A 576,716-nucleotide genomic window follows, 5' to 3' on the forward strand; every position below is an offset into this window, starting at 1 on the left:
CTGAAGGAACCCACGCACTGCTTCGTCTACCCTTCGGATTTATTTTTCTGAGATCTCTTATTCCAAATGAGGGGGAATGTAGGGGTATAAGTACCCGTAGTCTTCTGCCACTCTCTTGATTATTATTCTCTGTTTCTTGAACAGCCAAGGCAGGGTCTTAGGACCCCCATGTCTGGGTAGAACTCGTGTGTCTGGAGCATGCTGAACCGAGCACCCAGCGACCACATCAGGCTTATGATCTGGTTTAAGGTTAGGCATGGGCATGCTAGGGCAAACTTTAGAAACCCATTGAGCCTCATGGTCCTCCTCAACGGACCTGGCAATGCTGATCAGCAGAGCTGCACTGGCTGACAGCGTAATGTGCACACTAGCGGTAGTAGGAGCAGGGGTTTCATCCTCCTGCACATTGCTTATTAGCTCTTCATCACTCTCACCCCACTTTCCAGTATAAGACAAAGTGTCCAAAAAGAGTTCAGAGAGACCGTCAGACGGGATGTCTGAATCTGAAATAGTGGAACACACTTTGATGGCCTTTGGCATCACCTCCCCCACAGGTACACCACTCTCACTTCCCACTGGCTTACCCGGCTCCAGTACTTTCTTCCTGGGTGGCTCGGACATCAGGGCGAGCAGCCAGAACCGACCGCGGCCTCGAAGAGCGATCGGTGTGCTGACTCCTGGGGTAGTCACTGAGGCAGGGGCAGCAGCCTCCTGCATGACTCTGGTGATAACCGGCAGGCTCTGGACATCACTCCCAGCCGGCATAGCAACATTCTTATCCCAATCAACCCATAGGATCCGCGGAGGTAGAGTTGGAGGGACAACTTCAAACAGATGCTCTCCACAGCGACCACAGGTGATCCAAGGCCTCAACTGCGTGGTCAGGCCAGAACACTTTTCACAAATCAGTCCCAGAGACTCATAGCCTATACAAGGCAAGCTTGCCCTTCGGTGTATACCACACTCCGGTGTTAGTCAGGATAGGTTTCACGTCGCTCAGACCAAAACAAACATCTGGAGCATACTTTCTCCAATCCGCCATCTCACTCATGAACTACACCATCTTTCTCTTCAACCCACAATCAGACACACGTGGCAGCACTTCCTTATCCTCCTCTGCAGAGAGGGAACTCCTCCCCCTGCCAACGGATGGGTGCAAATGTTCTCTGAGAACTGTGGTGCCCACCTTCTTCATGCTGTGGCACACCAAAACTGTACTGGAGTCCATTTTGGAGTCTGTATTAACCCTCACAACGCTGGCAGGATGTGTCAAAAGACCAGGCTGATCCTCACTGCTCAGGGGCAGTGAGACTTGATGGTTCTTCCCCACATTGGTAGTACACATGACAACACAGTCCATTAGAAGTATAAAGGTTACTTGCCACCTTCCCACAGAGCCAGTCAAAATCCAGATGGAGCTGAGGCTGGTTGCTAAGGGCAACGGCTGCAGAGATAACGCCTTAGCCCCACGTTTGGGAGCCAAATGTAGCAAGGTCCCAGGCCTCCTTTGGTCTAATGAGAACCTCCTGGGCCAGGGACAGCTGACATCCTTCTGTATGTTGTGGGATGTGAGGCATGGTGGGTGTATAGTTGTTAAAGTTATTGGGCGCCAGACACTTCTTGGATGCAAAAGAAAGTTTGTTTCTCTTAACAAACCTTTTTTGGGGGGAAAGAGGGTTAGGGCCAGGACACCCTTAGGTAGTTGCAAGATTAATTGGCAGACACTGAGACTTCAATAGGAGGACAACCATGTAGGGAAAGGCATCCAGCAAGACGCCACATGTGCATGTGTAGGAATGCTGTCTCCTATGACAACAGTCTTTAACAGTTCCAAACACAAGGCTTAACAGTTCCTTCACTTTCACTACAATCACTCCTTGTAGTTCTTCAATACACTGAGCTTCTGGTCTCTCACTAGACCCGCTGATTCACTGCCACTGAATCCCTTGAACTCTTCACGGTGGTATCTTCAGGAGCAACCCTGCCTAAACTCCAAGGTGCTACATAAATATATGAAAAGTGTGGAGTGCATTTGTATTCAGCCCCCTTTCCTCTAAAAATCCTAACTAAAATCTGGTGGAACCAATTGCCTTCAGAAGTCACCTAACTAGTAAATAGAGTCCACCTGTGTGTAATTTAATCTCACTATAAATACAGCTGTTCTGTGAAGCCCTCAGAGGTTTGTTAGAGAACCTTAGTGAACAAACAACATCACGAAGGCCAAGGAACACACCAAACAGGTCAGGGATACAGTTGTGGAGAAGCTTAAAGCAGGGTTAGGTTTCGAGAAAAAATATCCCAAGCTTTGAACATCTCACGGAGCGCTGTTCAATCCATCATTCAAAAATGTAAAGAGTATGGCACAACTGCAAACCTACTAAGACATGGCCTTTTCACCTAAACTGACAGGCCGGGCATTAATCAGAGAAGCAGCAAAGAGGACCATGGTAACTCTGGAGGAGCTGCAGAGATCCACAGCTCAGGTGGGAGAATCTGTCCACAGGACAACTATTAGTTGTGCACTCCACAAATCTAGCCTTTATTGAAGAGTGGCAAGGAATAAGCCATTGTTCAAAGAAAGCCATAAGAAGTCCCATTTGCAGTTTGCAAGAAGCCATGTGTGGAACACAGCAAACATGTGGAAGATGGTGCTCTGGTCAGATGAGACCAAAATTGAACTTTCTAGCCTAAAAGCAAAACGTGTAGTGGAAAACTAACACTGCACATCACCCTGAACACACCATCCCCACTGTGAAACATGGTGGTGGCAGTATCATGTTGTGGGGATGCTTTTCTTCAGCAGGGACAGAGAAGCTGGTCAAAGTTGATTGGAAGATGGATGGAGCCAAATACAGGGCAATCTTAGAAGAAAACCCATTAGAGTTTGCAAAAGACTTGAGACTGAGGCGGAAGTTCACCTTCCAGCAGGATAATGACCCTAAACTTACAGCCAGAGTTACAATGGAATGGTTTAGATCAAATGATATCCATGTGTTAGAATGGCCCAGTCAAAGTCCAGACCTAATCCAATTGAGAATCTGTGGCAAGACTTGAAAATTACTGTTCACAGACGCTCTCCATCCAATTTGACAGAGCTTGAGCTATTTTGCACAGAAGAATGGGAAAAAATGTCATTCTCTAGATGTCCAAAGCTGGTAGAGACATACTCAAAAAGACTTGCAGCTGTAATTGCAGTGAAAGATGGTTCTGCAAAGTATTGACTCAGAGGGGCTAAATATAAATGCATGCCACACTTTTCACATATTTATTTGTAAAAAAATGTGAAAACCATTTATCATTTTTATTCCTCTTCACAATTATGTGCCACTTTGTGCTGGTCTATCACATTAAATCCCAATAAAATACATTTATGTTTTTGGTTGTAACATGACAAAATGTGGAAAATTTCAAGATGTGTGAATACTTTTTCAAGGCACTGTATAATGCAGCCTTTCTTATTCATTAGTCATTAACCAAAAGTTACATTTTTATTACTGATAATGTCTGACTGGCTTAATTAGTCCCTGGCTACCTATTTATCTTGGTTACTCCAACATCTTTTTGTCTCTCCATAGTTTCTGATTCTGTTTCTGTACACCTTGACATTTTAGGTGTTCTGGTAAATAAGTAACATATCTATAAGGGTAAAAGTAAATATCAAAAAGAGTAAAAAATATCTAACAACACAAAGTGGTACCCGAACATTATGGCCACAAAAGGTGTGCAGACCCAGGAATTCATGCACACTGATCTCACCAATAGAGCCCCTGACAAATTTACAAAACAGTCAAGTTATTTAACTCTCTGAATTATACTAAAAATTGAAATATCACAAATATCAATATTTGTGTGGCCTGACCCTTTAAAAACAGCAGCACTCAAACATGTTAGGACATTCTTTAAGTCACTTATATCCAGGGCTTTTTTTCTCAGAGAATAGGTGCAGGAACTCCCCCTTCTGAGTTACCCCTTGTTTCCGCCCTTCCCAACATCTGAGCATAGTCCCTTGGTTCCACCCCCTACCCACCTCCCAGTGCCGCCCCTTTTAGAGAATACAGAACCAAGTATCATTTTGTGGTGCTGAATAATTTGTATGGAATTTGTTAATGATAACAAGAAAAGCAGTAAAATAGATCCCCTACAGTCAGCAACAATAGACCTCCGAGCAACAATATATCACCCACACTGCAATAGACTCCCCCAGAAACAATGGATGCCATCCCAACAACAATAGATCCCCTGTGGCAACAATAGATCCCACCTCAGCAACAATAGACCCCACACAACAATAGACCCCACCCCAGCAACAATACATCCCCCACACTACAACAATGGACCACCCACAACAAAATACCACACCCAGCAACAAAAGATCCACCCCAGCAGCAAAAACAGATCTCCCAGCAGCCAGCTTCTAAAGTCCCTCCAGCAACCAGCAACAATAGACCTCTACCTAGATTCTTAGTAGATTCCCAGTAGATTCCTACCAGCAACATAAGATCCCCCAGCAACAACAGATCCCCCACCAGCAACAATAGACCCTCACACAAAAACAGATCCCCGCCATTAATAATCAATCCACCAGCAGCCAGCATAAATAGACCCTCCAGCACACCCCACATCCCCCTCTATTACATGCATTCAATGCTAGAGGTGCCAGAACTGTGTTCCCCCGTGTTCCCGCTGAAAAAGGCACTGCTTATGTCCAACAAGCTAATCTCCAGGCTCCACTTCCCCTTCCCTACACCACTCATCCACCCCCTCTAACTAAACACTGGTATAAAAAATGCCACCTTTGTTCACATGAATCTCTATGCAAAGTTCAATCTCCAGGCTCTACCTCCCCTTCCCTACACCACTCATCCATCCACTCTAACTAATCACTGGCATAAAAAATGCCACCTTTGTTCACATAAATCTCTATGCAAAGTTCAATTTTCAAGTATTCCTTCTTTTTCAGTGCACAGAGTGAAATTCAGTCCAAACCTGTTATGATGTTATTCTAAAAGAAATATCTAATACCGGCCATATCCAGCTAAAGCATGAGGGGAGACCAGACTGTCTCAAGTTTCGGACAGTGCACAAGGTCAATTTGAGCCCTAGGAAGGGGAACCTTGACAAAAAGTTATTGAAGACTGAAGCAAGGTGGGTTCTCAGTTTGGGTTCACTCACCCTATGGTTTAAATGAGGGATTTACATATTTGCCTTTTATACAGGATTGAACTTCTATATAGGCTGACTTACAGTGGGGACAGAAAGTATTCAGACCCCCTTAAATTTTTCATTCTTTGTTATATTGCAGCCATTTGCTAAAATCCTTTAAGTTCATTTTTTTCCTCATTAATGTACAGCACCCCATATTGACAGAAAAACACAGAATTGTTGACATTTTTGCAGATTTATTAAAAACGAAAAACTGAAATATCACATGGTCCTAAGTATTCAGACCCTTTGCTGTGACACATATATTTAACTCAGGTGCTGTCCATTTCTTCTGATCATCCTTGAGATGGTTCTACACCTTCATTTGAGTCCAGCTGTGTTTGATTATACTGATTGGACTTGATTAGGAAAGCCACACACCTGTGTATATAAGACCTTACAGCTCACAGTGCATGTCAGAGCAAATGAGAATCATGAGGTCAAAGGAACTGCCTGTAGAGCTCAGACACAAAATCGTGGCAAGGCACAGATCTGGCCAAAGTTACAAGAAAATTTCTGCTGCACTTAAGGTTCCTAAGAGCACAGTGGCCTCAATAATCCTTAAATGGAAGATGTTTGGGATGACCAGAACCCTTCCTAGAGCTGGCCGTCCAGCCAAACTGAACTATCGGGGGAGAAGAGCCTTGGTGAGAGAGGTAAAGGAGAACCCAAAATCACTGTGGCTGAGCTTCAGAGATGCAGTCGGGAGATGGGAGAAAGTTGTAGAAAGTCAACCATCACTGCAGCCCTCCACCAGTCGGGGCTGTATGACAGAGTGGACCGACGGAAGCCTCTCCTCAGTGCAAGACACATAAAAGCCCGCATGGAGTTTATTGTTTTTACTAGTAATGGTGGTGATCAGCAATTTGTAGCGGGACTGTGACATTGCGGTGGACAAATCTCACACTAAGTGACACTTTTTGGGGACCAGTGACACCAATACAGTGATCAGTGCTAAAAACAATGCACTGTCACTGTATAAATGACACTGGCAGGGAAGGTGTTAACATCAGGGGGGATCAAAGGGTTAAGTGTGCTCCTAGGGAGTGCTTTCTTACTGTGGGGGGAACGCTGTGACTGGAGTAAAACAGAGATCCACATTTCTGATTAGCAGAAACACACGATCTCCATTTTCCTCCCTTACAGAATGGCTGTCTGCCTTGTTTACATAGGCAGATCGCCGTTCTGCCTTTCCTCTGAATGATCGTGGGTGGCCGGCAGCCATCGCGGCTGCCAGACATGCTGATTGGCTCCCATTGTGTCCAATGCGCACGCCCCAGACCTTGTGCACAAAATCACATACAGGAAATCACAGAGAAGGGCAACCAAACTGAAAAGAGGCATGGAAGAGATCAGCTATGAGGACAGATTAGAGGAACTGAATTTATTCTCTCTTGTGAAGAGGAGATTCAGGGGGATATGATCAACATGTATAAATACATAAGTGTTCCATATAATGAACTTGGTGATGAGTAGGGATGGGCCGAACACCCCGGTGCGGTTCGCACCAGAACATACCAAACAGGCGAAAAATTTGGCAGAACACATAAACACCATTAAAGTTTATGGGACACAAATATGAATAATCAAAAGTGCTCATTTTAAAGGCTTATATGCAAGTTATTGCAAGTTATTGTCATAAAAAGTGTTTTGGGACCTGGATCCTGCCCCAGGGGACATGTATCAATGTGAAAAAAGTTTTAAAAACGGCCGTTTTTTCGGGAGCAGTGATTTTAATAATGCTTAAAGTGAAACAATAAAAGTGAAATATTCCTTTAAATTTCATACCTGGGGGGTGTCTATAGTATGCCTGTACAGTGGCACATTTTTCCCGTGTTTAGAACAGTCCCTGCACAAAATGATATTTCTAAAGGAAAAAAGTAATTTAAAAGTACTCGCGGCTATAATGAATTGTCGGTCCTGGCAATACAGATAAAAGAAGTTATTGAAAAAAACGTCATGGGATCCCCCCAGTCCATTACCAGGCCCTTTAGGTCTGGTATAAATATTAAGGGGAACCTCGAACCAAAATTAAAAAAAAAAATTGAGCGGGGGTCCCCCCAAATTCCATACCAGGCCCTTCAGGTCTGGTATGGATTTTAAGGGGAACCCCGTGCCAAAATAAAAAAAAATGGTGTGGGGTTCCCCCAAAAATCCATACCAGACCCTTATCTGAGCACGCAACCTGGCAGGCTGCAGGAAAAGAGGGGGGGGCGAGAGAATGCCCCCCGAAGCACATGTTGTGCCCCCCAAGCCTATGTTGATGGGGACAAGGACCTCATCCCCACAACCCTTGCACGGTGGTTGTGGGGGTCTGCGGACAGGGGGCTTATCAGAATCTGGAAGCCCCCTTTAACAAGGGGACCCCCAGATCCCAGCCTCCCCCCCTGTGTGAAATGGTAATGGGGTACAAATGTACCTCTACCATTTCACAAAAAATGTGTCAAAATGGTACAAAAGACAAGTCACAGCTTGAGACAAGTCCTTTATTAAAAAATAAAAATGTCCCACGAAGTCCATTCATCTTCTCTCGCTCCGCCGACGGACCGAAAAAACAAAAAAAAACAAAGCCACGAATGACCCGCCTCCATGGGAGACATCCGCCGTATGATGCGTATGACAGTTTTTATATAACTGAGGGCGGGGCTACACAGTGACATTCCTGGGTGACCCCGCCCCCTCTGATGCCGGGGACTTTCCCATGGCTGTCCCGGGGTATCAGAGTGGGGCGGGCCACCCGAAGAGTTGAAGTTGTTATAGCTGCAAAGGGTGGGCTAACTCAATATTGAACCATACGGACTAAGACTGGGATGCCATTAAAGTTCATGTGCGTGTAAAGGCAGGCATCCAAATACTTTTGGAAATATAGTGTATCTGCAGCATATGCAATTTCTATGTTATGGCATATGTTGATGATATGTTGCTGACCACAATATAAGAGACTTTTTGAATGTATGGTGCTTTCCTTGTGAGCACGTACACATGTTTAGGTGATACATGTGCAATGCTGTTGGGGTTTATTGAAAGTTTTGTTTTAGCCCCAAGTGGCATTGATAAGTGGGTTGCCTGCTTCCCCATTTTTACCTCTAATGTTTGCCAAAATTAGTAAGCCATAAGCGTTTGCAGCATGAGGGCTAATGTACAATCCCTTAGATCTTTATACAGTTAACTTATCTTAACAATGTTCTTTGACAGAAAGTTGTCACTTTTGGTTTAAGCAACCGTACATCACTAGCTTTGTAAAAGGTTGCCTTGTTCTGAGTTGTTTCTAAAGCCTATTAGCTTTTAATATTTCATATATATTATATCTGTTTATGTCCAAACAGTTTATTTTCTCTTCATTTACTGAAGAAATCCTGAAGTGACCTATGCCTAACATGAACCACTGTTAACATGACACAGCAGGCACCCCCACACACCTACACATCAAGTCTTTTTGTGCCAGCTGTGTAGTACCATCAACAGTTTAGGTTTAGATTAAGTATACATGTCTTGAGGTTTGCCTAATGTCTTCAATGAAAAAGTTACCTCATACAACAACTCCAGTGTCTTATGCCCTCACTAAACAAAATGCACATGTCCAACCAAGGGTGTAGGTATGAATCACAGGACCCCATACCAAAATCTTGTTGTAGTCCCAAACACAGTCACAGCTTCTCTCTGTGGCACCGAAGACTTTGCATTGATGGTCAACCCTTATAGCAGCCACTTTAGGTTTAGTAGCTCCACCTAATATATTAGTGGTAAGTGAATAAATGTCCCATTAGCACACTGGTGGTCAGTGGTGATACCTTTATCTATTTGTGGCAAATCCAAAAATGCTCCTTTCTATGTTACTGGTCAGTGCAAAAATACCGCAATACTGCACTGGTCATCAGTAGAAAAGTCCACTTTTCGCATCGAGGATCTTTTGAAAATGCCCTTATTTTTCAGTGGTTATTAGTGTAAAATGTGCAATGTACTGTTTGTGACTCACATATTTGATGTCTCCTGGGCTGGTTGTAACACATTCTAGTGGCTGGTAATTTATCAATTTCTTGTGCTGGGGCCTACAGTAATTGATTACAGACAGAAAGGTTGGGCACCTATTTACTTTGCTCAGGCTCACACTCTATGGCCAAAAAAAAAAACTTGTCAGGGAATTCACATTTAATAATACAATAGATTTGTGTCACAAAATTGGTAGGTCAGGTCCTCCATGGACAGCGCCACACAGTTGGCCCAAATATATCTTAGTCATGGATTACAGAGCATGTGATCCACACATGAGACCTGTTAATGCCTCCTGGCTTGCCAACCTTGCCAACCTTCCTTCTTCCTACCACATCCATTGCCATGACTGAGCCAGTTACTTAATTCACAGGTATTGGCTGGGGAAGTTCATTTTAATCTAGGTTAAGGGTCTGGTATGGCTGAATAGAATATTCCACCACAGGGAAATGTTATTTAATGTAATTAATCTGTAATTTTAATTTTAATTTTAAACTTCCTAAATGTCACTTTTGCTTGTGTGCAACTTATAGTTTTGCCACTTCAAAGGCAGGTTTAGGGCATCCCCAAAGCATGGGATTTAAAAGAAATTGTGCATTTGTTTAGTTCTAAGCCTTCTTAAAAGAGCTTCTCCCCACCAAACAGTATTTTTTTGCATTGGTACAGTGACAGCGCCCAGCTCCCCATGCCCTTTGTTTGATAATGCCTTGCCTATTAACCTTGAAAATGGAGAACAGTGATTATCAAGATTCTGTTCCCATTGACCAACAAAGCTTTTAATTCATGTTATTGTCTTGCAAAAAAAAAAAATTTCATGCAATTGCTCAAAAAAATTGTCAAAAAATTCAAAACCTAAAAAAGACAATTTTTTCTATTTTGACCAGGGCTGGTTTAAGAATAGTGTTACTGTAGTTTAAAATTATACATTTTATTCTGTAATTTTTATTGTTTATGACACTAAAGTTATAATTATGGTACAAAGCATTGCATACAAATGAAATAAAGGGTTTCTTCATTTTGTACTTTTTTTAATGACACAAAAAATCAAAACAATTAAAAAAATAATAATAATGGTTAATAAAATAGAAATTAAAAAAAAAATCAGCAGGAAGATAATAGTTGAAGGGAGAAGGGGACAAAGGAATACATTTGTACTGATTAGGGTAAACAAAGGATTAATAAATAGTTAAACATAGAAAAATCTTATTTAAAATATCAAAATAAAAAATAACTTTTTTTTCTCGTTCTTTTGTTTTTTACTGACAACATTTTTGATTGAAGCTCATCCCTTTGATCTACAGAGGAATGAAACAAAGTAAATACAAAAGGAAAATGTGTTTGTATGTATCCTTCTATTTTGTGTCTGAACACTATTAATAAACACAGCCTTTACAGCAGCTGCTAGAGCTCCTGTATTTACACAGCAACTCCTGGCTTTTATTTTAAGAGCTGTGCATTGTCAGCAAATGGGACGGGATGCAGCAGCAAGGCAAAAGAGCTGGGTGTGCTGCATCCATATTCTGTACTTTTTTTGGGGGGGATTGTGTGGTACAGCCAGCAACCAAAGTAATACCAAAGTAATACATATATTGATTTTTTAAGACAAACCAGACTTAAAGGAGTTGTAAAGTCAGAAGGTTTTTTATCTTAATGCATTCTATGCATTATGATAAAAAGCCTTCTGTGTGCAGCAGCCCCCCTCATCCCCCCTAATACTTACCTGAGTTGCCATCTCTATCCAGCGATGTAAATGAGTGCCTCAGCCATCCAAGACTCTCCCTTTGGATTGGCTGAGACACATCAGTGGCGCCATTGGTTCCCGCTGCTGTCAATCAAAGTCAGTCAGCCAATCAGGAGAGAGGGGGCGGGGTCAGAACACATCTCCATGTCTGAATGGACACAGGGAGCTGTGACTCGGCTCGGGTGCCCCCATAGAAGACTGTTTTCTATGGGGGCACTTTACAGGAAGGAGGGGCCAGGAGCACAGAAGAGGGACCCAAGGAGAGGAGGATCTGGGTTGCTCTGTGCAAATCCTCTGCAACAGAGCATGTTTGTTATTTTTATTGAAAAAAAAAAGGAGACTTTACAATCACTTTAATTTCACTTGAAAACTGGACTGTTTCACCCCGTTCCTTACCCTACTTTTCAGCTTTCAGCTGTCACTGCCAGGACAGGACAACTGTCCTGTCATGCACCACTGTACCCACATGGAATTTTATATAATTTTTTTAGAAAAATAAAGCTTTCTTTTGACTATATGTAATCACCACTTTTGGTAAATTTTTGCTATATAAAGGAAAAAAGACCAAAAAGTTGGGGAAAAAAGTTTTTTGGGTTTCTGTTATAAAACTTTGCAAATAAATACTCTTTATTTATACATTTAGGCCAAAATGTATTCTGCTACATTTCTTTGCTGAACAAAAACCAAATTGGTGTATATAATTTAAGCCTCGTACACATGGTACGAAAATCAGAAGGGGATTGTCATTTGACAGGCTGTTGTCCTTAATTCTTACGGTTTTCCAATTTTCAGACAACAAATGTTGAATGACAGGCTAGTAAATTTTTGGTGGACAACAGCTCCACGTCTGATTTTCGGATGGTCAGTACACAAATCCGTCACACAAAAGTCGAAAGTACAAACACGCATGATTGGAACCAAGGAACGAGCCGGAAGTGGTCGGTCTTTTAAACTAGCGTTCGTGACGCGCCAAATTATGAAATGTTGAAATGCAGAGCACATTCTCTTCTTCTTTAATCGGATAATAATGAAGCTGCTTTGCTGGTGATACTGATGGAGTTATGCCAAACGTATTTTAAAAAGCATTTGTTTTCTAGTGATATCAAGAATATTATTATTATGCTTGTTTGATTTTTGGGGCAAGTTACCACAACACCATTATCTCTGAGTTTTTTTTTGTTTAAACACGTTTTTATTGCAGAAATGTATTACATCTGGGTGTACAAGCATAGTGGGGACAAGAAGTACAGTGGCCAAGTAACCAATGACAGCTTAATAATATATCTCACACGATGCAATTAACATTTCTCATTATATTACATAATGAACCCATTAAACTGAAAAAAAGAGAATAAAGAAAGTAAAAAGAAACCAACAAAAAAAGGAAAAGAAACTCAGAATTTTGACATATGTGCAACCCGAGCATATTGAAAATGCCATCATTCAACAAGGATGCTATATTCAACAATACATGGAACATAGAGGCTATGGAGCATTTGAGGCACTCATCAGACAGATTCTATTAAGTAGGACTACAATCAGACCTATTGTGCTTCATCAGCTGGGACCGAGGGATCCTCTAGTCTGTTACTAAGCAGGTGGGCCGTCCAAATATTCCACTTACGGTCGAAAATGTGCATGGAGTCCAGGAGAGTATGGTGTATTCTTTCCATAATCCTAATGGACTCCATACATGAAATCACCTGCGACCAAGATACATGGGAACGTTTCCAATTCATTGCTATTGCCCAATGTATCGCACTAAAAAGAGTGTGAAATAGTTTCTGTAGGGGGAGGGGAACAGCTGGGAGCTCTGAAAACAGCAGACGCATTTGACTGGCCAGGGTAATCGATATACCAGAGAGAAGTGTTATAAGAGAAGTGGTTTTATGCCAAATGGTGTCTAAGGCCTTACAGCTCAAGAACGTGTGCAACAGTGTACCCCTGTCCTGGCATCCTCTAAAGCATGTGCCAGGAACCAGAGGATATATTCCGTGGAGACGGTCCGGAGTGTAGTGCCAGGGGAGTTGAAGTCGTTAAGGTATCTATAAAGTATGGAGATAGTCCCCCTGTCCCTCGAAGCCTCTCCGCATAGGAGTTCAAATGAAGTCTTCGACAGTTCAACTCTGCCCTCAATAAGTGCCGAGTAGAAGTGTCGTATTTGCAAATATTGGGGAAACTCGGATCGACCCATAGCGTGGGCTTGTTGCAAGTGAGCGTACGAACAGATGAGGCATCCTGCAACAAAGATTCAAGGTTCACCAAACCCTTCGCGGTCCAGCTAAGGAATGACGTTGTAGAGGAGAAGGCCGGAGGGAATGAAGGTTCTCCTAAAAAGGAAGATAGAAGGGGCGTACCCGATTGTAGCTTAAACTTCTTAGAGTAGAGGGACCATAGATAAAGTGATTGGCCTACTATATTATTAAGCGGGGTGATGTCTTTTGGAGATATGGAGCGGGACCAGAGAAGAGCCGGGAGGTAGTAAGGAGCCACCGAGATCCACTCAAATTGTAGCCATGGTATAGAGGCGGGGGAGGTATGCCACTGCGCCAATTGGATAAGGTGGGATGCCAGGAAGTACTTCCATAGATCCAGGCATCCCAAGCCCCCCCTCATCGGAGTTCTATACAACAATATTCGTCCTATTCGGGGTTTTTTGTTTTGCCATATAAATTTGAGCAGATCCGTCTGGATCATCTGCAGAGCTGAGCGAGAGACATACAGAGGTAAGGACCTAAAGAGGAATAAAAGTTTAGGGAGGATGTTCATTTTAACCGCTTGAATTCTTCCTAAAAATGATATTTGGTATGAGGACCATTGATTTAAAAGGTGTTTGACATTAGAGAAAGCTGGAGGGTAATTTAAGGAATATATCTGTTTGAGAGAAGGGGCTAGTTTAATACCTAAATATTGCAAGGAGACATGATTCCATGAGAATTTAAATTTTTCTTTAAGAGTAGTCAATAAAAGTTGTGGAAGGTGAATGGGTAGAGCTGAACACTTGGAGGGGTTGACCTCCTTATGAAAGGAGTCCAGGCAGGACATGAGGTTGGGCAGGGAGATTAGAGGGTCAGAAATAAATAAAAGTACATAGTACGCATAAAGGCTAATTTTAAATTCCCGACCGCCTTTTATGTAACCCTTAATGTTCGGGTCATTAGAGATGGACCTAGACAGGGGCTCCATGGCAAGTGCAAACAAAAGAGGGGAGAGGGGACCCCCCTGTCTAGTTCCACACTTCAGAGAGAAATAATCCGAGTTACACCCTGGAAACTTTATACGGGTACGGGGGTGATGGTAGAGGGCTTTAAAGCCATGTATAAATGCCCCACTAAATCCAAATTTTGATAATACTGTGTCCAGGTACGTCCAGAGGACACTGTCAAATGCTTTGTTTATATCCAAACTCAAAAGTAATACATGGTTCGAGTGCATATGAGAGTCCTGGAGAATATTGGTAGCTAAACGGATGTTATCCGTGATCTGCCTAGATGGGACAAAGCACGTTTGGTCGGGGGATATCAAGGTCCTTATAACTTTAGCAAGTCTGTCTGCCAAAATCCATCCAAATATCTTTAAGTCATTATTTATAACAGAAATGGGGCGAAAATTTTGGGGGAGGGTATGGTCTTTGCCTGGTTTGGGTATAAGGGACATGTTTGCTAGCAGCATTTCCTCCAAGAATTGTTCCCCTTTGAGGATATGGTTATACATGTTGGTTAGTGTGGGAAGTAAGGATTCAGCAAATTTTTTATAGTAGACGGCAGAGGATCCATCGGGGCCTGGGGCTTTGGAGGGTTTAAGGGAGGAGATGATAGAGGCAAATTCCTCTGATGAACAGGGGGCATTGAGGATTCCTAAATGTTCCTCTGATAGCTGAGGAAGCGAGAGGGTATCTAACCAAGTCTGTGTGGGAGGGGGAAGAGAAGGATCTGGGCCTGAAAATAGTTTCTGGTAGAAGGAGGAAAAGATATTTAGAACGTGTTTGGGGTGGGTGGTGAGGTTGCCGTTATGATCTTTCAATTTATAAAGGTGGGTCGGTTGGGTGGACTGTTTGAGCTTACGTGCAAACATCGTGGAAGCAGAGTTACTATGAGGGAGGAAACGGGCCTTGGACCATCTGAGAGATTTTTCTATGTGTCCTGAAAATATGTCGTCTAGGATCCTTCTCTTTTCGGTGATCTTGAGGAGCAACTCCTGTGAAGGTGTCTGAGTGTGTCTATGATACAGTTGTTCTAGTTCTAAGGTAAGTTTATGGGTCTCATGTTGTTTTTGGCCTTTCTGAGTTGTGGAGATTTCTATTAAGTGGCCCCTCATCACAGCTTTATGGGCTGCCCAAAGGGAGATGGGAGAAATATCCTCCACATTGTTGAGCCTAAAATATTCTTTGAGGTGCTCCGACAGCTGGGTCAGGATCACAGGGTCAGTGAGTAGTGCGTCATTAAGGCGCCAGGACCTAGTTGTATGTGGGAGGCCTAGACAAGAAATATGGGTGGAAACTATGTGGTGGTCCGACCAGGGGCAAATATGTATATTAGCTGAGGTAGAGTTCACTGTCAGAGAAGGAGTGCAGAAAATATAATCCAGGCAGGAATAACTATCGTGGGGGTGAGAATAAAAAGTGTATTCTTTAGAGCCTATGTTGTGAGCCCTCCAGACATCTGTCAATTAAGAGGATTTCAAGGAATGTTGAAGGGATTTGGGAAAGGCCTTAGAGGTTGGGCATGTTCGGCTTCTATCCAGTCCCGAGTGGGCTACTAAGTTAAAATCACCTCCAATTAACAGATGAGGGGAGTGGAACCTATCCAGGGTCTGGAAAAATTCTTTAAAAAATGTAGCCTGTGAGGCATTAGGCGCATAAACTGAGGCCAAAGTTAGTTGTTTATTCTGAATGGAGCCCTGAACTATCACAAATCTACTATCTGGATCTTTATCTATCTGTTGAGCCTGAAACAACACAGAGTTCTTAATGAGGATAGCAGCCCCCCTAGACCTGGACCCATATGTGGAGAAGTAACATTGTTTAAAAGTTTTATCTAAATATGATGGGTGGTTATCTCTGGAGAAATGTGTCTCCTGAAGTAGAAGAATATCAGCTCCAAGAGATTTGTAAGCTTTGAATGCTTTTCTCCTTTTTTGAGGGGAATTAAACCCTTTTACATTGTGGGAGATTACTTTAATACCCATTGTGTGTCAATGGTGAAACATTCAGGATCAAAAAGGGGTCCAGGTCAAGAGGCAGCATCCAAACAACAGTATAGTCTATCCCCAGGTGAGACACAACCATTGTATATAACCTTACAAGGATACGTGCAAACTCAATCTGATCTATTTGGGGAAATAGCCACACATGCATCACTATGACGGAACCTTCTGATATGAGTAGCACAAAAAAAAGCAAAAAAATAAAACCTGGAACAAAAAGGCACAAAAAAAACAGGAACCTTAGAACAAGGCCAAAAAATGGCCAGACAAAGTCTAGGGGGGTCATGGGAAAAGACGTCCCATAGACCCAAAAAGGAGTGTCCATTTGGACCAAGGGGTCCTACACTCTAAATGTTTGTGTCCGTGTAATCTGCATGAATGCAGATGTGTCTGGAGAGTTAACCTGTGAGGGGTCCACCCACTCAGACATCACTAAACAGATGAAGAGCCAGCAGGCCCCCAATAGTGAAGAGTGTAGGGTCAATCAAGCGGACACAACCGGGAAGCCGCAATGAGCCGGGAGAGTCCAGGTACATCAAAGCATGGTGGGAGAGGATTGTAGTTCTCAACCGTGAGAGAGAAAAAACAAGGAGACAAAAAAGTAGAGAAGAAACATAAAGATAAAAATGAGAGTTACTGTTAGTCCCGGCGTTGATCCGATTGATCTCTCCTGGGAGGTGGGGTAGCCCAAATAGCTGAGTGACGTGGAGTAGACGGTAGCCTGGGCAGGGAAGCCACGTCTAGGAGGCCCAGCTTCACCAGCAATTCTTTGCCTTCTGCTATCGTAGTCACGGTGTAGGTCGTGCCATTGTGAGGCACCTGAAGCTTGAAGGGAAACCCCAGCGGTAACGAATACTTGCAGACTGAAGGACTGATGTAACCTCTTTCATCTTCCTGTGCTTGTCAAGGGTAGTGGGGGAGATATCTGGGTAAATTTGAATAGGAGTACCTTCTAGGCGAATGTTGGGGGTGTTTCTGGAGGCCCTGAGGATGTCCTCTTTAATCAAGAAGTCCTTGAGGCAAAGCACTATGTATCTTGGAGGCTTCTCCGGGGGGGAGGGCGCAGGGCCCTATGAATCCTATCACAGGAAAAGGCCGTCAAGGGAGAGTCAGGCAGGAGAGATTGAAATAGCTTCTGGATAGCGGGTAATAAATCGGTAACGGATTAAGGTACTCCACGCACCCTAAGATTATTGCATCGGTTCCTGTTGTCTAGGTCCTCAATGTGAGCTTGGAGTTGCAGGACCGTCTCGGACAGGGATTCATGCTCCTTTCGGAGATCTGAGTACACTAGGGACAGCTCATCATGTTTAGTCTCTAGTAAGTCAGTTCTGCTCCCCAGAGCTGTGAACTCAAGAGATAACCTGTTGGTAGATTTATGCAGCTCTGATTGAAATTTCTGGGCAATCTTGTCATACATCAGAGTAAGACTCTCATCCAGATAACCTCTTTCATCTTCCTGCGCTTGTCAAGGGTAGTGGGGGAGATATCCGGGTAAATTTGAATAGGAGTACCTTCTAGGCAAATATTGGGGGTGTTTCTGGAGGCCCTGAGGATGTCCTCTTTAATCAAGAAGTCCTTGAGGCAAAGCACTATGTATCTTGGAGGCTTCTCCGGGGGGGGAGGGTGCAGGGCCCTATGAATCCTATCACAGGAAAAGGCCGTCAAGGGAGAGTCAGGCAGGAGAGATTGAAATAGCTTCTGGATAGCGGGTAATAAATCAGTAACCGATTATGGTACTCCACGCACCCTAAGATTATTGCGTCGGTTCCTGTTGTCTAGGTCCTCAATGTGAGCTTGGAGTTGCAGGACCATCTCGGACAGGGATTCATGCTCCTTTCGGAGATCTGAGTACACTAGGGACAGCTCATCATGTTTAGTCTCTAGTAAGTCAGTTCTGCTCCCCAGAGCTGTGATCTCAAGAGATAACGTGTTGGTAGATTTATGCAGCTCTGATTGAAATTTCTGGGCAATCTTGTCATACATCAGAGTAAGACTCTCATCCAGATCCACCTTAGTGAGTTGTAAAGAATACTCACAGTCTCCTAGGGAGTGTGACGGTGAGGAAGCTGCAGCAGGAGGATGTGCCTGTGACTGTGTCCTCCGGGTGCCATCTTGGGCCTGCATGTTCTTCTCTCTCACTCTCAACAAGTAGGTAGTAAGTGATCTTTGAGCCGGTTTACTGCGGCGATTTTTGGGTCCCTGCATGCGCTAGATGTTTCGCCAGGGGTGCTGGGAAGAATCAGATAGAAAATCTGCGTGGATGGCCCCAGGGAAGTGCCGTTCGTCTCCGCGGCTCACGGAGCTCTCAGCCCTTGCTTCCTCCTCGGTTCGCGCCACGCATGCGCCCCCCTATCCCTGAGTTTTTAAGATCAAAAAAAAAAAAAATAACACAAATTAAATTAGAGATGCTATCTGCCATCCAAATACAAAGAACTTAACAAAACAGTGCATTTCATGCATACAAAAATATAGAAAATATAACAAAAAAAAACATTATTTACAAAATAATAGAAATTAGTAAGTGGGGAAGGGGTGAAAACCCCCAGACCAGCGGGGTTGTTGGGGTTTTTCTGGCTGGAATTGCCACTGACCGCCATGCTGCTGTGGTGGGTGGGGTGGCTGTAGTGGGTTGGCTGTGGAGGTGGTGTATGTGGGCCCACAAAATCACACAGATGGGTGGTGGCATAGATCTCGCCCGTCGCCCCCCTGTTGAAGAGCTGCAGGATGAGATCCTTGCACCCTCTCCTCTGGTCACCGGCCAACCCCCTTAACCTATTGGCCATCACCACATCAAATCCCTCGCACTCATCTGGGTCTGTGTCCGGAGGGCAGTAGTGGCCTGGCTGAGGAAGGCAGCTGTGGCCTCCTCCAGATTTCAGCTCTTCCTGGCCCTTTTAGCAGGAGGGCATAGGGGAGAGATCTGGGACTCTGTCTGGCTGCTGGTCACTGGCTCCTCCAGACTGACACTTTCCTGTGTATGAAAATGGGACACAATTAGAATCTTTTTATTGGTTTGGTCATCAATCACACACAATTTTGATCTCCTCACTGTTGCAATTTGAATGTGAAGAAATCGAAAAGACTATCTTTCTGACCGCAGCATTTTTCATTCTTGTTCAAATCATTTTTGGTCCCTACTGTCTATTGATATGGAAACCACTTTGTTAAGGCATAAATATTTTGCCAATAACATCTAGTTATCATCATTGTATTTTTGGATACAAATATGTTCAACAATGTAGCTGGGTCAAGCTGGGCTCCTCCACATCTTCATCCTGTGCATCAGGACCTGTGCGGACCTCAGGAGTTGTGGCCTCAGCAGACGTTGAAGGGAGATTAGACGGCGATGGCCTGGGTTCTGTATTGCCTGTCAAAAAACGCAGGCTGTGGTAATACCACAGCCTGGGGACATACTGTATAGATCATCCGCTGCTGCTCCAGATCTCTCAGAGTCCACGACCCTGTTCAGCTCCCTTTTAAATGTACTCCAAAGGTTGGCTATCTTTTGCTTGACGTAGTTGGTGTCTGCCCTGGGGTACACAGGCTTGCACAACTCTATTAGTTTCTTCAAAGCTGCCTTCCTCAGTATTTTATTTGAGTAGTCTCTACTCTTCACCCTCCAGAGACAGGGCAGCTCCTGGTACATGTCAATGAAATGGGGAGAAATTCTGGCAAAGTGAATATATCAGTCATGATTATATGATGTCTGCAAGACAGAACACCAAAGACAAACCATAATGACTGGCTTAACCCATAAGTTGGTCCCAATATACGCCTCAATCTAAGCAGTATAGGCCACTAACCACCTATGCCCCAATTTCCAATTGTTCCTTCATTTTCTGCTCCTTTCGTGCGTTGGCAATCGTTCCTCCTCCACTCCAAGATCGTTCCTATGGCCATTCCATCGACTGTGCGTTCTGGCTTTATACGCACAAACTTCGCTCTCAGTGCGTCATGATGCTGGGGCGTGACCAACTCTCTTTTGCATGCGACACACATGGCGGAACATTCGGGAGGGACAACATGGTGGATTCAGCAGATTGCAGCCAGCCCCATGGTGGTGGAGCTCATAGGAGGCACAAAGTAACCACCATGAGCAAGGGTGAGATGGTGGAGATGGTGCACATCCTAGAGAAGCATGATTACAGCTGCAAGCTGCGCAATTACGAAAGGCTCAACAGCTGAAAGGACAGCATTTTGGAGTAGGTCATCGCCATTTTGCAGAGAGAATTTTCGGTGGACCAATCAAAGGACCAAATCTGAAAAAGATGGTCTGATCTAAAACACCGGTAACAAGACCAGATGGAGTACGTACATCAGATCATAAACAAAGTAAGCAATATTTTGATCTAAACAATATGTATATGTGTAAATTAGCTGTCTGTATATGTCCTTTCTCCAAGTAGCTCTAGAGAATTCTATATAAGCTTTTGTAAAATCTTTGTATGACTTGGGATTCCAAAGATGAAGGCAAATATAAAGCATATATGAACATTCTTATTTGGTCATGTTTTTGGACATTGATTTTTTTGTACTTATTTTTTTTTTTCTTTCAACAGGAAGGGACAAAAAAGGATGCTCCAGCCAAGCCATCGCAAGGGATGAAGGGAGGCTACCTTCGCTCGGGCCCCAATAGGGGAGGCAACAAAGGCATCTTCCCCTCAAAAATGTAAGTGTCAACTTCAAACAAACTCATTTAGCCACTGACAGGTGTGTTTCTAGGTGGGCCAAAGGCCATGGGCTTAGGGCAGAACTTAAGGGGTAACGAACACTTTCTGGTTGCTGCCTGGCTCATCAGTGCCCATTAATGCAGCCTTGCCAGTGTAGACATGGGTAGAGGAGAGGCCGCGGGGCTCCCAGTCACACAGCATCATGCCTGCTAGGACGGTCATCATATATTCCATAGCCCATAGGAGACAAGGGGGTGGGGGGCAAGGACTTTTTCAATGTTGGCACTTGTCAAGTGTTTACCCTCTGGAAATTGCCATCACCTACCCTTTTTCATGCATTTTTCACAGAAAAACATCCAGAGTGCAGAATAGTGGAGTCCACTAGTCAGGAGCAAGCATTGACATCAGATCAAGTGCAAGGTTAGTCAACTAATGTAGCAAAATGGATGCTTGAAACAGCTGGGACTTGGGGTGGCTTAATGAATGGTCTACTGTTTCTTTTTAGAGGAAAGTGAGTGTGGTAAGCTCACCCAGGATGTTTCATGGGATCTATCTCCTGGACCCAACACAGACATTGCCATTGTGGACGTCAAATCCCCTGACGAGAGTCACAGTAAGGGCCAAAGCAAACCAGAAGTGGAAGAAAGTATTCGGGCACCTCTTGTTTGCGCAAGTAAGTCTTCTTGGAATCTTGCTTCAAATGTGTATACATGTCGAGTGTTTAGATGTCCATCACCAAACACCCACTCCACACATTAGCAAAGTATGTAGTGCCTTAACATTAGCAAGGAAAGGAAGAGGTGGAAGGAGCTGGCGGTGTTGCTAGGTACCCTAGTTTGGGAGATCCAGGCACCAGGGCCAAGATTACAGAGTAGTTGCAGTGTGTACATTCCTAGTTGTGTAGGCATCTGAAGGGCAAGCAGGTTGCAAGCAACAATAGCCTGGGTAGGTAAGTACAGTATTTCGTTAATTTGACTAGTAACTTGCCCATAACTCACTATGTAGGGCCTAAGCCACTTGACCATCGTTCCCTTAATACTTTTTACTCTTCTTACTAGGTCATGATCTTCCATGATGTACTATTGGCAGAATGAGTGCAGATATGTTGCATTGTATGAAGGAACTGGAGCAAATCAAGGAGGCTACCACTGCTTTACAGCAAAGAATCAGCAATTTTGTGGACATGCTTGCCAAATTCTAATTTCCTCTTGCCTGGTCTGAAGTTTATTGTTCCACTTGTTGGCTCCTGTTTGCCCTTACTAATTACCATGCTTTTATGACTTTAAAATGTTAAAGTTTAGGGACAGAACTCAGTGTTTCTCTAATCCACTCCTCTAGGTGCGCCACCAGGTCCTTGTCATGGTTATGCAGTAATCTTTCTCTGTCAGCTTACCTTCTCCTCATGTGTTCAGACTAAGAGGCCAGCCACTCACACCTGGCTGGTTTTATAACCTGTCCTCTAAGCATGGCCCCACCCCAGGCCCTATCAGAGAATCCTATATTAACCTGTGCACTGCAAGCCAGCAGTGCTGATCAACCATTGTGTGTTAGCTTTCGTGTGTACTTGCTGTGTTTCCTACATCTGATTCCAGTTACCGACTTTGGCCTGTTCTCGACTATTCCTGTCTGCTGGTGACCCTGAACCTTGGCATGTCCCTGACTATCCTTGTTTGCCTGTGACCCTGAACCTTGGTGTGAACTCTGTTGTCCTTGTCTGCTTATGGCTCCTACCTTGGCTTATTCCCTTACCATCCCTATCCTCCTGTTGCCTACTGTGGGTGTGAGCTGGGGGACCCTGGGGGTCGTGACCTGGAGCCAGTTGCAGCCCAGTCCATCCTCACCACTAGAGGCTCTGGTGAACACCTACTGGCTCTTAGACTCCGCGCCCCAGGGAATCTTATGCTCTAACCCCGGTGGGATCCGTGCTGGTGTTCCAGCGGCCCTGCCTTCCTTTCCACCCTGACTCCCATCCGCAGCAGTCAGCCATAGGGTCCACTACCTTGCGGTGCACTCCTGATCCCAACGGTGTGCATCTGTCACCTAGCCTCAAGGTGACCTGACAGTTTGATCAGCCATGTGCTGATGTGCCGCTATCCGCAGATGATCCGTTGCAGGGCTTAGTTTGCAGACTTGAGACCCAGAAATCGCATCAGACCCAAGTGATGCGATTCCTTCAGGATTTGGCATCCCGTTTTGAACAGGTTCAGGCCTCATTAGGACCCCCGGTTCAACAACCTCAACCGCTATCTGCTGCTGCATCTATCGCACCAGTCGCAGCCACACATTCAACATTCACATTACAACTGCCAGCTCCGGCCCATTTCTCTGGGGACTTCAAGGCTTGCAGGGGGTTCCTTAGCCAGTGCACAATTCATTTTGAACTTCAGCCCCAAAACTTCCTGTCCGATCGGGCGAAAGTAGCTTATATTATATCCCTCCTGTCCGGCAAGGCGCTAGCTTGGGCTGCCCCTCTGTGGGAACTGAATGATCCAGTGGTTTCTAGCCTGTCTGATTTCTTGAAACTTTTTTGAAATATCTTCAAGGAACCGGGTCGTGTCTCCTCAGCGGCTAGCGCTCTTTTACGTCTACGCCAAGAGTCCGCTTCTGTGGGACAGTATGCTCTTCAGTTCCGTATCCTCACAGCTGAATTGAGCTGGAATAATGAGGCCCTAGTTGCAACCTTTTACATGGCCTCTCTGATAGAGTGAAGGATGAATTAGCAGGAAGATCCCTTCCTGCTGATCTGAACGGTGTCATCACCTTGTGTAACCAGATCGATATCCGCTTTCAGGAGAGGGCCCTGGAAAAAAACGCCAGTACTCCCCGTTCCTTACGCAACCTGAACTTCCAGTCCCTTCTCTTTGATCTGAGGAGCACCCCCTGCCTGCGGAGGAACCTATGCAGCTGGGCTGGACCAAGTTGTAGCCTAAAGAATGCGCTAGGTGTAGAACTCTGGGCCTGTGCCTCTATTGTGGGGCCAAAGGTTATTTTCGTGACACTTGTTTTCTTTGTCCAGAAAAACGATCGGGGCTAATACATCTGGAAGGTGGAGTATTAGACCCTGAAATATCACCTTCACCTTCTCGTCTTCTTCTTTCTATGTTCCTTCATGTTGGCGCTTCCTCTCGTTTGGTCTCGGCACATCTGGATTCCGGAGCCGCTGGCAATTTCATGGATTGGGAAACTGCATCTTCCATGAGACTTACCCTTTTGCCCCTTTCAACGCCATTGGTGGTCTTGGTGATTGGCGGCGCTGTTCTCCCAGGGGGTCCTATCCACTTCCAGACCCTCCCTGTTAAGATGTCAGTAGGGACACTCCACCAGGAGTGGATATCCTTCCTTGTCTTACCTAAGGCTTCATCTCCTATCATATTAGGTCTTCCTTGGTTATGGTTCCATTCTCCACACATTGACTGGACTGCTGGATGGATCCTGGCTTGGGGGTTCCTCCTGTTCCTTTTACTGCCTACTCAAGGTTACACCCAAAAGAGAAACTTCCTGTTGCCACCATCCCAGTATCTTCTGCTCTTCCCGCTACATATAGCGATTTCTGGAATGTCTCCTGCAATAGTCAGTCTGAGGCATTCTCTGGGTCATGTGGCACTCTGGATGAGGAGCCCACCTGTGAACTTGAGTCGATAATTCACTCCAGTTTGCATGGTCATTTACCTTTGCCTGTTCCTGGACCCCCTTGGACGCACACCCAGGCTGACTCGTCTACCAGTTCCACAGTCGCTATGCCCTGTGATGAGATTCTGATGGTCGCTGCACCTGGCAGTACTTTTCAGTAGGCCTCTGCACCAATTCAGCCTATGCCCAGTGAAGCTATCCAGCTTAACTTCTGTGACACATCACTTTCTAACCAACCTGGTCTCAGGGATCCACTGACTTCCTCCCAGTCTGATGATCCTGTGCTGGATGTCCAGCTCATCTTTAAGGGTCTAGGGGACCCTACTCAGACTCCTGATGGTCTTCTTATGTCTTTACCCATTCCTAAGAAGCCTTTAGCCCTCAATAAGTCCTCTCATCCTCTCCCTACATCGGTTTTGGTCCCTGAGGATAATCTTAAGTATGAGGTTAGTCAAGTTCTGGATTGCCGGCACCGTAGAGGCATTCTTCAGTACCTCGTACATTAGGAAGGGTTTGGTCCTGAGGAGAGATCTTGGATCACTGCATCTGAGATCTTTGCACCTCGTCTGTTGAGGAGGTTTCATCTGAAGTTTCCCTTTAAGCCAGGGACCAGGCGGGGGAGGGGGAGGCCTCATAAGAGGTACTGTCATGGTTATGCCGTAATCTTTCTCTGTCAGCTTACCTTCTCCTCATGTAAATTATATGAGCATGAGCCCAGGTTTCATTTCTAGCACCACAACCCGAAAAAGAATATTTAGGACCAAGGAGAGTGGGGATTTTTAGGGTGCACATCAAATGAATAGATATCAAATATGTTTGTATAAAAAGATTTTTACTTTATTGAAAAAATATAAAAATATATTTTTTTCACACATAAAAATATAAAAAGGAGATTTATATATAGAAGTGCCACATGTATTTAGTTGCAGATGCAGTAACACAGCAAAGATGATGTACTTCCCAACATGTTTCGCCCACCTATCGGGCTTCCTCAGGGGATGCTGGTCACATGCAGAATACACTGCCTTCTAGCGAAAAACATATAACAATAGTTGTATATTAGATCAGAGCATAAGTACAAAAAAAAATATGGATTCATCTATTGAAATTAAATGCATGTGCATCTTGGCTATCACAGTGCGATTGCCTACCTGTAACTCCTAGAGGATGGGGGGGAGAAAAGGGGAGAACGGGGTAGGTCTGCCAGGATAAATGCTGCCACCGTACCGAGGGAGCCCCACGCTGAAGGTGAGCGTAGATGGTACAAAAAGGCCAGCTAAAGTATAGAAAAAAAAGATAGTGTCTTATAATGTGTGAGGGTAAGCTGGAAATAGCCTTCACATCATCATGGCACACAATAAATAGTAGGGGTTAATACTCACAGAGGCAGATACGGCAGCTGGCTTAATGCCAGGGACCACACACCTCCCAGGATACAAATCACTTTAAAGGAATAGCTAATGAAACACAAAATATACTATGTAGTACCTGCTGCTGAAAGTCAACAGTAAAGAGGACCAAGTCCTTCAGTATAGGCATCAGAGCAGCGCAGAGCAGTCACAAGCATGATATATTTAATACAAATAAGCTAATTAGGTGAGTACCTGAGTGGAGAGTTTGATGTGCATGGGCCCCTTGGTTTCTGCAGCATAAACTGACTGCTAAAAGCGGCTTTAAATACCATCCATCCGGTACTAATACCGGAAGCGTACCATGGACTGGGCTGCACAGGTGTAAGCATCGTCATGGCTGCTTACTCCCCTGTCTGCCGCCGGGTCCTAAGGCCCGGGAAGCAGGACAAGACGGAGAGTTCCCTCTGGTGGTGAGCGGGAGAAATCTCAGGTCTTAAAGGACACAGTGAGATAAAGAAGCCAGGATAGCAGACACATGTCAGCACAGTGAGACGGGTGCCCTGCTGAGGGAACAGAGACACCCTGGGTGTCCATACGGTCACCCAATGATGCGCAGGAGAGCCCCGATGGGCGAAAACATCCCCCCATGAAAAAGGATGACATGGCGAACAGATGATAGGATGTAACTGGGCCCCGGAAGGCAACGCATAAGACAGGAGGATGCACATGCATTTACATAGAGAAAAAGAAGTTTAATATATATTACCATAAAGCAAGAATACAATAGCTCAGAAAATGAATAGAATAAAACAGACAAAGTCACAAAATATTAGATATAGCAGCAAATGTAAAAACTAAAACTGCATGTATTTCAACTTAGCTATATTCATCGTTCAACGTGATGGCTTTACCAAAACAATTGCTCTCAAGGATATTTTTAACACAATTGAAAATGACCAATTTGTTTATTTTAAGCCAAAAAATGACAAGAGAGGATGGATGGTAGGGGGAGGATTAATGATGACCATAGGAATGACGAAGACTGGGAGATGGGAGGAGGGGGAAGGGGAAGAAAGAGGAAAGAAGGGAGCGAGAAGCAAAAGGCAGATACTAAGAATACTACAAAAAGGGTTTGTAGCTGAGCATTTCATTCAACCCTGGATAGGTTGTAGCTTTCAACAAATATATCCAGCGTGACTCTAGTTGTAAGAGTTTTTGATCATTGCTCCCCCCTCTACCATTGGGGGGGATATGTTCAAGGGCCACAAACTTAATTGTGTCTAGACTAAATCCATGAAATAGTCCAACATGGCGGCTTATTGGCGTTTCCATCCTACGTTTTTTAATAAGAGAGATGTGGTCATTAATTCTCTTATGGAATGGGCGTTTTGTTTTCCCAATGTAAAAACAGTTGCATGTACACTGCATGAGATAGGTAACACCTACAGTCTGGCATTTTACTCTATATTTGATTGAATGAACTCGTCCATCAGGCAGTTTTACAGTGTTGTTGTTGGGAAGAAACCAACATTTATCGCATTTGCCGCAGGAAAACATGCCTGGGGAACGGTTCAATGGCAAAGAGTGACGATAGTGACTATGAGTGAGATGGTCCTTGAGGGATTTGGCACGTCTATATGTTATTTGGGGTTATTTATCAATATACTTATTGGCAATCGGATCTGGCAGTAAGAGTGGCCAATATTTGTCAAAGATCCGTCTCACTTGTTCGTGTTGCTTAGTGTATGAAGTGATAATTCTAACAGTTTGAGAATTATCCACAATCTTTTTCTTATGAATCAAGGAGTTCCTATCTTGGATTTTCGTCCTGTTGAACGCTTTCTTGAGAGTGCTATGGGTATAACCTCTCTCCCGCAAGTGGTCATATAGGAGATTGGCTTCATGCAGAAAATCACTATCCCTGCTGCAATTACGTCGCAGTCTCAGGTATTGGCTATATGGAATGCTTTTAATCAAAGACTGAGGATGGGAGCTGGATGCATGCAGAATTGCATTACTTGCTGATGGCTTTCTGAATAGAGTAGTACCCAGAGAGCCATCAGATTCTACAAAAATCTTGATGTCCAGAAAGTTGACAGATTTTTTTATCACACATCATTGTAAATTTAAGATTATGGGTGTTACCAATAATGGTCATAAATTCCATCAACTCATGGTGAGGGCCTGTCCATATTAGCAAAATATCGTCTATGTAACGATGGAAAATCATAGTGCAGTCCAAGTATTGTTTTATATCCTCTATAGCAAATAGATCCCTCTCCCACCCCCCCAGGTACAGGTTGGCATACGATAGGGCACAATGAGTCCCCATCACAACCCCCTGCACCTGGAGGTAGTGGGAGGAGCCAAAGACAAACACATTTCTAGTGAGAATGAATTTTAGGAGATCAAGTATGAAAGCACTGTATTTATCAGCAGTGTGGCCGCGTTCCCGCAGGTGTTCAACCACAGCCCTGAGTCCACGTTCGTGTGGAATTGCATTATATAGACTCTCCATATCTATGGTTACAAACCAAGCATCTTGAGGGACCACAATGCCTTCAATCAATTTGATAAGGTTGATTGTGTCCTGAACAAATGAAAATAGAGACCTAACATGAGGGTTCGGATAAGGCATAAAAAGTTGGGACTATTGGTTCCTGGATGTTCAAATATGACCAAGTCTGTTTGTCAATTAAACCATTAGACAACGCACAAGTAATAATGTTCCTGAACTCTCTATAGTAAGATTCTATAACTGTTTGAGAGATGGGTCTGTACCATTCCCGATTTTTAAGGATACGCAAGCACATTAACTCGTATTTGGTACGATCCATTACCACAAGGTTGCCTCCCTTGTCGGCAGGCCTAATTATCAGTTCACTATTTTTTTGCAATGATGTCAACGCTTGTCTGAGTTGTGGAGATAAATTGTCAGTAAAAAAATGATGACACTTCATCTCCTCCACTTCCTGAGTTACCTGCTGTACGAAGGCCCAAATGTTTGGATTGCTCCCCAAAGAGGAGGAATTCCTAGATTTGGGTCTAAATAGCTGTGGGGGAGAAGTCCAGTCTCTGAAGTTTTATGGGTCAATACTGGGGGGCCAATTGGCGAGTCAACCGAGTCGCCATTTTCCTCCCAGAGGTCCATAAGATCTTGTATAGCTTGGACTTCTCTAATAGTGAGATTTTTTCCCCTGTAGAGGAGGTAAGATGTGCAATCTCTGCAGGTTTGTGGTAAATAGTTTTGAATAATAGGCGTCGGGCCAAAAGGTGTATGTCCTTAATTAGTTCAAAACGGTCAAGGTTGGCATTAGGGCAGAAAGTGAGGCCCAATTGCAGGGTCTCAACTTCATCTGCCGTGAGGCAATAAGATGAGAAGTTCAGAATGGTAAATTGATTACCTTGTTTTGGGACCTTGCCACCAAGATCTACAAGCTTACCGGATTTGGATGTTCCGGTGTGCTTAGGGGTAAAAAAATAGAAGCTACTTTAAGATCACTTTTCGCATTTGGGGTAGCGGTAGGGTCACTTACCTTTGATGTAGTAATAATAGGTGCTATGACCGAAGAAGAAGAAATAGGGATAGACAAAGAGCCCGTTGTACCATTGGTTTTACAACCCTTGGTGCCACGTAAATTTTTTAGAGTAGGGTGAGTGGTGTTTAGACATTGTTGTGAATTTTTAGGACGAACCACGGGTGATATGTGATCGGGCGCAGGTGCAGCTGTAGATTTTGGGTTGTCTGAAAATGAGATATTGAAATCTCCCTTTCGTTTTTTTGATAATCTCTCGTTCGCAATGTCTTGATAGATCGTAGACTGACTAGAAGAGGAGGGAGAAACAGTACAGGCATTAGATACAAGATTAGAGTGATTGGATTGTGCTTGATTATTAGATTTTGTTTGGCGTCTTTGTTGACCATGCAATGTCTGATTCCACTTATAGGCAAAGCCCATATCGTGAGCCGATTAGTCACTTAGGAATTCTGCTTCTTTATTATTTATTATTTCAATGGTGTACTGCTCAATATGCGTTCTCAGTTCGCGTTCCTTCTCACAAAAGGAAGGCAAACTTTCCAAAATTACATGTTCAGTATACCATTTGTTGATTAATTCATCCAGTTCATTGAGTTCCAAACCTTTATCATTAAAGAACTTATACCACTCATTGATCCCATCCTCATCTGTGAGTCCATCATTGATGGGAATATCCCACCTAAGTCTTCTTGGTACAATGTTGTCCTCTATGTATTATTCATGCGTTTTAATGTCCCACCACAGGCTTACTTTTTTTTCCATTAAGTGTCCAAACTTTCTGAAATTGGTGTCTAAATCTCCTGTGTCATTAGTAGGGTTAGTGGTAAACACATCCTCCAAAGTTATTGTGCGATTTTCCATATAATTAAAAATCTCCATGTCTGCTGCTCAATTTAAATTGTTTTATATCCGATTTTTAAATATATGCGATTTTTTAATTTATGCGACTGTGTGGGCTGCATTGTGGGGTTATTTGTTTATGTTTATGTCTATTTTTATGTCTATTTTTATCATTTTATATTTTAGTTTAACAGATTCTAATCATTTGGGTTTTAAAATAATAATAATACTATTACCATCACATAATAAAATGTTTGTTTAGGTAGAATTATTTGGATAAAATAGGTCACTATATTTATATTATTCTAATTGTATTATTTGATTGAGGTATATATCCACTAGGGGCATGATTTCCCATTTTAGTATAATTAATTAGAGTAGTATTCATTGTTTTTAAATGATTGATTGTTTTTAAATGATTTTTGTAATTTATTTTATCATATATGTCTGAATTAAATGTTTTGTTATGGAATAGATCAGTTAAACATACTGTATTAGCAAGGCTGTTATATGTGCTTTAATACCTGAGAGACAGCGCTAATGAAATGATGATGCATTGAAAGCTTGGGTAACCATGGCCACGGTAAACACAGACTATAAAGGCAGATCGGGCTTGTGACAGAGGCACCCTTGATAAAGTCACGTGTCGGTGACGCAACGCGTTGGGAGGCGGAGCCTGTGACACTGCTAGGAAGGCTGTGTGCGAGCACTGACGGCGCACGCCAAGCCCGTGCAGTTTGCAGCTGATCATTATTGTCCATATGCGATCGCTCAAAGCAGGGGATATGTGAGTACGGATTAACATCTTTTACATTCACATGTCTTGCTGAGATTTCTGCGCAATGGACCTGTCTCTCTTCTCATTTTATATGGCTTATGAATGAGCGGTGATTAAGTAAAATCTCACTGGAAACAGCGTGGAAGATTAGCAGCAGTGATCTTACTGATACTGATACCATTGAAGGCATAGTTTTGGCATTTTTTACTCATTAAGCACTATTGTCCCATCTTCATTCTTTAAGGCACGGAGTTGCATGCGATGAGCACGCCATGTAATAGAACATTTTTCTTATATACTTTTATAAACGTTTTTCACGGATAATTTTTTCCTTGGTTATTGTTATACATCTGAATGTTTTAGGTTGAATTAAGCAATATTGATGGCTTTATTACTCGTCACATGAACGTAATTATCTGATATTATAGGTTTTTTATTTGGTCATTAATTTAACACATCACAGATATATTAGGTTTGTGGGTTTTAAGGTTTTTTTGTGTGAACATCATGCACTAGTTTGATTTGTATCTATACTTAGTGTGTACACTTATGTATCTAAATATTTATTTTTATGTGTGAGATACCATTGTTACACATTGTATTAAGTGACATTTAAGGAGACACAGGAGAGGTTAATATCAGCGCAATTATTCACTCATTTTATTGCAGCACTTATTATACTATATCAATTGCAGCTATATTATTCGGTTATCTCTCAGTAATCTCTGAATTATTTTTCACTCCATATTTTTGCCGGCTTTTGTTATATGCTCACGTCAGCGCTTGAGCACTCCCCTGTTTTTCTATTTCCAATGTGTATTCATTTCAACACTCATGTATCACTCCAAAGTTCTTGTGGGCCACAAAATTACCACATTTTGGAGAGTAAACACCCTAAGGTATTTTTTATGAGACATGTTGAGTCTTTTGAAGACTTCGCATTCTGCTAATCCTCCTGAATATGAGGATCCCACAATGTTTGGACTGATTATATACTGGACAATGTATCTTGTGTGTCACAAAAATCAACCAATTGTATCAAAACCAATGTACTGTAATGGTCGGCTCTGTACATATGCTCAGGGAATACAGCTTAGTGTAGTATCACCTACAGCAGTCCTTGTACTTATAAGCCAAGCAAGCCTAGCCTACTGGTACATGGCTGCCCACAGGAATGTTCACTGGCCAGGAAGTACAGAAGGTAGAAGAATGGAAGAACAAGAGTTCCTGTAGTTCCAGAAGTGCAGTTGTCCACAGGAGATGGCTGGACAGTGGCAGCTGGTGAAGTTTTAGGATGGGGGGCGCCAGACCCACCCTTCCTTTTTAAACCTTCCCACTTGGTGAAAATGGGCCGGTTTCAGTGGGCGTGGCTCTAAGTTGGTGTGGTTAGCATCTGAGATGAACGAGGGATGGAGGGAGAGGGAGGGACAGCAGGCCCAGATCCTACACAACAATAGAAATATGTGTATTCTAGAAAGTTTAACAACAAGCAGATAAAGATACTCCAAACACCTGTGGTTACCACTTCAATCATCCCGGCACCATGGTTGTTATGGTGTCAGGATGATTGAAGCGCATTATTTCTATTATTACATTGTAATATAAAATGAAATCATTCAACTCACCATAATGCATGATCAGTGGGAGCCCTGAGCGTGTCACCTTCCACATGAAGCACTGCATCTGCAATCTCGTGATTGCATTGACGTGGCACTTCCCATAGTGCACTGTGTTTGGCGCCCAAACACAGTGCACTTAAGGACTTTTTTTTCTTTTTCTTTATAAAGGGCAATGTTTAAAAATTTTTAGTTTTTGTTTTTTTTGGGGTTTTTTTGTGACTGCCTGGGGGGGCGGCACACGGGCGCCCCTATGGATGGGCCGCCACTGCGTCTGGAACTGATGTCTCACAGGAACGTACTGTAGTCCGTCAGATGTGCAGATGGGTCAGTTGAAGTGTCAGGCAGAGAGATGGTCAGCAAACAGGCCAGGCAGCAGGCAGAATTGTGGTCAATTAATAGGCCAGAGTCAATACTGGTGGTAGGCAGAGGCAACACTGTGATGGTGTGGAGGTGACAAGGAACACTGTTACCAGGTGCAGTGGCCATGGTGAGACTGTACTAATGTGGTGATGATCAGGGACACTGTTGAGGGCTACACTGGCTTTGGTGACAATGGCACTGGTTTAGCTAGCAATCAGGTACATTTTTGCTGGCTGCACTGGTCTGGTAACATTGCCAGATGATGCTGGAGCAATTGGGAACACTGATGGTTTATGCTGGTCTTGTGAAACTGAGACTGGTGTGGCAGTAATTAGGAACACTGTTGATGGCTGCACTGGTCTACCTACACTGGCATTGGTATGACAGCAATTAGAAACTCTGTTGCTGGGTGACACTGGTCTGGTGACACTGGAACTGGTGTGGCTAGCAATCAAGAACACTGTTACTGACTTAGACTGGTAGTAACACTGGGACTTGTGATGAGTAGGGATGAGCCGAACACCACCCGGTTCGGTTCGTGTTAGAACATGCGAACGGACCGAAAGTTTGCGCAAACATTTGAACACCGTTAAAGTCTATGGGACCCGAACGTGAAAAATCAAAAGTGTGAATTTTAAAGGCTAATATGCAAGTTATTGCCCTAAAAAGTGTTTGGGGACCCGGGTCTTGCCCCAGGGGTTATGTATCAATGCAAAAAAAGTTTTAAAAACGTTAGTTTTTTCGGGAGCAGTGATTTTAATAATGCTTAAAGTGAAAAAATAAAAGTGAAATATTCCTTTAAGTATCATACCCGGGGGGTGACTATATTATGCCTGTAAAGTGGCGCCTGTTTCCCGTGTTTAGAACAGTCCCTGCACAAAATGACATTTCTAAAGGAATAAAACTCATTTAAAACTGCTTGCAGCTGTAATGTAATGTCGAGTCCGGCAATATGGATGAAAATAACTGAGAAAAACGGCATGTGTCCCCCCCCAGCCCATTACCAGGCCCTTTTGGTCTTGTATGGATATTAAGGGGAACCCAGCACCCAAATTTAAAAAAGAAAAGGTGTGGGGCCCCTAGGCACTATATACTTTGAACAGCAGTAAACGGGCAGTCCAAACAAGACAACGACTGTAGGTTTGTTCTTAGGTTGAATCCGTTTGTAATTTGGAACAGGTACATTTTGTAAGTGTAGCTCCAGCCAAAAAAAATCGATTTTTAAGCTTTTTGGATAACATAGGGAAGGGTTATCACCCCTGTAACATTTGTTTTGCTGTCTGTGCCCCTGTTCAGAAGATTTCACCTCACTTTTTGTCCCAATGACAATTGGATTTTGAAAATTTGGGGTTATTAGGGAAACAAGGATTGGTGATAAAGCATCAGTGGAGACACCTTTTTCCCATATTAACTCTTACAGGAGAGAATTTCCCTTCCTAGGGGTAGATTTCCTCTCACTTCCTGTTGTCTCCCTCCGTTTGTAAGTAGGAGTCATTTGTAAGTCAGATGTTTGAAACGGGCCCTGCTGTGAAATATTATATCAAGAATTGTAATTACATGCCCCTGTTAAACAGGGGCAGAAAAATTGGGACTTTGGTGGTGGTGGTGGTGCCACAACACTATAAGCCTTCACAGTTACTCTTGGTGGGCACAGGAACGGCCCTGCTGTGAAATATTGGATCAAAAATTGTAATCACACGCCCCTGTTAAACAGGGGCAGAAAAATTGGGTCTTAGGCAGTGGTGGTGGTGCCACAATACTGTAACCCCTCACAGATTCTGTTGTTGGGCGCAGGAATGAGCCCTGCTGTGAAATATTAATGCAAATATTGTAATGGGCAAAAAAATTGGGTCTTAGGCGGTGGTGGTGGCACAACACTGTAAAGCCTCACAGATACTCTTGTTGAGCACAGGAACGGGCCCTGCTGTGAAATATTAGAGCAAATAATGTAATTACATGCCCCTGTCAAACAGGGGCAGAAAAATTGGGCCTTAGGCACTGGTGGTGGTGCCACAACACTGCAACCCCTGGCAGATACTCTAGTTGAGCGCATGAACGAGCCCTGCTGCAAAATATTACAGCAAAAATTATAATTATATGCCTCTGTTAAACAGGGGCAGAAAAATTGGGCCTTAGGCACTGGTGGTGGTGCCCTGAAACAAAAACGTTCTTAGAAGTTATCAACATGAACATTGAGGAGGAATAGGATAGTCACTCAGCATAACAGGATAGTCACTCAGCATAGGCAGTCTTCAAGGGATCTCACATTCATAGAAAAATTAATCAGTTACATCAGCATCAGGTGCTTGGTAGCTGCTGATCCAAGACTGATTCATTTTTATGAAGGTGAACCGATCAACTGAGTCTGTCGACAGGCGCACTCTGTGATCGGTTACAAAGCCTCCAGCAGCACTGAATGTGCATTCAGAAAGAACGCTGGAGGCAGGACAGGCCAGTAGCTCAATTGGATATTGTGCAACTTCTGTCCAGTGATCCATCCTCAAGACCCAGTAATCCAATGGATTTTCGGTTGGAAAGGTCTCCAAGTCTGATCTTGCCCCCAGGTATTCCTGCACCATGTAAATCAGATGCTGGCAATGGTTGCTGGAACTTGGGGCTGCAGACTAAAGAATTGTCTGAACGCATTGGTAAGACGGTCACTTTCTCCACCGCTCCTTCTGTGACTGACCTAAGCCTCAGCAACACGTTGTCCAGGAGGACCAGGAAATTGTAACCTTCAGGCTCTGGAAACGCATTGCACAAACCTTTCTGCAAGGCCTCCCGAAGATGTTACATCCTCTGCTCCCTCTGCGAAGGCTGGATAAGTTCCGCAACCTTACCCTTGTAACGTGGATCAAGAAGGGTTTCCAGCCAGTAATGATCCCTCTCCTTGATACCAAGAATCTGAGGGTCCTTTCGCAGGCTTTGCAGGATCAGGGAGGCCATGCAGCGAAGGTTTGCTGAGGCATTTGATCCAGAGTCCTCTGGGTCACTAAAGATGACATGATCCACAGCCACCTCCTCCCACCCACGTACAAGTCCATGGGTTTCTGGGGACTGAGAACGATCCCTTGAAGACTGCTGCTGATGCTGAGTGCTAGGCTCCACCTCCATGCCGACACCCTTGAGAGGTAAGGAAGTTCTCCTCTTCCTCCCTCTGTTCTGCCTCAATTGCCCTGTCCATTATTCCACAAAGCATGTGCTCTAACAGGAAGGCAAGAGGGACAATATCACTGATGCATGCACTTTCACAGCTCACCATCCTCGTGGACTCCTCAAATGGTGACAGGACAGTGCATGCATACTTGATCAGTAGCCACTGGCATGGCAAAAAAAAGCCAAGCTCTCCTGACCTTGTCCTGGTGCCATACTCACACAGGTACTCATTGATGGCCCTCTGCTGCGTGTGCAGCAGCTGCAGCATTGCCAACGTTGAGTTCCACCTGGTGGCCATGTCACAAATGAGGCGGTTCTTGGGCAGGTTGCATTCCTTTTGAAGGTCAGCCAGCCGAGCACTGGCATTATATGACTGGCGGAAATGCCCACAGACTTTCCTGGTCTGCCTCAGGAGATCCTGTAAGCCCGGGTACTTGCACAAGAATCGCTGCACCACCAAATTAAGGATGTGAGCCAAACAGGGAACATGGGTCAAGTGTCCCTGTCGGAGGGCGGAGAGGATGTTGGTGCCAACCACCATTCCTGGCTGAAGCTGGCGTGGCATCAATCACCTCTGAATCTGCCCCTGCAGAGCTGACAGAACCTTGGCCCCAGTGTGGCTCCTGTCACCTAAGCAGACCAAATCAAGCAACGCATAGCATCTTTTTGCCTGAGTGCTTGCATAGCCCCTTGAATGCCTATTGAGCACAGCTGATTCAGAGGAGAAATCTGCAGAGGAAGAGACCATAGAGGAAGAAGAAGAGGAGGGGGTGGAGGAGAGAGGTGTGGCAGAATCACCACTACTAGCATTTTGGAGGCGTGGTGGCAGAACAAGCTCCAACAACACTGCACCCTGTCCTGCATCTTTCCCAGCTGCCAGCAGAGTTACCCAGTGCACCGTGAAAGAAAGGTAACATCCCAGTCCATGCCTGCTGGACCATGAGTCAGCAGTAATATGCACCTTACCACTGACCATCCTGTCCAACGAGGCCAAGACATTGCCTTCCACATGCCGGTAGAGAGCCGGAATGGCCTTCCATGAAAATAAATGGCATTTGGGAACCTGCCACTGAGGTACCACACATTCCACAAATTCACAAAAAGGGGCAGAGTCTACTAGCTGAAAAGGCAGCAGTTGGAGTGCTGGCAATTTTGCCAAGCTAGCATTCAGCCACTGAGCATGGGGATGGCTGGGACCGAATTTCTTTCTATGGTTTAGCAACTGGGGTAGGGAAATTTGCCTGCTACAATCAGATCTTGGTGTAGTGATAGCAGATTGCCCGCAGGTACTTGGCACACCTAATTCTACACCTTCACTCCTCTCAGTGCAGGTTTCTGAGAGGACTGAAAGTATAGTGGGGTTGGAGATCCCAGATGATGAGGAGCAAGGAGAGGTCTGCCTTGTTTTTTGGTGTGGGTCTTTTAAGTACCGTTGCTAACAGACTGCATGGGAGGTCAACATATGTCTGGTCAAGCATGTGGTGCCCAAGCGGCTGCTGTTTTGGCCATGCTTGATACCCTTCAGACATATGATGCAAACAGCAACGGTGCAATCTGCTGCACACGTATCAAAAAAGCACACGACAAAGAACTTTTCAAAATATGCGGCGAGACAGCAGCGCCCTGCACATGCAGAGCTCTGTGGCGTGATGCAGTCGGGTGGCTGCCCTTAAGCTGGCCCCTGGAGGGTATCCTGCCTCATTGGAGATGAAGGAAGGAGTGACTGATGAAATTGAGCCAATGGAATAGGCCGCTTTAGCAGCTGCATTGGCAGGCAAAGTACTCTGAGCCTGGGTGACAGAGGATGAAGAGGATGAGGACGGCTTAGTTATCCACTCTACCAACTCTTCTGCATGTTGTGGATCAACACGGCCAGCTGCCAAAAAAAAGGACAAGCGTGCCCCACGGCCACATGCTGAGGATGCACCATGTCCACGACCAGCACTGTTGGCTGTAGACACAGAGCATGCTTGCCCTCTTTTAGTGGCCTGTGAGCATCTGCCTCTCCTTGGTGGCCTTTCAGACATGCTGTAAAATTTTATTAGCAAAACACTGCCTGAGGTTTACTAAAAAAAAGTACACCAGGAACGGCCTGCAGTCAGATATAGGCTTGCTAGACTAGAATGCAGTGGATATATATATATATATATATATATATATATATATATATATATATATATATATATATATATGTGTGTGTAGGAGACTGCATATATATATTTTATGCACTGCAGATCACTGAATCACCTGTCTGCCTGAAAGTGTATTTGAAAACGTACACCAGGAATGGCTTGCAGTCAGATATAGGCTTGGCTAGACTAGAATGCAGAGGATATATATGTAGGAGACTGTATATATATTTAATGCACTGCAGATCACTGAATCACCTGCCTGCCTGTCTGAAAGTGTATTTGAAAACGTACACCAGGAATGGCCTGCAGTCAGATATAGGCTTGGCTAGACTAGAATGCAGTGGATATATATGTAGGAGACTATATATATATTAAATGCACTGCAGATAACCGAATCACCTGCCTGCATGCTTGAAAGTGTATTTGAAAACGTACACCAGGAATGGCCTGCAGTCAGATATAGGTTTGGCTAGACTGGAATGCAGTGGATATATATTTGTAGGAGACTGTATATATATTTTATGCACTGCAGATCACTGAATCACCTGCCTGCCTGCCTGAAAGTGTATTTGAAAACGTACACCAGGAATAGCCTGCAGACAGATATAGGCTTGGCTAGACTAGAATGCAGTGGATATATATGTAGTAGACTATATATATATATATATATATATATATATATATATATATATATATAATGCACTGCGGATCACTGAATTACCTGCCTGCCTGCCTAAAAGTATATTTGAAAACGTACACCAGGAATGGCCTGCAGTCAGATATAGGCTTGGCTAGACTGGAATGCAGTGGATATATATATGTAGGAGACTGTATATATATTTTATGCACTGCAGCTCACTGAATCACCTGCCTGCCTGCTTGAAAGTGTGTTTGAAAATGAACGCCAGAAATGGCCTGCAGTCAGATATAGGCTTGGCTAGACTAGAATGCAGTGGATATATATATGTAGGAGACTGTATATATATATTTAATGACTGCAGATCACTGAACCACCTGCCTGCCTGAAAGTATATTTGAAAATGTACACCAGCAATGGCCTGTAGTCAGATATAGGCTTGACTAGACTAGAATGCAGTGGATATATATATGTAGGAGACTGTATATATATATTTGCACTGCAGATCACTGAATCACCTGCCTGCCTGCCTGAAAGTGTATTTGAAAATGTACACCAGCAGTGGCCTGCAGTCAGATATAGGCTTGGCTAGACTAGAATGCAGTGGCTATATATGTAGGAGACTGTATATATATTTTATGCACCGCAGCTCACTGAATCACCTGACTGACTGAAAGTATATTAGTAATAGTACGTCAGGACTGCAGTCAGATCTAGCTAAACTGGATACAGTATATATATATATATATATATGTATATATGTATATATGTATATATATATATATGAGACTGACTGTATATATATTAAATACACTGCAGATAACTGAACATATATACATATATATATATATATATATATATATATATATATATTAAATACACTGCAGCTAACTGAATCGCTTGCCTGCCTGAAGTATATTAGAAAGAGTACACCATGAACGGACTGCAGTCAGATCTACAATGGGGACGGAAAGTATTCAGACCCCCTTACATTTTCCACTCTTTGTTATATTGCAGCCATTTGCTAAAATCATTTAAGTTAATTTTTTCCTCATTAATGTACACACAGCACCCCATATTGACAGAAAAACACAGAATTGTTGACATTTTTGCAGATTTATTAAAAAAGAAAAACTGAAATATCAGATGGTCCTAAATATTCAGACCCTTTGCTCAGTATTTAGTAGAAGCACCCTTTTGATCTAATACAGCCACGAGTCTTTTTGGGAAAGATGCAACAAGTTTTTCACACCTGGATTTGGGGATCCTCTGCCATTCCTCCTTGCAGATCCTCTCCAGTTCTATCATGTTGGATGGTACACGTTGGTGGACAGCCATTTTTAGGTCTCTCCAGAGATGCTTGATTGGGTTTAAGTCAGGGCTCTGGCTGGGCCATTCAAGAACAGTCATGGCGTTGTTGTGAAGCCACTCCTTCATTATTTTAGCTGTGTGCTTAGGGTCATTGTCTTGTGTGGGGGTGATCAGAAACACTGTTGCTGGCATACACTGTTCTGGAAAAACTGGTGTGGCAGCAATCAAAAACACTGTTGCTGGCTTACACTGGTTTGGTAACACTGGGATTGGTGTAGCAGTGATCAAAAACACTGTTGCTGGCATACACTGGTCTGGCAGTGTCTGGTCTGACACTAACACTGGTGTTGTAGCACTCAAAAACACTGTTGTTGGCATACACTGGTCTGATGACACTATGACAGGTGTGGTAATCAGGAAACCTGTTGCAGGCTGCACTGGTCTGGTGTGGCAGCAATCAGAAACACTGTTTTTAACTGCATTGGTCTGGCAACAGTATGACTGGTGTGATGGTGACCGGAGACGCTATAGCTGGCTGCACTATTAGGGCTCATTCACTTGTCAGGTTGGGGGGGGGTCAAAAAACCTCACAGTTGAGTTTCAGTTTTACCACCACCAACTGTTAGCCCTTCAGCGGCCAGGGGTGTAAACATGGCACACCTGCAATGTCTTGTTTCCCAGCCGTGGCAGGAATTATACCCCCTGTTGTTTCTGTGGACGTAGTGCCCCCGAATCTTGACACATGTAAATTAATGTGAATCATAGTGTGGGGTCCAAGGGTTTGGTAAATGCTCACTGAAGAGCGATCTGAACACAGATGTACATATGTACATGATCACCGCCACAACAGTACAATGTCACCATAGTGATAATGCAATTCTCCCATCACATCACCGGCCACTGCTAGCAAAAGAGCGGCAAAAGAGCAGAAGATAGCGGAGGAGCCTGGCAGAAGAACCAGACACTGGGAGAAGAGGCCGGAGAAGAACCGGACACCAGGAGAAGAACCGGACACCGGGAGAAGAGGCCGGAGAGAGCAAAGAAGTCGGAAGAAGACCCCCAAAGTCAGAAGAAGACCCCCAGAGCTGCCTAATAAATTACTTTTAAAACCTGTGTAGTGTGTTTTTTTTATTGACACTTTTTCCCTATGTGAATGGGTAGGGGTACCATGTACCCCATACTCATTCTCATAGAGTGGGGGGCCGGGATCTGGGAACCCCCTTATTAAAGGGGGGCTCCCGGATTCCGATAAGCCCTCCACCCGCAGACCCCAACAACCAATGGCCAGGGTTGTCGGGAAGAGACCCTTGTCCTCATCAACATGGGGACAAGGTGCTTTGGGGTGGGGGTGCCCCGCAGGGTGCCCCCCTTCCCCAAAGCGCCCACTCCCCCATGTTGAGGGCATGCGGCCTGGTACGGTTCTGGAGGGGGGGACGCTCGCTCGTCCCCACCCCCTTTCCTGACCGACCGGGCTGCGTGCTCGGATAAGGGTCTGGTATGGATTTGGGGGGGACCCCCACGCCGATCTTTCAGCGTAGGGGGTTCCCCTTAAAATCCATACCAGATCTAAGGGCCTGGTATACCCCTGGGGGGAACCCACGCCGTTTTTTCATTTAAAATTTGGCGCGCCATTCCCCCTCATGATTCATACCAGACAGCTGTCAGCACTGCCTGTCGCTCATCGCGAAAGGAAAAAAAATTTTCCTTTCCCGATGAGCGAGCCAGCGTGAGATGCACAGTACCTTGTCGCCGAGAACCAGCGCGATCGCGCTGGAAACACAATCTCGTGGTCAGGTACTGTATGTACACTAAAACAGCTTACTACAGTCCCAATGACTATATTAAGCATTTTTTTTCCTCTTGCCCCCAAATGCTGTCAGAGGAAATGGCTCAAATGCTGCAATAATGTAGCTTTAGTTTAAAAGTGTTGTTAGGCCTTTCCTAAAATCCATACTTATCTTAAGAAGATTTATTATTTTCATTCATTTTATTTTTATTATTTCGTGGGGTTTAATATATCATTTTCTTATAAAAGCCATGACATTAATGTGGCGCTACCCCTGAAGGATGCTGTGATTGGTCAATTTACGGGTACGGGTAATTTCATTGGCCCTGTATCTCAATCTGTGATCTGCTGTGTTCAAAGGACACAGCAATTGCAGAGCGCACACCTGCCTGCCCTAGAGGGATCTCAGAAGCTCTCACCAAGCCAGTTCTATGCAGTGGCTGGGTGGGAGTTAGTTAATACAATGTATAGACAAAAAGAAGAAAGAACATAAAAATGTTTCTTTTTTTAAATGAATTACTAGGGCTACTGTAGATAAAAAGTAGATGTGTTCTCCCTTTATTGTGGATTTTAAACAACAATAAAGTTTAACACATCTTATCTTTAACCACTTCAGCCCTGGAAGGATTTGCCCCCTTCCTGACCAGGCCATTTTTTGCGATACGGCACTCCATAGCTTTAACTGACAATTGCGCAGTCGTGCGGCATTTTACCCAAACAAAATTTATATCCCTTTTTACCCAAATAGAGCTTTCTTTTGGTGGTATTTGATCACCTCTGCGGTTTTTATTTTTTGTTCTATAAACAAAAAAAAGTGACGATTTTGCAAAAAACAAAATATTTTGTAGTTTTTGCTATAATTAATATCCCAAATTAAAAAAAACACATTTTTCCCTCAGTTTAGGCCAATATGTATTCTTTTACATATTTTTGGTAAAAAAATTTCAATAAGTGTATATTGATTGGTTTGTGCAAAAGTTATAGCGTCTACAAAATAGGGGATAGATTTATGTCATTTTTATTATTACTTTTTTTTTACTACTAATGGCGGCGATCTGCGATTTTTATCAGGACTGCAGATTGGACACTTTTGACACTATTTTGGGACCATTGACATTAAAACAGTGATCAATGCTAAAAATAGCCATTGATTACTGTATAAATGACACTGGCAGGGAAGGGGTTAACACTAGGGGGTGATCAAGGGGTTAACTGTATTCCCTAGATGTGTTCTAACTGTAGGGGGGGTGGGACTGACTACGGGAGGAGAGTGATTGGTGTTCATACTTAGTATGAACACACGATCTGTCTCCTCTTCCCTGAGAGAAACGGCATTTGTGTTTACACATACAGATCCCGGTTCTTGCCCAGTGGCCATCGTGCTTGCCAGGCACGCACATCGGCAGCGGGGACAGGTGGGCACGCACCTGCTGTGACGTCTTAAAGGAGCGATATACAGCCATGGAGATTTGCTCAGCAAAGCCAACCTGCCGCAGTATAACTGTGGTGACTGGTCGGCTAGTGGTTAATGAAACAAAGTAACCCTTACTCTGATAGGAACAGACATGCATAGAGGTAATGCATGCAGTTCTGGCTCGCTGTGTTCAGTGGAGTTGTATTTTTGTTATGTAATTTTAGCTTGTCTCACTGTAATTAGTGTGGCTGCAATTTCTGAATTTGGCAAATTTAGTTCTAGCTTACTGTAATCAGTGCAGCTGCATGTGATTAGTTAGGTCTGTTCAGTGTTTCAACTGCTGCAGGTTTGATTGTTTCCTCTCTTTTCTGGAGAATTGTGGATATCTCTCGAACATGTGGTATGGAGCAATGCAAAAAGCATATTTATATAGCCCTAGCCAATCCCAGGGAGGGTGGCCCTGAAGGCTGCTGTGAGTCTGTATATATACTCTGAGACACAGAGCAGTCTTGTCTAATCCTGCATCCTGAGATGTCAGCCAGGAGGGCTTGCTGCTCTCTGGGCAGCCCTGCCAGGTGGCCTCAGCTGGGCTAGCTACATGAGGTCTCAGCTGGGCTAGCTGAAGGGTCTGGATGCTGAAGCTACAGAGAGCTGACTGAGGGGCTGTTCTCTGAAGATCTGGAATCACAGGAGAAAGGTGTTGCATGAATGTTGAAAGGAGAGACCAACTTTCCTAGGAAATTTGTGAGTACAGTCTGCAGTGAGAGATCTTAGAGACTTTTGATCTTAGAGGCTTTGGGGCTGATGCCACCCCTCTGGTGCTAGGCATTCAGCTGTGTGTTTGTGTAAAGGGGACATCGGCTGGCGTGCTGAAAAGCAAAGTCTATCTAGTTCTATGTGAAGCGACTCTGCTCTGACTGTAAAAAGAAAGAGTTTTTTTTGCTTTTAACTGCTTTTACTAGAAAGCCATGTCCACAGTTTGCTTTTGCCAGGACTTTTGGAAGGACTTTTGGTTCAGTTCAAAAGAAAGAAGTTTACTGTTCTCATCTTGTACATAGTTCTTATTGGACTATGCCACTCAATTGCCCCAACCCTATCCCAATTACCCCAAAAATAAAAACACCAAAGAGAACACCCCTGGACTTATTGAGCCAAAGAGTAACTGGGATTGTGTGCCTGGCCGTGGGGCAACTACTGAAAAGAACCTGGGCAATTTCCAGTGGCTCTTTCAGGGCTAGCACCACATTAATGTCATGTCTTTTATACGAAAATTATATATTAAACCCAGGGAAATAAGAAAAATAAAATTAATGAAAACAATAAATCTCCTTAGGATAAGTATAGATTTTAGGAGAGCCCCAACAAGCAGGGATTGGACTCATTCAGGAGTTGACATTGGGATCTCTCATCACAAAACAAAATTTGGCCTAAAATATACTAATTGACTAAGTATTGGCTGATTTATGGCTGTTAACCAGATGAGCACTAGGAATAGTTGGCCTAGAGGCAAAAACAACCAAATGGCCTAGTTTAGTCTACATTACCTGTGTGTAAATGTACCAAAGAAATTTTAAAGCAACCAATGCCTGCTTTGACTCTTTGACCCCATACACACTATTAGATTTTCTGCAGATTTTTATCTTTAGATTTACCAAAACCATATAATATGAGGTCAAACTTTAATGCCGCGTACACACGATCGGACATTCCGACAAACAAACCGTGGATTTTTTTCTGACGGATGTTGGCTCAAACTCCACTTACACACACACGGTTGCACAAATGTTGTTGGAAATTCCAATCGCCAAGAACGCGCTGACGTACAACACCTACGATGGCACTAGAAAAGGGAAGTTTATTAGCCAGTGCGCCACCCTATGGGCTCCTTCTGCTAATCTCGTGTTAGAAGAAGTTTGGTGAGAGACAATTCGCACTTTTCAGTCTTGTGCTTTTCAGATCGTTACTGCTCTTCAGTTTGTGCTTGTGGGTTTGTATCTGTTCTTCAGTGTGTGTAGTCAGTTCGTATCTATTTTTCAGTGCGTTCTTGTCCGCTAGTTTCTGATTTTCAGCTCGCTCTTCTCAGGCCTTTCTGTTTTTCAGTGCTTTCTTTTAGTTCGTTCTGACCAACCGACCGTTTTGAAGCCATGTTGCAGTTATATACTCCTCATAGAGTTTGCGCTATGCAGGGGCTTGGTGTTGGGGTTCTTACTTTGACCCATGCCCAGTCCATGAACAGGGGGGGGAGTTCATGGACGAAGAATTGGTTGCTCCAGCATGACCAATTCTCTCACATGCCTTTGTTGCGGGAGATCCAAGAGAATAATCCTGATGATTTGAGGAATTATCTCCGGATAACAGACCCCGTTTTTCACCGTCTGTTGGCTTTGTTTACCCCTTTTATTAAGAAGCAGGACACCTGCATGCGGCAAGCCATCACTCCTGAGCAAAACCTCGTCGCCACCTTGCGGTACTTGGTGAAGGGGAGAAGTCTGCAGGATATTAAGTTATTATTATTATACAGGATTTATATAGCGCCAACAGTTTACTTAGCGCTTTACAACTTGAGGGTAGACAGTACAAATACATTACGCTTTAATACAGTAGGAATCAGAGGGCCCTGCTCCTTAGAGCTTACAATCTAAGAGGGAAGGTCAAGAGATACAAGAGGTAATAACTGTGGGTGATGTGCTGATTGAGAAGATAAATGTACAATTGTTAGGTGGGGGCCAGATAGGCTTCTCTGAAGAGATGAGTTTTCAGGGATCGTCTGAAAGTGGATAAAGTAGGAGAAAATCGGACGGATTGGGGTAGAGCATTCCAGAGGATGGGAGAGGCTCTGGAGAAGTCCTGAAGGCGAGCATGGGATAAGATGACAAGGGAGTTTGAGAGCAGGAGGTCTTGGAAGGAGCGAAGAGAACGATTAGGTTGGTATTTTGTGACTAGGTTAGAGATGTAGCTGGGGGCCAGGTTGTGGATGGCTTTGTAAGTTATAGTTAGTATCTTGAATTTAATTTGGTGACTGAGTGGCAGCCAATGGAGGGATTGGCAGACGGGTGTAGCAGACGCTGAGAGGTTTGTGAGGTGGATGAGCCTGGCAGCAGCGTTCATGATGGACTGAAGTGGGGATAGCCTATTTAGAGGTAAACCAATGAGGAGGGAGTTGCAGTAATTGAGGCGGGAGATGACCAGGGAGTGGATTAGAAGCTTTGTGGTGACATTGGTTAGGAAGGGGCGTATCTTAGATATGTTGTGGAGATTGAGGCGGCAAGTTTTGGATAGTGATAGAATGTGGGGTCGAAAGGTTAGTTCAGAGTCCAGGATTACACTTAGGACCTTGGCGTGGGGAGATGGGTTGATAGTTGAGTCAATGATATTGACAGAGAAATCAGGGGAAGTGGCACCTGAGGGAGGAAATATCATGAGCTCGGTTTTGGATAGGTTGAGTTTGAGGAAGTTATGTGACATCCAGGCTGATATGTCTGCTAGTAAGTTGGTAATGCGTGAGGAGACAGATGGAGAGAGCTGGGGGGTAGAGAGATAGATTTGGGTGTCATCAGCGTAGAGATGATATTTAAAGCCGTGGGAGGCAATCAACTGACCCAAGGAGGTGGTGTAGATTGAGAAAAGGAGAGGTCCAAGAACAGAACCTTGGGGGACCCCAACGGAGAAAGGAAGAGGAGAGGAGGAAGTAGAGTTGTAAGTGACACTGAAGGATCGGTGGGATAGGTAGGATGAGAACCAGCGAAGAGTACAGTCACGGAGACCAAAGGAGTGGAGTTTTTTGAGGAGGAGGGGGTGGTCCACTGTGTCAAAGGCAGCAGAGAGATCCAGGAGAGGTAGTACAGAATAGTGTCCAATGGTTTTAGCCATTAGTAGGTCATTTGAGAGTTTAAGGAGAGCAGTTTCCGTGGAGTGTTGAGGGCGAAAACCGGACTGAAGGGGATCAAGAAGTTTATTCATGGTCAGATGGTCACTTAGTCGGTTGTAGACCAGTCTTTCAAGAAGTTTGGAGGAGAAGCAGAGTAAGGAGATGGGACATAAGTTGCTGAGATTGGTGGGGTCCAGTGAGGGCTTTTTAAGTATGGGGGTGACTAGCGCATGTTTTAGAGAGTTTGGGAAGATGCCACAAGAGAGGGAGAGGTTGAAAATGTGAGTTAGAGAGTGTAGAATCGAGTCAGAGGGTGAGCGTAGCATTTGCGAGAGAGCAGGATCCAGGGGGCAGGTGGTTAGGTGAGTGTTAGATAAAAGTTTAGCAACCTCAGTAATAGTAGCAGGGTTGAATGAGGGAAGTAATGATTCTATCTGTGGACATGGGGTGTTGCATGGGGGAGGTTTTTGCGCACTGGCAATCTCCTCATGAATTGTATCAATCTTAGTTTTGAAGTGATTGGCAACCTCCTGGGCAGTGAGTGAGTTGGTGGGTGGAGGCAGTGGAGGACAGAGTAGAGTGTTGAAGGTAGAGAAGAGTTGACGTGGACTGGATGAGAAGGTGTTAATGAGTGTGATAAAGTAGGTCTGTTTGGCAGTGTGAAGGCAGGAATAGTATTTTAGGAGGGCAGATTTATATTGTGTGAAGTCTTCCTGGATCTTACAACTGACAAATGGGGATGGTGCTGTGCTAATCCTACAATAAATTATAATATCTAGGTGTACTGGGTATCAACTCTTGTCTTTACTGAGGTATAGGATGGTGATCTAAACCACCATGGGGAATATAGCACTATGTGGACGTGCAGGCAGTATGTGCATAGTAGAAAAAAATAATAATAAATAAAGGGTGGAGCCCACCAAAAAAACTATACATATGTATCTCTCAGCTTAAATAAAAATAAAACCATGGTGAAATCTACAATAAAATTAAAAAAAAAATAATAAAATATTTTTTTCAATAAGATAGTGATTGCCTCTGAGACAATAAATGCCAGTACAAAGTGCTGTGAATTAATATCCGGAAATTATTATAGCTCAATGAACCATGATTCATATAAATAAATAGATGGCTAAAAACTCAATAACATAAAAGCAAAAATTGCCAAATTATACAATGTTACATTGAATGTCCAAAGTGATCTTCATAGTTGTGCATCATGCAATATAGTGTCCAGCGCCAACAGGGGGTGCTCAAACTTAAAATAATACAATCCAATAAAGGTGACTTAGTGCAACAAAAAACAGCTTCAATGCTTCCTTAGTGATAACAGACAATTAAGTCGTGTAGATAGCAGCTGAGTTTAAAAATCATTTGTTCAGAAGAGTGGTGAATGTGAAGTGTGCAGCAGGATCTCCTCCATGCAACAATCCTCTAGTGGTAGATAATGGCCCCTTACCTCACTATACTGAGGTTACAGCATAGAGCAGACAGCGCTTGTGGTGTCTCCTGTGCAGGGGGGTCCTAGGTAATGGACTGTCATTTATCAGACCTCAGATCCATGGGGAGCATCATAGTAAGCCACGTGACCCGTGACGCCACGCGTAGGGACAGGCATCGCCCACTGTCAACAGTGTATGAGCTCGCCGCTCGTCTGGATACACTGTACCTTTCGTTTTTTACTGTGTGAGTACCCTGTATGCTGCTAATGCTGAATAAAGTCTGATACATGCTTGAAATACTACACTATATGGTATCTTCATCTCTCCATTTACTATGATGCTCCCCATGGATCTGAGGTCTGATAAATGACAGTCCATTACCTAGGACCCCCCTGCACAGGAGACATCACAAGCGCTGTCTGCTCTATGCTGTAACCGCAGTATAGTGAGGTAAGGGGCCATTATCTACCACTAGAGGATTGTTGCATGGAGGAGATCCTGCTGCACACTTCACATTCACCACTCTTCTGAACAAATGATTTTTAAACTAAGCTGCTATCTACACGACTTAATTGTCTGTTATCACTAAGGAAGCATTGAAGCTGTTTTTTGTTGCACTAAGTCACCTTTATTGGATTGTATTATTTTAAGTTTGAGCACCCCCTGTTGGCACTGGGACACTATATTGCATGATGCACAACTATGAAGATCACTTTGGACATTCAATGTAACATTGTATCATTTGGCAATTTTTGCTTTTATGTTATTGAGTTTTTAGTCATCTATTTATTTATATGAATCATCTTTCATTGAACTATAATAATTTCTGGGCCATTATCTACCACTAGAGGATTGTTGTATGGAGGAGATCCTGCTGCACACTTCACATTCACCACTCTTCTGAACAAATGATTTTTAAACTCAGCTGCTATCCACATGACTTAATTGTCTGTTATCACTAAGGAAGCATTGAAGCTGTTTTTTGTTGCACTAAGTCACCTTTATTGGATTGTATTATTTTAAGTTTGAGCACCCCCTGTTGGCGCTGGACACTGTATTGCATGATGCACAACTATGAAGATCACTTTGGACATTCAATGTAACATTGTATCATTTGGCAATTTTTGCTTTTATGTTATTGAGTTTTTAGCCATCTATTTATTTATATGAATCATGGTTCATTGAGCTATAATAATTTCCGGATATTAATTCACAGCACTTTGTACTGGCATTTATTGTCTCAGAGGCAATCACTATCTTATTGAAAAAAATATTTTATTATTTTTTTTAATTTTATTGTAGATTTCACCATGGTTTTATTTTTATTTAAGCTGAGAGATACATATGTATAGTTTTTTTGGTGGGCTCCACCCTTTATTTATTATTATTTTTTTCTATTATGCACATACTGCCTGCACGTCCACATAGTGCTATATTCCCCATGGTGGTTTAGATCACCATCCTATACCTCAGTAAAGACAAGAGTTGATACCCAGTACACCTAGATATTATAATTTATTGTAGGATTAGCGCAGCACCATCCCCATTTGTCAGTTGTTAGTCACACCAGGGTTTAAGGCTGGACCCCATTTGGTGCATGCTGCTTTTCCCTATCTAAAATCACCTATAACACCACTGCTTGGTAGCGCAGGAATAATACTCCCTATATTGATCTTCCTGGATCTTAGTCTTATGCCACAGGCGCTCAAGAGCTCAGCTACATTTTCTGAGACTTCTGCTGTCATCGGTTTGCCAGGGTTGTAGCAGTCGGGGCCTAATTCTGTGTGTAGTGAGGGGGGCAAGCTTGTCTAGGGAGGAAGACAGTGAGCTATTGTAGATGAAAGTGGCTAGGTTGGGGCAGGACAGAGGTGAGATTTTGTCATAGAGGTGATCAGTAGCAGAGTAGAGAGAAGGGTTGAGGTGGCGAAGGTTTCTACGTGTAACTGTTAAGCGGTTGGAGGGAGAAGAGGTGGAAGACAGAGAGAGAGAGCAAAACTAATAAGGTGGTGATCAGAGAGTGGGAGTGGATTGTTGGAAAGGTTGCAAGGAGTGCACAGATAGTAGAAGACAAGGTCAAGGGTGTTGCCGTTGGAGTGGGTAGGAGCCTGTATCCATTGCTTCAGGTCAATCGATGAGGTTAGACTGAGAAGTTTAGAAGTAATAGCAGTGTTAGTGTTAACTAGGGATGAGCCGAACACCCCCCTGTTCGGTTCGCACCAGAACATGCGAACAGGCAAAAAATTTGTTCGAACACGCGAACACCGTTAAAGTCTATGGGACACGAACATGAATAATCAAAAGTGCTAATTTTAAAGGCTTATATGCAAGTTATTGTCATAAAAAGTGTTTGAGGACCTGGGTCCTGCCCCAGGGGACATGGATCAATGCAAAAAAAAGTTTTAAAAAAACGGCCGTTTTTTCAGGAGCAGTGATTTTAATAACGTTTAAAGTGAAACAATGAAAGTGTAATATCCCTTTAAATTTCATACCTGGGGGGTGTCTATAGTATGCCTGTAAAGGGGCGCATGTTTCCCGTGTTTAGAACAGTCTGACAGCAAAATGACATTTCAAAGGAAAAAAGTCATCTAAAACTACTCGCAGCTATTAATGCATTGCCGGTCTGACAATACACATAGAAGTTCATTGATAAAAATGGCATGGGAATTCCCCACAGGGAAACCCCAAACCAAAATTAAAAAAAAAAAAAATGACGTGGGGGGTCCCCCTAAATTCCGTACCAGGCCCTTCAGGTCTGGTATGGATATTAAGGGGAACCTCAGCCCAAATTTTTAAAAAAATGACGTGGGGGGTCCCCCTAAATTCCATACCAGGCCCTTCAGGTCTGGTATGGATATTAAGGGGAACCCCATGCCAAAATAAAAAAAAAAAAACAGCGTGGGGTCCCCCCAAAAATCCATACCAGACCCTTATCCGAGCATGCAACCTGGCAGGCCACAGGAAAAGAGGGGGGAACGAGAGAGCGCCCCCCCTCCTCCTGAACTGTACCAGGCCACATGCCCTCAACATTGGGAGGGAGCTTTGGGTTAGCCCCCCAAAACACCTTGTCCCCATGTTGATGAGGATAAGGGCCTCATCCCCACAACCCTGGCAGGTGGTTGTGGGGGTCTGCGGGCGGGGGGCTTATTGGAATCTGGAAGCCCCCTTTAACAAGGGGACCCCCAGATCCCAGCCCTTCTACCTGTGTGAAATGGTAAGGGAGTACAAAAGTACCCCTACTATTTCACTAAAAAACTGTCAAAAATGTTGGCGTCTTCTTCCCTTCTTCTCCTTAGGCCGCTCCGCATCCATGATGGCATGGAGAGAGGCTCCCGCTCCTCTCTTCATCTTCTTCTCTTCATCTTCTTTTCGGGCCGCTCCACATCCATGATGGCGTGGAGGGAGGCTTCTGCTGTGTTACGCTTCTCCTCTTCTGACGGTTCTTAAATAACGGGGGGCGGGGCCACCCAGTGACCCCGCCCCCCTCTGACGCACGGTGACTTGACAAGACTTCCCTGTGGCATTCCCTGTGACGCCACAGGGAAGTCCCGTCAAGTCACTGTGCGTCAGAGGAGGCGGGGTCACGGTGACTTGACAGGACTTCCCTGTGGCATTCCCCGTGACGCCACAGGGAAGTCCCGTCAAGTCACTGTGCGTCAGAGGGGGCGGGGTCACTGGGTGGCCCCGCCCCCATTATTTAAGAACCGTCAGAAGAGGAGAAGCGTCACACAGCGGGAGCCTCCCTCCATGCCATCATGGATGCGGAGTGGCCTGAAAAGAAGATGAAGAGAAGAAGATGAAGAGAAGAAGATGAAGAGAAGAGTGGGAGCCTCCCTCCATGCCATCATGGATGCAGAGCGGCCCGAGGAGAAAAAGGGAAGAAGACGCCGACGCCACGGAGGAGATGCCGGACGAGAACACCGGAGGAAAAACCAGAAGAACCAGCAGAACCAGAAGAAGAAGAAGATGGAGGAAGAAACCGAAGGAAGATAGAAGATAGAAGAAAGAAGAAAGAAGACGCATTTAAATAAAGGAATTGTCAAAAATTGTCTCTTGTCATTTTTAACATTTTTGACAGTTTTTTAGTGAAATGGTAGAGGTACTTTTGTACCCCCTTACCATTTCACACAGGGGGGAAGGCCGGGATCTGGGGGTCCCCTTGTTAAAGGGGGCTTCCAGATTCCAATAAGCCCCCCGCCCGCAGACCCCCACAACCACCGGCCAGGGTTGTGGGGATGAGGCCTGGTACGGTTCAGGAGGGGGGCTGCTCTCTCGTCCTCCCCTCTTTTCCTGCGGCCTGCTAGGTTGCGTGCTCAGATAAGGGCCTGGTATTGATTCTTGGGGGGACCCCATGCCGTTTTTCTTTTTTATTTGGCACGGGGTTCCCCTTATAATCCATACCAGACCTGAAGGGCCTGGTATGGAATTTAGGGGGACCCCCACGTCATTTTTTTTTTAAATTTTGGCCGGGGTTCCCCTTAATATCCATACCAGACCAGAAGGGCCTGGTATGGAATTTAGGGGAACCCCCCACGTCATTTTTCTTTTAAAATTTTGGTTCGGGGGTTCCCCTGTGCTATTTTTATCAATTAACTTTTATGTGTATTGTCAGACCGGCAATGCATTAATAGCCGCGAGTAGTTTTAAATGACTTTTTTTCCTTTGAAATGTCATTTTGCTGTCAGACTGTTCTAAACACAGGAAACATGTGCCCCTTTACAGGCATACTATAGACACCCCCCAGGTACGAAATTTAAAGGGATATTACACTTTTATTGTTTCACTTTAAGCATTATTAAAATCACTGCTCCCGAAAAAACGGCCGTTTTTAAAACTTTTTTTTGCATTGGGGCAGGACCCAGGTCCCCAAACACTTTTTATGACAATACCATGAATATAAGCCTTTAAAATTAGCACTTTTGATTTCTCCCATAGACTTTTAAAGGGTGTTCCGCGGCATTCGAATTTGCCGCGAACACCCCAAATTGTTCGCTGTTCGGCGAACTTGCGAACAGCCGATGTTCGAGTCGAACATGAGTTTGACTCGAACTCGAAGCTCATCCCTAGTGTTAACAGAGATGTTGAAGTCCCCGAGAATAATTGTGGGGATTTCAGAAGAGAGAAAGTAGGGTAGCCAGGCAGAGAAGTCATCAAGGAAGGCTGATACTGGTCCAGGGGGCCGGTAGATGACAGCAATTCTTAGAGAAATGGGAGAGAATAGACAAATGCAATGTGTCTCAAAAGAAGAGAGTGTCAGAGAGGGAGGTGGGTGAAGTACCTGATAGGTGCTGCATGGGGCTTGAAGGATTCCCACTCCACCTCCCTTCCGTCCACTTGGTCTGGGGGAGTGAGTCCAGACAAGGCCCCCATGGGAGAGGGAAGCAGGAGAAGTAGTATCTGATTCATGAAGCCAGGTTTCAGTAATGTTGAGTATATTAAAGGAATTTGTGATAAAGAGGTCGTGAAGGGCTGTGAGTTTGTTGCAGACAGAACGTGCATTCCAAAGGGCACAGGAAAAGGAGGGTCTGGTTTTGGAAAGAGGAATAGAGACCAAGTTCTGTGGATTGCGGCTCCTGCTAGAGGGTGTAGGGGGATGGGAGAGTTGGGCAAAGACAGATGATGGTGGCCCAGGGTTTGGGGATATGTCACCAGAGATTAGGAGAAGCAGGAGGGTGAGGGAGGTAATGTGGGAATGTGATTTATGTGAAGGGGCATGTCTCAGAGTACTGGAGGTTTTATCAGTATATGGATGTAGAATGAGCAAGAGTTGGTAGGAGCAGTAGTAGGGAGAGGACAGAAGGCAGGGTGATATGTATAAGCAGGCAGGTGGAGAAGGGGGGGTGAAGGTAAGAGAGTTTGAGGAGAGAGGACACGAGTGTCAGAAGCAGTGGTAGAGAGTACATGTTACAGAGTGAAAGGAGAGCTTAATAGAGAGACAGGGTCATCTGCAGTCTGTTAGGTGCTTTCCAGTGCAGATTGCTATATTTGTTTTCTTCGTGCAATCGCTGAAGTGCAGAGATTGAAGTGCATATCACTTGTAGAAATAATTCCCTATGAGATAGAATCCTTAAGGATAGAAGCCACCGCAATCTGCTCCCCCAGCAATGTGCTGACCCCTTAAGGATGCTCAAATTTATACTGTTATAAGGGTGGGGTTGAAGTTCGTTAATTAATCATGAGTGAGTATAAGAATGCCTAACAATCAAAGTGGACTTTTTGCTTCTAAAGTCAGACTAGCAAGAGGCCAGAGGTCAAGATAAGATCAACACATAAAACTTAGGTAAGATAGTCCAGAGCAACAAAAAACAACGACATGGTTATGCACACAGGGCAACAAATAGAGAAGGCCACATACCAAAGACACACACACAGAGACAGCAAGCAGATCCCAATTTAATTTAACGGTGGAAGATGTGGTTGAGCTGACACATACCAAACACACACACACAAAGACAGCAAGCAGATCCCAATTTCGTTTAACGGTGGAAGATGTGGTTGAGCTGACACATACCAAAGACACACACACACAGAGACAGCAAGCAGATCCCAATCCCAGATCAAGTTCTCAACAGGCATCTCCCCCCAGACTCTGGGGATCATTATTCCAGAGACCTGTTCTGCCATCTTTCAGGTCCTGCAGAAGGACTATATTAAGGTAAGTTTTATCCTTTAACATCACATTCTATGTATTTAATGTTTGCTAATGTATTGGATTTATTTCATCATTCCCTAATTACCATAATTTTAATATGTTGTGAATGTCCTCTTTGTCCTCATGCATGCTGGAAGCTTTTAATGCACCTTTTTTTCCTTCATGCATATTTGCCTTCACTAACCTCCCCATCATGCTATCCTGGGCCGATACACACCTAGCCTAGTCACTTAACAATGTATTTTGTCAGCTTCATAGTAGTGTTTTACCCTAAACACCCCCTAAAATATGTACAAATGTTATGGTTGTCCTTAAATTCAGGCAGAGTGCAAGAGGCGCTTTTTTTGGGGCCCAAACTCATTTGGAACCCTCCCCCCCAACCACTAAGTCAACCGATACCAATCCTCTATCAGCTGACTTAGCCAAACTCATACATACTATAACCACCTCTTTTGTGGTCATATTTATGGATGAATTCACCAAAGCATGTAATGCAAGGGCCTGCCTGAATACTTTCAAATGCTACTGTTTAAAGTTTTGTTCTCCTATTATCTTGATAGGTAATTGCAGAATGTAAAAATGTGCTTCAATTTGTACAGTGTGTATTCATATTTTTGTATTATGACACTTCTTACCTGTCCAGTGGGCTGCCAATAGTGTAAGTAAGGAGGGGCTGGCCAAAGTAAAACACATTATTTATGCATTCAGCTCTCAATGAAGTGGAGAGGGTTACCTGTCCGAAACATCCCCCCCACCTAAAATTTTTACAATGGGCCATCAGAGGGAGTGAGGAATCTAATAAGTGGACCTTTTACTTTTGTCTTTTAATACTCACTTCAATAAATGTTATAATTATGTTGGCCAAGAATGTTTGTGTCTAATCTGCTTGCAATGTTATGTGCAAAAGTAATAATTTTTTTTTTCTTGTTTGACTCCACAGTTCCCTTCAAACCCACAGGAATGGCAGACTGTGGCCTCCCAGTTTGCCCAGTAGTGGGACTTTCCTAACTGCGGAGGGGCAATTGATGGGAAGCACATATTCCCACCCCCCTACTCGGGGTCATAGTATTATAATTACAAGGGGTTTAATAGCATTGTGATGTTGGCGGCGGTTTCGGCATCATATGAGTTTTTGTATGTGGATGTGGGGAAGAATGGCCAAATTTCGGATGATGGAGTCATCTCCCAGAAGGAGTTCTACAGACAGCTCCAAAATGGCAGCTTGGGCTTGCCACCTGCGGAAGACAATGTGGCTGGTCTTCCATTTGTTTTCATCACTGATGAAGCATTTGGGCTAGGAGAACATCTGATGAGGCCATTTGCCATGAGGACCCTCACCCCAGGCCAAAGGGTTTTTAACTACCGGCTGGCCAGAGCCAAAAGAGTGGTGGAGAATGCTTTTGGCATAATGGCCACCCGGTTCCGCCTATTTCTAACACCAATCCACATGGCGGAATATAAACTCAACCATATTGTGCTTGCCTGCTGCATTCTGCACAATTTTCTACGTAAAAAAGTGCTACAAACTATGTGGCCTCAGTTGGGCCTGAGGCCGGATTTCCTGATCAATCAACCCTGATGGCACTTGAAGCTGGGCATCCTGGCTTGCCCCCCCAAAGTGCCCATGAAGTCAGACAAAAATATCTGGAATACTTTGCAGGTGGGGGGCCATTGATATGTCAGCAAATGTGTGAAACATTTTTAAAATACATTTTTATTAGGGATGAGCCGAACACCCCCCAGTTCGGTTCGCATCCAGAACATGTGAACAGGCAAAAAATTTGTTTGAACATGCAAACACCGTTAAAGTCTATGGGACACGAACATGAATAACCAAAAGTGCTCATATTAAAGGCTTATATGCACGTTATTGTCATAAAAAGTGTTTGGGGACCTGGGTCCTGCTCCAGGGGACATGTATCAATGCAAAAAGAAGTTTTAAAAACGGACATTTTTTCGGGAGCAGTGATTTTAATAATGCTTAAAGTGAAACAATAAAAGTGTAATATTCCTTTAAATTTCCTACCTGGGGGGTGTCTATAGTATGCCTGTAAAGGGGTGCATTTTTCCTGTGTTTAGAACAGTCTGACAGCAAAATTACATTTCTAAAGGAAAAAAGTAATGTAAAACTACTATCGCTAGTGCCAGCTATAATGAATTGTCGGTCCGGCAATACACATAAAAGTTCATTGATACAAACAGCATGGAATTTCCCCACAGGGGAACCCCAAACCAAAATTAAAAAAAAAAAATGCTTGGGGGTCCCCCTAAATTCCATACCAGGCCCTTCAGGTCTGGTATGGATATTAAGGGGAACCCCGTGCCAAAATCTTTTTAAAAATGGCGTGGGGGTCCCCCTCAAAATCCATACCAGACCCTTCAGGTAAATAACCCCCATTGTCACTGTAAACTACAAAAACTTACTCCAAAAACCGGTATTGAGCACTGAAATAAGAAGCCACACATTGTTGAGTATAAAACATTTTACACACCATGTATTAGAAATATGCAGGCATACATCTATTACCTGAAGCTGTGGTCTCAGACACTCACCTGTTGTTGTCATCATTTCACCCAATTCATGTACCTCGGTGTCAGGAAAGGGTCCGTCCAATGGTAAGATCTATCATTTGGCGTGCAGTACTGAGGTCCACCAGCAGGTGTCTCCTGGCAGTTTGGAACTGTCAGGGGAGCCTTTCCCTGCTGGTGTTATGTCATTGTTGGGCCGCAGTACTGGCGTCCACCAGCAGATGGATCCTGGCTGTGTGGAGCAGACAACACTTCCTGCGCTCAGGTGTTACGTGAGGACAATTACTGGCAGTCTCATAAATACCCGACTGATGAGTACTCTCATCACCTTGGTAAATCTCTCCTTGTGCCCTGACCTTGCTTGCCTGTTACCCGATCCTGAGCCTGCATTCGACCCTGTTCCCGAGCTTATCCTGATCCAGTTTCACCTGCGTTCCTGTTACCTTTACCTTACCCTACAGCCCAATCCATCCCCTCCCTGTCCTGTTGGTTCCCTGTACCTCATCTACTGATCTCCCTGTGTATGACCTTGGCTTGGCTAACGTTTATGTTTCCGGAATATCCCTTGTTCACCTGCTTATCTGCTGTGTATGACCCTGGCCTGGCTTACGTCTAAGATTCTGGTATTGCCCCTTATTATATAGCTGTATATACTATTTGTTGTCTGTGGGGTTTTGTTTGGTTGGTTGTGAACTGTTTGTATTTACCTTAATGAACATCATTAATCATCTTACATGCATTTCTGGTTCTCTCTGTGCAGTCAACACAGTCTGGTCTACTAATTCATTGACAGTATACCAAGGCCATCCCTGACCAGACGTGGCTGCACTGAGGAATCATCCTGGTTGCTGGGCTCGCTAAAGATGGATTTTAATGAAATTGTCTATTATTCTATGCTGGCAGCAGAGGATGGTGAATATTGTCGCCAGACTTTAAAAAATTGTACCAGTGACCAGCTGCTGAAAAGGATCAGATCAGCTCATTTCCTAATGGATCAGGGTCATATGTTATTTTAAGATGTTCTACCTTTGATCCAGTTATGTGCAAAGCCAGCCCTGTCATGTATTCCCAAAGGAAGTGATGGCTTCTCTCCTCCCTTCAATGGTGGCCAAGTTGAATCCCTGGTATGGTTGTTAGAGGATGATCCAGCTTTTTTCGATGAACATTATTCCTCTTGTTCCCAGCAGGTGTTATCTGATTGCATTTGTTCAGTACAATCTCTGATTAAACAGGCTGTATGTGAACCAACTTTTGTTCAACCTGTGCTACAGGCATGGTCAGATCTCCTGTATTTAGCCAAGCCCCAACAATCCAGCCCTGCCATTAGTTACCTGCCTTCCCAAGAATCTATTTCCTCATCGCCCATGGCAACCTCAGCTACAGCCCAGTATACACAGCTTCCCACCAAGTACTATTACCCAGTCCCTACTCACTGCACCTATCCTGCTTTCAATCCACCTGCCTCTTCTCTTCCACCTGTAACAATCCAACAAAACCCTCCTCTAGCCACTGTTTCCTGGTCTTCCTTTTGCCTAGTTACATCCTTTTCTTACAGCCCTGCAGTTACCTACAAAGCTGCAGTGGCTAAACCAAAAAAAAAGAAAGTTCTTTCCTACCCACACAATCCTGCCAGTAACCCAGTCTGCCTCCACACTGACCAACCTGCCCCAGTCTGCCTTCAAGCCAGCTGAACCTGATGACCCACCTAGTTCTGCCAACCCAGTGCCTGCTACCCAGCCTGACGTTCCAGTGCCTGCTATCGAGCCTGACGTCCCATTGCTTACTACCCAGTCTGATGTCCCAGTGCTTGCTACCCAGTCTGACATCCCAGTGCCTGCTGACTGGTCTGATGACCCTGTGCCCATGTCCCAGCCTGAAGTTCTGCTGCCAGTGTTCCAGTCTGATGTCTCAGTGCTTGCCTTTCAGTCTGATGTCTCAGTGTCTGCCTTCCAGTCTGATGTCTCGTGCCTGCCTTCCAGTCTGATGTCTCGGTGCCTGCCTTCCAGTCTGATGTCTCGGTGCCTGCCTTCCAGTCTGATGTCTCGGGGCCTGCCTTCCAGTCTGATGTCTCGGTGCCTGCCTTCCAGTCTGATGTCTCAGTGCCTGCCTTCCAGTCTGATGTCTTGGTGCCTGCCTTCCAGTCTGATGTCTCAGCGACTGCCTTCCAGTCTGATGTCTTGGCGCCTGCCTTCCAGTGTGATGTCTCGGCGCCTGCTTCCAGTCTGATGTCCCGGCGCCTGCCTTCCAGTCTGATGTCTCGGCACCTGCCTTCCAGTTTGATGTCTGCTAAACCAGTGCCCGTTACCCAGTCTGCTAAACCGGTGCCCGTTACCCAGTATGCTAAACTGGTGCCTGTTACCCTGTCTGCTAAACCGGAGCCCGTCGCCCGGCCTGTTATTTCACCCAATTCATGTACCTCAGTGTCAGGAAAGGGTCCGTCCGATGGTAAGATCTATCATTTGGCGTGCAGTACTGAGGTCCACCAGCAGGTGTCTCCTGGCAGTTTAGAACTGTCAGGGGAGCCTTTCCCTGCTGGTGTTATGTCATTGTTGGGCCGCAGTACTGGCGTCCACCAGCAGATGGATCCTGGCTGTGTGGAGCAGACAACACTTCCTGCGCTCAGGTGTTACGTGAGGACAATTACTGGCAGTCTCATAAATACCCGACTGATGAGTACTCTCATCACCTTGGTAAATCTCTCCTTGTGCCCTGACCTTGCTTGCCTGTTACCCGATCCTGAGCCTGCATTCGACCCTGTTCCCAGCAGGTGTTATCTGATTGCATTTGTTCAGTACAATCTCTGATTAAACAGGCTGTATGTGAACCAACTTTTGTTCAACCTGTGCTACAGGCATGGTCAGATCTCCTGTATTTAGCCAAGCCCCAACAATCCAGCCCTGCCATTAGGTACCTGCCTTCCCAAGAATCTATTTCCCCATCGCCCATGGCAACCTCAGCTACAGCCCAGTATACACAGCTTCCCACCAAGTACTATTACCCAGTCCCTACTCACTGCACCTATCCTGCTTTCAATCCACCTGCCTCTTCTCTTCCACCTGTAACAATCCCACAAAACCCTTCTCTAGCCACTGTTTCCTGGTCTTCCTTTTGCCTAGTTACATCCTTTTTTTACAGCCCTGCAGTTACCTACAAAGCTGCAGTGGCTAAACCAAAAAAAAAGAAAGTTCTTTCCTACCCACACAATCCTGCCAGTAACCCAGTCTGCCTCCACACTGACCAACCTGCCCCAGTCTGCCTTCAAGCCAGCTGAACCTGATGACCCACCTAGTTCTGCCAACCCAGTGCCTGCTACCCAGCCTGACGTTCCAGTGCCTGCTACCGAGCCTGACGTCCCATTGCTTACTACCCAGTCTGATGTCCCAGTGCTTGCTACCCAGTCTGACATCCCAGTGCCTGCTGACTGGTCTGATGACCCTGTGCCCATGTCCCAGCCTGAAGTTCTGCTGCCAGTGTTCCAGTCTGATGTCTCGGTGCTTGCCTTTCAGTCTGATGTCTCAGTGTCTGCCTTCCAGTCTGATGTCTCGTGCCTGCCTTCCAGTCTGATGTCTCGGTGCCTGCCTTCCAGTCTGATGTCTCGGTGCCTGCCTTCCAGTCTGATGTCTCGGTGCCTGCCTTCCAGTCTGATGTCTCGGTGTCTGCCTTCCAGTCTGATGTCTCAGTGCCTGCCTTCCAGTCTGATGTCTTGGTGCCTGCCTTCCAGTCTGATGTCTCAGCGACTGCCTTCCAGTGTGATGTCTTGGCGCCTGCCTTCCAGTGTGATGTCTCGGCGCCTGCTTCCAGTCTGATGTCCCGGCGCCTGCCTTCCAGTCTGATGTCTCGGCACCTGCCTTCCAGTTTGATGTCTGCTAAACCAGTGCCCGTTACCCAGTCTGCTAAACCGGTGCCCGTTACCCAGTATGCTAAACTGGTGCCTGTTACCCTGTCTGCTAAACCGGAGCCCGTCGCCCGGCCTGTTATTTCACCCAATTCATGTACCTCGGTGTCAGGAAAGGGTCCGTCCAATGGTAAGATCTATCATTTGGCGTGCAGTACTGAGGTCCACCAGCAGGTGTCTCCTGGCAGTTTGGAACTGTCAGGGGAGCCTTTCCCTGCTGGTGTTATGTCATTGTTGGGCCGCAGTACTGGCGTCCACCAGCAGATGGATCCTGGCTGTGTGGAGCAGACAACACTTCCTGCGCTCAGGTGTTACGTGAGGACAATTACTGGCAGTCTCATAAATACCCGGCTGATGAGTACTCTCATCACCTTGGTAAATCTCTCCTTATGCCCTGACCTTGCTTGCCTGTTACCCGATCCTGAGCCTGCATTCAACCCTGTTCCCAGCAGGTGTTATCTGATTGCATTTGTTCAGTACAATCTCTGATTAAACAGGCTGTATGTGAACCAACTTTTGTTCAACCTGTGCTACAGGCATGGTCAGATCTCCTGTATTTAGCCAAGCCCCAACAATCCAGCCCTGCCATTAGGTACCTGCCTTCCCAAGAATCTATTTCCCCATCGCCCATGGCAACCTCATCTACAGCCCAGTATACACAGCTTCCCACCAAGTACTATTACCCAGTCCCTACTCACTGCACCTATCCTGCTTTCAATCCACCTGCCTCTTCTCTTCCACCTGTAACAATCCCACAAAACCCTCCTCTAGCCACTGTTTCCTGGTCTTCCTTTTGCCTAGTTACATCCTTTTCTTACAGCCCTGCAGTTACCTACAAAGCTGCAGTGGCTAAACCAAAAAAAAAGAAAGTTCTTTCCTACCCACACAATCCTGCCAGTAACCCAGTCTGCCTCCACACTGACCAACCTGCCCCAGTCTGCCTTCAAGCCAGCTGAACCCGATGACCCACCTAGTTCTGCCAACCCAGTGCCTGCTACCCAGCCTGACGTTCCAGTGCCTGCTACCGAGCCTGACGTCCCATTGCTTACTACCCAGTCTGATGTCCCAGTGCTTGCTACCCAGTCTGACATCCCAGTGCCTGCTGACTGGTCTGATGACCCTGTGCCCATGTCCCAGCCTGAAGTTCTGCTGCCAGTGTTCCAGTCTGATGTCTCGGTGCTTGCCTTTCAGTCTGATGTCTCAGTGTCTGCCTTCCAGTCTGATGTCTCGTGCCTGCCTTCCAGTCTGATGTCTCGGTGCCTGCCTTCCAGTCTGATGTCTCGGTGCCTGCCTTCCAGTCTGATGTCTCGGTGCCTGCCTTCCAGTCTGATGTCTCGGTGCCTGCCTTCCAGTCTGATGTCTTGGTGTCTGCCTTCCAGTCTGATGTCTCAGTGCCTGCCTTCCAGTCTGATGTCTTGGTGCCTGCCTTCCAGTCTGATGTCTCAGCGACTGCCTTCCAGTCTGATGTCTCGGCGCCTGCCTTCCAGTGTGATGTCTCGGCGCCTGCCTTCCAGTCTGATGTCCCGGCGCCTGCCTTCCAGTCTGATGTCTCGGCACCTGCCTTCCAGTTTGATGTCTGCTAAACCAGTGCCCGTTACCCAGTCTGCTAAACCGGTGCCCGTTACCCAGTATGCTAAACTGGTGCCTGTTACCCTGTCTGCTAAACCGGAGCCCGTCGCCTGGCCTGTTAAGCCAGTGCCCGTTATTCGGCTTGCTGGACAAGTGCCCGGTGTCCAGCTCGCTGAACCAGGGCCCGTTACCCAGCTTGTTGAGCCAAGGCCTGTGATCCAGCCGGCCCTTATGGTGCTCACTGTTTGGCCTAATGTCCCAGTGCCTGCTGCCCAGCCCAATGACCCGGAGCCTACCGCCCAGTCCGATGACCCGGGGCCTGCTGCCCAGCTCGATGACACAGAGCCTGCTGCCCAGCTCGACGACCCGGAGCCTGCTGCCCAGCTCGACGACCCGGAGCCTGCTGCCCAGCCTGATGTGCCACTGTCTGCTGCTCAGCCTGATGTGTCTACTGCCCAACTTGAAGTACCCATGCCTGCTGCCCAGCTCAACGACCTGGAGCCTGCTGCCCAGCTTGATGTCCCGGAGCCTGCTGCCCAGCTCGATGACCTGAAGCCTGCTGCCCAGCTCGTCGACCCGGAGCCTCCGTCCGGAGACCGCCCCTTTGAGAGGGGGTACTGTCAGGAAAGGATCCGTCCGCTGGTAAGATCTATCATTTGGCAGTACTGAGGTCCACCAGCAGGTGTCTCCTGGCAGTTTGGAACCGTCAGGGGAGCCTTTCCCTGCTGGTGTTATGACTAATACACACTATTAGATTTTCTGCAGATTTTTGTCTTCATATTTAACAAAACCATATAATATGAGGTCAAATCTCAAGAGTTTCAATTAGTATGCAATCAGGTAAGCCCTTGCACTACATGGTCTTGGTAAATCTGAAGACAAAAATCTGCAGAAAATCTAATAGCGTGTATGGGGCTTTAAGCCTCATACACATGGTACGATTGTTGGCCAACCGAGCTTCTGATTTTTGTCATAAGGGAGTGTGCCAGAATCTTGTCTTGCATTCTAACGGTACGCAAATTGACGTTTGACAAACATGAACGTAGTGACGTACTATGAGACTATAAAGAGGAAGTTAATTTCTCAAGTACCACCCTTTGGGCTCCTTCTGCTAACTTTGTGTTAGTAGAAGTTTGGTGAGTGTTGATTCGTGCTTTTCAGTTTGTGCTTTTCAGTTAGTTTCTGAGTGGCCATTCGTCAACCAGCCATGTTGTGTAATCGGAGGAGAGAATGTGTGATTATTGGGCTAGGAGTTATTGCTTTGACCCAAGTCCAGTCCAGGAACAGGAGGAGGAGGAGTTCTTGGACCAACAATTGGTTGCTTAATCGTGACCGATTATGTCATATGCCATTGCTACAGGAGCTCCAGGAGAATAATCTGTGTGATTTTCGGAATTATCTCCGGATGATGGATCCCTGATTTCACCACCTCTTGGCATTGGTGACCCCCTATATTAAGAAGCAGGACACATGTATGAGGCTTTCCATCACTCTAGAGCAAAGGCTCATAGCCACCTTGCAGTACTTGGTGATAGGGAGAAGTCTCCAGGACCTCAAGTTTACTACTGGGATCTCCCCCCAAGCTCTGGGAGTAATTATTCCAGAGACCTGCTCAGCCATCGTTCAAGTCCTGCAGAAGGACTATATTAATGTAAGTTTTTACCTTTAAGATGACATTCTATGTATTTATGTTTGCTAATAATTACATAATTATCAATATTGTAATATGCTGTGAATGTCCTCTTTGTCCTCATGCATGCTGTAAGCTTTTCCTGCTCCTTTTTTGGCCTACATGCATATTTTCCTTCAATAACCCCCCAGCATGCTATCCTGGGCCCATACACACCTAGCCTGGTAACTTAATGTTTTTTGTCAGCTACATTTTGGGGCTTACCCTAAACAACCCCTAAAATAGGTACAAATGTTATTGGTGTCCTCAAATTCAGGAGGAGGGCAATAGGACGTTTTTTGGCCCAAACTCATTTGGAACCCTCCCTCCCTCTAAAAAAAAAATGCTCAACAAGTCAACAGATCCAAATACTCTGTCTGCTGACTTGGAAAAACCCATACATACTATCCCTCTTTTGTGTTCAAATTTCTGTATAAATTCCCAAACCATGTAGTGCAAGGGCCTGCCTGATTACCTACAAATTGAAACTTCTTTTAAGTTTTTGTGTCCTATTATATTGATTGATTAAATCATAATGTCAAAATGTGCTGCAATTTGGACAGTGTGTATCCAGCTTTTTAGATTATGACACTTCTTACCTGTCCACTGGGCTGCCAATAGTGTAAGTAAGGAGGGGCTGGCCAAAGTATTACTGATTATTTATGCACACAGCTCTCATGGAAGTGGAGAGAGTTACCTGTCCAAAATATCTACCCATTAGCCCCCTAAAATTTGTCTAATAGGCCACCAGAGGGGAGAGGAATCAGATAAGTTGACTTTCCACTTTTGTCTTTAAATACTCATTTAAGTGTATCCTTATGTTGGCTAAGCACGTTTGTGTCAAATCTGATTGCAATGTTATGTGCAGAAGTAGTAATTTGTTTTTCTCTTTTTTTAATCCACTGTTTCCTTCCAACCCAGTGCAATGGCAGGATGTTGCAGCCCAGTTCCATCAGCTGTGGGATTTTCCCAACTGTGGTGGTGCTATTGATGGCAAGCATGTCCAGATTGTACCATCAGCCAACTCTGGTTCCTATTATTTTAACTATAAGCGCTTTTGCAGAATAGTCATTCTATTCAATCATGCCAAATACGAGTTCTTGTATTTGGATGTTGGGAATAACGGCCGCAACTCTGACGGAGGAGTGATTATGCAGACAGAGTTGAGGGCCTCAATTTCGTTTTCATGGCAGATGAGGCCTTTGCTCTGGGGGAACATCTGATGAAGCTCTTTCCTATGAGGAACCTCACGCCAGAGCAGAGAATCTTCAATTACAGGCTCTCTCGTGCCAGAAGGGTGGTCGAAAACGCCTTTGGCATCCTATCGAGTCGTTTCAGGCTGTTTTTGACTCCAATCAACCTGGCACTCAACAAGATAAATCATATGGTACTGTGCTGCTGTATTCTTCTAATTTTTTTAAAGAGGAATGCTACCAGCTACCTAGCCTTACTGCCAAGTGACGTGGACCCTGCAGTGGCAGGCCCAGCTGAAGAGGCTGCAGCTCGTCCGTCTTTTGGAGTGCTGACAGTTATTGAAAATGCCTATGCTGGATTGTCCTCACAAATTGCCAGAGATTTATGGCAGAAATACCTTAAATATTTTGTCTGTAGAGGAGCAGTGGCTTGGCAGCAAATTGTAGCTGATTTTAATTTAATTTCATTTCTATTTTTTTTAGATTATAAACTCATATTTCATTTGAACTACTGTTGTCTGTGTTTCTTATATGTCCCCAAATGGGCTTTATTTTGGACACTTGCTCCAATAGTGCAAATGTACCTTAATTGCTTCATGAGGTGACAATATCTTCTTCAGCTAACTATTATGGTGTACTGTGGGTCTGCCACACACACACACACACACACACACACACACACAATGTAAGTGTTCTTAATGGATCTAATGCATGAAGTTCAAAAACATTATGCCTTTACAATGCCTTTAATTTTTTTAAGCCTAAAAATTGCAGGAGTTGTCCACATTTAATAGCACATTGTCCCTGTAACTACAACAATTTACAAAATACACTGGTATTGAGCAATGAAATAATAAGCCACACATTGTTTAGTAAAAAACATTTTACTCAAAGCACATTCACATGTGAGTTTTAAGGTTTTAAAACAAACCAACATCTTAGTGTATAACATGTATGTTTTGCATTATTTCTCCTTTTTTGTGGCTAAACAGGCATGTTCTAAACCATTAGATACACATCCAAAACTCAATAACTTACAAAATTGGAGTTTGGTAAAGTGAAGGGCAACCGAGACATTAGTATTCCAAGACTGTGTGGATGTTTCCTTCCTCAGATGGGGTGAGATCACCCCTCTAAAAGCCAAAATTTGAAGCCACGTACACGTAGAGGGCTAACAATTAAGTGTCCCCTATGATCCCATGCCTAAAATGTGTGTAGTTACAAAAAAAAATTTTTCTAAACCCCCAAAACACACATGGTGTCAACATGTGCTATTTCCCGTCACGGGTTATCAATGGACGAGTTTTGGGGGTGCAACCCCTTCCTCAGAGCTACTTTAGTTATGAGGAAGGGGTTTCACCCCAAAACGTGTCCATTGATACCTTGTGATGGGAGATAGCACATGTTGACACACTGTGTGTTTTGTGGCTTTGGAAAAATAGATGTATGGAACTACACACATTTTAGGCATGGGATCATGGGGGAAATAAAAATGTTAAGGCCCAATTTGTGGGCACCTTCAAATTTTGGGTTTTAGATTATAAAAAACACATAAACATTATGATCACGTCAGTTAGGGCAGTGTTTCCCAACTCTCCTCGTCACGATGCAAAGCCAGGTCATGTTTTCTTGATTTCTTGAATTTGGCACAGGTGTTGTTGTCATTTTCACTGTTAGTAATTCGCACAGTCATTTATAGACTGAGCAAAATCTAGAAAACAGGACCAGGTGGTGCACCTAGAGGAGTGGAGCGGAGAAACACTGAGTTCTGTCACTAAACTTTCACATTTTATAAGAGTCATAGAACATAAAAACATGGTAATTAGTAAGGGCAAACAGGAGCCAACAAGTGGAACAGTAAACTTCAGACCAGGCAAAAGGAAATTAGAATTTTAGCAAGCATGTCCACAAAATTGCTGATTCTTTGCTGTAAAGCAGTGGTAGCCTCCTTGATTTGCTCCAGTTCCTTCAAACAATGCAACATATCTGCACTCATTCTGCCAATAGTACATCATGGAAGATCATGACCTAGTAAGAAGAGTAAAAAAGTATTAAGGGAATGATGGTCAAGTGGCTGAGGCCCTACATAGTGAGTTATGGGTGAGTTACTGGTCAAACTAAGGAAATACCTACCCAGGCTATTGTTGCTTGCAACCTGCTTGCCCTTCAGACACTAACATTTCTAGGAATGTACACACTGCAACTACTTTATAATCTTGGCCCTGGTGCCTGGGTCTCCCAAACTAAGGGTACCTAGCAATACTTCCAGCTCTTCCTTCTCCATGCTAATGTTAAGGCACTACATACTTTGCTAATGTGTGGAGTGGGTGTTTGATTTAGACATCTAAACACTCGACATGTATACAAATTTGAAGCAAGATTCCAAGAAGACTTACTTGCGCAAACAAGAGGCTCCCGAATACTTGCTTTGGCCCTCACTGTGCGTCAGGGGATTTGATGTCCACAATGGAATGTCTGTGCTGGGTCCAGGAGATAGATCCCATGAAACATCCAGGGTGAGCTGACCACACTCACTTTCCTTTAAAAAGGAACAATACACCATTCATGGTGCATTTCTGAAAACACCCACATTCCAGATTTTTTTGGCCGCACCGCCACCACCTCCACAGCAACCGCACCCACCACAGCCATCCCACCCACCACAGCAGCATGCCAGTCAGTGGCAATAATAGCCACAAGAACTTCAATAACTCCGCTGGTCTGGAGATCTTCACCCCTTCCCCACTTACTAATTTCTATTATTTTGTGTTTTTTTGGAATAATGTTTTTATTTGTTATATTTCCTATTTTTTTTTTGCATGTAATGCACTTTTTTGTTAAGTTCTTTGTATTTGGATGCCAGATAGCATCTCTAATTTAATTTGTGTTATTTTTTTGCTGCACAATAAAAAAATTATATAGAATAATACTTGGCTATTAGGGATGAGCTTCGAGTTTGAGTCGAACTCATGTTCGGCTCGAACATCGGCTGTTCGCTGAACAGCGAACAATTTGGGGTGTTCGCGGCAAATTCAAAAGCCGCAGAACACCCTTTAAAAATCTATGGGAGAAATCAAAAGTGCTAATTTTAAAGGCTTATATGCAAGTTATTGTCATAAAAAGTGTTTGGGGACCTGGGTCCTGCCCCAGGGGACATGGATCAATGCAAAAAATAGTTTTAAAAACGGCCGTTTTTTCAGGAGCAGTGATTTTAATAATGCTTAAAGTGAAACAATAAAAGTGAAATATCTCTTTAAATTTCCTACCTGGGGGTGTCTATAGTATGCCTGTAAAGGGGCGCATGTTTCCTGTGTTTAGAACAGTCTGACAGCAAAATGACATTTCAAAGGAAAAAAGGTAATTTAAAACTACTCGAATTGCCAGTCCGACAATACACATAAAAGTTCATTGATAAAAATGGCATGGGAATTCCCCACAGGGGAACCCCGAACCAAAATTAGAAAAAATGACGTGGGGGTCCCCCTAAATTCCATACCAGACCCCAGACCCTTATCCGAGCACGCAACCTGGCAGGCCGCAGGAAAAGAGTGGGGGACGAGAGAGCGCCCCCCCCTGAACCGTACCAGGCCACATGCCCTCAACATTGGGAGGGTGCTTTGGGGTAGCCCCCAAAACACCTTGTCCCCATGTTGATGGGGACAAGGGCCTCATCCCCACAACCCTTGCCTGGTGGTTGTGGGGGTCTGCGGGCGGGGGGCTTATCAAAATCAGAGGGGGGTGGGGTCACCGGGTGGCCCCGCCCTCCATTATTTAAGAACCATCAGAAGAGGAGAAGCGTCACACAGCGGAAGCCTCCCATCCCATCATGCTGGATGTGGAGCAGCCCAGAAGACGAAGGGAAGAAGACGCCGGCGCCGCGGAGGAAGATGCCGGACGAGAACACCGGAGGAAGAACCAGAAGAACCAGAAGAAGAAGAAGATGGAGGAAGAAACTGAAGGAAGATAGAAGAAAGAAGATAGAAGAAAGAAGAAGCATTTAAATAAAGGAATTGTCAAAAACTGTCTCTTGTCATTTTTAACATTTTTGACACATTTTTTGTGAAATGTTAGGGGTACTTTTGTACCCCCTTACCATTTCACACAGGGGGGAGGGCCGGGATCTGGGGGTCCCCTTGTTAAAGGGGGCTTCCAGATTCCTAAACCCCCCCCCCCACAGACCCCCACAACCACCGGGCAAGGGTTGTGGGGATGAGGCCCTTGACCCCATCAACATGGGGACAATGTGTTTTGGGGGCTACCCCAAAGCATCCTCCCAATGTTGAGGGCATGTGGCCTGGTACGGTTCAGGAGGGGGGGCGCTCTCACCTCCCCCCCCTTTTTTCCTGTGGCCTGCCAGGTTGTGTGCTCGGATAAGGGTCTGGTATGGATTTTTGAGGAGACCCCATGCCATTTTTTAAAAAAATTTTGGCAGGGGGTTCCCCTTAAAATCCATACCAGACCTGAAGGGTCTGGTATAGATTTTGAGGGGGACCCCACGCCATTTTTATTTTTTTTTATTTTGGCCGGGGTTCCCCTTAATATCCATACAAGACCTGAAGGGCCTGGTATGGAATTTAGGGGGACCCCCACGTCATTTTTTTTTTAATTTTGGTTTGGGGTTCCCCTGTGGGGAATTCCCATGCCATTTTTATCAATGAACTTTTATGCGTATTGTCGGACTGGCAATTCATTAATAGTCGCGAGTACTTTTAAATTACTTTTTTTCCTTTGAAATGTCATTTTGCTGTCAGACTATTCTAAACACAGGAAACATGCGCCCCTTTACAGGCATACTATAGACACCCCCCAGGTACGAAATTTAAAGGAATATTACACTTTTATTGTTTCACTTTAAGCATTATTAAAATCACTGCTCCTGAAAAAACGGCCATTTTTAAAACTTTCTTTTGCATTGATCCATGTCCCCTGGGGCAGGACCCAGGTCCCCAAACACTTTTTATGACAATAACTTGCATATAAGCCTTTAAAATTAGCACTTTTGATTATTCATGTTTGTGTCCCATAGACTTTAACGGTGTTCGAGTGTTCAAATGATTTTTTTGCCTGTTCGCATGTTCTGGTGCGAACCGAACAGGGGGGTGTTCGACTCATCCCTATTGGCTATGTGTTTTACTTCAAATGACAGCTTGGGAGTAGGCAGTTACATTATAATATACAAAATACAATGTAAAATTAACAAGGGACACCAACATAGTTGCATCTTTGATCTTAAAAACTCAGGGATAATGGTGTTGTGGTAACTTACCCAAAAAAATCAAACAAGCATAACAATGATATTCTTGATATCACTAGAAAACAAATGCTTTTTAAAATATGTTTGGCATAACTCCATCAGTGTAAACAGCATAAGCAGCTTCATTATTATCCCATTAAAGAAGAGAATGTGCACTGCATTTTGACATTTCATAATTTGCCGCATCACGAATGTTAATTCTCCATTCTGAATGCTAGTTTACAAGACCGACTGCTTCAGCTTGTTCCTTGGTTCCGATCATGCGTGTTTGTAATTTCGACTTTTGTGTGACAGATTTGTGTACTGACCATCAGAAAATCAGATGTGGAACCATTCTTTGCCAAAAATTTACTAGCATGTCATCCAACATTTGTTGGCCAAAAATTGGAAAACAATTGTTGAAAGGAGAGTGCTAACAGTAAGAACTTCGGACAACAGCCTGTCAAGCGGCAATCCCTTTCTGATTTTTGTATTGTGTGTATGAGGTTCTGGGCGGCTGCGGAGCGCACTGCACAGAAACGCTGTGCATCTTTGGCTCTATTTCAGGGCCAAATTCAGGCAAAGATTCATCCCTGATTCATCCCTGAACTGAAGAATGGGGACGCACGGTGTTCCCGTGCGTTCCGAAGCCAGTTCCAGTGTGAACCGAGTGAATGCATTCTCTTCATTAAGGTTAAAAAAAAAACTTTTAACAACTTGCCGACCAGCTGCAGCAGTTGTACTGTGGCAGGTTGGCACGGCTGTGTGAACCGCCGTCATTGTATGTCGGCCACTTTGAGAGCTATTGGAGGCGCGCGCGAGGCTAGAGCCAATGCATGTGGCCGGCGACCGTGATGTCCGCCGGCCACCTGCGATCGCTCCACAGAGAGCCAGAATGGGGATCTGTCAATGTAAACAGACAGATCCCCGTTCTGACAGGGAAGGAGAGACAGATCTGCTGTTCCTAGTGATTAGGAACAGCAACCTCTCTCCTCCTCCAGTCAGTGTCATCCCCCCCACAGTTAGAAACACTTCCCAGGGAACACATTTAACCCCTTGATCGTCCCCAAGTGTTAACCCCTTCCCTGCCAGTGACATTTATACAGTATTTTTATAGCACTGATCTCTGTATAAATGTCATTGGTCCCAAAAAAGTGTCAAAAGTAGTGAGTGTACAGCTTGTATAACAGTGTAAATTTGCTGTCCCCTCAAAATAACTCAACACACAGCCATTAATGTCTAAACCGCTGGCAACAAAAGTGAGTACACCCCTAAGTGAAAATGTCCAAATGGCTGTGTGTTGAGTTATTTTGAGGGGACAGAACATTTACACTGTTATACAAGCTGTACACTCACTACTTTACATTGTAGTAAAGTGTAATTTCTTCAGTGTTGCCACATGAAAAGATATAATACAATATTTACAAACATGTGAGGTGTGTACTTACTTTTGGGAGATACTGTAAAAGCTTTTAAATTATAAACAAATTAAAGCACAAAAAAAGAGTAGGTGAAGAAAAATCCTAAACAGTAACCAACCACCTATAGAATGTACAGTACATTTTCAGAACAAAATGTGTAGCAAAGGGAAGGATATTAGAAATAAATGTAATGGCTTCTGACCAGAAAGGGCAAACCAGACATTTCCAGATGAAATGAAAAAAAAAATGTGCTGCTAAATATCTAACTGTCTGACATTTAAAGCAGGCACCTGTAGATATCCTTTCATACTGTAGAGCTTCTTTGAATTCTGATTGGTTACTATTGTTACCTGAAACTGCATTTTTAGCTACCCTTAGACATAATATTTTTGCTATAATGTCAAAGTCAAGTGATGATCCCAGATGTTCATGCAAACCATTATAGTCACAAACTTTTGGCCTGGTTGTATTATTCTCAGTTAATAGCCTTTTGTCTTCCCTACAAGATATTAGTTTGTTTGTTTTGTATACAGATATATACAGTATAGACTGCTTTGTATAGATCTGTATAGATTAAGGGCTTGTTCACCATTGTGTTGCTGTAATGCACAGTAAAATATGTATGTCACTGTAACACATGGTAGGGCACCCAGCAGGATGCAGTTTGTTAAATGAAACCCCAGTGCATCTCTGGATTACAGCTGTGTTACAAAACACTGAAGCCTACCACAATGCTTAAGTGCATTGCTGTGCAGAAAAATGGAGCATGAGAATTTTCCATGTAACGAGGGCCAGTTAACCACTTACGGACCGGGCCTCTTTTTTAGATGTGTTGTTTACAAGTTAAAAACAGTTTTTATTTTCTAGAAAATTACTTAGAACCCCCAAACATTATACATTTTTTTCTAACACCCTAGAGAATAAAATGGCGGTCGTTGCAATACTTTCTGTCAGACCGTATTTGAGCAGCGGTCTTACAAGTGACTTTTTTAAAAAAAAATACACTTTTATGAATTAAAAAATAAGACAACAGTAAAGTTAGCCCAATTTTTTTTGAAATTGTGAAAGATAATGTTGCAGTGAGTAAATTGATGCGCAACATGACACTCTTCAAAATTGGAATTGTGGAATGGCAACAAACTTTTACCCTTAAAAATCTCCATAGGTGACATTTAAATAATTCTACAGGTTGTATGTTTTGCGTTACAGAGGAGGTCTAGGGCTAGAATTATTGCTCTCGCTCTACCGATCGCGGTGATACCTCATATGTGTGGTTTGAACACCGTTTTCATATGCGGGCGCTACTCACGTATGCGTTCGCTTCTGCACGCGAGCTCGGCGGGACGGGGCGCGTTTAAAAAACATTTTTTTCTTATTTATTTTGCCCTTTATTTTATATTTTATTTTTACATTGTTTTAAAAAAAATTGTGTCACTTTTATTTCTATTACAAGAAATGCAAACATGCCTTGTAATAGAAAAAAACCACGACAGGACATCTTAAATATGAGATCTGGGGTCAAAAAGACCTCAGATCTCATATTTACACTAAAATGCAATAAAAAATAAAATAAAAAAATTGTCATTTAAAAAAATGAAAAAGAAAATGGCCCTTTAAGAGCTATGGGCGGAAGTGATGTTTTGACGTCGCTTTCGCCCTGCAGTGTCATGGAGATGGGTGGGGGCACTCTTCCCCTCACTCGTCTCCATGCACAGCCCTGAGAAGGACCGGATCACCTCCGCTGCTGCTGATGGCTCCGGTAAGCGTCGGAGGGCACCTGATCGCGGCGGGAGGGGGGAGGCCCTCTCCCGCTGCAATAAAAGTGATCTCGCAGAAAATCCGCTGCAGAGACCACTTTTATATTGTACCAGACTGCCGGCCGAACTCGGGAATACCGGGTTTATGGCAGCTAGCTGCTGCCATAACAACGATATCCGTCCTCAAATTGAGGACGTACATCGGCGTGCGGCGATCAGGAAGTGGTTAAAAATGAATGGGCTGAGGTAAAACAGTGTGTTACAATTTCAAATATGTAAGACAATCAGCGCCACCCTAATTATTAACCACTTCCCACCCGCCGTACGTCATATGACGTTCTTGACTTTGTGCGGTTATATCTGAATGATGCCTGCAGCTACAGGCATCATTCAGATATCGACTTTTTCAGCCAGCGATTCCCTACACCATAAGAATGATCATGGTGGCTGTTCCACTGCTTGATCATTCCTATGGGCGGCGAGAAGAGATGCCCCCTCCCTCCCGCCACCGCCATCGGTGAGTCGGAGACAGGATGCGCTGTTCCCGGATGTTTACCATAGAGATTTCTGGCAGACCAGATGGTAGCCGGAGTCTCCTCCTTTGGAGGCCAGGCGCGATGTTATGACGTCACGCCCAACCTCTGCATTCAAACAAATGGCGCAGCCTCGGCGAGATTGTTTTTTTTTTTATTTATTTCAGGCTTCCCAGCCTAGAGGTGAGATGTGGGGTCTTATTTACCCCATATCTCACTGTAAAGAGGACCGATCATGCCATATTCCTATTACAAGGGATAATTACATTCCTTGCAAAAGGAATAAAAGTGATCAAACATTTTTCATTTTTTTTAAAGTGTCAAACTAAAAAAGAAAAGTAAAATTAACATGGTGTCGCCTATGGGGATTTTTAAGTACCAAAGTTTGGTGCCATTCCACGAGTGTGTGCAATTTTGAAGCATGACAGGTATGTATTTCGGTGTAACCTCATCTTTCACATTATGCAAAAAATTGGGCTAACTTTACTGTTTTTTTTTAAAGCATAAAACTGTTTTTTTTCATAAAAAGCATTCAAAAAATTGCTGTGCAAATACCATGCGAGATAAAAAGTTGCAACGACCGCCATTGTATTCTCTAAGGTCTCTGCAAAAAGAAAATATTTAATGTTTGGGGTTGGGGTTTCTATGTACATTTCTAGCTAAAAAATTATGATTTTTACATGTAGGAGAGGAATGTCAGAATTGGCCTGGGTGGCAAGTGGTTAATCTAGTGCTAAAATATTTCTTGTGTATATATATATATATATATATATATATATATATATATATATATATATATATATATATATATATATATATATATATATACACACATACATACACACACACACACACACACACACACACACACACACAGGCAGCTGCTGTACACCCTAAAGTGAATTCACCACACTTTAAAAATCAATAATATTATATATATATATATATATATATATATATATATATATATATATATATATATATATATATATATATATATATATATATATATATATATATATATATATATATATATATATATTTTATACTCAAGATCACACACATACATACAGTTCAGCGCTACTACAGTGGTAACTCAATACTATATTTTGTAAAAATTATATATGAACGTTCAATATAAAAAACCCATGAAAATGTCCAATAAATCAACATAAATCTTGATAGTTGTACTTCAGTGTTAATATACTATCACCGTGCTTGAAAAAAGCTTTAATTGCTTGTGCACACCACGACAAGCTACTTTATCTGCTCACCTCAAGGATGAGTCAGGTAGACTCAAATGAACTCTTTATTTCTCACTCCCAGGGCATCTTTTCCTTTCTATCAAGAATAGAGGATGGAGGAACCGAGCCTGTGATGTCACGCAGCCACGTTGGTGAGCCAGTAGAACCTCTCATTACATACAATAAGCGATTGTTTGTTTTTTATCTAGTAAGTGTCCTCTTTTAGCGAGGTTTTAAATAACTTTTATGAAACAGAGAGCACTATGTCGGCTGTGTTTTTGATTACATGATAATACGAATCCCCTGAAGTGGAAGAATATTTAAGGAGCAAGAGTGTGTAGCCCTGGACATCAACTCCCTATTAAGGATGAGCTCCGGCGTGTTCGCACACTCCACGTGCAGAGCCTGCCAGGAAGTCGGCACGGTGCTGCCCTAATCACAGGCAGTGAGACATTTCCCGATCTCTGCAGCCGCACATCCTGGCGGGCTCTGCACGCTGGAGCTCATCCTTACTCCCTATCTATAAGATATACATTGGGTGGAGTGGCTATCACAAAAGGGTAAAAGGGAACAGCTGATTCCTGATAGAAAGGAAAAGACGCTTGGGGAGTGAGAAATAAAGAGTTCATTTGAGTCTACCCAACTCATCCTTGAGGTGAGCAGATAAAGTAGCTGATGGTGGTATGCACAAGCAATAAGAGTTTTTGTCAAGCATATATACATGCATTTGTTTTCTTTTTTTAGGCTTTATTTCTTCTCTTTTCATCTAGTAATCTGGCCAGTAAGTCTGTTGTTTTTCAAAAGAACAAGCTCTCTTACAGACGTATCAGTTACAGGGAAAAGACAAACCATTCAACACTGACAGGGGTGCTTACAATAATCAGTTTTATTTATATAAAACCTTTGTGACAGACTCACCCGGGTCAGAGGCTTTTGGAGGGGACTGAATGCTAGCCTCTTGCCTACCGACTATGGGCCCTGGCATTTGAGGGAGCTACAAGCATTTAGGAAGATATTCTGTTATGTAATGCAAAAGGACATTATTAACCACTTCAGCCCCGGAAGATTTTACCCCCTTCCTGACCAGAGCACTTTTTGCGATTCAGCACTGCGTCGCTTTAACTGACAATTGCACGGTCGTGTGACATTGTACCCAAACAAAAAACTTTTTTTCCCACAAATAGCGCTTTCTTTTGGTGGTATTTGATCACCTCTGCGGTTTTTATCTCTTGCACTAAAAACAAAAAAAAAAAAGAGAGCCAATTTTCAAAAAAATGCATTATTTGTTACTTTTTGCTATAATAAATATCCCCCAAAAATATATAAAACACAGTGATCTCTGTCCTGTCACTAGGCAGAATGGGGAAATGCTTTGTTTCCAAAAGCATCTCCCTGTTCTACCTCTCTGTGACACGATCACGGGCACCCGGCAGACATCAAGTCAACACCACTTCTTAAAGGGGACATACCTGTACGCACTTTTGCCCACCAGTGCCATTCTGCCAACATAAATCGGCGTGCGCTGGTTGGCAAGAGGTTAAGGAGGGCATGATGGTCTCTGCCAGCTTGGGAATCAGTGAACAGATGTATGTGAAAGGAATGCTGATTAATGAGATCTAGAAAGCCCGGGTCTTTCACCCAATAGTTTTATGCTCATTAACACACCTTTGTCTCCTAGCAAACTATTGGGAGATGTGTATTGTAAGTTGTGAGTTAGGAGATAGCAAGGCTGCCCTGAAAGGTCATACTGTATCTCTGAGTCACCAAGTCTGGGTAAATGATTAGTAAAATAGCTCATGTTAATTAAGTTTCTGATTACAGTTTGTATTGTCATTCTGCTGTATATATTTGTGTGCCACCTCAAATAAATCAGTTCTTGTTCAGCAACTAAACGAGTATTGCCTTGTTTGTTGTTGTCAGTGGTTCGAATATGTGATATCTATATTCAGACTGGGAGGAAGCGGTATATGATGAAAGCACTCCAGTGGAGTGCGGGACGTTTCGTTACCTTTATCCCAAAAGAAGAAAAAAACACTGCTGAAACTGCTTATAAAGTGTTAGCTGGAGTTTGGTTTAAAGAGTGGTTTAAATGTTGAGAAAAAAACATTCCCCTCTGGGTCAATTATGTACATTACAAGGATTTTAACAAACTTTGTTGCAGATTCCTACCTTTTGTTATTCTGAAGAAATCACTGTCTGTTTGTCAGTGCTCATGGAGAAAGTGAATTTAATGGGAGTAGATTCATAATTATCAACCAGCTGCTGTACCTGCAGGGCTCTAATGAAGAAAATTGGAGGGTCTGATTTCCTATTGGGAGTATCTCACCAAAATGAAGCTTTTGTTGCAGGGGGTGCCTGAAAACCGACTTGTATCTTAGTGCAGACTTCTGGCAAAATCAATAAGCCAATCACACAAACAGGAAATTATGTTTCTGGGGGTGGGGGTGTTCTGTACACATTCTGTTTACAGAACACCTCCAGGTAGCCATACTGCATTGCATTTAGGCTCCATTCACACCTGATCATGGGTGGCTTCCTATGGGATCACTCATGCATGCTCAATCTTGAACTGCACTGCCTGCATTCATAGACACAGACAGGGCAGCTCTGCCCCATCCCCTGCTACATCATCACAGGATTTGACTGACAGCAGCGGGAGCCAATGGCTCGTTTTGCTCCCAGTCTGTCCTGTGAGAGTGAGAGTTGGGAGAGAAGACAGAGCCGCAGCAGATAGGCACAGCGCATTTTTATTGTTTCACTTTAAGCATTATTAAAATGTGTATTGTCTTGAGTCTTAGTGTCAGGAAGTTAGTTGTTAGGTAATTTGGACAGGGTATAATCCCCAATCCTCATTAAATTTAATAGGTACCATGCCCAGCGGGTGTGGAGAGGCGACTCTTTGTACATCTTGCGGCATGTATGCGTTCCTTGATCATCCGATCGAGGATGAATACTGCTGTGCAAAATATAAGCGCATTGTTTCCCTGGAAGCCCAGGTTCTGAATCTGGGGAAGCAACTGTCAGCACTGAGAAGTCCCTCCATACTAAAGGAGAGCCAGGAACGTACACGGCAGGTGCCGGCAAGGGCCAGCACAGAGGTGGGTGGAGACAAAGAGGTGCAGGCACTAGCAAAGGCACTAGCAAAGAGTAGATGGGTGACAGTCAGGAAGGGTAGAGGGGGAAGTGCCAGGGAGGCTGATCCAGGGCTGGAGCATCCCAATAAGTACACTCCATTGAGTGACATTGGTGAAAACAGTCAGTGACCAGCACTGCTGAGGGACTCTCCTAGCTGCCAGGGGAAGAACTCCTCCAGTGAGAGTGGGGGGAAGTGAAAGGAAACACAGATTCTGGTGGTAGAGGACTCAATTCTTAGAAGGACAGAGAGGGCAATCTGTAACAAAGACCTGAAGCGCAGAACAGTATGTTGTCTACTGGGCGCTAGTGTTCGGCACATCACGGATCTGGTGGACAGATTACTGGGAGGGGCTGGGGAAGACCCAGCTGTCATGGTGCACGTTGGCACCAATGACAAAGTCAGAGGCAGATGGAGTGTCCTAGAGAACGATTTTAGGGACTTAGGCGCTAAATTGAGGAAAAGGACCTCCAAGGTAGTATTCTCTGGAATACTACCAGTACATCGAGCCACACCAGAAAGGCAGAGGGAGATTAGGGAAATAAACAAGTGGCTGAAGAGCTGATGTAGTAAGGAGGAGTTTGGGTTCCAGGAGGACTGGGCCAACTTCTCAGTCGATAACCGGTACTATAGAAGGGACGGACTGCACCTAAATGAGGAGGGTGCAGATCAGCTGGGAATGAAGATGGCCAAAAAGTTAGAGGGGTTTTTAAACTAGGTGATGGGGGGAGAGTCCAGAGATAGAGATAGTCAGCGCAGAACATATTCCAGAGGGCAGTATTGGGGGCATTAGTGGTAGGTTGACCAAAGCGCAAAAACCCAAGGTAGGTATAGTAGCAAGCCCTAGTTGCAATCTCAGAACACCCGATACAAGGATAATATGGGACCGGTCTAAACTACGTGGCATGTTCACCAATGCCAGGAGCCTGGCAGACAACCTGGGTGAACTAGAGATACTGTTGTACGAGGAGGATTTGGATTTTGTGGGAATTTCAGAGACCTGGTTCAACAGCTCTCATGATTGGCTGGCAAACATTCAGGGGTATACCCTTTATCACAAGGATAGAGAGGGTAAAAAAGGGGGAGGGGTATGCCTATATATCAAGATTAATGTACAAGTGAATGTGAGAGATGACATCACTAGGGAGGAGGTGAAATCCTTATGGGTAGAGCTCCAAAGGGATGAAGCTAAGGGGAAAATAATACTGGGAGTATGCTATAGGCCCCCTAACCTGAGGGAGGAAGTGGAGACAGATATCCTATCACAATTTGGATTAGCAGCAAGGATGGGAAGTGTTATCATAGTGGGGGATTTTAATTATCCAGACATAGACTGGGCGGAGGGAACCGCGCATTCATCTAAGGCTCGCCAGTTCCTTAATGTCTTGCAGGACAATTTTATGGGTCAGATGGTAGACACACCAACTATAAATAAAGCATTACTGGATCTACTGATTACCAACAATACAGACCTGATCACGGATGTGGAAATACGGGGCAATTTAGGTAACAGCGATCACAGGTCAATTAGTTTCAGTATAAATCACACAAATAGGAAACAAAGGCAATACAAAGACACTGAATTTCAAAAGAGCCAACTTCCCTAAACTATAAACCTTGCTAGAAGGCATAAATTGGGATAAAATCTTATGAACAAAGAACACGGAGGAGAGATGAGTTTGCTTTAAGAGCATATTAAATAAGGGCATTAGCCAATGCATCCCATTGGGTAATCAATTTAAAAGAGCGAACAAAAGTCCTGGATGGCTTAACTCCAATGTAAAAATGAATATAAAAGCAAAGGAGAAGGCCTTAAAAAGTACAAGGTTGAGGGATCATCATCAGCATTCAGACTATATAAAGAATGTAACAAGAAATGTAAGGGTGCAATAAGGACGGCTAAGATAGAACATGAAAGACACATAACGGAGGAGAGCAAAAAAAATCCCAAAAAATTCTTTTAGTATGTAAACAGTAAAAAAGGGAGGACAGACCATACTGGCCCCTATAAAGAATGAGGAAGGACATCTGGTTACAAAGGATGGGGACATGGCGAAGGTATTGAATTTATTCTTCTCCTCAGTCTTCACGAGGGAATCAGGGGGCTTCAGTAACCAAAACTGCAGTGCTTATCCTCAGGACACATCACAGGAAGCACCTCCATGGTTAACACAGGACAGAATTAAAATTAGACTTGATAAACTTAACATTAATAAATTACCGGGACCAGATGACTTGCACTCGAGGGTACTTAGGGAACTCAGTCAAGGGATTGCCAGAACGTTGTTCCTAATTTTTACAGACAGTCTACTGACTGGAATGGTACCAGCTGATTGGAGAAAAGCCAATGTAGCACCGATATTTAAAAAGGGCCCAAAATACATCCCTGGGAATTACAGACCAGTTAGCCTAACATCAATAGTATGTAAAATCTTGGAGGGGATGATAAGAGACTATATACAAGATTTTAGTAATGAGAACGGTATCATTAGCAGTAATCAGCATGGATTTATGAACAATCATTCTTGCCAAACCAATCTACTAACCTTCTATGAGGAGGTGAGTTGCCAGCTAGATAAAGGAGGGCCTGTAGATGTGGTGTATCTGGATTTTGCAAAAGCATTCGACACAGTTCCCCATAAACGTTTATTGTACAAAATAAGGTCTGTTGGCATGGACCATAGGGTGAGTACATGGATTGAAAACTGGCTACAAGGGCGAGTTCAGAGGGTGGTGATAAATGGGGAGTACTCAGAATGGTCAGGGGTGGGTAGTGGGGTCCCCCAGGGTTCTGTGCTGGGTCCAATCCTATTTATTTTGTTCATAAATGACCTGGAGGATGGGGTAAACAGTTCAATCTCTGTATTTGCAGATGATACTAAGCTAAGCAGGGCAATAACTTCTCCGCAGGATGTGGAAAACTTGCAAAAAGATCTGAACAAATTAATGGGGTGGGCAACTACATGGCAAATGAGGTTCAATGTAGAAAAATTTAAAATTATGCATTTGGGTGGCAAAATATGAATGCAATCTATACACTAGGGGGAGAACCTCTGGGGGAATCTAGGATGGAAAAGGACCTGGGGGTCCTAGTAGATGAGGCTCAGCAATGGCATGCAATGCCAAGCTGCTGCTAACAAAGCAAACAGAATATTGGCATGCATTAAAAAGGGGATCAACTCCAGAGATAAAATTCTCCCGCTCTACAAGACTCTGGTCCGGCCGCACCTAGAGTATGCTGTCCAGTTCTGGGCACCAGTCCTCAGGAAAGATGTACTGGAAATGGAGCGAGTACAAAGAAGGGCAACAAAGCTAATAAAGGGACAGGAGGATATTAATTATGAGGAAAGGTTGCGAGCACTGAACTTATTCTCCCTGGAGAAGAGACGCTTGAGAGGGGATATGATTTCAATATACAAATACCATACTGGTGACCCCACAACAGGATACAGGAATAAAACTTTTTCGCAGCAGAAAGTTTAACAAGACTCGTGGCCACTCATTAAAATTAGAAGAAAAGAGGTTTAACCTTAAACTACATAGAGGGTTCTTTACTGTAAGAGTGGCCAGAATGTGTAATTCCCTTCCACAGGGTGTAGTCTCAGCTGGGGGCATCGATAGTTTCAAGAAACTATCAGATAAGCACCTGAATGACCGCAAAATACAGGGATATACAATGTAATACTGACATATAATCACACACGTAGCTTGGACTTGATGGACTTTTGTCTTTTTTCAACCTCACCTACTATGTAACTATGTAACATTGATACATGTCCCCTGGGGCAGGATCCAGGTCCCCAAACACTTCTTATGACAATACCATGCATATAAGCCTTTAACCGCTTCCCAACCGCCTCACGCAGATATACTGCGGCAGAAGGGCACAGGCAGATTAACATAACTGTATGTTGCCCTTTAACCGCTTCAGCCTCGGAAGGTTTTACCCCCTTCCTGACCAGAGCACTTTTTACAATTTGGCACTGCGTCATTTTAACTGCTAATTGCGCAGTCATGCAAAGTTGTACCCAAACGAAATTTGCGTCCTTTTTTTCCCACAAATAGAGCTTTCTTTTGATGGTATTTGATCACCTCTGCGTTTTTTTTTTTTCGCTACAAACAGAATTTTAGTCATACATTGAGGCCAAATTTTTTCAGCCACATGTCTTTGGTAAAAAAAAAGTCAATAAGCGTATATTTATTGGTTTGTGCAAAAGCTATAGCGTCTACAAACTAGGGTACATTTTCTGGAATTTACACAGCTTTTAGTTTATGACTGCCTATTTCATTTCCTGAAGTGTTAAAATGGCAGGGCAATACAACTCCCCCCATGCCCCATAAACCCTATTTTGGAAAGTAGACACCCCAAGGAAATTGCTGAGAGGCATGTTGAGCCCATTGAATATTTAATTTTTTTGTCCCGACTCCCAAGTAAGTGAATAATGACAAAAGAATATATATTTTACAAAAAGTTGTCACTAAATGATATATTGCTAACACATGCCATGGTTATATGGGGATTTGCTCCCCAAAATACATTTTGTTGCTTCTCCTGAGTATGGGGATACCACATGTGTGGGACTTTTTGGGAGCCTAGCTGCGTACGGGGCCCCCGAAAACCAATCACCGCCTTCAGGATTTCTAAGGGCGTAAATTTTTGATTTCATGCCTCACTACCTATCACAGTTTTGAAGGCCATAAAATGCCAAGATGGCACAACCCCCGCCCCAAATGACCCCATTTTGGAAAGTAGACACCCCAAGCTATTTGCTGAGAGTCATGTTGAGTCCATGGAATATTTTATATTTTGCCACAAGTTGCGGGAAAATGCCAAACTTTTTTTTTTTTTTGCACAAAGTTGTTACTAAATGATATATTGCTCAAACATGCCATGGGCATATGTGGAATTGCACCCCAAAATACATTCTGCTGCTTCTCTTGAGTACGGGGATACCACATGTGTGGGACTTCTTGGGAGCCTAGCCACGTACGGGACCCTGAAAACCAAGCACCGCCTTCAGGATTTCTAAGGGCGTAAATTTTTGATTTCACTCCTCACTACCTATCACAGTTTTGAAGGCCATAAAATGCTAAGATGGAACAACCCCCACAAAATGATCCCATTTTGGAAAGTAGACACCCCAAGCTATTTGCTGAGAGACATGTTGAGTGCATGGAATATTTTATATTTTGCCACAAGTTGCGGGAAAATTACAAACTTTTTTTGCACAAAGTTGCCAATAAATGATATATTGCTCACACAGGCCATGGGCATATGTGGAATTGCACCACAAAATACATTCTGCTGCTTCTCCTGAGTACGGGGATACCACATGTGTGGGACTTTTTGGGAGCCTAGCCGCGTACGGGGCTCCGAAAACCAAGCATCGTCTTCAGGATTTCTAATGTCGTAAATTTTTGATTTCACTCCTCACTACCTATCACAGTTTCGAAGGCCATAAAATGCCCAGATGGCACAACCCCCCCCCCCCCAAATGACCCCATTTTGGAAAGTAGACACCCCAAGCTATTTGCTGAGAGGCATGGTGAGAATTTTGCAGTGCTCATTTGTTTTTGAAAATGAAGAAAGAAAAGAAAAATGATTTCTTTTTTCAATTTCCAAACTTTGTGACAAAAAGCGAGGTCTGCAAAATACTCACCATACATCTCAGCAAATAGCTTGGGGTGTCTACTTTCCAAAATGGGGTCATTGGGGGGGGGGGGTGCCATCTGGGCATTCCATGGCCTCTGAAACTGTGATAGGCAGTGAGGAGTGAAATCAAAAATTTACACCCTTAGAAAGCCTAAAGGGGGTGCTTGGTGTTTGGGGTCCTGTACACGGCTAGGCTCCCAAAAAGTCTCACACATGTGGTATCCCTGTACTCAGGAGAAGCAACAGAATGTATTTTGGGGTGTAATTTCACATATGCCCATGGCATGTTTGAGCAATATATCATTTAGTGACAACTTTGTGCAAAAAAAAAAAAAAAAAACTTGTCTTTTTCCCGCAACTTGTGGACTCGACATGCCTCTCAGCAAATAGCTTGGGGTGTCTACTTTCCAAAATGGGGTAATTTGGGGGGGTTTGAACTGTCCTGGCATTTTATGCACAACGTTTAGAAGCTTATATCACACATCATCCACTCTTCTAACCAAGACAAAGCCCTTTCTGACACTTTTTTTTTTTTTGCAAGAAAATTACTTTGAACCCCCAAACATATTTTTTTAAAAGCAAAGGCCTTACAGATTAAAATGGTGGGTGTTTCATTTTTTTTTTTTACACAGTATTTGCGCAACGATTTTTCAAACGCATTTTTTTGGAAGTACATGGATACCAAACACGACATGCTTTAAAATTGCGCACAAACGTGCAGTGGCGACAAACTACATACATTTTTTAAAGCTTTTAAAAGCCTTTACAGGTTACCACTTTAGGTTTACAGAGGAGGTCTACTGCTAAAATTACTTCCCTCGATCTGACCTTTACGGTGATACCTCACATGCATGGTGCAATTGCTGTTTACATTTGACGCCAGACCAACGCTTGTTGCGAGAGCAGGGGGGGACAGGGTGCTTTTTTTTTTTTTAATATTTTTTTTGCTTTTTTATCTTATTGTTAAACTGTTGCTTTCATTTTTTTTTTAATCATTTTTATTATCTCAGAGAATGTAAATATCCCCTATGATAGCAATAGGTAGTGACAGGTACTCTTTTTTGAAAAAAATGGGGTCTATTAGACCCTAGATCTCTCCTCTGCCCTCAAAGCATCTGACCACACCAAGATCGGTGTGATAAAATACTTTCCTAATTTTCCAATGGCGCTGTTTACATCCGGCAAAATCTAAGTCATGAAATGCTCGTAGCTTCCGGTTTCTTAGGCCATAGAGATGATTGGAGCCATTCTGGTCTCTGATCAGCTCTATGGTCAGCTGGACGAATCACCGGCTACATTCTCGGGTTCCCTGTTGGGACAGGAGAGCCAGAGAAAACCATGGACGGTGGGGGGGGGGCATTCCATCCCACTGCTTGTAAAAGCAGTCTAGAGGCTAATTAGCTGCTAGGATTGCTTTTACATGAAAGCCAACCGCTGGCTGAAAATAATGATACCAAGATGATACCTAAACCTGCAGGCATCATTCTGGTATAACCTTTTAAATTCCAGCAACATACCAGTATGTTGCTGGTCCTTGTTGGGCATATATTGTAATCTTTTTTTTCCTGCAGCCCGTGTGCTGAAGGAAAAAAAGAGATTGATCGGTGGCTATGCCCACCATTAGAATACCTTCCTTCATCCACCCACTTCTATTGATGGGCATACATGCACCATTTATATATGCCGAAGCATGGGGGCATCCGCCCCAAAAGTTAGGAGCAAACCCCTACTGCCCCCATGCTTCGGCTCTTTTTTTTAACTGTGGTGGTGAAATCACCTCCGACAGCACTGGAGTCATGGCTTTATGTATTGTGGGAGCAAACGTTGTTGCTGTTAAGAGAAATAAATCCTCGCTGCAAATAAATGTCGTACCTGCTAAGCAAATGATGGTTAACAATAAAACAAAGTAACATTACAGTATAACAGTAATGTCCTGTACACACGATCGGACATTCCAACAACAAAATCCATCAGATTTTTTCCGATGGATGTTGGCTCAAACTTGTCTTGCATACACACGGTCGCACAAAGTTGTCAGAAAATCTGATCGTTCTGAACGCGGTGACGTAAAACACGTACGTCGGGACTATAAATGGGGCAGTAGCCAATAGCTTTCGTCTCTTAATTTATTCTGAGCACGCGTGGCACTTTGTGCGTCGGATTTGTGTACACCAAATCGGAATTTAAACGATTGGATTTTGTTGTCGGAAAATTTTATATCCTGCTCTCAAACTTTGTGTGTCGGAAATTCCAACGGACAAAGTCCGATGGTGCCCACACACAAGCGGAATTTCCGACAACATAATCCGATCACACTTTTTCCGTCGGAAAATCCGACCGTGTGTACAGGGCATAAGACTTACCATACCTGCAAAGCAAATACAAAAAAAACTTAGTAAAAAATAAAACATTTTTTAACGCAACCTGTGCCTAAAATATATATATGCCGAAGCATGGGGGCATCCACCCGCAAAAGGTAGGAGCAAATCGTTCCTCTGCCCCTGCTGCCCCCATGCTTCAGCATATATGCTCTTTTTTTTAACTGTGCTGGTGAAATCACCTCCTACAGTGCTGGAGTCACGGCTTTATGTATCGTGGGAGCAAACGATGTTGCTGTCAAGATAAATAAATCCGCGCTGCAGCTGAATGGCGTACCTGAAAACAAAAAAATGGTTAACAATAAAACACAGTAAACAGTAAAGTATAAAAAAATTACATACCTGAAAAGCAAACATGATAAAACATAACAATAAAACATTGCAGAATAGAATACAGTAAAAAAAGAAGAGCAGAATAATAGAGAGATAGAGAGAGAGAGAGAGAGAGAGAAAACAATAAAACAACAACTATTTTTGTTTTTTTATTTTATTTTGTGTATTTTTTTTTTTTTTTTTTTTTTACATTTTTTTTTACAACTGTAACTTTTGTAACTGTAACCGGTTCCAGGTTCGGGTCTCTCAAAATGCTATGGCATCTTGGGAGACCCTGTGAAAGTGTCCCCGTATCTGGCATGCTTGCTGGGAAGGTACTGTTTGAATGACAAGCGGCCAGAAAACTTAATCAGGGACTCATCAACACAGACAACTTGATGGGGAATAAACAAGTCTGCAAAACATTGGTTGAAGTGGTTTACGAGGGGCTGAATTTTGTGGAGCCGATCGTATCCAGGGTCTCCACGAGGACTACAGAGTTCATTGTTGTTGAAGTGCATGAACCGCAAAATCTGCTCGTATCGTGCCCTGGCCATGGAAGCAGAGAACAAGGCATATGGTGAATTGGGTCAGTGGACCAATATGACCGCAACTCACTCTTTTTGGCTATGCCCATGAGGAGGGATAAGCCCAGAAAGATCTTAAATTCGGAAACCGTAATTGGTTTCCAATCTCTGGCAAGGGAGGACTGGGGAATAGTGGCGATGTGTTGACCAGCATACAAATTGCTTTGGTCCACAATAGATATATAGAGATCTTCGGTGAAAAACAGCAACTAAAAATCAAGTAATGTAAAATCAACTGTTTCCACCTGAATGCCGGGTTGGCCAGTGAATGGGGGAAGTAAGGGTGCTGCAGAAGTGGTGGGTTCCCAATTAGGATTGGCGAATGCAGCAGGAAGGACACTATGGGCACGACGGGCCTGTGTTCATCTTCTTGGTGGCAGCGGGACACTACTTGTGCTTGCCACCTCGCCAGCTTGAACTGCACTTATGGGACCCATCACGTCACCAAGTGTTACTGCAGTGCTGGATGTATGACCAGGGTGTACTAGGCCACTGGTGCTTGCCAGTTCACTAGAAGGAATAGTGGCGCTAGTACTCCTCTGCTCCATATGATAGCCCTGCGGTTCTTGCACCTCAACAGCAGAAGAAGAAGATTGGGGTCTGGTATGCCTGACCTTGGCAGGGACCACAACTCCGTTGTCAGAGCTATCTGTCATGGAGCCGCTGCTGTCTACAGGTTCATATTCTGAGCCTGAATCTGACAGATGAGTGACTTCTTCTTCACTATCTGTCATGCTCAGAAACATGTAGGCCTATTCACTAGTGTACCTTCGATTTGCCATTTTGGGCTCTAAATTTAGTGGTACACTAGTGAGACTCACAGGTAAAAAAGCTCCTGACTGTTAGCAACTGTATCAAAACGCGACCAAAAAACTGTTAGCGATCGCAGGGATCAGGCCTGACTCTGTGAACACTGCAGTTATGTGTTTAATGTTTTGTAAGTGACAGTGATCAATCGATACTGCACTTGGGTGGTCTGGGCTGGGCTGAGCAGAGGGGCAAAATGCAGGTGCTAGCAGGTATCTGGGCTGATCTAACTAACACTGTGTTTTTGGGAACCCTAAACTGCTGGGGATGTTAGTATAGATCTGATCGGCTCAGATATCGATCCGTTCAGATACTATACCACTAAGGGAGGTGTATGCTGCATGCATGGGTGTTAGCGGTACTGGCACTAACCTGATGCTGCCTGGGGCAACGCAGACCCTATCTGACACTAAAACCTTATACTTAAACTTATATCACCCGCCGGGCGATTAGGGGGTTAAACCTTTTTTAGGTAATAAATGGTGGGTGCCCTGACACTATAAAAAACTAACTAACCAGCCTCACCCGTAACAGTTATACGGTGATCACTGATGAAAGGGTTAACTAGGGGGCAATAAGGGGGTTAAAACCTTTACTAGATAGTTTATGGGGGTACCTGACGCTATAAACACCTGACGGCGAACCTAAATACTTACCTGCCTAACTAGCATCACCTGTGACACTTAGTGACACTGGCGACAGGGGGTGATCAAGGGGTTAAAACTTTATTGGGGGGGGTTAGGGGGGCACCCTAGACCTAAAGGGGTCTACCACTAACTGCCCTACCACTTATAACTGTCGCAAAATGACACCAATGCAATAATCTGAAAAAAAAACTGCTATTGGTGTCACTGTGACAGGGGGTACAGGGGGGTGATCGGGGGGTGAAAAGTGTGCCTAGAGTATTCTGTACGTGTAGTGTTTGGTGCAAACTTACTTGTTGTCTTCTCTCCTCGGAAGCCGATATGAAAAGGCTTCACGATGAGCGATGACATCACTTCCTCTGCCGCTGTTTACATTACAGCAGCAGAGGAAGATTCTCATTCACCAGGCGTGATCGTGAGGGGGTGGCCATGAATCAGTGGCCTCCCCCTCACCTCGGATCGATCCTGACAGTAATCCAACCACCGCAGGCACTGGGGGGGCGATCGGACCCCCCGCCCGCGGGCAGGCAGGGACGTACAGGTAAGCCCTTATGCCTGCCCATGCCATTGTGCCGACTTACATCAGTGTGCGGTGGTCGGCAACTGGTTAAGAGGCGGCTTACGGGCGCACACACATGCCTGCCGGGAGCTCTGTGAGCATGACCGCGGGTCCTGCGGACTCGATTTCCGTGGGGATACCCGCGATCATCTCGCTATGAAGAAGAACTGGGAAATGCTAATGTAAACAAGCATTTCCCTGTTCTGCCTAGTGACACTGACACTGATTACAGCCCCCTGTAATTGGGAGCGGTGATCAGTGTCGTGTCACACATAGCCCATCCCCCCCACAGTTAGAATAACTCCCTAGGACACACTTAACCCCTACAGCGCCACCTAGTGGTTAACCCCTTCACTGCCAATCCTATTTACACAGTAATCAATGCATTTTTAATCACACTGATCGCTGTATAAATGTGAATGGTCCCAAAATAGCGCCAAAAGTGTTCGATCTGTCCGCCATAATGTTGCAGTCATGATAAAAATCTGATCGCCAGCATTACTAGTAAAAAAATTATTAATAAAAATGCCATAAAACTATCCCCTATTTTGTAGACGCTATAACTTTTGCGCAAACCAATCAATAAATGCTTATTGCGATTTTTTTTTACCAAAAATATGTAGAAGAATATGTATCAGCCTAAACTGAGGAAAAAAATGTTTTTTTATATATTTTTTGGGATATTTATTATATCAAAAAGTAAAAAACATAGCTTTTTTTTCAAAATTTTTGCTATTTTTTTGTTTATAGCGCAAAAGATAAAAACCGCAGAGGTGATCATATACCACCAAAAGAAAGCTCTATTTGTGGGAAAAAAAGGACGTCAATTTGATTGGGAGCCACGTCGCACGGCCGTGCAATTGTCAGTTAAAGCAACGCAGTGCCGAATAGCAAAAAGTGCTCTGGTCTTTGGCCAGCCAAATGGTCCAGGGCTTAAGTAGTTAAAATTAGCACTTTTGATTTCTCCCATAGACAATTCATTATAGCCGCTAGTAGTTTTAAATGACATTTTTCCTTTAGAAATGTCATTTTGTGCAGGGACTGTTCTAAACACGGGAAAAATGCGCCACTTTACAGGCATACTATAGACACCCCCAGGTACGAAATTTAAAGGAATATTTCACTTTTATTGTTTCACTTTAAGCATTAATAAAATCACTGCTCCTTAATAAAATGGACGTTTTTAAAACTTTTTTTTGCATTGATACATTTCCCCTGGGGCAGGACCTGGGTCCACAAACACTTTTTATGACAATAACTTGCAAATAAGCCTTTAAAATGAACACTTTTGATTTTTCATGGTAATGTCCCATAGACTTTAACGGTGTTCCGGCGGCTTTCGAATTTGCCCTGAACACAGCATATTGTTCAGTATTTGCAGAACAACCGAACAACCAAAATTCGGCCCGAACTTATGCTCGGGCCGAACCGTTCGCCCATCCCTACTTAGAAGCGGGTAGAATCAGGGCTTGCATAAATGAGCAAATAAAGCATGATATTAGGTGCATTGATCTTGCCTTTGAGATCAGTTTGAGATTCTTTAGAGCAGCAGTCTCCAGAATTTTGAAACCAGTGATCGTTTTCATGGCAGGCAATTTTACCAAGGAAAAAAGGAAAGGGGGGGTCGGGGGATAGGCTATTCACAAAGTCTATCCTCAGCCCCCCTTCACATCATAACCCCTCTTTACATACAGACCCTTTATATCAGTGTCCTCGCTTCCCCTTTACATCCTAGTGCCCCTTTATATATTAATGTAACGGGGACTGCTCTGTAATATAAAGAGGGGCTGTAATGTGAAGGGGACTTCACTATAAAGGGGGCACTGTGATATAAAGGGGACTGCACTGTAAAGGAGCACTGTAATGATTACTGTGACTGTGCTGGTGAGCACTCTCCTAGCTCATTGATCTTCCTGGACTTCAGTAACTGTCTGGGAGGTATGGGAAGACAGTTAAAGTATACTGAGTGTCTGCAGAAACCTTACATTGTAACCGTGATCTGCTGATTGCGGATGTAATTCTCTGAAGGCTCCTACCATGTTTCCCTGAAAAAAAAGGCCCAGGTCTTAGATACATTTTGGCAAAAAAGACAAAGTAGGGGGACGTGGCTACCGCGTTGCTGCATGGATGTCTGAATCCTCTGCTCCGCTCCAGCGATGGGAATCCACATGAATTGGGATAACACTGACTGCCTAAACACCCACCACCACCCGCCTAAGTGATCTGCCTGCCTCTCGGGATGACCCGCAAGTAGAAAGAAATGGCCCAGCTGAAGAAACTACATGATTTCTTCCTGCTGACAGCTTGCAATACTAACCAAAATGGCGCTGGCACCGGAGACAAATCTTCTTCTAGGAATTGATTCCAGTGCAGCGGAGTGGGCTAGTACATTTATGTGAATGTTCCACAAGAATGTAGGATTGACTAACAAAAAAATAAAAACGAGAAACAGAAAAAAGGAATACAAAACATTAAACTTCAATTGGATGGATTCGGGAATATCCCAAAAACAATAGTGGGGTAAAATCATGAAAATAATTTCCAGTGCAGCCGAACATCAGGCGACTTGTATGGTAGGATATATATGCGTGTTTTCATTTGGTGAACCATGGGGAGATTCTTTCGAAACTTTTCCAGGTAGTTGGCCTCATATGTTGAGCACGGTGGTGGTCAGCCGTCACGGTACCCTTTAGTGTTGCGGTATGAGTTAGAGCCTGATCTGGAAGTCGCAGGATCCGAGGATTCTGGGTAGGCTTCACGGGGAAGGAGTCCCCAATTGCGCATCAGTTCCAAGCCCTTTTCCAGGGACGAAATGGTATACCATTCGTTATCTTTTTCCAGCATGAGCTTAGTGGGGAAGCCCCATCTGTAAAGTATTTTATGATTCCTCAGCAGTTTTGTGATAGGAATCAGGTTGTTCCTGGCCTTCATGGTGGCTTGGGAGAGGTCTGCATATATTGTGATCCCTGCATAAGGGTCTGGAAGTGTATTATTTTGTCTGGAGAATCTCATGAGTTGGTCTTTGATGTGGAAGAAATGTATTCTGGCAATGACGTCTCTAGGGACCTTCTCAGGGAGATGAGGTGGTTTATGCAGTCTGTGGGCTCTGTCAATAATGACATCTGCATGTGTAAGGGACGGCGTAGCTGTTATCATTAATTGTTTTAGAAAAGTGCGCAATTCAGATGGTTTTACCGATTCGGGGATCCCCCTAAATTTCACGTTATTTCTGCGTGAGCGGTCCTCGAGGTCTGTGACTTTTAGGTGGAGAGCTGTGAACTTGTCTGCTATTTCCATGTGAGCATCCACAAGTTCATTGTGAGCTTCATAGAAATCACTCGTTTTATTCTCTACATAATTAACCCTGTCCCCCAGAGCTGTCAGATCTCTATTTGTGGAGCGTGTAAGCTTAGTAATATCCTGCTGGATTGCTCCTCTCAGGGTAAGGATCATCTCCTTCATCATTGTATCAGTCAGAGGCAGACCAGAGGCAGGCAGGGCGTCCAGCTTTTGTGAATACATGTCAGTTTGCTCCATGTCCTGTACCTCTGTGTCTAATTGATTTGTGTCATCAGCGGGAGAGCTGAGTCTCCTTTTTTGTTTAAGGGGACTGTTTGAGGCAGATGGGGGTGATAGAGGAGTAGTGCCTGACACAGGCAACCCACCAGTGTCAGTACAGGCTGTGTCATTATGAGGACGGCTGTGCTGAGGAGAGACGTCTCCCGCGCCGGCGACATTTTGAGAGACTCTGCCCGGGACTGTGGTGTAGAAGTCTGTCAGTTTCCTGGGTCCCTCTCTCTCCTTGCATTTGGCCATCTTTAGGATTGGTATCCCCTTGTGTTCCGCTGCCTGAGGGGCCGGTTTTCGGGTGTCACACGCCGCTATTAGTTGCTGAAAGTCTCCTGATGTGACGGAGCTCTCCTCACACTACACCATCAGCTCCGGCCGCTGGCTCCGCCCCCCCGATATGAGACAAATCTTCTTCATCATGCGACGGCTCTCTCAGCTACACCAAGCCCAGGTTTACAAGGTGGATCCACCCGACATTCTCCTGGTGCCTCCACTCCACTTTCCCGTAGCCCAGCGAAGTCTAAACCATGCATGGCTGAAGACACCCAGCAGGTGAGCACGTCAGGACTCAATGGAGGACATGAGGGAGCTTGTAGATCTCATTAATGAGTTCCCTACTACCAATAAGCCTATATAGGACACAACTTTGAAAGACATGACTGCTGAGGTGCAATGAGCCCAGGTCCCATACCATACCATTTTATAGCCGACTTTTAACCTTACCCCTTCGTCCCATCCAATAAAACCGCTCACAATATGAGCCGAGGGGGGGGCCGACGAGCGCGAGCTGACACCTGCTGATGGAGGGAGAGCGGAGGGGGAAGAAGGAGGGGGAGCACTGTACGTGGCCCTGGAGGGACTAGGGCTCAGGCGGGAAGGCGGGCAAGCCCATCTTCTGGCCCTAAGCCGTGGGGTATCCTGAGGGGGATCAGAAGGAGGGACAGGAGAAGGCGCCTCAGGGGACAGGAGGGCAAAGAGCCATTCAGCCTGACCCTGGAGAGCCAGCTCACAAACCCTGGCCAGGTGGAACTCGGTATCCATGGTTGGAGGGACAGGGTCAGGTTTAGCTCTTACCAATCTTCCTCTAAAAAGACCCAGAATCCCCTGGGGCACCACACTAGTGAGCTCAGGCCCAACCCCATCCCGTCCCACCACCAATCCGCAGTGACCCCATGGTCACCTTACTCCGCCCTGGCCATGCCCCCATCAGTCAGGGCTCTCTTTCCCAAGGGGTTCAAGAGGCCTACATGCTTGTCTCCCTCTGGAGCTCCCTGAATGCGGACATGATGCGATGTATGAGCAATTTTAAAGCTGAAGTGGGAGAGCTGGGAGGGCGGATAGATCATATCCTTACCACTGGGGATACCCGATAAAACTAACAATCACCCATGATGGAAGCACCACAGTGATTACATGTTTGGAAGAAGGTCTAGCATTACTCCGTTCTTTAGACATTATACCTGAACAACCCGACAAAAGCTCTTCTCCCTCTGCAAGGCTGAACACCCAGAGTGATTGGCAAATGGTGTAACATAAGAAGAAAAACAAAAAGCTTAACACTTAAATACCCCACTTACAAAATAAACAACATCCTACCAGATTCCTGAAGCACTCTGGAGCCCATAGTGTGCAAACTTTCCCCTCCTGAGTAATGGGCAGCTGTTCTGCCTCCAGATTCCTGTTCGAATCCACCTTTTTACTGAACTGTTTACTTTCATGATGCTTGACTTTATTTTCCTTTTTTACCCTATTTTGTCTCCTCATTCACCGGTCTGACCTACATGAGATGAACTTCACCACCGTCAGAATCCGCCTGTAAAATCTTCCCTCCGCTATCCAAGACTGGAGTTTACTACAAAAAGACCTATTGAAGCCTTCACAAGGTACTACCATCATATTTACCTACCCTATACCTATGGTTCTTAAAACAGTACCCGTTAACGTGCATGGCCTAAACCACCCAGCTAAGAGGGCCTCAGTTTGGAGAGAAGCACTCACACTCCAGGCTGATGTTCTCTGTATACAGGAGATCCATTTTTCAGCCAGTAATACTCCCTACTTTCACTACAGTTTCTTCACATCTCTTTGGCCTTAGCACCTACGAAACAGAAAGGCGTTTTCATTGCCATTAAGGAATCCGTGGCCTTTACCGTACAAGGAACCCAGGTCGATCCGGAAGGACAATATATAATCCTAATAGGAGAACTTAATAACAAACCCTACACCATTGTGAATCTTTATGCACCTAACTCCCATCAAATCTGGCTTTCTGAAGAAAATGTTTTGTAGAATTGTTACAATCCAAAAAGGCTCCCTGGTAATGTGTGGAGACTACAATTTAATGAAAGATTACACAATAGGCACTTCCTCTAAATCCAAACTGCCCCTGCTACAACCTCTGATACATACGGAGGATGTTTACGATGTCTGGAGATGCCAACATTCAAATGAACAAATGACTACACCTTCCACTCGTCCAGACATAACTCATACTCAAGAATAGGGATAAGCCAAATGGTTCGGTTCGCAGCAGAACATGCAAACAGGCAAAGAATTTGTTAGAACACGTGAACACTGTTAAAGTCTATGAGACACGAACATGAATAATCAAAAGTGCAAATTTTAAAGGCTTATATGCAAGTTATTGTCATAAAAAGTGTTACAAAATTTAAAGGAATATCTCACTTTTATTGTTTCACTTTTTCACTTTAAGCATTATTAAAATCATTGCTCCCGAAAAAACGTCAATTTTTAAAACTTTTTTTGGTATTGATACATGTCCCTTGGGACAGGACCCAGGTTCCCAAACACTTTTTATGACAATAACTTGCATATAAGCCTTTAAAATTTGCACTTTTGATTTCTCCCATAGACTTTTAAAGGGTGTTCCGCGACTTTCGAATATGCCGCGAACACCCCAAATTGTTTGCTATTCGGCAAACAGGCGAACACCCTTACGTTCGACTCGAACATCAGGCTCATCCCTACTCAAGAATCGATTTAATTTTAGTTGATAAAATGTTGTTGCAGGCAGTGTTCTCCTCCACCATACATGGTATTTCTTGGTCCAACACTGCACCTGTCTCTATAACAGTGGTGGAGGGGCACACTCCAAGTCCTGCATATGTACAGTCAGGTCCATAAATATTGGGGCATCGACACAATTCTAATCTTTTTGACTCTATACACCACCACAATGGATTTGAAATGAAACGAACAAGATGTGCTTTAACTGCAGGCTTTCAGCTTTAATTTGAGGGTATTTACATCCAAATCAGGTGAACGGTGTAGGAATTACAACAGTTTGTATATGTTCCTCCCACTTTTTAGGAGACTAAAAGTAATGGGACAATTGGCTGCTCAGCTGTTCCATGGCCAGGTATGTGTTATTCCCTCATTATCCCATTTACAAAGAGCAGATGAAAGGTCCAGAGTTCATTTCCAGAGTTCATTTCAAGTGTGCTATTTGCATTTCGAATCTGTTGCTGTCAACTCTCGATATGAGAACAAAAGAGCTGTCACTATCAGTGAAGCAAGCCATCAGTAGGCTGAAAAAACAAAACAAACCCATCAGAGAGATAGCAAAAACATTAGGTGTGGCCAAATCAACTGTTTGGAACATCCTTAAAAAGAAAGAACGCACCGGTGAGCTCAGCAAACACCAAAAGACCCGGAAGACCATGGAAAACAACTGTGGTGGATGACCGAAGAATTCTTTCCCTGGTGAAGAAAACACCCTTCACAACAGTTGGCCACATCAAGAACACTCTCCAGGAGGTAGGTGTACTGTATGTGTGTCAAAGTCAACAACCAAGAGAAGACTTCACCAGAGTGAACACAGAGGGTTCATCACAAGATGTAAACCATTGGTGAGCCTCAAAAACAGGAAGGCCAGATTAGAGTTTGCCAAACAACATCTAAAAAAGCCTTCACAGTTCTGGAACAACATCCTATGGACAGATGAGACTAAGATCAACTTGTACCAGAGTGATGGGAAAAGAAGAGTATGGAGAAGAAAAGGAACTGCTCATGATCCAAAGCATACCACCTCATCAGTAAAGCATGGTGGTGGTAGTGTCATGGCATGGGCATGTATGGCTGCCAATGGAACTGGTTCTCTTGTATTTATTGATGATGTGACTGCTGACAAAAGCAGCAGGATGAATTCTGAAGTGTTTTCGGCAATATTATCTGCTCATATTCGGCAAAATGCTTCAGAATTCATTGGACGGCGCTTCACAGTGCAGATGGACAATGACCTGAAGCATACTGCGAAAGCAACCAAAGAGCTTTTTAAGGGAAAGAAGTGAAATGTTATGCAATGGCCAAGTCAATCACCTGACCTGAATCCGATTGAGCATGCATTTCACTTGCTGAAGACAAAACTGAAGGGAAAATGCCCCAAGAACAAGCAGGAACTGAAGACTGTTGCAGTAAAGGCCTGGCAGAGCATTACCAGGGATGAAACTCAGCATCTGGTGATGTCTATGCGTTCCAGACTTCAGGCTGTAATTGACTGCAAAGGATTTGCAACCAAGTATTAAAAAGTGAAAGTTTGATGGATGATTGTTAATCTGTCCCATTACTTTTGGTCCCTTAAAAAGTGGGAGGCACATATACGAACTGTTGTAATTCCTACACGTTCACCTGATTTGGATGTAAATACCCTCAAATTAAAGCTGAAAGTCTGCAGTTAAAGGACATCTTGTTTGTTTCATTTCAAATCCATTCTGGTGGTGTATAGAGCCAAAAAGATTACAAATGTATCGATGTCCCAATATTTATGGACCTGACTGTATGGCGTGCTAACTCCCGTATACTTCAAATGTCTTCTCATGCTACCACCATTACCAATAATCTAACTGAATTTTTTTCATTGAACACCCACTCTCTATCTGACTCTGCCATGTTGTGGTGTGTGCATAAAGCTTTTACTAGAGGGATTATTTTACAACTCTGTTCACGGGAAAAGCGGCAGAGGATGCAGAAATTAGACTGGCTCCTTGGTGAAATTAAGACTCTAGAGTCCCTGAACAAAAACACTGCTGACACACACATAGCAAATAAACTCTCCCAGCATCGCTCTGATCTCAGTCTCCTGCACATTGAGCAGTATGACAAACACAATAACTCACTCAAACTATCCCATTACTCATCTGGCAACCGAACAGGCAAATTTCCTGCTCAAAGACTCAAAGTATGTACAACCAAAACAAAAATCCCATACTTTATCCATCCATTAGATAATAAAAAAATATTCAACCCAAAAGACATAGCAAACTCATTTGCTGAATACTACTCTTCATTGTACAATCTTGAAAAAGACCCCAATACCCCACAACCTACAGACGAAAATACACAAGCTTTCTTGACAAGTATCAACCTCCCCTCTCTCTCACAGACACAACCAGCTTCTCTCAATATCCCCATTACGGAGCCTGTGATCATAAAAGCGATAAAATCTCTACCATCTGGCAAATCACCAGGACCTGATCGATGAACAAATAACTATTATAAAATCTTCCAAAACATTCTATCTCCAACACTACAGTCGGTCTATGCTGATGTAATGTCCTCTGCTTCATTTCCCCTGAGATGCTCAAAGCCTATGTTGTCACCATTCCTAAACCAGGAAAGAACCCACCACCCCTTTGAACTTCAGACCCATCTCATTACTTAATACGGATGTCAAACTATATACCAAAATCTTGGCCCACAGACTTCTTCCTATCTTACCCACTCTCATCAAACCTGACCAAACAGGTTTCACCTCAGGTAGACAAGCATCCGATGCTACGAGGAGAGTCATCAACATTATACAATATGCTAAGACCTGTCGGATGCCTTCTCTGCTCCTCCCTTTGGACACAGAGAAGGCATTCAACAGGATATATTGGGGTTATATGACACACTACAAAAATTTGGCTTCATGGGACCCATCCTCTCTGCCATCCTGGCGCTTTACTCATCCCTCTGTGCACAAGTCTACACATCAAATATGCTCTCAACCCCCTTTACCATATCCAATGTTACAAGACAGGGATGCCCCTTATCCTCCTCAATTTTTAATCTTCTTATAGAGCCAAAATTCAAAATTCATCTGGTGCTCAAAACGACCACAATGCTCTAAAGCTCTCCTGGTCAAACACAGACTTGCAGGGGGCATGGTATTGATAGATATTCGGGATTACTTTCGAGCCTCCATTCTCACCCAACTTAAACATTGTTCAATCCCTCCCCTGATATTCTTTGGAGAAGCATTGAACAGGCTCTAAGCCCAACTAAAAACTTACACTCTCTCTTGCTCCTGGATGCATGGCAACCATTCCCCATACAACACCTCCCACTCACTATACAAGCCTCCCTACTGGCTTGGAAGGACCTTCGCAAACCACCACCCCCAACCTCTAGCAAGGTAGACATCCCCATACCCTTCAATATCCTTGCACATGTGATTCTGAACTTCACAACCACTGATTGGTACAATAAAGGCATACAGTGGATTGCAAATCCATACCACAACAACACCCTTAAACCATTCACCACACTCAATTCAAAAATTCAATTCAATACCAGCAGATTGCTATAAATACAACTAAGTTTCCAATTTCCTGAGATCCATCAAGACACACCACATATATCTCACAGAAGGGATATGGCGATTCTACACTACAGCCTCCACACCTCTCAAGGGTATATCATTCTTTTACAATCTCTTCCAACAAATTTTAAATCCCACCCTTACCGAAAATGGGAATCCGACCTTGGCATACCCATCACAGACTCACAGTGGCAATATGCACTTAACTACACACATATAGCTGAATGTACATCTTTATACTTTGTATTATTAAAACGTTTCAATAAAAAACAATAAACGACACAGTAGGGCTTATTTTCGAGGTAGGTCTTATCATGCCATGTGCTGTCTTCTCCCCCCCCCCCCCGCCTTTCAGGAATCCCCTGTGGAACCGTGTAAAAGTGCTGGTAAAATACTAGAATTCACTCTATTACAGTATATTGTAAACTGTGCATGTTTCTGTAATCTAATTGTGCCATATACCTTCTTATAGCGCAGCTAGGTGCAACTTTAACCCGCCAGAGCTTTGCAGAGGGATTGGGGCCTGAGATCCCCCGCTGACAGCTTGGAAAAGAGGAGAGCAGCGTGAGATCAGCTGAGCAATCCTCGGCGCTTCCATGGCCCGCCAGAGCTCTCTTCCCTGCTCCGAGAACTGCAGAGAGGGGGCCAAAATCCCCCACTGACAGCTGAGAGGACAGGAGGAGAGCAGCGGGAGATCAGCTGAGCACCGACCAGCACCATAAGAAAGTCTGCAGCATAATTAGATTACATAAACACACACAGTTTACATTATATATTACTGTAATAGAGTGGATTCCAGTATTTTACCAGCCCTTTAAACTAGGGCTTATTTTCAGTGTAGGGCTTATATTTCTTTTTTAATTTTTAATAGGGCTTATATTGCAGCCCTTCCGAAAAAAGCACAGCAGGTCTTATTTTCGGGGAAATACGGTAGGAAAAAAATACATGCACATTCTATTACCTGCAAATTTTGTGAACTTATCCTAGTTCAGTTCTGTTACATAAACATTGGTTATATCAGAGGGGCCCCATCTATGTTAGGGCATGATTTGCATGTTCCATCCAACCTTTATTTACTTTTTATGCACTGTCCACTCAGGGGATGTTATTACAAGCTGTTTTTTGATTGCTCTAAAGAATGTACAAATTTGAAGTGACTGTGGGTGAGTGTTTGCATTAACCGATAGGTGTAGCTTCTGAAGACGGCCAGTGGGAGGGGCAAAACACATCAAGCGGTGACGAGTGAGTGTTGTCATATCCGGTATTTGGAACGCATGCCACATCCTAGAGCACACACATGCTTGAATTTTTTACTTCCTTGTAAGTGCAATTGCTTTTAAACCTTCAATAAACCTAACAGTATTACGCTATGGAATTCTTTCTCTTTATTGGATGATATACGACAACTATGCTGAGAGCCCTATAATCGAAGGAGAAGGAAGGGGTCACAGTCATCCATTCTGCCAGAGGACACATACCATGCTGTTTTAAACTATACCTTTGGTGAGTGGGGATTGCAGGAGGGGAGCACGGAATGGCACCCTGATTTTTCACAAGAAAAGATCATCAACACTGGCACTTTGTTTGCACTGATGGACTATTTATGCATTTAATGCACTGGCACTTTATATTTAGATGTTTATAATTTAGCAAGATTATATAAAAGCAACGCTAAGTTTATAATTTTGTTTACAGTTCATGAGGTCAGCTGACCGTTTACTATAGCAGCAGCTTTGGGAATATTGAAATATTCATATATACTTCTTTACTGGTGTTTCATTTTTTTTTTAGTATTATACATTTTTTATTTTCTCATCATTTATCATCACAGGTTCACATACTGACACGTATAGCAAGTGCACATATCATATAACCATAGAGTAGGTATACCCATAATTTAATTTTGATAGGCGTTATTGCCTGGTTTAGTTGACCTGTACCATTTTCTTCATCCATGATTTCTCACCTGCAGACCATGCTCTATTAGCCTCTTCCCCAGCTGCCAATGACTATTGAACCTGGAAGTGATGAAATGCATGCTACATAATTACATAGTTAATCTGTCTCAAAAAGTCAAGTCCATCAGTTCAACCCCCCCCCCCCCCCCCCCCCCAAAAAAAGTCACAAGTTCCTACTAAGCTGTGGAGATCAGCAAACAGGTGTTAGCTAGTTTCCCTCCCCCTCTACCCATGGCGCAGATGGAAGCGAGCAGTACAGGGAAACCAAAATATAAATGAAATTATGAATTTATAGCAACTTCTATTCCTATAAACACATTATTATGTATATACAACAACTACAATGTGTCAGTTTTAAAACAAATCAATAACTATGTGCAACAATGTAATCATATAATAATCAAAATAAAGTATCTCAAATAAGTGTCCTTACTTTCCTTTTTCTTTTTCTACACAAATAAACACCACATTAAAGACGCCACATTCCACTCCGTGAACCCAACAGTGGTGTCTCTCTAGAATCACTCAGCGGATGTATTTGACCTTTACCTCAACAAGGTCTAAATGCTTGATGTTATTAGTGTCAATTCCTTCTGTATACATCTTCCTTAATTTCCACATGCCATTCCATAATTCTCTTCAATGTGCAAGTATTCTCCATTTAGGATATTGGAAATGAGGAAGAAAGCACCAGGACCATAGAGGGAGATGACAAAGTTTAGGGAACAGCAAGAGGGAGTGATGTTTCAGCAGCTGGAACTTACTGTCACATGGCCTTATGCAATGAGGAGTGGATGATGTGGTGGCACTGATTTAAGAGGAGGGAAGTTCTAAGGGACGGGCAGGACAGCAGCAAGAGATCATTTTGTCCAGGGAAAGCTTGCAGAGGACCGTGGGGCGCAGTGTTCCTAATCCATTCGGTGGCACAGGTACAGCTCACCCCTATCCCCGGGGCTCAATTACAAATCTCTGCTTGCTCGCTTTTATTAAAATGAACCAGTATTGGTTTACTGAAACTCTTGATGCTGATGCTACAAACTAAACTCGGAGGTGTTATCTGCCCTCTTCCCCCGGAATAGGATTGATACCTGCCACAATTACCGGCTTCTGCCTCTTCTCCTTGTTGAAAAAAGGAGGGGTGTGGAGGCGCCAACTGTGGTAGCTTGTTTATGCAAAAATAAAAGTTAGTGTAACAATTACACTTACTGGTTCGCAGGGTGGAGGTGTTTCTTTGAGATTTAAAAGTGTCCTGGGATGTGCTGTGATGTTGTTTCCGACTCGGATGTGGAGTCTGTACACAGGCTGAACCACTGCATCCAGTGCATGGAAAGCTCCATGCTGACCACTCTGTAGTGCAGAAGAGGAAATGACGTCACTGATGCACGGCAAACGTTCAGGCTGGTGTTGGGGATAATGCAGGGATAGTACAGGCTATGCGCTCAGGGCTCACAGCTCCTTCTACTGGCCTTTTTGCTCCCTGGAGGAGAGCAGCTTGAATATATAGTGGAGGCAATTAGGTTAATTGGGTTAAGGTGTATGGGCTGGAGGTCTGTGGCTGTGGAACCACAACAGCCAGCAGACCCACAATCTTCCAAAAAGCACAAAAAAGTTGAAAGTAAAGTATGAAGAATTAAAAATATGATGAATTGGGGGTAAGTTTAATAAATATAAGGATAATAACAGTAAGTGGAATTAGAGTTAAAACATTTATTTAGAAGATGAAAAAATGTGGAAAAAAAAAAATGAAATAAAAATAAATATAAACTAAAAAATAAAATGAAAAATAAAAATAAAAATGGGAAAAAAACAATGAAAAATAGAAATAAAATAAATAAATAAAAAAATAAAATAAAAAAATAAATGTTTTAACTCTAATTCCACTTACTGTTATTATCCTTATATTTATTAAACTTACCCCCAATTCATCATATTTTTAATTCTTCATACTTTACTTTCAACTTTTTTGTGCTTTTTGGAAGATTGTGGGTCTGCTGGCTGTTGTGGTTCCACAGCCACAGACCTCCAGCCCATACACCTTAACCCAATTAACCCAATTAACCTAATTGCCTCCACTATATATTCAAGCTGCTCTCCTCCAGGGAGCAAAAAGGCCAGTAGAAGGAGCTGTGAGCCCCGAGCGCGTAGCCTGTACTATCCCTGCATTATCCCCAACACCAGCCTGAACGTTTGCCGTGCATCAGTGACGTCATTTCCTCTTCTGCACTCCAGAGAGGTCAGTGTGGAGCTTTCCATGCACTGGATGCAGTGGTTCAGCCTGTGTACAGACTCCACACCCAGACGCCTGAAGGAATGAAATCCGAGCTGGAAACAAGATCACAGCACATCCCAGGACACTTTTAAATCTCAAAGAAACACCTCCACCCTGCGAACCAGTAAGTGTAATTGTTACACTAACTTTTATTTTTGCATAAACAAGCTACCACAGTTGGCGCCTCCACACCCCTCCTTTTTTCAACATTGATTATCAACAGAGGTAATGGACACCCTCTGAGGATGGCTGCCTCCTCATTCTAGAATTTACCTGCCTTATTTTAATATGCTATTATAGCTACCATTGTACTATTTACCTTAGACATCACATGTTGCGGAGCGCCGGAAAACCCCCCCTTTTGTTTCTCTGCCTCTTCTCCTTGCCTATTCTGGTGCTCCAACACTGTAATGTTGCCACTAGAGATGAGCTGAACACCCCCCAGTTCGGTTCTCACCAGAACCCGTGAACGGACCGGAAGTTGGCGTGAACTTTAGAACCCCATTAAAGTCTATAGGACTCGAACATTCGAAATCAAAAGTGCTAATTTTAAAGGCTAATATGCAATTATTGTCCTAAAAAGGGTTTGGGGACCCGGGTCCCTGCCCAAGGGACATGTATCAATGCAAAAAAAAGTTTTAAAAACAGCCGTTTTTTCGGGAGCAGTGATTTTAATGATGCTTAAAGTGAAAAAAAAGTTAAATATTCCTTTAAATATTGTACCTGGGGGGTGTCTATAGTATGCCTGTAAAGTGGCGCATGTTTCCCGTGCTTAGAATAGTCCCTGCACAAAATGACATTTTTGAAGGAATAAAAGTCATTTATAACTGCTTGCGGCTTTAATGTAATGTCGGGTCCCGGCAAAATGTAAGAAAATCAGTGAGACAAATGGCATGGGTTCCCCCCACCCCCAGAACATTACCAAGCCCTTTGGGTCTTGTATGGCTATTAAAGGGAACCGGGCACCCAAATTAAAAAAAGGAAAGGCGTGGGGCCCCCAGGCCCTATATACTCTGAATAGCAGTATACAGGCGGTGCAAACAAGACAGAGACTGTAGGTTTGTTGTTAAGTAGAATCTGTTTATAGTTTTGAACTGGTACATTTTTAACTGGTTCCCGACCGGCACACGCCGATGTACGTCGGCAGAATGGCACGGCTGGGCAAATGGGCGTACCTTTACGTCCATTTGAATTCCCCGCCATGCCATTGCGTGCGCGCCGCCGGCCAGGAGCTCCGTGAGTCGGGTCGCGGGTCCTGCGGACTCGATCACTGCGGGAATACCCGCGATCGCCTCATGGAGAGGACGAATGGGGAGATGCTGAGGTAAACAGCATCTCCCCGTTCTGCCTAGTGACAAGTGTCACTGATCAGAGCTCCCTGTCATCGGGAGCTGTGATCAGAGTAATGACACTGCTAGCCCATCCCCCTACAGTTAGTAATCACTCCCCTAGGACACACTTAACCCCTCCCTGCCCCCTAGTGGTTAACTTCTTCACTGTTAGTGTCATTTACACAGTAATCAGTGCATTTTTAATCGCACTGATCGCTGTATGAATGACAATGGTCCCAAAAATGTGTCAAAAATGTCCCACATGTCTGCCATAACGTCGCAATCACAATAAAAATCGCTGATCGCCGCCATTAATAGTAAAAAAAAAATTATTAATACATATGCCATAAAACTATCCCCTATTTAGTAAATGCTATAACTTTTGCGCAAACCAATCAATAAATGCTTATTGCAATTTTTTTTTACCAAAAATATGTAGAAGAATACGATTGGCCTAAGCTGAGGAAAAAAATGCTTTTTTATATATTTTTGGGGGATATTTATTATTATTGCAAAATGTAAAAAATAATGAGTTTTTTTCAAAATTGTCACTCTTATTTTGTTTATAGTGCAAAAAATTAAAATTGCAGAGGTGATCAAATACCACCAAAAGAAAGCTTTATTTGTGGGAAAAAAAGGACGTTAATTTCGTTTGAGAGCCACGTCGCACAACCGCGCAATTGTCAGTTAAAGCGACGCAGTGCCGAATCGCAAAAAATGCTCTGGTCAGGAAGGGGGTAAAATCTTCCGGGGCTGAAGCTGTTAAAGTGTAGCTCCAGCCAAAAAATCTATTTTTAAGCTTTTTGGAAAACATAGGGAAGGGTTATCACCCTTGTAACATTTGTTTTGCTGTCTGTGCACCTCTTCAGAAGATTTCACCTCACTTTCTGTCCCAATGACAAATGTTTTTTGAAAATTTGGGGTTTTTAGTGAAACAAGGATTGGTGATAAAGCATCAGTGAAGAAGAGACACGTTTTTCCCATATTAACTCTTACAGGAGAGAATTTCCCTTCCTATGGATAGATTTCATCTCACTTCCCGTTGTCTCCTTCTGTTTGCAAGTAGGAGTCATTTGTAAGTTGGATGTTTGAAAGTAGGGGCCTGTCCTGTATACTCTGCAGAAATTGGGGCCTTAGGTGTTGCCACAACACTGTAAGCCCTCACAGTTACTCTTGGTGGGCGCAGGAACGGGCCCTGCTGTGAAATATTAGATCAAGAATTGTAATTACATGCCATTGTTGAACAGGGGAAGAAAAATTGGGCCTTTGGTGGTGGAGGTGGTGGTGCTGGTGCCACAACACTGTAAGTCCTCACAGTTACTCTTGGTGTGCGCTGGAACGGGCCCTGCTGTGAAATATTATATCAAGAATTGTAATTTACATGCACCTGTTGAACAGGGGCAGAAAAATTGGGCCTTTGGTGGTGTTGGTGGTGGTGTTGCCACAACACTGTAAGCCCTCACAGTTACTCTTGGAGGGCGCAGGAATGGGCCCTGCTATGAAATATTAGATCAAGAATTGTAATTACATGTCCCTGTATAACAGGGGCAGAAAAATTAAACCTTAGGCACTGGTGCCACAACACTTCAACCCCTCACAGATGCTATAGTTGAAGCGCAGGAATGAGCCCTGCTGCAAAGTATTGCATCAAAAATTGTAATTATATGCCCCTGTTGAACAGGGGCTGAAAATTTTTGCCTTGGGCACTGGTGCTGGTACCACAACACTGCAACCCCTCACAGATACTCTAGTTGGAGTGCAGGAATGAGCACTGCTGCAAAGTATTGCATCAAAAATTGTAATTACATGCCCCTGTTAAACAGGGGCTGAAAAATTAATATTATAGTTGGAGCGCAGGAATGAGCCCTGCTGCAAAGTATTGCATCAAAAATTTTAATTATATGCCCCTGTTGAACAGGGCCTTGGGCACTGGTGGCTGTGCCCAGAACCAAAAATGTGCTTACAAGCTATCAGCATGAAAATTGAGGAGGAAGAGGATTGTGACTCAGCATAACAGGATAGTCACTCAGCAACAGCATAGGCAGTCTTGATGGGATCTCACATTTTAAAAAAAATCAATCAGTTACATCAGCATCAGGTGCTTGGTAGCGGGTGATTCAAGACTGATTCATTTTTATGAAGGTCAGCCGATCGACGGATTTAGTGGACACCCTGTGATCGGTAACAAAGCCTCCAGCAGCACTGAATGTGCGTTCCGAAAGAACGCTGGATGCAGGACAGGCCAGTAGCTCAATTGTATACTGTGCAAGCTCTGGCCAGTGATCCATCCTCAAGACCCAGTAACCCGTAGGATTTTCGGTGGGAATGGTGTCCAAGTCTGATCTTGCCTTTAGGTAATCCTGCACCATGTGAATCAGACACTGGCAATAGTTGCTGGAACTGATTAGACCTTGGGGCTGCGGACTAAAAAATTGTCTGAATGCATCAGTCAGACAGCCACCTTCTCCACCGCTCCTTCTGTGACTGACCAAAGTCTCAGCAACACGTTGTCCAGGAGGACCAGGAAATTGTAACCTGCCAGGCTCTGGAAATGCATTGCACAAACCTTTCTGCAGGTCCTCCCGAAGATGTTTCATCCTCTGCTCCCTCTGCGACGGCAAGATAAGGTCTGCAACCTTACCCTTGTAACGTGGATCAAGGAGGGTTGCCAGCCAGTAATCATCCCTCCCCTTGATACCACAAATAAGAGGATCCTTCCGCAGGCTTTGCAGGATCAAGGAGGCCATGCAGCAGAGGTTTGCTGAGGCATTTGGTCCAGAGTCCTCTGGGTCCCCAACGATGACCTGATCCGCAGCCACCTCCTCCCAGCCACGTACAAGTCCATGGCTTTCTTTGGACTGTAAATGATCCCTTGAAGACTGCTGCTGATGCTGAGTGCCAGGCTCCACCTCCATGCAGACACAATCCTCCTCCTCCTCCTCCTCCTCCTCTTCCTGTGTGATTGGCGGGCATGCAGGAACACTGTCTGGATAAAGGGGGCCTTGAGAGGAAAGGAAGTCCTCCTCTTTCTCCGTCTGTCCTGCCTCAATGCCTTGTCCATTATTCCATGCAGCGTGTGCTCCAACAGGTGGACAAGAGGGACAGTGTCACTGATGCATGCACTGTCACTGCTCACCATCCTCGTGGCCTCCTCAAATAGTGACAGGACAGTGCATGCATCCCTGATCATAGCCCACTGGCATGGGGAAAAAAACAAGCTCCCCTGACCCTGTCCTGGTGCTATAATCGCATAGGTACTCATTGATGGCCCTCTTCTGCATGTGCAGCCACTGCAGCATGGCCAAAGTTGAGTTCCACCTGGTGGGCATGTCACAGATTAGGTGGTTCTTGGGCAGGTTAAATTCCTTTTGGAGGTCAGCCAGCCGAGCACTGGCATTATATCACTTGCGGAAATGCACGCAGACGTTTCTGGTCTGCCTCAGGACATCCTGTAAGCCCGGGTACCTGCCCAAGAACCACTGCACCACCAAGTTAAGGACGTGAGCCAAACAGGGCACATGGGTCAGTTGTCCCTGTCGGAGGGCAGAGAGGAGGTTGGTGCCATTGTCACAAACCACCATACCTGTCTTAAGCTGACATGGCGTCAACCACCTCTGAACCTGCCCATGCAGAGCTTACAGAATCTCTGCCCCAGTGTGGCTTCTGTCCCCCAAGCACATCAGGTCTAGCACTGCATGGCATATTTTTGCCTGCATGCTTGCGTAGCCCCTTGAATGCTTACAGAGCACCACTGGTTCCGAGAACAAATCAGCACAGGAAGAGGCCATGGAGGAAGAAGAGGAGGCAGTAGAGGAGAGAGGTGTGGCGGAATCACCACTAGTAGAATTTTGGAGTCATGGTTGTGGAACAACCTCCAACACTACCGCACCCTGTCCTGCATCCTTCCCAGCTGCCAGAAGAGTCACCCAGTGCGTGGTGAAAGATAGGTAACGTCCCTGTCCATGCCTGCTGGACCATGAGTCAGCGTTAATATGCCCCTTACCGCTGACTGCCCTGTCCAGCGAGGCCAAGACATTGCCTTCCACATGCCGGTAGAGAGCCGGAATCGCCTTCCGTGAGAAAAAGTGGCGTTTAGGAACCTGCCAATGAGGAACCGCACATTCCACAAACTCATGCAAGGGGGCAGAGTCTACCAACTGAAAAGGCAGCAGTTGAAGTGCTAGCAATTTAGCCAAGCTAGCATTCAACCGCTGGGCATGTGGATGGCTGGGAGCAAACTTCTTTCGGCGGTGCAGCAGCTGGGGCAGGGAAATTTGCCTGGTACAATCTGACGTCGGTGTGCAGATTGCCCGCAAGTACTTGGCTGTGGCACACCTAATTCTACACCTTCATTCCTCTCAATGCAGGTTTCAGAGAGGACTGAAGGTATAGTGGGGTTGGAGATCCCAGCTGATGAGGAGCAAGGAGAGGTCCGCTTTGTTCTTTGGTGTGGGTCTTTTAGGTATGCTTGCCAACGAACTTCATGACAGGTCGACATATGTCTGGTCAATGTCTGGTCAAGCATGTGGTGCCCAAGCGGGTGATGTATGTCTGGTCAAGCATGTGGTGCCCAAGCGGGTGATGTTTTGGCCACTCGAGATATACTTTAGACATATGTTGCAAATAGCAGTGGGATCTGATGCACTCATCTCAAAAAAGGCCCACACCAAAGAACTTTTGGAAAAACGCGCAGAGACAGCAGCACCCTGCACATGCAGAGCTCTGCGGTGTGATGCAGTCAGTGTGCTGCCCTTAAGCTGGCCCCTGGAGGGCATCCTGCCTCATTGGAGATGTGCCTCCTCTTTCTCCTCCTCTCTCTTATCAGGCACACACGTGAAGTCAGTAACCTCATCATCCATTCCCTCCTCATCACTGGAGCAAAGCTGGCAGTATGCTGCAGCTGGGGGAACATGACTGCCAGATTTCTGTCCTTCTTGGGCACCCCTCTCTCTGGGCTCACGTTACTGCCTTCCTCTAGCTGGGTACCATCATCCGAGCCTTCAAAACGCTGGGCATCCTCCTGGAGCATGGAGCCAACACTGTGGTCAAACAGTTTGGGGGACTCCTCAGGAGGACATGGTGAGGCTAGGGAAGGTGTGACTGATGCCATTGAGCTGAGGGAAAAGGCCGTGTTGGCAGGTGCTTTGTCAGACAAAGTACCCTGAGCCTGGGTGAGAGAGGATAAGGAGGATGAGGCTTGGTCATCCACTCTTGGTCTTTGGCATGTTGCAGCTCAACACAGCCAGCTGCCGAAAAAAAGGACAAGTGTGTCCCACGGCCACGTGCACCGTCTCCACAACCAGCACTGTTGCCTCTAGACACAGAGCCTGCTTGCCCTCTTTTATTAGCTTGTGACTGTCTGCCTCTCCGTGTTGGCCTTCCAGACATACTAATGGGCTGCAGTGAGATGTAGCTGCAGAAACCTGAGATGTTTATATATATATATATATATATATATATATATATATATATATATATATATATATATATATATATATATATATATATATATATATATATATATATATACTGCAGATAGCAGAATCAACTGCCTGCCTGTAGTATTATCAGTATGGAAAAACACCAGCAATTGTCTTCAGGTAGCATTAGGTGCACACTGTGCAGAGGACACAGTACATTAACTGTAAATACTGCAGCTGCCTGCCTGTGGTATTAATAGGATCAGAACAACAGCAATTGTCTTTGGGTAGCTTTAGGTGCACACTGTGCAGAGGATGCAGTAAACTAACTGTAAATACTGCAGCTGCCTGCGGTACTAATAGGATCAGAAGAACACCACCAATTTTCTTCAGGTAGCTTTAGGTGCACACTGTGCAGAGGATGAACTACATTAACTGTAAATTCTGTAGCTAATAGGACTAATAGGATCAGAAGAACACCTGTGATTTTCTTCAGGTAGCTGTAAATACTATAAAAACGCCTGCCTGTCAGTAAGAAGAGAATAACAGGAACGGATCTAGCTAAACCGAATACAGTGTATGTAGATAGATAGATACAACACCTAGGATGCATATATATACACAATACACTAAGTGCAGCTAACTGACTCGTCTCTCTCTCTCTCTCTCTCTCTCTCTCTCTCTCTCTCTCTCTCTCTCTCTCTCTCTCTCTCTCTCTCTCTCTCTCTCTCTCTCTCTCTCTCTCTCTCGGCCAAAGCTACCCTGGCTTTAGCCAATTACGGCTCTCTGTACAGACGGCGCTGTGATTGGCTAAGCATGCGGGTCATAGTGCATGCTTGGCCAATCATCAGCCAGCAATGCCGCAGTGAATTATGGGCCGTGATGTGCCACTCAAATTTTACGCAAACGGCCCATATCTTTCACAATTCGACGAATGGTCGAACATGCGATGCTCGAGTCGAACATGAGTTCGACTCGAACAAGAAGCTCATCCCTAGTTGCCACACAATATTTCCCCAGCTGAAGCTCAGCTGCCAGATTTTTCATGTTTCTTGCAGGGTAAATCTTACTTTTTAAAGTTTGTGGCTTAGTTCAGTGTTCTGTCATTGTAGAAGTGCAACACAATGTTTCTGCACCTAGAGCAAAGCTGTCAAATTTCTAATATTTTCTGCAGAGTAAATCCTGCTCTGTCTTTTAAAGTGTACAGCCTATTCAATTGCTAAGGCATTGTAAATATGCCACACAATGTCTCTGCAGCTGCTGCCTATTATTCTCTGAAGGTAGCCAATTTCTACCAAACACCTAAAGTCTATGTTTTGGGAATAAATGGGAATACAGGGATGGGAGGGGGTACATGGAATGTGATGTTTTCATTTTACCCCTCGATCACCACTGGGTTTTTATTTTTTATTATATGAACTAAAAGGCTAAAAATGTAAAAAATAAACAGTATTTTTTACTTTGTGCTATAAAACATATCCAATAAAAAAAATATTTCTTCATAATTTTTGGCCAAAATGTATTCTGCTACATGTCTTTGGTAAAACAAAATCCCAAATAAGTGTATATTAATTGGTTCGCATAAAAAGTCTGCAAATAATGGTATATATATTTTGGAATTTTTATTTTTCAATGCGCACCCTAAATCCAGAATTGGACAGCAACGTAACAGCACAAGCCCCAGAACATTGCAGGCAGGTGGTCCAGAAGTAGTTAAGGGAAACCCAACATACAAAAAAACATCAAAACACGGGGGGGTTATTTACGAAAGGCAAATCCACTTTGCACTGCAAGTGCACTTGAAAGTGCACTGACAGTGCACTTGGAAGTAAAGGCGCTGTAGATCTGAGGGGGACATACAAGAAAAAATAAACAGCATTTTAGCTTGCACATGATTGGATGATAAAATCAGCAGAGCTTCCACAAATGTCAGATCTTCCCCTCAGATTTAGAGTGACTGCACTTCCAAGTGAACTTTCTGTGCACTTTCAAGTGCACTTGCAGTGCAAAGTGGATTTGCCTTTCGTAAATAACCGACATGGTCACTACAAAATCCATACTTAAGTCCGATTCAAGTATGCAGCCTGCCTGGCCATGAAAGGAGGGGGAGTAGTGAGTGTGTGCCCCCTTAACCAGGCCACATGCCTTAAATTTTGGGAGGATATATTTTCAGCCCCCACCCCATCAAAGCACCTTCCCATACCATGAACAATGTTCAGATGATGTAAACATGATTAATTTATTACTGCCACAACGGTACCCTCCCACTGACATTCCATCAGCCAACAGCTGAATGTTAACAAAACAAACCAGCCAGGGATCCCTGGTGACATTATTGACCAAAAATGTTCATGGCCAAATCTGGTTAATAAAGTCAGCAAGCAGCATTTTGTTAACATTCGACAGCTCACTGGTAAGATATCATTTGTTGCAGGAGGAAATTGTAATGGGACTTTTATTTTCTAAAACTTAAAAAAAATTTTTGGACATCATGGGATGTTATTTTTTGAACATTGTAGGACAATATTTATTTATTTATTTATTTGTTTATTTTTTTATTTTTTTTACATTACATTACTCCTGATCCTCCTGGGAGCCCAGGATCACAACAAACAACATCAGGGTGGTGAGAAGGAGGACATAAAGGAACATCTGTTGTGACCCCTGAAGTGCTCAACTCTGAGCATTCCTTAGTTTAAAGATTTCAAACTCCTGTCTGAAAAGACCAGTATGTGCTTGTCCAGCTTGAGCAGATCTCAGAGGATACATTAGGAGTCTAGCAGAACACTGGTATCTGTATAAAGACGGCCTGACGAAGCTGGGGACTCCCAGCGAAATGCATTGATGTCATGCTCTTGTGCGTCTGACGCCGTCCGTTGCATCCCTCTGCTTCCATTGCAGCATGGCCGATATGGTGTGGATCTGACTGCAGTACTGGGAACTTGAAGCAGCACTCAGCTACAGACTTACCTGAGCCGCCTACAGATACACCAGGTGCGGTGCTCCCTTATGAAGATTGGCGGGTTTGCCACTAGGAGAGCTGATGGGAGTCTGGATTCACTTTACTGGCAGTAGGGTTTCATCGGATTCACGGAGCCTTCAAGCTGACACTCGGATACGTAAATATGCCATATACCACTGCTGTGCATTATGTTCCCCCCTCTGCAGTAAAGACATTGTTTGTCAACTTGACTTATGCATAGCTGCCCATTTACTGTGTCCATTGGTCTTCTTCTAATTGCTGTTATTTGCCATAGGCAACCTGCTATATCCTTCCATTGCTCAACTCACACAGTCATCGGCACCAGAATATATCCATTGCGGCAGTACTTATGAGACTGTTTTGCAATCATGATGTCCATTTGATCCAGCCTTGGCCTTTAGCCCTCCAGACACTATTGCATTTATTGACTGGCAAATAGAAAAGTAAGGACAGATCCAGGCAACATTCAGCACCACATCCCATATATACTAAAGAAAAGAAAAAAGGGGGGGGGGGGAGAAGGGTTAAAAAACCCCCGGGACTTTTAAGGTGCTTGCACATTAAGGTAAGTATAGTAGAAAAACATGTATAACTTTATCCATAAAAACAATTTTTATTTGTTACATTTAAAACATTTATATGACAAAACAGTTTTCACTTAAAAACAGTATTTAGATATCAAAGACGCCACATCAGTTAGTGGGCAAATAATCAAGAGTACCACTTGATTAACCTCCTGACATCCGGCCGTAACCGAATGACGGCTACAGCGCGGATGTCAATTCCCGGGAGGCCGTCATATGACGGCCTCCCCTTTCCTCGCTCCTCGTGCGCTCTCACGAGCGCGCAACGGGGAAATTCTGTGTTGGCCGTGTCCCTTGGACACAGCCATTCACTGATCGCTGTAAATGGCCAATCACAGCGGCAATTTACAGCGCGATCGCCATGGCTCATTGCCGGCTCTCTCTCCTCACACAGAGACAGCGTGTGAGGAGAGAGAGCTTCTGTCAGCGATCTGTGAGTTACAAAAACACTTATACAGTGCTCACAGTGCCCCATCCATACAGTGCCCCATCCATACAGTGCCCCATCAGTACAGTGCCAATCGGTGCCCACCTGTCTGCCCAGCGGTGATCAGTGTCCAGCTGCACATCTGCACAATCAGTGCCCACCTGTGCCACCTCATCTGTGCCCACCTGTGCCAATCAGTGCACATCTATGCAATCAGTGCCCATCTGTGCTGCCTCATCAGTGCCCATCTGTGCCACCTCATCAGTGCCCATCTGTGCCGCCCCATCTGTGCCGTCCCATCTGTGCCGCTCCAGCTGTGCCGCCTCATCAGTGCCCAGCTGTGCCGCCTCATCAGTGCCCAGCTGTGCCGCCTCATCAGTGCCCACCTGTGCCGCCTCATCAGTGCCCACCTGTGCCGCCTCATCAGTGCCCACCTGTGCTGCCTCATCAGTGTCCACCAGTGCCACCTCATTAGTGCACATCTGCACATCTGTTCTACCTCATCAGTGCACATCTGTTCTACCTCATCAGTGCACATCTGTTCTACCTCATCAGTGCACATCTGTTCTACCTCATCAGTGCACATCTGTTCCACCTCATCAGTGCCCCTCTGTGCCCATCAGTGCCACCTCATCAGTGCCCATAAGTGCAGGCTTAGCAACCATGTCCAAAAGAAGATTTTCCGCCAAGGAGGCGTACCAAATACTGTCCCAGGCCGACAAGAGCAATGGGGAGCTCTCTTTTTCGGATTCCCTTTCCGACTCCGATTCTGAGTCGGACATAAATTATGAGCCAGTCCTCAGTAGTGGAACACTGAGTGACTGCAGTGCCATCCACCAGCACGGCAGTGCCATCCACCAGCACGGCAGTGCCATCCACCAACACTGCAGTGCCATCCACCAGCACCGCAGTGCCTCCGCAAGAAAGGCCAAGGACCCATGCCAGCCTTCCCTATGCCCTGCAGAACCCCTTGTGGCTTCCTCCTAATTCAGGAGAAGCCAACATTCCCCCTTTCACTGCCCAGCCAGGAGTCCAGGTGAACACGGATAATTTTTCCCCAATAGATTTTTTTAATTTAATTTTTACCGAGGACATGCTGTCAAATATTGTGGCCCAGTGCAACCTTTATGCACAGCAATTCATTTTGAATAATCCAATGTCCTATTATGCCCGTCCCTATGAGTGGAGAGACCTAACGGTGGAGGAGTTGAAGGTTTTTTTAGGGCTCACATTTAATATGGGACTCACAAAAAAAAAAAAAACACTTTGCCGTCCTATTGGTCAACCCACCCCCTCCACCAAATGCCAGTATTCTCCAAGGTAATGCCCAGAAACAGATACCTCATGATACTGAGGTTTCTTCATTTCAATGGCAATACCCAGTGCCCACCCCGAAATGACCCAAACTATGACAGACTTTTCAAAATTCGGCCACTTTTAAATTATTTTTCTGCACTATTCCCCTGCTGTTTACCCCGGACCAAAACATATGTGTGGATGAGTCCCTTGGTAAGTTTAGTGGCAGGCTTAAAATAAAACAATATATTCCCAGTAAAAGGGCTTGCTATGGGGTGAAGGTATACAAATTATGTGACCGAGTCACAGGTTACTTGTATGCCTTCAAGGTGTACGAAGGGAAGGACACCCAGCTGCAACCCCCTAATTGCCCAGACTACTTGGGATCAAGCGGGAAAATTGTTTGGGACCTCACATACCCCCTACTGGAGAAAGGCTACCACCTGTATGTAGACAACTTCTACACATCTCTGCCCCTGTTCCACAACCTTCATAAAAAGAAGATGCCTGCATGTGGTACCGTAAAAAAGAACCGGAAGGGCTTTCCTCAAAGTCTGGTCAATAAGAAATTGAGAAAAGGAGAAACGGCAAGTCTACGAAACAACGAGATTTTGGCAGTGAAGTGGAAAGACAAAAGAGATGTGTACATGTTGTCTTCAATCCACAATGATACCTTCATGGAAATCCCCAGAAGAAATGGCCCCATACAGAAACCTAAATGCATCTATGATTATAATTTGTTTATGGGGGGAGTCGACTTGAATGACCAGATGCTGGAACCGTACCTTGCTACAAGAAGGACATACCATTGGTATAAGAAAGTCGCAATTTATTTTTTTCATTTGGCCATCTACAATTCATATGTCATTTATCGTAACTCCACCCAAAACCCCAAACGCTTCCTTGGCTACCAGGAGGAAGTTTTCACTGCCCTTACATTCCCGAACGGCCCACCAGAAAATATCCGATCAGATGTTCTAAGTCGACTCTCCGAACGCCGCTTTCCCAATAAAATCCCTCCCAAACCAACAGGCCAACGACGGCAAAAAAAATGTAAGGTGTGTACCAGAGCAGGATTCAGAAGAGACACATCTTTTTATTGTGCACAATGTCCTTCTGAACCAGGCCTCTGCATAGGTGAATGTTTTTGTCATTACCATACTTCACTAAATTATTAGTGAAGTATGGTAAACGTAAGCCTCCATTCCTGCAATTTACCCTCACACCCCTTATGCCACTGCCTCCTCTGTAACTGACCCTGCCTTGTTATTTGACCAGGCTTCTGCCTCACGATTCTGTACATACCTCTGCCTGATCTGGAACTGACCCTGGACTGTTATTCGACCATGCTTCTGCTGAACGATTCTGTACATACATCTGCCTGATCTGGAACTGACCGTGGACTGTTTGACCATGATATTTGCCTGCCTCTTGGACTAATCTTGTACCCTGATACTGGACTAGTGGGATTCAACACAGGGGTCTCACATATGTGAGGGGCTCCAGAATTGTTTTTCTGGATGAAGAAAACAATTTTTTTTGTTTTCTCAATCCTAGATTAGGGTCTGGAGACTCTGAGGCTTCAAAGAGATTTGGGTGGGAGAAGCCTCTACCCCTGTCCCCATTCTGTCCTGAACGAGGCCCTACTTCTGCCTGTAGGACTTACTGCCGTCATGCCTCTGCCTGTCGCACTGACCACACCACATGGACCTGCCTACTACCAAGACCAATATTTTTGGGACAGTATCTCTGCCTGCACTGACCCTGGACTTTATATGGACAGTAACCCTGCCTGCTGCCTGGACAATTGTGTTCGCCGCTGCTGACCAAGTCCCTGCCTGCTGCCTGGACCAGTGCTATCCTCCTGTGTACAACTGCGCTACTACAACCACAGGTAATCTTTTGTTTACGCTTTGCTCAGCATAATGTATTTTGGGGTGTAATTCTTGGTATGTGCATGCTATGTGTCCCTGGAACACCTGACAGTGTTCCTTGCCTGTTGGATCTCGGTATGTGGCCAGGCTGTGTAGAAGTCTCACACATGTGGTATCACCATACTCAGGAGCAGAATGTATTCTGGGGTGTCATTTTTGCTATCCAAATGCTATGTGTTGGAAATATCTTATAAATGGACAACTTTGTGTAAAAAAAAAAAAAAAAAAAAAAAATGCGTTTTCATTTTTTACACATTTTCCAAAAACTTCTGGAAAAAAATAAACCATTCAAAAGACTCATTATGCCTCATAGATTATACGTTGGGGTGTTAGCTTTCCAAAATGGGGTAATTTTGTGGGTGTTTCCATTGTCCTGGTGATCCAGGGCCTTCAAAAGTGTAATAGGTGGTTGAGAAATGTGATGTGTAATTTATGCTCCTAGAACATGGTGCTCCATGCATGTTGGGCCTCTGTATGTGGCCAGGCAGTGAAAAAGTCACACACATGTGCTATCATAATACTCAGGAGGAGGAGTAGAATGTATTTTGGGGTGTCATTTGTGGTATACACATGCCATGTGAGAGAAATAAGCTGTTACAATGACAATTTTGTGGGGAAAAAAAATCTCAATTTTGCAAAGAATTGTGGGAAAAAATACAACTTCAAATAACTCACCATGCCTCTAACTAAATACATTGAAATGTCTACTTTCCAAAAAGGGGTTATTTTATTTAAATATCATGCCTGGGGGGTGTCCTTAGTATGCCTGTAAAGTAGCGCATTTTTCCCGTGTTTAGAACAATACCACAGCAAAATGACATTTCTAAAGGAAAAAAGTAATTTAAAACTGCTCACGGCTGTAATGAATTGTCGGATCCTGCCCAATATAGATAAAAATCATTGGAAAAAATGGCATGGGTCCCCCCCAGTCCATTACCAGGTGCTTTGGGACTGGTATGAATATTAAGGGGAACCCCGCACCACAATTTAAAAAAAAATTGTGTGGGGGTCCCCCCCAGAATCCATGCCAAGCCGTTCAGGTCTGGTATGGATATTAATATGGATATTAAGGGGAACCCTGCGCCAATTTTTTTTTTTTTTTTTTTTTTTTTTTTTTTTTTATGGTGTAGGGGCCCCCCAAAATTCATACCAGGCCCTTCAGGTCTGGTATTGATTTTAAGGTGAACCCTGCACCAAAATTAAAAAAAGATGTCGTAGGGGTCAAAAAATCCCAAAATCCATACCAGACCCTTATCCGAGCACACGACATGGCAGGCCACAGGAAAAGGGGGGGGATGATAGAACGCCCCCCTCCTGAACCGTACCAGGCCAAATGCTCTCAATAACCTCAATCCCCCTCAAAGCACCTTATCACCATGTTGATGGGGACAAGTGCCTCATCCTCACAACCCTTGCCTGGGGGAGCCACCCAGTAACGTAAACAGATGATCCCACCTTCCTCTGACATCATGTGGTGTCATGGGGGGTGGGGTCACCTGTTTATGTCACCGGGTGGCCCCACCCTCAGCTATATAACAGCTGTCATTGCGAAGAGGCTTCAGTCAGAGGGTTCCCCTTAATATTCATACCAGACCCAAAGGGCCTAGTAATAAACTGGGGGGAACCCATGCCATTTTTTTCAATGATTTTTATCTATATTGGCTGGGATCCGACAATTCATTACAGCTGCGAGCAGTTTTAAATGACTTTTTTTTCCTTTAGAAATGTCATTTTGCTGTGGTATTGTTCTAAACACAGGAAAAATGCGCTACTTTACAGGCATACTATGGACACCCCCCAAGCACGATATTTAAAGGAATATTTTATTTTTATTGTTTCACTTTAAGCATTATTAAAATCATTACTCCTGAAAAAGAGTCAGTTTTTAAAACTTTTTTCTGCATTGATACATGTCCCCTGGGGCAGGACCCAGGTCTCCATGTTGCTTTTTTCAATGATTTTTATCTATATTGCCGGGATCCAACAATTCATTACAGCCTCGAGCAATTTTAAGTTCGATTTTTTTTTTTTTTTTTTCCTTTAGAAATGTCATTTTGATGCTGGTCTAAACATGGGAAAGAAGCGCTACTTTACTGGCATACTACACCCCCTAGGCACGATAGTTGAAGGAATATTTCATTTTTATTGTTTCACTTTAAGCATTATTAAAATCACTGCTTCTGAAAAAACTGCCCTTTTAGAAACGTTTTTTTACGTTGATACATGTCCCCTGGAGCAGGACCCAGGTCCCCATACACTTTTTATGGCAATAACTTGCATATAAGTCTTTAAAATGAGCACTTGTGATTTTTTCATGTTAATGTCCCATAGACTTTAACGGTGTTCCATGGCTTTCAAATTTGCTGCGAACACTGCATAATGTTTCACTGTTCGTCTTCGCCTGTTCGTCGAACAGTGAAACATTACGCACTGTTCGAACATCGGGCTCATCCCTAATAAGGAGTACATGTCATCTGCTATCACCTAGGGAGCTTGTTGATCCTTTAACATTGCAATAAATTTAAAGAGTATGTAAACCCAACATTTCATATTCCTGATATGTGCCTGCTGTACCATGTACTTGTATGAAAAAGTATCCTGTTCTCTTTCTATTGCTTCCTTTGTGTGAAAATCCTGCCAGTCCCTTTGCTTTACTATAAAAAAAAACTGACCACACTAGGAAGGAGAACCCACCATGGTCAGTTCTCTAGCTATACTGGGAATTCAGCCTGCTCTCCTCCAATGATCAGATTTATCCTGACACACCCCCTCTGCACAGCCTGGGAAGTTCAGTGTGCTGTTGCTTCTCCTCCACCCAGCTCACATGCAGCTGAGAACAGAGGAAACAGAGCAAATGTGATCACTTATAAAGAAAGGGGGAACATTTTTTAAAAGGTAAATTTAAATAAATAAAATTGCCAAACAAATTTAAAAGCACCCCCATTGCCTTGTGCACACATACAAATACATATGTGTGCATAGGGCATGTGAAGCATTGCCACATACACCCTGAAATAAATAAATGTAGGTCCCTCATTTACAGTTAACCTAAATTGATGATAAGCTCATTCAAGACATTGCCTAATGATAATTCTGATTACTGTAATTGTTCACCGTTTTAATAAAAAAAAACTAAAAAAAGTCCCACAATGTACACCCTTCATCCATCTCATTAATTCAATGATCCACTTCAATCATAATGCCTGTTGCCTGCCAAAAGAGCAAAACACCTTGCGCTAATGCACATGTGCTCCAGTTGCTTCACTCCTAATGTTCAGTCTGGAGAATTACAGCTCAAAAATACAAAGGGGTGGGTTCTCCTGGGTGACACCATTGACCAAATATGGACATGACCATGTTTGGTCAATGACGTCTCGTGCATTCCAGGGCATCTGTGGGTGTCTTTTTTTTTTTTTTTTTTTTTTTTTTTTTTCCTTTTGGCAGGTCGGTGGGCATTGGTCATTAGGGATGAGCTTAGAGTTCGAGTCGAACTCATGTTCGACTCGAACATTGGCTGTTCGCAAGTTCGCCGAACAGCGAACAATTAGGGGTGTTCGCGGCAAATTCGAATGCCGCGGAACTCCCTTTAAAAGTCTATGGGAGAAATCAAAAGTGCTAATTTTAAAGGCTAATATGCAAGTTATTGTCATAAAAAGTGTTTGGGGACCTGGGTCCTGCCCCAGGGGACATGGATCAATGCAAAAAAAAGTTTTAAAAACGGCCGTTTTTTCAGGAGCAGTGATTTTAATAATGCTTAAAGTCAAACAATAAAAGTGTAATATCCCTTTAAATTTCGTACCTGGGGGTGTCTATAGTATGCCTGTAAAGGGGCGCATGTTTCCCGTGTTTAGAACAGTCTGACAGCAAAATGACATTTTGAAGGAAAAAGCTCATTTAAAACTACCCGCGGCTATTGCATTGCCGACAATACACATAGAAGTTCATTGATAAAAACGGCATGGGTATTCCCCAAAGGGGAACCCCGAACCAAAATTAAAAAAAAAAATGACGTAGGAGTCCCCCTAAATTCCATACCAGGCCCTTCAGGTCTGATATGGATATTAAGGGGAACCCCGGCCAAAATTTAAAAAAAAATGACGTGGGGTTCCCCCTAAATTCCATACCAGACCCTTCAGGTCTGGTATGGATTTTAAGGGGAACCCCGCGCCAAAAAAAAAAAAAAAAAACGGCGTGGGGTCCCCCCAAAAATCCATACCAGACCCTTATCCGAGCACGCAACCTGGCAGGCCGCAGGAAAAGAGGGGGGACGAGAGTGCGCACCCCCCTCCTGAACCGTACCAGGCCACATGCCCTCAACATTGGGAGGGTGCTTTGGGGTAGCCCCCCAAAACACCTTGTCCCCATGTTGATGAGGACAAGGGCCTCATCCCCACAACCCTGGCCAGTGGTTGTGGGGGTCTGCGGACGGGGGGCTTATCAGAATCTGGAAGCCCCCTTTAACAAGGGGACCCCCAGATCCCGGCCCCCCCTGTGTGAAATGGTAAGGGGGTACTTACCCCTACCATTTCACTAAAAAACTGTCAAATGTTAAAAATGACAAGAGACAGTTTTTGACAATTCCTTTATTTAAATGCTTCTTCTTTCTTCTATCTTCCTTCATCTTTTGGTTCTTCTGGCTCTTCTGGTTCTTCCTCCGGCGTTCTCGTCCAGCATCTCCTCCGCGGCATCTTCTATCTTCTTCTCCTCAGGCCGCTCCGCACCCATGGCACGGGGGGGAGGCTCCCGCTCTTCTCTTCTTCATTTTCTTCTCCGGGCCGCTCCGCATCCATGCTGGCATGGAGGGAGGCTCCCACTGTGTGACGGCGCTCCTCGTCTGACAGTTCTTAAATAACGGGGGGCGGGGCCACCCGGTGACCCCGCCCCCCTCTGACGCACTGTGACTTGACGGGACTTCCCTGTGACGTCACAGGGAATACCACAGGGAAGTCCCGTCATGTCCCGTGCGTCAGAGGGGGGCGGGGTCACCGGGTGGCCCCGCCCCCGTTATTTAAGAACTGTCAGACGAGGAGCGCCGTCACACAGCGGGAGCCTCCCTCCATGCCAGCATGGATGCGGAGCGGCCCGCAGAAGAAAATGAAGAAGAGAAGAGCGGGAGCCTCCCCCCATGCCATGGGTGCGGAGCGGCCCGAGGAGAAGAAGATAGAAGACGCCGTAGGAGATGCTGGACGAGAACGCCGGAGGAAGAACCAGAAGAGCCAGAAGAACCAGAAGATGAAGGAAGATAGCAGAAAGAAGAAGCATTTAAATAAAGGAATTGTCAAAAACTGTCTTGTCATTTTTAACATTTTTGACAGTTTTTTAGTGAAATGGTAGGGGTAAGTACCCCCTTACCATTTCACACAGGGGGGGGCCGGGATCTGGGGGTCCCCTTGTTAAAGGGGGCTTCCAGATTCCGATAAGCCCCCCGCCCGCAGACCCCCACAACCACCGGCCAGGGTTGTGGGGATGAGGCCCTTGTCCTCATCAACATGGGGACAAGGTGTTTTGGGGGGCTACCCCAAAGCACCCTCCCAATGTTGAGGGCATGTGGCCTGGTACGGTTCAGGAGGGGGGGGCCGCACTCTCGTCCCCCCCTCTTTTCCTGCGGCCTGCCAGGTTGCGTGTTCGGATAAGGGTCTGGTATGGAATTTAGGGGGAACCGCACGTCTTTTTTTTTTTTTTAATTTTGGTTTGGGGTCCCCCTTTGGGGAATTCCCATGCCGTTTTTATCAATGAACTTCTATGTGTATTGTCGGCAATGCAATAGCCGCGGGTAGTTTTAAATGAGTTTTTTCCTTCAAAATGTCATTTTGCTGTCAGACTGTTCTAAACACGGGAAACATGCGCCCCTTTACAGGCATACTATAGACACCCCCCCAGGTACGAAATTTAAAGGGATATTACACTTTTATTGTTTGACTTTAAGCATTATTAAAATCACTGCTCCTGAAAAAATGGCCGTTTTTAAAACTTTTTTTTGCATTGATCCATGTCCCCTGGGGCAGGACCCGGGTCCCCAAACACTTTTTATGACAATAACTTGCATATTAGCCTTTAAAATTAGCACTTTTGATTATTCATGTTCGTGTCCCATAGACTTTAACGGTGTTCGCGTGTTCGAACGAACTTTTTTCCTGTTCGCATGTTCTGGTGCGAACCGAACAGGGGGGTGTTCGGCTCATCCCTATTGGTCATTATGAATGATGTGCATCTACATCATTCATAGTTTTTTTTTTTTTTTTTTTTAACTATGTACCCCTTACTCATTTACATGAGGGGAAGTATCTGGGAGTCCCTTTTTATTTTTAATAGGGTCTTCCAGATTCCACCCCCATCCTTAGACCCTCACAACCAATGGGACAGGGTTGTAGGGAAGTGACCCTTGTCCTTTTTGAACTTTGCCTGGGGCAACTAAGCAGCTGTCATAGAGGATCATCAAGAGAGCTCAACTATACCTGCCCTTTCTACCCAGCTGCTCCATTCATAGAAGCTATACTACTGTTTCTGTGAATGAAACAAACTCTTCAAACGGAGGGGGAAAACCTTTCAATCACCTGTCCATCCTCCATTCATAGTTTGCGTTCCAATCATAGAGGCTGTAGTATGGATTCTATGAATTGAGCAGCTGGGTGGAAAGGTCAGGCATAGTCAGGTGTAAAATTTCCAGAAATTTTGAAGCTTGGAAAAACAGTTTTTTTTCCGTTTTGGGGGGAAAAAACAGAAATTTTCGGAAAAATTGAAAAAAATGCTACATTACCACTTTTTTGTCTTTTTAAGATTGAAAGTCATTCTGTTACTTTAAGAACATAAAATATGACTATGGACAATTTGACTTGGCATAAAATTATCACAACTAGCATATTAAAAATATAGTGTAGCCAAACAATTATCACAAACAAAATTTACTTTTTTTAAAAAATTTATTTGTAACAAAGGGAGCAACAATCTCCTGAACTGCTTACTAGTTTATGTGGAACAGCCAAAAACATTTTTTTTTCCGAATTTTTCAGTTTTTTTTTTCCAGGCCTTCACATCTCTAGTCAGGTTCTCTTGATGAGAGCCTGTAACAGCCCCTTAGTTGTATTAACCCCCGTCACACCGAAAGGTTTACAGTAGAGGGGCATGAACAGAGGAAGATTTCTAATAACTGAAGAGGATTCAGCACAAGGGACATGTCCTACTGAGTTTAAGTTACTGTATGTACCTTGTGTTGATTTTTCAGTAGTTTTTTTTAGCTAAACTTAGCTTACCCATGGCAGTGCCCAGCCTCCAATGTCATTTGTTTGACAATCCCTTGTCAAGTAGCCTAGAAAATGGCCAGAATTTGAGTTTCATTGACATCAATGGGGTTCAGATATGGGGCCCAAAGTTTAGTCATGTTCTCCGAACCCTGCTCAAACCAAACCCAGGCGTGTTCAGCTCATCACTAATCTTCATCCACACAGGTAGATTTACAGCACCTCTTAAAAATGCTTTAGCAACTGAACTTAATAGGGCAAAGGTAGAAAATCATATCTCTTCTGACAAATACCTAATTTACCAATCTGCTAGCAAATCTTTGCTTTGTGGTTACTACCTGCAGAGCATGTGTAACCTGCCTTAATATGTCTGTCATATTATTCTGTGCATATTATGGCAAATGCTCCAGGAATCTGCTTTAATTGTTGGGTCACAAGTCATGTTGTGCTTTTACGTATATCCTATAATATGTGTAAACGGGAGCTCCACAACTGTTCTTTATTAACAATAAATAACAAATACAGGCTACAAGACTAAGCAATCAGGGAACTGATAACAATATTTAGAAAGTACCGTATCCCCAGGCAACAAAATAAAGGAATCGGGGGATTGCTAATGCAATCCAAAAGAAACTGTAACCCGATAACAAGATAAAGCAATCAAGAGACCATTGCCAATTGCATCTCTCCTGGATAGAAGTGTTTTCGTGAAAACAAGTGTATCACACACAAATGTAACGCTTATAGCATCTATTTAATCCTTTATAATCCTTTAAAATTATGGACAGCAAAAAGGGAGGTAAAGAATCAGTTAAAGCAGCAGTAAGCTGGGGAAAAAAAATCTTCCTGCAAGGTGATGGTACAATGTGCTTGTATGAATCACATATTAGCACATTATGTGAAACTTACCTTAAAACAAAGCCCTCCAGCAGCTCGCTATCACTGCTGACAGGGTTTCCATCTTCACACGGTCTTCCTTCCTGGTTTCGCGGGTTCCAGTTTTTTAAATGGACGAGCCCTGATGACATCACTCCTGCTGAAGTGCACAGGAGTCACTGCTTATAGCACAGAGCTCTGAAGACGGGGAACAGGTATGCTGTTCCATTAGAGCGCATGCGCCAGTGACATCACCTGTGGATTCACAAGGAAATATCTCCTAAATGGTGCATGTTTAGGAGATATTTACAAGACCTACGGGTAAACCTTAATATAGGCTTACCTATAGGCAAAAGATAAACAAATGTATTTACTTCCACTTTAAAGCAGAGCTCTGGAACTTGTCAAAGTGTGGTGTCATTATTTCCTGTTTATAATTTGTTTGTGAATGATTAGGGGTACATAGTACCCTTTACTCATTCTCATAGGAGAGGAACAGTATCTGAGGCACACTCATGTTAACCACTTGTCTACCAGGCTTTTTTTTATTTATTTTTTTCCCACACGTTTAAGTCTGCATTTTTTTTTTTTTTGTGGCAGTTGCAATTTTTCATGTAGCTCCACTATTTAATTATTTATTTTCAGGAAAGACTATAATAAAATTTATTTTAGTGCCAAGAAACACAATTTTATATCCATTGAGTAAACAGATACCAACCTGTCATGCTTTATTATTGCGTGCCTCCATGAAATCACAAAAGAAACTATGGTACCCAAAATACTTTATATGCGGTGCTTTCAAAGTTTTTACAGGTTATCAGTTTAAAGTTAAACATTATTTATGGCCCTATAATTATTGTTCTCACTCTGACAATTGTGGTGGCACAAGTTATGTTCACATACTAGGGCGGCACAGTGGTGTAGTGGTAGCGCTCTCGCCTAGCATTAAGAAGGGTCACTGGTTCGAATCCCAACCACGATACTACCTGCTTGGAGTTTGCATGTTCTCCCTGTGCCTGCGTGGGTTTCCTCCGGATACTCCGGTTTCCTCCCACACTCCAAAGACATGCTGGTAGGTTAATTAGATCCTGTCTAAATTGTCCCTAGTATGTATGAATGTGAGTTAGGGACCTTAGATTGTAAGATCCTTGAGGGTAGGGACTGATGTGAATGTACAATGTATATGTAAAGCGCTGCGTAAATTGACGGCGCTATATAAGTACCTGAAATAAATAATAAATAAAAAAATACTCCTGTACACTCTACACTGCTCTTTACATTTGGGTGAGTATGTGAATGATGGGGTGCTTTTAATTTTTATTTTATTATACATTTTTTTACACTTTTTTACTTTTTATTCCTCTATTTAACTTTATTGATATTACAAGGGGGCTAATAAACCCCTATGTAATAGGATTGTACAGATGACAGGTTCTCTTTACAAAGTCATCAGGGGTCTATTAGACCCCCAATGTCTCCCCTGACCTCCACTGCAGATAACCAAGCCCAAATCTGGAAGTGACGTAATATACAAAGCTTCCAGGTTTATTAGTTGCATGGGGTATCTGGATTAGTTTTACCTTAATCACCACCTGCTCTCATTATTACAGCTCTTTACTGCTGTCCCGGGCTTCTTGAAGAAATGGTACAGCCTGGGTACGACCACAGGCACCAACAATAGGGAGGGAGGGCACCTTCAGAGCCCTGCAAAAATGAGTTGGTGGCTGTAGAGCCACCTGGATTCTTTTTAGCTGAAACACCTTTGCCAACTGTATAAAGCAATAACAAACTTGGTGGCACAGTGGTGTAGTGGGTAGCACTCTCACCTAGCAGTAAGAAGGGTCACTGGTTCAAATCCCAACCATGACACTACCTGCCTGGAGTTTGCATGTTCTCCCTGTGCCTGCGTGGGTTTCCTCCGGGTACTCCGGTTTCCTCCCACACTCCAAAGACATGCTGGTAGGTTAATTGGATCCTCTCTACATTGTCCCTAGTATGTGTATGTATGAATGTGAGTTAGGAACCTTAGATTGTAAGCTCCTTGAGGGTAGGGACTGATGTGAATGTACAATGTATATGTATGTATATGTAAAGCGCTGCGTAAATTGACAGTGCTATATAAGTACCTAAAATAAATAAATAAACTTACAGCTGCAGCAGGCAAGAGATGGCTTTAACCTTATTAATTCCAGGACCTTTATATACAGTGCCTTTAAAAAGTATTCATACCCCTTGAAATTTTCCACATTTTTTTCAGAATGTTTACTCTGATACCCATAACTAAAATCTAGTGGAACCAACTGCCTTCAGAAGCCACCTAATTTGTAAATAGAGTCCAACTGTGTGTCATTTAATCTCAGTATAAATACAGCTGTTCTGTTAAGCCCTCAGAGGTTTGTTAGATAACCTCAGGGAACAAACAACATCAGGATGGCCAAGGAACACACCAGACAGGTCAGGGATAAAATTGTGGATAAGTTTAAAGCAGGCCTTGATTATAAAAAAATATCCCAAGCTTTGAACATGTCACAGAGCACTGTACAATCCATCATCCGAAAATGGAAAGAGTATGGCACAACTGCAAACCTACCAGGACATGGCTGTCCACCTAAACTGACAGGCCGGGCAAGGAGAGCATAAATCAGAGAAGCAGCCAAGAGGCCCATGGTAACTCTGGAGGAGCTCCAGAGATCCATAGCTCAGGTGGGAGAATCTGTCCACGGGACAGCTATTAGCCTTGCCCTCCACAAATCAGGCCTTTATGGAAGAGTGGCAAGAAGAAAGCCTTTGTTCAAAGAAAGCAACAAGAAGTCCCATTTGCAGTTTGCAGGAAACCATGTGGGGGACACACCAAACATGTGGAAGAAGGTGCTCTGGTCAGACGAGAGCAAAATTGAACTTTTTGGCCTAAAAGCAAAACCCTATGTGTGGTGGTAAACTAACACCGCACATCAACCTGAACTGACCATGCCCACCGTTTAACACGGTGGTGATAGCATCATGTTGTGGGGATGCTTTTCTTCAGCAGATACAGGGAAGCTGGTCAGAGTTGATGGGAAGATGGATGGAGCCAAATATAGGGCAATCTTAGAAGAAAACCTGTTAGAGTCTGCAAAAGACTTGAGACTGGGGCGGAGGTTCACCTTTCAGCAGGACAGCGACCCTAAACATACAGCCAGAGCTACAATAGAATGTTTTTTTTTTTTTGTTTAATATGTTTTTATTGAAAAAAGGAATGCAGATACAGAAAATAACTCACTTAGAGAATGAGTCATTGTTTTAACAGTCAGAGAAGACAAACGCAAGGACTTTCCAAGTACATTAGGTATAATCATCACATGAAATAATGGTTAGGGCCAGCGACAGTTGAAAAAAAAAGAACAAAAAACAACCCAACCAAAAGGTAAGTGACATCGGGCCCTGAGATATGTATGATTCTAGGTAAGTCCTTCAGTCAGAAGGTTTCATATTAACAATTGACTGAATAATCAAAACATTATAAAATTGACAACAGTTTAAAAGTAAAAGAGAGGGGGAGAGATGAGAAGAGAGGGAGAAGTGGGAAGGGAGAGAGAGGGGTACGGGGAGAGGGAAAGAGGATCAGGTAGGTAGACTGGCAGACATGGCAACACAATTAAGTTTAGAGCAATCACAATTAGTTTTATGAAATCTCAGAGGGGTATGAACCCTCCACTGTCAGTAAAAATGAAATAGATGGTTAGGTGGGAGGACAATTTAGGAAGCCTGAGTATCCTGGGGGCTTGAAGAGATTATATCCTTGTAACATGGGGTGTTGAGGAACGAAGACCAGGGAGCCCAAGTTAAAGTATATTGTTTAGTAATATGGGTAAGTACTTCCATGAGGCTTACTTCGGATACTTTTTGTAGCCAGGATTTCAGGGATGGAATTGTAGGTTGACCCCAAAGGGTGGGAATGAGAGCCTTGGTTGTATTTAGGAGATGTGGAATGAGGGAACGTTTATATCTTCCTATGGGCATTGAGGTAGCGTGGAATAGAACTGTCCATGGATCAGGAGAAATATTGACTTTGGTAATCTGGTGGATAAAATCAATCACCTTGTACCAGAAAGGACGAATGAGAGGGCAGGACCACCAGAGTTGGGCATGAGTAACATAATTTCCACAGTTCCTCCAACATAGTGGTGAGTTGGTAGAGAACATACAATGAAGTTTAACAGTTGTGTAGTGCCATCTGGTGAGAAGTTTGAAATTAGCTTCTGCCATAGAGGAAGCAAGTAAAGATAAATTTGTAAGTTGGAGGACTTTTTCCTTTTTCTTGTCGGTGATATTGGCGCCCAGGTCAAACTCCCTTAAAGGAATCATTTGTAGAATAAAGAGGATGCGGGGAAGTATGTTTACCTTATATTTACCTTGCCCAGCCATGAGTGAGACTGGGATGACCATTTCCTGAGGTCAGCTTGAATGTTATTGAGGAGAGGAATATAATTATGTCTAAAAAGAAAATGGAGGTGGGGGGTAAGGTATATGCCAAGGTATTTCATATGTGTGGTTTCCCAGCGAAAGGGAAAAAGGGGTTTTAATTGATCAGCTACTGATTGAGGAACCGTAATGTTTAAAATTTCGGATTTTGATAGATTAATTTTGAAATTAGATAATGTTTGGAAGGTAGAGAATGCAGACATTAAGTTTGGTAATGAGATGCGTGGTTGTTGAATAAAAAACAAAATTTCATCAGCGTAAGCTGCATATTTATGAAGTCTATGTCCGATTCGGATGCCATAGATATTCCTATTGTGTCTAATTGTGGCCAAAAAAGGTTCAAGAGATATAGCAAAAAGAAGGGGGGATAAGGGGCAGCCCTGTCTGGTTCTGTTATGTAGTGTAAAGGGGTCGCTTAGAGAGCCATTTATATGAATTTGTGCAGTGGGATTTGAATAAAGAGAGGAAATGCAGTGAAACATCTTGGGGCCAAGGCCAAAATAGCAGAGGGTTGTCTCGAGATAGTCCCAGTCCACCCTATCGAATGCTTTCTCAGCATCTGTGAAGAGAAGGAAGGTGGACTGGGACCATCTGCGAACACAATGAATCAAGGACAAGGTGCGGAGAGAATTGTCTCTGGCCTCCCTATTAGGTATAAATCCGGTTTACAAAACATATAAAATAATAATTGAAGCGCTTCACTCAATGATCAGTAAAAATGATATGTATAAAGTGCACTACTGTGCATCCCGCACATAAATCCAAACCAGTGTGATATTCCACTAATATTCCAAGCGTTTCAAAAAACTCCAAAATGTCTAAATATCTATATCAAAATTAGAGTGATATTGCACATATACATCTATGAATAAATAAGATTGAAATTCTAAAAAGTGTACACACAGGAACAATCGTCCATCATTCTAAGTGTTAAAATATAAATAGTGAATAAAAGTAAAAATAAATAAACAAGTGTTGGTAATTAAATAGTATTGTGGTTAAACAAGGAGAGAGACATTAAAAAAAAAAAAAAACTATTGTAGTAGAGATATAAAAGTAGTCCCAGTGGTTGTGGTTCTTTAATTGCTTAATTGGGGTGTCTGCTTGTCATTTTTAAGCAATACTGCCATCGACCTCCGTTTTCATCAGGTAAAGCTTTCAACACCGTTGGTTATATGTAAAGCAAAAATGAACAAGGAAAAATTTCATTGCGCAGTGAACTCCATTTAGTACACCAGCAAACACACTAAGAGATTCACTCACGTGCGCCCCGTATCAGAAAAGCATATGAATCTGCAAATAGCAGTCAGCCACCGTGGACGAGAGAAAAGGATCGCTGCAGTACACCGCTCGGTGATAGACTGCAGAGTGCGTCCTAGGCTCCTCCCACGCGTTGCGTCACCGTCACATGACTTTCTCAAGGAGATGCCACAGTCTCAGTTTATAAGCACAATGGCTTTACAGTAACCATGGCTACAGCGTTGTTTGCTCAAGTCATCATCCTGCTTACTGCATGTGTTCATATGTTTCTTTCTGAGTACATTTTATTATACATACAACAAGGGTAATTTAATGGTAACACAATACACTTATTTATAAAAAACCGCTACATAAAAATAACATTTAAAAACAAACCATTTAAAAAACTACATACTAGGAATACCAAGCATTATTCTACACCCTCCCGTGGTGAAAAATTATTATTGCACATTAAAGGCTGATAAATCCTTCCCCAGCAGCCGCATAAGATGCTACAAAAATATCAAGGGGCATTCGGTTAACTCAACATACTGTGTAGAATAATGTTTGGTATTCCTAGTATGTAGTTTTTTAAATGGTTTGTTTTTAAATGTTATTTTTATGTAGCGGTTTTTTATAAATAAGTGTATTGTGTTACCATTAAATTACCCTTGTATGTATAATAAAATGTACTCAGAAAGAAACATATGAACACATGCAGTAAGCAGGATGATGACTTGAGCAAACAACGCTGTAGCCATGGTTACTGTGAAGCCATTGTGCTTATAAACTGAGACCGTGGCACCTCGAGTGTATCCTTGAGAAAGTCACGTGACGGTGACGCAACGCGTGGGAGGAGCCTAGGACGCACTCTGCAGTCTATCACCGAGCGGTGTACTGCAGTGATCCTTTTCTCTCGTCCACAGTGGCTGACTGCTATTTGCAGATTCATATGCTTTTCTGATACGGGGCACACGTGAGTGAATCTCTTAGTGTGTTTGCTGGTGTACTAAATGGAGTTCACTGCGCAATGAAATTTTTCCTTGTTCATTTTTGTATTACATATAACCAACAGTGTTGAAAGCTTTACCTGATGAAAACGGAGGTGGATGGCAGTATTGCTTAAAAATGACAAGCAGACACCCCAATTAAGCAATTAAAGAACCACAACCACTGGGACTACTTTTATATCTCTACTACAATAGTTTCTCTCCTTGTTTAATCACAATACTATTTAATTACCAACACTTGTTTATTTATTTTTACTTTTATTCACTATTTATATTTTAACACTTAGAATGACGGACGATTGTTCCTGTGTGTACACTTTTTAGAATTTCAATCTTATTTATTCATAGATGTATATGTGCAATATCATTCTAATTTTGATATAGATATTTAGAAATTTTGGAGTTTTTTGAAACGCTTGGAATATTAGTGGAATATCACACTGGTTTGGATTTATGTGCGGGATGCACAGTAGTGCACTTTATACATATAATTTTTACTGATCATTGAGTGAAGCGCTTCAATTATTATTTTATATGTTTTGTATGAAGGGATATTGAGCACCTTATATTGATAGCAGCCTTACTCATATATGTGATTCGTTTCACTTTGGTTTTTTGTTTTTTCATTTAATAACCATCACAGCGCTTTGTTTTTTCTCACATTCATTATAAATCCGGTTTGGTCAGCTGTAATCCAATGGGGCAGAAGGGGGAGCAATCTATTTGCCATAACTTTGGCGTAGAGCTTGGTGTTAACATTTAGGAGGGAGATGGGCCTATAGCTACCACATAGGGTAGGGTCCTTGTCAGGTTTAGGGATGACGGTGATGTAGGCGGAAAGTGATTCCAGGCGAAGACCAGATTTGTGGGAAATGGAATTTGCATATGCTGTGAGATGGGGGAATAAAATGTCGCAAAAGGTTTTATAATATAAAATGGTGAAACCATCTGGGCCAGGGGCTTTACCCGAGGGAGAGGATTTTAGTGCACATTGAAATTCCTCTATGGAGAAGTCAGCTTCCAGATCATTAAGGGCAGTCTGTGCCAATTTTGGTAGGTTAGCCTCTTTCAAATAAGTGAATATACGTTTACGTTTTTCTGCCAATGGCAAATTTGCCAGGCCGCCCTCCACATTGTACAAGTCAGCATAAAACTCCTTGAAGGCATTGGAAATTTGAGGGGGTGGCGTGTACCAATTCCCCAGAAGGCAATTTTTTGGGGGTATAAAAGATAGAGTTTTTTTGGCCGCAAGGGATCTAGCTAATTGTTTACCTGGTTTGTTGCCCCATTTGTATACTTTCTGGGATATGTAGTGGAATTTCCGTTTAGTGTCAAGATCGAGGAGGGTTTTAAGTTCCTCTCTCTTAAGGGTGAGAGTTTCGAGGTGTGAAACATGAAACATTTATGTCGTTTATCTAGTTCAGCAATTTGAGTCTGTTTAAGCTGCTGACCATGCTCCCTCTTTCTCCTCGCACCCAATTCAATGAGACTGCCCCTTATTGAAGCTTTATGCGCTTCCCATAGAACGGAGGGGGAAGTATTTGAGGATGCGTTTTCTTTGAAGCATTGAGAGTAGTAGATAACATTGAAACCTCTGTTGAATTGGAGATAAGAGAATCATTAAGCTTCCAGTTATTGGGACGGTGAGGCAGAGTGGGCACAGTCAAGCATATAGAAACGGGTGCATGATCAGAGAGAGTGGCAGTACCTATGCAGGCTGAACGTAGGAGAGGGAGGTGGAAGTGATCTAGGAAAATGTTATCTATTCTGGAGTATGAGTTGTGTGTTTTAGAGAAGTGAGAGTAGTCCCTTTCCTTGGGGTGGAGAAGACGCCAAGCATACATAAGTTGAAGATCGAGGAGTCTTTTTTTGACCTGTGCTAATCTTTTGAATGGTATATTAGAGAGGCCTTGGGATGTATCAACAGTTGGTTCTAGAGGCATATTTATATCTCCTGCCAAAACTATCAGGCCCACAGCAAATTGTGGAAGTTTTGTAAGAGTTTGGGTAAAAAAATGGGTTGATTGTGATTAGGGCAATAAACATTTGCTAGAGTACATCTGGTATTGCCTATGTACCCTTTGATAAAAAGAAAACGACCATGATCGTCCTAACATATCAGTAAAATGAAATGATACACTCTTACTGAACCCAATGGCTACTCCTTTGGCATTGTTGGTATCATATAGACTGTAGCACCATTGTGGGAAATGCTGTGAGTATAATTTAACAGACGTAGAATGAGTCAGATAAGTTTCCTGGAGAAAGGCAATAGAGCAAGAGGAACTCTTCAGTTCTCGCAGAACTTGATGTCTCTTCATGGCCACGCTAAGGCCCCTTACATTATATAAGAGGATCTTTATAGTAGCCATTGCAACAGTGGTGAGTGTGCCAATAATTTATATAACCATGTGTGCCAGTAGAAAAGAAAAAGAGGAAGGGGAGATAAGGTGAGAAGGGGGGAATAGGAAAAAGCCAGAAAAGAAGAGAAAAAGGAGAAAAAACACATACAGAAAACTATGTAACAGTCTGTAAAACAGTTGGGAATAGGAGGAAAATCATGCAGAAATCTGCAGTGGTCCCAGTGGGGACGGGGGGAGCAAGCAGTCAAAGCGGATTCCAGGAAGAAACCAATCAGCATAGTATGAAGGCTGCCAACTCCCACCAACCCCAGGAGGAGAGGGGCAGGGGACATACGCCATTGTAAGAGCATGAACAAGGAGCAGTGGACTCCGTCAGCAAATGGCCTGTATAAAAAAGCAATAATAGCTGCAAACATTAGCAATGTTCTAAATATGAGTACAACACTCCTTATACATCAGGTCAGTTAACAGCAAACAAAAATGATCATATAAAGTAAGGGTATACCAACAAACTAACCCAGTATGATCATAAGTGCAGTTTTAGAAAATAGGCACTGAGGTGTTCAATATATTGAATCAGACCCGTAACATGGAAGAATGAGGAGTTAAGATGTGCACTACAGTCGATGCAAAGAAACATGGTAGCAAGGGAGATGAGTGTATAGAAGGAGACATCTCACCCATTTTTCTGAGATGAGCCTGAGGTGGAGACAAGCTTTTGGGAGGTCCGGGGAGCCGAGAAGGTGGTTATGGGGTTCTGTCAACCCGGGAGTTCCATATGCGGCAAATTTATATCCTGGAGAAAGGCAGGGAGATCCTCAGGGAACCGCAGCGTGGTGGAGCGACCATTTTTAGTAGCTATTAAACATGCAGGGAAGCCCCATCTGTAAGTAGCTCCATCTCCTTTCAGTTGATCTAAGAGTGGCTTTAGGGCCCTGCAGCGATCAAGGGTCTCCTTAGAGATGTCAGGAAAGATATTGAGAGCAGCCCCATCAAAGTCAATGTTAGGAGTATTCCGCAGTTTGGACATGACAGCATTTTTATCTTCAAAGTAATAGAGAGGACAAATCACATCTCTGGGTTGATCAGAGGCAATGTTGCATGGCCTCAGGGCTCGGTGAACCTAATCAAATCGCAGAGCATCAGTGACTGGATTGCCTAGGATGGTATTAAGAATACCTCGAATCGAGGGTTCTAGGTCATTGTCCCTGGTTGCTTCTGGCAAACCCTCAGATACGCAGGTTGTTTCTGAGAATACGATTCTCGAGATGCTCGAGTTTGTATAATGAGGCCCTATGTGCATAAGCCAATTGAGTGACAGTCTCCTGTAGTTCTTTAATGGCTATCTCATGTGAATCTTGGTGCTGTTCTGTCTCCTCTACCCTGACGAGCAGGTGCGCCATATCCCCCCTCACCTCGGAGATCTCCTTTTTAATAGCTTTCTCCATACTGTGAAACATGCCCACCATCTCCCTTTTAAGTTCACTCACCAAGGAGGATATATCTGAGCCTGTAGGGGAGCCGGGATCATCCATCAGCTCCGAGCCGCAAGATGAGGCTGGAGAGCTTTCGCGAGCATAGGCGGCGTGAAAGGATGGGGAGATAATCGACCTCGAGGCTCTGGCCTTACGGCTCCATGTGCTGGGACTGTCTCTTTCCGCGGCCAGGAATCATTTTATAGACCCCACGGCAGCTTGATGTGAAGCTGAGGACTTCCCGGATCATTTACCAAGTGTTGTGTGTGATTTCGAGGCATTGGGTGGCATTGCTAATAGCTTTTAGGCGGGAGGCTAGACGGAGCTCTTCTCAAGCACATCCTCCCAGCGCCATGTGTAGGCCACGCCCCACAATGGAATGGTTTAGATCAAAGCATATTCATGTGTTAGAATGGCCCAGTCAAAGAACCAGACCTAAATCAATTTAAGAATGTGTGGCAAGACTTGAAAATTGTTGTTTTACAGATGATCTCCATCCAATCTGACAGAGCTTGAGATATTTTGCAAAGAATGGGCAAAAATGTCACTCTCTAGATGTGCAAAGCTGGTAGAGACATACCCAAAAAATACTTGCAGCTGTAATTGTAGTGAAAGGTGGTTCTACAAAGTATTGACTCGGGGGGCTGAATACAAATGCATGCAACACTTTTCAGATATGTAAAAAATGTTGAAAACCATTTATCATTTTCCTTCTTCTTCACAATTATGTGCCACTTTGTGTTGGTCTATCACATAAAATCCAAATACAATACATTTACGGTGTTGGTTGTAACATGACAAAATGTGGAAAATTTCAAGGGGTATGAATACTTTTTTAAGGCACTGTACCTTAGTACCAGGGGGGTCCCCTCTTAAAACAAAAGTTCAGCCAGGATACATGCAAAGCATCAGATGTGGATTTGGGGGGGAACTTCACTTTTTTTTTTTTTTTTTCTCATCAAAGGTAAGGGTCTGGTATGAATTTGAAAGGGGAATCGTTTGCATTTTTTTGTGTAGAGTCCCCCATTAACATTCATACCAGACCCTTATCTAGGATACAAATTTGATATAGATGGATCGTATTGGAATCCTGGGCAACTTTGTTAACAAACAGAAGCAGCCAATGCTGTCATTTACTCCAAAATTTGTATATGACAGTTTTGATAATAGGCAGGTTAAGTGCATCCCTCAGGCATGTTATTTAAAGGAATTTTCAATTTTTAACTCTTCATTCAAGGCATTATTAGGAATTTAAAACTTTTTTTTTGCTTTGGTCCATGTTCCCTTGGGAAGTTACCCCCCCCAACACCATTTGTATGACAATCCCTTGCCTTTTATTCAACAGAAGATGACATTGTTAATGGCTGTTTACTGGGATAATAGGCAAGGTATTGTTAAACAAAGGGTATACAAAGGTGGGCAGTGGCCTTGGGAACATGTGCCAATGAACTTTTTTTTTTTTTTTTTTTTTCAATTTGTTGCCTAGCAGGGAGAAGGTCTTTCCATGTGGTTTAAAAAGCAACAACATTGATAATACAAAAATCTTTTAAATTACATGCCTATGAAAGGCCTTAATGATGTACATTTTAATAGAAAATTACAATTCTCAGGGACAGCATCAGCAACACTGTGTTTTGGCATTTCGTAGATTGCATGTGTAACAATTTCATTTTACTTTTACATTAGGTTGGATACATGTAGCACAAGGTTTGTTGTGTCCTGTACCACCGTGCATCTTGAAGCCAGATCCTTGATGGTTCATACATACTGATGATGTTGGTTTCTAGTACTTATTGATTGATTTCATTTCCAAGGAGGCTCACTGGGAAATGGTAAATGGATTCTTAAATGCTTTGTAAACTCCCCAAAAAATGATATACATCCTGCTCCTTTAACCACTTAAGGACCGAGCCTCTTTTTGACACTTGTTTACAAGTTAAAATATTTTTTTTTTTTTAGCTAGAAAATTACTTAGAACCCCAAAATATTGTATATATTTTTTCTAACACCCGAGTTTATAAAATGGCGGTCATTGCTATACTTTCTGTCATACCGTATTTGCGCAGCAGTCTTACAAGCGCACTTTTTCTGGAAAAAATAAACTTTTTATATTAAAATATAAGACAGCAGTAAAGTTAGCCCAATTTTTTTAATATTGTGAAAGATAATGTTAGGCCAGTAAATTGATACCAAACATGTCATGCTCCAAAATTGCGCCCGCTAGTGGAATGGCGACAAACTTTTACCCTTTAAAATCTCTATAGGCAATGTTTAAAAATGTCTACAGGTTACAAGTTTTGAGTTAGAGGAGGTCTAGGGATAGAATTATTGATCTCGCTCTAATGATCGCAGTGATACCTCACATTTGTGGTTTAAACACCGTTTTCATGTGCAGGCACTACTCACGTATGCGTTCGCTTCTGCACGCAAACTCATTGGGACGGGGCTCTTTAAAAAAATTTATTTTTTTTCTCTTATTTATTTTACTTCTAATTTTTTATTTCGTAAGTGTCTTTAAAAAAAAAAAAATTGGGTCACTTTTATTCCTATTACAAGGAATGTAAACAATAAACATCCCTTGTAATAAAAAAAAGCATGGTAGGACCTCTTAAATATGAGATCTGGGGTCAAAAAGAGCTATGGGCAGAAGTGACCTTTGATGTCGCTTCCACCCTCCCATGTTATGGAGCCACGCGGGGGGGCATCTTCTCCTCAGTCGGCAGCCTGGCATCCACGGGAAACGAGGCGATCATCTCCGCTGCTACCGGCGGGTCCGGTAAGCGGCGGAGACAACTGGAGCGTGGCAGGAGTGGGGTTGGCACCTCTCGGGATGAGCTTCGAGTTGAACTTGTTCATGCTTTTCGCCACTTCGCTGAACAGCGAACAATTTGGGGTGTTCACGGCAAATTCGAAAGCCACGGAACACCCTTTAAAAGTCTATGGGAGAAATCAAAAGTGCTAATTTTAAAGGCTTATATGCAAGTTATTGTCATAAAAAGTGTTTGGGGACCTGGGTCCTGCCCCAGGGGACATGGATCAATGCAAAAAAAGTTTTAAAAACGTCAGTTTTTTCAGGAGCAGTGATTTTAATAATGGTTAAAGTGAAACAAAAAAAGTGTAATATCCCTTTAAATTTCCTACCTGGGGGGTGTCTATAGTATGCCTGTAAAGGGGCGCATGTTTCCCGTGTTTAGAACAATCTGACAGCAAAATGACATTTCAAAGGAAAAAAAGTAATTTAAAACTACTCGTGGCTATTAATGAATTGCCGGTCCGACAATACACATAAAAGTTCATTGATAAAAACGGCATGGGAATTCCCCACAGGGGAACCCCGAACCAAAATTTAAAAAAAAATTACGTGGGGGTCCCCCTCAAAATCTATACCAGACCCTTCAGGTCTGGTATGGATTTTAAGGGGAACCCCATGCCAAAATAAAAAAAAATGGTGTGTGGTCTCCCCAAAAATCCATACCAGACCCTTATCCGAGCACGCAACCTGGCAGGCCGCAGGAAAAGAGGGGGGATGAGAGAGCGCCCCCCCTCCTGAACCATACCAGGCCACATGCCCTCAACATTGGGAGGGTGCTTTGGGCTAGCCCCCCAAAACACCTTGTCCTCATGTTGATGGGGACAAGGGCCTCATCCCCACAATGCTTGGCCGGTGGTTGTGGGGGTCTGCGGGCGGGGGGCTTATCGGAATCTGGAAGCCCCCTTTAACAAGGGGACTCCCAGATCCCGGCCCTCCCCCCTGTGGGAAATGGTAAGGGGGTACAAAAGTACCCCTACCATTTCACAAAAGTGTCAAATGTTAAAAGAGACAGTTTTTGACAATTCCTTTATTTAAATGCTTCTTCTTTCTTCTATCTTCTTTTTTCTATCTTCCTTCAGTTTCTTCCTCCATATTCTTCTTCTTCTGGTTCTTCCTCCGGTGTTCTCGCCCAGCATCTTCCTCTGCGGTGCCGGCGTCTTCTTCCCTTCGTCTTCTGGGACGCTCCGCGTCCAGCAGGATGGGATGGGAGGCTCCCGCTGTGTGACGCTTCTCCTCTTCTGACGGTTCTTAAATAACGGAGGGCGGGGCCACCCGGTGACCCCGCCCCCCTCTGACGCATGGGAGGAAGATGCCGGACGAGAACCAGAAGAAGAAGAAGATGGAGGAAGAAACCGAAGGAAGATAAAAGAAAGAAGAAGCATTTACATAAAGGAATTGTCAAAAACTGTCTCTTGTCATTTTTAACATTTTTGACACTTCTTTGTGAAATGGTAGGCCCTTACCATTTCACACAGGGGGGAGGGCAGGGATCTGGGGTCCCCTTGTTAAAGGGGGCTTCCAGATTCTGATAAGCCCCCGCCCGCAGACCCCCACAACCACCAGCAAGGGTTGTGGGGATGAGGCCCTTGTCCCCATCAACATGGGGACAAGGTGTTTTGGGGGGCTACCCCAAAGCACCCTCCCAATGTTGAGGGCATGTGGCCTGGTACGGTTCAGGAGGGGGGGCGCTCTCTCGTCCCTCCCTCTTTTCCTGTGGCCTGCCAGGTTGCGTGTTCGGATAAGGGTCTGGTATGGATTTTTGGGGAGACCCCACGCCATTTTTAAAAAAAATTTTGACGTGGGGTTCCCCTTAAAATCCATACCAGACCTGAAGGGCCTGGTATGGAATTTAGGGGTCCCCCACGTAATTTTTTTTTTAAATTTTGGTTCAGGGTTCCCATGTGCAGAATTCCCATGCCGTTTTTATCAATGAACTTTTATGTGTATTGTCGGACCGGCAATTCATTAACCACTAAGCTACCGCCCACCGTCATATGACGGCGGGACGAGGCAGCTCTTGTTCTGGGTGGACGTCATATGACGTGATCGCCCTCCCAAGCCACTAGGGGGCTCAGGACCTGGTGCGCGTGCCCGGCGGCCACGATGTCCGCTGGGCACCCGCGATTGCCGGGTAACAGAGCAGGACCGTGGATCTGTGTATGTAAACACAGATCCACGTCCTGTCAGAGAGGAGAGGAGACTGATGGTGTGTCCCTTGTACATAGGGACACCGATCGGTCACCTCCCACAGTTAGAATCACGTCCCTAGGACACACATTAACCCCTAGATTGCCCCCTAGTGTTAACCCCTTCCCTACCAGTCACATTTACACAGTAATCAATGCATTTTTATAGCACAGATCGCTGTATAAATGTGAATGGTCCCAAAAATGTGTCAAAAGTGTCCAATATGTCTGCCTCAATATCGCAGTCACAATAAAAATCGCAGATCGCCGTCATTACTAGTAAAAAATAGATAAAAATGCTATAAATATATCCCCTATTTTGTAGACGCTATAACTTTTGCGCAAACCAATCAATATATGCTTATTGTGATTTTTTTTTTTTACCAAAAATATGTAGAAGAATACATATCGGCCTAAACTGAGAAAAAAATTTGTTTAAAAAAAAAAATTTGGATATTTATTATAGCAAAAAGTAAAAAAAATTGTGTTTTTTAAAAATTGTCCCTCTTCTTTTGTTTATAGCACAATAAATAAAAACCTCAGAGGTGATAAAATACCACCAAAAGAAAGCTCTATTTGTGGGGAAAAAATGATAAAAATTTAATTAGGGTGCAGTGTAACATGACCGCGCAATTGTCATTCAGAGTGTGACAGTGCTGAAAACTGAAAAATGGCTTGGGCAGGAAGGGAGTGAAAGTGCCCTGTATTGAGGTGGTTAATAGCCGCAAGTTTTAAATGACTTTTTTTCCTTTGAATTGTCATTTTGCTGTCAGACTGTTCTAAACATGGCAAACATGCGCCCCTTTACAGTCATACTATAGACACCCCCCAGGTACGAAATTTAAAGGAATATTACACTCTCTTATTGTTTCATTTTAACCATTATTAAAATCACTGCTCCTGAAAAAACGGACGTTTTTAAAACTTTTTTTGCATTGATCCATGTCCCCTGGGGCAGGACCCAGGTCCCCAAACAGTTTTTTATGACAATAACTTGCATATAAGTCTTTAAAATTAGCACTTTTGATTTCTCCCATAGACTTTTAAAGGGTGTTCCGTGGCTTTCGAATTTAAGCCTTTAAAATTAGCACTTTTGATTATTCATGTTCGTGTCCCATAGACTGGTGTTCGCGTGTTCGAACAAATTTTTTGCCTGTTTTTTGCCTGTTCGCAAGTTCTGGTGCGAACCTAACAGGGGGGTGTTCGGCTCATCCCTACCCGCCACTGATAAAAGTGATCTCGTGGTGAATCTGCTGCGAAGACCACTTTTATTTTAAAAAGAAACGCATGGCATTCCTGAAAATGCTGGGGTTATGGCAGCTAGCTGCTGCCATAACCCCGGTATTTAGTGTCAAAGTACCAACGAACGGGTACGTTGATTTGCGCGAAGTGGTTAAAGCATGTTAAATAGCACAGTGCTTGTGTCATGCCATTTGTCCCTTTGTATGATGTGAAATACCTGGCTGTTCCTGCCTGTTCCTGCCTGTTCCTGTGTCCTCCTGTCTCTGCTGACTACGATAATCATGGCTCCTGATTCATGATACCGTGGTCAGATTACGTGCCTCTGTCATCATGCTGTCTGCTCTCTAGTCTCTGCTCTGTCTCTCCCCCTCCCTCCTAGCCTGTTATTTCCGATGTCTGTGTGTGTGAGAAGGATCTCCTCAAGCCCCTCCCCCCTACTGCTCTTCCCTGTCACTTGAAATACCTTTTGAAAAATAACTTGCATCCCCTCTGTTTTATCAGGATCCTAACTACTAAGTGTCTGTTCTTTTAAAACTCTAATTGTAAACTCCTTATCTCCCATCGGTCACATGATATTCCTCTGCTGGCCGGCTGATGTCAGAGGGTTATCTCGGCCCCTCCCTTTGCATTTTTCTTTCGAGCAAAGGAAAGACACTGACAACAAGTTATTGCTGTGAGATAAGATACTCACAGAGTAAAAAAAAAGGGACACATAGAGCAATAGCTCCTGATAAAGCAGAGCTCGTCAGGATGGGGCAGTGTTTTATCATCCTGACTTTACAACCACTTTAAGGTTGTACAGGATAGAATAATCTTCCTTGAAAGGATCAGCTATGTCCAAGGATTTGAAATCCTTGCTATCATTATTTTGGGTCCTGAGGGATCAGTTAAGAAGTTTTCTACATTTATCTTCATATTTGTAGTAAGTACGTTCACATTTCATACTCATGGCTTTAGCCTTATATAGACAATTCAGGTGCTCCCTTATGCCGCGTACACACGATCAGAATTTCTGACAACAAATGTTCGATGGGAGCTTTTTGTCAGAAATTCCGACCATGTGTATGCTCCATTAGACATTTTTTGTCGAATTTCCGACAACAAAAATTTGAGAGCTGGTTCTCAAATTTTCCGACAACAAAATCTGTTGTCGGAAATTCCAATCGTGTGTACACAATACTGACGCACAAAATTCCACGCATGCTCGGAATCAAACAGAAGAGCTGTACTGGCTATTGAACTTCATTTTTCTCAGCTCTTTGTACTTGTTGTACGTCACCGCATTCTTGAAGTTCGGAATTTCCGACAACATTTGTGTGACTGTGTGCATGCAAGACAAGTTTGAGCCAACATCCATCGGAAATAAATCCAGGATTTTGTTGTTGGAATGTTCAATCATGTGTATGCGGCATTAGATTGGTGAGTTTGATTAATGTGGAGAGTGCTAAGTTCTCCTTGTGGATTGCTTCCAGCCAATGAACATGTTGTAGAAGAGATTCCATCTTGCTCAGTTTTATTTTTCCTCAGTCTGTAACTATGTATAACTAGAGATGGGCCGAACGACCCCCTGTTCAGTTCCAGCAAGAACTTTCGAACATCGCAAACATTCGGAACAGAATAACGAACCCTGTTAAAGTCTATCGAACCCAAACTGGAAAAATCAAAATTGCCCATTTTTAAGACTTTTATGCAAGTAATTGGGCAAACAATGGTTATGGGGATCCAGGTATTGCCCTGGGGGACATGTATCAATGAAAAAAAAAGTTTGTAAAAAACATAATTCTTAAATGAGCAGTGAATACCGATGCTTAACGTGAAACCATCAAAATGAGAAATAAAAATGAAACATTTCTTGAACCGCTTATGGACCGCCCGCCATTGTTATACATCAGCTGTTGGAAGAGGGATATCGTTGTTATGGCAGCAGCTAGCTACCATAACCACAGTATCCCCTTCTTCAGCGGACAGTCCGCTTTCAGATAAAAGTGGTCTCTGTGGCGGATTCGCTTATCGGAGCAGCCGTCAGCGGTGGAGGCGATTGCATCTGTTCCCATCTGTGGTATGGAGATGAGTGAGGGGAAGATGGCCCCCACCCATCTCCATACCATTGCAGGGCGGAAGCAACATCAAAACATCACTTCCGCCCATAACTCTTAAAGCAACAATTTTTTTTATTACATTTAATTTTTTTTTATTGCATTTTAGTGTAAATATGAGATCTGAGTTCTTTTTGACCCCAGATCTCATATTTAAGAGGTCCTGTCATGCTTTTTTACTATTACAAGGGATGTTTAAAAAACAGTGTCAAATTTAAAAATAAAAGGTAAAATAAATAAGAAAAAAAAATTAATTGCGCCCTGTCCCACTGAGCTCGAGTGCAGAAGTGAACGTATACGTCTGTAGCGCCCACATATGAAAACAGTGTTCAAACCACACATGTGAGGTATCGCCGCGATCATTAGAGCGAGAGCAATAATTCTAGCCCAAGACCTCCTCTGTAACTCAAAACATGGAACCTGTATAATTTTTTAAACATTGCATATGGAGATTTTTAAGGGTAAAATTTGTCACCATTCCACAAGCGGGCGCAACTTAGAAGCATGACATGTTGGGTATCAATTTACTCGGCATAATATCATATTTCACAATTTAAGAAAATTAGGCTAACTTTACTGCTCCAAGTGCTGGTGTCTCGTGCTGTGATTGTGCAGAGACTCACCAGCTTTTTATCCCCTTCAGGGGTAGCGTGCAGTCACAGTATATGCCACTGTGCGGCAGTACTTGGCAGGACCAGGATCAGGATGATATCATTAGAACATGAAGGAGAAAAAAGAGTTCCATAGTGTAAAACCGTTTAACACTTTTATTAGGTCAGATACAGGTGGTACTTACATTGTGGTAGATCAAAATAAGCGATAAGCAGTAAGCAATAGGTTGTTCCAAAGCATCAGATACGAGGATATGTCTGCAAGGCGTCAAGTTTAGGCCACGCCCTACGCACGTTTCGTCACAGGGACGTCTACGAGAGCGTGGCCCTTGCGTCATCTCCCCTCCCTTATATACTGTGTGGTCTGTAATGTGCTTGCGTTCTAGCAGCCATGTTTTTTATGCTTGTGTTCCAGCGGCCATGTTTTTTATGTTTGTGTTCCAGCGGCCACGTTTTTTTATGCTTGTGTTCCAGCGGCCATGTTTTTTATATGTATTTGCGTCCAACTAATTCTGGCAGCCATGTTTTCTAAGATAGTGCGGACCGGAGACCGCGGCCAATTACCTTATAGTTGTGGCACCATGAAACGGCCAGATAATAAAAAACCGAAGTCCGCATCAGTCTATCTAAGCCAGAGCTTCCTATTACGGGCCTAATGGTGACACCACACGGGTATATAAGCCCTTTATATGCTTGTGTCACTGTTACATGGATCAGATTCCATATATGTTCTTATATTTTTGCCTATTTATACCGCACAATATATCTGGTTACAATTAATAGCCTGACCTTACACTAAAAATACAATAAAATACACAAACAATATTGCACTCCTATATATAGTATATTTGTGTAAAATCATTTATATTAAAAATATATATTTATTAGAAAGTGTGTTTAAATAAACCTATTGGTATAGACAACAAAATTAGTAAAAAATGTATAAATTATAATTAAATAAATAACAATAAAGGAAAAAATAAAAAATAAAATAAAATAAAATAAAAATAAAAAATAAAAAAATGTTTTTATTTATAAAAGAAATGAATAGATAGAGGGTGGGATACTGGCTGCTAATATAGGGGTGAGTATTGTCTGTATTTAGGGCCAGGGGGTTGGGCGAGGGGAAATCTTGTATGAAAAAATCTGTATTAAACAGATAGTATTTGAGTATTAGTATTCCAATAATTATAGGAGAGCTAAAAGGGAGATCTAGAATTGTTTTTAGAATTGACTGCACGCTACCCCTGAAGGGGATAAAAAGCTGGTGAGTCTCTGCACAATCACAGCACGAGACACCAGCACTTGGAACAAACCTGTTTTGCTTAAAGAGATACACCAGGAAATGTCATAGCGATCGTTGTATTTCACTTTATGGTGCACTGGGCACGTATCACGGCTAGTTTAAACAGCAAATTTACCACGAAGTAACACCACCCATATGGACTGTTCAATTATAATATCCTAGTAATCGCATTTATGGTTTATGATAATTTCATAAGTTGCATGTCCCGTGTGATATATTTTATCTTGTTTATTTATTATAATAATTTTTTCAATGAATTATAGCACAAGTCACTTTGATTTTAATATACACTTTTTGTATTTATAATCTATTGGAGTAGTTGGTTTACTTGTTTACTTATTATAATATTTTTTCAATGAATTATAGCACAAGTCACTTTGATTTTAATATATATTTTTTCTGCATTTATAATTTATTGGAGAAGTTGGTCTTAAAAATAGGATTTAGGACGGCGCCACACTCACATCCCCCCTCCTTTCATAAATGTTTTCGCTTATTCCACTTTGGTGGAGTTAGCGTGCTTGAGGGCTTCAGTCCATCATTTAGTTTCCCACTCAATTCCGTTGCGCGGATTCCCTATTCCTTTTGTCATTAACTTTACTGCTGTCTTATTTTTTAATTCAAAAAATTTTATTTTTTCCCCCAAAAAATGCACTTGTAAGACCGCTGCGCAAATACGGTGTGACAGAAAGTATTGACACGACCGCCATTTTATTCTCTAGGGTATTAGATTTTTTTTAATGTTTGGGGGTTCTAAGTAATTTTGTAGCAAAAAAAAAAAAGATTTTAACTTGTAAACAATAAGTTTGAAAAATAGGCCCGGTCTTAACCACTTCAGCCGCGGAAGATTTTAGCCCCTTCCTGACCAGAGCACTTTTTACAATTTGGCAATGCGTCACTTTGACTGATAATTGCCCGGTTGTTCGATGCTGAACCAAAACTAAATTTGTGTCCTTTTTCCCCACAAATAGAGCTTTCTTTTGGTGGTATTTTATCACCTTTTTGGTTTTTATTTTTTGCACTATAAACAAAAAAAGAGCAACAATGGCGGTGATCTGAGATTTTTTAGCGGTACTGCGACATTGCGACAGACAGATCGGAGACTTTTGACACTTTTTTGGGACCTTTGGCATTTATACATTGATCAGTGCTATAAAAATGCACTGATTACTGTGTAAATGTCACTGGCAGGGAAGGGGTTAACACTAGGGGGCGATCAAGGGATTAATTGTGTTCCCTCAGTGTCTTCTAACTGTGGGGGGATAGGATTGACTAGGAGAGGAGACATATCATTTTTCATAATTAGTAGGAACAAACAATATGGCTCCTCTTCCCTGACAGCACAGGGATTTGTGTGTTTACACACACAAATCCTCGTGCTGGAGCTCGTGCACGTGATTGAGCATGGCCCACTGCGATCGCGCCCACTGGCCACGCTCATTAGGTCCCTTCGCCATGCAGCGGGCGCGCACCCTCTGGTGGCCACTAAAGGAATGGACTATGGGACCTGGAATTTTGCCCAGGGGAGCCATTCTTCCGCAGTATATCTGCGTGAGCCAATCAGGAATCGGGTAAAGTGGTTAAATATAGTGCCTGGGGGTCCCCTTAGTCTGCCTGTAAAGTGGCACATCTGTACTGTGTATAGAACATGCTACAGCATTAATGACATTTATAAAGCCAAAAAAATAACATTTTCCATTCAAGCTTTCCTTATTTTATAAATAACGGCTTGAAGAGCAGTCTGTATGATGAGGCCACGATTTAGAGTACTCAGAACAAGATTATGGATTTTTTGGATAAATTCTGGTGTCTTTCGCAGACTTTGGATAGAAGTAACAGATGTGGAAAAATTGGGCTTTGGGTGTTGGTGATGCCTTCACACCGTAACCCTATAGAGGTACTGTATCGATGTGGGAACAACAAAATTTATAATGAAGGTATACTGGAAAGCCACACAAATATCTAGTGAATATTTAATATGAACAGACACACCAAGAGCAGTTTTGACAAAAAAGCATAAAACAAAACTTTACTGGACATCAAAATACCTGGAAACAGGACAATTGAGGAGTTTCTGCTGCATGCTTCTTTCCAGAGCTCCAAAACGAATCTCTCAAACAGACTTCTCTTTTCCCCTCACAGGGACTCTGTTTATAGTCCTGTATACCAGAGTCCACCCACACAATCTAGTCACCCCTCTTAACCAATCACAAGCCGTTTTGTGAGTGATGCCAGCAATACATGTTTGCACTTCCCCTCAGTCACCTGTGGGTGAAAGATATTATTACACATGTATGGGGACATTTGTCATGAATCAGTTAAAAATATCCACAACTGATACAGGTACTCTTGATGAAAGCTGGAATTGGCCTTGCTGTCAAAAATTTAAATTTGATGCCCCGTTCAATAGGTTGGGGAAAAATTGGTCTTTGGTTGTCAGTGGTGCCTTCACACTGTAACCCTATAGAGCAGGGGTAGGCAACCTGGGGCCCTCCAGCTGTTGCAGAACTACAAGTACCATCATGCCTCTGGGAGTAGCAGAAAAATTGGTCTTTGGGTGTTAATTGTGCCCATGAAACCTACACAAAAAAATCTTGCAGATGAAATCAGTACCCACAAAGCTAGGCAGCCTAGACAGTCTTTCAGAGATTTGGGATTCAGAAAGCACTTAATCAGCAACATCGGCATCAGGGGCTTGATACCTGCTGCTAATCCAGGACTGATTCATTTTAATAAATGTCAGCCTGTCCACAGAGTCTGTGGACAGGTAAGCTCTCTTATCTGTCACAAAACCTCCGGCAGCACTGGATTCCCATTCGGAAAGCACTCTGGATGCAGTGTAGCCCAGAAGTTCTATTGCATAATATGCAAGTTCTGGCCGGTTGTCTAATCACATACCCCAGTAACCCAGTGGTTCGTCAATTGAAAAGCTCTCCATATCTGTTTTTACCCCTAGATAATCTATCACCATATGATGAAGACACTGCCAATGGATTGTGGGAGCTGACAGCCCTGAGTGCTGAGAACTAAACATTTTTTGAAATGCGTCACTGAGGTGGCCCCCTTCTCTACAGCTTCTCTCTTGACCAACAGAAGCCACAAAACTACATTTTCCACCAGAGTGTAACCTACCAGAGTTGGGAAAGGCTTTACATAAACTCCTCTTTAAGGTGTCCTCAAGAGATTTCATCTTCTGCTCCCTCTGTGGGGACGGGATGAGTTCCAAGACTTTCCTCTTGTAACGGTGTTCAAGGAGGGTTGCCAACCAATAGTGATCATTCTCCTTGATGCCACAAGGGAGCCCATGCACCGCAAATTTGCAGAGGCATGAGAAGGAGACTCCTTGGGGTCACTGAGGATTACAGTATCTGGAACTGCCAGCCATGTACTACTTTCAAGGGTTCTGGGGATGGAAAACCATCTGTTGAAGGTTGTCATAAGTCTTGCTCTGCTTTAATGCCTCCAAAGCTGCCAGAATCCTCCTCCTCCTGCTCCCTCTACTCTTGTGTGTTCTGTGGCGTAGGAAGAATGGTGTCTGCATAAAGTGGGCCTTGAGAGGAAAGGAAGTCCTCCTCTTCCTCCCACTGCTCTGCCTCGAGTGCCCTGTCCATATTGCCATGCAGAGTCTGCTCCAGCAGAAACACAACAGGGATTGTGTCATTGATGCATGCATTGTCACAGCTCACCATCCTTGTAGCCTCCTCAAATGGTGACAGTACAGTGCATGCATCCTTTATCAGCAGCCATTGGCGTAGGGAAAACAAGCTGAGCCGGCCTGAGCCTGTCATTGTGCAATACTCACACAGGTACTTATTGACGTCCCTCTGCTGCATGTGCAGCTGCTGCAACATTGCCAAAGTTGAATTCCACCGGGTGGTAACGTCACAAATCAGGCAATTTATGGGCAGGTGGAATTCACACTGAATTTCAGCTAATTACTGGCTGTGTATGACCACCTGAAATGACTACAAACTCCTCTGGCCTGCTTTAGCAGATCTTCCAGGTCTTCTGCACCACCAAATTGGGGACATGTGCCAGCCATGGCACATGTGTCAACTTTTCCTGTCTAAGGGCGGACAGAAGGTTTGTGCCATTGGGGGTTATTTACGAAAGGCAAATCCACTTTGCACTGCAAGTGCACTTGAAAGTGCACTGAAAGTGCACTTGGAAGTGCAGTCACTCTAGATCTAAGGAATAGATCTGAAATGAGTGCAAGCTCTGCTAATTTTATCATCCAATCATGTGCAAGCTAAAATGCTGTTTTTTTATTTTCCTTGCATGTCCCCCTCTGATCTACAGTGACTTTACTTACAAGTGCACTTTCAGTGCACTTTTAAGTGCACTTGCAGTGCAAAGTTGATTTTCCTTTAATAAATAACCCCCGTTGTCACACACCACAATTCCTGGCTCCAGCTGGCATGGCGTAAACCACCTCTGAGCCTGCTCCTGCAGAGCTGCAAGAATCTCTGCTCCAGTGTGGCTCCTGTCCCCTAGAGAGAACAGCTGAAGCACTGCATGGAACCTTTTAGCCTGACTCATTGAATAGCCCCTTGAACACTTAGGGGGTACTTGTGGTTTATGGGACAATTCAGCAGAGGAGGGCATAGAGGAAAAGGAAGAGAAGGAGGAGGGGGTGGAGCTGGCAAATCTCGCCTCATCACTGCTAGCTGTATGGAGATGTGACGGCACAACAAGCTGCAGCACTGAGCCCTGTTTTGCATACTTTCCAGTTGCAAGCACTGGATAACTACCCAGTGTGCTGTGAACAAAATATATCGTTCCTGACCATGCTTTCTGGACCACATGTCAGCAGTAACGTGGACCTTACAGCTGACTGCCTTGCCCAACGATGCCACAACATTGCCTTCCATGTAATGGTAGAGAGCTGAAATAGCCTTACGTGAAAAGAAATAGCAACTGGGAACCTGCCATTGTGGTACAGCACATTCTGCAAATTCATGGAAGGTGGCAGAATCCACCAGATGGAAAGGCAGGAGTTGTAAAGCCAACAGCTTTGACAAGCTTGAATTTAAATGCTGGGTATGTAGGTGGCAGTGACTATTTTTTTTCGCTGCAGCAGATTGGGCAGAGGAATTTGCCAGCTATAGTCTACAGCTGGTGGTGTGCTACTGGCAGATGTGCTGCAAGGACCTGGGACACCTTGTGCTATACAATTATCCCTGTCAGTGGAGGCTGCTGAGAGGTCATGAGTAGGGATGAGCCGAACACCCCCCTGTTCGGTTCGCACCAGAACATGCGAACAGGAAAAAAATTCGTTCGAACACGCGAACACCGTTAAAGTCTATGGGACACGAACATGAATAATCAAAAGTGCTAATTTTAAAGGCTAATATGCAAGTTATTGTCAATAAAAGTGTTTGGGGACCTGGGTCCTGCCCCAGGGGACATGAATCAATGCAAAAAAAGTTTTAAAAACGGCCGTTTTTTCAGGAGCAGTGATTTTAATAATGCTTAAAGTCAAACAATAAAAGTGTAATATCCCTTTAAATTTCATACCTGGGGGGTGTCTATAGTATGCCTGTAAAGGGGCGCATGTTTCCCGTGTTTAGAACAGTCTGACAGCAAAATGACATTTTGAAGGAAAAAACACATTTAAAACTACCGCGGCTATTGCATTGCCGACAATACACATAGAAGTTCATTGATAAAAACGGCATGGGAATTCCCCACAGGGCAACCCCGAACCAAAATTAAAAAAAAAAAATGATGTGGGAGTCCCCCTAAATTCCATACAAGGCCCTTCAGGTCTGGTATGGATATTAAGGGGAACCCCAGCCAAAATTAAAAAAAAAAATTGACGTGGGGTTCCCCCTAAATTCCATACCAGACCCTTCAGGTCTGGTATGGATTTTAAGGGGAACCCCGCGCCAAAAAAAAAAAAAAAAAACGGCATGGGGTCCCCCTAAAAATCCATACCAGACCCTTATCCGAGCACGCAACCTGGCAGGCCGCAGGAAAAGAGGGGGGGACGAGAGTGCGGCCCCCCCCCCTCCTGAACCGTACCAGGCCACATGCCCTCAACATTGGGAGGGTGCTTTGGGGTAGCCCCCCAAAACACCTTGTCCCCATGTTGATGAGGACAAGGGCCTCATCCTCACAACCGTGGCCGGTGGTTGTGGGGGTCTGCGGGCGGGGGGCTTATCGGAATCTGGAAGCCCCCTTTAACAAGGGGACCCCCAGATCCCGCCCCCCCCCCCTGTGTGAAATGGTAAGGGGGTATGATGAAGAAGAAGATGAAGAAGAAGATGAAGAAGAAGATGAAGAAGAAGATGAAGAGAAGAGCGGGAGCCTCCCCTCATGCCATGGGTGCGGAGCGGCCCGAGGAGAAGAAGATAGAAGACGCCGCGGAGAAGATGCTGGACGAGAACGCCGGAGGAAGAACCAGAAGAGCCAGAAGAACCAGAAGAAGAAGAAGATGAAGGAAGAAAGAAGAAGCATTTAAATAAAGGAATTGTCAAAAACTGTCTCTTGTCATTTTTAACATTTTTGACAGTTTTTTAGTGAAATGGTAGGGGTAAGTACCCCCTTACCATTTCACACAGGGGGGGGCCGGGATCTGGGGGTCCCCTTGTTAAAGGGGGCTTCCAGATTCCGATAAGCCCCCCGCCCGCAGACCCCCACAACCACCGGCCACGGTTGTGAGGATGAGGCCCTTGTCCTCATCAACATGGGGACAAGGTGTTTTGGGGGGCTACCCCAAAGCACCCTCCCAATGTTGAGGGCATGTGGCCTGGTACGGTTCAGGAGGGGGGGGGCCGCACTCTCGTCCCCCCCTCTTTTCCTGCGGCCTGCCAGGTTGCGTGCTCGGATAAGGGTCTGGTATGGATTTTTAGGGGGACCCCACGCCGTTTTTTTTTTTTTTTTTTTTGGCGCGGGGTTCCCCTTAAAATCCATACCAGACCTGAAGGGCCTTGTATGGAATTTAGGGGGACCCCCACATCATTTTTTTTTTTTTTTTATTTTGGTTCGGGGTTCCCCTGTGGGGAATTCCCATGCCGTTTTTATCAATGAACTTCTATGTGTATTGTCGGCAATGCAATAGCCGCGGGTAGTTTTAAATGAGTTTTTTCCTTCCAAATGTCATTTTGCTGTCAGACTGTTCTAAACACAGGAAACATGCGCCCCTTTACAGGCATACTATAGACACCCCCCAGGTACGAAATTTAAAGGGATATTACACTTTTATTGTTTGACTTTAAGCATTAATAAAATCACTGCTCCTGAAAAAACGTCCGTTTTTAAAACTTTTTTTTGCATTGATCCATGTCCCCTGGGGCAGGACCCGGGTCCCCAAACACTTTTTATGACAATAACTTGCATATAAGCCTTTAAAATTAGCACTTTTGATTTCTCCCATAGACTTTTAAAGGGTGTTCCGCGGCATTCGAATTTGCCGCGAACACCCCAAATTGTTCGCTGTTCGGTGAACTTGCGAACAGCCAATGTTCGAGTAGAACATGAGTTCGACTCGAACTCGAAGCTCATCCCTAGTCATGAGGTATAGCAGGGGTAGACTGGTAAAGTGAGGAGTGAGGAGGAGCAGAATTGCTTCCCATTTGTGGGGCTTTCAGGTGCTCTTGCCAATGGGCTGAGTGGTGGGTGGTTAAATGCCTTGTCAAGCATGTGGTGCCCAAATGGCTGGGGTTTTTGCCATGCTTGATGTGCCTGAGGCAAAGTTTGCAAATTGCAGCAGTACGAACAGCTCCACAATCTGGTGGAATAGGGTGGCTGCTCCCTACTCTTCCATGATTTCTGCCTCTTTGGGGTTGTGCCTCACCCTCACTTTCCTCCTCTGCTCTATTTAGCACCTGCGTGACGCCAGTGACCTCATATTCTTTATCATCCTCATTATCACTGGAGACAGCTTGGCAATACACTGTGGCTGGGGGAACATGACTGACAATTTGTTGTTTACCGGTGTTCTCCCCTCTCTGTAGGCTCATGTTCCCACCTTCCTCAACCTCAGCATTAAGTAATGACTGTACATTATTAAGGAGCAAGTGGCTGATGCTGTGTTCAAATAACTCAGCTGACTCCTCCATGCCTGATGCTGGGGCTATGGCAGGAGTAACTGTGGACATGGAGGCAGAATAAGCCACTCTGGCAGCTGCAGTGGACTGCACACTAATCTCTGCTTAGGTGACAGAGGATGAGGAGGGTGATGATGGTTTAGTAGTCCAGCACACCACCTCCACTGCATGCTGTAGCTGGGTGGCATGGTTAACATCACAACAGAGGAAATGATGCCCTGCCTGAGGACGGACCATGTCCACATTTGCCTGTGGACACATACACTGCTGGCCCCCTCACAGTGCCATGAGAACATTTGCCTCTCCTTGTTGGCCTCCCAGACATGATGGGGGCGTGCTTAATTACAAAATGTAATAAAGATGTGGAAATGCACTTTAATCAATGTAAAGGGGTGTTTGGTGCACTTTAACTTGAGTACTCACTACACAGACACACTCCACTGACACACTGCAATATACTGTGGTAAACATGCAGTAACGCACTGCTATATACTGCTTTAAACGTGTAGTAACACACTCAAATATAATCTGTTAAATGCACAGTAACACACTGCTATATACTGCGTTAAACGTGCAGTAACGCACTTAATTACACTGCGTTAAACATGCAGTAATGCACTGAAAAATAGCTGATCATGGAAGAAGTACCCACACATAGAGCCATCCATGACAGAGAACCATGGGTCTTGGAGAAACATGGGAACTGTCTCATGTCTGGATTACGGAGATGACATATATCAGTCCAGCCCACCTCTGCCATCAGGCAACTAAGGGCAGTGCCTCTGCCTCTTGCTGGAGGAGATATAGGAGGATGCCTATCCAATTGGGGATCTAAATAACATTTGAAGTCACCCATAATTAGGACAGGTATATCACATTTGTTAGCCAGGTACAACAACAACAGCTGCAGCACATCCCGTGAAAAAGGAGATAAATATAAACATATGCTAATATCAGGGTTAGAGTAAACAATTTACAATAGAGGAAGACACACCGTCCAGATGAATCCACAAGGAAGTCCAGTTCCTGATGTAATGGATGTGAATAAGAAATGTGATTATGGTGAACTGTCTATTCCAATACAGCTTTATATACCTAACATATATAACTCTGCTTCTACGCTTTATAAGCCTTAAGACATTTTCAGATATTCTGCAAAGCTCAAAGCTTGTTTAGGAACTGGACTGACTGCAACAGTTAACAGAAGTTTGCGCCTGCTTCCCAGAATACATTCAGAATATAACAACATAACACAAACATTGAATTAAAAGCAAGAAAGTGCTGCAAGGTGCTGCAAGAATAAAAGCAACTTCCGCAAACGAGCACCCAACTAAAAACCAAAGTTTTATCACTATATGTATTCTTATTTGTCTGGTTGACGTATCTCAATCTTTAATGGAATGTATAAAAGTCTTGAGAAGTGGAAATATTAAACAGAAAGTAATTTGACTCTGGACTAAGTCTCAGTGTGAGCTTACTTGAAGCATGCATGTTTTATAATCAATCTGACCAGGGGTGTTCAAATTACATATAATATATAAATAAAATATAAATAACAATATCGGACTTTTGTCCTGATCCAAATCATTTTGGCGCCCAACATGGGGCTCGAGGCTAGGATCCCAAGGGATAGCCGATCTAGGAGGACCGGGCCAAGCCAACACGGAGAGACAGGATGGAGATTGATCACCTCTAAAAACAGTAAGACACTTTTGATATCTCGTATGTCTAGTCCTACTTTATCCTGTACCCATGGCTGGTCAACCTCTGTGCCCATATCGGCTTCCTGTGGCCCTCAAAGACAGGTATATATCTTGCCTCAAGTCTGTTGATATAATAAGGAACCTGCAATTATATCTAACGCCTGTTTTCTTCTGTTCTGTTTTGTTGATCAATCTTGTGTTTTGTGGTGGCTGTTGGGAGTGAGGGATTGATTATATAGTCACGGATGAAATTAGTTGACATGGTTTAAACTTCTCCTGGGAAATATATTGTGCAGGAAAACCCAGGAGGAGGCGTCAGGACGTGGTTACACTCCTCCTGGGGAATAAATAATTGTGCGGCAAAGCACGGGTGCAAGGAAGTGCACGGGAAAACCAGGAGGGGCCATCAGGAATATGCCCAGCGGTGGCGTGGGGATCCCGTGAGATCTGAACAATCCTGTATTTCTCCACGGTTGTCACACATCTTGTTGCTTGTTGGTTGTTGGTCACATCTTGTTGTTGTTGGTAATGTCATGTCCTAAGTGTGTGAGGGTTGGGGGTTGATTGAGGTGGTAGAGCCAGGGTATAGGAGGGAAATCCTTGGTTACAAACCCCTACTGCCACATGCTGCGCATTTATTGGTATTCAAATTGAATGTGCATTACCCAGTTAAACTTGAGGTTGGCTAGTCAGCACAGGCTATAGAAAGTGAAGTTAGAAGGAGGGGACTAGGGATGAGCCGAACACCCTCTGATTCGGTTCGCATCCAGAACATGCGAACAGGCAAAAAATTTGTTTGGACACGTGAACACTGTTAAAGTCTATGGGACACGAACATGAATAATCAAAAGTGCTCATTTTAAAGGCTTATATGCAAGTTATTGTCATAAAAAGTGTTTAGGGATAGGTCTTGCCCCAGGGGACATGTATCACAGCAACAAAAAGTTGTAAAAACATCCCTTTTTCGGGAGCAGTGATTTTAATTAGGGCTGTTACTGATTAAAATTTTTGTGTTCGATTAATCGTTTTTTTTAAACGATTAATCGACTAATTTCGATTAATTATAACGCACATACAGATCCAACTACTTTTAGCTGATCTTGCAATGCAACTCTGCATTAGTCAGTGGTAAATGTGGTATATGCTATATACAATCACCCGACACTAGTTAGTTTCCACAATCCATAACTTAACTTCACAGTTCACACAAATACGTTTTAAATTCAAACTGTAGCAAGTGCAACATGGCAACAGCAGAAGCCGATCCACAAAAATCTGCAAAAATATCACAGCTTATCAGCCTCTAAGGACAACAATGCTAAAAACGGATATCAAGGGGGCGCATGCGCAGTCCTGAGCGTGATGGACGTCTGATGGTGTAGCTCCGTCCAGTTCGGGACAATAACGGCTTCCACAGGGCTATTATCAGCGATCTTTTCAGCGATTTTATCACCCCTCGAGCCCCTCAGACGTGGTACATGCCTGAGAGAAGGAAGAAACCCACAGGATCGTCTCAGCACACCCTGACTCACTATCTCCTCCGCACACGTGAGCTCAGAAGCATGTCTCAAAATGGCGCTGCAGGGAGAAACAAACCTCCGTCTCCTACCTCATGGCCAGGATATCTCCCCGACCAAGTGCTCGCACTGGACACTAGCCGTGAGTACACAGCTTCCCTTACTAAGACAGACCTGGAGAATAGCTTGGAGGCCATGTACGCTAGGCTGGCTACCAAGTTCCAGACTGAGCTGCACAAAACCTCCAATACTCTCTCTCAGGAGATTGCGGCCTTAGGCTCCAGGACTGAAAGACTGGAAACTAAGCATGACGAGCTGGCGCTTGCCTACAGTGACCTCTCCAGAGAACATGAATCCCTAGCTTCTGCCTTCTCATTGATGCAGTCACAAATAGAAGACCTCGATAACCGTAATCGACGCAACAATTTGCGCATAGGAGGTATCCCGGAATCAGTGACAGACCTCATTCCCACAATGATCCGCCTGTTCAAATCTCTGCTCCCAGATACTGATGCTGGATCTTTCACCTGTGACCGCATACATAGAGCCCTCAGACCTAAACCTCTTGATGATAAACCCCCCAGGGACGTGGTTCTATGCATGAAGGACTTTTTAATCAAGGAGGAAATCCTCAGAGCTGCTCGCAATCAGCAATGCATCACTCTGGACGACCGCACCATCCAAATATACCCGGATATTTCCCCTGCCACCCTGGATAGGAGACATGGCATGAAAGAGGTCACTACTGCCCTTCAAGCCACTCACATTCACTATAGATGGGGCTTCCCCTTCAAGCTTGTAATTCCCCACAATGTCACCACATATTCAGCCACATCACTCCTGGAAGGTCAAGAGGTTTTGGTGAAATTGGGCCTTCTTGATCCTGATATCATTCACCGGCCCCCTTCTACTCCCAGACCTTCACCTATCTGGCAAACACCTCCAACCAGGGGAGACAGGCGAAGGATTCGATATGACGTCGGAGATAGACTTGAGGATCCCTTTCGATGATCTTCCCAGCACAGATGATACTGACAAGATGCTGCAGCAACATGCACCCCGTTCCAGTTTGCAATAACCTGGATGTCTGTCCCTTGGAGCCGCGACATGTTTACCCCACCCAGCCGTAGCCTCGCAGATTCTGACTTCTTTTTTATTTTTGGTTGTGTCATTACTGCAGGCACGTTCTTTTTGTTTTTTTTTTTCTTTTTCTTTGATCAGCATAGATCAGAACTCCTTACCGGCTGGGTTCGAGACCTAGTTGTCTCGTGAGTTTTGTTTCCTTTTGTCAGGTCTACTATTTTTACCTGATCCAGTTGCTTGTTATGATGACATCTACATTGTTATCGGACTTGTTTTTTTTTCTTTCTTTTTCTCCATCTTTTTTTTTTTCTTTTTTTTTTTTAGGTTTCGGTCAGCTGCCATACCATTTTTGCATCCAGACTTTGACAAAGCTGTATTTTCCGGTTTACATGCCTAAGTTAGCTATTATAGCCTACATGGTGATATGTTTATCTTTTCTGCCCTCCAGTGCTTGAGTATGTCGGCCCCCTTTTTGGGCCTGGAAATGCAAAATGCTAGTTACAGGCATCTTCTAGATACTAAATCTTCCCAGTGCTATAGATTATTACAACCACCACTATGGTAATTAAGTGTATTTCACATAATGTTAAGGGATTTAACTCCCCAATTAAAAGGAGGAAAGCTTTTGCCTTTTATAAACAGCTTGGAGCTCAAATTCTCCTCCTACAGGAGACACATTTTGCGCACTCCTCACATCCCAAATTTTTCCACAGAAACTTTCCTCAAGCCTTTTATTCTTTGCACCAGACAAAAAGCAGGGGTGCCGCCATACTCTTGCACTCTTCCTTCCCCATGGAAGTAAAACAGGTTTATAAAGACAAAGATAGTAGGTTTGTGATAATCAAGGGTCTTATTCATAATAGAGAATTAACTATTGCTAGTATCTATGCTCCCAGTGATTCCCCAGCTTCTTTCTTTAAATCCTTCTTTGACCGCCTTTCTCTATTTCAGTCACCACACATGATAATAGGAGGGGACTTCAATATGGTGGCCAACCCTAACCTAGATAGATCCACTTTGACTCCCTCCTCTAAATCTTTTCCTCGTTCCCTCTCCAGTGGCCTGCTGGACCATCAACTAGTAGACTCCTGGAGAGCACATAACATTGGTGCTAGGGAGTATACCTTTTACTCCCACCCCCACAATAGTTACGCAAGATTAGATTATATCTATACAACTCCCATTATTCTTGCTAACACCACAGATGCTAGCATTCACCCCTGTACCTGGTCAGATCATCATGCTACTGCCTTCACCGCTACATGCATTAGGCTAGCCCCCACTACTTACTCATGGCGATTTAAATGAGGCTCTCCTTTCGGATGCGGTTGTGGAGGCAGAGGTAGCACAAGCCATTGAAGAGTACTTTAATATCAACGCCATACCAGAGACCCCTCCTTCCACAATTTGGTCTGCACATAAGGCAGTCTTGAGAGGTAAACTAATTAGTATAGCTTCTGCTAAGAGCAAAACTGACAGACAAAACATTTTAACCCTCACTAAAGACCTAGATAGTCTTTATAAGAATACCAACTACCTACATCTAGAATCCACCAGACAGTTGATTGACCAAAAGAGATTAGAGTTAGATTCCATCTTGTCGAAAAGGGTGGAAAAGGCTCTTCGTTGGTCTAAAGCCAAATTTCTTCTTCATGAGAGTTCCGCTTCTACCCTTTTTGCTAGAAAACTGAATCGCTCTTCCCATCCGCCCCACGTCTATAGATTAATGACCCCCTCTGGACACACCACTTCCCATACCCAGAAGGTCCTCCACATTTTTGAACAATTTTACTCTACCCTGCTAGCCCCTTCCCAACTAAAGCCCTCTCCATCTGACGAAGCCTGGTTCCAGAATATTCCTATTCCAAGCCCCACCCCCACACAACTAGATACACTGAACGCCCCTATCACACCTACAGAGGTTTTGAACATAATAAAATCTTTAAAATCAGGTTCGGCCCCTGGTCCAGACGGATTTTCCTGTCTATACTATAAGACATTTTCCACCCTCCTTAATACTAGATTAGTTCATTTATTTAACTGGGTACTGCAAGGTGGTAGTTTCCCTGAAGAGATGTTATTAGCCAATATGTCCTTGATACCGAAACCGAATAAAAACCATACCCTTCCCCAAAATTATAGACCTATCTCGGTCATTAATAATGATTTGAAAATTTTTAGTAGGATCATGGCTGATAGACTAGCAACTGTTATTCCCTCACTTATTTCCCCTTACCAGTTTGGTTTCATACCCCATAGACTTATTACTGATAACATTCACCTTGCGACAAATATAATGCAAGATGCCAACCTGTTTTCGCGGAAACTCCTTATGCTTAGCCTAGACATACAGAAGGCATTTGATAGTGTCTCATGGCCTTATATCACCACACTCCTACAACACATGGGCTTCCAGGGGACATTCCTACAAGCATTTATAGCTCTTTATCGTAACCCTAAGACGAGGATTAGACTTCCTGGCTGTAGCTCTACGTTTTTTAGCCTGGGCAAGGGCACAAGACAAGGATGCCCGCTGTCACCTTTAATCTTCGCCTTAGCGCTCGAACCCCTTGCTATAGCTATACTCCAAAACCCAAATATCTCAGGTTATTCAAAAGGCCACTCGGTGTACAAATTTGGGATGTATGCAGACGATGTTTTGATGTTTCTCACCACTTCCCCTAATCTCTTTACCGAACTTATTTCAGATCTTGTCAAAGTTTGCAGAGATATCAGGCCTATCCATAAACATGGCAAAATCGAGTGCCCTCCCGGTAGGTTTCACACCTAGGGAATTACATCATCTCAAATCAGTCTATTCTTTTATTTGGGCCGAATCACACTTCTCCTACCTAGGAATTAACCTTACCAAAGATTTCTGCAGACTCTTTGAGGCTAATTTCCCACCGATGGTTTCTAAACTGAAAGGTATCCTTAAACAATGGTCACACCTACACATTTCATTTCTTGGTAGAATCACTGCACTTAAGATGACAATTCTCCCTAAACTTCTCTACCTTTTTAGATTCTTGCCTCTTAAATTATCTAAAACCTACTTACATACTATACAGACACTATTTAATAGATTTATTTGGCGTGACAAACCCCCACGTTTTGCCAAGGAAGTCCTATACCGCTCCTCTAAAAGGGGTGGCTTGGGGGTCCCTCCGATATTGTTTTACTACCTTCCCAGTAGATACACTCAACAAGCTCAATGGAACATTCACAACTCCAGAGTCCCCTGGGTGCAATTTGAATGTGAATCCATCGCTCCTCAATCCCAGGCCTTATGTGGTCTAACAATCCGGCTGGAACTGAATTGGGATCTAAAAATTTGATTACGCAGGCAGGCCTTCAACTCTGGGACCTATACAAAAAAACATATAATCTCATTTCTTCTACACCTCTAGGGGCCTCATTTTTAGGAGATTCTAGATTCCCCTTGGCCTACGATAGACCTTCTTCCTTGCAACTCTGGATTGACTTAAAACTAACTACGTTAGATAAATTTCTCTTAAACTCAAAATTCATTTCGTTTTCTCATTTACAAACAAATTACCATATTCCAACCAGTGAATTTTATCACTTTTTACAAATACGACACTTCTTCCAACAGCACTATCCTGGCCCTATATTGAGCTCCACGAATCTGTTTGAGGAACTCTGCCACACTTCACCTCGCCAAAAGGGCCTTATTTCATTAGTCTACAACTACTTAGAGGCTAATACAGAAAATCCAACCCTAAAGTATAGATCTCAGTGGGAACTAGAACTAGGTTTAGAGGACAATGACATAGACTGGGTGAACGGCTGGCAGAATTTGCGCAAGTGTATCAAATCCATTATGGTTCGTGAAACTGCTATCAAACTGATGACTCGCTGGTACTACACCCCAATGCATTCAAAAGATCTACCCACAATCTTCCCATCTATGCTTTAGGGGTTGCCTACAACAAGGTTCATTTCTCCATACCTTTTGGGAATGTGAGAAGTTACAACCCACATGGAAGGAGATTTTGAAGGTGATAGATAAATTGGCTGGTAAACCTCTTAGTATTTCCTACCAACACTGTCTGTTTCAGTCTCCTCCAGACTCCCCTAAATCGTTGGTTAAATTAATTCACTCTATCTGTGTAGCTATGCAGTGGGTGATTGCTCTACATTGGAAGTCACCCTCAGTTCCATATTCGCAAGTAGTTGCAAGAATTGATCACATGATTTTGGCTGACAAGATTTATCACACCCTACATGACACTATGCCTCATTATGATGCCAAATGGAATCCTTGGTTTTTATTTAGACTCCAAACCTGACCGTTTTATAATTTCTTTTTCCTTTTTTTGAATATTGTATGTATTATGACTTTATTTAGTTTCTTTTTTCTTCTTTTTGTTTCTTGCCGTGTTTTATTCACTCGGCAAAGTTTAGACTTTCAGATTCTGTCAACTGTTTTATTAGGTGTACTCAACTTGGCAGTATATTTCTGTACCTTACTATTGTAAACAATCTTTGATGCCTGAACCTTTCATGCTTATTGTTCTGACTGTCTTGTTTTATATTTGTTTTCCTCCTGTTATAAAATAAAAACCTTTTGAAAACCAAAAAAAAAAACGGATATCAAATTTGCCTACACTTAGCTCACTGAATGATCCCAGTTAACCACATCCATATTTACCATCACTGTCCAGGCTGTCCGGTGACGTCACGGACATCAACGTAACCGGACTCCACCCCCTTCCCTTCGTTAGCAGACGGAGGCACTTGGGGAAGGGGGGAAGAGTCCGGTGATGTTGATGTCCGTGACGTCACCGCATCTCCGACGGAACTCCCTAAAGAACCGGAAGCCAGCGGAGAGGTGAGTACCAATCAAAAGAATTTTGATTGATCAAAAAAATTTTGATTGATCAAAAAAATTAATGATTAATTGAGGAAATAATCTTTAATTTCCCCAGACCTAATTTTAATAAAGCTTAAAGTGAAACAATAAAAGTGAAATATTCCTTTAAATTTCGTACCTGGGGGGTGTTTATAGTATGCCTGTAAAGTGGCACTTTTTTCCCGTGTTTAGAACAGTCGGAGAGCAAAATGACATTTCTAAAGGGAAAAAAAAAGTCATGAAGTAATAGCGGTGTCGGCTATACTGAATAGCCTATGGCAGAAATCAAAAGTGCTAATTTTAAGGGTTAATGTGCAAGTTATTGTCATAAAAAGTTGGGGACCCGGGTCCTGCCCCAGGGGACATGTATCAATGCAAAAAAAAGTTTTAAAAACTGATGTTTTTTAGGGAGCAAAATGACATTTCTAAAGGGGAAAAAAAAAGTCATGAAGTAATAGCGGTGTTGACACACAAATAGAGCTTTCTTTTGGTGGTATTTAATCACCGCTGGGTTTTTTTTTTGCGCTATAAATCAAAAAAGACTAAAAATTTGATTAAAAAAAAAAAAAATTCTTTGTTTCTGTTAAAATTTATTGCAGAGTATTGGCAGAGTATTGGCAGAAGTAACAGCGGTGTCGACTATAGTGAATTGTCTATGGGAGAAATCAAAAATGCTAATTTTAAGGGTTAATATGCAAGTTATTGTCATAAAAAGTGTTTGTGGACTTGGGTCCTGTGCCAGGGGACATGTATCAGTGCAAAAAAAAGTTTTAAAAATATCTGTTTTTTCGGGACCAGTGAGTTTAATAATGCTTAAAGTGAAACAATACAAGTGTAATATTCCTTTAAATTTCGTACCTGGAGGGTGTCTATAATATGCCTGTAAAGGGGCGCATGTTTCCAGTATTTAGAACAGTCTGACAGCAAAATGTCATTTCTAAAGGAAAAAAGTAATTTAACCACTTGACAACTGGGCACTTATTTTCAGCTTTCGGTGCTCTCACACTTTGAATGACAATTACTCAGTCATGCAACACTGTACCTATATGAAATTTATGTCCTTTTTTTCACACAAATAGAGCTTTCTTTTGGTGGTATTTAATCACCGCTGTTTTTTTTTTGGTTTTTTTTTTGCGCTATAAATCAAAAGACTGAAAATTCAATAAAAAAAAAAGAAATTCTTTGTTTCTGTTAAAATGTATTGGCAGAGTATTGGCAGAGTATAGCGCAGTGTTGCAGAGTATAGCGCAGTGTTGCAGAGTATAGCGCAGTGTTGCAGAGTATAGCGCAGTGTTGCAGAGTATAGCGCAGTGTTGCAGAGTATAGCGCAGTGTTGCAGAGTATAGCGCAGTGTTGCAGGGTATTGCAGTATTGCAGAGTATTGCCATTATTTATATTGAGCAGCGCTGTGAGCACTAAACATCCAGCCCACAGCGCTGCCATCTCTCCCCCTCTCCCCCCGTACTGTACCGATCGGTACAGAGAGGGAAGGGAGGAACCGGCGTCATGACATGATGCCGGTTTGTTTCATGTGATCGCTCCGTCATTTGACGGAACGATCACGTGGTAAATGGCCGTGATCAGCAGCTATTTACCGTGATCCGTGATGCGCCGGGTCCGGAGGATGTTCCTGAGTGCGTGCCCCAGGGGGCGCACGGGAGCAACATTCTGGAATGATGTCCATGGACGTCCACCCAGAACTAGCCCACCACGCTGTTGCCGTCTTTCTATAATGAATTGTCGGTCCGACAATACACATAAAAGTTCATTGATAAAAATGGCATGTAATTTCTCCACAGGGGAACCCTGAACCAAAATTTTAAAAAAAATATGCGTGGGGGTCCCCCTAAATTCCATACCAGGCCCTTCAGGTCTGGTATGGATATTAAGGGGAACCCCGTGCCAAATTTTTTTTTTAAATGGCATAGGGATCCCCCTAAATTCCATACCAGACCTCCGGTCTGTTATGGATATTAAGAGGAAACCCACGCCAAAATAAAAAAAAATGGCGTGGGGTTCCCCCAAAAATCCATACCAGATGCTTTTCTGAGCATGCAACCTGGCAGGCCGCAGGAAAAGAGGGGGGCGAGAGCGTGCCCCCCCTCCTGAACCATACCAGGCCACATGCCCTCAACATTGGGAGGGTGCTTTGGGGTAGCCCCCCAAACCACCTTGTCCCCATGTTGATGGGGAGAAGGGCCTCATCCCCACAACCCTTGTGGAATCTTGAAGCCCCCTTTAACAAGGGGACCCCCAGATCCCGCCCCCCCCCAAGTGAATTGGTAATGGGGGAATAATGTACCCTTACCATTTCACAAAAAAAGTGTCAAAAAGGTTAAAAAACACAAGAGACGGTTTTTGACAAGTCCTTTATTAATTCCTTCTTATTTCATCTTCTTTCTTCTGATCTTCCTTCGGTGTTCTTCTTCTTCCTCCATCTTCTTCTCCATCTTCTTCTTCTCCATCTTCTTCTTCCTCTTCTCTTCTCATCCTGCATCTTCCTCCTGCTTCTTCTCTGCTCCGTCCGCACGATCCACCTAAGTGGGAGTCTTCCGCTTCGGTTCTTCTGACACTGCGTATATAACAGAGGGCGGGGCCACGCAGTGACCCCGCCCTCCTCTGATGCACAGGGACTTTATGGGGAATTCCCTGTGGCTTTCCCTGTGTGTCAGAGGAGGGCGGGGTCACCGGGTAGCCCCGCCTTCCATTATATAAGAAGTGTCAGAAGAACCGAAGCGTCACATGGTGGGAGACTCCCACTGAAGATGATCATGCGGACGGAGCGGAGAAGAAGCAGGAGGAAGATATGAGGTGAGAAGAGCAGAGGAAGAAGAAGAAGATGGAGAAGAAGAAGAAGAACACCGAAGGAAGATCAAAAGAAAAAAGATGCAAGAAGAAGGAATTAATAAAGGACTTGTCAAAAACTGTCTCTTGTGTTTTTTAACCATTTTGACAATTTTTTTGTGAAATGGTAGGGGTACATCTGTACCCCATTACCAATTCACACAGGAGGGGCGGGATCTGGGGGTCCCCTTGTTAAAGGGGGCTTCCAGATTCCGGTAAGCCCCCCACCTGCAGACCCCCACAACCCCTGGACAAGGGTTGTGGGGATGTTTGAGGGGAACCACTACGCAATTTTTTTTATTTTGGAACGGTCTTCCCCTTAATATCCATACCAGACCTGAAAGGCCTGGTATGGAATTTAGGGGGACCCCCACACATTTTTTTTTTTAAATTTTGGTTCGGTGTTCCCCTGTGTGGAAATCCCATGCCGTTTTTATCAATGAACTTGTGTATTGTCAGACCGACAATTCATTATAGCTGCGAGTAGTTTTAAATTACTTTTTTTCCTTTACAAATGTCATTTTGCTGTCAGACCATTCTAAACACGGGAAAAAAGTGCCACTTTACAGGCATACTCTAGACACCCCCCAGGTACGAAATATAAAGGAATATTTCACTTTTATTGTTTCACTTTAAGCTTTATTAAAATTACTGCTGACTACTTCAGGTTCCGGCGTTGCATGGAGTAGTTGTTTCTCTCCGCAGCTCCCGCACTACGGACACAAAACCTGCTTATAAAACCAGCCTAGAAGCCCACATCCACCCTCGGCTACCCCGGGTGTCATCCGTCAGCCTATGGACTATTTGTGGAAGTAATCGGCTCCCGCACACACACGGCCCAGACGGTGCCACCGGCCAGCCGCAAATCGAGGCCCCCGGCTTCGGCCTACACGGAGCTTCACACAGGCGCTCAGATGGCGCAGATGGAGGTAAGCGGCAGTACAGCCACACATACCTCCCTACAAGCCTCTTCTGCTCAGCCACTACCTCAGGCTTTCTCTCCTCAAGCCTCCCCTTCTCAGGCCTTCTCCTTACAAGCCTCCACTCCTCAACATGCCGGGGACCACAAAACAGAGCGCATAGCTCAGGCTGTAGCAGCCCTCCTGCCCCTATGATTTCTGCATCAGTGGAAAAGGCAATCAATGCGGAGATGAAACAAATAAAGGCCCAATTAGGAGAACATACCACCAGGCTGAACGAGCTAGAACATCGCCTATCCAGCATGGAAGTGGAGATGTACCAAGCACAGGCCACAGAACAAGCACAGGACAAGACAAACCAATATATTATCCAAAAACTCGATGATTTGGAAAACAGATCCAGGAGGAGCAACCTGCGATTCGTGGGGATACCCGAATCCCTACAAGCACCTGCTCTATCTGATTTCTGCTCACAATGCATCCCGGAGGCGCTAGGCCTTACAGACTCTTGCACAGTGGAACATGCCCACCGGATGGGGTCTTACAGCGCGGAATGCAAGAACCCTCGGCCCATCATCGCTAAATACCTGAATTACTCTGACAAGGCTCTTATCCTCCAAAAGTTCAGACAAACCCGCTCACTCCAAATTGATGGCGTGAGGGTTCTGATTTTTGCCGATTACTCCATCGAGGTTTCTAAGAAGCACAAAGCCTTCCAGCAGGTTTGCTCAGAACTCTTTAAACAACAAATTAAATTCACACTGGCCTTCCCGGCCACCCTCCGCCTCAAGACACCAAGCGGCGACCAGCTATCATTCCAAAACCCTTCTGAAGCAGGTCTATGTTTCCAAACTCTCACCAGCACACCCCTTCAAAAGCTGCTCTGATTAACCGCTCCCTGGACCAAAGGAGCCCACGCTAAGATTCTCCCAAACGCTTCAGATCACCGTTCCTGGACCAGCATCGTTTCACCCCTCGCTGACCAAGGACTCGCAGTTTACATTTCTGGATAACCAGTATAGGAGGGTAGTCCTTACTACACCTCTTCAGGTTTTCAGAGGGCACTCCGTAAAGTATGATGCTACTATGATTCAATGTTCAGTTATCGAATATTTTTCTTTGCAACTGTTCTTCTATTATATTTATTATTCCTTACTGGCCTCACTGTGTATGGCTCAACCCACCTTCCCCCTAACGCTTGGCCCGCAGGAGCCTACACAAACACCCGCTACCCTGCCATGGGCTCTCTAGGGACGTATCATTAGTGTCTTATTCTGGAAGTTGACCTACACAGTGATTCCATGCGGAAAAAAGTGAAGTTCACATGTTTGATTGTTTTGTTCTTTTCTCTGATTTTCCCCCCCTGACATACCCCCCCTCCCCTCTCCTGTTCTTACAGGGCTCATAGCAACCTTCATGCACCTCTATTTCACATTACCATCAGGATAACAACACCTTAATCCCTGACATAGCTACAACTTTATCTCACCACCTACACAGTGGCAAATCTAATTCATCGGCTCATACCCTTCCCAAGACCCCCCCAATATGAAAATAGTTTCCTGGAATGTAAAAAGTCTCAGATCCCCCCCAAAAGAGAATGAAAATTCTCCGACATCTCAAACGAATCAAAACTGACATAGCTTTACTTCAGGAATCACACTTACTAACCCCAGACTTTCATCGCATGAAGAAGCTTTGGGTAGGCACTGTCTTAGGCTCTGATGCGGTAGGATGCAAAGCAGGTGTTCTCCTGCTAACAAACAAAAACCTCCCCTGCACAGTTTTGTCGGTGAAAAATGACAATCAGGGACGTTTAATCACGGCACATGTCCAAATAGGCTCCAAGGAGCTAGTGATAACAAATGTTTACGCTCCCAATAGCCCAGGTAGACAATTCTACACTGAACTATCCACTTGGCTACTAAGCAACACCCATCTCCCCCATTTGGTTGGAGGGGATTTCAACGATATCCTCCATCAGACAAACGATAGATCATCCCCCAAGTGCCCTAAACCAGGCTCCGCCCCCTCTGCCCCCTCTTTCTTTGCAACCACTATAGATGCCATCCACCTCCAGGATCTATGGCGCCTCTGTCACCCGGCTGACAGAGAATTTACATTTTACTCCAACCCACATAATGTTTTCACAAGGATAGACTATTTTTTTGGCTCAGACAACCTCCTCCCCTTCTTCCACAGTGCTGACATCCACGACATAACCATCTCCGATCATGCCCCCATAGAGGTGACCTCGATAATCTGGACCTACCCCCACACCCCAATATTTGGGGGTTTCCCTCTTACCTACATAACAACACTGACTTCCAAAGTACATGTCCAATGCATGGACTGAATACTCTTCAACCAACGCCCCCCACATAAATGATCTGAACCTCTTCTGGGACGCCGGCAAAGCATACCTAGGGGGCCGAATCATTTCATATGCCACTTCCTTTAAACGTAACACTTTTTAACTAAATACAGAGCTGCCAGCTCATGCCTACACCAGGCACAATGCTCCTTATACACTAAAGACTCCCCAGATGCCAGAAATGAATGGCAGGCAGCAAAAAGAGACTTCAATATTTGGGTAAACACCCTCGAACTCACCAAAAAGGCCCACTTAGATGCCACCTTCCATAAGTTTGGGAATATAGCAGGCAAACTTCTAGCCAGGCTATGCAAAGGTTCATTCCGCCCGACACATATCACATCTCTCCGAGACAACAAAGGTACCCTCCACTCCACGCCACAGCAGATCAATAAGGTCATGCTTAAATTTTACTCAACACTGTACACCTCAGACCCCATAGATAAACAAACAGCACACTCCTTCCTTGAGAAAATAACATGCCCAAAATGTCTCCATCACAACTAGAGGCCCTTAAAGCTCCTATTTCCCTTCCCGAAATTTCGACAACCATCCGCAACCTAACCCTCTCCAAGGCCTCGGGTCCGGACGGATTCACTAGTGAATTTTACAAGACCCTATAAACCCTCTTAGAACCCACTCTCCTTCAAGTATACAAGGGTATATGGTCAGGCGGTGCCTACCTACAGTTGGGGAATCAGGCCATTATAAAATTACTATCCAAGAAGGGCAAAGACGCCCAGGACCCAGGCTCATACAGGCCCAACTCCCTCCTTAATCTAGATGTAAAAATTCTATCCAAGATCATAGCTACAAGGTTAGCTGACATCATCCCCTCAAAAACCGCCACCCTCAACATCCACAAAGTTATGCTGGCCCTAGAACATGCCATCCAACACCCAGACACGGATCATGCCATTATCACAGTAGACACGGAGAAAGCCTTCGATAATTTTAGTTAGCCATGACCATGTCAGCTATGGGATTCAATGGCCCTTTCCATCATCTTATTAACGCCATGTATACTGCTCCGGCAGCAAGATTAGTGGTAGCAGGTCTTCTCTTGAATGAATTCCGCCTCCATAAGGGTACACGCCAAGGGTGCCCCCTATCCCCGCTTCTCTTCAACATCGCCCTAGAACCCCTCTCCAGGTACCTAACATTAACAGCTCCCTTACATGGCATAAAAGTTGGTACACTCGACCTGCGCACTTCCCTATTTGCGGATGACGTTCTTATATTTTCAACCAACCCCCCATCAGATATGCTCACCATAAAAAAGTATTCAACGAATTTTGTTTATGCTCCGGCCTCCGCATTAACTACAGCAAAAGCGAAATTCTCCCCATAGGCACTCACTCTAAACCATCTTGGCCCAACACTCCATCTTTCCTGTCGCAAACTCACATATTACCTATCTGGGAATTAAAATAGGGAAACTCCCCTCTTTACTATACCACCTCAATTACCCTCCTCTGTTTTCAAAAATAACTCAGGAATGCCTGGATGGATCTGCCCCCTCGCTCTTGGGAAGATGCCACCTGATAAAAATGGTCAGTTTTGCAAGATTATTATACCCATTACAAACTATTCCGTTACTTCTCCATCACAAGGATGTGAGTTTGCTCAATTCCGCCATATCTAAATTTCTATGGCAAAACAAAAGACCACGTATAGCTTTCAAAAAACTATATCTTCCCAGGAGCGAAGGGGGCATCAGTCTCCCCATATTAGCATTTATAATTTTGCATGTTTGCTCAGAACTAGCCTAGACTGGATAATGCAGTCCTCTCGCTACTCCAACTTCTCTTTGGAATCTGGCATAGCTCATCCGTACTCATTAGTGGCCCTACTCCACTGCAAATGGAAGTCAGTCCCCCCTCTCTATCAACATAACCTCCTACTAAGAGATACAGCAGTAGCATGGAGAGAAGTTAGGAAACTGCTTAAGGTATCACCCTTCGTGTCGACACACCTTCCGATTCAGGGGAACCCGGTCTTCCCACCAGGCATGGAACACAAACCTATCACAGTCTGGGAACGGAAAGGCCTCACAAAATTCTCCACCCTCTGCAACACAGCGACGGGGCGGCCATTACCTTTTGCCAACATAGCGGAAACCTTTTCTCTACCCATAACACATGCCTTCTACTATGGTCAATGCATCAGCTTTCTAAAAGACGCATGTAAACAAGATAGCAAAAGGTTTCAGCCTAACATCACAGACCAAATGATCCTGGATTGCTCCTACAAAATCTCGGACATATACAAACCTCTTCTACAAAAGACCTCTCTACCTCTCTCATCATCATCTGTCGAAAACTGGCATAAAGACTTCCCTGACCCGAACCTAGTGGAAAAAATTCTACAAGGCCTTAACACCGTACAAAAACTAACACCCAACGAAATCTGGAGAGAAACGCAACTGAAAATAGTCCACAGAGAATACATGCCTTTCCTATCGTCAAAATCAGATCAGAGCAAAGCCTTTTGCCCCCTCTGCAACCTACCGAAGCCATCCCTGATCCACCGCTTCTGGAACTGCTCCTATATCTCTACCTTCTGGGATCAGGTACTTTCCTATGTATTTGAAGTAACCCTATTAAGACTACCAAAGGATCCGCTACTCCTCATCTTTGGTCACTGGGACCCAAAACTGTTGCCTTGGTCCCAAACCACCACTACAAATACAAGACTTGCGGGAATCTCAAAGGATACCCCTTCCCACAAAGAGTGGTCTCTGATTTGCCTTCTAATTGGGAGAAGAACCATCTTGAAATATTGGATCTCCTCTCTCAGCCCTAACATCACCCACATCAAGCAAAAGCTTCTACATCTCCTTATCAAGGACCGCCTAAACACGGATTTCAAACAGGAAAAATCCAAAGCCCGCTTCTACTCCAAATGGCATTCCTTCATGCTCTCATCTCTCTCCCAGGAGGAAATAGTAAATTTTAGCCAATTCTCTTTCTCATACTACGACTCCTATTCTCCAATACCAAAAGAGGCCACCTCTTCACACAAAGGACTTCTCTCGCCAAAACGACCCTAACTCAGACCGTTATCCTTGCTTTCTTCAGAGTATTAATAGATTATCATTAGACTTTTATCATCAGATATCCAATATGGTAAAATGAATCTCGACAATCGTATATGATTCAACCATGCAGCCCCCCCCCACCCCACCCCCTTTATTCCCTACCTTTATACCCCCCCTTTTTTGTTTTGCTTTCTCCTTTGCCTTTGATGTTATCTAACAATCTAGTAATCACTAGGGATTTCCTATAAACAGATCCATCCAGGTATCTACTATTATTAGTCAACTATTAGTTTGTTAAGATCTGTTGTTCCTCATTTATCCAGCCTTCCCATCCAGGTATACATATATGTGAATATCCCTTAGATAGACATAAGTATGTACCAAAGTTCTTTTATCTCTGTAAAATGTTTTACAAAACGGCTTTGTACTATACTATATTGTACGTTTTGTAAATCTAAATAAAATCTTTTTGAAAAAAAAAAATCACTGCTCCTGAAAAAACGTCCGTTTTTAAAACTTTTTTTTGCATTGATACATGTCCCCTGGGGCAGGACCCAGGTCCCCAAACACTTTTTTATGACAATACCATGCATATAAGCCTTTAAAATTAGCACTTTTGATTTCTCCCATAGACTTGTAAAGGGTGTTCTGCGGCTTTCAAATTTGCCACGAACACCCCAAATTGTTCGCTGTTCAGTGAACTGGCGAACAGCCAATGTTCGAGTCGAACATAAAGCCCATCCCTAGAGGAGACACGCAGCCGAAAGGTGCCCCTTACAGCCTCAACAACCAGAAGGGCTTGAAGGTGTAGAGGGGGACAGAATGAGAAGTTTGGGCTTTGAGTTGGAACATGTAAATAACATTTAAAGTGGTCCATTGAATATTAACTGCTAACAAACATCTGTTTGTTAAGTGTCTTGCTGAGAGGCTTCTCTCTCTCTCACTCACTCTTACTCTTACTCTTACTCTTACTCTTACTCTTACTCTTACTCTTACTCTTACTCTTACTCTTACTCTCTCACTCTCACTCTCACTCTCACTCTCACTCTGAAACAATGGGGCAAAAGTTAGTGAGGCCCAAAGAGGGCAGTTTGGCCTGTGACTTGGTATTAGAGTGGAAGGGAGAGGGTGCTGTCAAAAAAGAGAAAGAAATTGGCAAAAGTGTGTGGTTGATATGCATTTGGGTGGAAGGCTACAAGTAGATGAATGGCGTATTGTTTTGAAACGTAAAAAACGTAAAAAAGGTCTGTTGTCAGATCATGGGTTGCTACGAGTAGCAGATGCTTGGTTTAAAATTGCAAAGGCTATTCATGAAAACGGGTGGACAGAACATGAAATTAATCAAAATAATCAAAATGGTCGTATTGTGTATGTGTAATAAAAAAAAACAGAAAAGAGGAGGCTAAGTAGTCAGCCACCGCCCTATAATGGCGTCTGGTCCCCAGGAAGTAGACACTGCCCTTCGTCTACCGCCCCTCTTTTCCAAATGAAACCTCCCACTCTGACACCTCTCCCTGTGGCAACAGGCCCTATGCCACTTCCCCCTGAACTGCCTACACCAAAACCCACCCACATGTTTCCAGTGATGGAACATAGTAGCAATCAATGTAGCATTTTAATTAAATAAATAATTTATGTATAGGGTGTCTTGATTATTTCAGAGTCTAACTTTAAGGAGTTTCTCTAATAGCAGCAAATGTAGCAAATGTGCTACATTTATGCAAATAGTTTTAATTGTGTTTAAGCTGTATTAGCAATAATTGGGGATTTTAAAATGTTTTAAAATGTTTAATTTCAATCAAAAACATATTTAGGAGTATTATAAAAAAAAAAGAGGAAGTTATGTATTCTGGGCGTTATGCCAGATGAATTGTGGTTAGTAATGAAAGAGGAAGTGCTTTTCTTGTGTAATTCTATGTACTAGAATCACACAAGTGTTTGGTGATTTAGGCCCCATTCACATCTGAGCATTTTGTAGTTTTGTAAAAAAAAAAAAAAAAAAAAACAATTATTCTCTATGGAGATGGTTCACATCTCCACTCTAAAACGCCTGAAGCCAATATGTGTACAAAAGGTCACACAAGAAAAAGGCAAATCTGTTGAGAAATATCACAATAGAATAGCACAAATATTTACTGATTTAGGTTTCAGCCTGCGGACCAAAGCACCGCAAAGAACCAATCTTAAAGAACTTAAAGAAACTATCCGAAAGGGTCTACTCCTATCACGCCCAGAGTATAGAGCAATGGAGCTTGAGATGTTGTTTATTAGTGGTTATTAGGCCCAGAATCCTTGCAGAGTAGAGAGTAGCTCCTCCCATGATGGCCTCTGACACACCCTATCTGCGCCCACCAGTACCAACTCCACATGTCTGCTACAACTGCGGAAGACCCGGCCACTCCAGAAGGGAATACAGAAGCTCTCGGAAATTCACCCACAGTCAACCAAGCCTCAACCGTGGTCCACATGAAAGCGCCCAGTACCAGGGACATGACACCCCACCTTGCTCACCACCCCACCCCTCTCCGGATCACCTGGACCTTCTCCGCTAGGAATCAGGCAAGCCTGTGTCACCTGCCCGCTACACCTGAACTGTTATGCCACAAGGTGCCCAGAACTCCCCCTCCCAATACGCCAAGGCAATGGCCCTCATTCTGGATGAAGTTACACCCAGACATTGTACTCCTCCAGTATGTAGATGACCTCCTGCTTTGTGTAGATACCTTTGGTGATACTTGATCTTCTCTGAAAGCCTCCTCCACTACCCGGTTGAGCAAGGATGCAAGGCCTTAAAGCAAAAAGTCCAAAGAGAAGGTGATTTTCCTAGGCCACTGCATCTCCCAAGGCACCCGACATCTCACTGAAGAAAGAGTTGCTGCAATCAAGGCCATCCCTTTGAAACTCTGAAGGAGATCCTCTCAACAGCCCCTGTTTTGGGACTCCCAGACTATGAAAAGACTTTCAAACTGTTTGTCTCAGAGAGACAAGGACATACCACAGGAGTTTTGGCTCAGGCCCATGGTAACAGATTCAGACCCATTGGGTATTACTCCTGTCAACTGGACTCAGTGGCCAGAGGGGGACCCTCCTGCCTCAGAGCCATCTTTGCAGTCCAATGCCCCTCATTAGGGATGAGCCTAACACCCCCCTGTTCGGTTCGCACCAGAACATGCAAACAGGCAAAAAATTTGTTCGAACACGCAAACACCATTAAAGTCTATGGGACACGAACATGAATAATCAAAAGTGCTAATTTTAAAGGCTTATAAGCAAGTAATTGTCATAAAAAGTGTTTGGGGACCTGAGTCCTGCCACAGGGGACATGGATCAATGCAAAAAAAGTTTTAAAAATGGCAGTTTTTTCGGGAGCAGTGATTTTAATAATGCTTAAAGTGAAACAATAAAAGTGTAATATCCCTTTAAATTTCGTACCTGGGGGGGTGTCTGTAGTATGCCTGTAAAGGGGCGCATGTGTCCCGTGTTCAGACAGCAAAATGACATTTGAAAGGAAAAAAAGTCATTTAAAACTACTCGCGGCTATTAATGCATTGCCGGTCCGACAATACACATAGAAGTTCATTGATAAAAACGGCATGGGAATTCCCCATAGGGGAAGCCCGAACCAAAATTAAAAAAAAAAAATGACGTGGGGGGTCCCCTTAAATTCCATACCAGGCCCTTCAGGTCTGGTATGGATATTAAGGGGAACCCCGGACAAAATTAAAAATAAAAAATTGCGTGGGGTCGCAAACCTGAAGGGCCTGGAATTTAGGGGAACCCCCACATCATTTTTTTTTTTTTATTTTGGTTCGGGGTTCCCCTTAATATCCATACCAGACCTGAAGGGCCTGGTATGGAATTTAGGGGGACCCCCACGTCTTTTTTTTTTTTTATTTTGGTTCGGGGTTCCCCTGTGGGGAATTCCCATGCCGTTTTTATCAATGAACTTCTATGTGTATTGTCGGACCGGCAATGCATTAATAGCCATGAGTATTTTTAAATGACTTTTTTTCCTTTGAAATGTCATTTTGCTGTCAGGCTGTTCTAAACATGGGAAACATGCGCCCCTTTACAGGCATACTATAGACACCCCCCAGGTACGAAATTTAAAGGGATATTACACTTTTATTGTTTCACTTTAAGCACTTCCAATCACTGCTCCCGAAAAAACGGCCGTTTTTAAAACTTTTTTTGCATTGATCCATGTCCCCTGGGGCAGGACCCAGGTCCCCAAACACTTTTTATGACAATACCATGAATATAAGCCTTTAAAATTAGCACTTTTGATTTCTCCCATAGACTTTTAAAGGGTGTTCCGCGGCATTCGAATTAGCCGCGAACACCCCAAATTGTTCGCTGTTCGGCGAACTTGTGAACAGCCGATGTTCGACTTGAACACGGAGCTCATCCCTACCCCCCATTACAACTGCCATACTGAACCAAGGACAGCCCAAACACCTGTCCTCAGCAAGACACCTAGACTTCAGTGTGCCTTGCTTCTCCCCGATAACATCACCGTTCTCCGATGTGATACCCTTAACCCATCCACTCTGCTTCCTCTTCTTGAGGGGGGAACCTCTTTGGATAATGATCCTCATCTCACTGCTCATGACTGCTTCGAAGTGATGAAGATGGAAACAACACACTTACCGACAGTCAGTGAAACAGCCCTCGTGAATCCTGACTTTACAATTTTTGTGCACGGTTCCAGGTATGCAAACAGCACTGGACGGTACCACACAGGATACGCAGTCACCACTGAAGATACAGTTCTTCAAGCTTCAGCATTACCTTCCTCCATGTCTGCCAAGAAAGCAGAACTCCAGGCCTTAACTATGGCATGCAAATTGGCAGAAAGAAAAAGAGCCAACATCTATACAGACTCAAGATATGCCCTTGGTGTGGCATGCGATTTTGGGATAATCTGGAACACCAGAGGGTTCCTGATAGCAGCAGGAACGCCTGTAAAACACAGTGTCGCTATCAAGTACTTAATGGATGCCCTACTCCTCCCAGCACAAGTGGCTATACTTAAGGTAAAGGTGCATGGCAAGCTGGTTTCCCAAGAAGCACGAAGCAATCACCCGGCAAATACCGCTGTGAAACAAGCTGCAGATGGGACGTGAGAAGTGGTCAGCAGAGTGAATGCACCTATCCTGGATGACCCAATAGATACCCCTGAAGAGACTGTACAAACCACCATGATTCTACAAAACCCTCCTGTAAACAGGACTCATCTCAAGGAGCAACAGGAGGCAGCTGATAAAAAAGAAGAAAAAGAAGTATGGATCAAAAAAGGAGCCACAGAAGTTGAAGGAATCATGGAATTAAACAAGAGACCGTGTCTGCCACGATCAATGTTTCCTGCAGTGGTACAGTGGGCCCATGGTGCCTCTCATCTGTCAAAAACCTTGATGAACGCCCTGATCGGAAATAGTGTGCAGAAATGGTGTCCCAGAGGTCATAGAGAGCGACCAGGGGCCGGCTTTCACGTCCTCAGTGACCAAGGAAATATGGGCAGCTGTAGGGGTCACACTAGCTTTCCACACCCCATACCATCCTCAAAGCAGTGGGAAGGTGGAGAGATTGAATGGCACAATAAAATCTAGAATGCTAAAAGTGTCTCAGGAAATGGGAATGAGTTGGCCAGACAGCCTACCCATTGCCTTATTCAGTGTAAGGAACACTCCAAGGGGAAACCATGGTCTGTCACCCTATAAGATATTGTTTGGTTCAGCCTCCAGACTGGGTTGTTATTTCCCACAGCAATTGCAGCTCCAATCTGATGTATTGACTGATTATGTGACTGCTTTATCTCGAGAATTAACCCGTATCCATTCGGAAGTGTTTTCTTCCATTCCAGATCCTGAGCTAGATACAGGAACACACAAGCTGGCTCCCATTGATTGGGTCCTGATAAAGAAGTTTGTGAGAAAACATACTCTTGAACCCAGATATGATGGTCCTTTCCAGGTTCTCCTAACAACTGCCACATCAGTCAAAGTGGCCGGAAAGAACACATGGACACACGCCTCCCACTGCAAGAAAGTCTCTGTACCTGAGGAAGAGGCAGAGGGGACCAAATGATTCTGTATATCATTTTCATTGTAATCATATAACCCAATTCTGGTATAACTCATCCAATACACATATTGCCACTTTTATATCCTCTTATGAACAGATAATTCCAGGTACTATGTACAAGATCCGGTCCTGGGATGAAGCAGTAAGACCCATGACTGTGTATGTATGTGTCACTGACACCTATTGGGGTAACAACTATGCCCCCCAGTGTTTGAACACTGGGGGGTACAAACTGGGGGTACAAACCTGAAAATGCCCAAAATAGAAAAGACAAAAATGGGAAGTCACTCTTAGATAGAATGACAATCAACAAACACACAGTTCAGCCTTACACCAAAGAGTTCAGGTTGACCATTGAGAATCCTAGCCCAGGAGACAGTGGGACCTATGTTCTGGGCCTATGGTGGGGAAGTGGATATCCCGGTTTTAGAAAGCCTTTCCAACTGAAAGATATGTTCAATAACCCAGAGTTAAACCCCCTGAGGCCTCATATATAGACATTAAAGGACATGGTGGCCATAGCAGACCCTACCTTTGAGGATACTATGGCTGCAGAAACCGGGTTCTCATATGTCAACTTGTGGCTCGAGTGGATGAGGTACAGTACAGGGAAACACAATAAGACCAATTGCTATGTGTGTGGGGGCGCTAGACCACACTTGGGAACGGTACCCTGAACATATCCCCCAAACATGAGACATGTTTCCTCAGCCTGTTTACCAACACAACCACTGACCACTCCCTGTGTGAACATTGGAAGAAGGAATATCCCATAGTTACCAAGACCCCCAAGCCAGGAGAAGGTATCACTATATATCCTGACAATTACACATGCTATGGACAGTATCAGGGGGTGGGGACATTTCTTGGGAATTTCACTAAGGGTTACTGTGGATCTTATAGTGAGGTGTCTGCAGATCTGGTGCAAAATCAAGTCCAGTCTTTGGGAGACGTGTACTGGATCTGCAGACAGCTGAAAATTAGAAGCAGATTGACAGGATACTAGACAGGAGAATGTGCGCTGGCCAAGGCCATAATGCCTCTACATATTCTCTCGGAAAACTCAAAGCCAAATACAAACAACACAGCCAGGCCTAACAGGAAGCGTAGGAGTGCCCCAGCAGGAAGCTTCGACCCTCATGAATACATAGATGCCATAGGGGTCCCTAGAAGGGTCACAGATGAGTTCAAAGCAAGAGTGTAGCAGGGTTTGAATCTCTGATCCACATCATCACTGTAAACAAGAATGCAGACTGGATAAAAATACATCTACTACAACCAACAAAGGTTTGTTAATTACACCAGAGGTGCACTCCGAGGTTTAGCTGAACAACTAGAAGCCGCTTCACACATGACCTTCCAAAACCGTATGGCCTTAGATATGGTCCTAGCTGAAAAGGGGTGTGTGTGTAAGATGTTACCTGAAACGAGTACATGCTGTACTTATATTCCAGATAACACAGGCCCAAATGGTAAAGTGACTTTAGCCATCCAGAAACTTGAGGATTTGTCCAAAGAATTAAAGAAGAATTCAGGGCTCTCCAACCCCTGGGACCAGTACTTCACCTGGATCAAGGAGGGATGGCAGGGAATTTTAACACAGATCGGAATAGCCGTTCTGATAATTCTAGTGACCCTAGCTGTTATGGTATGCTGTGTTCTTACCTGCTATAAGAAGTGTGTAGAAAAAGCTGTTGACCAATCTACTCCCGTGTTTGTGAACCAGGAAATACCAGATGAAGATGAAGATTATGTAAGACTTGATGATGATTATGTGTTACGCTCTGTTACAGTCACTTTCCCCTGAGATGCAACGCCATAGGATTACAGGGACAGACAGCACCTGACTGCCCCTCTCCAAGCTGTATTGAGGGGGGTAGTGAATTAGTCACTGCTCTTCTCTATATACATCTGAAAAGAGTTGCAGAGGAGAATGGGCCAGGGGAGTGAGTAGGACTTTTAGTATGAGGGACAGTTTGAAATAGATAGCTTCAATGGGGGACTGTAATGGATGTGAATAAGAAATGTGATCATGGTGAACTGTCTATTCCAATACAGCTTTATATACCTAACATATATAACTCAGTTTCTACACTTTATAAGCCTTAAGGCATTTTCAGATATTCTGCAAAGCTCAAAGCTTGCTTAGGAACTGAACTGACTGCAACAGTTAACAGAAGTTTGCGCCTGCTTCCCAGAATACATTCAGAATATAACAACATAACACGAACATAACATGAATGAATTTAAAGGAGCAAGAAGTGCTGCAAAGTGCTGCAAGAAAAAAAGCAACTTCCGCAAATGAGCACCCAGTTAAAAACCAAAGTTTTATCGTATGTATTTTTATTTGTGGTTTGTATGCGCCAGTCTTGTTGACGTATCTCATTCTTTTATGGAATGTATAAAAGTCTTGAGAAGTGGAAATATTAAACAGAAGGTAATTTGACTCTGGACTAAGTCTCAATGTGAGCTTACTTGAAGCATGCATGTTTTATAATCAATCTGATCAGGGGTAGATATAATAATTTCGGCCTTTTGTCCCGATCCAAATCATTGATATGCTAAGGCTTTATCTATCCCAGTGAGAATAGACAGAGTGAGTGGAATGATATGCCCTGCCAACCCAAGAATATTGTAGACAAGTCACTGTGGCCTTTATAAGGTGAGTCTCCTGAAGGCCCACAATAGCTGGGTGAAACTTCCGCAAACAAGAAGATATCATAGTTCGCTTCAATAGATCATTAACTCCTCGAACATTCCAGGAGACTAAAGGTGTGGATGACATGGCAAACAGTATGATGTAAAGTGACAGGAGATTCCATGGTACCATTCCATGGTACAGGAGCAGGTCCCCAGAAGGCTCAGTACAGAGGGCATGATAGCCACCATAAATGCTTAAAAGGAACTGTAGCAAACAGTTCTTGCCATGCGGTATATCAGCACACTGGAAAAGTATACATATTAGGAGGTAAACAGTCTTGCGGAACCATGCATCAAACAAAGCTAAGGGTAACAGTTTCATGGAGAGAAATTCTATGCATCTGACCTCCATCACTTCATCAGGGACGAAACCTCTCCATGATCTAAGTACATATTTTCCAAAAGGATACCAAGTGCCATCAGGGCAAGTAAACATTAGCCAGTTAGGCCCTGGCAAAAGGCAGCAGAAAAGCAACAAACATGTTGGCATCTCAATTGCTAGCTTGTACCAATATAATATTCAAGGTATACCTGTGTATATATACTCAGTGAAAGTGTATAACAGGAACTGTCCCTCATAGGAGGTAAAACAAAGCAGTGGTGTGACGGGAGGGCCCGTGGAACTCAGAATACATCTTATGTCTAAGTCACCCTGTGCCATCCTGGCACAGGGTGAGTGAGAAAATATATCTTGGACTACTTAAAATGGGACAGTAATATTTGTCCACAATATCTCCCAGGATGTATGTAGAGACTATTATTGGTTTGGTTGATTCTGAACGCAACCTGTTAATTGAATGAGCTGATCACATTGTCCTCTATACAATGTAGGAGACGGGACGACTCCTATTGGAGCTCATGTTAATTAGGTTAATTAGGTTTTGTTTGTATTGTTAATTGTAATTAGCTCCAGCTATTGTGTTTATACTACTGTGTGAAGCTCGGTGCCCACAAGTCTGGGCGAAAGGTCATGTCTCAGTCACCTAGGCTGTATAAAGGATTAGATAATTAGCTCATGTTAATTAGGTTACAGTTGTATTGTTAGAGGAGGTTCCAACGGCATATAAAGTCTTGTAATTTTGATTCTAAATAAAGTTAGTCCTGATGTACTCCAAGACTGGTGTTGTCTAGTTCTTGGGGGTTCCTATAGCCAGATCCATTGGACTCGTGTCCCAGAACTTAGGAAGCGGTATACTGACGGAAGCACTCAAGCAGAGTGTGGGACGTTCCGTGACATTGGTGGCAAGCAGCGGGAAAGCTTCCTGCAGTCTGGGACATCCAAACCTCCAACTGGATCCAAGATCAGCATAGCAGACTTCAGTCACCCCAGCGGAGATATGGACCTGGCATCAGAATTCCCGGGGCTGCTGCGGATCATCCTTTCAACATACACCAGGACTGTGTCTAAGGATGAATACCTGGAGCTCAGGCAGCAGATTCGGGTGGGGCTCTGGATCGGAGCCCTCCAGCTCGCTGGTATAAAACAGGGCAAGTGCTTTCCAACCCAAGAGCAACGGGCCAGTGACCAACGGGCATTGCGGGTGGCATTCCTGGGAGAGCGGCCCCAGGAGCAATGGGTGACGGAGTTGGACAGGCTGGTCCAGCAGGAGATAGAGCTGGACAATCGTTATCGGGCTCTGCAATGGCACGCAGAGGAGGGATATTTAGGGGAGACAACAGAATGCTCTCCGGAGGGATATGACTTTGGCGGCCCTGGATTGCTTTGGGAGAGCCTTACAGATCTTTTTATGTTTGGCGATGAAGGGGAACCTGACCTTGAGGACCTGAGAGAATATAGAGAGTCTATGCTCGGTCTTGCAGGGGTCTCAGAGCTCAAACCTGATCTGGACCATTTGCTAAGGAAGGAACAGCATCTGGAAAGGGCATACAGGAAACTGCTAGAACAAGTTCAGCAGCATGCCAGAGAATCGGCAGTGGAAAATCTGAAGATTGCCGTCCCCAAACCTGAAGTGCTGACAACAGGGCAGAGCTCTGCTAACCTCTGTCCAGCACTGATAACATCTTCTGGGTTCCATGGACAGGAGATGGTGAACCTATATTCCCAGACACCAGTTATAGAGATAGGGGATTTAATAGACTTTTCTGCTGAGGAAGAACAACCTGATGAGCCTCCAGCAGAAGAGCTGGTATCAGGGCCAAACTTCACTGTGCTCTGCCCAGCACCAACAGCAGTATCTGTGGAGTTACAACAAACTTCTCCAGCTGAAAATCTGGCAACCGGACAGAGGGTCCAAGACCTCTGCCCCACACCTGTGGCAGTTTCGGAGGTCCAGGGTGAGAAGGTGGCAATCACTTCCCAGCAGCAGATACAGGGGGAGAAGGGAGAGGAGGTGTGTGTTGTCCCTCCCCAACAGTTGGCCAGGGTGGAGGAAGCGGCCTTCCCTCCCCAGCAAAGATCAGTGCACCTGGGAGACAGTACCATAGACATGTCGTCCAAGCAACCAGATGAGGGAATGGAAAAGGAAGCAGCTGGCTCACCTCCCCAATGGCAGCTACACAGTTTGGGAGTGGAGGAAGCCAGCCTCCTGCCCCAACGGTTAGCCGGAGCGGAGGATGCGGAGTCCCCAGCAGAAGTGCTGGCAACAGGGCAGAGTGTTACCAACCTCTGCCCAGCACCGGCAACAACTACAGAGTTCCAGGGAGGCGGGGCAGTCGGCCTCCCTCCCCAACAGTTAGCTGGAACAGATGGTGTGGGGTTTCCAGCAGAAGGGCTGGCAACAGGGCCGAGGACTGCTGGACTCTGCCCTCAACTAACAGAGGATGGATTTCCTGTGAAGGTGGATGGGACTTCAGTCTCCACCTGTATACCCCAGGGATGCTGGGCAGTCAGACCAGATCCCCAACAGCATGACAGAGTGAGCCCAGTCACCCTGTCTTCTCTCCAGCGGCAGAAAGGACTCTGGGGAGAAGGGCCAGTCCAGGCCTCTCCCCAGCGGCAGATATGTTCTCTGAGAGAGGCAGAGGTTGGCTGGGTGAGTAATGCTTTGTTTGGAACAATTTATTTGGGGTACTGTGTGGGTACAAGCAATAGAGGACTGGAACTACTTACTAACTTTGGAGTCAACCCGTCTGGGGTCTCCTCCTGTGTTAGTCTTCTGCCGAAAGGGGAGAGATGTGACGGGAGGGCCCGTGGAACTCAGAATACATCTTATGTCTAAGTCACCCTGTGCCATCCTGGCACAGGGTGAGTGAGAAAATATATCTTGGACTACTTAAAATGGGACAGTAATATTTGTCCACAATATCTCCCAGGATGTATGTAGAGACTATTATTGGTTTGGTTGATTCTGAACTCAACCTGTTAATTGAATGAGCTGATCACATTGTCCTCTATACAATGTAGGAGACGGGACGACTCCTATTGGAGCTCATGTTAATTAGGTTAATTAGGTTTTGTTTGTATTGTTAATTGTAATTAGCTCCAGCTATTGTGTTTATACTACTGTGTGAAGCTCGGTGCCCACAAGTCTGGGCGAAAGGTCATATCTTAGTCACCTAGGCTGTATAAAGGATTAGATAATTAGCTCATGTTAATTAGGTTACAGTTGTATTGTTAGAGGAGGTTCCAACGGCATATAAAGTCTTGTAATTTTGATTCTAAATAAAGTTAGTCCTGATGTACTCCAAGACTGGTGTTGTCTAGTTCTTGGGGGTTCCTATAGTCAGATCCATTGGACTCGTGTCCCAGAACTTAGGAAGCGGTATACTGACGGAAGCACTCAAGCGGAGTGTGGGACGTTCCGTGACAAGTGGTATTCAGGAACTCATCGTTCATTAAGTGGAAGAACCATATTTGTATATCAACCTTCACCATTCTCAGGCCTGCAGCGGTGCAGATCTTGTTCATTTTGGTCCAGCAGCATGTCTGCGTCAGGATATTGCAAGATGTTGGATAGGGTGATGAAATGATAAAATTCAAATGTACACAATTGGTATTTACATAGGTACATTACCTACAAGATATCAAATGGTGATGTTAGGTACTTAAAATAAAGGTCCAGAATCGTATAGGGACACATTTTGTTTAAAGTGATACTAAAGGTTTGTTTTTTATTTTCTAAATATGTTCCTTTAAGGTCGTGTACTGTTGGTTCACTTACCTTTTCCTTTGTTTTCTTTTGTAAATGCTTTTTTTTGTGTGTGAATTTTCAACTTCCTGTTCCTCCTCTAGCTTGCCTCCATCATCTGAGCCATTCTGGCTGAGGGTTAGTCAGCGTGCTCGCCCCCTCCCTTGGGACTGCATCCCTGCGGGGAGACGCTGTGTGTGTTCACAGGCACGGGAGGCAGGGGAGCAGTGGACGTGTCTAAGACGCTGTAGCTCCGCCTCCCATGCCTTGCTTTGTAATCTGAATGACCATCTCAGCACAGCCCCGCCTTTACTCCGCCCTACTCCGTCCCCTTTTTTGCTGAAGTGGAAGTGTGGCTCAGGTTTGTCGTCACACAGCGAAAAAGCAGCACTGCGCATGTGCGATGCCGCTAAGCATCAAGGGAATTGTAGTTCCTTTGAAGCCGTGATGTTGCTGCAGGGAGCACACTCGAAAACCGGGAAGTTAAGGAGCTATTTATCTAACAGGTAAAAAAAATTAGTCAGAAATAACAGCTAGATTCATAATCTATATAGCACATAGATCAGATATTGTCAAAAAAAAATTTAGCTTTACAACCCCTTTAAGAGGGGCTAGATGGGTAAAAGACTTCTCTTGTGCAAATATATATATAAATATATATTTATGTGTGAGAAACAAATACGCTGAGGCAACAGTAAACATATGTGTGAGACACACAAGGGTGACCCCAAATACTCTGTGTCCAGCAATAGTGCTCAATTGGCTGAAGCAAACCCAAACTTTAGTCAGAAAAGTGCAACAAAAGTCCCAACAAATTGGTGCAGCACTATGAGTAATTCAAAAAAGATATATAATGTTTTAATAGCTTTACATAAATGAATTATTCCCAACTAACAAAAATGTATATTTAGATTCAGAGGCATAGATTGAAGCTTGTGGACCCCAATGCTAACCCAAGTGGCTAAAGATTAATTTTAGCTCTTTATTTATACAATGAGAGGGTAATTCAAAAGATTCAAAAGATTTTGGAGAGCTGGTCATATTTTGAATACCTTGGATTAAAAGTAGGCAACCTTTGAGAGGTGGAGACTTATCTGAACAACATGAAAGAGATCAAAGATCACCGTTGTTTGGCAAACTTTTTTTTTTTTTCAGAAATGAACTAATGGCCTAACTAAATAGTAAGGCAAACCTAAAAATATAATAAAACAAATGTCACTGTAAAAATACAGTATATACTTAGCCCACCCTAAAAGTGGACAGTGTCAGTCATTAGAGCAGTGGACAGTGTCAGTAGAGCAGTGAATAGTATCAGTAGAGAAGTGAATGGTATTAGTAGGGCAGTGGTTGGTGCCAGTAGGCACTGGATATTGTCAATAGGGTAGTGGATGGTGCCAGTAAAGCAGTGGATTGGTTCTTGTATATGCTGCCCCTCCCATCCTGGTTTAAAAATTCAATGTGACAGGGAGACCACATGGGACAGCTAAAGCATGGGGCAGGGTCACCATTGTGGCCCCTGTGAGCCCTGATGCTATGCCCGTGGCTATCTCCCAAAGTTGTAGGTGGTTGAGAGAAAGCAATCTACAAGTCTATGAATACTGAAGAAGATTGCAACCAGAGAGCACGAAACAAAGCAGAACAAGTAAAGCACCCTCCCTTTACACAGTGCCCCCTCCTGCCCACTCCTGCCCACATTACCTCCAATGCACACACATTGCCCCCTATATGTACACACTGGTCCCCATCCCCCTTTCCCTACACATTGTCTTCTTTCTCTTGCACACTGTCCTCAGAAATATGAGACATCAATTGCTCAGACATTGCACTAATTAGAGCTCAGCCTGGCAAGGGTGGAAGCTGATGCTGTCTCAGCTGGAGACTGTTCCTTTAAGGTTAGCTGCACACTGGAGCTCTCTGCATTCTTAAGGAAGCTTTGAGTCAGGCTCTCTCTGCTCACATTCCTGGAATCGTGGACTAACCTGCCGACCTGTCCAGCTCCGCGGAGTACACAAGGATGGCAGAGCAGTTGCAATGCTACCTAGACCCATAAGTTCTGACTGTCTACAACACGCTAGTAGAAAGTGCTGATTGAAAGCTTCCTGGAAAGAAGTGTTTTGCTTACCTGGGGCAGTCACAGCAGGAGGAATCCGACTTATGTTACACAGAGCAGCTGCAGGTCCAGTGCAAAATCACTGTACTGGACCTGTAGTAGCATGCACCAAAGAGTCCGGGCAGGGTCGCAATTGTGACTGCTGCGACCATTGATGCTACGCCAATTCTTGGGTCAATGCCTATTGCTTGGAGCTTTCATTCTTTCACTCCATACAACTTTTTCTGCTCCAACAGCATGTTGCTTGGGTTTTTAGATCTGCTAGTTTTGTTGGCAAATGTGCATTTCATTCTTTAGCGAGCTAGTCACACTTGTTTTTTTCTATTGTGTTCAGGTAAAATGCAGATCCAAGCATGTTTAAGCTGTGGCATATCATCCATGGGTGATAGAAGCGTTGCAGCCGGGCTTGTCACTTCCCTCTCTCTTGCTCCTGCCTCGGAGGATCCTTTGTGAATTTGATTCTCACTCACACACAGATCTTCTTGCTGGAGCTGTGAATGGCTATCTGGGGGTGGGTACTGCTTTTATGAGGAAGGTGGGGGGGGGGGGGGCAGGGTGTTGGTGTCATCCAGTGGAGCCCAGGATAAAGAAATGTGCAGACTGAGGATGGTGGGGGAGTGTGAAGATTGGTGGGGGGGTTGTGAAGACTGAGGTTGGAGAGGGCTCTGTGAAGCCTAAGAATGGGTGGGGCTGTGAAGACTGAGGGTGGGGGGACTGCAAAGCCAGAGGATGGGGGCTATGAAGCCTGAGGATTGGAGGAACTGTGAAGCCTGAGGATTTGGGGGACTGTGCAGACTGAGAAGGGGGGTGCTGTGAAGCCTGATTGGGGAGACTGTGAGGCCTGCGGATGGGAGACTGTAAAGACTGAGGATAGGAGGGCTGTAAAGCCCGAGGATGAGAAAGAACTATGAAGACTGAGAATGGAGGGGACTGTGAAGACTGAGGATGAGGGGGGCAGTGAAGATATTCTCACTCCTGCACTGTATACACTCTAGTATACATTACAGACTTCTCACCAAAGTATTAATTGTGTGAAAAGTTGCTGGTTTCTAAGAAGCCCCTCGTTATTTAATAGGGGTCTTCTTTAAGGTAGATAAAATGTTAGCTCTCTGACTATTTTTATTGTACAAGAAATCATGTGGAAGAGTTTTATTTTTTAAAAACGATTGTGCTGAGGTTTATACATGTCTGTGAGACTCTTGTTTGTGGCACAGCAATGTAAGCATATTTTATAAAGACAAGAAAGGTTTTTCTTTAGTTAACCATGCCCCTTTAAGCCCAAGCCTCCTGTCAACACAATTTGGCCACACTTATTATTCGCAGCTGCACACTATGCATGTGGCATTACTACTCAACATGAGGTTCCCAAACACACCCTAGGTCTTTTACAATCCTAGTAACACCCCAGCCACAATGAAAACCATGCTGCATTTTTTAATCAAAGCAATGGGGCCAAGCCTATGATCTTGCACATAGGCCCCTGCGTTTAAATGTGCATTATCAGAATACAAGGCACAAAAGAAGCATGCACAAGCACCCCATTAATGAAATATTAACAAAACCACCTGAAATAGAAAAGTTTATTAAAAAAACATAACATCCTGCTAAATAATAACAAAACCACCTGAAATAGAAAAGTTTATCAAAAAGACATAACATGCTGCTTAACAAAAATGGGGTGTAAACTGCACTTATTGTACATATACGCTAATAAAAGGACAGAGCCGCAAACGTACTATGTTATAAAAACATAGTCACTAGATTGGAAAGAAAAATGCTGCGCTAATGTCCAAATAAAAGTATCAAAATATAAGTGTAACAATCAGTAGACTCAAAATCACAAAACAAATCCAAGTGAAGAAATAAAAAAGTGCAGTCCAAACGTGAGCAATAGAAAAGTAGATGTGGGGCTCCAATCACTGATATAACGGACGATTTTCAGTGTGCAGTGAGTAAAATTCTCCACCAGGTGACACCATATCAGGCTTACCGGATTGAGATCACATGTAATTAAAAATAGCATGGGTCATATAGCATCACACAGGTCTTCACAGATATTATCATCAATGATAGTCATATCATGTATAAAGGAAAGGCACCTCATTCAAAGATCCATTTAGATATGGTACATTAAATATAAAAGTGAAAACTCCTCATAGTGTAACCCATAAAAGCTTGTATTTCATAATAAAATGTAGAACACTCACATAATAAAAGAACAGGCAATGCTTGTCTGTATAAAAGTTCCAGCCGGTAACAACAAAAATGGCTTCCCGCAACTTCTGGTAGTGTGCAACTAGGTATTTGATCTCCACTAGTTTTTTTATTCTTTGGGGTATAAACAAAAACAATAAAAAAACATTATTTTCATTTTTTCTGCTCTAAAACATAACCAATAAAAAATGAAAAAACAAAACAAAACAATTTCTTCATAAATTTTGTCAAAAATGTGTTCTGCTACATGTCTTTGGTAAAAAAGATCCTATAAGTGTATATTGATTGGTTTGCATGAAAGTTATAACCTCTACAAGCTGGGAAAGTGGTGGGAAATTTGACACTAACTGACGCTGGGAGAGAACTGATTAACTGCCACAGACATCTCCAGTGGCACTTAAACAGTGATCAGTGCTAAAAATATACAATGTCACTGTACTAATGACAGGGAAGGGGTTAACATCTAGGACGATCAAGAGGTTAAATGTGTGCCCAACTTTGTTTAGTGCCCAACTTTGTTTACTGTGTTTACTGTGTGTTTTTTTACTAAGCAATGTGGCAAATTTTACTCCTGTGTGCAAGGGGAAAAAAACGGCACATTGATGCTGTATGAAGAGAGCTCTGTGTTCTTTACTAACACAGGGCTCTCTTTTTTCATTTGCTGAGCAGATCAGTGGGACCTGGCCATAAATCATGTGCAAGCAGACCCTGAAGAAAGCTAAGAACAGGTACATGATTTCGCATGTACGAGCTGATCTTCCACAGTAAATGTATTGTGGTGGGTCAGCAAGCAGTTAAACTATATAACCAAACATATAAACAAACTAATAATTATTTTGGAATGAACATCAAATACCAAAGCTAGGTCACAATGACTAAAGCTGAATGTGACCATCCATTAAAGTATTTAACCACACTGTCCACCCACAGTAGAGGGCCACAATACCACCAAAAAATGATAGTCGTGACAAAGGGTAGGGAGGGCTGGGCAGCTTGTCTTGATTGAAGGTCTAACTGCTGACAAACAACCCTGGGAGAAAATATTTAAGCGTAAGTGTGAATCCCGGTTGGATGACAGGTTTTCCTTTAGAAAGTCCATAGCCAATCAAGTGTGAAAAATAAATAGCTAATCTGCCTAGCAACTGTTGTTGCTGAAATCCTGACTGAATACAGCAAAGGGGTACCTGAAACAGACATAAGGAGAGCCAAGAAACTGGCAGTACAAAGATCCTATTAACTATTAAAACAGGTCTTAATTAATTTTAACAAGGGGTGCTAGTGGTTTGTAGTCCCATAGGGCCGCTGCATATTACTTGTGGCCTCAACATTATTAGGATGTTTAATGCACAGAGCAAACTAGGACCATGTGGTGCACATTGAATATCAGTGTACAATTTGCATGATAGGTTCAATGGTCAAATTTGCTATGCAGACATATATTTGCTATACACACACACTTACAATACATTCGCTGTGTACACATACTTTTGCACGCTCATGTGATCCTGCAATGCTAGCGTTCCATACATATTTATCTCTCCTTTTGTTTTGTTTTTTTTAGTACATCAAACCCATCAAATTGTATTAATACAACGAACAATGGCTCGATGAAGAAACTGTCATCCAATGTTTATAAACACCTTTCGTTATCTCAATATTGGCAAAATCAAGGTTCACAAATACATAGGACTGGATCATTTAATGCATAAGTAAACCCAGTCAATAAAATCTCATATAAGGTCTAAAATATCTATGTAATTGCAAAAGTCATTTTTAACATTTTAAAATCTTTAACCATCTGAAGTCAGGACAATTTCACCCCTTTCTGTCCAGGCTTACCTACCTTCCCTTTCATTTCTTTCCAAAATGAATTTTTATCATTTTCTGAGACAGATTTTTTTTTTTTGGTCAGTGGCGGGCGCTCCATTAGAGACGCAGGGGCGTTGTCCCCCTAATCCATGCGCCTAACCCCTAATCTACATGCAGGGCACCAGACGCATGGATTTCAATGTTTTTTTTTCTGAAGCATGTGATTAGAGCCTTATGCACGTACACACGAGCGGACTTTCCGGCATACTTGGTCAATCCCTGTGTGTAGGCTTCGGCGGACTTTTTTTCTCCAAAAGTCCGCCGGACCTAGATTTAAAACATGTTTTAAATCTTTCCGTTGGACTCAGTTCCTGACGGAAAGTCCATTCGTCTGTATGCTGGTCCGACGGAAAGCCCGCTCGTCTGTATGCTGGTCCGATGGACCAGATGCGACACAAGGGCAAGGTATTGCATCTCGCGCTCGCTGCAATAGGAAAAACACATTTTCCTATTGTGGCGAGCGTGGGGCATACCAGGCCCTTAGGTCTGGTATGGATTATAAAGGGAACCCCCTACACCGAAAAAAAGGCGTGGGGTCCCCCCTAAAATCCATACCAGACCCCGATCCGAGCACGCAGCCCGGCCGGTCTGGAAAGGGGGTGGGGACGAGCGAGCTCCCCCCCCTAACCGTACCAGGCTGCATGCCCTCAACATGGGGGGTGGGTGCTTTGGGGGAGGGGGCACCCTGTGGGGCCCCCCACCCCAAAGCACCTTGTCCTTATGTTGATGAGGACAAGGGCCTCTTCCCGACAACCCTGGCCGTTGGTTGTCGGGGTCTGCGGGCGGGGGGCTTATCGGAATCCGGGAGCCCCCTATAATAAGAGGGCCCCCAGATCTCGGCCCCCCACACTATGTGAATGAGTATGGGGTACATGGTACCCTTACCCATTTACCTAGGGAAAAAGTGTCAATAATAAAACACACTACACAGGTTTTTAATATAATTTATTAGACAGCTCTGGTGGGGGCTTCCTCCGGCTTCGGGGGTCTTCTTCCGGCTTCGGGGGTCCCTCCGGTTCCTCTTCTCCCGGCGTCCGGTTGGTTCTTCTCCGCTCTCTCTGGCCTCTTCTCCCAGTGTTCCAGTTCTTCTGCCGGCTCCTCCACTGTCTTCATGCCGCTCTTTTGCCAGCGGAGGCCCGGACTTCTGGCTTCTTGTCTTCTTGGCTTCTTCCCTCTTCTCTTCTCCAGATGTTGACACGACGGTCTCTCCGGCTTGACTGCTCTCTGAGCGCTCCGCTGTGACTTATATAGGCTGAGACCCCGCCGCCTTATGCCGTCACAGTCCCTGGGCATGCTGGGACTGTGACGTTTTAGGGGGCGGGGACAAAATCACCCGGTGACCACGCCCCCTAAAACGTCACAGTCCCAGCATGCCCAGGGAGGGGGAGCCCTCTTATTATAGGGGGCTCCCAAATTCCGATAAGCCCCACGCCCGAAGACCCCGACAACCAACGGCCAGGGTTGTTGGGAAGAGGCCCTTGTCCTCATCAAAATGGGCTCGTCCCCACCCTCTTTCCCGACCGGTTGGGCTGCGTGCTCGGATCGGGGTCTGGTATGGATTTTAGGGGGGACCCCACGCCTTTTTTTGGAGTAGGGGGTTCCCTTTATAATCCATACCAGACTTAAGGGCCTGGTATGCCCCGTGATGGGGCTCGCAAGATGTCAATCTCGCTGATAAAAGTGGCGAGATTCACTTCCTTTTCTAGTCCCGTCGTACCCGAGTCATGTTCAAAATGAACGGACTTGTCCGTGTGTGGGCAAGTCCGTTCATTCTGAGAGTCCGCCGTAACTCCGGCGAAAGTCCGTCGGAAAGACGGGTGGACTTAGCCTGCCGGAAAGTCCGGTCGTGTGTAGGCAAGTCCGTCCGTTCAGGTAGTCCGCCGGAAAGTCCGGCGGAAAGACCGTCGGACCAAGTCTGCTGGAAAGTCCGCTCATGTGTACGAGGCATTAGGCTCTAATTAGCTTAAAATAATGGTGGGCGCAGAGCATTGCGCCCTGGGCCCACCCAGTTGTGGGACAATGGCAATGTCTTCCTGCTTCTCTTTCCGGCAAATTAGGAAGCTGTTGTTAAGACCAGATTGGTCAAGAGGAGAAGTGACCGTATTGGCCTGGAGCAGGGGGGGAGATGCAGGGGAAGCCGCCGAAGCTGCCCACGACCTGGATGGGGTAAGTGTGGGGCTTATGGGCAGATGAGCGAGCGACGGGGGGGGTGTGGCAGGTTTGAGCGACCAAACTAACGAGGGAGGAGTCGGGTTGTTTGTTTGCCAGCCCCCCCAAAAAATAGAGCACACGCTGCCACTGCTTTTTGTGGTAATTAATATTTGCTGAATTTTTTATTTTTTGGTATATAAATGAAAAAAAAAATTAAAATAATTCTTAGTTTCTGTTATAACTTTTCAAATAAATAATTTTTCTTCATAAATTTAGGCCAGGTTGTATTCTGCTTTATTTCTTTGGTAAGAATAATCCAAATTAGTGTACATTATTTAGTCTGTGTGAAAGTTACAGATTCTAGAAGCCATGGTATATACAGTATACAGTATGTATATGAAAAATGATCATTCCTGATGTTCTCACTGCGTGTCTATCGCATTTCTTGAGGGTCTAAAATGCCCGGACAGTACAAATATCCCCAAAGGGCCCCTTCCCTTTTTGAAAAGTATACAGTCCAAGTAATTTTGGAAGAGGAATGATGATTTTTGTTTAAGTTGTAATTTTTTGATACAAGTTTTTGAAAAAATTAAGAAATACTTTTTTTTCAGTTGTAATTTAAAGTTATTTCTCAAACACAACATAGGTATACTTACAACGTCCCCACCCACTGCCCTCCGGTGCTTCTACGGGCTCACTCATGTGATTTAAAGTGCCGCCTATGGAGATTTTTAAGTACCGAAGTTTGGCGCCGAAGTTTGGCGCCATTCCACCAGTGTGCGCAATTTTAAAGCGTGACAAGTTAGGTATCTATTTACTCGGCATAAAAAGACCAGGCACAAACATTATGTACATTATTTGCCCCTACATTACCTTCCTTCACTTAGGGCATTGTGATTTGACCTAGCCATGCCAGGTTGCAGCTTGGCAGACATAGGTTGAGATACTCATACAGAAGACTCCTGTCTCCTCTCTTCACCTCTCTCCATGTAAACTCAGAAATGACTGTGTTTCTGCTTTGATATTTCTTGCATGAGATTGGTCAATAAGCACTGTGCTGGTTGAGGAAAAGGAAATGTACAGACTTATGGGGACATGACAAGGAGCTGGAATTGTCTGAGGCTACATTGTTTTTTTTTTATGTCAGATAAAACGGTAGTACAGACAAGGACGTAATACACAGCAGACCCCACCAGAAGGAGAACAGGAGGACTAGCTTATTATTGATAAACTGCATTACGCACTCTCTTCCTCAACCATGTCAGTCTTTCTAAGCAAGCATTAGTCGCTTTTTGCAACCCTTAATTTGACTAACTGATCTGGCTTAATTATGTTTAAAGGACTGTAAAATTACTTCTTATATAATCAAGAAACATTGCCCATACGCTGTTAATGTACATAATTTCAAGTATTAACAAAATGCATAAGCAAACCTGGTAGCGGTTGTTCATTTAATTTTAATTAATATTGGATCCTTTTTTTTAAATTCCTTTATTGTTATTATAGCAAAGTTTCTCAAATACAACAAGTCACGTCATTTTCGTAGACAAGGATACATTTAGTCGGCATACACCAAGAAACCGAAAACAAGCAAGACTTAAGAGAACATTTGTTGACAATTTAAAAATTACTTTGCCTATACGGTAGCATATATAAACATAGAAACCAAGAGGCCTAAAGGGTCCTTAGGAACATATACCATGTTAACCAAAATCATCATTTGAGGGAGTGAATCTAATAATATCACATAACATAAATAATCTGAAAGTCCACAGATTTCTATGATCACTGCGGTTTTATGACGGCTGAGGTGTAGAAACGTAGCAAAGACACAAGAGATAAAAGAACAAGGAGGGGGGGGATTAAAAAAAAAAGGGCGTCATACTCCCGCAAAGTTAACAGCCGCCCCGGTACATTGCTCTGTGCTGCTGGCAAATTAATTCAATTGGGCTTTGGAGCGGGCCACCTCCTGCAGGTCTCCAGAGCCTCCACTTGTCTCTGAATTGTTCTTCTGCATTATGTCAGTTCCTCCATTCAGAGAATATAATTGACTTTGGAGTACCACAGGACCCTGGTTGGTGGTTGAGGCTGCCTTTACAACACAAGGACACACCCTTGCTGCATTGAGGAGCTGCACTGTGAGTAGGGATGAGCTTCAAGTTCGAGTCAAACCCATGTTCAACTCGAACATCGCATGTTCGACCATTCGTCGAATTGCGAATGTTATGGGCCGTTCGCACCAAATTCGACTGGCGCGTCATGGCCCATATTCAATAATTAGTGATCAATAATAACATCTAGTAAACACCATTTATGTATTGCCAAGAAATCTGTAGAACAATGCTATACCTGGCTCAAGCTTGGCTCCTCCACTTCTTCCTGGCTGGAAGTCCCAGGTTGGACATCGGAAGCCTCAGCTGGGGTGGAAGATATGGTGGAAGGAAGAGTGGAAGGAAGGGTTGAGAGGGATTCCCTGACTTTAGTCTGGTCTGACAGAAAATGAAGTCTCTCATAGTACCACAGCCTGGGGACATAAACGTTATCTGCTGCAGCTCCTGATGTCTGGGAATCCTGGAACTTCTTGCGCTCACTAAGATAAGTGCTCCTCAGGCCACCAATTTTGGCTTTTAAATAGGGCATGGTTGCCGTGGGGACCACCGGCTTCACCAACTCCAGCAGTTTCTCCAGCGCTGCCTGCCTCTTTTGTTTATGATTATAATGCGGGTGTTTGACCTGCCACAGACAGGGCAGCTCCCTGTACTTGTCTATGAACAGGGGGAGGAAGTTGTGATCATTGAAGCCATCCATTTTCTCTGCAAGACACAACACAAGACAAACCCAAATGTCAGGCTAAACTCTCCTAATCTTGTCCCAACATAGGCCTCAATCTATAAGCAGTATAGGCCCAAGTTAAACTCGTACCTTCGTTATCACGATCGGCGCTTCCGATACTCCTTCCTCCACTCACAGATCGTACATACGATGCACTCGTGTTACGCTTTATATACACTGCGCATGCATGAAACTCCGCCCGCCCCTGACGTTCTTTCTAGTCTATTCCCTGCCCCTTCTTTTTCGGTACAGTGGGGGAGAGCACATGGCGGAGAGACAACAGGTGCGTGATAATAGCAGCAACGAGGAGGAGGAGGAAAGGCCGGAGCCAGAAATGTCACGAATACGGAGGAGATTTAAGGTCTCAAATATGGCCTTTGTAGAGATGCTGGAGTTGGTGGACATATTGAAGAGGGCCGACTGTGATGGCAAGTATGGACTTTACCCCAACCCAAATGTGAGAAAGGCCAAGATCATGGCTAAAGTTGTGAAGAATCTGCAGAAGAATTTTGGGGTACGGCGATCCAAGGATCAACTCAGGAACCTCAAATTAAGGGAGCACGATCATTATAGAAGGATCAGGAGAGTGCTGCAAAAAAATAAGTAGTTGTGCTGTGTTCCTATTCTTTCTTTTATGACGTTTGTGCTGCTCCATGTGCTTTTCTTTACTGTTGTACATTTTAAAATGGCAACTTTCATGTTCATGGGCACATTAATCGTTCGTAGGAAACATCGTTCGTTCGGCCACTAAAATACGATGTTTTGGCCAGATGCAGTTCAATACAGTTTTTCGGGCCTACTTCTATTAATAAAAGTTTGTTGTCTAGATGGGTTTGTAACTAGAATGAAATGCTAACTAGATAATGTGTAAGGAGAGAACACTCAGCAGCTGTTTACACATCTGGACTCTGGAGCACTAGTGTGGGACAAAAGAACACCCTTTTTATTAGGGGGCCCACACAGGTGCTCCATTGTATACTATAGGGGTGTCTCCATCTGTGAAGCTTGCACAAAACAGGTAAGTATTCAAGCTTTACAAAGGACAAAAAATTTCTTCAGCTTGGAACTTTGACAAAACAGACAATTGTACCCCACTTCCAAGCAATGTTTCATATTCCTATTTCTGCCATCAAATATCTGTGTGCTAAGTGTACCTATTTTTGTTCACTTAGGGGAGAAAAGACTCGGAGGACATCACTCATCAGAGGAGACCACGGACCCCCCCCACCTCAGGAAGAAGGGGAAATCCCCCAAACCCAACCAGAGGAAGAGGAGGCAGACATTGTAGAAATTGTCACCACAACAGGTGAGTGTCTGCGACAACAGCTTCAGGTAAGAGATGGATGCCTGCATATTTAAAATAGATGGTGTGTTTTTTTGTTTTTTTTGTAGGTGATCAGGATGTTGTTGAAGAGGAATGTCATTTCACCAGTGAAAGTGCCCAGATCCTCATCAGGGAGATAATGGGGTGTAATAGAGATTTAGAAAACCTAAAGCAAAACATCAATGATGTTCAAAACAAAATGAAGTACATCACTGATGTTTTAGGAGAATCTAAAACACCCAGAAATCCCTAAATTTCTTCTCTTTTTTGTGACCAAAATTTTTTACATATGTTAAAAGCCAAATTTAGAAGATGCACACAGTGTGTCAACATGTGCTATCTGCCATCACGGGAGATCAATGTATGCGTTTTGTGGGTGCACCCCTTCCTCAATAATAAAGTAGTGGAGAGGAAGGGGTTGCACCCACAAAACACGTCCATTGATCCCCCATGATGGCAGCTAGCACATGTTGACATTAGGCAATTTGTGTGCATCTTCTAAATTTGGTTTTTACAGGGGTGATATCACCCCATCTGCTGAACGCAATATCAAACACAGTTTGTACATACTCATGTCTGATATTGCCTTCACTTTATAAAAGTTGAACTTTTTAAAGTTCCAGAGTTGTGTATTGTTTTATGGGTTTAAACAAGCCTGTTTTACCTTAAAAGGCTATTTCTACTTAATGTGACCTAAAAAAAGTTATACAACAAACATGTTAGTTTGTTCAAAAACCCTTTTAGAAACACACATGTGATTGTGCTTTGATTAAAAAGATTGATAATCAACAATTTCTGGCTTCTTCTTTCAATGCTTAAAACCATTTTTTGTAGTAAAGTTGTTGTTTTCGGTGACAATGTGGGTTATTTACTAAAGGAAAATCCACTTTGCACTACAAGTGCAGTTTCAGTGCAGTCTCAAGTGCACTTGTAGTGCAAAGTGTATTTTCCTTTAGTAAATAAAACCCAACAGTGCTTTCTAATTTTACACAATCACGCCATTTTCATGACTCCTCAAATTTCGGTCATGGTGTTGAAAATTATTAACATTTTTGTCAGTAATGCATTACATACATTAACAAAAAAAAACAAGGTGTGTGTGTAGCAGACCCACAGCATAATAATAATAGTTAGCCGAAGAAGAGATTGTCACCTCATGTGTCAAAGAAATTTTGTTTGCACTGTTGAAGAAAAAGGCCAAAAAATTAGAACATTAATAAAAGATAACTGAGGAGACAGCTAAAAGAAAGCCAAGCAGGAAATCAAAGAAAATATTTGTTCAGTTTCAAATATGTTTTTATTTTAAAAATGTCTCAGACATTGTCTGGCATATCAATGGCCCTCCTACCCGCAAAGTATTCCATGTATCTTATACGGACCTCGCGGCCACTCTGGGGGGGCAAACCAGGATGGCCAGTTTCAAGAGCCGTCAGGTTTGGTTCATTAATATAAATTCCAGCCTCAGGCCCAACTGAGGCAGCATAGTTCAAAGAATTTATCCTTAAAAAAGTTGTGGAGAACACGGCAACACAGGATAATGTGATTGAGTTTATATTTCGCCATGTGTATAGGCGGAACCGGCTGGCCATTATTCCAAACGTATTCTCCACCACTCTTCTTGCTCTGGCCAGCCGGTAATTAAAAACCCTCTGGTCCGGGGTGAGGGTCCTCATAGGGAATGGTCGCATAAGATGATCCCTCAGTGCAAACGCTTTATCCACAACAAAGACGAATAGGAGTCCTTCTGCATTGTCTTCTGGAGGTAGCAAGCCCAAGCTGCCATTCTGGAGATGCCTGTAGAACTCGGTTTGGGCGATGACTCCACCATCCGACATCCAGCCATTCTTCCCCACGTCCACATACAAGAACTTGTAAGTAACCGAAACCACCGCCAACATCACAATACTATTGAACCCCTTGTAATTATAATAGTAGAAGCCCGAGTTGGGGGGTGGGACTATGTGGACGTGTTTCCCATCAATTGCCCCTACGCAGTTAGGAAAGTCCCACTGCTGGGCAAAGTGGGAGGCCAAAGTCTGCCATTCCTGTGGGTTGGAAGGAAACTGTGGAGTCAAACCAGAAAATAAAAATTAGTCATTTTGCACATAAACATTGAAAGCAGATTAGACACAAACATTCTTGGCCAACATCAGTATAACATTTATTTTAGGGAGTACTTAAAAACAAAAGTATAAGGTCCACCTATCAGATTCCTCACCCCCTCTGATGGCCCATTGTTAAAATTTTAGGGGGGTGTTTTGGACAGGTAACCCTCTGCACTTCATTGAGAGATGAATGCATACATGATGTGTGTTACTTTGGCCAGCCCCTCCTTACTTACACTATTGGCAGCCCACTGGACAGGTAAGAAGTGTCATAATACAAATATATAAATACACACTGTCCAAATTGGAGCACAATTTTAACATTCTGCAATTGTCTATCAAGATAATAATAGGATACACAAACTTTAAACAGTACCATACGAAAGTATTCAGACAGGCCCTTGCACTACATGCTTTGGGGAATTCATACAGAAATCTGACCACAAAAGAGGTAGGTATAGTGTGTATGGGTTTGGCAAAGTCAGCAGATAGAGGATTGTTATGGGTTGACTTAGCGGTTGGGGGGAGGGAGGGTTCCAAATGAGTTTGGGACCCAAAAAAAAGCCTCTGGCCAGAATTTAAGGACACAAATAACATTTGTACACATTATAGGGGGTGTTTAGGGTAAAGTACTACTATGGCGCTGACAAAATACATTGTTAAGTGACTAGGCGAGGTGGATATAGGCCCAGGAGAGCATGCTGGGGAGGTAAGTGAAGGCAAATATGTATGAAGGACAAAAAAAAAAACGTTAAAAAAATTCCAGCATGCATGAGGACAAAGGGGACATTCACAGCATATTATAATCATGGTAATTAGGGAATGATGAAAGAAATACAATATATTAGCAATCATTAAATACATATAATGTATTGCTAAAGGATAGAAATCTTACCTTAATATAGTCCTTCTGCAGGACCTGGATGATGGCAGAACAGGTCTCTGGGATAATGATCCCCAGAGCCTGGGGGGAGATGCCTGTCGAGAACTTGAGGTCCTGCAGGCTTCTCCCCGTCGCCAAGTACCGCAACATGGTGACTAGCCTCTGCCCTGGAGTGATGGCTTGCCGCAAGCAGGTATCCTGCCTGCTGATATAAGGGGTCAGCAAAGCCAACAAATGGTGAAAACGGGGTCCGTCATCCTGAGAAAGTTCCTGAAATCATCAGGATTATTCTCACGGATTTTACGGAGCAAAGGCATGTGGCAGAATTTGCCACGCTGGAGCAACCAATTCTTGGTCCATGAACTCCTCCCCACCCTGTTCATGGACTGGGCTTGTGTCAAAGTAAGAACCCCACCACCAAGCCCCGCACAGCACAAACTCTACGATTAGTACGTACACACAACATGGCTAGAAAACGGTCGGCTGGTCAGAACGTAGTAACAGAACGCACTGAAGAACAGCAAGGCCTGTGAAGAGTGACCTGAAAATCAGCAACGAGCAGACAAGAACACAATGCTAAATCAATGCAAACTCACTACACGCACTGAAGACCAGATACAAACCCACAAGCACAAACTGAACAGCAGAAAAACGCTCTGAAAACCACAAGTCTGAAAAGCGTGAATCGTCTCTCACCAAACTTTTACTAACACGAGATTAGCAAAAGGAGCCCAAAGGTTGGCGCACTTGGTACTGAACTGCCCTTTTATAGTCCTGTTGTACGTGTTGTACGTCACCGCGTTCTTGACATTCGAAAATTCCGACAACTTTGTGCGACTGTGTGTATGCAAAACAAGTTTGAGCCAACATCCGTCGGAAAAATCTGATGGATTTTGTTGTTGGAATGTTCGATCAATGTCTGATCGTGTTTACAGGGCATTAGTGTACTTTGTCCTCTGCACAGTGTGCACCTAAAGCTACCTGAAGACAATTGCTGTTGTTCTGATCCTATAAATACCACAGGCAGGCAGCTGCAGTATTTACAGTTAGTGTACTGTGTCCTCTGCACAGTGTGCACCTAACGCTAACGGAAGACAATTGCTGTTGTTCTGATCCTATTAATACCACAGGCAGGCAGCTGCAGTATTTACAGTTAGTGTACTGTGTCCTCTGCACAGTGTGCACCTAAAGCTACCTGAAGACAATTGCTGGTGTTCTCATACTAATAATACTACAGGCAGGCAGTTGATTCTGCTAGCTGCAGTATCAGTATATATATTCATCCTAGCTTTGTGCAGCTACATCTCACTGCAGGCCATTAGTATGTCTGGAAGGCGAACAAGGAGAGGAAGACAGTCACAAGCCAATAAAAGAGGGCAAGCAGGCTCTGTGTCTAGAGGCAACAGTGCTGGTCGTGGAGATGGTGCATCCTCATCAGCATGTGGCCGTGGGACACGGTTGTCCTTTTTTTCGGCAGCTGGCAGTGTTGAGCCGCAACATGCGAAAGACTTGGTAGAGTGGATGACAAAGCCATTCTCATCCTCCTCATCCTCTCTCACCCAGGCTCAGGGTACTTTGTCTGGCAAAGCAGCTGCCAAGCAGCCTCTTCCCATGGCTCAATGGCATCAGTCACTCCTTCCCTAGCCCCACCATGTCCTCCTGAGGAGTTCCCCGAACTGTTTGACCACAGTGTTGGGTACATGCTCCAGGAGGATGCCCAGCATTTAGAAGGCTCTGATGATGGTACCCAGCTAGAGGAAGGCAGTAACGTGAGCCCAGAGAGAGGGGGTGCCCAAGAAGGACAGCAATCTGGCAGTCATATTCCCCCAGCTGCAGCATACTGCCAGGTTTGCTCCAGGGATGAGGAGGGAGGGGATGATGAGGTCACTGACTCCACGTGGGTGCCTGATAGGAGAGAGGAGGAGGAGGAGGCACATCACCAACGAGGCAGGATGCCCTCCAGGGGCCAGCTTAAGGGCAGCACACCGACTGCATCTCACTGCAGAGCTTTGCATGTGCAGGGCGCTGCTGTCTCTGCGTGTTATTAGAAAAGTTCTTTGGTGTGGACCTTTTTTGAGACGAGTGCATTAGATCGTACTGCTGCTATTTGCAACATATGTCTCAAGCGTATCTTGCGTGGCCAAAACATCACCCGCTTGGGCACCACATGCTTGACCAGACATATGTTGACCTGCCATGCAGTTCATTGGCAAGCGTACCTAAAAGACCCACACCAAAGAACAAAGCGGACCTCTCCTTGTTCCTCATCATCTGGGATCTCCAACCCCACTATACCTTCAGTCCTCTCTGAGACCTGCACTGAGAGGAATGAAGGTGTAGAATTAGGTGTGTCACAGCCAAGTACCTGTGGGCAATCTGCTATCGATACACCGACATCAGATTGTACCAGGCAAATTTCCCTGCCCCAGTTGCTGCACCCCCGAAAGAAGTTCGCTCCCAGCCATTCACATGCCCAGTGGTTGAATGCTAGTTTGGCTAAATTGCTAGGACTTCATCTGCTGCCTTTTCAGTTGGTAGACTCTGCCCCCTTCCGTGAGTTTGTGGAATGTGCGGTTCCTCAGTGGCAGGTTCCCAAACACCACTTTTTCTCATGGAAGGCGATTCTGGCTCTCTACGAGCATGTGAAAGGCAATGTCTTGGCCTCGCTGGACAGGGCGGTCAGTGGTAAGGTGCATATTACTGCTGACTCATGGTCCAGCAGGCATGGACAGGGACGTTACCTATCTTTCACGGCGCATTGGGTGACTCTGCTGGCAGCTGGGAAGGATGCAGGACAAGGTGCATATAGTGTTGGGGGTTGTTCCACCACCACGCCACCAAAATGCTACTACTGGTGATTCTGATACACCTCTCTCTCCTCCACCCTCTCCTCTTCTTCTTCCTGCATGGCCTATTCCTGTGCTTTGTCCTCAGAACCAGAGGTGCTCCGTAGGCGTTCAAGGGGCTACGCAAGTACGCAGGCCAAAAGATGCCATGCGGTGCTTGAGCTGGTGTGCTTGGGGGACAGGAGCCACACTGGGGCAGAGATTCTGTCAGCTCTGCAGGGGCAGGTTCAGAGGTGGTTGATGCCACGCCAGCTTAAGGCAGGAATGGTGGTTTGCGACAATGGCACCAACCTCCTCTCTGCCCTCAGACAGGGACAACTGACCCATGTGCCCTGTTTGGCTCATGTCCTTAACTTGGTGGTGCAGCAGTTCTTGGGCAGGTACCTGGGCTTACAGAATGTCCTGAAGCAGGCCAGGAAAGTCTGTGTGCATTTCCGCCGGTCATATAATGCCAGTGCTCGGCTGGCTGACCTCCAAAAGGAATTTAACCTGCCCAAGAACCGCCTAATATGTGACATGCCCACCAGGTGGAACTCAACCTTGGCCATGCTGCAATGGCTGCACATGCAGCTGAGGGCCATTAGTGAGTACCTGTGTGACTATGGCACCAGGACAAGGTCAGGGGAGCTTGTTTTTTTTCCCCACCCCAGTGGGCCATGATCAGGGATGCATGCACTGTCTTGTCACCATTTGAGGAGGCCACGAGGATGGTGAGCAGTGGCAGGGCATGCATCAGTGACACTGTCCCTCTTGTCCACCTGTTGAAGCACACGCTGCGTGGAATAATGGACAGGGTACTTGAGGCAGAACAAAGGCAGGAAGAGGTGGTCTTCCTTAGCTCTCAAGGCCCCCATAATCCAGACAGTGTTCCTGCGTGCCCGCCGTTCACACAGGAAGAGGACAAGGAGGAGGATTGTGTCAGCATGGACGTGGAGCCTGGCACTCAGCATCAGCAGCAGTCTTCAAGGGATCATTTACAGTCCCAAGAAACCCATGGACTTGTACGTGGCTGGGAGGAGGTGGCTGCGGATCATGTCATCCTTAGTGACCCAGAGGACTCTGGACCGAATGCCTCTGCAAACCTACGCTGCATGGCCTCCCTGATCCTGCAAAGCCTGCGGAAGGATCCTCGTATTCGTGGTATCAAGGATAGGGATCAATACTGGCTGGCAACCCTCCTTGATCCACATTACAAGGGTAAGGTTGCGGACCTTATATTGCCATCGCAGAGGGAGCAGAGGATGAAACATCTTCGGGAGGCCTTGCAGAAAGGTCTGTGCAATGTGTTCCCAGAGACTGGGAGGTTGCAAACTCCTGTTCCTGGACAACGAGTTGCTGAGGCTTTGATCAGTCAAAGAAGGAGTGGTGGAGAAGGTGGCCGTCTGACCGATGCATTCAGACAATTTTTTAGTCCTCAGCCCCAACGTATGATCAGTTCCAGCAACCATCGCCAGCAGCTGTTTTACATGGTGCAGGAATACCTAGGGGCAAGATCTGGCTTGGACACCTTTCCCACCGAAAATCCTCTGGGTTACTGGGTCTTGAGGATGGATCACTGGCCAGAGCTTGCACAGTATGCAATTGAGCTACTGACCTGTCCTGCATCCAGCGTTCTTTCGGAACGCACATTCAGTGCTGCTGGAGGCTTTGTAACCGATCACAGGGTGCGCCTGTCCACTGACTCGGTCGATCGACTGACCTTCATAAAAATGAATCAGTCTTGGATCACCACCAGCTACCAAGCACCTGATGCTGATGGAACCGAATAATTTTTTTGAAGTGTCAGATCCCTTCAAGACTGCCTATGCTGATGCTGAATGACTATCCTGTTATGCTGAGTGATTATCCTTTTCCTCCTCAATGATCATGCTGATAGCTTGTAAGAACATTTTTGGTTTTGGGCGCCACCACCAGTGGCTAAGGCCCAATTTTTCAGCCCCTGCTTAACAGGGGCGTGGAATTACAATTTTTGATGCAATATTTTGCAGGAGGGTTTGTTGCTGCACTCAACTAGAGTATCTGTGAGGGGTTGCAGTGTTGTGGCACCAGCACCAGTGCCTAAGGCCCAATTTTTAAGCCCCTGTTTAACAGGGGCGTGTAATTACAATTTTTGATGCAATACTTTGCAGCAGGGCTCGTTCCTGCACTCCAGCTAGAGTATCTGTGAGGAGTTGCAGTGTTGTGACACCAGCACCAGTGCCTAAGGCCCAATTTTTCAGTACCTGTTTAACAGGGGCATGTAATTACAACTTTTGATGCAATACTTTGCAGCAAGGCTTCTTCCTGCGCTGCAACTAGAGTATCTGTGAGGGGTTGCAGTGTTGTGACACCAGCACCAGTGCCTAAGGCCCAATTTTTCAGGCCCTGTTTAACAGGGGCGTGTAATTACAATTTTTAATGCAATACTTTGCAGCAGGGCTCATTCCTGCGCTCCAACTATAGCATCTGTGAAGGGTTGCAGTGCTGTGGCAATTTTTCTCCCCTGTTTAACAGGGGCATGTAATTACAATTTTTGATTCAATACTTTGCAGCAGGGCTCATTCCTGCGCCCACCAAGAGTAACTGTGAAGGCTTATAGCATCTGTGAAGGTTTGCAGTGTTGTGGTACCAGTGCCTAAGGCCCAATTTTTCTGTCCCTCTTCAACAGGGACATGTAATTACAATTCTTGATCTAATATTTCACAGCAGGGCCCATTCCTGCGCCCACCAAGAGTAACTGTGAGGGCTTACAGTGTTGTGGCAACACCACCACCAAAGGCCCAATTTTTCTGCCCCTGTTCAACAGGTGCATGTAATTACAATTCTTGATATAATATTTCACAGCAGGGCCGTTCCAGTGCCCACCAAGAGTAACTGTGAGGACTTACAGTGTTGTGGCACCAGCACCACCACCATCACCAAAGGCCCAATTTTTCTGCCCCTGTTCAGCAATGTCATGTAATTACAATTCTTGATCTAATATTTCACAGCAGGGCCCGTTCCTGCGCCCACCAAGAGTAACTATGAGGGCTTACAGTGTTGTGGCAACACCAACACCTAAGGCCCCAATTTCTGCAGAGTATATAGGGCAGGCCCCTACTTTCAAACATCCAACTTACAAACGACTCCTACTTGCAAACAGAAGGAGACAACAGGAAGTGAGATCAAATTCTCTCCTGTAAGAGTTAATATATGAAAAACGTGTCTCCTCTCCACTGATGCTTTATCACCAATCCTTGTTTCACTAAAAACCTCAAATTTTCAAAAAACATTAGTCATTGGAACAGAAAATGAGGTGAAATCTTCTTTAGAGGTGCACAGACAGCAAAACAAATGTTACAGGGGTGATAACCCTTCCCTATGTTTTCCAAAAAGCTTAAAAATAGATTTTTTGTCTGGAGCTACACTTTAAAAATGTACCAGTTCAAAATTACAAACGGATTCTACCTAACAACAAACCTACAGTCCCTGTCTTATTTGCACCTCCTGTATACTGCTGTTCAGAGTATATAGGGCCTGGGGGCCCCACGCCTTTCCTTTTTTTGATTTGGGTGAGGGGTTCCCCTTAATATCCATACAAGACCCAAAGGGCCTGTAATGGATTGGGGGGGTACCCATGCCGTTTGTCTTACTGATTTTCATCCATATTACTGGGGTCCCGACATTCCATTAAAGCCGCAAGCAGTTTTAAATGACTTTTATTCCTTTAAAAATGTCATTTTGTGCAGGGACTGTTCTAAGCACGGGAAACGCGCCACTTTACAGGCATACTATAGGCACCCCCCAGGTACGATATTTAGACGAATATTTCACTTTTTTTTCCACTTTAAGCAACATTAAAATCACTGCTCCCGAAAAAATTTGCACTTTTGATTTCGAACGTTCGAGTCCCATAGACTTTAATGGGGTTCTAAAGTTCACGCGAACTTTCGGTCCGTTCGCAGGTTCTGGTGCGAACTGAAACGGGGGTGTTCGGCTCATCTCTAATCGTGAGTGTCTTCTTATATTTCCGAATAGCTCTCTCTGTCAGGTGTAGGAGACATGCGGTTACCTTTCAACTCTACCGAGGTCAAGTTTTTAATAGTTGTTGTTACCTCCTCCCAAAAAGGTCCCAGGATGGGGCAGGACCAAAAGATGTGGAAAATCGTATCACCTTCCATGTTACACTGCCAGAACTTATAAGGAAAAGCCCTATCCCTTTTGTGAAGTATATAGGGAACTCTATACCATCCGGATAAAATTTTGTACCCGACTTCCTGGTATTGGTTCGCCATAAAGGACTTATGTGCCAAAATTAGGATTTTTTTCCACCTGCCATGGTGTAAACTGAATCCCTAAAGTCCCAATGGCAAACAAATGTCAGGGCCGGTTCATCAGTCTGGGTTGTCAAGTAACTTTATAGCAGAGACAGCATGTGTCGAGAAGGTTCCCCCACACAGCATAATGATTCAAAGGTGGTGAGATCACATGGGGTATATGGTGCTTTCTGCAGAGACTGCAAAAAATGTCTGAGTTGGTTTGTGCTTAGACTATCCAGTGGTGGGTCTGAGAGCCTAGAAATGGCTGTCAGCAAAGGGAGCCCCCCCGTGGCCATACATCAACTAAGTGATATTTCCCTGATAGAGTCAGCCGTCTCATCCTTCTGCTAGTGAGTCCGGGTATGAAGTCAGGATTTACTATAACAGGGGTCATAGGGGAAGGTAACAGTGAAAGATCCGAATTGCGGTAGGTTGACCTAACTACTGCAAGAGTAGCGCCGATCAAGGAATGGCTTCTCATATCTTCTGGAGGTGACGTCAATAGAGGAATGGAGGCATCCTCAATCTTCATCCCCACCCACTGTTTGGAGTCCTCATTGCAATGCCAATCCACGACCCTCAAGAGGTGCACCGCCCTGTAGTACTTGGAGAAATCGGGAAGATCAATGCCACCTTTCTCCTTCAGCATAGATAATATTTGCATTTTAATCCTTGGTGACTTATGGGCCCAAATAAAGTCCCTAATTATCATTTGAAGCTGTTTGAAAAATACCAAAGGGACACGGATTGGCATAGCTTGGAGTATATGCAAAATCCTCTGGAGGACTGTCATCTTCAAGGCGTTAGACCGCCTGAACCACGTCAAGGTCAGGTTATGCCAGTTGAGGAGGTCCATGGCAGTTTTCAGTCCATGCAGCAGGGGCAGGAAATTGGAAGGATACAGGTGTGCCAAGACCGGGGTGATGTTGATGCCCAAGTACCGTATTGATTTGTCTGCCCAGTGAAATGCAAAAGACGCGCGCATGCTGTGGACTTCAGAATCAGGGACCGTTATATTCAGCACCGTGGACTTGGCACAATTGACTTTAAAATTTGACAATTCTCCATACACCCGTAGAGCTGCTAGAATACTGGAAAGCGAAACACATGGATTGGAGACAAAAAAGATCAAGTCGTCTGTGAAGGCCAGAATTTTATGGTGCCCTGAGGGTTTCTGCATGCCCGTGATATTAGGGTAATCTCTTATGGAACACAGGAAGGGCTCTAGGGTCAGAATAAAAATGAGGGGAGACAGGGGGCAGCCCTGTCTCATCCCGTTCGCTATTGTGAAAAAGTCTAAGCACCATTTATTTACCCGTAGCACCGCCGAAGGGGAGGAATAGAGAGACAGGATCCATCTAAGCATATTGGGACCTAATCCAATGTGATCCAGGGTGGCCCGCATAAAATGCCAGGCCACCCTGTCGAAGGATTTCTCTGCGTCTGTTGAAAGCAAGAGAAAGGGCCTTCTGGTAGAAGGAGCTTTATGGATAAGGTTAAAAACCCTGGCAGTGCTGTCCCTTGCTTCTCTCATTGTCACGAAACCCGCCTGATCGAAATGTGTCAATTTCGGGATGTGCAGTAAAAGTCTATTTGACAAAATTTTTGAGAAGAGCTTTAAATCTACATTGAAGAACGCAATTGGATGGTAATTTCCATACTGGTACAGGTCCTTCCCTTTGGGTATAAGAGATATATATGTCCTCAGTGAGTCCGCTGGCATGGAACTATCCTCCTTCAGGGTGTTGTAAGCTGTCAAGAAATGTGATGTCAAAGAGGTTGAGAAGGTGTGGTAATAAGTCAGAGTGAAACCATCAGGCCGTGGTTTTGTTTGAGCTAAGGCTACATGGAATTCCTCGGCTGTAATCTCAGACTCTAAGGAGTCCCGTATTCCATCTGGTAATGTGGGCATGCCAGAGGCTCTGTTGTATTTACTAGCTGACTCTGTCCTGGCAGCTGCAGTCTCAGCAGACTCAGCGGGGTGTAAGTTATACAATTTCTGGTAAAAGTCACAAAATTCCCCTGCCATATCCTTAGATGTATTTATCTTGGTCCCCTGCCTGGTTGTAATACATGGAATGAAGGTGCGCTTCCTCGGGCCACGAGGCAAGCTTTAACCCCGGTTTGTTCGAGAATTCAAATTCTGGTTTTAACTTTTTGAACTAGAGGTAGGAAAGGTGTGAGACGCCCCTCTCAAGACGTCAAGTAACAGCTCCTGGGAGAAATTAAAATCCACACCCAACAGAAAGGTGCCCTCACGGAATTCCAATAAAATTGGGATTAGGGACCGCAAGAAAGTAAAGTGGTCCATGTTTGGAAAATAAACATTTACCAGGGTCACTGTGGTAGTTCTGATTTTCCCTTTTAGGAGCAAGTATCTGCCCTGGTGATCTGCACATTCCTCCAGGAGGGTCCATGGGACTTACTTTGCAATCAAAATACTGACACCCTTGGACTTAGACAAAGGGGAGGGTGCATGATATGCACTGGGAAAGTCCCGATTATAAAGCCTAGGAAAAAGGTGAAAAGATCTGGTCAGGCCAGCGCAGAATGAAGGAGTCATTTCCCTTAAGGACTGCGAGATGGAATGGGTGCCCCCATCTGTACGTGGCCCCTGCATTCCTAATGACTTCCAGCAATGGACGTAGCACACCTCTCATCCTGAGGGTAAGTCGCGTGAGATCCAGAAAAAGATGCACAGATACGCCATCAAAGTCCATCGGCCCTTTGCCCATGCTTGCTGCATTATTTCCTCTTTGACTGTATAAAAATGGACTCTGGCAAGAACATCTCTAGGAGAATGGGCATCCCCCCCATGGGTCCTTGCACTCTGTGTACCTGATCTAACTTCAGCTCTGCCGTGGGCAGCTTGTCCAGAAGGCGATTAAAAATGGCTGTGACTGTGGCTCTAAGGTCACCCCCCCCAGGTGGCCTCTGGTAGACCCCGCAGCCTGATATTATTTCTGCGGTTTTGGTTCTCTCCATCGTCAATAGAGAGCTTTAGCATGATTAAGCGACATTGGTAGTTGGTCTGCAACTCCTCCAATGCCGCCATTCTAGATTCCAAGGCATTTGAGGAAGTCTCGACCGCGGACGAGGTCTGCACGCTGGGAAAGGCTCACCACCCAAACACTGCACGGAGCTCAAACAACCTCACAGCGCCATCACCAAACCACACCCCCAATATTGGATCCTTGAGAGAAATATTGATGTGCAAAATTCAGTAGATCAATTCTGATTGTTTTCTTTGGGTTACTGTATTTTTGTATTTTATTTTGCCCTTCTAGTAAGCCTGCTATTTTGCACTGCTCTATATGTCGGGCTCATTATTTTTATTTTATTTTAAAGCGGGTTTGATTGCAGAAAAACGTGAAGTTGGATTTGGTATCTGGTATTTGCTATTGTCTTCCTGCTTCTCCTCCCGGTTAATCAGGAAGCTGGTGTTAAGACCCGATTGGCCAAGAGGAGAAGTGACCATATTGTCCGCTAGCAAGGGGGGGGGGACGCCGAGGAGGAGCTGCGGGGGGAAGCTGCCGAAGCTGCCCACAACCTGGATGGGCTAAGTGTGGGGCTTATATGCAGACACTCGAGCGACGGGGGGGTTGGTGGGTTTGACCAACCGAACTAACGGGGGAAGGTCGGGTGGATTGTTTGCGTCCCCCCCCCCAAAAAAAATAGAGCACCCGCTGCCACTGCTTTTGGTGGTAATTAATATTTGATGGATTTTTTTTTGCTATATAAATGAAAAAAAATTTAATAATTATTAGTTTCTGTTATAACTTTTCAAACTAATTAATCTTTGCTCATAAATTTAGGCCAGGATGTATTCTGCTTTATTTCTTTGGTAAGAATAACCCAAATTAGTGTATATTATTTAGTCTGTGTGAAAGTTGCAGAGTCTACAAGCTATGGTATATACAGTATACAGTATGCATATGAAAAATGATCAGTCCTGATGTTCTCACTGCGTTCCTATCGCATTTCTTGAAGGTCTAAAATGCCAGAACAGTACAAACATCCCCAAAGGGCCCCTTCCCTTTTTGAAAAGTAGACAGTCCAAGTAATTTAGGAAGAGGCATGATGATTTTTTTTTTAAGTTGTACATTTTTGATACAAGTTTTTGAAAAATTAAGAAATGTTTTTTTTTCCACAAAGTTGTAATTTAAAGTTTTTTTTCAAACACAACATAGGCATACTTACAACGTCCCCACCCGTCGCCCTCCCGTGCTTCTACCAGCTCGCTCATGTGATTTAAAGCGTCGCCTATAGAGATTTTTAAGTACCGAAGTTTGGTGCCATTCCACCAGTGTGCGCAATTTTAAAGCGTGACAAGTTAGGTATCTATTTACTCAGCATAAAAAGACCAGGCACAATCATTATGTACAATATTTGCCCTACATTACCTTCCTTCACTTAGGGCATTGTGATTTGACCTAGCCATGCCAGGTTGCAGCTTGGCAGACATAGGTTGAGATACTCATACAGAAGACTCCTGTCTCCTCTCCTCACCTCTCTCCATGTAAACTCAGAAATGACTGTGTTTCTGCTTTGATATTGCTTGTGTGAGATTGGTCAATAAGCACTGTGCTGGTTGAGGAAAAGGAAATGTACAGAGAGACTAAATTAACCTCCTGCTGATCACATAACCAACACAAGACAGTGACTTATGGGGACATGACAAGGAGCCTGGAATTGTCTGAGGCTACATTGTTTTTTTGTTTGTTTTGTTTTTATGTCAGATATAACGGTAGTAAAGACAAGGCTGTAATACACAGCAGACCCCACCAGAAGGAGAACAGGAGGACTAGCTTATGATTGATAACCTGCATTACACACTCTCTTCCTCAACCATGTCAGTCTTTCTAAGCAAGCATTAGTCGCTTTTTGCAACCCTTAATTTGACTAACTTGTCTGGCGTAATTATGTTTAAAGGGCTGCAAAATCACTTCTTATCTAATCAAGAAACATTGCCCATACACTGTTAATGTATATAATTTCAAGTATTAACAAAATTAAATGCATATGCAAACCTGGTAGCGGTTATTCATTTAATTTTAATTAATATTGAATCCTTGAGAGAAATATTGATGTGCAAAATGCAGTAGATCAATTCTGATTGTTTTCTTTGGGTTACTGTATTTTTGTTTTTTATATTTTGCCCTTCTAGTAAGCCTGCTATTTTACACTGCTCTATATGTCGGGGTCATTATCTTTATTTTATTTTAAAGCGAGGTTGATTGCAGAAAAACGTGAAGTTGGGTTTGGTATCTGGTATTTGCTATTGTTTTCCTTCTTCTCCTCCTAGCCAATCAGGAAGCTGGTGTTAAGACCCGATTGTCGCTTCAAGAAAAGTCAATCCTTATATGAACCAAGCAAATTTCAATTCATCTATGGCCAGCTTAAAGAGTAACTCCACTTTTGTTGAGGAAAAAAAACACAATCCCCTCTGGGTGATCTACGTACATTGCAGGGATTTTAACAAACTTTTCCACAGATTCCTACCTTTTGTTATCCTGAAGAAATAGCTGTTTGTTTCTCTGTGTCAATGTACAAATTGAATGTAAATGGGAGTTATTTCATAATTATCACCCAGCTCCTGTACTTGCAGGGTTCTAATGAGAGACAGGGTCTGCATCAATTTAGAAGTGAATAACCCTTTGGAAGTATCTCACCAAAAATGACATTTTTGTTTTAGGGGATGCCCAAAATCTTATCTTAGCAGACTTCTGAGCAGGGGTGGCCCATCCATCAAGGGCGCACGGGCGCCTCCCCTCCCCCCCATCCATGCGTCCGGCCCCTTTCAGGACACCGGATACATGGATTCCAATGTGGGGTGAGTGTTTTTTTGAAGCACCAGATTAGAGCCGGAGGCTCTAATAGGCTTCAAAATAGGGTGGGCTCAGGGTGCAGAGAATGTGAACTGAGCCCACCCAGGTTTGTAACAATAGCGAATGAATATTTGCTATTGAAACACTGATCCAACTCCCGGCCAATCAGGAAGCGGGTTGTGAGACCCGTCACCCGATTGGCTGAAAGGACAGGCAATCCTATTGGATGCCTAGGAGGAGGGAAGGAGACACATGGCCGCCAAGATGGAGGAATGGAGGAGATCCCCACTGCCACTGCCCAATGCTCGATCCCGCTGCTGATGCCTGATCCCGCTGCCGATGCCTGCCACCTAGATGGGGTAAGACAGCGCGCGTGTTGGAGGGGGGCTGGGGGGGTTTGAGGTGCCGCTGGCTGCTGGGGGGGTGTTGCTTGTCACCCCCCCCCCAAAAAAAGCACCAGCCGCCACTGCTTCTGAGAAAATCAGTAAGCCAATCACACAAGCAGGACGTGACATTTCACGAGACAACTGTGTACAGAACGCCTCCATGTTGCCATATTGTATTTTACAGAAAATTATAGAGCTGCAGATTGAAAAGGAAAGATTATTTTTAATAACATTCAATTGCTATATGACTTGTGTTGCAATTGTATATGCTATAATATTTTTTTCACGTAAAAGTGGAGTTAAACTTTAAGTATGCAACTAAGGACATCTGAATTGACTCCAGATATGCATACTTGTCCTCAGTCAGTAACTCAAACATTAGTGAATCCAGGGATCCAGTGCAATAGTGCAATAGTAAGTGGGTTTGCAATGGCTGCTCAGTGCTCCTATGTATTTCTCTGGAAATATTTATTTTAAAATAGTTTATTCAATGGACACGTGTAAGTATTTAATATTTCAGAATTTTTTTTATGTAATCCTTTTATAACTAAATGCTGGTAATGAAAAAAAACAAGTTTAACTTGTACATTTACAAACCTAAAGTAGCTAGTAGTGTTCTACTTCTTTCAGTTTTGAGAAATGTGGCGCTGTGAGGAAGTAACGGTGCGGAAAAGCTACGCTTTCCATTTGATGCCTATAATGTGTGCAGTGGGAATGAACGCTTGTTTCCATGAGTCCCCTTCAGCTCTCTACTTCAGTCATGATAGCCAAGGTAAATGAAACACTGTGTATGCAGGGAGAGCTGACAACCTTATCTCTGCATTACATGGGCTTCCACAAGGTTTATTGATTGGAAGCTTACTGCCACCCTGGCAGCTGTTACACTAACATGACTAGAGGATTGAGGTATTTCATATCTGTTGCTCAGATGATCAGAGTCAGGAGATTGTGCACATCTCTCAGGGTCATTGGAAACACTGATACTGTATGATATTAGGTGAAGTGCATTAGTCCAAGGTTATCATTCATTTTTTATTTGTCACTGAGCTTAATAAAAGTGCCAACAAGCATTACTAACACGATCCTTTATATACAGGATGGCAAAGCATGTGAGAGATGCTCAGGAAGATTTGTGATGATGAGTTCAAAGAGGATGCAATGTGGATGCAGCAAGTAGCAGCTAGTGCACAAGTCAACCCTTGGACACTGAACGCAGCTATAGAGAGCACACTATTCAGCTTTAAAGCTGCAGCCAGAGCATAGGCTTGTTTCCTCTTCTCTGTCATTGCCTAGTTACTTGCAGGCTGAAAGGTTTCTCTCTGTGACTGTAAAGAGGAGGGGGAGAGGAGAAGGGGGAAGTAGCAAAAGAGGAGGAGGAAGATGTGAGAGAGACTGAAGGGATTGTGGATACATACAGCAGTCACATCCTAGCCTGTCTTACCTCTGAAGTATCGCTTGCTACTGTCAAAATGGACATTACCTTGAACAGCTCCTTGCCACCTGCTGACAGTCATCTCAACACTACCACAGGCGCTCTAGATGTTAATGCCACCCTGTCTGCCATGCGATGTCCATTTGGTGTCCTGGGGAACATGACCAGACTGGATGGGAACCAGTCCTTTCTATGTAATGGAAGAGAAATCCCCCCTGAGGACACCAACTCCATCATCATAGCAATCATCATCACTGCTCTCTACTCCATGATTTGTGTGGTTGGGCTCTTTGGAAACGTTCTGGTCATGTATGTCATTGTCAGGTAAGCAGATTGATGCCCCCCTCCCTTGGCCATCAGCATGCCTGCCCTCCTTTATCCCCTCAAAACATTTCAGCTGGTATCTTGCACTCTGGGGAACTTTAGACCTCAGACTTATCTGTTTCCTTCCCATACTCCAAGTAATTAGCAGTTGTTAGTAATATTTGGCATGTGGAGAGTTGAAGAATGAGAAGCCAGAAGTCAATAAAGTAGATAATAACACCATGTGGGCAAGAACCCAATGTGGGCATAGTGGGGTTGTGTGATCTAAAGAAGAGTTGATAGAGCTGGTAAGCTAGGGGGATGGCGGTGAAAGAGTTAAGTGATAGGAGGATAATTATTATGAGGCAGCGAGGTGTAGAGGAGTGATATTTGGAAGGAGAAATGAAGCATTCCATAGAAAGAAGTGTTAGTGAAGGGTTCACTGAAAGAAATGATAGAAGTGAGAAATTCAGGTTAAGTGACTTATAATCAGGAATAGGTAAAGCTAGAGAAGGAATTGGTTCCGTCAGCTTGATCTAATTATCTATTGCCATAGAGTATAAGCTTATTAACTTGTGTAAAAGGAAGGGAATACATTAGCTTTTATTGATTATGTGAAAAAAAATAAAAACAGGCGCAATCATTATGTGCATTATTTGCCTCATACATTTTCTTCATTCACTTAGGGCATTGTGATTTGACCTAGCCATGCCAGGTTTCAGCTTGGCAGACATGGGTAGAGATACTCATACAGAAGACTCCTGTCTCCTCTCTTCACCTCTCTCCATGTAAACTCAGAAATTACTATGTGTTTCTTCTTTGATATTGCTTGCGTGAGATTGGTCAATAAGCACTGTGCTGGTTGAGGAAAAGGAAATGTACAGAGAGACTAAATCAACCTCCTGCTGATCACATAACCAACACAAGACAGTGACTTATGAGGACATGACAAGGAGCCTGGAATTGTCTGAGGCTACGTTGTTTTTTTTTTTTTTTCATGTCATATAATGGTAGTAAAGACAAGGACGTAATACACAGCAGACCCCCCCAGAAGGAAAACAGGAGGACTAGCTTATGTTTGATAACCTGCATTACACACTCTCTTCCTCAACCATGTCAGTCTTTCTAAGCAAGCATTAGTCGCTTTTTGCAACCCTTAATTTGACTAACTGGTCTGGCGTAATTATGTTTAGAGGGCTGGAAAATGACTTCTTATCTAATCAAGAAACATTGCCCATACGCTGTTAATGTATATAATTTCAAGTATTAACAAAATGAAATGCATTCGCAAACCTGGTAGAAGTTATTTGTTTACCGGTAATTTTAATTAATATTGAATCCTTAAGAGAAATATTGATGTGCAAAATGCAGTAGATCAATTCTGATTGTTTTCTTTGGGTTACTGTATTTTTGTATTTCATTTTGCCCTTCTAGTAAGCCTGTTTTTTTTTTTTTTTTTTCACTGCTCTATATGTCAGGCTCATTATTTTTATTTTATTTTAAGTGGATTTGATTGCAGAAAAACACGAAGTTGGGTTTGGTATCCCAAAACTGTGTAAGGGGGCAACTCCACCCAAGATTAATATTTCAGTTTTGCATAGATGCCGAAAAACTGAATAACCCTTCTGCATCTTATATCTCTTGGGAACTCCAGTGGCATGACATCCCAACCAACTGCTATGGTCCAGCCAGAGGATGGTTCCTTCTCTGAAGGATTCTACTTACTATTGAATACAGAGATGTTCTAGGAGTCCAGCTATAAGAGAGTGATATCTTTGCTATGGTAAGGGATGTATACAAATTACTATGGGTGAACCTCCAAGAGATGTAAGAATCTGGTTATTTAACACACAGGTACCCACCAAAAACTAAAATAACACTTTTGAGTGGGCCTCTAGAATCTTGAGTGTAGGTGGAGCTACCATTAATGAACCCAGTTTTCTTAATAAAAAAAGGTGGTACAAAAAGTATAATAATAGCAACAGCAATCCACCAAACATTAGTATTTTTGTCTAACCACTCTACTCTAATACTAGAAGTTATTACGTTAGATGCTCATGTTATGAGTAATAGAACAGCTTCACTAGTAATTTATACATATTAGTAAATTACTTGATACTAATAAACTGATCTCCAAAGCCTGAAATGCATGCATAGGTCTGTCCATATTTAAAGAAGAAAACCGAAAACCAAAAATGTAATATATTGCAGCTTACCAATCATTAGAGGTGGTGGCTGCATTAGTTTTCTTTTTGGGCTTTGTTTCCCTCTGTTTTCACCTGGTGATCGGGCCAGTAATACATCTCCTATATTAGAGTACCGCCCCGCTCTGGAGGAAGGAGCACAGGGGGAACCTTTGGACAGCAGCATTGTCAGTCTGGGAGGAGGAGAGTGTTAGATGGACTAGTGAATTTAAATATACTAACAAATCTAAGCCAAACTCCAGCTCACACTTCGGTAAGCTACAATATAATAAATGTTTGCTTTTGGGTTTAATAAGCCCTTACTCTATTATTAATAGATACATAACAGTAATGAATGCTTCTATTCACATGTGGAAACTCACTAATACATTATTTATGCATAGAGACCTATTTGTAGAAAGGCTGCAATAAATATTGGAGGTTATTTACTAAAAATAGAGAGTGCAAAATTTGGTGCAGTTCTGTATAGAAACCAATTAGCTTCCAGGTTTTTTTAGCCAAAGCTTAACTGAACAAGTTGAAAAAGCTGATTTACTACAATGCACAGCTGTGCCAAATTCTGAGTGCTCCAGTTTTAGTAAATTCCCCCAATTGTGTAATATAGCGCATGGAAAATCTTACATCTGACAATTTTGCTCAATTAAAATGGTGCGGTTGTTAGGGTGGAAGCTCAATTGTTTGCACACCCCCCCCCCCCATTGCCACATTTGGCACTTTTTGGGAATGGGTACCTGGTTTTGACAGGCAGTCTAAGAAGGAAGTTCTGCCCCCTCCTGCCCCCGCAGTCTTCTGGGACCATTTACAAGCGCCTTACTTCCTGTTTCCTTTACTTGCTATGCTGGCACCTGCACCCAAAGCTGACTGAAGAATTGGCTCGGGTGAGGACATCGCTGTATCCCTAGACGGGAAAGTATTATTATATTAAAAGTCAGCAACTACAGTATTTGTAGCTGCTGACTGTTCTTTTTTTTTGAGGGGGGGGGGGCTGGAGTTTCTCTTTAACCACTTACCCACTGGGCACTTAAAACCCTTCTTAACCAGACCAATTTTCAGCTTTCGGTGCTCTCACATTTTGAATGACAATTACTCAGTCATGCAACACTGTACCTATATGAAATTTTTGTCCTTTTTTTCACACAAATAGAGCTTTCTTTTGGTGGTATTTAATCACAGCTGGGTTTTTTATTTTTTGCGCTATAAAAAATAAAAAATTGCATTTTTCTTTGTTTCTGTTATAAAATTTTGCAAATTAGTACATTTTCTTCATATATTTTGGCCAAAATTTATATCGCTACATATCTTCGGTAAAAATAACCCAAATCGGTGTATATTATTTGGTCTTTGTGAAAGTTATAGAGTCCACAAGCTATGGTGCCAATCTCTGAAAATTGATCACACCTGAAGTATTGACGGCCTCTCATTTCTTGAGACCCTAACAAGCCAGGAAAGTACAAATACCCACCAAATGACCCCTTTTTGGAAAGTAGACATTCAAAGGTATTTAGTAAGAGGCATGGTGAGTTTTTTGAAGTTGTAATTTTTTCCCACAATTCTTTGCAAAATCAAGATTTTTTTTCCCCACAAAATTGTTATATTAGCAGGTTATTTCTCACACACAGCATATGCATAGCACAAATTACACCCCAAAACAAATTCTGCTATTCCTCCTGAGTATGGCGATACCACATGTGTGAGACTTTTACACAGCGTGCCACATACAGAGGCCCAATACGCAGGAAGTGCCATCAGGCGTTCTTAGAGCATAAATTACACATATAATTTCTTGACTACCTCTTACACTTTTGAAGGCCCTGGAGAACCAGGACAATGAAAACGCCCCAAAAATGACTCAATTTTGGAAAGAAAACAACCAAATGTATAATCTATGTGGCATATCGAGTCTTTTGAATTTTGTCATTTTTTTGTACAAGTTTTTGGAAAATGTATAAAAAAAATTAAAACGCATTTTTTTTTTACACAACGTTGTCCATTTACACAATGTTTCTAACACATAGCATGTACATACCAAAAATTACACCCCAATAATAGATTCTCCTACTCCTCCTGAGCACGGCAATACCACATGTGTGAGACTTTTCCACAGCGTGGCCACATACAGAGGCTCAACATGCAGGGAGCACCATCAGGTGTTCTAGGGACATAAGTTTCAAATCTAATTTGACTACCTATTACACTTTTGTGAGGCACTGTAGTGGCATGGATGTGGCATGGATGATAACTGATGTGGCATGGATGAGCATGAATGGGGATGGATGAGCCGTGGATGGGGATAGCTGAGCATGAATGAGTATGGCTGAGTATGGTCGGGTATGGCTGAGTACGGCTGAGTATGGCTGGGTATAGATTGGATGGCTGGGTATGGCTGAGTACAGCTGGGATGGCTGGGTATGTCTGAGTATGGCTGGGTATGGCTGAGTATGGCTAGGTATGGCTGGGTACGGCTGAGTATTGCTGGATATTGCTGGGTATGGCTGAGTATGGATGGGTATGGCTAATTATGGATGGGGGTGGATGGGATGGCTGAGCATGGATGGATGGATGAGTATTGCTGAGGATGGATGGATGGCTGAGCATGAATGGATGGATGAGTATGCTGAGTATGGATGGCTGAGTATGGATGGATGGATGAGTACGCTGAGTATGGATGGCTGAGCATGGATGGATGAGTATGCTGAGTATGGATGGCTGAGCATGGATGGATGGATGAGTATGCTGAGTATGGATGAGTATGCTCAGTATGGATGGCTGAGCATGGATGAATGAGTATGCTGAGTATGGATGAGTATGGATGGGTGAGCATGGATGGATGGATGAGTATGGATGGGTTAGCATGGATGGATGAAAGAGGATGGATGGATGAGTATGCTGAGCATGGATGGCTGAGTATGCTGAGTATGGATAGGTGAGCATGGATGGATGAGTATACTGAGTATGGATGGCTGAGCATGGACGGATGGATGAGTATGCTGAGTATGGATGGGTGAGCATGGATGGATGAATGAGTATGCTGAGTATGGATGGGTGAGCATGGATGGATGGATGAGTATGCTGAGTATGGATGGGTATGCTGAGCATGGATGGGTGAGCATGGATGAATGGATAAGTATGCTGAGTATGGATGGATGGGTGAGTATGCTGAGTATGGATGGGTATGCTGAGCATGGATGGCTATGGATGGCTGGGTATGGATGGCTGGAATGGGCACATATCAGCGCTGTGGGCACTACACATCCAGCCCACATTGCTGCTGCCACCGATCTATCCCCTCTCCACTTGCACTGTACCAATAGGTAGAGTGAGGGGAGAGAGGAACCAGACATGACGCCGGTTTGCTACTTCCAGGTGTGTTGATTCTCTCGCTGCACGCTGTTCCTCCCACCAGTTTGTGCATACTGAAGTGGTGTAGGAGATGGCAGTCAGAATTCCAGTGTAGGCTGTCAGTCAGTAGCGGTAGGTTCTCCATTTTTTGGGGGGCTGGGGCAGCAAAAAAAAAAAAAGCCACCCCCCTGTTCGGTCAGTCGGTCAATCAAACATTCAAACCTCCTCCTCGCTCATTCGTCTGCCCACCATCCTCGCACTTACCCCGTCTAGGTCGCGGGCAGTGTAAGCTCCTTCCTGCATCTCTGCGGCTTCAATCTGCATCTCCTCCTCCTGGGCAGCTTCATGGCGGCTTCACCCTGAGTCGCTTCCTCCTCGGTGACCAATACAATCGCTTCTCCTCTCAGTCAATCGGGTGTTAAGACCTGCTTCCTGATTGGCCAGGGGAAGAATCAGGAAGAAAATATTGGATATTAATTCGCTATTGTCATACAACTGGGTGGGCTCAGGGCGCAGTGATCTGAGCCCCGAGCCCCCCCTTTTTTGAAGCCAGTTAGAGCCTCAGGCTCTAATCATGTGCATAAAAAAAAAAAAAAAAATAAACCCCATTGAAATCCATGCGTCTGGCTCCCTGCATGTAGATTAGGGGCCGGGTGCATGGATTGGGGGGGGCGGCGCCCCTGCACCCCTTATGGACAGGCCGCCACTGGTGTCGGAAGCAATTATTTTAACCCCTGAGTGTGCAGGATGTTTGCAGCAGCTGGGGATCAGCTTTACGGCAGAGTTAACACACACTTTCCAATAATTTCATTTCATGCTTTACCCCTGGAAGGGTAAGTATACAACATGTACTTTTACTGACTTTAGATAAAGTTGGTTGTTCTAATGACATTGTCACTTTAAAAACCTCTTTCAGGCAATCCATCTGCTTGTCTTCCTATATTTTGTCAAACAATTTAAATAATCCAGCAAAAACTATTTTGTTCATGTTGCCAGTGTATACATATCTTCCTGGTTACTTGTCTGAAATTTTAACAGATAACGTACATCACCTGGTGGAGGGTAGCTAAATCAGGAACTGACTACATAATTTTTCCTTTTTGTTGTTGTGTAATTGTTTCATTTTTGTTGGTTATTTTTTCTTCCATCAACTTTTTAGCATGTTTTTATACTTTGCTTTCACATTTTATAAAATAGATTTTTTTTAAATTGGACAACTTGAGCAAAATAAAAATCGGTTATTTCACTTCAGTAGACCCCATTATATGATTAGAATAAAACCAAATAACAAAAAAAAAAGAAAAAAAAGAAAACATATGTTTTGACTACAACAGAACAGGAAAGCAAATTTCTAGAATTCCATTTAGCACAGTTGATGTGTAAAGGCTGCCATCTAAAGGACATTGGATTTCCAAATGTAATTGGCAGCAGAACAGAAAACAACAGAAGCAACAAATAACACACATTTGTGGTATGAGAAATGAGCAAACAACATACAGTTGCTGATTTCTGTACTTGGAACATTATTCTTCAAAACAGAACGCCTCAAGCGAAACAGAGGATTTTTTATACCAAAATAACATCCAGATCAGGAGGAAGTATTCCCACATGGTTCTTCTCCTTATGATTCAATTTTGTGGAACATTCTATTATAAAATAGCAACACTGGCATTGTTAGATTACATAGGACACTCTGCGGACGTGTAATGCGTGCATTAAACAGCTTTTAACCTGTCCATTGAACCTTTGTTATAGAATGATTTCAAGATCGCTGCTAAATGATGAACTATACACATGAATGAAACTGAATTTTTTTTTCTACCTATTTATCAAGCTGATTCCTGGTTTTCTACAAACTTTACTGTCTGTCGGTAGCCCAACATTGCTAGCTGCTCTGTTGCTGTCTGTATGGATTAGCATTCAACCTAGATCAGTATGCATGGTGACCAACACACTATCACTGCCGTACCTTTGAAGGGATTGTCTCTCCTCAGAACCTAATCCATTCTGTTTTCAATTTTCCCCCTTTTGTCTGATATAAAGACCTCTATAATGTGCACAATTTATCTACCCAAAGTGTTATATTACAAACCTTTGATCAAACCTGTACAATGTGTACATTATTGCCTTTGTTACTTTGAAAAAATAGTATAAATCAAATATAATGATAAAAAATCACTTTGTGGATTTAACCAATCCTATTTTGTAGTAAAGTGTTACTAAACCCACAACAGTACAATCGGTCTGTATATTATTATTATTATTATTATAATACAGGATTTATATAGCACCAACATATGCATGTATATGCAGTAAAGCATGCTTGTTATACTCACTGTGGAACCTAAGGGGTTAATCCTGCACATTGTGTAAAAAGGCTGTTTGATCCTGTCTTCTCTGATCCTCCCCTTCTTTTACAGTCCCCAATCCATCTGCTGATAGTACGGAGACTTCAAGGCATTCTGCACATGCTCAGTTTAGTCTGTATTGCTAAAGAGTTTTTTTTTTTGGGGGGGGAGGGTGCATGTGATCAGCACAGGGACAATCAGTGCTGTCCAGACAGAGGGTCAGAGGTCATGCAGCCTCATAAGATAGTCAGAGGAAAATGAAAACAGGACACTGATAGAAGTTACAAGACTGCTAAATACTGCTGATTAGGGATGAGCCAAACACCCCCCTGTTCGGTTCGCACCAGAACATGCGAACAGGAAAAAAGTTTGTTCGAACACGCGAACACCGTTAAAGTCTATGGGACACAAACATGAATAATCAAAAGTGCTAATTTTAAAGGCTTATATGCAAGTTATTGTCATAAAAAGTGTTTGGGGACCTGGGTCCTGCCCCAGGGGACATGGATCAATGCAAAAAAAAGTTTTAAAAATGGCCGTTTTTTCAGGAGCAGTGATTTTAATAATGCTTAAAGTCAAACAATAAAAGTGTAATATCCCTTTAAATTTCGTAGCTGGGGGGTGTCTATAGTATGCCTGTAAAGGGGCGCATGTTTCCTGTGTTTAGAACAGTCTGACAGTAAAATGACATTTCGAAGGAAAAAACCCATTTAAAACTACTCGCGGCTATTGCATTGCCGGTCCGACAATACACATAGAAGTTCATTGATAAAAACGGCATGGGAATTCCCCACAGGGGAACCCCGAACCAAAATTAAAAAAAAAAAATGACGTGGGGGTCCCCCTAAATTCCATACCAGACCCTTCAGGTCTGGTACGGATTTTAAGGGGAACCCCGCGTCAAAAAAAAAAAACAAAAACAGCGTGGGCCCCCCCCAAGAATCCATACCAGACCCTTATCCGAGCACGCAACCTGGCAGGCCGCAGGAAAAGAGGGGGGGACGAGAGAGCGCCCCCCCCTCCTGAACCGTACCAGGCCACATGCCCTCAACATTGGGAGGGTGCTTTGGGGTAGCCCCCCAAAACACCTTGTCCCCATGTTGATGAGGACAAGGGCCTCATCCCCACAACCCTGGCCGGTGGTTGTGGGGGTCTGCGGGCGGGGGGCTTATCGGAATCTGGAAGCCCCCTTTAACAAGGGGACCCCCAGATCCCGGCCCTCCCCCCTGTGTGAAATGGTAAGGGGGTACTTACCACTACCATTTCACTAAAAAACTGTCAAAAATGTTAAAAATTACAAGAGACAGTTTTTGACAATTCCTTTATTTAAATGCTTCTTCTTTCTTCTTTCTTCTATCTTCCTTCATCTTCTTCTTCTTCTGGTTCTTCTGGTTCTTCCTCCGGCGTTCTCGTCCAGCATCTCCTCCGCGACATCTTCTATCTTCTTCTCCTCGGGCCGCTCCGCACCCATGGCATGGGGGGAGGCTCCCGCTCTTCTCTTCATCATCATCATCTTCTTCTCTTCTTCTTTTCTTCTCTTCTTCTCTTCTTCATTTTCTTCTCCGGCCCGCTCCGCATCCATGCTGGCATGGAGGGAGGCTCCCGCTGTGTGACGGCGTCTCCTCGTCTGACGGTTCTTAAATAACGGGGGGGGGGGCGGGGCCACCCGGTGACCCCGCCCCCTCTGACACACGGGACATGACGGGACTTCCCTGTGGCATTCCCCGTGACATCACAGGGAAGTTCCGTCAAGTCACCGTGCATCAGAGGGGGGCGGGGTCACCAGGTGGTTCTTTCTTCTATCTTCCTTCATCTTCTTCTTCTGGTTCTTCTGGCTCTTCTGGTTCTTCCTCCGGCGTTCTCGTCCAGCATCTCCTCCGCGGCCTCTTCTATCTTCTTCTCCTCGGGCCGCTCCGCACCCATGGCATGGGGGGAGGCTCCCGCTCTTCTCTTCATCTTCTTCATCTTCTTCTCTTCTTCTTTTCTTCTCTTCTTCTCTTCTTCATTTTCTTCTCCGGGCCGCTCCGCATCCATGCTGGCATGGAGGGAGGCTCCCGCTGTGTGACGGGTCTCCTCGTCTGACGGTTCTTAAATAACGGGGGGCGGGGCCACCTCGTGACCCCGCCCCCCTCTGATGCACGGTGACTTGACGGGACTTCCCTGTGATGTCACGGGGAATGCCACAGGGAAGTCCCGTCATGTCCCGTGCGTCAGAGGGGGGCGGGGTCACCGGGTGGCCCCGCCCCCCGTTATTTAAGAACCGTCACACGAGGAGACGCCATCACACAGCGGGAGCCTCCCTCCATGCCAACATGGATGCGGAGCGGCCCGGAGAAGAAAATGAAGAAGAGAAGAAGAGAAGAAAAGAAGAAGAGAAGAAGATGAAGAAGAAGATGAAGAAGATGAAGAGAAGAGCAGGAGCCTCCCCCCATGCCATGGGTGCGGAGCGGCCCGAGGAGAAGAAGATAGAAGACGCAGTGGAGGAGATGCTGGACGAGAATGCCGGAGGAAGAACCAGAAGAACCAGAAGAAGAAGAAGATGAAGAAAGATAGAAGAAAGAAGAAGCATTTAAATAAAGGAATTGTCAAAAACTGTCTCTTGTCATTTTTAACATTTTTGACAGTTTTTTAGTGAAATGGTAGGGGTAAGTACCCCCTTACCATTTCACACGGGGGGGGCCTGGATCTGGGGGTCCCCTTGTTAAAGGGGGCTTCCAGATTCCGAAAAGCCCCCCGCCCGCAGACCCCCACAACCACCGGCCAGGGTTGTGGAGATGAGGCCCTTGTCCTCATCAACATGGGGACAAGGTGTTTTGGGGGGCTACCCCAAAGCACCCTCCCAATGTTGAGGGCATGTGGCCTGGTACGGTTCAGGAGGGGGGGGCCGCACTCTCGCCCCCCCTCTTTTCCTGCGGCCTGCCAGGTTGAGTGCTCGGATAAGGGTCTGGTATGGATTCTTGGGGGGACCCACGCCGTTTTTTTGTTTTTTTTGGAGCGGGGTTCCCCTTAAAATCCATACCAGACCCTTCAGGTCTGGTATGGAATTTGGGGGAACCCCACGTCATTTTTTTTTTAAATTTTGGCCGGGGTTCCCCTTAATATCCATACCAGACCTGAAGGGCCTGGTATGGAATTTAGGGGGACCCCCACGTCATTTTTTTTTTAATTTTGGTTCGGGGTTCCCCTGTGGGGAATTCCCATGCCGTTTTTATCAATGAACTTCTATGAGTATTGTCGGACCGGCAATGCAATAGCCGCGAGTAGTTTTAAATGGGTTTTTTCCTTCCTTCATTTTGCTGTCAGACTGTTCTAAACACAGGAAACATGCGCCCCTTTACAGGCATACTATAGACACCCCCCAGCTACAAAATTTAAAGGGATATTACACTTTTATTGTTTGACTTTAAGCATTATTAAAATCACTGCTCCTGAAAAAACTGCCATTTTTAAAACTTTTTTTTGCATTGATCCATGTCCCCTGGGGCAGGACCCAGGTCCCCAAACACTTTTTATGACAATAACTTGCATATAAGCCTTTAAAATTTGCACTTTTGATTTCTCCCATAGACGTTTAAAGGGTGTTCCGCGGCATTCTAATTTGCCGCAAACACCCCAAATTGTTTGCCTTTCTGCGAACTTGCGAACAGCCAATGTTCGAGTCGAACATGAGTTCGACCCGAACTCGAAGCTCATCCCTACTGCTGATAAGTTCGGGACAAACTGGGCTCAGAAGGTTGAATGATGCTGGCCATCTGGTGATGGAAAAAAGTACTGCAGGGGAGAGCTCCGGATTGAAAGTGAATATTGCAACACAAGAAGTTTTTTTTTTTATCTTTTAATGGGCTATTATTTTTTATCTTGTAATTTTTGGCTGGAGTTCTGTTTGATTCCCTCATGGTTTGGATAGCTAGGGGAAGCCAGGACTGTGTCCTTTGTCTACATACTTGGTGAAAATGGTGTCCCTCTTTCTCATCTCAGCATAGTGAATGTGTACATTATATGGATTCCCTGCGTTGCTGGGTTCCTCATGTTACTTATGCTTGCTGTGATTGCAGTTAAGCATTTTGACTTATATAAGAAACAGTACTGTATTTATGTATCTATTTCAACAAAGTGAAATAGGATTTTCTGTTTTTAACACACAGTAGAATTGATTTGTGTAAATATCAGAGAATGCACATATTTAGTAGTGAAGATGTGTTCATTTTGAACACTCAGTCACATACATGGCAAAGAAAATAGCAAACAGATATTTGCCTTGTCCATGAATGGATTACTGGAGTAAAGCCGGCCATACATGGTTTGAAATTTGGGATGATAGGGTAAGGTAACTATGTTTTTTTTTTTTTTTTACAGCTGCAATTTTTAGCTATTAGTATGCTGTGATCAAATCATTTTACTGCAAGGTTTGCTTTAATGAACCTCATTATATAGAAGAAGGAAATGTAAATGAGCAGGTAGAAATCTCTATGAATATGATTGCCATGCTTCTCGTGTAGGTTCACATGAGAATATTGAACGTCGTGCACCCAACAAAATGATCACTCTATTAACTTATGCCAAACTTTTCTATCATACTCAGTGCATATGTTACAGTCCCCATCATGTAAGAAATACTGTCCATGTTAAAGTGGCTGCCCATATTAATGACCATGTCATTTTCAAGTGAATTATAAAGTTATCTGCAGACTAATAAAAAAAAATGGATGGAAAATATTGTTTACCATCATGATAGATAGGTTGCTATTGTGGCCAGGATAATTGTTTTGCCATTTTGCCATAATTTCCAGTATAGAAGCATGAATCTCCAGACATATGCACCATACAATGAGCAGCTCATATCTGTGCTCTGAAAGCAAATAAGAAAGCCTATGGGGTTGATTTACTAAATCTTGAGAGTGCAAAATCTGATGCAGCTGAACAAGGTAGCCAATCAGCTTCTAACTTCAGCTTGTTCAATTAAGCTTTGACAAAAAACCTGGAAGCTGGTTCTGCACCAGATTTTGCACTCTTAAGTTTTAGTAAAACAACCCTTAGACGGGGGAAGGCCATGATGTTTTTACTTTCGCCCCCTAAGGAAGAATTGCCTAGAAATGCACGAGGCTGCATTAAGGCAGCACTCTCCATTATTCTCTCTCAATTTCTCTCTTTGTGACTCTCTGGCCAAGAACCTTCACTTCAGCCCATTAATAAACTGTGTAGCATTTCTGACTCGGCAACATAAGGCATATATTGGACTTCACCAGCCTAAATTCCATCACTCTCTTCAGTGACCCAGTTAACATTCACGTTCTGCATACTCCATGACATTTTGTCCTCGGACTCATGGGAATCTTACACTGTGCAGCTTCCTCTTAAGGTCTCACTCCCATTACATTCAGGCCAGATACCTAGGATGCCCCATACCACAGCCGGACCCAACCTGGGGCACCAACCACTAGGTAAGGAATTTAGGCAATTCCCAAATAAATATGTACCTAAAACAGGGTGACACTGTAGGTACATAAATAGCACTGTGCCAGCATCCCGATATTAAACATATGAGACCTAAACAACTAAGAAATGGACTTTATGGGCACACAGATATATTGTCTATAAAAGGTAAAATTGTTTTATTTGGGTATAACTTTTTTAAAAAGAAAGGAAAACAATTAATGCAAATCACAGCGTAACACAAACAAAATTACCATACAATTGGTATTATATACCCCACACATGACCAGAACACCGCTAAATACATTATATATATATATATATATATATATATAGAACAATATATCCAAAAACAGGTAGAGAACGAATTCCCATAAGGATGCTCCGATTAAGGATGTATATAAGCAAATTGAGGGTCAGCTTGTGAGTCCAGGTATGTTTTTTTCTTAAAAGCTTGACATGTTGCACGTATGAAGAACGCTTCTTCAGGAGCCTAGAAAATTCTGATGGTATACATAAGAAAAATACACCAATAAGTATATGGTATAGCAACATATAAACACAAATATAACAAAGAAAAACACATAAATCATTTTAATAGAAAATGAAAAATTTGCTCCAATCGAGCTCAGCATGTGCACACTATCCCCATAAAGAAAAACGATCACCCGGGGGCAGACGGCAAAGCCAAGTAGCTGGGAGACCTAGTGTGGTATAGTAGAGGAGTTAAGGTATATTTTTATAAAAATAAATAGTCTGGTAAAGAAAGAGACATTAGTTCCCCAAGATATTACACAGAAGGGACCAAGCTGTCCCCAAAAAAATTCAAAAAATTAATTATAAAAAGAAGAAAAACCAGAAGGAATTAAACAGTAGCAATTAAATTAAGAAAATAGTATAAGAAACAAGAAACAGGGAGCCTCTTATTGTTAATAATTGCGAGAGGTGGTAATGTATAAGTAAAAATACAAAAAACGCAGCTTTCCAGATGGTAGTAGGATATATTGAACAAAACGTATATGTATGGTGTCTTTGCTGGTAAGCAGTAATATCTGGTAGTTTATGTTAAAGACCAGCAAAATAGGTATAGCACTGTGGAGGCATTATGCAAAACCCATACCCCAAAATAAATTTAAGAGTGGGTAAAATACAAAAAAAAAAAAAATATATAGAAGGAGTTTTTAGAAAAATTGTTGTGAGGCAATACATAAAGCCCCACTATGGGGGTCATTGGAATAGGAGTAAGGGTGGTAGCTTTCCTTAAACATAATATAAACAAGCCATCTGGGTAAAAGAAAAAACACCTCACACAAGCTGGTCAGCGTCTGCTGACACCGCAGACCCAGCTGTGTGTGTAATGCCCCGTACACACGGTCGGATTTTCAGATGGAAAATGTGTGATAGGACCTTGTTGTCGGAAATTCCGACCGTGTGTAGGCTCCATCACACATTTTCCATCGGATTTTCTGACCCACAAAGTTTGAGAGCAGGATATAACATTTTCCGACAACAAAATCCATTGTCGGAAATTCCGATCGTGTGTACACAAATCCGACGGACAAAGTGCCACGCATGCTCAGAATAAATAAAGGGATGAAAGCTATTGGCCACTGCCCCGTTTATAGTCCCGACATACGTGTTTTACGTCACCGCGTTTAGAATGATCGGATTTTCCGACAACTTTGTGTGACCATGTGTATGCAAGACAAGTTTGAGCCAACATCTGTCGGAAAAAATCCTAGGATTTTGTTGTCGGAATGTCCGAACAAAGTCCGACCGTGTGTACGGGGCAATATAGGTCCCCCACCAGAAATACGTCAAGTCCGGGCAGAAGTGATGCATACCGGTCCAGCCGCTGGCTACCACGCATGCACCGAGCATCCTTATGGGAATTGACGCCGCTGGTGTTGCGGCATTCGGCCAATGCGGTGGTAGCAGAGGCAGGGACTAGAGAGAACCGAAGGCACCCCATGTTCCCGTCAATCGCCTCACATCCGGTCCGGAGGAGGAGACAGGATGTGTGGCGCTGGGCGGTCGAACTGCTCGGGCCAAGAGCCATGATGCCAGCTAGGTGATCAAGGCCAGGGGAAGATGGAATGCAACCGAGAGTGGGGGCGGAGTCAGGGACATATCACAAGGTATGCACTATAGCTTTTTTTACTGTCAGTGATTTTACATGGTTATCATAGTGTTTTTAGTGTGTACTTCATGCTGTATCATTCCCATATGAAACCCAAATCCAAAATAGCTAAGAGATATAAGAAGCTCTAAAATAGTTGAGAAAATCCTGCTCGTAATATAGGTACACCATACCTCTCAACTTTCTGAAATAGGAATGAAGGATAATGTATGTAGGTAAAGAACACATTTCTGGCAAGCTGCCAGTTAGACAGAGCAAGAAGAAATGAAGTGGGACTCCAGACCTTTAAATGGGGGTACTGAGGAGGAAAGAGGGCAGCTGGATTTGGTTCCAAGAGGGAGAGTCCAAATGAGGATAAGTGGGAAGCTATGTACTTAGCTGAAGTATGCTTGATCAGTGGAGTGTGCATAACATAGCAAATCATTTGTTAATAAATTAGCTGCATGTTATGCTACCACTATTGTGCTCATCACCACAAGCATGGTGTGTGCATAATAAATTCTATGAAAAAATTGAGTTTCTTTAAAAAAATCAGACTCCATATATGAGCTCGCAGTTTCATTTCTCTCAGATTTGGTGAAGGTCATATTGAATTCTTTCTATGTTACATTTTAACCACTTCAGCCCCAGAACGATTTACCCCCTTCCTGACCAGAGCATTTTCTGCGATTCGGCACTGCGTTGCTTTAGCTGACAATTGCGTGGTCGTGCGACATTGTACCCAAACAAAATTGACGTCTTTTTTTTTCCACAAATAGAGCTTTCTTTGTTGGAATTTGATCACCTCTGCGGTTTTTATTTTTTGTCCTATAAACAAAAAAAGACCGAAAGTTTTGAAAAAAAAGCAATATTTTTTACTTTTTGCTATAATAAATATCCCCAAAAAATATATATATATAAAAAAAAAAATTTCTTCCACAGTTTAGGCCGATATGTATTCTTATACATATTTTTGGTAAAAGAAATCGCAATAAGTGTATATTGGTTGGTTTGCGCAAAAGTTATAACATTTACAAAATAGGGGATAGATTTATGCATTTTTATTATTATGTTTTTTTTTTACTAATGGCGGCGATCTGCAATTTTTATCAGGACTGCAACATTATGGCTGACAGATCGGACACTTTTGACACTATTTTGGGACTATTGACATTTATACAGCGATCAGAGCTACAAATAGTCACTAATAACTGTATAAATGACACTGGCAGGGAAGGGGTTAAACACTAGGGGGCCATCAAGGGGTTAAGTGTGTTCCCTGGATGTGTTCTAACTGTAGGGGGATGGGCTCACTACAACATGACAGAGATCACTGCTCCCGATGACAGTGAGCAGTAGATCCCTGTTATGTTGCTAGGCAGAACAGGGAAATGCCTTGTTGACACCTCCCAGTTCTGCCTCTCCTTGCCGCAATCGCGGGCCGCCGGCTAACACATTCAAAGGGACATACGGGTAAGCCCTTTTGCCTGCCCATGTCATTCCGCCGATGTAAATCGGAGTGCGGCGGTCGGCAAGTGGTTAAAGATGCAAACACTACTATTTGCTTTTAGAGGGGTTTTTTTTCAAAAAGTTGCATCTCTGCATATTAGGGTTGAATTGCAAAAATAGGAGTACATTTTTACTTAAGCCGGCCATACATGGATCAAAATTTGGCTGGTTCAGCAGGGACTGGTTAAATTTCAATCCATATATGGACACTCTGGTTGTACACAAGTCGATCAATGAATTGACTTGTGTATAACCAGCCCATCAGGTTTTTCCTGAATGATCAGTGGTGTTGGCTATAGCCAGCAACACTACTCATTGGGGAATCAAGCAATTTTCTTTCCTTCCGCTCATGATGGAAGGAAAGAAAATGTTATACTTTAACTATATTATTGTGTGCAAAGAAAATATGTAAATTATGTTCAATACCAGGGGTCTTCAAAATTTCTAAACAAAGGGACAGTTTACTGCCCTTAAGACTTTAGGGGGCCGGACTAGGACCAATAGGAGCATAAAATGTCCTGGCATCCAGTGGGAGTAACCAACTCTGTATGTCAGTGGAGGAATAGTGCCCCATCGTTGGTGTCAGTGGAAGGAATAGTGTCCGATTATTGGTGTCAGTGGGAGGAATTGTGCCTTTTGTTGGTGTCAGGGGAAGAAAAAGGGGATTTATTCCAGAGATAAAACAATAATTCTCCAGCTCTACAAGACTCTGGTCCGGCCACACCTAGAGTATGCTGTCCAGTTCTGGGCTCCAGTCCACCAGACCAGACCAGGTCACCAGACCAGACCCAGGAAGGATGTACTGAAAATGGAGCAAGTAAAAAGAAGGGCAACAAAGCTAATAAAGGATCTGGAGGATATCAGTTATGAGGAAAGGTTGCGAGCACTGAATTTATTCTCTCTGGAGAAAAGACACTTGAGAGGGGATATGATTTCACTATATAAATACCGTACTGGTGACCCCACAGTAGGGATAAAACTTTTGTGCGGAAGGGAATTTAATAAGACTTGTGACCACTCATTAAAATTAGAAGAAAAGAGGTTTAACCTTAAACTACGTAGAGGGTTCTTTACTGTAAGAGCGGCAAGGATGTGGAATTCCCTTCCACAGGTGGTGGTCTCAACGGGGGGCATCGATAGTTTCAAGAAACTATTAGATAAGCACCTGAACGACGCAACATACAGGGATATACAATGTAATACTGGCATATAATCACACACATAGGTTGGACTTGATGGACTTGTGTCTTTTTTCGACCTCACCTACTATGAGTATAAAACTGACAATTTTTTTCTCTAGACATACATACAATTATTTTCCATGATCCTAACACAGATATGTAATCAAGCTGCTCCAGTGCCAATACCCACCTATACAGTAGCCCTCTTCACCTCATACATCATATACATAATCTTGTTACAAAATTGTTACAAAATTATATGTAGTCCTGTTTGGATGACAAAAAATCTGCCATGTGTGAGAGACTGCTAGGTTAGGAGCACTGCTGTTTAGGTAGTAGTGCTCTTCAGAGACACTGCTAAACAAGAGATTTCTATGTTAGAAATACTGTCCATGTTAAAGTGACTGCCCAAATTAACGACCACGATGCTTTCAAGTAAATTATAAAGCTTTCTGTAGACTAATGACATTTGACAGAAAGTGTTCTTTACTATCATGATAGATCGGTTGGCATTATGGCCAGGTTAATTAATTTGCCATTTATTTTTATGGGTTACCATAACTTCCAGCATAGAAGCATGAATCTCCAGCTGTCATTTGCTTCTCTTACTTTTTCTAATCACTGATTAACCATTTGTTGTTAACAAATGATGGATGTTAATAAATGGATGACATAATGAAAAACATAGAACCAAGGGTTTTGCATTATAAAATATCTTTAATGTATCTTTACATATTAAAGAACAACTACAAGCATGTTAAGGGCTTGTGAACATCGGAATGCATACATTGATACTTAAAGGTAAATTGATGTGCATCCCAGGTGTGTGGTATTGTGTTTTAATGGAAACGTGAATGCTAGTTGCCTGGCTATTATGCCAATACGAAGTCTTTAGTCACTAGCTGTGAACAAGTATGCAGATCAGGAGTTCTTTCATTTAGTTTTACTAGCTTCATACTTGGTCTAAATCAATGACTGAGGCCAAAAAACAACCAGACGGATTTTACTTTTACATGTTTACTTTAAGGACCTCATTTCAATTGACATTAATTTCAGAATGTAAGTCAGCATGCAGAAACTGTTTGCAACATACTTTAATGCACTGCTGGAAAAGGGCCACACTGAAAAACAGGGATTTCCTCACTTTTACGCATCTTACCTCCACTAAAAATGCTTGAAAGTGTATAAAAATCTCTTGGGCTCAGGCGCATGCGTGGCAGCGGCTAAGATGGCCACTGGCTGCTAGAGCTCCGCTCCACCGCTACCCTACGATCGTCACCACAGCAGCCAGAGCGATCCCCCAGGCTCATCAAAGGGATAATCAGGTGGGGGAAAACCCCAGGAACGTAGACATCATAACGGCGCAAGTCCGGAGGAGCCTCACAGACCAGACGACTGCGGCGGCAGCTCCGGTCAGCTATGCCAAGATGGCGGCGGTCCCAAGAGGCTCCCTCATCAGTACAGGAGGAGCGAAGGATTCCATAGCGGATCAGGACAATCAGACCCCCTCCTCGCCAGGTATGGACTTTCCACCACTACCTCAGATCACTTCACCCACATCTACAGATTCTTTGCTGGGAAGGATGGGTGCTGACTATCCCTCTACCCCTATGATGGACCCGCATACAGGAATGCTATTAGCAGTGACAGAATCATCTGCAAACACCCCTGCACCCACGGACTTTCCCTCCATGATGGAGGCTTTTACCCATTTACTATCTAAAAGCCTGGCCCAGAACGCAGTACAAATAACTTCCTCTATACATTCTGATTTGCAGCAGCTGGGGCATAGGATTGACACCATTGAACAGAAAGCTGAACAGGCAGCATCTTGCATCAACCAAAATTCAGCCAGAATACAGGATTTGCAGGACCAACTTGAAACCGTCTTCTCTAAAATTGACGATCTTGAAAATAGATTGAGACTGTACAATTTCCGTATTAGAGGTCTCCCAGACACCGAAAAGGACACTCATGCTGCAGTCAAAAGCCTGCTACGAGGCCTTATCGCTGACATTTCAGATCATCGTCTGGAGATTGACAGAGCACACAGAGCCCTGCAGTCCCCACGTTCAGATGGACTCCCTCGCGATATAATCGTGAAACCTCATTTTTACTCAGTCAAAGAGGAAGTGATGAGGAAATCCAGGGGCTCTGCTGATCTCAAGTTGCTAGGCCACAGGATTCAAATTTTCGCTGACTTATCTCCATATACGGTTCAGAAAAGGCGCTCTCTCAAACCGTTGATACAGTGCTTAATTGAGAAAGAAATATCCTACCGTTGGTCTTTTCCCCTGCGCCTCAACTTTGCATATAAACATAAAAGCTATGGCTTATCCACCCTTATTGAAGGAGAACGCCTGTTACTAGGGATGAGCTAGGGAATGGCTGTTTGCAAGTTCGCCGAACAGCGAACAATTTGGGGTGTTCGCGGCAAATTCGAATGCCGCGGAACACCCTTTAAAAGTCTATGGGAGAAATCAAAAGTGCTAATTTTAAAGGCTTATAGGCTCCCGCTCTTCTCTTCATCTTCTTCTCTTCTTCATCTTCTTCTTCATCTTCTTCTTTTCTTCTCTTCTTCTCTTCTTCATTTTCTTCTCCGGGCCACTCCACATCCATGCTGGCATGGAGGGAGGCTCCTGCTGTGTGACGGCGTCTCCTCGTCTGACGGTTCTTAAATAATGGGGGGCGGGGCCACCCGGTGACCCCGCCCCCTCTGACGCACGGTGACTTGACGGGACTTCCCTGTGATGTCACGGAGAATGCCACAGGGAAGTCCCGTCATGTCCCGTGCATCAGAGGGGGGCGGGGTCACTGGGTGGCCCCGCCCCCGTTATTTAAGAACCGTCAGACGAGGAGACGCCGTCACACAGCGGGAGCCTCCCTCCATGCCAGCATGGATGCGGAGCGGCCCAGAGAAGAAGATGAAGAAGAGAAGAAAAGAAGAAGATGAAGAAGAAGATGAAGAAGAAAAGAAGATGAAGAGAAGAGCAGGAGCCTCCCCCCATGCCATGGGTGCGGACGGCCGTTTTTAAAACTTTTTTTGCATTGATTCATGTCCCCTGGGGCAGGACCCAGGTCCCCAAACACTTTTTATGACAATAACTTGCATATAAGCCTTTAAAATTAGCACTTTTGATTATTCATGTTCGTGTCCCATAGACTTTAACGGTGTTCGCATGTTCGAACAAACTTTTTTCCTGTTCGCATGTTCTGGTGCGAACCGAACAGGGGGGTGTTCGGCTCATCCCTACCTGTTACTACACTTGAGCCTGATATCTCAAGATCCGTCATCTCCAATGCAGAGCAGAAGCACACCCGCTTCCACGAAACATCCACCACCAGTGAGCCCACTACAACCTTCCTGGCTGAAGCAAGGTTCCAAACGCACCAAAGAAAACTTCCCTACTTGATGTCCCAACAGTCACAGGCTCAGGGAACTGATCCGGTTATTCTCTTTTGGCTACCTCGGCCCGGTACTATCTCAAAGACTCTACGTATTTCTTTTCCCCTAGCGGGCCCTGGGTCTTGGGGCCCTTACCGAAACAGGACCACTGATGTTTTTCCCTCACGTTGAGGTTACTCCTCCCGAAAATGGCCCTTCGGACCTGCGGAAGACTACAGGATCTCCGTACCCTAACAGAACTCTGGTCCTCAGGAACAGTTTAGGAAAGCTCGGGGGAACTGGGGGCATTTTCCTTTATTCTCGTTTATATAGTTTTTACTCCCTTATGTCTGCAAGATGGGGGGATATGTGGCGGGGAGGGTGGGAGGAAAATGTACTATTCTGGTTTGCGTTGTGGGATGTTTTGCTCCTTCAGCCTTTGGCTCAAAGTGGAGAGGCATTTGCCCCGGGTCACAGGGTGTGAGGGGTTTAATCCTCTGGCGCACTGGGACTCGGGGCTCCCGCCTACTTGAGTTGTTGCCCCTCTCTGGGGTTATAGGGGAGGGGCAAGGTTCAAAGAATGGAGGGCCAGCGGGCTTGAGATTCTTTTTGAAAGGGGGCCTTCTCATATCTCCCCCGCTGTTAGGATACTAAGTATATTTGCTTTTTCCCTTTTTCTAATTTTTTATCTTGGTTCACTCTAACAGTTCTATCAAGGAGGGTTCCCATTTAATATCCTCCATTATTACAGTTTGATAATTAAGGTGGCAGGGTAGAGGTGGCATCATTGCACCTCCACTAGGTACCAAGGGCGAAGTTTTAGCCTTTGGTCCTTTTACTGGCTGACCCAGGAATGGATCACCGGTCCTCTCAGGTTTTAGGGGTAGGGGGAGCCCCCCGTCCTACCCTGGGATAAGGGGGAGCCCAGGTGCCTCCCAAGTTGTATACAATGGTTTTTGAGTTCACAAATACTTGTCAATTTGAAGGTTAAGCTAACGCTTGTGTTTTCTCTCCTACTCTCACTCATCTGTTTTTTCCTCCGTTCCCCCTTCCTGTTCTCCCACATTCACAGATGCAGAGTCCGGCCTCAGTTACTCCTCCCAGGACCTGACAAGAATATCGTATTCTCGCTTGCTTGCATGGACGCTCCTTTCACTCGCCAGGCCGGTAAGACCTATCTCTGTAGCATACACCAAACATCCCCATCGAATGGCTAGCTCTACCATAGGGACGAATATTCTTAAGATCATTTCCCACAACACGCAGGGACTCAACTCCCCCATAAAACGTAGAAAACGTTTTCAGTTATACAAGTCCATGCACACAGATGTCCTCTCGCATCAGCCAAAAACAAAACAAAGGGAGTTGCGATCTGCTTCACTAAACACATTAACATAGCCGACTCAGAAGTTGTGTTGGACCCCCTGGGCCGTTACATATCAGTCTCAGGGACCATCGATGGGGTGTTATACACCTTTGTCTCGTATTATGCCCCTAACAAGGGCCAGAAAGCCTTTTTTGAAACCCTGCTGCATAGGCTACAACCACATTTGAAGGGCACAGTTTTTATTGGCGGGGACTCCAACACAGCTTTTGATTTTGCTTTAGACAAGTCAAGCACCAGTATGCCTAGGCCCAAACGCCCGTCCAAGCAAAGTTCTAAAATCGTGAAACTCCTTCATGACAAGGGCTTCATAGATATCTGGAGGGAAACTAATCCACATTCTAAAGACTACACTCATTATTCAGCCCCCATTGCTCCTATGCCAGGATAGACCACATTTTTACCAACCCACACACGATCCCGCTGGTATTGAAATCCAAGATTGTGGAAACTCCCCTATCGGACCACTCGATGGTCACACTAATCACTCAAAGAGCCTCGGAACGTTCTAACACTCCGAGATGGAGATTACAGGAATCCATCTTAAGTGACCCCATACAATGTACCATCACAGAAGGAGCTATTAAGGAATACTTTGACATAAATGCTACGAACGAGGTCTCCCCCGAGACTGTTTGGGCTGTGCACAAAACAGTGATAAGGGGAAAAATAATCCAAACGACTGCCCAGCTACGGTTAGAACATAAAGCGGACATGCTGAATCTCACAGCAGAATTTCAGGCCCTCTCAAGAGCCCATAAGCTAAACCCATCTCCTGAATTGTTAAACAAACTAGATAAGGCTCATGCTCAGCTGAACATGAATCTTACTACATCTGCAGAGAAACAGCTTAGATGGTCGGGGGCCAAACTATACTCTTAAAAAGACAAAATAGGCTCCAAACTTGCACTTAAGCTTAGCCCTAAACCCAGATCTCTAGCCTTCCCAAAAGTAAAGATACAATCCGGGGATCTCAGAACCCTGTTAAAATAATGGAGGCCTTCCTCCAATACTATGAGGACCTATATAAACCACACCCTCCACAGATAACTAAAACACAACAGGAATTCTATTACCCTCCATCTCTAAGGAGCATAGCGATCTGATGGAGAGCTCCTTCTCCCAGACAGAAGTCTTAGATACAATCAAATCTTTAAAATTAGGCTCCACCCCAGGCCCGGATGGATTCTCCACGGGATACTATAAAAAATTTGCCCCAACTCTAGCCCCACACCTTTCAAAATTTTTTAATGCCCCTAAAGATGGTACTCAATTGGGTTCAGACCTGAATACAGCATATATCTCCATGATACCTAAACCAGAGAAAGACCCCAGTGAGGTGGGTAATTATGGCCCAATATCGTCAATAAATAATGATATTAAGATTTTAACAAAAATTCTGGCAAATAGAGTTTCAAGCTTTATCTCCTCTTACATTCATAGAGATCAGGTGGGGTTTATACCTGGCCGGCAGGGAACGGATCAGATCAGACGGAACATTATTTCACTGTTAAAGTCACACTGGGATGGAGGCCCCCCCAATCCGAATTTCTGTTATCAATTGACCTGCATAAGGCTTTTGATTCCATAGACTGGAAATACTTATTTGATATTCTACAAAAATGGGGCTTTGGGCCAAATTGCCTGAATCTGATTTGCTCTCTGTATTCAAACCCGATGGCGCAGGTACGCTTGATGGGTAGATACTCCACCTCGTTCCCTATAGGCAGGGGCACAGACAAGTATGTCCCTTATCCCCTCTACTATTTGCGATAGCTATTGAAACCTTAGCCATAGCTTTTAGATCAAACCCAGACATTAAGGGGGTACAGTGAGGAGACCAGGAACACAAATGTGCCCTTTATGCGGATGACCTCATGTTATACGTTACTTCCCCACTCATTTCCGTTCCAGGAATATACAAAGCCCTCAATGCATTTAGTGCGGTCTCAGGCTTAAAGGTCAATATGGGCAAATCCACTGCGCTGAATATTTCAGTACCGGCCAGGGCTTCTCTCCCAACTAGCGAGCAATTTTGACTTCCCTTGTGCCCAGAAGTCAGTTCGATATCTGGGAGTCAACCTCACAGCAGACATCGATAATCTGTTCAAAGCGAATTATATACCCATGTTAGGCAAATGCAGGGGTGAAATAAATAAATGGTTGAAGTGTGGTCTATCCTGGCTGGGAAGGGTCCATGCGGTTAAAATGACACTTCTCCCACGTCTCCTGTACCTGTTCCGCTCACTTCCCGATCAAGAAAAGTTTCCTACGTAAACTGCAGTCTGACATTATAAGATTTGTCTGGGGTAAGAGGGGTTATAGATGCCCGTCCAACATCCTATTGCATCTAAAATCACAGGGTGGAATGGGTTTACCTGACCTTTGGGCTTATTATCAAGCAGCGCAACTATCTATGATATTCTCTCAGGGCTCAAAACCGTATTGGCTCGCTATTGAAAGGAGAGCTACGCCTCATCACACCTTAGACTACCTCTCGTTGTGCGACCCCAAAATCAGACCAGCAATCATGTCCCCAACTCTCTTGCATTCCATTTCGCTCAGCACTAAATTGTTCAGGCAAAATTCCCTGACCTCCTGTATGAAACCCCTAGCCCATATTTTCCATAATTCTGAATTTCCTCTGGGAATAAATATAAAAGCATTTTAATGGTGGACTGATAAAGGCCTTTATCGCATAGGACACTTTTTCACTCCAACAGGTCCAATAACCATATCATACTGCCGGAGGGCTCTCGACACTCCGAAAAATTCAGATTTACACAAATCTCACATTTTCTCCACACAATCTGGCGCAACAACTCAAATTCTTTGTCCATTACACCTTACTAACACTGGTGCGCGAATATCCAGGACCAAAAAGGGGGCATATCCCTGATCTATTCGGCACTTATGACAAAATCGGACAAACCAGTTTACACTAAGTCCTGGGAGGAGGATACAGGCCGGACGTGGACATCGACAGAATGGTATAAATATTGGTTTTGCTCCTTTAAAGGTATCTGCAATATATCTCTTATAGAAGCCAGCATAAAGGTTATTTCAAGGTGGTATTACGTTCCTGCCAGATTGGCAGTGATGTTCCCAGGAGCCTCCCCCCATGCTTCAGGGACTGTTAGCTTGAGGGTTCAATGTTACATATCTGGTGGACCTTTTGGCGAAAAGTTTTCCGCATTATCAGTACCTTATCTAAAATAACGGTGCACCCCAACTTATATATTGCTCTCCTCAATCAGAATATATCGGGGATATCTAAACAAGCTCAAGATCTCTCATTTTTTATATTACTAGGTGCTAAGATCACCATTGCTAAATGTTGGATGGTACCTTTCAAGAGCTGTATTAGGAAAATATCGTGGATTATGGCTCAAGAACATCTAGTGTCTAAACTAAATGACAAAGTGGGGAGGTTTATGTCCACCTGGGAACCATGGGCTGAGTTTCAGAATATTAACCTCTTACCAGGTATGACAGGAGGAGGAACTAATTACACCCTCAACACTGGTCCCAACTCACTTTAATCCCTCTCCCTCCTTCCCCTCTCCCTCTCTCCTTTTACTACATTTTCTTTCCTCCCTTTGGGTGGGACTCTCTTGTCCCTAAATCTCTGTTAACTTACAGGACCTTGAATTCCTCGACTAAGGGAATTCTCCGGTGGACCTTCCATGTCCACCGGACGGTCAATAGTCATTGTGCAGATATTGTTTATATGAAATACATGGGTAAGTTTCTGACTATAAAAGGACTTCCCCTGTATTGCCTCCCGCAAGAGTTTAATCATCAGGTACTGGGGCCCGGGGGTCGGACACGGGGGGGGGTCCCCCGCACACGCCTACAGAAAGTTCCCATTGGGGTGGAGTGTGCCACATTGGGTGTTAAGGAAGCGGGATGGTTCTATCGGGGTGACCCAAGATATTGCACAAGTGCTCTGTATGCAGTTGTACCCTCTGGTCCTTATGTATGCTCTTAGTAAGTAGCGAAAGGGTATTACGTTAGTTTGAGCTTATAATGAGAAAAATCAATAAGTGGTACCCTACATTCTCGTCCTTACATTGTATATGATTGTATATGGTTTTGTAATATTCTGAAGACTTGTATGTCTGCTTTGTATAATTACAATTTTACAATTTTACATGTTTATATAATGATATTGATACAAAATATTAATCAAAATATTTTAAATAAAATCTCTTGGGCTTTTCTACAGCCTTTTTTCACTTGGTTGTGTGCTATGTTACTTATCCATGAGGCAATCTGTGTAGTTATAGCTGCAGTAGGGTTAGACAAAAAACGGTTATGAACCCAACGCATACACTGACATGCAGCTTTACATTTACAGTCAATCAGAAGATAAGGATACTGAGTACAGACTAGAATGATTAAGTTAATCAGAAACGTAGGTTCTAAACTAAATGTTTCCTGTTGTTGCACTTGCATTATATCGCTTTTTTAAAGTCCAACTCTGGGAAACTTAAGAAGGATCCCTTGCAGTGAGATTGCAGTAACCCTGCACTGCAAGGGTTAATTGCTTGTTTAGGTTTAGGTGATATCAGAGGCATAACTAAAACCTTCAGGGCCCCAGTGCAGAAAACCATGAAGGGTCCCACGACTCACTGGTCTCAGGGCTTTTTCCATCAGTCCTGGGGCCCTGTTCTTTGGTCACGGGCATGCTGAGGGTTATTAAGTAATTCTGCCACTGGGTGACATAGAACAGAAGATATAACTACTCGATTCACTGCCCTTCCACACTGCTAGACCAGTTCCCAAAGTGTTTTCTCCCCGAGGCTCAACAGTCTATGCACCTGACTTTATCAAGGGCTGAGGAAGAGGAAGATTTCTCGAAACGAGTCCTGAGACCCAGTACGCTCGAGGGGAAAATCAACCATTCGTAACTGTCATCAGGAGTGAGGAAGCCGAGCGGGACATAGGAAACCTGTGCAATCTCCATCTACAGGTTGGCCACACAGAGGTCCGGACTCTGTGAGCCACAGCCCATCCATCTATCTATCCTGACCATGGGACTTGGCTTGATGTAGCAGGGGTGTACTCTCTCTCTCCCCCCTTTGACTACATGTGATCTCTGTGTTCACCCTTGTGAGTATATTACTATTGTTTTAAATAAAGTGAGTGAAGTATTACTACACTATTGAGTTTGTGCCGTCTCTCCCCTTTTGCCCTGACACAAGCAAGACCATTGGAACATCCATGGCCCTTATTTGGAGGAGATGATGCAGAAGGGCAATGCACCTTGGGGCATGGGTGTGTGCCACCCCCCCCCCCCCCATTTTTCTTAGAATGCAAGATATTCTGTGAATGGACAAAGGAATAGGAGGGGCTGGTAAATAACAGGATCTCCTTTTATGCATTCACAAAACAGATCTGTCAGTCACAGAGCTGGAAGACGAGCACTGACACTAGTATCCACCATCGTGAAACAATTTTTTTTAAACTTTACAGCATCAAGTAGGACCTAGGTTTTTCATCTTAAGGGGTAACTTGTTTGTACAGAGCAGAATGAAAAAAATTAATTTTGGAGTAACCTTTAACTGCTTCCTGCCCATCGTATAGTGAAATGATGGACATCCTCCCATTCTTGCCATGTATGCGCACCCGTGGGCGCACACGTGTAGTGATATAATCATATTACAACAACACGGTGTGGCGATTGATGTTGCGTTGTGTCGCTCAGACACAGCACATCACTGATCATGGTAAAGAGCCTATGACTTGGCTTTTTACCATGTGATCAGCTGTGATCAATCACGGCTGATCACAGAGTAAACAGGTAATGCTGGTTATTGCATTCCTCTCCTCACGCTGAGAACACATGAGGAGAGGAGAGCCAGTAAGCAGCATTCTTCAGTGGGGACATCTGCACTGACAATCAGGGCACTGATCACAGTGCCCTGATAATCAGTGCTGCCAATCAGTGCCCATCAGTGCTGCCTTTCAGTGCCCATCAGTGATGACTGTCAGTGCCTCTCCATCAGTGCCACCTATCAGTGCCATCTATCAGTGCCACCCATTAGTGCCACCTATTAGTGCCCATCAGTGCCATCTATCCATGCTTCCTATCAGTGCCCATCAGTGTTGCCTATCGGTGCCAATCAGTGCCACCTATCAGTGCCCATCAGTGCTGAATAATACTTAAAGAGGAAGTAAACCCTAATGGGTTTACTTCCTCTTTGTTTCCCTGCAAAGGTAAAGCATAATGGGCTACTATGCATCGCATAGTAGCCCATTATGTGTCACTTACCTGAAACCCAGATTTCCTCGCCGGCTGTAAACGTCCATCTTCCTCCTGGGGTCGCGGACTCCGGCTCTGTGACCGGCCGGAGTTGCATGATGTCACTCCCGCACGTGCGCCCGGGAGCCACCAGTCTCGGCACGACCCTTACTTGGAACGGCACAGCGTGAGATTTCTGAACTGCGCATGCGCCGAATAGGTCGGCGCATGCACAGAAGAAATCCTTGTACGGGGAATTGTAAATATTTCCTAAATCGTGTAGGTTTAGGAGATATTTACAGCACCTACAGGTAAACCTTAATATAGGCTTACCTGTAGGTAAAAGTGTGTTGTAAGGGTTTACAACCACTTTAACAAAACAGTGTTGCGCTTCCTAAATAACTACCAATAAATCCTTAAAGAGAATAGATGGTTAACTTGCAATAAAGCAAGATACTGAGTGTACAATCAAATATTCATGTTCCCTGACTGGGAGTAGTGAACAATAGACAATAATGAAATATACGTGTTCCCTATATGGGAATTATGAGCAATAGACAATAAAGATAAAGTCCACACACTCAAAAAAAAAAAAAAATTGAATAAAAATAAAAGTCCAAATGCACAAAAATAATCCTCAGAGTCTTCTGCACAAAAACGCACAACACACCACCAGTGCATTAACGATGAAAATGCAAGTGCTCTCCTCCACCTCAATATCCTAGCTGCTCACTTCACATTCTGACCTCTGTTTCACCAGAAGGTCAGAAAAAGCAGATTCCCTCTCAGGGATATAAACGAATCAGCTGGTCGTGGAGCTCCTATTCTGTCCGTGCTGCCTCCGGTTTATTAGAAGGATACCAGCCAGTACAGATTCCCTCAATGGGGTCCGGTGCACATAGGAACAGAAAAGGCAAAATCTAGTGCTCTCTGTATATCAAAACAGTTTATTTCCTCATAAAAACATTAAAACATTATTCACAAATGCATAACTTGAGCAGTGTGGGCTCAGGATGCATAGAAACAAGAAGATGCTTGCGGGATTACGTTTCCACTGCGACTTCTTCCCCCTATGCGCGTTACTGAAGAAGTCACGGTGGCGTAGTAACTCATTTGACGTAACGTTTTCTCTGAGAGAGAACCTGCTTTTTCTGACCTTCTGGTGAAACAGGGGTCAGAACGTGAGGTGAGCGGCTAGGATATTGAGGTGGAGGAGAGCACTTGCATTTTCTACTTTTATACACTGGTGGTGTGTTGTGCGTTTTTGTGCAGAAGACTCTGAGGATTATTTTTGTGCATTTGCACTTTTATTTTTATTCAATTATTTTTTATGAGTGTGTGGACTTTATCTTTATTGTCTATGGTTCATCATTCCCATATAGGGAACACGTATATTTCATTATTGTGTATTGTTCACTATTCCCAGTCAGGGAACACGAATATTTGATTTGCACTCAGTATCTTGCTTTATTGCAAGTTAATCATCTATTCTCTTTAAGGATTTATTGGTAGTTATTTAGGAAGTGCAACACTGTTTTGTTATGTATATTCTATATGTGAAGTGAACGCATTTTCTGTGTGTGCACCAGCCAGGTGGGAGGGTATTTTTAAATTTTTGGTTTGTGGTGGGATTTCGTCACATCACTTACTACACATATCACTACATAGTGATCAAGGTTATTATCCTTTGCGCATTTTCTGTGTGTGCAGCAACCAGTTGGGGGGGTATTTTTCTTTTTTTTTTTGGGGGGGGGGGGGTTGTGGGATTTTGTTATATCTACATAGTGATTAAGGTTATTAATATTTGCGCTGATAGAAATTTGTTTTATAGTGCTGAATATTAGTGCCTCCTCATCAGTGCCACCTCATCAGCGCCCATCAGTGCCGCCTCATCCGTCCCCATCAGTGCAGTCTATCAGTGCCTGTAAGTGCAGCCTCATCAGCGCACATCAGTGAAGGAGAAAAATTACTTATTTACAAACTTTTATAACAGACACTAAGAAAAAAGTTTTTTTGTTTTTTTTTTGGTCTTTTTTAGTTTGTTTAGCAAAAAATAAAAAATAAAAAATAATAAAAAATAAATAAAAAACCCTGTGTCGATTAAATATCACCAAAAGAAAGCTCTAGTTGTCTCAAAAAAAAAGAGAAATATTTTGTTTGGGTACAGCATTGCATGACTGCACAATTGTCATTTAAAGTGTGAGAGCACTAAAAGCTGAAAATTGGCCTGGGCAGGAAGAGGGTGAAAGTGCCCTGTAGGCAAGTGATTAATAATGTTGCAGGTTGTAGGTGAAGGTAGCCATGAATCTCATGCCCCTATGTGTACAAGGAAGAAGTGATACCTCTCTTGTAACAGATGCATGCAAGTGAATTGTCAGTTATTTAGCCCTTTAATAAAATTCACAGTTTTGATATGTGTATAATGGAGTATAAATCCATCTATGAAATAAAAGACAAACTTTTCTCCACTTTCTGGTTTTTATTGTACAAGATGAAAATCAAATTTCCCATGTATGCATTAGATAGACATAACATTCTATCCTTCAATTCTTTTTCATAACCAAAGCAATTTTCTGTCAGTTTATTGTTTAAACATAAAATACATCTGCACAGATGATATTTAATTAGGATAGCAATCATTTTACTTCTTTAACAAATAATAGAAATTACAATGCGTTTTTATAACAACGGTTTGTCTTAACATAATTGTGTGTGTCACACCTTTATTATAGAAGACCCTCAAAGTCATGATTCTGTTCTGGAAAAAAAGTGCAGAATTACAATGGAATAATCTGCACTTGTAGGTTACTGGTTGTAGTAAAGCAAAAAAATACTTTGAAATAAACCTTTCTTCTAAAAACATAACACATATTCTAATTCTAATGACAAAAAAATCCTAATTTTGCATTTAACTATTACATCCTAATCAAGAGAAGTATGATGAAAGCCAAATCTCCTTTTGTGTAAATATTTTGAAGTGAGAATGAATGATCATGATGATATTGCAAATTTATCAGTAAAATATTAAGATGGGCACCCTTGATTTTAAAGTGGTTCTAAAGTCAGAAGGTATTACACCTGAATGCATTCTATGCATTAAGGTAAAAAACCTTCTGGATGCAGCTCCCCCCAAGCCCCATCTCGATCCAGTGATGTTCATGAGAGCAGCAGCTCTGGGTCTCGCTCTCCTCTTTGGCTCACACAGCAGTAGGAGCCATTGGCTCCTTCTGCTGTCAATCACAGCCAGTGAGCCAATGAGACACTCTCTCTGTGTATGAATGGACAATGTCCAGAAGCAAGCCTGCTTGAATGCCCCCATAGCAAGAGGCTTGCTATGGGGGAAATTGGCAGGGGGAGGAGCTAGGACCACCTGGGAGGACCCAGAAAGAAGAGGATCAGAGCTGCTCTGTACAAAACCATTGCACACTTCCAGTTCCGGCGCCGTATGTGAGGGACAGGGAGATCGGTGGCTCCGCTCAGCCCACAAACTAATCGACTTATAAAACCCCGGTGCTGCTCCCAAATGACCGGAAAACCACTTATCTTCCTTCCCCACGCTGCCGCGGATGGAGCAGTACCTTACCCAGCCGCGATCGCGCTCAGGCTCTAGATCGAGGGACACTTCTCCCTCTCCCTCAGGAGCTCCTGTGTTATCTAAGATGGCCGCCGCAGCACGAGCCTCTTCCCCCACACAGAGCACCCAGCAGCCACACATCCACAGCTGCCTCAGTGAGAGGAAGACTCCACACGAGGCTATGGAAACCAGTCTGTCGAGGAGCCAGGAGTCACACAGCTCCCATGACAAAATAGCTCAGGCAGTGGCTGCTCTGCTTTCACCCACCATCACAGCTGCAGTAGACAGAACGGTGTCTGAGGGCATATTGCAGCTGCGGAAAGAGCTGGGAGAACACTCACAGAGACTGACTAAAGCTGAACAGTGCATATCATCAGTGGAGGATGATCAATATAACATGAGCGCTGCAATGAATAAATTCATACAAGATCAGCAACATCTGCACGATCGAATGGAAGATCTCGAGAATCATTCCAGGAGGAACAATCTGAGGATAATTGGCCTCCCTGAATCTCACAAACAGGGTTCCCTGCTAGACCATTGTACCTCCACCCTTCCAAAGGCCCTCAGCATAAACCGCCGTTGCACAGTGGGAAGGGCTCACTGGATCGAAGCCCGGGCAAAAAAATCATAAGCACCCGAGACCTGTCATAGCGAAGTATCTCATCTACGCTGACCGCATGGACATTTTGCAGAGCTTCAGAAAAGCATGGTCCATGGTGATAGAGAGTCACAAGTTTCTAATTTTCGCAGATTACTCGGCGGAGGGATCCCGTAAACGCAAAGAATTCCAACTGATTTGCGCAGAGCTTTACAAAAGGAGCATCCGCTTCACGTTGGCATACCCCGCAATTCTTCGCTTACAAGCCCCGGATGGGGAACAACTCACCTTCCAGTCTCTGGAAAAGGCAAACACATTTCTACGAGCACTCCCGCCCAGACAAGTCACACCCAACACTTACGCGGATAAAGTGAAACATGGGTCAAGAGACCAAAGGAGCCCGAGGAAAGACCCCCCTAAACTTCTAAAGCCCACTTCCCTACTTGACCAACCTGAGTATCGCTGAACACAATCAATAGCACCCCTCCCAAGCTCAGTGGGGTGTGGGTAAATATCTTTTAGGAGCTACCACCTCCCAGGAGCCTATAGCCTCTAAGACTGGCCACCTGGCAGTAGGTTCTCTCAGGTGGACATATGGATACATATGCTACTTTCTTCTAAGTTTGATCCGTTATCAGTTACGGTTTTTAGTTTTTTTAGCAGTCTCTACCATGTTCTTTTCTCCAACTGGAGAAGTTATATGCAATTTCATCGCAGGATACTCCCATTAAGGCACTACACTGGCATAGGAATGGTGGAGTTCCACCCCTTGCACACCCTCTCCATCTGAGGAGCAGCGCTTGACCTTATGCATACATCTTTTTGCCCTGCAGGCTAACGGTTCATCTGGTGGTGAAATTGCATACGGAAAAAAGTGAAGTCGCCAAAAAGTTTTATTTCTTAATGTTAACCCTTCCTTTCTCTGTTCTCCCTTTTCCCTAACACGCCCTCCTCTCTTGAGAAGGGAAGGTTCCTCCAACCACACAGATGGAAACCCAAATCGGTTCACCCTAATTCGACCCTGGACTACTCTACGCAGGTAAAATCCACATACAACCTCATACACTTTGTCCCTCATACCTGACCAATGCAATCTATTCAAATAACATCTTGGAATGTTAAGGGGTTATGCTCCCCAACAAAACGAATGAAGATCCTCAGGCACCTAAAAAGACTGAAATCGAACATCGATTTACACGAGGAGTCGCACCTGTAGGAAAGCGATTTCTTCCGCATGCGTAAGCTATGGGTAGGGAAGGTGATAGGCTCAGCTTCCAAAGGCCGTAAGGCAGGTACAGTTATACTTCTGCACAAAAACTTAACATATTATTTCATTTCCATTGACAAAGGCGAGGACGGCAGGTTAGTGTCAATTCACCTCAAATTTCCGACAAGCGAAGTAAGGATAACCAACGTCTATGCCCCAAACTCTCAAGACAAGTCCTACTTCACTGACCTATCAAATGTAAACTAGCGAACGAGTGCAGTATCCTTCACCTCATGGGGGGCGACTTTAATTCGACCATTAGCAACAATGAAGACAGATCCAGTCCACACCATCGTCCAAGACCAACCACACTTGACCAATACACCCACCTTCATGCCCTCTGTTTAATAGATACATGAAGGTTCCACCACCCCCTGGATAGAGAATTTAGCTTTTTCTCCCCGATTCATAACTCTTTGGCCAGACTTGACTACTTCCTCTGCATCCACTCCATGCTGCACAATGTCAGAGAATCATATATACATGACATGGTCATCTCAGACCATTCGCCTATTTTGGTCACCCTAGACAATCTAAGGAACCGCCCAGATTATAGACAATGGAGATTCCCGACGTATTTGAACCAAAATGATAGCTTCAAACAAATGCTAACTGAGGCATGGTTGGACTATGCCCACAACAATAGACATCATGAAAATAACCCTAATTTGTTCTGGGAGGCAGGCAAATCTTTCTTGCGAGGAAAGATTATTTCTTTTACATCAGCCTATAGAAAAACCACCCAAAAACAATATTTAGAAGCCAGCAACAGAATTTGGACTGCCCAAGCATGTCTTAATGAACGGAATAACGCAGAAAAACGTAAATCCTAGCTGGAAGCCAAGGATCGCTTCGATACCTGGGCGAAAAATTTAGAACATATGAAAATGTCTTATGTTCAATTACAATACCACAATTATGGGAATAAGGCAGGGAAACTACTGGCCAGACTCACCAAGGGTAAATACCGTCCCACACATATCACTGCCCTACACAATCCTGATGGCACTCTCTCCACATCTCCCAAGGACATTAATAAAACACTAGAAAAATTCTACACCAACCTATATGCCCAAGAATCGATAGACCCAACTGTAGCGACCAACTGGCTAGACTCTACTCCCCTTTCACAGATCAATTGAAAATGTTAAACACCTCAATCACCGAAGAGGAAATTATGGTTGCCATTAGCGGCCTAACTAATGGCAAGGCCCCAGGCCCTGATGGGTATACAGCTGAATTTTATAAAATGTTAAGAGCGAAAATTACCCCTTCTTTACTAGCGGTCTAGAACTCAATATGGGACGGAGGGCCCTAGCTCCAGACCAGACATCAAGCTAACATTAAAGAGGAAGTAAACCCTGGTGGGTTTTACTTCCTTTTTGTTTCCCTGCAAAGGTAGAGCATAATGAGCTACTATGCATCGCATAGTAGCCCATTATGTGTCACTTACCTGACACAGGAGCCTGCGATGTCCCCGATTTCCTCACTGGCAGCGAGCATCCATTCTTCACCCCTCTTCCTTCTGGGGCTGCGAACTCCGGCTCCATGACTGGCCAGAGTCGCGTGACGTCGCGCGCGGGAGCTGCCAGTCATGGCATGACCCCAGCATGACCCCAGCTTGAAACGGCACAGCGACAGCATCGTACGTGGAAACAGTAAATATCTCCTAAACCGTGTAGGTTTAGGAGATATTTCAAGCACCTACAGGTAAGCCTTAATCTAGGCTTACCTGTAGGTGAAAGTGGTCTGTAAGGGTTTACAACCACTTTAAACTCATTGCCTAAAAAGGAGAGGACCCAAAGGATCCAGGATCCTACCACCCCATTTCTTAACTAAACGTAGACTCCAAAATCCTTTCCAAGATAGTGGCCTCCCGACTAGCAAATATCATGCCGTCTCTTATCCACCATGCACAATCAGGGTTTACCAAAGGCAGGTCAGCCTCCTCCAATCTGAGAAAAGTTCTAGCCGCCCTAGAATATGCAAAACAGCATCCATTGGAAGATGTAGTAATAATCACCTTAGATCCTGAAAAGGCTTTTGATAACATAAGCTTTCAACGGATATCCTTAGTGATGCAAAAATTAGGAGTTTCAGGTCCCTTCTACCACTTTATCCATAGCCTCTATTCTGCCCCTTCAGCCACGGTAATAGCTGCAGGCATACAATCCAACCCCATACGGCTACACAAGGGCATGAGACAGGGATGCCCCCTCTCCCCCTTGCTCTTTAATTTGGCCATCGAACCTCTGTCACGATATCTCAGCACCACATCCTCCATTCAAGGAATCCCATTTGGGCAAGGCGACATGCGGGCCTCTCTTTTTGCGGATGATATATTGATTTTTACTACCTCCCCAAACTGATATTCCCACCATCCAAACAGTATTTGACTCCTTTCGCAAATGCTCTGGCCTGAAAATAAACTTCGCCAAGAGCGAAATTCTCCCTCTCACTACAAGGCCATCACGATCTTGGTTGCCCTCTTCACCCTTCCACATAAATGAGAAACACATTACCTATTTGGGCATAAAAATTGGCAAGGAACCTTCCTCTCTATACTATCTCAACTATCCTCTCCTGATCTCAAAAATTGTGGGTGAATTGGAGGCTTGGTCTGATCTGCCGCTATCACTATTTGGGAGATGTGCGCTTTTCAAAATGGTCAGCTTTGCCCGCCTCTTATACCCCTACAAACTTTACTTTTGCTATTAAAACATAAGGATATACAGATTCTAAACAAGGCAAATACAAACTTTTAATGGAAAAAGGGTAAACCGAGAATAGCTTTGACCAAACCTTTTCTCCCGAAGAGTGAGGGCGAAGCCAATCTCCCAAACATTAGAGTGTATAATCTAGCATGTTTACTGAGAATAGGAATGGACTGGATCTTACAGTTGTCTAAATACTCCAACTATGGTCTAGAATCAGACATAGGGCATCCATTAAACTTAGCCACTCTCTTGCATAGTTTGCTACAGAAAACTCCAAGGCATATCAAACAAAATTTGCTTTTCAGGGACACAATAATTGCCTGGAGGGATGTGAGGAAAAAATTGGGTTTGTCACCCTATGTATCCAAGTTTCTTCCAATCCAAGGCAAACCAATGTTCCCACTTGGACTCCAAAATTAAACGTTCTCCAAATGGAGAGATAAAGGACTAAGCAATGCATATTGTTTCTACCATGGTGCGAATAATACCCTCAAACCATTCCAACTCATTGCAGAAGAATTCAGTCTACCTTCTCACCACTTTCTACATATTATGCAATACGTGGATTTCATCAGCAAAACTTGCCCAAAGAAAATCATAAGATTCCAACCCTCATTCATGGATAAGCTACTTGCAGAAAATCGTCACTGTATATCAGACATATATCGCCCTCTAAACGAGAAATTCACAAAATCCTTACACAGCACCTCTATGACATCCTAGTTAACAGATCTTCCGGGTCAAGCAGACATAGACAACATCCTAATGGGCTACAAGATAACCAGAAACATTACCCCATGTGAATCCTGGAGGGAAACTCAGTTCAAACTGATGCATAGGGCCTACTACCCATTTTCAAGGAATCATCCTTCCACCATGGGAACTACCTGCCCATGGTGTTCACTTCACAAAGCCTCTGGCTTTGTCCACAGATAGACACTTACTGGTCCACAATCCTCCAGTTCATACAAAGAGTGACTAAGTTTCTACCTGAAAAGAACCCTATGCTTTTATTGTTCGGTTTCCCACAACAAAGAAAGGATTCCCCAGTGACCTCTAACGTAATACCACAAGCAAATCTTCAGTGGATACTTCTCACGCTGCTTATAGCTTGCAGAAACATCTTCAACCACTGGATATCTACTGCACATCTGACCTTATCCGAAATGGTAAGAAATCTCAAAGCCTTGCTATGCCAAGAAAAATTGAATACTGTGAACCATCATACACGGTCCACTAAAATATGATGGTCATCCTTCAGTGACCACTGCCTGACATCTTCAGAAAAAAAAACTACTTGAAATCATCCCCCTTCTCTTTCACCGAAAAGGGTCAAATACCTAGCAAAATCACTTCCATGCTTAACCATATTAATACATCTCTATAAGCTTCACATCAGAGGAGATTCTTTACCCTATGGTTACTGTTCAGATGCTTTCATTACATTCCAGGATGTAACTTGCATACTTTCCTTACTGTTGAGAGATTGTATTCCTGAGTTGCTGTTATCATTACCACTTTGTTGGGGGTTGCCGAGGGGGGACAAGTACCAAACTTCCCCTATCGGTTTCCCCTTTCACTTCCCTCTTTTACCTCTAGTTTCAACTATCCTTCTCTCTCCTCCCCTCTCTTCCTCACTTTTAACCTCTTTCCTCTCTGACCTTTAATACCAATCCCCCCTTCTTCTCTCTCCCTTTCAAAAAAAAAAAAAAATAAGTGTCTTTTATTACAGTACATTAGATGAGTTTGTAATTCCTACAAGATGACAATGTATGTAATTTTTATTCTCGAATGGCACCAATAAAATATATTAAAAAAAAAAAAAAAAAAACATTGCACAGAGAAGGAAAGTATAACATGTTTGTTATTTAACAAAAAAATACAACCTTTAGAATCAATTTTAGCCATTGCCATAAGGTGCCTAACACCAGCATATCAACTTAGCATTATTGTGGTTGTACCAATACATGTAGAAACCCTTTAGAATTTCATCATGATCAGCACCAAAATTATTGGTGCTTGTGGCTGATTCATATACTGTACCTGTCACGGACAGATACATAAATCTGTCAGTGTCTGGTCCTGAGGTCAGAGCCTTCATACTGGACACTCCTTCCTGAATGCACTCCATTTCTTCAGAGCAAATGCACTCGTCACACTACATTTTCAAGAAATTTTGTAACAAGGGTAGGGAGAGTCTGATGGGGAACTAAAACACTAAGTCCCCATAAGCTCAGCCTTTCTGTTGATTGAGAGCAAAAGTCAGTAGAATGGATCCATAGCTTATATTCAATCCAATAAAGGCTTTCCAATTGGTCCACTGTAGTGTGCTGTCAATCAAAAGTAAGGTGGACATGATAGGAAATCAGTCTCTCAGCTTCCCAGCAGGCTCTGCCTACCCAGTGACTCAAGTAATTTCCCAAATATGGGCATTTTCCATATTTGTCCATGACCTTGTCATGTTTTTGGTATTTGGACATAAAATGGGCCTTGCATTAAAAGGTCCCCATCTTAAATTTCTTCTTTGGAAAAAAAAAAAAAAACCTGTGGAAAAAAAATAAAATATACTTATTTTACCCCCGGTTTCTGCACTGGACACGGTAATGTGACAATTTTTCTGGTGAGATACAGGTGAATACTGAATGTCCTAATATACACTTTTTCGGAGCATCTTTTTACAAATTTTAAGACCCATATTATTACCAGGATTTCGCTGTAAGAATTGTAATTTTACCCTCACTTAGTCCAAAAGCTGAGAATAGTATAGTAAAGGTAATCATATTTCCTAACTTTCTTTCTACATGTGCTTTTATTTTCCTCTTAAATGAGATTGGGTGAGGCCTGATTTAATAAGAAAACCTTGGCATTTTAGTGATCTATGTGGTATACTTTAACTACTACACGCTAAATGACTGCTACAGTGTGGGCTGTCAGTTCTGGGAGGGCGTCCATAGACAGAGCTGATCACAGATTGTGGTAAAGGGACAATCACAGTGGCCCTTTACCATGTGATCCGCTGTGTCCAATCACAGCTGGTCACATATAAACAGATTTGCCAGTTAATGACAGTCCTTTCCTCACATCCTGTGTCTGTGTGAGGAAAGGAGAGCCGATAACGAAGAACGGCTGTTAATACATTCTTTACACTGATAATCAGGGCACTGATCATCAGTGTCCTGATGATCAGTGCAGCTCCACCATTGCCCATCAGTGCTGCCTATCAGTGCCCATCAGTGCTGCCTCATCAGTGCCTCCTCTTCAGTGTCCATTAGTGCCCATCAGTGCAGCTTATCAGTGCAGCCTCATAAGTGTCATCTCATTAGTGCTCATCAGTGTAGATTATCAGTGCAGCCTCATCAGTGCCCATCAGCGCACATCAGTGAAGAAGAAAAATTATTTATTTGCCAAATTTTCTAACAGAAATGAAGAAAAACGTTTTTCGTTTTAAAAAAGTTTTGTTCATTTTTTGTTTGTTTAGCAAAAAATAAAAAATAAAAATAGTGGTGATTAAATACCACCAAAAGCTGTCTAAAAAAAATTCATTTGGGTACAGTGTTGCATGAGCGCGCAATTGTCATTCAAAGTGCGACAGCACTAAAAGCTGAAAATTGGCATGTCCAGTATTGAAGTGGTTAAAACTGCTTAATTAAAAAAATGTTGCCATTACTTTTGTTTTAAAGGCAAATGTTTCTAACTTGAAAGAGAGAGTTCTGAAATTGTTTTAATGAAGCACACTCCAGTTCATTCCTTTTCAAATGCCTTATGCACAAGAAGGACAGTCTAATGGCAGAAATTAAGCCAATCCAGCAGTGGTGGCTGGTGCTCAACATTTTTGGGGGGGCGCAAACAAACTGAAAAATTCTGAAAAAAAAAAAAAAATATCAATTGCAGCCTTACTGTGCCCATCAAACACAGTCACTGTGCCATCAAACGCAGCCACTGTGCCATCAAACGCTGCCACTGTTCTCATCAAACACTGCCACTGTGCCCATAAAATGCTCCCACTGTGCCTTCAAATGGTGCCATTGTGCCCATCAAATGCTGCCACTGTGCCATCAAATGCTCCCACTGTGCCATCAAATGCTGCCACTGTGCCATCAAATGCTCCCACTGTGCCCATCCAATGCTGCCACTTGGCCCTCCCCCCAGGCTGCTGTCTGCCCAGCACTTACCCTGTCTCAGTGGGGCAGCGGGTGACCACGGCTCCTCCATGTCCTCAATGTCTTCTCCTGTCCTCTCCTCCCGTCCTCTCCTATGATTGGACGTCTGATAGGTGTCAAATCACAGCTCCTGTTGTTTCAGCCATTCAGGTGACAGGTAACAGACTCAATCACCTGATTGGTGGAAAGGCAGTTCATTTGCTTTTCTAACACAGCTGGGTGAACTGCGAGTGCCAAGCATGGTGCTTGCTGTTTACCTTTTTTGATGCCTATTAGAGCCTATGGCTCTAATCAGGTGCTTCAAAAACACCCCCCACCGCTGTAATTCAGGTGCCAGCGCCTGAAAAGGGGCCGGGTGCCTCAATAGGGGGTGAAAGCTGCGTGAATCTATCTATTGGGGATAGAGAGGGTGGCTGGAGAGAGCCCTTATGGACCCTTATGGATGCACTGTCACTGCAATCCAGTCTCAAATATCTCAAAAGCAGTCTACACAAAGAACTTTCATAATACATCATTCAGTCCACTTAGATCTTTATTGAAGCATAAAATCGGCAGCAATGAATATAAATGCAAAGACCTCCCTTTAAAAATGCAACATTTTAAGCCCCCAACAGGTTTTTATACTCCAAGCTTGAAAAAAAGAGCCTGTTGGTGGGCTCAAACATTGCATTCCTAAATGGAAGTTTTAACTAATTTCTGCTTTTCAAAGAAGAGCTAAATGAACTGAATGATGTGATATAAATGTCATTTGAGCGGATGGTTTTTAAGATATTTAAAAGAGAATTCTGCATATTCACTATAAAACTGGTAAAGTTAGGTTCATAGATTCTCCTAATGTCAAATGGGATTTTTGCTTTAAGATACCTCATATAATCCCTTGCCAATGTAATACATACCTATGTCCCATCACCCTTCCATTTTTTTTTAGGTTAATGGGCATAATTACGGAAATGTTTATGTTAACCGGTTCAATACAGGGCATTTTCACCCCCTTCCTTCCCTGGCCAATTTTTAGTTTTCAGCGCTGTCCCAGTTTAAACGACAATTGCGAAGTCGTGCAACGTTGTACCCAAACAAAAATTGACGTCCTTTTTTCCCCACAAATCGAGCTTTCTTTTGGTGGTATTTGATCGCCTCTGCGGTTTTTATTTTTTGCGCTATAAAGAAAAGAAGAGCGACAATTTTGAAAATAACACAATATTTTTTACTTTTTGCTATAATAAATATCCCTTTTTTTTTTTTTTTTTTTTTTTTCTTCCATATATTTATTGAAAGATTTTCATACAGATTATACATTATACCATTGGACATAGTATGTCGTGTAATGACATTCCAATTAGACAGTATAAGGAATACAGTTCAATTTGTGAGTTCAATAATTATAACATTTTACCAGCCTTGGTTGGTTATAACTTTTATTTAACATATATCCATTGTGGATTCTAGACTATCAATGTTATTAACCGTAGTTTCGTAGTTTTTTAGTTGTAGACCTCTTCACTAGAGTCGCACCCCAAATGGGACCTTTAGTGCCACAGGAGTGAAGAGGCCCCTTCTATCATATGTTAATATTGATAAATATGTGCTAGTTAGAACTAGCTGTTGCATAGAACTTGTTTCTCTTGTCTATAGAAAGGTATTGCTCGGTCAAGAAGAGGAGGTGGGTATCAGTGTTTAGGTTAGTGGTTTGCGCAGTGTGCAGTCCAGTCAGTCCATGGTTGCCAGTTCTTGTGTGCTTTCGTCGCCTGGCCAGTGTGCATAGCTGTTATGATCTCGTAGCTGTAATGAAGGGCTACTAAGTCAATGACTTGGGTTATTGTCAGGGGATTGTCAGACTTCCATTGTCTGGTTATGTTTAGTCTTGCCGCCAGGAGGATGTGAGTGACCACTGGTCTGAATGAATGTGGGATTGATTCTATAGTTAGGTTAAGTATCGCTAATGCAGGGGAGGGGTGGATTTTAATTTGGGTTATGTGAGAGATTAAACTAAAAATTCTTTCCCAGTAGTTGTGGAGTTTAGTGCATGTCCAGAGTATATGCAGTATGTCGCTAGGAGAAGAATGACATCTCCAGCATATATTAGGGATTTTTGGGTTAAAGGTCGTAATTCTGGCTGGAGTGATGTACCAACGTAGTGTGATTTTCTGTGTGAGTTCCCACAGGGCCGCGCATTTAGTGGCTTTGTATATAGTTTTGAGGGCAAGTTGCCATTGGTCTTCCGTATAGGGCTGATCTAAATCTTTTTCCCAATTTTGGTGGGGTTTTAGTTTAAGGAAGGTACTTTTGTTGTGGAGAATGTTGTAGAAGTAGGATATACCTCTGGTTTTAGTGGCTGTGTTGGTAAGGTATTCCCAGGTTTTAGGGTGGATATTGTAGAGGGGGAGGGGTAGGGTTTTTAGATAGTGGTGTAGGCGCATGTAAGTGAATTTGTCTGATGCTGTTAGATTGAATTCGGATTGGAGTTGTGTGTATGATTTAATGTGGTTGTCATGTATTAGGTCTTGTATGAGAAGTATGCCTTTGGTGGTCCAAGTTGATAGAGAGATTTCTGGTAGCGTGTGATGTAGGGATTCCAAGGGGATGTGCCCTGGAGATGTGACGGGAATAGGGGTCAGTAAGGATACTGATTTCTTCCATGCGAGTGCCGAAGCTCTCATGGTCGGGGGAAACGCCTTTGGTATTATGGTTCCCAGTGGAATACTAAGTAACCAAGTTTTCAAGTTTGGTTGAGATAATGCGGAGCTTTCAATTTGTCCCCAAAGTGTAGTGGATTGTGATTGGAACCAGGAAGGTAATTGAGCTAGGATTGTCGCTAGGTAATAGTCCTCGAAGTCTATAGATCCTGTTCCACCGACTAGTTTATGTTTTACTAAGTTGTGTTGGGCACTCCTCGGTTTTTTCCCGTTCCATAAGTATTTGTTGAAAGTAGTTTTGAGAGATTTGAAGAAGGTGGTTGGCAGTGGTATAGGTAGGGTTCTAAAATGATAAAGTATTTGGGGGAGGCATATCATCTTAAATGCTGCAAGTCTGCCCGACCATGAGAGCTCGTGCTTTGCTATTTGTTGGGAAGTTGATTTAATTTGTTGTAAGAGTGGTATGTAGTTGCTCGAGTAAATTTTCTTAGTTTCTCTCGGGAGTTGAATGCCCAAGTATGATATGTCGGTTTCTGTCCATTTAAATGGGTATTGTAGTTGTAGGAGGTGTTTCATGGTGGTGTTTATGTCTAATATGAATGATTTGGTCACATTAACCTTGTAATACGAAATCGAGCTAAACCAATTGAGGAGTTTTTGTACTTCTACCAGGGAGACAGTCGGATCTGTAAGGATTAATATTACATCGTCCGCGAATAAGCTTATTTTGTGGTGTGAGAGGCCTATACGCATGCCTGAGATGTTAGGGTGGGAGCGAACGTGTTCAGCCAGGGGTTCCATAAGCATGTTAAATATTAGAGGGGAGAGGGGACAGCCCTGGCGTGTGCCATTTGTGATGGGGAATGGGCGTGAGAGCATGCCTTCTGTGAACACTTGGGCTTCAGGGTTAGAGTACAATGCTAGGATGGCTGTTAGGATTCGTCCCTGGAATCCGAATTTGTGTAGGACTGCTTCTAGATAGGTCCAGTGAACTCTATCGAACGCCTTCTCTGCATCTAGGGAAAGAAGCAGAGAAGGCGTTCCAGTGGATCCAGCATGGTGGATAAGGTCTAGCATTCTCCTGGTGGCATCTGAAGATTGTCTGCCTTTGGTAAAGCCAGTCTGATCTTGATGTATGATAGTTGGCATAATTTCGTTTAGTCTGTTGGCAATGGTTTTGGAGTAAATTTTTAGGTCTAAGTTGAGTAAGGAGATCGGGCGAAAGTTTTGGGGGGCATCCGACTGTTTCCCTGGTTTTGGTATGGTTATTACAAGCACTTTTAAGTATTCTTTCGAGAAGCTAGCAGAGGAGGCAGCGTGGTTAAAGAGATCTGTAAGGTATGGGATTAGTTGTTTGGAGAACACTTTGTAGTATTCCCCTGTTATCCCGTCTGGACCTGGTGCTTTGCCACTAGGCAATGAGTCAATAGTAGTCTTGATTTCCAGGTCGGTGAATGGTGCGTTCAGGGCGGTCAGTTGGTCGGTAGATAGTTTGGGCAGTTTGATTTTAGTGAGGAAGTTGTTAATGTCGTCTTGTGTGGGTTGGGGGGTATGGTGGTCATGTTTTAAGTTGTATAGGTCTTCATAGTAGGTGCTGAAAGCATCGGCAATGTCCTGGGGATTAGTCAATGGGGTGTTGGTGTGGGGGTGTTTAAGTAGTGTTATTCTAGCTTTATTTTGTCTTCCTTTGAGTCTTTGGGCTAAAGTCTTCCCTGCCTTGTTGGAAGTAGAGTATGAAGATGCTTTAAATTTCCTTTGAAGGAATTCGTATGAGTGAAGGAGAAGGGTTTTCAGTTCCTGTCTTAGGGATAGTAGTTGGTTTGTAAGTGGGTTTTGAGGGTCACATTTGTGTTTCTTTTCTAGGTCCGCTATTTGGGCTGTTATTTTATCTATGCGCTGCGTCCTCTGTCGCTTATGATGAGAGCTTAATTTAATGAGCATTCCCCTCATGTACGCTTTATGAGCGCTCCACACCACGGCAGGGTCGGGTACCGATCCCTTATTCAACGAGAAAAATTCTGAAATGTGTTCTGAAATTTCTGGTGTGTATTTATTATTTTGAATTATGGAGTTGTTTAGCCTCCATAGGAATGTATTATGTTGAAGATTGTGATCTTGGATGGTAATTGAGGTGGGTGCGTGGTCCGACCATGCCATGGTGTGGATTACAGACTGAGATATTTTTTGTAAGATACGTTTATCAGCCAGGAACAAATCAATTCTGGAGTAAGAACCATGTCTGGGGGAAAAAAAGGTGAAGTCACGTTCGGCGCCATGGTGGCAGCGCCAGACATCATACAGGTCATGGGTTTGTATGAACGCTTTTAGAGGCGATTCACGTCTCTTCGCTGAAGCGGTGGAGTCCAGGGACACATCTGGGACCAGGTTGAAGTCCCCACACACAATTGTGTGGCCTTTTTGGATGGGTTTTAATGTACGGATAATCTTGCGTAGGAGTCTCAATTGGTGAGTATTCGGAGCGTATAGGTTGATGATGGTGTAGGTTGCTCTATTAATGGTACAGATAAGGATGATGAAGCGTCCTTCGGGGTCTGGGACTATTTCTAAGAGTTGGAAGTCTATGGTATCTTTGACGGCTATCATGACCCCTCTGGTCTTGGTAGAATGAGTTGCGTGGAATATGTTTGGAAAGTGACGATTTTTACACAGGGGAGTGTTGGGAGCTAGTAGGTGGGTTTCTTGGACGCAAATGATGTCACTCTGGAGATCTTTGACGGTTTTCCATAGTGAGTGGCGTTTGGCTGGATGATTCAGCCCGTTGACGTTGAGTGAAAGGATGTTAAACGGCATCTTGTGGGTGTGGGTGTGGTGTAAGCTTCTAGTAACACTTACAGTTAGGCGATCTCGTGATGAGCTGGTTTTTTGTTTTCCCGGTCGATGTGATGGGTAGGGTGCGGTATGGAAGTCCGAGAGTCAGTTCAGCTGGGTCCCGTATACAAGAGCGGTGAGCGTTGTATCTGGCTGGCCAGGGGGCCAAGGTGAGGATGGACTAGTAGACTGCAAATAGAGCAATACGTTAGGTAGCAAGGCAGTTATAAACAAATAGAGATCATGTGTACTTTGGGTAACAATGAAAATTTTGAGAGAGCTCTGTGTTGTGAGCTGGTGAGTTAGCTTGCTAGCAGAGAGGTGGCGGATATAGCGTTGCAAGAGAGAAAAAAAAAAAAACTTTGTAAGAAAAAAGAACAAAAAATAGAAAAACAAACAGAGGGGGTGCTGAGCACCTGTGGACCTCTGTATTGGGGTACAAAGAGTCACTACCACGGGTAGCAGAAGACTGTAGTGGAGGATAGCCATAGCACAGGGGAACTGTTGTTGCTATTATTGGCTTTGTTGTATTTGTAAGTTTTCACTTGGTGTTTTGATCTAGTTGTCTGCGGGGAGAGGATGAAATTCTGTTATGCTGAGCAGGATTAGGTGGTTCTGGGTTTATGCCCCAGGTATGGAGTAGCTTCAGGCCCTTTTCTAGTTCCACAATTGCGTGGGTTTGACCGTTGCGGACAATGAGAATGGTGGCTGGGTATCGCCATTTGTATTGCAGCTTGTGATTTTGTAGGCCTTTGGTGATTGGGTTCAAATGGCGCCTCATTTGGAGGGTGTATTTTGAGAGATCAGGGAATAGCTGAATTCCCGTGTAAGGTGCTGGTAATGGCGATTTAGCCCTGAGTCCCATGAGCAGTTTTTCTTTGATGTGGTAAAAGTGAACCCTCATCAGGACATCTCTGGGGACTGAGGCAGCTAGATGGGATGGTTTAGCAATTCTATGAATTCTGTCTACGATGACGTCTCTCGGGGAGGCCTCAGGGAGAACTAAGTGTATCAGTTCTTTTGCGTAGCGTGGCAGATCTGCGGGTAGTATGGACTCGGGGACCCCCCTCAGTTTAACATTGTTCCTGCGAGATCTGTCTTCTAAGTCGGCCAGCTTGGCACGCATCCATGTCTGTTCCTCTCTAACAGCTTCAAAGGCTTCAATGGTGTCATTCACTGTGGAGGTGCAGGCATGTATTCCTCTCTCAGCGTTTGTCACTCTATCATCCAGAAAGTGGATGTCAGTGGTGATCTTGTGGAAGAGGGATGATAGATCTGTCATGAGGGAGGTCTGCAGGGATATGAGCATATCCTTGAGCGTTGTGTCCATGACCGGCTGCCCTGAGGTGGGGAAGGAGGCCATAGAGGATTGTAAGGCCTGGTCTAGTGAGTACTGGATGGGAGCCTGGGCCTCAATTTGCGAGTACCGCGACCGTTGCGGCATCGCATCTATCCTCATTTTTGCCTTTGCTGGGCTGCCTAGGTTGGGATCCCCTTCTGGGGTATGGGGGAGATTATCCACGGTACCTGTATCCTGAGGATCATCTGTCTCATCATCCGGCAGGTCCGTGTAAGCTGTGGACGGCGCGGCCTGGCCGGCGCCATCTTGGATTTTCCATCCCGCCGGCTTGTAAGCAAATTCGGTGAGTTTTTGTGGTATGTGGTCTGTAAATCTCTTCCTGGAAGACATCCTTGTTGTCCCCTGACTGTGAGGAGTGTGGATGGGTAGGTTTGATTCGTTTTTTGCAGCCGATGTCGTTGGATTCTGTCCCCTGGCTCAGAGCTGTGGAATTAAGCGTCCATCTGCTATCCCGGCTGGCCACGCCCCCCCCCATTTTTTTTTTTAAAAACAAATTTTTTCCGCAGTTTCGGCTGATACGTATTCTTCTACATATTTTTGGTAAAAAAAAATCGCAATAAGCGTATATTGATTGGTTTGCGCAAAAGTTATAGCGTCTACAAAATACAGGATAGATTTATGGCATTTTTAAAAAAAATATATTTATTTATTTTTTTAGCAGCGATCGCGATTTTTTTTCGTGACTGCGACATTATGGCGGACACATCAGACACTTTTGACACATTTTTGGGACCATTCACATTTATACAGCAATCAATGCTATAAAATTGCATTGATTACTGTGTAAATGTGACAGGCAGTGAAGGGGTTAACCACTGGGGGGCGGGGAGGGGTTAATATGTTTCCTAGGGAATACTTCTAACTGTAGGGGGAGGGGACGTACAAGGGGAGGAGACCGATCAGTGTTCCTCCGTTCTGGGAACACAGATCGGTCTCCTCTCACCTGACAGGCTGTGGATCTGTGTGTTTACACACACAGATCCACGGTCCGGCCCAGTTAACGGGCAATCGCGTGTGCCCGGCGGACATCGCGGCCGCCGGGCACACGCACCGGGCCCCGAGCAACGTGGCGGGCGTGCACGCGCGCCCCCTAGACGGCCGGGAATCCCAGGACGTCATATGACGTCCACCCAGGATGGGAGATCCCATCCCAGGACGTCATATGACTATATGTGGGTAGGGAAGTAGTTAAAGTGGATGTAAACCTGATTCATGAAATGAAATGACCTAAGCACATACATAATATCTGTAGTGTTTTCTTATCTCTCTCCAAAGTCCTGTGTCTTTCTACTGTTTCATTGCTCTGTTATCAGCATAACTTCTGAGAAGTTCTCCATCAACCAAGATAAAACCAGCCTGAAATTTGTGTTATGGGAGGTTGCTATAAATAGAATAGATTATTCACAGCACATCTCTGCACATTCCATCCTTTGTGGATTGGGGGTGTGTGCCTTTCCTCCAATCAGCTGTCTTGGCTGTATGCTAAGAATCCACTCCCAGTGCTGAACAGGAAGAAAAAATCTCTAACACGGTGTGCACTTTCTAAAGAATATACAGTGTATAAAGCTGAAGACAGCAGATATGCATGTAAAACTTATGTAGGGAGATTTGTTTTATCCCTGTGCATCATCTGAGGCTGTTCACTTTACTGGGTATATGTGAGGGTTTACATCCACTTTAAGGTAAAAATAGGAACACTTTCCAAACTTCTTGAATAACAATTGCGTTTGTGAGTGATCGGGGATGGGACAGCCTTACTTCGTACTATTTTTGACTTGTCTCTGATCTAAGCCTATTTACTTTTAACTACTTGCCGACCGGGCCATAGCCAAAAGACGGCTACAGCGCAGTCGGCTTATTCTGGGAGGGCGTCCATGGACGTCCTCCCAGAATGTTGCTCTCGCACGCCCCCCCTGGTGTGCGTTCCCACAAACATCCTTGACCGCCGGGTCCGGAAGACCCGGCGCATCACGGATCGCGGTAAGTGGCTGCATGTAGCGGCCGTTTACCACGTGATCGCTCCATCAAATGACGGAGCGATCACTTGTAAACAAACCGGTGTCATGTCATGATGCTGGTTCCTCCCTCCCCTCTCTGTACCGATCTGTACAGTGTGAGGGGAGAGAGGGTGAGATAATTTTTAGCAGCCTTGTGGGCTGGATCAGTAGTGCCCACGGTGCTGCTCTGTGCCCATACTGTGCAATACTCTGCAATAATGTTCAATACTCTGCAATGATATGCAATACTCTGCCAATACTCTACAATAATGTGCAATACTCTGCCAATACTCTGCAATACTGTGCAATACTCTGCAATACCCTGCAATACTCTGCAATACTCTGCAATACCCTGCAATACTCTGCCAATACTCGCCAATACTCTGCCAATACTCTGCAATAAATTTTAACAGAAACAAATATTTTTTTTTAAACGAATTTTCAGTCTTTATTGATTTATAGCGCAAAAAATAAAGAACCCAGTGGTGATTAAAAAGAAAGAAAAAGAAAGTTCTATTAGTATGAAAAAATGGACAAAAATTTCATATGGGTACAGTGTTGCATGACTGAGTAATTTTCATTCAAAATGTGAGAGCACCGAAAGCTGAAAATTGGTCTGGTTAGGAAGGGGGTTTAAGTGCCCAGTTGTCAAGTGGTTAAACTTGTTGAAGTAGTCTTATATAGGGTCATAATCTTTACTAATATTAATATTCTGCAAGATTTATATAGTGCCAACAGTTTGCACAACACTTTACAAAATGGAGGGAGACAGTACATTTACAAAATTTTCAATGCAAGAGGGGTCAGAGGGCCTGCTTTTTAGAACTTACAATCTAAGGGAGGGTCAAATGATACAAAAGATAATAACTACAGAAAGTAAATAACTTTTCGAGAAAGAAAAAGTTCAGTCTATAAGTTAGAAAGGATCGCCTCCCTGAAGAGATGTCATTTTAGGGATTGCCTAAAGTGGACAGAGTTGGAGATAGTTGGGCAGATTGAGGTAAGGGGGGGCTCTGGAGAAGTCCTTGATATGCGCATAGTAGGAGGTAACAAGAAATCTGGGGCAGGAAGTATTGAAGAAGAAAGAGAACAGTTTGGTTGGTGTTTTGAGATGAGATTATTGATGTAATCTGGGGCAGTTGTGTATGGTTTTATAGGTTGTTGTTAGTATTCTGAATTTTATTTGTCAGGTGACTGAAAGTTGAGGGGAGGATTTGCAGAGAGGGATAGCCAGCACTGAACAGCTAGAAAGGTGGATGAGTCTGCCCAACAAGGATAGAGTTGCAATGGTCAGGGTGAGGGATAACCAAGGAGGGAATTACTAGGTTTGTGGTGTCATTGTTTTAAAAAGGGGCATATTTTGGAGATGTTACTGAGGATAAGAATATAAACAAAAAAGTCAGTGCTACTACCCATACATCACATAGAAAGCAGAGATCCCAAGTGCTCAATCCACAGTCGCTGGCTGAGTAGGTAAATGAGGAAAAGATGATCCGCACTCCGGTGATTGCTCTTACGAAGTATAATACTTATTGACAAGCCACAGTGACCAAACGCAAATAAGAACAGTTGACGCGTTTCAGCCTATAATGTCTTAGTCATAACCACATTACAGACATGAAACTTTGAAAATAAATAGTAGCTCCAAGGATCACTGGCTCCACCCATCAATTGTCTTAATTGACTACAGGAAATTATCCAAAAAAGGGGAATCAGCTATACTGCATATTGAGTGATCCATATGTATGCCACTATTTGTCACACACCTTAGAGTGATAATAAGTACATGTGTGCACACACTCATGCACATATACATGATTAAAACACACCATGAAATACAAAAAACATTAGATACAAAAAGTAAAAAATAAAATAAAAATAATAATTCAGGTATGTGAAAAAGACACCAGAGGAGGAAAAGAGAGAAAGAGAGAGCATGCTCTGGGGAGAGGCATGCTTAATATAAGTGCAAATCCAGATCCCACCTCAGGTTTAACCCCTGAGGCGATCTAGTTTTTAATCTAAAAATCCACCATGCTTCTCTCCCCAGTAGCATTCTCTCCCTGTCACCTCCTCTGGGCGAGTGAGACAACCATTCTATTCCTCTAAAGCGGAAAGAGGAGAGATCGCCCTGGTGACATTCCCTAAAGTAACATGTTGCATTCAAAATATTTCTAGCATTTTGGTTAATTGTGTCACAGTAATGTTCTCCTATACGGGCTCTCAAAGGACGTGTGGTACAGCCTACATATTGGAGGCTGCATGAAATACAGGTGATCAGGTAAATTACATAGTTTGTGCCACAGTTGATGTATTGCTGTATAGTAAACTCTTCACCTGTAGCTGCGGCAACAAATGTTTTACCCAGATCACACAAGTTACAGTACCTACAGGTTTTTATATTACAAGGGTAACTGCCAGGATAGGAGAGCCAAGTGGGTTGGCATTGTTTGGCTGAAAATAGACTAGGTGATAGTGCAGTCCCCAGTGTGGGCGCACGTAGGCTAGAAAAAAGGCAACCTGCTTGCAGAATTTCATTTAAATCTTTATCTGTATGTAATATAGGCAGATTCTTTTTTATTATTCTGACTATTTGATTATATTCTTGGGAAAATGTGGTTACAAATATGATAGGTTTACCCGTTTTTCTATTCCTAGAGTTGTAAGATTGATGAGGTTTGTTATTATTTTTATTTTTATTTTTATGCTCTCTCGCAGTTTTAGGCTTATCTGACAGTAATTCCTCTCTGTCCATCATCAAGACCCTTTCTAGTCCTTGGTGTATAACAGATTTGTTATAACCTTGGTCCAATAAGCGCTGATGGATGACCTTACATCCTAGTTCAAAGGTTGAGTTTGTTGAACAGTTATGTTTAGCTCGAATAAACTCCCCATAAGGGATGGCATTGATGGTGTGGGATGGATGACAACTGGTTGCAAAAAGTGTAGTGTTACCAGAGCAAGGTTTCCTATAGGTGCATGTTGAAACATCACCTGTGGTTGGATCACCCTTTAGGGTGATGTCTAAAAGGTTGATACTGGAAACATCATGCTCAATTGAAAAATTTAGATTTAACTGATTATCATTCAGAAATTTCAAAAATTCATGCAATCTGAGGATAAGGCAGCAAGATTTGGACAGTGATTGGGGATGAAAGGAGAGGCCAGAGTACAGGATTGCACCTTGCACCCTGGCATAAGGAGAGGCACTTATTGTACCATTGATCCTGAAGGAGAAGTCGTGGAGGTGGGGGAGATTATGTGCAGATGAATTGGAAAAATAGATTTGGTTGTTGTCAGCATAGAAATGGTAATTGAAAATGTGGGAGGTCATCAGCTGCCCCAATAAGGAGGTGTAGTTTAGGGATGAGGTAACTTTTCTAAGTTTGGACAACTTTTGGCCGAAATCCTGAACTTTTTGCCTCCCTTTTTGGTGAGAGCTGAGCATTATATATAGAAAAGAGTAGCTTCCCAGTGTAATTATTTCCTAAGGAAGCAGTGGGTGCTGGCATCTGCTGCCTCCCTAGAAACTGCCACTGTCACTGTTACATTGTTTACATAGCCGGGAATTCATGGCCAGTTAAGAAAAGGAGCAATGACATTTAGTTTGTGTGTCTTTATTCCTTTTGTTTTGTTTTTTGTGTTAGGTACCCCCTTAAAATCTATACCAGGCAGAAAGGGTCTATTTGCATTTTGGAGAGACGCTACACAATTTTTTTTCAGTCTTGTTGTAGGATGTGCTACAGCAAAAGTGACATTTACAGAATAAAAAGATTGAAATTGCAGGCAAATTACATTTCATTGCTGACTTCTTAGATATTAAAAAAAAAAAAAAACCTGGACACAGACTCTCACTCACACTCCAAAGGTCTCCTATTTTTTTTTTTGGGGGGGGGGGGGGGGCTCTTTAGAGGGGTCTGAGCACCATTATTTAAAAAAAATAGAAGCCATAGCAGAAATGTAGTGGTAGTTTCAAACCAATTTTCCTTTGTAATTGTCCTTGCTTAAAAAAAATCACTGCTCATGGCCAATGGATTATTTATTTTATTTTTTTATTTTTTTTAAAAGCTAGCAATTCACTAACTAATTTACACCATGCTGAGTGTAAGACTTTCAGTAATCAGTACATGTTGCATAAATTGTAAAATTATGTAATTGCCATATAACCTTTCATTCTTGGTACTACAATTGAATAATAAATAAAGAACTTTTATTAATAAGAAGGAATAACAATAGTTACATCCATTGTTACATTGCATTTTTGCCACTTGACCCAATTATATTAATTGCATTTAGTGGATACAAATTCTATAGGGCATTGTTGCTGAAAGGCAGATTGTGGTATTTTCTGATCTTTTATTGATCAAAGTTATGGGAAGTATGACCTGCCACTAGAGAAGGATTAAAATAGGGAAGCTTTTTTATTAGTAGTGAAGTGATATTGTTTGCATTTGATACTTGTTACTGCCCTAAAGATTATATTGGTGGTTTAAGAATCAATAATTGTGATTGTTATGTTGCTATTTATGCCATATATGGACATTTAGACCTATCTATACTATCAAAAAAACGAACTACATATTCATAATTTTCATTCATATCTATACTCTTCATTCATCATTACTACACACTCCTACACAGTATATATTTAAAAGATGTTTATGATAATTTCTTAGCAGGTGGTGATTTGAATTACAATGAAATCATTAAATGAACATCAAATTAATGGTCTGATGTACTGTAGTAAAAAAAAAATATATTTTTTTACAGCTTTTATTCGTAATACCATAAAAAAAAACTATATATTTTTATTGGAAATTTTAGGTTTTTAAATGCTGCCATTGTGTTTTTTTTTTTCCTTATTAAAGTGTAAACTGTAAATACAAGAAGAAACATTCCTGCAGACTGTATTCAAACAAAAAGGATCTTCCAGTCTGCCAATAAAATTGCTAAAAAAAAGCGCTCTGCATTTAAATCTTTTCTGCACCAGCACAAAACCACATATTTATTTCACAGTTGGTTGGTTGGTAACAAACAATATTTGTATTTCTAGTATCATTATCCCTGGAGTTTTTGAGCATTAACAGTAATGCCCCGTACACACGGTCGGACTTTGTTTGGACATTCCGACAACAAAATCCTAGGATTTTTTCCAACGGATGTTGGCTCAAACGTGTCTTGCATACACACGGTCACACAAAGTTGTCGGAAAATCTGATCGTCCTAAACGCGGTGACGTAAAACACGTACGTCAGGACTATAAACGGGGCAGTGGCCAATAGCTTTCATCTCTTTATTTATTCTGAGCATGTGTGGCACTTTATCCGTCGGATTTGTGTACACACGATCAGAATTTCCGACAACGGATTTTGTTGTCGGAAAATTTTATATCCTGCTCTCAAACTTTGTGTGTCGGAAAATCCGATGGAAAATGTGTGATGGAGCCCACACACGGTCGGAATTTCCGACAACAAGGTCCTATCACACATTTTCCGTCGGAAAATCCGACCGTGTGTACGGGGCATTAGTGGTGTCTGCTGGCATAGTTTGCTTTCCGTGTTTTCCTCCTTAGGAAACCAAAATGTGTGTCAATAAACTGGGAATTATTAGACACAGAGCAGTGTACTTTGCTGATTTGTGTTATCAGTTTTTCGACCAAAAATACAGTATAAGTAACCATTGCTGTCACTGCATCGTAAAATCTGACAACTCCAGTTAAAGCTTAACTTCAGCCTATGTGCCAAATAATTTGTAGATCTGTTATTACACCATTGACAGCACAGTCAGAAGGGTGATGCCACTCTTTTTTTGTTCAGGTCCAGGAATGCAGTAGTGTCACTTTTCCATTTTTTATCAGGTGACAGCATCTGGTTGGCTGGTATCAAGACAGAATCCATATACTTATGGTAGCTATATGTAAAAATACCTGAACCACTAGATAGACCTACTGGCTTTGAGGCTGTGTGCACAGGGCCCCTTTAAACGTCATTTGATTTCTACCTTATATAAACTGTTGCATGCTGCTTCTCCACTACCTGGGGACTCACATTTTTATATGTGATAATGGGAAACAATATTCCAACACTCCTTTTAATACACCTCATTGGGATACAATTTGGAAATTGGCAGCTAGGTCTTCCCAATGTGTGGTCTATAAGGACAATATTTATAAAATGTTAATGTTTTGGTATTGGACCCCTGAGGTGCTCCATTCTTTTAAATTTGAAATATCAGGAAATTGTTGGAGCTGCAAGTCAGAAGTGGGCATGCTAGTTCTCATTGTTTTGGAGCTGCCCCACATTGATTCCCTTTTGGAAAGCAGTGCTGGAACTTTTAAAACCTCTTTAGGATCTTATTCCCTTAAGATTGCCTTAACTGTTTGCTGGGCCTACCCTTCCCTGGCCTTTCAGGGAAACAATAAATTCTATACATCTTAACTGTGGCTTGAAAACTTATTTCTCTTAACTGGGGATTCTCTACACCACCATCTAGAACCCAACTTCTGAACACCATTGCAGAAATTAAAAGAATGGAGCACCTGCCCTCCAGCAACCAACTATAGGTAAATTCAATCAAATATGTGACCCATGGGACATGTTTATGTCAAGATCATAGTCTTAATGCATTACTCCTCTATTATTCCTACTGTCTTTACTAGAGCCAGGTTCTTTTGGAAAACCCATATTTTCTATCTCATTGATGGGCATATCTTTATGGTGGTTAACATTCACTTTCTGTTCCTAACAAATCTTTTAGGATCTGCTGTTCCTTGAATGTATCCTTATTCTTTTATAATATATTTTTTGGCTGTACCCCAGCTGTATCCTTGTGAAAACATATGTTTTTACCTCATATGATATCTATGGTATGATATATATAGTATGATATTGTTTTTAGTTCCTAAGCCACATCTACATGGCTTTACTGCATATTTTTTTATTTACTAGATGTAATACCCAATCCATGGCTCTATGTAGACATTTGGTTGTACTGTTTACCTTCTATTTATGCCTTGTTCTATTGTCAAAACATCAATAAAAACACAATTTAAAAAAGAATACCTAAACCAACCTGCAAGCATACAGTAGCATCCATAAAGTCATATTGCATGTTGGGAAAATTGTAAACAGATATTTTTCAGTAATCCTCAAGCAGCTAATGAAAGAAAATTCCTAAGTAATAGCTACAGAAATATCTATAACATATAGAAAGGAAATGTGTGTGTGTGTGTGTATATATATATATATATATATATATATATATATATATATATATATATATTACACGCTATATTGTCAAAGTGTCGGTTATGCCTGCCTTCACATCCACAGGAACTTTAATGGCATCCCAGTCTTAGTCCTTATGGTTCAATATCAAGTTGTCCCACCCTTTGCAGCTATAACAGCTTCAACTTTTCTGGGAAGGCTGTCCACAAGGTTTAGGAGTGTGCCTTTGGGAATGTTTGACTATTCTTCCAGAAGTGCATTTGTGTTTGGACTGATGTTAGACGAGAAGGCCTGGATCACAGTCTCCAGTCTAATTCATCCCAAATGTGTTCTATCGGGTTGAGATCAGAAATCTGTGCAGATCGGTCAAGTCAATACCTCCACCTTGGTCATCCATGTCTTTATGGACCTTGCTTTGTGCACTTGTCCAAATCATTTGGTGGAGGGGGGATTATGGTGTGGGATTGTTTTTCAGGGGTTGGGCTTGGCTCCTTAGTTCCAGTGAAGGGAAAGCTTAAGGTGTCAGCATACCAAGACATTTTGGACAATTTTTGAACAATTTCATGCTCCCAACGTTGTGGAAAGAGTTTGGGGATGGCCCCTTCCTGTTCCAACATGACTGTGCACCAGTTCTCAAAGCAAGGTCCATAAAGACATGGATAAGTTGGAGTTTGAGGTGGAGGAACTTCACTGGCCTGCATAGAGTCCTGACCTCAATCCGAGAGAAACACCCATGGGATGAATTAGAATGGAGACTGCTAGCCAGACCTTCTCATCCAACATCAGTGGCTGACCTCACAATAGCACTCCTGAAATAATGGTCAAACATTCCCATAGACACACTCTTAAATCTTGTGGACAGCCTTCCCAGAAGAGTTGAAGCTGTTATAGCTGCAAAGGTTGGGCCAACTCAATTCAATATAAACCCTATGGACTAAGACTGGAATGTCATTAAAGTTCATGTGTGTATAAAGGCAGGCGTCCCAATAACAATACTTTTTACAATATACTGTATATATATATATATATATATCCCATAAAAGCGAGTATACCCCTCACATTTTTGTAAATATTTTATTATATCTTTTCATTTGACAACACTGAATAAATGATACTTTGCTACAATGTAAAGAAGTGAGTGTACAGCTTGTGTAACAGTGTAAATTTGTCCCCTCAAAATAGCTCAGCACACAGCCATTAATGTCTAAACCCCTAAGTGAAAATGTCCAAATTGGGCCCAAAGTGTCAATATTTTGTGTGGCCACCAGAAGAGACTTAACCCTCTTGGGGATGGAGTTCACCAGAGCATCAGAGGTTGCCACTGAAGTCCTCTGCCACTCCTCCATGACGACTTCACTGATCTGGTGGATTTAGAGACCTTGCGCTCATCCACCTTCTTTTTGAGGATGCCCCACAGATGCTCAATAGGGTTTAGGAGACATGCTTGGCTAGTCCATCACATTTACCCTTAGCTTCTTTAGCAAGGCAGTGGTCATCTTGGAGGTGTGTTTGGGGTTGTTATCATGTTGGAATACTGCCCTGTGGCCCAGTCTCCAAAGGAAGGGGATCATGCTCTGCTTCAGTATGTCACAGTACATGTTGGCATTCATGGTTCCCTCAATGAACTGTAGCTCACCAGTGTCAGCAGCACTCATGCAGCCCTAGACCATGACACTCCTACCACCATGCTTGACTGTAGGCAAGACACACTTGTCTTTGTACTACTCACCTAGTTGCCACCACACACGCTTGACACCATCTAAACCAAATACGTTTATCTTGGTCTCATCAGACCACAGGACATGGTTTCAGTAATCCATGTTCTTAGTCTGCTTGTCTTCATCAAACTGTTTGCGGGCTTTCTTGTGCATCATCTTTAGAAGAGGCTTCCTTCTGGGACTATAGCCATGCAGACCAATTTGATGCAGTGTACGGCGTATGGTCTGAGCACTGACAGGCTGACCTCCCACCTCTTCAACCTCTGCAGAAACGCTGGCAGCATTAATACGTCTATTTCCCAAAGACAACCTTTGGATATAACGCTGAGCACGTGCACTCAACTTCTTTGGTTGACTATGGCGATGCCTGTTCTGAGTGGAACCTGTCCTGTTAAACCACTGTATAGTCTTGGCCACCGTGCTACAGCTCAGTTTCAGGGTCTTAGCAATCTTCTTATAGCCTAGGCCATCTATATGTAGAGCAACATTTTTTTTTTCAGATCCTCAGAGAGTTCTTTGCCATGAGGTGCCATATTGAACTTCCAGTGACCAGTATGAGAGAGTGAGAGAGATAACACCAAATTTAACACACCTGCTCCCCATTCACACCTAAGACCTTGTAACACTGACGAGTCACATGACACTGGGGAGGGAAAATGGCTAATGGGACATTTTCACTTAGGGGTGTACTCACTTTTGTTGCCAGCGGTTTGGACATTAATGGCTGTGTGTTGAGTTATTTTCAGGGGACAGCAAATTTAAACTGTTATACAATCTGTACACTCACTACTTTACATTGTAGCAAAGTATAATTTCTTCAGTGTTGTCACATGAAAAGATATAATAAAATATTTACAAAAATGTGAGGGGTGTACTCACTTTTGTAAGATACTGTGTATATATATCAGACTATTTGTATTGGGTGCATGCTTTGTCTTTTGCTGTTTCAAATGAAGTATACAGTACGTTTGGGAGAACTCAGATGAGGCACCCATTTGCAGTGTCTCTACAAAGCCTGTGAGTAATAGTTTTTCATAATTTATTGCATAATGTAGATGTAGCAAATATTTTGGCACTGACTATGCATATTCACGTATTGAATTAAACACTTTAGAAAATGCAGACTTTATATGAATTTTAATTTTTGTAAACAATAGGCAAGAACTGCAAATAAGCTACTGTGTTTTGCAAATGCGGAGTACGAATAATAAAAGACGCTGAAAAGTCTAGCAAAGCAAAAATACTATAAAATTGGGATGTGAGCTCTATTTAACAAAATGAAAAATGGTTTTAATCTATAGAAATATAAAGCAGCAGTTTTTTTTATTACACATCTTGTTTTACAATAAACAAAAAAAAAGATGTTCAGGAACAATATGCTAGATATAGGTTTGTTGCTTCTGCTTAAAACAAATTGCTCAATTTCTTGTGTCCTGAACTGCTACCCTGAAATAAGTATACAGATAAGAATTTCTAACTTTTTTTTTACTTTTTGAGATACTTGTTCCAGGTCATTGAACCAATGGGTAAGCATAACAGCCAGGAAACTAAAATTTTCAGAAGGGGAACAGAAATGGCAATCTCTGGAATTCTTTCAAGACTAATTTTCTGTACAGTAGATCTGAGGTCAGCCTGTGGACCTTCATGTATTTACATATACTTAACAATCAGTAAATACATTTAACCGCTTGCTGACCGGCTCACACCAATTATACGTCGGCAGAAGGGCACGTACAGGCATATTAACGTACCTGTACTTTGCACTTTAAGAAGCAGCTTGCGGGGAAACAAGTAAACAAGCATTTCCAAACAATGCAAACAAGCATTTCCCCGTTCTGCCTAGTGACACTGACACTGATCACAGCGCTCTGTAATCGGGAGCGGTGATCAGTGTTGTGTCACACATAGCCCATCCCCCCCACAGTTATAATCACTCCCTGCGACACACTTAACCCCTACAGCGCCCCCTAGTGGTTAACCCCTTCACTGCCTGTCACATTTACACAGTAATCAATGCATTTTTAATTGCACTGAATGGTCCCAAAATAGGGCCAAAAGTGTCCGATCTGTCCGCCATAATGTCGCAGTCATGATGATGATCGTTTACCATTACCATTACTAGTAAAAAAAAAAAATATTAATAAAAATGTCATAAAACTATCCCCTATTTTGTAGGCGCTATAACTTTTGCGCAAACCAATCAATAAAGCTTATTGCAAATTGTTTTACCAAAAATATGTAGAAGAATACGTATTTGCCTAAACTGAGGAAAAAAAATGTTTTTTTATATATTTTTTAAGGATATTTATTATAGCAAAAAGTAAAAAATAATGCCTTTTTTTTCAAAATTGTCACTAATTTTTTTGTTTATAGCACAAAAAATAAAAACCTCAGAGGTGATCAAATACCACCAAAAGAAAGCTCTATTTGTGGGGAAAAAAGGACGTTAATTTTGTTTGGGAGCCACGTCGCATTACCTCGCAATTGTCAGTTAAAATGACGCAGTGACGAATCGCAAAAAGTGCTCTGGTCTTTTGCCAGCCAAATGGTTCGGGGCTGGAGTGGTTAAAAACCATCCTCTCTGACTTCTGTAGCTACAGGATACATATGTTGCAGACTTTCAATCTCTCAGACCTAGTTCACACCTGAGCAATTTTCTGCTTGAAGCTTGTAGCTCTGAAGTGCTCAACAAACCAAATCCCATGCATTTCAATGGCCCCTGTTAACATCTGAGCGTTCTGCCTACTGAAGCAAAATGCCTGTCTCTCAAAAAAGTATGAGCTTTTTTTGGCAGATTGGAGGCAGATTGGGCTCAAAGACTGCAGTGGGAATGCCTGAAAATGTGCGAGATGAGTGTTTTACAAGCTATCTGTTGCGCATTTTCTGCTCAAACAGCAGTTCTCAACCTCTAATCTCCTTCACCCCCCCCCCCCCCTAGTAATTTCTATCGGCTAAACGTAACCACCTGAAGCTGTTAAACGCTTGTAATACGCTTTTAAAACACTTGTAATACACTTCAAAAAATGCTCAAAAACTCTCAAATAAAAACACCTGAAAGTTGCTCTGCTCAGGTGTGAATGCAGCCTAATATAAACAAAGAGCAGCTGCACAGGAAGAGGGGAGACAGCTGAGTGCTGAGACCAATTTTGGACGTCTTCATTGCTTTTCTTGTGAAGCGTGAAGATGAATTACTCAAATATTTATGCAGCTACAGAGATTAGTGATGGTTTGTTTCAAAGCACATATACTGTTTGTAAATATTTAAGTGCCCATAGCATGGCCACAGTTCTACTTTACAAATCTGGAACATTGTATGAGGTACATCTCCCCAGAACCTGGCTCTTACCTTCTACTTTGGCAGTAACCCCCTTGGATTAGTTTTGTATTAGGAAATACAGACAGTAGTTCAGTAACAGTGGGAGTGACCATATTGATCAGCATGAAAACAATTGTGGAGTGATGGGGGCAAGTTCAAAAAATGTAAGCAGAAGCATATATAATATGAACTTAAGTATGACAATTTATGCATAGCAAAACAATTTGGGTGGTTTTAATTATGGGTGGTTAATAACTACAAAACATCTTTGCTGATCTGGGATCAAAGCCTATCAGTTTAGAGTGATTGTAAACCCATATTTTTTTTAAACAAATATGTCATATTTGTGATGCGATGATCTGTAAACCGGTGTGTCCCGGCCAAAGGTGTTGCTTTAGGAAGACATTGAGATGGGCATGACGGAGAAACAGGCGGCTCAGTCAGTGCTTAGCGCCAGCAGAGGAGCCGCATGATTCACCTGTTCTACGTCACGCCCACCTCGATGTCTTCCTAAAGCAACACCTTTGGCCGGGACACACCGGTTTACAGATCATCGCAAGATCTCCTTACAACTTCCACAGAACCCTATCAGCTGTTTTATTACACAAGCTTGTTTGACCCATCGAACGTATGTTCCTTTGGGTTCAAACGTTCTGGTAAGCCTCCCTATTGTTGGTGGTGGTGTTCTTCTGATTTCAAGATTTCACGTGTTTAGTGTCACAATCTATATATGAAGTCACATACGCATAGAGGACTTTAATTATTTCACTTTGATGTTCTTTTTCTGCTTTTTGTTTTTTTTTTCCAAAATCTGATGATTTCATTGTATATAATATGTGGTCATTTCACTTTTCATATTAGCGCTACACTTTTTTGGTTTTCTTATTTGTGCACATATCCTACTAGCCGTGTTAGCTGCTTATCCCTTTGGGCAAGCACAGAATTATTTGTTATACTTCTTCCCTTAGTATCCCCTTTCTTACATTTCCACTGACTTTCTTTGGCTGAATTCGACCCAGAGCAAGCATGCAAGTCAAATTCCTAAATCTGCATGTGCCTGGTAAGCTATTGGATACAAGGGAATCTGTATTTTTAGAAGATGAAGTCATCAAAGGCAACTTCCATACTTTTTCACTGCAGGTTTCATAATTATCTTTAACATATACAGTCAGTCTCTCTCTCTCTCTTTCTTTATATATATATATCTATAGATATATATAGATATATATATCTATAGATATATATATCTATATATATCTATAGATATATATATATATATAGATATATATATATATATCTATACCTCCTGGTTCTTCATCAGGTGAAAATATGTATTTTTTATATATATATATATAGATAGATAGATAGATAGATAGATAGATAGATAGATAGATAGATATAGATAGATAGATAGATAGATAGATAGATAGATAGATAGATAGATAGATAGATAGATAGATAGATAGATAGATAGATAGATAGATAGATAGATAGATATACATATCTATCTATCTATCTATCTATCTATCTATCTATCTATCTATCTATCTATCTATCTATCTATCTATCTATCTATCTATCTATCTATCTATATATATATATATATATATATATATATATATATATAAAAAATACATATTTTCACCTGATGAAGAACCAGGAGGCTCACAATTGTTGTGCAGCTTCCTAAAGATGGAGGCACAGGCGATAAACAGATTTTGACTTTGAGCAAGGTACTTCAGGATGCAATAGGGGTTATTTACGAAAAGGAAAGGCAAATCCACTTTGCATTACAAGTTCACTGAAAGTGCACTTGGAATAACAGTTGCTGTAGATCTGAGGGGTACATGCAAGGAAAATAAAAAACAACATTTTAGCTTGCACATGATTGGATGATAAAATCAGCAGAGCTTCCCCTCGTTTCAGCTCTTCCCCTCAGATCTACAGCGACTGAACTTCCAAGTGCACTTTCAAGTTGCAGTGCACTTGTAGTGCAAAGTGGATTTGTCTTTCGTAAATAACCCCCAATGGCTCTATTATATATACAGTGCCATGCAAAAGTAGTCACCACCTTGGCCTTTTACCTATTTTGTTACATTACAGCCTTTAGTTCAATGTTTTTTTAATCTGAATTATATGTGATGGATCAGAACACAATAGTCTAAGTCGCTAAAGTAAAATTAGAAAAATATATACATATTATTTATTTTTCAGGAATATTTTTTTTTTTCAGGAATTATTTACATATATTTTTCAGGAATAAAAAATTGATATCACCCCCATTGTTATGAAGCCCATAAAAAAGGTCTGGTGCAACCAATTACCTTCAGAAGTCACATAATTAGTGAAATGATGTCCACCTGTGTGCAATCTAAGTGTCAAATAATCTGTCATTACATGTACACACCTTTTTGAAAAGCCCCAGAGGCTGCAACACCTGAGCAAGAGGCACCACTAACCAAACACTGCCATGAAGACCAAGGAACTCTCCAAACAAGTAAGGGACAATGTTGTTGAGAAGTACAAGTCAGGGTTAGGTTATAAAAAATATTCAAATCTTTGATGATCCCTAGATCCCTAGATCCCAACATCATATCTATCATAAACAAATAGAACATGGCACAACAGCAAACCTGCCAAGAGACGGTCGCACACCAAAACTCACGGACCGGGCAAGGAGGGCATTAGTCAGAGAGGCAGCACAGAGACCTAAGTTAACCCTGGAGGAGCTGCAGAGTTCCACTGTAGAGACTGGAGTATCTGTACATAGGACGACAATAAGCCCTACGCTCCATAGAGTTGGGCCTTTTGGCAGAGTGGCCAGATGAAAGCCATTACTTTCAGCAAAAAACAAAATGGCACATTTTTAGTTTGCAAAAAGGCATGTGGGAGACTCCCAAAATGTATGGAGGAAGGTGCTCTGGTCTGATGAGACTAAAATTTAACTTTTTGGCCATGAAAGAAACCCCTATATCTGGCTCAAACCCAACACATCACATCACCCAAAGAACACCATCCCCACAGTGAATCATGGTGGTGGCAGCATCATGCTGTGGGGATATTTTTCAGCAGTCGGGACTGGGAAACTGGTCAGAGTTGAGGGAAAGATGAATGGTGCTAAATACAGGGATATTCTTGAGCAAAACCTGTACCACTCTGTGTGTGATTTGAGGCTAGGATGGAGGTTCACCTTCCAGCAGGACAATGACCCCAAACACACTGCTAAAGCAACACTTGAGTGGTTTAAAGGGAAACATGTAAATGTGTTGGAATGGCCTAGTCAAAGCCCAGACCTCAATCCAATAGAAAATCTGTGGTCAGACTTAAAGATTGCTGCTCGCAAGCACAAACCATCCAACCTGAAGGAGCTGGAGCAGTTTTGCAAGGAGGAATGGGCAAAAATCTCAGTGATAAGGTGTGGCAAGCTCATAGAGACTTATCCAAAGCAACTTGGAGCTGTGATAGCCGCAAAAGGTGGCTCTACAAAGTATTGACTTTAGGGGGGTGAATAGTTATGCACATTTACTTTTTCTGTTATTTTGCCCTGTTTGTTGTTTGCTTCACAATAAAAAAAACATCTTCAAGTTGTGGGCATGTTCTGTAAATTAAATGATGCAGATCCTCAAATAATCCATGTTAAGGTATGTGAGGTAACAAAACAGGAAAAATGCCAAGGGGTGAATACTTTTGCAAGGCACTGCAAAATATATATATATTTATATATATTTATTTATATATATATAAACACACACACACACATAGGGGTTGATTTACTAAAGCAAAAAGACTGTGCACTTTGAAAAGTGCATTTGCACTCTGCAAGTGCAGTTGCTCCAGAGCTTAGTAAATGAGGTAAAGCTTCACTTTGCAAAGAATACCCACTCACGTGCAAGGAAAATAAAAAACTGCATTTTTGTTTGCACATGATTGGATGATGAAAGTCATTAGAGCTTTTGCTCATTTACCAAGCTCTGGAGCAACTGTTCTTGCAAAGTGAACAGTGTTTTTGCCTTTAGTAAATCAACCCCATATTGTGTATGTATAACCATCTTTTTCACAATTTTTTTTAACAATCTTACTAACTCTGCATCCAATTTCCAGAATGAAGCAACAGTCCTCTGCTTGTTGGCTGCCAATTCCTATTCCTCATTTGATAAGCTAAATAAATATGGGATCCTTTGGTACCTCTTCTCCTCAAAACTTTAATAAGAAAATATTGAAATCAATATGTATGCATGATGTCATTCAACCTAGAATACGTACAGAAAAGCTAATTAGCACCTGTTGTACAGTGTATCAAGCAGCATGGCTCTTTTTATGAAAAATGTAATGGCTCTGAAACATATTGTAGTGTTGGTGTTACATTCTAAGGCTTTGGGAATGAATAGCTGTGTTATTGTTTGTCAAAATAAGTATTTCTCTTGAAACCTTCAAAGCAAAGTTTCCCTGCTGTTTCTTATTAACTTGCATTCAGTTCTTGTCAGTGTTTTCGAGCAATGAAACCATATATATAACACAACACACAAAGCAAGGAGCCAAACATAAAATCATATATTATCCATTAAACTAGTGGTATATTATTAGCCCTTTTTTTCTCTAACTGTAACAACTGTAACAAAAGAGACTTGTTTCTGACACTTTACTTTGTGTGTAAATATAGAGCTATGTGTTTGGTATATGGATACAGTAGGAAATAATGATATGAATTATTAACACTGATCAGTTTATCAAGGTTTAATCAAAGTGCCGCGTGTTACATTAAATGTCTGAATAATTCGATTTTTTAAATTTATTTTTTACTTTGTTTGTAAAATGGCTGATACGCACATTTTTAGTCTAATATCTTTTTGTCATAAAATAAGGTGACTTGTTATTTCCTTTTCAGTCTCTATATTTAAATTTTCTTACAATGCTGGTGTGAGAAGCCTTTATTCTTGGGTGAGACAGGCTCAAAGGTTTGAATACAGTTTTAACAATATTCATGACACCATGGTTTAATTTAACAAATATGAATGTGCAAAGTTCCCATATCAACCTGTCATGAATGATCTCACTCACCTGACTGTACTACACTGCTAAAGACAAAATTGTGTTCTGCTGCTAAAAGAATATCTATGCTTTTTTGTCATATTTGTTTGTTAAACTATAACTAAATATAGCTTAGTGTGCCCAAGCAGTGGTGAGTGATAGATTTTACCATTACCTTTGTTTTAAATAATATAAAATTACAATTTAGGGCATAGCTTATAAACAATGCAGTTAATGTTTCACATATAATACTAGTTAAATAAAGACATAAGAGGTCATTTTGCCCACTAGACTACCAGTGAAGAATTCCTTTCTTTTGGCTTTACTAACCACTTGACCTCGGGAAGATTTACCGCCTTCCTGACCAGGCCATTTTTGTGCGATACGTCATTGCGTTACTTTAACTAGCAATTGCGTGGTCGTACGACACTGTACCCAAATAAAATGTATGTAATTTTTCTTCCCACAAATAGAGCTTTCTTTTGGTGGTATTTGATCACCTCTGTGTTTTATTATTTTTTACGCTGGAAACAAAGAACGACTGACAATTTTGAAAAAAAAAAAATATCTTTTACTTTCTGCTCTAAAACACATCCAATAAATACAATGTATGAAAAAAATCTAATTTCTTCATCAATTTAGGCCAAAATGTATTCTGCTTCATATTTTTGGTAAAAAATCCCAATAAGCGTATATTGCTTGGTTTGCATACAAGTTATCGCGTCTACAAATTATGGGATATTTTTATTTATTCAGCGACTTATAGCAGGACTACAACATTGTGGTGGACAAATTGGATGCCAAGGGGGTTATTTACGAAAGGAGAAACCACTTTTCAGTGCATTGAAAGTGCACCTTTAAGTGCAGTCACTGTAGAACTGAGGGGAACATGCAAGAAAAATAAAAAACAGCATTTTAGCTTCCACATGATTGGATGATAAAGTCAGCAGAGCTTCCCCTCATTTCAAATCTTCCCCTCAGATCTACAGCGACTGCACATCCAAGTGCAATTTCAGTGCACTCACATGTGCACTTTCAGCGCACTTGTAGTGCAAAGTGGTTTTGCCTTTCGTAAATAACTCCCTAACTGACACTTTTTTGGGGACCAGTGACACTAATACAGTGATCACTGCTAAAAAATACGCACTGTCAATTTACTAATGACACTGGCAGGGAAGGAGTTAACAACGGAGGTGATGAAAGGGTTAAATGTGTCTAGCTAAAGTCTCCGTGTAGTGGTGGAGGTGCTTTTACTAGTAGAAACACAGGATCCATGTCCTTCTGTACTCACAGAATGACAATCTGCTTTGTTTACATAGGCAGACCGCCATTCTGTCATTGTAATGAACAATCATCGGGTCCCGGCAGATATCGGGTCCACGGGACCTGCTAATCAGCTCCCGCTGTGTAAAATCACAGCAGGAGCGTGCTCGTGCCCAACACCTGAAAGTGCAGAATCACGTATATATACGGGATTCTGAACAGAACGGCTGCCCTGTAGCAGTAAATCTGCAATGGGAGGGTGTGGAAGCGGCTAAAGTTTGTTTGACCGTTGTTTTTTTTTTTGTAGGGATGAGCTGAACACCCCCCGGTTTGGTTCATAGCAGAACATGCGAACAGGCAAAAAATTGGTTCGAAAACGTGAACACCATTAAAGTCTATGGTACACGAACGTGAAATCAAAAGTGCTCATTTTAAAGGCTTGTATGCAAGTTATTGCCATTAAAAAGTGTATGGGGACCCGGGTCCTGCCCTAGGGGACATGTATCAATGCAAAAAAGTTTTAAAATGGCCGTTTTTTTCAGGAGCAGTGATTTTAATAATGCTTAAAGTGAAACAATAAAAATGAAATATTCCTTTTAATATTGTGCCAGGGGTGTCCTTAGTATGCCTGTAAAGTAGCACATCTTTCCCATGTTTATAACAGTGCCACAGTAAAATGACATTTCTAAAAGAAAAAATGTAATTTAAAGCTGCTTGCGGCAGTAATGTATTGTCGGAACCCAGCAATATAGGTACAAATACCAAAAATACCCAAAAAAATGGCTTGGATGTCCCCCCAAAATCCATACCAGGCCTCAGGTTTGGTATGGACGTTAAGGGGAACCCCGTACCCAATTTTTTTTTTAAATGGAGTGGGGGTCCCCCAGGCACTATATACTCTGAACAGCAGTATATATACTATGCGGCCTGCCCTATATACTCTGCAGAAAATTGGGCCTTAGGTGTTATTGGTACCAGAACACTGTAAGCCCTCACAGTTACTCTTGTTGGGCGCAGGAACGGGCCCTGCTGTGAAATATTATATCAAGAATTGTAATTACATGAACCTGTTAAACAGGGGCAGAAAAATTGGGCCTTGGGTGGTGGTGGTGGTGGTGATGATGCCACAACACTGTAACCCCTCACAGATACTCGTGTTGGGTGCTGGAACAGGCCCTGCTGTGAAATATTATATTAAAAGTTGTAATTACATTCCCCTGTTAAACAGGGGCAGAAAAATTGGGCCTTGGGTGGTGGTGGTGCCACAACACTGTAACCCCTCACAGATACTCTTCTTGGGCGCAGGAACGGGCCCTGCTGTGAAACATGACTGCTAGTTTCTTGTCCTTCTGTGGCACCCCCTCTCTCTAAGCTCACGTTACTCCCTTCCTCAACCTAGAAACCAACATTGGAGCCTTCGAATCGCTGCGCATCCTTCAGCAGCATATAACTGAAACTGTGGTCAAATAATTGTGGGGACTCCTCCATGCATGATGGTGGGGCTATGGAAGGAGTGACTGTGGACAAGGAGCCGGTGGAATAGGCTGCTTTGGTAGCTGCGTTGGAAGGCAAACTACTCTAAGCCTGGGTGACAGAGGATGAGGAGGATGAGGAAAGCTTTGTTATCCACTCCACCAACTCTTCTCCATGTTGTGGCTCAATAACACAGCCAGCAGCAGCAAAATAGGACAAGCCTGCCCCATGGCCACCTGCAGAGGATGCACCATGTCTACGACCACCACTGTTGACTGTAGACACAGAGGCTGCTTGCCCTCCTTTAGTGGCCTGTGAGCGTCTGCCTCTCCTTGGTGGCCTTCCGGACATGATGTATTTTTTGTTTTGCAACACCACACTACACTGTGTTAGATACTGTGTACACCGCCTGAAGTGTATTAGAAAGTGTACAACGGCTGCACTGTATTGTATACTGTGTACACCACCAGAAGTGTAGTAGAAACTGTGCACGCTGTATTAGATACTGTGTACACTGCCTGAAGTGTATTAGAAACAGTGCACCATGGAATGTACTGTATATATAGGCTACACTGAATACAGTATATATATATATATATATATAAACAGTGTCTCACAAAAGTGAGTACACCCCTCACATTTTCGTAAATATTTTATTATATCTTTTGAGTACACCCCTAAATGAAAATATCCAAATTGGGCACAAAGTGTCAATATTTTGTGTTGCCACCATTATTTTCCAGCACTGCCTTAACCCTCTCGGGCATGGAGTTCACCAGAGCTTCACAGGTTGCCACCGGAGTCCTCTACCACTCCTCCATGACAACATCACGAAGCTGGTTAGAGACCTTGCGTTCCTCCACATCTGTTTGAGGATGCCCCACAGATGCTCAATAGGGTTTAGGTCTGGAGAAATGCTTGGCCAGTCCATCACCTTTACCCCCATCTTCTTTAGCAAGGTAGTGGTCGTCTTGGAGATGTGTTTGGAGTCGTTATCATGTTGGAATACTGCCCTGCGGCCCAGTCTCCGAAGGGAGGGGATCATGCTCTGCTTCAGTATGTCACAGTACATGTTGGCATTCATGGTTCCCTCAATGAACTGTAGCTCCCCAGTGCCAGCAGCACTCATGCAGCCCCAGACCATGACACTCCCATCACCATGCTTGACTGTAGGCAAGACACGCTTGTCTTTGTACTCCTTGTTGCTGCCACATATGCTTGACACCATCTGAACCAAAAAGGTTTATCTTTGTCTCATCAGTCCACAGGACATGGTTCCAGTAATCCATGTCCTTAGTCTGCTTGTCTTCAGCAAACTGTTTGCAGGCTTTTTTGTACATCATCTTTAGAAGAGGCTTCCTTCTGGGACGACAGCTATGCAGATCAATTTGATGCAGTGTGCAGCATATGGTCTGAGCACTGACAGGCTGTCCCTCCACCCCTTCAACTTCTGCAGCAATGCTGGCAGCACTCATACATCTATTTACCAAAGACAACCTCTGGATATGACGCTGAGCACATGCACTCAACTTCTTTGGTTGAGCATGGCGAGGCCTGTTCTGAGTGGAACCTGTCCTGTTAAACCACTGTATGGTCTTGGCCACCATGCTGCAGCTCAGTTTCAGGGACTTGGCAATCTTCTTATAGCCAAGGCTATCTTTATGTAGAGCAACAATTCTTTTTTTCAGATCCTCAAAGAGTTCTTTGCCATGAGGTGCCATGTTGAACTTCCAGTGACCAGTATGAGAGAGTGAGGGCGATAACACCAAATTTAACACACCTGCTCCCCGTTCACATCTGAGACCTTGTAACACTAACAAGTCACATGACACCGGGGAGAGAAAATGGCTAATTGGGCCCAATTTGGACATTTTCACTTAGGAGTGTACTCACTATTGTTGCCAGCGGTTTAGACATTAATGGCTGTGTGTTGAGTTATTTTGAAGGGACAGCAAATTTACAGTTATACAAGCTATACATTCACTACTTTACATAGTAGTAAAGTGTAATTTCTTCAGCGTTCATATATATTAATACACTGCCTGCACCGACTGAATATCAAATAAACACTGAATATATAGTCTATGCTAAATGCAGAATATATATATATATATATATATATATATATATATATATTAGATTGACTGTATATATATATATATATATATATATATATATATATATATATATCAAATACACTGCCACTAACTGAAACTTGCCTTTGGCCAATTATGGCTCTCTCAGCAGAGCGCGCTGTGATTGGCCAAAGCATGCATGTTAGGCACGTTTTGGCCAATCATCATACAGCAATGCACTGCGATCTGTGCGTTATGGGGTGTTCCGCGGCACTCACATTTTCCAACGCCTCATATGTTCTGTTAGTTTTAGAACAAGCTAACACCCGATGTTCGAGTCAAACTTACGTTCGACTCGAACCGTGGGCTCGCCCCTAGTTTTTGTAGTTTTTTTGTTTCAGTACATTAACAATTTTCCTATTTGGGTCCTCTGGATATTATTATTATTAATATTATTATACAGGATTTATATAGCGCCGACAGTTTACACATCACTTTACAACATTAGGGCAGACAGTACAATTACAATACAATTCAATACAGGAGGAATCAGAGAGCCCTGCTCGTTAGAGCTTACAATCTAGGAGGGAGGGTCAAGTTATACAAAAGGGTAATAGCTGTGGGGGATGAGCTAATGGAGAAAATAGTGGAGTTGTTAGATGGAGGCAGGATAGGCTTCTCTGAAGAGGAAAGTTTTCAGGGATCGCCTAAAAGTGGATAAATTTGGAGACAGTCTGACAGATTGGGGTAGGGAATTCCAGAGGATGGGCGAGGCTCAGGAGAAGTCCTGGAGGCAGATATGTTAAATAACTCCTGGTATATGTTATTATTTAAAGGTGTTTTGCTGTGGCATCAATATTGTAACATATCTTTCTATGTTCATCAATATTTAACAGTTCTTTCTACCAAGAAAGGGTAGAAATGACCACTTTCATGTTTACCTTTATGTATATTTTAGCATTTGCTGTTATAAGGGAGGAGGCGGCCTAGTCATAGTGGAGGAAAACAGAAAGACCTAAATGTAGGATCTATTTTGTTCAAGCAAAAGAAAACAAGGATTCATTAAAATATATTACTAGAATGATCAGGGCCCAAAATTCTTAATGGAAGAGATATTACATGTAATCATGATTTACACGGTGTCATTATGCAGTTCTGATTTTAGACAATGCTGTTATTGTAAAGCAGAGAATAAATGTCTTGTGTTAAAATCGGTGAACCTTGAGTAACAGTAAATGTAATGAGGTTTTGATCAAGGATGAATAGGAATTCTAGAGAACACAGTATCAGTAGCCTTAATATTTGTAGCCACAATTAGCATGTTCGCATCTTCATTGATATAATGTTTGTTAATTTATTATAACCAATAATTCCTCATGATATATTATTGTATGTAAACAGTTCAGGTTGTTCTGCAATCTGCTTAATTTACTGTATTGTAATGTATGCAGCCAATAAAGTATGTTAGGCATGGTGTGCTTGGGATCTTAATCTCTTAAAAACATAGGATATATCATATATATCCTAGATTCCTTTCCTAATGTGGTTAATTAGCCAGTTAAATTTGAAGCATCTTTTTTTTTCAGGAGTTGCTAAAGTGACTACATATAGGGAAGAAACATTAGGTTTTTGTTTTTATATTAAAAACCTTTACTCTATACTCTCTGATTAACACCATGTTTTGCCTAACTAATTATTTGCCTAACTATCCCCAATTTAACCTGTCCCCTCCTTGTTTTTTTAGCTTTTATTGTCAAATTTATTAACCTTCAAAAATATTTTTGTGCAATCATTAATTTTATTTGTTGTTTGTTTCGTAGTGAAACTTAAAAAAAACATGCATGCACAATTTAATAGTAAACACCTTAACTTCATTTGGAAATAACGTGGCCATGCCTTGTATTGAAAGCATTCCCTTGGTGTATTTGGGATACATTGCAAACTAAAATTAGTACTTTATATCTAAAATAACTTTTGTTTTAAAAAATGAAGGGATAACACATTGCAATAAAAACATATTTTTTACTATTTGTCTTTAAAAAATATAAAATATTTCACTTTTCTATGATTAACAAAAACAAAATGATAATTGAATACATAGGCCTATAATTGAAATTTGGTATTGACTAACTCTGTTACCCACCATCTTTTAAAACATTAAAGAATATTTAAAGCCAAAACTCCACCACTCCCCCTTCATCAGGATTCAACACAGGATAAAACTTGGATGCCGAGCATCAATTGCTTTCAAGTTGTAACTCCATGTGGAGTGTTCAAGACTGCTTCCAGTATAGATCTATAAAGTCACAGTTTTTTTAGTCCATCCAAGTTTAAAGGAGTTGTAAAGTCAGAAGGTTTTTTTATCTTAAGATAAAAAGCCTTCTGTGTGTAGCAGCCTCCCCATCACACCCTAAAACTTACCTGAGCCCCATCTCTGTCCAGCGAGCTCCACAAGTCCCTCGGCCACCTGCAGCTGTCAATCAAAGTCAGTTAACCAATCAGGAGAGAGAGGGGGCAAGGCCGAATGGCAGCTCCATGTCTGAATGGAAACACGGAGCTGCAGCTTGCCTTGAGTGCCCCCATAGCAAGCTGCTTGCTGTGGGGGCACTTGACAGGAGGGAGGGGCCAGAAGCAGCGAAGAGGAACCCGAGAAGAGGAGGATCCAGGCTGCCCTGCGCAAAACCACTGCACATAGGAGTTAAGTATAACATGTGTCAGGAAAGGTTTCACCTGCTGGTGGCACTGTGGCTCCCAGACCTATGGGCTGCAGTTCCGGTGTCCACCAGCAGGTGGATCTTGGCAGTCAGGAACTGGCATCATCTCCTGCAATCAGGCAGCTTTTGCCTGTGTAAGGTAAAGTGATTGCTAGCTTTTGCATGTGTAAGGTAAAGTCTACAGGCTTGGAAATATTAGTCTGTAAATGGATAGAAAACTGGCTAAAAGACTGAATTCAGAGAGTAGTGGTTAATGATTCTTACTCTGAATGGTCTAAGGTTATCAGTGGTGTACCCCAAGGTTCAGTGCTGGGACCCTTACTTTTTAATACCTTTATAAATTACATTTCTGTCTTTGCAGATGACACTGAGCTATGCAGTGGAATAACGTCCTTACAGGATGTCTCCAATTTACAAGCTGACCTCAATGCACTGTCTAAATGGGCGGCTATGTGGCAGATGAGGTTTAATGTTGATAAATGTAAAGTTATGCACTTGGGGGCTAAGAATATGCATGCATCATATATACTAGGGGGAGTACAACTGGGGGAATCAATGGTGGAGAAGGGCCTGGGGGTTTTGGTAGATCATAAATTATAATAATAATAATAATAATAATAATAGCATGCAATGCCAAGCTGCGGTTTCCAAAGCGAGCAAAGTCCTTTCTTGTATTAAGAGAGGTATGGACTCCAGAGAGAGATATCATTTTGCTCCTGTTCAAATCATTAGTAAGACCTCATCTGGAATATGCAGTTTAGTTTTGGGCACCAGTTCTCAAAAAGGATATTGGGGAACTTAAGAAAGTGCAGAGAAGGGCAACCAAACTGATAAGAGGCATGGAGGAGCTCAGCTATGGGGAAAGATTAGAGGAACTGAATTTATTCACTCTTGAGAAGAGGAGATTAAGGGGGGGTATGATCACCATGTATAAGGGGTCCATATAGTGAACTTGGTATTGAGTTATTTACTTTAAGGTCAATACTGAGGACTAGGGGGCACTCTTTACATCTAGAGGAAAAGAGATTTCATCTCCAAATATGGAAAGGTTTCTTCACAGCAAGAGCTGTGAAAATGTGGAATAGACTCTCTCCAGAGGTGGTTCTGGCCAGCTCAGGAGATTGCTTTAAGAAAGGCCTGGATTCTTTCCTAAATGTACATAATATAACTGGGTACTAACATTTGTAGATAAAGTTGATCGAGGGAAAATCCGATTGCCTCTCTGGGATCAGGAAGGAATTTTTTCCCCTGCTGTAGCAAATTGGATTCTGCTTTTCTGGGTGCTTTTTTTGCCTTCCTCTGGATCAACTGTGGGTATAGGAGTGGTATATATGATTGTATGATATTTTTTATTTTATTTATTTTTTTATAGTTGAACTAGAACTTGTGTCTTTTTTCAACCTGACTAACTATGTAACTATGTAACTATGTAATCACCTGATACTGATTGCAGGAAGTATATTTAAACCTGGTGATTACTAGCACGCCTCATCTTTGTATTTTATCCATGTGCCCTGACCTGCGTTCCTGAATCCTGTGTTCCTGTATCCTGAAGCCTGTATCTGGAACCCTGCATCCGTTCCTGGACCCCTGCCCTACAGCCAGATCCCTTCCCGCCTGCTCTCTCTGTCTCCTGTTACCCTCTCCCTGTCCTGTCTTGCTCTGCTTGATCTCCTGTGTATGACCCTGGCTTGTTACAATCACGATTATATCCAACACCTATATGTACATTTGGTTTAGGTAGTCATTTGTTGTGTGTCACTGTGGTTTTGGTTGCTGGTTTGTTACACTGTTTGCCATATTGGAGGTATGTTTACTTCTGTGTATTCACTTACCTTTTAATAAATTACATTATTTATACAGAACCTGTGCTTGGCATTTTCCGTGACAGTCCACATATTTCTGGTCACATCGGTCCCTGACAACATGTTTGATATTTGAAAAAAAAAAAGGAAAAATTAGACTTTACAATCACTTTAATCCTATGTTGAGCCCTGATGAAGGATGGAGCCCAGAGACATATTGGATGCTTTTGTATGACTTGGTTTACCAATAATAATAATTATCTTGGTTTGGTTTTGGTTTGGCACAAATTTCTGTATTTCTATGGTTTGAGCTCCCCTCATTTCCTGTCCTGCTGACAAAGATTTTACCAGGCAGAAAGTAAGGGAAAATCTGAAAAATGGACAGAGAAAGTAATAAAAAGCTGAGGGGTTCTCTCCCTCATTAAAACAGTGCATTGTCTGTGTTTCCCTCAATTCCCCTTTGATAAAGTGATTGTCAACATGACAGTAAAGGAAGGGAAATCTTTCTTAAGCCGTCCATAGATGGATGAAAATTCATCCAGTTCAGCAGGAACCAGACAAATTTTGATCCACCTATGAGCAGGCTGGTTGTACTGATATCAATCTATCATCTGACTTCAGTACAACCAGCCTGTCGGGTCTTCTATAGCCAGCAGAAGTGATAATTGTATTCTGACTGCGGGGAAACCTTCCGCTGTCAGAATACAATAGAACAGCAGGAGGGATTCCCCCATCAACACTGTGTTGAAGGGGGAATCAAGTAATTTTCTTTCCTTCAGCATGAGGTTAAAGAAAAGAAAATTGAAATTGAAAACATGAAACCCTTCAAAAATTCATATTGCCTGGACATACACTGCATGTGGAGTTTCTTTGCATTCAACTTTAATTTAATGCAGTATATTTATTTTCATGTCATCTGTAAACCATTTGACAATACAGTTGCTATGTTCCAGTTGTTCTTTCCATGGATATTTATGTTAGTTGGGTAAGTATGTGAATACTATCCTAGCTTTAGGCCCCTTTCACACGATCGGACCGTTCAGGTCCGCCTGTCAGTTTTGACGGCGGACCTGAACGGGTGATCCATGTTAGCCTATGGAGCGTCGGATGTCAGCGGAGACATGTCCGCTGACATCCGACCCCGTCCGATCCGCTAAAAGCAGACGTATGGCTCTACGTCCAGATCCGTCGCTGGCGGATCGGATCGGGTGAGATCTGATGAAAACGGACACGCTGTCCGTTTTCGTCCGATCCCTCCATAGGCGGCAGCGGCGCCTGACAAGCCCCTCCCCGCTCAGTGAGCAGAGAGGGACCTGTCATCCGCCGGCTCAGCGGAGATCAACGGACAGATCTCCCGCTGAGCCGGCGGACCGAGGCGGGCTCCGTAGAAACGGAGCCCGTCTCGTGTGAAAGGGGCCTAAGACACAAAGTTAATATTGATACATTCATTATATGCAATACCATGTAAATAGAATGCAGCAAAACAGAAGAAAACATAATTCATTTGTATTTTTATATGGGGTTTGTGATTGAAATATCCCTCAAGTGTGAATGCTCTTGGGTGCCCTAAAAAAAACAAAGTTGAGCAATCTTGGCAGCAATGTTCTGGCAAATCTCTTAATGTAGTATTGGGAAGTCACAAGACATTAAGCGTTTAGAGCTTTGCTGATGCTTGCAACAGAAAGTGCTCTTTGATTGCTATCTTTGCAGTTAGCTGCATTGAAATCATTGTTTTTGTGTTGATGACTTGAATGCCACTTAGTAAACACTTTAACAAGAAGTTACATGCAATGAGGTCCATAAATATTGGGACATTGACACAATTCTGATCTTTTTGACTCTATACACCACCGCAATGGATTTGAAATGAATCGAACAAGATGTGCTTTAACTGTAGACTTTCAGCTTTAATTTGAGGGTATTTACATCCATATCAGGTGAACAGTGTAGGAATTACAACAGTTTGTATATGTGCCTCCCACTTTTTAAGGGAGCAAAATTAATGGGACAGATTAATGCCCTGTACACACGGTCGGATTTTCCGACGGAAAATGTGTGATAGGACCTTGTTGACGGAAATTCCGACCGTGTGTAGGGTCCATCACACATTTTTCATCAGATTTTCGGACACACAAAGTTTGAGAGCAGGCTATAAAATTTTCTGACAACAAAATCCGTTGTCGGAATTTCCGATTGTGTGTACACAAATCCAACGCACAAAGTGCCACGCATGCTCAGAATAAATAAAGAGATGAAAGCTATTGGCTACTGCCCAGTTTATAGTCCCAACGTACGTGTTTTACGTCACCACGTTCAGAACGATCGGATTTTCCGACAACCTTGTGTGACCGTGTGTATGCAAGACAAGTTTGAGCCAACATCCGTCGGAAAAAATCCTAGGATTTTGTTGTCGGAATGTCCGATCAATGTCCGACCGTGTGTACGGGGCATAACAATCATCCATCAAACTTTCACTTTTTAATACTTGGTTGTAAATACTTTGCAGTCAATTACAGCCTGAAGTCTGGAACACATAGACATCACCAGACGCTGGGTTTCATCCCTGGTGATGCTCTGCCAGGTCTCTACTGCAACTGTCTTCAGTTCCTGCTTGATCCTGGGGCATTTTCCCTTCAGTTTTGTCTTCAGCAAGTGAAATGCATGCTCAATCGGATTCAGGTCAGGTGATTGACTTGGCCATTGCATAACATTCCACTTCTTTCCCTTAAAAAACTCTTTGGTTGCTTTTGCAGTATGCTTCGGGTCATTGTCCATCTGCACTGTGAAGCGCCGTCCAATGAGTTCTGAAGCATTTCGCTGAATATGAGCAGATAATATTGCCGGAAACACTTCAGAATTCAACCTGCTGCTTTTGTCAGCAGTCACATCATCAATAAATACAAGAGAACCAGTTCCATTAGCAGCCATACATGCCCATGCCATGACACTACCACCACCATGCTTCACTGATGAGGTGGTATGCTTTGGATCATGAGTAGTTCCTTTCCTTCTCCATACTCTTTTTTTCCCATCACTCTGGTACCAGTTGATCTTAGTCTCATCTGTCCATAGGATGTTGTTCCAGAACTGTGAAGGCTTTTTTAGATGTCGTTTGGCAAACTCTAATCTGCCCTTCCTGTTTTTGAGGCTCACCAATGGTTTACATCTTGTGGTGAACCCTCTGTATTCACTCTGGTGAAGTCTTCTCTTGATTGTTGACTTTGACACACATACACCTGCCTCTTGGAGAGTGTTCTTGATCTGGCCAACTGTTGTGAAGGGTGTTTTCTTCACCAGGGAAATAATTCTTCGGTCATCCATCACAGTTGTTTTCCGTGGTCTTCTGGGTCTTTTGGTGTTGCTGAGCTCACCGGTGCGTTGTTTCTTTTTAAGGATGTTCCAAACAGTTGATTTGGCCACACCTAAGATTTTTGCTATCTCTCTGATGGGTTTGTTTTGTTTTTTCAGCCTAATGATGGCTTGCTTCACTGATAGTGATAGCTCTTTGGATCTCATATTGAGAATTGACAGCAACAGATTCCAAAATGCAAATAGCACACTTGAAATGAACTCTGGACCTTTTATCTGCTCCTTGTAAATGGGATAATGAGGGAATAACACACACCTGGCCATGGAACAGCTGGGCAGCCAATTGTCCCATTACTTTTGGTCCCTTAAAAAGTGTGAGGCACATATACAAACTGTTGTAATTCCTACACCGTTCACCTGATTTGGATGTAAATACCCTCAAATTAAAGCTGAAAGTCTGCAGTTAAAGCACATCATGTTTGTTTCATTTCAAATCCATTGTGGAGGTGTATAGAGCCAAAAAGATTAGAATTGTGTCGATGTCCCAATATTTATGGACCTGACTGTATGTAAGGCCCCTTTCACAGTGAGGTGCTTGTAAACTGCTAGTAAAACACTGAGCACTTTTGAAGAGCTTTTCATGCGCTTTTGAAGAGCTTTTCAGGCTCTTTTGAAGAGCTTTCCATTCATTTCAATGGAGAGGGGCGTTTTTTCACCACCCTGCCAGCGCACTGCCCCAGTGTAAAAGCATTCATTGATTTTAATGTAAATAGGTTTTCGTGAGCTTTTCAGGTGCTTTTTTTAGCGTGAAAGCACCTGAAAAGCACCTCAGTGTGAAAGGGGTCTTAGTCAAATGTGTATGTGTCTGACAACATTCCCATCAAAATCTATTATATGCTACATTGAGCACATCGTGAACCACCTAGTACAGTTACTTACATACTTTTTCAGGTAGATGTCCTTGGTTAGTATGTGCATATAATGCAGCATATGGTTTGCTAACACATGCTAATGAAGGGTCTAAGAAAGAGAAAAACTTGTTCAGGTAGATGTAAACGCAAAATCTTATATAAGCTTTGAAAAGTTAAAAGATAAGTTAACCTTTCGTAATATGTTACTTGTTACACCAATATTCAGGATGTAACAAGTAACATGCTATAAACAGTACGGCCCCCACTCCCTCCTCCCCCTGATCCCCACTCTGACAGCAGGGATCTTCTCTGCCCCACTAGCTGTCACAATTCCAATCGCCAATCAGTGCCTCCTCATCAGTGTCACCTATCAGTCCCCATCAGTGCAGCCTATCAGTGCCCATCAGTGCTGCCTATCAGTGCCCTTCAGTGCCGCCTATCAGTGCCCATCAGTCCCACCTATCAGTGCCCATCAGTGTCGCCTATCAATGCAGCCTCATCAGTGCCTCCTCATCAGTGCCCATCAGTGAAGCCTATCAGTGCCCATCAGTGCCACCTCATCAGTGCTCACCAGTGCAGCCTATCAGTGCCCATCTGGGCAGCCTCATCAGTGCACATCAGTGAAGGAGAAAAATTACCTGTTTGCAAAATTTTATAACTATGAAACCTTTTTTTTTTTTCAAACTTTTCGGTCTATAATTTATTTAGCAAAAAGTTAAAATCCCAGTGGTGATTAAATACCACCAAACAAAAACTCTTGTGTGAAATTAAAAAAATTATAAACAAATGTTATATGGGTACAGTGTTGCATGACCGTGCAATTGTCATTCAAAGTGTGACAGCGCTGAAAGCTGAATATTGGCCTGGGCAGGAACCGGATAAAGGTGTCCAGTAGGCAAGTGGTTAAAAAGTCATTTTCAAATATTAAATCTGCCAAGAAAGACCTTGTTTGGCACGTCCTGTTATGAGGTGGCAGCTTTCTCTCTTTTTTGCTCCTGTGTTTTCACCCTGCTGATAAGACTACAAGTGGATGCAACAAAATGTAACATTAAATTTACACCTACAACACCTACATTTTTCAACCTTGATTTAGTTAAACTAGACACTAAGAAGAAAGTAACTTCTTTGATTTCTTTATTCAGATGGCTATCCTTTCCTTTGTCACTATTTGAGATTTGTCTGGAGATGATGACTTTGAGACCTGGATGGATCAAGCCTCCTACGTCCTAGAAGAATGAAGAAGCAGTTAATTACTAACAGTTTAAGCCTAGGTTCACACTGCTGCGGGATTAAAATCGTGCGAGTTCAGCTGAACTCGCACGATTTCATACCCGCATGTCAGTCCCACTTCTGGGGGGGGGAGATTACAGAGACATCTGTGCGGGTTCCTGCACAAATGTCTATTGAAATCGCACCTGAAGTCACCAAAAGTAGTACAGAAACTACTTTTTTTTACTAATTACTATTTGGACAGTGCCATTGCCGGCAATAGCTGCCGATTTGACATGCGATTTGACATATCAAATCGCATGCCAAATCGCATCAATGTGAACCTAGGCTAAGAGGACCTAATGCAAAAGTGATTCATAACTTAAAGTAAACGATCACCTTGTAAAACAACCCATTCAGTTTAAAATAGAAATTAAAGTCAAAGCCATTTTAAAAAACTTTTTTTCCCTATTTTATAAGTGATCACATTCCTTCTGTTCTCTGCTGCATAACAGCTAGGGGGAGAAGAAGCAGCAGAACACTGAGCTTCTCAGTGAATGGATGTGCAGCGGGGGCGTGCAGGACAAGTCTGATCATTGGAGGAAAGCACACTGAGTTCCCAGCATGGCTAGAGAACTGACCAAGGTGTGCTCTCCTGCTTAGTGTGGTCAGTTATTAGTAGGAAAGCAGAGGGACTGGCAGGAAGACCTGGGGATTCCACATAAAGGAAGCAATGCAAAGAGAACAGAATACGTTCTCATACAAGTATATGGTACAGCAGGCACATATCAGGAATATGAAGTGTTGGGGTAACAAATGCTTTACAATTGGTAAACTAGTTGGATCTGCACAGCTTTTGAATACATTGAATCACTATATGCCATGTATGGAAAACATCAAAGAGCAGCATTCATAAGTCATTTAACCAGCATCTGCCATAGCTTGATGGCCCTTTTTAAGGAATGAAGCTGCACAGCATGGCCATGGTACAGCTCAGCTCTTTGACATCCACCACTGGATTGGACAGTGCAACAGGGGGAAGCAGAGAAAAATATAAGGAGGACCTGGATTGGCCATAGACATGGCTGGACTTTATCCTCACCCAAAAAACCCAAAGGAAGCGCGGGGAGCAAGGAAAGAGACAGAATGGCTGGAAATTGAGCAGAAGGTGCAGGCTGCAGAGTGGAGCACACCATGAGGGGAGAGACTGTGCAGTAGGCAAAGCAAACTGTTATGGGTAGAGAAGTGAACTGCAAAGAGTTTTGAATGAGCTGTGTGAAGTTTTAGGAGAGCTGGGACTGTGCAAAGCAGGAGTGTGACAGAGGAGCCCACCAAGGGAGTGACAGAGATCTGCCATGCTGGGCCAGAGGACTCAATTGGAGATCAGAAAAAGGTACAGGCTTGAGATGGGAGACCCAGGCTAATGTGGGCTACCTCTTACCTGGCCTCCAGAGTCATGTTTGTTGTGCTAAGGGGAGAAGAAGCCTGTGCTACATTTGGGACAGAGTTTATGAGGCATCTGTGAAGAATCAGTGTGGTAAGAGGACTTTGAACCCTTTCAAATTTTTTTCCTGTTAAGAAGGTTTTACTGCTGCCAGCAGACTTCTGTCAGTGGGGACTGTATTGGCATTTCTTGCTTGTGGATTATAGATACCCTCACCTTGAAAACCATGATAATGAGCAATCTAATGCCAGTTTAAGGTCCCCACCACCAGCAAACTTGTTTGCTGTTCCACTAGCCAGTGGTTAGATAGGACCTATACACAGAAGTTAGGCCACACTGTTGTTCTCACTGATATTTACACTTTTATTTGGATTACCCTATGTTACAAGTGTACTCACTTCAGCTACAACTTTTACTAGTGTATTAAAATCATTCCCTTTCGCTCATCTAGTAGGTTCTGACAGTGTCATTTCAGATGTAGTTGGGGAAACAAACAGCATTTACTATGCTGTAGTTATAATTGCTAACGTATGTGATACTTGGGTAATCCCACCATTATTAAATTAATTCAAACAATAATTGCGTTTAGGGCTTGCTTCAGCTTCATTAAATCTCTTTTAATCTCTACTGGTGTGTTGACAAGTTGCCAGGTCAAGTCAAGGGCAGATAACCACTGGGAGCAGCAGGAGAACCCGTCAATTCAGCAGCTTCTTAGAGAATAAGTGCTACATGTGTCACCAAGGCAGACTATTTGGCTTCTGAGTTCCTTTCATGCGCTTCCTCTCCTGAATAAAATCTTGGTTGCACAGGCATGCAGGATACTGTGCTGCTGAGCTGGCTTGTTGTATGGGCCAACCAGGCATCCATTAAGAAGGGGACATTTGGTGGGGTTTGCAGGGAACGAGGGGCATCTCTCTAGTATGTAAAATAGAAAATCCTACAGTATTATTAATATTTGAGTGATTAACAAGCTATATGCTGAGCTAGAGCACAGTAAAAATTATATACCCTATTTGGGTTGCTCATTTCTAGATTGATAGTGCTGTGATTTGTGTGATTTTTGAGGCCATTTTTACTAAAGTGAACCAGGAAAGGCTAAAGCAATGTCAATTTTTGACTAAGGAAAATTGAGTACTGTCTGGGATACTTAAGGAAAAATTTACAAATCATATTCTAGGACATAGTAAGAATGATATAATTTTGTAGATCATTCACTTACTTTTTGCTAATGCTGGGATATGTCATTGTCTGATTTAGGCAGTCACCTTTAGTAAATGAACTAGAAAATCCAAACTCATTTTATTAAGTATTAACTAGAAATTAAAAAGCATACCCTTTTTTTTTGAAACTACTAAAACAAGTAGCAAACACTCCACCTGCTGGCTGCAAATGAAAACTGTTCACAGTAAATATTTTAAAGGTGAATTCATATCAAATATAAATCACAACTCCAAATATGAATTCATATGCAGCTATGTGCATTCATATATAATTCAACAATACAAACAACATGCAAAGAGTGCAAGTGCAAATAACAAACACCCCAAGTATCCAGTATACAGAAGACACTTGACTATTCAATCCAGAGACACAGTGATCATAAATATTCAGAAGTCCTTGAAACTCCAATTCACAGTGCTAATAAACATCCAGTCACTCTTCAATACTGACACATTGGCGAATTTGTGTTCCACTACTCCCCAACAGACAGACATTCTGTTTTTACATTTATTAGCACGGTGAATTGGAAAAGGATTTGTGGATACTTTTGATGATACTGACAATTGATTGGATGGTCGTGTGTGTAATTTGTACACTGGACACTAGGTCTATTTGTTATTTGCACTTTACTGGCACTTTATTTTTATTGTTGAATTTTGTATGAATGCACAGTGCTGCATTTACATTTATGGTCATTATTTATGTTCAATTTGAGATATCTAAAAGGGGGGTTTAACGCAACAGCCATGGATATATGCACATAATAATAATTTATTCTTAATTATTTTGTATTACATTTTTTTGGGGGGTTCACTTTTAGCAAGTGTGGGGTAGGGGATCATTTATGTTAAGTATTACGCTTTCATGTTCACAGTTAGTGTTTTCTGTTCATTATTGATCATATATCAATTTTTCTGCAAGGTTTTGCAAACCTAAATCTGCAAAGTCTAAAAATCTAGTAGGTATCGTAATATTTGGAAACATCGGAAATGGCAACAGAATAATTCCTGAGCCCATTTCCCTGCCAACAAATGTCAACCATATAACACAGTGATGTCCTCCAGTCATCCCTGCAGCACTGCCCTATTCCTGATGCCATCCCCAAGTCAATGCTTACCAAGCAACATACTGTATAACACATTGATGTTCTCCAGCAGCATTACCCTATTATTGATGCCATCTTTAAGTCAACGTGCAAGCAAGTAGTAACACAGACATATCCTCCAAAAGTTGACAACATGGAGCCTTTGTTTGAGGTAAGCATACCACATTTTCCTAACTTGAGCCCAAAAAATTTTCACCCTTTAAAAAGCCTAGTAATGTTAATTTTTTTTCTTTTTTACAAACTCAAATTCCTTTAGCAGGCGGGAATCCAAGCACAAGACAGAGAAGAGTCCCTTGCCACCTAACAGTGTTAAAGCATAGCCTTTGTAAGTACCAACATTTTTAAAAACGCCTACTACAATTCTATATTTTTTTTTAATATGCATTTTTATTAATAGTATGTTATGCTTTATCAATAGGTGATGCTCACATCTTCTAAAAAAGGTGAGAAAAGTGAAGAGGTGCAGCAAAAGGAAAAAATGCAAAGATTATTAACAAAGGAGATTACAGGATGCCAAAAAAGGACTATTTGAAAAAGGATCAGCTCCTGATCAGCAAAAATTGTGATTGCAAAAACTTTTAAATATGTCAAACTTAGCACAATCTGCAGTCTTGAGTTTGTCTATCAGTGACCTGGTGAATAAACAGGCATGTTTAAGGCTGGGTTCACACTGCAGTAAGGAGTGGCTCACAGCAGGGGTCCAATTTCAGGTCCGATTTGGATCCGAATGTTTGGCTGAATTCGGACCTGAAATGGACCAGAAGATGCACAGGATTCCTGTGCAATTTTCTCCAGAGCTGCTCCGGAGATATGTGAACCGGCTCCATTGAGAGCCGGTCACAATCTCCTGACATGCAAATTGGATTCGGCGAAAAGCAGCATCCGATTCGCAATAGTTTGAACCCAGCCTAAAGGAAATTATGGGTGATGACACAGGGAGACATGGGAGTGTGATTGATTCCTAACATAATGAACCTGGTACTTCACATTCTCATATGCCTCCAAAAACTGTAGAAAAAAATATTGTATGCAGACAAGCCTTCTTCAAGCTCTCCTTCTGAGAAATCTGTAATGTCCTGCTCTGTTGTGCATCTGCAGAGTCTGTAATTTACTGGTCAGTTAGGCCTTTTCCTTTTGTGAGTTTGAAATCAGTTGCAGCAGCACTTTAAGATGAGATTTCTACATCTTCCAAATCATTTTCCACATGTTCTGATAGGCCACCTCCATCTAAAGCCTAGAACACAATGTTGGGTGGCATTCGGGCCGTGTGTACGGCAGCCGGTTAGGCTGGCTTCTGTCAAGGGGCCATGACCAGAGAAGGCCTGCTGACCGACTCCCGATCAGCCATTGGCTGAGAGCGCTGACTGGAGTGTTCTGGTGGGGGCACTGTCCCCCAGTCAGAACACAATAGAACAGCAGGGGAGATCGCTGTACTAATGTTGGATAGTTAATACAGCAGCTTCCGGCCAATGCTGTCAGGTTTTTTTTTTTTAGTTTAACCCCAGAAAATAGTAGTGTGTATGAGGCTTAAGTTCAATAAGACATTTGTGGCTCTGGATCCTTTGTCTAGTACAATTATGAAATTATACTTTATAAAGTATCACAGACAGTACTCAATTGCAAACACACAAGAATTGTTTTGCTCAACTTGTATGGCTACAGTACGGTATCAGGCGGTTAAGTCCTTACAGCCTGGAAATCTGAAAAAGTGCATGGAGACAGCAGAAAATGCATATCTGTTTGCAAAAAACAAATATTCACTTTGCAGTCTAATATAAAAATAAGCATTGGGATAATGTACTTCTCAGTCATGAGATTTACTGAGATCTGAGATCATTCTCTGCATTGCCAAACTATACCTTGCTTTCAGAATACAGAATTAAGCTGATCATACTTTATGTAAATGTATATAACAATTTTACAATTTATTTAAATCATGGTCAGTTTCTGTAACTTATTTTGCTTCTTAGCAAATTTGATAACATTCATCACAAGTAGGGATGAGCTTCGTGTTCGAGTCGAACCCATGTTCGACTCGAACATCGGCTGTTCGATCGTTCGCCGAATTGCGAACGATATGGGCCGTTCGCGCCAAATTCGTGTGGCGCGTCACGGCCCATAATTCACTGCGGCATTGCAGTGCATTGCTTGCTGATGATTGGCCAAGCATGCACTATGACCCGCATGCTTGGCCAATCACAGCGCCGCCTTAACAGAGAGCCATAATTGGCCAAAGCCAAGGAGGCTTTGGCCAATTATGGCTCAGAGGATTTAGTACACGCCCCACACTATATAAGGCCGCCTGCACGGCGGCCCTGTGCAGTGTGTTCCGGTGTGCTTAGAGAGAGAGAGAGACAGTGTCATTTCATTTGAGTTAGCTAGATTAGGCAGGACAGTCAGTCAGTTAGCTGCACTTAAAGTGTATTGTGTATATATATGCATCCCAGGTGTTGCATATATATATATATATATATATATATACACTGTATTCAGTTTAGCTAGATCCGTTCCTGTTATCTTCTAGACTATTTACATTTAGTGCAGTGCGTCCTGCTCACAGTGTTCAGCTAGATCCGTTCCTGTTATATTCCTACTGACAGGCAGGCTTGTCTTGTTACAGTATTTTGAAGAAAATTACTGGTGTTCTTTTGATCCTATTAGTACCACAGTCAGGCAGCTAGACTATTTACATTTAGTGCAGTGCGTCCTGCTCACAGTGTTCAGCTAGATCCGTTCCTGTTATCTTCTTACTGACAGGCAGGCTTGTCTTGTTACAGTATTTTAAAGAAAATTACTGGTGTTCTTTTGATCCTATTAGTACCACAGTCAGGCAGCTAGACTATTTACAGTTAGTGCAGTGCGTCCTGCCCACAGTGTTCTGCTAAACCTACAAGTAAGTGGGGTGCGTCCTGCTCACAGTGTTCAGCTAAACCTACAAGTTAGTGGGGTGCGTCCACCTCACAGTGTTCAGCTAAACCTACAAGCTAGTGGGGTGCGTCCTGCTCACAGTGTTCAGCTAGATCCGTTTCTGTTATCTTCTTACTAACAGGCAGGCTTGTCTTGTTACAGTAAATACAGCTACCTGAAGAAAATTGCTGGTGTTCTTTTGATCCTATTAGTACCACAGTCAGGCAGCTAGACTATTTACAGTTAGTGCAGTGCGTCCTGCTCACAGTGTTCTGCTAAACCTACAAGTTAGTGGGGTGCGTCCTGCTCACAGTGTTCAGCTAAACCTACAAGTTAGTGGGGTGCGTCCACCTCACAGTGTTCAGCTAAACCTACAAGCTAGTGGGGTGCGTCCTGCTCACAGTGTTCAGCTAGATCCGTTTCTGTTATCTTCTTACTGACAGGCAGGCTTGTCTTGTTACAGTAAATACAGCTACCTGAAGAAAATTGCTGGTGTTCTTTTGATCCTATTAGTACCACAGTCAGGCAGCTAGACTATTTACAGTTAGTGCAGTGCGTCCTGCTCACAGTGTTCTGCTAAACCTACAAGTTAGTGGGGTGCGTCCTGCTCACAGTGTTCAGCTAAACCTACAAGTTAGTGGGGTGCGTCCACCTCACAGTGTTCAGCTAAACCTACAAGCTAGTGGGGTGCGTCCTGCTCACAGTGTTCAGCTAGATCCGTTTCTGTTATCTTCTTACTGACAGGCAGGCTTGTCTTGTTACAGTAAATACAGCTACCTGAAGAAAATTGCTGGTGTTCTTTTGATCCTATTAGTACCACAGTCAGGCAGCTAGACTATTTACAGTTAGTGCAGTGCGTCCTGCTCACAGTGTTCTGCTAAACCTACAAGTTAGTGGGGTGCGTCCTGCTCACAGTGTTCAGCTAAACCTACAAGTTAGTGGGGTGCGTCCACCTCACAGTGTTCAGCTAAACCTACAAGCTAGTGGGGTGCGTCCTGCTCACAGTGTTCAGCTAGATCCATTCCTGTTATCTTCTTACTGACAGGCAGGCTTGTCTTGTTACAGTAAATACAGCTACCTGAAGAAAATTGCTGGTGTTCTTTTGATCCTATTAGTACCACAGTCAGGCAGCTAGACTATTTACAGTTAGTGCAGTGCGTCCTGCTCACAGTGTTCTGCTAAACCTACAAGTTAGTGGGGTGCGTCCTGCTCACAGTGTTCAGCTAAACCTACAAGTTAGTGGGGTGCGTCCACCTCACAGTGTTCAGCTAAACCTACAAGCTAGTGGGGTGCGTCCTGCTCACAGTGTTCAGCTAGATCTGTTCCTGTTATCTTCTTACTGACAGGCAGGCTTGTCTTGTTATAGTAAATACAGCTACCTGAAGAAAATTGCTGGTGTTCTTTTGATCCTATTAGTACCACAGTCAGGCAGCTAGACTATTTACAGTTAGTGCAGTGCGTCCTGCTCACAGTGTTCTGCTAAACCTACAAGTTAGTGGGGTGCGTCCTGCTCACAGTGTTCAGCTTAACCTACAAGTTAGTGGGGTGCGTCCACCTTACAGTGTTCAGCTAAACCTACAAGCTAGTGGGGTGCGTCCTGCTCACAGTGTTCAGCTAGATCCGTTCCTGTTATCTTCTTACTGACAGGCAGGCTTGTCTTGTTACAGTATTTTAAAGAAAATTGCTGGTGTTCTTTTGATCCTATTAGTACCACAGTCAGGCAGCTAGACTATTTACAGTTAGTGCAGTGCGTCCTGCTCACAGTGTTCTGCTAAACCTACAAGTTAGTGAGGTGCACCCTGCTCACAGTGTTCAGCTAAACCTACAAGTTAGTGGGGTGCGTCCACCTCACAGTGTTCAGCTAAAGCTACCTGTAGAAGGTTGGTGGTGTTCTCATACTACAGGCAGGCAGTTGATTTTGCTAGCTGCAGTATCAGTACATATATATATATATATATATATATATATATATATATATATCCCAGCTTAGTGCAGCTACAGGCCATTAGTATGTCTGGAAGGCCAAGAAGGAGAGGCAGACAGTCACAAGCCAATAAGAGAGGGCAAGCAGGCTCTGTGTCTAGTGCTGGTCGTGGAGACGGTGCATCCTCATCAGCACGTGGCCATGGGACACGCTTGGCCTTTTTTTCGGCAGCTGGCCATGTTGAGCCGCAACATGCGGAAGACTTGGTCGAGTGGATGACCAAGCCGACCTCATCCTCCTCATCCTCTCTCACCCATGCCCAGGGTACTTTGTCTGGCAAAGCAGCGGCCTCTTCCCTTGGCTCAATGTCATCAGTGACTCCTTCCCTAGCCCCACCATGTCCTCCTGAGGAGTCCCTCGAACTGTTTGACCACAGTGTTGGGTACATGCTCCAGGAGGATGTCCAGCGTTTGGAAGGCTCTGATGATGATACTGAGCTCGATGAAGGCAGTAACACGAGCACGGACAGAGGGGGTGCCCAAGAAGGACAGCAATCTGGCAGTCATGCTCCCCCTGCTGCAGCATACTGCCAGGTTTGCTCCAGTGATGAGGAGGGAGGGGATGATGAGGTCACTGACTCAACGTGGGTGCCTGATAGGAGAGAGGAGGAGGAGGAGGAGGAGGAGGAGGCGGCACATCACCAACGAGGCAGGATGCCCTCCAGGGGCCAGCCTAAGGGCAGCACATTGACTGCATCACACCCCAAAGCTCCACATGTGCAGGGCGCTGCAGTCTCTGCGCGTTATTCAAAAAGTTCTTTGGTGTGGGCCTTTTTTGAGACGAGTGCATCAGATCGCACTGCTGCTATTTGCAACATATGTCTCAAGCGTATCTCGCGTGGCCAAAACATCTCCCGCTTGGGTACCACATGCTTGACCAGACATATGTTGACCTGCCATGCAGTTCGTTGGCAAGCGTATCTAAAAGACCCACACCAAAGAACAAAGAGGACCTCTGCTTGCTCCTCATCAGCTGAAATTTCCAACCCCACTAGACCTTCAGTCCTCTCTGAGACCTGCACTGAGAGGAATGAAGGTGTAGAATTAGGTGTGTCACAGCCACGTACTTGTGGGCAATCTGATTTTGGTACACCGACGTCAGATTGTACCAGGCAAATTTCCCTGCCCCAGCTGCTGCACCGCCAAAAGAAGTTTGCTCCCAGCCATCCACATGCCCAACGGTTGAATGCTAGCTTGGCAAAATTGCTAGCACTTCAACTGCTGCCTTTTCAGTTGGTAGACTCTGCCCCCTTCCGTGAGTTTGTGGAATGTGCGGTTCCTCAGTGGCAGGTACCCAAACGCCACTTTTTCTCACGGAAGGCAATTCCGGCTCTCTACCAGCATGTGGAAGGCAATGTCCATGCCTCGCTGGACAGGGCGGTCAGCGGTAAGGTGCATATTACCGCTGACTCATGGTCCAGCAGGCATGGACAGGGACGTTACCTGAGTTTCACGGCGCATTGGGTGACTCTGCTGGCAGCTGGGAAGGATGCAGGACAAGGTGCAGTAGTGTTGGAGGTTGTTCCGCCACCACGCCTCCAAAATGCTAATGATTGTGACACACCTCTCTCCTCCACCCCCTCCTCTTCTTCTTCCTCCATGGCCTCTTCCTCGGAACCAGCGGTGCTCCGTAGTCGTTCAAGGGGCTACGCAAGTACGCAGGCCAAAAGATGCCATGCGGTGCTTGAGCTGGTGTGCTTGGGGGACAGGAGCCACACTGGGGTAGAGTTCTGTCAGCTCTGCAGGGGCAGGTTCAGAGGTGGTTGACGCCACGCCAACTTAAGGCAGGAATGGTGGTTTGCGACAATGGCACCAACCTCCTCTCTGCCCTCCGACAGGGACAAATGACCCATGTGCCCTGTTTGGCTCACGTCCTTAACTTGGTGGTGCAGCGGTTCTTGGGCAGGTACCCGAGCTTTCAGGATGTCCTGAGGCAGGCCAGGAAAGTCTGTGTGCATTTCCGCCGGTCATATAATGCCAGTGCTCGGCTGACGGACCTCCAAAAGGAGTTTAACCTGCCCAAGAACCGCCTAATCTGTGACATGCCCACCAGGTGGAACTCAACGTTGGCCATGCTGCAGCGGCTGCACACGCAGCAGAGGGCCATCAATGAGTACCTGTGCGACTATGGCACCAGGACAGGGTCAGGGGAGCTTGGTTTTTTTTCCCCACGCCAGTGGGCCATGATCAGGGATGCATGCACTGTCCTGTCACCATTTGAGGAGGCCACGAGGATGGTGAGCAGTGACAGTGCATGCATCAGTGACACTGTCCCCCTTGTCCACCTGTTGGAGCACACGCTGCGTGGAATAATGGACAGGGCACTTGAGGCAGAACAGAGGCAGGAAGAGTAGGACTTCCTTAGCTCTCAAGGCCCCCTTTATCCAGACAGTGTTCCTGCGTGCCCGCCGATCACACAGGAAGAGGACGAGGAGGAAGAGGAGGAGGAGGAAGATTGTGTCAGTATGGAGGTGGAGCCTGGCACTCAGCATCAGCAGCAGTCTTTAAGGGATCAGTCCCAAGAAACACATGGACTTGTACGTGGCTGGGAGGAGGTGGCTGCGGACCATGTCGTCCTTAGTGACCCAGAGGACTTCGGACCGAATGCCTCAGCAAACCTACGCTGCATGGCCTCCCTGATCCTGCAAAGCCTGCGTAAGGATCCTCGTATTCGTGGTATCAAGGAGAAGGACCAATACTGGCTGGCAACCCTCCTTGATCCACGTTACAAGGGTAAGGTTGCGGACCTTATCTTGCCATCGCAGAGGGAGCAGAGGATGAAACATCTTCGGGAGGCCTTGCAGAAAGGTCTGTGCAACGCGTTCCCAGAGACTGGGAGGTTACAAACTCCTGTTTCTGGACAACGTGTTGCTGAGGCTTCGGTCAGTCAAAGAAGGAGCGGTGGAGAAGGTGGCCGTCTGACCGATGCGTTCAGACAATTTTTTGGTCCGCAGCCCCAAGGTATGATCGGTTCCAGCAACCATCGCCAGCGTCTGTTTTACATGGTGCAGGAATACCTAGGGGCAAGATCAGATTTGGACACCTTTCCCACCGAAAATCCTCTGGGTTACTGGGTCTTGAGGATGGATCACTGGCCAGAGCTTGCACAGTATGCAATTGAACTACTGGCCTGTCCTGCATCCAGCGTTCTTTCGGAACGCACATTCAGTGCTGCTGGAGGCGTGGTAACCGATCACAGGGTGCGTCTGTCCTCTGACTCGGTCGATCGACTGACCTTCATAAAAATGAATGAGTCTTGGATCACCACCAGCTACCAAGCACCTGATGCTGATGTAACCGAATAATTTTTTTTGAAATCTCAGATCCCTTCAAAGACTGCCTATGCTGATGCTGAGTGACTATCCCTGAGTAATTATCCTCTTCCTCCTCAATCATCACGCTGATAGCTTGTAAGAACATTTTTGGTTCTGGGTGCCACCACCAGTGCCTAAGGCACAATTTTTCAGCCCCTGTTTAACAGGGGCGTGTAATTACGATTTTTGATGTAATACTTTGCAGCAGGGCTCGTTCCTGCATTCCAACTAGAGTGTCTGTGAGGGGTTGCAGTGTTGTGGCACCAGCACCAGTGCCTAAGGCCCAGTTTTTCAGCCCTTGTTTAACAGGGGCGTGTAATTACAATTTTTGATGCAATACTTTGCAGCAGGTCTCGTTCCTGCATTCCAACTAGAGTGTCTGTGAGGGGTTGCAGTGTTGTGGCACCAGTGCCTAAGGCCTAATTTTTCAGCTCCTGTTCAACAGGGGCATGTAATTACAATTCTTGATCTAATATTTCACAGCAGAGCCCTGTGAGGGCTTACAGTGTTGTGGCCACAGCAACACCTAAGGCCCAAATTTCTGCTGAGTATATAGGGCAGGACCCTACTTTCAAACAACTAACTTACAAACGACTCCTACTTGCAAACGGAAGGAGACAACAGGAAGTGAAATCTACCCCTAGGAAGGGAAATTCTCTCCTGTAAGAGTTAATATGGGAAAAACATTTCTCTTTTCCACTGATGCTTTCCAATCCATTGGGACAAAAAGTGAGGTGAAATCTTCTGAAGAGGAGGAAAGACAGCAAAACAAATGTCACAGGGGTGATAACCCTTCCCTATGTTTTCCAAAAAGCTTAAAAAAGATTTTTTGGCTGGAGCTAAACACGTTAAAAATGTACCCATTCAAAATTACAAAGAGATTCTACTTAACAACAAACCTACAGCCTGTATACTGCTGTTCAGAGTATATAGGGCCTGGTGGCCCCACACCTTTCCTTATTTTAATTTGGGTGCTGGGTTCCCCTTAATATCTATACAAGACCCAAAGGGCCTGGTAATGGACTGGGGGGTACCCATGCCGTTTGTCTCACTGATTTTCATCCATATTGCCAGGACCCGACATTACATTAAACCCGCAAGCAGTTTTAAATGAGATTTTTTCCTTTAAAAATGACATTTGGTGCAGGGACTGTTCTAAACACGGGAAACACGCGTCACTTTACAGGCATACTATAGACACCCCTCAGGTACGATATTTAAAGGAATATTTCACTTTTTTTTTTTTTACTTTAAGCATCATTAAAATCACTGCTCCCGAAAAAACGGCCGTTTTTAAAAGTTTTTTTTGCATTGATACATGTCCCCTGGGGTAGGACCCGGGTCCCCAAACCCTTTTTAGGACAATACCATGCAAATTAGCCTTTAAAATGAGCACTTTTGATTTCGAACGTTCGAGTCCCATAGACGTCAATGGGGTTCTAACGTTCGTGCGAACTTTCGGTCCGTTCGCAGGTTCTGGTGCGAACCGAACCGGGGGGTGTTCGGCTCATCCCTAATCACAAGTACATAGAAGAGGTTAAGCCCTGAGTAGTAAAATAATGTGAGATCTGCACTCAGGGTCAAGGGTGTGGAAAGCTCCCTAGACTTAAAGGGGTTGTAAACCCTTGTGTTTTTTCACCTTAATGCATCCTATGCAATAACCTCCCTGGTGGTATGATTATGTCAGATTTTTGATGCTGAAAGCAGTACAATGTTTTGCATGGAAATTTGGTGTTTCATATTGTAGGCCTGTATCTGTCCAAACAAGAGTCTATTAGACAGCCCGGGTATGATGAAGTTTGAAACAAGAAATCATAAATTATAATATAATATAATAAATAACTATAAATAATTATAACAAATAATAATACAATAAAAACAAAAAATATTCAATAATCTAATAAAATCAAAAACACTGAAATTTGCTCAGTTGCAGAATTGTTGCTGTCGTTACTTTCAGTGTTTGAGGACGAATTTCCCCACAAATCACTATTGCTCAATTCTGCAAGTGATTCTAATTTGTTATTGCTGTTTTCTAGCTGGTCTAAAATCGCTTTTCATGTAAAGGGACACTTTTTGGTTGCTATGGACAATCTCCAGTATCCAGACAGAAAGAACAGTATATATAATAGAAAACTGCAGGCAGGGCACTGAACAAACCACTAGGGACAAAAGGGATGTGAAATAATGTGATACAGTAATGTAATCTGTAAGATTACAGTGTACTGTATGTATTGTGTGTTTTTAACTTTTTGAATTTGGAGTCGGGCTCCGTCCCCATGTGTCGCAGCGCTCGCAGGGAACGGAGCTCGGCACTGTGATAGATAAAGCAGAGATACAGCTCTCACACACAGTTTTGGTACTGAAAATTCACCCCGAGCCACACTCCGGAATACCGCTAGGGAGGTTAAGGTGAAAAAACACCTGGCAGTCACCGCCTCCCCCAGCCCCCTGTTTTACTTACCTGACCCCCTTCATCTCCTCGGCGTCCCACTCTCCACAGGTTGCCGGCTCTTTATTGGATAGATTGATAGCAGCGCTCCGGCTGCTGTCAATTAAATCCAATGACGCGGGCGCTGGGGGGGGGGGCAGAGTCCGGCATTTGTGTTTGTAGACGCAAATGCTGGACTCGGGAGTGCACTCGCAAGGTAACCCCCTCGGGAGAGCGCTTCTCCTAGGGGAGTTATCTGATGCGGGGAGGAGCCGCGAGAGCTGCCAGGGGACCACTCTGTGCAAAACGAGCTGCACAGTGGAGGTAAGTATGACATGTTTGTTATTTAAAAAAAAATAAAAAACGATCCTTTACAATCACTTTAAGAAAATCAGTGGTACTAGATGGCGAAGTAAACCAAAAACACTGTGTTTACCATCTTTAGTTACATTGTAGACCAATCAAAGAAATTATATGTCTTTATATGGTACTGTTTAGAATACATTTCTAAATTCCCTAGGTTTCACAATAAAGCTGTAAATGAGACCATAATTCTGCTTCATGCTTGCATATGATATGAAACCTTGTTTATCTTATGCCTGTTTATGTAAATCTTTCTAGTCCAGTTTCAAAGTATCTGCAAACATGTTAGGCTGGCCATACATGAGTCAGCTTTTTTTGTTCAATCACAGGGTTGAACAAAAAAAAAGAACCAATCCACAAGTCCAGGTGGATGGAGGAATCCTCCCAGCCGTGTCTCTGTTATCTGACAGCAGGGAGACTTCCCCATTGTCATAATACACTGATGAGCGCTGTAGCCCATTGCCCGGAGTGCTGATTAAGAGAGAAAATACCAATTGAATTGTTAAACTGAAATTGATCAATAGACTGAATTCTGTTCATCCACAGTGGCCACACAGACTGAAATTCTGCCAGTTTCTGATGAACCAGCTGAATTTTGATCATGTTTTGGCCAGCTTTAGTTAATTTACAGGAACGACAAATAATAGAAACTGCCAAAGACCAAATTATGATGCTTAGGGTTTAAATTTTCAACCCCCTGCACTGGTGGAATCGTTCATCACAAAGGTAGGAAGCACCCTTCTGGAACATTCTATGAATGTTGTTATTGAAAATGTTTTACCTTAGAAAAGGTTCTTTATGCATGACCATACCTTACAGTCTGTTATGTTCAAATCTTCTTGCAATATATAAAACACTTCTTGTTCCCGGATGCACTTAAGTGTCTTGTAAAAAAGTTTTTTTTTTTCTCAAAAAAGTGTAAAAAACAAATTAGGGTTCATGATTGAACAGGATGTTTTGCAATCCTTTATTTTTGTATTGTCATTTTTATTAAATTTTAACAATTATATTGCAGAAAAAAGAACAGTATAATGACGTACAAGTAATCACAGTATCATTTTCAAAACATAGCACGCTAATTCTGAGGACCCTTTTGAAGAGTACTATGCATACTAGCACATCATGTACAAGAAAAAGAATACAACAACAAAAGTGCGTATTACCAAAACGTAAAGACAATGTAATAGGGGCCAGAACCAACATAAGAGTGCGGAGCTTTGGCTGTGTATGTATGAATGTACAGTAAGTACATAATAGAGTAAACAGAATGAGGGTAACAAGGCTCCCTCCAGTGGCAGGTATAGGCTGTAGCTGTTATTGCTGATAAGTTGTCAGGAGAAGTGGTCATAGGGTCTAGGGAGCCAAAAAATGAACAGCCCTATGGGGTCCAAATAGCATGAAAAGATTCCAGATTATCTCCATCCAGCAGTCAGATGTTCTAACCGGGGGTCAAGTCCTGGGAAAAAAAGCATGGGAACTCACCCAGGACTCCCGACCCCACCTCAAAAATAAAATTGTGTGTGTGTGTGTGTATATATATATATATATATATATATATATATATATATACACACACAACCTGATCAGTGCCCCCAGCAGTGCAGCCTGATCAGTGCCCCCAGCAATGCAGCCCGATCAGTGCCCCCATCAGTGCAGCCCGATCTTTGTCCCCATCAGTGCAACCCGATCAGTGTCCCCATCAGCTCAGCCTGATCAGTGTCCCCATCAGTGCAGCCTGATCAGTGTCCCCATCAGTGCAGCCTGATCAGTGTCCTCAGCCATGCAGTCTGATCAGTAGAGATGAGCCGAACACCCCCCAGTTCGGTTCTCAGCAGAACATACCGAACAGGCAAAATTTTTTTTAAAAATTGGCGCAGGGTTCCCCTTAATATCTATACTAGACCTGAAGGGCCTGGTTTGGAATTTGGGGGGACCCCCACGCAAATTTTTTTTAAATTTTGGTTCGGGGTTCCCCTTAAAATTCATACCAGACCGAAAGGGCCTGATCAGTGTCCCCATCAGTGCAACCTGATCAATGTCCCCATCAGTGCAGCCTGATCAGTGTCCCGCAATGTAGCCTGATCAGTGTCCCCAGCAATGCAGCCTGATCAGTGTCCCCAGCAATGCAGCCTGATCAATGTCCCTATCAGTGCAGCCTGATCAGTGCCCCCAGCAGTGCAGCCTGATCAGTGCCCCCAGCAATGCAGCCCGATCAGTGCCCCCATCAGTGCAGCCCGATCTTTGTCCCCATCAGTGCAACCCGATCAGTGTCCCCATCAGCTCAGCCTGATCAGTGTCCCCATCAGTGCAGCCTGATCAGTGTCCCCATCAGTGCAGTCTGATCAGTGTCCTCAGCCATGCAGTCTGATCAGTAGAGATGAGCCGAACACCCCCCAGTTCGGTTCTCAGCAGAACATACCGAATAGGCAAAACATTTTTTTTTAATTGGCGCAGGGTTCCCCTTAATATCTATACTAGACCTGAAGGGCCTGGTTTGGAATTTGGGGGGACCCCCACGCAAATTTTTTTTAAATTTTGGTTCGGGGTTCCCCTTAAAATTCATACCAGACCGAAAGGGCCTGGTATGGATTTTTGGGGGAACCCCCATGGCGTTTTTTTCAATGACTTTTATCTGTATTGCCGAGACCCGACAATTCATTACAGCCGCGAATAGTTTTCAATTACTTTTTTCCTTTAGAAATGTCATTTTGTGCAGGGACTGTTCTAAACACGGGAAATTTGTGCAACTTTACAGGCATACTATAGACCAGAGGTGGGGGACTCGAGTCACATGACTTGACTCGAGTCAGACTCGAGTCACCTGTTTGAGGACTTGCGACTTGCTTGACAAAATTAAATAAATGACTCGACTTGACTTTGACTTGTCACTAATGATTTGCGACTTGACTTTGACTTGGGCTATTTGACTTGCAATGACTTGAGCGGTGCTTGCAGTGTTCGCGGCCGCCGCAGACTTTTTTTTTATTTGATGATGACTGCAGTCTCTCCTCCTAGTCTGTACAGGTCTCTGTATTCCGCGGCGCCGCCCCCCTCCTGACTCCTGCTGTGGAGTGATCTCTGAGGGAGGGGCTGGGCTTCTGTGCAGAGCCAGCAGCGTGAGTCGTGGGCCTCACGGTGGGGGAGGAAGGAACTGAAAGGTAGCTCAATTTAAATGTAAGAGAGGGACATTGAGGCCAATGTATGGTCCTCAGGGACTTTTAACGGTGCTTGAGTCAGGTAATGTATCCAACATATCATAAAATCATATTTTATTAGACAATCTTATAAAAGGAAACAGACATGATCAAAGACAATATACAATATAAAAAGGAGAAGGGGGGTGGGGGAAAAAAAAAAGGTAACCCTTTGATTTACAAATTAATACCACTTTCTCAACATGTTTCGCTTGCATAAGCTTCTTCAGGAGATATATTTGTGATATTAAGGTCAACTATAAGAAATAGAAAGAATATCCATAAATCATACATATACATATCTGCTTATACCTCATGCAATCATAATATTAGAGTATAGACAATATGCAAAATAAATCTAGTAATTCGGTCTGCATCTGTGTAAAAAACATTGTATATAAAAAAAAAAAAAAAAAAAAAAAAAAAAAAAAAAATTTTTTGCATTATCATCATTCAGCTCAAAGGAGCTTACCTGTATAAAGAAGTCTACAAATCACATGGACATTGTGTAATGGCAAAATACTTCCTCCTTGATTCTCACCTCACTAAGGCGGCATGCAGAGAGAGATAAAAATCTTTGAATATAAGCTCTTCTTTGGAAGAGAGAAAAAAAGGAAGAAAATGAAAAAAAGGTAAGTCTAAGTGGTTTAAATAATTAGCGATGATACTTCTATATGAATATCAAATAAATTCAATCCAGCAATACCTCAATAGAATCAATTCAGGATGAAAAGAAAATTACATCCAAAAGATGGTAGATTGCAAAATTGCTAACCAAAGTAGAAAAATGGTTCTAAAAACGCAGTGGAATAGCAAACGCAGAGGGGGCGGTATACATCCATCCACAGCTGTTGGCTGAGCTGGACCTGGAGGTATTGCTGCAGACTGACCGCAAAAGAACCTAAAAAATGTACATTTGAAGAGATATTGGAATGGTGTCTCTAAGTAACATCGATATTTAAAAGTGCATATTGAATGTAGAAAGCAAAAAAAAAAAAAAAAAAAAAAAACCTAGACTTACTGATTCGTTGTTGAACTAGAGTGGCCCGTCCGGGAGATATCTCTGCCCCATGTGTCAAACAGGAACTGACAGAGATTGGCGGGGAATGAAGCCCCGCTTTTAAAACCCTCCAGCGTGACGACGTCTGACTCGTCGTCACGCTGCGGACACAGAAGAGACGCTCGCGCATGCGCACACCTCCGCCGCCCGTACATGGAGTCGCATAAATGACGTCAAGTACTGGCAAATAGGTACGCGGCCATCTTTAAAGATCCTAAGTCCTAAATCTGGTAGTACGAAGGCTCGCAAGACTCAAAAGAGAAGAGAGCAGCAATAGAGTTATATTGTAATCGATAAATGCAATTAAGTTGGAAATCACTACACTCATATGGCTACTACGTAACCAAAATTGGGCATTATGTAGAGATGGTCTGAATTTGGAAAGGCCCTCAAATACACTGTCACTAATTAAATGAATTAATCAATAACGTATGCACGGATCAATCTGAGGTATAAAGAAAACCGCCGCGTGAGACGTCTAAAAAAGGGGGCAACCGAGCAATCAAGACATTGATTAGGAAATGAATGATCAGGTACCCGGGGTGCCCGTACATGCCAAATATTATGGAGGGAGAAAACCAAGGAAGAAGCAAGAACTCCTGCCACATTTTAAATCAATAATATTAGTATTGATGATTAGGTTAGATAAACCATCAAATAATGTGTATAGTATATAATGCAAAAAAAAAAAAAAAAAAAAAAAAAAAAGGGAGAAAATTTGTCATATTTTTGTATAAAATAAAAATATAAATGAAAATAAAAAATAAATAAAAAAGAAATTATAAAAAAGGTTTGTAACTCAAGGTGTCATTTAGGCCTGGATGTTTTAGAGCATTGAGAGTAACAATCCATTTGGTTTCACGCTGTAGCAGAATTTTGTCATAATTGCCCCCTCTTTCATTTGGGGGAAAGTGTTCCAAAGCATAAAAGTGCATAAGATGGTCATTAAATTGATGATGGAGGCCCATATGTCGGCTTATAGGGGTCTCCATCCTCTTCTTACACACTAGGGAAACATGGTCTCTAATCCTATGGAAAAAGGGGGCGTTTGGTTTTACCCACATAGTATGCGTTGCATTCGCATATCATTATGTAGACAACGCCTATGGACTGACATGTAACCAAGAACTTAGGATTGTATAACTGACCATTAGGAAGGGTAATGTTACGGGATGAAAAAATGTATCTGCAAAAGTCACATTTATGGCAGGGTCTAGTGCCTTTGTTTATAATCTGCGTTGTAGATGGTGGGACATAGTGACTGTGAACCAGATGATCTTTGATTGACCGGGATCTGCGAAAGGTGATCTCAGGGTACTCTTTGAGGTGTTTGGATACCCTAGGATCACCCATCAGCAAATACCAGTGTTTTTGCAGCAACTCACGCATTTGTCGATGCTGACCAGAGAAAGTAGTGATCATTCTAAGGCCAGATGTTGATTTTGATTTTGTAGGCCTATAGATTAGTTGGTGGCGTTGGTTTCTTTTTGCTCTCAGATAGGCTCTTTTTAAACATCTGTTGCTATATCCCCTTGCTTTAAGGCGTTCCCTCAGTGCTCTGGCTTCGGACTCAAAATGAGTGTTTTCGCTACAGTTTCTTCTTAGTCTCAGATACTGTCCGTAGGGGACATTGTCAATAAGTGGTTGGGGATGGGAGCTGGCCGCATGCAGGAGTGAATTTCCTGCAGACGCCTTGCGGAAGAGGGTAGTTCCAATCGATCTATCTGGATTAATGAAAAGAGTAACATCCAAGAATGTTAAGGTCGTTTGGCTTGCTTCCATGGTAAAAGTTAAATTATAGGGATTAGTTTTTAAGCTCTCAAAAAAGGATGAAAGGTCCTCTCTACTTCCTGTCCAGATTAGGAAAACATCATCAATATATCGTTTCCATACTGATATGTTTTTCGTCAGATATTCCAAATCTTCCCTAAAAAGTAGGTTCTGCTCCCACTCCCCCAGGTACAGGTTCGCATAGGTGGGGGCACATCTGGTCCCCATAGCGACACCCTGCACCTGGAGGTAGTGGGAGCGAGCAAACAGAAAAATGTTATTCATGAGAATAAACCTCAGAAGATCCAAAATAAAACAACCGTATGTCTTGGGTACATCTCCATCACGAGAGATGAAGCCCTCTACAACTGCCACCCCCAGATCATGGGGGATGGAGTTGTAGAGGGCCTCCACGTCCAGAGCGACAAGCCAAGCTCCCTCCGGGATGGTCAGCCCATCCAAAACCCTCAATAATTCACTGGTGTCTTGTAGATAGGATGTCAATCCCTCCACATGTGGTCTAAGAAATTCATCTATTAATTGACTAGCATTTTCCGTAAGGGATCCGTTTCCGGACACGATCGGTCTGCCAGGGGGGTTGTTTATATCCTTATGAACTTTGGGGAGGGCATATAGTGTGGGGATCCGGGGGCAAGGCACATTCAGGAACTCCCATGTAGATTTGGTAATTAGGGCCTTGTTGTATGCAGTACCAATCAACTTTTTGTAACAATGAATCATGTTGGTGACATGTGTCTCTGAGACTTTCCTGTACCAGTCTCGATTTTGTAAGAGACGCAAAATCATTGATTCATATTGTTCAGTTGTCATCACTACTAAATTGCCTCCTTTATCTGATGGTTTAACCACTAGACGAGAGTCCAACTGCAGTGATTTTAAAGCCTGTTTTTGTTTGTTGGTAAGATTGGATCGTTTTGTGCCCTTCCATTTAGTCTTACCGATATCCTCAGTGACTTGATGGACAAAAGCCCATACATTGGCATTACTTTGTGGTGTGGGGAAAGTTCTAGATTTGGGTTTATATTCCTTGGGGATGTAGGGGACGACCGGATAGGAAGTACTAGGCCCATAATCAAGAGACCCATCATGTTCAAGAGTCTGGGCCTCCATCAGATCAATTTCATCTATATGACCCTCGTTCCAAAGCTCCATAAGCTCTTCCATTGCTCTAATTTCATTCAGTGTGATGTTTTCCACTGTGGATTGAGGAGGTGTTGTGTTGGATTGTACGGATTTATCAAAAATAATGCGAAGCATAAGCTTGCGAGCAAACAAATTGAGATCTTTGATAAGTTCAAAATGATCAACTCTCTGTGTCGGACAGAAGGTCAGCCCTAATTCCAAGACAGAGAGTTGATCATCACTCAAAGGAATAAAAGATAGATTTATTATCTCAAAGTTTTGGCCTGTTTTGAGGGACCCTCCATGGTGGTCTGCTTTTTGGATTCGTGTACCGGTTGTGTGAAGATCGGAGCCGGGCGAAAATCCGTGTGATTGGAATCGTGCGTGTGATTGGTGGGGGGTACTAAAGTGGGGGATAGTGAAGTGCTCAATTGAGTGTTAACTGTAGTGTCCCGATGTGTTGGTGCGTGTGAAGTGTTAATTTTGGCCGTAGTAGCTCTCGTATGAATTGGAGTGCGATTCGTGTTGGGGTGTCTCTTACTTAACCCGGTGGGTGCGTGAGTGTTACCGTCAGTGCGTGTTCTAGAAGATCCAGAGTCCCTGGAAGATGCTGGTGCCTGTGAAGAAATGGAAGAAATGGAAGATGTGTCAGAATCGTTTGCGTCAGAGGGAGCGTCTCCCGAATTTCGCATATTAGCTTTTTGTTTCTTATTTTTTCTGGTTTGGGTCCAGATATAAGCCTGATTGCTATCATATGACACCTTATCTCTCAGGAATTTCTTTTCTTTAATCTTTAAGATTTCAGTTACGTAGGTCTCTATATGCGTTTTGAGGGTTCCCTCACGGTTAGAAAAGAGGTCATTAGAAACAATCAGGCTATTTTCAGCATATAGTTTTTCTATTTCCCTGTCTAAAGACGCCAATTCTTCATCATAGTAGCCACATAACAGTTCCATCATTTTCATAGAACATGATTGGAGATTAGTCTCCCAATTTGTTCTAAAAGATGTTTCTAATTTGCTCACAGTGGGAAAAATCTGGATTCTCAATCCCCAAGGGGCAATTTGGTCTTCCAGATATTTGGAGAAATACCATTTATTCCAAAAAACTCTTGCCTTCTTCTCCAGCATTCGCTGGAGACGAAGAAAAAAGCGATCCATAGATAAACCACCTCCTGTGGCATTTTGGGATCTATGGATCTGGTCCATAAAACCCGTGAATGCATTACCACAGTGGTGAGCCATTATGAAGACCCAGAGAAAACAAACAAATAATCCAAAAAATCAAAACAATCAAAAGCAATAATAATTAAATAAACAATTCTAAATTATCAGTCAATATGTTAATGATCAAGAAATTCCTCAAATTCCTAAAAGTGAGAAGGTGGGTAACACCTCGGAATACAATTTACAAAAAAATACGGAAAGAGAGGAAAATTCAATAGCACCACATCCCAGAAATTCACTTTAAATGTAAGAGAGGGACATTGAGGCCAATGTATGGTCCTCAGGGACTTTTAACGGTGCTTGAGTCAGGTAATGTATCCAACATATCATAAAATCATATTTTATTAGACAATCTTATAAAAGGAAACAGACATGATCAAAGACAATATACAATATAAAAAGGAGAAGGGGGGTGGGGGAAAAAAAAAAGGTAACCCTTTGATTTACAAATTAATACCACTTTCTCAACATGTTTCGCTTGCATAAGCTTCTTCAGGAGATATATTTGTGATATTAAGGTCAACTATAAGAAATAGAAAGAATATCCATAAATCATACATATACATATCTGCTTATACCTCATGCAATCATAATATTAGAGTATAGACAATATGCAAAATAAATCTAGTAATTCGGTCTGCATCTGTGTAAAAAACATTGTATATAAAAAAAAAAAAAAAAAAAAAAAAAAAAAAAAAATAAAAAATTTTTTGCATTATCATCATTCAGCTCAAAGGAGCTTACCTGTATAAAGAAGTCTACAAATCACATGGACATTGTGTAATGGCAAAATACTTCCTCCTTGATTCTCACCTCACTAAGGCGGCATGCAGAGAGAGATAAAAATCTTTGAATATAAGCTCTTCTTTGGAAGAGAGAAAAAAAGGAAGAAAATGAAAAAAAGGTAAGTCTAAGTGGTTTAAATAATTAGCGATGATACTTCTATATGAATATCAAATAAATTCAATCCAGCAATACCTCAATAGAATCAATTCAGGATGAAAAGAAAATTACATCCAAAAGATGGTAGATTGCAAAATTGCTAACCAAAGTAGAAAAATGGTTCTAAAAACGCAGTGGAATAGCAAACGCAGAGGGGGCGGTATACATCCATCCACAGCTGTTGGCTGAGCTGGACCTGGAGGTATTGCTGCAGACTGACCGCAAAAGAACCTAAAAAATGTACATTTGAAGAGATATTGGAATGGTGTCTCTAAGTAACATCGATATTTAAAAGTGCATATTGAATGTAGAAAGCAAAAAAAAAAAAAAAAAAAAAAAAACCTAGACTTACTGATTCGTTGTTGAACTAGAGTGGCCCGTCCGGGAGATATCTCTGCCCCATGTGTCAAACAAGAACTGACAGAGATTGGCGGGGAATGAAGCCCCGCTTTTAAAACCCTCCAGCGTGACGACGTCTGACTCGTCGTCACGCTGCGGACACAGAAGAGACGCTCGCGCATGCGCACACCTCCGCCGCCCGTACATGGAGTCGCATAAATGACGTCAAGTACTGGCAAATAGGTACGCGGCCATCTTTAAAGATCCTAAGTCCTAAATCTGGTAGTACGAAGGCTCGCAAGACTCAAAAGAGAAGAGAGCAGCAATAGAGTTATATTGTAATCGATAAATGCAATTAAGTTGGAAATCACTACACTCATATGGCTACTACGTAACCAAAATTGGGCATTATGTAGAGATGGTCTGAATTTGGAAAGGCCCTCAAATACACTGTCACTAATTAAATGAATTAATCAATAACGTATGCACGGATCAATCTGAGGTATAAAGAAAACCGCCGCGTGAGACGTCTAAAAAAGGGGGCAACCGAGCAATCAAGACATTGATTAGGAAATGAATGATCAGGTACCCGGGGTGCCCGTACATGCCAAATATTATGGAGGGAGAAAACCAAGGAAGAAGCAAGAACTCCTGCCACATTTTAAATCAATAATATTAGTATTGATGATTAGGTTAGATAAACCATCAAATAATGTGTATAGTATATAATGCAAAAAAAAAAAAAAAAAAAATAATCTCAATTTGTTTGCTCGCAAGCTTATGCTTCGCATTATTTTTGATAAATCCGTACAATCCAACACAACACCTCCTCAATCCACAGTGGAAAACATCACACTGAATGAAATTAGAGCAATGGAAGAGCTTATGGAGCTTTGGAACGAGGGTCATATAGATGAAATTGATCTGATGGAGGCCCAGACTCTTGAACATGATGGGTCTCTTGATTATGGGCCTAGTACTTCCTATCCGGTCGTCCCCTACATCCCCAAGGAATATAAACCCAAATCTAGAACTTTCCCCACACCACAAAGTAATGCCAATGTATGGGCTTTTGTCCATCAAGTCACTGAGGATATCGGTAAGACTAAATGGAAGGGCACAAAACGATCCAATCTTACCAACAAACAAAAACAGGCTTTAAAATCACTGCAGTTGGACTCTCGTCTGGTGGTTAAACCATCAGATAAAGGAGGCAATTTAGTAGTGATGACAACTGAACAATATGAATCAATGATTTTGCGTCTCTTACAAAATCGAGACTGGTACAGGAAAGTCTCAGAGACACATGTCACCAACATGATTCATTGTTACAAAAAGTTGATTGGTACTGCATACAACAAGGCCCTAATTACCAAATCTACATGGGAGTTCCTGAATGTGCCTTGCCCCCGGATCCCCACACTATATGCCCTCCCCAAAGTTCATAAGGATATAAACAACCCCCCTGGCAGACCGATCGTGTCCGGAAACGGATCCCTTACGGAAAATGCTAGTCAATTAATAGATGAATTTCTTAGACCACATGTGGAGGGATTGACATCCTATCTACAAGACACCAGTGAATTATTGAGGGTTTTGGATGGGCTGACCATCCCGGAGGGAGCTTGGCTTGTCGCTCTGGACGTGGAGGCCCTCTACAACTCCATCCCCCATGATCTGGGGGTGGCAGTTGTAGAGGGCTTCATCTCTCGTGATGGAGATGTACCCAAGACATACGGTTGTTTTATTTTGGATCTTCTGAGGTTTATTCTCATGAATAACATTTTTCTGTTTGCTCGCTCCCACTACCTCCAGGTGCAGGGTGTCGCTATGGGGACCAGATGTGCCCCCACCTATGCGAACCTGTACCTGGGGGAGTGGGAGCAGAACCTACTTTTTAGGGAAGATTTGGAATATCTGACGAAAAACATATCAGTATGGAAACGATATATTGATGATGTTTTCCTAATCTGGACAGGAAGTAGAGAGGACCTTTCATCCTTTTTTGAGAGCTTAAAAACTAATCCCTATAATTTAACTTTTACCATGGAAGCAAGCCAAACGACCTTAACATTCTTGGATGTTACTCTTTTCATTAATCCAGATAGATCGATTGGAACTACCCTCTTCCGCAAGGCGTCTGCAGGAAATTCACTCCTGCATGCGGCCAGCTCCCATCCCCAACCACTTATTGACAATGTCCCCTACGGACAGTATCTGAGACTAAGAAGAAACTGTAGCGAAAACACTCATTTTGAGTCCGAAGCCAGAGCACTGAGGGAACGCCTTAAAGCAAGGGGATATAGCAACAGATGTTTAAAAAGAGCCTATCTGAGAGCAAAAAGAAACCAACGCCACCAACTAATCTATAGGCCTACAAAATCAAAATCAACATCTGGCCTTAGAATGATCACTACTTTCTCTGGTCAGCATCGACAAATGCGTGAGTTGCTGCAAAAACACTGGTATTTGCTGATGGGTGATCCTAGGGTATCCAAACACCTCAAAGAGTACCCTGAGATCACCTTTCGCAGATCCCGGTCAATCAAAGATCATCTGGTTCACAGTCACTATGTCCCACCATCTACAACGCAGATTATAAACAAAGGCACTAGACCCTGCCATAAATGTGACTTTTGCAGATACATTTTTTCATCCCGTAACATTACCCTTCCTAATGGTCAGTTATACAATCCTAAGTTCTTGGTTACATGTCAGTCCATAGGCGTTGTCTACATAATGATATGCGAATGCAACGCATACTATGTGGGTAAAACCAAACGCCCCTTTTTCCATAGGATTAGAGACCATGTTTCCCTAGTGTGTAAGAAGAGGATGGAGACCCCTATAAGCCGACATATGGGCCTCCATCATCAATTTAATGACCATCTTATGCACTTTTATGCTTTGGAACACTTTCCCCCAAATGAAAGAGGGGGCAATTATGACAAAATTCTGCTACAGCGTGAAACCAAATGGATTGTTACTCTCAATGCTCTAAAACATCCAGGCCTAAATGACACCTTGAGTTACAAACCTTTTTTATAATTTCTTTTTTATTTATTTTTTATTTTCATTTATATTTTTATTTTATACAAAAATATAACAAATTTTCTCCCTTTTTTTTTTTTTTTTTTTTTTTTTTTGCATTATATACTATACACATTATTTGATGGTTTATCTAACCTAATCATCAATACTAATATTATTGATTTAAAATGTGGCAGGAGTTCTTGCTTCTTCCTTGGTTTTCTCCCTCCATAATATTTGGCATGTACGGGCACCCCGGGTACCTGATCATTCATTTCCTAATCAATGTCTTGATTGCTCGGTTGCCCCCTTTTTTAGACGTCTCACGCGGCGGTTTTCTTTATACCTCAGATTGATCCGTGCATACGTTATTGATTAATTCATTTAATTAGTGACAGTGTATTTGAGGGCCTTTCCAAATTCAGACCATCTCTACATAATGCCCAATTTTGGTTACGTAGTAGCCATATGAGTGTAGTGATTTCCAACTTAATTGCATTTATCGATTACAATATAACTCTATTGCTGCTCTCTTCTCTTTTGAGTCTTGCGAGCCTTCGTACTACCAGATTTAGGACTTAGGATCTTTAAAGATGGCCGCGTACCTATTTGCCAGTACTTGACGTCATTTATGCGACTCCATGTACGGGCGGCGGAGGTGTGCGCATGCGCGAGCGTCTCTTCTGTGTCCGCAGCGTGACGACGAGTCAGACGTCGTCACGCTGGAGGGTTTTAAAAGCGGGGCTTCATTCCCCGCCAATCTCTGTCAGTTCCTGTTTGACACATGGGGCAGAGATATCTCCCGGACGGGCCACTCTAGTTCAACAACGAATCAGTAAGTCTAGGTTTTTTTTTTTTTTTTTTTTTTTTTGCTTTCTACATTCAATATGCACTTTTAAATATCGATGTTACTTAGAGACACCATTCCAATATCTCTTCAAATGTACATTTTTTAGGTTCTTTTGCGGTCAGTCTGCAGCAATACCTCCAGGTCCAGCTCAGCCAACAGCTGTGGATGGATGTATACCGCCCCCTCTGCGTTTGCTATTCCACTGCGTTTTTAGAACCATTTTTCTACTTTGGTTAGCAATTTTGCAATCTACCATCTTTTGGATGTAATTTTCTTTTCATCCTGAATTGATTCTATTGAGGTATTGCTGGATTGAATTTATTTGATATTCATATAGAAGTATCATCGCTAATTATTTAAACCACTTAGACTTACCTTTTTTTCATTTTCTTCCTTTTTTTCTCTCTTCCAAAGAAGAGCTTATATTCAAAGATTTTTATCTCTCTCTGCATGCCGCCTTAGTGAGGTGAGAATCAAGGAGGAAGTATTTTGCCATTACACAATGTCCATGTGATTTGTAGACTTCTTTATACAGGTAAGCTCCTTTGAGCTGAATGATGATAATGCAAAAAATTTTTTTTTTTTTTTTTTTTTTTTTTTTTTATATACAATGTTTTTTACACAGATGCAGACCGAATTACTAGATTTATTTTGCATATTGTCTATACTCTAATATTATGATTGCATGAGGTATAAGCAGATATGTATATGTATGATTTATGGATATTCTTTCTATTTCTTATAGTTGACCTTAATATCACAAATATATCTCCTGAAGAAGCTTATGCAAGCGAAACATGTTGAGAAAGTGGTATTAATTTGTAAATCAAAGGGTTACCTTTTTTTTTTCCCCCACCCCCCTTCTCCTTTTTATATTGTATATTGTCTTTGATCATGTCTGTTTCCTTTTATAAGATTGTCTAATAAAATATGATTTTATGATATGTTGGATACATTACCTGACTCAAGCACCGTTAAAAGTCCCTGAGGACCATACATTGGCCTCAATGTCCCTCTCTTACATTTAAAGTGAATTTCTGGGATGTGGTGCTATTGAATTTTCCTCTCTTTCCGTATTTTTTTGAAAGGTAGCTCAAGTTGCCCAAGGAGCCGACTGACTGAATTTGAGTGGAGTCCAGCAGCCAGAGAGTAAGTCATGGCAGTGTGGACTCTTGTATTATTATTCTTCTGACTGAGGGGACACTGGAGCAGGGACAGTCACAGGACTCAGGGAGGAACTGGTCTGGGAATGGGGGTCAGTGCAGTGGTCGTCGCAGCGCAGAAGAAAAAGCACAGAGCGGAGGAGGAGGAAACAGATTTGCAGAAGCTGCAGGTTTGTTTGATGCAGTGCCAAGCAAATGCTTCCCTGAAGACTTCCCTGCAAACTTTGCAGGGAAGCATTAGCTTTGCTTGGCACTGCATCAAACAGACCTGCAGCTTCTGTAAATCTGCACTAGTGATGTAGCAGCTAGCAGGGCCCTGGCCTGTACTGATGATTGCAGGATGCAGATATGATTGCAGATGCAATCATCAATATTATTGCACATGCTAAAACACCTAGGTAGGTACCCAAACCAGCAGCACCTTCTTTCCTTGTTTTCTCCTCCTCCTCGGCTCTGTGCTTTTTCTCCTGCGCTGCGACGGCCACTGCACTGACCCCCAGTCCCAGACCAGTTCCTCCCCGAGTCCTTCACTAATTTTTGAAAATGCCTGGTCCATGCCTATACCTGAGTATGTGCCCGGGGGTTGGGAGCGACTGACGCCCCCATAAAACGGTAGGTGACTGGCCAGACCAGGTGCACGTAATTAAACTGGTGGAGCCTAATGCTCCGCCTACCCTCCTCCCCATGGCATCCTTACATTACATCTTCTGCCCGGTGCTGGTCTCTCTGTGATGATAAGAGAGAGGGAGGAGGATGACGGGAACCCCCAGGCAGCAGCAAGGACAGCAGGTACAACAACTACTATTACTTTTGTGCGTGTGCCAAGTACAAAGTGCTCAACGTGAATATTACATAAAAATCATATTGCAATTAAGTGCTCCATGCGTGCTACAAACCCATTAAACAGTCCACATCCAGTGAAAGTTCATGTACTGCAAAGTGCTCCATGCATGCTGAAATCAATGCAAACTTTGGAGTACATGAACTTTCACTTAATGTGGACTGTTTAATGAGTTTGCATTGATTTCGGCATGTGCAAAGTGCTCCATGCTATAATCAAAACATAACTCGTATACACTAATAAGCTGTTATATTATGAAACTGATGAGGCTGCACTAGTGGCCCCTGGTGAGGCTGCACTGTTTGGCACAGATGAGACGGCACTCATAAGCTGCACTGATAGGGCGGGTCTAAATCAGGAAGGGTGGGTCGTATTTAAATTACCGGGTGCATGAGTTTAGTCAGGCCTAGGGCAGCACAAAACCTAAATAGTATAAATAGCATAAATAGTATAAAACCTCTATAGTATAGACACCCCCCAGGTATGAAATTTAAAGGAATATTTCACTTTTATTGTTTCACTTTAAGCATTATTAAAATCACTGCTCCCGAAAAAACGGCCGTTTTTAAAACTTTTTTTTTGCATTGATACATGTCCCCTGGAGCAGAACCCAGGTCCCCAAACACTTTTTATGACAATACCATGCATATAAGCCTTTAAAATTTGCACTTTTGATTTCTCCCATAGCTTTCGAATTTGCCGCGAACACCCCAAATTGTTCGCTATTCGGAGAACAGGCGAACGCCCAATGTTCGAGTCGAACCTACGTTCGACTCGAACATTGGGCTTTTCCCTACTGATCAGTGTCCTCAGCAATGCAGCCTGATCAATGTCACCAGCAATGCAGCCTGATCAGTGTCCCCAGTGGTGCAGCCTGATCAGTGTCCCCAGCAGTGCAGCCTGATCAGTGTCCCCAGCAGTGCAGCCTGATCAGTGTCCCCATCAGTGCAACCTGATCAGTGTCCCCATCAGTGCAGCCTGATCAGTGTCCTGCAATGTAGCCTGATCAGTGTCCCCAGCAATGCAGCCTGATCAATGTCCCTATCAGTGCAGCCTGATCAGTGTCCCCAGCAATGCAGCCTGATCAGTGTCCCCATCAATTCAGCCTGATCAGTGTCCCCAGCAATACAGCCTGATCAGTGCCCCCATCAATGCAGCTTGATCAGTGCCCCCATCAATGCAGCCTGATCAGTGCCCCCAGCAAAGCAGCCTGATCAGTGCCCCAATCAGTACAGCCTGTGTCTCCATCAGTGCAACCAGATCAGTGCCCCATCAATGCAGCCTGATCAGTGCTCCCAACAGTGCAGCCTGTTCAGTGCCCCCAGCAGTACAACCTGATTAGTGCCCCCAGCAGTGCAACCTGATTAGTGCCCCCAGCAATGCAGCCTGATCAGTGCCCCAATCAGTACAACCCGATCTGTGTCCCCATCAGTGCAACCCGATCAGTATCCCCAGCAATGCAGTCTGATCAATGTCCCCATCAATGCAGCCTGATCAGTGCCCCCAGCAGTGCAGCCTGATCAGTGCTCCCAGCAGTTCAGCCTGATCAGTGCCCCCAGCAGTGCAGCCTGATCAGTGCCCCCAGCAATGCAGCCCAATCAGTGCCCCCATCAGTGCAGCCTGATCTGTGTCCGCATCATTGCAACCTGATCAGTGTCCCCATCAGTTCAGCCTGATCTGTGTCCCCATCAGTGCAGCCTGATCAATGTTCCCAGCCATGCAGTCTGATCAGTGTCCCCAGCAATGCAACCTGATCAATGTCCCCAGCAATACAGTCTGATCAGTTTCCCCAGCCGAGCAGCCTGATCAGTGTCCCCAGTATGGATGAACTGAACACCCCCCTGTTCGGTTCGCACCAGAACTTGCAAACAGACCAAAACTTTGCACGAACGTGAGAACCCCATTGAAGTCTATGGGACTCAAACGTTCGAAATCAAAAGTGCTAATTTTATAGGCTAATTTGCATGGTATTGACCTAAAAAGGGTTTGGGGACCTGGGTCCTGCCCCAGGGGACATGTATCAATGCCAAAAAAAGTTTTAAAAATGGCCGTTTTTTCGGGAGCAGTGATTTTAATAATGCTTAAAGTGAAACAATAAAAGTGTAATATTCCTTTAAATTTTGTACCTGGTGGGTGTCTATAGTATGCCTGTAAAAGGGCGCATGTTTCCTGTGTTTAGAACAGTCTGACAGCAAAATGACATTTCAAAGGAAAAAAAAAAAAGTAATTTAAAACTACTCGCGGCTATTAATGAATTGCTGGCCCGACAATGCACACAAAAGTTCATTGATAAAAACTGCATGGGATTTGGGGACAAGGGCCTCATCCCCACAACCCTTGCCCGGTGGTTGTGGGGGTCTGCAGGCGGGGGGGCTTATCGGAATCTGGAAGCCCCCTTTAACAAGGGGACCCCGAGATTCCGCCCCTGTGTGAAATGGTAATGGGGTACCCCTACCATTTCACAAAAAAAGTGTCAAAAATGTTAAAAATGACAAGAGACAGTTTTTGACAATTCCTTTATTTAAAGTCTTCTTCTTTCCATCTTCTTTCTTCTATCTTCTTTCTTCTATCTTCCTTCGGTTTCTTCCTCCATCTTCTTCTTCCTCCGATCCTCTGCTTCTTGCTCCGGTGTTCTCCTCCGGCATCTTCCTCCGCGGCGTCTTCCCTTCTCCATTCTCGGGCCGCTCCGCATCTATGATGGGAGGCTCCCGCTGTGTGTTTTTCCGATGGATGTTGGCTCAAACTTGTCTTGCACACACACGGTCACACAAATCTTGTCGGAACTTCCGAACGTCAAGAATGCGGTGACGTAGTAATTTCGCATTTGTTTTTCAGTGTGTATTTTATATTACGTATTACAAGCGGACAAGAACATACATTACGTTCTTGTCCGCTCGTTTTCAGCTCTCTCTTCTCAGGCCTTTCTGTTTTTCAGTGCTTTCTGTTAGTTTGTTCTGACCAACCGACCGTTTTGAAGCAATTAGGACCCTCACCCCGGACCAGAGGGTTTTTAACTACCGGCTGGCCAGAGCCAGAAGAGTGGTGGATAACGCTTTTGGGATACTGGCCAGCCGGTTCCGCCTATTCCTTACGGCAATCAACATGGCAGAATATAAACTTAACCATATAATCCTTGCATGCTGCATTCTCCACAACTCTTTAAGGAGAACTTCAATGAACTATGTTGACTCAGTTGAGCCTGAGGCCAGACTTCAAGAAGAAACCCTGACAGAGCTTAAAGCTGGCTGTCCTAGCTTGCCCCCCCAAAGCACCCACGAAATAAGACAGAAGTATGTTGAGTACTTCTGCAGGTAGGGGGCCATTGATATGTCAGAAAATGTTTAAGAAACATTTTCAAAATACATTTTTTAGTTAAACTGACAAAAGATTTACTTAGATTTACTGCTTGTGTTTCTTTTAGCTGTCTCCTGGGTTCTCCAATGGGCTTTTCTTTTTGGCCATTTTCTTCAACAGTGCAAATGTAATTTATTTGATACATGAGGTAACAATCTCTTCTTCAGCAAACTATTATTATGTTGTGGGTCTGCTACACACACCTTGTTTTTGTTGTTAATGTATGTAATGCATCACTGCTAAAAATATACATCATTTTCAGCACCATGAATGAATTTTGGTGTGTCACGAAAATGGCATGATTATGGCAAATTATAAAGCACTGTGGGAGTTATTTACTAAAGGAAAACTTTGTACTCCAAGTGCACTGCAAAAGTGCACTTGAAACTGCACTAAAAGTGCACTTGTAGTGCAAAGTGGATTTGCCTTTAGTAAATAACCCCCATTTCAGTGTAAACACCAACTTAGTCCAAAAAATTATATTGGGCCTTGAAAGCTACACATTGTTGAGTCGAAAACTTTTTACTCTGTGCACATTCACATGTGCGTTAGAAAAGGGTTTTGAACAAACCTATTTTAGTAATACCATTTTTGTTTTTGACAGTACAAATAGCCTTTTTTGTGTTAAAACAGGCATGTTTAAAACCATAAAACAATACACAACTCAGGAACTTACAAAGTTCAAATTTGATAAAGTGAAGGCAATATCAGACATTAGTATGTCCAAACTGTGTTGATATTGCCTTCATCAGATGGGGTGATGTCACCCCTGTGAAAGCCACATTTTGAAGATGCACACAAATTGATAGTCAAAATGGGGATTTCCCTCCTGATACCATGCTTAATGTCAACATACGTTAGCTCCCATGATGGGGGATCGATGGACGTGTTTCGGGGGTGCAACCCCTTTCTCTCATCTACTTTAGTTGCGAGGAAGGGGTTGCACCCACAAAACGCGTACCTTGATATCCCGTGATGGCAGATAGCACATGTTGACACACTGTGTGCATCTTCAAAATTTGGCTTTCAAAATTTTGGAGAAAAGTTAGAAAAATAGAAAGAATTTGATAAATGTTGGTGTGTTTTCGATTCTGCCTAAAACATCAATGATGTTTTTAAGTCTTTATTCAATATCATTGATGTCTTCCTTGATCTTCTGTAAATCCCAATTGCACACCATGATCTCCCCAATGAGGACTTGTGCACTTGTGTTTCTTCTTCAACAACATCCACATCACCCAAAAAAAAAAAAAAAACATGTATTATAAATATGCAGGCATCCATCTATTACCTGAAGCTGTGGTCTCAGACACTCACCTGTTGTGGTCACTATTTCGCTCACTTCATAAACTTCTCCTTTCTCCACATGCTCTGGTTGTTGTTTTTGGATTTCCCCTTCTATAGGAGGTTGGGGGTCCCTGGTGACCTCAGACGCCCTGAGTCTTTTCTCCCCTATGTGAATAAAATAAAGGTATAATTAGCACACAGATATTTGAGGCAAGAAATAGGAATCTAAAACGTTGCTTGGAAGTGTTGTACAATTGTCTGTTTTGGCAGAGTTCAAAGCTAAAGACATGATTTTTTCCCTTTACAAAGCTGGAATACTTACCTTTTTTGTTAAAGTATCATACACGTAGAGACCCCTAGTATCCACTGGAGCACCTGTGTGGGACACCCTAAAAAGTTTGTTCTGGTGTCCCACACTAGTGCTCCTGCATCCAGATGTGTAAACAGCTGCTGAGTGTTCTCTCGTTACACTGAATCAAGTTTGCATTTCATTCTAGTTACAAACCCATCTAGACAACAATGTACTAAACTTCTTTTAAGACAAATAGGCGTGACCAAATGTAGTTAACCTGCATCTGCAAAAAAAATTGTATTAGTGGGTGAACGAACAATGTTTACTACGAACTATTACTGTGCCCACGAACCTGAAACTTGCCATTTTAAACTGTACAACAGTAAAGAAAAGCACATGGAGCAGCACAAACGTAAGAAGAAGAATAGGAACACACGACAAAATACTTATTTTTTTGCAACTCTCTTCTGTACTGATCCTGCTCCCTCAATTTCAGGTCTGACCAGCGTTTCCTCAGTTGATCCTTGGATCACCATACCCCAAAATTCTTCATCAGACTTTTCACAACTTTAGTCATGATCTTGGCCTTTCTCACATTTGGGTTTGGGTATGGTCCATGCTTTCCGTCATAGTCTGCCCTCTTGAAGATGTCCACCGTCTCCACCATCTCTATAAAGGGCATATTTGAGGCCTTAAATATCCTCCGGGATCAGAATGTTAGTGGTTCCGGGCTTTCCTTGTTGTTGCTGCTCCTCTCAGGTACCTGCTCTGTCTCCGCCATGTGCTCTCCCACTGCGCCAAAAGACAAGGGGCAGGGAATAAACTAGAAAGAACGTCTGGGGCAGGCGGAGTTTCACGCATGCGCAGTATATAAAGCGTAACACGCGTGTGTCATACGTACGATCTGTGAGCGGCGGAAGGAGTAGCAATTTTAACTTGGTGCATCAGTGGCCTATACTGCTTCTAGATTGAGGCCTATATTGGGACAAGATTAGGAGAGTTTAGCCTGCCATTAGTGTTTGTCTTGTGTTGTGTCTTGCAGAGAAAATTGATCTATTCAATGATGAGGACTTTACCCCCATATTCATTGATATGTACAGGGAGCTGCTCTGTCTGTGACAGGTAAACCACCCCTTTTTATAACAATAAACCAAACAGGAAGGCAGCACTGGATCAATTGCTGAAATTTGTGAAGCCGGTGATCTCCACAGAGACATCCCCTATTTGAAGGCCCTAATTGGTGGCATGAGGAGCACTTATAATAGGGAGCGAAAGAAGGTCCAGGACTCCCAGAGATCAGGAACTGCAGCAGATGACATTTATGTCCCCAGGCTGTAGTAATATGACAGGCTGCATTTTCTGGCAGGCCAGACTGAACCCAGGCCAGCACTCTCCAATCTTCCTTCAAGGCTTCCTTCCACCTCAGCTGAGGCCTTCCAGCCAGGACGAAGTGAAGGAGCCCAGCTTGAGCCAGGTATAGCATTGTTCAACATATTTCTAGTCAAATAATTAATGATGTTAACTTGATGTTATTATTGATCAGTAATTTCTGATTTTACAAAGTGTTTTATATATCAATAGACAGTAGTAGCCACAAATGATTGGGACAAGATTGAAAAATGCTGTGGTCAGAATGATAGTATTTTCTATTTATTAACATTCAATTTGCAACAGTCATGAGCTGAAAATTGTTTGTGATTGATGAACCAAAAACTAAAACTATGTCCCTTTTTCATACACCGGAAAGTCTCAGCCAGGAGGAGGCTGCGAAAAGTGGAAGCCAGGAGGTGGCGGGGGTAAATGGCAGCCAGGAGGTGGCCGGGCCCAGTAGCCTGCCCGAATCCAAGGTCCATCCCCTCCGCCTTCCACAAAAAAGTCCCAGGAAGAGGAGTAACCTGGAGGAGGCAGCACTTGGCCTATTTCAGAAGGCTACTGCGGCCATCAGAACCCCCCCAATAATCAAGAAGACCATGCCCACATGGCAGCCTGCAAAATGCAGGAAACAGAGGAGGGCCAACGCCTCTTATGTGAGGAAGTTATGTTACAAGCCCTAAATAAGGGGTTGAGGGGCGTACTCACAAGCCAAGGCCACGTTTGTGAGTTCAACCATGGACCTCCTCCTCCACCTCCTGCCACAACTACAACACCAGAGCCACAGCCTGGAAGCAAGCATGGAAGGAAGACAAGAGAGTTATGGCTTGGGTTTGGTGTGGTCTGACAAAAGACGCAGGCTGTTGTAAGACCACAGCTTGGGGACATATATGTCATCTGCTGCTGTTTCTGATCTCTTGTAGTCCTGGACCGGATTGTGCTCACTATTATAAGGACTCCTCAGGCCACCAATTTTGACTGTAAAATAATTGATGTGTGCCCTGGGGTACAAAGGCTTCGCAAATTTCACCAGTTTCTCCAGTGTTGCCTTCCTCTTTATTTTGTTATGACCCATAATAAATGGCTATTTTTTTCACAAATACTTGGCTTTAATACTTGTGTTTAACTTCAAAAAGGACAGTTTGTTTGTGAATAGGCAGGTATTTCAAAAATACAATGTCAAATCAACAAGGGACACCAACACCAACCTCCTTGAGGTTAAAAAATACAAGATAACAATGGTGTTGTGGTAACTTGAGACAAAATGAAAGAAAAAATTATAGAGATCACTAAAAAACAAAAAAATTTGAGATCTGGATTAAAAAAAATAAAAAATAAAAAAAAACTATAACCAAAAGTTATAAACATTATTATGGAGATCTGACGAAAAAAAAAAAAAAATTATTCATGAGATTACGAGAAATAATTAATAAATCAGGTTGTCAGAACTCTGTGTGAATATGAGCTGCAAAACAACTTCATTATTCTAGTATTCTAAAAAAGAATAAAATGCGCTGCATTAAAAGATTTAAAAATTTGCAGTGTGACGAATGTGCTATCTCCATTACGAACACTAGTTTTACCAAACCGAGCGCTTCCATCTCGTACTTGATTCTGAGCATGCGTGGAACTTTGTGCATCGGAATTATGTACACACGATCGTAATTTATGAGAACGGATTTTGTTGTCGGAAAATTTGAGATCCAGATCTCAAATTTTGTGTGTCGGAAATTCTGATGGAAAATGTCCGATGGAGCCCACACACGGTCAGAATTTCCGACAAAAAGCTCCCATCAAACATTTTCCGTCGGAAAATCTGACCGTGTGTACGGGGCATAATATTCACATTGGTAGAAATGTAAAGGAGTCTCAATAGACCTCCAATGTTGAGGAACAATCCTCTTAGTTACTGTTAATATGTATGCTATAAGTTATTTACATCTTTTGGCCTAAAAAGGGCAGGCCCAAAACATAGTAAAGCAGATCTAAAGGTAGTCGAATGTCTAAGACGTGTTCTAAAATTTGTCAAATGGAGTCCCAATAATGTATGTGAGGACAGAGCCAAAATATGGGCCAATGTGCCTTTATCTTGATAACTTCATCAGCATATCTCTGGAACCAACTGGTCCTAGAAGTACAGAACACATGGCTTGTTTTGTACAAGTACATATGGATTTTATGGAATCCCTTATTTTACTGAACAGAGAGAGAGAGAGATTCCAACAGAAGTTTAGTTCAAGATCACATCCTTGACTACATTTGCACATTATTTTTCTGTTCTACAAAAAAAACTTCCTTAAGGATTCTTAAATATGGGCTTTGAGGCCTATGCAATGTAAATTTCAATGTATTTTCCCTGCCTGGGAAGCCCAGATGCTTTATACAGCCAGCCATAGACATGAATGCTTGTGCGTGGATGTACTCAGGTGTATACCGGTACTTGCATAAACATTCATATAGCATATATGCAATTTCAAAGATCTAATTTTCCTAAAGTTATAATATGCCCATACGTTTAGATGAGTGTTTACATAAGCAACTCTGTGTACCCAAGTAAAGGTGCACACAGCCTTTCATGTCTAAATACAAAAACAGTCACAGTCCTATAAATGTATAATATTTTGATCAAGCATAAATTGATATCTGATTGTATTAGATGCATACTGGAGGCACAACAACCATGTTTAAAAATATTTTTTTTTCGGTTGTTCAATTCAATAATTTTTTTTCATATGTATTCTAGAATGTAAACATTTAAAAAACCTTTACTCATCCAAATCCCATCTTGCACACCCCTTATGCCGCGTACACACGGTCGGACTTTCCGGCATACTTGGTCCGGCGGACCAGAGTGTGCCGGACAATCCGCCCGTGTGTAGGCGCCGGCGGACTTTTCCGGCGGACTTTTTCCCAAAAGCCCGCCGGACCTAGATTTGAAAAAAGTTTTAAATCTTTCCGCCGGACTCAGTTTCGGGCGGAAAGTCCGCTCGTGTGTGTGCTGGTCCGACGGAAAGCCTGCTCGTGTGTATGCTGGTCCGACAGACCAGATACGACACGAGGGCAGGGTATTGCATCTCGCGCTCGCTGCAATAGGAAAAACAAATTTTCCTATTGCGGCGAGCGCGGGTCATACCAGGCCCTTAGGTCTGGTATGGATTATAAAGGGAACCCCCTACGCCGAAAAAACGGCGTGGGGTCCCCCCTAAAATCCATACCAGACCCCAATCCGAGCACGCAGCCTGGCCGGTCAGGAAAGGGGGTGGGGACGAGCGAGCGCCCCCCCCTCCTGAACCGTACCAGGCCGCATGCCCTCAACATGGGGGGGTGGGTGCTTTGGGGGAGGGGGGCGCCCTGCGGGGCCCCCCCCCCAAAGCACCTTGTCCCCATGTTGATGAGGACAAGGGCCTCTTCCCGACAACCCTGGCCGTTGGTTGTCGGGGTCTGCGGGCGGGGGCTTATCGGAATCTGGGAGCCCCCTTTAATAAGGGGGCCCCCAGATCCCGGCCCCCCACCCTATGTGAATGAGTATGGGGTACATGGTACCCCTACCCATTCACCTAGGGAAAAAGTGTAATAAAACACACTACACAGGTTTTTAAAATATTTTATTAAACAGCTCCGGGGGGGAGATCTTCCTCCGGCTTCGGGGGTCTTCTTCCGGCTTCGGGGGTCCCTGCGCTTCATCTTCTCCCGGCGTCCTGTTGGTTCTTCTCCCGGTGTTCCAGTTCTTCGGCCGGCTCCTCTGCTGTCTTCAGGTAGCTCTCTTGCCAGCAGAGGTCCGGACTCCTGGGCTTCTGGGCTTCTTCTCTTCTCTTCTCCAGATGTTGACACGACGCTCTCTCCGGCTGGACTGCTCTACGAGGGCTGCGTTGTGACTTATATAGGCGGAGACCCCGCCCCCTTTTGATGTCACAGTCCCTGGGCATGCTGGGACTGTGACGTTTTAGGGGGCGTGGTCAACATCACCCAGTGACCACGCCCCCTAAAACGTCACAGTCCCAGCATGCCCAGGGACTGTGACATCAAAAGGGGGCGGGGTCTCCGCCTATATAAGTCACAACGCAGCCCTCGTAGAGCAGTCCAGCCGGAGAGAGCATCGTGTCAACATCTGGAGAAGAGAAGAGAAGAAGCCCAGAAGCCCAGGAGTCCGGACCTCTGCTGGCAAGAGAGCTACCTGAAGACAGCAGAGGAGCCGGCCGAAGAACTGGAACACCGGGAGAAGAACCAACAGGACGCCGGGAGAAGATGAAGCGCAGGGACCCCCGAAGCCGGAAGAAGACCCCCGAAGCCGGAGGAAGATCTCCCCCCCCGGAGCTGTTTAATAAAATATTTTAAAAACCTGTGTAGTGTGTTTTATTACACTTTTTCCCCTAGGTGAATGGGTAGGGGTACCATGTACCCCATACTCATTCACATAGGGTGGGGGGCCGGGATCTGGGGGCCCCCTTATTAAAGGGGGCTCCCAGATTCCGATAAGCCCCCGCCCGCAGACCCCGACAACCAACGGCCAGGGTTGTCGGGAAGAGGCCCTTGTCCTCATCAACATGGGGACAAGGTGCTTTGGGGTGGGGGGCCCCGCAGGGCGCCCCCCTCCCCCAAAGCACCCACCCCCCATGTTGAGGGCATGCGGCCTGGTACGGTTCAGGAGGGGGGGGCGCTCGCTCGTCCCCACCCCCTTTCCTGACCGGCCAGGCTGCGTGCTCGGATCGGGGTCTGGTATGGATTTTAGGGGGGACCCCACGCCGTTTTTCGGCGTAGGGGGTTCCCTTTATAATCCATACCAGACCTAAGGGCCTGGTATGCCCCGCGACGGGGCTCACAAGGTGTCAATCTCGCCGATAAAAGCGGCAAGATTGACATCCTTTTCTAGTCCCGTCGCACCTGAGTCACGTTCAAAATGAACGGACTTGTCCGTGTGTGGGCAAGTCCGTTCATTCTGAAAGTCCGCCGTAACTCCGGCGAAAGTCCGTCGGAAAGACGGGCGGACTTAGCCCGCTGGAAAGTCCGGTCGTGTGTGGGCAAGTCCGTCCGTTTTAAAGTCCGGCGCACCTGGCGGACAAAGTCCGTCGGAAAGTGTGCCGGACCAAGTAGGATAGAAAGTCCGACCGTGTGTACGCGGCATTAGAGGCATAGGATATTCACACAAACTGTGTAAACATTGCTAATGTCTATAAAACCAATGTCAACATCTTGAGGACTGGTTAATACAATGATTTCAACTCTGCATCATTGGTCATCATACTCATTATACCTCCCAAGGACTGTTTGACCAATTATTGAGTATTTCATTTTCTTGTCATCTATTTCTTCATTGTTATATACATCGTAGATGTTTCTCACCAAGCACATAAATGTAGAAGTCAAGCCAAATCATTTGACTAATTAAATTTGTACATTTGTGTCATAAATACATCATATAAAAGTATACACTATCTCACAAAAATGAGTACACCCCTCACATTTTTGCAAATATTTTATTATATCTTTTCATGTGACAACACTGAAGAGTTTGTATAACAGGGTAAATTTACTGTCCCCTCAAAATAACTTAACACACAGCCATTAATGTCTAAACCACTGGCAACAAAAGTGAGTACACCCCTATGTGAAAATGTCCAAATTGGGCCCAATTAGCCATTTTCCCTCCCGGGTGTCATGTGACTAATTCGTGTTATAAGGTCTCAGGTGTGAATGGATGGGGAGCAGGTGTGTTAAATTTGGTGTTATTGCTCTCACTCTCTCATACTGATCACTGGAAGTTCAACATGGCACTTCATGGCAAAGAACTCTCTGAGGATCTGAAAAAAAAGAATTGCTGCTCTACATAAAGATGGCCTAGCATATAAAAAGATTGCCAAGACCCTGAAACTGAGCTGCAGCATGGTGGCCAAGACCATACAGTTGTTTAATAGGACAGGTTGCACTAAGAACAGGGCTCGCCTTGGTCGACCAAAGAAGTTGGGTGCACATGCTCAGGGTCATATCCAGAGGTTGTCTTTGGGAAATAGATGTATGAGTGCTGCCAGCATTGCTGCAGAAGTTGAATGGGTGGGGGATCAGCCTGCCAGTGCTCAGACCATATGTTGCACGCTGCATCAAATTGGTTGGCATGGCTGTCATCCCAGAAGAAAGCCTCTTCTAAAGATGATGCACAAGAAAGCCCGCAGTTTGCTGAAGACAATCAGACTAGGGATATGGATTAGTGGAACCATGTCCTGTGGTCTGATGAGCCCAAGATAAACTTATTTGGTTCAGATGGTGTCAAGCATGTGTGGCGGCAATCAGGTGAGGAGTACAAAGACAAGTGTGTCTTGCCTACAGTCAAGCATGGTGGTGGGAGTGTCATGGTCTGGGGCTGTATGAGTGCTGCCAGCACTGGTGAGCTACAGTTCATTGAGGGAACCATGAATGCCAACACGTACTCTGACATACTGAAGCAGAGCATGACCCCCCTTCAAAGTCTGGACCGCAGGGCAGTATTCCAACATTCTAAAGACCCCAAACACACCTCCAAGATGACCACTGCTTGCTAAAGAAGCTGAGGGTAAAGGTGATGGACTGACCAAGCATGTCTCCAGACCTAAACTCTATTGAGCATCTGTGGGGCATCCTCAAATGAAAGGTGGAGGAGCGCAAGGTCTAACATCCACCAGCTCCGTGATGTCATCATGGAGGAGTGGAAGAGGACTCCAGTGGCAACTTGTGAAGCTCTGGTGAACTTCATGCTCTAGAGGGTTAAGGCAGTGCTGGAAAATAATGGTGGTCACACAAAATATTGACACTTTGGGCCCACTTTGGACATTATCACTGAGGGGTGTACTCACTTTTGTTGCCAGCGGTTTAGACATTAATGGCTGTGTGTTGAGTTATTTTGAGGGGACAGCAAATTTACACTGTTATACAAGCTGTACACTCACTACTTTACATTGTAGCAAGGTGTCATTTCTTCAGTGCTGTCACATGAACCCTTGGCAGTGACCGTAAGGTATTTTGTTGATTCAAAAAAACAGAACTAATTGCATTTGCTAATTTGCCAATTTAAACTCCTACCCTTGTTTTAGGTAAAATTTGAAAAAGTCCAGTGATATATGGAGTTCCTACCTGAATCCATTTTAGGATATATCTTACAACCCAAGCTTTCACTACAGTGAAATCCTGCCAACACATATTCACTACACTACAACTTTATAACAGCCAATAACTACTATAGTGGAGCTATTTATCTCTCCTTATAGAACAATTTACCCTGGCAGCTGTCCCACCAGTGCCATTTTTTGGATCCTAAAAGATCCAGCGTACCCAGGAGTACCATCTCAGTGTTCAAATGGTAACATTGATATGTGGGCTTAAAGCGGAGGTCTGCCCATTGCTGCAAAATTTAAAAAACAGCAGCTACACATACTGCAGCTGCTGGCTTTTAATAATAGGACATTTACCTGTCCTGGAGTCCAGCGATATCAGCACCGCAGCTGATGTTTCCATCAGCTGTCGGATGCTGCTGCGCTATTGCGAGTAAGGGAACCCAGCAGTGTAGCCTTAAGACTTCACACCGGGAACCCTACTGTGCATGCGCAAAACTCCGCTCCTCTCTCCTACTGGCATAGTTGACAGTAGGAAGGGAAGGGAGCTGAGCCATGATGTCAATATCCGCAGCTGTGGCTCCCGGAAGTGGGAACAGGATACCTGTCAAAGACAGGTATGCTGTACCCCCTCCCCCCAAAAGGTGCCAATTGTGGCATCGGAGGGGGGGAGGAAACAAATGAGCAGATGTTCCACTTTTGGGTGGAATTCCCCTTTAAGCGAAGTATGGATAAAGTTTAAGGGCTGTATATAAGTAGTCATTAGTCAGCACTGTAAAACATTCAACACTAGGGTTCTAATAATAGCCAGCAGAATATTTACAGTATATAGAGAACAACATAGGCCTGCCTGGGCATAAAGAGGCAAAAAGATAGTGTGTGCTCTGCCTTTGCATTTATCTGCAACATAGCAAATAAAGGTATACCAAAATAGGCAAATTAGGTAAATTATAACAGGATTTTAGTTAGCACATAATTAATTGATTGAAGCGAAAACAGTTTCATCTTGTTTCCTAATCTCAGTGAACATTCACTTTGCTAAGTAAACATTTACTTTGCTATTTGAACAGTCTTTATTCCTTTAGTAAATCAATCACCTTAGAGCAAAAAGTATATAGACAAAGGACACATGCCTTCTAAGTCTAGATTGCATTGATGGGGACATAATATGCTCTTATTTCCCTGCTACTTTTTCTTCATACTGGTAAGAAATGCAATCATTTAGACAAGATAAAAGTATCTCATTTAAATACTCCTGTTATCATTAGCTTTTTTATTTAAAGTATACATACATCAGATCCTAAAAAAGAGAAAACTAAGGATGAAAGGGGGACAAAAAGATTTGAATCCAAACAAGGACAGTCCCTCCGAATAAGGGACAGTTTAGATCTATGTTCATGGCACCTGGTAGGAGACCTGGAGTACATCCCGGAGAACGCAGGTCAATTAATGCTACTGTTTCTCCATAACATATATAAGGAATAATTTAAAGCGCTATGAACCCCAGCAATATCACTAAAAGCCATGTTCCCACTGCACACCATGGAGGTTTAGACCAGTAATTTTCAACTGGGGTGCCTTGAGGTTTCTTTAGGGAGTGCCTTGGCAAAATACAAGACATCAGGTGGATCAAGCCTGTCTTTTAGTTACACAAAAGCACAGTTTTTTATTGTGCACCATTTTAACCAGCCACCTGAGGCCTCACACTCATCAGTTATGATAAGAAGGGTGTTGATCGCCTGCACAGCATTTTTGTTTGACCTTCCCCTGCCCCACTCTGTCAACATTGGGGTCATGTTAGCTGAGTGATAGAGAGAAATTGAGCGAGAGGAGAAACACTGGAATACTAGTCAGTACTAGTGGGCAAAAATGTATTTGCTTTGAAAGAATAAATCACCTCTAATGTTGGGTGATCTACGTGTGTTGATGCTGCATAATGTAAAATTATTAGAATAGTTTTTACACGGGTGCACTGAGATTATCCATAATTTTAAAGGGTGCCATGACTGAAAAAAGGTTGAGGAACACTGGCTTAGACCATGGGGTTTGAAGCCGTTGTAACAAATGCCAACTGGTACCAGTGAAGATTGTACTGTTAATATGTTCCAATACACCAAGGACTTTATTGAATAGCTCTGACTTTTATTGCAAGATAATATAAGAATGCAAGATTTTAAGGCTGTGCAGGAACCCTTGATCAAGCATCTTCACATTTCTTATTAGAGGGTCCTGCATGGCCTGAAACTTTGTATTCTTTTGTGATCTTGCAATTAAAGGAAGAGATTTGCAATAAGCTCTCTGGTGTTCTAGCAATATACTTTAGTTGTGCAATAACAAGGCCCATAAAATCTTTTCACATTATTAGAACGTCTCTCCTTACAGTTCAACGTGGCAGAAAAGCTGTGCATGGTATTTTGTTAGCATAGCAGAGCACACATTATATTAATTTCAGCGCAATAATTACATGCTAAATATTATATTATTTAAACATTATTTTATTCTGAAGCCTTTCGGGTTTCCAACTTGGGATACATTTTTTTCCGCATTATTTAGTAAATTTTTTGCACTTTACTGATTATATATATATATATATATGAATTATCAACACCTACTGGACTTTATAGATACTCCATGAACTGTAAATATATTTTTTTAAGCACATTTTGATATATGTCCATCAAGTTCACATTAATTGGTTGTTGTATATTCACTTGTATGTTTTTACGGGATTTATTTACTGACATAGTGCTGTCTATGTCCATTTAACACCTACTTTGCTTATCTTGCATCACACGTATATACTTTTATTATTGGTGTTTTTTATGTGCATTTTGCATTATTATTTCCTGCCAGTTATATAGTTGCACTTTATATATTGGACTCTGCGCTACCTCGGATTTGCTAAGTTCTATTTAAGCCTTTTGGTTATGGGAAAATAGGTTAGCTGCGAGTTTCCTGATTATACATCTCATAGGGTGGTGAGTGCAGCTTTGTCAGTTTCTATTATTTAGCCAGCTCGGAACAGTGTACAAAATCTGGTATCTTCTAACTTACCATTTATTGTTCTTACTGGGATAATTTGATGAAAGCAAAAACTATGATTTGGATATTTGTTATGAACTACTGCACTTTGCATTAGGAGAAATTTGCTAAAACTGGAGGGTGCAAAATCTGGTGCAGCTCTGCATAGAAGCCAATCAGCTTCCAGGTTTTATTGTTAAACCTAATTGAACAAGCTGGAGTTAGAAGCTGATTGGCTACCATCAGCGTCAGTGCTACCACTAGGCAAACTAGGCAGCCGCCTAGGGCGCACTGCTGCCTAGGGCGCCCGGCCACTGGTGTTCATACTCTCTTCTCTATGCAGCAAGCAGCTAAGTCTCAGCATCAGCAGGCAGCCGCCGCTCCCTTCGCACATAGCGTCAGAGGAGCAGCGGCGGCAGAGGCATTTGATGGGCACTGGTAAGGCTGCATTTGATGGGCGCTTCATTAAAAAGGTGGGGTATACATGGGCAGGGCAAAGGGGGTGGTTTCAGGGATGGAGCCAGAGGGGGTGGCAAAATTAGGTTTTGCCTAGGGGGTCAAAAATCCTTGCGCCATTCCTGGCTACCATGTACAGCTGCACCAGATTCTGAGTGCGCCAGTTTTAGTAAATCCCCATTTTGACTATTGTGTTGGTCAGTCCACATTTTAATGAGCTTATAAAACAACACACTGGTTTAATAACACAGACCAGTAATTATTAACAGCAAATATATGAAATTGTATATGCAATTGTAAAGTAAATACATTGTTTTTCACTCTGCTACTCCTCTCTATGTGTTGCCTGTATTTGAAAAAGACATCTATTTAATATTGTGTAGCTGTTTTCCGAGAAAGATTCATGAAGACAATGTAATAAGTCTGGACAAATTACATCATAATCACAACACATGTAAACTACTAGTAATTGTAAATTAAATAACACTCTACTCCAGTTCTGGAACCCTGGCTAGACTTTAATAAATGATAGTGTTAGTGCAGATGCTCAGCTTAAAAACAGACTTTCTGAAAGGGTTTGCACAAGAAAACATATTATGTGATACACTTTGTAGTAGAATCACCCCCATCTGTCTGTAGTGCCCGGAGAAAAGTGGATAGTGTTTTACATGGGGCAGCTGGCATGCGGATAAGATCGGATTGAGTTGCCATGGAAACAAACAAAATGTTTAGATATGCATTAAACATTTTCTACTTGGGCTTAAATCCGGAGAAATCATGCAGACAAGCCATGTGAGAAATGAGAAGTAATTGAACTGAATGTTAGAATCACACTACTAAAATATGGTTGGTACGTTGGCCTGCTCTGATAACTTATTTTCACAGTGCTGAAAAATTATTTTTACAAGTACTGTAACTATTTCATAATAAAATTAATAGCAAATTGTCAGGGTTTTTTTTCAAGTAAGCATTCTCTTTTAAATAGTATAGCTTGGATCGTATGCTATTTTAGCAGTCTCCATATTAACTCATTGTTCTAATATTATATATCAGTTTTGTAATTGATAACAGATATTGTTGGACATTAGCCTTAATAAATGCAGCTTTAGACCATGCACTGACATGATTGTTCATGGTCTTGGGCTGACATATTCATAAAGAAATCAAACAGAGAGACACGATAATCCTTTGGTCAAAAGACTTTAAACTTGCAGACCAAATGCTTACATATGATCCATATGGCTTCAAGTTTCTTTTTTTATTTTGAGTAAAGTTTACTGTGTTCTTGTGTTCTTGTGTTATGCACTAAAATGTGTCTTATTCAGAGTGATTCCTGATGGGGCCACAAAAAAATGTTTTTTGTTCATTATTTATTTAGGCTTTGCGTAAATATCATCCCACATACTCAATGCAACAAGACTTGGCACCACATTTAATACATAATTGCCCTTATTATTTGAAAAGATTTTGGGCTCTTTCAATACTTTTCTATAATGTCACTCGCTGAATTTTACAATGAAGAAAATTTAATTTTAAGACACAGGTTAGTTTAGGGTATTTCTTGGGACTGAAATGTATGCCAAGCCAAAAACTATTTTTACGTTTTGGACAGATTGGAGAAGGATTAGAACCTTTGTAAGATTTTTACTGCTGTCTAAGCCCCTTTTTAAATAAGTTCCCTCAGTGTCTATGAGACAATGATTTCACCAGACAGGAAGTGAGGAAAAATCCATAACAGGGGCTCAGAACTCAAAATCTAGCAATCTTCCTCTACTCTACTAATAAGAATAGCATTTTCATTTTTGACTTTGCTGCTGATGGGGAGTTCCCCTCACTTCCTTACTGGCAAAATATGCAGCCCCTCTGGGATTCCAACCCTTGTCCACAATATCCAAAGTGAAGATATAGGTTTTGTCTGGACATACGCCTAAAGTTATATCTAATAGTTAGGGATGAGCTGGCAGTTCAATTTGAGCTCTGGTTTGGACCAAAATTCGGTTGGTTGCATGTTTGGCAAATTTGTTCATCTCAGCCAAGCTTCTGGCTGTAGGAGGAATTGAAAATGTTAGTAGCACTATGACTACTGCTACTAAATTTGACAGCTCCCTGCTCAGGGAGCTGGTTGTTAGAGAGCCGAGGGTTGCAGGTGTCCTAACAACGGGTGATGTGTCCCTACCTGGCCATTTAACTGTCATTCAAAGAGTCCCAAACGGGGCAAACTAAGTGTATAGCCAGCTTTACCCCAAGTCTTAACCCAGGACAAACGGCACCTCACTACTAATAATCTAGTAATTGAAAATGTTCTACTGCTGCATCCCACTTTGAAGATCTCCCTTTACTTCTTGTTCTGTCTCTTCTTGACACAGCAGAAAGTGAGTAAACATCTCTCCAAAGTGATCCAATCTTTGACAGCTGTCAGCAGTACCATTGTCCCTCTTGGAAGATTTTCTGTTTTTGTAACAACTGTAACATTTATTTTAGTCCCAGTTACACAACCACCAGTAGAAATAGAGAAGACAAACTTTCCTCAGTGGTGTTACAAGGTCATGCAGTGCCCATGGTGAAGATGCCAAACTGTTTGTGGGCTTTCTTGTGCATCATCTTTAGAAGAGGCTTACTTCTAGGATGACAGCCATGCAGACAAATTTGATGCCGAGTGCGGTGTATGGTCTGAGCACTGACAGGCTGACCCCCACCCCTTTAACCTCTGCAGCAATCATACGTCTATTTCCCAAATACATCCTCTGGATATGATGTTGAGCATGTGCACTCAACTCCTTTGCTCGACCATAGCAAGGCCTGTTCTGAGTGGAACCTGTCCTGTTAAACCACTGCATGGTCTTGGCCATCATGCTGCAGCTCAGTTTCAGGGTCTTGGCAATCTTCTTATAGCCTTGACCATCTTTATGTAGAGCAAAAATTATTTTTTTTTCAGATCCTTAGAGAGTTCTTTGCCATGAGGTGCCATGGTGAACTTCCAGTGACCAGTATGAGAGAGTGAGAGTGATAACACCAAATTTAACACACCTGCTCCCCATTCACACCTGATACCTTGTAACACTAATGAGTCACATGACACCGGGGAGGGAAAATGGCTAATTGGGCCCAATTTTGACATTTTCATTTAGGGGTGTACTCACTTTTGTTGCCAGTGGTTTATACATTAATGGCTGTGTGTTGAGTTATTTTGTGGGGACAGCAAATTTATACTGTTATACAAGCGGTACACTCACTACTTTATATATATACGTATATACATACACTGTATATGTAAAGTCAGAACAAAAAAAAAGTCTGATCATGATATGTAAGTCATGTAGTAACTGATAGTAATGTAGCAGCTACACTAGTGGCAGACAGCACGTCATACAGAAAGTAAAGTGTGGGAGCCACTTTGCACTGACTTCTGGAGCTTGTGTTAAGATATTGCCACAAAGCACCTTTGAAGCCAGCAGAAAATCGTACAGAAAAAGGTCATTTCAAAGAAATATTATATATTTAGCTGTGTAAAGAAAAAGGTGTTCAGTTTATCAAAAGGAAAAAAAAAACACACTTTGATGTATAGAATGAGATGTTATCTGACAAAGTATATGTTTAGCTACACCGATATTTTATCCAGCCTGGTTTATTGATTCAATCATTTTTCATTTCTTACTACAAGGCAATTTCTTGCCAACCAGGAGATATTAAAATGAAAAATTGTTTAAAAGATCTACAGAAACATTTACCATGATCATATCTTAGTAAATAGATTTTAACAGCTTGAAAAAATTGGCAACCATGTAGGAATGGTGTTGCAAAAGGGTAATATTATTAAAGGGTATAATTAGCCTTCTAGTAGACCTTTGCTGTATAGTCTATAAATTCTGAAGGTCCAGTAGACCTTTCCCATATAGTCTATAAATTCTGAAGTTCCAAAACTCTATTATAGGCTTAATGATTCAATGAGGAAAGATATTGAGGGTTCATACAATGCATAAAAGGTATACAAAGTAATATTTGATCAATATTGTATATACAAGATAGAAAATATACTAAAAAAATATAAAAGTCAAAGAAAGAACATTTTGCTTTTGAATATGGTTTGGATATGTTAAAAAACATATACTGTACCTGGGTTGAGCATAATGAACTTACTGGCATGTACTTACTGGCATGTAAACAATGGGAAATGGCTTATTTTATGCAACTTGATGAAACAGTGTTCTATTTAAATAATGTATCCTGAGTAGAGAATTTCTAGTTTTATAAATATTGTAAAATCTATATCTTGGCCTTTTCTTGAAGGTAGCACTCCTGCACCTGGAATACATTTTAAACTAAAGGCCATTGTTTGTTAGAAAACAGTACAAACCACTAAAATAGTATTATGGCAAAATAGGTTTTTACTATCGCTGTAGCACTATTGAACTAATGTAAATTTTAAATGTAAAAATTGAAGACTGTTTTTACAGATTATACTTTTACATGGATATCATACAATAGCAGCTCAAGGCCAACAGTCTTATACAAATCTTAAGCACTGTAGAAGTTAGTGGAAGAAATATTTGGGAATATTCAATATTTACAAAAATTGATGCACAAAGAGTCTTGTGCATGGTAGCAAATAGAGATGGGCCAAACACCTCCCTGTTTGGTTCGCAGCAGAACTTCTGAACAGGGGAAAAGCTCTGCCCCAAACTCAATTGAAATCAAAAGTCCCCATTTTGAAGACTTATATGCAAGTAATTGGGCATTTAAAAAGAAAAAAATTGTGCCTGGGGTCCCCTTATTCTACCTGTAAAGTGGTGCATCTGTAGCATGTAAAGAACATGCTACAGCAAAAAATGACATATCAAATCACATTTAAATTGACTTGTGGTTGCAACTTGCCGGCACCCGGTTATTAAAAAATAAAAAAGGAAGAAAAAAACGTCATGGGGTCCCATCCAGTTCATACCAGGCTCTTTGGGTCTGGTATGGATTTTAAGGGAAACAACATGCCAAAATGTAAAAAAAATGGTGTGCCCCCCAAATCCATACCAGACCTTTATCTGAGCACACAGCCTGTCAGGGCAGGAAAGGAGGGGGATAAGTAAGTGCCCCCACTCCTGAACCATACCAGGCCACATGCCCTCAACATGGGGGGGTGGATGCTTTGGGGCAGAGGGGGCTCTGCACCCCCCACCAAAGCACTTTGCCCTATGTTGATGGGCACAAGGGTCTCTTCCCCACAACCCTTGGCTGTGGTTGAGGGGGTCTGTGGGCAGGGGGTTTATTGGAATCTGGAAGCCCCCTTCAGCAAGGGGCCCCCATATCTCCCCCATGTGAATGCTTATGGGGTACATTGTACCTCTACCCATTCACCAAAAAAGTGTAAAAAATAAATAAAAACAGTAGACAGGTTTTTGACTCAACGGCCTGGTATGAACTGGGGGGATTTTTTCCATTCTTTTATTGCCGGCATTGATTTTATTTTTTATTCAGCTGTCAGCAGGGAAGCCCACTGACCGCTGATGACTCATCGGTTGTTAAGGACTGCGCAGCCAGCTGCATGGTCCTGCTCCTTAACTACCAGCTTTTCACTGCACCCTGATTGGGCAAAGCTTTGCGCACAGTGCATTGCAGTGCATTCGGCATGTATTCTGACTGCAGAGGAGTCTCGCTGTCACAATACAATGACACAACAGGGAGGATTCCCCCATCCACCTTTGATAAGATCAAAAAACTAAGGCATCTATGACCTACTTTACCCTAATCCTTTGTTTATCAACAACGCCTTGTGATCATCACATCAGCAATTCAGATTTGTGTGAATGTAACCTGCTTGCTAAGGTATGAAGTATGCTTGCAATGTAAAACAGCAGTCCTAAAAAACAAGTATATCTTACTTTCATAAAGAAAAAAAATTGTGGGCCTTTGCTGGGTTCCTTTATCTAATCATGTGCAAGCAAAAATACATTTTATTTCCTTTTGCCTACACGCGATTGCATATTTTTTTTCAAAGTGAGTTTTCATCACTACACTAAATTCACCACTAAATTCCCTTAGAAAGCAAAAATTCTCTTGAAAAGTAAACAGACTATTTGCCTTTAGTAAATAAACCCACATAGGCCATCCCATTCATGAAAATTAAGCCGTGGTGTATGGCCAGTAAAGCCCCTCTGAGTTTTCTTTCCTTAACAAACCTGGGTTACATGTCAGGGTTATCCTCCCAGTTTCTTTTTTTATTAGCACAGCACACACAGCACATTTTGTGTATGTATGCTGTAGTCTGCACTTACAAATCCTTGTATGTCGGGGCAATTTCTGTGATGGTACTGTTTGAATGTAAGTGTATGATCAGATGCTTTAAATCAGGGTCAGTGTTCTCTAAACAGTTGTTCTCAGGTTGTCATGAATTGCTTTCCAAATGCAGTGCACTTACAGTAATCATGGACTGTAATTTTTAGAATGATGCCTTATTTTATTTGCAATGTTAATTTTGTGATATGTACATGGTATATTGAGGTTGATTTACTGAAGAATTTGAGGATCTTCACTCAATAAATAGCACAAATATTCACCTCATTTTAACCGCTTGCCAACTGCCCGACGGCGGCAGTATGGCTCCCCTGTGTGAATCGCGGTAGCTGTAGGGGTATAGGGGGAACGCGCACGTGCCTGCCGCATCACTGAGGAGCCAATGCATGTGCCCGGTGGCCGCGATGTCGGCTGGGCACCCGCAATTGCTCCTGACGGAGCCAGAACCAGAATCTGTGTGTGTAAACACACAAATCCACGTTCTGGCAGGGGATAGTATATAGGAACACCAATCGGTCTCCTCCCCAATCAGTCCCATCCCCCTGCAGTTAGATCACACTGAGGGAACACATTTAACCTCTTGATTGCCCCTAATGTTAACCCCTTCCCTGCCAGTGACAATTATACAGTAATCAGCGGCTTTTTTTAGCTCTGATCGCTGTATAAATGTCAATGGTCCCAAAAAAGTGCCAATGTCACAGTATCAATAAAAATCACAGATCGCAGCCATTACTATTAAAAAAAATAAAATAAAAATTCTATAAATCTATCCCTTATTTTGTAGGCGCTATAACTTTTGCGCAAACCAATCAATATACGCTTATTGCGATTTTTTTAACAAAAATATGTACAAGAATACATATCAGCCCGAACTGAGCAGGAAATGTGTTTTTTGCTTTTTAAATTAGGATATTTATTTATAGCAAAAAGTAAAAAATATTGTGTTTTTTTCAAAATTGCCGCTCTGTTTTTATTTATAGCGCAAAAAATCACCACACAGGTGATGATCAAATATCAACAAAACAAAGCTCTATTTGTGGGGAAAAAAGGACGTCAATTTTGTTTGGGTACAGCTTCTAATGACAACGCAATTGTCAGTTAAAGCGACCCAGTGTGGTATCACAAAAAGTAGCCCGGTCAAGAAGGGGGTAAATCCTTCCTGGGCTGAAGTGGTTAATCTAGTCATGTGTAAAGAAAATTCCTGTTCACTTTTTTCTCCTACGCATGATGGGACAACTGAAGTGAATATTTACATTATTTATTAAATATTTAATTTAATAAATGAGCCTAATAGCATCAAATGGTCAATATGCTATTTTTAACATAGCTGTAGTCTATTTGGTACTTGCCATGACTAGGGATGGGCCGAACACCTCCCCGGTTCGGTTCGCACCAAAACATGCGAACAGGCAAAAAATTTGTTTGAACACGCGAACACCGTTAAAAGTCTACGGGACATGAACATGAAAAATCAAAAGTGCTAATTTGCATGGTATTGTTTTAAAAAGTGTTTGGGGACCTGGGTCCTGCCCCAGGGGACATGTATCAATGCAAAAAAAAGTTTTAAAAACTGAAGTTTTTTCGGGAGCAATGTTTTTAATAATGCTTAAAGTGAAACAATAAAAGTGTAATATTTCTTTAAATGTCGTACTTGGGGGTTGTCTTTTTTTTTTTAAAGAATTTTTATTGCGCACATATCAGAATAAACATACAAAACCGTAGTTGGGATTACAATGTCCAACAAAAAATATAAATAGAAATTGCATATCCATCACAGTATTATCACAGATAAATATATCCGTCTTTTTGACATATGTCACATAGATTTCCATTTCCACACTACTTTTGCAATGTATTTGTGCATTTTGCATTTTTTTTGTAAAGAAAAACAAAAAAAACAAAAGAAGGGGGAAAAAAACCCTCCTTCAAAAAAAAAAAAAGGAGGAGGTAACCTCCCATAACAGTAAAACAAAACCAATTTCCCCCCTGAGATGTCCGCATTCGGTGTCCCCAGCACTAATCAAAAGAATCCTATGCTCTAAAATTTCGTATGAGATGGAAAGAAGCCAACTCCCCCTATCTCCCCTTCCTTATCAAATTGAGAACAAAACACACAACAGCCCTCACTGTCCCTCATTCAATGGCTCTTCCTCGTCCAGCGTGTTTTTCGAATCCACCCATCTAAACCAAACCTTCCTAAATTTCTTGGGAGCTCCCCTGGCTTCATATGTCATCTTGTACATCAGCACATCTGCATTAACTATTTTTATCCACATTCCTAATGTCAGCTGTTCTTCATGAATCCAGCGTCTGGCAATAAGTTTCCACATCCCAAAGTATAAAATCCTAAGGAACAGTTTAGTACATGTATTTATCTCCTCCTGGTCAAAAACCCCCAGGAGACAGCGTAAGGGTGAGCAAACGTTAGGTAAGGCAAATTTATCAGAGATGAATTCAGTTACCTGTGACCACAGTGGCCTCACCTTCCTGCACTCCCACACCATATGTATGAAAGTGCCATCTTTCTCCCTACATTTATGACAGAGAGCTGTTTCCTTTCTTTGCATGTTGTATAGTCTCACAGGAGTATAATACTGTTGGTGAAGGTACCTAAACTGAATCATTTTGTCCGTTGATGAAATAACAGTCACCACATATGTATCCAGTACCTCCTGCCACTGCTCCTCCGACAACTCCGGGACCACCTCCACCCATCGCTGTTTAGCTCTAGTCGTTATTGTCTTTATTCCTGGTCCCACTGCCCCGTAATATCTAGAGATTCGCCCAGATGCTTCGGGGTCTATCAAAGCCTTCTCCAAATCTGTATTCTAGACCAAAATTGTATCCCCTCCAAACTGCACTCTCGCTGCGTGTTTCAACTGCATATAGCGAAACAACCATATCTTGGGTACATTAAACTGGGCCCTCAATTGATCAAAGGTGGCCAGTCGATCATTCTGACAAATCTGGTGCAGGTACTTAATACCATATTGCGCCCAGGTCTTTTGCCCATCCGGTAATTTAAAAAATTCCCCCAGTGACCCATTGAACCATAGCGGACTATTCGGGGACAGTGCCAGTGACGTATCCTTTCGCCATTGGGAGCACAGGTGGAGTACTTTCCCAGGGAGTGCCAGACCTGATCCCATCTTCTTCCTCGGAACCCCCTTTCTATACAGTATATTCTGGAGGGTTTACTGAGAGGTAGCCAATGCCGCCTCAAACAAGGTAGTGGCATTGGGTTCCTGTGGGAAAAGTCGCCAGTGTAAAAACACTAATTGGGAAGCCATAAAATATGAGCGTAAGTCTGGGAGTGCCAACCCTCCCATTGTAACCGGCAGTTTTAATATTGCCAAGGACACCCTAGGAGCCTTGGCTCCCCAAAGTAGCCCCACAACAATTGAGTCAATATGTTTAAATGTTTGTAACGGCACAAAAACAGGGGAGTTCGAGAGAATGTAAAGAAATTTGGGGAGGAAAATCATTTTAAATAGATTTATCCTGCCTAACAAACTAAGCGGCAGGTTCCTCCACCTCTGTACCTTCTCCCGAAAATTTCCCACAATGGGCGACAGGTTATTCTCCAGATACCTAGATATGGGAAGCTGAACCTCAACCCCCAAGTACCTGAAAGAAGTGGATAATGGGATAGGACAATCCGAGGGAACAACCACTTCTTTGTCAATAGGAAATAGAGAGGATTTCTTCCAGTTTATACGGAATCCAGAGTAATCCCCGAAGTCCTGTATCAACTGAAAGGCTGTAGAGAGTGAGGGTCCCGGGTCTTGTAAGTACAGCAGCATGTCATCTGCATACAGTGACACTCTTTCCTCAAATTCCCCAATCCTCAGATCAGTCAAAGCCGTGGTAGATCTTAATTTAACTGCCAAAGGCTCAATTGCCAGGGCAAAGAGGAGGGGCGAGAGAGGATACCCCTGCCTAGTGCCCTGGAATATTGGGAAAGGATCCGAAATAATGCCATTGACCCTCAGCCTAATCAAGGGATCCGTATACAGGAGCCGTACCCATGAAATAAAAATAGGGCCAAAGCCAAATGACTCCAAGAGGTGAAACAAATAGGACCACTCCACGGAGTCAAAGGCCTTTTTTGTGTCTAGAGAAGCCACCATTCTAGTCCCAGAGTTGTCGTGAGTCGCCTGGAGGTTTAAAAAGAGTCTTCTAATGTTCATTTGTGCACAGCGACCTTGTATGAATCCTGTTTGATCTGCGTCAACCAGTTTCGTGATGACTGTTTGTAATCTACTTGCAAGGACTTTGGCCAGAATTTTTGTGTCAACATTCATCAACGAAATCGGCCGGTAGGAGTCACATTCCCGGAGGTCCTTCCCCCCTTTGGGGATCAGGACAACCAAGGCCTCCCGCATTGATGGAGGTAGCCTACCGTCCGACTTCGCCGCATCAAACACTTTTAGTATTAGAGGGGCTAGACCATATCTGAAAGTGTAGTACTATTCCGACGGGAGACCGTCCAGACCAGGGGACTTCCTGGGCGGGAAGGAGGCAATTGCCTTCTCCACCTCCTCAACCGTAATATCAGTTTCAAGTGTTTTACTATCTTCCATTGTCAGCCTAGGGAGATCAATGTCTTTTATGTACGTCAGTAGATCCTCTGTCCCCAGAGGAGTACAAGATTTGTATAGTTCAGTATAAAATTGAACAAAGGTTTTCAAAATGTCAGCTGAATCACATACTTCCAGTCTGCAGTTATCATGAATTGACTTAATATGTACCGGCACATACTCCGGTCGCGCCAAGTATGCCAGAAGCCTGCCACTCTTGTCGCCAAATTCAAATAGACGCCTGCGTTGAGCCAGGCCAAGTTTTGTGGTACGTTCTGTAAGGAGCGTCTTGTACTCCCTGGTTCTTATGCGTGAAGTCAACAACCTCTCTCTAGTGGGGTCCCTAATATATTCTGCCTCTGCCAAGGTCACCTCAGCTTCCTTACTCTGTATGGTAGAAGCTAATTGTTTCTTAAATCCATGTACCTCTGCTATGAACACTCCCCTTAGTGTGGCCTTAAAAGCCTCCCACTGAAGAGGAGGAGTTCCAAAATTACCATTTTCTACCCAAAACTGTTTAATGGCCTCCGTGCACTTAATAAGTATATACTCCTCTTGAAGCCAACTCGCCTCCATCTTCCAGAGGCGTATACCCGGCCTTGGTCCTAAATTAAGTTCCAATAGCATCGGAGAGTGGTCCAATATTGCTCTGGGTAGATAGGAAACCTTGTTGACCATACTGATTCCCTCCCCCTCCGACAGGATAGTGTCTATTCTGGAGAGAGTCTTGTGCGATTCCGAATAGCAGGAATACTCCCTCACATCAGGATAATGGAACCGCCAGACATCCCTAAGTCCATGGGTAGACATCCACCCTGCAAGGGGGGTTGGAGCATCAGTTTTGCCCCCCAACCTATCCAAAGTTGGTACAGCCACAGAATTGAAATCCCCCAATAGAAATATTTTCCCCTCTGCCACCTCATAAGTAGCTTGCATCATGTCATTTAAATGATCTACCGAAAAGGGAGGAGGAACATAAACATTTACAATTGTCAGTAATGCATTCATCACCTTTATCACAAGAATAACATACCTCCCCTTAATGTCAGTGCGTACAGCCTGGATGGTTATGGGGAGAGCTTTAGTTACCAAGGTGGATACCCCCCTCGCATATGAGGAGTAACTGGCATGATAAGCTCCAGCTATGTGAGCCCTTTTTAGAGAAAGAAGCCTGGAGCCCTGGAGTTGCGTCTCTTGAAACAGTATTAAATGAGGTTTGTACTTTTTAATATATTCAAAAACTAACGATCTTTTAAATTTTGCATTTAGGCCCCTGACGTTCCAGGCCAAAATGTTAAGCTTTACCTCCATGGTGTGAAAGACATAAAAAAAGACTGGGGGTCATTCCCCTTCTGAAATAGAGATCGCAGAGAAGACAGCAGGGCTCCAAACCTCCCCCCTCACAAATATAGAGCACAGTATCCATGACCAAATTCACCGAATGCAGATCATCCCAGGCAGACACAAACATCACTTCCCCAAAAACCAAAGAACCTCCCCTCCCCTCCCACCCCCCTCCCTGCACCCAGCCCCAACCCGCTAGGCACTTTTTTCCCATAACCTGAGTCAAAAAATAGGCAGCAGAGATGCGACTTAAAACTGTCGCATAAAACCAGTTCCTTTACTGGAGCTCTTGAGAAAAAAAACAGTTCTCCTTACAAAAAACAGAAAAAAATAGAAATAGGTAAAAAAACTCTCTTTCCCTAAAAATAGGAAAGAAAAGAACTTTTCGCCCAGCAAAAGAGTTTTTCGCAGTAGAATGCAGTCTCAAGATCCGTCCGCGGACACTGCATCTTTTTGGCATAGGACAGCGGCAATATAGGCCAAAAAAACTTCCTCTTTCCTTAAATCACTAGTGTCCCTAGAAAATTCCTCCAGAAGAAGAAAAAAATAATAATAAAAAACTTTTTCCCAGAATCAGAACCAGAAGGATCAATGTTCCCCCTCCCTCCCCGAGACAACCATCAAGGAGAAATTGCAGCTACATTGGCAGGTCTCCTGTTCCAGCAAATATTGCAGCGTGAAGAAAAAATAAAAATATGTTACAGCAAAAACCATATGTGAACAAAGAGGAGAGAAAAAAAGGGGAAAAAAAAAAAGGGGGAGAGGGGGGGATGGAAGAAAAAAAGAAAAGAAAAAAGGGGGGGTGTCTGGAGGGGAAAGGAGAGATATGCCACAGGATACAGTCAAATAGGCAGTCCGTGTCATTTCGGCTTGGTATTTTCTCACCCAGAAAAAATGCTCCACACGTTTGCATCCTCATCAAGGCGATCTAGGGGAGGCTCTGTTTCTCCGACTACCACGAGAGTCCAGCCATTCAGACGCCTCAGTAGGATTTGTGAAAAAATACGTTTTCCCATTCTCCACAATGCGTAGCTTAGCAGGATAAAGCATGCTGTAGATCAGATTGAGATCCCTCAATCTTTTCTTTATGGGTTGGAATGAAGCCCTCTGTTTCTGAGTAACGGCAGAGAAATCCGGGTATATTGATATGCGATTTCCATCAGAAGTCATCTCAGGGCCCACTCTGGCTCCCCTTAGGATATTCTCCCGGTCCCGGAAGTGAAGCACTTTTGCTATCATAGACCTGGGGGGGGCTTCCTTCGGAGGGGCCCGGCCTGGAACTCGATGAGCCCGTTCAATAGCAAACATTTTTGTAAAGGTATCAGGTGCCATATTAGCAATCAGCCATTTCTCTAGATATTCCTCTGGGTGCTTTCCCTCCACTCCTCCTGGGAACCCCACCAGCCTTATATTGTTTCTCCGCATGCGGTCTTCCATGTCGGCCATCTTTAAAGTATGTTCAGATAAAGTTTTTCTGGTCACCTGTGCTGCAGTATCTAAGGGTCTCACAGTATCTTCCAGGGCAGTGACACGGCGGTCTGTAATCTGTGCCTTCTCCCTCAATTTTTGCATATCATGCTTCATGAATGAAAACTCCATTCTGAGCTCCTCAAAGTGATCTAATAACTTTGCTTGGCATCCCTGAATGGCCGCCATTATCTGTGACAGGGACGGTTCTCCCTCTCCCACCACCTCCCTGTCAGCTCTCTCCCAGTGATCCTTTAGCCTATCCAGTGATCTTCCCCTGTGGATCGCTGCCTCTCTTTGGGGCTTAGGACTCACCCTGTTCACTGCTGAAGATGAGGATGCCTGTGGCGGTGTCTCTGTGGATCTCTGCAGCGGCGGCCATTCCTCCTCCTCCTCCTGTGATCCAGCGCCATTTTGAGAGCCCCAGGCGAATTGTGCCAGCCGTTCACCGGCGGATTTGGGGCATGGAGGGCCGTATTTAACCATCCCCGTGGTTGCCCGAGGTGTCCCAGCACACATCCCCAGCAGATTGGTCAGAAAATAGGTGCCGCTGTCCCAGGATTTTCGCAGGATATCTCGTCTGCAGACGGAGCTCCGGTCAGACGCTCCTTACATGCTGCGAGCTAGCTCCGCCCCCACTTGGGGGTTGTCTATAGTATGCCTGTAAAGTGGCGCATGTTTCCCGCATTTACAACAGTCCAAGAGCAAAATGACATTTCTAAAGGAAAAAAGTAATTTAAAAGTACTCGCGGCTATAATGAATTGTCGGTCCCGACTCCCGGCAATACACATAAAAGTTCATTGATAAAAAGAAAAGGAGAAAGTGCAAAAATAGGCCATGTCCGTAAATATATGAAGACAAAAAAAATAGGTAGTACTACGTATTACCAGGGGGGCGGACTTTTTAGGCTGAGAAACACTGGAGAGGAAGTAACAGTATAAAAATATAAATTTATTGAAGGTTACAAATACATAAAAGTAAGAATAAAGATTATAACATAAATGCATCCATGAATATTGTGCAGTGAGCCCTTGTATGTCTACGCCACTAGGTTTCCTAAGGACACGGCCAAGGTTCACAGACGAGACAGATAAGAGAATATATTTCTCTCTTGTTTGGAATGCACAATCATGTACAGTCATGATACGGTGGGTAATTCACTCAAAGGTTAAAGAAATATATTAGGTATTGCTGCATGTATGAGCAGGGGCATGTGAATAGTATTCCTTATTTTGGGAACGGCCATCAGAGAGAGGAGGGCCATCAAAGAGTATCCCACAGTGAATCCTGGATTTGAATTCCAGTACTGCTGATGGCTATGTATAGCCCAACAGCCAATCGCTGTATGTTTAAAGTTTCAATATCACAGCATGCCCCTGGGAGACAGCAATCCACTGCACCCTAAAAAGTCCACCCCCCTGGTAATACGTAGTACTACCTAGTACCAAGTACTTGCGGCTATAATGAATTGTCTGTCCTGACTACACATAAAAGTTCATTGCTAAAAACGGCATGAGATTCCCCCACAGGGGAACTCGAACCAAAATTTAAAAAAAAATGGCTAGGGGGTCCCCCTCAAAATTCATACCAGACCCTTCAGGTCTGGTATAAATTTTAAGGGAAACCCCACGCCAAAATTAAAAAAAAAATGGTGTGGGGTCCCCCCCAAAAATCCATACCAGACCCTTATCTGAGCACACAACCTGGCAGGCTGCAGGAAAAGAGGGGGGAGGAGAGAGCAGCCCCCCTCCTGAACCGTACCAGGCCACATGCCCTTAACATTGGGAGGGTGCTTTGGGGTGGCCCCCCAAAGCACCTTGTCCCCATGTTAATGGGGAGAAGGGCCTCATCCCCACAACCCTTGCCCAGTGGTTGTGGGGGTCTGTGGGCAGGGGGCTTATCGGAATCTGGAAGCCCCCTTTAACAAGGGGACCCCCAGATCCCACCCCCCTGTGTGAAATGGTAACGGGGTACAAATGTACCCCTACCATTTCACAAAAAATGTGTAAAAATGGTAAAAAAACACAATACATGCCTTGGGACAAGTCCTTTATTAAAAAAATTAAAAAATAAAACTGTCCCACGGAGTCTTCTTCTTCTTCTTCTTCTCGTGCTCCGACGGACCGAAAAAGAAAAAAAAAGCCTCATGTTGCCTACGAGCTGCCTCCATGGGAGGCACCCACCGTAATGACCGGCCGCTCTCAGGTAACAACTCTTTTATAACTGAGGGCGGGGCCACATGATGATGTCGCCGGGTGACCCCGCCCCCTCTCATGCACAGGGGCATCCTTTTGGCTTTCCTGTAGTGTCAGAGGGGGCAGGGCAACCCGATCCGCCCCCCTCTGATGCACAGGGATATCCCTTTGGCTTCCCCATAGCGTCAGAGGGGGCAGGGCCACTGGTTACGTAACCGAGTGACCCCGCCCCCTCTGACGCTACGGGGAAGCCATAGGGATGTCCCTGTACGTCATGGGGGGGCAGGGTCACCCGGCGACGTCATTGTGCCCCCCACCCTCAGTTATAAAAGAGCTGTCACCTGAGAGCAGCCGGTCATTACAGCGGGTACCTCCCATGGAGGCAGATCGTAGGCGACTTCCGCCTTTTTTTTTGGTCCATCGGAGCGCGAAAAGAAGAAGAAGAAGACTCCGTGGGACAGTTTTTTTTTTTTTTTTTAATAAAGGACCCAAGGCGTGTATTGTGGTTTTTTTACCATTTTCACACATTTTTTGTGAAATGGTAGGTGTACATTTGTACCCTGTTACCATTTCACACAAGGGGGCGGGATCAGGGGGTCCCCTTGTTAAAGGGAGCTTCCAGATTCTGATAAGCCCCCCGCCCGCAGACCCCCACGACCACCAGGCAAGGGTTGTGGGGATGAGGTGCTTCTCCCCATCAACATGGGGACAAGGTGCTTTGGGGGGCTACCCCAAAGCACCCTCCCAATGTTAAGGGCATGTGGCCTGGTACGGTTCAGGAGGGGGGCTGCTCTCTCCTCCCCCCCTCTTTTCCTGCAGTCTGCCAGGTTGTGTGCTCAGATAAGGGTCTGGTATGGATTTTTGGGGGGGACCCCACACCATTTTTTTTTTAATTTTGGCGTGGGGTTCCCCTTAAAATTCATACCAGACCTGAAGGGTCTGGTATGGATTTTGAGGGGGACCCCCTAGCCATTTTTTTTTTAAATTTTGGTTCGAGTTCCCCTGTGGGGGAATCTCATGCCGTTTTTAGCAATGAACTTTTATGTGTATTGCCGGGAGTTGGGACCGACAATTCATTATAGCCGCAAGTACTTTTAAATGACTTTTTTTCCTTTAGAAATGTAATTTTGCTCTCAGAATGTTGTAAACACAGGAAACATTCGCCACTTTACAGGCATACTATAGACACCCCCCCAGGTACGAAATTTAAAGGAATATTACACTTTTATTGTTTCACTTTAAGCATTATTAAAATCACTGCTCCCGAAAAAACAGCCGTTTTTAAAACTTTTTTTTGCATTGATACATGTCCCCTGGGGCAGGACCCAGGTCCCCAAACACTTTTTATGACAATACCATGCATATAAGCCTTTAAAATGAGCAATTTTGATTTCTCCCATAGACCTTTATAGGGTGTTCAGCGGCTTTTCGAATTTGCCGCGAACACCCCAAATTGTTCGCTATTCGGAGAACAGGCGAACACCCGATGTTCGAGTCAAACTTACGTTCGACTCGGACATCAGGATCATCCCTAGCCATGACCCATAAATGTGTAAAAAATGTTAGTTCCTATTGACATGTATGGAATGTGGTACAGATGATACTTGACATGACACATATATGTACAAAAATGTTTGTTCCTAATGACATTTATGGAATGTGGTAGAGATGAGCTGCTGATACCACACAGAGAAAAGACCACAAGGCAACTGCATGGTAACCATACATAAAAACGTAATGTATAGCTACTCTTTTGAGAGTCTTGCATTATTAGCACTGCGAACATTATTTGGATATAAAAAAGAACATGTTGGTTACAGTAGAAATGACTGTTTGAAAAGAGTTACTTAAGAGATTACGAGGAAGTATATTTAAAATGATTGGAGCAGGTTAAATTACTTTTTAACAATCTAATTTATGTTAATAATTGTATCTTATGAAAACAACAGCTTTTGCATCATGTATACCTACTGTTTAATTTTGAAACCAATACACAAACATCCATAGATATATTGTAAACACTGATAATCAGTATAAATTAAACATATTACAATATGCCTCATGTCCTTGCTCTGATAGACATGACTGCAAAGGAACACCATAAAAGTATATGTCAAACCAATTTATTTATTTATGTATTTATTTATGTATTATGTTACACAGTTAGTGAGATTGAAAAGACACAATACCATCTAGTTCAACCTACATAAACATTAAATAAATAGAAAAAAACATATACACAATCCTATACCAAACGTTGATACAGAAGAAGGCAAAAAAAATCTGCTAAGGGGCAAAACAGATATTCCCTGGATCAACAATTTCTGGTGCTTTTACCTAAAAATGTTGATATTAATTTATACTTTGTGCATTTAGGAATACATTTAGCTCTTTAAAAAAAAAAAATCTACTGAGCTGGCCAGAACTACATCTTGAGGGGGTCTATTCCACATTTCCGCAGCACTTACTGTGAAGAAGCCGTTCTGTATGTGGAAGTTAAATTTCTATTACTCCAGAAGTAAAGAATGCCCCTTTTGATCTATGTAATTACCTGAAAGTGACAAACACTACAGCAAGTTCACTATGGACCACCTATATACATTGAGCAAAATTATAAACGCAACACTTTTGTGTTTGCCCCTATTTATCATGAGCTGAACCTAAAGATCTACGACTTTTTCTATGCACACAAAAGGCCTATTTATCTCAAATATTGTTCACAAATCTGTCTAAATGTGTTAGTGAGCACTTTTCTTTCACCAAGATAATCCATCCACCTCACAGGTGTGACATATCAAGATGCTGATTAGATAGCATGATTATTGCACAGGTGTGCCTTAGGCTGGCCACAATAAAAGGCTACTCTAAAATGTGCAGTTTTACTGTATTGAGGGGTCGGGGGGATTCGAAAACCAGTCAGTATCTCATATGATCACCATTTGCCTCAGGCAGTGCAGCACATCTCCTTCGCATAGAGTTGATTAGGTTGTTGATTGTGGCCTGTGGAATGTTGGTCCATTCCTCTTCAATGGCTAGGTGAAGTTGCTGGATTTTGGCAGGAACTAGAACACACTGTTGTATATGCCGATCCAGAGCATCCCAAACATGCTCAATGGGTGACATGTCCAGTGAGTATGCTGGCCATGGAAGAACTGGGATGTTTTCAGCTTCCAGGAATTATGTACAGATCCTTGCAACATGGGGCCGTGCATTATTATGCTGCAACATGAGGTGATAGTCGTGGATGAATGGCACAACAATGGGCCTCAGGATCTCGTCATGGTATCTCTGTGCGTTCAAAATGCCATGAATAAAATGCAACTGTGTTCACTGTCCATAGCATATGCCTCCCCATACCATAACTGTACCGCCACCATGGGCCACTGGATTCACAACATTGACATCAGCAAACCACTCACCCACACAATGCCATGCTGTCTGCCATCTGCCCTGTACAGTGAAAACCAGTATTCATACGTGAAGAGAACACCTCTCCAAAGTGCCAGACGCCATTGAATGTGAAAAAATGGAAAAAAAAATTGAATTGCGCTAAACCTGTGAAATCAAAATAAAAGATAAAAAATAGGTGCAAACTGACACACCAACCCACTAATTAAAGGGTGATCAAATGACCAAATGTGTGCAGCCATGTGTGTTGTGGACGGGAGTCTTGAATGTCATATACACCGACACACATGGAAAAACAAAAATTAGCAAATAGTAATTGTTCAACTGAACCAATTAGCTGAATGAATGACATATAAATACAAAATGTCCAATAATGTAGCTAAAATGAACAATAACACCCGTGAATAAATGACGTTATTCCGCTTAGTGTCATCTTAGTCATCTGCGAACACTAAAATGGCACTTTTAAATCCAAAATCCATATAATTTATAAATACTGCATTAAAACATAAAGTAAGCTTTAGAGCTAACTAATCACAAGGGTGCCAACATTGGACCTTGGGGTACACCACCAATGTGACCTTAGATCAGTCAGAGTATGAATCATTCTTTTTATTTCAAAAAGTTTTTATTTTGAAGTATAACATACATAAACATGTTTAACATTGGAATAACAGAGGATGAGCTTTGAGAAATAATTCAGGCATTATTTTTTGAGTCAAGACAGAGCTCAACAATATATTATTGAGAGCACTAAATCGGCTAAATCAGTGTCCTGCATAACCATAACATACTGTAGTTAAAAGAGGCTCATTACATTTACAATATGCATGCTGTAGGATAAATTGTGTATCCAAAGAACACACCATTATAACTTTACTGTGGTGAGATCAGGGTGGACCAGGGGAGTCCCCTTTTGCACCCAGCACCCCCAAGGGGATCAAGCTGTGCTGGGCGGGGGTCTCAACCCTAGAGCCATTACCCCTCTCCCACCACGTGACCAAGAGTTGACAAACTAGTTTGAGAGTTCCTGTAAGCGACTGAAACTCACAGCTAGTAACTTCTGTTTATTCTTCTGTCATCCCAATTAAACAGGGATCAATGAGAGAAAAGAGTAGGACAGAGTAGAAGGTATAAAGGAGAAAAGAAGAGGAGAGAAGGAAGGAGGTATGGATTGAGATTGTCTATCATCAGGATTTTTTGGGGGAGATTTATTAGAATCTCAGTCTGGCATACTGTTAGGAAGGAGGGAGATGCCCATATGCTGAGCCCAGGGTTCCCATGTGGCTTCAAATTTAGCGAGAGTGTCTGACAGTATACTAGAAAGTTTTTCTTGAGACATCATCCATGATATTTTCCTTTGGGCAGCTTTGATAGAAATGGTTGGTTGTTTCCAAACTTTAGCTACTGTTAGTTTAGCACCCACCAATATAAAATGAATTAGCCTCCGAGTATGTAAAGGGGTCTTTGGGATCTGTTCATTAAGTAGAACTATTGACGGGGATCTAGGTACCTGGCTACCAGCAAGCTTGTCTATAGTGTTGAAGATTTTTCTCCAAAAAGGGCGTATTCTGGGGCATTCCCACCAAATGTGGGCCATTGTTCCTATTAATTGGCATCCTCTGAAGCACAGGGGATCAGCAGAGGCATACATAGAGTCTAATCTGTAGGGAATGTAGTACCACCTACAGTTCACTTTCACACTGGCCTCTGTGAGGGATGTATTTAAGACGTCCCTTAAAGGATTTAAAGCAAGCAGATTGCCAGGCCTCCAGATCCCAACTATATTGTAGCTCCGCTTCCCATCATGAAAGGGGATTTGGAGTCCGGGAACACCAGTGATGAGTAAATGATTGAGATCCCTCCCCTTTGCTCCAAGCCCTGTCCACACCATAGTTCATATGCCGTGTACCTAGGTGGGAGTGGTTTTTCCAACCATATAGAGTACAAAAAGTGAGAGATTTGTTGAAATCTGAAGTGTTCTGTTGTGGGCAGCTCCAGCTTATTAATGCAATGCTTGAGGAAGAGAGGGCCTAAAGGAGAGTAGAAATGTCCGATTCGGTACAGTCCTTTGTCCAAACACCATTTGAGTGCCAAAACGTTCTGGCCTAGGGGGAAGTTGGGGTTATTGAACAAATGGGACAGTGGTTTGCTAGCTGAGGTTAGGGCCTTAGACTTGCGTAACTGGTCCCATAGAGCCAGGAAGTGAGAAAGGGTCGGTGCCATTATCCACGGATGGGATTTTGGGGGGCACCACATCAAAAAGTCTACAGTGTGGTGGGGTACTGCCTGCCTTTCAATTTGGACCCAGTCCAGTTTTTCGTATCTGGAATATATGATTGAAATCTGTGCTAGTCTAGCTGCATAAAAGTATTGGAGTAATTTAGGGAGCCCTAAGCCCCCTTTTTCCTATGACTGTACAAGGAGCTTCGTGGTATCATGTAGCCTCCCTTGCCCCAAATGAATTGTAAAATCTTACTCGGAAAGGTTTTAATGTGTCCCCTTTTAATTGGGATGGGGAAAGAGCGAAACAGATATAGGAGTTTGGGCAGTAGAGTCATCTTTATAGAGTTTTCTTATCCATGAGAGGTTATGTTTGGCCCATGTTTTGAGTTCTGTTTCTAGTTTCTGGAACATAGGGGGATAATTGCTATTGTAGAGAGATTCTATCTTGGGTGTTAAATTAATTTACCAGGTATTTAATGGACGTTTCGTTCCATTCAAAGTGGAAAGATTTTTGTAGCAGGGTCACCAAATTCAGTTGGAGGGATACATTCATAGCTAGGGACTTAGAATAGTTCACTTGAAGCCCCGAGATACTTGGTCTGGCATAAATTTGGGAGTGATGTAATTGGGGAGGTGATGAATAACAAGATGTCATGAGCATAAAGCCCGCACTTGTGAGTTTGTGTGCCACATGTAACTGCGAATTGTGATAGCAAGGGTTGCGATTACTAGGGCAAAGATTAGTGGGGAGAGTGGGCAACCTTGCCTAGTGCCTTTTGCGATGTGAATAGGGTTCGAGTAGTGTCCCTGGAGGTGTATTCTTGCTTGAGGTTGAGAGTAGAGAGCTCTGATTAGCCCCATGAATCTGTCGCCTAAACCCCATCTCTCCAATAGTGTAAAGATGTATGGCCAGGATACAGAGTCAAAGGCTTTTTTTAAGTCTAAAGAAAGTAACATACCTGCTTGTTTGGGGCCCCTTCCCAGTTAGATTGGAGAATAGAGATTATGTCAATTGCTCTCCTAATTTGGTCTGGTCCTTGTCTGCCAGGAATGAAACCCACTTGGTCTTTGTGGATGTAGTTGGTGATAAAAGATGCAAATCGGTAGGCTAGGATTTTGGTCAGTATTTTAAGATCACAGTTGATGAGGGATATCAGGCGATAGTTGTTAACTTCCTCCGGGTTTTTATCCGGTTTGGGAATCACTGCAATGAATGCGGAATTAAGCTGTAAGTCTAGTGGATCGCCTCGGGTCTTGGCGTTAAAAAGCTTAGATAATTGTGGAGCTAAGATGTTAGCAAAGGTCTTATAGTATGGGTTAGATGTCTGTCAGAACCCGAAGCAGATCCACTTTTTAGTTCCTTGATAACCCCTAAAACCTCCTCTTCTGTGAAAGGAGCTTCTAATTAATTTTTATGGTCGAGGGACAGGAGTGAGATGGGTAAGTTATCAAGAAAGTATAAAGTTTTGTGTAAAAGGTCTGAAAAGCATGTAAGATTTTCACCGAGTTAGCTGTGAGGCTTTGTCCTGGGAATCTGATCTGGGGCATTACATTCAGTTGTATAATATATATATATAATTGGGGGATAATTTGGCTGCCAACATAGAACCAATCTTATCTTTCTGTGTATAGTATTTGTTTTTACTATCGTATGCTTCTTTCTGCTTGTGCTGTGAGAGCTAGATTAATTTCCAGCTTGATTTTGTCGAGTTGGGCTATCTTATTATTTGAGGGGTTTTTTTTTTGTGTTGGGCTCTTAATGATGTGTATTCCCTTTCCAGTCTCTCTATATCGGCAGTTCTTCCCCTTTTATGTGTGTAGACATTGGGATGATCTCCCCCCAGTGAGACAGTATTTGTGTGCAGTAAAGGTGCCACATTACATTGAACATTTTGTTGTTCAGTCTTTACCAATTTAATGCTATCATTTAACTTGAATTTACATTCGGAGACTGAAAGAGAGAGAGTAGTATTAGATGTGCTAGTAGATTGAGATGGACTTAACTAACAAAGTGACTCTGAACTTCAGTTCCTGTTAACACTTTTTAAGTTGGTACAGCAACCGTTTATTTTTTTCCTTTTAGGATAGAGGTTTTATTTAAATGAACCAAAGCTAACCATTATAATTACCTGTCAGTGCTTACAATGGTTAGCTGCAGCTTAGTCAGTTGAAAAATATCAGACTTACTGTAGAATGACCAGGTGAAAGTAAAGGAAAAAAACCTAAAAAAGGAAAACAAATGCAGCCACCACACCTGATTGTAATCTACAATGTATAATTGTTTTGCTTTTGCACTTATTACTTTAAGGTCATCCAGACAGATTTCAGCCATCAAGCAAAACATGGAGGATTTTGTGAAGTCCTTCACATGTCCTCAAGAGACTTATAAAATCTTGCATTCCCTGCAGATACATCAATGATATATTACATGCAATCAAGCTGACTGCATTTTTAACCCTTGAAAAACATTATGTAATAGGCCATATGGCCACCAGATTCATCTAGGTCATCTTATATTATTTTTTTTAGAATCTTCTGGTTTAAGTGGGATGGTTTGTGGCAGTGGTGGTGGTTTCAGAGTAAACCTACTTGTATGAACCATATCATTAAAGAAAAGCAAAATTGTCAAGTCTGTTTTAAGAACAAGCTAGGGCTCAGTTGTTATATATTCATCAAAATATCCCCCTGATATCACAGGCTTAAGATCATAGTAATATGAATGTAAATTGAAAAGCTGATGTCATGCTTAAATTTATATACAAAATATGTTGATTTCTGATAATTTTGTACAGCTTCATGGATAGGTTTTTGCTTTAAAAAAGTGCATTAAAGAGAAGCTTCATGGTTATATTCATGTAATATACCTATTTATGAATTAATGATCCCGTGCCTTATACAAGTAATGTTTTATTCCTTGCCTTTCCATGGACATGTTTCATAAGCCAGATAAAGCACATATATTATATATTTAAAATATGAAAACAGCCCATTATGTATTCCATATGAGTGCTGCATATCAACCTTACTTATTTTTGGCATTAATACCAAGGTTCTTTACAGAACATCATCCTGTAATTAAAAACACGGACATTACTGGGCAATACTGGGATTTGAACATCTTTAGTACAAATGGATGTGGCATCATAATGGACTACCTACATTAGTAGCTTAGAGGATAAAACAGAAATGTTCATAGTAATCTTTGGAAGCAGACTGGAGATGAAAAATTTCTTCAAATGTTGAAGCCATTGGAAAAAAAAACATTATTTTTCCCTGTTTTTTTCTGAAAAAAAAACCTGAAAGTCATTTTGTTACACTGGGAAAGCGAAATGCAGTATATATATATATATATATATATATATATATATAGAAGTATTACGCTTGAAATAAAAGTACAGCTTATTCAGTAGACTTAACTTTTTTTGGTTATTGACAATGCTAATCCAGAAGCATATATTGCTCTTACAGTTGCTTGAACAATTTTCTCCTGATTTTCAGGTGTCATTTTAACTATAAATGAAGGTATTGTGTATTTTTGGGAGGCCGTGGTTTGCAACACTTCCTTACTCGAAGATGCTGCTGATGAACAAACAAATTGTGATGATCCAGAAGCAGCAGAAAGTATTTCTGAAATGGGAACTCTGGTGGGAAAAGTTACTTGTGCTTTCATTATGGCCCTCATTATTAATATCCATAAAGTATTTTTTTATGTCTTTAGGGCACCTGTGGCATGCAGGAATATGTTTTATCATCTGTGTAGCATGTGGTAAAGAATATTTCTTTTCACAATATTTGCAAAATGGAGCTTTGATCTCAGCACTGGGAAAATGTTTCCAAACTCTAGACAAACCATCATTAAATGGCTGACCGTGGTCTGGACACGGACAGAGCAATGCTCCTGTCTGGAATGTCAGCTCACCAGTCTGAAGCGCCAGATCCCCACCACTCAGCAGTCATTGGTTGCTGGGACTGCAGGTGTCCCAGCAACCAGTGATGTCACAAGTGCACCCCTTACACTACAGCAAGGTTCTTGGAGCAACTCTTGCCCCTGCAGGTCGCTACCTTTCCTGGCTCCCGTTCCCTGCCTGCCCGCAAGGTATGCTGTTTACTTACATGCTGTTATGCTGGTTACATGCTGGTATGCTGATGGGTGGGCACATTTTATGTTAAGAGGCACATTGATGGGCACATTTTATGTTAAGAGTCACTCTGATGGACACATTTTAAGTTAAGGGGCTTGCTGATGGGCACATATTGTGGAAAGGGGCACTCTGATGGGCACATCCGATGGAAATGGCACTCTGATGGGCAATTATAATGTAAAGGGCACTCTGATGGGGAAATATGATGGAAAGGGGCAATTTGATGGGGACAGCTGAAAAAAAAATACCAATAAATATTGTTGAAATGCTATGGAAGTTGTACATTTTTCATTTTTAGCACAAACTTGAGATTCTGACCTCAACTGGAAGAAAATTTTAGTGACCAGACCTCCTTGAATTTTAATTCAATACCCTTACTCTAGATTTTGGTCTCACCATTTTACTGAGAGGAGGAAAAGAAAAAAAAATACTGATCAGACTATAGGTAAACATTATGCTGTGATTGTGGAGAACATTCATCAGAATCATTTCAAGGTTAACTAAGATAATCTAATTTGTAAGACAAATTTACCCTTTTGTCTGTCAATTAAAGCCTGAGAGGACAGGAACTATCATCTACTGCATCCCAACAATCACCCAACTGTAGGAGGAACAAGATGGCATCCACAAGAAAACTAAACTAGAAACTTTCCCCTGCAGTGCCCCCTAGTGTCAGAAATACATCTTATCCTGTTTGAGAACTGTATTGAGAAGTACAGTATTACTTGAACTGTATTCCAGGATTAGCTTGTCTTCAGCTGATATTATTTAAGACTTTAGGACTTTACATGAAATCTCAGAAATCTTCCATTAAGTTTTTTCATGTTATATACAGTTTGAATTAGTTTGAATACCATGCCATAGATATACAAATGTATATACATATACATATATACAAAAGAACATATTCTACAGTTTTTTTTCTTTTCCAATTTTTCTGGAAGAAATCAAAACATGGCTTTGAAAAAAGCGGGCCTTTTTTTACCCAAATTTTTCCATTTTTTTTCCAGGCCTTCGCATCTCTAAGGCAGACTCAAATAGTTTTCTAGAAGGTTCTGAATCACAGCTTAGAAAGGGTTATTAAAGTGGAGGGCCACCCTGGAAAAAAAAATGCCACCAAAAATCCTAAAAAAATAAAAAAAAAACATTTGGAAAAAAAAAATTTATACTTACCTAAACCCTTGTTGCTAGGCAGTCTTCCTAATCTGCCTCTTCCTATTCCGCGGCGTGTTCTTCTCCTCGGTGAGCGGCCCCATTGTCTTCTGGGAACTGTGTGTGTTCCCAGAACACCACGGGGCCATTCACAGATCGGTGCGCCGCTCGTGCGTGCGCAGTAGGAAACTGGCAGTGAAGCCGCAAGGCTCCACTGCCTGTTTCCCTTACCTAGGATGGCGGTGCCGGGACCCGAGAGCCGAAGGGACGGGTTGGCCTCGGGCGGCCGACATCGCGGGCACCCAGGACAGGTAAGTCTACTTATTTAAAGTCAGCAGCTACAGTGTTTGTATCTGCTGACTTTAATTATTTTTTTAGCTGGCCGGAGTCCCGCTTTAAATTAAATCAATAGCAAGAATAAGGTATTTTTTCAGGTTGATTAACTAAAGGCAATTAAGCTCTGAGAATTCCCCCAGAGCTTATTGAATGAGATGAAGAGCTGCTGACACCAATCGCCCAATCATGAGCTATCAATTTTTTATATATTATATTATTGTTAATATTTTCCTTGCTCTTGTATTCTTTGCAAAGTGAAATTTCACCATATCCACTAAGCTCTAGTGAAAATTCGCTTTCAAAGTAGACAGCCTATTTGCCTTTAGTAAATCAACTCTAGGGATGAGCCGAACACCCCCCTGTTCAGTTCGCACCAGAACATGCGAACAGGAAAAAAGTTTGCTCGAACACGCGAACACCGTTAAAGTCTATGGGACACGAACATGAATAATCAAAAGTGCTAATTTTAAAGGCTTATATGCAAGTTATTGTCATAAAAAGTGTTTGGGGACCTGGGTCCTGCCCCAGGGGACATGGATCAATGCAAAAAAAAGTTTTAAAAATGGCCGTTTTTTCAGGAGCAGTGATTTTAATAATGCTTAAAGTCAAACAATAAAAGTGTAATATCCCTTTAAATTTCGTACCTGGGGGGTGTCTATAGTATGCCTGTAAAGGGGCGCATGTTTGCCGTGTTTAGAACAGTCTGACAGCAAAATGACATTTCGAAGGAAAAATTCCATTCAAAACTACCCGCGGCTATTGCATTGCCGACAATACACATAGAAGTTCATTGATAAAAACGGCATGGGAATTCAACACAGGGAAACCCCGAACCAAAATTAAAAAAAAAAATGATGTGGGAGTCCCCCTAAATTCCATACCAGGCCCTTCAGGTCTGGTATGGATTTTAAGGGGAACCCCACGCCAAAAAAAAAAAACGGCGTGGGGTCCCCCCAAAAATCCATACCAGACCCTTATCCGAGCACTCAACCTGGCAGGCCGCAGGAAAAGAGGGGGGGCGAGAGTGCGGCCCCCCCTCCTGAACCGTACCAGGCCACATGCCCTCAACATTGGGAGGGTGCTTTGGGGTAGCCCCCCAAAACACCTTGTCCCCATGTTGATGAGGACAAGGGCCTCATCCCCACAACCCTGGCCGGTGGTTGTGGGGGTCTGCGGGCAAGGGGCTTATCGGAATCTGGAAGCCCCCTTTAACAAGGGGACCCCCAGATCCCGCCCCCCGTGTGACATTGTAAGGGGGTACTTACCCCTAACATTTCACTAAAAAAATGTGAAAAATGTTAAAAATGACTAGAGACAGTTTTTGACAATTCCTTTATTTAAATGCTTCTTCTTTCTTCTATCTTCCTTCATGTTCTTCTGTCAGACTGTTCTAAACACGGGAAACATGCGCCCCTTTACAGGCATACTATAGACACCAAAAAAGGGGGGGCACCTGGGGAAGGAACAGGTTAGAGTACCAGCTCCACCCAGGTAAAGAATTCTTCAACAAGGAACCAGCAAAATAGCAAAAATATGAATTTATTATAGAAAAATGACTCCACATATACACCAAACAAAAAATCAAATAATATGACAATAAGTGAACCAAATACCACCACTCAGGATAAAATAGACAACGTTGTCTAAGGACAGAACAACACACAGATGGCCACCACTAGACATACAAATACATCAGGCTAACTGGATAGAAAAAAACAGTCTCATATATGTGTATCTAAAAAATACTGGTAAGGGCCAAGAGGTAAGTGTATGTAACCGTAGATGGTGGGAGTCCGCCTTGCAAGCTGCCAGTAACAGACCTTGAGTAGAACTGGGGATATGGGCCACGAAGGTAGCTAATTATAGCTCTTGCAGATGAGTACCCAGCCGTAGCTGGTGACATGCGTTAGAAGCTATGTAGAGGCTGTGCATGGGTGAAGAGGGGAGTGTGCCCGCATAGATGGTAATGAATAAACACAGCGCGTTTGCTGAACTTTGGAGGGGAGACACAGGTAATACTGTAGTGACAGTGGTCACAAATTGAAGAAAATAAATAGATACAGTCTCACCAGTCCATGGACATCAATGTGTGGCAGGCATGCAGAGCACTCCGATCCTACTTAAATCTTCTCAGGTTGTGCAAGGCAGCTAAATCCTTCTCAGGCCGAATAGAGATAGCTCATAGGTCTGTGTGGACGGATGCCAGCCAGGATTATGGGAATTGGAGGCATGTTGCAGCGTACCGCCTGAATGCGGTGTGACTCCTCAAACACTTCCTGGTTCCATGCGGCAGGGCTTCAGTGGCTGGCGGATCAGATACCCAGGGTTGATGGGTGGATCCGTGTGTGTGCTACGTAGAGCGTGATGGCGTCATGCTGACGCGTTTCATCCATCACAGGGATTTCTTCAGAGCATGCGCCGTAGCCAGGGCGGACAACTTAAATAGCCCTCCCAGTTACAGACGTGGATACGTCGGCTATCGGTTGTCTTAGCAAAACATGATGATATGCTAATTTATGCCTGATCCCCAAATCTACCCAATTTTTATTGTTTCTTCTTAGTACCACTTCTAACATTTTTTTTTTCTCCCCTTTCTTATATATTTTCTGTATGATTTTGAGGAGGTGTTGCACCCACGGACGGGCCCGTTCTACCTATATTTGTTGTTGTTTTATGGTATGAATGGCTGTCTATTTGTTGCGCTGTTGCCTAGACAACCGATAGCCAACGTATCCACGTCTGTAACTGGGAGGGCTATTTAAGTTGTCCGCCCTGGCTATGGCGCATGCTCTGAAGAAATCCCTGTGACGGATGAAACGCGTCAGCATGATGCCATCACGCTCTACGTAGCACACACACGGATCCACCCATCAGCCCTGGGTATCTGATCCGCCAGCCGCTGAAGCCCTGCCGCATGGAACCAGGAAGTGTTTGAGGAGTCACACCGCATTCAGGCGGTACGCTGCAACACGCCTCCAATTCCCATAATCCTGGCCGGCATCCGTCCACACAGACCCATGAGCTATCTCTATTCGGCCTGAGAAGGATTTAGCTGCCTTGCACAACCTGAGAAGATTTAAGTAGGATCAGAGTGCTCTGCATGCCTGCCACACATTGATGTCCATGGACTGGTGAGACTGTATCTATTTATTTTCTTCAATTTGTGACCACTGTCACTACAGTATTACCTGTGTCTCCCCTCCAAAGTTCAGCAAACACGCTGTGTTTATTCATTACCATCTATGCGGGCACACTCCCCTCTTCACCCATGCACAGCCTCTACATAGCTTCTAACGCATGTCACCAGCTACGGCTGGGTACTCATCTGCAAGAGCTATAATTAGCTACCTTCGTGGCCCATATCCCCAGTTCTACTCAAGGTCTGTTACTGGCAGCTTGCAAGGTGGACTCCCACCATCTACGGTTACATACACTTACCTCTTGGCCCTTACCAGTATTTTTTAGATACACATATATGAGACTGTTTTTTTCTATTCAGTTAGCCTGATGTATTTGTATGTCTAGTGGTGGCCATCTGTGTGTTGTTCTGTCCTTAGACAACGTTGTCTATTTTATCCTGAGTGGTGGTATTTGGTTCACTTATTGTCATATTATTTGATTTTTTGTTTGGTGTATATGTGGAGTCATTTTTTTATAATAAATTCATATTTTTGCTATTTTGCTGGTTCCTTGTTGAAGAATTCTTTACCTGGGTGGAGCTGGTACTCTAACCTGTTCCTTCCCCAGGTGCCCCCCCTTTTTTGATATGCTCCTTAATTCAGAGGAACACACCCACCTGTGATTTTTAGAGCCTCTGGGTGTTTGCAATTAGCTCTATTTATATGCAGATGCTGTTAGGGTACTACCCTCATCTGTTAATACCCATATTGAACTAAGCAAAGTTTCTCGGTTCATAAGTTCTTTTTTGTTTGTTTATACTATAGACACCCCCCAGGTACGAAATTTAAAGGGATATTACACTTTTATTTTTTGACTTTAAGCATTATTAAAATCACTGCTCCTGAAAAAAACGGCCATTTTTAAAACTTTTTTTTGCATTGATCCATGTCCCCTGGGGCAGGACCCGGGTCCCCAAACACTTATTATGACAATAACTTGCATATAAGCCTTTAAAATTAGCACTTTTGATTTCTCCCATAGACTTTTAAAGGGTGTTCAGCGGCATTCGAATTTGCCGCGAACACCCCAAATTGTTCGCTGTTTGGCGAACTTGCGAACAGCCAATGTTCGAGTCGAACATGAGTTCGACTCGAACTCGAAGCTCATCCCTAAACAACTCCTATATATCTACCATTTAATGAACAATAATATTTTTATGACCATTTCAAATTTAAGTTTAGTCAGCTGGTCCTGAAACTGAGCAGGGAGACCGAACTGGATTTCTAGTCCATCACGGCTGGCCTGTCACTGTTGATCACGATGCTGCCCATCCTATTTAAAGAACAATTCCATGTATGGACAATGTTACATAGTTACATTGGTCCAGCTAAAGCCAATCTAACTAGGCATATATCATTCCTGTGGGATTCTCTTGGAAGCTGGAAATCAATGCTACTACACTGATCTCTAATAGCTTCTGGGTCACATGCAGATCATTACTCTACTGCATTGTTAACACAGGAGATTGCTTTGCATTTTCTCAATAAAAACACGTTTTCTCTGATTTGACCAGATGGAGAGGCAGGATGGTGATGTTACAATCAGAGAATTTTTGCAATCATTTAGAAAATAGAAAGCACTTTCAGAACAGCAGCCGTGCCGAGCAAGAGATCACCTGTGTTTAGTAAGAAGCAGGACAGCCACCTGGCATGGGACCTAGTGAAGATGGAAGCTAGTGGAGGTGACTGTAGTAATGGTGCCTACTACAGTGATTTCTAGCTTTCAAAAGGATTGGCCAGGTATGGAACATGCATTTTTACACTGAACCAAGCTGGATGCAAATATATCCAAACCTGGAATTTATCTTTAGGGACTAATATCAACACTTCTCCTTTTCTTTTTTAAATAGTTTTTTTTTTTTTTTCGTAATAGAGAGGCCGGTAATACTACAGATGATATTCAATGGCGTGTACAGGCACCATTAGGCTGCCATTTAATCGAATATGCCAATTGTGTACAACTGCTGGTAATTTTTTTAACAATTACCAAATCTGGATGCTCAATTACTTTAATCATTCATAGCCTTTTCTGAAAAACATATTTTATGCATGTTAGTCTGCCCATTCTTTTTCACAGCAATACAAAAACAGGAGTAGTCAATTAGGTTTAAACCAGTATGAGGAGGCTACAGAGAATGTCTGAGGAGACCAAAATATAGAATCTCTCTTCCTAGATCAGTCTTTCTGTTTAGGCAACTGCCAATAGGTTGATCCTCTCAGTGGTTAATTTATAGAAAATTTTGAAAGAGTTATGCCCCGTACACACGATCAGATTTTCCGACAACAAATGTTGGATGTGAGCTTGTTGGCTGAAAGTCCGACTGTGTGTATGCTCCATTGAACATTTGTTGTCGGACTTTCCACCAACAAATGTTGGCTAGCAGGTTCTCAAATTTTCCGCCAACAAAACTTTGTTGTTGGAATTTCCAATCCTCTGTACACAAGTCTGATGCACAAAAGTTCACGCATGCTCGGAATCAAGCAGAAGGGGCTGCACTGGCTATTGAACCTCCTTAATCTCGGCTTGTCGTATGTCTTGTATGTTGCCACGTTCCCAAGTATGTAATTGTTGGCCAACATTTGTGTGACCGTGTGTATGCAAGACAAGTTGGAGCCAACATCCTTCGAACAAAAATCCACAGAAAGTCCAATCGTGTGTACGGGGCATAAGACTCTGGGATGGGAAGATCAAACCAAAAGCAACAATGGGGTGTGCTCACCCTTGGAATCCACAATAACCCAGTTTATTATTTAGCCCAAAAAAGATCCACCCACAACTAAAATATTAACTTTGAGTGATCAGCAAATTACCCTTCACAATGCTGCAGCATTGGCATAGCTAGTGCTACAATGTCTACTATAGACCAAACAATATTTTCTGTATACATAATTGATACACTAACTGCATAGTGGCTACATTAAAGTGGATCTTCGCTGCATCTGAGCACCACTAGCCAAAACCACTATTTATTTATTTATTTATTTAATTATTTTTATTAAAAGCAAACTCCCCCATCCAGCCATGTCTCAGTGCTTTATTTTGGTGAGAAATCTCTTTGATAAATACCCACTAGGATTTCTGGCCATGACCATCTTGAGTAAGGGCAAATGTTTCATGTAGCATTTACTTCCTGCCCTTAGCTCAAGTATGCATAAAGGAGAGTGTGCTTAGCTGAGAAAACCCCTCCTCCTCTCCTCCCCTCCTGAAGACTTCTGAAATGTATGACCTGATTTGCCTAGGCAGGAAACCAGGAAGTAATTGAAGATTTAAAAAAAGTTTGAAACACGTAAATATGATCTACTTTCCTATCTATTTACTAATGCTAGCAGCATGAGGATTAAAAATAATCAATGTTGATTGGGAGAGTGAAGTTCCACTTTAAAAAGACTCTGCCACATTAGACAGGGCAAAGAGACAAGTTGGGAATGGCTAAATATTTTTCTCATTAATGTGCACATTTGAGTTTGATGCAATGTTTTTCTTTGTGACAGTTTTTTTATATGAACATGTATAGCGCCTTATTCTTTATTTTATAATTTCGCACAGTTTCAGTGATTCATTCACTTTAAAGGGAGCAGCTGTTTGTTTATATGTTCTCATCCCCACAAGGTGCCATTTTTTTGGTACACATTTTTTGCATATTCACCCTCTGTTGAAACTGGTAGTCCAAATCCTGTGCAAACTCTATGTTGGTATAAGCCAGAACTTACACAGGGTTCAGTGCTTTCTCCCCTTCCTAACATGGCAGTGCTCAGCCTACCGTTTGGCTGCTCTTACCAAACAGATTCATTCTGGGAGGAATAGATGGAGGCCATATGCTGTCCCATACTCATAAGAATGTATTTTTCTTGCACATGATGAGGCACTCACTGTAAACATAGCTTTATTTAATTTATTTAGCTCAGTAAGCATTCACTTTATTAAATCAACAGCTTCTACTCCTTTAGTAAATCCACCCCAGGGGGTCTTGTAAGAAACATAGTACAGTTTAGTTTATGCTATAAATGCCCTTTAATTATAAACACTTATATTCAGCATATCGGTTACAATTTAATTCCATGATACATTTAGAAATATGTATATCATTTCATTACTTGACCTTTTACTACATTTGTATGGTTAATGAGGTAATATATTTTTTAATACAATATCTTTCAAAATCACTTAACAAATAAATAAAAAAAGGAAATAGTAGTAATACAAGGGATAGGAGAAGATAGAATATTGTGTTTTTGGTGATGATAATTTGTTAGTCATCCCTGATATAAAATATGATTTATCAGCCTTTTACCTGCAGAAGACAGAAAATACAGTGAGGTTTGCAAAATGCCCATGCTTTTCATGTTTTCCAGGTTTCTTTTCATCTCCCTTGTAAGAAACATCTACCATCATCTATCAGCACAACTGCCTAATCTTTCAACAATAGTACAATAGTGAACTATGTGCAATCATTTTTCTTACAATAGTGATATATAAAGCAAAATAATTGCCAGCAAATATTGTTGGCAATAACTTAATTCTACTTTTTATGCTGGAAGAAAATTTGAAAACCCAACTCCAGGCATTTGAAAATGATTACCCTTCCCTAGTGGGACTGCTCCCTGAATTTCAAGGGTTAATTATTCATTTAGTCTAAGAGTGAAAGAATAAGCAGTTATACTTATTCCTCGCTTCCATCTACTCCATCCCAACATCACAATCAGTCCCCTGAAACCTCTTTCTTCACTGCCTCACTGCTTGCAGGCACTCTGACATCCTGACCTATGATGCCGAACTAGCAGTCCTGCCTTGTACATGAAGACAGTGAGGGCCCACCCACAATCGGGGAGAGGAAAAGAGTGCTAGCTAAGGAATATGATAAGTACAGCTGCTTATTCTGTTCCCTGTTCTTCCTAGACAAAATAAGCATTTAACCCATGCAGTATTGGGGGGGGGGGGGGGCACTGCAAGGAACATATTTAACTTTTCAAGTTCAGCTTTAAAAGGACCTCTAGAGAGGAAGTGTGGAGTGTGCCATGTTGACCCAATGTCCTTAGTGGGCTCTATGCCTCATACACTGGACAAGTCTGTAGATAAGGAGTTCTGGGTACACTCTGGCTAATTATTAACACATATGTGCAGTGGCAAAAGGTTGAGCTTTAACACCCAAACACTGCACATATGCATTGCTGAACAGTCAATATTTCTGTGCTGAGAGCACCTCTCACTGCGCTCACTCCTAGCACAGAGACCGAGCTGTCAAAGACAGCTCTTGATCTGGACTACCGGTCAGTAGCTGTCTGGAACAGCTCTTGATTTTGTGACCCCTGTGAGAGCCAATCACAGAGGGCACATGATTGCTAATCCTTCCTGCTCTCCGAGTGTCCAGAACTTTATGAAAGGGTGGGAAGGGATTAAATCAGTGGAGGAAATACTAGGGCCACAAAGGTCACGACGGGGCCCTGGTATTTCAGCCACTGTGGGTGGGTGGGGGGCGCTGCTGCAGAGGCAATAATAGATGAGTGTATTTTCACTGCCATAGTGACTGCTGCGGGACCACCCACCCAGCCTCAGGCAGAAGGGACATGGCATTGGGGGATGTAAATTGGAAGAGCAAGATGACCCAGTAGAGTAAAGGGGGCAGAGCTAGAGGAGGTCTCTGCAGTGTGAGGAGACACGTGAAGCCTGAAGGGAGCTGGAGAGACAGCGAGCATGAAGTCCTGAGTCCACGCATGGAGTTCTGAGTGCAAGTGAGTGTTGCTGATCTCATTCATCCCCACCCAGCACTGCCACTGATCCCATTCCCCCTCCATTGCCACTAATCCCACCAACCCCCAGCCCTGCCACTGATCACACACCCCCTGAACTGCCACTGATCCTATTTCCCTTATCAGCACTGCTACTAATCCCACCCCCCTCAGCACTGTCATTCATCCCATCCCCCCTGCACCGCCCCAGAACTGCCACTGACCACACACCCCCAGCTCTGCCACTGATCTCATCTCCTCACTATCCCATCCATCTCTTCCCTAGCACTGCCACTCATGCCAAACCCCCTCCCAGCATTACCACTCATCCCACCCCCCTTCCAGCACTGCCACTCAACCCAACCCCCAACAGCACTGCCACTGAACCCAACCCCCAACAGCACTGCCACTGAACCCATCCCCTCACCAGCACTGCACACTGATCCCATCCCCCACCAGCACTGCCACTGATCCCATCCCCCCAGCACTGCCAATGGTCCCAGGGTCCCATTCCCCCCCACCACTGCCACTCACCCAATCCCCCTGAGCACTGCCACTGATCCCCTTACCCCCCACCACAACCACCACTGCCACTGATCTCATCAAAACCGCCCAGCACTGGCACTGATTACACCCCCCCAGCACTTCCATTGATCCCCATCCCCCCACTAGTACTGCCAGTCATTAAATTCCTCCTCTAGCACTGCCACTGATCCCATCCCCTCCACTACCAGCACTGCCACTGATCTCATCAACAGGGGGACCCTTCATGTTTTCCTGCACCGGGGTGCTGAAGGTTCTAGTTACACCTCTGGGTTAAATGCCAAACTAAAAATAATGTATGACTTTTAAGGTCAGTGCACATGATATTACTGGCTGCTAATGTGAGAAACACAGTTAACCTCCTTGGCGGTATTCCCGAGTGTGGCTTGGGGTGAGATTTCAGTACCATTAGCAGTAACCCCGAGCCACACTTGGGATTGCTTCGCTGGATCCTGGAAGAGGTGACTTACCTTGTCCCTGGGATCCCGCGATGTACTCCCGCTGTGTACAGCAGCCGGATTCTCCACCCGATCCTCTGTGTGTTCCGGCTTCCCTTCCCTGTGAGTGTCGAGACACAGGCAGGTGGAACCGGCGGCAGATCCAAAAAGTGTAAAACACAACACACACCATACATTATAATCTTATTGGATTACATTACTGTATGCAATAAATTGACCTCAGTTTGCCCCCCAGTGCTTTGCCCACTACCCTTGCCTACAGTTTTATTGTACTTTCTGCCTGGAAACTGGAGAACGACCATGGCATTAAAAAGCACGCCTCTACCTCAAAAGCGGTTTATGACGTGCTGGAAAACAGTGATAGCGATACAGAATCACTTGCAGAATTGAGTGATAGCGATTCGTGGGGAAGTTCGTCATCAGACACAGAAAGTGATTTCTGCGACGAACCTGCAACTGACCTCAGTGATGTCTGGACTTGGTACTCTATTGACTGCGGTACGGATCACGCAGTGCCCCCAAGATTCCCATTTACTGGAGCACCTGGTATCAAAGTGGATGTTGAAGATGACAACCCCTTGGCATACCTCCAATTATTTTTGACTGATGAGGTTATTAAAAAAATTGTTACGGAGACAAAGGGGTACCAGGAGCAACAAGCTGCTACGCATCGGAGGTTTTCAAGGAACAGAAAGTGGGAACCAGTGACCAAAGAGGACCTTTGGAAAATTCTGGGCCTAATGATTCTTCAGGGAGTGGTGGGAAAACCCCTGCAGAAGTGGTATTGGACAACCAATAAATTACTAGCCACTCCATTCTTTGGCATGGTCATGTCGAAGTACAAATTTTCCCTGATAATGAAGTACCGTATTTATCGGCGTATAACACGCACTTTTTTCCCCTTAAAATCAGGGGAAAATCGTGGGTGCATGTTATACGCCGATCCCCGCTATTTTTGTGATCTATCGGAGTGATCTCAGCGATCGCCGCTGACATTCACATAGCGTGTATTTTTAAATATGGCGCCGCGGAGTTCAGAGGAACTCGGCGGCGCTCGTTCAGCTGAACGAGCGCCGCAGAGAACACAGTGACTGGGCGGAGCCGAGATACATATAGCCGAGGGTTCTCGGCTCTTCTCGGCGCCGTTCACAGTCCCACCCAGTCCCGCCATTTGACCTCTGTTATGTCCATCATAGGGACTGGGCGTGACTGTGAACGGTGCCGAGAAGAGCCGAGAACCCTTGGCTATTTGTATCTCGGCTCTGCCCAGTCACTGTGTTCTTGGCGGCGCTCGTTCAGCTGAACGAGCGCCGCCGAGTCCCTCCGAACTCCGTGGCGCCATATTTAAAAATACACACTAAACTTGTGTATGTCAGCGGCACTGGAGACAAGGCTGCACTGACCACTGGGGACAAGGCTGCACTAACCACTGGGGACAAGGCTGCACTGACCACTGGGGACAAGGCTGCACTGGAGCAAGGCTGCACTGGGTCAAAGCTGCACTGGGGCAAAGCTGCACTGGGGCAAGGCTGCACTGACAATTCTGCACTGGGGCAAAGCTGCACTGACAAGGCTGCACTGGGGCAAAGCTGCACTGACAAGGCTGCACTGGGGCAAAGCTGCACTGACAAGGCGGCACTGGGGCAAAGCTGCACTGACAAGGCTGCACTGGACACTGGGGCAAGGCTGCACTAACAAGGCTGCAGATGAACACTGATGAGGCTGCATTGATGGGCATTTAAATGTAAGTTTTTTTTCCTTAAACTTCCCTCCTAAAAGTTTTTTTCCCTAAAATTCCCTCCTAAACTTGGGGTGCGTGTTATACGCCGGCGCTTGTTATACGCTGATAAATACGGTATTTGCACTTTGAAATCTTTGAAGCATTTGACAAAACTACTCAAACTCAAGAAGATTTGGGAGGTATATCAGATGATTATGAAAAATTTCCAACAGAGCTATGTGACAGATAGAGACATCAGCATAGACTAAAGTCTAACAGCCTACTAGGGAAGGCTCAGCTGGATACAATAAATAGCGTAAAAGAGAGCACGATTTGGTGTAAAATCCTTCATGCTATGTGAATTGAGCACTGGTTACATTTGGAATTCTGTCCTATACACCTGGAGAGGAACCAAATTCAACCAAAAATACAGTAACTATGGAATGGCAACATCTTCAGTTATTTCATTGATTGAGCCTTTGCTAAATCAGGGCTATTGTGTAACTACAGACAATTTTTACACATCTCCTGAACTCTAATAGGGCGTACACACGGTCGGACTTTGTTCGGACATTCCGACAACAAAATCCTAGGATTTTTTCCGACGGATGTTGGCTCAAACTTGTCTTGCATACACGGTCACACAAAGTTGGCAGAAAATCCGATCGTTCTAAACGCGGTGACGTAAAACATGTACGTCGGGACTATAAACGGGGCAGTGGCCAATAGCTTTCATCTCTTTATTTATACTGAGCATGCGTGGCACTTTGTCCGTTGGATTTGTGTACACACGATCGGAATTTCCGACAAAATTTTATCTCCTGCTCTCCAACTTTATGTGTCGGAAAATCCGATGGAAAATGTCCGATGGAGCCCACACACGGTCGGAATTTCCGACAACACGCTCTGATCGGACATTTTCCATCGGAAAATCCAACCGTGTGTACGGGGCATATGAGTTCTTTCTACAGAACAAAACGGATGCTTATGGAACGGTTGGCAATAAGAATCTCAAGACGGAAAAAATGGTTGCCTGGCAGAAAGGCAAAATGATGGCACTGCGATGGCGTGTCAAAAAAGATGTGTAACTAATGAGTACAATCCATAACACCTCCGCTGTCATGGTACAGCACAAAAGGTGGGAAAGACATCATTAAACCACAAGTGATGATAGACTACAACAACACCATGGCAGGTGTTGACAGAGCCAACCAGGCAATGACATTTTATCCAGCCATGAGAAAACAAAAAAAATGTATTACAAGAAGATCTTCAAGCATCTACTTGAGCAATGCTTATGGAATGCCTTCCTTCTACTAAAAAAAAAGCGACAAGCCTGTGGTTCATGCTGACTTTGGAAAGTTGCAGAACGTATCTTTCTGAACCACCACACATCAATGGCTGTAAACAGAGCTGGACGTCGTGCTGCTGGTGTTGTCAACCTGGAAAGCCTGACTGATCGTCACTTCATGGACCACATCCCACCAACTGAAAAAAGGTCAGCCCCCACAAGGATGTGCGTAGTTTGTTGCTCAAAGCGTGATGACACTGGAAGGAAAATCTGAAAGGAAACCAGGTTCTCTTGTTCTGATTGCGTTGCTTGCAGGGAACGGAGTCCGGCACACAGAGCATTGGGCGGAGGACACAGCCCACAGACACAACAGGGGGGACATCGCAGGATCCTGGTGACAAGGTAAGTAACCTGGACCAGGATTCTGCAATGCAATCCAGAGTGTGGCTCGGAGTTACCGCTAATGGTACTGAAATTTAACCCCGAGCCACACTCGGTATTACCGCCAGGGAGGTTAATAAAGTATACTGGATAGTCTTTCTGCTCTTTCTTGTAGACCCATTAATATTCCTTTGCTACAAAAAAAAATATTTTCTAATCTTCTACTTTACATACTGTCATCAGTACAGTCCAGTGTCATCATATGACTGGTGTGGTGGCAATCAGGGATACTGACTGGTGACAGTAGTTAAAATATATATATATATATATTTTTAAATTAATTTTTTAAACATTCTTTTTACATTTGCTTTTTTTTTTTTTTAGCTTTTTTTTTAAATTTTCGTTACTTTTTTTTTTTTTTTTTTTACATACTCATCGGTGTAGTTTAGTGTCACCATAATAATACTGTAGCACTCTGGGAGGACTCCACTGCCGCCTTCTTTTTTATACACAAGCGCTTTTTAACTTCTCAAATGTAAGTGTATTTCCTTTTTTAATAAATTCAGTTTGTTTATGGAATTACACTATGTGGCCATCTTTTTATTCTACATGGGCTGCACTCTGGGTTATGTGATCAACTGTGCGGAGAGGATATTTCCATGAAAGTATTTGGGTCCCCTATTCCTCCTGATTGTCAAGATTCCCCTCATTGCCGGTGGGCAATACAAGCCGGTTTGACCCCTACAGCATATGCTGTTTTGGGTTCAAACCCTCCGGTAAGCCTCCAACTTCACTGGTTGAGGGAATTTCACATATTCTTATATTAGACACTGAGGTGGACTCTGTAAAGTCTTGTTGGATTTCTGGAATCCCTTTTTTTCATTTTTCATTTTTTTATGAGCGACTATTAACCATCACCACAATATTTGGTTTATGGTATTTTGGGGCGCAAGATAGCCCAGACTGTTTGCACTTATTTTGGTGACGTTTCTTTTCACTGGCTTCACAGCTAAGGACTCCAATGGTCCTATTTACATATGAACTACAAAGATGAACTTCTTTATGTTAATATAAGACACGTTTAATTAGTGTTTCACTTATGTATGTATATTTGTTTCACTTATGTATATATATTTTTTATCACTTTTCACTTTTTAGCGCTACACTTTGTTTTATTGGTCAATTTACAAATATTCTTTTTGTTGTGTTAGCTGCTCATTTAGAGTAAGCGCAAGATATACCATTGTTGTGTTTTGCACTCTGGGAGGGGATCAGGGATTTTTTTTTTTTATACTTTGACTGCTGTTACAATCAACGTTATGATCATTGTAACAGCAATGTTTTGCTCTGTCAATAATGGGTTATATTCATATCTGCTGTGATTACTAGTGATCTGTCATTTGTTACATTTAATCACATTGTACAGGGTGCTGTGATTGGCCCAGGTACCAATCACAGCATCAGGTAATAAGATTGCATTGCACGTCCCTAACCCAGAACAGGCTGCATAACGTATATGTACGTCATCCAGCCTGCCAGTAAATGTACGGTCGGCAAGTGGTTAAAACTTTTTAAGCGCTCGATTTGCCTCTGCTATTTGGCACTTCCAAACATGTCCAATTTAATCTTCAATAAAATATATCTACCTAATTAAAAGTATGATTGTGAACTGTCTGTATATTTGAAAGTGAATGAGTATCAATGTTCCATTATTCTATGGTTTATTTAACTACAAGTATGGCACCCTACAGTTTCTTTCCTTAAATAGTACACAAATACACAAAGGGCTTGTTTACACGAGGTTGTCAGGATGGTAAAACCCCACGGTTGAGCCATGTTTTTACTACCCTTCAGTCCATTCCCCTTTAGCTGGAAAGGCAGCAGCCGGGGGTGTACACAAGCAATGACCTCAGAAGAAATCATATCCCCTGTTGCGCTCAATGGGAACAACCGCCCACCAAACATGGCCCATTCAAGTGAATGGGGCATGCTGCAACTGCCCCCCAATCGCAAACAACGTACGCAATTGTGGCATGGTAGTCCTGCATTTAGGGAGTAAAACGGGTGGTGAAGAAGAAATACACCACCAACTCACTGCATGTGAAATCTGAATGTGGATTGTTATTCAGAGATCAAAAAATTTGTAAATGAGGACCAAACACAACATGTTGGCATAACCCCACGGGTGTAACTAGTGGGAGAAATATGAAGCAGAGAAAAGAAAAAGTGCATCTTATATAAGAGTTATTAGTATTTTAATAATAATGTAAAATGAAGGTAGAATTATAAAAAAGGATACAGTAATGTAAATGTTTGCAATGTGATTTGACCCATTACAATCATTTCCCTATAGTATTGTTTAATTATTAACATTATTATCCTTACTACTCTGTTTTTGCTTTTTGTAATGTCTTGGCTGCACTTTCCAGAGCTTCAGTTGCTTTAAGTTTTTTGGCTCCTGGTAGGATTTTATAAAAATCTAAACTTATGAACCAAAGATTTAATTAGTCATTAATATTAACCACAGTCTTGACCTGTTCAATATGCGTGTCACATGGTCCATGGCATTGAATAATAAAGTAGGAAAGCAACAACAGAATTTAGAAAAAAAAAATCGATTAAAATGAAATCATCTGCTTAAGTATTCATGAGGCAGGAGCATAACCCATTGATACTTATTACTTTAACTCTGCTTATTCAACACTCTCATCTCCGAACTTGACTCAAAAGGATTTATTTTTTTCATTAAATCCATTAATGTTTTTTTAAAGAAGCTTGAGGCTGTGATTCATCAAAAATTGATGCATGAGTATTGTGCATTGTGTTCTGTATTCAACTGCAGTTTAAAACAGCAGTGCAGTATGACTTTGTAAATCCTAAAAAAAAAACTTTAAAAAACAGTATCCATAGTAAAGATATTTATGCATCCATTGAAAAAAATCTTAAAAATGCATTTTTTAATATTTCCTGGCTAATCCTTCTATCAAAGCATTCTCTTGCATCTTCACTTCAGGGAATAGGTGTGAGCCAGACTCTAGATCTAGGTCTCTGCAGGAAATCTCAGGACTAGTGAGGCATATAGTGATACATGGACTGCATCCTCCTGTGTTCATGTAAAGCATATCAGAAAAATGGATGTTTACCACTGTGTACTGTTGTGACCTATGGTGTCCCCCAGTGGCGTAGCTAGCACATCTGGCACCCGGGGCTGATTACATTTTTGCACCCCCCCTAAGAAAAATGGTATGTGGCAATATAGTGATGCCGTGCCAAAACTGTGGGTGTGGTCAGTTTGCAGCATCAGTGGCAGGGGCTGAAATGGCCATATGCTTTAACCACTTAAGCCCCGGACCATTTGGCTGGCCAAAGATGAGAGCACTGTTTGTGATTCGGCACTGCGTCACTTTAACTGACAATTACGCAGTTGTGCCACGTGGCTCCCAAACAAAACTGACATATTTTTTTTCCCCACAAATAGAGCTTTCTTTTGGTGGTATTTGATCACCTCTGCGGTATTTATTTTTTGCGCTATAAACAAAAAAAGAGCAACAATTTTGAAAAAAACGCATTCTTTTTTACTTTTTGTCTATAATAAATATTCCCCAAAAATATATAAAAAAAAACATTTTTTTTTCCTCAGTTTAGGCCGTATTCTTCTACATATTTTTGGTAAAAAAAATCACAATAAGTGTTTATTGATTGATTTGCGCGAAAGTTATAGAGTCTACAAAATAGGGGATAGATTTATGGCATTTTTATTAATAATTTTTTTTACTAGTAATGGCGGCGATCAGCGATTTTTATCATGACTGCTACATTATGGTGGACAGATCGGACACTTTTGGCGCTATTTTAAGACCATTCACATTTATACAGTGATCAGTGCAATTAAAAATGCATTGATTACTGTGTAAGTGTGACTGGGAGTGGGGTTAAACAGGAGGGGGCGCTGCAGGGGTTAAGTGTGTCCTAGGGAGTGATTCTAACTGTAGGGGGAATGGGCTATGTGTGACATGACACTGATCACCGCTCTCAATCACAGGGAGCTATGATCAGTGTCATTAGGTAGAACGGTGAAATACTTGTTTACATCAGCATTTCCCCGTTCTTCCTCTCCATGAGACGATCGCGGGTATCCCCACAGACATCGAATCCACGGGACCCGTGATCACACTCACGGAGCTCGCGACAGGGTCGGCGCGCGACCACGCAGCGGCAAATTTAAAGGGACGTACCTGTATGCCCATTTGCCTGTTCGTGCCATTCTGCCGACGTAAATATTCGTGCGGCGGTCGGCAAGCGGTTAATGACTGTGCCGCAAGTGAGTATGTAACAAACAGTACAGTGGGCCAGTTAGCAGGGAAGAGGCTGAGAACTGAGTAATCAGGCACTACACCCCCCAGTCCAGGGCCTCCAGTGTACTCCCCTCCTAGTCCAGGGCTTCCTCTGCATCACCCAGTCCAGGGCCTCCTCTGCACCCCCCCACACTTCAGCACCACTTGATCAGCTGGAATTGGCACCCTTAGAGCAATGCAGGTGGGGGGTGATGGAACCCCTGGCGGCGCCCCCTAAATGCATCACCCGGGGTGTGTGCCCCCACTGCCCCCCTAGTTTCGGCCCTGGTATCCCCGACTCAGCTCCCTGCTGGAATGTTACCTGTTTCACAAAAGAGTTTTGTCTCCCTTTTGTCAATTGGAATGGAAAAAAAAAACTTGTATTATACATTTCTTAAAGTAGAATTCCAAGCTATAGCTATCTACTTTAAATCCTTTGCCTCCCACCATCTAATGCCTATTCTAACTACCCTGTAAAAGGAAGATGCCCATTTGCCTGTCCGTGACATTCTGCCGACATAAATGTTCGTGCAGCGGTCGGCAATGACTGTGCCGCAAGTGAGTATGTAACAGACAGTACAGTGGGCCAGATAGCGGGGAAGAGGCTGAGAACTGAGTAATCAGGCACTACACCCCCCAGTCCAGGGCCTCCAGTGTACTCCCCTCCTAGTCCAGGGCTTCCTCTACATCACCCAGTCCAGGGCCTCCTCTGCACTCCCCTGCTAGTCCAGGGCCTCCTCTGCAGGTGGGGGTGACGGAACCCCTGGAGGCGCCCCCTAAATGCGTCACCAGGGGTGTGTGTCCCCACTGCCCTCCCTAGTTTTGGCCCTGGTGCAAACATTGCCCCAGTGTTTCTGTAGAGTATTTGAAAAGATGAGTATGTTGCTGAGGTAAGTCACTAGAAATTGGTCTAACAAGTCCCTGAAAACATTATTTATGAAATGTTGTAAGATAGCAGGTGCATTACAAAGTCCAAAAGGCATTACTAAGGATTCATACTTTTCATAGCTCTTCCTTAATGCAGTTCATCCACTCATCTCATAATCAGTTATGAATAAAAGTATATGCATCTCAAAGATCAAGATTAGTGAAAAGTTTAGCTTTTCTAATTCTCTCAAATGAGTCAGGAATTATTGGAAGTGGGTGACAATTGTTTTCTGTAATTTTATTTAAATCCATGTACTTAAAGAGTATGTAAACCCAACATTTCATATTCCTGATATGCGGCTGCCGTTCCATGTACTTGTATGATAATGTATCCTGTTCTCTTTGTATTGTTTCCTTTGTGCGAAATCCCTGGTGTTCCTGCCAGTCCCTCTGCTTTCTTATTAAAAACTGATCACACTAATCAGGAAAATAAACCGTGGTCAATTCTCTAAATATACTGGGAACTCATCCTGCTCTCCTCCAATGATCAGACTTGTCCAGTCACCCCGTCCCCTGCACAGCCTTTCACTGGGAAGCTCAGTGTGCTGTTGCTTCTCCTACCCTACCTTATGCAGCTGAAAACAGAGGTAATATGATCATTTATAAAAAATAGGGGGGGGTATTTACAATTTTTTTTGTATAAACGTACAAATGTTTTGCCTGTCATTTCTATTTTAATCTGAATGAGTTGCTTTACAAGGTGGGCATCTACAATCATTATAATGCAAGGTTCTCATCTTTCTTTTCAACAAAGAATAAAAGAACTAAAGCAAGGGATGTTAAATGGCAGATAAAACCTTTCACCAGCTTTTTTTGTAGAAATGTTTTTAAAATGTAACTACAGTTCTGATTCTGAAAAGTAATGGATATAGTAAAACGAGATTGGAGCCTCTGGCAAAAGTTCTATCAGGCAATCATATGCACAATGTGATAATAACTGATTTGTACAGTAGTATGTTTAACACATATATTCTTAAAAATCTTGGTATTGAAGAGGAACTTTTTAAGATTAGTGGATGCAGTGCCCCAGTTTGGCAGCATATTCACCTATGGATAGTTTCCTGTGGTGAAAACTCAATAATATAAATTTATCAGTTGCACTGCGATTATTATCAATTATCAAGTCTATAGCTGCCACAAAGTTGGTGTCACGTACCCAGTCGGAGGCCAAAGGACCGAGAGGGCTCCCCTTGTGGCTAAGTGCAGTACACCCCTGAAGATGGTACAGAAGGTGTAGTGCCCAAAGAAGCACAGGTTGCCAGATGGGTACAGGAGAGTAGAGCCAGTGGTCACCTGAAGTATACCTGATAATGCAGGATACACAGCTGGGCCAATGTCTCTAGGAATCCTCAGTAATACTTGGCAATGGTGTAACCAGGAGACGGTAGTGGAAGCCAGGCCAGGGGTCAAACACTGTAGATTTGACAGGAGGAAGAGGCAGGTAGCAGGAACAGGGTCAAGCCAAGGTCAAATACAGGAAGGCAGGCCAGGAACAGGTAGCAGTAACAAAGTCCATGATGCAAGCCAGGATCAAACACTGGAGATAGCAGCAAAGTTGTTAAAGCAAGCCAGGGGGTCAAACCAGGAGAGCAGATCAGACAGGTCAGGAGCAGCCGGGTCACAACAGGAAATCCAAGTAGAATATGCACAGAGGCTCAGGAACACGGGAAGGCTGACGACAATCCAGCAATGTGATGGGCTCAGCAGCAGTCTTATATAGGCCAGTAAGTGGCCGCATCTGTCACATTGTGTGTACGCACATTTGCCAATTAGCGCCGTCGCACATGCACATTCGCATGTTAGCACTATTGGGGCCTGCGTACGCCCGTTCACACTTCTTGTACTAGTGCACATGGCAATGTGGCACTATTGTCAATTCTCCTATGGCCATTTCCCTGACAGTTGATCTTGCTCCAAGCATGGGGAAACCCTTGTCAGAATCTCATCTGTGAGCAAAGAAATTGTGAAACCTGTTTTAGAGTGCTGCAGAGCAAATCGGACAGGTTGCAGCTGAATTTAGCAGGCAATGGCAGGCAAACCAGGATCCAGTTTTTGCTGTAAAAGTTTAGGCACATCAAGGACTTGGGCTTCTATTAATTTCATTGGCAAGAGTAATAATTTAGTCTGGGCATTGAAATTAACTAAACCTCAAGTACTAAATGCACCCAACGTTTCTTTTCTGCCAAAATTCTGCTTCTCCTGGAAGCATTGGCTGTGAGTTTTTTTTTCTGCCTCTAAAATCTCATGCATCTAAACTTCTCAAAACACCTATTTGTACATGAACACATAGGCTAACATGTAGGGGCATTTAGAGGCAGGAACACATTTTTAGAGCAAGAAAAAAATGCCAAACACACCTAGGAGCAGCAGAAAAAATACCCAATGTGTGTGATGCTTTTATGGTCTTTCAATATACTTTCATTTCTCACTGCCAAGTTGACTTTTCTTCTCTTACCTCAGTTGGGGTTCTGCCAAAAAGTTTTTGCAGTCAACTCCTCTGAACTGTGCATTCATAAAATTAAGTGTTAGCAGTGACAGATGTGAACTCCCCAGGCACTCAGGAACACGTGCCTGATTCCAGGTCTCTGCAGTACCTTCTTTTTTACTGTAATTAAGTCTGATTTTGTTTAATTGTTACTGAATTACCAAAGCTACTTACTTTTATTTTGTTTTGTTTGGTTTTCATAGGTTTTCAGATATCAGGTCCCTTTTCTGTACTAAAAATGTAACTTTAAGACCAGGCCTTTTTTGGAACTTTTTGCTTACAAGTTTAAATTAGTATTTTTTGCTAGAAAATTACTTAGAACCCCCAAATATTATGTATTTTTTTTAGCAGAGACCCTAGAGAATAAAATGGCAATCGTTGCAATATTTTATGTTACATTGCACAGTGGTGTCTTAAAAGCACAATTTTTGGGGAAAAGATACACTTTTTTGAATAAAAAAAAAAAAAAACAGTAAAGTTTGCCCAGGTTTTTGTATAACGTGAAAGATTATGAGTAAATAGATACCTAATATGTTATACTTTAAAATTGCGCAGACTCGTGAAATAGTGACAAACTACAGTACTTAAAAATCTCCATAGCAGACACTTTATTTTTTTTTTTTTTACAGGTTACCTGTTTAGAGTTACAGAGGGGGTCTAATGCTAGAATTATACTACTTCTAGAATTATAGCTCTCAGTCTAACGATCATGGTGATACCTCACGTGTGTGGTTTGAAAAACTTTTACATATGTGGGCACGACTTACATATAAGTTTGCTTCTGCGTGCGAGCTTGGAGGGATGGGAGCTTAAAATTTTTATTTTTTTATCATTATTTATTTTGCTTATTTATTTTTACACTGTCCCTTTAAAAAAAAAAAAGACTTTTTTTGGATCACTTTTATTTCTATTACAAGGAATGTAAACACCCCATGTAATAGAAATAAGCATGACAGGGCCTCTTTATTGCAAGATCTGGGGTCAAAAAGACCTCAGATGTCACATTTAAACTTAAAAGCAAAAAAAAAAAAAAAAAGTAATTTTGCCTTTAAGAGATGAAAAAAATCATCCCTTTAAAGCTATCTGCTGCCATAACAGTGATATTTAATGTCAAAGTAATGATGTAACTGGAGTTGATTGACAGGAGCAGGAGCCAATGGATCCCGCTGCTAACTGCTATCTGCCCAGGGAGGAGGGACAGAGCCAGGAGAGCCACAAGTCTCTTGCATAGCGCTGAATTACGATGGGGTTCAGGTAAGTATGGAGGGGGGGTTGAGGGGGCGAGTCAGTGACACAAAAGGTATAGAATGCATAAAGGTGAAAAAAAACAATGAGGCTTTAGAACCACTTTAAGTGTTATGAACCAAGTAATAAATCGCTTTCCCAATGATTTATAATGAAATTATAGAATACTGTCGAAGAACAGGGGAAAATGCAAACAGATACTGTACATACAGTACATTTGTTATTAAAGTTTCTTAGATATTTTTCTTGTAAAACCAGCTGCCATAATAAGAGGTGATTGTGTTATAAGCACACATGCATTATCAAATGAGAATAGCAGTGTTACAAATTAGATACAGCATATTAAATAATTTAAAAGCCATGCTCCCAAAATGAAATCATGTACAGTACTAGCAGTACAGCATAACAAACATATTGCAGACAGCTGATAAATGTGTAAATGCAATGTGTCATCTCTGTAAATTATATTTATTAAGGACATAAATCGAAGTAGAATGTATATAAGGCTTAGGAAGACTTTAGAAAATTGATTTACCTTTACAAATGTGCATCACCTAAAATTTTATGTATTAAAAAAAAAAACAGTTTGCTTTATTTTAAACTTTAAAAAAGGACATAATAGAGCAGATTTAGAGATTTACTGGTGTATGGTAGTTCAGTAAAAAAAAAAAAAACAGAGGCTCTGCTATAACCATCTCTTTAAAAAAAAAAAAAAAGTGGGTACATTTATCTTTTACCATGTCTGCTTCAACAGCTTTGACTACATATAAAGTATGTGTTTTTAAAATTATAATATTGTTAGGCAGTAAATGCAATTTGTTGTCTCTTATTTGTTCTCAATGCTCTTGTAAACCGAATAAATGTTTTCTTGTCCAGCTTCCAAGACACATATTGGTTATTTTTTTAATATGTATTTTATTTAATAAGATACATCTTTACATATGCTGTATTTGTTATCCAATAGTCACAATTAACATAACATGTTATAACATGTCATAATAGTTTAACCACTTCAGAGCCTTATCGCCAAAAGATGGCTACAGTGCAGCTCTGTTGTTCCGGGAGGAAGTCCTCCCGGAACCATGCCCCCCATGCTTCCCCTGGGGTGTGCATCAAGCATGCTCCGTGATTGTGGTAAAGGGCCAATCACAGCGGCTCTTTACCATGTGATCAGCTGTGTCCTATCATATACTGATATGCGGCACTGATGGGCACTGATAGATGGGCACTGATGAGGAGGCCTCATCAGTGCATCCTCATCAGTGCCCATCAGTGCCACCTCATCAGTGCCCATCGTTGCCTCCTCATCAGTGTCCATCAGTGCAGTTTACCTATTTGCAAAATTTTATAACAAAAACAAAAAAAATCTTTTTTTGACCTTTTTTTGTTTATTTAGCAAAGAATAAAAATAAAACAGTGGTGATTAAATACCACCAAAAGAAAGTCTATTTGTGTGAGAAAAATATAAAAATTTCATATAACTACAGTGTTGCATGACCACCCAATTGTCATTCAAAGTGTGACAGTACTGGAAGCTGAAAATTGGCCTGGGCAAGAAGAGGGTGAAAGTGCTAATTAGGCAAGTGGTTAAAGTGGAGCTCCACCCAAAAGTGGAAGCTCCGCTTGTTCACATCCTCCCCCTCCTCTGCCACATTTGGCACTTTTTGGGGGGGAGCAGATACCTGTCAAAACCTGGTATGCTCTCACTTTCTGGTAAGATCGCCGCACAAGGATGCAGCAATCTACAACATTTCTGGCCCCTCCTTCTTCCCCCCGCTGCCTCTGGGAGACACACAGGTCCCAGATGACAGCGGGACTTTCCAGAAAGCATAGCGCTACTTGCGTATGTACAGTAGGAAACAGGCTGTGAACCCGCAAGCTTCACTTCCTGTTACCCTTAGTAAGGATGCCAGTGCCTGCACCCGCAGCTGATGGACAAATCGGCTAGGGGTGCCGACAGGATACCTGGACAGGTAAGTGTCCTTATATTAAAAGTCAGCAGCTACGGTATCTGTAGCTGCTGACTTTTAATTATTTTTCTTTTATATACAGTCTGGAACTCCGCTTTAAGAATGAAAGTTTTACACTAGTAGTTGTACAACAAGATAGCTATGCTGTTTATGTCTAAAATTATTTTGTATCTGAATCAACTTTCCATTTGTACTACTTGTGTATTGTCTGTTCATATATATCAAAAAAACAGTAATTCAAGCGGATATTTTCTTAATTATTTCACTTGTTTTAGTTTACAGATACATTTGTACAACTAACAAGGATAGACTCTGATAATGTGTTATTTCTTGGTTCTTATAAACTGAAGTGTTGACAATTTAATTCCCCTGTTTAGTGTCTTTTTAAGTTCCATCTCCATTCTCCAACAATCATTAGTTATTTAGTGTAACCTTATTCCTACACCACTCTACCTATATCTTCCCCAATTTTTACTTGTCTATTTTTATTATAATTATAACCTGTAAATATACAGTAAACATTTTTTGGGGGGTGGGGGGAAATTTATAGTAGACTGTAGCAGGAAAAATATTATTCTAATGCCCCGCACACACGGTCGGACTTTGTTCGGACATTCCGACAACGAAATCCTAGGATTTTTTCAGACGGATGTTGGCTCAAACTTGTCTTGCATACACACGGTCACACAAAGTTGTTGGAAAATCCGATCGTTCTAAACGCGGTGACGTAAAACACGTACGTCGGGACTATAAACGGGGCAGTGGCCAATAGCTTTCATCTCTTTATTTATTCTGAGCATGCGTGGCACTTTGTCCGTCGGATTTGTGTACACACGATCGGAATTTCCGACAACGGATTTTGTTGTCGGAAAATTTTATATCCTGCTCTCAAACTTTGTGTGTCTGAAAATCTGATGGAAAATGTGTGATGGAGCCTACACACGGTCAGAATTTCCGACAACAAGGTCCTATCACACATTTTCCATCAGAAAATCCGACCGTGTGTACAGGGCATAACAGTGCCTAAAGGTCACTTTACACTGGAACGTGCACGTTCCCATGCAGTCCCATACGTTCTGGTTTTCACAGCCCATTAATTTCAATAGACTGTCAAACTTACTACTTTTTTCAGATTACGCTGCACCAAACTGCATGGTACTGCAGTACCATGCAGTTTGGTGACCACAAAAACATTGCATTTTCAAGATGCGTTTGGGGTGCCATTAACAATTAATTGTCATCCATGCGTCTCGTAAGGGCAGCATGTTCACGTACACCATTGCTGCATAGATGTCCTCCGGGTGACAGGTAGCCTGCACCTTTACACTGGTGATTTGGTGTCTTCCCTGGTTCCCTTGTGGATCCCTAGAGCTCTCTTTCCCCCCGCTCAGTCTTAGACTCTTCTATGGCCACTTGGTCGCTGCTTTCCTACTTTCCCAGGCTGGTCATTCTCAGCCCCAAATCGTAGTCTTCTCCACAGAGCTCTTCGGAGCTCTCTTCCAGCAAACTTTCTTTCTTTCTTCCTCCCCAACTCTCCAGGTTCTCCTACATCCACTGGTTCTGGGTAGTGGGATTAAAGTTCCCAGCCACAGCTGCAGCCAATAACAGTTATGCCCTGACCTCTCCCTCTCCCACTTGTAAATCAAACTTCTATTCAGAATCCATCACTGAAGAAGAGTTGTTCACTTCCATGACCATTGGTTACCCACCACCCTTCTCACCCATTCACAAAATACCTTGTATTCGTTGAAATAAATACAAGATTTTTTTGTAAATGAGGAGAGTGGAATAGTAGAGTGAGCAATGCTATCCTTTACTGTACACAAGCCAGAACTGTCAGTCTGAGTTTTGGAAACGCATGGCTTACAGCCAGTTTTCAACATGATACAAATTTTTAGCATCCTCAGCCACCCTCTGCACATTTTTGGCAGAAGGATTGCACATAACAACTTTGGATTTTTACATTCCTTGTAATAGGAATAAAAGTGATGAATTTATTTTTTTTTCAAAAAAGTGTCGAAATAAAAAAAAATAAAATATAATTAACAATAAAAAAAATTTTAAAAAATTTAAAGCGCCGCTGTCCCTGTGTGCTCACACGCAGAAGCGAACGCATACGTAAGTCTGGCCCACATATGAAAAGGGTGTTCAAAACATACATGTGAGGTATCACCGCGAACGTTGGAGCGAGAGCAATCATTTTGTCCCTAGACCTCCTCTGTAACTCAAAACATGTAACCAGTAAAAAAATTTTCCAATGTCTCAGTATTGCCAATCTAGTCCTAAGTAATATGTGGATGACTATGGTCCTAGTTGTGACCGGAATACTCTCTATGCCTAATGAATGGACCGCCACAGCTGCTTCAGGGATGACTGTTATCTCTGAGATTAGTTCAAATACTTTCTGCCATAATGGGCGAATAATTGGACAATTCCACAGTATGTGAGACAATGTACCTATGGTTCCGCATTTTCTCCAACACAAAGGTGAGACTTGTTTAGCAAATTTGGATATTCGGTGTGGGGTTAAGTACCAGTTTAATGTTATTTTTTAGGTTGTCTCCCATAAGTTAACGCATTTAGTAGCGGCAAATGTGTTGTGTAAGGCTTTTTGCCAGTTATCTTCAGTGTAGGTTGTGCCTAGATCATGTTCCCACGCTGTGATGTTGTTGGTTTTGGTAAAGACGTGTTTATTATTTAGCAGATTATAAAATAAGGATATTCCTTTTATGTTAGTGTTCGGATTTGTGAGACAGAGGAATACTCGCCAAGGCACTTTAATAGATGTGCTCGGGAGTTTTTGGAGTAGATGAGAAATCTGGATGTAACTGTAATGATCCTTTTCATGCAAGCCATATTCTATTTTCAAGGCCTCAAACGTTTTGGGTGTTGTGCCGAGCATGAGATCTTCAAGTGTAAGTATGCCTCTAGACGTCCAGTGCGTTATATGTAGATTTGGTATGGCCAATGTGAGGCTAGTTAAAGTGATTGGAATGTTTTTGGTTGTTTGGTTCAAGAATTCTAACGATGTGAACATCTTCCAAGCCAGTAGTGTGGCTTCCATTGTGGGAGACAAGTGTGCCTGGGTATATAGTTGGATATTGTTTAACAATAGGAGATCTGCTAGTTTTGATCCAGGTGTTTGTGCCTCTTCTAGTTCTAACCATCTATGAGTCTGCGATTGGGACAACCAAAATTTTGCTTGTGAAAGGATTGCCGCTGTGTAATAGTCTTTTAAGATGACGTGTCCTATTCCCCCAGCATCTCTAGATTTAGTTAGTTTCATAAAGGAACATCTGGCCTTCTTGCTCTGCCAGAAAAATTTATTGATCTGGGCTTGAGCTTTGTTAAAGAAGGAATTAGGAATAGGGATTGGAAGCGTTCTAAATAAGTATAGCAGCTGTGGCAGAACCATCATCTTAAACGCTGCCAGTCGGCCTGACCATGACAGTTCTGCTTTGGCTAGTTCCAATAATTTTTTCTGCAGCGGTCCTAGGAAATGAGTGAAATTGTCTATTACTAAGTTATCCATTGTTGCTGTTAGGGTTATACCCAAATACTTTATCCCCTTATTTTCCCATGTGTATGGGAATTGTGAACTGAGTTTAATTTATAGGCTAGAGTCAATACCTAATCCCATTATATAAGATTTATTCTTGTTTACTTTATAGTAAGATACCTTATTAAACATGTCCAGAGCTGTATGTACCAAAGCCAGGGAAGTTTCCACGTTAGATAAAATCATGATTATATCATCCGCGAATAGACTAATCTTATGGGTGGATTTAGCTATAGTAAAGCCTTTTATTTCGGGGTGTGAGCGATATATATAGCCAAGGGTTCTATGAGTAAGTTAAAGATTAAGGGAGACAGGGGGCAGCCCTGTCTTGTGCCGTTTGTTATGTTAAAAGGTTTGGATAATGCTCCTGATGTAAATACTCGGGCAGAGGGTTTAGAGTATAAGGCTAAGATTGCTGATAATATTGTACCTGCAAAGCCAAATCTATGCAGGACCTGGGTAAAGTATTGCCAGTGGATGCGGTCAAAGGCCCTGTCCGCGTCTAACGCCAATAGCAGAGAAGGCCCTTTGTGCACCCTAGCTAGATGTATGATGTTTATCAGTCTCCGAGTGGCGTCAGATGTCTGGCGACCTTTCGTAAACCCGGTTTGATCGGGGTGTATGAGTAAGGGGAGTATATGTAATAAGCGGGATGCAATAATTTTGGCATAGATTTTAAAATCGGAATTGAGCAATGAGATGGACCTAAAATTTGAGGGAGTGGTAGGTTCCTTCCCCGGCTTTGGTAATGTCACTATAATTGCAGATAACATTTCTGGTGGAAAAGAGGCAGAGGCAGCAGCAGCATTAAAAGTGCGTTCCATATATGGGATCAATAAATGTTTGAAGGTTTTGTAGTACTCCCCAGAGAACCCGTCTGGGCCTGGTGATTTGTTGCTGGGAAGGGAATCAATGGCTTTATTTATTTCTTCTGTGGTAAACTGTTGATTTAAAGTCTGAAGGTGTTCTTGCGTGAGTGTGGGTATATCTAGATGTTGTAGAAAAGAGTTGATTGCATCAGTGCTGGGTTGTACAATATTTGTGTCATCTTTCAGATTGTAGAGCGAGCTATAATAGTGACTGAAAGTGTCGGCTATGTCTTGAGGATGGTAGAGTTTGTGTTTAGTAAGGGGGTGTAGTATGAAAGGGATCTTCGTTTTATGCCTGTGTCCTTTTATACTTTGTGCTAATGTTTTGCCAGCTTTGTTGCCTGTGGCGTAATATGTCATTTTGAGTTTTTTGGAGGCCCTTTCAAAGTTTTAGAGTAGTAGCAGTCTCAGGTCATAGCGTAGTTTTGTAAGTTGTTGGGAGATTAGATGTGATGGATTTTGTTTGTTACAAGATTCGAGTAGGAAAATTTTGTCCGTCAGCCCTTTTATGAGTTGTCGCTGCTGCCTCTTGGCTCTAGCCCCCAGTTGTATAAAGATACCACGTATGTACGCTTTGTGAGTGTTCCGTAGAACAAATTGATCCTGTACAGAGGAAGCGTTAATACTAAAGAATTCGTTTGCTTACTTATGACATTTCTAAAATTTGGTTGTTGCATCAGATAAGTATTTGATCGCCACATGTGAGGTGTAGTACATACTGTTTCATCGCTCAGAGAAAGGGTAATAGACGCGTGGTCCGACCACGTAATGGTGTTAATGGTTGTAGATGTCACTTGAGTTAAAGTACCTTGGTCTACAAGAAAAAGGTCTATGCGTGAATAGACCCTATGTGGACAGGAGAAAAATGTATAGTCCCTTTCACCGGCATGCATGCACCTCCAAGCGTCGTAGAGATCCTGTGAGTGAAGTGTGACTGCAAGAGAAGGACCTGAATGCCTTATACCAGAGGAAGAATCCAGGCTTGGGTCGGGTGTTGCGTTGAAATCTCCACATATTATCACTCTTCCTCTTTGATGATTTTTAGTTATGCGAAGAAGTACACTTGAAGTGCACTTGATGTTGGTTGGGTGCATACACATTAATTATAGTGTATGTGATTGAATTAAGATTGCATATTAACCACTTGCCGACCGCCGCACGACGATGTACGTCGACAGAGCGGCACAGGCAGGCAAAAGGACTTACAGGTACGTCCTTGCCTGCCCGCGGGTGGGGGGTCCGATCGGACCCCCCCCCGGTGCCTGCTGCGGTCGGCAAATCTCCCCCGGCGATCGGTGGTGAGGGGGAGGCCATCCATTCGTGGCCCCCCCCTCGCGATCGCTCCCAGCCAATGGGATCATTTCCCTGCCTCTGTAGTGTACACAGAGGCAGAGGAAATGATGTCATCTCTCCTCGGCTCGGTAATTTCCATTCCGGCCCGAGGAGAGAAGACAGGTATGTGAGTGCACCAACACTACACACACAGTAGAACATGCCAGGCACACAAAACACCCCGATCCCCCCCCCGATCGCCCCCCGACCCCCCCCCCAATCACCCCCCCTGTCACAAACTGACACCAAGCAGGTTTTTTTTTTTTTTTTTTCTGATTACTGTATTGGTGTCAGTTTGTGACAGTTACAGTGTTAGGGCAGTGAGTGTTAGGCCCCCTTTAGGTCTAGGATACCCCCCTAACCCCCCCTAATAAAGTTTTAACCCCTTGATCACCCCCCGTCACCAGTGTCGCTAAGCGATCATTTTTCTGATCGCTGTATTAGTGTCGCTGGTGACGCTAGTTAGGGACGTAAATATTTAGGTTCCCCGTCAGCGTTTTATAGCGACAGGGACCCCATATACTATCTAATAAATGTTTTAACCCCTTGATTGCCCCCTAGTTAACCCTTTCACCACTGATCACCGTATAACCGTTACGGGTGACGCTGGTTAGTTCGTTTATTTTTTATAGTGTCAGGGCACCCACCGTTTATTACCGAATAAAGGTTTAGCCCCCTGATCGCCCGGCGGTGATATGCGTCGCCCCAGGCAGCGTCAGATTAGCGCCAGTACCGCTAACACCCACGCACGCAGCATACGCCTCCCTTAGTGGTATAGTATCTGATCGCATCAATATCTGATCCGTTCAGATCTATACTAGCGTCCCCAGCAGTTTAGGGTTCCCAAAAACGCAGTGTTAGCGGGATCAGCCCAGATACCTGCTAGCACCAGCGTTTTGCCCCTCCGCCCGGCCCAGCCCAGCCCACCCAAGTGCAGTATCGATCGATCACTGTCACTTACAAAACACTAAACGCATAACTGCAGCGTTCGCAGAGTCAGGCCTGATCCCTGCGATCGCTAACAGTTTTTTTGGTAGCGTTTTGGTGAACTGGCAAGCACCAGCCCCAGGCAGCGTCAGGTTAGCGCCGGTCGACACCCACGCACGCACCGTATCCTCCCTTAGTGGTATAGTATCTGATCGGATCAATATCTGATCCGTTCAGATCTATACTAGCGTCCCCAGCAGTTTAGGGTTCCCAAAAAAGCAGTGTTAGCGGGATCAGCCCAGATACCTGCTAGCACCAGCATTTTGCCCCTCCGCCCAGCCCAGCCCACCCAAGTGCAGTATCGATCGATCACTGTCACTTACAAAACACTAAACGCATAACTGCAGCGTTCGCAGAGTCAGGCCTGATCCCTGCGATCGCTAACAGTTTTTTTGGTAGCGTTTTGGTGAACTGGCAAGCACCAGCCCCAGGCAGCGTCAGGTTAGCGCCGGTCGCGCTAACACCCACGCACGCACCGTACACCTCCCTTAGTGGTATAGTATCTGAACGGATCAATATCTGATCCGATCAGATCTATACTGGCGTCCCCAGCAGTTTAGGGTTCCCAAAAACGCAGTGTTAGTGGGATCAGCCCAGATACCTGCTAGCACCTGCGTTTTGCCCCTCCGCCCGGCCCAGCCCAGCCCACCCAAGTGCAGTATCGATCGATCACTGTCACTTACAAAACACTAAACACATAACTGCAGCGTTCGCAGAGTCAGGCCTGATCCCTGCGATCCCTAACAGTTTTTTTGGTAGCGTTTTGGTGAACTGGCAAGCGCCAGCGGCCTAGTACACCCCGGTCGTAGTCAAATCAGCACTGCAGTAACACTTGGTGATGTGGCGAGTCCCATAAGTGCAGTTCAAGCTGGTGAGGTGGCAAGCACAAATAGTGTCCCGCTGCCACCAAAAAGACAAACACAGGCCCGTCGTGCCCATAATGCCCTTCCTGCTGCATTCGCCAATCCTAATTGGGAACCCACCACTTCTGCAGCGCCCGTACTTCCCCCATTCACATCCCCAACCAAATGCAGTCGGCTGCATGAGAGGCATTTTTATGTCCTCCCGAGTACCCCTACCCAACGAACCCCCCCAAAAAAGATGTTGTGTCTGCAGCAAATGCGGATATAGGCGTGACACCCGCTATTATTGTCCCTCCTGTCAATCCTGGTCTTTGCATTGGTGAATGTTTTGAACGCTACCATTCACTAGTTGAGTATTAGCGTAGGGTACAGCATTGCACAGACTAGGACACACTTTCACAGGGTCTCCCAAGATGCCATCGCATTTTGAGAGACCCGAACCTGGAACCGGTTACAGTTATAAAAGTTACAGTTACAAAAAAAGTGTAAAAAAAAAAAAAACACAAACAAAAATATAAAATAAAAAATAATAGTTGTCGTTTTATTGTTCTCTCTCTATTCTCTCTCTCTCTATTCTCTCTCTCTATTGTTCTGATCTTTTTTACTGTATTCTATTCTGAAATGTTTTATTGTTATTATGTTTTATCATGTTTGCTTTTCAGGTATGCAATTTTTTATACTTTACCGTTTACTGTGCTTTATTGTTAACCATTTTTTTGTCTTCAGGTACACCATTCACGACTTTGAGTGGTTATACCAGAATGATGCTTGCAGGTTTAGGTATCATCTTGGTATCATTCTTTTCAGCCAGCGGTCGGCTTTCATGTAAAAGCAATCTTAGCGGCTAATTAGCCTCTAGACTGCTTTTACAAGCAGTGGGAGAGAATGCCCCCCCCCCCCCACCGTCTTCCGTGTTTTTCTCTGGCTCTCCTGTCTCAACAGGAAACCTGAGAATGCAGCTGGTGATTCAGCCAGCTGACCATAGAGCTGATCAGAGACCAGAGTGGCTCCAAACATCTCTATGGCCTAAGAAACCGGAAGCTACGAGCATTTTATGACTTAGATTTCGCCGGATGTAAATAGCGCCATTGGGAAATTGGGGAAGCATTTTATCACACCGATCTTGGTGTGGTCAGATGCTTTGAGGGCAGAGGAGAAATCTAGGGTCTAATAGACCCCAATTTTTTCAAAAAAGAGTACCTGTCACTACCTATTGCTATCATAGGGGATATTTACATTCCCTGAGATAACAATAAAAATGATTAAAAAAAAAAAAAAAATGAAAGGAATAGTTATAAAATAAGATAAAAAAGCAAAAAAATAATAAAAAAAAAAAAAAAAAAAAAAAAAAAAAAAAAGCACCCCTGTCCCCCCTGCTCTCGCGCTAAGGCGAACGCAAGCGTCGGTCTGGCGTCAAATGTAAACAGCAATTGCACCATGCATGTGAGGTATCACCACGACGGTCAGATCGAGGGCAGTAATTTTAGCAGTAGACCTCCTCTGTAAATCTAAAGTGGTAACCTGTAAAGGCTTTTAAAGGCTTTTAAAAATGTATTTATTTTGTTGCCACTGCACGTTTGTGCGCAATTGTAAAGCATGTCATGTTTGGTATCCATGTACTCGGCCTAAGATCATCTTTTTTATTTCCTCAAACATTTGGGCAATATAGTGTGTTTTAGTGCATTAAAATGTAAAAAAGTGTGTTTTTTCCCCAAAAAATGCGTTTGAAAAATCGCTGCGCAAATACTGTGTGAAAAAAAAAAATGAAACACCCACCATTTTAATCTGTAGGGCATTTGCTTTAAGAAAATATATAATGTGTGGGGGTTCAAAGTAATTTTCTTGCAAAAAAAAATAATTTTTTTCATGTAATCAAAAAGTGTCAGAAAGGGCTTTGTCTTCAAGTGGTTAGAAGAGTGGGTGATGTGTGACATAAGCTTCTAAATGTTGTGCATAAAATGCCAGGACAGTTCAAACCCCCCCCCAAATGACCCCATTTTGGAAAGTAGACACCCCAAGCTATTTGCTGAGAGGCATGTCGAGTCCATGGAATATTTTATATTGTAACACAAGTTGCGGGAAAGAGACAAATTTTTTTTTTTTTTTTTGCACAAAGTTGTCACTAAATGATATATTGCTCAAACATGCCATGGGAATATGTGAAATTACACCCCAAAATACATTCTGTTGCTTCTCCTGAGTACGGGGATACCACATGTGTGAGACTTTTTGGGAGCCTAGCCGCGTATGGGACCCCGAAAACCAAGCACCGCCTTCAGGCTTTCTAAGGGCGTAAATTTTTGATTTCACTCTTCACTGCCTATCACAGTCTCGGAGGCCATGGAATGCCCAGGTGGCACAAAACCCCCCCAAATGACCCCATTTTGGAAAGTAGACACCCAAAGCTATTTGCTGAGAGGTATAGTGAGTATTTTGCAGACCTCACTTTTTGTCACAAAGTTTTGAAAATTAAAAAAAGAAAAAAAAAATTTTTTTTTTTGTCTTTCTTCATTTTCAAAAACAAATGAGAGCTGCAAAATACTCACCATGCCTCTCAGCAAATAGCTTGGGGTGTCTACTTTCCAAAATGGGGTCATTTGGGGGGGGGTTTGTGCCACCTGGGCATTCCATGACCTCCGAAACTGTGATAGGCAGTGAAGAGTGAAATCAAAAATGTACACCCTTAGAAATCCTGAAGGCGGTGCTTGGTTTTCGGGGGCCCGTACGCGGCTAGGCTCCTAAAAAGTCCCACACATGTGGTATCCCCGTACTCAAGAGAAGCAGCAGAATGTATTTTGGGGTGCAATTCCACATATGCCCATGACCTGTGTGAGCAATATATCATTTAGTGACAACTTTGTGCAAAAAATAAATAAATAAATAAATAAATTGTCACTTTCCCGCAACTTGTGTCAAAATATAAAATATTCCATGGACTCAACATGCCTCTCAGCAAATAGCTTGGGGTGTCTACTTTCCAAAATGGGGTCATTTGGGGGGGGTTTGTGCCATCTGGGCATTTTATGGCCTTCAAAACTGTGATAGGTAGTGAGGAGTAAAATCAAAAATGTACGCCCTTAGAAATCCTGAAGGCAGTGATTGGTTTTCGGGGCCCCGTATGCGGCTAGGCTCCCAAAAAGTCCCACACATGTGGTATCCCCATACTCAGGAGAAGCAGCTAAATGTATTTTGGGGTGCAATTCCACATATGCCCATGGCCTGTGTGAGCAATATATCATTTAGTGACAACTTTTTGTAATTTTTTTTTTTTTTTGTCATTATTCAATCACTTGGGACAAAAAAAATGAATATTCAATGGGCTCAACATGCCTCTAAGCAATTTCCTTGGGGTGTCTACTTTCCAAAATGGGGTCATTTGGGGGGGTTTTGTACTGCCCTGCCATTTTAGCACCTCAAGAAATGACATAGGCAGTCATAAATTAAAGGCTGTGTAAATTCCAGAAAATGTACCCTAGTTTGTAGGCGCTATAACTTTTGCGCAAACCAATAAATATACACTTATTGACATTTTTGTTACCAAAGACATGTGGCCAAATACATTTTGGCCTAAATGTATGACTAAAATTGAGTTTATTGGATTTTTTTAGAACAAAAAGTAGAAAATATCATTTTTTTTCAAAATTTTCGGTCTTTTTCCGTGTATAGCGCAAAAAATAAAAACGGCAGAGGTGATCAAATACCATCAAAAGAAAGCTCTATTTGTGGGAAGAAAAGGACGCAAATTTCGTTTGGGTACAGCATTGCATGACCGCGCAATTAGCAGTTAAAGCGACGCAGTGCCAAATTGGAAAAAGTGCTCTGGTCAGGAAGGGGGTAAATCCTTCCGGGGCTGAAGTGGTTAAGATTAAATATCGTCCTCTAGGATCTTCAACTGTGTCATGAAGTGTAAATGCCACTGAGTCATTTATGGCTGTGAGGACACCCTTAGTTTTGTTATGGGCATTGGCTGTAAAAACATGAGGAAAATTCCTATGAGTGCAAGAAGGGGCAGCCACTGCGGAGAAGTGCGTTTCTTGCGCGCATATGACATCCGATTTATTGGAAAGGGCCTCTCTCCACATTGACCTCTCAGCGGGGTGATTGAGACCCTTAGCATTAATAGAAATGATTTTTATACCCATAAATGAGGTAGTAGGATGCTGAGAGGATGGTTGTGGTTAGAAGTCATTTTTGAGAAGATATTGCCCTCTTGTGGTTTTTTTTTGGAATAGCAGGGAGTGGATGTCATGTGGTGTGGTAATGCTTAAGACATACTCACAGTTAGGTGACCTTAATGCAGTGGGGTTGAGTTTAATTTGAAGGCTGGATGAGATTTTTTCTTTCTCATTGAATGTTGATGTAGAATCTGTTTCATCTGTGGTTTCATGGAATACGACTGCTGCAATTTCCAAGAGCAAAAAAAAGAAGAAAAAAAAACATAAAAGCAAACGAAAATTCTGAAAATAGTGAAAGTAACATTCTCGCATAAGATCAACATTTTCAGGAGTTGATCCTAAACTCTAATAACTAGAAATGTTTGTGTACAGCACTTGCTGTTCAGGCTGTGGGGAGAGAAAGTTCAAGCTTATGAGCTCTTAACCTCCAGGAGCTTGTGGGTTATGGGATAATCCTTTTGGCTCAGGTGTGTGTTTTAGCATTTCTTGAGGTGACCGTCTTCCACTCTGGCTCTACTGACCTGGGGGACCGAGTGGTACCTGGCTCCTGTTCAGGGATGATCTTCCACTCCTCTAAAAGAGAAAGTCCTTTTTCTAGGGAATTCACCACGTGGGTGCGTCCATCTCTTGTGATGGATAATTTGGTAGGGTATCCCCATCTGTACATGATATTGTGGTTTCTCAATACTTTAGTAATGGTGTTTAAGTTCTTTCTTTTTTGAAGTGTGTATTGAGAAAGATCTGCATAAAACTGTAGGTGCTGGTATTGTGCAGGGATTTGATCCTTTTTACGCATAAACAACATCAGCTGTTCTTTGGCATGATAGAAGTGTAAGCGCAAGATTACATCTCTAGGGATGTGTTCTGATAAGTACGATGGTTTTGGCAGGCGGTGAATTCTATCGATCGCGATCTCAAGGTCAGAGAGATCGGGAAGGAGAGATTTGAACAGTGAGGAAGCATAAGAGCGCAGATCAGCTTGCTGTATCGTTTCAGGGATCCCCCTGATTTTCAAGTTATTCCTCCTATTTCTGTCTTCAATGTCTGCGATTTTAGCCTTTAGCCATTCAGTGTTTCCTTCCTTTTCTTCATGTGAATCTACAAGATCATTAATGGTGACAGCATACTCTCCTATTTTTTGCTCAATGTGCTCAACCCGGGTTTCTACTGCCTGAATACTAGTGTTAAACTTATGCATGCAGTTCATCAGATCGGATTGCAGTGAGCTTCTTAATGATAGAAGCATATCCTTCAGGACAGTGTCAATCACGAGTTTATGCATGGTAGGGAAGATTTCAATGGAGTCAGGGAGCTCACGTGTATCATCCCCAGAATCCATGCTAGGGTTGGCCGCTCCGAGGGATCCCCCTCCATCCATTCTGAGTTTAGCCTTAGCTGGGCTGCCTGAGGGGGTAGAGGGAGAGTATGGTTGTGGGCTCTCTGATGTGGGTCTATTTGGAAGGAAGCCGCTCTTTTTAGGAGGGTTGTTAGAGGAGATTTTTACAGGGGTAGATGACGACCCAGCGCCATCTTGCCTACCGTCATGCTGCTTCATATCATAGAAGTCCGTCAGCCTTTGTGGCTTCCTCTGCTCTTTCCTCTTTCTGGACATTGTCCCTGTCTTGTCCTCACACGGATCGCTTGCCGTGGGAGACAAGAACGGAGCTCGATGGTTCGATTTGAGCCGCTTTTGTCCTGGGATTCACCAGAGCTCCGGTCCTATGCAGCCATTCCGCACGCTCGCAAGCCACGCCCCCCACCTATGGGGATTTTTAAGTACCGAACGTTGGCGCCATTCCACGAGCGTGTGCAATTTTAAAGCGTGACATGTTAGGTATCTATTTACTCAGCGTAACTTCATCTTTCACAATATGCAAAAACATTGGGCTAACTTTACTGTTTTGTTTTTTTTTTTAAAACACAAAACTGTTTTTTTCCCAAAAAAACGCGTTCGAAAAATTCCTGCGCAAATACTGTGTGAGATAAAAAGTTGCAACAACCGCCATTGTATTCTCTAGGGTCTTTTCTAAAAAACTTATACAATGTTTGGGGTTCTATGTAATTTTCTAGCAAAAAAATGATGATTTTTACATGTAGGAGAGAAATGTCAGAATTGGCCTGGTAGGCAAGTGGTTAATTTTTTTTTCAACAATCATTTTTTTTTTAGGTTTTTGCATAGGACAACCATATACAAACAGTGTATATGACAAGATCGACGTTTCCAGTACTGAAATATATAGAAAAACAACCCAAAGGATTGGAATACGATACAAGTAGCATTCAATAACATGGAGGCAGGAGATTGTCCCAGGGGGAGTATAGGGGTAGTACAGAATGTACAGAATTGTACACAGTATGATAATTGAAACATTACAGTAATAATAGAAGCAACCAAATAAAATATATTATAGAACAAAAACAACAAAGAGATGGCAACAACCGTTAAGTGACATCAGTTATGGCTGAGCAGAGATAACCAGATTCCAATCTTTTCATGCCTGATCAAATTTGGTGATAGTATTAGCCCTGATGGCGAATGCTCTTTCATAGGTATAGTGAAGGTTGACTATAGCTATAAGTTCTGATATATTGTTGTTATGTCTCAGACATAAGTGAAAATCTGCTCCATCAATGATTTACCGAAGCTGTTCATTTTTTTCCGCTTCAAAGAGTTAAAAGCTACTGCAAATCACACATTTTCTAATGAAAGGCTTTCATAGAGTTAGGTTCTTTCTTTTTCAGATGAGACAGTTACTGGAAAAGTGTGAAAAAGGCATTTAGGTCATTTCTCAGTTAGCAACACTAAGGCTCGATTCACACCTATGCATGTTGCTTTTGAGCGTTTTTGGAGGTTTTTTTTTCATGCTTGCCACGTTTTTGAGCAGCGTTTTTGTAGCGTTTTTGCGGCGTTTTTGCCGCGTTTTTGCCGCGATTTGTGTTTTGCGTTTTTTTTTTTAACAGTTTTTTTTACAGTCTAAAAAAAAATTTTAAAAAATTTAAAAAAAAAAAAAAAAAAAGGCAAAAACGCATCAAAAACGCTGCAAAAACGCTGCAAAAACGCTGCAAAAAACGGTGCACTTGCGTTTTTGATGCTTGTCCATTGAAATCCATTACATGCAAAACGCTGCTTTTTGCATGAAAAAAAGTCCCCGACCCTTTCCAAAAATACAGAGAAACAAAAAGGCATTGATGTGAACATGTTCCACAGGAACCCATGTTAAAAAATTCCCGTGCATTTCTGCAAAATGCAAAATGCATCAAAAAACGTGCTAGTGTGAATGGAGCCTAAGGCTCCATTCACACCTATGCATGTTGCTTTTGAGCGTTTTTGGAGGTTTTTTTTTCATGCTTGCCACGTTTTTGAGCCGCGTTTTTGCCGCGTTTTTGCCGCGTTTTTGCCGCGATTTGCGTTTTGCGTTTTTTTTTTTTTTTTTTTTCATTTTTTTTTACAGTCTTAAAAAAAAAAATTACAAAAAAAAAAAATTAAAAAAAAAAAAACGGCAAAAACGCACCAAAAACGCATCAAAAACGCTGCAAAAACGCTGCAAAAACGCAGCACTTGCGTTTTTGATGCTTGTCCATTGAAAACCATTACATGCAAAACGCTGCTTTTTGCATGCAAAAAAGTCCCCGACCCTTTCCAAAAACGCTGAGATACAAAAAAGCATTGATGTGAACATGTTCCATAGGAACCCATGTTAAAAAATTCCCGTGCATTTCTGCAAAATGCAAAATGCATCAAAAAACGCGCTAGTGTGAATGGGGCCTAACATCTTGGACTATATAGAAAAAACAATGCTAAAGTTCTTTTTAGGCCTGGTTCACACCTATGCATTTTTTAGTGCTTTTTCAGTTTTGCAGAAACACACTACAGTCCATTTAACATGGTTTCCTATGGATGTCGTTCACATCTATGCATTTTATGGAAAGGGCCAGGGACTTTTTTCTGGTTTTTGGTTCCATAGACTTCAATGGATCAAAAAATTGAAAAATGCAAAATGCACCTGGAATATGCAAACTGCAACCTGCATAGGTGTGAACCAGGCCTAAGGCTCGATTCACACCTATGCATGTTGCTTTTGAGCGTTTACGCAGTGTTTTTTGTGGTGCTTTCCGCGTTTTTGAACAGCGTTTCTACAGCGTTTTTGCAGTGTTTTTGCCGCGTTTGGCGTTTTTTTTTTCAGTTTTTTTTTTATACTGTATAGAGTTAAAAAAAAAGTCAAAAGCGCAAAACGCGTAAAAAACGCTGTAAAAACGATGTACTTGCGTTTTTGATGCTGGTCCATTGAATTTTAGGCTCCATTCACACTAGCGTGTTTTTTGATGCATTTTGCATTTTGCAGAAATGCATGGGAATTTTTTAACATGGGTTCCTATGGAACATGTTCACATCAATGCATTTTTGTACCTCTGCGTTTTTGGAAAGGGTCAGGGACTTTTTTTCATGCAAAATGCAGCGTTTTGCATGTAATAGAATTCAATGGACCAGCATCAAAAACGCAAGTGCACGATTTTTGCAGCGTTTTTACATCGTTTTTGCAGCGTTTTTGATGCGTTTTTGTCGTTTTTTTTTTTTTAGACTGTATACAGTCTAAAAAAAAACTGTAAAAAAAAAAACGCAAAACGCGGCAAAAATGCAGCAAAAACGCTGTAAAAACGCTACAAAAACGCTGCTCAAAAACGTGGCAAGCATGACAAAAAAACCTCCAAAAACGCTCAAAAGCAACATGCATAGGTGTGAATCGAGCCTTATTACATGCAAAATGCTGCATTTTGCATGAAAAAAAGTCCCTCACCCTTTCCAAAAACGCAGAGGCACAAAAATGCATTGATGTGAACATGTTTCATAGGAACCCATGTTAAAAAATTCCCATGCAATTCTGCAAAATGCAAAATGCATCAAAAAACGCGTTAGTGTGAATGGAGCCTTGGAGAGTCTAAAGAGCAGAGGAAAATGGAGCTCAACATGGCAGACCAATGAGAGAGGCCATCAAATTAAAAAAAATAATCTGTTTAGGAAAAACGTTTGATGAGTGGATGTGAGAATATTACAAGAAAGCATACATTTTACTGCAGACTAAAAATGCTTTTTTCTAGTGCGTGGTTATACTAAAAAAATGTTTTAAAACAATGTAACACAGGCATGAGGTTAAGACATGGAGTTTCTGTAAAAGAGTAAAGTATGCGTGCAGACAGAACCAAAGATGCGTTGGCCCTGACTCAACATTATACTTTAACAGTTATTGCTGTTAGGTACTAGCAGCTGGAAGGCGGTCAGAGGTAGTTTGAGATTTTTTGATCAAAAATTCTGATTCAAAAACGCGGCAAGCACCACAAAAAACACTGCAGAAATGCTCAAAAGCAACATGCATAGGTGTGAATCGAGCCTAAATGTTAGATATGGTTTGGTCTCAATTTCTCTAGCAGTAATTACCTGCAAAAATATGCACTGTACACTGTCTATTTAAAAGAAAAAAGAACAATGGCACTTGCATGGCTAAAGATCATACTTTGCTGATTTTTTATTTTTGTTGCTACATATTCAGGAATTGCAATGATTTGATGCTGCTTCTACACTTGTTGCTGGTGGCACTTATTTTGCTACCAGTCCTTATTTATTTTAGCATGACGTGGCATTGGAATATCATTATTGCTTCTGCCACTAGTATTAGATTTTTTCAACAGCAGCTAATGGGAATGATTTACTAAAACTGGAGAGTGCAGAATCTGGTGCAGCTATGTGTGTAGGAACCAGTCAGCTTCCGGATTTTTTGTGAAAGCTTAATTGGACAAGCTGAAGTTAGAAGATGATAGGCTACCATGCATAGGGGCACCAGAATTTGCACCAGTTTTAGTAAATCAACCTAAATATGTTTAAAATTAATGTATAACTGTTCCTTTTTTCTTAAAGTGGGCCTAGCATCAGATATTATGTCATGTTACGTGCATGCATATTAAGTAATGTTTAACTTATATTTACAAGAGTTTATTACTACTCACAGACACAGCAGTGCTCCTACTGACAATACCTTCATTTGCTTTTCTTATCAGAAGGCCAGTGCCATATTTGTTACACAATATATGCATTATCCAGAGACAGCATCTACTACCTGGACTAAGATACTGGCTCAGAGATGACACACTCATTTTAATTTCAATAATTTTTTATTGGTTTAAAAGACATTAAAGAAAATTACAGACACCTTCATTATCACATAGTCGTCATGTGCATATGATAGTATACAATAAGTTTAAATTGTACATGTAATAATCAACCAGTTGTTAGAGCTAGTGGAATATTTAGCGACTAGCTGTTCTGTAACAGATGTTTTAAACAAACGGTGTGCAACTTAGCGAGACTAGTGATAGGACTCGGACTCCCAGCACTGGGTATGTTGTCATGTCTATTTTAAACATAGTAAAGGTGACTTAAGTAACAATGAAAATTGAGAAAAAATGAGAACTGAAATAAAGAACCAAATAGAGAATATGCAGCAGTGTATAGTGCGATATAAACCTGTATTGCAAGTAATCAGGATATTGAAGTTCAATCTTTATGTTTATGTGTGTACCACTCAGACCATTTAAGCCACTTGGATTTTGACTTTTGGTAATTTCCTTGAGCTGCAGCAAACATAAGCTCATATGTAGCATGGGTATTGGTCAAATCTACTATTTCCTTAAATGAGGGGGGTGTAGTATCTTTCCAGCGTCTCAATATAGCCAGTCTAGTGCTCCGTAATATGTGAGTGACTATGGTTCTGGTATTGGCTGGTATACATTCTATTCCTAATGAAAGAACTGCCATAGCCGCTTCAGGGGTACCAATGATCCTGATATTTCTGAGATTAGGTTGAATACCTTTTGCCAAACTGTTTGGAGAGCTGGGCATTCCCATATTATGTGGAATAATGTACCCCTATTACCACAAGATCTCCAACACAAAGGAGAGGCCTGTTTCACAAATTTGGATATTCGGTATGGAGTTAAGTACCATCTTAACATTATTTTGTAAGTTGTCTCCCATAAGTTAACGCATTTAGCTGCAACAAATGTATTGTGAAGGGCTTTTTGCCATTGTTCATCAGTGAACGATGTACCTAAATCACGTTCCCACGCCAAGATATTGTTAGTCTTTTTAAATACTTGCTTGTTGTGAAGTAGATTGTAGAAGAGTGAAATGCCCCTTATGTTAGTGTTGGGATTCGTAAGATAAAGATACGCCCGCCAGGGAACCTTGATAGATGTTGTAGGAAATTTATGAAGGAAATGTACTATTTGAAGATATCTATAATGGTCATTGTCGGCTAGGCCGTATTCTAATTGTAGAGTCACAAATGGTTTAAGTGTTGGACCATCCATGAGATCTGCTAATGTTAGTATGCCTCTAGATATCCAGTGTGATATATATAGATTTGGGATTACCAATGGAAGGCTAGAAGTAGTGATCGGGATAGATTTAATTGATTTAACTGACTCGAGAAATCTGATAATAAAAATGATCTCCAAGCTGTTAGTGTGGCTACTATTGTAGGAGACATATGCAAATGTGTATATGGTTGGGTAATGCAGGTCGATAGTATGTCAGCTAGGTTTTTTCCAGGTGTTTGTGCTTCCTCCAGTTCTAACCATCTGTGGGTCTGTCCCCGAGATAACCAGAATTTGGCTTGTGAGAGAATTGCTGATGTGTGGTAATCTTTCAATATGACATGTCCTATTCCTCCCGCATCCCTGGATTTAGTTATTTTCATAAAGGCACATCTAGCCTTTTTGCCCTGCCAAAGAAACCTGTTTATCAAAAATTGAGCTTTGGAGAAAAACGAGTTGGGGACAGGGATTGGAAGTGTCCTAAATAAGTAGAGCAGCTGAGTAGGACTATCATCTTAAACGCAGCCAATTGACCTGTCCACGAAAGTTCTATTTTGGCTATATCCAGTAGTTTTTTATGTAATGAGCCCAGAAATGTGGTGTAGTTGGCTGCGACTAAATTGCTTGTTGTTGCTGTTAGGTTTATTCCCAAGTATTTTATCCCTTCGTTTTCCCAAGTGTATGGGAATCGTACACTCAGTTTCACTTAAAGAGAGGGGTCAATGCCTATTCCCATGATATAGGATTTACTCTCATTTACTTTATAATAAGAGATCTTATTAAACAAGTCTAGAGCATCCTGTACTAAAGCCAGGGAAGTTTCCACGTTGGTTAGAATCATAATTATATCATCAGCGAATAAGCTGATCTTATGGGTGGGATTAGATATAGGGAAGCCAGTAATATCAGGATGTGATCGAATGTATATAGCTAGGGGTTCTATCAGCAGGTTGAAGATTAGAGGGGACAGGCGGCATCCCTGTCTAGTTCCGTTAGTTATATTAAACGGTTTGGATAGCGCTCCAGATGTGAGAACCTGGGCAGAGGGCTTAGAATACAATGCTAAAATTGCAGAGAGTATGGTACCAGAAAAACCAAACCTACTCAATACCTGGGTAAGGTACTGCCAGTGAATGCGGTCAAAGGCCTTCTCTGCGTCGAAGGCTAACAGCAGAGAAGGCCTTTTGTATACTCTCGCCAAATGTATGATATTTGTCAACCTACGAGTAGCGTCAGATGTCTGACGACCTTTGGTGAATCCTGTTTGGTCAGGATGAATGAGAAGAGGGAGTAGATTTAGTAAACGGGATGCTATAATTTTGACGTAAACCTTCAGATCTATATTAAGCAATGAGATAGGTCTGAAGTTTGGGGGGGTAGTAGGTTCCTTCCCTGGCTTAGGCAATGTCACAATAATCGCATTCAACATTTCCGAAGGAAAAGAGGCAGAGGCAGCAGCAGTATCAAAAGTGCGTTCCATATATGGGCTCAATAAATGTTTAAAGATTTTGTAATAGTCCCCGGTAAATCCGTCTGGGCCTGGAGATTTGTTACTCGGGAGGGAGTCAATAGCATTATGTACTTCTTCAATACTAAATTTTTGGTTTAGAATTTGGAGTTGCTTTTGTGAAAGAGTAGGTATATCTAGTTGTTGTAAAAATGAATTAATTGCATCAGTGTTGGGTTGAGGAGTGTTTATGTCGTCTTTCAGGTTGTACAGTGTGCTGTAGTATTGACTGAAAGTGTCAGCTATGTCTTGAGGATGATAGAGTTTATGTTTGGAGAGGGGATGGAGTATGTATGGAATTTTTGTTTTATGTCTAAGCCCTTTTATTCTGTAAGCTAAAATTTTACCTGCTTTATTGGCTGTGGCATAGTATGTCATTTTAAGTTTTTTTGAGGCCTTTTCAAAGTTTTCAAGTAGTAACAACCTCAGGTCGTATCTTAATTGTGTAAGTTGTTGGGAAATTGTATGGGATGTTTTTTATTTATTGCGAGATTCAAGTAGAAAAATTTTGTCTGTCAGCTCTTTTATATGCTGCTGCCGCTGCCTTTTGGCTTTTGCCCCTAGTTGTATAAAGATGCCTCGGATATACGCCTTATGCGCATTCCATAAGGTAAAATGATCCTGTACAGAGGGTGCGTTAATGCTAAAGAATTCTTTCAAATGCTCCTCTATGATCTTCCTGAAAGCTGGTTGTTGCATTAAGTACGAGTTTGATCTCCACATATAGGGTGTATTGCATGCTGCTTCTTCTTTCAAAGAAAGGGTAATGGACGCGTGGTCCGACCACGTAATGGTATTAATAGCTGTTGATGATACATGGGCTAAAGTACTTTGGTCTGCAAGGAAGAGATCGATTCGTGAATAGGCTCTATGTAGGGAAGAAAAGAAGGTGTAGTCCCTTTCTCCAGCATGCATGCACCTCCATACATCAAATAAGTCCTGAGCTTGAAGAGTGGTCAAAAGAGGTGGGCCTGAGCGTCTTGTACCAGAAGAAGAGTCTAATTTGGGGTCAGGTGTTGCGTTAAAGTCCCTGCAAAGTATCAGTCTTCCTTTTTGATGAACTTTAACTTTACGTAGTAGCTTGTTAGGAAACGTACTTGGTGTTGATTGGGAGCATAAACGTTAACAATGGTATAGGTGATTGAGTTAAGGTCGCATACTAATATTAGATAGCGTCCTCTGGTATCTTTAACTTCTTTCTGAAGTGTGAATGCCACAGAGTCTCTTATCGCTGTGAGAACTCCCTTTGTTTTGTTGTGGGCATTGGCGGAGAAAATGAATGGGAAGCTCCTGTGGGTACAAGGGGGTGCAGTCGCTGCAGAAAAATGCGTTTCTTGCACACAAACAATATCAGATTTGTGGGTAAGAGCCTCCGTCCACATGGATTTCCGGGTGATTAAGACCTTTGGAGTTAATAGAAAGGATTTTTATACCCATGTTTGAGGGAATAGAATGCTAGAAGATTTCTATTTCTATTCTATTTCTATTTTTCCTAACCCCCATATTTTCTTCCCCTTAGGATCAGCCTTTTGACAAACTTTTTCTTAATGGAACTGTATGATTCTTTGTTTGTTTCTATGTTATGTGTGTTCATCAATTCAATCTCTCAATCTGTGCGTAGTGTGGCCAATGTAAAGTTGCCTGCATGAAGCAGATAACTTTAAAGTGGTTGTAAACCCTTTACAACACCTTTTTACTACAGGCAAGCCTATAATTAGGCTTAACTGTAGCTAAACTGGATATCTCCTAAACTTGCACAGTTTAGGAGATATCTCTGTATTTGCATGTGCCGACGTCATCGGCACATGCGTATTTAAGCAAATTGAAGCAATGGCACGTGCGTGCCGTTACTTCAGTTAGACTGTGCCGCTATGCGCGGAAGTGACGTCATCGTGGCTCCGGCCAATCACAGCGCCGGAGCCACGATGACCGGAAGCCATGATGACTGGCAATATCCAGAAGTAACCAGGAGAGATGTCGGCCACCGGAGCTGTGAATGAGGACTGCTGCATGGGCTTCGATCTCAGGTAAGTAATTCATAATGAGCTAGTATGCTGTGCATACTAGCTCATTATGCCTTGGTCTTGCAGTTTTTGTTTTTTTTTTTATTTTTTTTTAGGGTTTACAACCACTTTAAGCATAAAGCATATTTCACATATCTGCGTTTGTGTGTGATAAATTGTTAAATTTTTACTTTTCTCCCATTTTTTAATTCTACTATCATAGTCTTTCTTCTATCTTTCATCCACGTACACCCTTTACATCTGACATACCTAAAGAAAACTTTCACATCTTAAACAGTACCTTTAGGTTTAATAGGTTGTACAGTAACCCCTGGAATAATATGATCTCTTAATCTAGGGGCTTTTCTAAAGGTGTATGTTTCCCATAGACAGGGTTTCTCTTTAATACTTTTTAGTGTTTCTGAAGGGGGCCCCCAGATCCCACTCCCCCATGTGAATGACTATAGGGTACATTGTACCCCTACTAATTCACCTAAAAAAGCACTGAAATGTGACAAAAGACAATAGCCGGTTTTTGACAATTCCTTTATTAAAAATGTCTTCTTCTTTCCCCGCTTCTTCTTCCATTTTCCTCCAGTCTTCCTTCGGTTTTCTCCTTCTTCTTCCAGCTGCTTCTTCCTCCATCTCCCTCCGCTTCTTCCTTCGGCCTTCTCCATCTTCCTATGGCTTCTTCTTCCCCCGCTTCGTCCTCCGGTCTTTCTCCTCTGTTCCTCCTGCCACCGATCCACTCAACATGAAAACAACGACCCTCCTCTGACGCTGCAGCCAGCCGATCTGTCTGCTTCCGTAGCGCACATTTCATATATATATATGGGGCGTGGCCTCCTGATGATGTCAGCAGGAGACCCCGACCCCTTGTGACATCGCTGACCCATCATGCCCCGGACGGTGAAGTCACAAGGGGCGGGGTCTCAGAGTGACATCATGCGCCCCATCGCAGCATCGGATGAGGTTCATTTTTTTAATGTTCAACAGGAATGGTGGCAGGAGCGGTGGAGGAGGAAGACCCTTTAACAAGGGGGCCCCCAGAAGAAGCGAAGGAAAGAAGAATACATTTTTAATAAAGGAGTTGTCAAAAACTGTCTTTTTGTCACATTTTGTCACATTTCACTACTTTTTTTAGTGAATGTGTAGGGGTATAATGTGCCCCATACCCATTCACATAGAGGGGGCTGGGATCTGTGGGCCCCCTTGTTAAAGGGGGCTTCCAGATTCTGTTAAGCCCCACGCCCTCAGATTCCCTCAACCACCGGGCAAGGGTTGTGGGGTTTAGGTCCTTGTCCCCATAAACAATAGGTAAGCCTCTGACAGTTGATGGCTCATTGTGGCCTGGTATGTTCAGGAGGGGGGGCACTCGCTTATCCCCCCTTTCCTGACCTGCCAGATTGCGTGCTCGGATAAGGGTCTGGTATGTATTTTCGGGGGACCCCTATGCCATTTTTTTTTTTATTTTGGCGTGGAGTTCCCCTTAATATCCATACTAGACTCGAAGGACCTGGTGTGGACTGGTTGGGGGAACCTATGCCATTTTTCTTTGATTTTAACTCTATATTGCCATGAACTGACAATTCATTACAGCCCCAAGCAATTTTTAATTACATTTTTTCCTTTAGAAATGTCATTTTGCTGCGATACAGTAATAAACATGGGAAAGATGTGCTACTTTACAGGCATACTAAGGACACCCCCCAGGCACGATATTTAAAGGAATTTTTAATTTTTATTGTTTCTCTTTAAGCAAAAATAACTGCTTCTGAAAAAATGGCTGTTTTAAAAACATTTTTTCCAATTGATACATGTCCCCTGGGGCAGGACCAAGGTCCCCATACACTTTTTATGGCAAATAACTTATATATAAATCTTCAGTGAGAACTTTGGATTTTGCAGGTTCAAGCCCCATTGACTTCCACTATTCCCACATATGTGATCTGACAGGCATGTTTGCCGGCAATAGAACTGCTTTCCATTTGCATTAGCGCCCAGTTTCTGAGAATTGAAATCCTAATTGGCCTTTATTGGGCGCTATTTTTTGGGACTAAAAAATCATTTATTGGGGCTATAGTAAATGACACCCAATATCTCTGTCACTGTTGGATTGCCTTGGTTCTTTCCTCCCTGCGAGAATCTCCATACCCGACGATCATTGTGGCCATGGTTTCTACTGTCACTTTTATGCAGTAGGCTCAATGAATGATGCACCCTTTCCAGAAGGGTTATTTCCAACAGTGGACACTGGGGGATCATGCAGCAAACAATTCATATCTTGTAGAGATAAAGAAGGTTTTGGTGGGGGATGCCACAGAAAAATATTCTCAAGTGACATTCTCTCATTCCCACTTTGTGGTTCAAGTTATATATGTAAGGAGTGGGGCGGGGGGCAAGCTGCCATACAGAAGCAGTGCAAAGTCAATACAACTTCCCTGTTCAGGGACTTGTCTTAAACATCCTGGAACTCTGGACAGTCTTTTGATCACCTGACAGTAAGCTCTTCTGATTTGATGGAGCTGGACAACATGATAATGGTTTTCTATATCAAGAGAAAAGGCTGAACCCAAAGCCTGAGTGTCACGATCAGTGTTCAGGCTCAAAGACCAGCTGCTATAGCAGTAGCTGAACTACCACCAATCAGCAGGATAGGTACACAGGCAGTCACCCTGGTGAATGACATGGGCTCACCAGAGGTGCAGAGTCTAAGTATTAACCAGTGTTAACCAGAGCTCCTGATGGTCGGAGATGGATTTTGCTGCATGTTAGTACCAGGTCACAGTCCTCGGGATTGCCCCACCAGGAGATGAGCAAGCCGGTTCCAGTAGTAGATAAGCAGGCAGGGATCAAACAGAAGCTTATTCAGTAAACAAGCCAAAGCTCAGTAATGATTATTTTCTGGTTGGGATCAGGCAGAAGCGTAGTTGAGGAACAAGCCAAAGGTCAATAAGCAATAGAAAAATATGGACGACAGCAGGAAAGACATGAGCGAGATACTGGCTGGAAAGAACACAATACTCTGACAAGCAGGAAGTGCAGAGACATGGCTTAAATCAGGAATTTCTTAAGAGGGGTTCAAGACAAACAAGGTTCAAGACAGGATAAATCAAGGAATTGTCCAGGGAGTAGAAGGGGGAGAAGTAGAGATAATCATGACTTGGAAATGGGTGGAAATTAATCTCTACAACATTTCTGCGATCTATATTCTGGAAGTTCAGAACTCTTCCCACTTCTTTTCACACTCCCATCTGGACAACAGGGGATCTCTGTATTCTGTCTTTGCCCATGATTTATTGTACTTGCAGTCACAAGCTGGAGAGGTTTTATGTAAGCAACTGTTGCTAGCAATCCTTGAATGTGGATGGACTGACCGATCAGAAGAGATTTCACAAATTCTGTGCCTTCACTCTAGTCCCCACCATTTTCAGATTTCTCAGAAGATTATTATTGAAATCAGTGGAAATTGTTACAGTGATTCTCTATTGTCCAAACACACCTTTGGTCCTTTTTCCTTTTCTCAGTTATCGGAACCCAATTCCTCTGCAGCTTAGGTGAGATCTTCTCTTGCAGGGTGCAATACTTCACCCTGGTTATCTCACCTTCAGTTAATAGTTTGATTCTTGAGAGGGAAAAACTTGCCAGCCTCAGCTTTTCCTCGAAGGTGATCTCTACACTTGTGACCTGCAGGAGACTTGCACACATAACCACATAAAGCTTAATCCATTCTGTTGGAGAATCATGCCTTAGTCATCCAATTCTTTAAAGGGGCAATATGCCTTAAACCACAGAGAAAACCAAGATTTCCCAAGTGAGATTTACCTTTTGTCCTGACTTTCTCATCAGCTCCAGATTTAATCACTCTAAATCCAATTAGATTAAGGTCTTATCCATCGAAACAGCCTTCCTAATGGCTAAAAGGGTTTCTACAAAAAATCCTGTTTGACCTTCTATCCAGACCAAATAGTCCTTTTTCCCAAGCTGGGATCAAATCCAAAAAGTACTTCAACATTTCCTGAGAACCAGGAAATTTGTATTCTCACATTCAAGATAGCTGTCATGGTCTTGGTAGGAGGCTGAAATGCTGAGAGGGCTCCCCTTGCGGCCAAGTGCAGCACAACCCTGAAGATAATGTGAAAGTGGAAACTCCTATGCTGTCGGGGAGGGCCTACGCTAAAAGGACACTGCTGTAACACCTAAGTACTGATCCAAAGCAGGACAAATGAGACAAACGTAGGGGAAGATGGTAGTTGCGCTGTGATGAGGGGGGGGGCTACAAAGATGACTAAAGTGGCAAAGTGAACTAAAAGAGAAACGGGCAAATGCATGAATGGATCCTACATGCTAAAAAACATGGTGAGGATGCAGTGCAGTGCAACGTAGCTGAACAACATGACTATAATGTTACGGGCAGACAAAGCCTAATATATAAAGGGTAATAGTGAAACAGTGACTGCTTGAATAAAGCAAAGCAAAAACTGCAAATGCTAACACAAATAAGATAAATAATGACACAATGCAAAAAAATATATAATGCAAGAAAAATACATGTGGGCTAGTGCCCCATTAGCAAAAACGTGCCAAATCCTGGTGGACTACAAGTGACAAAGCCCTAGGACAAACATAAATAATAGTTCTATCATCCAGTCCAAAACAAAACTCGTAATGAAAAACACAAAACAGTTCCAATCGTGAAGGGAGGGGGGATCTTCAGTGAGGACACCTCCGTGTTTGCAAGCCGCTTACCTTACAGCTGTAAGGTGTACAGCCTGTGTTGCAAATGACCTGCAGGTGTAGACATTCCCTGTATACAGGTAGTGACAATGATGAACATGCCAAGAGAAATATAAAAAATAGAAAATACACAGCATGTAAAATGACTCTGCGACGACCACAGTGGGGGGGGGGTCAAGACACACACGGGGGAGGTTGCACTCACTTTCATGAAGTGAGTGTGGGCATCAATCCACGTCCTCTGAAGAAGTCACGTGACGATACGCATTAGGATTGGAGCACGGGACGCTGCCACAGACAGACAACAGGAGATGAGCTCGGCGCTCGTAGTTACTATGCACTGCAGCATTGTTTTAAATGTAAGTTGATTGGACTTGTTATCAAATAAATATACCTTTTATATGGGATCACGCTATGTGCGTCTCTTTCCCCCTCACACTGTACATCACTACTCTACCTGACGAACACTGAGGAGAGAGGCACGGGGACAAATTCCAGTTTCCAGGCATGGGGACAGATTCCAGATTGGTGATACCCCTGGAGGCATATGAGCTTGGCGCTGGTGGATTGATGCCCACACTCACTTCATGAAAGTGAGTGCAACCTCCCCCGTGTGTGTCTTGCCCCCCCTCCACTGTGGTCGTTGCAGAGTCATTTTACATGCTGTGTATTTTCTATTTTTTATATTTCTCTTGGCATGTTCATCATTGTCACTACCTGTATACACGGAACGTCTACACCTGCGGGTCATTTGCAACACAGGCTGTACACCTTACAGCTGTAAGGTAAGCGGCTTGCAAACACAGAGGTGTCCTCACTGAAGATTCCCCTCCCTTCACGATTGGAACTGTTTTGTGTTTTTCATCACGAGTTTTGTTTTGGACTGGACGATAGAACTATTATTTATGTTTGTCCTAGGGATTTGTCACGTTTTTGCTAATGGGGCACTAGCCCACATGTATTTTTCTTGCATTATATATTTTTTTGCATTGTGTCATTATTTATCTTATTTGTGTTAGCATTTGCAGTTTTTGCTTTGCTTTATTCAAGCAGTCACTGTTTCACTATTACCCTTTATATATTAGGCTTTGTCTGCCCGTAACATTATAGACATGTTGTTCAGCTACGTTGCACTGCATTGCATCCTCACCATGTTTTTTAGCATGTAGAATCCATTCATGCATTTGCCCGTTTCTCTTTTAGTTCACTTTGCCACTTTAGTCATCTTTGTAGCCCCCCCCCCCCTCATCACAGTGCAACTACCATCTTCCCCTACGTTTGACAACCCTGAAGATGACACAGGGATGCAGTGCTCACAGAAGCACGGGTTGCCTGAAAGTAGATGCTGGTGTTGGGAACTTGGTAGAACAAGGTCACTGGAGGCAATGTGCTTAAGGTCCAGAAAGTGGGACCAATGGAAGTCCAATAGGAAATCAGAAGCCAAGCCAGGGGGTCAAACACCGTAAAACAGTCCAAGAACTGAATCAACAAATCCAGGTACAGGAGACAGAGGAATGCGGAGTCCGTTAATCAAGTCGGGGTCAGATGCAGGGAGCAGGCAGGAGGAGTCCAAAGCAAGCCGGTACATAGAGTCAGGAGGTTCAGAGGAGTAGATAAACAAGCCGGGTTGGTACACAGGAGGTCAGGAGAACAGGAAACTCAATCACAGGAACACAGGAAGAGCTGATGATAATCCAGCGATGTGGCACTGTCAGTGGAACGTTTAAATAAACAAGGCACCTGTATCATGTCATGCGCGCACCGTTACGTTTGTGCATCCACACGATTGCGGCATTGTCACGCATGCGCATTTGCCCGATCGCGTCACCAGGCGTTCGTCTAGAAATGGTATTGTACCTTCGTGTGCACTGATGCGCGTTAATGCGACTTTGCCTGTGCTGGTTAGCTGACCTTGTGGAACTGTGCATGGGGATGTGCCTGTTTCCCTGACAATAGCTGAGGATGCTAAGGAGGACACTACAAGTTTACTTACAAGCTATGGCTTAGAGATAAAGGCTGTCTCTTTGTCACTGTTACCCATAAGAGAAGTGGATCATGCTGGCTTTCAAAGTGGCTTAAAAGGCAAAAGGATTGGACCCTTTTGTGGTGGTAATTGCACTCTTAACCAAGAGTTTATCAACTTTGTGGATGGCTCCCTGTCACATGGCACTCAAAGCTATTTGTAGGGCAGCAATGCACTCCTCCACTAATAACCGGGTGGGTCATATGCAGCCATCTCTCCTCGACAGCTGTTCTAGAATTTTAGAAAGTCTATAATTTATACAGCTTGTCTGACCCTTCAGAAAGCAGGGGGTGGGGAGCTGAAGTTACACCCAGTGAGGAGAGCTGAGAGCTGATTGGAGGAAAGGGACACCCCTCCCCATTCACAGCATGCAGGAACAGAACTGAGACTGTCAATCACAGGCTTTGTGCTGGAGCTCCCTCCCCTGTCATCTTTTTATCTCTTGCTGTTAGGAAAACTTGTCAGATGTGACTGATAGCAGAGGAATGAGGCGGCAGACAGAAATGGCACTTGGCGCTTTGGATTGAGATACATACACACTATAGAGGGATAAGCATTTTTCATATTTAATGTCTGAGGTTTACAACCGCTTTACTCCATAGCAGCATAGGATCCCTGCGAGTTTATAAGTAGGCTAGTTATGGAATACATCACCTGGATCAACCTCAAACATATAGGAGTAGGGTCCTATGAGGTAGGAGCAGAGGCATTAACACCTGATCATATGCTACCACAAGTTAAATCAGGAAAGAAAAATGATAGTATGTTTTTTAATTGTTTTGTGTTCTCTCACTCTCAATTTTTCGAAGTATCAAGGGATATTTTTCTGTATCTATATTTTTTTTTAAAGGGGCATAACATTAAGAGATGTTCATGTATAAGAGAGCTGTAATAACTTTTTAGCCATAATTTCCCTTTAACCAGTTCAGCTCATTTGGGCGTACTCTGTACATCCAAAGAATGTAGACCAATGTGGATAAGTTATCACAATAAAGAGCACCTCATCCCATGGTTATTTTAACAAGTAGAGCAAAAAGGATGGGACTATAGTGGTGCAAGAATCAAACCAAGAAATAATATTATGATAAAATCTTCCAAATTTTTTAACAAAATTATCTTAAGTCATCTTAAAAAACATAAGCTTAAACCCATAAATGTGGTCCGTGAACTTTTTTGAGTGGCATAGAGTTAAATCGTGACATGTTTCACCCTGTGTATTGGGCTTCTTCAGGGGATGTTATCAGCTTGGGGTCTCAGGCTTCTAATAAGCAAAATATACAAATAGGATACCATAATTATTACACAGAAAACATATTTTTTATATTCTTTCATGTATAATTACACAAAGCATTTACATTTCATTGAACCTTATGAATGTGTATGCACATGTTAGCCATCCGATATGCTTACTGTATTCCTGAAATAAAACTTAGAGCAATAGTCACAATTGTGGTCACAATTGACCAGACTAGAAAACATAAACAGAACTAACACCAGTAAGTAATATCAATGTGTGTGTGTACACTAGCACTTCTTATTTCAAAAGGGTAAACGCACTTACTTAATTAAGTTGTGTAAGCGAATGACAGCGGGGGGGAGGGGGGGGTGGAACCACAAAGCAGGTTGGTTGGGATGTTAAAATAACAAAAAGGAAAAAACGCTTGGCAACCAACCTGCTCTGTGGTTCCCGCCCCTGCTGTCATTCGCTTACACAGCTTAATTAAGTAAGTGTGTTTACCCTTTTTGAAATAAGAAGTGCTAGTGTGCACACAAACGTTGGTATTATTTACTGGTGTTAGTTCTGTTTATGTTTTCTAGTCTGGTCCATTTCTGCCTCCTGTGGCCACCTGCAGGCTTTGCAGTGGATTTAGCACTTCATCATCTATTGAATAAAAATTGTGACTATTGCTCTAAGTGTTATTTCAGGAATAGGGATGAGCTTCGAGTTCGAGTCGAACTCATGTTCGACTCGAACATTGGCTGTTCGCAAGTTCGCAGAACAGCGAACAATTTGGGGTGTTCGTGGCAAATTTGAATGCCGCGGAACACCCTTTAAAAGTCTATGGGAGAAATCCTAATGGTCGCCAAGGCTATAGGTAACGCTTCTACCCATGTGCTTTGTCCATTAGCAGTTATTTTGGCTAAATACCTCTTCAGGGTTTGATTGCTGCGTTCCACCATCCCACTAGCCTGAGGTCTTTAAGGAGTATGCAATTGCTGTTTCATACCCAAAATATTCACTACTTCTGCCATAATGTTGTTCTCAAAATGTGTCCCTTTATCTGAGGAAATTATTGACCCTATACCAAACCTTGGGTTCAATTCCCTCGTCAGACATTTTACCACAGTTCTGGCATCATTTTTGGACGTGGGCCAAGCCTCTGGCCAGTTCAAAAATTGATCAATGCAAACCAAAAGATACTTAAATCGACCACAAGGGGGCATATCTGAGAAGTCAATTTGCACAATTTGAAATGGCTCCTCAGTATGTGGAATATGCTTCATGGGAGTGGGCACTGACCTCCCAATGTTATGCATTTGACATATAGAACATTCAGTAACCTGTTTAGCAGCATATGCAGAAAAACCTGGAGCCCACCAATCTCTGGCTACCACCCGACACATCCCTCCTGTTGAGACATGGCAAGGCCCATGGCTCAAAGAAAACAAAGAAGGAAACAATGTTTTTCCAGTCTGCTTTTTAATCTCCATAGACCATCTGCCCCACAAACAGCTCCCTTTGTGGTCCAAAAGGATGTATGAGGCGAGCTTGCCTGCAGGGCTGTTAGAATGTTCAGATCCACTTGAAGATCTGTGAGCAGGAATGTTGGAAGCGCTGTAGTTGGCTCATAAGAATGTATAGCATCTTTAGCATACCTATCAGCCAAAGCATTCCCAAGTGATATAGTTACATAGTTACATAGTAGGTGAGGTTGAAAAAAGACACAAGTCCATCAAGTCCAACCTATGTGTGTGATTATGTGTCAGTATTACATTGTATATCCCTGTACGTTGCGGTCATTCAAGTGATTATCTAATAGTTTCTTGAAGCTATCAATGCTCCCCGCTGAGACCACCGCCTGTGGAAGGGAATTCCACATCCTTGCCACTCTTACAGTAAAGAACCCTCTACGTAGTTTAAGGTTAAACCTCTTTTCTTCTAATTGTAATGAGTGGCCACGAGTCTTATTAAACTCTCTTCTGCGAAAAAGTTTTATCCCTATTGTGGGGTCACCAGTACAGTATTTGTAAATTGAAATCATATCCCCTCTCAAGCGTCTCTTCTTCAGAGAGAATAAGTTCAGTGCTTGCAACCTTTCCTCATAACTAAGATCCTCCAGACCCTTTATTAGCTTTGTTGCCCTTCTTTGTACTCGCTCCATTTCCAGTACATCCTTCCTGAGGACTGGTGCCCAGAACTGGACAGCATACTCGAGGTGCGGCCGGACCAGAGCCTTGTAGAGTGGGAGAATTATCGTTTTATCTCTTGCGTTGATCCCCCTTTTAATGAATGCCAATATTCTGTTTGCTTTGTTAGCAGCAGCTTGGCATTGCATGCCATTGCTGAGCCTATCATCTACTAGGACCCCCAGGTCCTTTTCCATCCTATATTCCCCTAGAGGTTCTCCCCCCAGTGTATAGATTGCATTCATATTTTTGCCACCCAAATGCATTATTTTACATTTTTCTACATTGAACCTCATTTGCCATGTAGTCACCCACCCCATTAATTTGTTCAGGTCTTTTTGCAAGGTTTCCACATCCTGCGGAGAAGTTATTGCCCTGCTTAGCTTAGTATCGTCTGCAAATACAGAGATTGAACTGTTTATCCCATCCTCCAGGTCGTTTATAAACAAATTAAATAGGATTGGTCCGAGCACAGAACCCTGGGGAACCCCACTACCCACCCCTGACCATTCTGAGTACTCCCCATTTATCACCACCCTCTGAACTCGCCCTTGTAGCCAGTTTTCAATCCATGTACTCACCCTATGGTCCATGCCAACGGACCTTATTTTGTACAGTAAACGTTTATGGGGAACTGTGTCAAATGCTTTTGCAAAATCCAGATACACCACATCTACGGGCCTTCCTTTATCTAGATGGCAACTCACCTCCTCATAGAAGGTTAATAGATTGGTTTGGCAAGAACGATTCTTCATGAATCCATGCTGATTACTGCTAATAATACCGTTCTTATTACTAAAATCTTGTATATAGTCCCTTATCATCCCCTCCAAGAGTTTACATACTATTGATGTTAGGCTAACTGGTCTGTAATTCCCAGGGATGTATTTTGGGCCCTTTTTAAATATTGGTGCTACATTGGCTTTTCTCCAATCAGCTTGTACCATTCCAGTCAGTAGACTGTCTGTAAAAATTAGGAACAACGGTCTGGCAATCACTTGACAGAGTTCCCTAAGTACCCTCGGATGCAAGCCATCTGGTCCCGGTGATTTATTAATGTTAAGTTTCTCAAGTCTAATTTTAATTCTGTCCTCTGTTAACCATGGAGGTGCTTCCTGTGTTGTGTCATGAGGATAAACACTGCAGTTTTGGTTACTGAAGCCCCCCGATTCACTTGTTAAGACTGAGGAGAAGAATAAATTCAATACCTTCGCCATCTCCCCATCCTTTGTAACCAGATGTCCTTCCTCATTCTTTATGGGGCCAATATGGTCTGTCCTCGCTTTTTTACTGTTTACATACTTAAATAATTTCTTGGGATTTTTTTTGCTCTCCTCCGCTATGTGTCTTTCATGTTCTATCTTAGCCGTCCTAATTGCACCCTTACATTTCTTGTTGCATTCTTTATAAAGTTTGAATGCTGAGGATGATCCCTCAACCTTGTATTTTTTGAAGGCCTTCTCCTTTGCTTTTATATGCATTTTTACACTGGAGTTAAGCCATCCAGGATTTTTGTTCGCTCTTTTAAATTTATTACCCAATGAGAGATGGGTTTGCTCTTAAAGCAAACCCATCTCTCCTCCGTATTCTTTGTTCCTAATATTTTATCCCAATTTATGCCTTTTAGCAAGGTTTGTAGTTTAGGGAAGTTGGCTCTTTTGAAATTCAGTGTCTTTGTGTTCCCTTTATGTTTCCTATTTGTGTGATTTATACTGAAACTAATTGACCTGTGATCGCTGTTACCTAAATTGCCCCGTATTTCCACATCCGTGATCAGGCCTGTATTGTTGGTAATCAGTAGTTCCAGTAATGTTATATTTCTAGTTGATGCGTCTACCATCTGACCCATAAAATTGTTCTGCAAGACATTAAGGAACTGGCGAGCCTTAAATGAATGCGCGGTTCCCTCTGCCCAGTCTATGTCTGGATAATTAAAATCCCCCATTATGATAACACTTCCCATCCTTGCTGCTAATCCAATTTGTGATAAGAGATCCATCTACACTTCCTCCCTCAGGTTAGGGGGCCTATAGCATACTCCCAGTATTATTTTCCCCTTAGCTTCATCCCTTTGGAGCTCTACCCATAAGGATTCCACCTCCTCTCTAGCTCCCTCAGTGATGTCATCTTTCACATTCGCTTGTACATTATTCTTGATATATAGGCATACCCCTCCCCCTTTTTTACTCTCTCTTGTGTTTTTGTGCTTTGGTTAACCTACCACTAATGCCCCCAATACTACCCTCTGGAATATCTTCCGTACTGGCTATCTCTGTCTCTGGACCCTCCCCCCCATCGCCTAGTTTAAAAACCCCTCTAACTTTTTGGCCATCTTCATTCCCAGCAGATCTGCACCCTCCTCATTTAGGTGCAGTCCGTCCCTTCTATAGTACCGGTTACCGACTGAGAAGTCGGCCCAGTCCTCCAGGAACCCAAACTCCTCCTTACTACACCAGCTCTTCAGCCACTTGTTTACTTCCCTAATCTCCCTCTGCCTTTCTGGTGTGGCTCGATGTACCGGTAGTATTCCTGGGAATACTACCTTGGAGGTCCTTTTCCTCAATTTAGCTCCTAAGTCCCTAAAATCGTTCTTTAGGACACTCCATCTGCCTCTGACTTTGTCATTGGTGCCAACGTGCAACATGACAGCCATGTCTTCCCCAGCCCCTCCCAGTAATCTGTCCACAAGATCCGTGATGTGCCGAACCCAAGCACCCGGTAGACAACATACTGTTCGGCGCTTCAATATACTATCACCTGATATACTATCATCTGCTCTGGTATGTGCTTTACATTTAATTACTGCAACTTTAAGAGGCAGGTGGACCGCTGCCAATAATCTAACAATTAACTCTTTATATTGTTTAGGAGTTCCTGCCGCTGTCAGATAACCCCTCTCTTGCCAGAGTTGTGCAAAACTATGCACTATGCCTACAGCATAGGCTGAGTCACTATAAATATTTACAATAGCCCCTTCTGCTTGGGGTTAATAAATTGCTGGCATAAGGAGCAAATCCAAAGTCTCCCCTTACTTCAAGTATGTTTTACTCCCATTCTTTCAGTGGTTAAAACTATAGTTACTCCTATATATATTAGTATACCTCTGTCTAACAGACTGTCAGGGGAGTGTGGCGATAAAACAAAAGAACATTTATGACACTGACCTCCCATTCTTACCTATAGAGGCTCAGTGACTTTGGCCGTAATTACATCATTACTTACCCCAACCAAAATTACCTGCTGATTCGAAGTGGAAAAATTGGCATCACATATATTTAACAAACTCTTTGAATCACCTTTATCTTTTAAACACAGGATAGATAAACCATTAACTGTCACATCAATCATTGGTTATATATTTTGTCCCAAATTCAAGACAGCAAGTTCAGGGAAGGAATTACATTTTCATTAATCAAATCACCACACTCCACTATTTGCTGAACCCGAGCCCCCACTCTTGGAGCATTTCTAACATACATCTTAGTTCTGCTAGACTTAGCTTGTCTTTCCCTTCTAATTTGAACAGCCAAGACCTATACCTTAATACTTTCTATATGCAGTGCTGCTTTTCTCGGTACAGGAACTTGTTATACATTCATTATTATTTATTTTTATCTCTATCCTTATTAATCTCTCAGATTCTGTACAATTCAATATTCATTAGTTTTAGCGATAGCTTCTTTCTCCTGCTTTTATAGGTTTGGGAACTGGATAGATAGGAGTGTTAGCAGAACTCCTACAAGGAGTATGAACACCCTCCTGTAGTAACTCCTCTATTACTGGCTCAATACATTCAACTGATTCAGGAGATAAGGGGTATTGGGGTAGCCTAGGTGCTGGTAGTGTAGGGTCTCTATTTAACCGCACGGGGCAACTTTCATAAGGCCAGGATTGTTTTCTCCTGTTACCCATATGGAAGGGTCAATTTGTGCTTGGCCTCTTCTAGAATTCCTCCTTCCATATCAGCTACTAATAAAGGCATGAACAACAGATCAGTTGCTTTCTCTTTTAACCTATGCGGTATGTCAATGACAGTTTTACCCGGTGATAAAGCAATGGTTACCCCCATTTTTGAAAGTAAATCTCGTCCTAATAAATTACAGGGGGAATGTGGAGATAATACAAATGAGTGTTCTGTTAAATGTTCTCCCAATGTCACTGGTACCGATTGCGTAACCCTTGCCGAGATTATATTATTACTTACTCCAACCAAAGAAACCCTTTCATTGGAGAGTAAGTTGGGGTTAAAGACATTCAAAAGGGACCGTGAAGCCCCTGTATCTATGAGACCACACAAATCAATACCGTTTACATTTATTTCAACCATTGGCTCATCAACAGAATCAACTTCAATTACAGCTAAAGCTTAATAAAATGGGTCATCTATATTGTCACCACATCCCACCTTATCCTAGCGCCCCCTACAGTCTCGTGCTATATGTCCACTCAATCCGCAATTGAAGCAAGTGGGGGAGGCACGAGGTTGCAGGGTTGGGGGTCTTACTCTATTTGGGATGATTTGTTGGTATCGGGACTGAATTCTAGGGTTTATACTTTGTCCCTCATTTTGTCTCCAATTGCCACGCTTTTGCCGTGGCGCCCTATAATTAGAAATATATACCACTCTCGAAGGTGGATAAGGGGGGGCCGCTACCGGTACACCCTGAGGTGTTACCTGTACTGTAGATACTGGTACCCCCTTGGGCTCTGGGACTTTTTCCTTAAACTCTGGTAGTTATATATTCATCATTTTTGTTTTCTCCTTCTTTTCTACCTTGTCCTTCCTTTTTTGTAACACTTCATAAGCTATTTGAGCAATCTCAACTAACTCAGGGGCAGGTTTCTTTCTCCATCCCACTGTACGAAGCTCTATTTCTTTCCTAATCTCAGGCAACATTCCACCCACCAATACATTCACCAACTCTGGTCGCTTCATATCACTTTCATCATCTGGAATCCAATCAGTATGCTTCTGAATAGCATCTTTGAATCTATTCCAGTAATCTAACACATCCTCACCTTTCTTTTGCACAACATCCATCAATGCTCACATATCTTGCAAATACATTCCATACATCCACGTACTTTTCTGGCACAGAACAATCAATATCCACATATCAATATATGTAGCCTGTTACGTTTTCTCTATCCACATCAACTTTTTATACTATTTCTTTGGACATTTCTCTAAGTTGGGCAGATCAAAATTAATTGCCCTAATTTCATTGGGTTTCCAGGGGACATAAACTTTTCCTATTCTTGCGGTATAATTACCCTGGTCATCTTCTACATGTAAAGCAGCTTTCTCTGAGCACATTTTATAGGGGGGGTTATATCCTTCCTGGATACTTATTCCCAGGATGCTAAACATTCAATCCCCCCACAATTAGACATTTTAAGAAGCAGATTAAACAATTCATCAATTGTAGGTGTATTAAGGGACCCTTCTGGCGGCCACCATTTAGATGGGTCCTTCTTATACTCCTTTTTTGTTAGTTTACACCATTTCACATGATGTTTCAGGGCATCTGGATCTCCACTCACCATCATTCTGATGATAGGAGTACTTGGTTGTAATTTGGCAATACTTAGCCCTGTTGCTTTTACTATTTTCAATAACTTTTTTGCTCTATCTCAGGCATATGCAATTAGCGGACCTCCAGCTGCTGCAGAACTACAAGTCCCATGAGACATAGCAAGACTCTAACAGCCACAAGCATGACACCCAGAGGCAGAGGCATGATGGGACTTGTAGTTTTGCAACAGCTGGAGGTCCACTAATTGCATATCCCTGCTCTATCTTTTGTTAACCCAAATGTATTCATGACAGGCAAAACATTTTTTTCAAGCAAATTTCCCATATTTATCACAATTTCTCATTAATCTCTTCAGAAATGACAATAATTTGGAACTCTGGGACAGAGAGCTCCACCGTTTATCTTTATGGTTGTGTACCAGCAGCCCAGTACATAAGTTGAGATATCTCGCTCGTTCTACTCTCAGATGGACGTCTCCTTTCTGAGTGGCAATAGGCTAGTCCCTATCTAGACTCCCTATTCCAGAGAACACACAGCAGGTCATTCACCTCATTTGTGGCTATCCGCTGAAGGCAATACCTATCCGCCTTAGGACCACAAATGCTCAAAAAACATCATTCACCCATTTGTGGCTATCCACTGAAGGCAATACCTATCTGCCTTAGGACCACAAACGTTCAAAAAAAAAAACATACATAAAAAAAATTCAACACCGCCACCAACTTCCATTCACTCTTTAGAAATTGTGGTACCTGCACTTATACATCCCATCACAAAATATATATATACATTGTCATTTCTGAAGACAAGGAGAAAAGGCAAGTGCTTAAAATGATCATTCTTTAGCATGCTTTAAATTGTAATAGGTACCTTCAACATTCTCAGTAATCATACAGAGACAAAATGCAGGCAAAATCAAATAGGAAACGTGTTTACCTTCTGTGGCTGCACTCCCCCAACCGGCCCCTCAACACCGCACAGAAAAGACAGCATTTATCATGAGAAAATAAGTTTTCTCACCTGAGGCCTCTTTCCTGCTGTCTGTCCTGGGGAGGGTGTTGAGCCGGTGGTGGAGATGCAGACAAGAAGACACGAATCGGGGTCACCAAATGTTAAGTTGAACCTGGAAATAAAGGACATCAACGCCAATAGAGCTGCATTCGTCTCATGCATGTTTACTTCAGAATATGCACTGTACATACAGCGGATCACACCTTCCAAGGGGATGTGATGTGATACAGATTACAAAGTGGTTCAAACTTTTATAGAAACTCCTAGCATTACATTCTATGGTGGGCAAAAGCCCAAAGTTACACGTCACAAGTACGCATTTCACCAAGTATGTCAACACAGCTTTTGGCCAGTTTTTTTTAGGTCATCTTGACCTAACTATTTTTAATTAACAAATTATTTTGACAGAAAGGAAGAATAATTATTTGGGAAAGGTTAATTTGACTTTTAGACAGGGGCTTTTTATGTCAACATCTTCCCATATCACATCCTTTCCGAGAATTGTGTCAGGTCATTGGCAGAACATTCAATTGTCAACTGGTCAGCCACTTGTGTTGCAATACCAAAAGAATTCAGAAACATCTTAAAGAAAAACAAGAATAATAAGAAATATGAGAAATACAAATTCATGTTGAAGAGGAACTCTGGATACATAGGAAGATATGGTTCATATATTTCATATCTTCACAACCCTTTCCTACAGCCAGGGGAAACTTCTAACCATGAACAAATCTAAACAAGCACAGGTGTGAAGGGCGGATGAGACATTGGAGTCTATTAGACCCCTAATGTCTCCATAAAGAGCATTTGTCACCTGCCCAATGCTATCACATATGGGGTTTATTAACCCCTTGTGATAGCAATCAAGTAAAAATACATAAAAAAATAAAAGAAATTTTTTTTTAAAAAAGAAATAAAATTATAATAAAATATATTCAAGCCCAGGGTGCGCACAGGTTTGTAAACCGCGGTCACACCACACGTGTAACATATTATGGTGAATGTCAGAGTGAGCACAATAATTCTAGCATAAGAGCTCCTAGTTAACTCTACTTTGGTAAGCTGTAAAGGCTTTTAAAGCATCACCTATGTTAATTTTTGAGGCACCATAGTTTTTGGCGATATCGCAGGCGCATTGAATTTTAAGACATGGAATGTTTGGTATCTATTTACGCAATGCAACCTTTTTTTTTTAATTTTACCAAAAAAATGGGTATTATATGGTGTGGTTTTGCACTAAAATGTATTTTATTTTTTCAGAAAAATTTGCATTTAATAAACAGTTGCGCAAATATCAGGTAAAACAAAAATGTGCAACTATCACCTTTTTATTCTACAGGGTCTCTGCTTTTAGAAAATATATAGATTTCTGGGGGTAATATTATTGCCAAAGGTTTTTACATGTATGCGACAAGTAAAAAAAAATTGCTCTGGAGCTGAATTGGTTAAATAAATGTTAACAAGTGAAAATAAACATTTGCATTTTTCTAGCTTGGCACAGCTACTTTGTTGCATGCTATCATTTCTATTCCTTCTCTATAATAAACATTATAGCAGAGTTTTAGCCAGTTGCAGTCAATGACTGATTGAAGTATGATGTTAATCAAAGCTCTAATAAGACCACGACATGTCAGATGCTTCAACCAAAGGTAGCCGTGACATCTCTTGACATGACCTTGTGTATCAATCTTTCAATTTGTACAGTGTAAGCATGTGTGTTATCCTGGGTTTTGACAGTTTATTTAGTTTATTATGTACAGTGTATATATATATATATATATATATATATATATATATATATATATATATATATATATATATATAATATATATATATATATATATATATATATATATATATATATAGTCAGGCTCAGAGGGGTAGTGTAACAAGAAATTCAGTGCTACTTAAAAATAATAGCAGCTAGCACAGCAAATTAGATAAATACAATACAGATATATACAGCTAGTGTAGCACTTATATAAAAAATGTGATTAAACACAAATATCAGACACAAGGGTACTGAACCCCAATGATCAAAAATGAGAAATAAAAAATGAGAAATAAAAAAAAAAAACTGACTAGGGATAACTATCAGAAAAAGTTCCAGTGCAAAGTGACTCAAAGTATAGTTCAAATATGCATATAAAAGAGTCCAAAAACTTCATGTGAAAATCACAACGGTGAGCAGGATGTATGTTTAAAGTGAGACGTACCACCACCAAAAACTAGGAGGCTTCCCAGAGCATTTGAACCTACAAGAGCATATGCTCTGCGGGTCAAACAGGCTTGTGTTGTATAAACAACCAATGGGAATTCTAAGATGGCTCCAACAGGGACACACGGCTATCCTCAGGATGGTGAGTGGCTGTATTGATCTCGTGGGAAGTGGTAACCAGATGTATGTGGATGCAGTGGATGGATTTAGAGTGAGGAGAACAAAAAGGGCAACATAGCGTAATTCCGTTTGGATGTACAATAAAATTTAATGAGGTTTGAATTTAAATTAAATACTGCAATATATATATATTTTTAGTAACAAATCATTTAACTACTAGACGCCGCAGGTGTACTGCAGCAGGTTGGCTCTCCTGCATGAATTTGGGGGTCAGGTATCTCAAAAAATGGCCTGGTCATTGAGCAGCCAAATCTTCCAGGGCTGAAGTAGTTAAAAAGATAAATAAAAAATGTTAGTCAATCATATTGTTCAGCAAAGTAGATACACATCAATCATGATACCTGCTGACCTGCCAAAAGTAAGAAACTCAATGACTGCTGACACACTTTTTTTTGTCTCAACCCCCTCTCTCTTGCCAAATGACAGGTCTGGCAGATGACAGCTGTTATAAAGAAAGGGGCAGGGTCTCCTGTGTATCATCATTGACCATTTTTGAATAAGACCATGTTTGACCAAACTCAACCCTAATAATATTGTGATACCTTTCCAAAGGCATAAAGTCTGCTTTAGCCCTGTACATAGTGTTTGTGCAATTCAAGGAAAAGAGCTTTCATTTTATTTAGTAACCAGAGAATTGTTCTGTCTCACTGGTTTGTCTTTTAATACTAAACGACAAAATCTACTCATTAGTGGTTAAAAAGCTGAAAAAGCACATGTATGCGTGTGCAGCATGCAGGTGCAACAGAAGAAGGTATTGCTAGGTATTATTTATTTAGGTTTTTTGGCCACAGAGTAGTGACTCACTGAAGGATGCTCCTGGCTTAGGCCAACCGGTGCAGCCTGCATATGTCAGAGAACACAATAAATCTTATGGCATTGGCAAATGCATATCTGTCTACTGAAACAGGGTAGATATTGTAATTCAATGATTCATTTTCAACCCTAACTACAGTGGTGTTATAATTTGTCACAAATTCATGCAACACCCTTAAGAAGCATTCTATTAACTCTGCAATTTAAAGCCATTTACCTCAGAAATAGAAGGAAAGGCAAAGAAAAAAAAGCCAGGAAAATCACCTGGAAAAAAACACCTGAAGGATGAATCCCTTTCTAAATCTAAATCCCTTGATCTTAATGTCAGATATTCTATGTGGACTAGTCATTCATTATGCAGAAACTGGCCAGGAACAAAAACTCTCAAAAACATAAACTTTACCAACTAAAGCGTATCATAGGTGGAATACATTTTGATCCATCTATGGCCATTCCATCTCTACCAATCAGCTTCTGTTGATAGGGAATGTTGTACAATTTTTATTGACTGGCTGCAGCCACTGATCAGTGTATTCTGATAAGCAAGGAGTCCTGCTGTCAGAATAAAATGGCACAAGATTCCTCCAGCCACCTCTCCTGTGTGTGTATGCTATCCCTGTAGGAATCCCTGAAGTTAACTAGATTTTCTCTAATAGTGTAGAGGCTGCCCATTCACCAATGCACAAATCCCCTCCCTCCAGCTCCAATAAAGAGTCTATGGGTTTGTCGTTTTGTAATTTGTTGCTTGCATAACTTAACAGGAGAGAGATTGGGGCATGGGGTACTTCTAAATGCTCAGAAACACTCTTCTCCTTGTGGATTGTGGATATAGCACAGAATAAAACCCTTACAGATAGGGATCATGAGGTAGTCTTGGATCAGTCTAAGACCTCAAAGCAGAAGACAATGAGGCAAGTCTCTTGACATCTGGTTACCCTGTACAGCAGCTATAGGTAACCAGTACAGATTTTTGGTGCTGCATAGTCAAAGGGATCAATCAGGGTCTCTTACTCACAGGTCCACAGGACAGCTGCCACCTTCTAGTTTCTCCAAGAGACAGGGGGAAACAATCAAACTCTCAGCCTGTGAAACCATGTGCAGACCAAGGCAAATTATTACTTCTCCCCTGATTATGGAAGGAGTCAAGAACTAGATTTTTCATAGCATCCTACACTAGGAGGGTGCCACAAATGAATGGGGGAAGCAGTTCACTTTTTGATAAGGATTTAAGCACAATTGGCATGTCATTTTTTTTTGGGGGGGGTGCTGGGTACCTGGTTTGGAGTGGGACTTCCTGTCCCACTTCCTCCTTCCGACCTCTGGCCACCTAGGTGACTCCTAGGCGCCCCCTCCCTCCCGGCAATGTTCTGGGACATGTCCCAGAACATTACCTGGTCATTGACGGAGCGCAGCTCACATCCTGCTGTGAAGCTGCAAACTGTCACAGCCGGGCGCCCACACTCACAATGTCGGCACTGCGAAGAGGGGGGGGAGATAACGGAGGCTTCAGGTGGCCACATCGCTGGACTGTGGGACAGGTGAGTGTCTGCTTATTAAAAGTCAGCAGCTATACTTTTTGTAGCTGCTGACTTTTAATAAACTCAAAAACCAGTGGAACTCCGCTTTAAGGTTGAATTTCTTGGTTTCAAAGAAAATTAGTCCCTTTTAAAGAAACTGTGCCTTCCTAAAAATATATAAATGCTGATTTTGTTGAAAGTAAAGATCTTACTGATGTCAACTGCATATTATACCAAATCAACTTTACATCTGCTGCATATCCAAACCTTTTGGCAGTATATAAATTATGTCTTACTCTTATACTGATTTTTTTCAAAATAGAAGAGATTTTTTTCAAAATAGAAAATTGTAAATATACAGACTAAGGTGTTTGTTTGGACAGGATCTTCCTGAATGTCATACTCTGCTGAATACTGAGAGGGATATCAACTAAATATTAGTTTACAATAACATCCTTACTACATGTGCTCTTCCTGCTGAACTCAGACTAAAGAGACTTGATTTATATCTACATAACTTTTATCAAAATCTTGAAGACTGCTTAATAAAACAATTTCAGCTCTCTACTACTGGTCATCATCACTATACTTAGTGACACTTAATTGAGCAAATGCTGGTTATCCCCATCATACTTAGCAAAATTTGTTTGACCAAGTACTGTGCATGTAATTTTACTGTAATTTTCCTGTCATCTCTTTGTTGGCTGTTGTTCACTGAGCACATAATGTAGAAATCAGATGGGAATATTTGTCTATGTTATAACTGAACAATTGTGTCATAACTTCTACATAACTAGTAGCAATATAATATTAGTAATGCCATTCTTGTTACATGTGCTCTTTCTCCTTTACTTTTACTAGAGAGACACGGCTAAAGTCTAGTGAAACTGATGTCAACATCTTGACGATTGCTTCATACAATAATTTCTGTGCTGCATCATTCATCATTATCCTCATCTACTTTTTGACACTTGACTGACCAATTACTGTGTATAAAATTTTAACATAATCTGTTTTTTTTACTAATATATACTGTACATTTTGTATGTTATTCACTGAGCACAAAAATGTAGACATCAGAATCATTTGTCATTATACAGTATTTGCATGACTGTTATGAATATAATACAAATTCAAATTCTTTTGTGTTAAGTTAGGGTTTCAGAAATAGAGGCAGTGTTTTTGGATGTAGACTGTAGTTCTGACATGTTCTCATGTTTGCAAGGTGGTCCCTCAAACCTAACTTTCTGCAGTGGGCCCAAAATACCCTATCCACCCCTTTATGTTAGTATACTAATTTCTTACATACATAGAAGTAGAGGCAATACTAGTTCAAGCTACTACAGCATACACTATATATACAGTATACAACAGTATAGTCTGTTGGTGACTAGATCTGGAAAAAAGACCAACTCGAAAGTCAATGTCTTTTTCCATATAAATATATATTAGAACAGTTCCACTATTGTGTACAGTACTTTTTCTCAGAAATCTGGAGTCTGATCAAGGAGCTGCAAGCAGATGCAATTGCAGGTGAAATCTGTAAATTACAGAAAGGGCCCCCCCCGGTGTTAATATATGGACAGGTCAAAGGTTTTCAGTTTTCCTAAAAATGCCTTTACACAACATACTTCTGAGGCACCAGAAAAACAATAATGATGTCATAATTAACCATTTCTGATACTCTAAAGTGTCTCAATATGTCTCATTGAGGAATTAACCTTAAACAAGAGAAATCGTATTGCAAATTCTATACAGTATTAGAAGAAATCATAGTCTATTTCTGAAAACCAAAACCTGGTTATTGGTTAGAAAGCCACGTATATATGCAAGTAGATGACAATGCAGAAAAACTAAAGTACATAGCATCAAATACTTTCTGCATGTGATTGTTAATAATCTCCTAACAATTCTAAATGTATAATAACCCTTTTATCTTATGTTACATTCTAGGTACACAAAAATGAAGACGGCCACCAATATCTACATTTTCAATCTTGCCCTAGCAGATGCCCTTGCAACAAGTACCCTGCCATTTCAAAGTGTGAACTATCTCATGGGTACATGGCCTTTTGGAAATATTGTGTGTAAAATTGTTATATCAATAGACTACTATAATATGTTCACAAGTATTTTTACCCTAACTACAATGAGTGTTGACCGATACATAGCAGTCTGCCATCCAGTGAAAGCTCTAGATTTTAGAACACCACGAAATGCCAAAATTGTCAACGTCTGTAATTGGATTCTGTCATCAGCAATTGGTTTACCTGTAATGTTTATGGCAACAACAAAACATGACAGAGGTGAGTACAAACTGTGTTTTGTGAGATGTTTAGCCAATTACAACTTGAATTTTTTAAAGAATAATAATCTTTTTTTTTACTGTCAGGAGCAGCAGGAGCTTACTTCCTCAGATTGGTGGCATAAGATAATACTAGCGTTGGTGCTAGTAATACAGATAACAGTGCCTGTTTTTTTCCATCTGTTGGTGGGAATGAATGAATTTAGCTACAGGGTCCTCAAGAATGCCTAGTTGATAGGAGCAGCAAAAGAGACAGTTACCATAGCGTTAACAAATGAAACTGAATAGGCCAGATACTAAGTAAGTATTAACATACAGATTAGCCAATTATACCAAAAGGTTGATTTTAAAACAGGATTTGAACCTAGACAAAATAATAAGCAAACAGAAGCAACCACAATATGTGGAAGTACAAAGTTTTACAAGAAATCAGGCAGCTAAAACTGGACTTAAAGTAGTACAGGAGTGGCAAATCCCCACAAATGCAGAGTTGTCGCAGATTGGGATAAGCCATAAAACATTAACACAAGCAAACAGTCACTTCCAGTGCTATGAGGTCCTCTGTGGTTGGATGCAAAATGAACGACAGCATTTCCAAATACTAGGTGGATGTAGCCCTCCTTAGACAGGGTAATCCAAAGTTGAGCTACACAAACGGACAAGAAGGCGCATGCACCTAGTGCATTACTGAAAACATTTATTAGAATAAAAAGCTGCTACAAATGAATACTCACAAAGTAGCAACTGGTAAAAGCCAATGAACCACAAGATGCCATACAGTGCAGATGCACGTACTCCAATTACATCATAGGGGTGCCAAATGGATGTGTTTTGGGGCACACCCCCTTCCCCAGAGTTAGGCTACCACATGTTTAGATAAAAATAATAACACCATAAAAGTCTTCTTAAAAGATATATCTACAATTAACAAAAGAAATATACAAAAAATGTTGCTTTTAATTTTAGATAAGCGAGGGGGTTAGGTAATATATCAGGTTCTATGGCTGTTGGTTTAGTTATTGGGATTCCTTTCTCAGTCACTTGAGACAGGAGTTAAAATCTCTCCAGTGTGGACAATGGAGCAGCTGAAAACAGAAAGAGGTTCCAACTTGTTCCCAGTTTATCCAGGCCACTACTAGCACTGTAGCACTAAGCAGGAATATATAGCCATAAACAATATTAAAAATTGCTACTTTCTGTGTTTATTTCAGCCCTGTGAAATGCATTCTGGGTTCCGAAAGTATAGAAAAGTATAGAAATGTCCTATAGATCTTTAGGATCCAGTTTAAGTGCTGGCAATGTGTAGTGAAATAGCCATATAGCTAAAAGTTTATGGACACCAAACTATCTCACTTATATAATCTTGCTAGACATAGAGTGCTTTTTTAGATATAAAGTTGTGTCGTGCCCCCCACCCTTTTGCAGATATAACAAAACAAAGTCTTCTGCAAAGTCTGTCTAGAAAATTTTCTGTTGCAATCTGGCTGCATTCAGTTAGCATTTATGAGGTCAGGTAATGATGTTAGTTGAGAGAAGAATCAAAATCAGCAATCCAATGCATCTCAAAGGTCTTGATTAGGGTTAGGCAGTCAAGGACCATGTTCCTTCAAATAAAAAGTAATTCAACCATATCTTTATGGACCATGTTTTGTGCACAAAAACAGAGTCGTACTGGCACAAAAAAGGACCTTTCCAAAACTGTGCCACGAGGTTGGAAATACCTGAACTTGTTTGGATAGTTGTCCACATTCTTTTGTCCATGCAGTATATTATTTCACTAAACTACTGTACATAGTAAAATTCAGAGTTTCGGATGTATCATATACAGTATTTATGGTTTTTTTTGTAAACTAAAAGAGAAGATAGTTAAGCTAGAACAAAATTATGGAAGGAATGAGCACTAAACATAAAACTGAATCACTAACAAAGTGTACACTTTTCCTAGTTTCCATAAACCAATGTGTGCAATTTGAAAGTATAATAATATATAACGTAAATAACATGATTGTGAAAGTGTTTTGGACATTGCTATGAATGAGGTGTATGGTAAATGTGTTAAATGGCTGAATAAGACAGAACAAACAGTTACCTGACAGCAAATAAGCAGCATATTATGGTATGCCATCAATTACAGTGCACTAAGATTCATTTCAGTGCCCTCAATGTGCAATTTTACAGACACAAGTGGAGCAGTAACATAAAATGAAATGAAATTTTGCAGAACATGCTGCCCAGTTAATTTCATAGATCATTCCTCTGGATGTGAATCACATATTTCAAACATCTAGTTTTTTCAAGAACAGAATATAATGGAACAATTTGCATAGCTATAGCACATTTAGAACAGTCAATGTAACTCAAGAAGGCATCCAGACTCATATTTGTATTGTTAAATATTGACGTCTATAGCATGAAAATGCAAACTCTGAAAAATCATATTTAAGATTTAAATTGCAGTTTTAACATACTTACAGTTGCACAGTTTCTTTTTCGGTAGATTTTTTTATTATGTTTATGGCAGTGGTATTTATTTTCACTAATGAATACATTTATTTTGACTAAAATTACCAAATAGAAAAATTCATACTCTACTCCTACTAATTTACTTATAGGAAATATTTGTACTTTAGGAATTTACATTGTTTTTATTGTATTGGTGTTTATTTTATATTATTGGGAACATCTTATTGGAAACCAATGCTCAGGCAAGAAGTTATGAAAAAACATTTCTCAGTAAAGCAAGCACCTTTATTTTCACTGTGTCTCTACAAAGTCCCTATCTGTAAATACTGTCTAAATGAAAGTTAGAGCATAGGTACAATTAACCAGCAGCCCACAATCAAAAGCTTAGTGTAGTACCAGTCATTTAACAGACCTAACATGGGAATTAGGGGGTGATTCTGCTCTATCCTTTAAAAACTTTATTTGCATAATCACTTTGGGGGACTCCAGGGACACTCTACTGCCAAAATAACATTATAAATAAATGTGTAACCTGAACAGAAGGCTGGAAATATTTACCCCTCATGCAGCTCATTTGATGCTCCTCTATTGCTTCCTGGAAAGTTGTGTTCCCTGCAGTGCTCAGTGGTTCCTTCATCTGACCTCCACATCACTACAGGACACAGTAGAGACCTGGATAGTCAAAAATCGAATGAGCAATAAGAAAATCAAGGCATGTTCAGGGAAATACGTATTTGTTCATTACTTGAAATTAGAGGTGGTGCTTTGATGAGATAGTATGGTTTGAAGAAGCATGCAAGCAACTGAAGTATGAAAATATATATATATATTTTTTAATACAAACATTTTTATTGGAGAGTAGAAAAAGACAGTACATAATAATAATAATAATAATAATAAAAAGAACAGGTGAGGGATGTAACCCAGATTGTTAGACATTACACATAATCATAATGGAACCGTATTGAAATGGATAATTTAGTATCATTACCGAAAATTGGTGCCAAATTAGGGTACATCTCATTACAACTCATCCATAAGAAAAAAAAAACATAAGAACATAATGTGAAAATAACACAAGAGGTATGTTGAGTCAGGAGCTAAAATCGTATATAATAAACAAATTCTGTAGTGCCCTCAGTTGTTCAAAGCTAGGTCCAGAGGCAATACCATGTGCCCGGGGAGGGATCACATATAGCCGGGGGAAATAAAAGACTAAAATATGTGCAAACTGCCCCAGTTTACTATAAGATGCGATATGTGGACCAGTCAGACCATTTCCTATGAAAAACCTGCATAGTGTCCATTATCGTATGGTGGATTCGCTCCATGAGTTTTTTAGTTTCCATGCGTTGATCGCCAGTTTAAGGCTATAGCCCATTGTATAGCACCGAATAGGGTATTAATTCGTTTTTGTTTTGTGGGGGGGGACATTTGGTATAGGGGTAAAGAGTAGGCACATTGGAGCCGTTAAAGTAATCAGGGATACCGAAATCTGTGACATCTTATTGGCTGCCAGCTCCCATATATTTTTTAGATAGGGACAGCTCCAGAAAGTGTGGAGTAAAGTGCCCGTGGTCTGACAACCCCTAAAGCAGGTATCGGGAACCCCAGGGTAGAATCTATGTACCCTATCTGGAGTGAGGTACCACCTAGTATGAAGTTTCATAACTGTTTCTTTGATTGACATAGAGCGCGAGCATTTATGCATGTTTTCTAACATTTTTAACCAATCTTCTGGGGAGAATTCTTGGCTCATGTCTGTTTCCCAGTGGGTCATAGCTGTAGATTTCTCAGGTAAGTGCAGGTTGTTGAGGTATCCATACAATAAGGAGATGACTCCTTTCTCTCTAGGTAAATTATGGCAGACTGTTTCAAATCGAGAGAGTCTGAGGTTAGCGTTCAACGAGCACATAGATTCATAAAACTGCCTTACTTGGAGGTATTTATAGAACTCAGACCTTGGGATATTATGTTGTTCCTGAAGGAATGCAAAGGTGCAAAAATGTGTCCCTTGTGTTAGAGCCTTCAGTGTGGTGAGTTCCTTTTCCTCCCACCAGAAAAATTCTTCAGGTGATTTGTATGCTGGAGGGAATTTTGTGTCTCCTAGGAAAGAGGCTAAGGGGGATCTAATTGATCTTAATTTAAATTTCAGTTGGTATAAATTCCAGAGATGTATAGTTTGGCTTACGATACTATTTAGAGTGCTTAATTCCCTGGGCCTTGCCTCGGACCTCCACAGCAGGCCTGGAATATAGAATGGGCGAGCGGAGATTGTTTTGAACGAGAGCCATGGAATTTGCATTGGTGGGGCACGCCATTGGGCTGTTTGGGCTAATCTAGCTGCTAAATAATATAGCCACATATTGGGTAGACCCAACCCACCTCGTGATAGTGGTCTATGAGTGATTTATTTGTCATATCTCGGTGGCTTGTTTTTCCAAATACATTTATTGATGGCCCTTTGGATCAGCTCAATAGTTTGGCGAGATACATAGATGGGGAGGGCTCTAAAAAAGTACAGAAGTTTAGGGAGTATAGACATTTTAATGGCTGTAACCCTCCCTAACAAGGATATAGGGAATGATGACCAAAGGCGTAACCATTGTTTGACTTTGAAGAAAGCTTGTGGCTAGATGGCATTATACATAGCCTGTAGGGATGGGGCCAAGCGTATTGGTATTGGAGGGTGCTATCTGAAAGTGCAAAACCAAATGAGTCCCTGAAAATGGTTAAGGTGCATTGTGGTAAGTTAATTGGAAGGGCCGAGCATTTTGTGAGATTTACACCTAGGCTAGATATAGAGTGGAAATCCTTTAGGGGGGAGAGAAAGTTAGGAAGTGATATGATTGGGTCTGGTAGGAACATGGGTACATTGTCAGCATATAAACTCATTTTAAATTCTTCCTCTCCCTTCTGGTACCCTTTAATATTCTGGTTTGTGATAATCACCCTGGCCAAGGGTTCTATCGCCAGGGCGAATATTAAAGGGGGCAGGGGACATCCCTGTCTAGTTCCCCTGCCCAGGGGGAAATATTCTGAGGAGCAGCCAGGTAGTATTATTCGGGTGTGTGGATAGTGATATAGGGCATTAAACCCATTTATAAATTTCCATGAGAATCCAAATTTGGTAAGAATGGCATTTATGTATGGCTAAAGGATGCTGTCGAACGCCTTATGTATGTCTAATGCTAGGATTAGGACTTTGCGGGAGAAAATGACGCCGTCTTGGATAATGTTCGCTGCCAGGCGAATATTGTCAATGATCTGTCTTGTGGGGATAAAGCCAGTCTGTTCTGGACCAATTAGTGAGGAAATGATGGGCGCCAATCTATCCGCCAGAACACGACCTATTATTTTGAGGTTGTTATTGAGGACTGAAATTGGTCTATAGTTTTGTGAGAGGGAGTGATCCTTATTAGGCTTAGGGATAAGTGTCATGTTTGCGAAGAGCATGACATTTGGGAGTTTGTTGCCTTGTAGGGTGTGGTTAATCCACTTGGTAATTTTAGGGGCTAGTGTACTTGCAAATTTTTTACAGTAGAGTGAGGTGTACCCGTCAGGGCCAGGGGCAGTCGATATTTTTAATGATTTAATGATAGTGATAATTTCTTGTTCAGTACAGGGGGCATTGAGAGCACTTAGTTGCTCCTCTGATAGTGTTGGGAGGGGCAGAGAGTCTAGCCATGAGTCTAAGTTATTGGGGGGTGGGTGGTCTGGAGGTGACAGTAGGGATTCGTAAAAAGAGGTGAATATTTGAAGGACCTCTTTTGAGTGAGATAATAATTGGCCTGATCCGTTTCTTAGTTTGTAGACATGTGTCAGTTGTAGGGCTTGGTGAAGTTTACGTGTAAACATGGTTGAGGCCGAGTTACTATGTAAAAGGAACCGAGCCTTAGACCATCGTAGGGATTTTTCAGTTTGGTCTGATAAGAGTGTATCCAATTTCACCCTTTTCAAGTTGATCTGCCTCAGAGTGTCAGAGGAATGGGATTGGGTATGGACATGTAGAGTTTATCAGGTTCAAAGGAGAGCGATTTGATTTTCGCTATTCTTTGTCGTTTTCTTAAAGTGGCTAATTCAATGAGCGGCCTCGAATGACTGCCTTATGGGCTGCCCACAGTATGGAGGGGGATATATCTTCAATGTTGTTTAGTCTGAAGTAGTCGGCTAATAGGTCCGACAACTGTGATATAATTTCGGGGTCGGCTAACAAGGAGTCATTCAGTCTCCAGGAGGCCGTCATTGGGGAAAGTCCTATGTTAGAGGTGTGGTATGAAACAACATGGTGGTCTGACCAGGGACATGTATGTATGGATGCTGAGGAAGAGTTAACTAGTCGGATGGGTGTGCTGAGGATGAACAGTAGTCCAACCTGGTATGTCGTGAGGGTGGAAGTAGTGTGTATATTCCCTTACTCCATTGTTCAAGGCCCTCCATGTGTCAATCAGTTGGTGTGTGCCCAATAATCTCTGCAAAGATTTGGGGAAAGCGTTAGCCGAGTGCACAGTCTTACTCCTGTCTAGGGCAGAATGGGCCACCAGGTTAAAGTCTCCCCCAACTAGCATATGTGGGGAGGTATACCTGTCAATTATGTTTAAGAAGGAACTAAAGAAAGTGCTCTGTGAGTTATTGGGGGCGTATACGTTAGCTATTGTGAGGGCTTTGCCCTGAAATTTGCCCTGTAGGATAAGGAACCTACTTCCTGGATCTTTATAGATGTGCTTAACATCAAATGGCATAGTATTTTTTAATGAAAATTGCGACCCCCCTGGCCTTGGACTCAAAGGTTGTAAAATGGTGTGCTTTAAAAGATTTGTCAAATAATTGGGGATGGGTAGAAGAGGAAAAATGAGTCTCTTGCAGCAGTTTATGTCAGCCGCTATGTTTTTATAAAATTTGAAGGCCTTTCTGCGTTTCTGAGGTGAATTAAAGCCTCTCACATTGTGAGATATTACCCGGAGTCCCATATTGAATGTGAGAACTCTAGAGGCTTTGTATATAGAGACATGCTAGGTAAATGAGTGTATAACTGAGGGGCAACAAAGAATGAGTCCAAGACTATGGGCGCACACAAAAAGCTCAGGGACCCTGGCTCTGCCTCAGAGTAAAATATATAACCCATATGCATTGGGCACTTACATGTGGTAGCTTCCATCTCTAATAGCACTGTAACATGAAAAAAACATAACAGGTAAACAAATAAACTGTAGGTGAATAATCAAAATTTAAGGGGCCAGGATGAAAGGGTCATCCTGGTCTGTGAAACCAGTGTCATTGGACTATACAGTACTATACTCCACACACTCTTGGAATCCCACCAAGAGATGGGGGGTAGGGGGGAAGAGCGGAAAAAAAGAGGAGGGGGAATTTCAGCGGTCTCTCCCTTTAAACAAAGGGTGGGAGAGAAGTTTGTGTCTGGAAAAGAGCAGTTGTGGGTGGGGGGTTGCTCTAACGGGTGCAAAAAGACAGTCATCCTGGGATGGAAGACCATGTTGCTCATAATGTGGACAAACAGTAAAAGGTGAGCAGCAAAAAAAGAAAAAAAAAACAACATGAAAACAGTGCTGGATTTTAAACCATTTCTGGTAGAGAGGGGAAGTATGGAGAACCGACGTGAACGGTCCTCAGGATGGCAGGTCCCTGGAATGTTGGCGGTTCCTCCTGTCTCGTTGTGGACAAGGGGTGGCCCAAATGGGAGTAGTGCGAGGAGTGGAGGGGAGCCTCTGTAAATTCTGGAGATCCATGAGACCTAGCTTTACTAGGATTTCTTTGCCCTCCGTGACCTTGGTGGCAATATAAGTAGTGCCATTGTGGGGGATGGAGAGCTTGAATGGAAACCCCCATCTGTAACGGATTCTTGCCGTTTGTAGGACAGAAGTGACTTCTTTCATCTGTCTCCTTTTTTCTAAAGTTGCTGGAGAGATGTCCGGGTAGCTTTGGAGTGTGATCCCATCTAGTTGGATGCGGGGGGTATTGCGGGATGCAGGCAGAATCTCCTCCTTTACTAGGAAATCTTTTAGGCACATTACAATATCCCTGGGAGGTTTCTCAGGTGGGGGTTTTGGTCTGAGGGCTCTATGCAGTCTGTCACATACAAATGCAGCCTCCGGGTGTTCAGGGAGAAGGGAGTGGAACAGCTTTTTGATTGCTTCAGGCAAATCAGTGACAGTCTCTGGTAACCCACGGACCCTGATGTTGTTTCTTCGGTTATGTTTGTCCAAATCCTCTAAATGATTCTGGAGCTGTAGAACAGTACCAGAGAGAACCTCATAGTCTTTGCGGAGGTCTGAATAAGCTAAGTGAAGCTCATCATGTTTGATTTCTAAGATGTCCGTCCGCCCTCCAAGCGCTGTGATCTCCTGAGTCAGGATATTGGTGGACTTATGTAGTTCAGCTTGAAACTTGCGAGCAAGCTTGTCATACATAACTGATAAACTGTCCTCTAGGTCTGCTTTAGTGAGGTGCGGTGTGTACTCACTTTGTTCAGAAGAGGTGGTAGGAGAGGCTGCTGGATCAGGAGCATCAGGAGGGACGCTCTTCTTGTGGGCGCCATCTTGGGACATCGTGGTCTGTTCTGTACCCGAAGAAGGTAATTCGTAAGGGACCGCTGCGCGGATTTTTGTTTGGTTTTTCTTGGTTGTCGACATGCACCTCTAGTCCCGCAGGGGTGTTAGGGTGTTCAGGTGGTAAAACAAGTGTTTTAGAGCCCTGGGGAGTTAGTAGATGTCTCCGCTTCCCACGGAGCTCTGGCACCTAGCTTCCTGTCAGTTTTGCTCATGCGCCCAGAAAATATATTAAATAATTTAAATTTATTATAGACAATACAAAACATTTTTGCTTTAGATATACTTTAGTAAGTTGAGCAGCCAGGAGATATTGTTTTCAGACCAAGGTGAAGTAAGGCTGAGGCTTTTCAGAGACCACATTACATGAGTCAGTCAATATTCATCTCTGCATGTCATAGTTTTAGCCCTCTTTTCATGTGCATTTTACATGGCAGCTCTAAAAAACTTAGTAATAGTCTGTGATGGTGAAGATCAGATCAAGCTACAGATAAAAAAAAAAAAATAAGGAAGCAGCTGCATCTAAAGCCAGGTAACAAGTATCTTATTGATTTATCTCCAATTTTCTTTCTGCAGCAGGTGAACAGGTGTGTCTTTCACACCTGATGCCTTGAACGTAACATCACAGTGCTGCAGCAGCAGGCAAAAATAATAGGCTCAATTCACAAAGCTTTTAGCTCATTGATTAATGATCTCTATTTTAGCAGAGTGACTGTAATGTTTAAATGCATGCATGTCATTGGACTGTACATTTTTTTTTCTTAAGAAGGATCCTTGTCCTAATGTGTTAGCTGAGTAAATTTAGCTTACAGTGTTATGTATAACTAAAGTTGACCTTTGAAGCGGATACATGCAAGAGGCGCTGGGACTTTAATACTTATTGATACAGAGTAGTTAAGGGAAGGTCAACATTTATCCAAAAGTATTTCTAGCTCTGGTTAGGCAGATTACATGCAACCAGGGATACCCTCCAATGGGCACCCCAAGAACATTATTTAAACAAAAAATAGATTAAACCAAAAGAAGGAGCACCAGACCAAATTCGCAACTCCAAAATTTGGGTTACATGCCAACATAGCAGATGTCTGATATGGGATCTTAACTGTATGTCTGCTCCTTTTACCTCCCTATCAGCAACCATCAGTATCTAATAGCATGGGAGGATCAAGTTCCATTTGCCTACTTCATTGGCCAACCCTGTGGGAAAAAAAAACATAATGCAGCAGTCCTTAGCTTCCCACAACCCTCCTCACAGAGCTGTGGCCTACTGCAAACCCCACCATGGAGTCTTTCCTAAGCAGCTGGCCTCACCATCTCTCTCCACACAGAACAGAACAAGGTGCTAGAACCTTTGCATCTGGCTATGGTTAGGCAGCTTACATGCAACCAGGGATACCCACCAATGGCACCCAGGAACATTTGTCAATAAATGATACAGACTAAAAGCCTATCTTTTGGCTTATTTATGCCTCTAGCCCCAAATATTCTGGATACTAACTGGCGCTTGAACTGTGCACACCAGACTCTTGGACCAAAACCACCAGTCCATCCAATAGATGCTATTGTTTGTTTCCAATTCGTATAAGAGCAAAAAAGCCCTCCTTTCTCATACTTGAAACAAAACTGCTGTGGATTACAGAGGTTAAAAGAACCAAATGTTTGATGCGCAGCGGCAATCTGAGCCGGAAATTTGGCCCCCCTCCTTCCCCTGCAGCCTTCTGGGAAACATTGCAGGTCCCAGAAGACTGCAGGACCATTCACAAAGAGCAAAGCAGCTGCACAGTAGGAAATCAGTTTCCCCTACTTACGATGCCAATGCCAGCACCCAAAGCGGTTTGAAGAATCTGCTCAGGTGAGGACATTGCTAAATCCCTGGACAGGTAAGTGTCCTTATGTTAAAAGTCAGCAGCTATAGTACAGTAAATACTATAGCTGCTGACTTTTCCTTTTTTTGGGGGGGTGGGGTGAAACTCCTCTTTAATGATCTCTCCCCAACCAATCTTACTAATTGCAGATCACTGAAACCCATTACCCCTAACCTCCAAAAAGCATTGCATACCTTATTGCTGGGGAACTGGTTACATCCAGTAACAGTTAACAATCCTAAGCTATTTAAAGGGCATCCCCTTCTTTTTTTTTTTTTTTTCCAATAAAATTTTTTATTTTGAAAGAAAACAAGTACAGAAAACTCAAACATCATGGAAACACATACAGGCGTTGGCATTGCAATACTACAGTGCGTGCATAAATATCAACATTCCAGTAGTGGCTTTTCCTCGCTGTCGCCTGGTCTTGTAGAGTCTGTGTAGAAATATAACTTGCTCTGCTAGACCTGGCCTAGCAATAATACCTGTGTAGTGTTCACCTATCTTCTGGATTACGTGTTTATTGTCCGGAGGGGTTGGTTATTCTAAGTGGGTAAGAGAGTTACTTTTGAGCTTGGTTAATGGGGTTTGTGGGTGTAAGTGAGGGCCGGTACGTTGTGTCTCCGGCCTGGTCATGGAACTGGATGTGTTTGACAGAAGAGTAGGTATGGTGGAATGTGTTTAAGGAGGTAATCTGTAATTGATCTGGTTGGTATTTTCATTGTGGGGGTAGGGGGGAGGAAAGGGAGGGGGTATCTATGGGGGGGATGGGAGAGGAACAAGAGGAAGAGAAGAAGAAAAAAAAAAAAAGGGGGGGGGGGAGGGGGGTTTCCGTCTCTGACTCCTCTTCCCGATTTATTTGAATGAGTGGGGGTTTCCCGTTTCTGACTACCATGAGAGTTTGTTTTGGAGTGTCTGGGAGTAATCCTGGGTGGGTATTGTGATTGTTACATCTTTGTATGATGTTAACTTAGGTTGGTTTGGGTGTTCTCTATTGCTTTATGGTGGGGGTTCGAATGTTCTGTGGTATGCGGGTGTGGTTTGGAAATGTATCCAACATGCCCATTTTGTACTGAATTTCGAGGGTGTGTCTCGTGATATGTGAATTAGCTCTTCCATCTCAGAGGTTTTACGTATTCTGTGGAACCACTCTTTGACTGTGGGTGTTTGGGAGGAGCCCCAGTGTATGGGGATACATTGCCGAGCCGCATTGATCATGTGCATTGTCAGGGACTTATGGTATGTCCTGTGTGGTTGTGGGGAGTGGTGAAGGAGAAACTGGGCTGGAGTTAGGGATAGTTCATATGTGGTTACTTGGGAGGTGATTCTACATACTTCTTTACAAAAGGTTTGTATTAGAGGGCATGACCACCATATGTGTAAGAGTGTTCCTTTATCTTTGTGGCATCTCCAGCATCTATCTGGTGTGGAGGGGTAGAGTCTATTTAGCAGTGCGGGTGTGCAGTACCATTGGGATTGAATCTTGTATCCGTTTTCTTGTGTGCTGACGTTCAAGGATCCCTTATGGTTATTTAGAAAGATATATTCCCATTGTTCGTCAGTAAGTGAAAGGGATAGGTCTTCTTCCCAACGTGTACAAGCTTTGCTTGTATTGGGGTGTCTGTTTTCAAAAAGAAGGTTGTGTGTGTGAGCTATTAGGTGTCGTTGGGGTGGTTTTTGGGAGCAAAGTTTTTCAAAAGATGTTAGTTGTCTCGAGCACTGTCGGTCTTTGTCTATTGATTTAAGGAAATGGGCGATCAATAGGTATGTCCAGGGTGGGATGGGAGGCCTGTTCATTTGGACGGCTAGGTTTGAAGGCGATCTGAGTTTCCCCGCGTTATAGAATTGATGTGTCCGGGTTTGGTCCTGTGACCAGTTGTCTGTGAGGAAATGGTGGGACATTCCAGGAGGGAAGTCAGGATTTAATTTGACTGAAGTTAGTGGTCCTGGTATGGAGGATATATTTGTGCGGGTGCATAGTTTTTGGAAGCACGAGAGTGTTGGTCCTATGAGTGGGTGTTGCCAGATTGTCAGCGGAATGTGTTTAGGAGTCATCCAGGGAAGAGAAGCTAGGGGGAAGGAGGTGAGGGATTCCTCAAGGGGGACCCACTCTTTGTAAGGTGAATGAATGTTCCAGTCTACTATTCTGGACAGGTGTGTGGCTGAGAAGTAGTTTTGAATGTCTGGGAGGCCAATTCCCCCTAATCTTTTTGGCCGGGTGAGTTGCTGGAAGCTAATTCTGGGTTTCCGATCCCCCCAGAGGAATCTGGAACACATGCTTTTGTGTGCCTTAAAAAAGGTTTGTGGGACGTGGATCGGTATTGTTTGTAATACATACAGTATTCTTGGTAGAGCATTCATTTTTAGGATTGCTGCTCTGCCAAACCATGAGAATATAGGTTTGTTCCAGTTTTTAAGGTCTTTATTAAGTGTATTTAGCAGAGGTGAATAATTTGTTACGTAAAGATTGGATAAATTGGAAGGGATTTGGATGCCTAAATATGTAATTGAATCATTTTCCAATGAAATGGGAAGTTGACCATGCATTGTTTTTTAATTTCTTGTGGGAGTGATATGTTAAGGGCATATGATTTGGAAAAGTTAATTTTAAGATTGGATAAGGATTGGAAATGTTGAAATTCAGACAGAAGGTTAGGTATGGTAGTTAGGGGTTCTGTAAGGAACAATAATATATCGTCCGCGAAGGCGGCGTATTTGTATTCCTTGTGGGGAGTTTGGGTTCCTTTAATGTCCTGATTTAATCTTATTTTCCGTAAGAAGGGTTCCAAGGTGAGAATGAAAAGGATTTAGGAAAGGGGGCATCCTTGTCTGGTACCATTGCGGATGGAGAAGGCGTTTGACAGAGTGCCGTTAACCCTGACTTCGGCCGTTGGGTTGGAGTACAGGGATAAGATAAAGCTTAGCATGCGGGGTCCTAAGCCTATGGCCTTAAGTACTGCTTCCATGTAATCCCAAGCCACTCTGTCAAACGCCTTCTCCGCATCTAGGGATAGGAAGAAGCCTTTTTTCCCGGTGTGGGTCATCAGATAGTGTATGTTGATGGCCTTTATGGTGTTGTCCCTGGCTTCGCGTCCAGGGACAAAACCCACCTGGTCTGCTGTAATAAGGGAGGGGAGGAGAGGGAGAAGTCTGTTTGATAAGATCTTTGAGAAAATCTTGATATCGACGTTCAATAAAGAGATTGGCCTGTAACTGCCTGTATTAGTAGGGTCCTTGCCTTCTTTAGGGATGACCGTTATGTGTGCTTCTAAAAGCCCGTGGGAGGTTGTTTTTGAGGGGGAGATTGAGTTAAATGCTTTTAGATAGGGGGTCTGAAGTGTCTCTGCAAATAGTTTGTAGTATGCCGCGGATAGTCCATCTGGGCCTGGGCTCTTGCCGGGTTTTAATTGTTTTATGGCTTGTGACCATTCCGCTGGGGTGATTGGTGATTCGAGTGTTTTGGCTATGTCTGTTGGGATTTTCCCTGCACCGAAGTCGCGTAGAAAGTTTTGTATTTCTTTTTGCCTGCGTTGGGAGGGAGGGGTGTTGTTGTTGGACTTGTTGAGGTTGTATAGAGATGCATAATATTGTTCAAATTCCTGTGCGATATCTATGTTCTTCGTGTGTATATTGCCTGTTGGAGAGTGTATCTGATGTATGGTATTTTTGGCTCCTTTCGAACGGAGAGCCTGTGCTAGTAAATGACCTGGTTTGTTGCCGTGCTCATAGAAGAGCTTCTGGGAGAGGATAAATTTTCTTTTTAAGTTACGGCCCAGTTCTTCTTGTATGTGTGAACGTAGTTCGGTAAGTTCTGCATGTGTGTTTTGAGCCAATGTGCGCTTATGTTTCGCTTCTAGTGTTTTGAGTTTTGTGAATAGGTCTGAGAGCTTGGCTGATTTCTCTTTTCTGATTGCCGCAGCTAGGGATATTAATCTACCTCGTACTACACACTTGTGAGCTTCCCATTGTGTCAGCTGTGATACCTCTGGTGTGTCATTTTCGGCTAAATATTGCGTTAAGCATTTACGTATCTCTTCTTCTCTAGTTTTGTCTGTCAGGATAGACGTGTCTAGTCTCCATATGTTGGTATGTGCTATTTTGTCTGGGAAGGTAAATGTGGCCGAGATAGGGTGATGGTCTGAGAAAGTCATGGGCTCTATTGTTGCTTTAGTTAGGGTTTGGAGGTCCTGTTGCGTGATAAAGAGGTAGTCTAGGCGGGAATACCTTTTATGTGGGATGGAGAAGAAGGTGAAGTCCTTCTCCTTGGGATTGAGGGTTCGCCAGGTATCATGAAGTGACAGGTCTTGTAAGCTCCTCCTAATTTGTTTGATGGCCTTGAAAGGGAGATGTGAAGTACCAGATGAGGTGTCTAAAAGAGGGTCCAGTGGGACGTTCAAATCGCCTCCTAGAATCAGTGTTCCTTCTTGAAATGTAATTAGTCGGCGTGCTATGTCTCGGATGAAAGGGACCTGGGATGTGTTGGGGCTATATATGTTTGCTAATGTTATTCGTTTATTTTTGAAAGTTCCTTTCAGAAAGAGGAACCTGCCTTGATCGTCTACAAGAGAGTCCGAAATTTGGATAAGTGTGTCCTTGGAAAGAAGTATGGAAACCCCTTTGGATTTAGTGGTGGGGGAGGTTGCGTGGAAGCTGTGGGGGAAGAAATGATTTGTCAATTTGGGAACTGATTTTGTACTAAAGTGAGTTTCCTGCAAGAAAACAACATCTGCTTTCATGGATCGCATGCTGTTTAGTGTTTGTGAGCGTTTTTCAGGGGTGTTCAAACCTTTTACGTTCAGAGATATGATTTTCAGTTTAGAGTTAAGGATTCTCGTTTTTGGTGTGCCCATGGTAATAGTAGATACGGTATGGGATATGATAATGATACTTTGGGAAAGAGGAGTCAGAGAGGGAATGGAAGGGTCAGGGGGGCTGAGGTAGGGGGAGTAGGGGAAGGAAAAAAGAAAAAGAAAAAACAAAAAAAAAGAGAGAAAGGAGGAGGAGGGGGTAAGGAGGGGAGTGCGGGTTGAGGGAAGTTTGGATAGGAAAAGAGGAGTGGGTAGGGGGGGTGTGTATCAGGGGATAATACCGGTTAGAGAGTTGAACCTGTCAGCTCTCTATGTTGGGGGGTGGGTGTCCGGAATGGTCAACGATAACTGCCAGAGTCTGTTTCATGGGGGTGGTAGATAAGGTAGCACAGGAGGTGTGTGCTCTGTGTTCCTATGAGGCCAAAGAGTTATGCGTTCGGCATGTTGTAAGTGGTGTCTCTGGTTTATGGGGTGAGGGATGCGTCCTCATCCTCTTCTGAAACCGATCCACTACATTAGTAAGTAGTGTTAGTGATGGAGTGTATGTGTGTTGTCAGTATCGGGTGGTGGGGTGGTGTGAGGTATATTCTAGGGATACTGTCGTCTAAATAGAAGACATGTCTTGGATATAATGACGATAGAATACTATGGCTGAGATATGTTTAGAGGGAATCTCATTTGTAATTGGAGTAAGAACGATTCCTAGTGAAGGGTTTAATCAGGTGGGTGATGTAGAGAGTACCCTTGGTGTGCTAGGTTTGTTTAGTACCTTTTTAGAAACGTAGTATTGAACAACTAGTAGCCTTATCCTTTACATGACACTTAATAAGAAGAAAACCAAATAAGAACAACAATCATGGAAAACAATAACTGTAATACCTGCTGCGAGTAAAAGTGGGGTTTCGGGGTCCGACATGGAGGTGTCCAGCCATCAAATCGATAAGTCTAGTTTCACGGGTTGATCAAGATGAGGAGGAGAGGGGGATCTTATAGGTAAGATATCATTTTGGGTATAATATGTATGACCCTTAACTCTTCTTGTTATATGTTTTGCGAGGAATGTGAGAATTTCACCTGGACACCTCCATCTCGGACCATCCTAGATAAGATAAGGGTAGGCATGAGGTTCTTTAGTGGGACCTCTCAGTCCGTGCTCTGCTAGAAAAACATAAAAGTCTGTTGTTTGATCTACTTATAATATGATACAGTGTAGTCCCACTCACACCCAAAGAGAGAAATGGATAAAAGAGAAGGAGAGGAGTAACGAAGGTAGGTTAGTAAGGGTGGTAGAAGAGAGACATTACGAGAGTAGTAGGAGAGGTGGGTAGAGTTAAGTGTGTAGGGTGGGTGGTATAGTTGAAAGGTGGGTAAGAGTAAGAGCATACTTGACTGCACGTTCTTAGGTGTTGAGGGTTGTTCCAGTAAGCTGTTGTATGATAGGGGAACGCATAATTTGGCAAACAAAAAGAATGGTGAAGGGGGTGTTGCTCGTTCCCGAAGGTTGGTCCATATGTCCACTTTTGTTGGCGAGTTTTGAGTTCCAAGTCTACATAGGTGTATGGGGGTTTGGTGAGGGATGTGTTTGAGTCCCGGCTGGTCAGGTGAGGGTCCTGGCGTTGAAAGCTGGGGGAGTCTCTAGGGTGGAGCGGTCTTGCCGTTGCCATTTTCTGCTTGGATCTCCTGGGACATGGCACGTAGTGTATCATGTGAGGAAAAGGGTGCTCATGTAGTAAGATAGAGTTTGCTTCGTTTTTCACTGGGTGTTCCGTTAGCGTCTCAGGCGGTGGATGAGGGAAGCTTATCAGGCTGCAGCATGTTTCAGCTCTGTGGTGTGAGTTAGCTGGTGATCTTCCTCATTTGTGGATACAGGTGGATAGCAGAGCATTTGGGAGATATAACAAAAGTCTTTAGTGTGCTTCCGGGAAGAGTCTTCATATCTAAATTGTTGAAGTTGGGCTTTGGATTTCACTATAATTGTATTTGAATGTGATTCTGATAAATTTGTTACGGTCTGATTCAGTATTCTCTCTCTGAGTGGGAGCGGGGTAGGCACCGTGTGTCTTGATTCTGTAGTTGTTGAGTTGGGGGTAAGTTTACTTCATGTGGGGCAAGCGATGGGAGCTTCGTTGCTTAAGCATAGTGGTTGCAGAGCATGTGGGTATATATGAGTATCATAGTAGTGCTTCTCATCACAGTCAGGTATAAAGGAGCGAACTGAATTAGTGAATGTCAGGTGTCATGAAGGAGCTGAGGTAAGAAAACTGTACCTGATCAGAGCATTCGTGCTCTGCGGTGAGCCGGAGAGGCTGTCGGGCTTCCGTTTCTGGGGCCTTCTGCAGTTGCCATAGGCGAGTGTGGTGGAGCTGGTTGCTGCGCGTGGCGGCGGCGGCGTCTTATGCTGAAGCCTCCTGCTTCGTCTACTCCGTCCATGGATGTTGCTCTGTTAAATGAAGGGAGTCTGAAGTCGCTGTACCAATCAGGTAGGTCTACAAGTGGAAGATCTAGAATAGAGCAGAAGTGTTCTAGGTCTTCAGGGACTCTGAGGTTTGCTGTACGTCCCTGGTGTGTTACTGACAGGCAGAATGGGAACTTCCAGCGGTATACGATTGATCTCGCCCGTAGTGTGTCAAGAAGGGGCCTCAGTTCCCTTCTGCGCTGTAGGGTTATGTTGGACAAATCCTGGAAGATTTTAATGTTAGAACCCCTGAAGGATAGTTGGTTTCTGCTTCTTGCTTTATATAGAATTTCCTCCTTTAGTGGGAAATCTGTCAAGCAGCATATTGCGTCCCTGGGAGGGTCTGTGTCTTTCCCCCTCGGGCGAAGTGCTCTATGTATTCGCTCGAAGGCGATCGGTGTGTCAGGGGGTCTTTCTAGTAGGTCATTGAAGATATTGGTGACCACCTGTGAGAGGTGGTTGGGCTCTATGGATTCAGGGATCCCTCTTACCCTGAGGTTGCGGCGTCTCCCTCTGTTATCGAGGTCTTCCATGTGTCGGTTGATTTCCCTCAGGTGTATGGCGTGTGACTCGGTTAGTTGCTGTACTTGGCAGAGGGAGGCATCATGGCGGACTTGTGTAGTTTCCACCTCTTCCACCCTTAGAGCTATAGCTTGGATGTCGGCTCTTAAATCCGAGATAGCGGCAGAGAGAGTGTTCTTTATGTCTAAGGCGACACTGCAGAGATCATCGAGGCTCAGTGCTGGAGATGTACGGTTCTCTGAGCTCTCACTACCGCGCCGCGGGCTTCTGCTGTGTGAGCGTGACTCACGGGGGAAGGCATCTTGAGATGGCTGCGTCCCGCCTCTAGGCCTTGTCCGGAATATCTCGGGTATTTGGCGGCTTAGCTGTGTGTCTGGCTCCAGAGCGGAGCTGGGTCTTGTCGCCGGTACACTCCTGGGTGTGCTCTCCATTTTGTAGTGGCGATGGGTTCGTGTGTTAGCCAGATGCTGAAGTTGCTGGGCCTTGTGAACGGGAGCTCCAGAACTACACGTCCATCTTGGTACGATGTCAGGCCACGCCCCCATCCCCTTCTTGACTTATGAGCTATTGTCTATTGCTAAGATTTAATCACTTTAACCACTTAATACACTTTGCTCTTTGCCTGACCCAACCAGTTGATCCTTAATTACAGGGGTGCTCAACCTGTTGAAAAGCAAGGGTGATCTAAGTGATTTGGTCAAGAGCTACATTTAACTATGGGGTTTTATGGGCTACAGTGAACTATGGGATTTTACCACCCCCAAACTACAAATGTAACTAAGCCCTTACTGTACTAAGCTTCATATAAGGTTACTTTTACACTAATGAGCTGCAGTTTACCCACAGATTTCCAGCAGGGTTGCTGCACTGAGCCATAGACTTTTATTACATCTTGTGGGTGTGATGCACTTTCATAAAGCACACCAAACACAGAGGATACAATGGTTTATGGCTCAGTGCATCTAACCTGCAGGTGCACTACGCTTCATCTGAGGAACAGTGTGAAATAAACCTTTTTTTATAAGTGCTAATATGTCCATTGCAAAAATGTATGTAATGTTTCATACACTGACTTTTTCCTCTTCCAGCTTCTGCTGGCATCACTTTCCAGGCTGCTAGAAAAGTTCCAAGCGAAGGGCACTTGGTGTCACTCTACCTGGGACAGGAACTGGTGCTACAGAGGCAGCATCAGCTTACATGGCTTCTGCTCCCTCCATGGCCACCTGCTTCTTCTGCTGCTGGTTCAGGCTCCATGTACTCTGAAGATCTGGCATGGCAGGTCAGCAACTGATTGATAGTGATCTGGGCTTGCCGACCGACCATCTCAGAGCATGTGCATGCACTACCCTGGTTTGAGGTCGCAGCCACATCAGAGAGCTCCACGGGCCATGATTGGAGCACCCCTGCTCTATTGGATACCCTTAAATACCTATATGGACTACATATGTTAATTGATTGCTACAATCAATAATTCTTATTTTGATAGGAGACAGCAGCCCCTTCCATGTAAATACTTTCACCATGTCCCGCACATACACTAGTGTTTACACCACATGTCCTGGGAAATTATTATATACCAGGCTATTTAACACATGGGGTCAATTCACTAATGTTTACCGCATGCTATAACGCAGTCATGTGACTAATTTGCATAAGTTATCACATGCGGTAAATAAAGTTTAATTCACAAAAAAATAAAGATTATGCGGTACTGACTGCAAAACGAAAAATGTGCTGGTAAATATTGATTAAAAATCTCTTAAGTCCAATTCACAAATGGACCAGAGAGTAAAAAAACATGCAATATTTACCACCAGGAGTTTGTTGGCGGTATCACATGCAGTATTTGTCAAAAAACAGTGTGGGGGTTGGGCCGGGAAGCCAGCCGTGGTATCCTTAACATAGGATGACACAATAAACTGGCAGCGGGTTCCCCGCTAACAGCTGAATGTATAAAAACATGCCGACATGCCCCCCAAAGCATACCAGGTCCTTTGGGTATGGTATGCATTTTAAGGGGAACCCTACCCAAAATAAATAAAAAAAAATGGTGTGAGCCCCCCCCAAAATCCATACCAGACCCTTATCCGAGCATGCAGCTCGGCAGGTCAGGAAATGGGGGGGGGATGATATACATAGTACCCCTACCCATTCACCAAAAAAGTGTCCAAAAGTAATAAAAAACACAGAGACAATTTTTAACAATTACTTTATAAAAAAAACCCAAAAAAACTGTGTCCCCAGATGTAAATCCATCATCAATCACGTTGCCCACTGCACCGCCGAACCCAGAAAAAAAAAAGCTTTGCCCGTGACGAAGGCTGATCATCAAATGCCTCCTCCGCCATTTCGCAGTTTTAATATTGGTAAGGGCAGGACCACCTGGCGACGACAATGCCCCCCCTTGTGATGTCACAGACCGGTGCATGCAGGGTCGGTGATGTCATGAGGGGGTCGTGCCACCAGGTGATATCACCAGGTGGCCCCGTCCTTACCTATAGAATAACTGTAAAATGGCGGAGGAGGCATTCGGCGGTCAGCTTTCCTCGTGAGCGGAGCTTTTTTTTTTTCAGGTGTGGCAGGCAGTGTGATTGACAGTGGATTTACATTGGGGGACACATGGTTTTTTTATTTTTTAATAAAGGAATTGTCAAAAACTGTCCCTGTGTTTTTATACGCATTCACATAGGGGGAGGGATCTGGGGCCCTCTTGTCAACATGGGAACAAAGTGCTTTGGGGTGAGGGCATGTGGCCTGGTATGGTTTGGGGGGGCACTCACTTCCCTTTCCTGACCTGCCAGGCTGCATGCTAGGACAAGGGTTTGGTTTGGATTTTAGGGGAGACCCCACACCATTTTATTTTTGTTTTGGCATGGGGTTCCCCTTAAAATCCATACTAGACCCAAAGGGCCTGATATGGACTGGGGGACCCCACGCCATTTTTTTAACATTTATTTTTTTTTACATACATTTTTTTTTCTTTAGAAATGTCATTTTTGCTGCAGCATGTTCTATACATGCTGCAGATGGTATGTATGGGGTGGGGGCTCTACGCTGTTTTTTTTCCATACTTCCAGGACTCGGTCGACGGCTTCCCAGCCCACTCCATAGCAACCAGCTCAATGCGGTAATTACCGCTAAATCAAACAAATATCACATTCTGTATTTAGCACTTTCAAAACGGATTTACCACAAGAGTTATTTTACTGCAGTTTTTGGTCAATATTTAACTCTTAGTGCATTGACTCTACAGTTCCCTTTTCTTCATTCTACTTCCATTTATTTAAGTTTTGTTCTAAGTTCTAGTTTTTTTTTGTGGATTCTGTTATTATATACAGTTCAAAACAACTGAAATGTAGCATACGTGTTCTACTGTAGTCTGTTGTAGTTTCCAATGTATATTGGTGGTGTCTTATAACCTATTAATTTATGTTGTAAACGTCTGTAACCCTCTCAGGAGGAGATGTTTAGCCCTGAAAGAATTTAAGGTCTCTCTTACTGATGCGATTTTAGTGCAGAAAATACATTGTACATTTCCACAGGGGTTATTCCCTCAAGTTTGCCTCCAAATTATTCCACCTTTCAACTGTGGTCTATGACCCTACAAGCAAGCAGGCGTTGCAATTCAGATTAGAAACACATGCCCCCTTGAAACTCCTATGCTGAACCCTTGATCCTCAGGGCAAATGTATTAAAAGTCTGTGCACCTAATGTGGGCCAAAATTCCTTTTTGCAGCAGGTGCTTGACAAATTATCTTTTACACCTAAAATTTTTTGTCAAAGTTGCAGGAGTTTTCAATATGGATATGTCCTCTATAGAGCAAAAGCTCCTAAAGAAGATGGCCCCTCTAAACAGCCAATCAGAACATCCAGTACATTCCAAGAATGAATCAATGAATTCCACTTACTGTATTGTACTGCTTGGAGAATTAAACACTCCCCCAAGGAACAATACATTTTTTTTTCTCTGGTACATAAAATTCTTAAGACTATATCAATTTTTTATTTCAACACCATTGATTAACCATATTGCACATTCGGATATTAACCCAATCACATGGTCTGACCATGCTGCCCCATCCCTACATATAGTGTTCTCGTATGCCTATACTAGAACATGCCACTGGCAGTTAAATGAGATCCTTCTCAAACACCCTGAGTCAAAGGGTCAGCTCTACAGTATATTAGACATGTGCACCGTCAATAAATTAGTTTTGTTTCGTTCCGTATTAGAATTAATTTGTATTTCGTAATTCGTATCCAAAATTTCGTACAAAATACTTTTGTTCGTTAACTTTTTGTAACAATTACGAATGTTCGTGATGATGAATTTATCATTATGAGCCGGCTCCCACTATCCCTGTGCTGTGCTGACTTCTTTTTAACTTTTAGGTTCGTTAACTTTTTGTAACAATTACGATTGTTTGTTATGATGAATTTATTATTATGAGGGGCTCCCACCATCCCTGTACTGTGCTGTGCTGTACTGACCTTCTGGGTTTTTAACTTTTAGGTTAGTTAATTTTTTGTAACAATAATGAATGTTCGTTATGATGAATTTATCATTATGAGGGGCTCCCACCATCCCTGTGCTGTGCTGACTTCCTGGGTTTTTAACTTTTAGGTTTGTTAACTTTGGTAACAATTATGAATGTTCGTTAGGAATTTGGATCCTGAAATTTGTAAACGAAATTTCGTATTTCATTCAAAATTCAGAAGCAAAGTAATTTGTATTTCGTATTCTCCCGAATGTACGAATTTACGGAAATTCGTACGAATTTTCGATTTGTACGAAACTAATCGCACATGTCTACACTATATGGCCCAGGTTAACTTGAGAGAGTGTCCATGCTATGGGAGATGCACAAGGCACTGCACTTTAAATGTGGAGACAAAGTCCCAAGGCTCGCACAGTACACACTAAAGGGCCATATGGGGCCAGAGGGCCACAAGTTCAGCACTAGGGATTTAGGTGCAATTTTCAGACAACTTATGGTCGAAGCCCTATGGCCGATACGGATATGAACAAATAAACTTACCATAAGACTTACAACATGAAATGGACCTGAAGTGTGCCCTGGTCTGAAGGTCGGTATACCAAAATAAGGGGGCAAAAACATTCAGGTAGGGGTGTAATTTTATTATTTTTAGCTTTATTTATTGAGCAAGTTTGGTGAATGCTTGTGCCATTTCCACCTGAAGATTGGGGATGTACCGGGCGAGGTAGGCAGAGTTCCACCTGCTAAGTCTCTTAATGACGTGATATGGGACCCATGCCGAGATGCTGCCAAGGCTGCCCCAATACTAAAGAGTGACCGGAGTACTGACTGGGGTCGAGGTGCAGGCTGCGTAGAAGAACGCCCAGGTGTTTGATGAACTGGCAGGCATTCAAGGGTTTGCCCGAAAAGGTAATAGGGGACTAGAGTTTGAGTGTTCTGGTAGGAGTGACAGTAGGAGGTCGAGTATGGTTACTGGACACCGGACGTTGTTTATTTTATAGAGATGGATGTCTATCCTGGAGCCTGATTGCTGGGTTTTGGACACCGCAAGGTGGAAGATAAAATGGTGTTGGTAGCGAGCCAACTACACCGAACTTGGCCTGCGGGATTGCTGCGGGTGAACTTGCTGGGCTGCCAGAACCTGTAGTAGGCTAAGTAAATGGCTGCTTGTATGAGCAGACTGGGGAGAAGGCCAAATGGCAAGCTAGTAAAGATAGTAGACATGTCCCGGAAGATGGCAGCCTGGAATGAACGTACAGTGTACATTAAACTGGTGCTGCCAAGATAATTGCACCAGCCTGCGCAGGAAGAACATAACAGAGCGATGCGGATCTGGCTTCATCAACAAGATCGGCCTCGGATTGGTTGTCGGTGGTGAAAGCCACGGCCTGTCCTGTCTAGATATGACCCTAGAGTTGAGCGGCTGCCATGACCGGGTATAGCTTGAAGAGGGAGGAAGTCTGGGTAAACCCGGGATTTAGGAGTATCTCTGGAGGCCATGTTCCTGTAAACTGGTTTACAAACAATGGTGGCCAAAAATTGCAGCGCAGCCTGTGGAGACTGTGGCATCTGTCACTACCTGGTGTGATAGGGGAGACATAGAGATGGTATAAACATTGATATACAATCCACATAGTACAGAACCTTCCAAAATTGATAGGTCCGCTACCGCCGCGGCATCTAAATTAAGGATCTGAAAGTGGTCCTGTGTCTGGGAGAGGAAGACCAGGAAGCATGACACAGAAGATCGACCCTGGGGAATAACCTGTATTGCAAATTTGAGCATTTCCTAGAAAGACTGAAGTTGCTTCTTAGTACACTCCCGTGTATGGGTGAAGTCTTGGGGAACTGGCCTGATGTGGGTCAGCTTGTCAAGGGGGAGGCTGGCCTGCGTGGAGTTGTTAGTTCGAAAGAGGTTATTGTAGACCTCGGTTCCGGATGGTTGAGTTTTGGAGATCACCGGCTGAAGGACGTAATGGTTTTATCAGCGAGTCAAGTGGTGTCTACATAGTACCTGGCTGCCGGTGCCACTAAAAGTGAATTTGTTAGGCCGTAGAAAACCATAGAGGGCCAGGTAGATGGCTGCCTGGATGACTAGACTGGGGAACGTGTGAGGATTTTTGACTTGTCCCTAAAGATGGCAGTTATGATGGGCAAGTGTTTGCCGTTAGCTATGGGCTGATGCTTCTGGATGCCACTTAGAAGAGATCTTACTGTATGGGCCGTAAAGACAGACAGCTCTCTGGGATCCTGTAAGGACAGAGAATGCTGGGTGCTGGCTAGGTATAGTCTGATGTGTAATGAGAAGGAGCCAGCTGCATGTGGCAATACGATACCTGGTGCGGGATGGAACCTGAACTAACTGACCTAAGCGAGAAATGATACAGAAAATGGTGAGTGGCTCGTATGACGATGCCACTGGAGACAATTGGCCGATTAAGTGCCACTGAAGAATGATGTGTGGCTGATTGTGTGCCACCGGGAATGTGTTTGCAATGATTGCAAGAAGTCATGCTAAGATGCGAAACCCTGCAATGATTGCAAGAGTTGTGCTTAAACACATGCTGGCAACGATTGTAAGGGAGTTTATGTCAATGGAGATGTATTTGCAGTGATTGTGAGAAGTCCGTATTACTGCATGTGCTTGCAAGGACTGCAAGGAGTTATGCTTGGATGCGTGTTTGCAACAATTTCAAGAAGTTATGTTTGGATGCGTGCTTGCAACGATTGCAAGAAGTTATGCTTAGATGTGTGCTTGCAACAATTGCAAGAAGTTGTGACTGGATGCGTGCTTGCAACGATTGCAAGAAGTTATGCTTGGATGCATGCTTGCAATGTTTGCAAGAAGTTATGCTAAGATGCGTGTCTTGTAATGATTGTAAGAGTTGTGCTTAAATGTGTGCTTGCAACGATTGCAAGGGAGTTTATGTTGCTGGAGATGTGTTTGTAGTGACTGTGAGAAGTTTGTATTACTGCATGTGCTTGCAAAGACTGCAAGAGTAATGCTTGGATGTGTGCTTGCAACGATTGCAAGAAGTTGTAATTGGATGCGTACTTGCAACGATTGCAAGAAGTTATGGTTGAATGCATGCCTGCAATGTTTGTAAGAAGTTTATGATTGGATGCGTGTTTGCAATGATTGCAAGAAATTGTGCTTGAGTGTGCTTGCCACGATTGCAAGAAGTTATGTTTGGATGCGTACTTGCAACAATTGCAAGAAGTTGTGCTTGGATGTGTGCTTGCAATGATTGCAAGAAGTTATGTTTTGGATGTGTGCTTGCAACGAATGCAAGAAGTTTATGCTTGGATGCGTGCTTGCAACGATTGCGGGAAGTTGTGCTTGGATACGTGCTTGCAACGATTGCAAGAAGTTGTGATTCGATGCGTGCTTGCAATGATTGCAAGAAGTTGTGCTTGAATGTGTATGAAATTTAATCCGATATGAATCGGATGTAAGTGTATGAAATGAATCCAATACGAATCGGTTGTATGAAATTGATCTGATATGAACCAATTGTAGAGTGTATGAAAATTAATCCAATATAAAATCGGACTGTGGAGAGTATGAATATGATCCGATATAAATCGCTGTGCCACCGATGCGACTAGATTTGAATCGAACTGTAGCGTGTATGAAATTAAACCGATACGAATCATTCGTAAGTTTTATACAACGAATCCTGATGCGAATCGGTTTGTAAAGTGTATGAAATGAAACCAACATAAATCTGATTGTGCGACTATAAGGGGGAATAGTAGTGAGGAGAAGGTTTTAAAGAATGAATTGGGACCATGACTGAACTTCGAAGGAAGACGGGGTGCGGCCTATTTTTTTTTTAATTAATGAATTAATTTATTTTTTTGAACTTGACTAACCTGGAGGAAAATGACAGATGACAACTGGTGAAGGGTTTGACTACCTGACTTGAAAAGTGACTTGTAACGTGTTTAAGCAACAGGTGCATGAAATTAAATAAAATGAGTGAAATGTTTATACCATGATAGAGGCACAAATCGGTGTGCCGCAACTGCGCCAATGAGGCCAAGCCAACTGGGGTTTGCCAGGATGAATCGATGCCTGACGGATGCCCTGGACTCGAATCGGGGCGCGGCATGTGACAACGAAATGAATGAAATGTTTGCCTTAGAGTGAAATGAATGCAAATGTATCGCCATGAGAGGCACGAATCGGTCGTGCTGCAGCTGTGACTGACAGCGAACCGGACTCTGGAGCATGTACTGAAATGAGGCAAAAAGAAAAAACACTAGTGCACACTGGAACGAATCGGTGCATCACGGATGTGACTGGATTTGAATCGGAGCGTGGTACATAACAGTGAAATGAATGAAATGTTTGCCCTGACAGAGGCACGAAACGGTCATGCCGTGACAGCGACTGACACCGAACCAAGCTCTGGTGCGGTGCTGGATGAGGCCGAAACACATTTATTTTCTTTTTCGACTGCGACAAATGACGAGTCGGACTGTGTAGCACAGAATGAAATGAGGCCAAGACAACTGGGGCGCACCGGGACGAATCAGTGCACCTCGGATGCTACTGGATTCGAATCGGGGCGCGGTACGTGACAGTGAAATGAGTGAAATGATGAAATGATTGAAATGATTTGTCACGGTAGAGGCACATGCCATGATAGAGGCACGAATCGGTCATGCCGCGACTGTGACTGACAACGAACCGGACTCTGGAGCATGTACTGAAATGGGGCCGAAAATACCTGGGGCACGCCGGAATGAATCGTTGCATCACAGATGCGACTGGATTCGAATCAGAACGTGATATGTGACAGTGAAATGATTTCCCATGACAAAGGCACGAATCGGTGAGCCGTAAACTGCAACTGACAATGAACCGGACTCTGGAGCATGTACTGAAATGAGGCCAAATAACAACTGGAGCACACCGCGATGAATCGGTGCATCATGGATGCGACTGGATTCGAATCGGAGCGCGGTACATGATGGTGAAATGAGTGAAATGATTGAAATTATAAGCAATGACAGAGGCACGAATCTGTGTGCCGTAATTGTGACTGATAACAAAACGGACTGTGGAGCATGGTATAAAACATGAGACAAGAACAACTGAGAAGAACAAACAGCTGCGAAGCAGACGCAACTGGATTCGAATCAGAGTGTGGTACGTAAAAATGAATGAAAAATGTTTTAGAAATGAAACAAAATGACTCATAAGTTCTGTATCGGGGTTTGAGCGACACACGGTATCTTGTGTCCTTTCTATGCAGGCTGGTACAATTATCCCTGCAGCATCAGTTCAATGTGCACTGTACATACATTCCGGGCAAGTGCAACGTCGCAACAGATGCACTATCCCATTTTCACTTAATTTCAGCTTTCCAGCAGAAACCGGGAGCCAACTTCATCTCTTATCCCACCTTGGTCTCAGCTGACATTGGGTTAAAGCAATACCCTCACAGCGCAATCCAGCTCACCAATCAACCCTTATTCCGCAACACACTCAAGGTCTACCACACAGCTTGGAAAGCCTTCTGCAAGTTTCTGGTATCCTGACCCCCACCACTACAATGGTAACAGACACTAAGCACATACTAGCTTTCATTTCATGTTGCCACACTCAGTTGGCTCTATCACACAACACCATCAGACTATACTTAGCCGGCATCCAACACTTCCAGGCTTTACAGGATCTCGCAAAGCCATCCTCCTTCGCAACCCATGCGATCCGAGCAATTTCCACGCGACATTCAGAAGCAGCAGCTCATAGCCAACTCCCAACGCTTGCCCATCACAAGTACCATCTTCAGAGACATGTCGTCCATCCTCTCTCCCCATTTAGCTTTCTTCCCAGCTTAGCTATAAAGGAAATTTCTGCGCTAAGTGAAAAAAGTGCAGCTGCTTGTGTAAGCCTAAATACAAACAGCTCAAAAACATATATCTCAATTCAAGTTGCACTCAGACGTCCCCCTTTTATCCTCTTTTTTGGGAGAACCCTCATTTCCCCCGGCCTTCTCCTCCAGTTTGCCATACCATAAATGGATTGCACTAGGCTTGGTGAATCTCGCATCCCTGCTGCAGAACGCCTCCTTTTGTTCCTACACTCACCTGCAGCGGACTTATGATATGGGCAGATCTGGGTTTCACCAATACCTGCAAATTCGACACTTGTACTCGACTCATATGAAGGGCGTGGTGGAAGTGTCGAAAACCTCATTTGAACTTTTATGTGGAGAAGAGGCGAGGGATAGGGGGACCATCTCCGTACTTTATAAATACCTTAATGATCATAACTCCCCTCAAAAATCCTTGGCAATGGTAGCTTGGGAGGTTGAGATGGCCCAGGAGGTTCCTGACGGAGATTGGCAGGACATGATCAACAACATGCATAAATGCACACGTTCTGTGTCGATTAAGGAAACGGTACTCAAGCTTCACACCAGATGGTACTACACTCCAGAACGCCTTCATAGAATATATCCCCTGGTCTCTGGCACATGTTTTAGAGGATGCCAGGACAGGGGCACGTTGTTACATACGTTCTGGAGCTGTAAGGCCTTAGACACAGTTTGGCACAAAACTACATCCCTCATAAGGCTTCTCTCCGGAATATCGCTTACACTGACTTGTCAAATGTGTCTGCTGTTTGCGGAGCTTCCAGGTGTTCCCCTCCCCCTACAAAAATTAATCCATACTCTCTTCAGTGCAGTTCAGTGGGCAATAGCATTGAACTGGAAGCGCCCCCGAGTATCCTGGTCACAGGTGATTTCCCGTATGGAGTCCATCAGGTCTATGGAAAGAATACATCATACTCTCATGGATTCCATACATATATTTGATCGAAGGTGGAGCATCTGGACAGCTCATCTGCTTAGCAACAGTCTGGAGGACCCCTCAGAGCCCACGGCTGACCCCCATTAACGCGGGTCTTGATCCTATCTGTTGAAACTTGCGGGGGGGTCACTCTTGGGCCTCTACAGCATATCTGATTCTCATAAAATTAGATACATCGTTTCTTACTCCCTGACAGCAATCTCAATTTAATAGAAATGCACATTTGTCACAACAGTATGTTTCTTATTTCTTTGTTTTTTCTTTATTTGTTTGTCATTTCATTTCCTTTTTATTCTACTACCTTTGTTTTATGGGCTCATTTTGTACGATTATGAGAAATATTGTTCGCACTGTGCGTGATATATCATCTTTCTGTTATGGGCATTTTAGCCATTATGTTTCATGTCACTACAGTGCCTGTACACCCAGATGTTATATTTTTCTACAATAAAAAACGTTTGAAAACAAAAAAACATATATCTCCGAAAAACAAGTGCGCAACCATTAATTAATCAGTGAAGATGATTAAACACAACCATACAAACTCATATAAAGATATATATAGTATTGTGCAAAAGTGATACAATAAAGTAAAAAAATGCTACCAAAAAATGCTACCAAAAAATGCTACCAAAAAACAGTGGTGTGCACCATCAACCTGTTACAAGGACTTAAAGCAAAAGTACTCTGATATATACAAAATCCATTAAGGTGAGTGTATCTAAGTGATCAAAAATATATAAGCAAAGTCCATAAAAATGACAATGTGAGTATGGAGAAACTCAGTAATCAGGATAGATGGGAATGAGATGTTCTTGCAGCCCAAAAACTTGTGATATTACTGCCGCTTACCAGATCAGTTGGACCTCAAATTATAGAGATCATGAGAGCCTGTTGCATCAGCCTGCTGGCATCGAAATCCTCCACCTGTCTTTCAATCCAGGGATCGTGATTACAATCACTCTCAACGACCGAAGCTAACTCCTCTCTCCTTTTGGAATCCACACACAGGAACAGTCATAATTACCCTTGATTCAGATCTCTTCTCATGGATGATCTCAGCGGTTAACACTCAAGGGAGATAAGAAAAAAGCTCCATAGTGCAGATAAATTTCAAAAAGGGTTTTTTTTATTCCAAAAAACTTCACAGCAGCTCACAGCAATTTAAAAATTGTTTTTTAAATTACAGTGCGAAGTGGATTTGCCTTTCGTAAATAACACCACTGTAGCTTATTTAAATAGATGTCATTCCACCATCTCACATTCAAAACTTGCAATGGATGGCAACCATACAGAAAGAAGCACAAAGCTGATGACAGGAGACAGCAAAAAAAAGATGATAGCAAGCAACCATCAGAACTTCATAAAATAAATAGGTAATGAAAGATAGCATGGCAACTAATGTCCACAATGGCGTAAATCAATCATTAAGTGCTTGGCAATAGTCTGTAAAGATCTTCTCCAAGAGATCATTATAGCCTGGGAACTAATGCCCAAACATTGGTCTTTATTACACTTTAATTGTTTCAATTGAAATAGACCATCTGGTCAGTGTTATGATGAAATAGAATATAGCCTGCCACTCAAACGAATTCAGTTCCTCTATAGTTAAATTCAATTTTTTCTTGCTAGTAGTAGTGCTAAATAATTCATAGTATGGAGCTCATATGCAATCAAGTTGAGTTTGCTGATTTAAACGGGTGCAACAAACACAGATTTAACTGTAAAAGTATTAGACAGCATAAATCAAATACATGGATCAAGCAAGAATGAGCAATGTTTAGCATGCAATCATTAAATATCCATAGGCAAAGCAGTAAAGCAGAAATGCCTTGCATAGGTGTTCATAATAACGGGGCAACCAATAGTAATTAAGGCAAGTTCAGCTCATACCCAACAAACATGTACAGTATGTCCATTAAGCATATGTCAAGGCTATAGAGCCTATATGTCAAATTTGTTCAACATTTCTTAAAATTTCTTTTATTGCCTCAGATGTTTTGTCATGTGTATGCTTGATAGGGCAAATGCTGTAAATCCATGTGCAGTCACCCTCCTGTAATTTTTTACCAACTCCTTTACTCCTGTATAACTTGCGGCATGATGGACAAGTATACCAGTCAGACCAGACCAGAAGAATTAAATGCTGGCTGTCACATCTTCAGCAGAAAGTGTGTACATTTATCATGGTGGATAAACACTTCAGAGGGTTGTATACATTTACCTGGGTACATGAACATATTAAATAAACAAATTATTTTAGATTTATTTTGAATCTATCAAGCGGAGACATAATAATTCATAACCCTCCCTCCCCTTTTTGGTTTCTTTGGTTCCCTTTATATTTAATTTGCACTGACATCAGAATTGTTAAGTACCATTATAATTTATGATGATATATTGAATACAGTACATAGGTGCAAAGATACATGTTTTGATCTAGATGCTTAATAATATTTAAAAAACAATAACTTTTGTTAGTACAATAAAACAACAAAAAAAACTTCCATTAGCCAATTATGTATTTTGCCATAGTTATATAATAAAATAGCCTTATTTAAAATATATTTACTAACATATTTCTTTTGAATTTTCTCTAGGATCTACCGATTGTGCTCTTATTTTTCCCCATCCATCGTGGTACTGGGACAACCTTCTAAAAATTTGTGTGTTTATCTTTGCATTTATAATGCCTGTCCTTATCATCACCGTATGTTATGGAATGATGATCTTACGACTCAAGAGTGTCCGTATGTTGTCTGGCTCCAAAGAGAAGGATAGAAACCTCAGAAGAATCACCAGGATGGTGCTGGTTGTAGTGGCAGTGTTCATAGTCTGCTGGACTCCTATCCACATTTATGTGATAATTAAAGCTTTGATCAATATCCCACCTTCTCTCTTTCAGACAGTGACCTGGCATGTGTGCATTGCTCTAGGTTACACAAATAGCTGCCTTAATCCAGTCCTTTATGCTTTTCTAGATGAAAACTTTAAGCGGTGTTTCAGAGAATTTTGCATTCCAACAACTTCAACCATCGAGCAGCAAAACTCAACCCGTTTGCGTCACAATACCCGTGACCATGTGTCCACCGCCAACACAGTGGATAGGACTAACCATCAGGTATGACTAGCCGTGGAAATGTCATCTCTGGATTCAGGTGTTCCTGCGGGAGATGACATGACTTCAGAAGTTACACAGATAACTACAGGGCTTTAATTCACTGATGACATTAGACTTAGGTCTATGATTGTATTTATGTAGGGACTATATAGTATCCAAGCACTTTTTAATAAAGGTTTGTCACTGCCCATGGTTGATATTTTCTCTGGCACAGCAACACTTGTATGTTGTATCTAATATATAAATGATTGTGTTACAAACGTAATTAACTGAATAGCATACAGAGTGGCATGATTAAGATAAAAAATTAATGTCATAATAGAGATCATAAAGTTGTATGGATTTTTTTACAAACAGAGAAAGGTTTGCAGAACTACAAATCTTGTGGATACATGGTTTATTTTCTTCATCTTCTATAAGTCTATCTTTGGACAACAGTAAGTATCAAATATAAATTCTGATTAATCATCGTATAATTAATATACTCTACTTTTCAAGGAGAAGTAATCTATCATGCACTCAAATAAGTAAATATTAGCGTGTTTTAATTAACAAGTAATTTGAAAGTATATAAAAATTACCAAAATGAACAGCCATACTGGTAAAACAAACCAAAAAACAGGACAAAGCTTATTTTTAACTACAAGTACTGTTTTGCCCAGAGAGCTTAAAGAATTACTAAACCCAACAGTCAAAAATGTAATAAAATGCTGCTTACAAGTACCTAGATGTGTAGCTGCTTTTTTCAGAACATTTTAGTAAATAAATAAAATACCTATTGATCTTTTCAAAAATGCAGTAACCAATGTTATATTTCTTCTGATACTAATTCTATCACCCCCCGATGTAATGGAGATGAAGTGAGGATGATAGGTTTGATTTCCGGCCTGGATGGCAACCATGGTTTCTTTCATAGATACAGTGAAGGAGTGATGATAGTCACCTAGGGATAGGAAGTGTTTTATTCTCAAAATTACCAAGTGAAAATGAAAACAAAAAAAGCCTAAAAAGGTAAACTAATGCAGCCACCACATCTAAGTTTGTGGAATCAGTAATAGCTATGCTGCTTCAAACTTGCCTCTTTCCCTATATCTTCATCTCTCATCATGTGTACACGCAAGAGCTCATTCTCGTTCAGCTGAACCACTTGCCAAATAAAAATGAATGAGCTACACACTGATGCCATCACCTATGTAAAACTAGCTTTAAAATATAATAAGTAGAGTAATCACAACATATATTCTTGTCTTTCCACCCAACGCACCAATATGTTTCAATACACAAAGGGCTTAATCATGGATTAGGATGTCTCCATTTCTACTTTACAAATGCCAAATCTAAGGAGTTGTATGCTGCAATATTATGTTTTTGATTTGGGGTTTAGATATGCTTTAAAGCATAACATATCAATTCAAAACCTGAAAGCCATAACATAAAAACAAAAAACAAAAAAAAAAAAACTATAAAATACAAATGTTTTATATCAACATTTTGTCTAGGGTAGTCTAGTAAAGTTATTTCACTTAAAAGGGTCTTTTAACAACAAAATAAGTGGTTTGCAAAAACTAATTATTTGTACAATTCACTTCAGACTTGACTATTTAAATATAAAAGTTATTTCATTATTATAGTTAATATTCTGTATGGTTTGGTCATTCTAAAAGTGCCATTGCTAAATCAATAATTTAAAATAAACTGTTCAAAAGAAGGGAATTTGTCACTTAAAATTTCTTGATGAAATGTCTTTAGTAAGAGTATATTTTGTCCACACAATATATGTGTTTGCTATAAATTGAAAATTCAACCATAAACATATATTCACATCTTTAAAAGCCTGTAGCAATATGAGAACCAATCTTGTCAGCTCATATTTTGTATGTGACTGGAAATTCAGCCATTAAAAAAAAAAATGACTATGTCACTTAAAAAAAGAAATCTTCTAGCAGGTATAAAATACAATACAAATAGAATACAGGTATATGTCTGCAAAAGCTCTTATTGTCCTTTGCTACAGCCAAGTGCCCTGGTGTTGTAAACAGGCAAAGCTGCAGCACTTCCTGGTAGTGACACAACTTGCCCACCCTTTCCTGTCACACACATCTTCTTATTGGCTAAAGCGGCTAATCACATGGTGGTGGGCCAATAGGAATGCTTTGCCTGTTTAGAACTGTGCCTGCAGGCATTTTCAGGCACCTCTAGTTGCCTATGCTATCTACCTACTAGCAATTTTTTCTTTTTTTTTTTTTAAATAAAAGACAGTCTCTTTAAACAATAAAATAATGTTATCTGTTGCAATTATTCTATTTCCCTGTACCACATGTGCTTATGATTATGGTGTAATGTTTTGCTATTTATTATCAAGCTCAAATGTTAGCATATTGTGAGCACAATACATAATGGTTAAGTACAAGAATAATTAATGTCAATACAAAGTACAGTTTGACATCCATAATACTGTGCTTTTATTCAATTTTGATTTGATGCAGTTGCACAAAAGAACCATGCTGTGTATTGCCTTATTATGTAGAACAACTTATTTATTGTACATTGTAAATATGACCAGGTGTATTTTCTTAATGAAAAATCTGTATAATTGAAATTAAAGTATGATGAGTATTCTTTGAAATTAAAAAATGCATAGGTATTATGTGTAAAAATGCTTACAGTAAAGGGAAATATGTTATATTATATTTTTGCCAAATTTACACTAATGCTATCTACTGTTATAGCAACGTTATGCTATGCAGAGCTGAATCATTAGTTATTATATGTAAAACAGAACTACACAGTCTGTAAGTAGCATAGGCAGGAAAAATGTAAAATATTATATATTTGGTTTATTAACAGCTGTAACATAACAGGGCTTTAAAGAAAGTGGTAAAAACAATGTGCATTTTCCATGGCAAATATTCAGTGATTAATTTAGATTGCTGAAATATTTCTCTTTGGCTGCTATGAGTTAATATACTTTGTGCATTGTCGGTGTTTCTTGCACTGCCTTAATGCATAGTGTTGGTTAAATTGAAGCCATATTATGTTGCCCAAATCTTACCAAGCATAAACTACATTAACCACCTGCCTACTGGGCCAGGCAAATTTTCAGCATTCAGCACTATCACAATTTGAATGACAATTGCAGGGTCATGCTACACTGTAACCATGTTATTTTTTTTTTATACTTTACTTCTCAGAAATAGAGCTTTCTTTTGGTGGTATTTATTCACTGCTGGGTTTTTTATTTTTATAAAAAAAAGACCACAAATTTTGAAAAAAATAAGTTTTCCTTAGTTTCTGTCAGTAAATTTTGTAAATTTTTCTCCTTCACTGATGTGCGCTGAGGTGGCACTGATGGGCACTGATAGGCTGCACTGATAGGCACTGATGATGTGGCATTTATGGGCACTGATTAGGTGGCACTTATGAGGAGGCACTAATATGCCACACCTATGGTCACTGATAGGTGGCACTGATGAGCACTGATAGGTAGCACTGATGGGTGACACTGGTGGGCACTGATAGGTGACATGGATAGGCAGCACTGATGGGCACTGATGGCCGGCACTGATGGGCACTGATGGGCATTGATGGGTGGCACTGATGGGCATTGATGGGCAGCAATGATGGGCATTGATTGGCAGCACTGATTGCCAGCACTGATAGCCAGCACTGACTGGCATTACTAAAGGGGTACTGATGGCTGGCACGGGTGGCGCTGTATTGTAATCAGGGCACTGATGATCAGTGCCCTAATTACATGTCCCAATGTCCCCTGCGAGGGGATTCTGCTGACCAGCTCTCCTTGCCACACACTCTGTCAGTGTGAGGCAATGAGTGCTGATTACTGGCATTTCTGTGTTTATATGTGACCAGTTGTGATTAGACACTACTGATCACATGGTTAAAGAGTTGCGGCTGCGTCTTTTTACAGAGATCGGGTTCACGCTGTGTCCTAGCAACACAACGCGGCTGTGGTTGCCGCGCTGCATGCCCCCACGGGTGCAAGTGTGGCCGTTCTGGGGCCTCATCCCAGAACAAGAGAGGCACTACCCCTTCATAAATTGACGGTGGACGGCAAGTAGTTAAAGTGATTGTAAACCCCATTCATGAAATGTGACCTAAGCACATATATCTGCAGTGTTTACTTATTTTTCTCCAAAGCTCTAAGTGCCATTCCTCTCCCGTGCTCCATCCCTCTGTTATCAGCATGAGTGGCTTCTGACAAGCTCTCTGACACATGAGATAACAGTAGTTGAAAATTTGTGTCCGGGAGGAAGCTTAGAGTTAAATTAGCAGGGAGCTTTTCTATTCAGGCTACATCTCTGCTTGTTCCTTCATTCCTCTGCCTATGTGGAGGGGGGGTGTGTCCCTTTCCTCTATTCAGCTCTCACACAGTGTAAGTCCAGTATCCCCACTCACCCCTATGTGCTGCTAAAAGAGGAAGAAACATTTCTAACATGATCTGCACATTCCAAAGAGTGTAGAAAGGGGAAGACAGCAGCGATACAAGTAAAACTTATGTAGGAGGATTTGTTTAATCTCTGTGTGTTATCTGAGGCTATTCTCTATACTGGATATATGTGAGTGTTTAAAACCACTTTAACAGCAGATGTAAGAAAAGTTATTGTCTTTTGCTTACTTATAATGCACTGGTTCAGAGTTACTTTCCATCTCATAGCGCGTGCTATTGTTCACATAACATGCTTATGCTGGTGTGCTTTTTCATTTTTGTTTATTTTTTTATTTGTATTTAATTCTTATGCGCTGCAGCATTTTTAGATGATTTACAGTGTCTCAGAATGTGCTTAGCAAAAATGTAAATTGTCCTACTTTTTTTCACCGCATTCAATATAGTATGATGGGGTGAACTGAAGCCTAAACTAAACTGAAACTGAAGGATATTAGGCCTAAATTGCCTTGTTCTTGCATTAGGACTGCAATGGGCAATGCTGGCCAATGTAGCCCAGAACTGCTGATGTGAATGAGCCTGTATGGACTGTAATTTAAAAAAAAAACAATCAAATGGAAAGTGCATTTGTTTAAATTTTAGTAGAGAGTTTTTTTTTTAACAGAAGGAGCAGAGAGTTTACTATTCAAAATAATAGCTTTTCAATCATACCCACAAATGCCACTGTGCAGAAGATCATCATGATTTCTGCATTAATTATATAATGAAAGGCTAAATAACAAAAAGGCCACAGTCACCTTGGTGTAATGTGTTAACATTCACTGTGACAGTAAACAAAATTTACCAAAAATAACCTCAAGGTAAATAGTGGCACTGAACATGCAATAATGTGAACAATACACATATATATTACACACCCAGTGAATAATAGTGCATAAAAAAATAAAAAATAAATAAACATAAAAAGAAATAGTCCATAACAAATGATGTCCAATACTGGATAAATATTCCGTTATAAAAATTAGTTGCCAGGACGAAGTCGTAATGACGAAACGCATTGGTACATTTCTGTACAGCAACCGGAAGTGACATTTACGCATCACCGGAAGTGAGGCTCCATGTGTACTGGCTTGTTGGTCGGGTGAGATACAGAGCCCATCCTCATGTCCACTGTGACTTGGATATGCTTGTGGTCTGTTTACCATACCAATGCACTTTTTATTTGCCTTCTTGTAAGTGTATTACCATTAGGCCTCTGTGGTTTTAATAAATTAAATTGTCTTGACTTTATTGCACTATTTGGAGTTCTTTTTCCTTTGCATATTATGCAGTCCCTGACAAAAGTCTTGTCGCTTGTGTACAAATTAAACTTGAGTTGTCGCTAAAATATATTTCTAATCAAGATTTTGTTACAAGAAATGGGTCATTTTAATCCCGACAGCTTTTGTAATAATGTATTCTAATAATCACAGCTTGGTAAAGCCCATTGAGTCAATTTTTGCCAAGACATAAGTGTTGTCGCCTTGTTACTGTATATGAGCTTCACCTGTGACTAATAATGGATCAGTTAGGTCTCAGGTGTGTATAAAAAGAACACCAGTACACTAGACCTTCTCAACTGTAACTAGACCTCTGCAAACATGCCTAAGATTCACCCGCAGACTAAAGTGTTGATTATCAAGAGGCTGAAGACCAGATCCACTGCTGATATGGCAGACACCTTCAATGTGTCTCAGCGTCAAGTTCAGAGGATAAAAAAAGATTTGAAGAGACTGGAGACGTTTTGGACAAGGCCAGGTCAAGCCGACCCTGCAAGACAACTGCTCAAGAGGATCGTTTGTTGGCTCGAAAATCCAAGGCCAGCCCATTTTCCGCTGCAGCAGAGCTCCACGAGACCTGGTCACCTGAAGTCCCTGTGTCAACCAGAACAGTTTGTCGGATTCTGTCTCGAAATGGCCTCCATGGTCAAATCAGTGCCCATAAGCCAGCACTAAACAAAAGACAATTGAAAAACCGTGTGGCATTTGGCAAGGGCCACAGCCTGCTAAAAGGTTGGACTCTGAAAAAGTGGCAGAAGGTGCATTTTTCAGATGAATCTTCTGTTGAATTACACCACAGTCGCCGCAAATATTGCAGGAGACCTACTGGAACCCGCATGGAGCCGAGATTTACCCAGAAAACAGTGAAGTTTGGTGGAGGCAAAATCATGGTCTGGGGTTACATCCAGTATGGGGGTGTGCGAGGGATCTGCAGGGTAGAAGGCAACATCAATAGTCTTAAGTAATTTGAGTATCAACACATAGTGGTAATGTGGATACTTGGTGATAGAAGAAACTCGGTGCCATGTCCTTACATATTACACATAAAGGAAGAAAAATTGAGCTTTGGACTTTCTTGGCACAGTAAACACTATAGTAATCTGATTAAAAATCCAATTTATTGAAGATTGATAAAAATTTATAAAAAAGGACAAGGACAGAGACAGGAATGAGTTCATAACCATACATTTACAATTTATACACTCCATACACAGCTTGGTAGTATAGAAATCAATTATGCAGTATTTGGGGTTACCAATATACATACGATTATATAGAAATTTTAAAGAAAAGCTATGCAGAGATGATTAACGATGGTGAGAACTCGCTCAACATGTTGCATGCCGCAGCGCTTCTTCAGGAGCACAAAACAAAATACTGGAATATACAAAACATCCAATAATTACAATGAGAATAAAGATTCATAATGATAAAAAAGAATAGATGCACAAAATATTACGGGTATTGGTACATCCGTTACTAAGGCCCAAAGGATGGTACTAAGATACAGTCAGGGTAATATTCAGACATCATGGGGACATGTGTAACATGGTAGTAATATTGGTACGTGACCTATATATCTAATTTTGTCTGTTTGAATCACAACAATTGTGACTGCCAGGTGAAGGGAGAGATATATGGAGAGAAAGGAAAAAAGAAAACAGAAAAAAAAAAGAAGAAAGAAAAAAGAAAAAAGAAAAAAAGAGAAAAGGAGAAAGGAAAATGTGTGAAATTGGAACTTGAAGGGGGGGGGGGAGGGAAAAAAAAAAAGAAGGAATGAGACAAGAAAAGAGGGGGAGGGGGAATTAGGAGAGAAGGGAAGGTAAAGTTATGAGAAAAGGAAAGAAAAAAGAAGGGAGGTTCAGTCTGAGGGGCTGATGACTCTGACCATAAACAGATGTAGATGTCTAATCGCAGTTGTCCCTTTAGGGGGGACAAATTAATACTTAGTGATTATTAGAAAATAGGCGTGGTAACGATTATAGTATATTCCCATAGGCCAATAGGAGAGACCCACTTATATCCTGGTACAATAAGGCAGAGTATTGCCTATACCTGCTAATAACCTAATGCCATAAAGTACTATATTGCCAGTAGCCACATATAAATATTACCACCAGCAATAAAGGGTTTATAATAGAGGGCTTTAGCTTTTCATATGAGCTATTTCTAACACCAATTGATGAATTAAAAGTCAGGTTAATAGCAGGAGTTTCTACAAAATAGAGAAGCGACAAGACTTTTGTCAGGGACTGTAGATTCCTAATGGTCTTGGATGCTTGGATCAATTGACAGGATATCCACAACACTAAGGGGTAAAATGCTCTTTTTGCCGAACATGAGAGTGTGAGGCAAATAGTGTCGGTGAGTGAACATCCAATTGGGGAAGTGGAGACATGTTTTTCTATCACGTGGTGTGGTGTCAAGTCACTCAATCAACTAATTTTTATCACAGAATATTTATTCAGTTTTGGACATCATTTATTATGGACTATTTATTTTTATGTTTATTTTTTATGCACTATTATTCACTGGGTGTGTAATATATATGTGCATTGTTCACATTATTGCATGTTCAGTGCCATTATTTACCTTGAGCTTATTTTTGGTAGATTTTTTATTTTCATTATTTCTTTTCAAGTGGCTGCTTCATTAATATTAGGTTTTTGTGTAGTGCAGTGATAAGATCTAGGGTTGTGGCACGATGTGAGATCTTATTTTGTAATACACTGTGACAGTGCAGGACCCTGCCACTGTGTAAAAAGGGTTTCCAGGGTGCTTTATTCACACAGAATAACCCGTATTCTCTGTTTTCTCAGTGTTTTGTAAAACTTGGTTTGGGACTAGAAGTCCAGGTGGGTTGAAGAGACTTGGGCAGGTATGTGCATGACTTTTTTTTGGAGACCTCCTCTGTCTGCCAGGGTGGAACCCTGAATCATAGTCAGGTCTCCAATAAAAAACCCTGCAGACACCTGCCCAATAAGTAGGCTGGTTGTGCAGAAATCATGGACCCAGATGGGTGACTTCATCCCTCCTAAGTCTCTACAAAGCCTAGGGACTCCAGGTTCATAAACGGTTTCTGTTCTGTGCACTAGAAACTTTAGCTGGACTTAATTCACAAATTAACGCCAAACTCCATCTAATGCCGTGTACACACGACCAGACTTTTGGACCGAACTGGTTCCAACGGAAATCTGTCAGACTTTAGAAAAAGAACATGTTTCAAATCTTTCCGAACTCGAGTCCGATCGAAAAATTAGTTTGTCTGTATGCTAGTCCGACGCACAAAAAAGGACGCAAGGGCAGCAATTGGCTACTGGCTATGAACTTCCTTATTCTAGTCTGGTCGTACGTCATCACGTTCAAAAACAATCAGACTTTGGTGTGATCGTGTGTAGGCAAGTCCATTTAGTTGGAACTCCGTCGAAAAGTCCTTCGGAGTTCAGTTTGCTGAAAAGTCCGGTCGTGTGTACACGACATTACACTTTTTAGGCAGTTGCAGCATTTTTTTTTTCCTTAGGTTTAACTAGCTACCGACCACCCACCACAATTGTACTATGGCAAGTTGGCTCCCCTTTGCGAACCGCCGTTATTGTACGTCGGGCACAAACACAGCGATTTATGGGCTCGTGCGCACCCATTTACAAGGGAACAAAAAATGAGGGGAAAGAGAGGTTCCCAAAGAATTGTTCAAAAAGGAACTATCGGTATTTAAAGGTAAAAAAGTTCTTTAATAAAAAATCCACATAAAACTGACAGTTTATAAATGTATAAATATATCAAACCTCCACCACATACATCTAAAATTAGACAATTGTCTTAAGGACACAGGTGGCCACCACAAACAGACATACAGGCCTCTCTGATATCGTTCACAGCTGAATCTTTATATTGGGTCCTAGTTCAGACACAGTTAGAAGGAAGCATGAAAAAAGCAGGGCAATCCACTCAGTGGCCCCAGCTGAGTGCTGGTAGATATACAGGATCAATGCTTCAGACTTCAGTCCGATGACCTAGGTGGTTAATGATGCCAACTTAGCATGCGAGATGGAATGTTCCTAATAATACAGTCCACTTTATTTGGGCACTGAATTGCAGTGAGACGGTCCCCCCCTAAGAAGCAGATGAATACATAGGCTGCCCAATTATCAGTAACAGCTGAGGAAAGGCTAATGGATTTTATCGGGTACAGGTGAGTGTATATGTATAAAGGTAACTCCAATTGAGTTTAGAAACGTTTTACAACTTCCCCGTTCGTCCGAGATCCACCTCATCCAAATCTTTGGTACAGGGCAGGTAGTACAGCCATCTTGGGCTAAGTCTGAGCCATAAGAAGTAGGGGGATACTTTCCTCCGACAGTCCGCGTGTCTACTAAACAAGCAGTGCCATGTGTTATCACTGTCAGGCAGCTAGAATATGTCCATGAGTCTCGTGAGTACTTGTGAAATCTCCAGAGAGAAGCGGGACAACACAGAGGGAGTGGTCTGATTGGTGGTTAGTCCGTGCCCTCACATCAAAAGGCGTGATGGCATCATGCTGACGCTTTTCACTCGTGACCCGAGTTTCTTCAGAGCATGCGTGGACGTCTAACGCGGGTCTTCAAATACAGTCGGCGCAGTTTGCGCTGATGTCCACTTTCGGTTACTCAGCCATTCACACCAGGACAATAATACAAGGAGACGGCCCTGGAGTGCAAGCTTACAGGTAACAAATTAATCAAAACAAAACCAGAAAAGAAACAAAGAAAAAACAAACCATAAACAAAAAAACAGAAGGCACCCACAGAAAAGGGGACTGAAAGACACGTAGTAAACTCCGCAAGGAGGCACTGCATCATGGGCTATATAGTTATATATTAAAATTGCCCAAGCTCTTGTATTTTAAAGCATAGAAATACGTCCATCATCCAGTAATATGACATGAAGAACGAATACTACTGGCCATAATTACTAGAATAGGTTTACCACTATAGCAAAGCAATATATGCGCTGGCGATAGATTAAATATTCTAAGGCCACTTAATAGAAGGCACATTTTGCCATAGTACAATTTTGAAAATAGGAAGCTTGCAATAGCACAGCTATAGAGTATATATGCCCGCTGGCTTCCAGCTATAGGGAATTATTTTTAAGGGGAGCCAGCCAGCAGGTCACCCACGGCCACCCACAATCGCTGTGAAACAGGCAGAAAGGGGGTCTGTCAGTGTAAACAAACAGATCCCCGTTCTGTCAGGGGGAGGAGAGACAGATCATCTGTTCCTAGTGATTAGGAACAACGATCTCTCTCCTCCTCCAGTCAGCCTAGCCCCCATACAGTTATAAACACCTCCCTAGGACACACTTAACCCCTTGATCAGCATTAAGAGAGAGATATCTAATAAATGCTTTATCAAATAACTTAAGTGCCAAAATATTAGACATGTGTGCCGTCAAAAATTTGTTTTGTTCTGTATTAGCATTAATTCGTATTTCGTAATTCGTGTCCAAAATTCAATTTGGATTCCTATGAAGTATGAATTTTCGTTAGATTCATAAACTTTTTGTAACAATTACGAATGTTTGTTATGATGAATTTATCATTATGAGGGGCTTCCACCATCCCTGTGCTGTGCTGTGCTGACTTCCTGGGTTTTTAACTTGTAGGTTCGTTAACTTTTCCTAACAATTACGAATTTTTGTTATGATGAATTTATCATGAGGGGCTCCCACCATCCCTGTGCTGTGCTGACTTCCTGGGTTTTTAACTTATAAATTCGTTAAATTTTCGTAACAATGACGAATTTTCGTTATGATGAATTTAGCATTATGAGGGGCTCCCACCATCCCTGTGCTTTGCTGACTTCCTGGGTTTTTAACTTGTAGGTTTGTTAACTTTTCATAACAATTACAAATTTTCGCTATGATGAATTTATCATTATGAGGGGCTCCCACCATCCCTGTGCTTTGCTGACTTCCTGGGTTCTTAACTTGGAGGTTCGTTAACTTTTTGAAACAATTACGAATTTTCGTTATGATTAATTTATCATTATGAGGGGCTCCCACCATCACTGTGCTGTGCTGACTTTCTGGGGTTTTTAACTTCATCATAATGAATATTCATAGTTAACGAACATTCTGTCTGATTCTGTTGTAACGGAATTTGGATCCAAAGTTTGCATACAAAATATCGTATTTCATACAGAATTCGTATGCATAAAAATATGTATTTCGGATTGGTACAAATGTACGAATTTCTGGAAATTCGTATGAATTTCCGATCCGTACGAAACTAATCGCACATGTCTACAAAATATAGAAACACTGGAGAAGCGTATTCAGTGAAGCAGCTTTACAATCAGCACTACCTTGTGCTTCTGAATGAATACTGCAGAAGTTCACATTTTCAAAAAGGGCATTTTAGTTCAACATATTTAAAGCCATGTTTATCCAAAATGACATTGTGGAATATATATTTTTCACCAGAACTAAACAAAAAACAATTGTACACATATGCTGGATTTCTAAAGTACAAAATACTGTAGTTTTGCCATATTTATTATGAAATGGTATTATGAAACAAAAATAGTATTAATAGTATATATTTAGATACACCTTCATAGAAATACAGAATTTTATAACATAATCCCATAATTGCTAAAACTCTCAGTACTGCTTACGTGTTGATGCAATATACTGTATATATAATTACAACCAATGTTTGCTTAAGAAACCCATAAAAACTGAAAAGAAATATGGATGGCAAATCATTTTTAACTTAGTCTTGTAAGAAAAAAGAATGACGATGTATTCACAATGAGTTTATTGATAAGGACAATGATTGAGGAATAGAAGGGATCTTTTAAAATGTGCTCAATGTTTATCCAAAGCCATTTTTCTTTTTTCATTTTGGGTAGATAAGGATATAAGCTGCTGTCAGTTTAAAAAAAAATGTACCTGTGCCTGATTAGAGAAATTGCCCTTTACTTCCTGAACTGAAGACTCAGCAGGAAGTGAGGAGAAATATTTTTTCAATGTGATGGAAATTAACTTTTAGTCATGATAACAAATATCTCCACTAGAAAATGTTCCCTTTATTATGGTTCTTGCAGGAACTCAAGTTTGTGGATCCTAAATTTTTCTTTCCATGCCATTGGTGATCAGGATAACTACAGAGAGGGAATTTCCTTAACAGGAACACAGACTGTGGCACAAACCTGAAATAAGTTCTAGCTCATCTAAATATCAAAAAAAAATTTTGTCTTTAGTTATACTTTAATACCCCCACTAAGAAAATCAAAAGTACTTTGTTTTCTGTATCACCATTTCCCTGTCAAACAAACACAGTTCAAAAAGGAAAAAAGTGCTTATATTCTTTTATATTATAAATTACATTACAAAATACGTTAGCTATAAAAGTAAATATGTTTTTTTTAATGCAAAGTAATTACACGAAGCCAATAAAAATGTTTTCTAAATGGAACTAATTTACTAATGTAATTGGTTGCATATGATGGTAGATATGGTCAGCAATGGCCCCTATATGGTATTTTTTTCCTTCTACATTACTGTGAAAGAACCAACACTTATTTACTGTGTATAACTTAATAGATGCAGACAAAGCAGCATTTGTGATGCTCTGAACTCACTTGTGGTCCATAATATGCCACTGGGTTCCAACCCCTTTACTTTCCCTTCAAATGGTATTAAAAAATTGGAGAAGCATTCTGTATTGTTCAGTATTGGCCAAGCACAGAATAAAGGAAATGCTTACTTCCTTATATTATTTAAACCGGAAGCATGTTTAGGGCATCATAAAGAATGTCTGCTGCTTCTCACCTGCCCTAGAAGTGAACAATGTCCAGGTCTTTTGTGACAGTGCAGTTTATTCCAATACCTGCCTAACCCACATCTTGCATAGATGGACCCTAAATCTCAAATGGCCCTTAGCCTTAGCCTCAACTACATAGTCAGCATACATGGAATATCTGCCCCTGGTTGAATGGGTTATAGCTCACCAATGCTAGGTGCATATTGTTCATTTGCGCTAAAGTAATGAAAGTTATCTCAAAATATACATTATGATGGTGATGATTTAAAGCCCATATTAAATATTCATTCTTTATGCATGACAGATATAGAAAACACCAATTAACACAGTTATGTTCTCATTATCAAATACATCTATTTTATGTGAATTTGTCTATGTATCAACTTCCTGCATTCTCTCTGCAAGGCTGAGAGTGGAAGGAATAGGACAAAGAGCCAATCAGGCTTTTCTGCAATCCACACTGCTGTTGGTCTAAAAGAAGTAAAAAAAGCTAAATGGAGAAGAGTGTATAGGGATGACCTTATTACTGAAATGCTGTTCCTTCATTGTCATATCAACGAGCTGGGGTGTGTTAGTGGCCAAGACATATTGCTGTACTGCAGTGGAGAAGGGAAAGGTCACTGACCTGGCTATACTGTCTGGAAAATCAGCATGGATAACCAGACTTGCTGAATAGAACAACAAATTGATTGACAGTTGAAACAGTTCGCATATACAGTATGTATGTCAGTTATGTATATACAAAAGCTGCAGCAGTATAATGAGCAGGTGACTACATTTTGTGCAAAGTTATTATTAAATCTATTTCAAACTATTCTGGTTGTCCATAAGTTCTTACCATACATTTCTTCATTTCAATAACAATTTATTAATAACAGTATAATTATATTTATGTTTTAAGCAATACATTTTCAATAACAACAGATTTGCATGTGTGATACATTTTGCAACAATAAAAACATGTATAAAATGTATATATACTGTACAGTATATATTTTTGTTTTGCCTTTAAACTTCTAATTATTTATTTTCAACACTATGTCATAATAAAAGATAAGTATGGTCTCTTCATTTTTAAAAATGTCTGATATTTATTTCCAAGGGAAGCAGACTAAGGCTAGTAATTGTCAGGCGTATGTGCAGTATATTCAAATTCACATCTTTTTGATTATTATATTTGATTTTGTAAATTAGTTGTCCATGATTTTTGAATGAAAAATACTGCTATTTTCTGTTAAGGAAAGTAGATATGTAATCCAAGACAAATACCTAAATTGTAAATAATGTTTTATGTCTATCAAAAATGATAAAGTAAGTCTATTTAAAAATATAAAGCTATTTATAAAAACAATGGGATATTTTCAGCCTGAGATCTAGGGCCCCACAGTACTGTGTATTATTATGTTATAGTGTGTATGGAACAAAAGTGCATGTAATAGCTTTAACAGGCTGGTACATCATATGTGCATCTTGTAAGACATTCATTAATATTTCATGAATATGATATAAGCATTAAAAAATGTATGTTTGAAGTGTCCATGCAGGCCATGTAAATCACTGTATATATAGTAACTGTACGAATCACTACTGTGTTGTGAAGCTCTAAATAAACTATTACTAATCATTAAGGTGTAGTGATTTGAGTGTCTTCAGTTGTTTTAATATAGACCTTTTTTTTTTCCTTTTCTGTTTTTAGGACTTTTCTAGAGACTACACTATATATATATATATATATATATATATATATATATATATATATATATATATATATATATATATATATATATATATATATATATATAGTAAATAAGTAAATGCAATCAGATTATGATTAACTGTACCTCATAGCAAACCTTTAAAGCTGATTGCCATGGACAGACTGTCAATTACAAATCATTGCATTGTTAAATCACCAGTGGCTACATTGTCCTATATCTCATGGATTTTTATGCAAGTGTCTGTATAAAGAAGTAATTTCCTTTTTTTTTTCATGCAGTAGCAACACATTTGACATATAGGTTTTAACTGGAGATCATATTAAGAAAATAAACTGCTTTTAGATAAGTTTATTGCACATCTGTATTTACATATCAGTGGTCTTTTTTACTCACTTTTTTTAATAAGAATTATTTTTTCATTTAAAGTTATATTTTCTTATTTTATCTACCCAAGTAAGGAAAAAGCTTGGATTGGCCAGATTTCCATTTTGTCTGCAGTCAGCCAAATTTGTGGCATAGGACTGTGTCTTGAAATAATTATGAGGTCAAGATTTTATTTTTTTTATTGTAACCAATGCTTTTGGTATTATTATAAAGCAATCATACAATATATTTCTAGCCAAAGTATATGGATGACAATCTATCCAGGGCAGCAAGGAAGCTACCCCCTCCTCACATTGATGACTGCCATAAAAATATTTCCCTAGCTTACAGACTGTGCCCTTGCCATAGAAATCCAGCTGGGTCCTGCATAGATTGTGCATTTTTGTTGGTGGAATCCATCCACCTTAAAGGGTAACTTTACTTTCGTGGGAAAAAAATTAGCACATAAAAAATAATACATCGTATACAATTGCGAAGTCATATTGCAATTGAACATTATTATCTTTCCTTTTCAGTCTGCATTGCTGTAATTTTACATAAAATACAAGGCTATATGGCTACCTGGAGGCGTTCTGTACACAGATGGTGTACAGAACACCCTTCAGAAATGTCATTTTCTGCTTGTGCGATTGGCAGATTTTAAACATCCCCTGCAACAAAAATTTCTTAAAGCTGAACTGTTAGCAGTATATGGTGGCAGATGACCCCATTGATTAAACTGTAGATTTCAGATGTACTGATAACATGGAAATCTATTTTAGCCTCTGTCCCCCCAACCTCAACATGCCTTGTGTGTCTATGTCTAATAATATAAGTGTGATCTTAATGTGATATTAAAGGCTTGGCTTTTTTGAAAAATAACACACATTCACTCAACTGAGCTGCCAGTCTATCACCTAGACCCACTAATCCACTGCCACTGGATCTCCTGAGCTCTTCCAAACTTCTTATTGAGTATCTTCCTCAAGCGTCACCCCCGTGTCCCTGCTGGGTCCCTAGCTTGGCACACACAGATACTCCTCAAGTGTCACCCCACTGGCCTGCTCGGTCCCTGGCTTGGCACACAAGACTGCTCTGCAAGCATCACCTCCGCTGGCTGGGTCCCTGGCTTGACACCTGCTGAAGTTTCCAAATTCTTCACCTTCCCCGGTTGGTGAGAATACTGCTCTGGTACTTGCTTCAGCTACTCATAGTGGTCCCTGGTAACAAGGAGGATGGTCCCTTAGTGGCGACAGCTTCCCCTCTACCTCCGACATGACAGGTTCTCCAGCCGGCAGAACCGTCACCTTTGGTTGGACTGCAAGCCGCAGTCCAATCGTGCGATGCTCTCCTGCTTCTGGATAGGCCCTCAAACAGCCTAGCAGCTAGATGTCCCTGGGATAGGCCTCAGGCTCTGGCCTAGCAGCCCAGGGCAATAGAAAACACGTCCACCCAGACAGTCATCCAAGTGGCACAGAACCCCGATCACCTGGCCTCACCCAAATAAATAGGCTTTCCCAGCAGGCCAAGGGACCCAAGAAGTTCCCTGCCCACTGACTAAAATACCCCATCTATTCCTAATCTGTCCTTGCAATGCCCTTGTCTTATCTAGTGCCACCAGATACCTGGCCGTCTAGTGACAGTAGAGAGAAGTGCAGCAGTTCCAGAATTAGGGTGGAATCAATTGATCTCCTATCAATTGGCCAAGGCAACTATACCTGACAGGTAAATTTACTAGCAACCCTGGCTAAACATCAGGGTGCTACAGTTATATTCCTGGGGTAAAGCAACCACACCAAATTGTCCAAGATGTACTGCCGATACAGGAACATATGTCATATGATGTGGCAATGTCCTAAATTGCATCAATATTGGGGGAACATATTTGATTTCTTAAATACCTTATGTTCTACACATGTCCACTTTGACCCAAAAATAGCTTTATAAGGGATTATACCAGAAAAATGCAATCCCATTCGAAATGCAAGAATTGTGGTTGCGGACTACGTATATAGCCCACAAACTTATATTACAGAAATGGATATCAAAAGCCCAGCCAAAAATCACTCAGTGGTTTGATGTGGTTAATTAGAATTTAAGGGAGGAATTGTCATATAAACATAGGAAATGCCCTGAATTTTTTTGAAAAATTGGGTTATGATGGCTAGACTCCAATTTGTCTTTTTGCATTTATGCTATGATAAGATAAGCCAGATAAGCTAATTATGGAACTGCATGATTAATCTTTGATAGTGGTGTGTTTATGGTGTGTTTTTTCTTTTTGTATTTATTACTAACTTGTGTTTTTTGTTTTGTAAGCTTTTTTTGTTGAAAATTGTGAAATGTTTCATAATAAAAATCATAAAAAAATGATTTAAAAAAAAAGACATGGGAAAACACTCACATGGGTTTCCACCATTCACAAAACATGGACTTGGGACCAGCACTCCTTACACTTCTAGCCAGAAAACTCTGCTCTCCAGCATTTGATTTGATTTGATTTGATTTGGAAAAAAATAATTTTTTGCTCACACATATCTGAAGGATTGAAGTCTGCACAGCTGCAATTAATTTACTAAGCTAAGTGCAAATTCACTTGCAACGTGCACATGCACTACTCCTTTAGTAGATTAATCACAAAATTGTATTAAGCCCATAAGTTATTAAACCTACTGGCTAGAAAACTAAATGTGTCAGTTTAACTCATATGTTTACTGGATTGCTGTCTAATTTTTCCCAGTGTTTTCTGTTGTGTAAATGAAAAACTAGAAGAATATGGCCAGTACACGTCCACCTACAGGGTGGATATGCTGCCACGCAGTGTCTCCCTGGAGCCCCAGCATAACTACCCTGATGTTTGTTCTTCTAGTCTGGACCCCAACTGAAGATAGTGCATGTACCCATACACACACATAGGTGACACAGGCAGTCCTCTCTGTAAACAAAGCTCCATGATTGACAGCTAATTTTCTTTCTTTCAAACATGAGTGATGTGATTATTCTGTGACATGCACAGTGCGCAATCCATGACTATAGGTTCAAGGAACCAGCTTTGAGAATGACACAACAGCAGAGATGTTATAAAGAGGTAAAATACAGTTCATGTTTAGGACCAAAATTAAACAAAATTTATTTGAAGTGCTGCTAATTACATAAAACTAGATGGAAATCTGAGAGTTTAATATTACGTTAAAAATAGCTTTAAACTTATTTTACTATGGAGTAATTTTATACAATGCAAATACTGTATGTAATAATTTCTTCACAACAGAGAAAAGTACCCAGCCACCGACTGCTTTTTGAACTTTAACCACTTGACCTCTGGAAGATTCATCCCCCTTCATGACCAGGCAATTTTTTGCGATACGGTACTGCGTTACTTTAACTGACAATTGCACTGTAGTGCAACACTGTACCAAAACAATTATGCCATTTTCAGAGATTTCTTTTAGTCACCACTGCGTTTTTTATTTTTTGAGCTGTAAACTTTCTGCAATAAATCATATCCAATAAAGACATTTAAAAAATCTAATGTCTTCATAAATTTAGGCCAATATGTATTCTGCTACATGTTTTTGGTAAAAGAAAAATCCCAATTACATTTAAATTCTCGGAGGAAGGGAATTCCCTCTTTGCTCCTGAGAGTATTTGAAAAAGAGAGGAGTGTGGGGCCTTGGAGGTGACCTCACTTCCGTGGATGATGGTATAGTAAACTCGCCTTTTCCTCGGTACGTCTCCCCCCTCCAACTCCGACTCCCTCTCCCCTATCAGTGTTTTTTTTTTTTTTTTTCTCTTTCTATCTTTTTTCTCCTTTTTTTTTTTTTAGGAATGCTTTCCCTCATGGGGCTTCTTACTTTCTCCTTTTGCCTCTTCAGATATGTAGAGGTTTTTCTTCTTAGTAAAGTATGTTGTCAGGGCATACAAGAGAAGCAGGTCTAACGGAACAGAGAATGGGGATTCAAATAACTCTCAAATGACTAGTTATTGTTTTTCCTGTAGATGTATTTAAGATAGGAGTAATGCTGTTAATTGGAGTTTGAATGGATTCGTTGGAACTCATATGATTGATGGATTAATGAAATTGTTTATTTCTCTAAATGTATGACAACTAAAATAAAAAAAAAAAAAATCCCAATTATCGTATATTGATTGGTTTACACGTATACTATAGCATCTACAAACTATGGGATATATTTATGGAATTTTTTTTTTTTTTGGCGATCAGCGACTTATAGTGAGACTGCGATATTGCGGTGGACATTCTGACACTAACTGACACTTTTGACACCTTGCGGGAACCAGTGACACTAATACAGCGGTCAGTGCCTAAAATATGCACTGTCTCTGTACCAATGACACTGACTGGGAAGGGGTTAAACATTTAGGGAGATCAACGGGTTAATTGTATGCATAGCAAGTGTTTTTGTGTAAACAGTGTGGTGCTTTCACTAGGGGAAGAGACCAATCCTAGAGTTTGCTTTGCAGAGACACATGATCATTTCTCCCCCTGTCAGAACTGAGATACGCCTTGTTTACATATATACGTGATTCTACCCACAGCTACCACTCTGTAGCAGTAAAACTACTATAGGGTGGTCAGCAAGTGGTTAATTTCTCAACACATCTCACAGTGTAACAAAACAGGCATGTCCAAGAGCTGCTTAACATGTAACACCATGCACCCATGATTAGCTGCCTAGTTCCAACTTTCACAAAAGGTTCTGTTTATAAAGATTCCCCATGGCATGCACTCAATATTTGCCTCATAATCACCCAACATTCACTAGATAAAATGTGGCATTTAGAAAAAGGTGAATGTTACCATCCCTGCCAATTCACACAACATTCCCTGAACACATTTAAAGCCCAATTGAACCTTCCCTATTTTCTATTTTGATGTTCGAATCCCCTACCTCAATCTACTGCCCAAGCAATTATTTCATGCTTTTGGAGGATAACACAAGTTCCACCATACTAGAATGGGCCACTTAACTAGATTATATTGAACGCATGGAGTCAGGAAATGGGAACCCATGACATGGGCTTCATGAAAAGTGTTTAGAGAGTCCCAAGGATTCAAAGACAAAAAAGGGGGGAATTCAGGACTTTAAATGAGGTAACTGTGGATAAAGGATGAGACAATGCTGAAGTATAGCTTTTATTCACAAACATAGTAAAATATACAGGACATTCGTGTGACATTTGACCTGAACCTGACAGTCACACAAGGTAAAAAAATGTGTGCATGGATGCAATCAAAATTGTACATAATAGCATAACCCTGATGTAGTAAAGGACTGATATCCCCATGTAAAAACATTTAAAATTACACAACCATAGTAAAAAAGAAGAAAAGCAGCGCCAACCTAAGTGCAGTATTGAAGCATAAACATTTTATTACAAGTTGAAATGCACTCACTCAGAGTAAGGTAGATACAGGCACATCAGGTAAAAAATGTGTCTGGGTAGGCTGTGTGGTGGGCAGCAGGGATCTACAGGGGGCGATCCTATGTGCTGGAGTGTATCACAAATGTCTCTTGTCCCGTCTGGGACCAGTGTCACAGGCTGGGTTGAGACAGGCACAGCGTGGATCGTCTTGTTCATTGTTGTATTTCCCGGGTTACAGTGACGCTGGGGGCGTGCCTGTGCCTACCTTACTCTGAGTGAGTGCATTTCAACTTGTAATAAAATGTTTATGCTTCAATACTGCACTTAGGTTGGCGCTGCTTTTCTTCTTTTTTATCTCCCTCCTAAGGTGAATTCTGCCCTTCAAGCATGCTGCCTCCTGTATCTGTGTTTGTGTCAGTACCTCTCCCCCTGAGGTCATAGACCTATACTCTGTCCCCCCCCCCCAATTCTCCCCTCCCCATTTATCCATTTTATCCCAGTTTTATGCCTGGACTGCTGTTTATCAACCCAGCACTATCCCTGGACCCTTTTTTTGTATCATATTTTATTATTTGTATTGGACTGTATTTTAATTTATATATTACTGCTATATATTTGATGTCTCATACAAGCTATTCTTAATTTCTTATCAAATTTTTTATCGGTTTTATTATTACTTAATATCCCTTTGTTTATTGCTCACCCCAATCCACAGCTGTCTTCCCCTAGCGCAACAAAATATTGTAAATTTTCTTACAAGGTAAAAACATGTGTACATGAAAGCAATCTAAATTGTACATAATAACATAACCCTGATGTAGTAAAGGACTGATGTCCCCATGTAAAAACATTTAAAATTACACAACCATAGTCTGTAGGAGGTGATGGAAATAAGTGCATCTAGAAATACGGACGCATTTCATGGCTACAACCACTCTTCAGGTGCATATGCATGAATGGCTACAGAAAAGGATATAAATAAGCCAATGTTGTACCAATATGATGGAAATTTGAAATACACAGTGAACAAAAAAAGGGGGGGAGAGGACACTTTTTCCCACTAGATACTCATATAACAGTAAATCTGAGACATTTGAAAGCCAGATACACCAGGAGGCTGCTGAAGATGTCCCTCCCGAGAGCTGAGGCAGGGGTCCATACAGGAAAACAAGAAGAGTACAACCGCATTCCCCAATAAGGGGAACAGATGTTGGCCAGTGATATATGTGGGCACCAATTTCTAAAAAGAAAATAAGTTGAATATGCTTGAAAATATTAATGTATAATGTGGGGAATAGTAGAATGGAGCCCAATTCCTATGTGCAAGGAAACCAAATACTTGGTAGGAAGGAAAGGAGAAAGGTGCCCAAAGAATATAACGGGTGAGAGTAGCCACATAGTGGGCCTGTTAAGAAAAGACTGAATGTGTGATTACCGTGATAGCATGATAAGGGAACCTCCTACATACAGATACCAGCGTGCATTCACCGTGCTGTCTCTGTGGACTGACATGCACTGTATGGAAATGTTGTGGATGTTAAATACGCCCAGGGCTGACTGCAGGCCCCTCCCAGCATCACGCGGTACAAATGAAGAGAAGGGAGGCATCACTGCCAAGACGTAGACTGCCGCCTATAGGGCAGGAGACGCCCCCCCACCACGTGTTGAATGAGTTGGAATGTCAAACATGCCAGTACCAAGATGCCCAAAGGGATGTCAGACACATAGCGTGGAGGCATGGCGCAGATGGGCAGAGAGACAAGTCCACCCGATCCCCCAAATCAAGGTGATGCGAATGGGGAGGAATAGGAGGAAGGGGAGGGGGAAAGGAAGGGGAGGGGGAAAGTGCCTTGACACTCATCACGGTTCCCCGGTAATGGACAAAGAGCAGCCAACCGGATCTGGGTCACAAAACCATGTACATATTAAACCCCATGTGAAAATTTGTTCGCATGGTAAGTATGTACTAATAATGTTTTCCTGTATGGACCCCTGCCTCAGCTCTCGGGAGGGACATCTTCAGCAGCCTCCTGGTGTATCTGGCTTTCACATGTCTCAGATTTACTGCTATCCATTCATGCATATACCCTTGAAGAGTGGTTGTAACCATGAAATGCGTCAGCCTTTCTGGATGCAGTTATTTCTATCACCTCCTACAGACTATGGTTGTGTAATTTTAAATGTTTTTACGTGGGGACATCAGTCCTTTACTACATCAGGGTTATGCTATTATGTACAATTTTGATTGCTTCCATGCACACATTTTTTTACCTTGTGTGACAGTCAGGTTCAGGTCAAATGTCAAATGAATGTCCTGTATATTTTACTATGTTTGTGAATAAAAGCTATACTTCAACATTGACTCATTGACCTTTAGCCACAATTACCTCATTTAAAGTCCCAAATTCCCCCCTTTTTTGTATACAGATACAGAGATGGAGACATGTATATCCGCATGTCTCATTTAAAGTGCCAGTTTTGTCCCCCCTTCTATACATATTGATTAGGGATGGAGGTGTAATGTTGCTTTGAGGAAGTCTGTTTATGCAGTTATATTGACTCTTTTACTTCATTAGGGTGAACTTTGAGGGTCATCTGCTTGAAATTTGAGATTTGATTTACATTATTAGTACATACTTACCATGCAATCAACTTTTCACATGGGGTTTAATCTGTACATGGTTTTGTGACCCAAATTTGTCCATTACCCGGGAGCTGCGATGAGTGTCAGAGCGTCCTCTCTCTCCCCTTCCTTTCCTCCTCCCCTCCCCCCTATTCCTCCCCATTTGCATTACCTTGATGCGGGGGATTGGGTGGGCTTGTCCCTCTGCCCATCGGCGCCACGCCTCCACACTATGCATCTGATGTCCCTTTGGGCATCTTGGTGCTGGCATGTTTGACATTCCAACTCGTACAACACGTGGTCTTCTGCCCTATGGGCGGCGGTCGCCATCTTGGCAGTGATGCCTCCCTTCTCTTCGTTTGTACCATGTGACGCTTGGAGGGGCCTGCAGTTATTCCCGGGCATATTTAACATCCACAACATTTTCATCCAGGGCTTGTCAGTCCACCGAAAAAACACAGTGGATGCACGCTGGTATCTTTTTGTAGGAGGTTCCCTTATTATGCTATCACGGTAATCACGTATTCAGTCTTTTCTTAGCAGGCTTACCATGTGGCTACTCTCACCCCTTATATTCTTTGGGCACCTTCGACGCATGGCCCTGTTTCTCCTTACATTTCCACCAAGTATTTGGTTTCCTTGCACATAGGGACTGACACCCTATTATCACTTGTCTTGTTTGCACTTTGGTGTATTGGGCTTCACTCTACTATTCCCCCCCCATTATACATTAATATTTTCAAGCATATTCAACTTATTTTCTTTTTAGAAATTGGTGCCCACATATATCACTGGTCAACATCTGTTCCCCTTATTGGGGAATGCAGTTGTACGCTCATTGTTTTCCTGTATGGACCCCTGCCTCAGCTCCCGGGAGGGACATCTTCAGCAGCCTCCTGGTGTATCTGGCTTTCACATGTCTCAGATTTACTGTTATGTGAGTATCTAGTGGGGAAAAGTGTCCCCCCACCCTTTTTTTGTTCTCTGTGTATTTAAATTTATATCCTTTTCTGTAGCCATTTATGCATATGCCCCTGAAAGTGGCTGTAACCACGAAATGCACCAGGCTTTCTGGATGCACTTATTTCCATCACCTCCTACAGACTATGGTTGTATAATTTTAAATGTTTTTACATGGGGACATCAGTCCTTTACCACATCAGGTTATGTTATTATGTACAATTTTGATTGCTTTCATGCACACATGTTTTTACCTTGTGTGACTGTCAGGTTCTGGTCAAATGAATGTCCTGTATATTTTACTATGTTTGTGATTAAAAGCTATACTTCAACGTTGACTCATCCTTTAGCCACAATTACCTCATTTAAAGTCTCAAATTCCCCCCTTTTTTGTATACAGATACAGGGATGGAGACATGTATGTCTCATATAACGTCCCAATTTTGCCCCCCCTTTTATATAAGAATTCAAAGACCTCATCAGAACCTAGCATGCCTTACATTCAATGAAGACAGCACAAAATCACAATGACAAATAGAAACAAGACACAATAACAATACAATTACCAGTAACAGCAATTAATGACAAAAAATTGAATACTAATACTCTAATACAACATATCATACTATTCAAATACCACATAGAATTAATACCACAGATTGAAAAATAACAGAAATCAAACTACCAAAATGCAAATATACCACTTTCTCTAGCATTAGTTCTAATACCAACATATTATAAAAACTACATAAAAATCTGGATCATAAACCAGATTAAATCCTTCACATCCAGCACTCAAAGAAAAGAGCTACAGTATTTTGCAAAAGTGAGTACACCCCTCACATTTTTATAAATATTTTATTATATCTTTTCATTTGACAACACTTAAGAAATGACACTTTGCTACAATGTAAAATAGTGCATGAACAGCTTGCATAACAGTGTACATTTGCTGTCCCCTCAAAATAACTCAACACACAGCCATTAATGTCTAAACTGCTGGCAACAAAAGTGAGTACACTCCTAAGTGAAAATGTCCAAATTGGGCCCAATTATCCATTTTCCCTCCCCGGTGTCATGTGACTCATTAGTGTTACAAGGTCTCAGGTGTGAATGGGGAGCAGGTGTGTTAAATTTGGTGTTATTGCTCTCACTCTCTCATACTGGTCATTGGAAGTTCAACATGGCACCTCATGGCAAATAACTCTCTGAGGATCTGAAAACAAGAATTGTTGCTCTACATGAAGATGGCTTAGGCTATAAGAAGATTGTCAAGACCCTGAAACTGAGCTGCAGCACGGTGGTCAAGACCATACAGTGGTTTAACAGGACAGGTTCCACTCAGAACAGGCCTTGCCATGGTCGACCAGAGAAGCTGAGCGCACGTGCTCAGCGTCATATCCAGAGGTTGTCTTTGGGAAATAGACGTATGAGTGCTGCCAGCAGTGCTGCAGAGGTTGAAGTGGTGGGGGGTCAGCCTGTCACTGCTTAGACCATATGCCTCACACTGCATCAAATTGGTCTGCATAGCTTTCTTTTCAGAAGGAAGCTTCTTCTAAAGATGATGCACAAAAAAGCCCGCCAACAGTTTGATGAAGACAAGCAGACTAAGGACATGGGTTACTGGAATCATGTCCTGTGGTCTGATGAGACCAGGATAAACTTATTTGGTTCAGGTGGTGTCAAGTGTGTGTGTGGCGGTGAACCAGGTGAGGAGTACAAAGACAAGTGTGTCTTGCCTACTGTCAAGCATGGTGGTGGGAGTGCCATTGTCTAGTGCTGCCAACATGTACTGTGACATACTGAAGCAGAGCATGATCCCCTCCCTTCAGAGACTGGGCCGCAGGGCAGTATTCCAACATGATAACGACACCAAACACACCTCCAAGATGACCACTGCCATGCTAAAGAAGCTGAGGGTAAAGGTGATGGACTGACCAAGCACGTCTCCAGACCTATTGAGCATCTGTGGGGCATCCTCAAATGGAAGGTGGAGGAGCACAAGGTCTTTAACATCCACCAGCTCTGTGATGTCATCATGGGGGAGTGGAAGAGGACTCCAGTGGCAACCTATGAAGCTCTGGGGGAACTCCATGCCCAATAAGGCTTAGACAGTGCTGGAAAATAATGGTGGTAACACAAAATATTGACACTTTGGGCCCAATTTGGACATTTTCACTGAGGGGTGTACTCACTTTTTTTGCCAGCGGTTTAGACATTAATGGCTGTGTGTTGAGTTATTGTTAAGGGACAGCAAATTTACACTGTTATACAAGCTGTGCACTCACTACTTTACATTGTAGCAAAATGTCATTTCTTCAGCGTTGTCACATGAAAAGATATAAAAAAAATTTACAAACGTGAGGGGTGTACTCACTTTTGTGAGATACTTATATATTTTTTATTTCAATGGTTTTTATTGAAGTTTTTAGAAAAGAATATGTTTTACAACATAAAAGGAAGGGAGAAAAGTGATATACACATTCAGGTTGTATACAATCCGGTGATATACATTCTCAGAAATTTTCATTTAGTTAATTAGTTGTTCAAGAGGCATGTAAACATTTAACATAAGCAGAGTATGTTCTCTGTGCGTTGTGTTTTTCTTGTTTTCATTAGTCAAACGTTAATAGAAACAGAACCATCAATAAAAACATTAACTTTTGGACCATATTGACCATTGTTTATCAAATTTTTTGCATTGTAAAGAGTTTATTGCTAAGAGGCGCTCGAAAGTGTAATTTCTATGAACTGCTTTGGTTATGTCTGATAGGTTAATGGCATTTGTGGATTTCCAATTTCGTAATATCGTTAAGTGTGTTTCAAGCAAAATATGAGTTACGACTGGTCTAAAGTCTATATGATATTTTTCTATGTTCAGGTGCAATATTGCCAGCGCTGGGTCTGGATGAGATATTACTCCCATTAACGTGGAAATCAATTTAAACACTTGGTTCCAAATGCATTTAACAGCAGGACAACACCAAAGCATATGCAGTAAATTGCCTATTTGCCCACAGGCTCTCCAGCAATTTGGGGATGTTCCCGGGAAGAATTTCGCTATTCTATATGGGGTGTAGTGCCATCTATTGGCCATTTTAATAGTTAATTCCCAATGCTTAATGCAGTGGGAAGCCTTGTGTATTGCTCTAAAGGCTTGTTGCCACTGTTCATCTGAGGCTGATATACCTAGTTCTTCTTCCCATTTCTTCATTGCAGTAGTTTTGGTAAATGTGAGTTTATCTTTGGTGATATTATAGAAGAAAGATATTCCTTTTGTATGTTGTTTGGTTGTGGTGTAAAATTTCCAAATATTGCTCGGAAGGTGTATGGTAGGTGTAGGCTTAGATTTAAGGAAGTTTACAATTCTTACGCACGTAAACTGTGAATTCTTTGGAAGATGGTATTGTGTCATGAGTTGCTCCACAGATTTGGGATGTGTGCCATTATATAGGTCTGATATGTGTAGTATGCCCTTTCTTGACAGGTCTTTAATTGTCAGCATTGGGATTTTTGTTTCCAAGAACGATAAGGGTATATTATACTGTATGTCTTGTTTGTCTTTATACGTATGTTCCCGTATAACTCTCCACGCCTTTAACGAGATTTGCGTAGTAGGAGGCAGTTTTTTTGTGTCCCACGGTATCCACCCGTCTGTCATGAGTAGTAGGGGTAGATTGTTCATTGGTGCTGTCGTTTTTTCAATGTCCACCCATAATGGTGTGTCAGTTGTTTGAAACCAGTGTTTGATTTGGTCAAGGCGTACTGCCCAATAGTAGTCGTGTATGTCCACTAAACCTGCTCCGCCCGCTTGCTTATGTGATGTGAGATTATTTCGTGAACATCTAGCTTTTTTTCCCTTCCATATGTATTTCCAAGCAATATTCTCTATATTTTTTAATAGGTGTTGAGGGATAGACAGTGGTAGAGAGCGGAATATGTATAGTATTTGTGGCAATAACATCATTTTGTAAGCTGTAATTCTGCCTAACCAAGATATTTCGCTGTTGGACATGTTTTTGGTTTGGGCTTCCAGTTTGTTAATGAGTGGTAATACATTGGCTTTTATTATTGTGGATATTTTATTTGTGAGTGTGATTCCCAGATATGTGATATTTCCTTTACTCCACATATATGGTAATTTTGCTTGTAGCGATTTTCGGGTATTTGGTGAGATACCCATGTCTAATATGAGAGATTTAGTAAAGTTGACTTTATAGTATGATATCTCTCCAAAAGCTATGAGGATTTTATGGGCCTGTATTAAAGATATGGAGGGTTTAGTAAGTAGCAGGATTACATCGTCTGCGAATAGATTAATGGTATGTTTCACTGACCCAAACTGGAAGCCTGTTATCAAAGGGTGGGAGCGTATGGATTCAGCTAACGGCTCTATCATCAAATTAAAAATTGCAGGAGATAGGGGGCACCCCTGTCGGGTTCCATTCTTGATCTGGAAGGTTGCGGATAGGAACCCCGCAGAGTACACCTGTGCTGACGGGCAAGAGTATAATGCCATAATAGCTTGCAGAATTGGGCCTTTGAATCCAAACTTCCGCAATGTTTGTTCCATATATGTCCAGTGGACCCTATCGAACGCCTTCTCTGCGTCAATGGATAGCAGCAGAGAAGGCGTTCGAGTCTTTTCAGCATGGTTTATCACATTAATAATCCTTCTAGTGGCGTCCGAAGTTTGTCTCCCTCTCACAAAGCCCATCTGGTCTCTCGTAATGAGATTAGGTAATATGCATGTTAGTCGCTTAGCTAGTAGTTTCGCGTATACTTTTGTGTCGGAGTTCAGCAGTGATATGGGTCGGAAGTTAGCTGGTGTGTTAGGTTCCTTACCCGGTTTTGGTAGAGTCACTATATGTGCTTTTAGCATTTCCTGTGGAAAGGAGGCAACCTCAGCAGCTTTATTGAAGATTTTTGTCATGTGTGGAGATAGAATATTGGTAAACATTTTGAAGTATTCATTAGAGAATCCGTCCGGGCCTGGGGATTTCCCATTTGGAAGTGTATGTATTGTCATTTCAATTTCTCTGTGTGTTATCGGAGCATTTAAGTGTTCTAAGTGATCGTCAGAGAGGGCTGGAAGGTTTAGGTGCTCCAGAAAAGAATTTATTTTGTCTATAGTTGGGTGTGGTGTATGTGCATCTTCGTGTAAATTGTATAGTGAGCTATAGTATGTAGCGAATTGGTTCGCTATCTCTTGTGGATTTGTGATTCTGTGTGTTAGCGTAGGGTGTTGGATGTATGCTATTCTAGTTCTGGTGCGTGCCGCTTTCAGTCTATTCGCTAGGTATTTACCTGCCCTGTTAGCATTGGTATAGTAGTTTTGTCGTAGGTATTTTAAGTGTTTGTCATATTGTTGAGTTAGGAGCGTTCTGAGTTGTTCTCTAAGAGAATTGAGTTTGTCGATAAGTGCTGTGGATGGGGATATTTTGTTTTGAGTTTCTATAAGGTGTATGTCTGCAATAATAGTGTTCAGCTGCTGAGTTCGCCTCCTTTTTTCTCTAGTTCCCAATTGGATCAGGATTCCTCTCATAAAGGCCTTGTGAGCACTCCATACAACAAATGGATCATCCACAGAGCCCTCATTTTCTGAAAAGAAATTTTGTATATGTTGGGAGATTATTTTGTGATATTTATTATCTTGGAATAGTCTGGTGTTGCAACGCCAGATGGGTGGTGAGGAGGAGACTCCCTTCTCTACAATAGACAGGGAAATGGCTGCATGGTCAGACCATGTAATTTCATGTATTTTAGACATGTTCACGTTTTGCAGGAGCCATTTATCTGTTAAAAACATGTCTATTCTGGAGTAAGAAGAGTGCCTGTTGGAAAAAAAAGTATAGTCCCTTTCCGAGGCGTGTAAGCATCTCCATATGTCGTATAGTTCCTCTTGGTGGAGTATGGACTGAAGGGATAGGGTTCCTTTTGACTGGCCTGATGATGTGTCCAGTGTCGGATCCGAGGTTATGTTGAAGTCCCCGCATATTAATAGGTTACCATATTTCATGGAATTTGCTTTGTGTAGGACTTTTTTGATGAATCTGACTTGGCGTGTATTCGGAGCATACAGTGTGATCACTGTGTATGGTTTGGAATTAATGTCTCCTGTGAAGATGATGTACCTGCCTCCAGCGTCAGTAAAGACATCTTTAGGTTGTATGGATAGCGAGTCCTTGAAAGCCATTAGAACACCTCCTTTTTTGCTATTTGGTGTATTGGCCATGTATATGATTGGGTAGTTTTTGTGCTTACATTGAGGAGCATTATGTAATTGGAAGTGGGTTTCCTGGACACAAAGAATGTCCGCTTTGTGTGTGCTAGCTTCCTTCCACAAGGAGAATCGTTTAGCTGGGTGATTTAGTCCCCGGGTATTAATTGAAAGGCATGTTATCGTCATTGTGAAAGGTACTTGTGGTTTTGTGGGGTGATGTAGTAGATGTACTCACTGCGCCCGGTTGAGGGGGAGATCCTTGTGGGTTGATGATGAAAGGTAGGTCTTTTCATTTCTTCGTGTGTCTTGACTGGTCCGTTACTTTCGTGGATAAAACTGTGTATATCAAAAACAAAGGGTGCAGAAAAACAAGGAGAAAAAAAACAGAAAGTCAACAGGGGTTTGATAAGAAATGGATCCATGAATTGATCCCTGTGCAGTTGTAACTGCTACTGGTTGACTGGGGTGTAGGTAAGAGTTAATCCTAAGCTCTTCCCTGGAGATAAACTGAATTATATCTGTGTGGAGTGTTATGAGCTTCCACCATTGCTTTTCTTGGATGAGCGCTTGTATGAGACGGTTTGCCACTCGTTCTGTATAGGGGTCAGTCCCTGAGGTTGCGCATGTTGTGCTGGTTGGTCAGATATTATGCCCCAGTTCCTTAAAGCCTTAAGTCCCTCTTCTAAGGTAGACACCGAGATGGTTTGGCCATTGTGAGTGATCGACAGGGTAGCAGGGTACTTCCATTTGTGCAAGATATTGTGGTTTCTCAGGGCTTTTGTGATGGTCAATAAATTTCTGCGGCGTTGCAGAGTGTGTCTAGACAAGTCAGGCAGCACTCTGATGGCGGCATACTGTTGTGGAATATTTTCCTGTTTGCGGGAAACTTGCAGAATACGATCTTTTATGTGGTAGTAGTGTATTCTCATTAAGACATCTCTAGGTGTGTCATCTGGGAGGAACGATGGTTTAGGTACCCTGTGGATCCTGTCCACTAGAAGGTCTGATGCAGTTGCCTCAGGTATTAAAGTGGAAAAAAAGGCCTGGGCATATTGCAGAAGCTGAGAAGGGGGGACAGATTCTGGAACCCCCCTCATTTTGAGGTTGTTCCTCCTGGATCTGTCCTCGAGGTCTGCTATTTTATCTTTTAGCCATAAGATGTCCTCCCCTTGTGCTGAGTGCGCTTCTACCATAACATTATAAGATGAGGTGTACTCCTCCATCTTGTGTTCTACCTGATTCACTCTGCGGCCTAGCGTCTGCACTTCCCTCTGGCATTCAGTGATTCCTCTCATCAGATCTGTCTGCAGTGAGGAGCGCAGGGACAGCAGCATATCTTTCATTAATGTATCTGACACTGGCCTATCTGCTGTGGGGAAATCTGTGATAGGATCCCGGCCCTTAACGCTCTGGCCTGTAGTGCTGGAAGGCCCGCTTACCTCCATGGCCGGATCGGCCTGTGATCTGACTGGTGAGTCCCTCCGCTGCCGCGATTTTGCCGGGCTGCGTGTTGTGGGGGTAGAGGGGCCCGAGGATTGTTCGCTGGGAGGGTTGGTCAGGCAGGAGGAAGCCGCTGATGCCTCCGCTCCGCTGTTCCGTCCGGATCCCTGGTCCGGCCTGTCAGTTCTGGCGCCGCCGCCATTTTGCTGAGGCCCGCGCGAGGCATAATAGCTTGTCATCTTCTGCGGCTGCTGTGGTGTTTTTCGGTGCCGTGGCATCTTTTTCTTGATCCGCGGGGATTTGGCACTCAGATGGCAGTGTTTGGAGCCGTGGATGGTGCTGGTGGGCTCTGATGCTGGCGGATTATCTCCAGTGGGCGAGCGGAGCTCCTGGGCTAAGCGTCCATCTTGGAGTTCGGTCGCCACGCCCCCAGATACTTATATATTTTGACGGCCTCAGGCAAAAATTATTTCCTGTGTTGCTCTGTGGTGCATCGTGGTTGTAACAATCTATCACTGAAGGTATTCCTTAGACAGACCAGTGTATTTTGCAGTGGGTGGGAGGAGTTGTCCAAGATTGAACATACCTTTGACAACATTCTCCTAACACTATTGTTAAAGAGCCCAACTCCAGTCCAACAACATCGCTGGCCCCTGCAAATCAGTTTGCTGAGTCTGTTGATGTTGGCCATTTTAATCCTGCTTCCCCAGCATGCCAACACATACAGGAGAGCACTGACAAACACAGACTCATAAAACACCTTCAACATCGTCTGGCAGATGTTAAAAGAATAAATGACAAGACCTGTACCAAATTCAAAATATGCTAAACGCTGAAGGGAGAAGAAACCCACAATTCTGGGATGGCATTTGAGGCTGGGGGCTATGGTTCCATATTAAAGTCCCCAGTTACACCCTGAATACAGTTGTAATATGAATTATAAAAGGTAGCATCTCAGGAAGTCCCATTGGGATGCAATGCATCAAGGGGGATTGGTCCATGGCATCAGCACACTACTGGGAGAAATTTTGGTAAAGCCGTCAGGTGAACTAAAAGCCTGCAGTAATTGCTGTGAGACCAGGCAGTGGAGTGAATGCACAGGTGTCATTACATGTGGTATTGCAAGTTCTTTTTATGTGAGTACCATTTTGAGGTCAATACAATCTTTTTTCTACAGAGAGCATTAGATGGTCCTCCTATGTCTTTCTGAAGAATTGCTGTACAGTATGTGGTGAAATCTGCATTATCAAGAAAGGAGATATCTGCCTAAAAGGAGGATTTGGTGCATCAGCTGGAATTCCACAAAGAGAGTGTGACAGAGGGCCTGGCTATTAGGGATGAACCGAACACCCTCCCCAGAACCTGCGAACGGACCGAAAATTCGCACGAACGTTAGAAGTCCATTGACGTCTATGGGACTCGAACGTTCGAAATCAAAAGTGCTCATTTTAAAGGCTAATTTGTATGGTATTGTCCTAAAAAGGGTTTGGGGACCCTGCCCCAGGGGACATGTATCAATGCAAAAAAAACTTTTAAAAACTGACGTTTTTTCGGGAGCAGTGATTTTAATGATGCTTAAAGTAAAAAAAAAAAAAAAGTGAAATATTCCTTTAAATATCGTACCTGGGGGGTGTCTATAGTATGCCTGTAAAGTGGCGTGTGTTTCCCGTGCTTAGAACAGTCCCTGCACAAAATGACATTTTTAAAGGAAAAAAAGTCATTTAAAACTGCTTGCGGCTTTAATGTCGGGTCCTGGCAATATGGATGAAAATCAGTGAGACAAGCGGCATGGGTACCCTCCAGTCCATTACCAGGCCCTTTGGGTCCTGTATGGATATTAAGGGGAACCCCGCACCCAAATTAAAAAAAGGAAAGGCGTGGGGCCCCCAGGCCCTATATACTCTGAACAGCAGTATACAGGCGGTGCAAACAAGACAGGAACAGTAGGTTTGTTGTTAAGTAGAATCTGTTTGTAATTTTGAACTGGTACATTTTCAAAGTGTAGCTCCAGCCAAAAAATCTGTTTTAAGCTTTTTGGAAAACATAGGGAAGGGTTATCACCCATGTGACATTTGTTTTGCTGTCTGTACTCCTCTTCAGAAGATTTCACCTCACTTGTTGTCCCAATGACAAATGTTTTTTGAAAATTTGGGGTTTTTAGTGAAACAAGGATCGGTGATAAAGCATCAGTGGAAAGGAGAAAAGTTTTTCCCATATTAACTCTTACAGGAGAGAACTTCCCTTCCTATGGGGTAGATTTCATCTCACTTCCTGTTGTCTCCTTCCGTTTGCAAGTAGGAGTCGTTTGTAAGTTGGATGTTTGAAAGTAGGGGCCTGCCCTATATACTCAGCAGAAATTTGGGCCTTAGGTGTGTTGTGGCCTCAACACTGTAGGCCCTCACAGGGCCCTGCTGTGAAATATTAGATCAAGAATTGTAATTACATGCCCCTGTTGAACAGGGCCAGAAAAATTGGGCCTTTGGTGATGGTGGTGGTGGTGCTGGTACCACAACACTGTAAGTCCTCACAGTTACTCTTGGTGGGCGCTGGAATGGGCCCTGCTGTGAAATATTAGATCAAGAATTGTAATTACATGCCCCTGTTGAACAGGGGCTGAAAAATTGGGCCTTTGGTGGTGGTGTTGGTGCTGGTGCCACAACACTGTAAGTCCTCACAGTTAATTTTGGTGGGTGCAGAAATGGGCCCTGCTGTGAAATATTCGATCAAGGATTGTATTACATGCCCCTGTTGAACAGGGGCTGAAAAACTGGGCCTTAGGTGGTGGTGGTGGTGTTGGTGCCACAACACTGTAAGTCTTCACAGTTAATCTTGGTGGGCGCAGAAACGGGCCCTGCTGTGAAATATTAGATCAAGAATTCTAATTACATGTCCCTGTTGAACAGGGGCTGAAAAATTGGGCCTTTGGTGGTGGTGGTGATGTTGGTGCCACAACACTGTAAGTCCTCACAGTTAACCACTTGCCGACTGGGCCATAGCCGAAAGACAGCTGCAGCGCGGTCGGCTAGTTCTGGGTGGATGTCCATGGACGTCATCCCAGAATCCTGCTCTCGCGCACCCCCTGGGACGTGCACCCGAGAACTTCCATGACCGCCGGGTCCTGAGGACCCGGCGCATCACGGATCACGGGCGCATCACGGATCACGGTAAATGGCCGCTGGTTGCGGCCATTTACCATGTGATCGCTCCGGAGCAATCACATGTAAACAGACCGGCGTCATGTCATGACGCCGGTTCCTCCCTCCCCTCTCTGTACCGATTGGTACAGTGCGAGGGGAGAGGGGGAGGGATCAGATGGAAGCACTGGTGTGGGCTGCATGTGTAGTGCCCACAGCGGTGCTCAGTGACAATTGCAGTCACATCCATCCCTCCATGCTCAGCCATCCCTGCAATATACCCTGCATTATACCCTGCAATACTCTGCATTATACCCTGCAATACTCTGCATTATACCCTGCAATACTCTGCAATATACTCTGCAATATACCCTGCAATACTCTGCAATATACCCTGCAATACTCTGCATTATACCCTGCAATACTCTGCATTATACCCTGCAATACTCTGCAATATACCCTGCACTACTCTGCAATATACCCGGCAATACTCTGCAATATACCCCGCAATACTCTGCAATACTCTGCATTATACCCCGCAATACTCTGCATTATACCCTGCAATACTCTGCATTATACCCTGCAATACTCTGCATTATACCCTGCAATACTCTGCAATATACCCTGCACTACTCTGCAATATACCCGGCAATACTCTGCAATATACCCGGCAATACTCTGCATTATACCCTGCAATACTCTGCAATATACCCTGCAATACTCTGCATTATACCCTGCAATACTCTGCATTATACCCTGCAATACTCTGCATTATACCCTGCAATACTCTGCAATATACGCTGCAATACTCTGCAATATACCCTGCAATACTCTGCAATATACCCTGCAATACTCTGCATTATACCCTGCAATACTCTGCAATATACCCTGCAATACTCTGCAATATACCCTGCAATACTCTGCAATATACCCTGCAATACTCTGCAATATAACCTGCACTACTCTGCAATATACCCGGCAATACTCTGCAATATACCCGGCAATACTTTGCAATACTCTGCAATATACCCTGCAATATACCCTGCAATATACCCTGCAATACTCTGCAATATACCCGGCAATACTCTGCAATATACCCTGCAATACTCTGCAATATACCCTGCAATACTCTGCAATACTCTGCATTATACCCCGCAATACTCTGCATTATACCCTGCAATACTCTGCAATATACGCTGCAATACTCTGCAATATACCCTGCAATACTCTGCAATATACCCTGCAATACTCTGCATTATACCCTGCAATACTCTGCAATATACCCTGCAATACTCTGCAATATAACCTGCACTACTCTGCAATATACCCGGCAATACTCTGCAATATACCCGGCAATACTTTGCAATACTCTGCAATATACCCTGCAATATACCCTGCAATATACCCTGCAATACTCTGCAATATACCCGGCAATACTCTGCAATATACCCAGCAATACTCTGCAATATACCCAGCACTACTCCGCAATATCCCGCAATACTCTGCAATACCCCGCAATACTCTGCAATACTCTGCAATACTCCGCAATTTTTAACCAGTTCCCGCCCACCGTCATATGAAGTCCTTGATTTTGAGCGGGGATATCTGAATGATGCCTGCAGCTACAGGTATCATTCAGATATCAGCTTTTTCAGCCTGCCATTCCCTACACCATAAGAATGATCATAGCAGCTGTTCCACTGCTTGATCGTTCTTATGAGAGGCGAGAGGGGACGCCCCCCCTTCCCGCCACCCTCCGGTGCTTCTACCGACTCACCGCTACGATCAAAGCCAGGGTCGTTTTTTTTTTTTAATTTCAGGCTTCCCAGCCCAGAGGTGAGATGTGGGGTCTTATTGACCCCCATATCTCACTGTAAAGAGGACCTGTCATGCCATATTCCTATTACAAGGATGTTTACATTCCTTGTAATAGAAATAAAAGTGATCAGAATTTTTTTTGGGGGGAAAAAAGTGTCAAACTAAAATAAATAAAGTAAAATGAGCAATAAAAACAAAAAAAATTTTAAAGCGCCCCTGTCCGTGTGCTCGCAAGTGGTTAATCTTGGTGGGTGCAGAAACGGACCCTGCTGTGAAATATTCGATCAAGAATTCTAATTACATGTCCCTGTTGAAAAGGGGCTGAAAAATTGGGCCTTAGGCACTGGTGCTGGTGCCACAACACTGCAACCCCTCACAAATACTCTAGTTGGAGCACAGAAACTAGCCCTGCTGCAAAGAATTGCATCAAAAATTGTAATTACATGCCCTTGTTAAACAGGGGCTTAAAAATTGGGCCTTAGGCACTGGTGGCGGCGCCCAGAACCAAAAATGTTCTTACAAGCTATCAGCATGATCATTGAGGAGGAAAAGGATAATTACTCAGCATAACAGGATAGTCACTCAGCATCAGCATAGGCAGTCTTTGAAGGGATCTGACATTTCAAAAAAAATATTCGGTTACATCAGCATCAAGTGCTTGGTAGCTGGTGGTGATCCAAGACTGATTCATTTTTATGAAGGTCAGTCGATTGACCGAGTCGGTGGACAGACGCACCCTGTGATCAGTATCAAAACCTCCAGCAGCACTGAATGTGCGTTCCGAAAGAACGCTGGATGCAGGACAGGCCAGTAGCTCAATTGCATACTGTGCAAGCTCTGGCCAGTGATCCATCCTCAAGAACCAGTAACCCAGAGGATTTTTGGTGAGAAAGATGTCCAAGTCAGATCTTGCCCCTAGGTATTCCTGCACCATGTAAAACAGACGCTGGCGATGGTTGCTGGAACCAATCATACCTTGGGGCTGCGGACTAAAAAATTGTCTGAACGCATCGGTCAGACGGCCACCTTCTCCATCGCTCCTTCTTTGACTGACCGAAGCCTCAGCAACACATTGTCCAGAAACAGGAGTTTGTAACCTCCCAGTCTCTGGGAACACGTTGCACAGACCTTTCTGCAAGGCCTCCTGAAGATGTTTCATCCTCTGCTCCCTCTGCGACGGCAAGATAAGGTCCGTAACCTTACCCTTGTAACGTTGATCAAGGAGGGTTGCCAGCCAGTATTGGTCCTTCTCCTTGATACCACGAATATGAGGATCCTTACACAGGCTTTGCAGGATCAGGGAGGCCATGCAGCGTAGGTTTGCTGAGGCATTCGGTCCGGAGTCCTCTGGGTCTCTAAGGACGACATGGTTCGCAGCCACCTCCTCCCAGCCACGTACAAGTCCATGTGTTTCTTGGGACTAATCCCTTAAAGACTGCTGCTGATGCTGAGTGCCAGGCTCCACCTCCATGCTGACACAATCCTCCTCCTCCTCCTCCTTGTCCTCTTCCTGTGTGATCGGCGGGCATGCAGGAACACTGTCTGAATAAAGGGGGCCTTGAGAGCTAAGGAAGTCCTCCTCTTTCTGCCTCTGTTCTGCCTCATATGCCCTGTCCATTATTCCACGCAGCATGTGCTCCAAGGGGGACAGTGTCACTGATGCATGCACTGTCACTGCTCATCATCCTTGTGGTCTTCTCAAATGGTAAAAGGACAGTGCATGCATCCCTGATCATGGCCCACTGGCGTGGGGAAAAAAAAAAACAAACTCCCCTGACCCTGTCCTGGTGCCATAGTCACACAGGTACTCATTAATGGCCCTCTGCTGCGTGTGCAGCTGCTGCAGCATGGCCAACGTTGACTTCCACCTGGTGGGCATGTCACAGATTAGGCGGTTCTTGGGCAGGTTAAACTCCTTTTGGAGGTCTGCCAGCCGAGCACTGGCATTATATGACCGGCGGAAATGCACACAGACTTTCCTGGCCTGCCTCAGGACATCCTGTAAGCCCGGGCACCTGCCCAAGAACCGCTGCACCACCAAGTTAAGGACGTGAGCCAAACAGGGCACATGGGTCATTTGTCCCTGTCGGAGGGCAGACAGGAGGTTGGTGAAATTGTCGCAAACCACCATTCCTGCCTTAAGTTGGCATGGCGTCAACCACCTCTGAACCTGCCCCTGCAGAGCTGACAGAACCTCTGCCCCAGTGTGGCCCCTGTCCCCCAAGCACACCAGCTCAAGCACCGCATGGCATCTTTTGGCCTGCATACTTGCGTAGCCCCTTGAACGACTACAGAGCACCAATGGTTCCGAGGAGAAAGCACAGGAAGAGGCCATGGAGGAAGAAGAGGAGGGGGTGGAGGAGAGAGGTGTGTCACAATCATTAGTAGTGACATTTTGGAGGCGTGGTGGTGGAACAACCTCCAACACTACTGCATCTTGTCCTGCATCCTTCCCAGCTGCCAGCAGAGTCACCCAATGTGCGGTGAAACTTAGGTAATGTCCCTGTCCATGCCTGCTGGACCATGAGTCAGCGGTAATATGCACCTTACCGCTGACCGCCCAGTCCAGCGAGGCCAAGACATTGCCTTCCACATGCCGGTAGAGAGTCGGAATCGCCTTCCGTGAGAAAAAGTGGTGTTTGGGTACCTGCCACTGAGGAACCGCACATTCCACAAACTCACGGAAGGGGACAGAGTCTACCAACTGAAAAGGCAGCAGTTGAAGTGCTAGCAATTTTGCCAAGCTAGCATTAAACCGCTGGGCATGTGGATGGCTGGGAGCGAACTTCTTTCGGTGGTGCAACAGCTGGGGCAGGGAAATTTGCCTGGTACAATCTGACGTTGGTGTACCGAAATCAGATTGCCCACAAGTACTTGGCTGTGACACACCTAATTCTACACCTTCATTCCACTCAGTGCAGGTCTCAGAGAGGACTGAAGGTATAGTGGGGTTGGAGATCTCAGCTGATGAGGAGCAAGGAGAGGTCCTCTGTTCTTTGGTGTGGGTCTTTTAAATACGCTTGCCAACGAACTGCATGGCAGGTCAACATATGTCTGGTCAAGCATGTGATGCCCAAGTGGGAGATGTTTTGGCCTCGCGAGATACGCTTGAGACATATGTTGCAAATAGCAGAGGCACGATCTGATGCACTCGTCTCAAAAAAGGCCCACACCAAAGAACTTTTTGAATAACGCGCAGAGACTGCAGCGCCCTGCACATGCGGAGCTTTGGGGTGTGATGCAGTCAGTGTGCTGCCCTTAGGCTGGCACCTGGAGGGCATCCTGCCTCATTGGTGATGTGCCGCCTCCTCCTCCTCCTCCTCTCTCCTATCAGGCACCCACGTTGAGTCAGTGACCTCATCATCCCCTCCCTATTCATCACTGGAGCAAACCTGGCAGTATGCTGCAGCAGGGAGAGCATGACTGCCAGATTGCTGTCCTTCTTGGGCACCCCTCTGTCCGTGCTCACATTACTGCCTTCATCTAGCTCAGTATCATCATCAGAGCCTTCTAAACGCTGGGCATCCTCCTGGAGCATTTACCCAACACTGTGGTCAAACAGTTCGAGGGACTCTTCAGGAGGACATGGTGGGGCTAGGGAAGGAGTCACTGATGCCATTGAGCCAAGGGAAGAGGCCGCGTTGGCAGCTGCTTTGCCAGACAAAGTACCCTGAGCATGGGTGAGGGAGGATGAGGAGGATGAGGACGGCTTGGTCATCCACTCAACCAAGTGTTCCACATGTTGCGGCTCAACGCGGCCAGCTGCTGAAAAAAAGGCCAAGCGTGTCCCACTGCCACGTGCTGATGAGGATGCACCGTCTCCACGACCAGCACCGTTGCCTCTAGACACAGAGCCTGTTTGCCCTCTTTTATTGGGTTGTGACTGTCTGCCTCTCCTTGGTGGCCTTCCAGACATACTAATGGCCTGTAGCTGCACTAAGCTGGGATATTATATATATATATATAAACTGATACTGCAGGTAGCAAAATCAACTGCCTGCCCACAGTATGAGAACACCACCAACCTTCTACAGGTAGCTTTAGCTGAACACTGTGCAGAGGTCACACTACACTAACCTGTACATAATTTAGCTGCCTGTGGTAGTGATAGGATCAGGAAAACACCACCAACCTTCTACAGGTAGCATTAGCTGAACAGTGCAGAGGTTGCACTACACTAATGTGTAAATAATGTAGCTGCCTGCGGTAGTGATAGGAACAGGAAAACACCACCAACTTTCTACAGGTAGCTTTAGCTGAACAGTGCAAAGGTCGCACTACACTAACGTGTAAATACTTTAGCTGCCTGCGGTAGTGATAGGATCAGGAAAACACCACCAACCTTCTACAGGTAGCTTTAGCTGAACACTGTTCAGAGGTCACACTAAACTAACGTGTAAATACTTTAGCTGCTTGCGGTAGTGATAGGATCAGGAAAACACCACCAACCTTATACAGGTAGCTTTAGCTGAACACTGTGCAGAGGTCGCACTACACTAACGTGTAAATACTTTAGCTGCCTGCGTTAGTGATAGGATCAGGAAAACACCACCAAACTTCTACAAGTAGCTTTAGCTGAACAGTGTGCAAAGGTCGCACTACACTAACTTGTAACTTTAGCTGAACACTGTTCAGAGGACGCATTACACTAACTTGTAGCTTTAGCTGAACACTGTGCAGAGGTCACAATACACTAACTTGTAGCTTTAGCTGAACACTGTGAGGAGGACACACTACACTAACTTGTAGCTTTAGATGAACACTGTTCAGAGGACACACTACACTAACTTGTAGCTTTAGCTGAACACTGTGCAGAGGTCGCACAAAACTAACTTGTAGTTTTAGCTGAACACTGTGAGTAGGACGCACTACACTAACTTGTAGCTTTAGCTGAACAATGTGCAGAGGTCAGACTAAACTAACCTGTAGCTTTAGCTAAACATAGTGAGGAGGATGCACTACACTAACTTGTAGCTTTAGCTGAACACTGTGAGGAGGACACACTACACTAACTTGTAGCTTTAGCTGAACACTGTGCAGAGGTCGCACTACACTAACTTGTAGCTTTAGCTGAACACTGTTCAGAGGACGCATTACACTAACTTGTAGCTTTAGCTGAACACTGTGCAGAGGTCGCACTACACTAACTTGTAGCTTTAGCTGAACACTGTGAGGAGGACGCACTACACTAACTTGTAGCTTTAGATGACCACTGTTCAGAGGACACACTACACTAACTTGTAGCTTTAGCTGAACACTGTGCAGAGGTCACACTAAACTAACCTGTAAATACTTTAGCTGCATGCGGTAGTGATAGGATCAGGAAAACACCACCAACCTTCTACAGGTAGCTTTAGCTGAACACTGTGCAAAGGTCGCACTACACTAAGTTGTAGCTTTCGATGAACACTGTTCAGAGCACGCACTACACTAACTTGTAGCTTTAGCTGAACACTGTGGAGAGGTCACACTAAACTAACCTGTAGGTTTAGCTGAACACTGTGAGGAGGACGCACTACACTAACTTGTAGCTTTAGCTGAACACTGTGAGGAGGAAGCACTACACTAACTTGTAGCTTTAGCTGAACACTGTTCAGAGCACACACTACACTAACTTGTAGCTTTAGCTGAAGGCTGTGCAGAGGTCGCACTACACTAACTTGTAGCTTTAGCTGAACACTGTGAGGAGGACACACTACACTAACTTGTAACTTTAGATGAACACTGTTCAGAGGACGCACTACACTAACTTGTAGCTTTAGCTGCTTGCGGTAGTGATAGGATCAGGAAAACACCACCAACCTTATACAGGTAGCTTTAGCTGAACACTGTGCAGAGGTCGCACTACACTAACGTGTAAATACTTTAGCTGCCTGCGTTAGTGATAGGATCAGGAAAACACCACCAAACTTCTACAAGTAGCTTTAGCTGAACAGTGTGCAAAGGTCGCACTACACTAACTTGTAACTTTAGCTGAACACTGTTCAGAGGACGCATTACACTAACTTGTAGCTTTAGCTGAACACTGTGCAGAGGTCACAATACACTAACTTGTAGCTTTAGCTGAACACTGTGAGGAGGACACACTACACTAACTTGTAGCTTTAGATGAACACTGTTCAGAGGACACACTACACTAACTTGTAGCTTTAGCTGAACACTGTGCAGAGGTCGCACAAAACTAACTTGTAGTTTTAGCTGAACACTGTGAGTAGGACGCACTACACTAACTTGTAGCTTTAGCTGAACAATGTGCAGAGGTCAGACTAAACTAACCTGTAGCTTTAGCTAAACATAGTGAGGAGGATGCACTACACTAACTTGTAGCTTTAGCTGAACACTGTGAGGAGGACACACTACACTAACTTGTAGCTTTAGCTGAACACTGTGCAGAGGTCGCACTACACTAACTTGTAGCTTTAGCTGAACACTGTTCAGAGGACGCATTACACTAACTTGTAGCTTTAGCTGAACACTGTGCAGAGGTCGCACTACACTAACTTGTAGCTTTAGCTGAACACTGTGAGGAGGACCCACTACACTAACTTGTAGCTTTAGATGACCACTGTTCAGAGGACACACTACACTAACTTGTAGCTTTAGCTGAACACTGTGCAGAGGTCACACTAAACTAACCTGTAAATACTTTAGCTGCATGCGGTAGTGATAGGATCAGGAAAACACCACCAACCTTCTACAGGTAGCTTTAGCTGAACACTGTGCAAAGGTCGCACTACACTAAGTTGTAGCTTTCGATGAACACTGTTCAGAGCACGCACTACACTAACTTGTAGCTTTAGCTGAACACTGTGGAGAGGTCACACTAAACTAACCTGTAGGTTTAGCTGAACACTGTGAGGAGGACGCACTACACTAACTTGTAGCTTTAGCTGAACACTGTGAGGAGGAAGCACTACACTAACTTGTAGCTTTAGCTGAACACTGTTCAGAGCACACACTACACTAACTTGTAGCTTTAGCTGAAGGCTGTTCAGAGGACGCACTACACTAACTTGTAGCTTTAGCTGAACACTGTGAGGAGGACGCACTACACTAACTTGTAGCTTTAGCTGAACACTGTGAGGAGGACGCACTACACTAACTTGTAGCTTTAGCTTAACACTGCGCAGAGGTCACACTAAACTAACTTGTAGCTTTAGCTGAACACTGTGAGGAGGACGCACTACACTAACTTGTAGCTTTAGCTGAACACTGTTTAGAGGATGTACTACACTAACTTGTAGCTTTAGCTGAACACTGTACAGAAGTCGCACTACACTAACTTGTAGCTTTAGTTGAACACTGTGAGGAGGACACACTACACTAACTTGTAGCTTTAGATGAACACCGTTCACAGTATGCACTACACTAACTTGTAGCTTTAGCTGAACACTGTGCAGAAGTCACACTAAACTAATGTGTAAATATTTTAGCTGCCTGCGGTAGTGATAGGATCAGGAAAACACCACCAACCTTCTACAGGTAGCTTTAGCTGAACACTGTGCAAAGGTCGCACTACACTAACTTGTAGCTTTAGCTGAACACTGTGAAGAGGTCGCACTACACTAACTTGTAGCTTTAGCTGAACACTGTGCAGAGGTTGCACTACACTAACTTGCAGCTTTAGATGAACACTGTGAGGAGGACGCACTACACTAACTTATAACTTTAGATGAACAGTGTTCAGAGGACACACTACACTAACTTGTAGCTTTAGCTGAACACTGTGCAGAGGTCACACTAAACTAACGTGTAAATACTTTAGCTGCCTGTGGTAGTGATAGGATCAGGAAAACACCACCAACCTTCTACAGGTAGCTTTATCTGAACACTGTGCAAAGGTCCCACTACACTAACTTGTAGCTTTAGATGAACACTGTTCAGAGCATGCACTACACTAACTTGTAGCTTTAGCTGAACACTGTGAGGAGGACGCACTACACTATCTTGTAGCTTTAGCTGAACACTGTGGAGAGGTCACACTAAACTAACCTGTAGGTTTAGCTGAACACTGTGAGAAGGACGAACTACACTAACTTGTAGCTTTAGCTGAACACTGTGAGGAGGAAGCACTAATTTGTAGCTTTAGCTGAACACTGTTCAGAGCACGCACTACACTAACTTGTAGCTTTAGCTGAATGCTGTGCAGAGGTCGTACTACACTAACTTGTAGCTTTAGCTGAACACTGTGAGGAGGACGCACTACACTAACTTTTAGCTTTAGCTGAACACTGTGCAGAGGTCACACTAAACTAACCTGTAGCTTTAGCTGAAAGCTGTGAAGAGGACGCACTACACTAACTTGTAGTTTTAGCTGAACACTGTTCAGAGGATGCAGTACACTAACTTGTAGCTTTAGCTGAACACTGTGCAGAAGTTGCACTACACTAACTTGTAGCTTTGGCTGAACACTGTGAGGAGGACACACTACACTAAATTGTAGCTTTAGATGAACACCGTTCAGAGGACGCACTACACTAACTTGTAGCTTTAGCTGAACACTGTGCAGAGGTCACACTAAACTAATGTGTAAATATTTTAGCTGCCTGCGGTAGTGATAGGATCAGGAAAACACCACCAACCTTCTACAGGTAGCTTTAGCTGAACACTGTGCAAAGGTCGCATTACACTAACTTGTAGCTTTAGCTGAACACTGTTCAGAGGACTCACTACACTAACTTGTAACTTTAGCTGAACACTGTGCAGAGGTCGCACTACACTAACTTGTAGCTTTAGCTGAACACTGTGAGGAGGACACACTACACTAATTTGTAGCTTTGGATGAACACTGTTCAGAGGATGCACTACACTAACTTGTAGCTTTATCAGAACACTGTGCAGAGAACGCACTACACTAACTTGTAGCTTTAGCTGAACACTGTGAGGAGGACGCACTACACTAACTTGTAGCTTTAGCTGAACACTGTGCAGAGGTCACACTAAACTAACTTGTAGCTTTAGCTGAACACTGTGAGGAGGACGCACTACACTAACTTGTAGCTTTAGCTGAACAATGTGCAGAGGTCACACTAAACTAACCTGTTGCTTTAGCTGAATGCTGTGAGGAGGACACACTACATTAACTTGTAGTTTTAGCTGAACGCTGTTCAGAGGCCGCACTACACTAACTTGTAGCTTTAGCTGAACACTGTGCAGAAGTCACACTACACTAACTTGTAGCTTTAGCTGAACACTGTGAGGATGACACACTACACTAACTTGTAGCTTTAGATGAACACCGTTCAGAGGACGCACTACGCTAACTTGTAGCTTTAGCTGAAAACTGTGCAGAGGTCACACTAAACTAATGTGTAAATATTTTAGCTGCCTGCGGTAGTGATAGGATCAGGAAAACACCACCAACCTTCTACAGGTAGCTTTAGCTGAACACTGTGCAAAGGTCGCAATACACTAACTTGTAGCTTTAGATGAACACTGTTCAGAGGATGCACTATACTAACTTGTAGCTTTAGCGGAACACTGTGCAGAGGTTGCACTACACTAACTTGTAGTTTTAGCTGAACAATGAGTATGACGCACTACACTAACTTGTAGCATTAGTTGAACACTGTGCAGAGGTCACACTAAACTAACCTGCAGCTTTAGCTGAACACTGTGAGGAGGACGCACTACACTGACTTGTAGCTTTAGCTGAACACTGTGAGGAGGACGCACTACACTAACTTGTAGGTTTAGATGAACACTGTTCAGAGGACGCACTACACTAACTTGTAGCTTTAGCTGAACACTGTGCAGAGGTCGCACTACACTAAGTTGTAGTTTTAGCTGAACACTGTGAGGAGGATGCACTACACTAACTTGTAGCTTTAGCTGAACACTGTGAGGAGGACGCACTACACTAACTTGTAGCTTTAGCTGAACACTGTGCAGAGGTCACACTACACTAACTTGTAGCTTTAGCTGAACGCTGTGCAGAGGTTGCACTACACTAACTTATAGCTTTAGCTGAACACTGTAAGGAGGACACACTACACTAACTTGTAGCTTTAGATGAACACTGTTCAGAGGATGCACTACACTAACTTGTAGCTTTAGCTGAACACTGTGAGGAGGACGCACTGCACTAACTTGTAGCTTTAGCTGAACACTGTGAGGAGGACGCACTACACTAACTTGTAGCTTTAGCTGAACACTGTGCAGAGGTCACACTAAACTAACTTGTAGCTTTAGCTGAACGCTGTGAGGAGGACGCACTACACTAACTTGTAGCTTTAGCTGAACACTGTGCAGAGGTCACACTAAACTAACTTGTAGCTTTAGCTGAACGCTGTGAGGAGGACGCACTACACTAACTTGTAGTTTTAGCTGAACACTCTTCAGAGGACGCATCACACTAACTTCTAGCTTTAGCTGAACACTGTGCAGAAGTCGCACTACACTAACTTGTAGCTTTAGCTGAACACTGTGTGGAGGACACACTAAACTAATGTGTAAATATTTTAGCTGCCTGCGGTAGTAATAGGATCAGGAAAACACCACCAACCTTCTACAGGTGGGTTTAGCTGAACACTGTGCAAAGGTCGCACTACATTAACTTGTAGCTTTAGCTGAACACTGTTCAGAGGACTCACTACACTAACTTGTAGCTTTAGCTGAACACTGTGCAGAGGTCGCACTACACTAACTTGTAGCTTTAGGTGAACACTGTGAGGAGAACGCACTACACTAACTTGTAGCTTTAGCTGAACAATGTGCAGAGGTCACACTAAACTAACCTGTAGCTTTAGCTGAATGCTGTGAGGAGGACGCACTACATTAACTTGTAGCTTTAGCTGAACACTGTGAGGAGGATGCACTACACTAACCTGTAGGTTTAGATGAACACTGTTCAGAGGACGCACTACACTAACTTGTAGCTTTAGCTGAACACTGTGCAGAGGTCGCACTACACTAAGTTGTAGTTTTAGCTTAACACTGTGAGGAGGATGCACTACACTAACTTGTAGCTTTAGCTGAACACTGTGAGGAGGACACACTAAACTAACTTGTAGCTTTAGCTGAACACTGTGCAGAGGTCACACTAAACTAACTTGTAGCTTTAGCTGAACACTGTGAGGAGGACGCACTACACTAACTTGTAGCTTTAACTGAACACTGTGCAGAGGTCACGCTAAACTAACGTGTAAATACTTTAGCTGCCTGCGTTAGTGATAGGATCAGGAAAACACCACCAACCTTCTACAGGTAGCTTTAGCTGAACACTGTGCAAAGGTCGCACTACACTAACTTGTAACTTTAGCTGAACACTGTGCAGAGGTCGCACTACACTAACTTGTAGCTTTAGCTGAACACTGTGAGGAGGACACACTACACTAATTTGTAGCTTTGGATGAACACTGTTCAGAGGATGCACTACACTAACTTGTAGCTTTATCAGAACACTGTGCAGAGAACGCACTACACTAACTTGTAGCTTTAGCTGAACACTGTGAGGAGGACGCACTACACTAACTTGTAGCTTTAGCTGAACACTGTGCAGAGGTCACACTAAACTAACTTGTAGCTTTAGCTGAACACTGTGAGGAGGACGCACTACACTAACTTGTAGCTTTAGCTGAACAATGTGCAGAGGTCACACTAAACTAACCTGTTGCTTTAGCTGAATGCTGTGAGGAGGACACACTACATTAACTTGTAGTTTTAGCTGAACGTTGTTCAGAGGCCGCACTACACTAACTTGTAGCTTTAGCTGAACACTGTGCAGAAGTCACACTACACTAACTTGTAGCTTTAGCTGAACACTGTGAGGATGACACACTACACTAACTTGTAGTTTTAGCTGAACACTGTGAGTAGGACGCACTACACTAACTTGTAGCTTTAGCTGAACACTGTGCAGAAGTCACACTAAATTAATCTGTAGCTTTAGCTGAACACTGTGCGGAGGTCGCACTACACTAACTTGTAGTTTTAGCTGAACACTGTGAGGAGGACGCACTACACTAACTTGTAGCTTTAGCTGAACACTGTAGACAGGTCACACTAAACTAACCTGTAGGTTTAGCTGAACACTGTAAGGAGGACGCACTACACTAACTTGTAGGTTTAGCTGAACACTGTTCAGAGCACACACTACACTAACTTGTAGCTTTAGCTGAACACTGTGCGGAGGTCGCACTACACTAACTTGTAGTTTTAGCTGAACACTGTGAGGAGGACGCATTACACTAACTTGTAGCTTTAGCTGAACACTGTGGAGAGGTCACACTAAACTAACCTGTAGGTTTAGCTGAACACTGTGAGGAGGACGCACTACACTAACTTGTAGCTTTAGCTGAACACTGTGCAAAGGTCGCACTACACTAACTTGTAGCTTTAGTTGAACACTGTGCAGAGGTCGCACTACACTAACTTGTAGCTTTAGATGAACACTGTTCAGAGGACACACTACACTAACTTGTAGTTTTAGCTGAACACTGAGCAGAGGTCACACTAAACTAACATGTAAATTCTTTAGCTGCCTGCGGTAATGATAGGATCAGGAAAACACCACCATCTACAGGTAGCTTTAGCTGAACACTGTGCAAAGGTCACACTACATTATCCTGTAGCTTTAGCTGAACACTGTTCAGAGCACGCACTACACTAACTTGTAGCTTTAGCTGAACACTGTGAGGAGGACGCACTACACTAACTTGTAGTTTTAATTGCAATATGTTTTTATTAAAGTTTTAACAAGGTTTACAAGAGTAACAAGAAGAATATTCAAGTACATTGTAATCAGCAATTTTTGTCGAGTCGGGTACACATGAGATATGAGTAAACATATTCTTACAATTATAGTTGCATCATGAACTGTAGCCACGTTTCTATATGTCTGTACAGGATGCTTCCCCCCACCCCCGGGACACCCCACATGGGAACTATCTGTGTCCAGGAAGGCGGGAAGCTACATCTCGCCGCAAAACCACACCGTCTGTTTCCTCCTCTTTGGCCACAGACATTGGAAGTATACAAGTATTTTCAAATGGGTCGAGTCATATTAATGGAAGTCCATAATTGTGTACACTGTATACCCTCTTGACATTGTGTTGATATTAGAGTTGTACTTGACAAAAAAAAACGAAAGAATATGAAAGAAGATATAAGGAATATTAACTGAGAAAAACTTGTAATAATATAGTATGTCCATTGAGGATCCAATATATAAAGATTAGTTATGCATATCAAACTATAGGATTTTTATTTAACGTTTCCCCAAAAATCTGAGACCCATGTTTTGTGGGTACCATGTTATCCAGGGGTTCCATATTTTAGAAATTTTTACCTGGTTACCTAGAGTCCAAGCGAATTGTATTTCATACATTCTGTGTGTATTTATTATTTGTAGGGTTTCTGTTATGGGAGGTGGGTCAATATTTTTCCAGTGACGTACTATAGTGAGTCTAGCTGCAACCAGTAAGTGTGACACTAGTGGTCTTAGAGGCACTGGAATAGAATCAATTTCTAATGAAAGGAGTGCCATACCCGGGGAACCCGCAACCTCTACACCTGTGATTTGTTTTATTATCTGAAATATAAGCATCCAAAACCTTTGGATGCGTGGACATGACCACAGCACATGTATAAGTATGCCTGTCTCCCCACATTTCCTCCAGCATTCCGGTGAGGCATCTGGTGCAAACTTTGAGATGCGATAAGGGGTAAGATACCACCTCAGAAGTATTTTGTGGTGCAGTTCCCATAGGTTGGCACTCCTTGTAGACGTATATGTGACATTAAGGGCTTTTTTCCATTGGTCTTCTGTATAATGTTTCCCAAAGCCTTTCTTCCATGCTGTTATATTAGTGGTTTTACTGAAGGAATGTTTATTCTGTAGGAATTTGTAAAACAATGCTGTTCCTTTGATTTTTGTACGATTATTTGTAAGAAAGGCAACAATTTGCCAGGGTAGGTAAGCAACAAGGTCACTTCTTTTTTCCCCTAATAAGTGGGATATTTGAATGTACTTATAGTAATCATATTCTGGGATATCATATTCAATCTGTAGTGTTCTAAATGTTTTAATTGTAGGTCCAATTAAAAGTTCCTCAAGTAGTATTTCTCCTCTGGAGCCCCAGTTAGCTAGTGATATGCCTGGTATTATGAATTCTAGAGCATTAATCGGGAATTTTAAAGTAATTTGAGGTCCTTCATGTGTTATATGTTTAAGGAGATATTGCTATGCTTCGGCCGAAGCTTGAATGGTAGGGAAATGAGAAAATGCTTTATGTAACTGGTGTGAGCTGGTAATTAGATAGTTGTATAGATTTCCTCCTTTGGTTTGAGACTGCTCTATTTCTGTCCAGAGGGTATTATTATGGGAAGGGAACCAATCCTTCACCTGAGCTAAGATGGTAGCCACATAGTAATCTTTAATCATTGTATGACCTATTCCCCCCACTTGTTTGGTTTTAGTAAGTTTATTGAATGCACATCGTGCTTTTTTCCCAACCCATAAATACCTATCTATCTCAGATTGTGCTTGTTGGAAGAAGGGTTTAGGAACCAGTATAGGTAAAGTTCTGAAAAGATATAAGAATTGTGGCAAAATTTGCATTTTAAATGCAGCTAGCCTCCCTGTCCAAGATAGTTCAAACCGCTTTAGTTTATCTAGTTTGGCTTTCAGAGATTGCAGGAATGGGGTATAATTTTCTCTAACTAGATTGGAGATTGTAGATGTGAGAGTAATACCTAAATATGATATACCTTTTTCTTTCCACATGTATGGGAAATTATCACTTATATGTTGTTTCATATTGTCAGAAAGGCCTAATCCCAATAAAAACGATTTGTTTTCATTAACTTTGTAATATGAGATTGCGTTAAATAACTGCAGGGTTTGGTGAACCGAGGCCAGAGAAGACTTCACATCAGTAAGTATCAGGATGACGTCATCCGCGAATAAGCTAATGGTATGCATTCTACCTCCAATTGTGATCCCTTTAATTTTTGGATGTTGGCGAATGTAAGTTGCTAGGGGTTCCATCAGTAAGTTAAAAATTAGAGGAGATAAAGGACAACCCTGGCGGGTACCATTTGTTATGGTGAATGGGGTAGATAATGTGCCTGATACATAAATTTGTTCTGATGGTTGGGTATAAAGGGCCATAATGGCTTGAAATATCTGGCCATGAAAACCAAATTTATTCAGAACTTGTTCTAGGTATGTCCAGTGAATCCTATCGAACGCCTTCTCTGCGTCCAAAGCAAGGAGCAGAGAAGGCGTTCTTCTTTTGTTGGCTATATGTATGAGGTTAAGTAGGCGTCTGGTTGCGTCCGCAGTTTGGCGGCCTTTAGTAAAACCAGACTGATCTGGGTGTATCAACGATGGGAGGAGATCTACCAACCTGTTAGCTAGCAATTTAGAGTAAATTTTTAGGTCGTTGTTGAGTAACGATATTGGACGAAAGTTTTGAGGTGTATTAGGGTCCTTCCCCGGTTTCGACAGGGCCACTATCATTGCTTTTAACATTTCAGCTGGAAAAGAGAAGGAGGAGGCAGCTTGATTATAAATCTCTGTAAGTCTAGGAGTTAGGATGTCTCTAAACGTCTGGAAATATTCACCTGTGAAACCATCCGATCCAGGAGATTTATTGTTTGGGAGTGAATCAATCACTTGTGAAATTTCTTGTGCCGTGAATGGAGAATTTAATGCTGTGTTTTGTGTATCTGTGATTTGGGGGAGTTTTAGTGTGCTAAGAAATTCAGAGATAGTGTGAGATAGTGGTTGAATTGTGTTTGGGTCTTTTGTCAGGTTATATAAAGAACTATAATAGGTACTAAAGGCATCAGCTATAGCCTGGGGATGGTGTAATTTAGTTTGAGTTTCTGGATGTATAATGTAGGGAAGTTTAGTTTTATGTCTCTGTCCTCGCAGTCTATATGCTAATAATTTCCCTGCTTTGTTACCGTTTGCATAATATGTCATTTTCAACCTCCTAGAGGATTTTTCAAAATCCTCCAGTAGTATAAGTCGGAGATCAAGTCTCAGTTTGGTTAATTGGTCTGATAGGACAGGGGAAAAATTTGCTTTGTTCTGGGTTTCCAGTGTTTGAATTTGTCTAGAGACATCTAATATACGCTGCCCCCTCATTCTCTTAGCCCTTGTCCCCATTTTAATGAGGAGGCCCCTCATGAACGCTTTATGTGCGTTCCATGTCACAAATGGATTAGTAACTGAATTCACATTATGTTCAAAAAACTCAATTAAATCTTTCTGCAATATCTCCTTGGACGAATCATCCTGGAATAACCGCGGGTTGGATCTCCAGATATAAGTAGGGTTGTTTTTAGAAGCATCATCCACCAGCAGCGACACCGAGGCATGATCCGACCAAGTGATACTATTAATCGCAGAGGATCTGACTTTGGTTAGTAACCCTTTATCTATCAAAAAAAGGTTAAGTCGTGTATAAATTTTGTGACTATTTGAAAAGAAAGAGAAGTCCTTTTCTGTAGCGTTAAGACATCTCCATGCGTCGTATAGGTCATAACTTCTCAGAATTGGTTGTAGGGTCTGAGTTTTCTTGGTGGTTTGTGAGCTAGAATCCATTTCAGGGTCAGGAGGTAGATTGAAATCTCCACATAGAAGCAAGTGGCCTCTCTGCACTCGTGAGATCTTTTTCATAAGCTTATGTAGGAATCGGATCTGATGGGTGTTTGGGGCGTAGACATTCACCAATGTATAGGTAGTGTTATTGAGTTCGCAAATCAGAATGTGGTATCTACCTTGCATGTCCTGAACTTCCTTATGAAGGCAAAAAGCTACAGTGTCTTTTATTGCTGTAAATACCCCTTTCCTTTTTGCCTCTGAACTTAAAGAGAAAGTATATGGGAATTTGGGGTGAGAGCAATGGGGTTGGGCTTGTTTTTTGAAGTGTATCTCCTGTACGCATATGACGTCAGCATTGTGTTGGTTGGCTTCTCTCCACATGGAACTGCGCTTTGCAGGGTGGTTCAGACCCCTGGCATTAATTGTTAAGATGGTAATGGTCATGGTATAAGATCAGATTGAAGAGTGTTAGGTAGAATGTGTTGATAACACTTACATGAGGTCCAAGGATCGATGATGCTGAGCCATATCCGAGGTAGGGTGGTTCGTTTGCGTCCGTAATTCTTCTGAGGATGGTCTTGAGTGGGTAGATAGGTTTTTAGTCATTTTTGCTGCTGTGGACATACATAATGGTTAACATAGAAAGAAAACAGCTGAGAGAGAAAAAAAAGAAACATAAAAGGGTTTAACCGAAACTCTGTATCGGTCTATGTGACCTGGGGGTGACTTGTAGTCACTAAAATTGTATCTGGGGGGGTAAATACAGAAACAATTCAGCTTAGCTTTTTTATTTTCTCTACTCAGGAAGTAGTAATGTGTAGTCTGCACTGGCTTCAGTCGGCTCAGGTATGCTTGCGAGCATTTTTGGAAGTGACTAAGCTCCAGTCTCCTGCTACATGGTCAGGGCTATGTGAGGCGTGGGCCTTAGGTGAATCTTCCGTAATGATATGCCATCTTTGGAGTAAATGCATTCCTTTGACAAGTGTGTCAACGATATGCTCCTTCCCATCTTTGGTAATGATGAGTTTAGTAGGAAACCCCCATTTATATGAGATCTGGATATATGAGGGGGAATTGGGACTTTAAATGAGGCACACTAATGTGCCTCCATCCCGAATATAGGTACACTTAAGAGGGAAGTTGGGACTTTAAATGAAGCGCTTGGGTAGTGGAGGTAAAGTAGACCATAGTAAAAAATGCATTAAGAAATGTTTATTACTTGTAAATAATATCAAACAATAAAAAGTATTCATTTCATATACAGTAAACAATTCATTAATGGTCATAGGAGATGTACACATAACATAAACATAATAAAAATTGTATATACGTATAGCAGCACATGATCCAATGTGAATAAAGCAGTAATATAGCATAGTGTTGCTAGCAACAACAAGCCTGATACCGACACAAGCACCCATATGGTAAATGTGCATTTCTTGAGTAGGAAAGAATTAATCTAATTAAGGAAAACATATGGTATAGAAAACTATGGTTCCATGTAAGATGTAGCTGGGGCATCGTTAATACAAAGCTCGACGCGTTTCGTGGGTGTCCCCACTCATCAGGAGCTGATGCGATTAAGTTTCCTAAAGGATATATATAAAAGTATAGTGAACCATAGAGTCCATGTAAAAAAGTAGAAAATAATGAAATGAACATTAAGTATCTATAGCTGTTTTTACCAAACGCACTCACCGACTCAGGCAACAAGTGCAGTGTGCTGTGGTGGGAGCAGGGTGGGCCAGGGAAATTGCCTCTCCACGGGAGCCGAGGCGGCATAATTATAGATGCGACATCGGGCAGGAAGAAAGAGATAGAATGGGGCAAGATGTATCCACAGGTGAAAATATACTGTCGTAGGGACAAACAATTCTGGGAACAGAATAATAAATTCCATTAGGTGTATATCTGGTTTAAAATTATGTTTTATGAGTAATATTAATTGAAGAGTAGATAAAGTACCCAGAGAGTTCCAAGAAAAGTGATGGTGTAAATAGTGTGTGTATATGGGGATCTGTGCTTACAGGTGAGTGACATAAGGGTAGGAGTAGAAGTGACCAAGAGGGGTAAAAGCATAACAGCAAAAAGTGCAGGAAAGATTGGAAGTGAGAAGTGACTAATGAGTGGGACTAAGGCAGAATCACCATAGAGATAGACACATAAACAAAGAACAACAAAAAACAAAGCAGAGGGAGGAGGAGAAAAAAGGGGACATCAAACCTACCCAAATGCAGCATCAGAAGGCACCACCAGCCGAACGTAAACGTGGGGCTGGTCTGCAAAGACCCCAGAAAGAGACTGGCCGTGTGAACAGCCAGCTCCAAATGGGGAGTATAAGTATGCCGCCAACGCCACGTGGGTGACGCAGAGGAGGAGCCGCCGCACCTAAACCGAGTAACACTCAGCCGTCGGCGTGGAAAGGCTCCTCCCTAGGGACACCGAGATGGAAAACACTGAACGTCGGCGCAGTGACGTCAGGAGCTGACGTCATGCGCACGACGCAGGGGGCGTGGCGCCGATGTGCAGAGGGGCATCCACCCGATCCCCCGATCACAAAGTAGGTGGGGAGAAGGGGAGGACCCACTGGCGCATCGCGGCTCCCGCAAGGAGGAGAGCCCAGCACCACCCACACGCCCAATCACAACACACAGGGCACGAATGCTGGTCAGGTGGAAGATATGTCTAGGGCATCTGTAAGGGAAAAAGCCATGTGGGGCATGAAAACGGTAACCAAGATGCTGCATATAAAAATTGAAATAAATAAGTAAAATAGACAATAATGTGTCCACGACTAAAGGATATATGTATCTGTAAACGTATAAACAGGACAATGTCCTATACATAATGGTACCTTTTGGGTAAGGGCAGACCTCACACAGGGAGGGTAGGGGAGCACTACCAATCCCATATAACCAATTGCTTCCATCCCGATAATATATGGATATATGAGGGGGAATTGGGACTTTAAATGAGGCACACTAATGTGCCTCCATCCCGAATATAGGTACACTTAAGAGGGAAGTTGGGACTTTAAATGAAGCGCTTGGGTAGTGGAGGTAAAGTAGACCATAGTAAAAAATGCATTAAGAAATGTTTATTACTTGTAAATAATATCAAACAATAAAAAGTATTCATTTCATATACAGTAAACAATTCATTAATGGTCATAGGAGATGTACACATAACATAAACATAATAAAAATTGTATATACGTATAGCAGCACATGATCCAATGTGAATAAAGCAGTAATATAGCATAGTGTTGCTAGCAACAACAAGCCTGATACCGACACAAGCACCCATATGGTAAATGTGCATTTCTTGAGTAGGAAAGAATTAATGTAATTAAGGAAAACATATGGTATAGAAAACTATGGTTCCATGTAAGATGTAGCTGGGGCATCGTTAATACAAAGCTCGACGCGTTTTGTGGGTGTCCCCACTCATCAGGAGCTGATGCGATTAAGTTTCCTAAAGGATATATATAAAAGTATAGTGAACCATAGAGTCCATGTAAAAAAGTAGAAAATAATGAAATGAACATTAAGTATCTATAGCTGTTTTTACCAAACGCACTCATCGACTCAGGCAACAAGTGTAGTGTGCTGTGGTGGGAGCAGGGTGGGCAAGGGAAATTGCCTCTCCACGGGAGCCGAGGCAGCATAATTATAGATGCGACATCGGGCAGGAAGAAAGAGATAGAATGGGGCAAGATGTATCCACAGGTGAAAATATACTGTCGTAGGGACAAACAATTCTGGGAACAGAATAATAAATTCCATTAGGTGTATATCTGGTTTAAAATGATGTTTTATGAGTAATATTAATTGAAGAGTAGATAAAGTACCCAGAGAGTTCCAAGAAAAGTGATGGTGTAAATAGTGTGTGTATATGGGGATCTGTGCTTACAGGTGAGTGACATAAGGGTAGGAGTAGAAGTGACCAAGAGGGGTAAAAGCATAACAGCAAAAAGTGCAGGAAAGATTGGAAGTGAGAAGTGACTAATGAGTGGGACTAAGGCAGAATCACCATAGAGATAGACACATAAACAAAGAACAACAAAAAACAAAGCAGAGGGAGGAGGAGAAAAAAGGGGACATCAAACTTACCCAAATGCAGCATCAGAAGGCACCACCAGCCGAACGTAAACGTGGGGCTGATCTGCAAAGACCCCAGAAAGAGACTGGCCGTGTGAACAGCCAGCTCCAAATGGGGAGTATAAGTATGCCGCCAACGCCACGTGGGTGACGCAGAGGAGGAGCCGCCGCACCTAAACCTAGTAACACTCAGCCGTCGGCGTGGAAAGGCTCCTCCCTAGGGACACCGAGATGGAAAACACTGAACGTCGGCGCAGTGACGTCAGGAGCTGACGTCATGCGCACGACGCAGGGGTCATGGCGCCGATGCGCAGAGGGGCGTCCACCTGATCCTCCGATCACAAAGTAGGTGGGGAGAAGGGGAGGACCCACTGGCGCATCGCTGCTCCCGCAAGGAGGAGAGCCCAGCACCACCCACACGCCCAATCACAACACACAGGGCACGAATGCTGGTCAGGTGGAAGATATGTCTAGGGCATCTGTAAGGGAAAAAGCCATGTGGGGCATGAAAACGGTAACCAAGATGCTGCATATAAAAATTGAAATAAATAAGTAAAATAGACAATAATGTGTCCACGACTAAAGGATATATGTATCTGTAAACGTATAAACAGGACAATGTCCTATGGGTGCTTGTGTCGGTATCAGGCTTGTTGTTGCTAGCAACACTATGCTATATTACTGCTTTATTCACATTGGATCATGTGCTGCTATACGTATATACAATTTTTATTATGTTTATGTTATGTGTACATCTCCTATGACCATTAATGAATTGTTTACTGTATATGAAATGAATACTTTTTATTGTTTGATATTTTTTACAAGTAATAAACATTTCTTAATGCATTTTTTACTATGGTCTACTTTACCTCCACTACCCAAGCACTTCATTTAAAGTCCCAACTTCCCTCTTAAGTGTATTTATATGAGATCTTGTGGTTTCTCAGTGCTTTGGAGATTGTATTGAGGTTCCTACGTTTTTGTAGAGTGAATTGTGATAAATCAGCGAAAAACTGTAGATCTTTGTACTGTGGTGGAAAAAGTTCCTTACTACGAGAAGCCGCCATTAGGCGTTCCTTAGTTTGGTAAAAGTGTAGCCGTAATATAACATCTCTGGGAATGTTGTCCGGTAGATGAGAGGGTTTGGGTAAGCGGTGGATTCTGTCCACAGTAATGTCTAGATCTGATAAATCAGGTAGTATAGCCTGGAAAAGTTGGGCTGTGTAGGTGCGAAGTTCGGATTGCTGGACTGACTCGGGGATCCCCTTATTTTAAAGTTATTTCTCCTAGAGCGGTCCTCAATATCTGCCAGTTTAGCTTTAAGGGCATCTAGTTCATCAGTGTTGTTGTCATTTGCAACCACAAGATCATTGATGGTGGTCGCAAATTCCCCCATTTTGTGTTCTATATGATCTACTCTGGACACAGTTTCCTTTAGTTCCACACCAAACTTATGGACACAGGACAGCATATCAGCATGTAGTGAGCTCCTAAGGGAGACCAACATGTCTTTCAGTGTGGTGTCCAGCACTGCTTGGTTGGTAGTGGGGAAGAGATCAATTGAGCAGGGAGGTCTCTAGTATCCTCCCCTGAGTCTAGGCCTGGTGTTAGATCGCGGCTGGAATCCGAGGCATCCAGCCTCAATCTTGCCTTCTCCGGGCTACCCGAGGTAGGGGTATGTATAGGAGATTGTGGGCTTCTTTGTGGGGCATTTCTTTTTTGAGGATTTCCCTTGCCTGGATCGTATAGGGGAGTACTGGACATACCTCGCGCTGCAGACCCACCGTCGCCATCTTGCTTAGGCCCGAGCAGATAATATTCTGTGAGTTTTTGCGGCCTCCGATTGTCTTTTTGGTGCCGAGGCATGACCGATCGGGTCCCCGGGTTGTGCTGCAGGTCCGCTGGGTGTATTGAGCTGGATTAGCTCATTTGGCCAGGCGATGTGTGCCGGTGTGTTCCCGAGCGCTGTGGAGCTCCTTTAGTGAGCGTCCATCTTCCTCCGCGGCAAGCTCAGCCCCCCTAACTTGTAGTTTTAGCTGAACACTGTGAGTAGGACGCACTACACTAACTTGTAGCTTTAGCTGAACACTGTGCAGAGGTCACACTAAACTAACCTGTAGCTTTAGCTGAACACTGTGAGGAGGACGCACTACACTAACTTGTAGCTTTAGATGAACACTGTTCAGAGGACGCACTACACTAACTTGTAGCTTTAGCTGAACACTGTGTGGAGGTCGCATTACACTAATTTGTAGTTTTAGCTGAACACTGTGAGGAGGACGCACTACACTAATTTGTAGCTTTAGCTGAACACTGTGGAGAGGTCACACTAAACTAACCTGTAGGTTTAGCTGAACACTGTGAGGAGGACGCACTACACTAACTTGTAGCTTTAGCTGAGCACTGTGAGGAGGAAGCACTACACTAACTTGTAGCTTTAGCTGAACACTGTTCAGAGCATGCACTACACTAACTTGTAGCTTTAGCTGAATGCTGTGCAGAGGTTGCACTACACTAACTTGTAGCTTTAGCTGAACACTGTGAGGAGGACACACTACACTAACTTGTAGCTTTAGATGAACACTGTTCAGAGGATGCACTACACTAACTTGTAGCTTTAGCTGAACACTGTGAGGAAGACGCACTGCACTAACTTGTAGCTTTAGCTGAACACTGTGAGCAGGACGCACTACACTAACTCGTAGTTTTAGCTGAACACTGTTCAGAGGACGCACTACACTAACTTGTAGCTTTAGCTGAACACTGTGCAGAAGTCGCACTACACTAACTTGTAGCTTTAGCTGAACACTATGAGGAGGACACACTACACTAACTTGTAGCTTTAGATGAACACTGTTCAGAGGATGCACTACACTAACTTGTAGCTTTAGCTGAACACTGTGAGGAGTACACACTACACTAACTTGTAGCTTTAGCGGAACACAGTGCAGAGGTCGCACTACACTAACTTGTAGTTTTAGCTGAACACTGTGAGTAGGATGCACTACACTAACTTGTAGGTTTAGATAAACACTGTTCAGAGGACGCACTACACTAACTTGTAGCTTTAGCTGAACACTGTGCAGAGGTCGCACTACACTAAGTTGTAGTTTTAGCTGAACACTGTGAGGAGGACGCACTACACTAACTTGTAGCTTTAGCTGAACACTGTGAGGAGGACGCACTACACTAACTTGTAGCTTTAGCTGAACACTGTGCAGAGGTCACACTAAACTAACTTGTAGCTTTAGCTGAACACAGTGAGGAGCACTACACTAACTTGTAGCTTTAGCTGAACACTGTGCAGAGGTCACATTAAACTAACGTGTAAATACTTTAGCTGCCTGCGGTAGTGATAGGATCAGGAAAACACCACCAACCTTCTACAGGTAGCTTTAGCTGAACACTGTGCAGAGGTCGCACTACACTAAGTTGTAGTTTTAGCTGAACACTGTGAGGAGGACGCACTACACTAACCTGTTGCTTTAGCTGAACACTGTGAGGAGGATGCACTACACTAACTTGTAGTTTTAGCTGAACACTGTGCAGAGGTCACACTAAACTAACTTGTAGCTAGTTAGTAGCTAATGTGTGATAGGACCTTGTTGTTGGAAATTCCGTCCATCACACATTTTCCATTGGATTTTCCGACACACAAAGTTTTAGAGCAGGATATAACATTTTCCGACAACAAAATCCATTGTCGGAAATTCCGATCGTGTGTACACAAATCCGACGGACAAGGTGCCACACATGCTCAGAATAAATAAAGAGATGAAAGCTATTGGCCACTGCCCCATTTATAGTCCCGACGTACGTGTTTTACGTCACCGCGTTCAGAACGATCAAATTTTCTGACAACTTTGTGTGACCGTGTATATGCAAGACAAGTTTGAACCAACATCCGTCGGAAAAAATCCTAGGATTTTGTTGTCGGAATGTCCGAACAAAGTCCGACCGTGTGTACGGGGCATAACTGTAAATAGTCTAGCTGCCTGACTGTGGTACTAATAGGATCAAAAGAACACCAGCAATTTTCTTCAGGTAGCTGTAAATACTGTAACAAGACAAGCCTGCCTGTCAGTAGGAAGATAACAGGAACGGATCTAGCTAAACTGAATACAGTGTATATATATATATATATATATATATATATATACACACACACACAACACCTGGGATGCATATATATATATACACAATACACTTTAAGTGCAGCTAACTGACTGACTGTTCCGCTCTCAAAACACTGACTATGTGTGGTTCTAAACGGACAGCTAAACACTTGTCAGAGACTCCAGTAAACGGAAGCCCAATGCTTGATTTGTATACCGTAGTAATCCAACTTTATTTTAGTTTTAAGTTTTTTGTATTTTTTTGTGAAACTGCAATACAATACAATAACAAGATATCAGTACACATAGAATAACTAATCTAGCATAAATGACAGATGACACAACAGAAAGACACTTACAGGTGATGATGTCTCAAGTCCCTTGGGAGAGAAACAGACATGCTGCATCCATGTAGAATGACAATCTAAAATGGCTGAAGAACTTCCTGAACCAAAGGTCACATCTTGTATGAGAAATTTACCTGACTGAAGATAAAGCTGCTACAGACTTTGGCCACTAGATGGCAGTGGTAAACTACACATTCTATATAAGTAATTATAACGTAATTAGCTTGCATAGGCAGCACACTCCCTGTCTGATATAATACATTATATCACTACTTATACATATCTACTGTACAGGGAAAAACACACTCATAAGAAAATATGTTCCTGTCTAGAACTGGTAACATAAACTAAAACATGAGTCCACAATATCGTGTCTCTTGGCTATGGTACTTCAAGCTGGAAGCCCACATGAAGAAATAGTCATGTCCTGAAACCCATCTTCAGATTGGAGAAGCCGCACTAGACCAAACTATCTCCAATGCCAATTGTAATCCACAGGATGAATTTTAACTCTTGGCGAAAGTCACATCTGAAAGCTGTCAGTGACAAGCTCTATATTATGTATTGTGTCAACAACATAACAGAGTACCTGTTCAAAGGAGAACAATGACATCTGAAACTGGTCTGGCGTACACTTTAACAGTCCCTTGTTTTGTCCCTTTGACTTCAACCTCTCTGACATTACCATCTTTACTTGGCAACGTATTAGTGACAATTCCCATAGGCCAGTTGTTTCTGCTTTCTTGACCATCTTTCAATAACACAACATCTCCAACTTTAACATTGGGACTGGTCTTATCCCATTTCCTGCGACTTTGTAAGGTAAACAAGTAATCTCTCCTCCATCTCTTCCAAAACATATCAGCCAGACACTGGACTTGTTTCCATTGCTTTACATGAAGTTCTGTTGTACTAAAATCTCCACGAGGGGCCGACACAGAGTCTACCTTTTGGGTCAAGAGCATAGCAGGAGTGAGAACTGTTGGATTATCTGGATCTGTAGATATTGGTACCAAAGGTCTTGCATTAATGATGGCCATAACTTCTGCCATGAAAGTACTCAAAATCTCATGAGTCAAACGAGTAGGTTTAGCTTGAAGTAACAATGCATCCAAAATACGCCTAGCTACACCTATTAACCTTTCCCAAGCACCTCCCATGTGAGATGAGTGTGGAGTGTTAAAGATCCATGTGCATCCTTTGTCTTCAAGATAGTCTAGAAGTTCTACATCATTTGAACATATATGCAGTTCCTTGCATGCTCCTACAAAATTAGTACCTCTGTCCGAGCGAATTAACTTAGCTGGACCACGAACAGAAAATAGTCTTCTTAGGGCGTTGATGAAACTGGATGCTGACATGGACTCAATCAATTCTATATGCACTGCTCTTGTAGAAAGACATGTGAAAAGAACAGCCCAACGTTTGTTGTCAGCGCTACCTCCTCTAGTTCGGCTTGTTACAACTGCCCAGGGACCAAACACATCAACACCCACACTAGTGAATGGAGGCTCAGGATTGACTCTATCTTTTGGTAACTCTGCCATCTTTTGGCTTTCCAATCTCCCTCTGAGCTTACGACACATGACACATTTGTGAATGATTGCAGACACTAGACGTTTTCCACCAAGAATCCAGAAACCTGCAGCTCGGATTGCACCTTCTGTTATGTGGCGCCCTTGGTGAACTATTTGATCGTGATAATGTCTTACAATCAAAGTAGCAATATGGTGATCATGAGGAATGATGACAGGCTGCTTCTTCTCATCTGACAGCGTGGCAAAGGATAAACGGCCACCTACTCTCAATAGTCCATCTTTATCTATAAAGGGACTGAGCTTTGTAAGACGGCTATGTTTTAGAAGCGTCTTTTGTAGTTCAATGCAGTCATATTCTTGCCTGAAATATGTATGTTGTACAGAAGAAATTATGACTGTCTTGGCTTGTGAAAGTTCTTCTAAACTGACTCTTTCATGGAAAACTCCCCAGCTTCCGGGTCGATCATCATTGGTTTTCTTCTGGAAGCTTTTCGCAACATGAATTAGTCTTGCTATGACCCTGTTTAGTCTCCTCCAGTTGGAAAATCTTTCGAAGCAATGTAACTGCAGTCTAGTGTCAACAGCTTTAGTGCTGAAGCTTACTACTTCTGACCTAATTTCAGGATCAGCTTCGGGTTCCACTAAAGAGTAAACATTGGTGTTATCAGGATTATCTACAACTGTCTGATACAGAAAATGTGGGCCTGAGAACCATATAGAGTCCTGAAGGCAAGCTATCTGTGTAGGCCTGGTAGCATAATCTGCAGGATTTTGTTCTGACTTGTGTGGATGGTAAACGCCAAACATTGGCAGATACCAGTGTTCTTTACCTTCGTCCAGTGATGGTGCTACTTCGGCATGGTTGTTGTCAAGCATCCTTTTGATGAATTCTGTAAAGTCTTTTTTCACTTCAGGTTTTCTTTGCAAAGTTTTACGTAGTGCGTTCAGGTGCTTTATGGCTTGCTCTCTGTTACTAGGTAAATAACACCTGGGTGTGCGAAAAGGTAAAGGAGCTACCCAATTATTATTTTCATCTTGGAAAGTCTCTTTATCCATGATATTGAGAAAGGCTTGATCATCTATGGACATTGCTTGTTTGTCATCATCTTTTGTTCGCTGGAACACTGAGTTCCCTAAAGTGTCAGTCTTCATGCCACTACTAATGTCTCTATTGTAGTTAGAAGGAGAGTCACAGTATGGTTTTAGGGTTTCTTTGATGACAAAGCTGTTCTGACATGGACTAAGAAGGGATGAGCACCCATTCACTAGCACAGATGTCTTTGAAGTGTTGACACTGTCAGGCCGATGTGTTGCTCCTAGACAAACTTCTCCTACTATAACCCACCCTAGGTCAAGTCTTTGAGCATAGGGGGCATTAAAGGGCCCATTAATTTGTTGGCGTACCTTATGTACCTGTAGAATGTCTCTTCCAAGAAGTAGAAGAATAGAGGCATCTTTCTGTATAGCTGGAATAAGGTGTGATATCGAATTGAGATGAGGATGATGAAGGGCCACTTCTGGTGAAGGTATCTCTGCTTTATCGTCTGGTAACATATCACACTCTATCAAGGTGGGAAGTGAGAGATGGACTCTCTTGTCAAGAGACTCGATAGTAAAGTCGGTAGCTCTTCTTCCTGAAGTTTCCATCACTCCTGCGCATGTCTTTAGGGTGTATGGAACTGCACTCGATGTAATGTTGAAAGCATCAAAAAAGTCTGACCTTGCCAGTGACCTGTTACTCTGTTCATCAAGAACCACATACATCTTAACTGCTTTTTGCTTTTCCCCTGTGGGGTACACTGTTGCTAGGCAGATCTTGGAACATGAACGTGGAGTTATACTTTCACCACAGATTTCTGTGCATTTGGACATCACTGGGGTAGATGAATTATCTTTTTGCTCCCTGTCCCCACCTTTCGGGGCTTCTGTGACCTCTAATGGTCGGTGCAAAGTATCAGGGTGTAAAGCTGTGATGTGTCTATTACTGCCACATTCTGAGCAATCCGCTTGTATTTTGCAGTCTTTGGCTACATGTTTAGTGGATCCACAACACTTGAAGCAGATGCCGTTTTGTCTAAGAAAGGCTATCCTTTCCTTGACAGGCTTACTTTTGAACCCTTTGCACTTATTTAGGGGGTGGGGCTTTTTATGAAGTGGGCAAAATCTGTCAGGGTCTTCAAAGGTGTTTACCTTGTAGCTGCTTAGACAGTCTGGGTCCTCAGAGGGTACAGTTGTCTTATGGGCGATCACTGAAGTCCTATGGAAGGCTCTAGGTGGCTTTTCTGCTTTCGGCAGTTGACTGGTGGTGATGAAGGAAAAGCTAGGATCACACCTGATCTTAGCTTGCTGCTGCACAAACCTAGAAAACACAAAGAATGGGGGAAAAGGGACATCATGATCTTCTTTGTATTTGGCTCCAACACTCATCCATTTTTCTTGTAGGTTGTGAGGTAGTTTCTCCACAATAGGCTTAGTACCGCTAGCAGTATCTAAATGTGCAAGTCCTCTTAAATAGCCTTCTTCTTTGGCACACTGGACTTCCCAAAGTATATCACCCAGCTCTTGCAGTTTGAAATTGTCTCTGCTGTTTAGCTTAGGGAAAGACTCCAGTCTTTTCATTAGAGCACCTTCAATTGCTTCTGGTGATCCATATCTTTCCTTCTAGCCTTTGCCAAGCCATATCAAATCCTGCTGAAGGGTTAAATATGTGAATCCTGCGCATCCTTCTTGCATGCTCTGCTGACTCAGTCCCAAGCCATTTTATCATCAGGTCTAGCATCTCAGCTGCTGGTAATTCTAATGCCGCGTACACACGGTCGGACTTTTCGTCTACAAAAGTCCAACGGACGCCGACGGACTAAAGCTGGCTGGTAATCCGATCGTGTGTGGGCTTCTCCGGACTTTCAACTGACTTTTTTAGCCTCAAATCCGACGGACTTTAGATTTGAAACATGCTTCAAATCTTTACGTCGTAACTACGACGGACCCCGAAATCCGCTCGTCTGTGTGCTAGTCCGACGGACAAAAACCCACGCTAGGGCAGCTATTGGCTACTGGCTATGAACTTCCTTATTTTAGTCCGGTGTACGTCATCACGTACGAATCCGTCGGACTTTTGTGTGGTCGTGTGTAGGCAAGTCCGTTCGTTAGAAAGTCTGCTGCAAGTCCGCCGAAAGTCCGCCGGAAGTCTGTCGGACAGGCTGTCGGACTTTTGTAGACGAAAAGTCCGACCGTGTGTACGCGGCATAAGTCTTTGACTGCATTGAGAAAAGAAGACTTCCATGCCCAGTAATTCTCGGGGCTATCATCAAACTTGAGAAAGCCTGAATTAACCATCTCTTTACGGATAAGATATTTAGTGACATCTTGTGCACTCTGGTGTTTGGGTTGCTGCAGTAAGGATTCACTTGGCCTGTTCCTATATGTCTCTAATGGTTCATCTTTAAATGTTCTGGCATTGCTAGCTTCATGGGTTTGTTTTCGTACACTCAGGGGTTCTGCTGGTTCTGGTTTAAATTCAACTGACTCTGGATTGGGAAACTGTTTTGTTGCATTGCTGTTTAAAAGTTCTTGGACATACTCCTTTGTACGTTCTGCTGAGGAGCAGGGTTTCTCAGGCACATCTGGGCCTTTGTGGATAGACCCACTTCCAGACCGATCAATATCAGCATAAGCTGCGGCCTCTGCTGCTGCAGCGGCAGCTGCGCACTGACACTGAAGTATATGCAACTTTGCTTCCTGCTCTGATTTTTCTTTTATAATGGCGGCCTCTTTCTCGGCAAATTCTAGCTTGACCCGAGCTGCCTCTGCTTTGGCGCGAGCTCTGACTAAAAGGGCACTTGCTGATGAAATCTGACTGGACCTTGTTGATTTAGACGAGTGTGAGCGTGCATCGTCTTGCTGGACACTTGGCATGCTCTCCCTGCCTTGATGTGTCCCGGGTAGCTGATCTTCAGCCTTATACTGCCTTCCTGATCTTAGACTCATTCTGTCTGTGCAGAGACTAATATCTCCAGGCTTGTTGCGCTACACCTTTTCACTGTTCCGCTCTCAAAACACTGACTATGTGTGGTTCTAAACGGACAGCTAAACACTTGTCAGAGACTCCAGTAAACGGAAGCCCAATGCTTGATTTGTATACCGAAGTAATCCAACTTTATTTTAGTTTTAAGTTTTTTGTATTTTTTTGTGAAACTGCAATACAATACAATAACAAGATATCAGTACACATAGAATAACTAATCTAGCATAAATGACAGATGACACAACAGAAAGACACTTACAGGTGATGATGTCTCAAGCCCCTTGGGAGAGAAACAGACATGCTGCATCCATGTAGAATGACAATCTAAAATGGCTGAAGAACTTCCTGAACCAAAGGTCACATCTTGTATGAGAAATTTACCTGACTGAAGATAAAGCTGCTACAGACTTTGGCCACTAGATGGCAGTGGTAAACTACACATTCTATATAAGTAATTATAACGTAATTAGCTTGCATAGGCAGCACACTGACTGTCCTGCCTAATCTATCTAACTCAAATTAAATGACACTGTCTCTCTCTCTCTATCTCTCAGCACGCCGAAACACACTACACAGGGCCGCCAAGCAGGCGGCCTTATATAGTGTGGGGCGTGTTCTAAACCCCCTGAGCCATAATTGGCCAAAGCCACCCTGGCTTTGGCCAATTATAGCTCTGTCTACCGACGGCGCTGTGATTGGCCAAGCATGCGGGTCATAGTGCATGCTTGGCCAATCATCAGCCAGCAATGCACTGCGTTGCCGCAGTGAATTATGGGCCATGACGCGCCACACGAATTTGGTGCAAACGGACCATATCGTTCGCAATTCGACGAACAGTCGAACAGACGATGTTCGAGTCGAACATGGGTTCGACTCAAACACGAATCTCATCCCTACTGGCTATAATATTCATATGATGGAAAGTGTTTATTGACCTTTTATATATTGTATATAGGGATCAAGTACTGACTTGAGCACTTTGCATAAATATTTTTGAATGCTTTGATTTCTGTGGACACTTTGATTAACTTTTAAGAGTTAATAATCACATAATTTTGGAGCACAAACATTTGTGATACTTTTGGGTAGAGAGCCATTAAATGTGTTCTTTTTTTCACCAATTTTGCATCACGTCTAGCAATTTATTTGATGTAAATTTTTTTAGTTAAGAGATTTATATTTGTTGGTGCATATCTATTCACTTTTTGATTTCATCACTATAACATATGGAGTGCTATATAATTTATTTACAGTACATTCTTGAGGTATATGTGATATACTTTTTCGTGTAGGCTAACTCTGCAGGTAGGTAGTTGGTGGTGTCAGGTAGCTGCACAAGGAAATATTTTATACATTATGAATTGTAGAACATTTGAAGAAATCCTTTAAATAAATGGTTAAAAGATGCCTTAAAATTGCACATCCTGTTATGATACATTACATCATAGTCCTTTGAAAGTGGCAGAAAAAAATGGGGGACCTCCCTTGCAATTCAAAACAAACTCTTACACAGGCAGGCAGTCTGGGAGGCCAGGATGGGGAGGGAAGCCCCTTCTGTACCATACCAGGCCAAATGCCTGTCAACTTTGAGAGGGTACTTTGCAAGGGTGGTGGTGAAGCCATCTGCCTTTGTAAGGCAATTTTTTCCCATGTTGGGGTGACAAAGGCCCCACAAAAGGGTTGTGAGGTTTGTGGGGGGACTTTTCATAATCTGGAAACCACCTCTATAATAGGGGGCCCCCAGATATTACCCCCCCTCCAGCAATATGAATACTGGGTACATTAGTACCCCTTATTAAACCTTTAATAATCTCCTGCTGTGAGAGCCATGATTGAACAAAGGCAAGGTGCCTTTGGCCAATCATGGCTCAGGGGGCTAAGTCCACACCCCACACTGTAATGCCCCGTGCACATGGTCAGACTTTGTTCGGACATTCCGACAACAAAATCCTAGGATTTTTTCCGACGGATGTTGGCTCAAACTTGTTTTGTCTACACACGGTCGCACAAAGTTGTCGGAATTTCCGATCGCCAACCACGCGGTCACGTACACCACGTACGACGAGACTAGAAAAGGCCGGTTCAGAACCAAGCGTGGCACCCTTTGGGCTCCTTTTGCTAATCTCGTGTTAGTAAAAGTTTGGTGAGAGACGATTCGCGCTTTTTCAGACTCGTGGCTTTCAGATCGTTTTCTGCCGTTCAGTTTGTGCTTGTGGGTTTGTATCTGCTCTTCAGTGCATGCAAGCAAGTTCCGCGTGACTTTAATTAGTCATTGTATTCTTGTTCGTTCGTTACTGTTTTTCAGGTCGCTCTTCACAGGCCTTGCTGTTCTTCAGTGCGTTCCGTTACTTAGTTCTGAGCAGCCGACCATTTTCTAGCCATGTTGCGTATGCGTACTCCTCATAGAGTTCGTGCTGTGCGGGGGCTTGGTGTTGGGGTCCTGACCTTGACACAAGTCCAGTCCATGAACAGGGTGGGGAGGAGTTCATGGACCAAGAATTGGTTTCTTCAGCGTGACCAGTTCTCTCATATGCCTTTGCTCCGAGAGATCCGTGAGAATATTCCTGATGATTTCAGGAACTTTCTCAGGATGACGGACCCTGTGTTTCACCGTCTGTTGGCTTCGCTGACCCCTTATATTAGCAGGCAGGATACCTGCATGAGGCAAGCCATCACTTCGGAGCAGAGGTTGGTCGCTACCCTGCGGTATTTGTCGACAGGGAGAAGTCTGCAGGACTTAAAGTTCTCGACAGGCATCTCCCCCCCAGGCTCTGGGGATCATTATCCCAGAGACCTGTTCTGCCATCATCCAGGTCCTGCAGAAGGAGTATATGAAGGTAAGATTTTTATCCTTTAATATCACATTTTATTGTATTGAATGTTTGCTAATATATTGTATTTCTTTCCTCATTCCCTAATTACCATGATTGGAATATGCTGTGAATGTCTCCTTTGTTCTCATGCATGCAGGATTTTTATGTAATTATTATTTTAGGTCCTTCATACATATTTGCCCTTCAATAACCTCCCCAGCATGGTGTCTCCTGGCCCTATATTCACCTCATGTAGTCACTTAACAATGTATTTTTTCTGCTCCATAGTAGTGCTTTACCCCAAACACCCCCTAAAATGTTTAGAAATGTTATTTTTGCTTTAACTTCAGGCAGAGTGGCAGAGGCTTTTTTTTGGTGGTGTCCCCAAATAATTTTTAGTAACTCTCCCTCCCCCAACTGCTAAGTCAGCTGATCCCAATTCTCTATCCTCAATCATCTATTTGCTAACTTTGCCAAACCCATACACACTATACCCTTCTCTTTTGTGGTCATATTTATGGATGAATTCCCCAAAGCATGTAGTGCAAGGGCCTGCCTGTATACTTTCAAATGGTACTGTTTAAAGTTTTTGGATCCTATTATTATCTTGATAGGTAATAGTAGAATGTCCAAATGTCCTCAAATGTGTACAGTGTGTATTTATATCTTTGTATTATGACACTTCTTACCTGTCCAGTGGGCTGCCAATAGTGTAACTAAGGAGGGGCTGTTCCAAGTAATACCCATTATTTAGGCATTCATCTCTCAATGAAGTGAAGAGGGTTACCTGTCCAAGATTTCCACACACCCCCTATAATGTTAGAAATGGCCCATGAGAGGGGGGGAGGGGGAATATGATAGGTGTACCTTATACTTTGGCGTTGTTAAATTCCCCTTAATAAATGCTATCTGGAGGTTGACCCAGAATGTTTGTGTCTAATCTGCTTGCCATGTTTCTGATCAAAAATAGTAATGTTTATTGTTTTTTCCTCAACAGTTTCCTTCCACGCCACAGGAATGGCAGACTGTGGCCTCCCACTTTGCCGAGCGGTGGGACTTTCCTAACTGCGGAGGGGCAATTGATGGGAAACACGTCCACATCGTCCCACCACCCAACTCGGGGTTATACTATTTCAACTGTAAGAGGTTCAATAGTATAGTGATGTTGGCGGTGGTGTCGGCTACTTACGACTTCCTGTATGTGGACGTGGGGAAGAATAGCCGGATGTCCGATGGTGGAGTCATCGCCCAGACCGAGTTTTACAGGCGTCTCCAGAATGGCAGCTTGGACTTGCCAGCTCCAGAGGACAATGTGGAAGGACTCCCATTCGTGTTCGTTGCTGATGAAGCGTTTGCGCTGGGGGACCACCTGATGCGGCCATTCCCAATGAGAACCCTCACCCCGGAACAGAGGGTTTTTAATTACCGGCTGGCCAGAGCCCGAAGAGTGGTGGAGAACACATTTGGAATCCTGGCCAGCCGGTTCCGCCTATTTATGACACCCATTTATATGGCGGAGTATAAACTGAACCATATTATACTTGCGTGCTGTGTTCTCCATAACTTTTTAAGGAAACATTCAGCCAACTATGTTGGCTCAGTTGGGCCTGAGGCCTTAATGATACATCAAACCACACTGACGGCGCTTGAAAGCGGCCGTCCTGGCTTGCCCTCCCTGAGTGCCCCTGATGTCCGGTTACGCTACCTGGAGTTCTTTGCGGGTAGGGGGGCCATCAATATGCCAGCAAATATGTGAAGCCTTTTTATAATAAAAAACAAAAAGAAATTCTTTGTGGACATTTACTGCTTGTGTTTGTTTTAGCTGACCCTGACAGAAATGTTTTGAGTGCAGAAAATGGCGTGATTGTGTAACCTTATACAAAGCACTGTTGGCTGTTATTTACTAAATGCAAAAAAACATTTCACTACAAGTGCATTTGCAACTGCACTGAACCTGCACTTGTAGTGCAAAGTGGTTTTGCCCTTAGGAAATAACCCCCATTTTCGCTGAAAACAGCAGTTACATCACCCCAAAAGTGTTGTAGTGTTGAGACAATAATCCACACATTCTTGATTAACCAACTTTTTTATACCTGCACAATCACATGTGCATTTACCAAAGGTTTTTAAAACAAACCAACATGTTTGTTGTATAACAATTTTTGGGGTGGCATTATCAAAAATAGAAATGTTTATTTACGATAAAACAGGCCTGTGTAAAACCAACAACAAAGACAAAAAACTTGAACTTACAAAGTTCACATTAGGTAAAACCTGAAGGCAATATCAGACATCAGTATTTAGGAACTGTGTTTGATATTGCATTCAGATGGGGGGAAATCACCCCTGGAAAAGCCAAATTTGGAAGATGTACACCAATTTACGAATGTCAACATGTGCTAGCTGCCATCACGGGGGATCAAGGGACGTGTTTTGGGGGAGCAAGTGCTTCCTCACCGCTACTTTATAATTGAGGAAGGGGTTGCACCCCCAAAACGCGTCCATTGATCTCCCGTGATGGCAGATAGCACATGTTGGCACACTGTGTGCATCCTCCAAATTTGGCTTTTCAAAACATTGCAAAAAGATTTAAAACATTGGACCACAATAAAACAAGTGATTTTGTGGGGTTTTAAATTCGCCCCAAAACATCAATGATGTTATTATTTTTTTGAATCACATCATTTATTTTTTTCTGGATGTTTTGCAATTCGACATTACACCCCATGATCTCCCCGATCAGGATCTGGGCACTTTCAGATGTGAAAGGATCTCGATTCCTCACATCATGATCACCTAAAAAGAGAGAAACCAAACAAAAACAGGTATCAAAAATCTGCCACCATCCATCTCTTTTACCTGAGCCTGTGGTCACAGACACCCACCTGTTGTGGTGCCAATTTCCACCACATCTTCTTCTTCCTCCTGCTCTTCTTGGGTTGGGGGTATTTCACCTTCTTCCATAGGTGGGGGGTCTGTGGTCTCCTCGGATAAGGGGTGTCCTCCGAGTCTTTTCTCCCCTATGTAAAATAAAAATGGTATAATTAGCACACAGATATTTGATGGCAGAACTAGAAATAGGAAACATTGCTTGGAAGTGAGGTACAATTGTCTATTTTAGCCGAGTTCAAAGATGTATTTTTTTTATTGGCCTTTGTCAAGCTGCAATACTTTACCTGTTTAGTACAAGCTTCACAGATGGAGACCCCCCTATATTATACACTGGAGCACCTGTGTGGCCCCCTAATAAAAATTGTGTTCTTGTGTCCCACACTTGTGCTCCAGTGTCCAGATGTGAAAACAGCTGCTCAGTGTCCTCTCCTTACACAAAATCTAGTTTGCATTTCATTCTAGTAACAAGCCCATCTAGACAAACAAATATTTGGCATTCAAGTAGGCCCTAAAAAATGTGGGAAAATGCATATGGCCTAAACAATGGTGTTTTAGAGGCCGAAAGAAAAATGTTTGATACGAACGAATAATGGGCCCATGAACATTAAAGTTGCCCTTTTAAACTGTACAATTAAGAAAAGCATATGGAGCAGCACGAACGGAATAAAGACAGAAAGAATAGGAACACAGCACAACTACTTACTTTTTTGCAGCACTCTTCGGATCTTTCAGTACTGCTCTGGCTCTCTTAATATCAAGTCCGACCAGCGCTTCCTGAGCTGATCTTTCGATCGTCGTACCCCGAAATTCCTGTGCAGACTTTTGACCACTTTCGCCATGATCTTGGCCTTTCTGATATTGGGGTTGGGGTAACGCCCATACTTTCCGTCATAGTCGGCCTTCTTCATGATGTCGACCATCTCCAACATCTCCCCAAAGGACATATTTGTGGCCTTAAAACGTCTCCTTTTGAATCGGGACGTGTCCCGATCCGGGCTTTCCTCCTCCTCCTCCTCATTCCTGTAATTATCACGCACCTGCTGTGACTCCGCCATGTGCTCTTCCCCCACTGCGCCAAACGAAAAGGGGCGGGGAATAGAATAGAAAGAACGTCAGGGGCGGGCGGAGTTACACGCATGCGCAGTGTATCTAAAGCGTAACACGCGTGCATATTACGTACGATCTGTGAGCGGAGGAAGGAGCATTGGACGCGCCGATCGTAAGAACGAAGGTAAGAGACAAACTTGTGCCTATACTGCTTCTACATTGAGGCCTATATTGTAACAAGATTAGGAGAGTTTTATCTGACATTAGGCTTTGTCTTGTGTTGTGTCTTGCAGTGAACATGGATATGCTACTGAAAGACAATGACTTCATGTGAGTATTCCTAGATATGTTAAGGGAGCTGCCATGTCTGTGGGAGGTTAACCACCCACATTACAAGAACCAAGCAAAGAGGAAGGCAGCACTGGAGCAATTGTGTGAAATTGTGAAGCAGGTGATCCCCACGGCAGATATCACCTATTTAAAGATCTTAATTGGTGGCCTGAGGAGTACATATCTAAGGGAGCGCAAGAAAGTCCTGGATTCACAGAGATCCGGAGCAGCAGATGACATCTATGTCCCCAGGATGTTGTACTACGACAGGCTGCATTTTCTGGCAGGCCAGACTGAACCCATGTCATCACTCTCCAGTCTTCCTTCCACGCTTCCTTCCCCCCCGGCTGAGGCTTCTGACGCCCAACCTGGGCCTTCCAGGCCGCATGTGGAGGAGCCCAGATTGAGCCAGGTATAGCATTCCTCTAAATATTTCTGCTTGTCCAATCAATGATGTTACCTAGATGTTAGTTGGGAGTACTAATTTAGGATTGTGATTGAGGAAGCAAAAACTAAAACCATGTCCCTTTTTCATACACAGGGAAGTCTCAGCCAGGAGGTGGCCGGGCCGAGCCGGCTGGCTGATCTGCAGGTCCCTCCACCCCCCCTGGAAAGAGAAAGTGGCAGGAGGAGGAGTGCCCTAGAGGAGGCTGCCAGAGGACTCTTTTGGAGGGCTACAGAGGTCCTGGGAGCACCACACACCATGGAGGAGGACATTGCTGCCACCATTGCCTATAAAATGCAGAGGATGGAGGAGGGACAACAACTCATGTGTGAGTCGCTCATATTGGAGGCTCTTAACAAAGGTATGAGGGGCCAAATTACATCTCAGACACACCTTTGCGATGTTCCTCCTCCTCCTCCTGCAGGTCCTCCTCCTCCTCCTTCTCCTCCAGGTCCTCCCAGTCCTCCTCCTCCTCCAGGTCCTACTCCTCCTCCTGCCACATCTCCAACAGCACAGCCACAGCCCAGAATGAAGCGTGGAAGGAAGACCAGAAAGTGAGGACCCTGGATCCAGTCTGGTCGGCCAAAAAATGCAGCCTCTTGTGGTACCACAGCCTGGGGACACACATGTCATCTGCTGCTATCTGGATCTCTGCGAATTCTGGACCAGACTGCCCTCCCTTACATATGGACTCCTCAGGCCACCAATTTTGATGTTCAAGAATTGATGTCTGGCGTGGGGGTCCCAGGCTTCGCTAATTTCTCCTGTTGATCCAGTGTTGCCTTCCTCTTTGTTTGGTTCTGAGCCCTTAATAAAGGATTTTTGTTTTGAATTATACTCTCCTATGTGTTTTACTTCAAAAAGGACAGTTGGTTTGTGAGGATTCAGGTACATTTCAAATATACAATGTGAAATGAACAAGGGACACCAACAACAAACAATCTCCTTGAGATTAAATAATACAAGATATCAATGGTGTTGGGGTAACTTGACACACAAAACCCACACACAAAAATATTCTGGAGTAAAAATAAAAATAACATTGAACAAAGATCAGCCTTGGAAAAAATACAAACATTAAATCTAAAAAAAAAAGGCTTAAAATCCCAAATAAAATGAAATAAAAAAAAAAAAACATTCTGTCAGATGTGACAACTAATAACAATATATTCAGGGAATCCCAATAAAAAAACAAAAATAAAACTTTGTGAGAAGTGTGTGTGAATATGAGCAGCAAAACTACTTAATTCTTCTCACATTATAAAGAAGAAGAGAGTGCGTTGCATTAAACCATTTTTGACATTGCAGCGTGACGAAAGTGCTGTATCCATTGCGAATGCTAAGTTTACCAGAACGAGCTGTTCCGTGCTGGAATTTCTTCTGAGCATGCGTGGCACTTTGTGCGTCGGAACAGGCCACACACGGTCGAAATTGATGCGATCGGATTTTGTTGTCGGAAAATTTTATCTCCTGCTTTCCAACTTTGTGTGTCAGAAAATCCAATGGAAAATGTCCGATGGAGCCCACACACGGTCGGAATTTCCGACAACACGCTCCGATCGGACATTTTCCATTGGAAAATCCGACCGTGTGTATGGGGCATAAGGCTGCTTACACGGCGGCTGTACATAGTGTAATGAATGAGAGCAGCAAAATTACATTCATAATGTCATTTAAAACGGCTCACAGCTGTAATGTATTGCCGGATCTGGCAATATACATAAAAATCATTGAAAAAAATGACGTGGGACCCCCCCAGTCCATTACCAGGCTCTTTGGGTCTGGTATGGATATTAAGGGGAACCCCGGACCAAAATAAAAAAAATGATGTGGGGGGGATGTGAGAGAGCACCCCCCCTCCTGAACAATACCAGGCCATAAGCCCTCAAGTATGGGGACAAGGGCCTCTTCCCCACAACCCTTCCCCGGTGGTTGTAGGGGTCTGCGGGTGGGGGGATTATCGGAATCTGGAAGCCCCCTTAAACAAGGGGCCCCCAGATCCCTGCTCCCCCTTATGTGAATGGGTATCGGTTACATTGTACCCTACTCTTTCACCAAAAAAAGTGTCAAAGAAGTAAAAATTACAAGAGACAGTTTTAGACAAGTCCTTTTTTAAAAAAATAAAAAAGTGTCCCACGATGTCCATTCATCTTCAATCACAGCATCTGATGTTCCTGCCAAAAAAAACCCAAAAAAACTCTGCCTCCATGAGAGGTGTCCCAGTGATTGCAGCCTTTTCATGATGACAGCTGTTATATAGCTGAGGGTGGGGCCACCCAGTGTCGTAAACGGGTGACCCCACCCCCTCAGATGTCACATGACATCAGAAGGGGGAGGGGTCACCCGGTTATATCACCAGGTGGCCCCGCCCTTGCCTATATAACAGCTGTCAAAGCAAAAAGATGGCAGTCGCAGAGACACCTCCCATGGAGACAGAGTTTTTCCGTTTTTTGTTTTTTTTTCGCAGGAATGTCGGGTGCCAAGATTGAAGATGAATGGACATTGTGGGACACTTTTTATTTTTTTATTTTTTAATAAAGAACGTGTCCAAAACTGACTTCATTTTTACTTTTTTGACACTTTTTTGGTGAATGGGTAGCGGTACAATGTACCCGCTACCCATTCACATAATGGGGGGTGGGATCTTGGTGCCCCCTTGTTAAAGTGGGCTTCCAGATTCCAATAAGCCCCCACCTGCAGACCCCCACAACCATCGGGCAAGGGTTGTGGGGAAGAGGCCCTTGTCCTCATCAACATGGGGACAAGGTGTTTTGGGGGGACCCCAAAGCACCCTCCCCATGTTGAGGGCATGTGGCCTGGTACAGTTCAGGAGGGGGGGTGCTCTCTCACTCCCCCCTTTTCCCGTGGCCTGCCAGGCTGCGTGCTCAGATATGGGTCTGGTATGGATTTTATGGTGGACCCCAAATCATTTGTTTTATTTTGGCACAGGGGTCCCCTTAAAATCCATACCAGACCTGAAGGACCTGGTATGGATTTTGGGGGGGATCCTCACGCCATTTTTTTTGTCATTTTGGAGCGGGGTTTCCCTTAATATTCATACCAGGCCCAAGGGGGGGACTCACACTGTTTTTTCAATGGTTTTTATGTATATTGCCGGGATGCGACAATACATTAAAGCCTCCAGCAGTTTTAAATGACATTTTTTCCTTTAGAAATGTCATTTTGTAGTGGTACTGTTATAAACATGGGAAAGATGCGCTACTTTACAGGCAAACTAAGGAGACCCCCTGGGCACGATATTTAAAGGAATATTTCATTTTTATTGTTTCACTTTAAGCATTATTAAAATCACTGCTCCTTGCATTGATACATGCCCCTGGGGCAGGACCCAGGTTCCCAAACACTTTTTATGGCAATAACTTGCATATAAACATTTAAAATGAGCACTTTTGATTTTTCACATTCGTGTTCCATAGACTTTAATGGTATTCGCACACATTTTTTGTTTTTCATGTTCTGCTGCAAACCAAACTGGGGGATGTTCGACTCATCCCTATTCCTGAACATGTGACCACTGTGATAACCAATAATGCCTTTTCTTGTTTTGTTTTTTTAATTAACCAACAACCCAAGTGCGCCTAAAACAAATTTAGACTATAAAATAACCGATAAATGAAAGACAATTCTTGCCTTCAACTGAGACAAAGTCAGTTTTGGAAGTACTGTATAGTTAAGCATTTACATAGCACGTGATTTCTATAAGTATGAAGCTGTATTACACCTGTTAATATACAATAGTGCCATTTTGAAAATCCAGCTTCTTATGACCAGTATCTTCTTATTATAGGGATATATACACCAAACATTTGTGTTATAATTTCAATGTAGAGTACAGTTCTCAATAAAATGACACAGGTCTAGCAGGAATAAGAATAAAGCACATTTTAATAAAAGCTGTAGACAAAAGGCAAAATTACACATTTTGTTCCTGCAATTTTTTAATATTAGGGATTGCAAGTCCAATTCAGAGACATAAAAGACAAATGCGATGGGCAAGAAACAAAGATCAAAATTTCACATTTTCATGTTCATGATATTCTTTATGGATTACTCAGAAATGTGAGAGTCAAAATTGATCCTTTGCCATGTAATGAATATAATTTATGAAAAATGAAATTCTTGAAAGAAAGTAGTAAAATGGAAGTGTGATATTAATTAGAAATGAATTATTCAGTGGAAGAAATTGGTGCACATTTGGACAAATCTGGGATACCTGTACAATGCCTTCTATAGAACTAAAATAGTCAAAGTAATTTTTACAAAAAAAATAAAGGGGTACAATTGGAAGAAACGTGATGTTCCCATTATGAAACTACAACTGGACTGATTGTGCTGAAATCCCCTAATTCAAAACTTGTGGACACAGAGAACCCAGTTGCAAACTAACTGAGCTGCAGAGAGTCTTGTGATTGCATTCTCTAATACTGTCACTGGTAGTGATTAGCAAACAGTGCAAAGTTCACTTTACTGCACATTCACTGTACAGTTGAAAAAAATATGCAAAGCCCAAGCAGCACCCAAACCCCAATTAAGTCTTTAGGGCCCATATTGTGTTATTGTTTTAACTTTTTCAAGGCCAATTTGCAAGCTTTTGGGAAAAAGGCATAGGTAGCTTTGCACCACAATCAGAGGCATGTACCAATGCAAAAATACAGTTCAGCAGACGCAGGTTTATTAATAAGGCTTAAGAGCCAATGATAAAATTACACAATTTCTTTAAATATCTAACAACCACCCGCCGTAGTTGTGCTGCGTCAGGTCGGCTCTCCTGTGCGAAACACCATCATTGTACGTCGGCTCACGCACAATGCGCTCTTGTGCCCGCTGCACGCTGTGGGAGAGTGCCCACGGGTCGAGCGGACTCCATGTCAAAGTCTCTGAGATGTGACCAAAGGTGAAGGCAGAGATAAAGTAGGCTGGATGGCTTTAAAGCGGTTGTATAGTCAAAATTTTAACTTTTACCTACAGGTAAGCCTATAATAAGGCTTACCTGTAGGTAAAAAAAAATCTCCTAAACCTGTACGGTTTAGGAGATATTCCCCTTGCAATGAGCCACTGACTGCAGCAGCGCATGCACACAGGGGATTCTCATCTGAAAGCCCGGCAGAAGCCGGACCTTGCCGGAAAGAAATCTCCAGCGCGCATGCGCGGGAGTGACGATATCGCGGCTCCAGCCACTCACAGCGCCGGAGCCGCGATACCCGGAAGACATGCCGAGGCAACATGTCAGCAACTTTGGCGTGGACCAGGTAAGATACCGATGCCTCGTTCTAAGGTAAGTATTTCATAATGAGCTAGTATGCGGTGCATACTAGCTCATTATGCCTTTTACCTTACAGGTGTATACAAAAAAAAGTGTCAGTGGGTTTACTAACGCTTTAAGTAGCCAGGACTGACGAGCAGATCATCAACAGCTGAGTCCCTGTGGAGAGAAAGGAGCTGATAATTAGCTGACAGCTGAGCGGCCAGCTCAGAGAAGGAAGGGCTGAGCCCAGCCCTGACAGTACCACCTCCTCAACGACCCCTCCCAATCAGAGGACCACCGGGCTTGAGGGGAAAACATCTATGGAAATCATGGAGGAGGACAGGGGCATGTATGTTCGAGGATGAGACCCAAGAGCGTTCCTCTGGACCGTACCCCTTCGATTTCACCAGGTATTGTATGCGCCCATGGAACCTACGGGAATCAACAATGGATTGTACTTCATACTCCTCATGGTTTTCAACCTGTATAGGGTGAGGACGTGGCACCAAGGTGGTAAAGCGGTTGCAGACCAAAGGTTTCAATAAGGAGACATGAAACACATTAGAGATGCCCATACTAGAAGGAAGGTCCAACGTGTGAGCCACTGGGTTAATCCTGCGAAGGATAAGGAAAGGCCCAATAAACCAAGGTGCGAACTTCAAAGAAGGAACGCGAAGTCGGAGGTTGCTAGTCGACAGCCAGACTCTGTCCCCAACCTGGTAGGAAGGCGCAGGCAGGCGTCTGCGGTCAGCATGGAGTCTGTACCTATCGTTAGCATGTCGCCAAAGCCTCCTGGACTTGTGCCCAAGTGGAACGAAGGCCACAGAGATGCTTCTATAATGCAGGAATACTCTGCGGAGCAAACGAGGCAGGCAACACAGAAGGCTGGAAACCATAGTTCACCATAAACGGGGACAAATGGGAAGCTGAATTCAAGGCACTATTGTGAGCAAACTCCACCCACGGTAAGGGGTCTGACCAGTTGTTATGATGGTCAGAAATATAGCAACATAGGAATTGCTCCAAGGATTGTTTGTCTCGTTCTGCAGCCCCATTAGACTGCGGGTGATATGCAGAGGAGAAAGCAAGCTGAATACCCAACTGTGCACAGAAGGCTCACCAGAACCGGGACACAAACTGACTACCCCTGTCTGAGACGATCACCTTGGGTAGCCCATGTAAGCGGAAGATCTCCTGAGCAAAAATAGATGCCAAATCCTTAGAAGTAGGCAATTTCTTGGGTGGAATACAATGCGACATTTTCGAGAACTGGTCAACCACCATAAGGATAACTGTGTTGCCCTGGGAGTTGGGTAACTCCACAATGAAATCCATAGATAGGTGGGTCCAGGGCCTCTCTCCATTGGGTATGGGTTGTAGGAGGCCCACTGGAAGGTGTCATGGAGTCTTACTCTGAGCACACACGGAATAGGCAGCTACAAAGGTGGTTACATCAGCACGTAGACTAGGCCACCAGAATTGTTGGGAAATGGCCCAAAAGAGTTGATTCTTCCCAGGGTGACCAGCAGCCTTGGGAGAATGGTAAGTCTGGAGCACAGCAGTACGGAGACTCCCAGGAACAAAGCAGCGGTCACAAGGTTTCTCAGGAGGAGCATTGACCTGAGCAGCAAGAATTTTATCACCCAAAGGAGAAGTAAGACTGATGCGAACCGTAGCCAGAATATGATTGGGAGGAATCACAAGAACTGGAACCGACTCCATCTTGAAAGTGGAGGAAAATGACAAGGGTGACAAGGCGTCAGCCCTTACATTCATAGTACAGGGTAAGAATGAGACAATGTAATTAAAACTTGACAAGAAAAGAGCCCATCGTGCCCTTCTGGGAGAGAGGCGCTTAGCCTCAGACAAGATTGGTCAGTAAGAATGAGAACCGGCACAGTGGTACCTTCAAGGAGATGTCTCCATTCTTTCAGGGCTAAAATGATCGCCAACAGCTCTTGGTCACCAATCTTGTAATTGTACTCTGCCGGTGACAATTTCTTGGAAAAGTAGCCACAAGGATGCATAGCGCACTCAGAGTTAGGATGTTGAGACAGAAGGGCACCAAATCCAGTCTCAGAAGCATCAACTTCTAGAATAAAAGGCAACATAGGATCAGGGTGTGCCAACACAGGAGCAGAAACAAAGGCAGCCTTGAGACTTTCAAAGGCCTTAATAAACTCCGGAGACCAACTCTGTGGGTTGCCGTCTTTCCTGGTCATATCAGTCAGGGGCTTGACCAGAGATGAGAAGTTACGAATAAACTTCCGATAATAAAAGCCAAGAAAACGCTGCAGAGGACGTAAACCCAAGGGTCAAGGCCACTGTAGGACCGCTGAAAGTTTCTCTGGGTTCAGTGGAAATGACATAGCCCAGGAATTTACCCTGTTCACAATGGAATTCGCACTTTTTTAATTTACAATAGAGATTGTTCTCTCTTAGTCTCTGAAGCACACGACAGACATCTGTGTGGCGGCTCTCCAGGGACTTGGAAAATATGAGGATATCATCGAGATAAATCACCACACATAACTGCAACAAATCTCGGAGGACATCGTTAATGAACTCCTGGAAAACTGCTGGAGCGTTACTGTGACAGACTCCCCCGGGACAGAGGCTTTTGGAGGGGACTGAATGTGAGCCTCTTGCCTACAGATTATGGGCCCTGGCATTTGGAGTACCCTTGAGGTGTTGTTACTTTGGGTTCGGGTCCTTGTCCCCCAGGACACACAGACTCTGGGGACCCTGTATTTGCCATATTAGCAATAGTGACTGAGTCATACTGTTGGGACACATACTGTGAGGAGATGCTAATATCAACTCCACTCACCTGTCTGATGTCTGCTATAACATGCTTAATGTAAATGAGTCTAGTCTGGCTCACCACAGGTTCTAAGGGTATTCCACACATTGTTGTTTGTTCTAATTAACCCTGTGTTGATGTTTATGGTAATGTGTATTGAATAGTCAATGGCTAAGAGATGAACAGTCTACTCCTACTATAATTTGTTGATGACTAGGCTGAGGAGGGGGGGAGATCACTGTTTGTATTGTTGTAATTGTAATTAGCTCCTTCTATTGTGAGAAAATGTCCTGTGGTTGTACTTGTGACAGACCTAGCCGGGAGAGAGACTTTTGGAGGGGTCTGAATGCTAGCCTCTTGATGATCGATCGTAGGCCCTGGCATTTGGGGGAATGGTGTTCTTTGTGAGCTGTATGCCTGGGGACCCTTGAGGTGGTATTACTGTGGATTCGGGTCCTGGTCCCCCAGGACACACAGACTCTGGGGACCCTGGATTTGCCATATTAGAAATAGTGGCTGATTCATAATGCTGGGACAAATACTGTTAGGAGATGCTGATGTCAATTCCAGCCACCTGTCTGTCTGTTGCCTGCTAGAATGTGTATTGTAAATAAGTCCCTATGGGATCTAAGAGTCATTAGATCCCCATTGTTGTTTGTGTTAATTAACTCTGCTATTGTGATAATGTTGATTGGGTTTTCTGAGCTACAAGACGGCCAGTCTGGCCTAAAGGTCATGTCTGAGTCATCTAGGCTGTCTAAAGGGATTAGTTAATTAGCCCATGTTAATTAGGTTTCTGGACACAGGTGTATGTTCAGAGTAATATGAGCAGGAGGTATACACCTCCTCTTTTACCGTATAAAAGAGCCTGTATTTTTCAATAAAAGAGATTCTGGTTGAACTTACATACAGCCTGCCTGGTGTTTGTTCTGAGCTACACAACTGGATTAGAATGGCACATAGCTGTAGTTCTAGTCCCGGAGCATCGGATGACCGAACCATCAGATGCTGCAATCTGCAATCTGATTCTATAGCCACAGAGGAGTGTCGGGAGAGTGGAATCGAGTGAGCAGGAGCTCGTTACATTGGTTGGCAGCTGTGGGATTTGCTCTCCAGTTACTGGGACACTCCAAACCAGCCTGCAGGAGAGCCACGCTGAAAGACTTACTCGAGAGCCGTGGAGGGAATGGTGAGATCGTGTTTCCTTACCGTGAACACATCCAAACCATCACCTGGATCCAAGGTCCAGATAGCAGGAGAGGAGAGGTACAGATGCCAGCCACCATGGAAGAGGAATTCAGAAGGAGGTTGCGAGAGATGTAGATACAGCACAGAGGACCAGTATCAGAGCAGGTCCTGCTAGGATGGTTTGATTCTATCAGCTGCAAACTCTGGAAGGAAGCGCTAGCCCGTGAGCAGCGACACCAGGGAAAAGTTCTCCCCTCCATCCATGTAAGGTACTGGTCGCAGTATGAAGTGCGCATGCTGTTATTGGGGGAACAGCCGTGGACAGCTGAGTTAAGCAGGCTGATCCAGGCAGAAATGGGGTTGGACGAGAGCTACAGAGCCCTCCAATGGTATGTAGCCCAAGTGTGCCCGTGGACAGCGGATGACAGCCCCACGGAAGGCTTTGACTACGATGGCCTGGGATTGTTGTACTGGAGGCTGTCTGAGGACCCTGACTTTGGGAGTGATCGGGAGTGGTGTTTGGAGGAAATAATGGAGCACAGAGAGCGAAGACTGAATGTCTCGGAAGTGCACTGGGCACAGGAAGATTTGGAGTTTCTGGCCGTTCAGGAATGGGAGCTTGAGATGGCCTACAGACAGCTGCTAGACTCTGCTCAGCAGCAGGGTGGGGCTCCCTTTGCCTGGGACTATCAGGAAATACCAGTTGACAACTCTGAAATCCTGGCTGAAGAGTTGACAATGTGGCAGAGTAACAGTGTGCTTTGCCAACCTGCCCCTGCAGCTATGGAGGTGGAGGTCTTATGGCGGATGCAGCAAGTGCTGACTGACCTTGATGAACCTGTTTCTGCATTGGATGATCTTGGATGGAGGAATGTGCCTGTCCAGCAGAATGCCAGAGAATCGGCAGTGGAAAATCTGGAGAGCGCTATCCCCAAACCTGAAGTGCTGACAACAGGGCAGAGCTCTGCTAACCTCTGCCCAGCACTGATAGCATCTTCTGGGTTCCACGGAGAGGAGATGGTGAACCTTCATCCCCAGACACCAGTTGCAGAGACAGGGGATTTGATAGACTTTTCTGCTGAGGAAGAACAACCTGGTGAGCCTCCAGCAGAAGAAGAGCTGTTATTAGGGCCAAACTTCACTGTGCTCTGCCCAGCACCAACAGAAGTATCTGTGAAGTTACAAGGAACTTCCCCAGCTGAAGCTCTGGCAACCGGACAGAGGGTCCAAAACCTCTGCCCAGCACCGGCAACAACTACAGAGTTCCAGGGAGGCGGGGCAGTCGGCCTCCCCCCCCAACAGTTAGCCGGAGCAGATGGTGTGGGGTTTCCAGCAGAAGGGCTGGCAACAGGGCCGAGTACTGCTGGCCTCTGCCCTCAACTAACAGAGGATGGATTTCCTGTGAAGTGGATGGGACTTCAGTCTGCATCTGTATACCCCAGGGATGCTGGGCAGTCAGCCCAGATCCCCAACAGCATGACGGAGTGAGCCCAGACACCCTGTCTTCTCTCCAGCGGCAGAAAGGACTCCAAGGAGAAGGGCCAGTCCAGGCCTCTCCCCAGCGGCAGATATTTTCTCTGAGAGAGGCAGAGGTTAGCTGGGTGAGTAATGCTTTGTTTGGAACAATTTGTTTGGCGTACTGTGTGGGTACAGGCATTAGAGGACTGGAACTACTGACTAACTTCGGAGTCAACCCGTCTGGGGTCTCCTCCTGTGTTAGTCTCCTGCCGAAAGGGGAGAAATGTGACAGACCTAGCCGGGAGAGAGACTTTTGGAGGGGACTGAATACTAGCCTCTTGCCGATTGATTGTGGGCCCTGGCATTTGGGGGAACGGTGCTCTTTGTGAGCTGTATGCATGGGGACCCTTGAGGTGGTATTACTGTGGATTCGGGTCCTGGTCCCCCAGGACACACAGACTCTGGGGACCCTGGATTTGCCATATTAGAAATAGTGGCTGATTCATAATGCTGGGACAAATACTGTTAGGAGATGCTGATGTCAATTCCAGCCACCTGTCTGTCTGTTGCCTGCTAGAATGTGTATTGTAAATAAGTCTCTAGTATGGGATCTAAGAGGCATTAGATCCCCATTGTTGTTTGTGTTAATTAACTCTGCTATTGTGATCATGTTGATTGGGTTTTCTGAGCTACAAGACGTCCAGTCTGGCCTAAAGGTCATGTCTGAGTCATCTAGGCTGTCTAAAGGGATTAGTTAATTAGCCCATGTTATTTAGGTTTCTGGTCACAGGTGTATGTTCAGAGTAATATGAGCAGGAGGTATACACCTCCTCTTTTACTGTATAAAAGAGCCTGTATTTTTCAATAAAAGAGATTCCTGGTTGAACTTACATACAGCCTGCCTGGTGTTTGTTCTGAGCTACACAACTGGATTAGAACAGCACATAGCTGTAGTTCTAATCCCGGAGCATCGGATGACCGAACCATCAGATGTTGCAATCTGCAATCTGATTCTATAGCCGCAGAGGACTGTCTGGAGAGTGGAATCGAGCGAGCGTGACTCGTTACAGTACTTATGATAATATATAATATACTGTGTGAAACTCAGTAACCACAAGTCTGTTCTAAAAGGTCATGTCTCTTAGTCACCTAGGCTGGAAAAAGGATTAGATAATTAGCTCATGTCAGTTAGGTTTTAGTTATCCTTCTGTATATATTTGTGTGATATCTCAAATAAAAAGACAGTCCATGTTAGCAGTGAAACAAGTGTCGCCTTGTCGCCCTGTATCCAGACTGGGAGGAAGTGGTATACTGATGGAAGCACTCTAGTGGAGTGTGGGACGTTCCGTTACATTGGTGGCAAGCAGCGGGACGCTTCCTGCAATTTGGGACATCAAAGCTTCTACCTGGATCCAAGGTCCAGATAGCAGGAGAGGAAAGGTACAGATACCAGCCGCCATGGAAGAGGAATATAGAAGGAGGTTGCGAGAGATGCAGATACAGCACAGAGAACCAGTATCAGAGCAGGTCCTGCTGGGATGGTTTGTTTCTATCCGCTGTGAACTCTGGAAGGAAGCGCTAGCCCGCGAGCAGCGACACCAGGGAAAAGTTCTCCCCTCCATCGAGGAAAGGTACTGGTCACAGTATGGATTGCGGGTTCTGTTTTTGGGAGAAAAACCGAACAAGGAGCAGACAGCGGAATTAAGCAGGCTTGTCTGGACAGAGATGCGGCTGGATGAGAGCTACAGAGCCCTCCGGTGACATGAATCCCAAGCATACCCTTGGATAGTGGATGACAGCCCAATGTAAGGCTTTGGCTAGGGCGGCCTGGGACTGTTGTATGTGAAGTTGACAGGGAATCCTAACTTTGGGAGTGATTTGGAGTGGCGGTTGGACGAAATAATGGATTACAGAGAACAGCTACTGAATGTTTCGGAAGTGCACTGGGCACTTGAAGATATAGAGTTTCTGGTCGTTCAGGAATGGGAGCTGGAGATCACCTACAGACGGCTGCTAGACTCTGCTCAGCGCCAGGGCTGGGCTCCCTTTGCCTGGGACTATCAGGAAATACCAGGTGACAACTCTGAAATCCTGGCTGAAGAGTTGGCAATGTGGCAGAGTAACAATGTGCTTTGCCAACCTGCCCCCACAGCTAGGGAGGCAGAGGTCTTATGGCGGATGCAGCAAGTGCTGACTGACCTTGATGATCCTGTTTCTGCATGGGATGATCTTGGATGGAGGAATGTGCCTGTCCAGCAGCATGCCAGAGAATCGTCAGTGGAAAATCTGAAGATTGTCCTCCCCAAATCTGAAGTGCTGACAACAGGGCAGAGCTCTACTAACCTCTGCTCAGCACTGATAGCATCTTCTGGGTTCCATGGGCAGGAGATGGTGAACCCCTATCCCCAGACACCAGGTGCAGAGACAGGGGATTTGATAGACTTTTCTGCTGAGGAAGAACAATCTGGTGAGGCCCCAGCAGAAGAGCTGGTATTAGGGCCAAACTTCACTGTGCTCTGCCCAGCACCAACAGCAGTATCTGTGGAGTTACAAGGAACTTCCCCAGCTGAAGTGCTGGTCAACAGACAGAGGGGCCAAGACCTCTTCCCCACACCTGTAGCAGTTTCGGAGGCTCAGGGTGAGGAGGTGGCAATCACTTCCCAGCAGCAGATACAGGAGGAGAAGGGAGAGGTGTTCTTCGTCCCTCCCCAACAGTTGACCAGGGTGGAGGAAGCGGTCTTTCCTCCCCAGCAAATATCCATGCACCTGGAAGACAGTACCACAGACATATTGTCCCAGCAGCCAGATGAGGGAATGGAATAGGAAGCAGCCAGCTCACCTCCCCAATGGCAGCTGCACAGTTTGAGAGTGGAGGAATCCAGCCTCCTGCCCCAACGGTTAGCCAGAGCAGAGGGTGTGAAGTCCCCAGCAGAAGTGCTGGCAACAGGGCAGAGTGCTACCAACCTCTGCCCAGCACCGGCAACAACTGTGGAGATCCAGGGAGCCGGGGCAGTTGGCCCCTCTCTCCGGTGACAAGCTGATGTATTGGAGCTGCTACTCCCAGCTAAATCACTGGCAACAGAGCAGAGCGCTGCTGGCCCCTGCCTAGCACCTACAGTTTCTTCTCAGCTTCAGGGAATTGGGACAGTGGGCCCCTCTGTCCAGCAACAGGCCAAGCCATGGAATGGTAAACACCACCCAGCTGAAGGGCTGACAGCCAGACAGAGAGTCAATTACCTCTGCCCCACACCTACTGAAGTCAACTATTCCTTGCAGCCAAGAAAGGAGATCATGCGGACAGACTTTGTGAGTTCACTCTGCCCGACTAACGCATGTGGAGGTCTGGGACCTTGTTAGTCAACTTTTGATGGGGGAGAAATGTGACAGACTCACCCGGGATAGAGGCTTTTGGAGGGGACTGAATGTGAGCCTCTTGCCTACAGATTATGAGCCCTGGCATTTGGGGTACCCTTGAGGTGTTGTTACTTTGGTTTCGGGTCCTTGCCCCCCAGGATACACAGACTCTGGGGACCCTGTATTTGCCATATTAGCAATAGTGACTGAGTCATACTGTTGGGACACATACTGTGAGGAGATGCTAATATAAACTCCACTCACCTGTCTGATGTCTGCTATAACATGTTTAATGTTAATGAGTCTAGTCTGGCTCACCACAGGTTCTAAGGGTATTCCACACATTGTTGTTTGTTCTAATTAACCTTGTGTTGATGTTTGTGGTAATGTGTATTGAATAGTCAATGGCTAGGAGACGAACAGTCTACTCCTACTATAGTTTGTTTATGACTAGGCTGGGGAGGGGGGAGATCACTGTTTGTATTGTTAATTTAATTGCTATTGTGAGAAAATGTCCTGTGGTTGTACTTATGATAATGTATAATGTACTGTGTGAAGCTCGGTGACCACAAGTCTGTTCTAAAAGGTCATGTCTCTTAGTCACCTAGGCTGGATAAAGGATCAGATAATTAGCTCATGTTAACTGGGCTAGGTTTTAGTTATCCTGCTGTATATATTTGTGTGAGATCTCAAATAAAAAGACAGTCCGTGTTAGCAGTGAAACAAGTGTCGCCTTGTTTTGTGCTTATGAGCGGTTGTAATATCGGATATCTGTATCCAGACTGGGAGGAAGTGGTATACTGACGGAAGCACTCAAGTGGAGTGTGGGACGTTCCCTTACAGTTACAAAGGCCAAAAGGCATTACAAGGTATTCATAATGACCTGATCTGGTATTAAACACAGTTTTCCACTCGTCGCCCTCCTTAATCCTGACGAGATTGTATGCCCCTCTCAAATCAAGCTTCGTGACAACCGTTGCTCCCTTAAGGCGGTCAAATAACTCCGTAATCAATGGAATGGGATAGGCATTCTTAATTGTGAAATGATTAAGAATGCCCATAATCGATACAAGGTCTCAGCTCACCACTCTTCTTCTTCACAAAAAAAAACCAGCACCAGCAGGAGAAGATGATTTGCGGATGAAACCTCGAGAAAAAGTGTCTGCAACATACTCCCCCATGGCCTTATCCTTTAAGACCGACAAAGGGTAAACCCAGCCACGAGGGGGTATGGCACTAGGTTGAAGGTCAATTGCGACCAGTTTGGAGGCAAAGTACTGGCTTGACCTTTGTCAAAGACATTGCGGTACTCCTCCGGCAGGAAGGAGAGTGAGGAGGTGCACAGGACCTTGGCTACCTTCTGGAAGTATCTCTCACTGCACTGTGGCGACCAGGACAGAACCTCAGCATGGAGCCAATCAAAAGAAGGGTTGTGCCTCTGTAACCAAGGATAACCAATAACCAGCAGAAACTTAGGTGAGGAAATAACTTGGAATTGGATTATCTCATGGTGAAAGGCCCCTACGGCCATGGACAATGGAACAGTCACATGGGCAGGCTTTAGAGGTCTCCCATCAAGAGCCTCAATGGCAAGTGGAGTGTCACGCAGCTGCAGCGGGATTGAGTGCTTTGATACAAAGGCAGCATCAATGAACAGGCCTGCAGCCCCAGAGTCGATTAGAGCTTGTATCTCGATGCACGACTCAGCCCAAGACAGGTTAACTGAAACCTAGGGCTTAACTTTCTGGGAAACTGGAGATGAAACAACGTCACCTAAGGTCGGTCCGTGACAGGACCTCAAGGTTTGGGCGTTCCCTGGATGGGTAGGACAAGACTTCATAAAGTGACCAGCCTGGCCACAATAAAGGCACAATCTCTCCCTCCTCCTAAGGGCTCTCTCATCCACAGAGAGACACGTGAAGCCCAAGTGCATGGGTTCATCTTCACAGACCGACGTGGTACCAGGAGGCATGGGAGGTGAGGGAGGCAAGAGTGGCACTGCAAAGACAAATGTACAGGAGGCTTGCGCCAGTGGTCCTTAAAAGAGAGTCTTTCTCTTAGTCTGGAGTCTGGATGTTATCCGAGAGACCATGAGAGAAGGCAGCCACGAGGGCCTCATTGTTCCAAGCAACCTCTGCTGCCAGACTACAGAATTCAATGACGTTATCGGCAACAGTTCTTGTACTCTGTTTGATGAACATGAGTCTCTTGGCAACAGAAGCTGAGCTTGCGAGAACGTCAAATACCCTTTTGATGGAAGTCACAAATTCTGGGTAACTCAGGACCATGGGTTTTTGCATCTCCCATAGAAGGTTTGCCCAGGCCAAGGCTCTCTCAGAAAGCAAAGATATCACAAAGCCTACTTTGCTTCTGTCCGTGGTAAACGCCTGGGGCAGCATCTCAAAATATATCTCAACCTGGTTGAGAAACCCTCTGTATTGAACTTGATTGCCCCCAAATCGCTGGGGAAACAGAACAAGACATTCCTCTTATAGAGGTAATACTCGAGGCGGGTGCCTGTACAGAGACTGGAGCAGCAGCAGGGATGGCCTGCAACACAGGTTGTACTGGAGCAGCCATAGTGGAAGTTTCCAGGTGAGCCGTGCGACTCAGGAGCATTTGTAAAGCCAAGGCAAACTGATCCATGCGGTGATCCTGGTCTTCCAATCTGGAAAAAATATTACCAACAAGTGGACTGACTGCATCCTTTGAATTCATGGCCTTCGCCTACTGTCAGAAACCATGAATCAGACCGAGACAGAAGTACAGGTAATCACACTTGTTTAATAATAATAAAAAGGTAAACAGAGTAAGCGTAGTCAATACATAGCCAGAGTTCAGTAACCAGATTGGGTAGTCAGCCAATGTCAATATCAGAGAGCCAAAGATCAACGTAGTAGTACAGCAAGCAGGATCAAGAGCCAGAAGGGACATCAGCCGAGCAAGTCTTCAACAGGAACGCAGGAGAAAGTCTCTGAGATGTGACCAAAGGCGAAGCCAGAGATGAAGTGAGCTGGATGGCTTTAAGTAGCCAGAACTGACGAGCAGATCATCAACAGTTGAGTCACTATGGAGAGGAAGGAGCTGGCAATTAGCCAACAGCGGAGTGGCCAGCTCAGAGAAGGAAGGGCTGAGCCCAGCCCTGACAGCCGTATCTCAAAAAATGGCCTGGTCATTAAGGTGTCAAATCCTTCCGGTCCTTAAGTAGTTAAATAACATTCTTGGAGTATTTTTCAAACCTGCATGGTAAAAAGGAAGTAAACTCTGCTATAAATAAAGTTCCCCCTTCCCTGCAAAGTAAAGGCATAATGTGCTAGTATACATCGCATACTAGCAGATTATGTGACACTTACCTGCAAGCGAAGCCCACCAGTTGCCCCAGCTGCAGGCCCAAATCCTTTTTTGCCCCTCTTCCTTCTGTGGCTGTGGACATCAGCTGCGTGACTGGTCCGAGACATGTGACGTCCCTCCCGTCTGCGTGCAGGAGTCGCCGGTCATGGCACTTGCTCTTGAAGAAACAGCACAGGTGGCTGTTTCTTCAGAGTGCATGCACCAATGACATCATCGGCGCAGTATACAGTAAATATCTCCTAAACGGCGTATGTTTAGGAGATATTTACAATACCTATAGGTAAGCCTTATTCTAGGCTTACCTATAGGTACACATTACACAGGGAGGTTTACAACCTCTTTAAGTGGCACACCCAAATTATGTACTACAGAAAATGTGATATTTAGAAAGAAAAAAAAAAACATTTACTACTTATACATTTCTGTGCTGTTTGTAAACAAAGTAGCCAAGTGGATTCTCCCTAAAATCTATATCAGACCCTTATCCTAGATTAGGTGAAGACACCCAGTATTGCCCTCAGGATAGCTAGGGCAAATATACTGCGTCTGCTTACCAGATATTAAGGCCTGATTCACACCTATGCATTTTTAGTACTTTTTGCATTTTTCACAGATTTGGAACACAGAACGTGTTCCATAGGAAACTATGTAGAATGGACTGCTGTGCAAATCTGAAAAATGCAAAAAGCACTGAAAATGCATAGGTGTGAATCAGGCCTAAGACCTCCCAAGGTCTATATGCGCATCAGTGAGCTTTCACCCCTCACTATGGGTATAACCGCATCAGCTGTGCAGCCTGCTTGGTTGGATTCCACAGGTGTCTCCCCTCAACAATCAAGGGAACTCCAGAGTCCAGTCACACAGTGTGCAAATGGAAACATTTGTTTGTCCAGCACCCTCCATGGGTGCTCAGACGTCACTGCTGCTCCGTGCCTAGGATGATGTATGTTTCGTCTGTTGTGGAAAATTTTATATTAATGCATTGTCATAAGTCTCCCAGTGTGTGTTCAATCACAGCCCGCTCTAATAGCTGACTGGGGCAGATCAACTCTGGTTGAGATCCGTTTGGTAGTGAAAAGCTCTTTGTGGATGTAGAGAAATGTTTGTGGAGTGGGGACATGTCCGCCAGCTAAGGGCCCCTGTGCGATGCACAGAACGATCGTCTGGTGGGGATGTGTTCGCTCTGCAAAGACATTGTCGGCTTAACGAGTGTGCTCTCATGTTGCCCCTGTGTGCCTGATCAACACATTTGTGGCCCAATGAGTGTACGCCTGCCGATAATCTCTAGTCCACAAAGACAGTAGAATAATACAGGTATACATTGTTCTCTGGAACAATGTATAATAGGGATTTCTATCAACGGAAATACGGGAGTCTTTTGGGTTCTGGTTGGAGACAGGGTTAATGTTTGAAAGCCATGTGGCTTCTAAAAACATACAGGCACCCTGTCTCTGCTCAGACACACCCATAAGACTCCTGTAGTCATTGTTCATTGGTGGTTGCATTTTCCTGTGTTAAATCCTTATATGGTCATTTACATCCTGTGAGGTCATATCCTGTGTCCATTTTTTGTGAGGTCACAAGCTTTGTAAGAGGTGTTTGGCTGTTGGAGGCCCAACCCTCAAGCTTTGGGACTTGCTATTGATATGCTAATAAAGTGGCTCACGCAGACAGCTGAGACAGGCTGGCTGCAGTGGGTTTTTGGAACTGGAGAGATGAGGATGTGATTATTTGTCTAGTTGGATGGCTGGGGCACACACCAGAGGATGGATACGATCAAAAGGTGAGATGCATTGGTATTATATCATTAGACGAAATTGTTATTATGATTAGAAACAGGAGATTTGGCTGTGTGCTTTGCGTACAACCAAATTTCGCTAAACACGTCCAATGGGACTTCTTCTGTGAGGCAGTCTATGCTTAAATTATATCTAAAGGCAAAACTGGAGTAGAGAGGGATCAGAACACTTGTCAAGTTTTTTTTGCTGTCTGTGCCCCCATTAAGAAGATTTGCCCTCTCTATTTGTCCTGCTTACCAATATCATTGAAAGTGAAAGTAAAAGTAAAAGAAATTCCCACATTTTGGGTTGTCTCCAGAAAAGTAATAGAGGGGAAGTCTTTCAATGGGAACACTAGTTTTGGTGTCCTGGGGTCCCCAAGGAATTACCTTAATGTTTGCAGGGATTTCCTCTCACTTCCTGTTTGGCTATGGGACAGGACATGAAGGGAAATCTCCACAATGGGACAGAGAGGGGAAAAAAAATTACAGGGGTCCCTTGCTCCCTTGCTCTATCAAAATTGAAAAAAAAAAGTTTTGGCTTATAGTTCTACTTTAAAAAATGAGGGTTCATTATTGTTTTAAAGAGGCAAAAAGTGGTATGAGCAAACACAAGAAGCAGAGTGGTGGTGTAGTGGTTAGTGGTTTGAATCCCAACTATAACACTACCTATCTCTGAAACTTTTAATGTAGGAAATGCTTGATTTGGTGCATTGCATCTAGATGCAAAATACTTTTTTCTGCTCTTTTGATTTGGTCTGTTTAGGGATGAGCTTCAGTCATTCGCTGAATTACGAACGATATGGTCCGTTCGCGCCAACTTCGAGTGGCGCGTCATGGCCCATAATTCACTGCAGCATCGCAGTGCATTGCTGGCTGATAATTGGCCAAGCATGCACTATGACGCGCATGCTTGGCCAATCACAGCGCTGTGTGTACAGAGAGCCGTAATTGGCCAAAGCCAAGGAGGCTTTGGCCAATTATGGCTCAGGGGGTTTAGTACACGCCCCACACTATATAAGGCCGCCTGCACGGCGGCCCTGTGTAGTGTGTTCTGACGTTGAGACAGAGATAGAGAGAGAGAGAGACAGTGTCATTTGATTTAAGTTATATAGAGTAGGCAGGTCGAGTCAGTTAGTTACAGTTACAGTGTATTGTGTGTATATATATATATATATATATATATATATATATATGCATCCCAGGTGTTGTATATATATATATATATATATATATATATATATATATATATATATATATATATATATATATATTATATATATATATATATATACACTGTATTCAGTTCAGCTAGATCCTGTTCTTCTTTTCCTAATATACTGACAGGCAGGCAGGTGTTTTTACAGTATTTCCAGTTACTGTACTGTGTACCCTGCACAGTCTCACCTACAGTATAGCTACCTGCAGCCAGGTGCTTGTGTAGGCTCTTGATGTATTTCCAGTTACTGTACTGTGTACCCCGCACAGTTGCACCTACAGTATAGCTACCTGCAGCCAGGTGCTTGTGTAGGCTCTTTGAAGTATTTCCAGTTACTGTACTGTGTACCCCACACAGTCTCACCTACAGTATAGCTACCTGCAGCCAGGTGCTTGTGTAGGCTCTTTGAAGTATTTCCAGTTACTGTACTGTTTACCCCGCACGGTCTCACCTACAGTATAGCTACCTGCAGCCAGGTGCTTGTGTAGACTCTTTAAAGTATTTCCAGTTACTGTACTGTGTACCCCACACAGTCTCACCTACAGTATAGCTACCTGCAGCCAGGTGCTTGTGTAGGCTCTTTAAAGTATTTCCAGTTACTATACTGTGTACCTGTCAAAGTCCTGGATGTGAGGCCGGATTGCAGAGGGGGCATCCCTTGCGGCTAAGTGCAGCGTAACCCTGGGAGTGAGACAGGGAATACAGTGCCCAAAGGTGCACGGGTTGCCAGGGCGCTGTTGCTGAGTAGCTGATAGTAGGGAGCTGCTGGGGTGCACTGCTAAGGTTAAGGGCTACCGTGCAAAGGAGATATTCCAGGTATGGAGCCGTGGAGCAACCAGGAGCGGATTCAGAGCCAGGACAATGGTCATGCAGCACAAGAATCAGTCCGAGGTAAAGTACAGCAGGATAATCAGGAACGGAGAAGGTAGCCGAGCTGGGGGTCAAACACAGGACGACGATCAAGGTACAGATGCGGAGCAGAAGAATAGTCAGGTCCAAGTCGGGGTCAATGCAGGCGGAAACACAAGAATAGTCAGGCAAGCCGGGTAGTAACAGGAAACAGGTAAAACGACAGGCACAAGGAACACAGGAAGCTTATGATAATCCAGCAACCAGCGTGTACCAGCAGCAGGCTTAAATAGGCAAAAGGGCGCCAATGATTACTGTGATGCGCGCACGTGCCTTAGCGAGCGCGTCTGCACGCTCCCACTATTGCCCACCTGCATGCACCCATCGTTGTGCGCCTATGTGCGCACATGCGCACAGAAATTCGCCTGGCGCCACCATGATGGATACTGGCAGAATTATCCATCCTACGGCTATTACCCTGACAGTGCTCCCCCCCAAGGGGCAGCCTCCAGATGCCCAATTGGGCCCATTTTTCGGGGTATCGGGCTTTAAACCTCTGCAACAGTCTAGGAGCATGAACGTTAACTGCTGGTTCCCAAGAATTATCTTCTACAGAGTAACCTTTCCATTTAACAAAAAATTGAATAGTCCTACCTCTCCGACGGCAGTCCAGAATGTCTTCTACTTCATATTCTATTTCGTTGTCCACTGAGATTGGAGGTGGTGGAGCTTCTTCTCTCCCTGGAAAAGGACTGGAAACAACAGAGGAAACATGGAATACATGGAATGGATGGATCTTATAGGAACTTGGTAAAGACAATTCAAATGCCACTGGGTTAATTTCTTTCTTAATTGTGAATGGACTGATAAACCTCGGTCCTAACTTCCGGGAGGGGTAAGGAAGCTTGAGATTTGTTGAGGAAAGCCAAACTCTATCTCCAACTTTAAAGGCAGGGTCTCTCCTTCCCTTATCATAGTGTTTTTTATAATGCTCTTGGGCTTTCTGCATAGTTGCCTGGAGAGTTAGGTAATTAGCCTGAATGGCATTTATCCTGTCCTGGACTGCGGGGACTGAAGTTTTTGGTATAACATTAGGCAGAAATGAGGGATGGAAACCGTAGTTGGCCCAGAAAGGTGACTGATTGATGGAAGCATGAATTGAGTTGTTGTATGCAAACTCCGCACACGGGAGTAGCAGGGACCAATCGTCCTGGGAGAAGAAGCAGAAGCAGCGTAAGTACTGTTCTAAAGTTTGATTAGTTCTCTCGGTTTGACCGTTGCTTTGAGGATGGTAAGCTGAAGATAGGCACACTTTAATGGAAAGCATTCTGCAGAGCTCCTTCCAGAATTTAGAGGTGAATTGTACCCCTCTGTCGGACACAATGTTGCTCGGTAGGCCGTGAAGTCTGACTATCTTCTTTATGAAGATCTTCGCCGTGTTGGCAGCAGATGGTGTACCCATCATGGGCAAGAAATGCGCCATCTTGGACAGGCGGTCAACGACTACCAAGATGGTTGTAAATTGCTCCGAGGGTGGTAACTCTACTATGAAATCCATAGATATGGTTTCCAGGCAATGGGCGTAGTAAACCCCAAGATTTGATGTTAGACCCCTTATTACGTTGACAAATGATGCAGGAACTTACATATTCCCTGCAATCAGTCTTCAGAGTGGGCCACCAAAAAGATCGCTGAATAAGCTCCAAAGTCTTTCGCACCCCGAAGTGACCAGCAAGTTGGTGGTTATATAAAGTCTTTAGGACCTGGACTCTGGCTTGCTGCGGAACAAAAATGTTGTTTTGATACCAAAGAAACCCTTCCTGGTTTCTTAAGGACAGTGCCTCTGGTTTAGAGCATTGTGAAGAAGCTTGTTTCAGTGAGGAACTCAGGTCAGTTTGAATCATGAGGAAATACTGTGGAGACAATATAGTGCTGGGAGTGATTTCTTCGGGAGTGTCAGGATACATCCGGGACAAGGCATTGGCCTTCACAATCTTGGACCCCAGACGGAAGGATATGTGAAA

At 42.9% G+C, this 576,716-nt stretch overlaps 1 protein-coding gene across 2 annotated transcripts; it reads left to right on the forward strand.

The window, feature by feature from the left end:
- Positions 1-217,178: 217,178 nt before the first annotated feature.
- Positions 217,179-485,467, forward strand: OPRM1 (opioid receptor mu 1). Of its 2 annotated transcripts, XM_073627844.1 has the most exons (5): positions 303,235-303,823; positions 303,929-303,997; positions 304,091-304,115; positions 444,542-444,894; positions 477,500-485,467. In XM_073627844.1, the coding sequence occupies exons 4-5, from the start codon at positions 444,552-444,554 to the stop codon at positions 478,024-478,026; spliced, it is 870 nt and encodes a 289-aa protein (XP_073483945.1). In that variant the 5' UTR covers positions 303,235-303,823; positions 303,929-303,997; positions 304,091-304,115; positions 444,542-444,551; the 3' UTR covers positions 478,027-485,467. The 2 variants fall into 2 exon arrangements, with proteins under 2 accessions (XP_073483944.1, XP_073483945.1); XM_073627843.1 differs by lacking the exons at positions 303,235-303,823; positions 303,929-303,997; positions 304,091-304,115 and adding an exon at positions 217,179-217,589.
- Positions 485,468-576,716: the final 91,249 nt, after the last annotated feature.

This window comes from Aquarana catesbeiana, linkage group LG04 (assembly GCF_042186555.1).
Source record: "Aquarana catesbeiana isolate 2022-GZ linkage group LG04, ASM4218655v1, whole genome shotgun sequence".
Taxonomy (NCBI): domain Eukaryota; kingdom Metazoa; phylum Chordata; class Amphibia; order Anura; family Ranidae; genus Aquarana; species Aquarana catesbeiana.

Excerpts from the sequence above, each read along its gene's own strand:
- OPRM1 (XM_073627843.1), top strand. The coding sequence starts at position 217,303 with ATGGACATTACCTTGAACAGCTCCTTGCCACCTGCTGACAGTCATCTC. Across the intron at positions 217,590-444,541 it reads GTCATGTATGTCATTGTCAG|GTACACAAAAATGAAGACGG; the intron begins GTAAGCAGATTG and ends GTTACATTCTAG. Across the intron at positions 444,895-477,499 it reads AACAACAAAACATGACAGAG|GATCTACCGATTGTGCTCTT; the intron begins GTGAGTACAAAC and ends AATTTTCTCTAG.